The following is a 576,716-nucleotide window of genomic DNA, read 5'->3' as shown; positions in this document are numbered from 1 at the left end:
ACTAGCATAATTCCAATCCAATACAGCAAAAAAATTGATTAAATGTCACTAAATGATAGGTTTCCCTACATAGCCATTGATGGAAAATCATTATAAAACGTATTTCTGTTTCTACTTATGCCACACAGTTCTTTGGCCCTTTCATGAAGCAATTGTTCACAAAAGTCTTCAGCTTACAGAAGTAAACAATCAGGATGGGACACTACTTTGCTACATAACCTATATGCAAAGTAGATCAAACATTCATTTTCATGTACAAAGTCCTGACACATGAAGGGAGTAGGCTGGTCATACATACCAAAGAAGTCTCAACACTGAAAAGCAGCTTGAAACCGCTTAGGGCTTTATATTTGCCTGAGTTAGCTAATTTGAATGAGCCCAGCCTACCACGCTATCCTGACTGTTCTATGCGTGTCCTCCCTCTAATTTACTTTTCCAGTCATCTTTTTGTATTTGTAAATTATATCAAGTAATTCTGTATTTATTTCCTTACTGTTAAGGAAAATATTGGGTAGTATTATGACAAATGCTGCAGCTCCAACCAAAACATCTTCCTAAACAGCGATTTTCTATTCAGTTTGGGGTGGGTTTTTTGCACCTGTCAGCCACTTTACTGTATCACACCTGCTTAAATGAGAGTATCACAAGGTTGTAAGTCAAACTTAGGCTTATCACCATCTAGGTATCTTAGAGCTCTACTTCTGGAGAACATCTAGAGTGGCTGTCATCCAAAACTTGTAATCACCTCAAAAAAAAAAAAGACAAACCAAACCCTTTTTGTTTCAAAAAGCTATTCTCTAAAACTGTGGAGATAAAATGGTGCTTACTGAAAGCATATTCAATCCAGTGCTGAAAGGTATCATAAAAATCAGTAGTTGGAGGGCAAAGATACTGTCAGGGAGCAGCAAGGGCCAGCTGCTCCCTGAGGGAGGCCAAATTTTACTGTAGATAGAATGGGTAACATGGGGCTTGTGACGTGTCTTACATAATTTTTTTCTCTTTATTTCTGTGAATCCGTGAATGGAGGAGTCCAAACAGTTCTTCACAGTCCAATGGCCAGATCCAGCTAGTGCCTGCCTACTTAACCTTCAGTAAATTTGTGCCCAAGCTCTTCATCTCTTCAGCTGGTGTGGTCATGCACAGTCATTAGAAAAACAATGTTTTTTCTAATGATATTCATAATTTATTCATGGTCACGGCATATAGTTTCCAAGTGAGCTTAAAAATTGCTAATCAAACCTCACATTCTCCAACTGGCACATCAAAATCTTCATGTGTATCACATACATAAGAAAGGTAAAGGAGGCGTAAATTTGAAGGTGAAGGATTTTATATTTTAAGGAATCCGTAATGCTGGTATAGGACCGGCTGGACTCAGGAAGCAATTTAGTCCCAGGATGGCCTGCTAATGTCAGCCTCCCAGGCAGGTTATTTTAATGCTTCATGATTCTTTCTGACAGAAAATTGTCTTTGCAAGTAATCTGAATCTCTGTTACTTTCGTGTTGATGCTGCTACTTCTCATCCTAAATATCGTGGACACAAATACTCTCTGAAACTGTCTTTCTAACACAGTATAGTAACACAGGTGGATTTCTTCACAGTGTTCTTTGCTAGGTCAAGCAACCCCAGTTCTTTCAACCTTTCCATATGGATGAAGTTTATTAGACCTCTAACTATTCTTGATGTTTTCCTCAATGCTATCTCCAATTGGTCTGTATGTACCTTCAAACGCAGCGCTTAAAACAAGATACATTACTCCAACTGAATCCTTATTAATGATGGTATCATGATACAGTTACATGATGTATCTCACAGGATACATGCACCTAGATATGATGTTTGCTTTTTTCTGCAACAAAATCACGCTCTACACAGAGGTTCAGCTTGTGATTCATTATCACCTCCAGATCTTTTTCTGCAGAAATACTGGCTAACATATTATCCCCCAGCATGAGTTTACTAAGTTGCTTATTGCTGCTTAAGTGGACTTGTCCACATGAAGTTTCACCTTTTTTTTTTGACCATTTCACATTTTGTCTCCAAAGTATTTGACTTTTTTTCACAGCTTTCATACCAACTAGGTCATAGTGAAAATATTGGCTCGCATGGACACATGAACAAATTCCAGTCATACCTTGCTTCATACCTCCTTTCATTTTCACAGGGAATCGTCGCTGGCAATTATTCTTTAAGTAGACTAGCTTTGCACCCACTTTACAGTAGTTTCATTTAGGTCATGTTTTCTTAGGTTGCTTATGAGTTGTGTGAGAAAGTATTAGAAGCCTTATTAAAGTCAGAAGATTGCATCTGCTTCTCTTCTGTCCATGTGATATTCTTCGTGGAAGGAAATTAAATAGTTTGACACAGTTTGGTTTTGACAAATTTATGTTTCCTTACTCATCTCCTTTATTTCCCAATCACTTAGGATGTTTCATGAATAAAGGTAGAGATGCTCTAACTTAGTTTAGAAAGACATAGTATACAGCTCAATTTGCAAGTGACTGGATCAACTTGTTGCTTTCATTTGCCAGCTGAAAAACTCTTATTACAAGCTTTCAAATGGCCAAGTTTCTCCCAATGTGAAAACAGAATATAGTGCTGATGTGTAAATCCCTGTGCACTGAGATGAGAAGATGTCTCTTTGCAGTCTGGCTCTTGTGTACTTGTTTATACTGACCTGCTTATCTCAGGCTTTATCATATCATTTACACTTCTTAACCTAATGTCTGTTTTCCAGTACAGCATAGTCAGAAAGGAACAGGAAATAATTAAAACCTCTTATGCAAAATATTCTTACATGGAAAATAAAGTGCGCTTAGTAAGCATGACTAAAAGAACTGGAAGCTGCTGTAAACAACAGTGTTTGAAACCTCTGCAATTAACAAAGGATAGATACAGGTTGTACATTACAATTCCACTGTACAATCTTTAAATCCTATTAATGTACCCATGAAATAAAAGAAAAGAAAATCACAGGATGTTTTATGATTCTCTTTATATCATATTTAAGCACAAATGTCCTATCTCTCAAAAGATTCTGAGGAACTAGAGTTCTCATGCAAGTCAGGTATATTTTAAGGTTCACAATGTATTTAAATACTCTTCCGTCTGCCTATCTATCTACCATGGTAGTGTCTACCTATCTGTCTGTTTAGAAGATAAAGTAATAATATAGATGACATTTCCTCACACTGAATAGAAGTGCATCTCACAATGAACACTTGCATGAAAAGAATGCGGAAAGCCTTTATCCATGTGGGTATAACATACCTCCAGTCCAGAGGAGAGCAAGGCTGAGTTGATAATTCGCACACTAGTCAGTATTGAGGCTCAGCTGGGCTATACTGAGGAAGATTAATCACAGACCTTATGCTAAAGGTCTGTCCGAAGAAAAGGTAATGATTGCATTAAACAAGCATTTCCGAATATGTTGGTGTCCCAGCTACCTTTCAAAGGCATGCTGTCTTTAGGAGTGCCCACTGGCACTGTAGCCCTTTTTCTCCCTGACTGCTCAGCAATCTCAGAGGCATACATAAAGATCTTCCTCAAAGCCATATACATCCCAGGGAAGCTAAACAATTCTTCCACTAAAGAATTGCAAATGCTTCTGCTCAAAAAAGCCCCAAACAAACAAAAAACCCCAAACAAAACAATACAACACCCCAAGCCCCAGAAATCATGTAAAAACAGGTAAAGAGATCACCTACATAAATTCAAATTTATTCCTAATTTTTGCCTGTGCTTCAACAGGGTTTTTTTTCAAGCCACTGAACCTCAACTATGTTGTAGAAGGCCCCTGCTCAGCCCTGTCCCCTGCTGCTCCTGGCTGGACCTCCTGGCCAGGCCCTGGCTTGTCCCCTCACCTTGTCGGATGACTTCTCAATGGAAGCCATCACTGCCACCAGCCCGGCCCCAGGTGGGTACCTTGGGATCGCGCTCTGGTCGATGGGGTCACTGCCCCTACGCTGTCCCTGCGCTCGGCTCCTGGCTCTCCTTCCTCTGTGGAGCAGTCCCTGAGAGCCTTTACGTGACTATAGCCAGTCACTTTTGGCATGATGTCTTCTGCAGTCATGAAATTAAGTTCAAGGACTCTTCACGGTTCAAACTCTTCAAGTCCACTGGGCAATTCTGTTCCCCAGCACCCCGGTGATGGATGGGTTATCAATGTCTTTGAAAAGCAATAGAGCTATTCACCAGGCAGCTATCCGAGTCAGAAACACACGGGGTAAGACCCTACTGCGGCTGAGGAAATAAGAAATTTGGGAACGGCTTTCTGTCAGGAGGCTGTAGCCCACCTAGTTTATCTGAGGACCAACAGAAGATTTAAGGTTTTTAAAAAACTCATTTTGATTCACTGACATTAGTAGCTAAGATAGAGCAATAATAACATGTTGCACTCTGAGGATTGCAATGGCAGAGCAATTATCTAATTAGAAAGTAAAATTAATTACATCATGTTTTAATTACTTAATAACCGAGAAATTGTCATCAGGATGAAGGCTGGGAAATGTCACGAAAAATTATCAGGGAGTGCAATTTGCTGCTCAACAGAAACTTTTCCTTGCAAACATGGAAGCAGGCTTGCATCAACTCCTCGCAGGCCCACCACCGACTTTCGTTTTGTGTCACCACGTCTGCATCAGGCTCCGTTTGGGTCAGGAGGCCTCGTTAGACCTGAAGAGCTAAAGGCAAGAGCCGAGACCTGCGGTTGGCGGCAGTAAGTAGTAGAGGTGCTAGAGAGGGAGAAAGCTCCGCTCCGACAGCGAGCTGGAGGAAGCTGGAAGACGAGACTGGAGAAAGAGGAGCACTGAATTCCAGTTATTTTGGGATGAGACGTTGCCGCCAGGAAGTCAGCGAAGGCTGACGTAATTTAGAGCAATGCCGGGCGTGCTTGGCGCCGTGGCAGGAGCTGGTTTGGTCCAGAACGCAAGAGCCTGCGAAAGTGCCATTATTTGGCAGATTGTGGCTCACGCCGTAAGAGATGTGCTGCATCAGTTGCAATGAAGGAATACTGCCTCAAAATCTAAGTCTGCAAAATGTGTGATTTGGAATAAATATTGGGGATAAAATACTTACCGAGGACCTTATATGGCCCGGGATTTTTGTGTAGGATTGTTACTGGAGCAACATTCTGAGTTGCTTTAGACTACTTGAAAAGCAGTCTGAAGTTTAAACTGATGACGGTAATTAAGGGAGTAACTGTGATGAGAAAGGCAGACCAACAAGAAGACACAGTCTTCAAATAAACAGAGAGTAGACAAAAAAAAAGAAAACATTCAAATAACGTGTGTCTGTGAACCAGTGTGTTTGTTTTTACAAGGCAGGTTGCAATTAACATTTGAAAAGGTATGTAAATAAAGTTTCATGCAAATATTCCCTTGGACACAGGCTTGTGATCTATTAATTATTCAAAAACAACACAAGCATTTTGTCATTACTGTCTGCGGCGTGTTCTTTGCTTTAATCTGTCCTTTGGTCTTGGAGCTGCCAGATTTCCATAACTGGGTCACCTAGTTCTTTCTCAACTTTGCTTTCTGCTGTGAAATGAAAAACTAGCATTTTCTGTGACATACATTCAGGGCTTCTATGAGGAGCTCGAATGGCTAGTCTAGAAAGTAAAGAATCCTGACATATGTGGGAAAATATGCAGTAAGGAATGAATTCATATTTGCGGATAACATGAATTTTCAGTGGCCGCTAACCTTTGCAAACACAGTCCAGGATGAAAACTGTTAGCTGGCGAAAGAAGAAGAAAAATGTTGCTTGATGCACAGGAATGATATTAAACTCACTCTTTGTACTTTGTGTAACGAAAAACACTACTCTCGCGCCTAAGAATAAATTATAATGAATATTATAATAATTATAACAGTAATTTAAAATTCTTTTTTAACTCGGAGATGCATGAGTCATTGTGAGTGATTTATTAATTAAAATTGCGTTGAAAAGGTGATAGGTGACATTTAAAGTATTTGCTATTGTATTGGTTTTGTTTGGCAAGGTTTTGGTAGCGGGGGGGGGTTACAGGGGTGGCTTCTGTAAGAAACTGCTGGAAGCTTCCCCTGTGTTCAAGAGAGAGCGAGCCCATATTAGCCGGCTCTGAGACGGACCCGCCGCCGGCCAAGGCCGAGCCAATCAGTGATAGTGGTAACGCCTCTGTGATAACATTTTTAAGAAGGAAAAAGTTGGGACGGAGAGAAACTGCCGCCGGAGTGAGGAGTGAGAACATGTAAGAGAAACAAGCCTGCGGACACCAAGGTCAGTGAAGAAGGAGGGGGAGGAGATGCTCCAGGCGCCGGAGCGAAGATTCCCCTGCAGCCCGTGGTGAAGACCCTGGTGAGGCAGGCTGTCCCCCTGCAGTCCAGGGAGGTCCACGGTGGAGCAGATCTCCACCTGTAGCCCGTGGAGGACCCCACGCCGGAGCAGGTGGGTTCCCGAAGGAGGCTGTGACCCCGTGGGAACCCCGCGCTGGAGCAGGTTCCTGGCAGGACCTGCGGATCTGTGGAGAGAGGAGCCCACGGAGCAGGCTTTCTGGCAGGACTTGTGACCCCGTGGGGGACCCGCGCTGGAGCAGTGTGCTCCTGAAGGACTGCACACCGTGGAATGGACCCATGCTGGAGCAGTTCGTGAAGAACTGCAGCCCGTGGGAATGGCCCACGTTGGAGGAGTTCGTGGAGGACTGTCTCCCGTGGGTGGGACCCCACGCTGGAGCAGGGGAAGAGTGTGATCAGCCCTCGTCCTGAGGAGGTGAAGCGGCAGAAAATAACGTGTGATGACCATAAACCCCATCCCTGTCCCCCTGTGCCGCTGGGGGGGCTTGGTGGTGAAATCCGGGAGGGTAGTTGTGCCCGGGAAGAACGGAGGGGTGGTGGGAAGGTGTTCTGAGATTTCGTTTTACTTCTCATTACCTTGCTCTGGTTGATTTGTAATAAATTGAGTATGTTTTGCAAATTGAGTCTGTTTTGCCCGTGACGGTAATAGTGAATGATCTCTCCTGTCCTTATCTCGACCCGCGAGCCTTTTGTTATATTTTCTCTCCCCTGTCCAGCTGAGGATGGGGGAGTGATAGAATGGCTTTGGTGGGCACCTGGTGTTCAGCCAGGGTCAACCCATCACAGCTATTTTAACCACTAGAGAGCGTTCAAGAGCTGCTTTAAAAATCCATTTTTAACTCATCCCTTGACCTCCAAAGCAGGGTTGCTCTGAGATGCATGGGATAGTCACTGAGGTTTGAAGGAGGAATAGGGAGACATCTCAGAGAAGGGCTCAATTCTGAATTCTCCTGGCCTACACTTGCCACTGAAGAAGAGTATGATGAAGGAATGGGGGTGATCCTTGACTTTTTGATGTTCTGCCACGGTTATTCTCAGCAGGTGACGTGCCATCGGGCGTACACATCCCTAGTGTCAAACAGCACATCAGAGATGACCGTTAGGAAAAAACAATCTTGGAAGTGTTTGTCCCGAAAAGTGTATTTTTTGTTTTAGTTTTATTAAAAAAAGATATGGATTGCATATTCTGAGGATAAGCAATGCCATTTTATTCACTCAATACTGATAAAACTTTTTCATAATTTGTAAAATTCATCATCATATTAGAGTTTTGGCTGCCAGTGACTGAAGATTACTACCGGGACCTCTACAGAGAATAAAAAAAAACAGTGAAGCCCTTCAGAGGCATGACTGCTACCAGGTGCTGCACATCATCCTTCCTCTTTAAAGCGCAGTTTCCAAAGCCAGTTTTCTGAAAGAAGCCAGATATGTCTCATTAGCAAAGGCAGTAAAGAACTCAGAACCGCTACCTGCACGTTCAGTAAGGATCTCTTCCTCCCTGTATGAACGTATTGAGGGGCCTCCAGGTGGTTTATGCTCTCTGTTAGAAAAACACCCTTCTTCCCCTCACCTTTCCTGGCCCCAGTTTTCAAATTTTTCTAGTCCTCACTGGCCACTCAGACCAGCAACTTTATGGGAACACAAATACCTGTTAGCATTCGGCATTCCATGCCAATATTTAATCCTAAACAATGACCAATAATCTGAACTGGTAGTGTAAATGTAAGACGAAAACAAATTTCTGTTAGGTTCACAACCCTGCTTATAACACCTGAACCTCCAGATTTGACTGGAGAAAGGAGAGTTTCCAAGTCAGGACAGAAGCGAGAGCATCACCTTACCTGATATAACGGGAAGCTGTAGAAAGAATAAGCTCAGCTTTAATAACGAGTGTCAGATGGTAAGAGTGGAGGTGGACAGACGGATTGGTCTTACCGTTATTTCTTTGCAAGTGGGAGTGGGTGGAGTGGGTCTCGGTGATGCTCACTTGAAATTTGACTCAAGCACTTGATGTCTTGCTCGACCGCAATGGTGCAGCGGGGTGAAAGACCAGCATCCTGGCGTTCCTCATCGTGCCGGTGGGATGTAAGTCTCATGGGAAGCCGTAAGGATCTCCTGAACCTGCTTACTTCATGTGAAAGTCGGTGTCAGAAACCAAATTTCTATAAACAAACTCCATGAAACTCTACTTACCTCGTGTTTGAAATGATCCACGTTCCCCACTTCTAGATAATTACCGGAGTTCAGCAGAAGTTTTTCAGCCTGCCCTTTCTCTTTGTGTGTGGGGGGAACAAATGGGCAGAAGCCAATTCTGGAGCAAGCGGTCTCCTTGCGGATAAGGGGAAAGCTACAAGAGGAGAGAGGGAAGGGGGTGACACAAGCGGTCTGTCTTGGAAAGCAAGTCTGCTGCCCCATTTCTTACTGCCCCCAGAGATTTCACGATTTCACACCAAATCTATGCTCCATAACCATTGCTGCAGACTCTCTTTTTTTAAGGTCCTGCCCTTTTCAAATGCTTATTATGTACTTGACGTCTTTCAGTTTTTACAGCCCACTGGAAAGGTCTGTTAAGTGATTTACCGCAAAAGGGAAGAAGGCAGGAGGTTGTTAACCTTCGCCCGGCGCTCCAGTTTTAATGGACTTCAGATGTGATAAGAGGTGAGGCTTGGACACAGACCTACAATGCCTGACCCCAAGCCAAGGCTGGATTCCACCATGGCCCCCGAAAAACAAGCCAAAGTGGCAAAGTGATGATTTGAGCCAAAGGGCAAAACTTTGGCACCATTTAAAGTAATATCAAAACTGTCACTGGCTGCAAAAAAAGATGTTTCCTCCTGAGGCCTTTGGAGTTGATAGGTAACGACCAGAAATGTCGTTGTTCTAACAGGACATCTCGAAACCTTGTGACTACGGATAGTTTTTATGCTCAGGGAAACCTGAAGTCAGAGAATCAGAGAATCACAGAATAGGTCAGGTTGGAAGGGACCTCAGGAGGTCTCTAGTTCTGTCTCCCAAACCTCCAAGGGTTCTGCACAACCTCTTGGGCAACCTGTGCTCCTATTCGTAGAGCTCAGGATGTTGTTGGTCTTCTTTGCTGCCGGGAACACTGTAAACCCCTGTTCAGCTCGCTGTCCACCAAGTGACTCAGGTCCTTTCCAGCAGAGCTGCTCCCCAGCCAGTCGGTCCTAGCTGGTGTGATTGCCAGGGGCTCTTCCTTCCCAGAAACAAAAGAAAAATCTAATTGGACAAGTGGTTCCATTGATTTTTTTTCATTTTCCTATCTGAAAAAATGTGTACGTGTATCAGAAAAAAAATAACAAAAGCCTTCTGTTTGAAAATAATTCCAGCAAGTCTTAACTAGCTTTCCCCTTGCACCGCTCATCCAGGAATCATTGGGTTAATTTGTAATTCCCAGTGTACGGAAATGTATAGATTAGGGGACATGTTCATTAAGCTTACATCAAGTCTTTACATTTGCACTCATCAATTTTGAGGCTAATATGTCATTAGCCTAATTTTCAGATTTCTAGAACATCAGTGTTAGCTGTAGATACTGAGCTCGTCTGGAAACCAAACTGAGCAATGATTGCTTATATGAAGTTCGTACTAAAAGAGAGGAGTTGGGCTTTGTACCATTACAATCGATGGGAGTCAGGATGAGAAGTGAATGCAACAGTCATTGTTGTGAGCAAAAATAAAAAGATTTTTGCTTGAGTCTGATCTTCAGGCCTTGTTAATAATGATGTTGAGGAATCCAAAGCTAATTTTCCTTTCAGTAGTTCTCTCTTTCTGCTGCAATGCTCTCCCAGTTTTTATCCACTAGAAGGCAGAAGTGAGGTTTTATGAGCACATTTACCAAAAAAATTGCACCGCAGGAAGATTTATAGCAAAGTGACTGCCGCTGTTTTCCTATGATTTCATCACCTTCGTTCTACCAAACACCTCTCATTTTCAAGGGTCCCAAAGCCTTCACAAACTTGACCTAACCCAAGCATTGCACGCAGAAATCGTGCTATCTGCAAATGGTGGCTCAGTGGTGGGCTGCGACACTTCTCAGCCTCACAGGACGGGCACGGGAGAATATATTATCTAGCTGAAACTTCAGGGGGAATTTTAAAAGGCAGATTGTAATTAATTGAGTTGGAATTTGGCCAAGGCAGAGACTTTAATACGTCTTCTTTCCTGGCTCTTTTTTTTTTTTTTCAGACTCAGGAGTCGTATAACACCCTTGTCTAGAGCTTATGTCTTTGTCAAATCCATTTCAGTCCCATTCCCATCAGAAAGGTCTGGCCATGGGGCTGGGGCTCAGGTTAGCCCTTAGCCATGGGCGTCCGTGAATATCTTTGGCGTTCTCTCATCCGGGTTCCTTCCCCAGGATCCCTCCTTATTGTCACGTTTTTCCACCGTAGCCGGTCCCAAACCTTGATTTGGCATCCTCGCCTGCTCCTAATTTCTCTGGCATTCTTACACTGCGTAATGCCCGCTGCCTTTGGAGGAACTCCTACATCAGCAGCGGTCAGATCTCTCTTACTTAATGCAGCCACTTCTGGCCTGCAGACTGTTAGTGCTCTCTTTCAGTACATATATGCTTTCATGTTTAAGCTTTCGGCTAAGCACATCTTTTTACTTTTTCCTCCTTTTCCTTAGCACCAATTAAAGTCCCTAAGCATATATAAAAAAATGCTTATTCTTTCCAAGTCAGAAACATTTTCCCTTATTGATAGATTTTAAAACCCAAGATGACTGCAGCAATTTTGTCAATTAGCAAAGAGAATCAACTTTACCTCATTTATCTGACAATTATGCAATGTCATTTGCATAATGTGAAATTTAGATCTTCCATTGTCACATGCTTCAACTCATTTACTATCCTAATGTCCATTTGAAGTACATGATGAAAGCGCTGGTAAATTCATATAGTCCTTTGTTTCGTAGCAGACTTGGTTTGAACCAGTTGCTTAATTTTCTCCCAATTCCTATAGCACTGCGGGAGTTCCCAGCATTTGCACTACCAATGTGCTTATCTGAACGTTGTGTCGTTCTTGCTGCGTTCTGTAACGGCTCCTTCCAAATAAAATGCCTTCATAGCATCAAGGAAAATAACAAGCACTTGTAAACCCCCTTCTTCCTTTTTTTTTCCGTCAACTGTAAAAATCTGCATATCTGATTAATGCAACTTCATCCTGACCTGAAGCCACACCGTTTTTCTCTCACTACTCCCTCTAAAACCAGCTTTGATCTGTTGACTATTACTTTCATCAGAATTTTTCTCTGTACTGACAATAAGCTTTCACCTCCATAATTATTTTGATCAGCAGGATCTCCTTTTGCCAGGACTGGGACAACTATTGCCTTCAGCTAGTCACCTGGTAGTCTCTCTCGCTCCTGCAACTGTTTGTATTTTTGTACGTGCTCCACAACCTTTCTCATTTTAACCGATTCACTCACTGCTCTGGTTGTTCTTATGATCCTGGCGAAATACTGATTCAGCACTGCCTTACAAGTTAACAAGTCTGTTCTTGCAAAGTGTCATTAAATCATTCGTATACGAAGATGTTCACCGTGCCAGTGCTGTGTCTGATCCTTCGTGCTTAATACACAACCGATTTCTACCAACTCACAGTAACCAAATCGTTGCCATCAACAGGTTTTTCTTGGGGGTCTTCAGCAAGTACTGATCTTCTTTAACACGTGAGATATAACGAGACCACTGTACAAGAAAGTATGGCTTAATTCTTGAAAAGATGTCTATTACAGTCACATTTTTTAAAATGGAAGGATCATACTATGCTGGCCTTTCAGATTTCATCCCCATGGCCCCGTTCCCTGAAGTCTGTGAATAATGACAGTCTGGGTGGAAAGAGTACTTAACAATTCAGGGGGCAACTAAGGAATGAAAAAAACCAGCACCAGGACACTCTCCTGTCAGTGTCTGTCTGTTAGTAGTCAAACAGTTAAAAAAAATAGGACCTTTTTTTTTTTTTTTAACCTGGTGTGTATGGGAATGCATTCATTATTTGTACAAATATAGTCAGATCCAGTCTGAAATCTTTATATATACCGAGGTTTAAACATCATGGCAACAAGTTACATAGATTAACTGTCCATTGGGTAAAAAATAAAATCTTTGGCCATTAAAAAAATGTATTTTCTTTCAATGTCATGAAACATCTCCTTACTTTTATACTGTGGAGAAGGCAGGCTGGATCATGACTTTGACTTTACTGTGACTTTTCCTGTTGTTCATTATTATTCACGTCTCTGTTATGGGCAAAAAAATTAGCTCTAACTATTTATGATTTGAGTTTTAAAGTCCTTCTGTGTATTGTTCCTATAAACATGGTTGATTATAAAACCAGATGCACTCAATTACTTCTGTGACAGTAAACCATGTGGTTTCTTTTCATTGTGGGCCAGCTACATCTTTGACCTTAACCATATATAGCTTCTCACCCTTTAACTTTACTAGCTCCCTTCACCTTCTTTCATTTTTATTTTCCCCTCCTCTCTCCCCCTGCCCATAATATTTTCACTTTCAGAGCTCCAAGAACCCCTTCCCTCCTGTGAACCCCTAATTTATTATATCCATGTGTGCCTTGAGTGAAGCTGCTGAGCCCCTGCGGCTCCCGCTGCAACAGAGGCGAAGGTGGTCAGCAACTTGCAGAGCAAGTATTTGGGTTTCTCCGAGCTTAGTACATTTGGTACACTTCCCTTTTTCGCTGTCAGTGTGAAATATAGATGTGACACTTACTGGGACATGTGACGGAAGGGTGTACGGGGGTGTCCTTTCCTGAAAGAAAGAGAAAGGGACCCTCAGAGCTGACTTGCTTAACGTGGATGTTTCATTACGCAGGACCGTGGGCTGCTGATTCTGCCTTCAGGGTCTAGAAAAAAAAGAGCAGGGGAAAAACCCCCCCCACCAACCACCAAAGTTTTTTGTTTTAATTCTTTTTACAGGCCCTTTCTCGGTCGGTTCCGTTGCTATCGCTTTGAAGACTCTTTTACACACCCTTGTGAAAGGAGCGTTTGCGTCTCTGCGAAGGGCGATAAGGACGCGCGAGAGGCGGTGGTCTCACCCCTCCCGCTGACCACACAGCTTTTCCCTTTCCTCCTTCTTCGCTCGCCCTTTTGGAGATGCCAGGACATATGGGAGGAGGGATAGCTGCCTCCTCATTATCATTACGCTGCAGAGAAAGCGCTCGGCAACTTCTGCCTGAGCTTCGCTGGCTGTGTTTATACCTTGTGTTTCCAGCTCCGTTGTTAAGTAACTTTATCAGCTCCTTCCGCTCAGGGGACAATTTTGCGGCGTATTTGGGAAGCTCAGACCTACAGCCCTATGCCCGCAGAGTTTTGGGAAAGGATGGCCTCAGGTGGGGATGGATGGTAGGTTTGGGCCAGCAGTACCGCATATTTCTGGGGATTGCTGTCACTACGTTTCCAGGAGACCAAGTTGCCTTCGAGCAGTTTCCTTCATCAGTTAGGGATGTGCCAGAAATACCGTTTAATCCTCCCACCATCCCTCTTCAAAAGCTTTTACCCTCTAAGGGAGGACCTCAAGGGAATACCGTACATCACAGAGCTGATTTCTTCTCGGCTTCCCACAGCTAGGTTCTGGTGGGAACAAGAACCAACTCTCTCCTGGGAGCTCGCACCCTCACAGGCACCCACAGCCCTTCCAGGGGAGCCCCTTGGCACGGCCGGTGGGCAGGCAGGGGCCATCCCGTATTCCCAGCGACAGGGCTCTTGGTCCCTCTGTCCTAATCCAGAAGATTGCCGTAAACCCCTTCTCTTCCCATCGCATTTTTCTTTTTTCCTGCTAGCAGGGTGGGTCACAGGTCTGGAAACCTTCTTTCTGAATATTTCTCACTCCATCTCGTTGTCACTGCACTTCTATTGGGTAGGTGATTTTATTTCGGTTGTATCTCTCTTACCTTTTGTAGGCTTTCCACCCTGGTAATTCTCTTAAATACTAGTTTTGGTTAGAGAAAACTGAAGTTCTGCATATTGGTATCAATAATACGTGTGCTCTTGATCTGAAACCACGTAGGCACATAATTAACCAAGAGATTTTATGCAGCTGTATTGAGTTCTGCCCAAATATTTGTGCTTTATGAGAATCTTTGGAGGAGTAGGCTTTCGTCTGCAAATATTTTAGGCCAGCAACTGTTTTTTGTGGCACGGCTGGCATAACAGGCATACACCTGACAGCTGAAGCCTCTACAGGCCGCTGAGATGGTATATAAAGAAACTCAGGGAACAAGGGAGGGGTTAAAACACAGTCCAGATGATGTGAATGTTTCCTCAGGTAGAGAAAGCTCCCTGCTTTTTGCTTGGAACAGACATTATTGTAGTCTCAAAGGGAGCTTTCCTAAATTAACATTGGCTGCGTAACTTAAGCATAGACAAATTTCACCTGAGTCTCTTCCCTGCTGTCTTATAAGACCTTCAAAAGGGGATCTGTTTTACTAGATGTGTATACACGTTATCAGCCGGCACTAGAAAACCTTTTATTTTATTCTGAGTTTTATCACCGAGTAATCTTTCAAGTATTTCTACAATTGAGCAGATGTTTAATAGCCAGGGACAAGTCTAGCATTGAAGAAAAGATATTTTCAAAGTAATTTTGGGGAACCTGACAAGAATCTGTTACTGCTGGCTGCTAACTGTGTTTTCTTCCTCTTTTGATAGATCTGGTTGTGTCAAGAAAAGTCTCTACGGACTTGGTTTAACAAAGGCATGATGGATCCGGCCCTTTGTATTCTTTGCCATTAAAGCTAGAAAAATGTTAGCTTTTTACTCTGTTGCTATCTTGCCAAACATCATTTTACTCCCAGGAAAGACTGCCTTTGTATCATGTTAGGTGCAATAGTTACCCACTTGGGCTTGTATCTTTTATCCAAGCATGCCAACTTTTTTTTTTTCCCTTTGTATTGCCAAAGATTTTGATTTATCGTGCCTCTGCTCTTTCTGAGTTAAAGTTATTTTCTTGAAAGGAGATTTTCCTGATCAGTTGCCATAAAAAACAAAGGAGGTTTCATTTGCAAATCTGCCTTGGGTGATTATAGGCATCAAGCACATTTGGATCCCTATTGCTCATGATTTATTATGACTGACAATGTATCTATGGGATGCGTGGTTAGCAAGTTTAGAGGGGAAAAAGCACTCCTGTCCCAATTAGGCTGGCAAAACTAAGTAGAGGGGAATGGTGAGAGACACAGAAATGAGAATGTTATTTCTGATAATCTAATGAAGAAGGAGAATCTCTTCAAATAGCTCCCCCAAAATTTCACTGTTCATTTAAAATGTGCCTGCTCGTTAGAAACAACTTCCCAGGCTTGCTGGTTGCTAATTACTGACTCATCTCGCAGAAAGCCGTTTGAAGGAGGTTAAGGATTGTGATGCTTTGGGTAATACGTGGCAGCAATAGCAACTGGGAAGCCTTTCTGGATCCTGCTATTGAATCAAGCCCTGGAGATGCCAAATACGATGCTGCCGTCAAGACGGAGAGCAAGCTTGTTCCTATCAAATGCACAGGATGGAGGGAAATGCCTGACAGTCATCCTTCGGATGCCTCGCTGGAAAGAAGTCCCAACCTGCTGCCTTTTTATTCTAAACCAGGAGGGCTTGTTTTGTGGTGGGCTCTTGTGCTACTTACCACCACTCCAGTGCTGGTATGAAGTAGCTCAACGGAGCTTTACCGTGGTTGTGCCAACTCTGAGACAAGGACAGTATGTGGGATATCATGAGTTTCGTTAGATTGAAAATCAACCCCCTTTCACCTTCCCAAAAGCCTGAGCTAGTTCCAAGAGATGCTGGCTACAATTCAGGCCAAGGAGAGCTGACGTGGGATAGCTGGTGGATTTATGATTTTAGATACACCTACTTTTTGGAATGGCTTTCAGTTACGTGATTGGAGTGTGGTCAAAGAATGCAACATATCTAGGATTTTCTGTGGTGTTTTGTTTGCACAATTTTCTATAAACACCAAAACAAAGTCTGGAAAGCCCTGCTGATATTCTTGATGCTTTTGTTTCTTCATTGTTTCATTGAGTACACAATGAATTTTCTCTTTGACTAAAACTTGACATTGTTTTGGTTAGGGTTTTTTTTTGAGTTGCAGCCATAACTTTTTTTAGTTTTAGAAGTGCCATTCATATTCATAGCACTGGATTCAGGAGAAGAATCTAGTCTGGTATCTTCAGAAACTGAAAGATGCGCTGCATGTTTCAGGTTCACACCAAAATATGAAATCTCAGCCCTCTTTTTCTCCTCCAAGATTGTAACATAAGGCATAGATAATTGTTTATAAAGGATTATAAAAAAGCATTTGTGTGATCACAACCAGGCCAAAAGTTCAAATTTGCTAACCTTCTAGTGAGCATTTCTAACTTGGTGGAATGTTAAGAAAGAATTAATTAAAGATATTTTCTTGTCGATATGTCTCTTGTTTTTTAATTCCAGCACAGAAAGTGAGACCAACCTGACTCAAGGACTTAAAGTGACTACTAGTGCAGTACAAAATATTCTAATGCTTTGCTAGTTGAACTGCTCATTTTTAAAACAGTATTTCATAATTAAATTTCTTCCCACCAAATCACTTATTCCACTCATTCTGGTGTCCTTCTTTGTAATTTGACCTCAGCTGGGATCCCAGTGTGAGAAATGCTGTACAAACACGAGTCTGAGATGGATCCTACACAAATAGTTTCCAAGGACAAGCCAGGCAGAAGGTGGTAGAAAGGAAGAAGTATCACTTGACTATGCAAATGGAAAACTTCCAGAGGCAGACGAGGCAGTCTTCCCAAGATCACCCTGGGAACCTCTGGCACAGCCAAGAGCTGAATTAACATCTCCCGAGTCCTTCAAAGACGATCCTTCCTCTCGCCATCACTTTAATTTCTAATCCAAAGCCAGTGGAAAGAACCCTTTGATTCCAGTGGTGTTTGAACGGAGTCCCAAACGCCCCCCAAATCCATTGTTGTTTTCCCAAGCAATGTAAAGATAAGACCTTATCCAATGCAGAGAAGAATTCTAACCTCTACTTTTGTCAACATATGCCCAGAAGTTCAGTTAAAGCACAGTAGATCAGAGAAGCTCTGTACCCTTGCTGGTAGTCAGTGTACTAAGAAAGTGATTTATTTTTGTCACTTCTTGTTGTTAGCCATGTCTCACATGGGTTACATTGGTACCATCCTTCTCTCTTTTTGAACATTGCAGTTTGAATTCAGACATGTTATTTTTGCTCAGCTCACATCGTACTTGTATATAGAGTACTTAAAGGAAAGTCTTTTTCTGACAAATTCCACGATGCTATTGCAAATCCAATATGCAGACTTCAGCATCGAATATGCAACTTCGCTATTACCATACTTATCCCTTCTGGATTATTCTACAGTTGAAAGTTTTGAGGCATTTTGGAGTTGAAACAAGACATCCCAGCTGTCATGGTATCATCAACATCATTCAACTTTATCGTGTAAAAAAAAGGCCAAACATATGGTTAGACTCTGTAATGTAAATCTACTGACTTCCATGAAATTACATCAGCCATAAATTTAGACCATTAGTTTCATCTCTCGCAATGAGAAGACCCACTGTACCGATTTTGCATTTTTATCATTCCCATTGAGGCAGTAACCACAAAACAGTTGAGGCAGAAGCTAAAATTTGTAGCCCGTATTTCCAAGAAAAGCAAAGACCCATGTTATCTTCCTCTGTTCTATTCCTATTCTAATCCCTGTGCATTTGCAACATCTCTTTCCTACATTTGGCAAAAAAACCCCAAACCCCTAGAACCAAACCCAAACCCAAAGGTCGGCTCTACGTTTTTGTTCCGAAACCTCCCAGTCAAAGCTCTGTCCTGGCAGTCAGTCTTCTGCACGCCTATGCAGCCTGCACAGAAAGGCTTCAAAGCAAATGTTTACAAAGCATATTGAAATGCCCATACTAAGTCTGTTTGGTTATCAGCTAATTTATTCTCAGGAGTAAAACCCACATTGGTGAAGTCATCCTGGGTAACTGGGCATCCTGAATGATTTTTTTTTTTTTGACAGATAACTCTCTGACTGACACATTCAATGTTTTTTGGCATCTGGAGAAAAAAAAAAAAGCTTTTAAGTTTCACTAGGTAGGTTTTTCACATGTCATTTGAGATTCCTTTACACATTTGAAAACTTCAACATCAAAATTAACTTATGCAAGAACGCTTTGTGTCCAGTGTGTATTTAATACGCTTATTACTCTGATATAGCTATCCACTATTATTATTTACCATTTACCCAGCCTTGTTTGCTGTATTCACCTGTTGCATCCTTTCTAATACTGTTATAAAAGCTTTTCTGATCAGTCTGTTTACCCACCGGGTGGTTAAACCACATGGCTACCATGGAGTCTCAGTTCCTGCATCAGACCTGAGAGGCTCCTACAATTACAAACGCAGCAGCAGGAGTCTCGATCGCAGCAACAGATATTTTCATTTCACCCCCGGTATGATTTTACTGCCAGATACATATGAAAGTCAACCTGCAAACCCTCCGTGCTCAGCCACGGAGGTGACTGATGGACAGTGCTAAAAGGGCAACGGTGAGGGGAGAGCAAGTTACAAGTGGCATTTTCTTGTCGCGTTACGAGCTTCTCTCCTATCAAATCAAAGAACAAATGGTCCCTTTGTTGCTGAGATGCTGCCCATCTGTGGCTGTGTCTAATCAGAGTTAATTATGGCAAGCTGAGTCTCTGTAATACTCCTGGTCCCCGAGCTCTGAAGGACCCACTGCTTTTTTCTGTAGCTTCCACTGCCAACTGCTGGAGCTGCCTATTATCAAACACCAAAAGGTAGAGATTGTACAGGATCCCTGGCAAGCAACACAAAGTATCCCAGCTTAATACTAAAGCAATGACTAATCAGGGTATCCCAGGAGGAAGCTTTGCAATAGCTCTTGCAAGGGTAATGAGGACAATTTCCATAGCTATGACACTTTAAGCCGAGCAAAATGCAAGCAATCTTGTTTATTCTTGTTTATTCTTTTGTGGAGCAGCAGGTAACTCGGATCCAAAAGAAAATTACTCTTCCTGGGAGAAGGATCGCACTGAGACGGGTTGCAGGATGAGCAGCCACGGCTGTTGTTTTATCATAGCAGGACTAATAGCTAAATTCTATTAATTGCTGAACGCTGTTTTGTTTGGCAAATACAGGAAGCAGTTTACATGGCTACGCAAGTGCTCTGGTTCACAGTCCTTCTGAAATACTATTATTGTAACGGGATAATACTGATTAAGGACAGTTCCCTGAGGAAGGAGGGCCTTTTGATGATTGAGTCATTTCCTTTCCCTGCTTGACATCAGCAAGATAGCGCTTCTCTCACCACAGACACACACCCTTTGTAGCCAGAGACTTCTCCAGTGAGGAGGTCAAAAGCACACGCCTCAGCCTTTAGGTGGAAATGCCTGAGCGTGCGAGTCCTAAAGAAAGCACTGAATCACCAGAAATATGCCCAGAGCCCAAGCAGAGACTATTTTTTTCCCCAAACATTCTGTTTGCCAGTCCCCTTTCAAAACTACAGGCTAATACTGGTTTTGGCTATGCCACTCTGCTGGAATAACCTTTCAACCTTTTAATCTTTGATTTTTGTTCTCCGAGAGGTTTGGCAAATTAATTTGAAAACAGCGATGGGTTTACCATCTAACGGAAGGCAACGACACCTCTGCAAACCACTGAAGTACAGCCTTCTGCTTCTGGACGTGGTCACCTGCCATCAGTAAAGAGCTGACCAAGGCCGCTACCTCCGTTAACACAGATCAGGAATCGGTACTAGCAAATGCTGTTCGCTCCTAAACTAGAGCAAATTGAGATTTGGGACCTAGAGGGAAAAGATTCCACGTTCTCTTACAACTGACGGGCACCAACGAAATCCCAGCTCCCACACCGTGCAAGCAGCAGGGGATCCCGATCATATAGGAACATGGTAGATAAGAAAAACCCTCAGCCTCTCCTCTCTCTTTGATTTTTGTCACGTGTTGCCATGGGAGATGCTTGAATGAGCTCAAGTCTAACTATGGCTTAGCAAGAAAATGTTCCCGTTATCATGTCTGAGCTAAAACTGGGTTCTTCTAAATGTTTTCCCTTTTGAGGTACAGTAATTGCTCTCCGATTAGGCAGGAAACTGTACCAGCATTATTGCTCGAAAGGAGCCAGCGTTATCAAAAAACAACACATCAGGGCCTGTCCTCACAGGAAGGGAATCATAAGTAATCGGCAGCGCTATAATGCAATTGGCTGCTGGTCCCTGCGCGCCGAGGGGACAGAGAGCAGAAAAAAAAACATTTTCGGACTTCTGTTTGTGACCAAAGTATTTTAAAAGAGCCCTGGTTCCTCTTTGCCTCCCTGCTTGGCTTCTCCAAACATTGCTGTATTTCCTCAACAGAACAAAAAAAAAACCTCGGCGTGTGCGAGAACGCAGCGCAGGGTCCTTCCACCCAAAGGGTTGTTTTGCAGACTGGTGCCATCCCTTCCCCGGACGCTCCACCAGTTTGCACTGGGAAAGCCGCCCTCATCGGGCAATGTTAGTCAAGGGGAAGAACTGCCCTAGCGTAGCAAGATGATGAAGACCCTTGGGTGGTACAGTTCCTACACTTCATTCCCTTTCAGATTATCTCCCTCGGAAGTTCCTTCTAAAAGACGGGCATGCTCCAACGTCTGTGAGTACGGCACAGGAGCCATGGTGGGTGTAAAGTTGGTTCTAGTTGACATAATGGCCTCTTAACACTGTCCAAGTGGTAAGAGAGCTTAATTTCATCTACTCCCCATCGTGAGGTACATCAATATTATTTGACTGTGAGACTGACCAGGACCTACGCATCCATCCGTCCATCCATCTGTAAATACACCCACTCACCCCTAAGCACACACTACAAGAACTGTGCAAAGTACTTACAACTGGATTACGTAGCGAGAGCCAGCCTGCTCTCAGCATGTGCTACAAAAGGAAACAAAAATACTTAATTTGGTTATCAATACAAAATCTGACTGGAAAACTCACCTGGTCTTTTAAGCTAAATTCTACTGAAGTGCTGTTTTGCTCTGCTTCTGCTAGCTGCGTGTTTTGGGATTTGCAGGGATGTGCAGAGATGAGGTCTACTGTTGATCTGTCCAAGTTCCTCACTGTGTCTTCAGGTCATATATATATATTTTTAACAGCGTTTACGAGTCCAGCGGTGAGAATCAGAGATATCAGGAATCCAGGAAAACTGCTGCATCTGACGATGTTTGTTCCGATGGTCGTTGCGGGATGTGTTCCCATCGTGACACAGATGGAGAGGGACAGTCGCTCATCACTCATTAGAATCTCAGCGTGACACAGAGGTCGGTCACAAAGGGAGGTCTTTGTAACACTACACTGAAGCCTCAACCTCACAACTGTCTGGAATAGATAGAATTTTACAGAAGGGTAAAAAAAAAGTCCATCCTCGGGGCCAGTTGGGTGAGAAAATGTCAGGATTTTAACTGAAGTAGACAAAGCAATGAAGAGAACCTCCCGCAACAAGCTGCAACGCTAGCCCCCTAAAAGTATCTCTTTGAAAAAAGAAGACATCAGGTGACAATTTCAAACTCAGCGAGGGCCTCAACATCTGCTGAAAGTGGCATTTGAGATTTCCAAAGAGAAGATTCTTAGATGCTTTTACAATTTTTTTCTCTACCACGATTCGCATCAGTGAGTGAGCTTCAAACTGTTGGTTGTCCTGCTAGGGGGGGTTTCCCAGGACTGGAATACCGCTCGAGCCTCTCAGACCAGCAAAATGCTGCTTACAGGAGTCCCCAAATTCTCAGCACTGCGTGCAGGACTCTACTGCTGTCCATCACAAGTAAGCTGGTCGCCAGACACCAGTTGGGTCTGGAGAGGTGGCCAGGGAGCGTAGGATGGGGTCAAGGGAAGGCAGGTCGGAAAGGGTTTCCCATCCTGCTGGAACACAGGTGCAGAATTATAGGTCCCACTCTCTTCAGGTAGGTCTGGGGACATGGGGTGGTAGAGAAGCTGTGAGATTTGTGAAATTTGTGAAAAGAAATGCAGGAGAGTCTCCTGGAGGAGAATTTTAATACCTGTTTCTACTCAACTGAGTCCTCAGCACAGACCTTCTGACAATCCCCGATGGATGAGAAAAGGAAGTAATAAAACAGGAAACAAAAAATTCTGCCAATGGACCATTTTGCAATGTTCCAATATTTTGCTGTTCGGTGAGTTTAACTATGGGTAACAAAAAGGAAAACATGCGAGCCTTGAGCTGTCAGAGAAGAGGCTGAAAAATCAGATAGTGTCAGGGAGAAGGCTCACAACGTTTTATGCTTATCATCTGTCCACAGAAATAGAAATATTTGTCCTTCTATCTCTACTTTTCCTGTCTGTTTTTTTCTCATCTATTATACATGGAAGTGCTCACTGCTTAATTGAGTGCCCACACTAGCTTGGTGGCAGTCTGCAAAGGGACGTGATCACGTCCCCTGGTCCCACACCCCACACACAACGTCTTAACCTCCATCTCAGGAGCCTGGACTGCTAAAAATTCACAGATAGAAAGTCTGAAGAGACAAAGTAAGAACATCCTCTTTGCCAAGGAGCCACCATTTCCCCATTTGGTCCGATCTAGTGGTCATCATCCTTCAAACCTCAGCGGAAAGCTTTTACCTCAAGGGGTATTGCGAGTACCGAGTTGCTTTTACATCTCAGTTGCTCTCCCTCAGTTGACTTTTGTCAGTTTGCTTGTTTGTTTTAGTGGTCATGTTTTTAAATTGAAGCCTGTGTGCCCAGAAGGCACATAAAATAAGAGGCTTTTAAAAGCCAGAGGATAAATAAAACACAACCTTGAATAAACAACAGGCTTTTGTCCTAATTTCCTTCCATTCCTTAATGGATGCTGATAAACTATCTGAATTTCTCAGTGTATTAATGCCACACTGACAGTAATATGAAACCCACAACCTCACAATAGCAATGATTTGACCAAATCGTTAACTTTTAGACAAGCAATTGTTTCATTCAGTGTGGCTTGTAGGCTATCGTGGTCTTACCAGGCTGCTCCTTTCTCTACCCCATCATAGACTATTTCAGCGAGATACATTAATCAAAGAAAACTGCTAGACCCACTCGGGGCTAATATATTTCATAGAAAAAAAAATCTTGTTTGATCAGGTAAGAACATGCACATCATGTTTCATTACTGATTTTGTACACACCACTCTGTTACTAAATAATACAGCTTATTTTCTGCATCAAAACCTTTCTTGGTATGTAAGACTGTGGCTAACAGAAGTATTAATACTTTATGTTGCTTTTTTTTTCCTATGCAGAGCAGCAACAAAGTAAAGACATAGTATTTTCAGGACCTAGGAACATGTTTCTGAGTAAAGTAAGAGAACTGGAGGAACATGCCAAGGACACTTCTTTGGGAGGTGGATTCACGCCAGGTTAAGCATAGTCCTTGTCACTGCTTTTGTCAGCCAGTGCTTCAGGTCTGGTTGTTCCAGAGGAACCAACTGGTCCCAGTTTTGCTAATTAACTGAGGTGTGAAGAGGAATTCTCAGCACGGCCTGAGCCGAGACCCTCACCCAGCAGCAGAGATCGTATGAACCACAGGCTAGTCGTAATGATGACATTAAGCTCCGCGTTTTCCTAGAGCCTGTTGGTGCTTGTCCCAACACATGACACACTCTGGCAAGTATCCCTGTCGCCGTATGACTGCGAGCAACTCCCATTTCACCCTCATCGTCCTGCACTATGTATCTGCAAAAGTGTTACCACAGTTCCATTTGTGCCTATTGTCCTCTACAGTTACCTCCACCATGACGACCTTTTCTTTATTGTTTCTGGTCATTCAATGCTCACACTGGCCCACCCTGGAAGACTGTGGTCAATTCTTCCCTTCACCCACGTTTGTGTATTGATGTATTTTTTACCGTGAGGGTGGTGAAATGCTGGAGCAGGTTGCCCGGGGAGGTGGTGGATGCCCCATCCCTGGAGACATCCAAGGTCAGGTGGGACGGGGCTCTGAGCGACCTGATCTGGTAGAAGATGTCCCTGCTCGTTGCAGCGGGGTTGCACTAGATGACCTCTAAAGGTCCCTTCCAACCCAAACCATTGTTTGATTACTAATCTATGAGTACTAATACATAAGCTGCAAGTGCTAAATAAATGCCGAGACCTGTATTGAAGTGCAAGAACTGCTCCTACGCAGCTTCTTCCAGTATTTCACTGGCACTGTAAGTAACAAGGCGCCTTTTTAGCACCTCAGTTCAGTGAGGATTGGAGCCTGAGCCCAGGATTTCTGCTTCCAGCAGCTACGATCCATGAGTCCACTCACCCTATTTGTGCTCTAGACTCTGTCTCAAGGGCAAGTCAAAACAGACCAAACACCCACCCAAGGTTTTGTTTTGAGAACATTCCCAGGGTAAGTCCCACCCAATTCATTTTTCTTTCTAAAAGTCTCGAAACAAAACAAGCTGTGCTCAATAACACACAGACACACACTGAACATGGCCAGAAATAGGCAGCAAGAAAAACACCTTTACAGAAAAATACAACTTTGGGCAAGTCTAGACACAGACAGTGTTCATTTTGCATGTGTATGGACTTAAGGTTGATTGCTTGGTGATGGGCTACATGGTAGAAAAATTGTTTCTCCTTTGTATCGATCCATTCACTGTTGTCTGTTTAAGGACATGTATAACTTTTACCAGAGGACGGTGATAATTTTCACAGCCAGATTTAACTTTTCTTCAGAAACAAACAAAACATTAAACCAGGCCAATTCATAAAAATACATTAAAATATTCCATATAAAATGACTACACATGCAGGAATGAAAGCTGAGAATTCAGAGACAAATGGAAAGCACCATAATTTGTTACGAGAGGAGCAGATGAGCAACATCCTAAACAGCAGTAATATTTGTCCATGTATTGGTTTTCCCTAAAGGATTATTTTCTCATATAACGAGAAAAGAAGCCAGACCTTACATCATCAGAAACTGAATCTCTGAGCATCCACATGAGAATCAAGCAGGGTATGGATTCAAGTATCAAAAGGAAGACAGCGCAGGTTTCCTAAACTATGAGTTTACAGAATGAAAAGGAGAGGATCTCAGCTTCTGCAATGTGAGGCAGACTGAAAAAAAAAAGAGATTTTAAGTCTAAACTTAATATACATTTCAACCATGAAGGCAAATTAAAGTTCTCATATGCTCGGGATTGACCCAGAACCAAAAGAAATGGGAGTCGAGCCTTTCCCTTCCAGTCACAAGCCTTTTTTCTCTTTCATCCTTACAAGCATCTTGGACATTGCAGCGTGCCCTCGGTTCATCCTTGGGAGCTGACAGCACGCAGCACGCCACAGGAGCAGGTCTGTGAGCAGCAAGCCTGGCTGTGTTATGATGAATTCTCTCAGTTATAATGATTTGGAGAAAAATATTGTTCATGGGCTACATAAACAATTTTAATTGGCTCAGGCGCCCAAAATGTGCTTTTTTTGTTTGGCTGCCAAGGTTGCTTTCTCGCTTGCTAATTATGTTTCGCTTTAGCTTTCAGCAAAAACAGGAAATAAAGCATCCATTACTCGAATGACAATTTTTCAACAAGCCAACATTTCAACATCCATTGTGTAATTTCCGACCTAGAGCCAGCTAGGAGCTAAGTGCCCTTAGAACCATATATCCCCTCTTACAAGGGCCTTATCGGCCCCCCGTGCTCCTAAATAACAGGGCACAGGGGCTGAATCACGGGCCAGAGATGTTTACCCACTGCCCGAAGAACCCCCCTCCGTAACACAAGATTTTGTGAATCCTGCAGAAGAACATCTCAAGAGGCTTTTGCTCTCTCCCGCGGGCTGGCTGGCAGCCACCTCCTGCGTCACTCTTTGGCCGATGCCCATTTTCATGGCGTTTCTTTTCCTCTCTCCCATACGCAGTAACAGGTTTCTTCTTCCAACAAAGGTAGCTGGTAGCTCAAGTCGATGCGGTGGGTGTTCGATGTTCGCCTGCTCTGATACAGATGATAAAAGACAGAGGGAAGCTGGGAATCATCACCCATGTGTTGGGCAGCCGTTGGCTTTATTGAGCCATCAGTTCCACTCACGGATTCATTTTCTTCACAATAGTATTCAAACCAGCTCTTTGTGTCCTCGAGGAAAATTCAATATAAATGTATTTGCAACTTTAAATTATCATCATACAGGTCAGTGGGCATGGAACTCGATACAAACAAAACATCTTCAAAACTGTGGTTACAGACGTAGTTTTTCTTATGTAAACTCTCTGACATAAACATTGTGGATTTACCTAGGATGTCTGAAAATCAAACCGGCGAGATTCTAGAAACAGATTACAATATAGTCTCTCCTCCCTTATATGAAATTATGGTGGTCCCAAGCCGCACCACCGGCAGAAGAGGGTTGGACGGAGGAGTGAATGTGTTTTCCTTTTACATCTCTGTTTCTTTAGTGCTGGTATTGATTCTAAGCTCTGACATGTTTGGGGTTTATTTTTAACGAGTCTTGTGAGTTAGATGCGCTCCCTGAAATGCCCTGCCTTTTGTGGTTTCAAAACACACTATCAAAACCACCTAGAAGAGATGCTGTGTGCCATTTCCCAGTTCACGTGTGGAGAAAAAGCTCTTATTCCACTTGTTCAGCCAACTGAGCTGTAATTGGCAAAGCAAGCGATAGGTATATACCACATTGTGGGGGTGAATGAGGATGCCCTTTAAATTACCTATAAAACCCTTTGATTCAAAGTGCTGATGTTGCCATAGGCAATTTGCTAAGCTTATTGATCATCTTCTGTTTAAATTAAAGTTTGATGTCCTGGAACAGGCTATTCAGCACCGAGAGCTAATGGGATGGGATGAGATACAGGGCGCGAGAGAAACACATGCACACAGGGGAAATGGATTGTGGTCAAAAAGAAAAAAAAATAGAGAGTTATATGCTGAATAGGTTCCACGGGTCAGTTAGCAATAAATATCGTGGTGATAAAAGAGTCCAGTGTGAATATTGAAGGTAGGGGTTTTGCTGTGTAATTAAAGGAAAATGGACAGCTTGTTAGAAAACTAAAATTTCAGAGAAAGGGGGTGAAACAGAGGGTGTTAAGATTTATTATAAATGTGTACATACAAGCTTAGTGATTTCTGCCAGAAATTCCAGCTCCCCCAAGTTTTTGGTCAGTTGGGTTAGATGCGAGCCAGCATGGGCAAGAGTTGATAGGCTTCAGGTAAATGTTGGCCAAGGCAACTTGGAAGAGGTTGTCCCTAATAGCACCCCTCTGGCTGCGTGTCTGTCTCTCCAGCTGCCAATCAATCGTACAATCATTCAAACTCAAACAAAATAAGAGCTTTAGAAGGAAGAAAAATCAGGCTTTCGTAAAGAATGGAATGTACCTTGCTGGAGCTGTACCCAGCGGGACTGAGGCTTTTTTCCCCTATGAAAATCTAGCTTGATTTCATGGTCTTAGAGTCATTTTCAAACTTTTAAGTATTTTCATTGCACAAGACCCCACTTGTCCTACCATTAATGAAACATATGCCTTTGCAGAAGGAATATCAAGATAAATTCTATATTTGAGTTACCAAGGGTGTAACTGAGAGCACAATTGAACTGACTTTAAACTCGGAAACTGTGAAATCAGTCTTCGCATAGAAGAATTCAATCCTGCAGAGCTGTTGAGCAAGGGACCATTGGCAGAATGGCTTGAGAAGTCTTTCTAGCCCAGGATTTCCCTCTAAGTCATAGCAGAAGCATCGCAGTCGGGCTGGGGATGTACAATGTGTGTACGTAGAGGTTTTATTACTTACCCAAGAGGCAGAAGGACAGCAGCTACTACTAAGCTTATAAGTACAAGCTAGGACTGTATGAAGATAGAGTAAATTTTGCCCAGGCTGACCTAGGAAGCAATTTGATAGCCCCCAAAACTTATTAAAGCTGAAACAGTCATGGTAAATAGTGGTCCTGTGACATGTATACTAGCAAAACCTCCTCAAGACAAACTGACTGCTGCTGATGATTCGGGTAGGAAATCATCGGACGCTCTCCTTTTTCTCCAATATGGCTGTAAATACATAAGCCAATTAATCCTTTAAGAAGGAAAGGCTTGCAAGATATGGACCTACTTCTGAGCCATCTAAGAATCCAGAATTTTTGTTCGTGACCGAGCCCATCCACTTGACATCAATTACAGGGCACGTTAGCAGATTTAACTTGCTGGTTGGGGTGGGGATCTTGTTCCTCTGTGCTAAAAGCCACTGAAGAGACCTGTAGACTTGGTCTTGCCTCACATGTGCACCGTAAATGAAGATACTCTCAGGCTGCATCTCTAACATTCAGTTCTAATCTATTTCTGTTCTCATCTGAGGGTGGTCATCCCTACCGAAATCATTCTTCTTTGTGTGTGATTTGCACTGTGGGCTAAATCCTCCACACCCTTCTGTGCTGCTACATTCTCCTGGGATGTACATTCATAGAATCCTAGAATGGTTTGGATTAGAAGGGACCTTTAAAGGTCATCTAGTCCAACCTCCCTGCAATAAGCAGGGACATGTTCGACTAGATCAGGTTGCTCAGAGCCCCCGTCCAGCCTGACCTTGAATGTTGCCAGGAATGGGGCGTCTACAATCAATCTCTCCCACTTCACTGCAGCTGAGGTGAAAAGTAGCCTGGGAATCTTAAATCTGGCCGGGTCACTGATGCTGGGAAGCAAATGTTCAAGCTCTCACCCAGAGCAGGAACCTAACTGTCTCTTCTACATTTACATTTTATTTCAGCAAAAAAAATCTTTGTGGGAAGACTAATCACGCAAAAAAGCAATAAGAGCAAAAGACTTGTAGCCCTAAACATCTACTTTCAGCTATTAAGCAAGTTTCGCCACCCTACCAGTGTTTTCCCTCCTGTTCACCCTCCTTTGGCCATGGCAGGGAGTGTACCTTCCCTGATTCTGCCAAAAATCAAGCCCAGGAATTGCTTGCAGCATTTAGAAACCTGATTTCCACACGCTGGAGAGTGGTTGGTGAAGCTGGAGTCCCGGGAAGAGCGCGTGGAAGAAACGGGAGGAGCACTGACAAGAAAACCCAGATTTTCTGAGAAGCCCAGCACGGACCGTGCGTCATGGAAAGATGGTTTTACAATCTCCACTGCAATTTTTGTTGCTGTGGGGTCCAAACTTGCCCTCATTACAATTTTAGTCATCTTCATATTTGGTGATAGAGAGACATCTCTCCTGCTTCCAGTCAGTCCCAGGAATAGCTCGTGTTGTTGCAAAGAGAGGGTTTTCACTGTTAAGCGACAAGGGAATTGCCTTACGTCGGATCCTGATGCTTACGTTACAGCAGCAAACAAGCAGCAGTCCCATTTGGCTTGGAAAGCAACAGGAACACTTGGAAGCAAGAAACTCTGCGAGTAAAGATAGAAAGACTCGTGACAACAGCGATACGTCCTACTTTCCTTCACCTAAAATGGTGACGAGGCAGAGGTTTACCAGGGAAGCATAGTGGCAATAAGAAATACAAGTTATTGGCCACCACGTCCCACTAAGCTGCACAGTTCCTAGCCCACCTCTGCTCATACGGCCGCTGGAACAAAGTCCTCAGTTGCTCCATACCTCAGTTTACCGCTTTGCATCCATTCTCTATAAATACAGAAAACGGTGAGGTTTAAATCATGAACCCTTCTTTGCCGCCAGAAACGGGAGAAACGCACGGGCAAATATTTCATCTATTTCCCGATACAGGTCCGAGGAGCCCGAATGACCCAACCGCAGCCTAAGCCCGAGCCCGCAGATGTTTTACAGCCATCAAACCTTCACCGCTGATGTATGTCAGCCGGTACCCAGCGAGCTGCGGTGCCCGGGAAGAGCTATCGCAGGAAGCCATCTGTGCGAAGGCAGCCTTTGCAGGAAACCCAGCCAGGCCAGCAGCTATTTTTTATTATTATTTCTCTCCCTGACAGTTTTCTCCTTGACACCTTCCCTAAACAACACCGGGGAGGAAGTAAGTTGTCAATTGAAAATCGTCACTTGTTATTAGCCGTGGAATGCAAAGTACTTTAGTTAAGAAACCGATGCGTAGCAGATTTGCATTTATTTCCTGTAGGCGTAGTTAACAGGAAATCTATTTGAAAAAGAAATAATTAGAAAACTCCAGTGGGTGCTTTTAGAATCATAGAATCATTTAGGTGGGAAAAGACCTTTAAGATCTTCAACTCCAACTGTCCAACTTCTGAAAAGAATAATTTCTGTCCGGCCAGAAATTCATGCTGAGGGTTTTGGTGAATTCTTGAAAACACAGAAGGGTTAGAAAGAGGGCTGAAGAGAATAGGAGAAAAAATCAATTAGTGGACAAAGTCTGATAAAAACTTCAAACAAGTCACAGGAAAGCATTAGTGCAGAATGTACCTGTAGGATCTCAGTGGACACTCTCCTAAGAAAGCAAAGCCAATCCCACCCTCCAAATTAAAACTACGTCTTTTCCACGGCTAAATAATGACTGAAATGGCCATTAATTCTACAACACGCACAGGGTGGTGGGAAGAAAACACAGAAAATGATGCTAAGATTGCAAACTATCATATTGTTCATAACTGTTGTTGCAATATTAGGGGAGTTATCCCGCCTTGGAAATTTTTTTCCTCTGCCCAGGCCGCTGGCTAGGTAATGATTTTATTTTCTATTATGCAAAATAACTAAAATAACTTTAGAATATTCCCCGAGCAATTGCTGTTCATAAAAATCTTCCTAGATTGAAACTGTAAATCTATAAAATAAATCTAAAATCTAAACCTCCCCAAATCTATAAAAGAAGGCTATCAATTTGATGTAGACAACATTATTTTAACAGTCTGGTGATTTTGTTTGCGTTATCTTAAAAAAAAAGATCATAATTCAGCCTTTCCCCAAACATAAGCTTAAAGTAAGCTTAAAGTGTGTCATTTCTGCCATACTCTACTGTGGGGAAGACCACTAGATTTTGGAGTCAGCCTTGTGTTCACCTACCGCGAATGGCCTCAGGTTGGTCACAGACTCTAAGCCTACGTTACAAACCTGGGCTGGCTCAGAGGTGGGAGGAGAAATGATGCCCGATCAGCACAGCCGTGTGGGCAAAAGCTCCCAGCGCGGAAGAATTCATCCTAGCAAAATTCCGCTTTTGCCAGCAGAGCGTGTTTCACCCGAGGAAGGCTGCAAGAAACTCCTCCAGAAGATGTTTAAGGTTTAAGCTATGGCTACAAAATCAGTGTTTTGCCGGTACGGTGTAAGAGCGTAGGCAAAATATCGCCCATTTAGGTCTGTCCCAAGTTTCCTACTCAGCGGGGTAGTAAAGGAAATAGGAAATCGGATGTCAGGAAGGCAGTGAAGAAATCTCTGAGTCTAAAGGGGAATCTCCCAAAGCAGCGATCCCTCCAGTAAACAGGAATGTTGGGATCTTCCTGCCCTGCAACAGCACTGGCAGCTCTCGCAGGCTGCAGAATAACCCAGCTGCAGGGGACCGGGGGGAGAAATTGTGCAATAAGCTCAATCGGCGCTGAAATGAGGAAGGAAATAATGTGTTAAATGATTTAATTTTCTAAGTTCGCTTTGTTCCTTGCAGATAGACCTAGAATCGGAGCTGATTACAGTGCCTTGTTTTGATTAATGGAGAGAGATCTAAGACGGAGACAGTTCTATCAGTTTCAAAGAGTTTCCACATCTTGTATTTCATTTTCATGGCGGGGGTCAGGAATTCAAAGGACATTTATCTTTCATTCTTTATAGCTAAAAAATGATTCTCAACGATGCTAGTTTAATGCTAGTCAACTCCACTGACCTTACATTTCCTATACTTCAGTGGAATTACTCCAGATTTACACCAGTGGAAGTAGGTACGCTTCATGTGACGCTAAATGAATTGACGAGCTTTAAGTGGTCTGTACATGCTGGTTCCACTTCTTGGGGAGTTAGATGGAATTTAGAGGTAATCGATTATTTTAGCTGTGTTTCAGCTCTACATATTCCACCAGTCAGGCTTCCCTTGTAATGCAGCCAGAATTTGGAAGTTAATGGGCCAAGTGCAGTCTCAGATGCACCCTGGGATGCTGTTGAGATCTGGTGTGTCCCCCCGCGACCATCACTCCTTCTGCCAGTGCCTGACAAATCCGAGCACCTCTGTACTGCCGCAGGAGATTAAAGCAACATTTCTTTTGTACTACCCGGTAATCTTGATGCTTGGTGGTAAAGTTAACGTACGGGATTGTCATTCAACTCATTTCGCACCGGCTGCCGAAGAGCCTTCAACGCACAACGAGGTTCTGTTGCTACCAGCCTCGAGCAGATCTGAGCCGGCTATCTAAAGGCAAAATCATCGCACACCCATCCGTTCCTCAGTTTCAGAGGATGTGCGGTGCAGAAAGCCATCGCTGGAGAGCCAACGCAATCACCGTCGCTTCTAAATGAATCGTTAAAAAGAATCTAGGATTCCTGACGCTCACAGCCCTGTCGTAACTACTAGAAAGCACCTCCACCCCCCCACCGAAGTCTCTAATTCTCAGGAACTGCAACTCTCTTGAGGCTTGGCGAAAGGGGAAACGGGGGAGAAATGTGTATTAGACAGCTCTGTCCTTTAGTGAGTGTGTTCCTTTTAATAAGGAATGAAGACAGGCTTACAGAGCCTATTAGTTGTTCCACATACACATTCATTGGGAAGGGGAATTAGTTTCTGGCTAGCACACAGCCGCTGGGTAACACAAAGGAAAGACTCCTTTAATCTTCTGCAGCAGTATAGCGGTGTCCAGGCTTGTCAGAAGCTGCAGGAGGAGTGATGGCCTTGCTGCTGACAGCCTTCTAATTGCGTAGTAGAAAGCAGCTCTAAAGGACGTATTTGTGCCAACAAGTGCGGCTTGACATCAAGAGGGGTCTGTTGAGGAACGGAGAGGGGGAGTACAGCGGGACCGCAGTGCTGGATGCTGTATTGGTTTTGTCTGGCAAGGTTTTGGTAGCGGGGGGGGTTACAGGGGTGGCTTCTGCAAGAAGCTGCTGGAAGCTTCCCCTGTGTTCGAGAGAGAGCGGGCCCGTACCAGCCGGCTCTAAGATGGACCCGCCGCCGGCCAAGGCCGAGCCAATCAGTGATAGTGGTAACGCCTCTGTGATAACATTTTTAAGAAGGAAAAAAAAGTTGGGACGGAGAGAAACAGCCGCCGGAGTGAGGAGTGAGAACATGTAAGAGAAACAAGCCTGCGGACACCAAGGTCAGTGCAGAAGGAGGGGGAGGAGATGCTCCAGGCGCCGGAGCGAAGATTCCCCTGCAGCCCGTGGTGAAGACCCTGGTGAGGCAGGCTGTCCCCCTGCAGTCCAGGGAGGTCCACGGTGGAGCAGATCTCCACCTGCAGCCCACGGAGGACCCCACGCCGGAGCAGGTGGGTTCCCGAAGGAGGCTGTGACCCCGTGGGAACCCCGCGCTGGAGCAGGTTCCCGGCAGGACCTGCGCATCTGTGGAGAGAGGAGCCCACGGAGCAGGTTTTCTGGCAGGACTTGTGACCCCGTGGGGGACCCGCGCTGGAGCAGTGTGCTCCTGAAGGACTGCACACCGTGGAATGGACCCATGCCGGAGCAGTTCGTGAAGAACTGCAGCCCGTGGGAATGGCCCACGTTGGAGGAGTTCGTGGAGGACTGTCTCCCGTGGGTGGGACCCCACGCTGGAGCAGGGGAAGAGTGTGATCAGCCCTCGCCCTGAGGAGGTGAAGCGGCAGAAAATAACGTGTGATGACCATAAACCCCATCCCTGTCCCCCTGTGCCGCTGGGGGGGCTTGGTGGTGAAATCCGGGAGTGAAGTTGTGCCCGGGAAGAAGGGAGGGGTGGCGGGAAGGTGTTCTGAGATTTCGTTTTATTTCTCATTACCTTGCTCTGGTTGATTTGTAATAAATTGAGTTAATCTTTCCCAAATTGAGTCTGTTTTGCCCGTGACGGTAATAGCGAATGATCTCTCCTGTCCTTATCTCGACCCGCAAGCCTTTTGTTATATTTTTTCTCTCCCCTGTCCAGCTGAGGATGGGGGAGTGATAGAACGGCTTTGGTGGGCACCTGGTGTTCAGCCAGGGTCAACCCATCACAGATGCTGTCCGAGCCTGGCGGGGCTTGGGTTTCACCGCCAGCAGAGCGTGATCGTGCTGAGGTTGCCCGTAGCTGGTGGAAAGCTACGGCAGAGAAGACGTTGTTCCACTGGAACCAGAAGCAATCGGAAGCGGGTGGGCTGGCTGCTCTGCCAAAAAGAGGTCTCTGTGTCCTGGCAATGGGACTCGAGCTCAGCAAATTGCCTAGAAGATGGCAGATGCAAGAGCTGCAAGCACTGGAAAGCGTATGCTCACCACTGGCCATCCAGTCCTCTCGCTCTGCGCCCCGTAACCACCAGCACTCCCAGTGCTGCATTGCTGGGATCCAGCGACCCGAATCCCTCAGGACCTCCCGTGTCGGCCCTTGCTTCTCCAAAGCCTCTACAAAGCGACAGCAGAGCTGACGGAGACTTCACACTGGAAAACACAGGCAGCTTTCTAATACTGCCTCCGCCTAAACATTGACGTGAGATGCTGAATAGTTCCACCCTGAGACCTCGATGGAAGTCGCCTGAGCGAACAAGTCGGTCGGGGCGAGCTGACATGTACGTGAGATGAGTTACCGCACCTCCGGGTCACCGGGCTTAGTTAACTCCAGAAATAAGTCAGCGGGGAATTGAAACCACAGTTTAATCTAAAAACGCTCAGGCCCTGTGGTTGTGGAATTAAATGCCTGCTCTAAACATAAATAAAGGCTGAAGAACTCACTCCCTAAAACATCTGGAGAGGGAGCTGTCGGGCGGGTAGGATGAGAGAGGCACCCGGCCCGGGGTGGAGGCTCTGGCTGGAGCAGAAAATGCAGACAGGCATGTCCAGACTTCTTCAGGCTTTGCTGTTGTTCCTGCTGACCAGGAAGAGAAGCTGCAGCTTCGTGCTGATAATTTGAGTAGACGACATCAGTGAAAAAGTCTAAAGGTCCCCAAAGGGGCTAAGAAATTAGAAAGGAGAGCTCCAGGGAAGGGTGCGCTCCAGAGCAAAATGTCTATCGTTCCTCTTCTGGGTGTATTTCCAAAGCGAGAGTGGCCCCGGCCGTGCTTCCAGCGGCACCGAGTCCATACAGGGCTTTTGTCGGTGACGGCAGAGAAGCAAAAATCAGCAACGGACGGCGGTGACCAGATGGGGTGGGAAAGTCCCGAACGCTCCGCCAGCGAGCCTCTCGGCATTCCAGCTCTTCTCCTTCGGCATGCACCTGACTTCTCCGCGTCCCGCCGGAGCAAGGATTTGGCGCTGCTAATGGCAGTGGGTTTGCTCCGGGGGTGAGCCGGGTGTCCCGGAGCCGTAGCCGGTGCAGGGAGCGAGGAAGCCGGACAACGGGCAGCTGCCAGCAGCAGAACCCGGTGAAGGCAAAAGGATGGCACCGGGATCATTCCAACCCTCGTGGACAAGGTCACAGAGGGCCGTAAAGGCTATATATTTTAAAAATGTGTCAGTTGATGAATACTCCAACAAATCAAAGAGTTCGATAGGGCCGCTGTAAGGAGATGTAGTAACAGCGTGGAAAGATACCGGCTGTGCTGCAACCACCGCTGTTGTCTCATTTAAATGATCCTTACCCACAGACTTGTGCGCGTGGAGAGGAAGCCAGACAATTCGTACCCATAGCATGGAGAGGTAGCTAGTAATTTGGTCAATGGCGGAGTGCAGCGTGTTTCACTAACATCTGTGGTAACTGGAAACTTACCCATCCAATTCTCTCCTCTACCCCAGCCACAAAGGGAGATCACTCCAATTATTTTTCAGACAGAATTAAGGCTGATGTTTACCATTATCTCCCTGGTAACCCTCTTCTCATGACTACATTATGCAACGTAATTGTAAAGCCTCCTCAGCTCACTGGGGTTGTTATTAAATGCACTCTGCTGCTTTTTTTCCCAAGGTCAAGGTTAATAATTAGGTGGCTGGTATGCCTGTGACAGAGCCTTGTTATGTAGGAAAATAAGAAGCAATTTAAAGGATGCATCAGACATTCCCCAGTGAGGAAATTTCTGCGGAGCGTTAGAAGATCTGCTGAAGGTGGGCAGGTGGAGTAGGGTGAATTAGTGAATATGAAGTTGCCCAGCACGCCGGTCTGTGGATGAAACTTGGACAGACTCACGCTATGAAGCACGTTAGATGAATTTCTATTGGGAATGCGGGGAAGTGAGTGATGAGATTCGAAGCTGAGCTCCAGCTTCTGAAATGAAGAGATGAACGTGGCTCCTCTACGCTGCAGTTTTTATTTGAGCTGGTGTAACAGTACTGAATTGAGCTGTTTGGGTTTTTTCTGGCCATTTGTTCCCAAAGGTCCATGGTACTTGCACGCGACGTATAAGCACGTGATACAGTTCCCAGGCCACGTATTTCTGGGGGTACGCACGCGCATTGGGACGGGAGAGCTACCCAGCAGAAGGTCTCTCTCTTTCCATGGCCAGTCAACGGTACCTCCAGCAACACCAGACAAACGTGGCGATTTGCCTCGTTCAGCTTCGGAGCCTGGAAAAGGAGGACACGGCCAGGGAAAGAGAAACTGAGGCACGAAGTCTTGCCCAAGTGAGTTCTCTACTCGGCGGCAGAGCGGGAAGCGAAACTCCTCTCCCCTCTCGGCTGCCCGTTAGACCACTCTGCCTCCTCGGTGGCACCAGGATGGTCACATGAAGTAGGTGACACCAGACTTCCTCATTAGAACTGTCTCCCATTACATTTAATTTGGGCAGCTTGCTTTATCGCATGTTAAAGCCCCAGGAGGAATTAAAAGCAGAAATAACAACATTACTTAGGGGAAGAAGAGGACTGATGTATTCCTGGAATGATGTTAGACTTTCTGGTAATATTGCCAGCTAGTGCCAAGGTTACTACACCTACCTGGTGACTCTCTCAGATAATAACATGAAATGGTGTGTCGGCTAGAGCCAGCAGTAATCTTGAAAAGCTGCTTTTGTTTGGGAAACAGCTTGGAAAGCAGCAAAAGATGAAATTACATGGCTTACAAGTCTGTATGTGTCTCCGTGTGTTTACAAATGCATGCACACACACACAGATGTGTAATTATATACACATCACATATGCACGCACGCACGTACAAATGTTTTTTTATATATAAATACGTATATACATATGTGTGTATGTATATATAAACAGGGGAGCCTGAGCCACAGTTTCTGGTTGGTCTATGAGTCCCTCTGACATATTCCCTGAGGGAATTGCTTTCCCAGTCACCAGTTATTTTCTAAACTAAAAGTATTTGCGGGTCAGACTCAAAGCCCATTTCGGTTCAGATGTGTCTTTCCTCTGACGTGTACGGGTTGGGATGGGATATTTAATACCACAGTAAAAACTATCCCCAGTGCCCTACTGGGGTAATTCCCATGCGTGAGCATAGGAGAGAACACTTAGCATGGAAAAAGGTGAAATTACTTGAAAGGACTGTGCTGTAGAGCAGTAGCCTTATGAAAACCACGACAAGGTAATTGGATCTGGCTTGCGTGCAAGGCAGCAAGGGCTTGATGGGAGCAAAAGAAATCAATAAAAGAAGAAAGAGGAAATGAGGAGGGGGAACCTTTCACATTTTTGCAGTGAACTATCTCTTCATCTGACTGCCTGTAACTTACTTTTCATCATCTGTGGTGTGACCTGCAGTCAAAGATTTCTCTCGGCTGTAAACACAGAGTTGGGTTGTTTGGGGTTTTTTTTTCATCTTTGTTGCTTGTTGAAGAAAATAAGGCAAAACAAAACAAAACTTTGTAACTGCTCAAACTTCTTTATGCACCAGGCTTCTTATCTAACTTTTGGCCCTCGCAATCCCAGGGCAAACCTCACCCTGAGTGTGGGTTTTATTGTTCTGGTTTGTTCTCTTCCAGTTCAAAGCAAAGGTTAACCCCCAAAAAGAGAAGTGTGACCTTGGTGAGGAGTTTAAGTCCTCTGAATCACACTTCACCAAAAGCCTCCAGAGTACATTCAAGTTAGTGCGTGTGGTCATCACTCAAGGAAAACTCCTTATCCTTGCTATCACCACTTCTATCCTCAGGGAGGTTAGAAAATATGCTAGCTAGGAGAATGTTGTGGAGTCTTTGATACAAAAAAAACCCCCAAACAGCACTAGTGGAGACTGCACAGAGCAGAGCAGAAATTACTGGCTAAAAAAGAAATTTCCAGATCCATGAAAAGGCAATAAATACACTTTTTTTTTTCCTTTGGATTATGTGGTGTCTTTCATGCCGTTAATATTACGTAGTGGCGATACGAGTAACTATTGATACGGCATTGATCCTCCAGTGGCATAGTCAAATGTCGTCAGCAGTAGCTGGTTTATATTCCTCCTCAAGTATTCTGGGCTCTTTAACAGAGACCGGGGTCCCAACTCGTTCCGCAGCGTCAAAGCCGTCTTCAAAAAACCCAAACCGACTCCAACTTTCCACTTCTTCAGCGTGTCATCCGAAGGGCTGATGTGTCAAAGCTTCAGCCCGGCGTGCGGTGGGAAGGAGGAGGATTCTTCCATTTGCAGATAGGTAAACTGAGGAATGGAGTGGAGCAGTGATTATTCTAACACCAAATGGTGGGTCAGTGGCAGAACATAGCCCAAGTTACAGAAATCCTTATTGCTCTTTGCCACCTTTCATGTTAATCATTCACCTTTAGTCATGGTCTTGACTTTTCTATCCCACAGAAAGCGTTAACAGAAAATCTAGGCCACCGTCCCTGAGATTTAATTCTTGTATCTATGCAGAGACTTCAATCTTCATAAACTGCATTCTAGGCAACCAGCATTACTGGCTATTAAGGGCAGCAAAGTTAATCTTCCTGAACACGGACTTCTCTAAATGAGGGTGACCTGAAATAGTTCAATAGTATCCATAAGCTCTAGGGGGAATAAAGCTAGTCTATGCTAAAGAAATAAAGGTAGGAGCAACATGAGACCGAGCGGTGATGATGGTGATGACCCTGTGGCCTTCCAAAACCAAACTGAAAATGCTCACTGAGTCCAAGAGAGGATGTTTCTTCGGAAACAGGCACGTTGAGCTATTTCTTTAGATGACACCACTCATAGAAACGACACAGTTTTACATCAAATGTTCTTACTGAGAAATATCTAGGAAAGTCCAGCCAACCTATTCATGGCACGTTATTCCAAGTACTGAATGCTAAATGCAGTTACTAACAGCGGATTTGATCTTCGACATGTTCCCAGAATTAGTCTATAGCATGATCTTTATTAATAAAAGTTAATTGAAACCAAAACTCATCCCTCAGGATTTTCAATCGATGAACACAAAAAAAAAGCTGCACTAAAAAGCACTGGAAAATACAGCTTCACAGAGGAAGGGACAATGGAAAGAAAAGCCCTCACTAAAAATAGTGCTAGTCTTTTTGTCCCTGTGCAGGAAATGTCGGCACCACCAATTCTAGCGCTGAATACCGCTTTGTCTTTGGGAACGTTATTCAGCGGGAGGCAAAAGTAAATCAACAGCCAATTCTGCTGAGGGAAGTAAACATTTGCAGATGGGAAAATTGAGGCAAAGAGGTATTAAGGGACTTGCTCAAGGTGAAAAAAAGAAGTCGCGCTTGATTACTGGTCATCTGTTCTGGTAGGACACAAGAGTCCTCAGCTGGAAATGCCAAATTTCACTGTCCAGAGCGAGGGTTTATCATATGTAATCCCAATAAATGAAAACTGAATCGTCCCAGAAAAGTATATGTCTTTGTTCCTCAGGGCTGTTAGAAGCTGCAGCTCTTGGTTAGCACGCTGACGACCTTCTCGCTGGGCTTTCCGCTGCAAATCCAGTGGGAACTGGCACTAAAGGCCGGCACGGAAATGTGAAGAAAAGGTGCTTCCAGAAATGCCACTGGGGCAAAACCTCCCCTGGCAGTTTGATAAACACCCGTCGGGCCAGGTCCCCGCTTCTTGGCCGCTTCTGTTTATCTTCTGCCACGCTAACTCCTGCAGAGCCGCGTTTTGGTTTAGTTTGAAACCCAACCTGGTGCACGGTGCTGCCTGGTGTCTTTGCTGCGCGGTTTGTTCAACATATCCTGACAACTTTAGTCCTCACGCCGCGTTTTCTGATTACTCTTTGTCCAAGCAGGTCGAGTTCGAGCAGTGTCCCATTGAGCATGGTGGAGCAACACGTTTATTATGTTACGTGCCAGCAAGTCGACTGCTTTTTTCCCCCTTTTCTTAGCTCATGACTTTGCCTAGCATCTCCCCTTCATAGGGCAGAGAGCAAACAAGAAATAATCTTGCGGTTTTGATGACAATTCTTTTTAGACGGTGTCTGCAGGACCACGGCGTGATCCCAGCCTTATCACAAGTACTGCGCTTAAAGATCTGACTTTTTCTAGGAAGTTTGTTCTGGATCTGACTGAAAAGGATGACAAGAAAACGCAGACCAATTGTCCTCTTCAGCTTCTTTATTGCACGCCGTTCCACTGGTTTTATGCAGAAGAGCTTTCTGCAGGTTAAGGGACTGATCTTGCAAAGCAGAGCATGTTCTCGGTCTGTCCAGCAGCGCACGTACTCAACGATGAATATGAGAAATATCTCATTAGCTTCAGGGAGGTTATCTGCTAGACCTGAGGAGGTCTGACCAAAGTAAGGAATACAGGTGTTGCAAAAGCTTAAAATTTGTGTTTTCCAATAATCGCTGGCCACTCCGTACTGCTAAGTCCTCATTTTTGTTGTTGTTTTTCTAAGGAATGAAGTAACTCCTTATGTGCCAGTGTCGATGTTTTTGGCCCTCACCAAAACTTTTGAACCGGCTGATCTCTTTTAGATGGACAAAGGGACAGAGGTCTTAAAGGTATTAATTTCCTGTGAATTTTGGGGAAAAAAAAAGATAAAAGGGAGGCAGCATGCCATTATGTCTGTAGTGTATAGACAACTGTATCATCCCAAACCAGAAAATTTACCTGGCGTTATGGAATTGTTCACATTATTCCATCAGGAGCTATTCAGAATATGAATACCCCAATCATCAGGGAGATTTTGACCCAGGGTTTATACTTTATTAAACCTCGAGACACAGAGCCAGAAGAAACCAAGCTCATAGAAATGTCTTCTTTTTTTTTTTTTTTTTAACATGTTTGAAGTCCTCATGTGTGTTTTTGATGCACCTTTAGATTCAATTTCTGATTTTTTTAAACCAACATAATAACGCTCCTAGCACATTTTTTTGAGGGGCTGTGTGTCTTGCAGGAGTTTAATTATTCAGTCTTCCGGAAAGGTTTACATTTTACTTTTCTGATCACAGTGTAAATACATCAGAAATTAAATAGTCATCACATAATTCAGTCCCGTCTGTGAAAACCTAACAAAAGAGCCTTTTCCTTTAGCAGAAATAGGAGTGACTGTCATACGGTAATAGCTTAAAATACACCGGAGATAATGTTTTTAAAGAATAAGAAAGATGTGTTCTAATGACCAGTGATGGCTCTAAAGTATTGCAAGAGCTTGGTTCAAAGCCCCTTGAAATGAATAGCAGTCCTTCCGCGGACATTACTAATCTTTGAATCGGGCTCATTAACGTATTGCAGATATCACATGCCTAGCTGCCAAAAAGCTGAAAAAATTAGAATGTAGTCATAAAAATAGACATCAAATACATTTCTCTTCGGGGAATTAATACAGAAGTGAAGTATTTCTACTAGTGGTCACTAGTGCTTTATTACAGCTATTTTCTCACTGTTTTTAAAGGAATTAACAGGGCGAGCAGTTCATCTCGTCCAGAGCTCTGCCTCCAGCAACGGCCAGTGTCTAAAGCCACAGAGACGGGGAAATGCTCGAATTGCTGTAACAGTTTTCGCTCCGGCACTGTAAATCAGTCCTTTCCGGGATGTGCTGTGCCGATGGCGAGGAGGAAGGGTGGGAGGGGAAACAGAGATATTCAGGCAAGACTTTCCCATCTTTAGCTTCTCGGTGATGAATTGCAGATCGATACTTTGTACTCTCTGGCTTTTATAGCTCATTAACAGTGAAGGGTGTCGAGGTATAAATTTGTTATATGGCTTGTCGAGAACTAGGGGATGTCTAGAAGCAGACGCCCGTAAATGCTCGCTGGGGGATGTAAAGGAGAGACAATCCAGTTGACCAATTCGAATCCTAGGTAGAGAAACAACACTTCGGTTCTTCGCCCGCGGACCTCGAAGGACGGTCCAAAACCATGAGCGCGCGTGGGCACGTGCGTCTAGCTGTAAGAGGAGGAGAGGGAGACCAGACGGTGACCGTGGCTTTGGTCCCGCGTGGAGCCGAGAAGAAGCCAACGCGACGGAACCGGGCGCTGACGTGGGGGGTTTTTTTTTCCCCCAGCCCTCGGGATCGTTCGCAGGTTTCCTACCTACCCCAGCATCCCCTGCCCACCGAGCAAGTGTTATTAAACGCCCCTTGCCATGGGAAAACACAACGTCAGCTCCCAGCCCCTTGCTCCGGGGAGCCCCGGCTGTGTCTCTTTAAGGACCCCAACGAGTCGTGATGCTTCTTGGTCGCCTCGCTGAACACCCCCCCACCCACCCACCCCCTAGGAGTCCAGTTAAGAAACGGGCAGCTGTCTCTTTAAGTGTGATTTCCTTCTATTGTATTTGAATCGTGATCAGGAAAAAGGAAATGAAACCAGAGACCCGGGGCCGAGCCACGGAGTCATCATAATATTACTACGACCAGGAGCGATGCCCATCGCCCCGCCGGGCTCCGGAGCGGGCGCGGAGCTGCCCGGGCGAAGAGCCTGAGCGGAGCCCGCTGAGCTCCGGGCTGAGGCAGCGGTGGCAGCCGCCGGCCCCGCTTCCCCCCCCGCTCCCCGTTCCCCATCGCCGCAACCGGAGCCGGAACCGGGATCGGGATCGGGATCGGGGTCGGAGCGGCGGGATCTGCCCCGGCGAGCGGTTCGGCGGAGGATGGGAGGTTAGAGCCCGGCGGGGGGGGGTGGGGGGGAGGAGGCAGCCCCAGCCCCATCTTTTTTTCTTTTTTTTTTTTTTTTTTTTTTTTTTTTTTCTTTCTTTCTCTCTCTTTGGTCTTGCAGGAGGAAATCCTGTGAATGTCATTGGGGGGCGGAGGGGGAACTCAGCCGGTGAAAAGGCTTCCAGAGCAGACAGCCTCTGCGGGGGCAGCGGGGGCAGAGCCCACCACAGGCACGCTACAAAGGAGCAGACCCTGCCAATGTCATCGGCCATCGAGAGGAAAAGCCTCGATCCTTCCGAGTAAGTGCCCTCTTTTTTTTTTTTTTTACCCCTCTTTCCCCATCACCCTTCCCACGGCCGCTCATCCTCAGCACGGAGCCGCTTGACCGGCATTGTGTGCCCGGCAGCCCCCTGCCCACCAGCGGGGAGACGACTCGGGGGGGGGGGGGGGGGGTGTCTCGGCAGCAGCCTCCCCACATACACCCCCGGTTCTTCTTCTTTTTTTCCCCCCCTCCAGCCCAGCCCGGCCGTACCGAGCCGTACCGCGTTGCCCCAGCTTCCCCCCCCCCCCCCTCCCCGGCTGCTGGACGCCGACCCCGGGGGGGCTGGTGGTGGGGTTGGGGGGTGATGAGAGCTCCCCAAGTTATGGGAAAAGACCGGCCGGGAGCAGTGGAGAATCGGCAAATACCCCCCCATCACCTCCTCCCAAACCTGAGAGGGAATTTTCCAGCCGTTCAGCCGAGCCAGAGGTGCTGGGAAAGGCTCAGGGAGAGGGAGAGCATCCCCCTTCCCAAATCCGAGGGTGTTTTTCATTTGGAGGGACCCTCTCGGCCCCATCATTAATCTGCCCAAGTCGCTGTAGCCGATTATAGTGAAAGGTCAGAGCTGTTATCTGTGGGTGCCCAACTTCCACATTTTCATAATGCAACTTTCAAGAGCTTGTATAAACTGCTTCGGTGGGGGCAGGGTGTTCTGCCAAGGGCATGGAGAAAGACTTGATCCAGGGGCGTGTGGAAGGGGAGAATTTCCCTCCGTGGGTTTCCCACTCGGGGAAGGGACCGGCTCTCGTGTCCCCATCCAGGCTTTCGGGCTGTGCTCCGCGGCCGTCCCGTCCCTCCGCCGGCGAGAGGCTTGGTCGCTCGGCATAAACCCGGAGTCGTGTCAGCGCTGTGCATGCTAAGAACTGCAGTTATGCTTGTCTGGGATCACGATAAGAGAGAAGAAGAAGAAAAAATTATAAAATTTCCGTTTTCAGATAACGCTTAAAACATTGCTCTTAGTAAACTTGAGTCATTCGCGGTTTGTTTCCTGCGAGATACTAAAAATGCCATTGCTTGAAGCCTGGAGTGAACACACGGGAACTGTTTCTTTTGGGGATGAAATCAGTTCATCCTGTGTCACACCTGATGTTTTATATGTTACATTTTCTCGCATTTTTCTCCTTTTTTTTAAGAAACGATAATCCAAGCTCCTAGGTATATGACATCCAGGTTTCAGCTACAAAGTTTTAGTAACCTGTATTTATTTACCTACCTTGGGTTCTAGTGACCTAAGTGCTAGCTTAGAAATCTATGGACATCAAAAAGCTAATGTGTAAACCAGCAATTCTGTTCTGCGTAAACATCCGCCAGGCCGTTCCGGAGTTTAGGGCTTTCAGAGAAACCTGGCTCGCGATTCCTGAACGCTCTTCAGATGAGATATTTTGGGGTACATCTGAAGTTTCAAATAATGGGTAATAAAGGATAATGGCGTGCATTTCCTTCTATTGGAAGGCTCTCAGAACTTGTCAGAGTGGAGCCCACATGTTAGGAAAGGGAGTATGGGGCCCAAAAGAATAAACTTGGAAGAAACTGGGGCCTCATCACATACAGAGTTCCCCGTGATTTTAACAAAAACTCACAAGACGGAGAGCGGGTAGGAGAGGGATGTCATGACACAACTTGCGGAGCACAGCGGTTTAAACTTAGAAGAGTGAAAACCAGAACAGAATATAATCAGATAATATCTTAGGGCTCAGCTTGCCTAAATAAAAACTGCAGAATCAGTTTCTCAGCACAGAAGTTCTTGACCAGTGGTCGTTTCTCCCTGCTGAAGAAAGTAATTTTTGCCCAGAAAACTGCTGACCCAGTAAATAAGCAGTAGTAATATAATTTTTTCCTGTTGCCTGCTGGAAACTGGGAGCAGCCTGAGCCTCCTCCATCAGCGTGGGTCTCCTCTGCCCCCACCAGCCTAAGTGAGAACAGACCGGCGACAGAAACAAAGCTTTGGGGGACTCTGGGCTAGAGCAAAACCCCAATAAATAACGAATGAAAAAATTTGGGGCTCCGCTCTACCAGATATTGAGAACCTGGGTCATCATCCAGCGAAGCATAAATGTGCAAACATACGCCTTCCTTGATACTAGGCACAGGTTTAAAATTAAGCAAGTGCTTAAAGGATTGATCCAATAGATTTTTTTATTAACTTCCCTGGGGTTTGCATGAGGCCCTCAGTGGCAGCACCAGCTCGCTGCAAACTTTGCAGAACTGAGCTCAGGCACCTTTCTTTTAATTATTTTTTTGCTGCCTTTTTTTTTTTTTTTTTTTTTTTTTTCCAGAACTTGTGAAATTACACAAAAAGGCAAAGAAGACAATTCCTTAAGAAAGTAGCTTTGAAGAAAATTCTTGCTTTATCCCCAGGTGTTACCAGAACCATCCTAGATTTCAGAGCTTTTTAAAAAGGGAGAGAAATAAGGTGCATGAATAGTCAGTGCTAATATCACAATAAAGATTTGTGCCTCTTTTCACGCAGGGATGTGTAAATCCCAAATAATTGTTTGAGCTATGTTGGCATAGACGTATCCCGGGGGATTCATGTCCTTAGCTGAAGGAAAAAATAGCAGTCCTGCAGTTAAATGAGGTAAAATTCTGTCTCTCTTAAAAACAGCAGCAAAACTTAAACCAGTTGGGCAACAGTCTCATCTGTTGTATTTATTCATTTCATGCTGTTCAGAGAAATGACATCCCCAGACTCAGTCTTCAAATTTACATTTCTCAAAGGAAAGTTGACTGCATGTAAAATCCCTCAGGTGCCTTTTCTAGTCCTTTAGCCCTTGGGGAGACAGAAATTCCCTTTGCTTCCAGCGGCACTGCAGCCAAAGCTTGCAAGCTCAGGTTTACGATGTGGGCTCATATATTTTGGGGTTCATGCACAGATGCTTTATGGTACTGCTGGGGTTCCTCAGTAATTTATAGGTAAATCCAGAGATTATCTGTGTTGACTAGGTCACTTACAGTTGTTTGTAGGTAAATCTTTAAAATCTTGTTGGGAAAAAATAGAGGGTTTTGTTGTGTTTTTTTTTAATGGAAAGGAAAGCGTTGCTAGGTGTTGTGGACAGACAGGGATTGTCTGAAAATGTGAAGAATATAGTAAGAACTTCGTGGTTGTTGGCATTCGTCAGTCTGCACAGGCATAACCAGCCTTTCTACGAAATGGTGAATCCAGGCAGCTTTTTGATGGCACTTTTGAAAAAGTACAATCTTTAATTATGGAAGAATCATGTTATGGGCAAGGTATTTCTTTTAGAAGAACTACATGGATTGAGACACATGACTGAGCAATTCATGTTCTGTCCAGTAGAAGAAAAATGATGTATCTACGCAGACACCAATGTCCTAGTAAAGTAGAATATGCCTTTACAGTAATGAATACACACAAGTGATACAGATTGTCACGTTTATGCATTATTCTTTGAAGAAAAATTTAAAACACTAGTTAGCAAATTTTTGGGTGTTGACTCCTCACATTTTAAGCTGTTCTGTTTTCTTAAAAAGCAAAAGAAGAGTCAAGTCCTGCTCCCTCTCATGTCAGAAGGGGATAAATCGTGTCCGCTGCTGGGAGAAAAAATGAGGATGTATCCCTGTTCTAACGTGACCAACCCTGTGTTTAGTTTTGTTTTTCCTTCTCCTTCTGCTCACGCGGAGGCTTTCAGGGTACGTTTTCCTTCTCCGACGCTTCTCTCCTTCCCTCAGGGAGCCAGTGGATGAAGTCCTCCAGATTCCCCCTTCGCTGCTGACATGCGGCGGTTGCCAGCAGAGCATCGGGGACCGCTATTTCCTGAAGGCCATCGATCAGTACTGGCACGAAGACTGCCTCAGCTGCGACCTGTGCGGCTGCAGGCTGGGAGAAGTGGGGAGACGGTTGTACTACAAACTGGGCAGAAAGCTCTGCAGAAGGGACTATCTCAGGTACACAGCCCACTCCTTCCACCCTCGCTCCCCTTCTTCTGGCCTTTCAGCTTCGCTTTAGTCATTTCATGAGTACAGCTAGTGAGCAAAGATCCGTAAAGAATTCATTTTTGATTGCTCTTAAGCAGAAAGCCTGGCAGCAGTCACAGCTGTAACCCGGCACCGTTTGCAGGCTCAGGTTTACAATATGGGCTCACATATTTTGGGGGGTTGTGCACAGGTGCTTTACGGTACTGCTGGGGTTCTTCAGTAAGTTATAGATAAATCCAGAGGTTATCTGTGTTGATCAGGTCACTTGCAGTTGTTTATAGGTTAAATCTTAAAAATCTGGTTGGGGGAAAAAAGCGCATTTTGTTAGGAAAACGAAAGCATTGCTATATGCGGTGGACAAAAGAGAATTATCTGAAAATGTGAAGAATATAGTAAGAACACCTAGGACTTTGGGGTTGTTGGCCTTCGTCAGTCTGCACGGACATAACCCGATAGTTCCAGGTGAACCGTGCAGCGTCAGCGCGGGATTCTGGCAAGGAGAAATTGGGAAAAGGTGATGAATTTCAGCAAGCTCCCCCTGAGCTGACAATGAACCGGTTCCCCCGAATGGTTTTAAGAAGTTCTGTGCTTCTCCAAGCATTGCCTTGGAGCTGAAAGGTATATAAAACCAGGTGCCAAGATCAGCGACTGATGAAAGATCATTTAGTTCTCTCATTTAAGAACACGGTATCCAAGGTAACTGAATTCAATTCATTTTCCTGATGCGGTAATATCAGCCCTGTAAGAGATGCTTGATTCCACTAGCCAGCAGGGCTGCTGTACCTGCTTGGTGTCTGAAGTCACTGCCTTTTATACTCGGATTGATCTCTGCCTTTTTCTGCATCGCTGGTAAAGTTATCTGGGACACTTCAAGCAGAAAGACGCAATGTACTGTGTGTTTATTGCAAAGCTACAGCCAGTACAGGAAAGTTTGATTGCACTAATTTGGATCCAGGGGATTTTTCGCATTCTTACACCTGGTCCTGAATGGACAAGAATTTGCACGTTGTGCTGAATCAGGTCCTACAAATACACTCGTTACAGCTATTTTCATTAACACCTCTTTGCCTGTTTTGCCAAAATTTGTAGGTAGGAGGATTAAGTTGAGATGAAGATATTTCACAAAAATTGATAACAAAGGATAGCTACATTCCTGATTACAATTAAAGTGGATTGATCTTTGCTGTGCTGGTTGTGTACCACTTCTTCTAATGGATCCCTAATGTGTCAGGAGGTCTGTGGAACAGAATAATGGTATTTGGTATTTTTTCAGCTACTTTACCGAGGGCTAATTTACCTGCCAATAACAACTAAAGCAAACTCTCAGTGGAGTTCCTAATTATGGTGTCCCTGAGCTGTACTGATGGGAATTTTGCTAAGCAGATGCTAAGAACTGAGTTCCGCTAATGGGACCGCTTGTAAATGCTCTGCATACGCGACAGTCCAGCAGCGATCCAGTAATTACACTTTCCAAATACTTTTCATCGTAAAATGGAAGCAGCAGAAAGTGTGGTGATAGAGTTAATGTATTTTCTCGCAATGAAATTCAACGTTTTCATTTATTTAATAATGCAGCATATAGTATCTTCCCTTGTTAATGAAAAATTTGGCAACCTTTGTGTAACCTTAGTATTACTTTCTTTGGGCAGAAGTAAACACTGACATCTCCTGGCAGACGAAAGAAATTATGTCTTTTCCCCTTAAAGATCTCTCTTAATTTAGTAAGCATCCTTTTTCCAGTTCAGAAGATGATATGAAGCAGGCACAGCACACGTAAGAGAAGTGTTGGATGTGGAAAAACTCTCTTTCCAGAATTAGTATGGAAACTTAGAAGTCTAACTCAATAGGTGTATACATTGAACAAGTAGTACGTAGCATTTCTCCCCTCTTTTAAGAAAAAAAATAAATAATCATGTTTATTTATTAATGATTTGACTTACAATCTCTGTAGCCAGCAGACTGCGTGAAAGGCTGGCGTTCACGCATAGCTAAGTACGTCTCACTGCTCCAGTTGAACGGTGGTGCGTGCTGTGAGGGGAATACATATCCAGTGCATCCATTAGAGGCTCCTTTTAGTAGACAATACCATCATGATCTCAGTAGGGTTTCTCAGTGTGGCTTAAGGAGCGGTCCACATCATAAAATTCTTTGGGCTAGCGTAACTATCTAGAAAGTCTTAGCCTGTATCCTTCGGAAACCCAGCAGGAGTGACTTCATGGGTATAGAAATGTTTGGGTTTGAAAGATTCTCCAATGTGGAGGCAACGATAAGAGACAGGGGAGTCTTAGACCATGGCTGGTGTCAACTCCTTTCTGTAAACTGCAACAGCAACAGCTGAAGATAGGCAAAATTTATCAACGGAAAGGTCATTTCTATCGATCACAAAAGTGGAAGTATTAGCACGGCACAACTTTACGCCATGATCTGGGGAACCTTTACTCCTCATGAAGCTGCTCAGCAATTCGGGCTAAGGTCATTGATCAGAGAAGTCAATTCTATTGAAAACAGGTGAGGACCTTGGACTTTCTACTCCAATTTTTGATATTGCAAGGTTGAGAGTTCTGCTCAGCAGCTTTCCATGTGACCTCTATCGAACTTGGCAGTACTGTGACTAATGGAACAAGGCACTGATGTTGTGTTCTTGTTTTGATTTGGTTTTTCCCAGCTCCCCAGCAAAGGAACTCCGCTTACTTCTCTGCTGTTGTTGTTTTAGGCTTTTTGGCCAAGATGGCCTCTGCGCCTCCTGCGACAAGCGAATCCGGGCTTACGAGATGACCATGCGGGTGAAGGACAAAGTGTATCACCTCGAATGCTTCAAATGTGCTGCCTGCCAGAAACATTTCTGTGTTGGGGACAGGTACCTCCTCATCAACTCGGACATAGTGTGTGAACAGGACATCTACGAGTGGACTAAGATAAATGGAATGATCTAGCAAAGACATGCCTCATAGCCTAGAAAAAGACATCTCACGGCTGACACCGATGCATAGCTGCAGTGAGGAGATCATCACTTGAGCTATGGGCTTTGTCTAAAAGGGGGGGAAAATACCACGGAGTCGGCCCTTTGCAGGCAGTGCTACGTAGAATCTAAACTACATATAGGTGAAGAAGGGAGACCAAAGCAATAGTAGCTAGACTGACTTCTGTTAACAAAGGTATACGGACAATAACTGACATCAGACTTGTAGGCGAGAGCTGGGGAACAAACACAATGCGATAACCAATTCTCGTAACTGGAAAAAGAGTAGGGACTTCTGTAAAGAGATGTTATGACTTTGTCACCTGCAGACTAGGATTGTGCAATTGAATTTTCTTTTCGTCTTGTTTTAGTTACTGAGTTTAGACGACAGCTCCTAATGTAGACATGAGGAAGAACACTGAAAGAAATGGGCCATTGCTTACGTGGTCATTCTATATGGCCTTACACTTTGCGTAGGAGAGAAAGTGGGAAGAGGGTGGGGGTTATTTTTGCATGGATTTTTTTTTTTTCTTTGAGAATGAACAGTGCGTCCTCTAGTCCCAAACTCTTCTTTAAAAAAATCCTGCTGAATAGTTGTTTTTGGGCACTGCTGTTTCAAGATGAGATGTTCCACAGATCATTTCTATACAAATATAAATCTAAAGAGTTGTTCAACTATTTTATTAACTTAGATTATATCGATAAAATATTTGTTGTGTGTAGTAAGACTCTGCAGCTTTAATAAAAATAACAGAAGATTTGAGCGTTGTTATTTCTTTTCTTTGGAGTTGGGCTGGATTATCGTTTGTACTATTTATTTTATTTTTTGTAGCAGGTTTTCCACACTTTGTCTTCGGCTGATGCCTGCTCGATCCACTTAAGGTTGCGTTTCAAAGCAGTTATGTGAGAACACTGAGGTCTCGGTAAGACTTCCAGAGTTCTTCGTGCTAAGGAGAAATTAGATAGTGTTGGGTGACACTGAGGCTCTTTGGTGTTTATGAGGCTGGTGGTCCACAGAGAAATACATTTGAGCGTTACTTTGCAACAAAGACAGAAGCTACCTGATCTCAGAGGAGTCCATGTAAGATTAGGGTCTCTTAGAAAGATACCTCGTCCTGATTTTGCTCTGGTTTACTGAATCCAGTATAGTATCACTACAGCAAATCAATACTTGCTAGTATTTAGAAAGAATTAAGTTCAGAGCCTTTCCTGCGAAGACTATTGTCACTTGCTTCTTAAGCAAAAGGAAGTTTCTTAGCATTATAGTAATACTAAGAACACGAGAAGTACACCCGGTCAGGCGAAAGCGGACGTTCGATATCTTACTCCCACGGAGACAAGTAGTGGATGTTCGGGTAAGCAGGGACCGATGTCCGCATGAAGCCTTTCCAGCTTGCAGGGAAGTCCCGTGAGCTTCGTGGGAGCTTACCTTCAGAGCCCTCCGCTGAGCACTGACCCACAGACCCATTCTCTGTGAGTTTGCCTAGTCCCTTTTTTTTTGACTCTTTGGCCTCCATAAAGTCCCAAAGCAGTGATTTTCACTGTTTAATTCTATGCTGTGTTTGTTTCAAAACCTGTTGCCTGATAACTTCGTTGGTTGACCACCGTATTGTGAGAGATAATGAATAGTCATCTCCTATCGCCTTTTTTTCACTGTTCTTGAATCATATTCCCTCCAACTTATTTTTTCTGAGATGAATAGTCTAAGTTCCTTCTTGCATGAAAGATGGTTCATGCCTCTGATAATCTCTGTTTCTCATCTCTATGGTTTCTGGTTCTACATTACCATTTTCAAGAGCGTCCCTAGAACTACACATTGTGTTCAAATGTTCTGAAAAAATAAAGCTTATAACACAGTTGAACAAGTCTGACAGTGCACTCAGAAGACATTTAGTGTGCCCATTCACCCCATCGGTACTAACGTGTAAGGAATAGCACCTAAGCATATGGATCTCTATTTGTCTGATTATTTTCAATAAACTAAGGGATGGATCTCTCATCCAAGTGGCAGTACTGACCAACGACAACATTTTGCATTTTACAATGGATATTCTGAGAGCTCTTTTTTCTTTTCTTGCTTTCGTTGTCACAACTAGCGTTGGGGACAAAGCCTTTCAATCTTATTACCAGTGAAATTGGAAAGTATACATAATGAGATCATGCTTGAAAAGTATAGTTTGAGGGCTCTGTGATTTAGCTCTTCTCAAGTGATATGCTGACCTCTGGAGGCCACAGGCAGCTGGTTATAATTATAAATCTTAGCCTAAAATGTATCCCTGTCAGCAAAAGCAAGAAAGCTATGTATCCAGGGAAAATACAGCTATCATCTCCACCTTCAGTGGCTCCTTTGCAAATACTCGGTCGAGATAGAAACGAAGTCTCAATATCCCCGTTAGTTGACACAGCTTGGTGGATGTACCCAGGATGCTAACGCAGGGCGGAGGTGCGCAACCGTTCTTCAGGTCGGGGTGTGGGAGCACATCCATACATGCACCACCAGACGAGGTAGCACCAACAGCTTGGCAGCAGACGCCTTTAAAGCTTTCCAGGTCATCGTGCCCTGCCACGTCATTGCGATGTCCCTCTCAGAGCCCCTTCTCTTTCACCCCCTCTCCTTTCCCCGAAAAAATATACCTCGATAGCACTATCATACAAGCAGGGCAGAGGAGTGCTTATGGCTTCCTGAGCACCTACTACTTCATGGCAAGAAAATGTTGCAGGTGATGGCAATCAGCTATAAAACTGATTTTTCTGTAATCACGTGCTAATGGTGGAGACAAACAGGTATCAAAGGGAGAGTCGTATGCCAGGGAGAGTGGGACTCGGCTCCATCCCGCGGTGCTGCCAGGCGAAGGGTCTCCCAACGAAGACCATGTGTTTCAGATCGCAGGTAACCATCTGCTGATAGTCCTGACTGTTCCAGGGGCAATGGAAGATAAAACGAGCTTCTCTCTGACAAAGCAAGCCATGATTTTCACTTTTCAGAATTGCTATGAAGAGGTTTTGAGATGCATCCTGATCTCGTACAGCATGCTGGTGTAACGGACCGTAAAATAACTGCAATCATGGAGTTATACCAGCATAACGATAGCATCCATGTGGTCAGAATCAACAGGTATCATCACAGGTATGAGTTTTTATACTTGTTCCCTAAACCCCTTCCAGTGAAATTTTTAACCTTAGGCATTGCTGCAGAGCTGGTTTCCATGATTCCACCTCGCAAAGAGCTTTGACTGAAAATTTAGTGTAAGGGGCGTTGTTAACATCTGGGTAGAGGTTAGGTAAGAGTGTCAATAGTTCAGGGAGCCTTTGTGGTTTTGCAGCAATGAGAGCAAGATCCGTGCTTTGTTCCCACCTCAGAAATTATTTCCTGTGTCACTTTTGGCAAGGTAGTTAAATATTCTGCTTCTCAGTTTCCTGCCTGTAAGATGGAGATATTATAATTTATTCTGTAAAATATCATTTAAAACTTCCTAATGGAAATGCACTCATTATTTTGTGTAAGATATCATTTACGCAGGAAAATACACTTTAAAACCTATATGAATGTATTTGTAAAGGAAGGATGCTGCAGGGTCCGCAGTGGATATTCTTATTTTGTTACAAGACCACCAGTTTTATCTAGTCTGTGTAACCTCAGAAAGGGCTTAAGCTGAACTGGAAAATGACAGTTTGTGCCAGAAGAAGAGCCTCCACTTGAGCAGCAGTAGTATTACTCTACCTGTATAGTTACACCGGTCTCTTGGTGGACTTCTCCCTGCCAGATTCCTAACTCTTGCTCTCTGGATCCAGGAGGAGAGAACAGATGTCTCTCAGAATTAGTGTAACCAACACTTCACCTCCGTCCTCATCTCAAGTATGTAAGGGTTCTCTCCTGAAATCACAAGAAAATAAAATGTTCCAAAAACAACAGTGAAAATAAAAGCAAAGATGATTTAAAGTCATAAGCAAAAAGCACAAAAATCTGAATATGATATTCAAAGGCATTGTCCTTTATGTGTTTTCAATATCAGCAGTATTTTAAAAGGCATATCATCCTTCAAGATTTCCCTTCTTTGTCCCCATTATTCAATGTCATGGTAGGAAGATGAGAGCATTACCATCGATATCACTTTTTTAATTCCATGCCCTTGAATAAGGGCAATAAGAATCCTGCATAATAGAGTTTTCAGTGGAGAGAGTAAATGGGAATCGGTTGTTAATTCAATACAGGATACAGAAGCTGTCTCTCCCATCTCTTTTTCTCAAGGTAATACTGTGCCTCCAATTGTCATTATACCCAAGAATCAAATTATTTGAATTCTGGACACATCAGCACAAAACCGAAGACTCCCTGCCAATTTCGTAGCCTGCTTGGAAGAGAACATCAGAGAGCATCACTCATTTATACGACTGCCAGTCTGAGACTGTAAATTCAGAAAACAAGAAGGCCTCAGGTGCTGCACTTTAACATGTCTTTTGGCTCCTGAATCACCCCCCCCCCCTTAGTACCCCCATCACATACAAGGTAACATTTTATCTCTGAAAGGCAAAGCTTTCAAGCATCTGCCAGGGCGAGTGTAGACTCGGTATGGCCTGAATGTGAATTGAAAATGAGACTATTAAGTATATTAATTGATAACAGTCACTTGTGACTTTGAAGGAGATTCATGACACTTGGAAAAATAATCTATAAAGATTGTTGTTGCTCTAAAAAGACAGTGCAGCATCAGCTTATTTCACTTGCAGCAGGTTCATCTCTTTTATAGAGCATACTGCACTGCAGGCAAAGGGAATTTTAATGGACACTGGAAAAAAAAGATCTATTCCTCTGTCCCATGACAAAAAAGAAACCATAAAAAGACACAGAACAGAGAGACTGAGATACGATATCAGAAAACATTTAAGGAACTATAATTAAATTAAGATTCAGAAGTCTGTCAGTGAGATGAAGATTAAACTGGCAGAAAGTTGAACCCCGTTTGAAGCAACTTGTTCCCTCCTGCTGTGGGTCGTTTTGTACCAGGCTAATGAGAAGGCACATCTCTGAAATGTTCCTAATAAACCAGCAGATCTTTGATGGTTAATTAATACACATATTTTGCAGGACTATACCATGTTCTGTTTAACGCTTTTCAAGTGCCTTGCAAGCATTAATGTGTTAATGCATTACTCTTTCCCTTTTTAAGCTACAAGCCTGCCTCCATAGGTGGGGAAACTGAGGCACAAGATGAACGTGACCCGCTTAAAAATCACCAGGTAACTCAGCCAAACTTCTACAAGAGCAGAAGTTAGATCTCTTGGCTTGAGTGTGACCGTTCAACCGCGGACCATTTGGCAACCGCTGACGAAGCAGGTATGGGTACCGCATGGCTTGACCTGTCCAACAGTGGGGATCTCAAATACACTCTGAATGTCGGAGATAAGTCTCAAATAGCATTTTATATGGATACTGTCTATGAACTATGCCTGACAGTGATATACATCCCTCCCGGTGTGACAGACAATCCCGTATATAAAGCTCAGGCCTGTTTGTGGAATCGGGAGTTAACAGCCTGTGGGGACATTTGGGCATGGGTGGTAAAAACCCATGAACTCCTGCTAAAATAAATCCATTTGATGACATCTATGGCTTATTCTTTAAATACAGAGAGCGAGCCACCATTTCACTCTCTGTAGCAATACTCAAGCAATGCTTGAAGCGCCCTTGAGCCCCCTTATCTGTGTTCTTCGCCAACAGCAAAGAGATGATCAAAAAGCTCCTGTAAATTGTTTCTCTATTAAAAAATTAGTTTTCAAATATTTAATTTGGGGGGGGGGGGGAACAGATCATGCATGAAAAACCAATTTAAGATTTTCAGGGAAGAGATTTTTCTTTTTTTTTAATGAAAAGGTTGAATACACTTTTTGCTGAATGCTTCCTGATCATCTCTGCTCTGTCTCTGGCATATTCTGGTTATGTTTATAGATTGGCGTAACGTAGCAAGGCCTGTAACAAAGGGCGAGCAGACTGCAAGAAGTTTGGTTTCTGCGGAGGTGCTGGAATGGGGGGGCAATGAGGGATGCTGTAACAGGAGTGACTGGAGTGGTGGAAAGTAGCCGTTGCTCTGCTGTGTTGGGAGAGGAATAACCTTTTAAAGCCATGACCCAAGGGAACTAACTCCTTTTGTAGCCCAGTAGCTCCGTGCCAGCTACCTTTCATGCAATCCCTGAGATGTTTCCTCTTCAGGGCTGTATCTTCTTGGGTTGGTTGGTAAAAGCTCAGACTAAGAAGCCTATGAAAGAAGCCTGAAAAGCAAGGAAGGGTTTTGTTTTCTTGCTTTGGTTAATCATAGCAGCCCTCTGTCTAAAAGATCAAAAAGTAAAAGCATTTTTCTGTGTGAAAGCTGCCATAAATGTTTGCCAGGCTACTCCTGGCAAAAACCAGATCTGGAAGCAGTGGTGCAGCAGACCAGAAAACCAGCACCTGAGATACAAGCGAGGAGGCAAAAGCCCCTGGATATAACAGCTGAGAGTTTAGAAGACTCTATTTGTAACCGACTGATGATCCTCATATTAGTGAAATACTGTATAATGACTCCTGCTCTCTGTGTGTAGCTTCCACAACATAAGATGTCAGTGACAATGTATTTTCCCTTTCTGTGGCAGTAGATTTGGATGCTTGTTAGTACAGGGAGTAGCTTTTCAACCATGACAGCTGAGCCCTTGACTTCAGTCTCCAGCCTTCTGACTTTTTTAGACCCCCTGATTCTGGGCTGGGATTAGGGGTTTGGTTTTCTTCTCTCCTCAGATACGTGTCTTGCACCTCATATCAGATAACTTTGCCAATGTATTTCACAACAGCTGCGAACTGGTTTTGAGACGCAGATGATGTACTTATTCACATTTATTTTGAAGAGACAATCACAATAAAACTGAAATTCTTCTTCAATAAGACACACAGGCTTCAGTCTGACAATATCCCGAAGCATCTGGACAGCTACCCAAAACAATGCTTAGATATCACGTTGATATCTCATTAAAAAGGTGTAAGACCTGCAATCACCAACCCAAGGATGCTTTGCAACAACAGGAATTTCTCGGTCAGCTCGTAAGACAACTCTCCATCACAACGTAGTTATGTTTTTTTTTGCAGCTGGTAGGTGCACGCCAGTGCCGAACGAGCTGTGGTGCAGTTGCCCTGGAATTCTTGGAGCTGGACCAGCAGTGAGTTTGACCCAACGTGCACGAGAAGCGTGTTGTTCAGCTGATAAGGAAACTGAGAACGTGCATCAGCAAATACAGTTTGTTTATCCCATAATAACTGTTTTTGAGTAGTACAAGCAAAAAGAGGCCGGGTCTGCACTAGACAGATAAGAGCTCTGACCAAAAGGACGACCAAAGGTCGCACCAAGCCTCCTGGAAACTTCAAAAGAGAAGCCTTCGGTGGGAATGGATGACTAAGGGAATTGCAAAGGGCTTCAGGAGTCTTTTATCTTTGTGCTACCTCTTCAAATCCAGCTCAACACTTCAGTCATTTATTGTTGCCATCGTCTGATGAATGTACGCTGGGTTCAGCCCTGTTCCTACTGCACAGGTGTTTGTAGCCAACAAACCCCACCGCGGCGGCCGCGGCTAACTGGCCACCTCATTAACGATCTCAGCTAATAACCTAAAGAAAGAGTGTGTGGAGCTGAAAAGTGAGCTGCTATCTAGTTCGTACAGATGGGTTTTTTAGGTCAGGAAAAACTCAATAGCAGCAGAATTTTCTCTAGGGGTGCCTCATTATTCTTCATGTTCCTCGGGTAAAGAAAGACCTTCTGAGCTCCCGCACAAAACAACCAGGGTCCCAGCACTTTCCATGAGATCCTGAAATATTCCTCCAATCCTTGCTTTCAGCAGGGTCTTTCACACATCCCTTAGCCTGTGAATCGTTGTCAGTGCATCATGAATCACACCCAGTGAAAATGCTGTAACCGCATGAAATTATAAATATTCCTGAAGCTTTATTACTGCCTTTTTTGACCAAATTAGGTTTACAATTGGCAACCTTGGTCTCCTGCAAACTTTGTCAGTGCTATTCTCTGTCAGTGTTAATCCAGCACACACAACTGTGTATGTACACAATGCGAAAGCAGGTATTAGCATTGCTGGCCTGTGTTGAAGGCACCTACTAATTATCCACTGCACTGAATTTCTCTTCTACGCTATCTGCTTAATTTAATGTGTTAGCTCTTGGAGGCAAGAATCATGCCTTTCTATGCTTTTCACACCCTGTAAAATAAGTAAACTTTGTTTTTTACTCTTTCACAGGTTACTGTTTACATTTGTAGCTGTATCTTATGTTTGATTTATGTGAAAGAGGATGATATGAAAGGAAAACCAACTCTGAGCTAAGCAACCTTGGGAAAGAAAAAAACTTGGGTATGCCAGTTTGTGTCAACATGGAATCTTTCATCTGAAGAAAAAAGCCCAGTCTATCAAAATTACTCTCTAAGCAGGATTCCAAACAGTGCAAGCATACATAAATATTTTAGATCCCGTTTGGAGTTACGAAGCTGAGACAAAAAGATTTGATAATACAAAAAGACAAGCCCAAAGTTACAGAGCACCTTGGCTCAGAGCTGTGCCGTGCAAGATAAGGGAAGACCACAGGTGGCTTTTTGACAACCTTGGGCAACCAATGTAGATAAGAGCATCCACGTAGGGCCGTCAGATGATTCCAGATGGACCGGCCACAGTTATATTGCCACAGTTCTCCTTCCCTTCCTCATCTCCGCATCAGCAAGGATCAGAGGCACAAGGACATGAGGCTCAAACTCAGCTTGCCACCTTCCGTGCCAAGGGACCTGCCTGGATTACTGCACCTGCGTACATTGTAGGTCCGGAAGGACGAAAGCTGGGAATAGACTCCAGCTACGGTTTCGTCGAGTTTTTCACTGTAACCACTAGATAAAGTCCATTGGTTGAATTCTTGGTGATTCCTTTGACTTCATTTGACCTTGGAGCTGTCAAGGCTAATTCACCATCATGTGAGAGAGATTCAGGAGAGGCGTTGTTGTTGGCTGGGTCTACGTGGCAGTAACGAGGAAGGGATTTTTTTTTAAAACCGTTGTTTCATTCTGTCAGAAGGCAGCCTGAAGCTGTACTCTGACAGATATCCCATTTGTTACTAAAATGTCCGACAAGCTCCTATGTAATATTTAGTTTATTCACGTACACATTTCACTGAAGTTCTGGCTCTGATCCCTTTAGCTACCTCCCTGTCATCTTTCAAATCTCATCTGAGATTCACTCCTGTGAAGCCTGAAAAAGTGATTTGGTTATCAGTTCATATGTAAATCCCCCACCTTTCAAAGGACTGCTGAACTATCTTTATATTTATGTGATTCACTGGAGTCACTGCATGATCATACAGCTCCCGTTTTTAATTTTCTTCCCTTACTCCTTCCGTACTCGTTATTACAGCCACCCATTGTGTTCTGGTTAATTCTAGATGATCAGATTTCCAAGCAAAGATCATTGCCTAGTTGTTCCTGTGAAGCCCTGACCTTATCGCATCTTTGCTACAGTAAAGAGCAAACCCAATAATAACAGCATAATAACAATACAAATTTTCTGGACCTCAGCTTCTTTCTCACTACCAATTCCCCAAGCTGTCTACTCCCCTCCAGGTCTGAGTTTTGCCCATTTATTATTGTCCATTTAGAGCACCAAGAAGCTGATCTTGTGAAATGTAGACCACCCCCTGACCAAAGATCTTCACGCATTAGGTAAATTTCAAGAGACACTCAGCACCCGGTGGTAAAGATCCCTAGTGTGTCATTTCATTAGATTTTCAATAAGTAAAAATAAATGAAGGATGCTAAAAGCCTCATCATCTTTCAAAGATTAAACATGGGATGTGCGAAGCAATCTGAGAAATTTTCAGCCTGAGGAATACCTCTGATATATTTAGCCATTTGGGCTCTAAGACCGATGATAATGGAAGAAAAACTAGGCTCCATTATTAAAGTGGAAAAGAATCTTTATGTCTAGACTGAGGTGGAAAAATGCCATGATAACTTACCCGTTTCCACAGATGGTGCAGCTGTCAGTTATTTGATGGAGAATGCAAAGCCTGCTATGAGTAAAACATTTAAATACTACGATTTTAAGTGGTTTTTTGTTTGCTTTTGGTTTGTTTTTTTGGGGGGAGGGAGGGCAGGGTGTTTAATTTCTCTTTTGCAAATTTTTTGTTCAGCTTCAGGAACAGATATTTCTCTTTCACTGTGTGTTCTTTGCAAATGTTGGGATATCCACTAGGAAAGTAAAATGACAGCTCTTCGATGCACATTTGAGGAGCCCCTACCCAGTGTGGATAATTAATTTTTATAATTAACTCCTGCAGAACTATAGGCCACTCCATCTCCATCTTCACTGCTGCCTAAGCCCCCGAGTAACACTGGTCCTGGATACACTTACCCATGCTGCAGTCACACTTCTGACCGCCGGCAAGACTGCCGTTAACTCTCAGAAAAGAAAGAAAAGACCTAAAAACCTTGAGAGCTGTGGATGTGGACCTGTTCTCATCCGCTCACTGCGGTGTTAGCGATGGTGGAAATTTAAATGCGAACCCACTTTCCAGACTGTTTAAGCTAATACACCTATTCTGGCGGGGCGGTAGGTAAAAACGAGTATGTAAGTGCTGCAGTAGAGATGACCAGCAGTACTTTACAAAATGTAGTAACTTCATTCCTTGCAAACACGTGCCCACCTCGAACATACGCACACATCAGTTACTCTCACTGATATTGTCTGCCAAACCCACGGTCTCATGGCAAAGTACTTTTCCTGATTTTTTATCTTTTCATGCACTGTTGCAGATCTTCAGAAACCATCCAGCTATGTCCTGGTTTTGGCTGGGGTAGAGTTAATTGTCTTCCTAGTAGCTGGTACGGTGCTATGTTTTGGGTTCAGTATGAGAAGAATGTTGGTAACACACTGATGTTTTCAGTTGTTGCTAAGTAATGTTTAGTCTAAAGTCAAGGATTTTTCAGCTTCTCGTGCCCAGCCAGCGAGAAGGCTGGAGGCGCACAAGAAGCTGGGAGGGGAAACAGCCAGGACAGCTGACCCAAACTGGCCAAAGGGGTATTCCATACCGTGTGATGTCATGCCCAGTATATAAACTGGGGGGTGTGGGGGTGGGAGGAATTGCCACTGGGGAACTAACTGGGCATCGGTCGGCGAGCGGTGAGCAACTGCATTGTGCATCGCTTGCATATTCCAGTCCTTCTATTATTACTGTTGTCATTTTAATATTGGTGTTATTATTATCATTATTAGTTTCTTCATTTCTGTTCTGTTAAACTGTTCTTATCTCAACCCACGAGTTTTACTTTTTTCCCCCCGATTCTCTCTCCTATCCCACCGAGGGAGGGGGGAGTGAGTGAGCAGCTGTGTGGTTAAACCACACATGTAACTTGGCACATACTTTCTGTGATGATTCCCCTTTCTTTAATCCCCAGATTTCCTTGGTGTTGTGAAGATTTGGAGGCATTTATGCTCATTGGCCATTTTGTGCAGGTATAGTTAAAAATTTAAGAGCAGTTACGAACTTTTGAAAGGCGATGCTACAAATTGCCCCTTTTTTGAATGGAAGATGATCGTTGTGATACGTGATTATCAAATCTGATAACTTTGTAAATTGTTACATGTTTTCTGCTTCCTTAGCAAAATCATGAAGACACCTTTCTAATTCTTTTTGTATTTCCTTCTGTTACAATTTCTACTTTGTTCTCAAATCTTGATTATTTGGCTTCCTTTCCACCCACTGACTTATTTTATTTAAAAAAGTCCATAAGTGTTTTAATTGTTCAGGGTAATACATGCTTTATGTTATGCACAAAGGGCAACATATACAGGAAAAATATGAGGTATGAATACTTTTTAGTCTGTCTGCTCTTGGTTTTCCGATTTTTTTCAGTCTGTATGACATTTCATACTGCTCTGATAGGCAAATGTTACTTAATACTGTGGGCTGTCATTCAGAAAGCAAAGGAAAATTCAGACAATGGCGTTGCATTATACCAATAATAGAGGAATTTAAACACTAAAATAGGAGCAAACAGCAAATGAGAAAGAAAGGTAAAGAAGCAATTTGAGAAAGAAAGAAATACAAAGTGTAGTTTGTACAATTTTATAAATATCTAACTTGGCTGTTTGAGGGACAAAATCCTCCCCAAAATACACATGCATTACATGGAAGTCATCTCATGTCAATTTACAGGGAATTAAGATCAAATCAAACGGAGCACAATAGGAGCCGAGCAAGATGGATTCAGCCATTGAAACAACATGAAAGAGTTCAAGCAGGTTTTCAGAATGAAAACAGAAAGTGTCACAAAGGAAGAGAAGTCCCCTCAAGACAATATTAGAAAATTAAACAGTAAATGTTCACTATTTGCAAAAAAAAGGGTAACAATTGACAATTAACAACCAATGCAAGGCTTAGAATTACACAAATACTAGAAGCAATCTATCCAGGCTTTGGATCTATCTTTTGGCAAAACCTGACAGAAATAAAGAATTATGCAGCTCTCTCAGCTCTGCATTGTTAGATTTTCATGGACCGCAAAACCAAGAACACAAATACAAGTAATAGCATTTTAGTAACATCTTAAATATACTTTTACTATTGCATTTTCTTCTCTACAGGGAACTTTACAATTATACAAATTATAAAGGACAAAAAAATCTCCCCAACAGCTAGCAAAGACACAGTCATAGAACCATTAGCTTGTTCCTTTTCAGTTCTTATTTGAGTGGTGTTGCTAGGACAATGAACTGTTTCAATAACATACTACTGGTATCTGAAAAAAGAAGAGAGAAAAAAGGATTACTAGTGTAAAATCATTCAGTAGAAACAATTCCTTCTTTCGAAAAAGAATATTTAACTCACTAAAAGTGAGTGACAAAAAAAGAGTAGTTTCTATTTTTTTCTGCAGCTGTCACATATCGTCTGATTTTTTCCATATAAAATGTGATCTATTTAATATTTATCTGCCTCAGAGGATGTTTGTGAAGCTTAATTCACCATTTGTGAAATGCTTTGGGACTCTTAGTTTTACAGGACTATCGCATTATAAATTAATTATTTTTGTGACTATATTATCTAATAGTTTTGCTGAGCAAACAGATTTTGCTTGTTGAGCTTGAAATGTTTCACCTGCAACATGTCAGGTTTGACACGCTTTCACTCAACTCGAGATTTTTGCGGACTAGCTGATGGTCGGAAGCTGTCGGGTCTGTGGCTGACAGGACGTGGCCATGGGTTTGGGTTTCAGAGGTTCCAGCTGCGACAACGCTTGGCAATGCAGCCAAGTGTCTGAGACAGTGGGCTTTTTCACACAGACCTGGGAGCTGAGTCGCACAAGACCTTAGGTTTGCAAAAATTTCCGGATTCCAATTGCAAAGCCAGGACTCAAAATCCTCCTTGAAGGTCCTAGAGGAAATCAGTTCTAGGGACAGTGCTCTGGAAAAGGTGTTTTTCTGAAATGATTTAAAAAATGAAAATACGCTTTCTCTGAAAACGTATTTCTTTTCAATAAAATGTGGAAGAAGCTTAAAAAAGATCTGGTATTTGCATATACCCTTAAGACGCAACACATTTTCTTAATGATATTCATCTCAGTAAGTTTATTTTCACATCTATGTGTATCATTACCTTTTTAATTTCAGTCCTAGAGGATTCTAATCATCCATTAGAATCAGCCTATAGAGGCTGATTATATAAGCAGGTTTGTATTTGTCTAGTCAGTACTATTGTAACATTAGCTCTCACCCCTGAGGTGAACAGAAAACTACAAAGCAATTGCAAGCCATCTGATATTGGAAGTAGTCAGTGCTCTCATCTTCCAGGGATGTCCGCGCTCTGATCCTACCAGCTCATACCCACGTGAAGATTCGGTGGTCCAAGTATTCCAGCTGAACACAAATTATTTTTCTGTTTCAGGAAAGAAAATTTAGAAGCATGACTTCTTGATACTCTTTAAAAGCAAAAGCGGAGCTTCGTGCGCACTTCTAAGTCCCAGACTGCCCGAAATGTTGACAAGGCGGGCTCCAGCCAGCGGCCTAACCCTCAGAGCGAGATGCCATCTGGGATATTTTGGGGTACCAGGGTCACCTCCCCAGCCCTCACAGCTTGGCCACCCACCGCCGAGGCCCGCGTTGACCATGGGGGCCCCCCTCTGAGACAACCGTCCCTACGGGACGCGTTTCACCGCCGAGATGGCACTGTGTGTGGGGTGGGTGCTGGAGATGGCCGCTCGGGGTGATAGCCTATTTCCATACATTCTGGATGGGTTTTAATATGTTGTACCAGCCGTGGAAACTGGTTTGCTGCTAGGTGATTGTAAAAGTGAGATTTGGTAAATAGTTATTAGAAATCTTATGCTAACACTGTGGTTGAAACAATAGACAAAAGCGTAGCCGAGCATTTAACTAGTAGAGGTAGTTACTCATGAGTTTTGCAGTTTTTCGCTCTTATGACTCGATGTTCCTTGTACGCTAGATGAGAACAACGTTGAGACGGACCGCGTGTGACTGAAACGGCGTTAAGCTTCAAAATCAAAGAACAGGGAAACGGCGTTCAGCTTCAAGATCAAAGACCGAGGACAAGAATAAAGACTTTGAGGACAAGAATAAAGACTTCGAGGACAAGAATCAAGACTTTGAGGACAAGCCGACAAGAACTTCAAATGGGTCGGTGGTCGCAAAAGCAGCCCTTCGGCTCAGATGGATCCTTCGTTTCACATGATCGGGTGTAGGCAGCACTAAGATAATCAGTTACGTTTTTGTGTATATGTGTCCTAATCTGATTAATATGCAATTAGTTATTCTATATAACCTGCCTGTGCTAAAGCTGCGGCGTGCGCTCTGGGCGCAACTATCCCCCGTGCCTCCAGCGCTTTAATGAGGAACGCCTGCTTTCTAAAAACTCCAAAACGAGTCTCAGAGAGTTTCTTCGACCGGCTTTTCGCCATCGTGGGGGGGTGACACACACACATACACACGACTCGGCCTACCCCAAGGCCTGTCTCCGTGTGTGTGTGTCCCCCCCCGCCACCGCCCCCGGTTGAGCGCTGAGGTGAGGTGAGGTGGTGCCGCCACCGGCCGCCAGGGGGCGCTGCGGCCCCCGCCCCCGCCCTCCCCCCAACTTCCCGCTCCTTCCCCGCCCCGCCTCCGGCTGACAAACGGAGCGGCGCGAGGGGGCGGGCACCGCCCCCGGCAGCGGAGCCGCGGGACGTCTTGGCAAGATGGCGGCGCCCCTGGATATGGAAGCTTCGACCCTCAGCTTAGAGCTGTTGCCGACCGATCCGTTGTTGCTTATCCTTAGCTTCCTCGATTACCGGGATTTGATGAGGTACGGGTTCGGGGTTTCTGCCCGGGTCACGCGTGAGGAGCGTTGGGGGAAGGGAGGGCCGAGAGCGGCCTCGGCGGGGGGTGGGGGAGGCAGCGGCGGGCCGCGGGGAGGAGCGGGAGAGCGGCAAAGCCCCCCCCCCCCCCCCCCCGCTTCTCCCCTCACCTCAGCGGCGGCGGGGCTGAGGGGGGCCAGCCGGGAGGGCCCGGCGTGCGTTTACCGGCTGAGTCGGGACCGGCTGCTGGGGTGAGCGGGAAGAGGTGGCGGGTGAAGCCCGGTGAGGGGAAAGCGCTGTGGAGGAGGCAGCCGGCCGCGGCGGGAGGTGGTCGTACAACTTTTCGGTGTGTGGGTCGGGGTGTCAGCTAAACGGGGGGGTGTGTGGGGGGGGGAAGCGGGTTGGGGAAGGGCTGTTACCGGCAACGGTGTGGGGAAAGGGTTTGGCTTGTTCTGGAGGAGCTGGTGTGGGGAGGACGGATCCTAAAGCACCGCTCCCTTGCAGGAACGCTGGCGTTCTTCAGGGTTTTTTTTTTGCCTTTTTTTTTTTTTTTTTTTTAAGGAAAAAGAAATGTTCCCTGTTTTTCTCTCCCCCTTTAGACCTTGGTTTTGTTTGTAGCTAATTTACAATTTGGAGACGAACCAATAACTGAATTTGTGAAATCAATAATTCTCGGAAACTGTTGTCTATCTATGGGGCAAACAAAGGGTGGTCTCGTTGGCAGTAAATATATTCAGTTATTTGTATGAGCTGTTGTTTGAGGAAAACCAAACGAAATTAAATAGGATGACTTTTCAGGCAGAAAAACATGAATGAAAGTTGCAAGCTCTTCTTGGACGCTTTACTAGGTGGCTGAAGAGTTATGCGTCATACAGTGAAGACAAGGGTATGTTTTCAGCTAAAACCTTACCAATGAAGTACAAGCACCGGCAGTGATTGAAGTTACAGCATTTAATGAAAGAAGGAGGGAGGAATAGGCATGAATAAAATAGAAGATGACAAAAATGTTTTTTGCTTGTTTGGTGGTGGTGTTGTTCCCCACCCACCCACCCCGCAAATATTAGTCAAGAAAGCTAAAGACATCACAGAGAATTCTATTAGGATAACAACAAAAAAAGAAATTACATGTCAGCAAAAGTTATAACAATTGTTACAAGTCCAGTATGGATGATTTAGTGGTAGTTGCTAATGGTGTAGTAAAGGCACTCCGATTTTTGTTATGTATTTACCAAAATGAAATGGATTTTGCTGTGCAAGGACAATGAAATACTGTGTAGGCTTTCTATTTTTAAGGTCAGTAATGGCAGTTTTGCATAATTGGCTGTTGTAGTACTCAAAGCGTTAGTTGAGGAAATCTCTAGGTTGCTTACATTTGTTTTAGTGACACATACATATACTCTGACCATCGCAAACATCACAGTCTCTCTAGTATTCCACAGGTTGGTTAACCTGATGGTGGCCCTTAAAATGGAAAAGCTGACAGGTCACCAAGTATTTATGTAATTGATGAGAATGGCCTTAATTGCATCTTTATCATGTTTGAAGCCACGTATTTCTGTGATGCCGTGGTGACTTCTTTCCTACCAGAAACTACAGGCTTGATTGATAAATGCCAATATAATAGATTTCTGCAAGGGTTGCGACTTCTGGGATATTTCTGTTACCAGCCCTGCCCCCCCCCCCCCCCCAAAAAAAAAACCAAAACCCAAAACCACAAACAACACCTCCCAAACAAAAAAAACCCATGTCATGAATGAAGTTCTTACATAGCCAGATGTCAAGGTTTGAAGTGAATGTGTTTATGTCTTTGGGTTGTTGCAGAGGGGAAGGGTGGTGGCAGGGAATACAGGAGAATCGCTTTACTTTGTTGAGGTTGATTTTGAAATACTAATACAATTCTAGTTTAAACAGCTTATAATACTGGGGGTAAAAAAAAAAAAAAGATTGGATTGAAAGGTAAATATGAATAATTCTGTAGTCTCAGTGCAAGATGTTTTCACCAGTCCTGGACTCTAGCTGATTTTACTTATCAAAGACAAATTTGAGAGGCATCTTTATTTCAGTATGTAACTATGTCCATTTATACTGGTGGTCTTTCTTACTTGCCAATTTCTGAACTGCACTGAAGAGAAGCTGGAAAGCAGTAACTGGAGGTTTAACTTTGGTAACCTCATTTGGGGTATTTAGATGTTAATCACAGCCATTAGAACACACATATTAACTGTTAGAACAAGCTACCAGAGGAAGTGATGTTGCCACATCTAAATTGGTGGTATCTTGTGGGGAGTTTCTTTAAAGCATAACTGATAATTCAGCTCAAACACAAAAGAGAAAAGATTTATTGTCTGGTCTTCAGGTTAGATTGAAATCAGGCAGTTGTTTCTTTTAAATTCTACAAATCTTTGAATAACACAATCATTCCCTGTATTACTGCTCTGCACGTTGCTGATGCTTTGCCACACATTCTTATTTGTGTAAATACACTGAAATGTCTCGCTGTCGATACCAGTTGTACGTTCCAGAAAAGCTTTATAACTGTAAAAGTAAATATGGGAACAGACTGTATTTGATGGCACCTCCATCGCTGCTTTTTAAAGAGCAAGTTAGCAGGCATCAGGAGTATAGGTTAGTTTTTGCTATCTCCTTGCATCAAACCAGGATCAATTTAAATGATTTCTGAGGACAGTTTTAGATCTATATCTTACAGATTTTTTAATACTGTATTTGCAATAGCGCTGCATAGTGCAAGGTATGATTCTTTTAACTTGCTCAAGTAGCGATGTTACCTGTAATGCGATGGCAAGAGCTTATATATGGTCTTCATTACAGCGAGCTTGCAGTACTTCTTTCCAGGTTTGTTACCCTTTGTATTTTTCCTGTGTCTGTTTCTGGTCATGAAGTTTGTTATTTCAACAACTTAAAGTGGAAACTTTGTAACACTCAAACTGTATAGTTTCTGTAGCTTACTGTTTGAGCTTTCAGTAGTATGGAAACAGTGGAAAAGCTAGGGTAGAGACTGACAATACAGGTAAGAAAGCAATTTAAATCGTAATAACTAGCCTGTGCTACTGGAATGCTTACCGCTGGAGTGGAGTCACTCCGAAATCTTTCAGGCAATGTTTACGGTGGCGTAAGTCTGCAGGATGACCTGCTTTACAAAATTACTTAATTGCTTACAGTTCTTGAAGTGTGTAGAAAAGTAGTTCATGACTTACACAGCTGTAGTGAAGACTTTTAACCATTGAAAGCACAACTCTAAAAAGCACAGCTAACTAACTTTCAAATGCTGCATTTATTTCATGAGAACGCAACATGTAATATACTGGTCAGTATTTATCCCTGTTTATTTTGCTACTCCTTTGCAATCAAATTTAATGACTTTATATTTATAGTTGCTGCTATTTAAGTCGAAGATTAAATCAGCTATCAAGCCATGATCCGTTGTGGAAGAGACACTGCAAGAAATACTGGCTTATTTCAGAGTAAGTGTGGTTGTTTTAAGCCTTTTTTCTATGAGGATGAGGCTTATGTTATTGTGCTGTCTCTATGTCCACGTTACTTCTAGTAACTCTAAAATTGAAGTGGTATTCACCAGCTTCTCATCAGCTTCAAATCAATGAAAGGTTAGAGGTATCAAAAATGTTAATTTCCTAAAAAAGCTTCATGAATGTACAAATGTTTAAAAGTTTCATGGATGGGTAGAGAAGAGGTGCCCTGTTAATGCCTAGGCTGAAGGAGAAGCTGCAACTTGACCTTACCAGACACCAAATATTCTATATAGGAAAGTAGTATTCCAAGTTCTGTAATTATGAGGGATGGTTGTGTCAAGGGTAGCCAGGACTAGAATCATAGAATAGTTGAAGTTGGAAGGGACCTTTTGAGATCCTCTAGTCCAACTCCGCTGCTCATGCAGGGTCGGTCACCTAGAGCAGTTTGCTCAGGACTGTGTCCAGTGTCCTATCAGCGGGCACTGCTGAGAAGAGTCTGGCTCCATCTTTACTCCCTCCTATCAGGTAATGTACGCATTGATAAGATCCCCCCTGAGCCTTCTCCAGCTCACTCAGCCTCTCCTCATGTGAAAGATGCTCCAGTGCCATAATCATCTTTGAGGCCCTGCACTGGACTTGTTCCAGTATGCCCGTATGTTTCTTGTAATGGGGAGCCTAGAACCGGACACAGTACTCTAGATGTGGCTTCACCAGTGCTGACTAGGGAGGGAGGAACACCTCCCTTGACCTGCTGGCAACACTCTTCCTATTGCAGCCTGGGATACTGTTGGCCTTTTTTGCTGCGAGGGTGCGTTGCTTGCTCATGGTCAGCTTGGTGTCTACCAAGACCTCCAGGTTCTTCTCAGCTGGTCGGCCCCCAGTGTGTACTGGTGTCTGGGGTTATTCCTCTCCAGGTGCAGGACTTCCCATTTCTCCTAGTTGAATTGAAGATTCTTGTCTGGTTGTTGAGGTCTCTCTGAATGGCTGCATGACCATCTGCTGTATCAGCCACTCCTCACAGTTTTGTAGCATCTGCAGACTTGCTGAGGGTGTACTGTCCCATCATCCAGGTCATTAATGAAGGTATTAAATAGTATTGGCCCCAGTGTGGAGCCCAGGGGAAGACCACAAGTGACTTGCCTCCAACTGATTACCCTTTGAGCCTGGTCGTTCAGCCAATTTTCGGGCCACCTCGCTATCTACTTATCAAATCCATACTTTGTCAGCTTCTCTATGATGTTATTAGCAGAGAGACAGTCTTGAAGGCTTCGCTAAATTTGAGGTAAACAACATCCGCTGCTCTCCCCTCACCCATCGAGCAAGTCGCCTCATTGTAGAAGGCTATCAGGTTGGTCAAGCATTATTTCCTCTTTGTGAATCTATGCTGACTGCTCCTGATCACCTTCTTATCTTTCCTGTGTTTGGAAATGCTTTCCAGGAGGATTTTCTCCATCATTTTCCCAGGAAAGTCACATTGGGCTGCATAGAAAATTTTACATACATGGTTCTTGAGGTGTTGTGGTTTTTTAAAAAGCTCATTTTCTGTTCACTTGCTTGCATTGAACTCAGGACGTCTATTAAGTGGAAGCTAACTATAAAGGTAACATTCCACATCTTTGCTGAAGAAGCATTTTTTTCTCAAGAGCTGAGAAAGCTTGTGGAGTTGACTGAAGTGAGTTAGCAACCAGTTTTGTTATTTTTTATCCCCTCTTTGTGTCCTGTTTTCTAGACAATATATTTTTATATTGTAGGAGTATTGACTACTTATGACTTTAATGATCAGATCCATATATTTTTCCATTATTCAGGTTATGCAGGTGCTCCTTGTATTACACAAGTAGCCTAAGGTGGCAGAACAGCTAGTGATAAGGAGTTAATATATATGCATAAGTGGGTGGAGAAGGTAATTTAGGAAAACATTTCCAAGCTTGTAGTTTGTAATCTATATTGTATCATACAGACTGTATTAAAAATTAACAGCAAGCAAAGTTAAATCCACCAAGATAAACATACCGTGCATGTTCTAATTATATGCAGTTTATGAAGATACAACACAACTTCTAAAATTTTGCCTTGAGATTCTCTGCAAAAGAATCTAAAAATCCTAAGCGATAGTCCTAGTAGAATCCAAACTAGAAAGGAAAATCTGGTGGGAGGTGGGGAAAGGAGGTAAGGAAGTGGGAAGTTCAAACTGAGTACCTGATGCTTTAGAAGAGGAAGTTGTTGTGCATACGGGTAAAGATGAGGGGGTTATAGGGCTTTGCTAAGGAGAACTGGCTCTGGGGTTGGCCTCTCAGATGCTGGCTTCTCTATTGCCAAGAAAAACTTGAGTAACGAAGGCTGTGGGTGATTTCTACAAATAACGTTTGGAGGGTGAAAATATGCTGAAACTTCTGTCAGCTGCTGAGATGTAATTCACTTTGGGGTTTTTTGCTTTTAACCTCTTTGGTTTCACATTAGTTTATCTAATTTCCCAGATTAAACTTAATCTACTTCCCCTTCCCCCCCCCATTCTTCTTCAAGAAGTAAGGTTCTTCTCTCCTTTTTAGAGCTAAAGATGATCTTAAAGGTGATGTGATGACTTCTCAATTGTTACACTTTTATTTAGTTGTATGAGGCTGTACTAAATCTTTTAGATTCAGCATGCTGGCTGGAGTTTGAGGAGTTGGAATATATCCTAACACAAAGATGCAAGGGCTGCTACAATTTGGAGTCAGGCATCTTTTGTCAGATGTTAGTCAGCACTTTTTTGGCAGCCTCTCTTCACATAGCCTGCTGTTGTGCCTGTGAGGAGAGCTGAATATGCAGTAATTCCTTAAGAAACTGACTTTCCAGATCATTGCACAGAGTTCTCATTTAACTCTCTAGTTTGCTCCTTAATCCTTCTTATTGAGTAAATAAAGGAGTGACTAAGGCGGCAGATCAAAAAATGTGATTTTTTTTTTAAATTTTTTTTAAAGGCCTTCTCTGTGTATGTGTGAAATGTGATGTGAATTACCTATTCACCAGTTCTAAGATATAATAATAGGCAGCAATCTGTTTAAAGGAATACTGTTCCTAAATTTTCCCCTGATACCAAGTACTCCAAATGTTTCCTAATTCTTTTCCAAGTAGCTGTTGAATAGATGTCAGAATTAATTGAGTTTGTGTAGCTTCATGTGGCTCAAAGTGTTCCTGGCTTAATATTATGCATGCTGTTTCTGCCAAATAGCAAATATTAACTTCTTGGGTTTAGAAGTCAAGCTTTTTGGGCTGGTATTTGAACTTATTTTCTTCATGTCCACTTAGAGAGGAAAAAAGTCAACGAAATCAGAGCTGGAAAGCCATCTTCATCAGTACCTACTCTGACCTAGGAAGATATATCCGATACTATGCTACATTGAAAAAAGCCTGGGATGACCTAGAGAAGTACTTAGGACAGCGGTGTCCTCGGATGATTGGTTCTTTGAAAGGTAGGTATGATGTAATACCTGCTTTCTTTAGTAGGTTGGCTGATGTGACATTATCTGTTAATTAAGTTTCATCCTAGGTGTGTGCCTCAGTTACTGGAGCCCTGAAAGTCAAGTAGATGTGCTTTCCCTTCCCCTCCAGTAAATAAGTAAATTGGACCACAAATATTAGTCCTTGCCTAATTACTAGTGATCCATAGATTCTCTGAAGATTTCTTTTCAGAGAAGGAATCAAGATTTTTTTTTTTTGTTCTTCTCTAGTGACCAGTCTATCTTCTTTATCTCTGGATAATCAGGAAATGAATACACTTCTACTGCTTTTGTCTTTGGTTGCTATGACTGGTTTGTTTGGTTTTTTATTATTATTTTTTAGTTTAATAATCCCATTACTTCAAGGACCTGGGACCTGTTGATGTGATTTTATTTGTGAGATTTTCTTAAGACCTAATTAAAACACTTTCACATGAAAGCAGGCATTTTAAACTAAAGCCAATCAAAAAGGAAGTTTTTTGGTTTGGGTTGGTTTTTTTTTTTCCTTCTGTAGGTCTTACTGTGTTCCTCTAATAAGGGTAAATTATTGGCTGAACAACAATTTTTATTCCCCCCCACCCCCCAGGATTCTGTTTTCAAATTAAGTTCTTTCATAACTTACACCTTTTTAATACCATTTATACAGGATCTTGTTTCAATGAATTGTTAAATTATGCCATATAAATGAAATGGATCATGAATATGAAAAGGGGTTAAAAAAAAAAATCACCCAAGAAGCCTTGATTGGAACAGAGCACAAAGGCCACTCAGTTGATCTTTGCTAGAAGTGAGGGTGTGGAAACCCCCTGAAGCATGTGTGGAGGTCTAAGGGTAGTTATTCCCCACTCCCTTCTGTTGATGATGATACAAAATCCCCCTGTTAGAACCTATTTATTGCTTCAAATTCCAGGTGAATGGTGGCTGCAGCCAACATTGTTACTGATTGGACTGGAAACTGAAAGAAGTAACCCTTAGAATGATGAAAGAGTAAAATCAGTATTGCATAAAAGTTTTAACTGAAACTCTGTCAGCTAATGACAATATTGTGGGGAACAGGTTCACTGCACTTTATAAAATACTTTCTGCTTAAGTCAGGCCTGTTGAGATTTCATTGGATGGAGATTGGTGCCGTATTAAGTAATCATTTAATGTAATCGGCTTCCTTTCACATTTGCATAGTATTCATTCTGTGCCACCTAGCACACAATAAAGTCACCAAATATTGACTTGAGTCCGTGTACATTTGATCAAGGCACTTAGAAATTCCATGCTTTGTGTTTTAAATGCTTGATTTTTAGTGATTCTGACCACTAGCATGAATTTAATCAGTGGAAGATTCTTCAGACCATGCTAGTAGACAGCTGCGTCCCAAAGTTGAACTGAATGCATCTTGCTTTTGTATGTCTGTTAGTTCACTTTCTCTGAATTATAAGTGGCAAAATACTTTGAAATATGTATTCCTTTTGTGATAACATTAAAAAAAAAAATCCATAATGCTAAGGTTGCTGGGGTTACTTAAAATTGTCTTTGGCAGTTGAAGACATGCTGTTATGTCTAGAATGCAGCTAGTTTTTGCCTTATTTCTAGCCACGCAACTCTGATGAAATGATGTGAAATAAAGTTTTAAAGGAGAGGTCTTAACACAAACTCTCATATTAATTCACCTTTGTCAGGAACAGCATACTGGGCACTTGGGGGCAGAGTAGTGAAGCAGCATTAAATTCGAGACTTTGGTAGGAGCAGCAGTTCTTGTTTCCCCCTCCGAAACTGCCACTTAATACTCTGTTTCTTTTTGTACACAGAGAGCGTGCGGGAGGAAGATCTAGATGCGGTGGAAGCGCAAATAGGTTGTAAACTCCCTGATGACTATCGATGTTCATTTCGTATTCATAATGGACAGAAGCTAGTTGTTCCTGGGTAAGGAGCAAAAACTACATATCAAGTTACTAATTTCTTTTGTATTTCTTGGATAGTTTATATATTAAAAAGATAAAATGTCTGCTGAACAGGATAAAATAAGCATTTAAATATATTGTAGCTGAGTGACTGCTTGAAGTGACACTTCTAGAATTGGCTATCTTCTAGTCTCAGAAGTAATTGAAAACACAGTGTAGATTTCTAATTGCTCAAATTACTCTTACACTTCAGTCCTTTTTCCTAGCGAGAACCCCCCCACCCCCCCACCCCCTTTTTTTTTTTTGGTGATAACTAAAACTTCCAACTGTTAGGCTTTTAATCATACCACTGCAAGTTGCTCCACTGAAGTTTTGCTTTGTATTACATAAGTAAATTAGCCTCTTGCACTCTTCAGGTATCATTATTTAATAACTTTTTTCTTTAAAATGGTTAGGGAATAACTTTCAAACCAGGTAGTCATTTTAAATAGAATCAAAATGTCAGTTCTGCAAACTAAGTTTTCTCAGTAGCAGATTTTACAATTTTATGCAGTTTCAGCAATTCAGAACTCCTTTTACATTAAGGTTAGAAGGCAAATGACCAAACATAGTTTCCTATCTCCCAGCTATAGAAGAAGTGAGCACGTCGGCACTTGATGAAGTGCTGCAAACATTAGCAAAAGATGGAAAGCTATGGCAAATCATTGCAGTGTCTGTAGGGGGCAATGCATTCATGTTGCTCTACCAAAACCTTCACTAGTAAAGAAGGTGCAGCTTTTTCCACTTCTAGCGTTGTATGTGCAGAAGGGATATGGGAAACAGTTTTATGCAACCATAAGGATGAATTCTAGTTCTGTTTCTTTTCCAGGAGAGAGGGTTTTTAGAGTGCCCTAGTTCTGTAGACTTCAAATGGAGCTCTGACGCTTGTGTGCTTCCTGCTCTTCCTACTACTTTTTCACTCCCATGAAGCCTCTACTGTGAAGATGTGCCTGTGGAAGGGCTGCAGGAGCGGACATATGCCTTTGGGCATGCCTTTCAGCTTGAAAAACTGCCAGTGGGCTGTGGTCCATTGCTGTGCCCTCAAAGCGAAGGCCTGAGTCTTACACACAGGCCGACAAACGTTGTTGTTGGAGCACTTGACTGGGTGACGAGTTAGGTCTGACATGTGGGACCCTGCAGCAAGAAAGGCTGCCACACCGCAAGTGGAAGGTGCGGTCTTACTGTTGGGGGTACACTTGCTTTCTTGTAGGAGATGAATACTGGGAAGATCAGGTGTAGGTTAGTGGAAGTCAGTGCAGCAAGTTGTTGGCATGTTAGATCAGAAATGGAGGAGATTTGGGACGAGCTGTCATTGTTTGAGTTTCAGGTTTCTGTGTTTGGATGTTAGCATTGCTTTTTAAACTGTAGGACATGCTAATTCCAGGCAAGACTATGTAAGGAAAGAGAGGAATGGAACTTGTTGCCCAAGATGGGAGCAGCTTATATCATGCTGACATGTGGCAGCTTGCACCTGAGTCACTGCTTTCATAACACCAGTAAAAGCTTAGCATCTGCAAGAGTTTACATCTGAGAACATCACTGAAAGGCAAATTAGAAGGGAGTATGGGTGGGGAAGTGCACATTACAGGTTTGTGTACTCCTCTTATTGTGAAGCGCACTGCTGTAGTGTGTGCCCTTGTAGTTGATTAATTTGATCGTGTTACCCCTTTTTATCATTCTTCCATTGTTTGCCCCTTTATTACATTGAGTGTAGGTTGCTTGTTCTTTTTTTTTTTTTTTTTTACTTTCAGCCTAGCTCTTACCTAGCCCAACATTCATATCAACATTAACTTTAGCTTCCGATGCTCACCTCTGTTCCTAATCTGTTACGTATTTCAGATTAGTACTACTTTTTCCCAAATATATATATATTCTTATGTATAGAGAGTCTCCTTTTACTGTCTTCAACGTCACTTCCTTATTGTCAAAACCAAATTAAAAAATCCCATCCTTTGCTGTGATGCATACAAAAAGCTAGAGGAAAAAATTAGACAGTTGATGGTCTTGCCATGTCACGCTGATGCATATTGTCTCGTTCTTTCCCTGTATGTCTGTTTACTTGTGTCTGTATGCCTTAGTTTTTATACTGAGATTATAATTTCTCTGACTCAACAGTTATTTTCCTTGTTTACTTCTCAACCTTTTTTCCAAAGCATCACTCCTTGTTCACTGGAGTTTTAATCAATGACTATTACTATAGCAGCTTGGTATTCCAATTGAAAAATCATGGATGCTTTGATAGTATTGAAATGAACTTGCACAAAACTTGAGATACAGAGCACTGGTTATTGTTATATTATGCTACTGTAGGAAGCTGCGTCAGCACTGGTTATTGTTATATTATGCTAGTAGAGGAAGCTGCATCAGCTGTGGACGGCTTCTTTGAAGTAGTTGCAGACACGATGGGAATCACCAACACAGTTTAAAATGGTGCTTTTGGATGCACAAAACATACAAAGAGGTGTTTATCTTAGAGCCATCTAGGCTCCGTTTGTGAAGGTTGATGTTGCAAACTAATAACCTACTTCAGTACCTGGGCTTGGACTTCATCTAAGTCTAGTACGCATCTACAGCATTGATAGAATCTATGCTTAGAAAAGATTTAAAGCTATCTTTGCCTTGTGAGTGGTATCTTCTGTTTATCTTTCCTTTTTTTGTTGTTGTCTGTTAAGTTTGATGGGAAGCATGGCACTGTCGAACCACTACCGCTCTGAAGACTTGTTGGATATCGACACAGCGGCTGGAGGTTTTCAGCAGAGGCTAGGTCTGAAGCAATGCCTTCCTCTTACTTTTTGCATTCATACTGGCCTGAGTCAATACATGGCCCTGGAGAGTGTGGAGGGACGAAATAAATATGAGATCTTCTATCAATGTCCAGTAAGGAATATACATTTATACTTGCAAATGTACTTTTCTAATGATTGATGGTGTCCCTTTGCATGTTATCAGATACCTGAAATATTTTACATAGCAGAAAGTGAATACTAAGAGATCATATTAGTTCGTTACTTGCCCCTCAGTTGCCATCTGGTTTTCATCAAAGCCCCTAAGTGGAATGGTTAGTAAGGGAAAGAAATTTACATGAAGTTGTTAATGGCTGTAGGTTCATGATGGCAGACAACATTCATCCTTATTGGAAGGTATTAATTTGTTCAAACTATGGCAGGTATATACTCTTGTCCCTCTTTCTGTAAGGAAGAAAAGCTTCTCTATTATGGAAGATCAGCATCTGTATATATCTCCTCCCCCAGATACGCTAAATGTAAACTTACTGTAATAAATGATACCCCCTGGTTTGTAAGCAAAACTTACTCTCCAGTGAAAGAACAAATTGCTCTTGAACACCTCCTTTGTAGAACGTAATTATTTGAGTATTTTTCATAATTCCTATAGCTGTAGTATTTTAGGATAGGCATATTGTTGCTAGTGAAGCTTAAGGATATTATACCTAACAGGATTTTAGCCCTCTCTCTCCTTACCTGTGCCCTGTGCCCTGATGACTTCCTTACCTGCCCCCAAAAGGCAGGGCGAGTAAAGGGTGCTTCTTGCCGGGGGGGGGGGGGGGGGGGGGGGGGGGGGGGATGTGTGGCTCTTCATCCTGCTGTGGAGTTCCTGACTGTTTGTTTTCAAAGCATGTAGCAATGAGATTTCTAGGGGATGCCTTGATAATGGATCACTTGAAGGATGTTAAGATCCCCCTTTGTATTATGCTGAGTATTTAAACCTTCTGGATAATGCTTGGGAACTTGGAAGGTTACTCACACACTTATATTTTTGCTCATCTGTGGACAGCCCTGCTTTTTTCAGGGGAGAATATGGTAGTACGGGAGCTGGGATTGTTTAGCCTGGAGAAGGCTCAGGGGAATCTTCTCAATGTTTATAAATACCTGGTAGCAGGGCATAAAGAGTCAGGGCTAGACTCTTCTCAGTGATGCCTGCCCAATGACAGAAGCAGCAGCAGTGGGCACAAGTTGAAACACAGGAAACTTGATCTAGACGTACACAAAAATGTTTTTACTGTGAGTGAGGTTGAACACTGGAACAGGTTACCTGGAGAGGTCGTGTAGTCTCTGTTTTTGGAGACATTCAAAAACCCAACCGATGTGATCCTGGGCAATGTGTTCTAGCTAACCCTCCCTCAAGCAGAGGGATTAGACTGATCATCTCCAGAGCTCTCTTCCGACCTCAGCTGTCCTGTGCTTCTGTCCTAAGGCAATATTTTGGGGGGGCCTTGTTTCTTGAATGATGCATTAAATCTGATTTTATATGCATGATCCTTAGTGAATGTTCATGCTGTATATTCAGTGATCATGTGAGGACTCATGGGGATAGGCATGTGCTTTTTATATGTTTGAATATCTGACTGGGAGTATAATGATGTATTAAGCAGCCAGATTTTAAGTTTAGAGAATACAGGGAAAGTGTTCCTTATGTTGTATTTCAGGTGTTGAAGTTTAACCTTGAAAGTCTATGCTCTCCTAATACATCCATAAACTTCTTTCCCTTTTAGGACCAAATGGCTCGCAATCCATCTGCTATTGATATGTTCATTACAGGTAACGCTTTAGATAAAATACTCTGCAAAATGTTTTAAGTGCGCTGTTTAGAAAACGCACGTCAGTATGACTTGAACAAAGCAAGCATTCTAAATTCTCTGTGCTACTTGTAAGATTCTAACCTACTTTAAAACATCAGTGGTTACTTGAAATGAGATGCAAGTTTTCGCTATTAAAGCTTGTCCTTCTGTGTGTCTTGTATACAAATCATTCAGTGTACTAACATGTCTAACAATGAGCAAAACCTTTAAGTTAGCCATCATGGGGGTGATGTAAGCAGTTATTAAATACAACACCCAAGTGGACAGAAAGATTTTTTTTTTTTCTCAGTAGTTTTCGCAGCCATGGTAGAAGTTGAAAATATTTTGCGTCCCTTAATGAAATCTAATTAACTATAAAGATAGCTGCAGAAGAATACCTTTCTGGATTTTTGATTTGCCTGATTTCTCTGTTCAAAGGATAAAGGAGGGAAGGGGAAAACTGCGTAACTGTTGTTTGGTTATGTAGCAATCTGTCATGATCATCTGCCTGATGTACATTGACTGGAATAGTGTCTTGGTTATTTCTTTTTGTTAATCCACTGGAATCTGGTAATTCTGGCTATGTCTAAATTAATTCCTCTCACTCAGTGGGAAAGCAGATATGTAATAAATGGCACCACAATTAGTACTGAAATTTAGCCTTGTGCATTTCTTAGGATTTATGTATTAATATTACATTGAGAAACCCCAGTAGACAGTGCTATACCATTGCTGGTTTGGGTTGGAGGTAGTCGAACTCTTAGCCACGCTAATTTTAGGAAACCTTTCTATGTACTGATTGATTGTATGAACTGCTTTCAATATGAAGTAGTCAACCTGTCATCTGTTTTACAAAGGTCTTATTGCAGAATGCATTGTATGCTTTAGAACCATCGTAGGAAAGATATAACAGAAGCTCAAGAGTTTGGTTACTTGCTTCTCTCCACCTGAGGAATATGTAATACTTTAAAGCTACTCTATGGTGAATTGGTATTGCTGCTGACGGTTGCTGCTTTTATGGATTTGAGTTAATGGTGAGGTGATCTGACATCATATTTAAATTTATTCCGCTTGGCTGAGAGGGTTAATCTTGGCTTATTGCAGGGTGGAGGGGAAGTTTCATATACAGCATTTATCTTGTCGTTTTGAAGGTGACAGGGTAAATTGGTCCACTTTCTCCATTCAGAGTTACTTTTATACGAGGTTTGCATTTCGTGGATTAGTGGTAGAAAGGAGGATAATAAACTTGGAGTTCCATAGACTTCCAAAAGATCAAAGGACAGTACACATAGCTCTTGCTCAAAGGAAGAAGTGGTAAGTACACTTAATCTAACAGGAGTGGTAGTATTTGATAACACGTCAGTGAAGGTGAGGATAATGATTTCTTAGTATTTTAGCTTAAATCCAGTTTTGTATCAGTAATATTGACAAACAGTTGAAGAACTCTGTAGTTTTCTATTGAACTCTGTATTGCAATGCTTGGAAGATTTATGGCTGAGTAATTCATTTACGGAGAGCCAATATGTCTTGTATGAAACTCTCTTCTTTGAGAGTTAAATGTGACAGCTTGACTGTCTAATTAGAAATCAAGGTGTTCCTGAAGAATGGGTGTAGGTGTATGAAAAGCTGTTCTCAGACAATGGCTGTAAATGTCTGAAAATCCCAGGTTCTTCAGAACGACATACAGTCTTAGTCTTCTGGGTTGCTAGCAGGAGTGCGGAATATATCTATGGTTTATCCCTGTTTTTAAGGAGAGGGAAATTCTGCAACTTGCTAGCATGTTTCTTAGAAACCGTATTCATACAGAAACCTGGATATCAAAACGAAGTCTATAAATCCACCAGCAGGCTTGCATGCCTCGCATGGGTAGAACAGCTGGGAATAGCTATACAAGTAGTATAGGCCACTATATTTGTCGTCTTTTCTAGTCACAGCTGAACAGTCATGAGAAGGAAACCGGATGATGAGAGACACCAGCATTTGAAGACCATGACTATAATGTGAAATACTTAGCTAAGAGATCCTTTGTTTGCTGTGTTATTTCTGGAGTATGCACCCTTAACTCTTAGTTCTTGCTTGGTTTCTCCAAATGATCTTTGTTGGTAGAATGGACTGGAATATTGAGTGACTCATCTAAGCAAGCCCGAGAGTTTATTTTAAATATATTCAAAGCTTTAAACTGTTTCCTTGAAGTATTTATTGTAATGTGCTTAGTGGTAAATTTACCTGTCCTTATGAATACTTTTCTTTGGCATCTAGGTACATCTTACTTGGAATGGTTTACATCCTATGTAAACAAAGTCGTAACCGGTGGTTATCCTATCATCAGAGACCAGATTTTCAGGTACCGTGACTGGGCTTTATAACCTCATTGCAAGGTTTTGATGCTTCTGCTAGAATGCTGACCTCTTTCCAAGTAGTTATGGGTATCTGATACAAAAGCTGATGGTGGAAAGACGAGAAAGCATGTGAAAGTTATTGAAGATAAAGCTGTAAAACAGAATGCATAAAGAAACTTCTTTTTCTATACCAGAAGCTTCAGAGTTTGTAACTTTGCATTAACAGAACCAGAATTTGTGTCAAAACAGATCTAAAGTTTAGCTAACAGCATAATATTTATTCTGCTTGCCGTGAGTGTGCTGCTGCTGCAGGACTGTTCTGAGTTATTGAAAAAGCAATTGTTTCAGCAAGCTGGTCTCTAAAATAACACTGTTGAATATGTAAATAAACAAGACTTGTTCTGGTGTTTGAATCTTCATGCACTTTAAATTTCTTCTAAATATAAGCAAAAGCCTTAATTCTGTGAAACTCAGATGCTATAGAACCAAGTTCCTGATCTGTAAATTAATTTGCCGTAGAAGTTTCTAGGTTTTGTTTTTTAAATAGCATAATGACACATCCTTATTAAACAAGTGTGTTTTCATTGACTTCAGATGAAATTATACGCTTAGCTTAATACAAGCATTAACGGAGGTACGAAGAGATCCACAGCTATATGAATTTTGGTGATGGGAAAGTATACATCATGAAGACACTGCATACATGCATCCTTTATTTAACTGCCAAATGAGAAGTTAAGAAGTTACTTTTAATCTAGCACCACAGTGCTCTTATTAGTAATTAACTAATCACTTTACGTGTTTAGTTTTCTGTTTTGAGTGTACAGAGCTATTTGCAGCGTTGATGTTTTCCTTTCTGTAGGTATGTGCATGATAAAGAATGTGTTGCTACCACAGGAGATATTACTGTTTCTGTGTCCACGTCTTTTCTACCTGAACTCAGTTCTGTACATCCACCGCATTATTTCTTCACTTACAGAATCAGGTAAAAATAACAACTGAATTAACTTGTATAACACAGGAGAGAGCTATGTAACGTTCAAAGCATCAGTTGTTGCGAACTTATGCACAGCATTCAAAAATGCTCTAAAATGAATAGGATGTGTACAACATGCTGTACTTATTAAAAAAAAATACTAAATCATTACCTGGTCAGGGTCGCAAAGTACCAGTCAAGTTGGTAATTGGTAAAGTAAGTGATGGGTGGGGAAAAGAAGTTACAAGTAGCTCTTGTGATTTAGAAAGGGGTAAATAATGATAGATAGTGAAGCAAAGGCATGGGCGTGAATCCCAACAGCTGATTCAGTATTTTTTACCTTAGAGGTTAGGGGTTTTTTGCCCAGTCTACTTGGAGAGAGATCCCAAGGATACTAAAGTATTTCTTAAAATGTATGAAAGTAGTTACATAACGATTAAGTATGCTGTTTGGCTTCTAGAATTGAAATGTCCAAAGATGCTCTTCCTGAGAAGGCTTGTCAGCTGGACAGTCGATACTGGAGAATAACAAATGCCAAAGGTGATGTAGAAGAAGTTCAGGGTCCTGGAGTAGTTGGTAAGTAAAAGATTGCTTTTACAAACCCAACAGAGAGAGAGTTTCTGTATTTAACGTACATGTTACAAAAGTTACCTTACTAGCTGTTTATCGTGGTGACGGAGGGTAGTAGTTGTATCGTTTGTATGAAAATCATTTTGTTGCTTGAAAGAAAGGGATGTGTATCCAGCTGTTTTGTCTTTAAGGTTGTTTCACAAGGGATGTCTGAACATCCTGATAGTTAACCGCTCTTCAGACAATTTTTTAGCATCGGTAATTGCTGAGAATCATTTATGCATCCACTGGAATACAAAATCATCTGCCTGAATATGTTGTGGAGTGCAAGTGCTTTAGCAAACTGCTCAACTGTAGTTCTACCTCAGTCCTTACTATTGTGATCTAATGTCTTGCCAACAGGGGAGTTTCCAATTATCAGTCCAGGGAGAGTCTATGAATATACCAGCTGTACTACGTTTTCCACAACATCTGGATATATGGAGGGGTATTACACCTTCCACTGCCTCTACTACAAGGACAAATTCTTTAACGTCACAATTCCCAGATTTCATATGGTGTGTCCAACATTCAAGGTGTCTACAGCACGAATGGTAAGCAGAGATGTAGCTGTGCTTACGCTAGACTTTTTTCCCCCCATCCTCCTGTTTTCCAAGAACGCTTGGATTAATTTTAATAGGACAGTGTAACTGTGTTAAAACGTCAATGTCACATCATTTTTCAGTTTTCATTCTTTTCTTGAAAATCACTTTTTTATCAGAACCATTTCTCAAAAAAACCCACCCCACACTTGTCTGTTTTAGCTATAATAGCGTATCTACGTTCTTCAACACAAAAAGTTTCAGTTAATGGCAACTTAAAAATGATAGCGGTCCGTACGATGTTCATTAGTTTTCACTGAAAGTGCATTTCATAAGTCACTTAATGACTTTGCAAATCAGTAAGATATTTAGCTTGCTGTTAATTATAATGTAGTTTTAGTTTGGAGATTGCAGGTTAACTATATAATTTATCCCTTTGGCACATTTCGAGAAGAATGCTTTATTTATTTTATGACTAGCATAGCCCTTATTTAGTGACTAATTCAGATAGAACTTGGAAGTTTTTGTGCAAGCACTGAGTCTTTCCCTGGGGGTAGACATCTACTTGTAAACTTTCTCATGTTTTCCCAGGGATTTGAGATGCTCTCGTTAGCAGTAGCTCTAATAGTAAGTGCCAGCAGATGTCATGCTTTTAACAGAAAATGGCATCTCTTAACTCCTGCTCACATTTATGGGAGTTGTAACCTCCTTCCATTCACTTGACTGTAAAAATAATTTGCTTGTCTCTTTTGCTCTACCTCTGATTTTAAAGGTAGTAATGACCCTTTGTTTTTCAACTGCTTTTAATAAAAGACATCATAACCAAGAAAATTGGTACAGCTAAGATACTGAATTGTGGCTCTACGTAGTGGTACATATGAAATAATGAAGGTTAATGAATATTTACCGAGTTAAAGGTCAAGTAGTTTGGCAAGATGATCTCTATTGCACATTAAACTTCGTCATTGTAAGGAGCTGATTTTAGGACATAGAATACAATGCCTGTTTCAGCTAATTGATGTGGTAATACAGACTTGAGATTTTTCTAGGTAATTGTTAGTGCTTGCTTATAACTGCAACAGAAGATTTTAATTAAATATGGATGTGTTTTGTATTAGGAAACAAATCATAATGAATATGCAGTGGATGAAGACGAAGATTCCACAGACACTGATGAGTACGAAGATCGACGTAGAGTGTTGGACATTCCTGCACCTTCTGGACGCTGCCCGCGTCATACCTGATGGGATTTTCTTCAAAACAAAATAAACTGTTTTCAGAAGCTGAACTCTTTGGGGCTAGTGCATAAGAATATTTCTGACTCTTGTAAATGAACTTTCTGTTGCACATCAGGGCAACTAGCATGAATGTTGGTGCCAGTTCTAATATTCATCAGAGTATAACTTTTTTTTTTCCAGGTTTGGAAGTGGGGAGGGGGCTGGGGGTGCCGGGGGGGAGGGAGGGAGAGGAAGAGAAAGGTGTTTGGGCTTTGTTCACTTTTTTCCAAAGTGCGGAACAGCTTGTTAGTTTGAGGTAGTCGTATCTTACATTTTTAAACTATTGCCTATTTATGATCATATTGCAAATATGGTGTGGGGATTTGTTTTTATACGAGCATTTAAAATTAGCAATAGATAAGATGGCATAAAAGGTGTATACTGTTGTCCTTTCTCATGAGTTTCTACTCTTGATAACTCCTGCTAAGAATGAAACTTGCAGTTTGGTCTGTGGATGCCATTTGGGTGAGATCAGGTGCTCTTATGCTCTTTTTTTTTTGTTTTGTTTATTAACATAGAAGTACCAGAAAATTCTGGTCATCACATGCATAAATTAGGAATGAAACTGGCCTTATTTTTAGACAATCTGTCTTTCGGCTTAATTTTATGCTAAGTGACTCTGATTGGATAATGCCTTTTGGAATGTAGTGTACATGCGTAATCTGCCACTCGGTAACCAAGAAATTTCTCAATGACTACGAAGTATGAATTTGTAAATACATTTTGAGTTTTTTCTTTATATGATGTTTGCTGTTCAGACTTTGTCATAGGTGACAAATTTATGTTGAAGTATCATGTTTCCCTAAATCCTCTATGGATTTTTGTAACTATGCCTCAATAAAAAAAAAAAGAAAGAAAAGAAAAAAAAGGCGGGGGGGTTGGGGGGGGACGACCCTGACAGAACACCAGATGACTAGAAACTTTATATTTAAAGAGGTATCTGTTTGCTTTATCACTTTTATTTTGTTTCCATTGTCATTAATAAACAACTGCCTCCTTTGCTCCAAAGTGCTACATGGGACTCTTCTTGCCAAGACTTGAGCAATAATTGTGTGAATAGCATCGCTGTAGTCGGTTCCTTTTTTTGACATCCAGAATTAGTAGCTCCTGTGAGGAACAGCAGTATATTGTGGTTCCAACTGAATGTTTCCATTATTGACTAGTGACTGCTCATACAGAAAGCCTGTTTTTTTTACAAGGCATAGTATTAGATTCTCCATGTGCTCACCTTTTTCTAGTGCCACGTAGCATTTGGATCTTCCACAGTGGTACAAGGTAGAAAACCAAATATTGAGTACGATCCCTCCAACAGTCGTTCAGGTGAAACATCTAGAGAAGCAAAAAAAATTGTGTTGTCCCTCACAGAAGTCTGAACAGCAGTGTGATTTGCTGGAGTGGTTTAAAAATGTTTCCGTTCTGAGGATTCCTCAGTATTAACTGTGAGGGGAAAACGTGATGTTTGTGGCATAAAGCTTTTTCTTCACCAAAATTTCATCATCTGTTAAAAGGATCGGTGAAAAAAGGATTTAGTGGAACTAGAACTTACTCCAGTGCTTTAAGTCTTGTGTGTTTTTTAAGGACTTATAACTCGTGCTAGGAGGCTTGCTCGGTGCTTTACCAGGATCTGTATGTTCTAGTTAAGTGATACCGGCTGAAGGTCATAAAGCTCCACAGGAACACTCCTGACTCTCGGTGCTTTTCCTCTTCTGGGGGAGTGGTTCTCCTGGGTTTTTAAAGAGGAACTATGATCATTGCTTACTGTAGAAGAAGCCAAGGTGTAGGACAACGCTGTTGTGTCAGCTGCTGAGCACCGCGATGTGAGGGTTTGAGGCCTCTGATCCAGGCACAACCGGCGGGCAGAGGACTCCTGTGAACGGTGCGTGTACAAAGCGAGAAGGTAAGCGGGTAGGGGGAATGATGTTGCTGTTTTCGTACAGACGCATACGCGTTTTGTAACAGGGAAAAGGTTTTTCCATTGCTTCAGGCGGCTATTTCGGTATGTGGCACTTTGCCTAAAAGCTACCAGATGCTTCCTACATCTGGTTCCTGCAAGTGTTGTTAACTTCATTATGTGCGTTTGAAGTAGGGCTTATGCCAGTGGTTCTCCTCACCCCACCCCAAATTCTGAAGCTTATGCCAGATTGGTATGAAAAGCGAAGCAGCTGAGCCCAGTGAAGAAAACAAGGAATCGGTTCTCTTTGCCAGCATTGCTGAGCTGTAGGAATCTTCACTGAGAAAGCGGGAGAGAATTGGCTCGAGGTCCCGCTTCAGAAGACAGCACTTCACCAGTGCTCTGGCTGATCCAGCGAGCAGGTGTTGGGGTTTAGCAGACCCAACTGCTAAATCCTTCCTATGGCGGTTAAAATCCGTGCAATACGCACGCACAGGTTATAACATGTATATGTCCTTCGCTTTGGCTGCCATTCGTCAGGTTCAGCCTGAAGTTCTATCAGCTTCTCCTGACGCGGATCCTGGCTGATGCTTGCTTAGGACTTCTGTCGAGGTAAAATAAGTCTTGTTGAACATCTGTGGTGAAAAGCCTAGCACATCCAACGCAAATCTGTAACTGATCTGGTCCTTTTTTGGTACGTGGAAGAGGCCTACGCCGACAGTCTCTTTGTAATTGCGCTGGAGGATTCCTTCAGCATTTTTTGTGGGCTTTTGCTGACTGGTTGTAAGAGACTGTTGGCTGGAAATGTTTGTCTCGACGTTGCTGCTGCAAAGACCCTCAGGATCCTATTGCCGTGGGGGAGTACGTGCAAAATGTCCCTGAATAAACCTCCGTATCTGCCTGAAGCTGGCAGTGCCTACCGCGCCGTGCTTGCCCACGAGCAAGGTGAAGAAACCACTGTAAACACCTGGGCACGCGCCCATGGAGGAACACGGGGCGGCACGTATGGTAATGAGCTCCGTGGAAATGGGTGGACTTTTTGGAGAAATCATGGGGACTGGGATAATAAAAGAACTGCCTACTCCTCTCTCAAAAAAAAATGAAAAAGGACCTGAAAAGCAACTGCAACTGGAAAGTAACAGAGGAAAACGTGCAGCACTTGGGACTGGGACTTTGGCTGGAACCTGGAACGTGGACCCTCCATCACCTGCATTGGGACCGAGTCAACGGGACGTTGCTGGTGTCGTGGTGGTGCTGGTGGTAACTAGTCTTGCTGCATCTCTTCCGTTTTCTTGCTTAGGTCTTCCTCTTTTTCCTTTCTTCTTCCCTCTGTCCTGTCGCTATTATCAGTTGTTACAGGAAATAAAACTTGTAAGGTTGTATGGCATCTGACCTCGTTTGTGTCTTAATCTCGCTCTTGGGATCGTTTAAGAACCCTCCCCGATATCGGATCGGGACGCTGGTTTAGCGGGGAGAACCTTTGGCCACCGTTTCCTTGCTGTGACTCTGTTTTGGGTTTGCGTGGTGGGGTTTTGGTAGCGGGGAGAGGTTGCAGGGGTGGCTCCTGTGAGAAGCGTAATGCGAGAGAAAAACCAGTGGTGTGCCAGCTGTGGGGGGAAAAAAAAACCATCAAAAGTTGCTGTGCAAGTTATTCTAGTGCTGCATTTTTTCCCCTGTCATTGTTAAAAGTAATTTCTTATTGCTGGTGTGAAGAATGTAAGGTGAAAATTCAGGTCAAGTTGGAAATACCATTTATCTGTGAAGATACAGACAAATTTATCCTCTGTAGGAGAAACTGCACACAGATTTCAGGAAGGGAAAATGGGTAAATGTTCAGCTATGGCTGAAGTTCAGTTTGTTGTTGCCAGTTCCTCATTGCAAAATGTTCTAAGTGAATGAACAAATTAAGGATTTTTTTTTTTATATTGAGTCTTAATTGAATGGATCCTCATTTAATAAGTTGCATACAGTTAACAGACAAGCATCTTGCTCTTCCATCCCTTTGCTTTTATTTATGGCTTAAACAGAGGTAAAGTCTTAAGGACGCAAGACCATAGCCTGAGCTGACTGATAGTCATCTTTAACCACTAACACACCGACAGAATCTGATTTCGGTTCTGAGTGTTTTCGGGTTTACTTTAGATTTAAGATATGAATTGGCAGTTGTGCTGCGGTAGCAAAAATAAATCCAGAATACTTTTTTCAATACAACTGCTAGTTACAGGTATTTCATACTGTACTCAAGTCAGCGCTCAATGTTGGGTTTGTTTTTGTTTTTTTTTTTTTTACTATATGGTGTTGATGTAAATCTGTTAATATAACAAAACTATGTTTCTGTTGCTCTCCCTCTGTGTTTTTCTAGGTTGTGAATGTTTAGATCTGTGTTCAGCTACCTCTGGAGGAAACCGGCGCTTTCCGTTCCTGGTTGTTTCCCTTTGTGTGTTCTAAAACTCTTCCATCCTTTTCCTCTCCGTTAATTCATACCATTGATTTAACCATACGCGCTGATACCTGACAGGCCCCCGCACGCTTTAGGACGAAGGCGTTTGAGGGTGATGTCTGATTGCAATCCAGCTCATCCCATTTTCTTATTCCCTTGCTCTGGCCACGTAAGAAGCCGGGGACACCCCCCCCCCCCCCCCCCCCCAATTTACCCGTTGACCCCCCGGTTGTGTGCGCAGAAGTGAAATGCGGGTTTAATTTTGAGGACAGAAATTAAGCGTAGGCCAGCCAGCTCCACCTAATGAGGTGGGGGGAGGAATTTCTCCTTCCATCCATCAACCAAGCTCCCCCCCCCCCCCCCCCCCCCCAAAAAAAAAAAAAATAATAATTAAAAAAAAAATCCTGAGAGCTAGCACAGTTATAGCCATACGCCTGTGGCTGCCTCGCTGTCTATCGCAGAGATACACAATCACGACCGCTCACGATCCCTCCTCTCCCCTCCCCCGGGCCGGGCCACAGCCGTTGCTCCACCCCCGGGGGGGGGGGGGGTGAGGGTGTGACACAGCCTATCGCGATAGGGTTGTCGCCGTCCCGCCTCCAGCAGCCGGTGCGGGGCTGGTCGGTACCGAGTGCTCGGGGGTAGGTAAAGGGGGGGGCGGCTTTTCGTTGGGGCGCAGGGGGATTTATATTTTTTTTTGGCGGGGGGGAGCATTCCCTCGTCTCGCTGGGAGCCTGGCTGAGGTGAAATGGTGGTCGGGGCTGGGGGGGGGACACACACAAGCGGGGAGAAGAACCGTTTTCTTCAGAATGGGGAGGGACGGGACGGGAGGTTTTAGGTGGAAATCTGTATTTATAACGTATTAACCCGAGGGGGGGGGGGAGAGGTGCGGATGGTTTTTATATCTTTTTGGGCTGCCGCTCCCCGGGTCTGAGTCATGCCGGAGGGGCGGCCGCACCGCAGTGCGCTAAGCGGGGCGGGCTGCGGGTCCGATCCGCACCGATCCGCATCGATCCGCATCGATCCGACCGCAGGGCAAGGGGGGGAACCGGGACTCCCACCGGGGAGACCCCCCCCAGTCACCCCAGCCCGCAGCGGCCAAGGCTTGGGGGGGTGTGTGTGTGAAGGCACTACCCGGGGTGCGCTGCAGTTTTCAAAAAAAAAAAACAAAAACAAAAACAAAATGCAGTTAACTTAAACCCCAAACCAACAAATTAGGGGCGCTCCCCAGGAATGGGGGTCTTCGTCTTAGCTACCCTTTTCTTGCCTTTTTTGCTGCTCTGAGGTTACGGCGAAAGTAGCTTTTTTTAACTGTGTGCTCTCCCAGGTGGGACTGCGGAGGAATGCTTCTGGTTCTGGTTCGCCACCAAGGCGGTAAAGCCTTTCTTGCTGTTGGGATTGCTGTTTCTTGAGGTTTCTTGTTATTGAGACTGGTTGGATGCTTGAGTTAAAGCAGCAGTTTAGAAAATTCAGTTGAGCAAGCGTTTTCTGGGTTTTTTTAAGCCGTGTTGTGACTCGCTGTCTACATAGGTATGTTCTAAGCTAAAATTTCACTGTTTTCTCATATCTTTGTTCAGGACTACAAAAAAAAAAGAGACTAATTTTCACAAAAATAGATTGGTTGAGCGACTACTGTCAAAGCTGTTATGCTGGCTCTGATGATTTTTACTAACCTGCCTTATATTTATTCTGCTCACGACTTGGTTTTGCTAAAAGGCAAAAAACCGTTTTACTCTCTGCCAACAGCACTGGGCAGTTCAGGGCTCTGGGAAGATGGAGAAGTTCCCAGGGAGGTTCTCGTTGCTGTCCAGAACGGCTCTTGCTTTAATCACCAGACCAGTGGCACTCCCGCAGATTCACGTCACTGTGGGATGAGCCTCTGGTCTTGGAAGGCTTCTCACAAAGTTGTTTACCCCAGAAAATCGTCTCATCTTGCACATTATGGCTTTGGTTTTTCTTAGTTCTGCTCAATAGGAAACCATACAGACAGGAAAAAAAGTTAGTGGTTTGGTTTTGGTTTTGGGGTGGGGTTTTTTTTGGTGATTTGGGTTGCTTTTGTCAGTAGAAAAGTGAACTAGACTTAAGGTTGAAAAGGATTTCGGTATTGTTTTATTGAGAAATCTTTTCAAGTCCACAGTCAGTCTTCTGGGAGGAAAAAACTCCATCTCAACGTGATTACGCTCTGCCACGCTAGACTCTTAGCTGCATATAGAAATAGCTTCAAGCAGTATTAACAGGGTCAAGAGTAGCAATGTAACTGTTTCCCTGCGGTCTTATCATAAGTGAAACTTGTTATCTGAATGCCTTTAATTTTTTGGGACTTGCAATCCTACTTGAGCTTTGAAGACAAACATGAAATCATGCCCTCCTAGCGCAAGTACGGCCCCTCTCTCCCTCTCTCCCCCTGGTATCTGCTTGATACTGAGTCTGAGTAGCCTAATCTCTGCAATAGCAGAGATTTTTTTAGTAGTAGGTATTATTGTTTGTAGTTCAGAACCTGCGCGCAGAAGTCTAACGACTCCTGCCTTGGAGTTGTCTACGTTAAAAAAAATCCTCACCTTTCTAGCTCACTGCTACCTGCGGAATACAGTGATCGTGGAGGACTCGAGCCATCGCTGCAGTCACACGGTGGGTTATTGCAGGTCAGTCCCTCAGTGAGAGGGAGAAATTTTGGGAGAGGAGGGGCAAAAGCCCCCGTAGTGCAGACAAATCTCTAGCAACCCCATGAGAAAGAAGAAAGGAGCACAGTCTGGCTCCAGGTTTATTGGGGAATTGCTGTAAAAGAAAAAGCATTCGAGATCTAAACGGTCTCTCTTTTTTGTTGGGTGCATTTGTAGCTGTAAGAAATAGGGAGGGCTGTGGAATGGTGTAATCGGAGGGGAGCAAGGAGACCCGTCTACAGCCTGTCGGGGCTCAAATCTCAGTTCTCAGAATAAAAATCCTCTTTCGGGAAGTGCAAAGTTACTTTTCTCTCTTCTCTTTCGCTGGTTTTCCTGGCCAATGCCTTCAGCTGCATACTGAATCGAGTCTTGAAACCTCGATTCCTCACCACGTGTTTTGCTAGTTTCACGTAGCTTTTAAGTATGATAAACATCTAACGTGTGTTTATGCCTCCAGCTTAGGCAAGAAGCATGATCAAGATGAACTGCGTCATATTAACTGCCTGCATTGTTCTGGTTGCTTTTTGTAGTTGCGGTGAGTATAAGGGAGGTATTTCCTGCTGTAATGTTATGACCGGGGCTGAGGAAATCATGAAAAAAATGTCGGAGAAGGAAACAGAAACCATCGACGTAGGGCTTAGCTTCTGTTGCTGATTGGTTTTGGTCAGAAGAGAGAATTAGGTGCAGAATATGATGCTGCTTAATACGGCAACAGACTGGTGTGTTTTCCTGCTAGAAGATTGGATTCCTGGTATGTAAATTGGAAAGTAGGCGTATGGCACGAGAGAGAAGTGAGATGAAATAAAGAAGGGCTAGAATAAAATTCTGCTGAAAGTGTCTCTTGTTGTCTGTCCTTTTGGAAAAGGCAGTCTTTAAGAGTAGATAAAAGAAGCAAACGTGTTTAGTATCTTGTTCTGCAGGCACATAAAGGTAAGGGGTTTGAAAAATGGCCGAAGTACCTGCTTCAAAAATCTTCCTTTCAAAACTGCCTGTCTCAATTTGTACCCTGACAAAAGCTTGTAAATTTTAGCTTAAGCCTTGAGTTTAATAACCAGGCGTATGTTTTCTGAACAGTTAGATGCAGATAGTGATTCACCTCTTTTTCCTTTTTAACGCTGCTACTGTTTCAGTACTTTACTATTCAGTAAAGATAAACCTTTGTCTTCTTAGGCTATACTCTAAGGTGCTACCACTGCGAGAACAGCCCTTCCTTGTGCAAGACCAATAGTACTTGCTTACCGACTGAAGATACTTGCTTGCAGATGAAATTTGGTATGTATACTGCTCCACAGAACTAAAATAAACATGGTTATATCAGTTTTCATTGCCTGTATGCTTGTAATCTGGCCTTAGCTTGCATTTCTTCGCCTCACTCAAAAGAAGGCTGCAAATACTTTTGAAGGTCATGCTTATATCCAAGCAACTAATGAAGATAATGATGATTTAGATAGCTGATTTATACTTGTACGAGCATATACACAGATAACTGTATATCCAGATTTGAAAAAAACCAAAACAAATCAAAACAAAAAAACCACCACCCGAGGGAGATGGAGAAAAACAGGAGACAGCATTGACTTTAAAATACAAAAGCTTTGCCCTGAATTTGTTACTCTCTAAAAACAGATAAAGCACGTGTAACACACAAAATAAACCTGCAGGTGAAGACTCAGTTGCTTATGAATCGACACTATTAAAATAAATTATCTTTCCCTGAGGGGGAAGTGACCTGCATCTCAGAAAGATGGTCAGGGATGTTGAGCGCACAGAATTATTGCTCTAGTTGTTAAATAACATTTAAGTAACTCTATTGCTACCGGTGACAGGGGGTTCATGGGAAACACTGAAGTACCAAGTCAACTGAAATAATCTCCTGCTTTCCCAACTGGTTCCCTCTGCTCTAGAAAGACTTTTGGGCTGGCTTTGGACAGCGGGAACCCAGATGGGGCGGGACCGCTCTGTTCCCTGGCAAGGTCCCTGCTAAAGCTCATGCCTTGGCGTGGAGGAATGAAGCTTCTTCTAACGCTGCTGGACCAGGATGCTGCTCTGTGCAGCTTGCATCGGAAGGACTTTTCTCTTTTGCTGTTTCCCTTGAGCCTAAATCGTCATGAGCACAAAGCGTAGGCTTTCTAGCACGCAGCCTAGGGCGGTTGTCCATCGGCAGAGTCGGGAGTCGAGTACTTGAGGTGTCAGGCTAGGGTCAGTGGAAGACAAGGTGTTTGATCTCTGGTGTCCAGGGGAATGAGCAAGAAAAGGGGAGGACTCTTCTGCTCTTCAAGCTCTGTCTTCTGCATGTTGCTTCTGGAAATTAAGCTGGTTAGATCCAACGGGATGAGCTGGATGGTGATGCACTAGCCTTCTCTGGCAGGAGCCCCAGAGTAGGTATCACTCAAGCTTCACTCTGTATTTCCCAGTGGGTCATTTAGACTGAATTGGAAGCACCGGTAAGCTTGAGCTGGAAATCTTTCTTCACCTATGGCTGAGAGCTACAAGAGAGTGCTGTGGAGGCAGGACCATGGCTTGCTGTCGCTATTCACACTACTAAACTCCTAGTGAAGGCAAATTTGGAAACTTATAAGCACTTGAAAGAAGCTAAAAAAGCAAGTATGTGACAGTCTAGGCAGTGATTCTCTCTCCGTACCAAAAATGGTATTACTTTCAATATTCTCTTAATCTGTTTAATTTTTTTTTTTTTATTTTTTTTTTTTTTTAGGAAAATTGAGAACTTTCTCCTGCTGGAAGGCATCCCAGTGCAGTGTGAACGATATTGCTGAATCCTTCCAGTTGGATAATTTTGAATTCTTTTGCTGCCAACATGACTTGTGCAATGAGAGCACAATTACTAGGGTTAACAAAGCAGCCTTCAGTATTGCCTCTGTAATGACCATGTTATGGATGCTTCTGTAATAATCCTGATTTGTATGCCGTAATTTCAAGCTGAAGTTATACAAAAGCATTAACGCTCCTCTGAATTGTACTTCTCGCATTTTCAGTTCCTAATCGTGGGCAGAAACGTTACCTTTTAATTTTAAATTCTGTTTCCTGAGGTTCCATCTGTTAAATCACTGTCTCCATTCACGGGAAGGAGATGTATATTGTTACCAGTTATAGGGAATTTGTGTATTTTGGCCTGCCTTCTTCATGGGGAAAATAACTTGTTGGGAAGTAGTGTCATCTTGTGGAGAACCTGGGCAAACTTCAGTGGGTGATGTGAAAGGGAAGGAATACTCTAGGTTTTATGCCGGAAAGGTATAATTTCTTAAAATTGTAATGATTTTTGTTGGGATTTTGGGGGGTGTTTTTTTTGGGGGGGGAGGGGGCTCCCTTGTCATACACCAAGCAGTGGATTTGCCCTCAAGACAAGAAGTGTTGGATCATAAGTATCAACTTGCTGCAGTCTGCGTGATGACTATCGCAATGTTTAGTTTCAAGTGATTTAGACTCTTTGTTCCCATCACTGTAAGGTTTTTCTTTTCTTTTTACAAGCCAATGATATATCCTTGTAAGTACTGTTATTCTGGGAGGAAGCATCTACATTTCCTAAACCAACACAAAAATAATGCTGTAAGTGAGAAACACTTTCCTCTCTTTTTATATTTCCGTGAGCATGCGGACGACACGTTAGCTGCTTTTTTCCACCCTTATACTTTATCCATGCCTAGGATTTTAACTAAGCATGTGCTTTGCACTGAATATTTATTGGTATACTGAAAAATATAAAATGCTAAGGAATTGAAGTGGCACATCTAGTTTATTTTCCCACATAGTCAGCTTTTGGTTTTTGTTGAAAAAAGTAACATGTAAACTTAACCCTTCAAGCTCCCACCTAAGAGTATTGAAAAAAACCTTGCAGAACTTTATATTTTGACTTTTATGCAACTCTATAAATGCGAGTACAAAATATACATGTATTTATATAGCATGAAGAAAAAACGCTCGGTTTGGATGTGTAAGAGGTCTGGAGCTGAAATAGTATGTACATTGCTCTGCCTCCGTGGTGGAGACAGACCTTTGATACTTCTCTGGTAGCTGGGGACCCTCTCAGTCAGGTACCATGTCAAATTCTGCTTTTTCTCTACTGGAGCTCTTGGCATGTCCCTGCAAGAGTTGTGGTCCATTGCCAACGGCGTATTCTCTTCCTGAGGACGCTCGCTTGTGCTACGCAAGGTGCCAGTGACACCAGTTCACCCAGTCATAACAAGGGTGTTACTCCAACTCCATGATATATTCTGCAATGTATCTTTTAGTTAAGCTTATCTTAGCTATGAAAGCATCCTGGGATCTCTCTGATCACTCGAAATACGGGAATCATCCTGCCTTTGATTAATAAAATGTCAAAAAAGAAAATGTGGAGAGTGTGGCTACTTATTGGCGCGCTATTTACAGCTGGACATAACTCCAGGCATTTCCGCGTGAGATGCATCCACGCTTCCCATCCAGAGACTCTCAACAAGTTGCAGGTAGACTTCTCTCACTTCTTCTCTGGAGGTGAGTGCTACGTGTAGTCGGTTAGCTTTGGCAGAGTGGTTATTTGCTTTAGGGAGCTGTTTGATAGGACAAGGGCTAATGGTTTTACAATAGAAAAGGGTATAGATTCAGACTAGATAGAAGGAAGAAATGTTTTACGATGAGGGTGGTGAAACGCTGGAGCAGGTTGCCCGGAGAGGTGGTGGATGCCCCATCCCTGGTGATTTGATGTTGTGCTGGAAAGAAGACGACAGTCCTTGATTTCCCAGTCTCTTGTCCTTCCACCTTTTTATTTCCCGTCTTGTTAACAAAAGCAGACACTTACAAGACAGTAATTTCTGGGCAGTGACTCAGTGACTTTTTCCACTGATGCACTACCATTTGTCAAGCTCTTGCTCATCTCAGATGAAAAAGTGGTATTAAAGCATGGACTCAATATACAGTTGTGGGAAGGTTTGTAGCAAAGAAATTAACTTGTGTTAGACAAGCTGATAGATTCCTTATGCTTAAACCGTTGGTTTTTTTCTCTACTATATTGCCAATGTCCCTCTTTTGATGGTTGGCACTTTTAAACCTGTTTTATTGCTGTATGGTCTGCATAGTAAAAGATTCTTTTTTTTTTTTTTAATAAGCACAAAAAGAAGCTCTGTATTTTGTCTAATAATAGTTTGAAAAATATTTTTTAATATTTGTGTTTTGATAGCCTTGAATACTTTCTTGTCTAATCTGTCATCTTTCTCCTTTCTTTCTCTTCTGCAAGCAGCTTGAGCAACGAGGCCTTGTGGTTTGTACTCTAGAAGGCCACTTCTTTTGTAAAGATCAACAAGAACATTGTTTAATTCTTGTGGTGAGAATGCAATGTAGCAAAGTAAGAGAATTTGCTATGATAGCAAAAAACTTAAAAAAAAAAAAAAAAAAAGAGACTAGATTTCAAGTGGAAAGTATCCCTTTTGTCTCTCTCCTGGGAGGGGCAGATTAGTTATGTAGGCTGATTCTCATCTCATGCTATTTACAAGCTAAATTGTGATGCAGGGTTTCGTGTTTTGGTATATATTTGCGTCTTCTAAGCTGGCGTGGTCTGACGGGTGAGCTCTCTCCTGCAGAAGGAGTTGTTGAACAGGGACTGCTGCTTGAACTTTGGTACTTCTCCCACTGCTGCTCTATTACGTCCAGATTTGATGGCCAACCTTCAAAGATGGGTGACCAGAGCCATCAAAAGCTTAGATCAAATACAATTCCATTTAGCGATGGTAAGACAATACAGTACAGGGTGCCAGCGATCAATTCTGCGCACAAGTATCGCGTTGGTGCAAATAATTGGCTTTGCTTTAGGTTTGCGTACGCTTTAAAGACGGGTCCATCTTTGCTCTGAGCTACAGAGCAAATAACCCCCATCAGGTTGTTATAAAATTTTCTGTAGCATTAATTGGTCATTTGTGTGTACGTTTGTGACTGCTCACTTTTACATCCATCCCTGTTCTTCAGTCAGTGATTTTTCACTCTGTGTAACAGCAGGGTTAATGTGTGTGATAGTTTCTTGACTCGTATTTATATCTAATCATGGCCCTGTTACTGGATGGGCTGGAATTTAGCTCTTTTCTGGTTGTAACAGGTAATTGCAAGGAACCGGGGGACTGGTGGGAAATCACAGGATCACAGACTGGCTGAGACTGGAAGGGACCTCTGGAGGTATCTGGTCCAACCTCCTGCTCGGTCATCCTCACAGTGAAAAAGTGTTTCCTGATGTTCAGAGGGAACGTCCCGGGTTTCAGATTGTGCCCGTTGCCTCTGGTCCTGGCGCTGGGCACCGCTGAAAAGAGCCTGAACTCATGCTTGTCTGGGAAATGCCCAGGCTGTAACTGGGACACACCAGAAACCAGACAGTGCCGCACACTGCTAGAAAGCTGCGGTTTGCACACAGGAAAAATGACTCTCTAACCTAGTACAGAACGCAAAACACAACAGCCGCTGCTGCCAGATGCAATGAACAGCTTGCTTTTGTACTTATACCCGTAGAAAGCTGGAGGTGGTTTTCTTTTTTCTGCTTAGAAAAAGGACTTTCGATCCCTCTCTGTCCCTGAAAGCAAGATCAACGTAACTATTGTTATGAAAGTTGCCTTCTCTAACTATACAGCAACCGGTCTTTATAGTATCAAAGTGTTTTAACTTTGTTAAGGTATATATTACTTCACATTATACGCTGCGATATAGTGAAGCAGTGGAATTTTACTGGAGACTGGCATTGGGCGTGTGTAAGTATAACAAAAGTAAGGACAGCCTGGCCCTGGAAAGAAGGACTTTGCTTCTTGGAAGCTTAGAGCTGTCCGTGAAGGATAAAAAAATACCCCCGAACAACCAAGGGGATGCCAGCATCGTGCCGTACCCGGCCATCCGAAGGGTGTAAGGACCCCGTCTAACGCCACGTTTGGGTTGGGCTGGGACACCTCACGCGCTCCAACCCTTTTCTCCTGGGTTTCTCCACGAGGCGCCCCAGCCCCTCTCCTCGGTCGGGTTTTGGTGACGCTCGGAGCACCCTCGCTGACCTCGGAAACCGCCGCTGAATGGAATTCCTTCCCTCTGCGGGAAATTTATCACAGGGCTTCGCTTTTTCCTAACCTTTAACTTCATGTTCCTTGCTGAAATTTAAGGCCATTGCTGCCATGGCCCCACACAGGCGGAAGATATTCTGGTGCGTTTTTGCAGGGTTACCCTTCTCCCCCCCCCCAAAAAAAATTCTTCCTCAGGTTGGGAAAGTGCCTCTCCAACCTTTCCTTGACCATTCTTCTCTCTTCCACTGAACGTTTACCTTTCCTTATTGGTTTTTTTTTTAAATTGTCTTGGGGGCTTATTTTTAATTTTATCCTCGGGAAAACGGTTTGTTCTGGTTTTATTGGCGGGGTGGGGGCGGACGCGAGTGCTGCCCCGCCGCGGTCCTCCGCGCCGCCAGGGGGCGCTGTCAGCAGCCGGTGACGTTTCCCGCCGGGGCGTGGCGGATGCGGCGGGGGCCGCGCTGAGGGAAGAGGAGGAGGAGGAGGAGGAGGAGGAGGAAGGAGCTGGGCCCGGCCGCCCCACCGGCACCCCGCAGGTGAGTGGGGCGGCAGGGGTTCGCCTGGCTGTGTTTTATTCCCTTCCCGTCGCCTTTAGGCTTTGCTTCGCCTCTCCGGGCCCGTCCCCAGAGCCCCCTTGGGGCCGCTGGCAGAGCAGGCCGTGCCCAGGGAGGTGAGGCGGGGAGGAAGGCTCCCGGCCAGCCCGGTCTCCCTGTCTTGTGCCCGGGTGTGAAATGGATTAAAAGGTGCTCCCCGCCCTGGGGCTTGCTGTGGTGAAGGCATTCAGCACGGGGAGGCCGGCCGAAAACGGGGGCGGGGAGGTGGGTTGGTGCCTTAACACCTCCTGTCACAGGCTGCTGATAGCACTGCACTGCAGAAACACCGAGCTGGGGGAACTGCATCCGGCTGCTCGGATGGAAATAGCTAATTCTCTGCACCCCACATGCACCTGCGCTTCACTGGGGGCTCTGCGCTGGTATCTTGTTTCTCCAGCTGTATACTGTTACACATGAGTACTTCCCTTGTATATTATTTTTAAGAGGAAAATGCGGTCAGTGCTATTGAGAAACAGTGCTTATAATAGGCACCAGTAGTAGCCATATAAATGTACTCTTATATTAGCTTTACAGAGTGCTTGTGGTTTGATTAACGTGGCTTCAGTGTTTCTGCTTCTTTGCTGTATGTCCTGTGTTCGTGCAGTTTTTGTCCAAGAGCTTTTAAGTCGTAGATGGCACGGACCATTTGAAAACAAGTTTAGCTTATTCAGCAGAACCACCAACATCTTGGCAAGCCAGCAAACAAGGACAAAAGCAAGAATTGCAGATACAAGAAGAAAATAATTATATTAAAATGCTTTTCTTTCAGTATGCATGTTTAAAGCACAAAATTGTTCTAGGAAACGGATTTAAAATAATAAAACACTTTACTGAGTTTTTACACACTTCTGCTATTGTCTGCTGTTCTGCTGTAGTCTTGTGGAAGGCAGGAGAAAGGGGACTGCCATTACCTTCCCTGGTAGTAAGAGGAGTGGAGTTCTGCCTCAGGGTTTTCTTCCATCATCTGTATTTCTGCAAGAGAAGGAGGAAAGTTCCTACCTTAATAGCTTCATAGCGAGAACTCAAATGAGTGCTCTTTGAAGCCATTTTTTATATCCAAGCGGTGTTGTAATAGATGTGGGGAAAGTTAGACAAACACGAGTACTTCTGTGGGAGTCAGCGGACCGTTTCTCTGCCTCGTAGTCATCCGAGTACGGCATTGTAACAATGCCGTTCAGTACTTTACCATGTAGATTGCTCACCCTCAAGCTGTAGGATTTCTGTGACCGCTTCAGTATGAGCTACTGCTGAAATCTGTCCTGTCCACTGTTGTGTGCTCCTGAGTGCCCCTTGAGCTGGGTCCTGTGATATCTGACTTAAGTGCAGTAAGTAGGCCAGAAACTACCCAGATGAATAATACATGGTTAGGTTTTTTTTAGCTGGATTTGGCTGCAGCTAGTGCTGGGACAACAGAATGGATGAGTATGAAGGCAAAGCTGCCAATGGGACTTTTTTTTTGGTGACATCCCGTTGTGATAAAAGCCAATTGTACTTTGACCATCAGAAGAAACTTGTTTCATAAAATTAAGTGCGCCTCTGTTGTATCTCGTGGAATTTGTGAAAGGTTTGAGTATCCTGCTTGTTGTTCTTCAGTGAAGAAGAAATTAATGGAAATGAGTGCGTAGTGAGTGGCAAAGAATGGTCATCGACACAGTAGAATATGCAAGATGAAGAGCAGGGTGAGGTACTGGCAGTGATGAAGCAATGTGAAACCTTGAAAGTGAGGGTGAGCAGTTTGAACTTAGAGGGGAAAGACAAATTATCTGTCACTGTAAAAACTTCAGAGAGGGTAGCCACAGATGATTTGGACTCCCTGCTTCTCTTACACTGATTGTGCTATGTCCAGGACATAGGCCTCCAAAGGAAGGAAAATGGTGATAGAAAACTTAATTGAATTCTGTTTAGATATACTGCAAGGAGAAGGAATGGAGTTGAGCAGTCCAGCGTTCAGATTGCAGCTTCACCAACTTTAGTGCTTTAACTTGCTGTCTGTACCCTAGAAGAAGAGCAAAACCCATTATTGGTTGATTTCATGCTGGGTAAGGAAAGTCTGTTCAGTTTCGTTTCCCAGCTGGATTTGGAAAACTCGTCAATATTTAGTGTCCCTGATGTAAATAAAAATACATCAGAAAGTAGCGGTTAAGGTATTCAGGTAGGAATGCCGGCACGTGAAGTAAGCAAAAGTATTGCATCAGTTGGAGCTGGAAATGAGCTAAAATATTCATAAATCAAATACAAATGTGCCACCACATTACATCTAGTGAGTCATTTTGACCTCTTTGTACCTGGGTAACCCTTTTATGTACCTGGAAATGAGCTTTTCAGTGAGAACAGATTTGATGTTACGGCTCTGGAGGAGTTATGAGAGGGGTTTTTACTTACAAGTTCTGTAATTCCGATCCTCAAGCCCATGGCTTGTTTATTGATTTTAACGTTGGAAAAGATTCTTGGCGTAATCCAGTTTGGCCTTGTAGATAATGTAGGCCATAGATTGCAGTCTGTGATTCCTGGGTTTAGCTTCAAAGTGATAAACAGCTTTAAAAGCTGCCTCTGCTAGCATTCTGCATACTCTTTAAGATTATTAGCTATGTGCTAATGTTTATTGTAAACTGTTTTCCATATTCAGACTGATCTGTGTATGCATATTTCAGAAGTCTGTAATACAGATTGGAAAGGACAGATTGTTTTCCTCTGGGTGTTGCTAGTTGAGAGTGAAAATTACTGAACAGGTACAGCTTCTCTTCTCAGTTCATGCTGCTCTGTGGATGGAATATCCAGAGGCAGAGCAGGATGTGTTAGTCTACTCTTGAGATTATCTCTCCGAGACACAATTTGGAATTTACTACATGGGCTATTTTATAGACTTGGCCCATTTTTTTTCTCAACCAAGTTTGTCACTGTTATTCAGTAAAGGTCTTAACCTTTGAGCTGCCTTGTACCTACATGATCTTTAGGATTTTGCTTTTTAAAGCCTTGTTATGGCCTATACTTGTGTTTATTAGAAAGCTACAGCTTTCTTTGATCAGAAACTGTAATTACATCTGGTACTTTGGTGCCATTTAGAAATTTGCGGTGCTTGATTGTGAGCAAAAGAAGCAAGGAATACTTGCTATTCCTGGGGTTTCAGATGCAGGCATTTTATATGCTGATCAGTGACCTCAAGGGTTGCAACACTCCTTGTGTCTTTCAGATATGCAGCAGTCACACAGCAATTAATGCAGTTTGATACTCTTTAATGTTTTTAGTCTTTATGTATGATTTTACAGAAATACTCGTTGATATATACCCTGTTATATTGCAGTGGCTGGCAGTGTTTAAGGTCAGGTTAAATATTAGCAAACTATATGTGGTTTGTATCTTCTGTTTAAATGTGGGAGAAGCAACTATGCTGAACAATGCTTTATGGCATTTACTCTTCAAAGACTTCTTTGGATTATTTTTGATAGTATTGACATTATACTGAATAGCACCTTTTAGAAAAGGCATATTATGCATATTTTATACATAATTTCATTATTTCTCAACAACTAGTAATGTAGTGGAGATCAGAGGTGCTGTCAGAATTGAACAAACCAATTAGTTTCAAGCATTTTACAGTGAAATATGTAGAGAGAAGTACGAGTTAATTACAGTTATCCGAGAATCACTGATACTTACCGTGGTATTATTTCATTTATTTTTTCATAGCTATCGTGAAACTATGTGGAAATGGGGTGGTGGAGATGATTCTCCTTCCAAAACAGTAGTAAGTACTGATTTACTATTAAAATAATATTTTCTTAAGAATTTCTGACTTAGAGGATCTTTAGTTGATGATATACTAATCGTGTGTATTTGCTCTTTCATAAATAAGTGCTTAACTATTTTTACCATGACTCAGTTTTAGGACTCTCATAGTCAGGTTGGGTTCTTGCTTCCTGTCTGCTTGGTGTTTAATCTCTTGTGCATAACACAGCTGTTCTATTCGTCTTCGCTATGCTTCTCTCGCTTTAAGAAAACAAGCTTTATCCCAAGTGTATTTTTTGTGTTTAGTATGTTCAGTATCAATATTGTGTTGCCACTAGGTTCAGTAACACTACTACTGGTTGTTGTGATGCAACTCCAGTAAATGAGCAAATTCAGTTTCAGATACCTGTGATGGTTTTGCTGTATTTCAAACTAATATTCCTAAACCAGTTTCTAAGATTTATAATTTCATGTGTCTATCAAACTTGCTAAAAACAGACTGTTATCGGTACCGATGCTACATGTAAGTTTTAGTTTATTGCACTCTAATAGATTTGCTGAATGTGTTTAAAAAAACCCCAAACAAACACCAAGTGAAGACTTTTTGCAGAAGCAGTGTTGTCTGCACCATTTTGTTTGTTCAAGGTATACTTAATGTCTGCAGGCTGCAGGCTCACAAGATGCAAGAAGCATGTCGGTGACGGATTTGACTGAACAGCTGACAAGTACTGAACAGCTGGTAACACAGCTAAAGGAGCTTGTCAGAGAGAAGGATGCTGAGCTTCGAAATAAAGATCTTCAGTTAAAGGTACCGTGCGTGTATTCTTGTCAAAAAGAGTGTTTAAAAAACCCCTTTGGTCCTGTTTAACATGAGCTGTTTTCATAGATACAGGCTTATAGTCAGTTATAGCAACTGTAGGAACACAAGAAGCATTGGTCACAATTAGCTGTTATGGTTCCTGGATGTTACCGCTTTTTGCCAGTGTGTCTTCTCTTCCAAAATTGTAACTGGGTTTGGGTATTACACAGGCAACATGTGTTCCTTGCATGAGCAGGTGCACTTAATAATTGCAAGGGACAGGCTGACTTGCCAAGAGCTAGAGGTGCATGGTCATTTTAGGCTAAATATGGGGAAAACCACCATCCAAATCGTTACTGGGCATTTAGTGAGATGCCAACTTACCTCAAATTGAATTTCTGTACATAATTTTTTATTTCTCCTTCCACTATAAATGTCTTTTTCTTGTATAATGATCTTACTGTTAATGCTTACTGTTATTATCCTCTGCTTTTGACTGACGTTAGGAAGGATGGAAGTAGGAAGGAATTTGTGTTTAACATCCGGAAGACTTTTGAGGGTTTGTTATTCTTACTAGTCATAAGGTTGGTCTGTTCCTGCAAGAGACTTATTTTTACACTTTTAAAAAGATGTCTTCTGTGGATGCGAACAGCCAAGTGTAAAAATACTGTTAAAAACTCAATTGTAAATGAAGTCGTCTCTTTAAATGAAATGTGTTTTTATAGTATTATGAAGGTGTCTTTCTCTTTGCATCAACCCCCCTCCCCCAAACCTCCTCTTTTTGTTAAAAAATCAAGCCCTGAATTGTATTGCTATCAACAAATAGGAAAATTTCTAACATCATAATGCTCTGGATTCTGTACAAGAATAATAACCATGTGCAGAGAGTTAAATAGTGAAAGGAGGTTTGTTTCATATATGTGGATCTGTTGCATGTGACATTATAGTGTGTCTTTAAGGGAAAGATTTTTTTGGTAATCATTTTAGATCTCTCTCTCTCTCTCTCTCTCTCTCTCTCTCTCTCTCTCTCTCTCTCTCTCTCTCTCTCTCTCTCATGGAGGAATTGAAGGATGCACTTGTTCATGTAGCTAATTTAGTCCTTCATGACTTTGATGTTTGTAGGAGGAGAAGGAATCTGCTGATGCCAAACTTTCCAAGTTGAAGCTGCAAAACAAAGCCAAGGTTGCATCATTAACCTCACAGTTGGAAGAACTTAAGAAACAGTTATCAATATCAGGAGGCTTAGAGGCAAAAGCAGAACAAAAAAGGGTAAGTGTCCTTGCATTTTAAAGCAGACATAATTTATGTAAGACTAGACAGTTTTGTGTGCTGGACTCAAATGTGGAACTGAAGTTCACATTTTTAGCCGAGTCATTTTAGGATCAGGGTAGACTGGGTGCTGTCAGTCCAGCTATATATTTCTATTTCATTCTTCTTTTATCTTTCTATAGAAATATAGAAAATTGTACATTCATTTCAAATTGTTTTGGTAAAAAAAATCCATACTCATCTTCATCTTATTAGCAGCTCGGTTTTAACACATATGAATCGGCAAGATAAGTTTTTGAGGAGGAATGAAAACAAAATCTAACTTGTTAATTTAATGTCCAAGACAAAAATGGAAATATAAAAATGTCCTTGGTAGCAAAATGTAAATTAAGGGTAGGAATGACTCATTTAAGTGACCAGTGTTTTACTGTTAACAAGGATTCTCGGATGTTTGTACTAGCGCAGTTGCGTGAGTAGTCTTGCATTTCTTCAAAATAGCATATTTTGACTTCATACACTTCTCAAATAACTTTAGTAAGGCTTTAATATTTCTAGGGCATTTGTTTTTTAAAGGTATGCTGAAAGGGGACAGAAACAGACCAGTTTGTTGAAGTCCCTACAAAGACATGCAGTATTTGTGCTTCCAATCTATTTTGCTAATAAAACATATTCTTAGCAGTTGCACTCAATTTCTTTTGTAATGGCAAATAATTTCTATAACCCAGTAGTTACACGTACTGAAATTCTGATGGGAACACTATGCTTAGGAACAGTTGAGTTTACACCTTTCCCTGTCCCCCCCCACAATGGTCCTTTTTTCCCTCTCAGTTATATGGACTACATTTGCCAGATTATACGGGTTAAAATTCCTAGAGGAAATGAATGCCCTTATTGCATTTTTAGTCCACTTTGCAGCAAAATTTATCATGAATAATTTAAATACAAAGATTTTTTCAAGCTTGATGTAAATTATGTGCCTGCTTTGTCTAGCTCCTACATGGAATAGGTAATATATAAGAGAACTGAAACACAAACCATGAGTAAAGTCCACTTTTTCTCACCAGTATTATCTGAATAGTTGGAGGTATGGAAGTCAGGTGTTACCTATTTATGGAATGCAAAACTCCCGTTTTTGCAGGCATCGAAAGATGGTGACCAGGAAAATGCTGCTGCAAATCGTGGAAAAATATTAGTACTGAGAAGAAGAATAGAAGAACTAGAATCCCAGCTCACACAAAAAAATGAAGAGTTACAAAAAAAGGTAGCATTTTTTTTGGTGCTAAGTGTTTGTTTTTTCACATTTGTGCTGTAGGATTATGTTTAAATATATTTATTTATATATATTTTTATATTTAATTATATGTTATATTACTAAACCGATATTCTGAGAGTTTTCTGTTGAGTAGAGAGAAAAGTTTATATGCTACAACCTGCCCGAGCAAACACAGTGAGAATTCTGTCACTGTGTCTTCAGTGCAGTGAGCAGTGAATCCTCAAGCATGCTTTTGTACTCGTTTGAAAATTAATTTTGAACAAATATGCTGTTTTGCTTCAGTTTTTCTTGTTGCAAAAATAAGATAACAGGAGGAAATGTGGGCAAGGGATTACTTCATGTTATGGTTTTTAGCTGTTCTGTGCAGTGATGTGTTTTGTGGACATGACTGTGGAAAGTGGCAGGAATGTGAATGTTGCAGAATTTCAGAGAGAAAGGCTCAGTAATTAAAGATTACACCTAAAATTGAACCAGGTTATGAATTTGACTGTAATTTTTTCAGTAGCCTAAAACAGGCAATAAGGAAATTAACGCAAATGGTTCTTCTCTGCTGTAGGTGGTGGAAGTACAGATTACAAGCAATGCTGCCTTTCTTTTTCAGAGTGTTGAACTGGAGGCCCAGCACTGTCGGGGGGCTGAAATGGATGCCATGCTGGCAGAGAAAGAAAAGAAGTTAGCTGAAAGAGATGCTTATATCATCGATTTACAGATAGCCTGTGGATCAAGTGGTGTTTCCAATGAAATACTCTTGCCGAATGAAGAATTGAAGGTATATTAGCAGCTCAAATATAAAATCTCCATAGAGGTTTCAAGGAATCAACGAATTCTGATGCGTTATATGGTGGATCCTTCTCTGAAGCACAAATCCTCTGCAGTTATTCATGTGAATAAAAACTCTTTACTGATTATTTTCATTTATGTTACTAGATCTATATTTCTTTACTTCTTTTGTCAGTACCATTTATACGTATGAGTATCGACTTCAGAATCTGCTGACAAATTTCATTCAAATTAAAAACAAACCTGAATTTTGAATTTAATGTTGCTTTAACTGAGGGAGGGGCTAGGAGATGGCTTCATGATGATTGCTGTATATTTTTTCTGGGTCCATTCTTCTAATTGTCTTTTGGTTTGCATTCTAAAGAATCAGCTGGCTCTTAAAGAGTCATCACTACAAAGCATGCAGATTCTGGTTCAGAATCTTACCAAGAAGGTTGGAGACAGTGAAGAAAAATGTAGCTTGTTCCAGGAACAGATTGAGAGTCTTAAAAATAGTCAGAGCAAAGAAAGAGAGCATTTCCAAGGAAAAGAAGCTACCTATATGGAGAATGTAAGTAAACACACTGCAAAAATATTTACATTCTTTTGGGGAAGAAGTGGTATCTTGGCTGCAGTGTTTCTATCTCAATAGTTAAGAAATGCCATTTTTAGTTTTGGATGGTTCTTGAGTAAAGATCTACGTGGTGTTCAGATGAAACGAGAATAATGAAGCAGTAGACGGTTTGTGCTGGTGATCATTGAATTTGAAAGTTTTGTGCAAGAAAGGAGTTCAAGGATGTGGCTGGTGTTTGGACATGGAAGAACTAGTGTGTAACAGAGTGAAATGAGTTGTGCAGAATTCCAGTTCAAGAACCTCCAAACATCTCTCTCTTGTAGCACTATATCTTAAGGTGCAAAAATGCACACATGCAATGGCTGGTAGTGTTTTTGGATTATTGCAACCATTCTTGGCAGAAATGGCTGTTTGACAGATCACTTTCACTTGTGCTGTGAGCTATCTGGCACACTTTGGTGTGAGAGCATGGGAAAAAATGGTGTTTGTCTCCTGACTGAAAAATAGATTAAGAAGTTTGGTATACTTAATGGGAAACTTTTCTAGAAGTTAGCAGCTGATTAACAGGTCAAGACAAACAACAACTTGTTATAGAATACTTAAAAATAAAAAACCCCAAAACAAAAGGCAGAACTAGGGAGCATGTTACCCAGTCCTTGACATTACCAGGCTCTTCCAACTCCCTTGGAAGCTAAATCTTAGATTTTAATGCGATGCATCTGTTCTCGCAGCATTTGAGTTCTACCACATATGAAACTATTTGTCTCGGTATTTCCCACATCATTTGATGTCTGAGTCTATTACATCTGTAACAAAAATGCTACTTTTGATCCTGATTGTGACCACACCTGTTCAGCAACACACAGAGAATTAATTTTAATACAGGAAAGAAAGAGAAAGACAAACAGTTGAGACTGTAAAAGCCATTTTGGTGAGCATAATGTTGTCAGATATAAATCTGGGTAGGACTTTATGTGAATTTATTCAAAATATCATTAGCGAGTTTCTAAAAGTTATATCCAGTTCTTATAAAAATTGTAAGATAGCTAACAAAGACAAGTTGGGAGTAGAATACAGGTTTTTGAGGAGAAGTCAGCTAGGTTTCAAAGCTGCTGTTTGGGCTTAATTTATAGAAACTTGCTACAAAGGAACATGATCAGTGTAATCTTTTAGAAATTAGAAGTCTCAGAACAATGACATCCAAAAAAGAAAGGTGAAGATCTGTGACGTTAAACAAAAATGAATGGTATCATGCTTCTCATTAAAGGTTGTTCTTGTGGAATTGAGACAAATCTTCTGTAAGTTGGAGGTGTATCTGCATGCACCACTGACGTTAGTAATCACTGACCGATTAGTAGCTTTACTATTTACTGGAAGCAAAACTCAGACTTAAGATAGAATACATTATCTTGCTCTACCTTTCGTTAGGCAATTCAGTGTACTTTTACTATACCTTTGTGGACTGGTTTCATATTTACTTTCTATGTGTTTTTAGATACGTGTGTTTCAAAACATTATCCAGGAAAAGGAAAAGGAATTGGAAGCACAGAGAGAAAAGCATGAGCAGGAGCTCTTTAAATTAGCTGCTAAATCTGATGCAAGTGCTGACCTAGAACAGGTATGTTGCTTTGGAAACTCAATAGCTTGCTTTGACTTAGACATCAGAATTTGGAATCATGTAATTACTAACCTCTGCGGCACAGTTCAGATATCTGGTTGGGAGAATAAAGGTAAGTCTTTTTCTCTTCTGAAAGTTTTAACTTCTTATTGATTGCTTGACTTTTGGGTTTGGTTTTTTTTTTTGCTAGTTACTGAAGGCCTTGAAACAGAAGCTCCATGAAAAGGAAGAAGTCATGCTGGGAAGGACACAGGTGATAGATGTCTTGCAAAAAGAATTGGATGCCAAGGACCAGCAATTGAAAGTACGGAATAGCATACATGCACAACTAAACCCATCAGGTCAATTACAAGTTCAAAAAGCTGTTTAGTTGTGCACAAAAGACAGTTTTGCATAAAATATTTAGGCAGTTCTCTGGGAGGCTTCGACATGTGCTAATAATGCAACCATAGTTGTGGAAACAAATATTAATTCCAGTCAGGAAATTAACTTAAAGGTGCGGTAAAGTCCATAAAATATAAAACTGTCAACTCTCACCCATAGTTTGTCTTGATCATTTTGGGAACTTGCCATATAGGGAAGACTTTTTGCTGTCAAAAGATTCAGCTTCTCTAGTTAGAGACTGCAGTGAGCCCCGAAACTGGGGCTCTTTCTTTTCCCCCCAAAGAGAGTGTTTTGCTAATTGTCTGCCTTTGCTTTTGCTGTCTTTCTACTGATTGCAAAAGCAATCAAGGTTCTTTGTGTTTAAGCACCTAGCATGAACTCTGATTATAGCCTTCGAGTGCTGCTGCTTCAGTTCAACAGTGTAGAAAAAGGACATTGCAGTCTCACATAGGCTTTTGGGACTCTGCTAAAACAGACACATAGCCTGCCTGGGGTGCCAGGTCCAGCGTTTTAGCTATACTATTTCCAACAAATTTTCAACTTACCAAGAGGGCTGCTAGAACAAAAATCTTACTAGAAATAGTTTCAGCTACATACCCAGGTAGATGTCCTGCTCAGGTAGTTAAGATCCATGGTAGTTTAAGCCTGTTTCATTTGTCCTTTGCATTTGTTATGGCTCCTGTCTCATGCAAGGTTTTCTTGTGTTTTTATTTTTGGGTTACGCGCATCTTCCTACAGTGATGCTCTGCAAGAACTGATGATACCTAGTGCTAGTGCATTGAGGGGACAGAAATGCACACCTTGAGCGTAGGGGGAAGGTTTGACTGCGACAGCAGGAACTTGAAGCACTTAAGGCTGAGATTCCATTACAGTTTTAAGTCTTAAAATAACAGGAAGCCTTGCTTTATTTACATAAGCAATTTTAACCATATTTTGGAAATGTTCCTTCTGCTGTTTTGCACAGCTTCTTTAGTTGGACGGTTTATATTCCTAGGTTTATGTATCACGAAAGTAGTTTTTTGAACAGCAGGTCTAATGTGAGTGAACTGCTCTGCTACAGTGATCTGTAATCTTTCCTACCTCTATGTATTAAAATAACTAATGTAGAGGCACTATAAGTAGAATAAGCATTAACAGAAAACTAGTTAGCAACAAAATATTGTAAAGAACTAGATCCGTTTGCCAACATTAATTTTAATGGTTGTAGGTCACAACACCTGGGTGGCATTCTAGTGGGCATTCTTAATCTTTGGGCTCACTGTTAAAAAGATCTGCTTCTGTTTTTTTTTTTTTTTTTTTTTTTTTTTTTTTAATATATATTCCATGGAACCAAACATTCTTTTTTTTATTCCATTTTCACCTATGGGAGAGATTGCATGTAGTTTGCCGTCAAATAGTGATGCCATTTTGCTGAAGTCCCCGCTTCTGTCTTGGAAGGTCAGAGCTGAGTAGCTTTTGTAGTACAGCCAGGTTACCAACAGTAGCCCTGATTTCTCATTACAATTTATGTACGAATACAGATACAGTATTTGACAGTGGTATTAAAAATACTTTGCATTAAAATATAACGGTGTTTTTTGTGGTTGTGGGTTTGTTTTGTTTTTTTTTTTTTTACAGGATATTAATGAAAACCTGAAACGTCTTCTGTCTGAAAAAGAAAACCTCCAGTCTAAACTGGATGCTGAGAAACATGTAATGAGAGCTCAGTTAAGAGACATGATGGAGAAACATGAGCTTGAAATGACAAAAGTTAAGGAGAAATATAATGCTGAACTGCATGAAATTCAAGAGAAACATGAAACTGAGCTGCAAGAGAAGGATCAGGCCCTGTTTCAGCTTAAGAAACAAGTGGCAGAATTAAGTGGTAGTGGTCAGACTAACTCAAAAGAAGTTAGAGATCTGGAGTCTATAACCAAAGAGAAGATGGAAGATTTAGAAGGTATCCTATTTAAACAGTTGTTACATATGAAGGGATCCTTTGCCTCAGACTGTTACGTATCATATGCCAATTTCATACCTGTTGCAAGTAGAACTACATTAAATTAGGTGGAAGAGTTATTGCCACACTAATTAAGAAGTATCTATGATCAAACACTATAATAATGGGGATTATATGAATACCAAGATAATCAAATTAACTATAAATTTCTCACTACATTTCTTGTTGATATGTTTTTCTGTAAATACAGTTGTCTTGTGTAAGTGTATAACTTCCAGTTGCTGAAGAAATTAAACATAGGTCTTGTATTAATAATCCTTCCGTGGTATTAAATAATTTTTTGCATCTTGTTTCTTAGTACAAGTGAAATTGAAAACAGAAGAGGCCAGCAAATCTGAAGCAAAGTTTCTGAAAATGAAGGCTTGGTCTAAATCAAAAATCAAACAACTGGAGGATGAACTAAAAAATGTATGTGTAACATTATGTTTAATATTCCTTGCCTGTTTTAAACTACTGTGCTTGGAGATTTGACTGAAAAAAAAGTAAAATGTGGGGTAAATAGAATATTAAAATAATTTACTCAAAGTATATATGAGTTAATGTACAGAGATTGAATGGACTTAAAATTCAACAAAAAATAGTACAAACTGCTGTTACCAGCATTCAGGAGTAAATTTGTTATAGATTAGCTAGTTTATTGCGCTTTCAAATATTAGAAAAACAGCTATTCTAAGTATTACTGAAAACTCAGGGGAAAAAAGTTGCCTTGATTTTGCTGTGTTTCTGGTGCATTTGAAAAACTCATGTAACTATTTTTTCTTTTAGTTTTCATCAAAGAATAATGATGTATCTGCCTTAAACAATCGTGTCTCAGAATTAGAAATTGAAAATGAAGAACTACAGTCAAAACTGCAGTCGTTATATGAAATCAGAACTCAAAATGGTAAAAAAAAAATAACCTTTTTCAGATGATTCAAAGAGACAAAGATAAATGAACTTTCTCATTTTCATTTTCAAAGTGTATCTTTTTTTTAAAACAGATTCTAAAGTAACTTCATGCAACTTTGAACAATAGCATACAGTATTTAAGTCAGAGTTACAACTCTGCTTTACCCTCCCTAAATCTACCCGTGCATAATTCTTGTTGCATCTAGGCTTAGGCAGAATAGGTGTAAACTTTTCCAGGAAGTGGAAGAGGCGTCTTCTTAGGAGGAAAAATGAGACCACACACACTTGGAAAAATTTATCAGAGTATATATAATAAACTTTTGAGAGCAGTGAGTTGCAAGTAAATTAAGAACTATCATTTCTTTTGTAAGGATTTGAGAGAGAATTTGTGCTTAAAACCTCAGATAGTTTAAAGTAGAGCCCTGTGAGAGATTTTTCTGGTTTGCCCTGTGTTGTCTTCTCTGACATCCTTTCTGTAAATGGAAAATGGTAGAATTTTCAGTTCAACCGTCTAAATTGTTAGCAGGTTAGATTTAAGGCACTCATCAATATTTAATAATCAAGAAGTCAGTTTTATTGGTAGATGGCTAACACAGCCCAACAGAGGTCTTCTAACTGAAAGGAATTATCATCTGAATTTTCATTTAGAATCATTCTTCTAAGTCTTTATCGATCTTCCTATTAGTTTTCTGTCCTAATGAACCAAATTTATTATGTTTTTGTAGAAGAATTGCTGACTAAGCTGGAAGTCTATGAAGAGCAGCAAAGGAAGCTGCAAGCTGATCTTGACCAAGTTACAAAGAGGGCAGCTTCACAGGTTAACTTTAAAATTGATTTGTATGAGTTACTGATTAACTCAAACAGTGCTAATTAGACTTTGAAAAGTGTGTTAGCTGGATTTTGGAGCTGAAAATTAAATTAATGATATATGGAATTGTTCAGTTGGATAACAAGCTGGCAGGTTTTGAATTCCTTAAAGAGATTGATTTGTACTCACTTTGCTACGTACCTTAAATTATATTTTTCCAAGCAGTTTACTATTTATTTAGTTACGTTTAAAATGAGTCATCAAAGTGTGGCTGTTATTTTCTATACAATATGAATAGCTTTCAGAAGGAAATAATAGCTGTAACCTTGACAAATGTACAGGTCTGGATAAAAAAATGAGAAGACTCAGAAAATATTGCTAAAGGGCTTTAGATGGATTAACAGTTCACGTTAATCATGGTAACTTTGTACAGCCCTATCAGCAGAGCCAGTTTGAAACAGTTAATTGCATTTTGCTAAAAAAGAATGTTTTTTTCCAAATTTTGTGGAAAAGTTTTTTTGTAGAGAAGTTTTACTTTGTGGAGAAGTAGTTTTTATTTTGATGGAAAGAGAGAAACGTTTTTATTCTGTTCACGGAAAAGAAGTTAATAGAGATTTGTTATCCCACATAAAGACAGTTGAATATTTTTTTACTTTGAAACATTGCTAAGATGAAAATGTGCAACAAAAATATTCTTCTTAAAAAAGCCATTTTTGTTTAAAAATATTTCAGATTAAAAGTGCACCTGGCAGTGGCATTTTTGATATTTTACGGAGTGGTGAGGCTTGCTTTTTATGTATCTACAACAGCAATTATCACTTTCATAAATTTTTATTTATGCAAAGTGGTGAAGTATAATGGATTGTTTTCTCTGTGAATGGTTTGCCAACTTAAAATGTTATTGTCATTTGCAATGGGATTTGGTAAATATATTTTCACGCACAGTTTCTCTTGTTAGGCCAGTGAATCAGGTAGTGTGGATGAATTGCAGAGTCAGCTCTTGGAATGGCAAGAAAATGTACCAGAGTCAGAGGAGACCCGTGATCAAGTCAGAGAAGAGAAATCTGCCATGGCTTTGAGAATGGCTCAGATTGAGGAGGAGAGAGAAGGTGAATTGTTTTATTTACGATATAATTATCATATTTATATATGTGTGTGTGTGTCTGCTGTACTTCAGACTGAACTGATAGCACACCACCATGTCTCATTTCTGTAGTTAGTGAAATTGCTTAAATTTGCAATTTTGACTTTTTCCAATTTCCTTGAATCTGTTTTTCATACATTCATCTTTTTTTGTATCATTTTTACGAGTAGATGTGCTTGTTCTGTTTGCCAGCTGACTTGCTGCTCTGTAAGACTGCTTGAAGTTACTTTGAAAGATCATTGTCTGCATATGAATGATCAATGATAAAAAGTTCACCATTGAATTATTAAAGCTGCCTGCCTAGAACAACTGGTGAAGCTGTGGGGAACTATAGTATTGATTTGAATTTGATGAATGAAGGTGCTGCAGTAGTAAAATGTACCTGAGACAAGAGTTTCTCTTTAAATACAATTAATGAGAGACGTTTCTTAGAATATTTAGTAATCTGTTAGTAAGTATCACTTGTATAGGTCAGCTGAATAATGTTAACTGGCAATGGTTTAGAGCTAGTTAAAAATATTAAATTATGTACAGAAAATAACATTTCAAGTAATCTCAGGTTTTACAGTTTTCTAAATTATTAATGAAACAGATAATGAGAACATGAAACAGCTTCTATTAAAACTTCCAAAAGTCTGGTTAAGTTTCAGATAGTTTTTACTGCTTTTTTCCATGCCACCTAGTACTATATTATAATTTTTTGTCCCGTTAGTTAACTGTGTGGGGATCAATGGCAAATTTTAATGTGCACAACCTACCATCATAATTAGTCCAGTTAGTTAATTTGAACCTTCTCTTTTTAATCTGTGATTGAGTTATTTTTCATTACATGATCAATTGGAAGTTCAGTGTGTAAGCATAGAAATGTTTTAAGGATCACATCTCTTCTTTTTGAGCGATTTATGCATGTAAAGTTTTGGAATTGAAAGAGAATAATATTCCCGTCATGAAAACTACCTGTTATCTCATCTGTGGTAACTACAGATCCACATGCAATATTAATAACAGTTGTAAAATTTCATCTGCGTCAGTCCGTGTTTAATTTTGCATTTTTTTCCCCTTGGGATGAGCATGACCTTTCTGTTTCTTTTTTCCTGCCGTTACACCTGATGAGCACTCAGCGTCCCTTCCCCCTCCACTCCTACCCTACACTGCGATTTGGTCAGCCAGTGAGAACATAGTTTCCCATCAGTTTTGTGCATGCAGGTTCCTGCAGCAATGGCAACTTGTAATATACTGTTGCTGATTTCTTCTGTTGTTGCTTCTTTTGAGGAAATTGCCAACAGTACCTTCTAAGATTTGCCATTGATGGTATGTGGGTTTTAGCAATACATGTAACAAATGCTGGTTTTAACTTGATTTTTTTTCTGCCTTGCAATACCTGTTTCTTCATTTATATTAACCGAATCATCTTTCTTCATTTTTCTTTGTAGTAACAGCTGACTCCATATTTATGTTGTAACCTTATTTAGAGAAAAATTTCTTGGCTTGCTGCAAGTTGTTGTGACTAAGTAAGAATCAAATTCATTTAAATATTCTTAGTAGTACTTGAAATTCAGTAGTATTTTTTTTTTAAATTATATTCCATCCCATAAATTGCAGAACTCTGCATGCATTTATATTAGCTACCAATATTTGAAGGAATATATAAACCCACTACTCATTCCATCAGTCTATGACAATTTGCCATATATGGTGATTGTCTCTCTTGGGTTGAATGCGTGGAGAGCTGCAGAAGCATAGAGGATGACAGTATTGATTACATTTATAGATTGGGGCCTGTTTCCTCTATAAACCACTAAAGATTGTGATATTTAGTGTGAATAGTGACACAAGGAAATATAGACATATCATTAGTTAATTTAAATGCAGTGTGTATCTGAAGAAAGGGTTCTGGGAAGTTTTTCAGTTTTTATGTTAGATAGAATTGCAAATTAAAAGCTCCCTAAGCTGCTGTAAAACATTAGAAAATGTATTTGCTTGCTAATTATTAAAGCAATGCTGAATTTAACTGAAAGTGTTTTAACACTTCCTAAGTGTTCTAAATGATTCTAAAGATCCTATTTCTGTACTTTAATTTTTCATGTGACAATGGTAATTTCATTCTTCTTTTCATTATCAAATACTTAGGAACCTAATTATTTTGGGTTCCTAAAGCACAGTGTGTTATTCATTCTGATTACACTTAAAAACAGATTACCTCAATTTCAGCTTCCAAGAAATGGATATTTTTTTTTCCCTCCAAACAAGGGGTTAAGTTCTTATCTGGAATAATGCTTGCTCCTTGAATCGCTTCACTGACTTTAATGGCAGTTCTTGTAAACAGAGGTTTAAGGCATGTGATCAAAATCTGGCATTTATTTCTACAGCTTTGAAGAAGTATGTATAATGATTAAAAAAAATAATTGTAGAATCTATACTTGAAAATAAACAAAGGTGTTACAGTGCCAGAAGCCAAAGTATAATTAAAACCAGAAGTAAAATCCAATTTAGTAGTCCTACTTTAAAAGGGTCATTCATTTTTTTTCTTTAACTTTTTTTTCCTCCAATCTTTTCTGACAGCATGTTAAGTATGTAATTTTGAAATATTCCAGGAAGAACTTAAATCTAGTAGGTGTTACAGAATTGTGTGTTAATGAAATTTGCGGTGTATGTACTCCTTGGACGACTCAGATGAAAGCTGAGTATTCCCAGTAGGGCTGAATCTCCTAATAGTTTCTGATGTTTACCTCACAGATGCATCAACATAAGTTCTATGAATTGTGCATGCTGTGAGGACAACTGTGGATTGATGTGGTTAAATTGAAAGCTAAATTTGTAATTATCTAATTAATCTAACTTTCAGTTAAAGTATGGAGCCACCTTTATTTTCATTTCTTTTCACTGGCCGTTCTGTTTTGTCTGCTTTGCATGAAACATCTATTTCCTAATCTGTTACCCCAAACATGTTTTGTCATATCACAAAACAGATGGGAATGTACTTTAAATGAAAAATCATTTCTAACAATGAACAGGATGCATACCTAAGCTTTCATATTCTGAATTTATTCAGTGTGTTTATTGACAAGTGATTCTGTATTTGTCTTAAAAAGAATTATACTATTAATTTGTGATAAGATGGTTTGATGCCAGTTTGCAGTGTAATACATGCTTGTGACTTCCTCAAATTATCTGGCTTTATAGCTCATACTAAAATTAAAGTTGAAAGGGACACATGTCATTTCCATAAAAATGAATGTGATTGTTCAGATTATAAAAACCACAGCTGTTTCAGCTGATGCCTTTATCATACAAATTAGGTATATTTTAACCTGGTAATTTGAAATGAGATGTAATTTGGCATTTCAATTGGTTGGCATTTTTTTTTTAGTATCAGCATAACCTCACCCTTTCCAGTCTCTGTATAAAGTCTTCATTTAGAGCTGATGAAGAAGTAAAGTTAGACTTCAGTTTGCTTCTTCTTAGTGAGATATGCAGACTTTATTCTTATGTACTACATAGTAATGTTGGAGGGAAATCACAAGGTGAATGCAATGGATTGCTGCTTTAATCTCGTTCCTGTCAGTCATTGATAGGGACTTCAGCCTGTCCCTGGTCTCTTTTCATGTAGTAGTGTCTGATATAAATGTAATTGCTTTCCTGTGGCACAAAACTGATTGAGGATGACTGGTTCTTTCCTGGCTGCTCTGATCCAGCCATGGTCTCAGGGCAACAGGAGCTGGAGGAGGAACTGACCACAGTTCAAGGAATGGGCAGGCTGCAGCAGGCAAGAAGAAAAAGCAATCAGACCAGCAGGAAGCTTCAGGTGGGTTAAAAGTGTCAAGAGTTTATTTTTACAAATGTGTGTTAATAAAAATATAGAAAATACTATTATATATATGGTGCTTTACAGTTAAAAACATTAAGGGCTTAAGAACTTAGATTAGTTATGTAACTGAAAACTTTGATGAATTTAATGGTTGTGTTATGTAGCCAGAAGATGAGACATTCCAATGGCATCACAGCCCTCTATTCCTGGAGTAATGAGTCTATTTAAATTTACACTGAAAAATAATGAGTCTCTCTCTGGAGTAATTCACATGCTTGAAGATCTGTGCATATTTAATATGTTAAGGCCATTTTTGGTTTAGATACAGTCTGTACAAATACCTTTGTTGGTGGAGCTTTCCTGAATAATTAGGAAATAGAGTCAGTTCATTCAGGTGTACTTCTAGGTAGTTGGTGCTATAACTCACACGAAAAAATCATAATCTTTTTGTAAGAAGAATTAGGATGTTATTGCCACATTAACATACCGTTGGAAGAATAATTTTATGTTTAGTTAACTCCGATACTTTAACCTGAGATTCAGAGGACCCTATTAACTGTAGAAATCAGGGGACCAGTTAAGGTATCCAAACATTGTTATCTGTTGGCCTTTCAGATGCCTGAGGGTGTCTTCGAAGGTCTGGCAGATACCATACAAAACCGGTGGGAGACTTGGCTTTTCTGGAAATAATAGCTGGAAGCTGGGCAGGTGACTCTAGTGTCCAGATTGATCCCATGCACTTACATTTAGGCATCTGAATCACTTACTGAGTTTTTGGACTTATAATTTAAACTATGCTTTTAATAACAGAATAGGTATTTTACCCTCGCTTTCTTTCTTCTTTAAATTAAACTTCATTCTCATGTTTTGTGCATAGGAAGAATACAGCTTTGATAGAAAACAATGCTTTCAAGAATTGAACGTCACCTTGGATAGCACTGATTCAGCTGAAGGAGAAAATATGGGAGGTTGGTGGCCAGAGTACACTTCACCTAATGCAGGTGTGATAGCGACTAGACAGTTTATTAAAGCATGCACAGCATCTGTATTTTGTGTCTATTTTTGTTTTCAAATTCAACTAACAACCCATTTGTGGTGTATTCTAATCTTTGTTGAATTTTTTTGGCTTGCGTTTTCTTCCTTTTCATTTTAAAGCATGTGCGTGCTGGATGAACTGCCTAGTTTTGGTTCAGAAGTAGAATATAAATATGACTAAACACTGGAATTGGTTGAGCCTTGTTGCCCATGAAATATCCTATGTGGCAAGATCATGTGTTTTTTAAGTTACGAGTCTTGTTCCTGTGAATGTGTTTCCAATCTATGTAACAGTTATGTTGCAGAAAATTGCATTCCATTGCTGTATGCTTTCAACTTAAAAACAAAATTCTTATTTTTTTAATACAAATGTTTTATATCTGTCATAAAGACTGCAAATATATCTTATTGTTAAAATGGAATAGACTCACTTGCAAATTTTGATACAGACCAGTTTACTTGGTTTATGAATAATTGCTTAAGATCTGATGGTGCAAGTACATGATCAACTTGCGATTAAAGTAACATGAGCCACACTATTGACTGAGCCACAATATTGTTTAGACTATTTCTGCCAGGTTCTCTTGAGTTCTTGAGCTATGCAACTTTATTTTGGTTTTTCAATAGTTAAGGGTACTTTTGCCATCTAAATTTTGGAAATACAGGGCCTCAGGCATTTCCCCTGGAAATGGTTGAGAGATCTGACTGTGCCCAACCCTGGTGAGAATTGTGAATAAAAAGCTGAAACCATTTCTAGACTTCAGGAATTTTAGTGGACCTTTCTTGAAATAATTTTTCTCTTTGATTTAAGTAGGTTTACGGAGTGTGGTTGAAGAATTGGAATTGGAAAGAAATCAGCTTCAGGAACAAATTCTTTTTCTAGAAGAGCGTTGTCAGGATTTGGAAGATAGATTGCAGCTTCAAGGTAGAATGGAGGCTCTTCAGGTGAGCTTTTGTAGTTGTGTGAAACCTGATGATATAAGAGAATCATTTTGTTCTCTTTATATTCTTACAATCATAGCTAGCAAAATGTTTAAAGCCTGCTTTATACTTCATAATTATGTTGGCAGAGAGTGTACACAATACACTATGCTCTGAAGTTGAAGCCCGTCACTTATGTTCAGCAAAAGTAAAAGACATCACACAGAGAAACTTTTTTGAAAGTAAGCTTTGTTATTTGTTTTAGAAATAAAGGCAACGTGATTTTCATTATTCTTTGTAGGGGGCCTTTGTCAGAAGGTCCAGAATTACTACTTACTACTGGCATAAGTCTCAGTCTTCTTACATCCCTCAAGTTTATTTTATATAAATGTATCTGTGTGTGTATATATATTATTATTTTTATATATATATACACACATATTTATAGAAAAGAAACTGTGTAAATATATAAAGTAATTAATAATTTAATTTTATTTTTTTATATATATGTAAACAATGTAAATCCCAGATACTAATTTGATATATATTTATTTTTTGAAATTATTCAGTGAAGGCACCAAAAGGAATGGTAAAGTAAATATTTATCAGAAAAATTATTTTTAATATTTCCTGATTGACAAGTTACTGTGTTTGATAATTTGGAAACCTTATTTTCACTAAATGACACAACTGATTTCTTACTCAAACTCCTTCAGGCTTTGTGCATTATTCATAGTTCTTTATCTGTTAAGTTGCACATATATAAAAAAGAATTAATGATTTTAAGATGAAAGACAACCTTATATTAATTATTACTTGAGAATCTTGTAACAAAGCCTTTCAATACAGGTAACGTTTGGTGTAGATGAAGAAGGGCAGCTATTGAGGGCGGTACAGGTGTGTTCTGCCTCCTCCAAAATCCTAGCTTATTTTCATTAGAGGTGACAAGTTTGCCATGTTTGTCCTATTTGCTGTTGATTCTGGACATGTGTTCTGCTTTTGGTTTTTGGTTGCTGTTGTCAGATGGGTTTTTTTGTGGTTTTATTTTTGAGTTGGTGCAGTGCATCTGGCTAGAGTAGGAGATTTGTACTGTGTTTAAAAAAAAAAAAAAGCTGTGTGAATGAAGCTTGCTTCCTTTTACTTTTCTCTACGATCCCCCATATGCAGGTTTTTGCATTCCTTCAACCTGAAAAACCAGGCAAAAAAATTTCCAAGTTTGATAATGTCTTCAAATCAATGAAAAAGTATTTTTTCAAAGCAGTAGCTTCCCCTGTTAAGTAAGCTGCCTTAACACAGTATGAGTGTGTGTGTTGTTTTGGCTATACAGCAATCATCCTTGAGTTCACGCTATCATAGCATTGCTGAAGGAGGTATTTCTGAAAGGTGGGTTACATTTATTTGAACTAATATCTATTTTGCACTGATATCTGCTAAAGTACTAGAATAACAGTCTCATATTACCGTGTAGGTTGTAAATCTCCTGAAGAGTCAGATTTTTATGACTCCAGTTATCTTATGGTATTCTGGGTGTTTGTATGTGATAATGCTCTTCATTATTGTTATGTTGCAGAATGAAAATGAACGTTTGCAAACTCAACTCACCCAATTACGCAACCAACAAACGCGAGATGTGGAAAAGCATCAAATTCTGATCTCTGGCTTGAATGAGCAGCTTAAAGGGTAAAATAAAGGTTCTTTACAACTCCGTACAGGAATAGTTATCGTTGCTTTAACATTCAACTTCTAATGAGAAGTATAATCTCTTAAAACACTTGAAACAGAGTTACTTGATTCCTGCTTCTGTTTGCAGTAATGTTATTTTTGTACTTGGCAGCTTAAATGGAAAGTGTAAAAATAATTATTCTTTTAGGAAAATAGTTTGGGGCTAGTAATTCTAGGAAGCTTAAAGCAGGCTTTGTTTTCAGAATGTCTAAATATGTATTTTTTTTCTTAGACTAAGTGACAGAAATAGCTTCCTTGAAAATTCACTTGGAGAAAAAGAACTAAAACTGTTGAGTACGACAGAAAAACTGGAACAGATTGAAACTTTGAGGAAACTGCTTCAAGAAAAGGATCTTCTGAACAAAGAGCTTGGTGATAAGTTTGTGCATACTGAGCAAAAAGTAAGTTAAAGTTATTGTTAAATAGTATGTAATTTAATAGAACTGGCGAGCATTAGCCATAACTTTCTATTTGTGTCCCAGCAGCAATATTGCTGTTTTCCGTATCTGAAGGTTTTTGTTCTGTTTCTTTACAGTTTCATTCACTTCATGTAATTGCTTTGTTTTAAGTTGTGTGTAAGGATTTCTTAGACCCAACACAGAACTTTGCATGAAAGTATTTATGTTTTATTGGGGTGATAAGTTATCCTCATGTATTATTTTCAAAGTATAAACTCCACTGTTGTGTAAACTCAATATTACAACTCTAACATCACAGTTTCAATATAATTCTATATATTTCTATCACACTGACTTTTATTTTTAATACTAAGCTGAATGAAGTCTTAAAGAAATGCAGTGCGTATGAAGTGGAGAACACCGAGCAGAAAACAGTCATCAGTGATCTAACAGAAAAAGTTGCTACACTGAAGGAAAAGGTAACTCATTAAAATAAAGTAAGAGAAGAAATTTATGTTCTTTTGACATGGCCCATTTAAATGTCAGCAAAATAACAGCATTAGCTGCTTAGAATTTCATACACTGATCTTTCTGTATGCTAAAACAATCTAAAGAGTAACATGGTTATCTTGTGACTATAAAGTTGGGTACAGATTGATTAGTGTAGATACTCGTTCTACCTATGGAGTGTAACTTCCATTCTCCCTCTAATGTATGTTTGAAGTGTTTTTTGTAACATTATTTTCTTGATGTTTAGACTTTGAAGCAAGATGGTGTGGTAGAGTCGATGCAGCTGGATCTGGACCAGACAAATGAAGAGCTTGACAAATTGAATACCAGCCATTTAGAGGAAAGATCTCAACTTATTCAAGATCTCCAGAAACGTGAAAGAGAAATTGATAATCTTAAAGAAGCACTGGCAGAAAAAGACAGGGAGATGTCTGTCTTGTCTTTGAATATGACAGAATATTCTGAACAGGTTATCATCCTGAAGCGTCAAGTGCAATGCAAAGAGGAAGAAATACGAGGGATGGAAGAGGCTTTATCAAAGGCTGAAAGGGAAACTCATTTACTGAAAGAAGTACAAACAGCTGATGTAAGAGATGCAAGCGTGAAGATATCTGTCCTTTCTGAGCAGAGTAATACAATGAGACTAGAGCTAGAAAGAGTTAGAGTTGAGAATGAAGCTAAAACCAAAGAAAACGAGGAATTAATAAGACAAAGCAGTGAGAACAGCATTACAATTAAGCGTCTCCATTCTGAAATCAAGGCCAACAATGTCGCATACCATAACAAACTTGCGGAGTGCGAGTCACAAATTACTTTGCTGAAAGAACAAATAAGTAAATCATCTGAAAAGCTACAAGAAACCGAGGATAAACAAAGAAAAGAAACTGAATATTTGAAATCTCAGCTTGAGGAAAACAATACTCTAAAGGAAAAATGGAACAATTTGCTTAAAGAGAAAGAGAGTAAAGCACAGAAACTTGAAAATGAGTTAAAATCAATTAAAGATTCATACAACAAACTGGTTTTGGAAAATGCTAAAAAAGATGAAGAGTTGGCTGAGTTATCTGGGAAGCTTATAGAACATACTGAACATCAGGAAACAATTAAAAAAGAATTACAAGAGAAGCAAGAGTTCATTATTTCATTAGAGCAGAAGCTTGGGGTTTTGGAGCAGCAAAATGAAGAGACTAAACTTAAATTAACTGGAGATCTGAAAGCCAAAGAGACATGTTGCAAAGAACTTAATAACCAATTAAATGAAATACATAAACAAATTAAGAAAATGGAAATAGAGACACAGGAGAAAGCTTCAGCTAATAAGCAATTGCATGCAGATCTTGAAGACAAAGAAGTAAAATTGGCAGAGCAAATAAAAGCAAATGAATATCTGAAAAAAAGTATAGATATGGTGGAAAAAGAGAAGGAACAGCTAATCAGTGAAAATGAGAATTTGTCCAAACTCCTGGATGTAAGAGAGTGTGAATTGTTAAAGAAAATCCAGGCTGTGGCAGAAATAGAGGATAAGTTATCTGCTAGCACTGCTGAGTATGAAAAAACTCTTTCATTACTAAATTGTGATAAAAACACTCTGGCAAAAGAGATTGAACAACTTTCAATACTTGCCAAGCAAAAAGAAAATTCAGTTGCAGAACAGCTGCAGGAGAAAACAAAGGAATGTAATGTGCTAGCTGATCAGTTGTTTGAAAGCAAGGAACAGACACAACAGTTGCATGAACAAATGCAATCACTTCTCATTCAGCTGAAGGATACGAGAGACAAAGAACTAAAGAAAGAAGAAATGTTAAATAATAAGTTATCTGAATGTAGTAGCCTAATCCAAGAGCTCAGCCATAGTAAGGAAAATAATTTATTACTGCAGGAACAAATTCAAAGCATAACTGTGGATTTTGAAACTGTGAACAGGTCTCTAGAAGAGAAAAACCTCCAAAATTATTCGTTACGTAAGGAAATGGAAGAGAGTAAGCTTTGTGTTGTAGAGTTGCAGGATGAAATTAAAAAACTTAAAGATGAAAAAACAGAGTTATCTCAGTTGGTAGAGGAAAGAGACCTGACTGTAAAAAGTCAGGGTTCAGAACTTGAGAAGTTTCATAGGCAAATTTCTGAAAAAATGGAAGAAAGCACAGTGTTAAGTAATCGGCTACAGGTATTAAACAAAGAATTGGATATGCTTAGGCATGAAAAAGAGGACTTTTCAAGCTTATTGAGCGAGAAGTCACGTGAATGTGAATTTCTTCAGTCACAGTTGGTACAGCAGCAGTCTGAAATTACTTCAGCAAGGCAGCAAGCACATACAGCAGCTCTAGAAAATGAAAAATTGAAAGTAGACATTGAAACAGTTAATGTTACGGTAATGAAAAAGTCAGATGAAATAGCTGCTTTAACTTCACACTTGTCCCAGCAAAGTCATAATATTTTAGCTCTGAAGGACCAAATTGATGGCCTGTTGATTGAAAAAGAAAACTTAAAAGCTGTCTTTGAAGAAAAAGAAACTCTCCTTTCTGAAAAGGAGGCTTTGATTCAGCAAATGAAAGATAGTAAAATGGCAGGAGAAGGACAATATATGCAAATAATTTCAGCTCTGCAAAACCAAATACAAGCCCTAGGTTTTGAAACCAGCCAGCTTAGACACACAATGCAGGAAAAAGAAAATGAATTTAAGAGGCAAGCCCAAGAATTAAAGTTACTAAAAGATAAATCTGAAGAGTCTGATGTACTTAGGGTTCAACTGTCTGAGAATATGGAGGTTATTTCTGACCTTCAATATCAGCTTAGAAACATGACGGAGAAGTCATCCCAGTTGAATGATTCAATTATACAGAAGGACGAATCTTTAAAACAAAAGTTAGATGAATACATCAGTTTAAAAGCACAGCTTTCTGAGGTACAGGAATCTTCTGTTTTGCAGGAGAAACAGTTAGAGCTTTTAGTCTCTGAAGCAGAACAATTAAAAGTACTTGTTTCAGAAAAAGACTTAACCATCAACAATATTTCATTATTCAGTGAGAATTTAAAGACACAACTTCAAGAGAAAGAGAATGAATGTGAGGTCTTAAAGAAACAGGTGGTAGAGCTGGAGGAAGTGAAAGTGAATTTACAAAAAGAATTACAACATCAGACGAATGTAATAATTGAGATGGACCAGTCTTTATCAGAAAAGGAATCATCTCTTATAGAAAATGAAAGTCTCCTCAAAACTCTGAAGGAGACAGCAAGGAAAGATGAAGAGAAGACAAATTTAATTTCTCAGCTCCAAAGTCATGTATATGAACTAACACAAGAACTACAAAAATCTAAAGAACTAGTCCACGAGAAAGAAAATGCCTTTTTATCTCTTCAGGAGAAAATTGAAGCACAGTATGAAGTAAGAACTGAGTTGAATGCAGCTCTTGGAAAAAAAGAGGAAGTTATTGCTGGACTGCTTAATTCTTTAAAGGAGAAAGATACCAGTATACAGCTGGCAGATAGCAAGGTTAATGTTCTTTCTAGTGAGATTGAGGTTCTCAGAGAAAAATTAGAGAAAAGTGGTACAGCTGTGAAAAACCTTACTAATGAATTTCAAGAAAAGAATGAGAAGCTTGATATTAATCAGAAGAAAATTGATTCTTTGACTGTTGAACTTGACTCCCTCAGAAACGAACACCAAAAAGCGCTGGACCAAATAAGTACATGGGAAGAAGAAATACATCAAAAAGAATTGGCTGTGGAGTCTCTGCGTGTGAAGTGCACTGAACAGGCAGATAACATAGCATGTTTGAAGTTAGAGTTGAACAATGTAAATTCCAAATCTTCTCAAGACTGCCATGACAATGCACTTTTAATAGATAGTCTGCAGTGTCAGGTAGAGTCTTTAGAGAAAGAAAAAAATCTGTTACAAGAAGAGGCTGATAAACTGATGGCTGAAAACACACAACTTACTGCATCTCAAAATCAGTTGCAAAAGAAATTGGAAGAGCTCCGAGAAATCAATGAAAAACTAGAAACCAGTGAGAATTATTCAAGAATGCAGATAGATGCTGTCAAGCTGCAGATGAAGACTGAAAAAGACAAGTTACAGATGCAGGTTAGTGTGAAGGGTGAAGAACTTTCTAAATTAGAACTTAAATTTGAAACTCTAGAACAAAGTCTACTTGAGTCAGAAAACAAATGGGTGACAGAACTTGATAGGGCAACTTTACAAAATAATAATCTTACTGAGCAATTGAGCAGTTTAGAAAGTGAAATGAAATCAAAGGATAGCAAAATCCAGTCTTTGCAGCAGGAGCTGGATCTTATGAAAGAGGAATTAACACAGAGCTTATCTCTGTTACTTAGTAGTAGGCTTTTATGTAAAGAAAAGGCGGCACAGACTTCAGATTCTGAACTGCAGCTAACTGATAGTAAAATTCAGTTGGAAAAATTCTCCACTCTGGTAGCCACTATTTTGAGCAAAGAAGCAGAAGGAGAACAATTGCAACTGGTGCTTTTAGAAAAACAGAAAGAAATAGAGATCATGAAAGATGAATTAAAAAGTATGCAGTCACTTGAGAAGCAGAAGGAGCTGCTGCATAATGATATTGAAAAGATGAAGGGCAAATACAAATCTGAAATTGAATGTCTGACAGAAGAAATGGTCACAGTCAAGGAAACATTATGTAAACAACAGTCTCTCTTGCAAGAAAGAGAAGAGTCTTTTGCAGAAATAAATAAGCAGGTTGAATTTCTTCAAGACAAGTTAAATAAATCAGAAGAAATGGTAAGAAACGGTCAAGAAAAACTGCACGTTGAAGGTGAAAAAGTAGCAAGTCTCCTTGAAGAAATGGGAAAAAAAGATCAACTCATTGGAAACTTAACTTCCCAATTAAATCAGCAGAAGGATTTAATTTCTGGCCTAAGCCAGCAACTGAAAGAAAAGGACTGTTCTGTTACCCAGGTCATGGAATCATTGTCTAATGAAATGCTGAATTTTTCTGAAGAGAGAAATACATTAAATACCAAACTGCAAGACCTTGAAACTGTTCATAAGAGTTCTGTAGGAGAACTAAACCAAGTATTGCAGGAACTTGAGGATTGTAAGAAAGAACTGGAACACAGTCAGGTTACGTTAAGGAGTAGAGAAGCTGTGTTTAAAGATTTAATGAATGAAAAAGAGGAGATGCAGTTTAATCTTGAGAAAATGGGCAAGGAAAAAGACAATCTGAAAAAGAAACTTCAAGCAGCATTGATAATAAGAAGAGATCTAATGCAAAAAGTTGGAAAACTAGAAAAGAGTGGACAGGAAGAAATAGAAAAAGAGCAAAAAAAAGCAGAGGAGTTGTTGAATAAAGTTAATGAGTTAACAGACAAGCTGAAACTAATTGAAGTACAAAATAAAGACTTTGAGTCTCATATTGGAACTTTGAAGCAACAACTTCTAGAAAAAGATGCCAAAATAAACGATTTGACTGAAATTTTGTCTGCAAAAGCCTCTTACTTAGAAGAACTTCAGGACAATATTGCAGAACGAAATGATGTCATTGCTGAAAAACAAAACATATGTGAGCAGAACCTTAAATCTTTAGAGGAAAAGGACTGCATGCTTGCTCATATGCAATCTATGCTCGATGAAAATGCAAGTGCATATGAAGAGGAACGTTCTCAGCTGCTCTCAGCTCTTGAAAAGTTGAAGTCTGAAGTTAAGAAGAAGGAAGAATTGTTGAAAAATTGTAGCTCGGAAGAGCCTTATTTAAGTGCTGGGGACAGGAAGAAGTGTCTGGACCCCAGTGATGACATTAATGTCATCAATCAATTTAAAAAAGAAAAAGAAGCCTTGGAGATGGAGCTTTTGGTGATGAAAGAAGATATAAAAAAATTTCAGAAAGAAAGGGAAGAGCACACTAAACTTGCAGCAGATTTTGATGAACAAAAAACCCACCTTGAGAATCTCAAACAAGAACATAAAGCACTCTGGGAAGTTCTTCAAACAAAATGTAAAGAACTTGACTTTAATCAGTTAGAAGAGTGCCCTATAGGGAAAGAGCTGGCTTCACCTAAGGCAATGCCAGGAGAAGAAGCCCCTGACCTAAGGAATTTGGAATCAGACAAACCAAGAAGCAAGGTTCAGGTTGCATCCTTAAAAGAGTCAGAAAACATTATCACTGCACTGGCAAGTAAAGACACTGAGTTAAAAGAACTAAGAAGTAATTATGCAAAACTTCAGGAGGAAAGAGAAATGTTAAAGCAAGAGTTGAGAAAAATATCAGTTAAATTTGGTGATGAAAGAGAAGAAACAGTCAACTTAAACTCTTTGAGACAGCAGGAGCAGTACCAAGAGCAATATAAGGGCAGCTTGTTGGAGGACATAAAGCAGCTACAGAAAAAGCTGAAAGCATATGAGGCTGAAGCTATAGAGGTTAAGACAGCACTCGAACATGTGAATAATGAGAAAGAAGCACTTATTAAAAAAAGTGAAGAGGATTACAAGATGAACCAGGAGAAACTGCAGAGAATGAGAATTGAAGCTAAGAAGGAGGTTGCAGAAAAGAATGAGGAAATAGAAGCATTGCGTTGTTCACTTAGTGATTTCAAAGATAAACTTGATCTGGAAAAGGAATTACTAAACGAAGCCATAAAGGAGGGCAAAGATGAAGCCCACCATTACAAAACAGCATTTGAAGAAATGAAGAGTGAAAAAGAGAAACTTGTCAGCTGTTTAGAAAAGTCCAATTTGGAACTGATTAATATGAAAAAGGAGGTAAAACATTTCAGTGAAGAAAACAAAAAACTGCTGACAGAGCTATGTATGCTACGTGAGAAGGCTGAGATGAGTAGACCTGTGGGGTCACGCAAAGAGCTTATGGAAGAAAATGATACTGAAAAAGAATTGGGAGAGTTTTGTTTGGAAAGTAATTTCCTTCAAGAAAAGTTGCAAGATAAAGGCACCTGTTTGCAACTATCAGAGGCTGATTACTCTGGGAAAACTAAACTGAGAGAAGCAACAGAATGTCAAATCCCGAAACAAATGCAAACGATTGAAGAGCCGCTGGTGAAAACAGCAAATGTAAATGATTCTAAACTACAAGAGCAAAGAACTATATCAGAAGGGAAGTCCAGAGAGCGCCTTCAGAGAAAATTACAGGCGGCTTTAATATCACGTAAAGAAGCCCTGAGAGAAAATAAATGTCTGAAAGACCAGATTGATAAGCTGATGTTGGAAAGAGAAGAGCTGGTGAACAAGACAGGGATGCTTGAACGCTTGTTAGAGCTTGGTAGAGAAAAACAAAGTTCAAGTACTGTTTCTCCATTGTCTCAAGAGGAGAGCCTTGTTTCTGAAAATGCTAGACTGTTGACTGAAAATGAAAACCTCACGGCGGCATGTGAAAGTCTTAAATCCACCATGGAGACTATAGTTCAGGAAAAAGAGGCCTTTTCTTTCCAACTAAATACCTTAAAAGATTCTCAGACAGTTGAATTAACAGGATGGAAGGCTAAACATAGTGAATTAAAGCAGGAGTATGAATCACTTCTTCAGGCGTATGAGAATATCAGTAGTAAAATAGCAGATATGAGGCAAGTTATTGATCTCAGTAGAAAAGAGAAGCAAGAGGCTATTCAAAGACTCAGGGAAGGAGAATCTGAGAAGGAGGCTCTTGAGAAGCGTTTACAAAAACTCATTGATGAAAATGAGGTTATTAAGAATCAACTGAAACAACTCAGTGAATCCAAGAAAATGGAAGTTGACGAATTACAAAGTAAAGCAGAAAGGCAGATACGTGAGCAAGAGGCAATGATGCAAGAACACCAGGATCGTCTGCATGAACTGACTGAACAGAATCATCAGCTAATGGAGGAGAATGAGCAGCTGAAACAAACTTCTGAAAATTTAAAGCAGGCTTTAGAGAAAATTCAGAATGAAAATTATACCCTTCATAACAACATCACTGTAACTAAAGCAGCTTTGGGAGAGCTCCAAGTTCAAATGGAAGTGTACCAAAATGATATGCAATCTAAAATCAATGATGCATTACATGAGAATGAATCATTGTTAAAGGACATTAATGTGTTAAAGGATAAGCTCTCTGAAAAAGAACAAGATGTGCTTGTCCTAGAACAAGAAAGAAATTTAATTTCAGAAAAAGTGAAAGAAACTGAAAAATCTTTGGACCATAAAAATCATTGTCTAACAAAGCTGGGTATGGAATGTAAAAGTCTTACACAAGAAATTGTTAGTCTAAATGAAAAAGTTAAGATTTTAGAGGATGATAAATGTCTGTTACAGGAAGAATTAGAAAATGCACAAGAAAGTTCTTACAAAGTAAAGAATGAGAGAGAATTTCTTGAGACAGAATTGCTTAATCATGTTAAAAAAGTTGACCATCTTACTGATAGAATGAAAGCAGCACAGGTACAGAATAACTTGCTGTTGCAGCAACTGGAAGAATTAAAGGCAGAAAAATGTAACGTGATTAGAGAAAAAGAAGAACAGCAGTTACATCTTGTGAAAATGTTTGAGGAGAAGGTGAAAAGTGCTCAGAGGGATAATAATGGAAGTAAAAACAAAACGAAAGAATTGCAAGAACTCTTAAAGGAGAAACAGCAGGAGATCAACCATTTGCAAAAGGATTCTATAAAGTTCCAGGAGCTGATCCTGGATTTGGAAAGATCTGTGAAACTGTCCCAGACAAAAAGTGAAAAATTCGAAAAGGACTTAAGTAATACATTAGAAAAGCTTGCAAAGTCAGATGAAGAAATACATCATCTCAAGGGAAAGCTTTCTTCACAGATGAACCTGTTGGATCAGTCAAAGAATGAAGTGGACAGGCTTACAGATGAGAATCTAAATTGGAGAAAAGAACTTCAGAAGAAAGAAGATGAACTACAAATTCAAAAGAGAGAATATGAGAGAGAATTGGAATTTAATCTTCAACAATTAAAACTGGTTCACAAAAGAGAATTTTTTAAGCTCCAGGAAAGACACGGTGCCCTTGAGAGAGAAAAAGATAGGGCAGTTAGTGAGATTCATGGTTTGCAAGAGGAAGTTAGCATTAAGGACTCTCAAAACAAGAAACTTCAAGCAGATTTGAATGCAGCTTTGGCACGATTAGCTGCTTTTACAAAGTGTATGTCCTCTCTTCAGGATGACAGGGACAGGGTAATCACTGAAATGAAAACCTGGGAAATGCAGTTCAAAGAGGCTATCCAAAATAAAGAGAAACAGATAGAAGACAGTAATAGAAGAATAGTGTCTTTACAAGATGAACTGAAAGACAAAATTACTCAGATTCAAGAAATGAATATCAAATATTCTGTGGTAGACGAAACAAAGGATGAACTGTATTTGAGGCAAAAGTCTGTTGATATACAACGCTATGAAGAGCTCTGCAGAATAAAGGAAGAAAATATGGCTTTTTTTAACAGGCAGCAAGAATTGGAGAGTGTTCTTCAGTCCAAAGAAGAAGCTTTGCAGGCACTCCTTAAAGAAAATAATTCTCTCAATCACCTCATAGAGAATAGTAAAAGTGCAGGAAGAGAGATAAAAGCTCTGGAGAGTAATTTTACAAGACAGGAACAAGAATTGCAACAGCTTCTAGCCGAGAAGGAAAAAATTAATGCTGAATTGCAAAAGCAGATTACCATTTCTGAGCAAATGAAGATCATGCTAAATAATAAAGACAAAGAAATTTCCTTACTCATTTCATCAAAAGGTGATGAAATTTCTGACTATCTGATTCAGGTACAGACTCAACATAGAAAACAAATCAAGGAGTATGAACTTCAGTTAAGGTCTTTGCAGGTGGAGAGGCAACAATCTGAGGAGGCCTGCCAAAGGTTGGAAAATGAATTGAGAAATCTCCAAATGAAAGCAGACAAAGCAGGTCAAGATAAGGCTACAATTGCCAGTGAAATAGATGCCTTTAAAAAATCAATGTCATCTCTTCAGAATGATCGGGATGACCTTTTTTCTAAATACAAAGAGCTGGAACATCTTCACCAAGATGTCTTAAATCAGCGGGACAGTCTTATAGTTGGCAATGCAAGTGAGAATAATGCTTTGAAACAAGAATTAAGGATACTTCTCAATCAGATAGATGATCTTCATTCTGAAAATGCAATGCTAAGTGCGCAGCTGATAAAGTATAGGGAAGATCTTAACCAAGTTTTGTCTCTGAAAGACCATCAGCTGAAAGACTTACTTAAGCAGAAATTGGATTGTATTAAAAGCCTTGAACAAGAAAAATACGATCTTCAAAAACAAATAAAAGAAATGCAACTTTCCAGTGAACTGCAAAAGGATACTGCTGTATCTTTGGAACATGAAAATAAAAAATTAATGTCTAAAGTAAATGATTTAGAATCTTTGATTGCATCATTAAACAAAGAGAAACTTGTTTCTGAATCTGGAGAGAAACTGCTAACTAGTGATAGTGTTCAGAAAAAAGAATGTGTATCAAATGGACAGTATGGGGAAAATCGTCAGAAGAAGATTCAAGAACTCCAGAAATCAAGAGGCAGAAATAATAAGGGTGCCGATGAGGAATACAGTAAGACTCTTTTGACACTTGAACACGGAGATGAACCTCATGCTTTTGCAGAGAAGGTGATATTAGAAGTTCAGTCTCAAAATAGTGAGCTGCGCTCCCAAAACGAGGCCTTTGGGAAAGCAATGACTGCTCTACAAAATGATAGAGATAGGATAATAGAGGACTTAAAGGTACTTCAGAGCAAATACACATCTGAACTCAAGACTGAAAAAAAGAAAGGAGATGAACTTGAAGCTGAATTGGATGGCTTTAAATTACATCTTACCAGTATGCTCAAAGAACATTCTCTTCTGAATCAGGCTATTCTTGATGCTGCAGATAAGGTTACACTTGATCAGATTGCTGATGAAATTGAAAATCTCTGTAGGACGTTAGTCAGTCGAGAGATGGAGGTTAGCAGGCTCTCATCTGAGTGTGGGAATTACGTTCACCAGATTGAAGCGTTTTCCAAGGCTATGGCCAGTCTTCAGGATGACCGAGACAAATTGCTGCAGGAGCTCAGCAGTCAGAAGGTAACTTCTGAAACAAAACAGGGCACAGCTTCATTTCCAATTGGTTGCAACAGCATCAATGAGATAAATTCTTTTAAAAGTAATTTGGATATGCCCCAGAATGCTAGGGAAAGATTGGTAAATTTTAATTAGCTACATCACTTGGTAATTCTTTCCTTTATGCAGAGAATGCTTAGAGACTTTATGGATTCTGAAGTTTAACTTTGTAAATTATGTGAGTGCTAAGAAAACATTGTGTGACTAGAGGAGGTGTGCTTGCAATTTTGGGAGTTTAGGTAATTATGCCGTTAAACAGGAGCAAATGGGGAAAAAACATTATTCTGTAGTTGGAAGTCTAGCGCTAATAAAACCTCAACCATATAGTTTTCATTCCAGTTCACTAATCACGTTTATTAAACGTAGGCTAAAGAAGGAGCCAGCCTTGCAGCTGTTGAAATATCAAAACTGAAGACCAAGGTTGATGATTTGGAGAAGGCATTGCATCAGACAAAAGCCTTCCAAGCAGAAACTGAGAGAGAGATTGCATCATACCAGAATGAGCTTGCTGGATTAAGGTATAAATGTTAAAATGAAATAGTACATGTGGCTCTTGTTTAGAATTCTTCAGTGCTTCACAACCTGACATAAAGCTGCCACAAAACCAAAATTATGGATAGTTTAGCAGGAAGTAGGATAAGAATATTTCTGTAATGTGCAAAATCAACTTCCGCAGCGTTGCCTTTGTTTGCGGTTATCCTTGTACCTTTGTGTAATGGTCTCTTGGTTTATGTGAAGTTTCAAACAGTCTTAATTGAATGTTTTGTGTTCTGTTGGTGACTTGGATATATGGAACTACAGTTTAAGGATCTTATTTCAGTACTTGGTGTCATGCTCTCTTCTTAGAGTAACAATTGATATGGCTGATTTCCCCCTCCGGTCTCTTTTTTTAAAAGATGTCTGAGGTGTTTCATATTTGGCCCAACTACATACTGAAAATTATATTAATTTCACATTTGTGTATGATTTTTGTAGATTCAAGAGTCCACTTCAGCACTGTTCACATCTTGCATTATCTGTGATGAATGAATAATGTGACATCTTGGGCCTAGTTCTGTGAATGCCTCCTAAGGTCTGCTTCAAAGAAGGCTGTAGGCATTTTTAAGTGGCACTCAGTGGAGGCAGATCAAGATTTGGTCATCTTAGACTGCTGTTCTTATTCAAGCTTTTCAGCTTGTGCAGATGATTGAAGTGTGAAAGCATGCTATGGTCAGTTCAGTGAAGATAATTTTCTTTGAATTTGAGGCCAGTAGGCAGTATCCTAGCGCCTTACTGCATTTTATTGTCTGTAGTGCAATTTCTAGATCTCTACTTACAGTCTGTGTAAGATAATATCTGTTTTATGCTAGAAGCTTTTGGGGGACGGGGTGTAGATCAAAAGGCCAGCCCCACATTTATCTTTGCAAATGTGAGAAAGTTAGCATGAAATAGTCAAACCTCATTCTAACGTGTAGACTTAACCAGTGAACAGCGTGAATAGTCTTTTTCCATTTTTTTTCCCCAAACTTTAAAACCAGAAATTGAATTCAAAAGGGTTTAAATTACTTTTATGCCCTTTGTGCTATTGCCTGTGTGAGACAGCAGTTTCTGGAGATGTGGCATATCTGTTTATTTCAGTCTTCTATGTCTAGGGTATTCCTTTTCAAACTTGTGTACTTGCAGTAGGGTAGACTGACTGTCATGAGCAGTGCTCTACACAACTGTGACCTGGAGTTGCTTTGCTGCGCAACCTTATTCTTTAGGTAGCTGAAGTATTTATTGCATTAACAGATGTTAGTATCTTTACAGCCAGTGAACTTCTCTCATCTCCAAGCCAACGAAGCAAATGTGATGTTATCACTTTACAAGCTTTATTTTCTGATTATTTTTTCTAGCAGATGTCTTTAAACTGAAGTATGTATTGAGAATGTTCATATAGTGCTCCATATTTGCATATAACTGTTCAAAACTTACCATTATTTATTTCAGAAATAGCAGTAAGTACAGTTTTATCCTTTTCATTGACTTGTATGTAGTATGTCATCATTTAACGTCTAGTCTAATAATGTTTTATGTTCAGAATGGAAAAAAACCTCCTCCTCTCAGAGTCCCAGGCACTGCGAAATCAATGTCAAATCACAGTTGCTGAGAAAGACCGACAAATTGCAGAACTACAGAAGCTGCAACAAGACATGATTGTTAAGAAATCAGTCTCCGCTGGCAGCAATTACCCAGTCAAGGTAAAGAAATGAAATGTAGCAGGAGGCACAAATCTACTTCCATTGGTTTATTGTATTAAATTTGCAGCCTGCTTCCGAAAAGAGAACTATACAGCATATGGTAGTGAATCATAGAAGGCTGAGTACATTACCTGTATGTCAGGTTGCCTGGGGTCAAATCAGCAAGTTACAACTATTCCAAGCAAATGAGTTGCAATGGTTAAAAACACTTTTTAATGGAGTCTGCTATGTTGATCAACTTCTTTTAAACAAAGAAAAATCATGAGTCTATGATACGTTGATAAAATAACAGAGGAAACTCGCTGATGTGGTGTATTTTAATGGTTAAAAACATAGAAAGCACCTTCATAAAAAATGAAACGGCTGTGAAGCAAAAGGTGAAGGTTATGAACCAATAAAGGCTACCGATTCTTAGTCAAAAAGGAATTACAATTTGCTGTCGTTACATTGTAAATTATTTGCTTGTTGCTGAGTTGCTAATGTTAGTAGATTACTTAAGTAATCTTATAAATTACTGGTTTAGGTTAGTTAAATCCAGAATATAATACAAAGAAGTTAAAAAAAAAAAAAAAAGGTTCAAAGGTTCAACCGCAGAACGGGTGCTGATAAATAGAGACACATATTGGAAAGGGAAAAAAGAACTAGTGCAATTTACAGGTTTCTCAGTTAATTCTTTCAAATCAAGAAGAGGATAGGGAACTTTCAGGCAACTCGGGGAGGAATTCTCTTGTAGTAGCGGAGATAAAAACATTATGTCTGTATGTGGGAATATGATTCTGGCTTCCTGTGACAATTTTGTATCTATCATGAGTCTTTTACTGTTCACACTGTTATAACACCAGTGTCGTTACTTGTTCCTATAGCACACTTGTTCAAAAGAGAATAGGATGCTGTACTATTACTTGTGGGATGCCAACAACGTATTTATTGTCACAGGGTCCTTGCATGCCGATTGACTTAATCACTTGCCAGACAGCCCGTACTACAGCTGTGTTCTACCTATTTCTTTTTCTTTCAATAGGTAATACCAAGTTGGATCTGTCTTCCCCAGTTCAGTGATTATTACACTAAGTATAGAAGCATCATAATTTTTTGAGACATGAACCTTCTTTTAAAATCCAGGTTTAGAGTTGGCTAGCTGATGCAAATATTATTGGAGGAACAGATAGACAAAGTGACTTGCATATATCTTTAGAAAACCAGTCTAAGTAAGTTATTTGGATGTTGAAGAAATGGTAGGAAAAGTGGCACAGAAAACATAATTCTTCCATGTAAATAATTTGTAATACACTTCACCTCAGCTTCACTGAACTATTGCATCGATACAAAAAGAAGTTTCAAAGGAGGGAGGTGGGAAGCATGATATAGAAAAACTTCTAAGAAGAAAATTCAGTAAAGATTGGGATTGTTTATATTGAGAAGGAAATAAATGAGAGTAAAAAAACCCAACCGAATAGTACTGTGGGATGTAAGTGAAATGAGAATCTACACTCTCACTTCTTATAGACCCAGAATAGGGACATTCGGTTACAAATACAAAAACAGTAAAAGGATGTGCTCTTTCAGGTAATGTGAACATTTTCTCAGACATTATAGCTGCAATCCATTATCAGGGACACAGTTTTTAAGAGGATCAAAAAAGAACTTGGTAGTTTACATTGACAACAGTTTTCAGAATTTGTATACTTGTTGCTGATAAATTTTAAAGGTCTAATGAAGTTCATTCTTCAGAGCATAAATCAGTCTCTAATTACTGTAGATTAGAATAGGACCTAATTGGCGGGAGAAGGGAGAGATGTGTTCTTGCCCTTTCCCTGAAGCAGCTGGAGTTGGCTTCTGCCAGGAACAAAACACTGGATTTAGAAAGGCAACAGCTGAGACCTAGTCTGGCAATTGCTGTCTTTTGTAGACTATCATTAAAGGTTCAAGGAAAGTGTTATTTTAGAACAGTATTCTTATTTGCCTTTTCTGTGCCAAAGGAAGTAAACCATATTCCTTTTAATTCATTAAAAACAACTTTTTAGTTGGTCAAGTTTGTGTCTCGTATGCTGTTCATTCTCTGTGATATAAATCACAAATAAAAGCTATTGAACAGTAATGTCTGTTGGGTTATGGAATATTTTATGTGGTAGAAGTCTTTATTTCATGATTGTATAGGAAAATAGATTCCATAAAGCATTAGAGATGGCACATTTCCCTCCATTATTGAAGATTAACATCAAAATGTTGATCTGCCAGAGATGAAGGCCAAAGCTGTGAATCAGTGATTAAAAATTAAGTTGAATTGCCTTTTCATGGTAGTATTTTATTGTTTTTTAAATTTAAGTATTTAGGTTGAAAACAGTAAATAGAAGATTTTATATATATAGTCTCTTGCAAATGTGATATTAACTTGTGAGAAGGAAATGATCTTGTGAAAAGGAAGTTACTATATAGTCCATATGTATATTTAGTGTTGGAGTTGTGTATTATTTAGACAAATCCTATACCACTTACCCTGAATATGCTAATATTTTTTAAGGTTTTAGAAACTGCCTCCCTCGCTGGAAGTGCAGACACGCCAGAGGAAATCAAACATGTCTTAGCTGAGAAGAATCAGCTTCAACATGAACTGCAGCGCTGTCTTCAGGAGATGCACCAGAAGGATCTGCATTTTCAGCAGATTAATTCAAAGGTAACTTAGAACGACAGCTGTAATCCTAAATAGCTCATGTGAATCTGAGCTGGTATCAACATAGAAATATTGCTCAATTGGCGGTGTCTTGTATAGTTGAAAGTTAGAGTGCTTTAAAACTTAGATTCTTCAAAACAGCCCTGTTGACTCAGACTAGAAATTACAAATTAAATGTCAGTATTATCTTTCTGTCAGGCTTTCCTGACTTGTTATTTGACTGAGAGGGGTTTATTTGAATCTACATTCTGAAGAGATTGATGGGGCACTGCTGAACTTCTACTCAAAGTAAAATATTTTTCATTATGGACAGAAACAGATATCTGTCTTAGCTGAAACAAGGTTTTAGCTATCTCATACCAAATTTTAAATACCTCGAAAATGTTGCCTTTACAATTTCTTGATGAACCCTTTTGTGGCTGTTAAGATGGTAAGTGTGTGTGTGTCTGCATGCACCTGTGTGTTTGTGTTCAGTTTTGTTCACAGAAGTTTGTAAATGTTCCTGGAAATTCCCTTAACCTCTCTTAGTGTGGCCTGGTGTTCAAAGCAAATTAGGTTTATGTTACCTTTCATCTGTCATTGTGTCTGTTTTCACTCCTTCACCCTGATATTTTATAAACCTTAAACAGTTTTAACCAAACTTTGAAACAGGTGTAGAAATCTCAAGTTCCTACAAGTGAAGATGAGTGTTTGGGTAGTGGGTGGAGACCCCAATGGACTGCCTGGTGAACATGTTTGTGCTGTCAGGCTTATTTGGCTATATGCATTGTCCTGAAGTAGCAACTACATTTACTGTCTTTTGCCAGGTGGTGATATCATAGGAAACGCAGGGAGGAAGGCACTGGGGTTTAAAACCCTGAGTTTCTGGTTTGGGCATATTGATGACAGGGGAAATCAATCCTCAGGTTTCATTATTTCCACTGCTCATAAAACAGCTAGTTAAATCTTACCAAACTGTGACCTTGCCAAAAAGTTGCAATTTTGAAACTAGTGCTTAGTTGTTTTCAACAGCAGGTCTCAAATCTGTAGTAATTTCTTGGAGGAGATAATTCCTAATTTTTATTTATTTAAATGTTAATTTCTTTCAGGTTGTGCAGTCAGCAGAAGAGAATGCTGTCTTGTCTGCCCAGTTGAAGACTCTTTCGCAGACTCTAAGGGATAACCAGCTTCGTTATACTGACTTGCAAAATCGTTATTTAAGACTGGAGAGGGAATGTCAGACAATGCAAGTGACATCTTTCCAAGGCACTGTTCAGGTAAACAAATACATGGAAATTATTTTAGTTTGTTGTTGGTTTTTTTTCTTCTGTGCTTAGAGTTTTCTGGTTTTCATGCTGAAATGATTCAGCATTTTCGCTAGCCTACGATGTGCTGAAGATAACTGTCTTTATTGTTGTAAAGCTGTTTTTATTTGACTTTTTATTTAAGGAAGCTGTTTATATATGCTTTTTTTGTTTTGAATTATCATCCTTTTTGAATTGATCTACAGCTGGCAGAGATAATTGGATGATTGCTAATCACTGGATCAACAAAGTTTAGTGATAATTTCACATCAGTCGTGAATCATTTTGCAAGATGTTGGAGTAATATTTTTCAGAAGTGAGATCTATATCACCAGTTCAGCATTTCAGTACCCTTTGCCAACCACTCATGCTCATACATAAGCTTATTCCTTTGTGATCTCTTAATTTTTAAAACGTTTTCCTGTGCTGCCTTGGTTATTCAGTAACAATCAGTTAATATAATACCCTAAAATATTGTAGGGATACATATATAAAAAACCTGTCATTCTTCCATAAACAGAAATAAATAAGGGGAACCGTAAACTAAAGAGTAAATGAATAGCTGCGTTACCTATGAAACTACAGTCAGTGCTATATTACTATGTGCATGTGTAGATGCATTTCTTTCACTTCAGACATCGTTCAGAGGTTGCTGTGTTGTGCAGTGTACATGGATCCTTCAAGTTCTGCAGCACGCACAGGCAGTGTTCTTCATCAACTTTCTGTTAGAAAACAGGTTTGGAAAATTGCCGCTCCGGAAATTAAAAGATTAAATGGCACAAAGCGTGGTTTGTTCCACTGCTTTGTGATTCTTATGGCTTCTTTAATTGAAATAAAGATTTTTAGCAACTAGAAAAATGGTGACTGGCTATTCTTCCCCTTTAATGTTTTCTAGGACGAAACTAGAGCAGAAGTTCCCCCTGGAGCGCCACAGGAAAGATCTGCGATTATTGTTGAAATAGACAATATGGAGCTAAATGAACTCAGAAAAAGGTCAGGACTGGGAGCATGTATTAGCAATATTGTTTTCCTGACAGCTGTGTTGTAAGTGTGAAAGTAATGCTTTTCTATCCTTAGAGGCATTTTAGGGAAAAAGGGAAAGAAGCGGAATTACAGTGGATTAAATGAATCGTAGTCATATTCTTGAATTGTTATTTTCTGGTGATATTTGTGGTTTGTTTTTGTAAAGATATATACTTACTGGTGACTTTATTTCAATATCTAATCGAAAGCATCTCGTTATAATTAAGTCTTTATCACAAAAAAAGAACATTCCATAATAAAAAAGAAAAAGGAAGTAATTCTTTAAGTACATAAAATACTGATTTCAGATTTCATTTTGTCATAGGCTTGCAGAGACTGAGCAACAATACGATTCAGTGCAGCAGGCGCTCTCACAGCTGACAGAAACACTGTCAGAAGAGAAGAGGAGGAGAGAAGCTGCAGAAGAGGCTCTTGGACTCTCTGAGGAGCGAATTAACAGGTAAAATACTCCTGTATGTAAAACAGGGGGGATTTTTTCTTTTGAAAGAAAAGTGTCTGTAAAACGTATTTCTTTTTCTTTTTTTATACTTTTGGAGTATGTGACAGTTAGATTGCTGCATTAAACCATTATGTGGGTATGAAATAAGTTGCGTGTTCACAGAGTCAAAGCCATCTTTTGCTTCTGCTTGCCCTTGGACAAATGCATGGTGACGTTTTCATTTACGCTATGCCTGGAGTAAATGCAAAGTGGACTATGGAACAGGAAAAAGGAGAGTCAGGTTTTTTTGCTTGCCTTTTATTTTTAGTGAGATTAGTGATAGGTTTTCCTATGGGTGTTAGATTTCTGAGCAAATAATAGAACAAACAAGTAATAGAACCTGTTTGTGAGTCCATAGTACCTGAAGCATGGAAATGCACGTGTAACTGCATGAAAAAGCTAGGTTTAACTCTATGAATCAAGAAAACGTTATGAGCTTTGTCGTCCCGTCCCCGTCCCCCCCCCCCCCCCCCTTATTTAATTTCTTGCTTTGGGTGGTGGACTCAGTAGTCAGTGGTATTTCTTTTTTTTCCAAGTTAGAAGAAAATCCCACATATAACAGGTTTAGCACAGCCACTGTTTAAATTTAAAATGCCATTATCCATCTGCCTACGTGAAGTGTCCATCACTACCATCATCTGAAAATGACTATTCAATCAGCTAGCAATGATGGGGGTTATTCTGAATAAATGAAACACCTTGAGAGTAGATTGTAAATGGGGACTGAAAAAGACCTGGCAGCATAAACTAAATCTTATTGCTTTTTGTGGGCACCTTTCCCCAGTAATGTTAGTATACAAAATAATGCTTATATGAATTCAGTACTTCAAAAGAGCAGATAATGCAGTACTCCATTATCTCCCTTTAATTTTTCTTCAGATTTGAAGTAAGCAGTTACAGGTCTGTACCTAGCGAATACACTGTTCAGATGGAAACTGAAGAGGAAAGGGAAGCCTTAATCATCAATCCTAGTGAACATGTTATTGTGCGAAAGGTCAGTAAACGAAAGCTTTTAAAACCCCTGAATCATAAGCTACTTAAAAGTGGTGTGCATATTGTATGCTGCTAGCTGGAGACTAGATTGAAGATGGCACAGCTCATTATCTCCTCCACGCTACCCCTTTCTTTTTTCTGTCTTCTCTCTGCTATACTTTTCTTTCAAGTGCTATTCATTCTTGGAGTGCAGATCTCCCTTCTGAGTGACTGGAAGTCACTGATTTTGGGTTGTCCTCTTTATGGGTAAACACTGGCATGAGCTACTTGTCTAATCCACCTTGTCTCTGAGAAGCTATGAAGTACTCTATTATTGTGTTAGGTATCGTGGGGATGGGTGGGCCATAGAGTCATCCGTTCAAAGTAGCAAACTACTGCTGAAACTACATTGTACTGAAAAAATGTCCTTAATTTCGTTCTGTTTGCGTTGTGGATGGTGAGTAAAATACAGGCAGCTGCATAAACCATGCCACAGAACACATTACATATGTCCAAATCAAAATGTGAGTAATCATATTTATATTACACGTGTCCATTAAATAAAACGTATATGCATATAATTATGCACTTTCATTTCTAGTATGTATACATAATGACATAATACACAAATACCTTGTATCCATTCCTCTCCCCTTTTATTAATGATGTTTTCTTTGGCCTTTAAATCATTTATGTTTACAGCCTGTGCTGTGGCATCCATTGCTGCGTCAGAGGCAAAAGGTTTATAATGCCTCAGAAATCTAAGTTGCAGTACAGCTTCTTCTGACTTGTATTCATGACTACTTATTTGATGTTTTTTGTTTCCTAACCAGATGAAAGGAGGAGCCCTTTCCTTCCGAAGATGGCTTCGAGGGCGAAGTCTTTACTGTTCTAAGCTGCTGACCTCCAGAGCAAAATCCCGCTATTTATTCCTCACATACCTAGTTACACTACATCTTGTTGTTTTACTGTGCCTCACTGGTGTTCTCTGAATACACTGCATTTTCTGGGTAAATTATTTCTCTGTAGGTAATGGTGTGCCAATTCAAGATAATAGATTTTTCACATGCTGCTGTTAAGCTATGCACTGGACACAGTTGTATATATTCTTGTTACACTACACAAATCTTGAGCTTCTTAAAGGAAATTTGTGTATATCACAGTTGCTCCAAAGTTGACTTGAATTGCTCTTGAACAGTGGAATATTATATTTGCTAAGGAGAAAATATTCCCCTCTGCCCTATAAAGAAACTGCTGCATACAAGTTATTTAATATTGTTTGTGAGTACATAATGATTGATTACTACTGAATGGGTTGTAAATGCTATCTTTTCTATATAAATTTTATTTTAAGAGTTAAACTATAAATTTTAAAGGAATATTCAGCTATTACTGTTTATTGGCTTCTTGATTATAACAAGAAGTTTTACAGAGTGCAATAAAGGAAAAACTACTGGATTTTTGATTTATTTTTTTTTGTTTGTTTGCTTCGGTTTTTTTCGATGAAAGTGAAAGAATTAAGAAGGTTGTTCTTTGGCCATACAGTTTGTAATGGCTATCACAAGGTGCAGAGTTACGTAGGTGGTAATTAGGTAAGCTGATGATTAAAGATTCAGTGAAGATTCAGAACTAAGATGACATGAAGAAATGTCTTCAACTTGTTATATTCCTTTACTGTTGCTTAAAGGTGCAATTGTTGTAACTTTTCTCGTGGTGGTTTTTTGTTTGTTTGTTTGTTTTAAATTCACTTGCACTTCTTGTGGTGGATTTAGTTACTGCCTGTCTTTGGGGCAAAATGTTACTGCTCAACACATGAAATTCAAGCTTATAAAGACACAACCTTACGTATTTTACATGTTCAGGCTTCAAGGTACAAATGAATAAAGGGTACATTTTTCAACTAAGAGGCTGTAAGAAGCAGGATTTGCATTCAGTTTCTGTAGACATGTAATAGTGTTATGCGTTGCATATTAATACATTCATGCTTTGTTACAATGTTCTCTGAAACTGCACAACTATTTCTCTGATTCAAAAAAATAGCTTATTTGTGAAGACTGGCCACTGGAAGCTGGAAGGTTGTTTTTACACCCTGTATTGTTGTTTGTTGGTGTTTGTTCTCTCTGCGTTTCCACTCACACCTGTATAAAATGGAGATACAATCAAAAGAAGCCGAGTCTAAAGGAGTAGACATAAAGTCACAAAAAAGAAGTAGCTGTTTGATTTCCTGTTTGCTAGATTAAAATCCTAAAAATCCTGTGGCAAAAGGAAAACCTAATGTGTGTGGAGATGGGAGGATTCCATCAGTTTTGCTGATGGGCAGATACAAGGTTGATTTTAAAGAGATGTCAGTGAATTATCTGCTTAAAGTCCAAGGATTCTTGCATGTGAGGTCTACTGTGCAGTTGCGTGATAGGTAAGAAAGAAGGGATTGGTAGGCATTTACGTTTGCAGAGTTAACATTTACCAAATTGTATCCGATGTTCTGCATCACTTGTTTTTGTCGTGTGGGATAGGAAATACTGCCAGCCGTAGTTACCGCTGTAGGGAAATCCTGTAAACTTTCTTCTTTTGATGGTTCTTTCATCTTTCTTGGTCTAGTAAAGGTCTGAATTTCTATATAAATCCAATATATTCCAATATAACTGGTGTCTTTTTTTGTAAAATGGTAATGGCTCATCTCTTTTGAATGGCTGATTGCTGACTCAGTCCCTGTTTTTGGCCATAGTGTCACCCAAGTACCAAGATAAGTCAGCTATTTTCAGTCTTTGCGCACACAACCAAACGCCAGGTACAGTTGAAACATGAGTACTGTATGGGGTAAGGCTTTTCCCTTTCTAGCTTGAAGATGGCTGTGAACAGAATGATAATGAGCTATTCTTAGCTAATTGTGTTATAATGAAGCAGAATGCTTTCCAACTACAACAGTGGACCTGCAGATCCTTCCAGACTTGCTCATCTAGTGTGAGGGATTTTTGTCTTGAGGTGAGAAAACAACCCTCTGTCATGAGGCACAGCAAGTTAGCGAGTGGGAAAGGATCCAGAGATGTTAGAAATTCTGCCCTAATTTATCCAGGACTTTGCGCTGTCACTGTGATAGGCACAAACTGAAAAAAAAAGTTTCCAAAAATGGCTTGACACGTGTGGATATTCTGTGAACTCTGTTCCAGAAGCCGATATAAATGTAATGGAAGGTGAGATCGTGTCATTTACGAAGAGGCTTTTACAAATCATCACCATTTCCTAGGTAAGTATTGCCCTGAGAGTTTTTTCTGGTTGCAGTTCATGATTTTAATGCTTTGCTTCATTTGGTCTTGGGGGATTTACACACTTCTTCCTGGATTTGGATGGTGTTTGCCTCAGGCTTTGAAGGAATTCCAGAGGGTCTCCTGGTGTAAGGTAATTCGGGTTTGACTGCGTGGTTGCCGGGAAATGTGCAGACGTTCCTCATCGCTGGAAGGATCGGTAGTGTGCAGTGAATCCTTGGTCTGTCTGAAACCTGGAAGAACACTTCAGTAGTGTTTGCGGTCTGGACATCAGGCTTTATGCAGAAACCAAAAGGAAGTTCGCTGTTAATTATATTTAATTTTGCACTGGGAATTGGAAAAATAAAAATTAAAAGCAAATTTAGGAAATGTACTTAGGAACTTCATCTGGTGAAAAGATTTCCAAATAGCTGCTTTGTGAAAATTATTATTAAACCTATAAATTCAGCAGCTGTAAAGCAATAACGTGACTCGATCAATGAAAATTTGAAGTAGGGCTCTTTGTTAGTTCATTCACTCGTAATTAAGTAATGACAAGCAAAGCAAAGTAATTATTTACTTTGAACAACTTCAGCCATTGATTTTATTAGTAAGTGTCAGTGGCTTCTGTGGAATCTAACCAATACCGAGTAAAAGTGTAAACAATTGCTGCCAGCACTTCAGAGTGTAACTTGCACAGATCAGCTGGGATTTTCCTGTGAATTTTGTTTCTCTGAATATGGCTGTGCTGACCTTAGTTTTACATGTAAAGCTATATGTGGAATGCTGTGTGTGTGAATGAATGGGAATATTATTTCTTACCATGGAGGATTAAACATGGTCCAGTCCAGCCTTCTTCAGAGCCAAGGAGCAATGCTGAGCTCACAGAGCTTTATAGCATTTCTCTACTTCAAATTTCTCTACTCCTAAATTCCAGTATCTCATCTGATGTCATTTCTGATGTATTTAAGAATTGCGTTTCCTTCTGGTTTACACTGATGGAGTCAGAGTCGGGGTGCGGTTCTGTAATGTTGGATGCTGCTGGTACATGGTTGGTTTATGGCATTCTAAAAGCCTTTTCCTGGGGGTTTCAGAAGAAAATAACAATTCGTGGCAACATGAATCAGTGTTCCAAAATACCAGGTACTGGAACTAATGGTTAAACTTTCCTATATTAAAGCTGTTAACAAATTCATGTGATAAAATTATTCTGCTTCCTTATGTGGAAAAGAATCTCCCAGTCACAGGCACATCAACAAGAATTAAAACAATTTTTCTTCCTTAAAGTCATATATTCAAATCCCACTTCTATTTCACCTGCGAGCGTTGGGATCAGTCATGTCATAGTCTTGCTTTTTAAAGCGTATGGGAAAGGATTGAACACTGGGAACTTCGCGCAACTCAGACTTTAAAACCCAAAACTGTTCCTGTTTGTAAATCTCCAGGGACTTTGGTATTCTTGCAGGGATGCCCTGAGATGCTTCAAACCCCACAAATAGGACAGCGTGAATTGGGACAGACCCTATTGCTGGTGGCTGTTTGGCCACCGCTCCTGGCCAGCCCGTGCGCGTAGCACTTAGGTGGAACTGTAATGCCATCAGAAGTCAAATACATTTTTGCATTAATCGCAAAAATGATCCTTAAAGCACTTTTGCATTGTTAGGGACAAGAACTTCGCTGGACAAGTGCTGGTTTTCATTCCTTTCCCTTTTCTGAAGTACCCTTCCTTACTGAGTGAAGTTGCCAGAGAAGGGAAAATAAAATCCTTCCCTCTTCTCGACTGCCTAAAGAGGCAATCCTACAGTCCTAAAAATAAACAAGGAATCCGAAACAGAAGTCTTGGTGAAATTCAGGCCCTCCCTCGGTGGGAGTTTTGCCATGAATTTCAATGAGTTCAGGGCTTTGATGTGTTGGCCAACTGCCGAAGTTGAGTTGTTCCTGGGCGGTGGTGCCAGCTGCCTCTTGTTCTATTTCCCAGAATAACCACTTCGATAAGGTATTTACCCCTTACAAATATGGAATAGGTGCTGTAACAAGCACTTCACATTAGAGAGGTGCTGTCATTTAAAAACACACAGCAAACACTTCCCTGAAAGTTTTTGTGGGGGTTATTTTTAGTTGTTTAAGATTGATGATGACCCTCTAAGAAAAAGGCAAATTTGAAGATGCCATTAGGAAAGAAGTGTGGTCTTTGAAGCACTGAATGTTCAGTGATTCTTATTGACCATCTAACTACTAACACTACAACTGGTAGGTGCATGTGATCAATTCATTTTTAACAAATGAAATTTCTAGAAGATCATTCAGCCTTGGAAGAAACGGGGTTATGCTTGCTTAAGTCCAAGTAGAGCTGGATGTGTATCCTCTAGCTGAACTTGCCCCACGGTCCTGAGGTCAATTAACAGAACATCACAGCACTCCTTGAGGCTACAGCAGAGCAGATTTCCCTTTTGGAAACCAAGGCTGAATGTCTTGATTAATTTGCTTCGGTAAAACCTATTCAAGCCGAAATTTGTGGATACTTAACATGCTTTGCAAGAAGATCAGGGCTTTAGCATAGACTTTGCTGTTTAGGTTTATTCTTTTCCAAAATTATTCTTTTTACAGTAGTTTGCTCTCTGAATGACGGAGAGCTGCTTCTGCCCTATTCTTTTCCATCTGCTCCCCTCCAAATTACTGTTTTGCAGCCAAAATTGTGAGGCACTATGTGCGATGACGATGAAACCACCGCCCTTGTATGTGACAACGGTTCTGGGCTTTGCAAAGCTGGGTTTGCAGGAGATGATGCTCCAAGAGCTGTATTTCCATCCATCGTCGGACGTCCTCGACATCAGGTCAGCTGGTACCAAAATGGAAGCGTTGTCTGGATTGGGTGGTTGGTTTGGTTTGGGTTTGGTGGTTTTTTTTTTTTTTTGAGACTTTAGACGTGGCAGTGATAAAGTATCGGATTTATTCAGGCAAAACTCCCATCGGCCTTTATAGTTTAGCTTGTTAAGAGCTGAAGGATGGAGCTGCACGTCTTTAATACTATAAGGTAAACTTACTGATCCTTCGGCAAAGCTGTTTTTCAGCCATAAAATGTTGACGATAAAACAACATGAGTGTTTTAATGGTATGAAGGCATCTTAATGGAAAAAACCACAACCAACTTGCTGGATTAATTAATACTTGCTGTATTAATATAAAGAAAGAAGAAAGGCAGAACATTTGGTGCATGAGAAACCAAATGAATAATAGTGGTAAGTTCCTCTTACTGTTCCGTTAAGCAATAGTATGGCCCAATAAGCTTCCAAAAAAGGTCTCTAGCACATCACTTTATCAACTCAAACAGGACTGGAAAGGATGAAAGTGGCTTTTCTTGACCTTGGAAAGGGTCTTTCTGCTTAATTAGTTTTCTAACAGTTCGTTTATAAGTAGAAGATGCAGGTTTTTGTTCATTTTATTCATAGCTGAGTCAGATTTTAATTTTCTGGGCTGTAAAAACCCTTCCCTGAAGTTGTGTGTGGTCTTTTGCTGAGCTAAATGAGCCTGGTTTGACAGGCTTAAAATACTAAGCATTTGAAGGAACGCATTTTGAACACCTCTATGAGTTGTTGAATGTCAGTTGTTGAAAACATCCATTCTTTAACCTCTCAAATGGTTCATTGTCTTTTGGCTTGTAATTTTGCACAGCTAGGAAGCTCAGCAGCTGTATTATCGAATCCATGGAATTAAAAGGTATCCATGAGAAAAATGAAATATTTTTATGCCAGTTGATGAATAATATCATACCTTGGATGTTGTTACTTTGAAGCAATCATGATAGGTTTCCTAACGCAAACATGATAAACTTAGGAAAACCGTTATTTAATAAGTGAGTTTTCTTTTAGAAAATCTGTCTCTGTTTTATATAAATTAATGAGGTTTTTTCAAATGTATATATTTCAAACCCATTTCACTTCCAGCAAGGGGGAATAATGTCAGTTTAAAGATGGCAGTGGAACTGCCTAGACAAAAAAGGGCAGCCGTATGTATAAAATCTAGGGAGCCCAAAAGAGATTATATCTTTCTCGCCTATAATTCCTTCCCTTTATTCCTTTGTGCAATGACAAAGGACCCATCCCTTGTGGAGAACCATGAGTTTGCGGATGCCTGCCTCGGCTGGGCTCCTGCGTGGGCATTAGTTGCACCGAGTGTGAGATACCTTCTTTTTTGAAGCTGCCTTGCTCTTCTCGGTGGGTTTGTAGAGGGAGTTAGTACAGAGTAGGTAGTTACAGATAAATTCACGTTTTAGTTCCTTGCATGTTTTGGGGGTACGTTCTGGAATGGCAGTAGTGGTATTTCACATGAAGCTTTAACTTAAAAATGATATCCTACCTCTAATGGGTGTGATACACTGCACTAATATTAGAGTAATATACTTTGCAGGGTGTTATGGTTGGAATGGGTCAAAAAGACAGCTATGTAGGGGATGAAGCACAAAGTAAAAGAGGGATCCTGACGCTGAAGTACCCCATTGAGCATGGAATCATCACTAACTGGGATGACATGGAAAAGGTGGGTGTTTATTTTTAATGTAATTTTGTCAAGGCATCGTCTTATTCAAGACGTGATTTGCCATTAACCTTCTTGCAAATGAAGGGGAAAATTCTTGAAGAATTTGTAATTGCAGTATAGGTAAAGGGATAGTACAATATGCTGGTACAGGAGTTGATCAGGTCTTGGCTGACTGTTCTTTGAAAAAGTAAATGCTTATTACTCATCAGATTTGGCAGTATGTTACAAAAGTGTTTTATGCTCTATACATACTCTTCTCAGTCTTGAAGTTCATACTGGGGCAGAACTTTGACAACGATAGAAAGTAGTTAAAGTGAAAAAAAAATAGAGGTCGTGATTCATCAGAGGTGAGTCGGAGAAGTATTAAAGATACATTATTGAAGTTGGGAACTAAAACTGAGGTGGAGGGGTGATTCTCCCTCCTGAGTACTTGCCTACATGAACAAGATGATGGGTGATGCCCACATCTCATATTGCATATGACATCTCACTGTTAATTAAAGAGGAAAAGACAGATTGGGGCTTCCTATCCCTATACTAATTCTTTGAGAGTGGATTTTTTTTTTTTTTTCCTGAAGCATATTTTTCTGTTGCCAACTCCAGTTAGCTTTTTACATCTGAATGGCGAGAAGGTGTCTTTATTCCCTGTCAAGCCTGACTTTCTTGGCATGCGGTCAATGCGATGACCTCTTTGTGAAATGCCCCTTAAGGATGTCCCAGACCAGGCACAAGCGATGGGGTGTGCTCATGGGAGAACCTGGACAGGCGAGAGGATTCCTAAGGGCTGTCTCACTCTGCTAAATATCTCTGATATCCCGTGTGTCCTGGTGTCTTCAGGAAGCATCCGAGTCTGTTACGTGGGAATATTGTACGTCTTCCTTAAAGACAAGATTGCAATTCAGTCCCTTGTCATCTCCAGGTGGAATGGTATGGGAAGGAAACTCCACAAGCAAATGTTTCTAGTAATGTTTTCCTGTGGAAAAATGCCACTGAAAGGGAGACACGGGGTCGGTGGCGGTCGGTACTCACGCTTGCTGAGATGAGGTGTATACAACTGTAATACATATATCTAAAGTCAATTATTGTGTTATATTCATGACCACAAGTTGATAAACACTGACTGTTCCAGATGAACAGACCAAAATTGATACAGGAGCAATGGGAGTTCCTCAGTTCCTATTTGGAAATAAATTGCCCACCTACTCCTCTAGATGGAAGCATAGTATTTGCATTTCATTATTGCACTGCTTGTTGGGAGGACACCTTGCTCGTTTCTGCAGAGTAGAAAGTCTACCTCATGCATCCCGTTATGTTGTTCTTCCTGATAATTTTCCTGCTCTCTGCATTCAGCAAGAAATTATATTTCCTGTAGGAAAAAAAAATAAAATAAAATTGGAGGTGACTATTTTATGTTCTTCCCTCAGCGATTGGTCCCTGCGTCTGGAAACTGTCCTGTGTATAACACGTACTGGTATGTGTTCTTCCTCTGGGAAATGCTGGATGCTAGAGCAGACTATCAAAAATGTAGGTAGGAGAAGGAATTAGAGAAGGTAAAAAAATGGTGGCACGTGTAGTGTAGTGTAGTGTAAACTCATGGCTGGATTAATTGGGTTTAGGCTGTAATGTGGGAGAGGCTTCAGGCAGTGCTGTAATTCAAATAACGGTCAGATACTCTATGAGTTCTTGTAGTTTGAACTTTTCTTCTCTTTGTCACTTAACTGGATGAAGGAATTACCTGTGAAAGTGGGTCCCTAGCCCAAACTTACTTGCTAATTTTTGTGATTATTGCAAATAAGAAAAAATGTAGTTTTGGTGGTTTGTTTGTTTTTTTTTTTATATAGGGGCTTCCCTGTTGCAATCATATGATTACATGCATATCCCAACTTCCTCTGAAGCTTCACACACACACACACACACACTCTCTTCTGGCTGTGAGAATTCCTGAAATGCAATTCCTAAAGTTTTGATGCTAAGGGAATATCTTTCATATATATATATATATACACATATTTTTCCTCCATGAGATTTTTTTTAAACCAGTTGCATGATTTTGATCCGAATGACAAATTCCTTTCCAATGCTTGGAATTAATACTACTAAAAGCATCCCAGTGTAGAAGAAACAAGAGAATTACAGGGTAACATGGCAAAAATGGGACAAAGGCATAATAGTGCAGCGCCCAACCATCCACACATTACAAAAAGAGGGGGGTCACCAAAAAATGAGGATGCTGCAGGACGCGCAGACACTCGTGTGAATCAGGAGGAGAACGTGTAGGCGATGAAATGAAGCATTCTTCTTCTCCTGTGCTTCAATTCACAATATTCAAATGGGGACTGCTCTGTTTTCCACTGGATAATAATACAGGGCATTGTACATCACTGTTAATTTGTTCACAGCAACTGAGCTGATAACGTATGGGAGGGAAAGCGTTGGGATGGAGCATTTTCTGGCTCTGGTGACTACCTAAATGTTTAATATAAGTGTTGGCATGATTCTTCCTCAGTAATTTCTCTTTGCTATTGTGCTTGCTGCTTACATGTAATTCTCATGACCTATAAAATCCAGCACTGAACTATTTTTGTTTCTTGTAGAATACCATTATTCATTAACATTATGGCTATCATTAGGTCAAATCTAATGGGCTGTACAGTGCCCAATCCTGCCTGGTTTTGAGGAAAAACCTGCCATCTGCCCGAGGTTTAGGCAGGGTCCTGCTTTATGTGTCCAGGTTTGTTCCTCATTGCTGAAATTGCCAGTACTTTGTAAATTATCTAAGCACTGAGGTTTCCTTCTCTTCCCTTATCTTTCCCATGTGAAATGGCAGTCTTTTTCTTTTTGTATCTGGTTTATATATTTTTTTTAAACTTTTAGATGATTACTTTCTGTTTTATTCGACTTCTCTCTGTATTTGTGTTCTAAACCTTCAAATGAAAGATGGCCCAGCATCCCAAGCCCCAGTTCTGGAAACACCTGATTTATTTATTTATTTATTTAGGGGACTGAGACGGTATTTAAGGTTGGGGTTTTTTTAGGGCTGATAATTTTCTTAATAAATAATTCCAGCTCTAGACAGCTGTTGACTTTGTAGGTGCTTCAAATTTAGAGATCTTTTTTCCACTTAAGTGCATTTTGGAGCATAATAATACTGGTTTCTAGGATATTAATCAAATAAGCTTACCCATAAAACTACGCTGCTGTTTTGTGCTCAGAAATAAGCTTGTTAGGTCAGGCAAAGCTGAGCTAAAAAGAGGGAAAAGAAGGGTAGGAAAGATTTAAACAAGAAGATAAGAAATATTTTGTCGGGTTACTGAAGAGTCCGTCTTTGAGTTGAAAAGAAATCTCTTCAGTTCCTCATAGCCATAGTCCTCAGATAATCAGAGCCAGCATCATTTGATACAGGTAACACCTTCCAACATGAAAAACATACTACAGTGCTTTACAGACTGTGACTAAGACGTATCGTTACTCAATAGTAAGTGAGAGTTCGATTCAGGATTTCCTGGATGAAATATCTGTGGCATAAAGGGCCTTTCGCTTCTGTGGAAATCATTAGATTTCGAAAGAGCATCTTGGCGATGACTTGCAACTGGATCGGTCTCCAAGCAGCTTGGAGTGGAGAAGTCTTTCCAGGTCTAACAGTTGAGTTCTTGGCTCAGCTGCTGTATCGGAGCGCTGCGGGTGGGAACTAAGCAGTGCCCCTCTTTAGAGAGGGTGGTCTACCCTCTGCTTACGGAATTCTGACTGGAAGGACTCTGTTGTGTAGGTTATATTCTGGTGTCACGTACAGTAGAAACCCAATGGGTTTGGTTCTAATTTGGAGTTGAATTTGGCAGATTCGCTCTTGCATGCCTTCTGTCTATTTTAACATGCCTGTGTAAAAAAAAAAAATAAATTGCTTGGACTGTATTTGAAAAGCTTTCTGTGTGGTTCTGTGGACAAAAGAAATGATTTTCAGATCACTTTTCTAAAGCGATTTTCATTTTTAGATTTGGCATCATTCTTTCTACAACGAACTCCGGGTTGCGCCGGAGGAACACCCCGTCCTGCTGACCGAGGCCCCCTTGAATCCAAAGGCCAACCGTGAAAAAATGACTCAGGTAATCGTCTGAATGTTGTGCCGCAGATCATTTCTGCATGGAAGCAGCTAAAAATATAAATAGTCCTGGTATTCAACTTTCATAATCTGGGAGATAATTCCTTAGGGTTAGTGTGGGTTAGCGTGCTGGCTAAGCCATGGTGAGAGAGCAAAAGTTTGTGCTGCTCACGCAGTACCAGTTCTCTGGATGGTCCTAAAATGTTTCATACTTGTGCGTGGCAGCGAGATAGATGGGATGAGCCTCTTAAAAGCTTGAAGTAATTTTCTTTGTTGGCAAGACTCTGTGTGTGCTCAGTTCTGGAAGTGGGGAAGCTGGAGGCTAAGGTGGCTTCTGATGCTGAGTTTTGGTGTGTAGACAATGTCCACCCAGGATTCATGTAATTTTTTTGGATGTATCAATACATTGATCTATTTAAATCTGAAGTTTGCAAGCACTGTAACAGGGGTCGTGTACCAGCTGGATCACACTTCTGTGTGAGTTTTGGATCAATGATGCCTTTCATGTGCCTACCGCTGGCCACCAAGAGTGCTCGACTTTCAGTGGCCCAACTGCTCAGCTCCTGCTGTACCAGCTCCTGCTTTCTACCCTGAAGACTTTATCAACACTTTTGCATTGAACAAAATGCTAGTTATTGTATCAGAATTGTATTTTGGGGGGAAGATTTGAATAAAGATGTTTGAAGGCCATCATGCGAATGACTTTGTGGAGCTCCCAACTGGACCACCTCTTCAGGGATCAGGGGAAAAGTGTTCAGAAGCTGGAGTCTTTGTGCTGGCTTGGGAAAGTGGGTTGTCCGAAGCATTCAAACTTAAATGATGCTTTGCTAAATATTTTTGCCCATGACATAGCCAGTCTGATTTAGCAAACGCAGATCAGAACCAAAAGTTGACCTCTGCAGTTTGTGTGTTGTAGAGCAGCCTTCCAGCCAAAAGTCCACGTTATAAATTTAACTGGTGATGTAACCAGAAGTAAGTGTGATTTAAATACAGATATAGGTATAAAATCGTCTGGGAAAATTAGATGCGGCTCTGCACTTCTTTTTGTGCCCACTTTTGGCATATATTTAATAAGAAGATTATGCATCAATTTAGCAACAGTGTAAATAAACTAATTAAGTAGTGAGCTTGACAGTACGCATTACTGGGAGATAATACAACTGGGAGATAATAAACCATAAGAAAAGCCTAGTTTGTGTAACAACCAGGAGTGTGGTTCATACAGTAGACATGTCTAGGACTGTTTCTCTGTCATTATACTGTAATGATAAATCCTGTTTTCAAGATTGTTTAAAGGCTTATTGTTTATTACTGATTGCATTACATTCATTACACTAATTAACTATGAAATATCAGTAATTTGTGTATTCTTTAATGGAAAGCATACTTTTCATTAAAAGTAGACTTCATTGGCAAAGGTATTAGCTTATGAAATCCCAAGTTTAAGTTTAACCCCCTGATGTCTGGCTCTGACGGGTGAAATGGCGATGGTTGAGTCACCATCCCTGGAGGTATTTAAAAGACATGGAGGTGTGGCACTTAGGGACATGGTGTAGTGGTGGACTTGGCAGTGTGAGATTTACGGTTGGACTTGATGATCTTAAGGGTCTTTTCCAACCTAAATGATTCTACGATTCTATGGAACGTGGTCACCACTAGTGATGGGGTAGCACTGCCCAGGGTCGGTTTGGTTTAAGAAAGGTTGAAGCGCGTAGGGTTGTCCAGAGTGCGTTAGTTCACTGTGTGCCCTTAATGGGTTTTCTTAACAGAGCTCCAGTGGAAGCCCAGTTGGAAACAAATCTTATTCCATCTGCTTGGATAAAATTGCAGTGTATCTGACACAGGAGATGGAGAGAGCTGGAGCTTGTTAGAGTAGAGGAGGTGGGGGATGAGACAAGAGAATATGGCTAAGGTCACCATAAAAAGAAGAGATAAATTGTTGTGTTTGCTGGGGGGGGATGGAGCAGAATGAGGTGTAATGGGTTTAAACTAGACCCAAGTAAGGTTTTTAGCTAGACACTGAGAAAACCTTGATAATAATAGTAAATATAGTGTATCACTGGATTTGTTCGCCAGAAGAATCTGTGGATGCTGCAGCAGAGGGATTTCTGAGACAGAGCCAAAGCTGTGTCAGGAGTGGCTGAATCTCCCGTGAGATGGGAATAGACAGATTATTCTTTGTGGCTTCTTCCAGCTGTGTCTTCTATAAATTTTTTATACGTGTGTGTATATGTGTATAAACCTTAGATTGCTGCATTGTTGCAGTCCTGCCATCAAGGTAAAAAAGTTATCCCAAGATGTCATCTTCATTTAATATTATCAGCAAAAATCTGACCTAGTCTGAGGTTAATGGTAAGATATCCACTAACTTCAGTGACTTTTTGTTTTGTTTTGTTTTGTTTTTGTATTAAATGAAATTCTAAAGAAAACATAGCGTGCTGTTCACAGAAGAACCACAGTTTAGGAGGGGACTGAGGAGTAGTAACTGTCAGTATTCATTAAAAAAAAATAATAATTACTGTCTCTTCAGATACTCTTAAGTGTAGATCCTAAAGGTTTTCAAATTCTTCATTCCAGATTATGTTTGAGACGTTCAATGTACCAGCCATGTACGTAGCAATTCAGGCAGTGCTGTCTCTATATGCATCTGGAAGAACGACTGGTGAGTCTTTCTGGGAGTTGTATTTTCCACCTGTCCTTCTCTCGCGGATGTATATGCACGTACGCACAGATAGACGGTCATTATGATGCACCAGCTGTGTATTAAGAAGAACTGATAGCCATAGGGAGACTGAATGCTTCCCACCATGCTGTGCAACTACCTCTGTTTTCAACTTCATGGCAGGTATGGCTCTAGATTTATGACTTTCTGCTTCAAAACCTCAAGTGACTACAGCTCAACTATATGAACAGATGAAAGATGATACAGTTTTATACTGCCCAGCATTAATTGCCCAGCATAGAGAAGAGGCTGTATCTTAACGAGATTGCTCCAAACCCACAGTTCCTTCTTACTTCAGACCTACGTGTATTGTTAAGCTCCATTCCCAGTGGGGGGGAAAAAAAATAAAAAAATTCAGTAGCTAAATGAAAATATTTCATTTAGATGTTGAATTTCAATCACCTAGTGATGTCTGCTGTTAAGCGATCATTAGAATTAGCATGGCGGTCTCTTCTTATTGCCATTTAGAGTCTGATCAAGCATTGAGACAATAAATTACTTCTTAGCGACCCTTGAGTCTTCATATACTTTGAAAAAAATTAAAATACCATCTGTCTTTGTAGTCTGATGCCACAATAAAATTTTGTATAAAAAGATCACCAGCCTACAAGAATTATGATTGTCATAAATACTTGGTTTATGTTTAAAATCCAACTATTTGTATGCATGTTTGGTATCAGAAATGCTTTATTCATTTTGAGTGGAAAACCTGTACTTCATTTCCTATCCAAGAATATAAGTAACATGGCGGTGCACAGATAAACCACTGTTATATTTTCCCTAATGGAGTGGTTTATTGTAATGGCAGATTCAAATTTTTAATTTTATAGACAGATTTTTATTTACAGGTTGTACATTATATCATGCCTGTAAAGTGCTAGGGGTCATCTGAAATGAAAGCCTTTGCATCCATGTAAGATCATTATTGCCAGCATCCATTCAGCAAGAACAATACAATCAAATTGCTGAATGTTACACGTCTTTTTTCGCCAAACGCAATTGCTGCTTAGTTTGTGCTAACGACTTCGTCTCACGTGAGCCGCTCTTTAGTTACAGAAATGGCAGAAGCAATTGCCACGTGAGCATCTTTTATTTGTTGCTGCACGTTCCAGTTGAGAATGTGGAGTATGTGGAGACCCTGTATGAGTGGGAAATAACCAGCTTCTCCTTTTCTCTCACTTTCCAGGAATAGTTTTGGATTCTGGGGACGGTGTCACACACAACGTGCCTATCTACGAGGGCTACGCCTTGCCTCATGCCATCATGAGACTCGATCTGGCAGGCAGAGACCTGACTGACTATCTCATGAAAATTCTTACAGAGAGAGGCTACTCTTTTGTCACCACCGGTAATGAGCTGTGATTTGGATGCGCTTTGCATACGTTTGCTCGATTAGTTGTTGTCTTAGCGTGTACCTGCCGATGATGCATCAAAATCCCTATGGCTAGGTTGGCCTGGGAAAAACAGTTCATGTTAGCTAGTGGGGTTCTCCTGACTTTGGCTTTCAGCATGTATGTTGAGCATCAAGGATGAGGATGCCACCTCACTAGGAAGTCCTAAGTCACTGACAAATATAACTGGTTATTGGGTTTGATGGTACCTCTTCCAGACAAAGGAACAAAGTTACTAGCTGGTAATGGATGAACCTCAAGGTTTTGTGACCTACACATGTAAACATGAATCTTTACAGTATTCTGTAGTACAATATATATTTTATTTGCTGATGAGGGAAATCTGGTAATGCAAAGGGAAAGTAATGTTGTTGAGACAAGAGAAAGGTCAGAATCCAACGACCCACATGACCGTCGTGAACTCGGGGAAATGTGCAGGAGAAAACCTGTGTCCTGGCTGTCATACTGTACGTTGATTAAAAACTTGTTGTCTGTCTGCAGCGGAACGGGAGATTGTGAGAGACGTCAAGGAGAAGCTTTGTTACGTGGCTTTGGATTTTGAAAACGAAATGGCAACTGCTGCTTCCTCCTCCTCTCTTGAAAAGAGCTACGAGCTTCCTGATGGACAAGTCATCACCATTGGAAATGAACGGTTCCGATGCCCAGAAACTCTCTTCCAGCCATCCTTCATAGGTGGGACAGGACTTTTCTTCCTAGGGACTTGACAGAGAATGAAAAGGAGAATTTCTTAGAAAGTATAGACAACCTTCAGCTGTAGGAACTGAGGTATTTATTCTCAAATGTCCTCAGAAACAGGCAGTTTCTGCTGACTTAATCAGCATTTTAGAAGCTATGAACCCTGCTGCTGCAGCTGCTGGACAAAAAGACGCCTGTCAGTTTAGAAATACCTGAATCCTAAGATGATTTCAACCTCTTGTAAATGCAGTAGAGTTTCTAAGGTGATGTTTTAAAGTACTGTCAGAAGATCATGCTTTTTATCTTGACTGGCTGATATATAACTGCACAGTGCTGCTTATGTGGGGCTTTTTATCTAGGTACTGCTTCCCTTTATCATTTTATTATATTAATCTGTAATTTAATCATACAAAATCAAACCCTATGTTACTTTCTAGTAGTTTTATCTGTAGTGTTAAAATTCTCATTCCATCCGGTGGATGACTGGCACTTTATGTGGTAACTCATACTGCCCTCACAGATTTCCTACTTTCCACTTAAATTCCACTCTTGAGGACTGAGCAAAATAGCTGCAGGCAGTTTGGCACGATTCCCATTAAACTAAATGGTGAAGCTAGCTACGTTTGCATGTGGAAAGGAAACTATTCCAGCATTAATATAGCTCCAAGTTCTGTATTTGAACATCAGCAGGAGAAATTCTCTTTAGTCGATAGAGGGGTTTGGCGGCCAAAAGTGTGTCAGGGATCAGAGTCGGTGCTCAGCAATGGTCAGTATCAGAAATATAGCGATGGAAATCAGGATTTCCTGGATCACAGACCTGTGTCAAAATGTGCATGTTAGGCTAGTTAAAAAGTCTAGTACTTAACGTTCAAACTGTATTCCTAGTGCTGTATCTGGTCTGTTCCTTTTCTTTAGCAAAAAATAGTACCATAAGTTAAGTTTACTGTATTGGTATTCAAATTAAACCAACTGCTCAAAAGCAAGATTGCTCACTGAAATAACACGGGGCTTCTACTTCTAGCTAACAGCATCGTAAAAGATTATAAAAATGGCAAAGTATTGCAGTAATGCCTCATTTTAAATTTTTCCTTAAATAATGTGTGGGGGGTGGGGGTGTTTTACTTGAGGAAATAAAAAACACATTATGAAATCATAATGGGGATCTTTCTTCCTCACAAGTGTATTTTGCTTGTATAATTATTGTGCTGAGATGACAAAGAAGATGAGGAGTATGTCCTGCCTTTCTCCTTCCTCTCCTAAGCATCACATAGCTTTTTTGGGTTTTTTTCCCTGGAGTTTTAAGGGAGACAGCTTGGACTAGTGAGCCTTCCTTTCATTTTAACAGTAATAAAAAGAAGGGAACAAAGGGAAATGACATGTTGAAATTTCTTTCCACTCAGGGATGGAATCTGCAGGTATCCATGAAACCACTTACAACAGTATTATGAAATGCGATATCGACATCCGTAAGGATCTCTATGCTAACAACGTCCTCTCTGGAGGAACCACGATGTATCCTGGGATTGGCGATCGTATGCAGAAAGAGATTACAGCTTTGGCTCCAAGTACTATGAAGATTAAGGTAATTTTGAACACCTGCACTTACAAAAGAAGGTCTTGTTGGAAAGTTAGATCTTATAAACAAATAAAAATGTTCATGAGAGAATGTCCAGGTCTTGCATCCCAAGTCCTGACGTTAGGAAAGCCTTGGATAGCCTGCTTAATTAATACTTCTTTTCCTCCTACCAGCCAAAGCAGAATTAAAAGAGGGATTTGAGAGGTAGTGGAATAAAAACAGTTGCTGAAGCCATGGGAGTTGATGAGGTCATTTTTGAGAAAATGTGAAACAACAGTTAAGTAGGAGAGTCCTGTGCGATTCGCGGTGAAATAGGGCTATGAGGGAGAAAAGGGCTACTTGAAAGGTACCACAGAACAGCCGGAGAGGTGGGGATGAACCTAGAGAAGGTGGAGCTGTAAATACTAAAGGGGGCATGAACAGCGTGAGAAGATACTGGGAATAATACAGGCATCAAGGCTTCGCTATCAGTGAAAGTCGTTAGTGAAAAGGGTGGAAGAATAAATCCAAAATCCAAGCAGCGTGCAAAGCCTGCAGCTTGTTAGCTGTTTGAAAGGAGCCTTTCGGCTTGGCCTCAAGACAACATCTAGTGAAATAGAAAAGCCCTTTTTATCAGGCAGCGGACGGCGTGCTGAACGGGCGCGACACGGAGTGGCAGGAATGGAAACAGGAGCATCAGAAGCAGGGGTACATCAATTCAGTGGCTAAGGTGGGAATTCTAGCAGGTCTTCTAGCTCTGTGTCTAGTGCTTGGGGTTTTTTCCATAAAAGATTTCCTTTATCCTTTAAAGAAAAAATGCTCAGACCATTCTGTGCAGTGTTGTCCCAGTGGTCTTTATTTACAATCACATTAGGTTAATATTTTAAAATTTGAATTTTCTTGCACATATGTCTATAATTTTTCGGTAGCTGTGTGATGGGCCATCTGCAGATGTCTCATGGGCTGCCATATGTGCTCACAGTAACATTATAGCATCTCTATTGACTTGAGGTGGAAGACAAAATACGGCAGCCTTTCTACCTCTTAGGTGTTTTACTTCACTGATGGAAAGACTTTCACCTAGTTGTTTCATCCAAAGAGATGGTTGCTGTGTTATCTGCTCGTCACTTTATTTACAACAGATTGCACTTCTCTTCTAGATGATCGCACCACCAGAACGCAAATACTCTGTCTGGATTGGGGGTTCAATACTGGCGTCTCTGTCCACTTTTCAGCAAATGTGGATCAGTAAAGACGAATATGAGGAAGCCGGCCCCTCTATTGTACATCGCAAGTGCTTTTGAATACTTCCATCACGTGCTGTCAGTGATAAATAGCGCTGTTTCTCTACACATCACCTGCCCTCGTTCACTTCTGAGGGTGGCTTGGCTTTCTTCCACATGTTAAAAAACCACACTGTATGGATGTCATACGATTAGCAAATTATTTCTGATTTTTGATGCTAAAATGAGACTAACATTTCAGTGATGGGTGTTTTCCAAGATTAATAACAGTAGCTACACCGTACATTTTTATAGATCTCCCTCCCCCCGCATTTGTAAGTGTTGCAGTGCTCTCCAGGAGGTGACACGCTCCGTGTTGGTCTCTGCTAATCGATGGTAAGTCTGAAGTATGCACAGAAGTGCTTCTTTCAAACTCAAACATAATGCAAGATTTAGGTACCAGAGAAGACTTATTTTATGCGGTTAAGTGGTACACAGGATTCTTCTAAGGGGGTTTATTTTGCTGAGGATGCAGCAGATTTGTGGGGGCACTGATGCGCATATGGGTACCAGTTCTTTCAGTGGAGCCGGTATGGATGTCTTCCCTTGTTACCCTGCAGTTGTTTGGCAGGATACCTTTGTCTCCCCGTGACCACCGCTCCCCATCACTAAGGAGCCTCAACAAGCTACAGTACTTCTGAACTTACACGTACCAGGTTAATTTCTTGGATGTATTATTGATTTCTTCATCTCTCTTCCTAAGCAGTTAACTGATGTTTCATTTACTTTTGCTATATATGTGCTATGCTAAGCTAAGCTAATGGTTACAGAGTAAATAATAACCTTTTGAATATGTTACTGAAATGCTCTGGGTTTAATGGATCAATAAAAGTGTAATTATCCATGTAAGGCTGCTGTGGCTTACATTAATTTCATAGTGACTAGTTTATCTGTTACAGATAAAATAATAATTACTAATTTATATTTTAATTTTATTATGAAAAAGGTTTCATTCCCTCTAAGCAACTTTTAAATGAAAATACAATTGTTTCACAGTTTCTATTTTAAAAAAAACCACCTTCCTGGATGTCAGATTTTTCATAATGTTCTGTATGAAGATTAGAGTCAGCTATGAAGATTTTACTGTTTCAGATACCAGGCAAGTGTGTTCTGTATGTTTCTGGATGCCATAGACTTTGAGTTGATGTGATGTCAGGCTTGATGTGCACTTCATGATTTAAATCAAACCTGTCAAGTTCTTGCCAGTAAACACAATACCCCCTTTCCAAAGATGGGGAAAAAATATGAGTTGGATTTACGGACTTCTGAAAATGCATCTAGGCAATGTTTTAAAGAATCTTCTTACTCTTGCAAGTTCCAACTCAGGGTGAGCTCATTTCCTTATCCAAATGATCTCTTAATGGTAAAAGCTGAAAGACCTATAAGGGAAGGATTTTCCAAAGGTCTGCTGTAGCTAGCACTGCCAAATAAGTAAAAGAGATTGATCTTACCTTCATTCCCACTTTTGAACAGCAGTCGGTTCAAATTGCCAATATCCATGTCTTTTCAAGCAAATGTAAATCATTGCAAATTTCTCGGCCTCTGAATGAATTTTACTTTATCATCTTGGTCTCAGCTTTATATGATTGCTCGCTGCTTAAGTTGATGATAAATCACCTTACATATAGGAATAGTACTGTTAACTGGCCATGTTGCCTGCCTGAGAAACATAACTTATGTTTTAATCTTGACCTCTTGTAGGTGTGATGTTCAAGAGTGTAAACCTAGGTACTTGCATCTGTGGAACTGAGTTACGTTTGCAGTCCCCTGTAGTATCAAAGCAAAACTCCATTTAGTTTGCTAATAACCTACTTGTCCTTGTTTCGATACTAAAAATGAAGTATCTTCTTTAGATTTTTTTTTTTCATATATATATCCTTTCAGTATATACTTACAGCTTGTTAATCAGGAAAAAAAAAAAAGTTTAAAAACATGTGGGTTTTTTGTAAGTGGCAAGGGAGGTACACGTTTATGGCATTTGCATACAACTGGAAGAGTTCTTTGGGCTTTTTTTCTTCCCTCCCTTCCCCAGGTCTCCTTCTGTCGTTGTCCACAACAAAATTCTCTTCAGTCCTTGGTTGGCATCTCTAGCTCCTGGCACAGCTGGGGCTGAGACGTGAGCTCTCAATGGTTAGAATATGAATCCTCATCCCGCAGCTGACTTCTTTTTCAGTGTGGAAGAGCATGATTATGCTCTGAATACCCCCCTAACAATCTGCATGTGGAATCTTATTCAAAATGAACATGCATTTTGAAAATAGCATTAATTATGTGCTAAGAGCAAATACAGATAAAAATAAGGAAAACTATTAAGCTGTTTGTGTGATTTGGCAAACCTCTGCTTCTCTGAGAGGAAGTTGCCTTAGCCACCATGCGAGTCCTGCTTTTCTATCTGTGGTTGTGCAGAACAGTACAGAGAGTAGGGAATACCCATAGCCAAGAAAATAGTTCACAGTTCTCTCCAAACACTCACCTGGTGTCCCCAACTACTCCTTGGTTACCGTTTCACTTAATGATTATCTTTAAACCCATAGAGGTGTTAATGTTTATGCTCAATCCTACCTGTGCATGCCTTACTTTATAATCTTACGTGGAAAACCAGTATGGCTAACGATAAGTATCCTAAATTTGAAAGAGCTTCTACGGATCGTATCTGCGTAATACCACCAGGGCCAACCATTCAGAAGTCACCTGGCTCTGGAGAATGGCTTTGCATTTCAGTTTTTCTAATTTAGTAGGTTTTGCTTGCTTAATCTTCACTTGGGTTTTCTTCCCTACAGCCATACAGGCTATAAATATCTTCTTTAAAAACCAAAGAGACCAAATTTCTCTCAGCTTTAGAAGTTAGGACTCAGAAGACACCTCCCCACCAAACTAATGTATGTTGAGGTTCATGATAAATCACAGCTTCACCATATCATATCAAGTAGACCCCATGGGCAGAAGTAGTCCAGAAATAGTCCACCTGATAAAGAAGAAAGATCGTCTTCTACAATGAGACTTTTAGGTAAGAGCTATGTGTATTTTTAATAGATTTTATCTTTTCTGTAAATAACATCAGGTTGCGGATGAGACACTCCAAAGGCAGAATGCTTATCTTCTCAGAAATGTAAGACAGCAAATCAAAGGCTACAAAAAAGTCTTTGCATGGCTGTGTGCGATCTGCTTCATTCGGTCCATGACGGTGATTCAATCACATTTTTCTGAAGAGCAGGTAGACTAATACCAAGTGAATTTGCATCACTATTTTACTTGACACTGAGCGTATCAAGATCATCTAACTAGAAGTTACCTTAAATTATTAAAATATTTGTGTATTCAGAGCAGAAAGTCAAAGTTACTGTTATAAACTGTCAAGGTGAAAGGAAATTCAACAGCTTGCTCTGTGTTGGCCAAGAGCATGTTGTATCCTCACTACACACAAACCGATACGATGCAAAGGAAGCGTGTTGCATTGGGCAGAGTTGGTGGCTGTCTTGGAAATAGCATCTTGCAACGGAAATGCTGATGGTAATGACTGTTCTACACCAGGTTTTTCTAGTTATGAAGAAGTAACCTGTTGTGCATCAAAAGGGTGCCTTTTCCTGCTGGCCAAAGCCGGCCGGTGGAGAGCATAAGGTAAAGGGCAGGGACCTGCTCCTGTTCCCGACTGTGCGTTCACGTGCAACGAGAGAAGTGGAAAATACTTGCGGTGCATTTGAAGGGTTGTAGCGGACAGTGTTCAGTGTTTCTGATTCCATTCCCAGTGCACTTTTCTTGTTAATAGAAATATAAAAGACCACTGAGGTCATCCAGGCTGTCTTCCAGCTCAGGCAAGCTTGTTCGCTCACCGGACACTTGATGGCTAAGGGACACGAGTCTGACTGCAATGAACGTCAAGGTGAGGGCAAGGTCCCAATTCATCGATAGGCAATTGCTGTAACTCTTCCTCTGTTTTGCTTGCATCAGTTTTAGGTACAGATCTTGATTTCTGTTGCAAATTTACAGCAAGAGAATTTGGGGAGAGGTGCTGAGTCTTTGACTGTAGTAAGTGCGACGGCATGGCCGAGTCTTCGTCGCATCGTGGGTGGGGACCGGCTTGCAAAGCGTTGTGTGGTGAAAACCACCCAAATTACGTATCGCTCTTTAACTGGGGATTTCAGACAAGAGCAGTCCTGAGAGAAAGAAGACAAGAATCGTAATGCAGCAACAGCAAGCAATGAAAATTGCAAGCTTTGACATGAATTAAATTTGCAAAGGCGGAAGCCATGCCCAACAACACGACAAGCTAATATGGAGGAGAATGAGATTAATGGGTTGAAATAATTCTTTCCTGCTTGAGGTTAACCTCAGGCAAGAATGAGTGTGTTGGTGTAATGTCTTGTTGAATTTTAATATGGAAATGTCTCCTGGCATGTATTCCAAACAGCCTACAAATAGTGATATTGATCTGACCTTCAATTAATGTGAGAGGCCCTCTGCAAAAATCAGATCTCAGTTTGAATGGCAAACACCTTTAATATTCTGGGGAGAGTGGATCATTTACACGTCTTAGTTTGAGACTATAAATCACCAGGATTATGGCTTTTTTTTAATTATCATTTTAACGCAGGCTTGCTTTCCCTGGAGCAAAGGACCAGAAGTGTGGTGTATCATCACGGCGAAGATGTCAGTAGGTACAGACAACAAACAGCGTATTTGTACAAAAGGGAGTTCTTTGAAATCCATTCCTGGTCTCTGTTGCCACATTTTTCAGGTATCTGCTGTCTTTTTGGCAATGGGCTAGAATGATCACTCACCATCTTTAGCCTTTACGCAATCCGTGGGTATCTTTCCCCTTTCAGTTCGCACAGAGCGTCCTTTCTAACGGCCAGCCTTTGCCTCCCTTTCTCCTCGATGCGGTATTCCATATCCCATCCTAAAAAAGGGATCATGAGGCATTTGCACTCCCAGCTCATTGCTACCAAGACTACCTAGCAAGCTGAGCGGTCTTGATGCGGCCATATGGTTTTTAAATTAAAAAAAAAAAAAAAAAAAGCAATTTGTCTTTTTGTTTGATTGTGATGATGATAAAAATTTAACAAGGAGACCTACACACCTTCCTGTCTTACCTGTTCTTGAAGTCTTTATATCATCTTTATATCACCTTTATATCACCAGAGTCTCATTTCTCACACTTTTCTAAGTACAGTAACAGCTGGGAGTACTTCTGTGGCTGTCCACCTGTATTTTAGGGAATACCTTAACTCAAGTGGGCATCAGTCCACTTTTCTTACAGATAATTTTTTTTTTTAACAGCAGTCTTTTTCCATCTAGGATGTTAGCAAATAAGCTTTCTTAGCCATGAAGTAATTAATACACCGTTTCACTGAAGCTGATGCTGATATTGAGCAGTTTTTACAGAACTGTTCATGATCTGGGTGTGAATTTTGCAGGTTTACTCTCTTAATTGATTTCCTATCTGGCCTAGAGAAAATTATGTTCTTACAGGACTTCAGAGCCTCTAATTAAACCAGAGAAGAATTTCAGCCAGTCATAGCCTCTGCTGGTCTGTAAAATACCACAGTTGAAAAATCGACTTGACCAGTTGGACCCCATGATTTGACAATACTACTCATAGAGCTGGTGGTGACCTTATGCCTTAAGAACCGTCCTTCCCTGGTAGTTTGACCTTGGAAGCATCACTTCTATTTAATTTAAAAAAAAAAAAAAAAAGAAAAAAAAAAAAGTGAAGGTGGGCTCCAGTCTGCCTAAACTTGCCTGGTTGGTGCTACTCCAGACGATAATCCTGTCTGCCCACATTCTGCTGTTGCTTAGTCTTACCTGTGTTATTGGATGAATCTACCTCTGCTCAAAGGTGGAGAAGTTGGATGAACGGGGTAGAGCTTTACCATACTTTCAAGGTGAAAAAGCATTAAATAAGTGCTGACGTCTCAGCTTGGATTTTTTTCTTTTTTGGTAAGATTTTTCTTTTACAACAAAATATCAAAAATCCTCTTCTGATTTCTTATTTAGATTTATGGTATATAGCAGTTCAAGGGGATGTACAGAGTTTGTCTTGAGAAAATATCACTACTCTGGGCCTTTTCCTACTCCCGCTCCAGTCGCTGAATATTTTGCTGTTGTCCTTGGTAAGCATGAGAAGATGTGATTCTCTGAAAACTGTGTGATTCTCTGAATATGTGCAATTCCCTGTGTAGCTAAGCGCTGTTAGGGCTTGTGAGGAGGATTTCCTTACGGTAGCTCTTTCACTCTGGTAGTCTTGTAAAGAGCATTTTACACTGGAGGTTGCACACTAAATCAGTTGTTTGGCTCTCACACAGAGTTGCTGAATTAACATGATGTGACCCAGAGATGCAAAGGGATTTCTTTCATTAACGATGCCGGGATGCTTAGGAGAACACAAGATGTGTTTCCTAGACAACAGCCGATGTTACTGTGTAACTGGAAGAAAGTACAAAGGCTGAGAAGGGAGTTTATGAAGAGTAGGGATCAATTTAGGAAAAAAATCTGAATAGCAAAATTAAAGTTCTTTTACAAAATGTAAAGCGCTTCAAACATAGAGACCTGCTTATAGAGTCTGTGAAACAGCTGTGATGGTCTCAGAAATAAAAAGCCCCACAAAAAACCAGCAAAGAAATGCAGTTTAATGCAGTTTAAAACACAAGTACCTCACCTCCTTAAGTCTGTACATGCTGCAACCTTAAAGTCACAATCCTTATCCACCTTTTTTCCCCAAAGAAAACAATCAAGAGTGATAATCCTGATGGAATAAAAACAGATGGCAGCTTGCACTTGATCTCATTCAGCTGAAGTTTTACTTCAGATTCTGTGCAGGATAAATAAACGTCAGCTGAAGTACCATCTCTCCTCTGTTCTGGATGCTCGCGGGAGGAAGACCGATGCCGACTTTTGGTTAATATTTAAGCGCTATTCCTGCAGCGGAATGCTGTGCATCAGCTTGAGAAACCAGCTTGTTATCTAGCCCTGTGGTTCATTTTTGAAAAATAGGTTAGAAGCTTGGATGCATCATTTGTCTGCTTCAGTAGCTAGAAAAGTATGACTTAAATTTCCCTCTAGAGAACTATTTTAGGATCCTAAAAGTATATGGTTTTTAGGTTGCAGTTTCACAGACATCCAAACTGATTTGTTGGCTTGCTGCCATCAGAAAGGCATGGTCTTTTTCTCCCCCCTCATCTCCTACCCTTCTTTTCCTTTTGCCTACTCTGCGGTGATTTTTTCATGACCTGATTGGCTAACCTGACCAAAAAAAAAAAAAAAAAAAAAAAAAAAAAGGTCCTCTTTTGTTTTGTTTTGACTAGTTAGCTTGTAGATGGGTTAGTGAGTTGAATTGTCTTTTGGATAGTCCTGGCAACCGTCAGGGCTGACACAAAGCTAAGTGATGCAGTGGGAGAGCAAGGGGGAGTTGGCTGCACCTTTCATTGCCAGGATGCTGTTGCATTGCCCTCTTCTTTCATGAAACTGCAGCGTCAGGGGAGAGGATTCAGTGTTTGCTGAGAAACGGGAGTTCTCGTCTATGTCCAAAATTCAGGAACACCTCTTTCTATAGTCTTGGACCAGGACCTTGCATCCTGTCATTCATCTGAGGATTTTATAACCTTTTATAGCCAATTCTTGTGAATTAACTAATAGGACAGGAAAAGGAACTACGGACCAGTCAGCCTCACCTCGGTCCTTAGGGAGATTATGGAGCAGTTCCTCATGAAAACTGTTTACTGGCACATGATGAACAAAAGTTTGAAGAGCTAGCATGGATCTGCCAAGAGCAAACCATGCTTGACCATCCTGATTGACTTTTATGATGAAAGGACGGGTTTTGTGGACAAATGGAAAGGAATGAGTGATGTTCACTTTGACTTGAAAAAGGCTTTTGGTACAGTCTTGCTTATTATCTTAGTAGCCAAATTAAGGAGATGTGAATTGGATGGGTGGACTACAAAGTGAGGGAAAAACTGGTTGAAGGGCAGTGGTCCGTGATTCCAAGTCTGACTGGCATCTGCTTACTGGTTTCTCAAGGATCAGTACTGAGGCTGGTCTTGTTTAACATTTTCTATAATGACCTGTATCACAGAATGGGTTTGGGCTGGAAGGGACCTTTAGAGGTCATCTAGTGCAACCCCGTGCAACGAGCAGGGACATCTTCTCCTAGATCAGGTCGCCCAGAGCCCCGTCCGACCTGACCTTGGATGTCTCCAGGGATGGGGCATCCACCACCTCTCCGGGCAACCTGCTCCAGCGTTTCACCACCCTCACCTGGATGACGGACCATAAACGCACCGCTCAGCAAATTTCCAGATGATGCCAAATTGGAGGGGTGAGTTGATGTGCTGGAAGGCAGTGCAACGTTCAGAAAGGGACTACAGATGGGGAGAGGCTGAGGGACCTGCGTTTGTTTAACGTGAAGAGGAGGGAGGGTATCGCGTTGTACTTTGCCAAAAAGGCGAGGATGGGTGGGTAATAGAGAAGAAGGAAACCCTTCTCAGGAGTGCCCAGCCAAAGGACAAGAAGCAGTGGTCACAGGCTGAAAAAGGGAATTGCCAGTTGGACTGAAGGAGAAAACTGTTCATCCTGAGTGTGGTTAAGCGCTGGCAGAGGCTGCCTGGAGTGGTAGGGGGATCTTCATCCTTAGAGGTCTGTAAAACTCAGCTGGGCAATGCCATAAGCAACCTGATTTAATTTACAAGTTAGCTCTGCTTCAAGCAGAGGGTTGGACCAAGTGATTACTTTGTCTCTTTTACAAATGCAGGGTAATTTTTTCGCTTGCCCAAGCTCTCGGAAACAAAATCAGCAAATCTGAAAACAGACATGAGAACAACTGGTAAGAGTTCTGTGTTTTAAACCATGAAACTGGTTCTGTGTGTGTCTCTTTTTCCACACCAGCATCTGGCAGACAATTGTTAAGCCGCTACTGTTCCTGCAAAACTTCATCTAACTAGTTATGCTTTCAGTTCTGTTTATCAAAGAGAATTATTGGAGAAATAGTAGTAAACACCTCTGACATTATTGCTTGCTTTTAATTAATATCTTTTTCTCTCTCAAAAGTATTTACTAGGCAAATATCACTGTGAGGTTCACATTGGACAAATATATTGGTAAAGTTTGTTGGAATAAGAGGGTACATAAACGTAGAGCTCTGGGACACTGCAGTTTATTGAGCTGCTTGTTTGATAGGTTTTACTCTCCACTACCTGCCAATGGATGTCACGCTTGCTTACGCAAAAATGGCGTAACTAATGAGCCAAATTTCTATTTCTTCCATTAAAAAAATGTTCTTGCACTAAAACTTTACAATCTCCTCAAAGAAAGCTTTGACTTCAGCAGGCCTGCAGCCTGAGGAAAGACAACAAAACTCAATATAGGCTATATATTTAATGAGGATTTATTTTCTGGTTTATGAAACTAGACCGATGGCTTCCTAACAGATGCAAGCAATTTTACTGTGAAGAATGATCACGTTTCTCTGTAAGAGAAGCTTTCTCCCCTGTTTTATCAGCGAACTGTATCTATGCAAGGGAATTCTGTTATAAATATTGCTACATACATATAGTTCAACCACAGTAGCATTTTAATCATTCTTTCATTAGCAGAGCAATGCGGCCCTGGCATTTTCTTCTAAGTCTTTCCATTACGACTTTACGTATTTTATCTTAGCAAAACACCATGGCCCAGGTCTTGCACGGCAGTAAGGTACTGCTGCTGTTAGACTTCTGCGCCCTGGAAAAAGCGGCGTCCTGATTATCACGTGAGTTTGTATTTAAATTGCAAAGCAATTAAAAACGAGCACTAGTTCGAATGGTACTCCACTCAGAAATTGAAGTATACAAAAGTATCTTTTAAAGCCAGTTCTGGGTACTGAAGAGATTATTGCCATTCCCCGAGGCACAGAAACCAAGAAATATCTTTGCGTCCCATGCTGCCTGCTGTCACCGTTAAGTGTTTGGTTTTTTCCTGGCCAGAATGATGTCTCCGGGGAAGGATTTCTTCCGTGCACGGCAATGGAAGTGGAAGGGAGCACGGATTGTGTTCCCAGAGCCTCCTGCTTTGGCAATGCAGGTAGAGCTTCAAAATCACGAGTACTGTAATACTAAGATTTCTGACGTTTAGCAGGAGAAAGGATGCTAATTTGTACAGCGGTGCGCGGCCAAACTCTGCCGCTTTCTGAGGAAAGCATCTGATCTCCTACAGACAGAATCCTTTGTCAGAAGATGCTAGAAAAAACTGTATTATCGGCTGGTACAAAAACGGTAGCTGAGGTGAAAAAGCCTTTTCTGTCCTGATAATTAGGTGGGGACTTATCTAGCAGTACAGCCCTACAAAGGGGGGAATTTGGGAAGCTGAGTTTGACTGTAGGAGGAATAGAGGAGGACCGTCAGCAACCTGGGCTCAATACGAATTTAAATGAAACGCTTCAAGCCGCAGTAACTGCATTGTAACATAAATGGCTTTTTCTCTTCTATTTCCTTCCCATGCAAGATTTTTCAGGGACTTGAATATGCTTACATTGGTGATCCTGGAGGCAGAAGTTTTGTATTTAGATCAAAATCTGCTCAGACCAGGTACAGGTGGTTAATCAACCACGGGTTAGTTGGGGACGGAGGGATGGGTAGATACGGAGCTATTTGGGCCCTATATTTTTGTTTAGGCGTATGTGTAATATAATAATTCCACTCTAAATGTAAGCGGGTAGCAGTTTGAATTTGTATCAAAAGGGGATACATGCGGCAAGTTGTAGATATTGTCACGTTATAAAGCACCTAATGTAATATAAATATAATATTTTAAATAATATATTTACAATATAAAGCAATATATAAGTTTACAATGTAAAACATCTAGTGAGTTCCAGCCGTTAATCATGAAAATTGGTTAGCAAATATATTTTTCTATAAGCAATGTGCTGAATTTCAGTGACTGAAAGGAAACCACCTGTTTCCAGTTGTTTATTTCACAAAGGAGAAAAAAAAGTAAGTTCCAAATATTTCTTTTAAACTGAGGCTCATTTAAAAACAGTCTTCACCTCTCCAAGTCAAACAAGCAGGCTTTAAGGAGATTATAGCTTCTGTTTGATATAAATCAGCCTCTTGCTTGAAAAATACATCTGCTTCAACAAGATTTATGATAGTTATCAAGCCCCACTAAAACACCTCAGAGTCCGCAATGGGTGAAATCGCTCCAGATTAAAATATCCTAAATTATTTGTTGCACGTATTTTGGTATTTAAATGTATCATATTTTGGTAAACTACGTTAATATTCTCCTTATCAATATCTATCAGGAATCATAGCTTCTCTACTATTTAAGTTATAAAATCTTGGTCTATATCACGGTGTCATAGGTTTGTGCACGTTGGAAGGGGCTGTGGGAGATCTCCTGCCCAACCCGCTGCTCAGAGCAGGGTCAAGCCTGAATTCACATGAGGCTGGTTCAGGGCTTTGGCTAACCAGGTCTTAAAAACCTCCAAGGACAGAGACCTCGCAACCTCTGCGGGCAGTCTCGTCCAATACATCGTTGTCGTTTGAGGGTTTTTTCTGTTCTAGAGTTGGAATATTGACTATTTCCTTAGGGCCAGTGAGAAGGTAGCTCCCTTCTGTAATGAGAGTCTCGAACCCGAGTTAACTGGAAGATAGTTACACTTATTTTGAAGGCAGAGATGGTAAAAATGAATTCTCCGAATGAAGAGCTCTTGTGTAGTATCAAAAATTTACCCTGGCCGAAGCAGCTCTGTCCCCTTTCCCTCTTCCACTGCCATGCCTGAGTTATGCCAACCCAGATGTTTGCACAGCCTAGTGATACCTCCCTAATAATTTTGTTAAACTTCTGCATTAAAAAGTATAAAATTGCTGCTTTTATTTTTCCTCGTAATACAGCTCAGCAATAATACGCAGCTTTTCGTTGTCATTAACTAATACAGATGTTAATTAATTAATCATGTTTGCATATTCCTCTATTAAATTGCTAGTCTACTAAAATTTATCCTTTCTATTCCCTAAAGGTATTTTATATATCAGCGAGGTCTTATGTTAATCTTCTCTTTTCCATAGCATGTTTAACCTTCTTTGGCTTATCATTTAGGGTCATTAAGGCTTATTATCTCAGTTATCCTCTCTTGAACCTTCTGTGTTGTCAAATTTTTTTTTTTCTTCCTCTAACCAGAACTGTGTAGTTGCTCCAGATCCTCTTCTGATTAAGTGTAAAAAGTCAGGAAAAACCGAATCAAGATTAACTCTACCAGAAGCCAGATTGTAGAGTCATTCTCAGGAATTCAGACTTGACTTTCTGGTCCAGACCAAGATGCCGTGCTATCTGCAATTGCTGTGATTTATTTTTTTTAACGGGATTTGTCACTGCGTGCTGATTGTGCATTTACTAGTCAATTGTGTCTGGTTTATGTGGACGTGTGGTGTACACACTTCAGAGAAAAAAATTAGAAATCTGCCAAGAAGGGAAAAAAGATTCCAAGAATGATTTGGAGTTCCAAAATCATGATCAACAGCGAGAAACTAAAGAAGTTCAGCCTACTAAGGTAACTTAGAGTAAACCTTTAGAACCTCCAGGCAGAGGATTGCAGAGCGTGCCGCAATCAAACCAAGTCACAGCAAAAACCGGAGTTTGAAAACTGGAGACAGACTAATTCAGGGTGCATTTAAGATTCACTGAGAGTAATTAACCAGCAGAACAATTAACCTATGGACATAGCGAATTTGTTGAAGTATTTAAATTGAGACTAAGTATTTTTCCTAGATACATGGTTGTCCAGCTAGAAGTTACTGGGTGAGATGCTCTGGTACCGCATTCTATATGAAGTCACAATAATTCATCAGTCTTTCAGCCTTAAAATTGAAGACTCTAAACCTCATACACTCAAAACTTCAGTGGTTTTTTTTGTTTTTTTTTTTTCTTCTAAGTATTTGGGGAAGAGGGTATGGCATATTCCTGGTTAAACACAAAACATCACCTCTCTTGGGATTCTTGCCCACACACAGTCCCAAATGTTTTCCTGGGAATAGTGCAGAATATGCCTTGTCATTCAAGACCATTTACTCCCTTGGTGTTCTGTAACCTAAGATCTCTTAATTTATTCCTGTTCTTTACTGTTTCTCTTCCACCGTAACATTGCATTGACTGAAGTGTGATTGTTGTGGTTGCTCCCCTATTCATGTTTAACTTCCAGCTGGTTATTCTATCAAAAGTGTTTCCTGCAGGCCATGTAATTATACCCACAGATTCTCTCCCTGTAAAATCTTTTCTGTTATTGCTGCTTCTTCAATGAGGCAGCACGAGATTTGTTAGGCAAGCTCTCTATGGGTAAATGCATGCTGACTGTCTGCAATTTAGGTATAATTTGCTAAATGTTCCATGCCAACTATTTTCTGCTATTCTTATTATTCAGATCATGCTTGTAAAGCCTTTTAGTTCTGGGGTTTTTTTTCTTTTTCTTTTTTTTCCCTTGGTATCTGTAATAAACCTAACACGGACTTCATCTTACTACTTCTGCCTATTCTGTCAATCCCAAGGAATCTGTTATTGCTATTAAAGCTATACAGTAGCATTTGGCTGATTTCTGCCGAGTCAGAGATTTGAATTGTCATTTATTTGCCTCTCTTCCCCCTTTGATTTTGTGTACAGTCCCTCCTCACTCTCTTCATGAAAACTAAGTGAAGGATAATGAGTCTGTAGACCTCTTATGACAACTTTCTTCCATTCCTACCTCTTTTTTTTTATTACCTCTTTTTCCAGCTATTTTTTGTTCCCCCATAAACATACTTCTCTTTTCTACCTGTTGCTCCTAGCCTGTAAGCACATCCCGTGTAGCAGCCATTTGGCCCTCGCCTTTATTGCCAAAATCCCCTTATTTCTCATGGCTCCTACTGTCAGTGGGCATCTTTGGTGAGCAGTGAGTTAATCTGTTCCTCAGCGTTACGTGTTCCGGCTCTTTTGTTTCACCCAGGATTTACAGAGTTGAAAGCTATCAAGATCCTTGCTATAAAAAAAGTATTCTAGTGCTGCCTGTAAAACCAAACAAACAATACCCACCCACCGATGATCCGCTTTTGCATTGAGTAGATGATTGCTTTTCTCTGCATCTCATGGCTGTGCTGCCAATATAACGCCTCTTCAAGGATAGGATATCATAGCCTTCTTGCTCATGCGTTGATGACCCATTTTTATTTTGTATCGTGCTGTTCAAAGACAAAAGAAGGTGAGACCATCTGAGGGAGTTTTCATGATTAATTGGTCTGTGCTACCTGTCCCAGAATGCAGATTGAAACTGGAACGCTCCGGCTCCCAAAGCTAAATTCACAGAAAGCAGCTGGGGGTTTTTCTAATAAGCAGCAGAAACGCACACCTGCCACTTAATATGTGAATGATCAGGTTGTTTCAACCAGATTAAAGCAACAATGGCTTCAGATGCAGTCATTTAAACCCGTTTACATCCTCTTCTCTGTTGTCTCTCCCAGCCATAGAGAGGCACTTTTAAGAATGATGCATTCCTGTGCATTATGTTCGTGTTTCAGTTTAAAGCCACCGGCGGTAGCTAATTTCCATATATTTGACTGTATGAGATCATCTCTGATGAACTGTTCATTTGGCACGTTAATAATAACAGAGAATCAAGCTGGCTACAGCACTTGGACCATCATTGGGGTACTTGAGCGACTCGCTGTCACGTGTGAATTTGTTTTCCAATACTTAGGCAGTGAGAAAAGTGATATCCCCTTGACATAAATAGGGAATATAGAAGATACAGATATGCAGACGCTTCTGTGTCTGCATAATAAGTAACGTTGAAACCACCAAGCCTCCTCAGGAGTAAATTCAAGCATTCAAACAAGTATTTGAAGAAATCAGAGTAGAACAACTACGCTTTCAGCCCAGGAGCATAAAAATGCTTTGAACAGATGGGAAAGGGATCTCCAGAGTCACATGCCAGCACTTATAAAACTCTGCAGCCGAATGGAAGGATATCTCGCTTGGAATAATACTTAAGGGTAGAAGGGATAATAGGAGATACACCCATAGCTAGGGAATAATTAACTGGACCCTTTGAAATCTTTAAAAACACAGTTAGTAATTTGGTTGAAAAATACTTTGGAATGACTTAGTCTGCTCTAAAAAAGAGCCTGTTTATTGATCCTTGTTTATGTGTTTGTTTTGGGGAAGGGTGAGTAATGTAGGGATCCTGTTGGCACTTTTCAGATGTTTAAGACACTTTAACTTTAGTTTTTCTCCCCTTTAGAAGCCTAAAAGCACGTAACTTGCGGTCATGCTCTGCAGGTGTCACAAACTTAGCAGAGGTAGGCATCTGCAGCAGATTGATTCAAGGTGTTGTAGGAAATAACTGCATTATGGTTTGTCTCAAAGCCTGTGGCTTTATCCTGCTTCTGGTGCTCTTCTTCTGCCTGGGGGAAACTCAGCTTTAAGTCTCAGTCATCTTTGGTTATCAGAAGTGTTGGGTTCTTCCAAAGTCATGATTTGTATGAGGGAGTTGTGCCTAGCTGAGCAGGCTTTCGTTTTGGGTCAGATTGCCTACTTTCGCTCAGTTCTTGCCTGGCGATGGGTGGCCGCCTGAACCCTGCCTCGGAGCGACGCGGTTTCCACTATTCGAGTTTCACAGTGCAATGAAGCAGCCGATATCCGTATACAACCGCTCTCGCCAAGGATGTGAAAGTGGAGAACCTTAATTATTTAACGTTGTAAAGCATTCCAGGGATCTAACCTGGCAGTACAAAGCTTTTTCTTGTTTGTTTTCAAAGGGATGCAATATATAGGAGAGCGTAAGGGCTTTCCTAATTATTGACACCTTTGGATAATTCTATTCGTGGGCAAATATACCATTTCCATACGTTGCCCAGGCACCCGTTATCAATGGCAGTATCGTTATGAATAGGATGTCTGCTTCTGTAAGGACCAGCCAGGTGACGGCTTGTTTCTATTTAGCAGCTGTCAGGGGTAGAGTCGAGTACCTGTATTAGCTGTCACCCATTGGACGGGCAGCAAATTTGTTTTCTAGGAAGCACAGAGGTTTTGTTATTCTCTGGGAACACTATGAGATCTGGTAATCATTCTGAACGTGAAATGTGGCATCTTACATTTCATATTAATGCCTAAGCAGCTTTCTGAAGGGAAGGCTCCCACAGCTGCCCGCTCAGCTGTATATATAAATATGTATGTGTATATATATATATAAAAAATATATATATATTATATATAGCATTTAAGTAACTGCAGGTTGTTGGAAACTGTGCTGTCGTATAAAGAAGATAGACGCTTGAAATAGTGAAAAGGCTATAGCCTAATTAAAAATTATAACATTAAGGCAGAAGTGGTAACTACAGTGAACACTGTCATGAACACAGATAATATATAATGATGTACTTGTACACGGGCTTTGGCTGTTGTCAGACCCTGAGGAAATCCAATCTGTTACAGCCGTTCTAGAGACTTCTGTACCAGTGCACATAAATTCACTTTAGTGCTGATGGTTGATATTTAGCGCTCTTGGGGCACTGCGAATATCAAAGGTGCAGCAAATATTTTACATATTTTCTTACAGAGCTAATCCAAGCCGAAGCCTATGTTCTGTCACAGTACTACGACCCAGCTGATACCAGTAGCATGGGTATTACAATTAAGGATAGCGCGTAGCTCCTTTTTTCTGGGTTACCATAAAATGATCTATTATGCCCTGCAATCTACCGACAGACAATCTGGGACAACAAGGCACATAACATCATTTTGATATTTTGAGAAATGGGGACAAAAGAATTAGAACATTCTTGTTGGCTGCCTTAAAAATTTCTTCATGACAGCAAGTAAAAATTTTACAGCAGGGAAAAATTCCTAACCTTTTCAACTGTGATTTTTTAAAGTAATAAGGCACTTTATCGATATCTTTAACAGTAAATGCAGCTATTTACCTTATAGACATACAAGTTGGAAGTAAATGTTTGCTTTGTGCTGTCTAGTTGATTAAGACAAGCCCCACATGGAAACAAAGCCTCCTTTGTTCCTAGGCTGTAGTATGAATTTGGTGTTCAATTTATTATACAAACACTCAGTAAATGAATGGCATGGATACTGCCTACCGTGAAATGTGGAGTATTCTGTCCTGACGAAGAAGGAAAACTCGGAGGCAGAGATTATAACTAATCTCTGAGGCTTTATAACTGGAAGTTAAGTAACCCCGGTGATGAAGGAGGATAGATGTGTGTCCCATTCCTACCAGGCTAGGAACACTGACTCTAAAAACCGCAGCTGGTATGAACCAGACCCTTCCAGACCCTTAAAGGACCTGTCACCTATACAAAATGCATACCAGAGCAAATAAAAACTCAATTATGCTTCATTTACCTTTCTTACCGTGAACAATTGCACCCTTTTTGCTCTGGGATTTTGTGTAAAGACCTCCAAAGAAAAACTCAACTCATCTGCCTTTTCCTGTGGGATTAAGATAAAAATGACCTGCTTTACTGCTGCCTTATAATTTGAGACCCAGCATTGACCATCTCCATAAATTATCTCAATTAAAAGCTATATCTGCCACTTGGGATAAAATAGGTTTTCAAGATGTTACCAACATGATTTATAAAGGAATATGTGTAACTAGGAAAAATTTTCAAGAAAGCTGGATTAAATTGGCTAAAATGAGCCACGGAATATTTTTACTTGTCTGAACATTGTCATATTTTACTTGGGCAAGTACGGCAGATAAACATCTGATGAGATACAGAAATACTCGCTGTTGGATTTTCAAAATGTTTTTCAGTTTGTCACCTATAGCATGATTTTTAATATCAACTGCAAAGTGTCTTTAAAATCTGATTTTAGACAGATCCTTAAAAGAGTGCAAGCAAGAAACTTCACTGGCTTTAACACAGCAATATAGGGTTGATTTAGCTCCCTGTTGATGCAGAGATATTTGCTTGGTCACAAACTCAAGCAGGGAAATAGTATGGGAGTTGAACAGCGAGAAGCCAATGAATGCAGCATGACATTAAATACCCTGAGCGTGGCACAGTGGGCTCAGCATAGTTTCTTTGTAGTGTACAAATGTCTTGGATTTTGCAAATCGAGACAGACTCTCTAACAGTATGTGCATGCTTAGCGTTATCTTGTTCTCTACTCTGCAGGTGTGCATCACGCTTTGCAGAAAATTCACAAAGACAACGATCTTAAAATAGCACAGAAAAGCAAAGATGCAAGTGGTAACATGAACTCTTCTTTGTTCTTGCGCTCCTTGGAAATTTATGGGCCCACAGGGGTGAATGCCGTGCACGTCTGGATGAACTGGGTGCCTCTTCTTGGCTAAGACTCGTGAGTAAAGTTGGGTCCAGATTGCCTTTCTTCATCACCTCCCTTACAGATTTCAACTGGAGATTTCAAGGGGAAGTCAGTCAGTTAAAATCCTTAGGCTCAATCTCAAAAGCAACAGTGATTTTTTTTTTATTTTTTTTTTAAATGGCTAAATTAGTTTTGTCTTCTATATCCCTGGAATAAGTTAAAGAACATTTCCAAGCTGTTCACAACTATCTGCAATGGGTAACAACACAAAAAGCAATTAAGGAAAGAGTGAAAATATGCAATCAAACAAACAAACAAACAAGAACGTTTCTAGTCTGAAACTCAAAATTAAAGTAGATATCTATTTTTTAGGTTGGTTAAGTAATCGAGCAAAATCACGTACTTTCAAAGAACGGTCTTTTCTGAGCCTATCAAAATCAGAACCTCTAACGCAGAGACACCTGACATCTACGTTTGTCTCTCTAAATGATGCTTGTGAGGAGATTTCATTCTCTCCCCTGTGACCCACTCACTATTCAAATAAATGTACTCCCCAAGGATGCCGTCTTATAAATTATCTTTTATATAGCTCCTAGATCCCTTCTGGTTGTGCTGTGTTGCTTTTGTTAAAAGAGAATGTTTCTTTGTAAATGCCCTCCATTCCCAATCTTCTTATTTCATATCCAGTATATGCTTCCTTGGGCTCCATAAGGTGATAGACTCTTTGTTCTGGTTTCAGAATATATATTATTGGTATAATTGTCCTTCCTGGAGTAGGTAACTACCTAGTTTTGTCTTTAAATAGAAAGACAGTATTTTCTCATCACTCCATCTTAATTTTATTCAATTCTATATGGAATATTGACAAATTTTTGCTAGTCTACTATAGAAATGCAATAGTTGATTCTGAAGGAACATAATGGAAAGACTATCATAAAGGAAAGCCATGAAAATACAGAAGACGGTATTTTAAAATTATTTTTTATAGTTCTGTAATGAAGAACAGGATCCCTGTGAATCTGTGCTCAATTTTAGGCAATCCCTAAAGAGTGGAAGGCTTTTGAAAGCTGTGTATAGGGTACTTACAGTATAAATGTATACTTTTATATACTTACATATAAGTATCCTTATACTATAAAGATACTGTAAGTTAGTTTTAATTAAGGTAGTGATCCCTAGGGGAGAGGACAGGGAAAGAAGGAAATTTTACTTGCTTGAAAACCTGAAGTAAGGAAAAGGGCAGTTAGTTGTTAAATTTTATTGCAAATACCAAATCAGACTAATGCTACAGTACAGAAAACTGTAACTCTGGAAGTTCTGAGTTATAGCAGGGCATATAATTTCTCCTCAGTGAATTTTCTTGCTCTTTTAATTTACAGAACTGCTCTGAAGTAGATTCTCTCTTTTTTTTTTTTTTTTTCACCATGAGGATTATTCATGTTATGACTAGCCATGAATATTCAAAGTTTGAGCTATTATTTGAACACATTTGGCCAGATACATTGTATGTAATGCCTGCTTCTTGATTGGAGAAAAACAGCGGAATTCTTTGTTCAAATACTTGCATCAACACATTTTCCATTTTTTTTTAAACAATATTCATACATTTGACTTCTAAATTACTTTTTTTTCATGAACATTGGTTTATGAAAAGTTGATTGCTCAGATCTTTCCTGAAAACACACTCAATAATGACATGACTGTGGCTAGCCTGTCTTAATTTGAAAATAAGTAAGATTATTCAGGATAGATTTTTCTATACTTTATGCCTAACTCTTATGAAACATACTGTTTTATGCACAAATGGCTGTGAACTATTTTACTTTAAAAGCTGCTCAGAGAATTGGTTGTGCTGGTATCTCGGTCCTATTGCTTCTGAAGGCAGCTCGTTGCAGTGCTTACTGGTAATGGCATGGCCCTTATTATTAAATATTCAGGGAATTCTTACTGAAGCACTGCTTTTCAGCTGTGATCATGACATAGTTTGATACCCAGTTAGAAATAAAATTCCCCTGAAGGATAATGGAGTGTTGAACTTGGAAAGCAGATTTGTAAATCACAGGAATACGGTTGATAAGTTTGCAGTATCTCGCTTGCCTTTAAGCTCATAATTCATAGAATCATTTTGGTTGGGAAAGACCCTTAAGATCATTGAACCCAACTGTAAACCTAACACTGCCAAGACCACCACTAAACCATGTCCCTAAGTGCCACATCTACATGTCTTTTAAATACTTCCAGGGATGGTGACTCCACCACTTCCCTGGGCAGCCTGTTCCAATGCTTGACAACTCCTTTGGTGAAGAAATTCCTAACATCATGCAAGAAGGTAGCAGATGCATGCCTAGGAGAAATGGAAAAACAGAATTAAGAAGATCAATGCCCTACGGAGAATCTGGCAAAGAATTTCCGCCCACTTTAGGACTCCCAAGGCAAGGTAAGAAAAATCATAAAAAAAGCAGCTTGGGCTCCATATGTCTATGTATACGTGTCTAGTGCTGGCTTTGCAGAGGTGGGGGCTATTCTTTTTTTTTTTTTTTTCTTTAATATTGAGGATTCATGGCAACTTTTTCTTTCAGTTGCTGTTTTGGGGCTTCATTTTGTTTTTCCCAGCTATCAGACTGCTCCTTGTAATAGACGTCTTACTACCACTACGCTGGGTTTCATGCCCAGGGAGGGAAAACCTGATGAGGGTGACGGCTTATTTGTTGGTCCCCAGTTAGGGACAAGGCTACAGTTTCAGCTTGGATGAGCTGATAAAGAGAAACGTATGGACTCAGAAGGTGAAATGGCACTGGAAGTCACAATTTGCTGGTGACTGCTTATCTGTCTGCCTCCTGCATTTGTACCAGTGAGTGCTGGGAAAATCCAGTCCCATTTTCCCCATCCCATCAGCAAATAATAAGGCAGCCAAGTATTACGCAGACAGAATGACCTCAAAGCACCAGCAATTTAGATGAAGAGCTCACAGCAGAGGGCAATTTATAAAATGCATACATTTTTAGGTGCCGTAGGTTGCTCTGCATTGTACTGATCCACCCGTGTCTCCTTGGTCCCTGGGGAGCAGAGCAGGGGTGGTGTAAAGCCACTCCGGCTGGTGTTTGTCCGGTCCTGTCCTCACCACACACCAGGGAGATCCAGCTATGGGGCTCGTGGTCTTCTCTGCACCCCAGGGAAGCTGTCTTGCTACAATAGGTCTAGCAGGGGGCTGAGGCACCCCAAAATTTAGCTGAGCTCTTGGAGTTGCAGAGTAAAAAAGACAGACGATTACTGTAAGTAGTACAAGATTGCGGGTGAAATTCCAAGGGCCGAGAGGGTAGCAAAGTTGTTAAAATCTGAAGAACACCCAACACTGATACGGCTTATGCAATTTGTGACCACTCAAGTAAAGACATTGATCTCAAGCGGCACGATGTACAATGATCTCATGGCCAAGTCAGGACCATTTTCTTCCTTAGCTGGGGTTTCTTAGGTGACCAAGTGTGTTACTAAAGGGAAAGAAACCAGTCTGCTCCATCCGTTGTCAGTTCTAGTATAGCAAATATGTATAACAGAACTATTTTTTTTCTTTGAGAGTGATAAAAACTGTATGAGATTGCAAGAGGTTTATGTATGTTTTATAGCAGGAGCAACCATTAGAGTAAAACTACATTGTTTTCCTCTTTCATGCTTCCTTTCTGCTTTCAGACCACATTCCCTGTGAAGTCAAGCAGGAGGTTCTTCAGTTTTGGCAAATGTCTTGAAAAAAAAAAATTACCAGTACAATTATGTATTTATGCGATGGCACTAAGCAGATCGTAGCTGTTGTAAATCAAACAATATTGCCAAACAGGAGGTTATGTATGTTAATACAGTACGTTTCCCATTCATACCCTCTAATCAAGCAGGAACTCAAGGTACAATATTTTTGATGTAATTCACTGAAGTCAAAGGCTAGAGTTTCCCAGGTCTAACTCCACTGGGTGCGTTCCACCACTTATTCACTCCATCTAATTTCCAGGACAATGGGATTTTCAGCAATGTAAAATTATGTTCTGAAAATGCTCAGTGACAAGCCCATAGACAGTCTAAAATGATTTAAAGGAAGTTAACGCTAGTTACATGTCATTGCCATTGTGTATGACTGGTAGAAAAGCAAAAAGTTTAATCCCTGTGAACATGTTGGTTGTGTGTGTGTGTTTGGTTTTCTTCTTTTATTAGAAACATTGCGAAGGAGAACTGACTTTTTTTTTAAAGGAATTGTAAAATGCTTTGCAAAATGTTGGAGCCTGCCTATCCTTTGTGCATGTTTTTTCTGTAAGTAGATGTTGGACCAAAATGGACCTCTCAGATTAGAAAATTCAGTATGTTGCTATTAAGTGTAGACATATTTTGATAGTAGGTAATTTTCCAGTTCCCCATATTTCTCGAAGACTAGTAGGCTTTTGGTGCTTAGAAATCTTCTTCCAACTGACATTGCTCTGTTTCCTGAAGCACAGATTGACGCCTGTCCTCCCTGAAGATAGGGTCAGTTTATTGCCTTTGAAAGTAATAGGAAAAAATAACCATTCTAAATTAGGGAAGAGTCAGAAGTGGAGGAGTGTGCAATCATGTAAAACATATAATAATTAAGAGCAAGCTGCCTTCTGACTCAAAAAAAAAAAAGGATTTTTGGTAAAACAGACTAACAAAAAACTGCAAAGAATCGGCTGCACCATTGACTCAAAGGATTTATGTTATGTAAATCAATTCCCATAGGAAGCTATAAATATTATGTTGCTCTAAATTAGCTGAGGATGACGACGTCCTCTAAATTAGGTGAGGATCAGTTTGTCCTCAGACAGCCTTCTGACTGAAGGAATGTATTTCCTATCATTACAGTAATCTGCTACGGAAAATTAAAAACTAAACTAAACTTGAGGCCTTTCCCTAATCCTGAAACAAACACTGTAATCATTTACTTTGTCTCTAACATCCTAGTAGTTACAATTCAATTAAATACTAATGAGCATTTAAGTACTAATTAATATTAGCATTTTCCATCAGCTGTTTAAAATGAAAAATCTAGAACTAAAAATATCGTGATGGAAAAAACATTTTACGAAGGAGGGGTGCTTTGCATCAACTGAAGAATACAATTTCCTTAACTAAGGAAAAGCTATCTTTTTCCACTCAGAAATACTGTTTTCACCAGAGCCTAGTTAGAAAAATGCACACTGAAAAAAATTCTTAATGTGCTTATTGTAATTTTACTTTCAACGTCTGGAAATACTTTAAAAGCAAGATCCCAGTCCAGTTGGTTATTTTAGACACAGCTTAGACTTCTTCTCTGTTGAGTAAAGCATTTAAAGACATGTTTATCTTCACGAATTTGCTTAAACGCAGTTGTTATTAGGTATATGCATAAATGCTCTGCTGAATAGGGATAGACTGCCGCAACAGGCTCTAAATGAACTAAGAATCAAGCCGATAAGGGGATGTGTTGGGTAAAGTGCTAAATTTTAGAGAAGTTGAGATCCCCACTACAGCGAGCACCACGCATCCATCTCAATCATGGGAGCTAAAATGATAATCTCCATGTTCCTCATCTGGAATTTGTAATGCAGGAGGAGGCAGCAATTTGCTTGCGGCTTATACGGTAAGTGGGATGGGATTTTCAGAGCGCAGCCAAACGCAGATAAGCTGGGCTTTTCAGTAACAATGTCTGTTCCATTCTCACGAGGGGAATATTTCCTTTTTGGTTGGAGATTGCCATCTGATATTAACGAGCGCTACGTACGGGCCTTGAGGAAAGAGCACGAGCCAAGATAGTCTGGTTCTGCAAAGTGGTTACTCCATAATGAAACTTCCTATATTTCTGAGTTAATGGGCCAAACGCCCTCCCACTGACTTCAGTGATGAACCTGGCCCATTATTCCTAAGTGTTACTGACTGCCCGTGTTCTTGCTTGACTGTTACATGACTGAAATAGGCTGGTGAGCACGATGATAGGGAGTGTGCGCACAGAGGACCATGGCAGACACCGGTGTGGCTCATTATGACTGACTGAGGCTGAAAATGAAAAAGCCTTGCTGTGTAACGGGCCGTTCTAATTGAGAGCTTGTTTAAAATATATGTCAAAAAGGACTTATTCTTCAAATTAGCTTTCCAAAGCCATGTTTTGTTTTGGTTTTTTTTTTTTTTTTATTTAACTTCAGCTGAGATGTAGAATGAATCATTTTCTATAATCAACGAGTAATCCTGAGAAGGCAGGGAAATACTCTGTGAACGTGTTCCAAAAACATTTATAGCTTTCACATTTCCATAATATTAAACTGAAGAGCTGCAAAGGGAAACTGCTAAAACATAATGTTTTTCTGCATGTCAGTGCTGAATTCTAGGAAAAACTCAGACTTTGCAGTGGTTGATCGTGATCATCATCTTCTGTGACAAAACTGAGTAAAAAAGTAATCCATAAAATAATAGCATGCCCATTTTTCTTGTACTAATTCCAAGCTGTTGCATGATGCTTTGAATACATGTAGCGCTGAACTGGTGTTCTAATGTTTTGGTAATTTCAGGTTCATCTTACACTGGCCAATTCATTGGTGGAAAATACTTCCTGGGGGTTTTTTCTTGATAACTTCTCACTCTTCAAAACATTCTCCCCTTTTATGGGCATTTTCTGGTAGCTCTAACAGAGTCCCAGACTCCAGGCACTACCCCTAATTCACACTTGTCAAACAATAACGAAGTGTGGTACAGAAAATGTGGTCACTGACAGCCTGCCTTGTTATCTTCTGTCAGACGGGATCCAAGGAAAAGACCCTGTTCAAGGAACATCATCTACTAAAATGGGTTGTGAGCCATGATTTTGAAGTTTTTTGCATTTTTGGTTATTTATTTTTATAAGCTTTATGACCATCAGCAAAGTTGTTAAAATATCCTGGATTATGCTGGAAGAGTCTATACCCAAGAAATATCTAAACGTATCTAAATATCCAAATGTCTATCTGTCATCATTGAAAAAGTTTTGAGAAAGTTAGGACCAAGCTGTTTATTGTTTTTTTTTTTAATAAAGTTCTGATAGTAGTAAATCACTCTTTCGAACTGTAAAATAAACATTAAGAGGTCTGTTGATTTATATTTTGCCCTTCTGTAAATATTCTTATACAGCTCCATTAATTCACTTTTTTATGGAATAAGAGCTATAGCAGTCCCCATCATAACCTTAATTTTAGCATCACCTGTCCTTCCAGCCTCCTCTATGACTTTTTTCCCCTGAAAACAAGTACCTAGTGTTGGCATTTTGCATACCACAGTTTATCTTAGTAAAGTTTCATTTTTGTTTATAACTGTAAAAAGGTGAAGTACTTTGGTTTTAATTTTAATTTTTGAAGAGATGAACAATAATGTCATTTTACTGAAATCTGGCAAAACTTTCATGGACTTCACAGAAACCAATATACTATCTAATGCATGTATGTATAGAAATATATGTCTGCCTGTATAGATCACCTGCTGGGCTGTGTTTCAGATAACAGCTCTGACTCGGAAATATGGATAGGGGAAGAGAAAAGAGCTGTAAGAGCTGAGAAATCTAGCAGAAAAGAATCCATTCCCTGTTTTGGAAATGTTACTTTTAACAAGTCCTACAGAAACTGTGACTTCTTTCAGGCTTCTGCCTTCTCTTTACCCAAATCCAGCTCTTTCTATAAACAGTGAATAGATTTAGGACGTAGTGTTGCATTCAAAACTGTTGCTGTGAATCATTATACTCAAAAACACTAGAACTTTGTGCTGGCTCCAAGGATTGAGTCACATATAACACCCCGCAGAATAAACTGCAGCCAAAGGTATCGTAGGAAGAGCCTTGGGAGAATGCCTCAGTAAATATTGTGATCAGTTTTTAAAATATATTTGGTTAGCATCCTTGTTATTGCTTTACAGGACCTGGACTTTTGCTCTGAAGTGAAAAAGAAATATTCTGAATAGAGAACCAAACAAAACCATTGGGTCCATGCAGGAGCCACCGAACTTCATACAAATCCACACTACAGCCGGTCATGGCATCAAACTTTTGCTTGCTCTGACCAATGCCCTCAACTGCTGTTAAACTTGGAGAATTATTTGTCACATTCACAGACAGATGCTGGAGCCTGTGATGCCTGGGTTCCCATTTCATGGCTCTGAAACCCAGCAGAAGCAGCACGCTGTGTGGGGCCTGAAAATTTGTCCTGGAACTTTGCTTGTTCCAAGTGAAACTCTCTTGTAAATAATAAATAAAATAATTCATTCCACTTCAGTATTTCTCCTGTTGAATCTATAGAAATCATTGACAAAGTTGGCCTGGCATGAATTTCAGATTTCTCATTTTAATCCATTTGAGATGGTCCGAGGAGCCTGTCATGGAAAAGAAAGTTACTAGCGGTTTCTTGTTTTGACTTCTTGAATTCCTAAATCTTTTAGTTTCTCACTGTCTACAATTTGGGTTTTGTTTTTCTGCTGTGTTGTCTCGGGTGTTTTCCTGGAGACGTGAACCAAGCTGAAATTGTGTAGCTGCTGCACGCACTCCTAGAGTTTTGCAATGTGGACCTCTGGTTCTCTTCTGACACCTCCATATTATCTGCCAGTATTTATATGACTGTTCATGTAATGTACCAATAACTGTATTTGCAGGAAATGCATAAAACACCAGGGAAATAGTAATCTTTGGGGGTTTGGTTGCTTCAAACACAGAGATTTATTTCGACACCAAGTGATTTTTCTCTTTCTTTACATTACGTTACCTTGGAAAAAAAGTTCTTACACGTTCAGTTGTCTTAAACTGCTGCTCAAGTCAAGAGCTGGAAGAGGTTGTCAAGGTGTCTCCAGGAGATGGTTAGTGACATTTTGAAGTTGGCACATGGGGGAGCTGAATTTCAAAGAGTAGTGAGCTTTGTGAACAGCTGCAACTTTGCTCTTTTTAACTGCCTTTTACTTGCTTGAATAACTGTACTTTCTATGAAACTAAGTAAAGCGATGGTGAAGGAAATTAATGTAATGACTATAAAAATAAGCGAAGGAGAAAAAGGACATACATGACTTTAGTGTAACTTATCTTTGACATGCTGATCTGTTATTTTTCACTGATATAAAGGTTAAATCCATTAACTGGTGGTCTTCCAGTGAGGACAGAGAGCTGACAAGGCATGAAGTGCTCGGGCCAGCAAAACCACAAAGTGCTTGATCTTTGAAAGTAGAACTTTTCTTGTCAGCAGCAAAAATGACTTGACTTTCATATGTTCCTTCTACATGTGGGGAAATGAACATAAATTAATAGCTACAGTAATTTCCTCTGGGTAAATCTATCTAAACGATCTTAAATATTAGAATGTTGAAAGGCTAATGGCTTGAATATCTGACATGATGAACATCTACAGCTGTTTGTGAAGTCAAAGGGAGGACTGGGTGCTCACTGTCTTTGAAAATCAGGTCACAACACCAACAGCATCTTTATACAGAGAATCCCCTTGATTTCAGTAGAATTTACGTAAACTTGCAGCAGGATAACAGCCTGAGGTACCAATGCTATATCCCGAGTTTCTAAAAATTTCAAGGCTTGGAAATGATTGCCTTGTTCACCTTCCGAGAGATGTTACGCTACCGGTGGGGTGCTTTTATCCCTAACCGTTGAATGCAGCAGTGTTTTGCATTTATTCTTAGGAGTGAAACAGTATGTAGATCTGAAGAGTAAATTGTAGCAAATGAACAGCTGATTTGGGTTTTGCAATTCACGTGTGTGAACTCCCCTTGCTAGAATTACCGTTCAGTGATAAAACAAACAAAATTGTTCATGTCAAAGTGATCATAATTTTTCTGTGTCACAAGGTATTTATAAATATCTGTTACACAGGATGGCTATGTTTTTATTTTGTGTTTATTTTACTATATTGTCTGCGAGGAAAAGGATTTCTTGTCAATACTGTCATGTTATTGGATAATCTTACCAGAACATGCATTTAAGGGAAATAATATTTTTTAAAGACTTTAAGATTTGCCTACACTGTATTTGTCCTAATGGACTCTGTGCTCATGTGTTTTAATGGTCCAGACCTGGCTCAAAATACAGCCCTTGCTTATTTTCTCAGTTTCTTATAGGTTAGCCGTATCAATGATTCACTCAAGATACAGTCAGATAATCAAAGTGACCAAGTCAGCAAATTTTAGGAAACTGCTGCCCAGTAATGGTTATGTACTCGCATCCAGTCTTTCCTAAGACCAAATAAAATAGATTAGCCATAAAGATCCAATTAGCTTATTTTCGTACATGGCTATTTAAATTTGAGTTTGCTTGCCCCCTCAGCTGAGATGCGTAACCGTGTGCAAATTCCTCCACCATTGCAATGAGAAGTAAAACGGGTTCATCTGAACTACTAATCTTGTACTCAGCAGACAGCACTCTTGCTCAGTGACTTGCTACCAGCTGCTGTGGTGTGTGTTGTCGATTCAAAGGAAGAAGTGATTATGGCTAGCCAGCAAAGCAACAACAACAAAAAACAATCAAAAGAGAAAAAAATTTCTCTCCTTCTTGTTTGCCCTGGGTCTCTGTAATGTGTCAGCCATCAGAGAGTACTCACATATATTTCCATTTTTAAAATTGATTTACAGTTTGCAAGAGGCTGAGAAGCAATAAAATCTAAGCTTACTTAACACCCGGTAGCATTAACTATAGTCCAGAAACTTCAGACTAATATAAGAGGGAACATAATTTTGATTTAGCAAGAAGCAGGATTCATGAATTCTCTATCCACTGTGACTAACTTATGCCTTTGGGAAAGTTTCTTAATCTCTATTTTTACCTTAACAGATCCACATGGAAAGTTTCCAAGGAAAAGTTTCACAGGAATTCATTGAAGATATTTATGAACTTTGAAAATTCTACGTAAATAAAAACAAGTAGTCGGTGATTAGTAAAGACATTTAAATGTTAACCCTAAAGAAAATAATTTATCTGCTTTTCTTTATGCAAGGTTCCTTAGTTGTCCCTGAGGTACTGCTTAGTGAATGCTGAATAAAAGAGAGTAGTGCTTTGCTTTGTTTACAAATTGGAGATTATATACCTGCATAATAAAAGACTGCTTTACCAGCGAGCATCTCTTCCCCTTCTTGAGCAACCACCTCATTTGGGCGAGACAAGCTGGATAAAGATAAAGTGCACGTTTGGCTTGACAGCAGAAAGCCTTCCTGGTTTTGATGAACTCCGTCTTTTAACAACAAACTTCAATAAACTCTTATTTTTAAAGATGCAGGGTCTATGTAATCCTTAGTTTGAATAATTAAACTCTGTAAAAATCTTGTTGTGTAACTTTCAAGTAAGCACCGACCTTAGTAAATGGATATTTATGGCTCTAAGTGATTAAATGTGAAATATTCCTGATCCTGAGGAATAAATTTTGAGACAGAAGATGGTAACATGAAAAAATGTTAGTAAATATTCCTGTTGGCATGAAAAGGAGAACATCTGCTAAAGTCACGAGTGGTTTGTTGCCTGAGTTAGCAGCAGGACAGCCTACAGCTGATTAGCTATGGCTTGATAAGAGAACAGGAGTGCAGTGGATAGAAATGTTTGTCATTTGAAGTCGCCTGAAATCACTCTAAAAGCATTTAAAACATGATACTTCACTTTTTAATTCTCTCCTTGGTATCTTCAGAAACTGCTGTAATGACTGCTTAACTATTAGTACCTATCCAAACTGAAATATATGTGCATGAAATGTCCTGATTTGATCTTGTCTTCACTAAAGTGAATTTCCTACCCAGAAATGCACATAAGCACATACAAAACACCAAGCACGCCTTCCAAAATCAAGGTTAAACGTATATTTAGGGTTTTCCACATATGCTGAGGCAACACTGAGATTAGCCAGGATATAGATTTTGCATTCTTTTAAGCCTGTGTTGTGGGTCTGGTCTTGGGAAGCTGTGATGCCAGTATGAACTTTGGAGCACAGGCTCCAAACAGTTCTTGCCTGCTTTTTTTTCTAAACTCACTTTGTGCATGGATATCTCTGATTTAGAACAGATCTGGCAATTCAAACATCTTGGAATCTCAAATATCCTACAGTTAGGTTTGGTGTAAGGGTGAGGTAATTATGGATGCCAACAGAATTAACCTTGGATGTCTGTTATGTTAATTCTTAAAGATAGACATGCTAACGAGTGGAAATAGGGATAACCTCCAGTATGTATTTCACTGTTTTTCTCGATTCCCTGCACTCTAATCCAGAGGAGGAGTTTTGCCTGTGAGAGCTACCATGATAAATTGACCATTGACTTAAGGAAGAAACGTTTTACGACGAGGGTGGTGAAACGGCTGGAGCAGGTTGCCCAGAGAGGTGGTGGATGCCCCAACCCTGGAGACATCCAAGGTCAGGTCGGACGGGGCTGTGAGCAACGTGAGCTAGGAGAAGATGTCCCTGCTCATTGCAGGGCGTTGCACTAGATGACCTTTAAAGGTCCCTTCCAACCTAAACCATTCTCTGATTCTGTGACTTCAGTTGTTGCTCCTGTGAGATCTGTATGAAAGATTTCTCTCCTCTCTGAAAAGAATTCTTAATGTCTCTATACAGGTACATTAATAAACGCTCATACAGCAGTTTAAGCATTTGGCCACTGATACAGCATATTGTTTTAAGGTGGCATATGTTATTGCCCAAACGGCACGTGCCCTAACACTGAACATTTCTGGGATGGGGAAAAGAGAGGACCTTCTGTTACTACGGGGTGATGTGACAAGCGTCACGTCGTGCGGGCTGGGATGATGACTCAAGCCACAACTGGAGGACCCTTCTTGGCTTTGCTGAAGTTGCGTGGGGAGAGGATCTACCTGCATCTATCTAGCAGGAGGATGGGAGCTTTCTCAGCCCAAAGCCACTTTCCCTCTCTGTCTCCAGGATCCTGGCCTTAACAGGCCACGAAGATGCAACTGCCTGCTATTTGACAAATGAGCCTATCAAAGGTAATGCTATACTGGCTAGACAGTAAAAAGAAAGTTTGTTATCCCTGCCTTCTTCAGTTTTGTGGGTGAATAAGGGCAGGCTTTTTTACTCTGAGATCCTAATTTGTATTTTGTCTAAGATGCTTCATTTTGGCATAGATCTCGTGAGAGTTAAATGCTAAATTCCTTCAAGAGGAATATAATTTTTTAAAAATTATACATATTTTTATATACGGAGAAAATCTGTGCAGACAGCACATGCATTTGAACAAGGTAAGTAACACTTGTTTTTCCATAGAATTTGTGACTGACACACACCTCTGAAACTTCTTATGTCATCTGCACTTACCCAGCTTTGCCCTCAGCAAAAAGTGTGATAAATGATCTACTTCTCTGATTATTTCTGAAGGTGTATGGGTGACTTCTGATTTTCAGTTTTATTACTACCTAGATACAGTAAAGAATAACGGCAAGTCTTACCTTATCTGTAGTACATTTGACAGTGGATAATGGTTCTGTTGTCCAAAAAGCCAAACAGGACTGGAGGAAGAGATGCAGAAGAGGACACCGATCCATCCAGTCCATAAGAAAAGGACTGTTACTGTACTATCTACTAAGCACACTAGTGTGTCTTCATTTCTTTGTTCTACACTAAGATCTGGTGGCTGCAACTTAAAAAAAAAAAAAAAAAAAAGAAAAAAAAGTAGCAAGAATGCAGATATAGATGGCAATTACAGAAAGCATGGAGAGACTTCATACAAAGAAAAAAGTTAAGAGACTGCAATTACTTAGTTTGAAAAATAGATGTGTGTACAAATTAATGACTTCTATAAAACAGCATAGTTTATCACAAGAGTTGGGGAACGTTCAGTGAAAGCCAGAGGTACTGTATTTAAATTCCAGTTTTTCTTTGTTGTGTTCTATTTTATTATTCTCGTTTATTTCAGTTAGTTCAGACAGTAAATCCAATTGATTAAAGGCTTTCAGAGAACGCGGGCTCAATGTGAAGCAGAGGCGCACAAGTACAATGTCTGCTCACACCCAACAAAGACAATGAAGAGATTCTTTGTTTAAAAATGACATTTGTAGCTGGAAGAAGCTGTGGCGATGTGGAGGGACAGCTGTGCGGTGGTGCAGCCGCTCTGACGCACTCTCGGGAGCGAGCACAGACTCTGGGGGGGAGGAGGAGGAGGAGGAGGAGGAGGAGGAGGAAGGGCGTACCTTAGCTCTGGACTAAAATGCAGCCTTCCTTCGGGGTTTCAGAGCAGATTAAGCAAGGTGTCTTTGACACTAACCTGTAAAAATTCTTGTAGCGGTTTACGCACATCACGAAGCCAATTCTAGTTCTGTTGCTTGTTGTCTCTGGTAAATGAGTGCCAGTGGAGCAATATAACCAACCAACGTGATAACTGTAGAGGTACCAATGGAAGATGTGATCTGGAAGGTCGTGATTATGTGTAATTGTCATGACAGTCCAAGTACAGCCAAGTTCTTAAAATAAACTATTGTGTAACTGTGTCATTATGCATGTAACCTGAGGAGGAAATGAATTAACCATTGAAATCAGAACGTGCATATTACAAATCACAAATTTATCAGAAGAAATAAGAAAGGCACTCCAACTTTCGATACAGGAAAATTAGATAATTTATTGTTTAATGTTTGCTATATAATAATAATTTTTGCCTGTACACTGATTTATAGAAGAATTATTTTCTTCAACATGAACAAGGTAAGGAGGAAAAGTTAGGGAAGACATTTTTTCTCTCTTTTTTTTTAATAGCAAGAAACTTGCAACAAATGACTCCATGGTAATTTACCTGTAATGGAAAAGGAACAGATTTATTTCCTTATCAGTCATTAATTTAAAAAAGTATTTTATCTTGGAGTGCAAGGTACCCAATAAAAATTGACACAAAGTATTTATATTTAAATGGCTTATTATTTTAAAGGGCACAATGATCTTACATCATGAGATATTCATGTATTTTACACCTCTTCCAGATCTGTGTCTAACTGGTGCTTTGAATGACTCCTGTTATTCTTGAAGGATGTAAAGAACTGCTGGAGAAATCTATTCACAGTCACAGGAAAGAAATTTCTGCATTAATTTAACTTTATATTGGCTTAAGCTTAATAAGCTGGCTTATTAAGGCCAGCTGATTAACGATTTCTGAATAAAAAGGGGAGAATAGTTACTGAAGAGGTATGGAAGCAAAGTACAAAAATGGGATAAAGATGTCAAAACATCGCACCCCAAAAGAGCTTAGGAAGTCTGACTTTGAGAGTATTGAACAGAGCATAGAAAACGATCGGGAATTCAGTGGTGAAGGTCTTATGGGCAGGACAATTTAAGAGAGCGAGGAGCTTGAGTTCTTATCTGTAAGCAAAAATGTTCTTAAAAATTATTTAAAAGATTTAATTTGGCCATGAAAGTGCTTTTTATGGGTTGTAGTGAATGTGCAAAAAAATTCTAAATAAAATTCCTGGCTGATTTATACAACTTGATCTTTCTGGAAACTTATAAAAATGCCAAGGAATATGTAGGGGGTTTTTTCCTAACAAAATATTTCACTTTTTACCTCACATACAAGAAATCTGAGTTTGGAGTCTGCCACATTATTGCTTTAGCCTTACCCTGATTTCTGTAACTCAGCTACATGCAGGTTCTGTTTGATAGCAGTTTCAAAAATGCTGTAATAAGTCTAATAATAAAGTCTAATGCTGAACTTGCATTCAAAATTACCAGAATGCACTGAAACCAGGTCATTAATCTAAAATAATGAGAGGTTAAAAAGTCCTTGAAACTTCTTTTGCTGTGAATAAGAAACATGGGTTTCATCCCGCCTAACCCTCTCAGCCTACAAAGTGTTAGCTCTCCAGTCTAATATAATTGTCAAACATAGCCATGAAAGAAAGTTCCCCAAAGCTGCAAAGTTGTGTAATTTCTATGAAATCTAGAGATTTGCTCTTGATGTACTTACTTTCATATGCTTTTGGAAAGATAAAGTGTAACAGACAAAATTTCGTAATATCACATCCCAACTTAACTACATTTTTCAGGCAACTGGTTATAGTCGGAGTAGCTGCTTCATCCCAGTTTTCTTAGCTCTTGCTCAGCTGAAGCTACGGAAGGTCATAATAATTTTTTTTAAAGGAAGAATCCTAAACATGTGGAATCTGAAAATGTATTTAATTATAGATAAAGCTTTGGCAGGACTTAACTCATCAAGGTAAAGTTTTAGACATCACAGTTAAAAAATTGGGGGACATAAATTTGTGCTTTCCTGATGTCTCCATCAGTATTTATAACATACTTGAAGGATGCCAAATCTCTCTTGCATCTTAGGTATGACAAAGAAATATATAGATTCAATTTGGTCATACTTCGGGACTTTTCATTTGAAATGTGATGAAGATAGTATATGTTAATTAGACCCCAGTAAAAATATGGATGCAGAATTATGCACTTCATGCAGAGCAGCTGTCAGCTATTGCCACTGATGTAAGTAATTTTCATTTGCACTTTTTGTACACTGGTCATTGGATACAATACTGACTTTTGAATTACAGCATAAAAAGGAATGAAACACTTTTCAATTTTTTTTTTTTTTTTAATGTTGTTGCTGTTCACTGTTTGCCAAGTTTTTAATTGTAAAACATGCTGTAGATGGAGTTTTTCTTCTTAGCACTGCTGTCCTATTTTCCCCATGATATCCCCCGGGGATCTAACATGAGTTTAAGTAAGTCCATTTTTTCTCAACTGACAGAACAAATGTTCAGATGCTTTAAAATTTAAAGAGCAAAATGCAGGGATGGGTAAATCAGTTTAAAAGAGGTAGGAGATTCCCATTCAAATCAAATAGCCTTCTTTCTGTTTGCTCGCTTGCCTTCTGGGTTGTTTTTGTTTGCTTTTAATTTCCTATAATGATGTTACATTTTGAGAGCTAGGCATTCCCCGCATCCTTCCTTATATCTAAAAGGAAAGAACTCCACTTATTACCAAGGACTTGCAACCAGTAGGGAGAATTACGTGTGAACTTTGCCAGTGAATACACCTATGTGCATAAGACCTCCTGCATGAAAATTATTTTCATGGCACGCAGTTTAATGTTCATTAATATTTATGAGGTAACGTAGTTGCTCTGCGTATATTAAAGAACATTCTCCTCTTCAAGGACGTTTCTTGTTTAAAAAGAGCCGATTGAGAGCTACCGTAGTAAAAAGTTTTGTAACTATACAAAGCAGTTCAGAAAGTCCAAAAGTGAGTTGCTGAAGATATTTATGTTTATATTTTGTTCTATTTACTTTGAAACGGCTTATACAGAAAAAATACAGTGAGAGTCATTGTTGTTAAAGTTCAGTGTGTCATTGTGCCTAAGGGTCAACTCCTTCAAGTAGTCCAAAATCCATATTCTTGCACGGAGTAAGTTGAAATCTGCACTAAGTGGCATTATTGATTCAAAATTGGTGTCATTTGGGCTCGGGGATAGAAAAAGTCAAAGACATTTTTAGGATGACATTTCACTGACTACTGCTCCTAACTTTGTTGCATCCATCAAGGACTCAAACTCCGGTTCTCACGTCTCCCGATCCTTTCGGCGGCTTGGCGGTGATCCTAGTTGGAAATGAGTGTTTACCAAAGCGAGCTGCCGGAGATTCAGCCCGCTCCATCACAAACTGCGGTGCGTTTTTTTTGGGATTTACCTGTCGAGCCGTAGCTGCCCCCCTGGATTTGCAGGTACGTGGTGTCTGAGAAGATGTGGAGAAACGGCATCGCGCGTGAGATCAGCGAGTCCCGTGCGTTGCCCGTGTGCTCCCCACTGCCTCCGTGCCCACATCTCCATCCAGGATTCCCCTTTCACCTTGAGACTGGTGGTCCCTGCGCCCACCCCACGCGTGGATCTCCTCACGGCTTCAGCCTGACGCCTTCCGTTCCTCTGGGAAATCAATGTGTCAGTAGAAGTTTCTGCCTTCTCGCCGCGGCTGTGGTGTTCGCCCCGACTCGCTGCGGAGTTAGCGGTTGAGGAAGAGGAGGAGGAGTAGGAGGAGGAGGGGGGGGGAAAGCAAGATTAAAAATTAAAAACCCAAGATGATTTGAGTAGGCAGGGACCGGCGCTGGCTGAGCTGCCGGCCAGCCCTCCGGGCTACGGGGCCTGACCCAGCCCCGCCGAAAATGCGGGTATCCCGGCGGGGTGCCCGTCGCCCTCTCGCTTCTGCGGGGCCGTAGCGGCAGCCGGGGGAGGAGGGCAGAGGGCAGCGCCGGTGCCGCCTCTCCCTCGGCGCGACCCGCCCGGTGGCGGCGGCGGCGGCAGCAGCAGCGGCGGCCCCTCGGCGGGAGCAGCCGGTAAGAGCAGCGGCGGGCACCGGGGCGGGGGGAGACGAGGGGGCCGGCCCCGGGGCAGTGAGGCGGGCGCTGCCTGTCTGAGGGCGAGGGGGGCAGCGGCGGCGGCGGCTCTCCGGCCCGGCCTCCCTCCCCTCCAAACCTTTCCCCTCTTCAAGCTCGGGAAACGCGACCCCGCCGAACCCGGGCGACGGTGGAGGTGGCGGCAGCGAAGCGTGAGGGGAGCGCTGTCCCCCCCGCTGCCCCCTCACAGCCTCCCGCCTTATCCCGCGCCCCGTCACAGGTAGGCACGGCCCGGGGAGGGTGAGGGGGGGACCGCGGCCGCCGGTTTTTCCCCGCGGAGTGTGTGTGTGTGTGGGGGGGGGGGGGTATGGTCCTCTCGGGCGGCGGTTTGAGGGATCGGCTCTGCCCCGTCCGTGGGGGGGGTCGGTGGCTGCCGCCCCGCCTCGCCTTGCATGGAGGCAGGTGAGTCGGGGTGTGTGTGTGGGAGCTTCGGTAAGGGATCCCCCCCCTGCCCTGGAAGCCCGTGAAGCTGAGGTGCCTGCAGGCGGGCTCCCCATCAAGCCCTTGACTTTGGCGGCGGAGTTTCGTTAGCTCGGCGTAGTTCGGGAAATGAGGCGGGGGGGGGGGGGGGCAAGAGCTGTCGGTCGGCTGGAAGGTGCCAGCCCGCGGCTGGGAGCGGTGAAGCGGCACGTTTGGGGCTGGTGAGGGGGGTGAGGGGGCGTGAGGAGGTGGCCAAGGGGGAGGCCGAGGGGTGGGCTGGGCAGGTTCCCCGGGTGGGCCCGGCTGTCAGGTATAGTGTGTGTGTGTGGGGGGGGTGTGCGGGTGGAAGGTGGGGGTATGAGCGCATCCTGACTTTTTTTTTTTTCTCAGAAGAAAGAGGGCAGGAAGGCAGAAGTAAGCAAAGAAGTAGGGAACGCTAAATCCTGGCTCGAAGCAGGGCCACCTTCCCTCAGCGCGAGTTTGGGTGATTCTGCGGGCAGGTAGAGGAGTGGGATGAGGTAGGAGAAGGGAAAGGGATCGGAAGAGGAATATCGGGAAAGTGCTTCCCTAGGGCCCTACGGGGTAGTAAAAGCAGTGGGAAATTGAGTCGACTGCTGGTGAGCTGTTGGCATGTTTAGTCCAAAACACCTGTGTAAGCAGGCCTTGCTCTTTAATGCAGGAGAAGTCGCAAAACCTCCCTGCAAGTAACTGAACGCACCTGTGAATTTATTCTTCTCCTGGAAGTTTTTACATCCTTTCCTTTTTTAGATCTTCCTTTTCTCCTTTCCTGTGGTCTTGGCTCTGTTTAACTCCTCTTGGAATAACCTGCTTTGTTGAAGGGAGTCTCTGTGGGGGGGTGGAAATAAAGTCCTCAAAAACAAATGCTGTCTTTGTTTAAAGCTATTTGTGGATCAAGGTTGTGACTTAACTGTGAAATAGCAGGGTTCTTCTTTGCTCGTATTAAAAACACAATAACACATTAAAATAGTAAAGTCTTGGGAGGTAACTAGGCTGAAATGCAATTCAGCAGTGTGAGACTTTAATGTAGGTTTTACAGTACCTCATCTCTCTTGTGAATAAATATATAATTAGTGGTAGGCCTTTTTGCAGCTCTTCTTTTTGTGTTTTACTTGAAGAAGTACTTCAGGGTAGAGGTTATAATTGATAATACTTTTAGTCTTTCCCACTTTCTTCCTGAGGTCTTTAGCTATGTCTTTAGGTGTTTATGTTTGTTACGGTATGCTATGTTATTTTTATTGGTACAGAACATTACTTTAAAACCTGTTGCGCGTTGGCGGGTGGATTAGATTTCCTGTGGACCTGTCTGAATTAGACTTGTGATTGCCTAATTGCCTGTGATTGTGAAGAATGAGAATCAATAAACAACGTCGTCCTTCTCGTCTCGTGTTCCTCTTATAATACGTTTGTATCATCTAGCACAGCGTGGCCTTAATCTGCTTGTCATCGTGGAATAAGTAATAGAGAATAGCACATAGCACTGTTATACCTGAGGGAGTGCATAGACAAAGCAGCAGTGGCTGTTGCGTGGTCTGTGTGGAGCATGGTCTTTGGGCTCAGTAAAGCGCTGATGAACAGCCCACCTCCTGTCTGCAGTGCGAAACTGAGAGCACTTCCACATCCACCAGCTTAGATGTAATAGGAGACAGCAAGAAAATGGGTTAAAGTATGGATCCATCCTTTTTAGGTGTCTGTTCTGTTTAAAAGTTGTAACTACAATTAGTGAATGGGAGTACCTGCTATTAAATTTTTGGATCTGTTGTTGGATAGCATCGTAAGAATTTTCGGACTTGGGTGTGGAACTGAGTGGAAGCTGACAGGTCCTCAGCATCTCTGAAATGTAGTGAGTTTAAATAGACACCTATGTACCTTTCACAGTTCCAAGACACTGAAGTCCTAGCTGTCCTCCTGGATGTCATAGGATATTAACTTTGCCCATATCTCCTATATTAAAAATCCAAGGACTCCAGTTAGGCCAGGTATGTTAATCCCCCAGAAATCAAATGAGAGCAGAAACCACAAAGAGAGCATAGGGAAACAGAGATGTCAGTGCTCAGTTCCTTGCAGTGTTAGGAGAAGCCCTCCTGGTCTTGTAGAAGGAAGCAAAATGTCCTCAAAAGGCCCTTGTGAATAGGGGCAACACTTTTCCCAGTCGCAGATTTGATGGCCCATATGATCTTACATATATTAGGTATAAGCACCACCCAGGCGTTTGCAATGATTTTCTGCAGCACCTCGAAACTACAGTGCAGCTTTGGTACTTCTTCTTTAGCCACAATTGGTCTGATGGTTTAGAAGAATTAAGCTGAAAAAAGTAGCAGCTGAACTTAGGTAGCCAGGCTTGAAGACTGGCCAAGTTTGGCATTATTCCTGTGCATCCTTTCCAGATGTTTTGCTGTAAACTAGAATTCAAAGCCCATGAAGATACGGCCGAGAGTCAGGGCCATCTTACAAATTCTTTGCATTGATTCTGACTATGTCTTTTGATAGCCCTTGTTTTATCCCACAGCATTCATGCTTTCCCCTGCTGTTAGGTCTGGAAAAAAATAAATTTTAATTTCTTCAGGTTGATTATCCCCTGCCTCCATCCCAACTTTTCTCTTTTTCCCACACTTGTGCTTCTCTGTCTCTCAGCTGAGGTTAGTCAAGTTTTCTGTTTTCCTTTAGCTTACAGATTTCTCAGATGCTGTAACCCCTGGGTTACTTGTTAGATCCCCCTCTTAGAAATAACTTTGACTCTTTCTTACTGCGGGCTGCTCGCAGCTGGTGGCCAAAGCACTTTCTGAGTAGTTTGCATCTTGGAAGTAGTACTTCTCTTCCTTGCACTGTGTTCCTGGAGTGGGTGGTCCTGCGGCTTTAGCCTTTTAGGATGTGCCTCAGGTAAGGTGTCTGTAGGGTATCTGGGATGCGAGGAAGGAGGAGGGCTGGGAGGCGTGGTGCTCCTCCAGATCAGCCAAGAGTGGTTCAAGAAGATAAAGTGAATTATGCAAGAGACTCCAATGGCTTGATCAAATTTCTTTCTTAAGTTTCATTGGCAGACTTCAATTTCACTGCTTCTGAGGTCAGACTATTATGCTGGGGAGTCTGACGAGTGTTCACTGTGTAACAGAACTGTGAGTTTCCAGAGAAGCCCCTCAGAGCCCCAGTGTGACATAGGTCTTCCCATCGAAGTAGTTTTCCATTAATTAAAAAACTGTGCACCCTAGATACTGTGAACTCTTTGGTAAGGATAGTAAAGTTATTTGTCTTCAGCCTTTTAATACTTTTTTTTGACCTTTGCTTATTTCTTCTGTGTTATTCATGTCTCTTGCATATCTGAAACATCTTTGCTGAAGTCTACAGGATCATTGCTCTATTTTCTAATGTCTCGATCTCGTCCTAATCAAAAATGTAAATACATGCATAATGATTTGCATGTCATTAACTTCAGAAAAACACTGTCATGCTAAAATCAATGTTTTTTGGAATCTAATTTTCCTGCCTGCCTGAGAAGTAGCACCTGGAATTCACAAACCAAGAATTCTGAAAATATAAACTACTTTCAGCAGTGCTGTTTACTTTCTGCATTTTTCAGTTCAGCCAGGGAAGAACAGTAATTTAAAAATACGGTGATGGTGATTTTTCTAACCAGTTTCTCTCTTCAGTCTTTATACTTCAATAAAAGGCTTCATTGCTTTTTTTATTTAAAAAAGAACAAACTTAGCATGGTATATACTTACACTCAACTTGCCAGCACTGATCTTGTTGTGATCATTTCTGAACACAGCATCTAACACATTACAGAAATTTCAGGGAAAGTACCTATACCTGTGGACAGGAACTTGCAGATCTTGAGGGATACAGGGAAACCGGGAGAAAATGATGTCATTGGAGCTAGGGTAGCAGTGTAGTTGACCCTGGATTTCAGTTTCCCTAGCACAGAGCTTTGTGTATGAACTGAAAGATCAGGCTGTGAGTCTCTGTATGGAGCAATCAGTAGACAAGGATACAACACAGGCGCTTTGCCAGCAGTTTACACAAGTATTTTTGCTTGATGTCAGAGATGCTGAGAATAAAAATTCTGGGGTTCTTGCTTGGTTGTGGACATGATTGTCACTGGCATCTCAGAGATGCTGAGTATATGTATTTGACACAGTCATTCTATCTTTAAGAATAAGCAGATGAGGTTTAATTCATGTTAAAAACCTAGGGTCTGAAATGAGCCCTTGATATGCATCGTTTGCCCAGAACTTAGGTCTTGTTTTAATAGGCTGCCTTCAAGTCAGTGAGTCTGTAAGCCAGCACAGGGTTACTTTGGATCAGATGCCATAGCTTGGAAGGGCTATCCCTATCTGAAAGCGCTCACAGTCTTTGAAAACAGGATTATCAGCAGTACTGCAAATACTGTGTGCCGCTGGAGTGCATTACACTGTTGGTTAGAAATGCATATTCTGGACTCCTTAGGAGCAAACAGAAGGTGCCACTGTTACTGATGATTCAATATAGCAGCTTTAAGGTGTCTTTTCTTTCAGGAAGGAGGGGAAAACAGCGTACAACATTTCTGTTGCTACAAATAAAGACCTACTTCTAAATGGTAAGATAAAACATAAGGCAAACTGTGGATGAGATTTAGGTTCAAATTACATTTGAAAAAGCATTTTGATTTTCTTTGCTATGACACATTTAGCGTATGGTTCTGTCTTATGTCTGAGATATGGTAGCTGTATTTCATGCTCAACATGGTTTCTAATACATTTCTGTATTGGAAATAAACAATATATGATCTCTCACTTAAAAAAACCCCAAACAAACCCTTTTTCTGCAAACCAGCTAAGTTTTTAGAAACCAGGCAGGCTACTGTGTCTTTTTGATGAAAAGAAGCATGGGAGAGAAATGCACCCATGTTCACTCTTGAGCATTTATTCTTCTTGTGTGTAGGGTCTGTTGTAGCATATGGGGAAATGTGCATTGTGCTCAGCAGTGTCTGTGCTGCAAAGAACTCCATAGCTATGCATGGTTGAGCAATAGGGTGCTTAATGAGAGGATGCTGAACGATGCAAGAAGTGTTGTGCCAACGCCTTAGAGGCACCAGAGACCATGCCTTTACAATAAAATAAAATAGGCCAGTGGCTGTTCTCTGTCCCTGAGGCCAAATGGCACAGCACAGCTCCCTCCCGCTCACCTGAGCTTGCCTCCTTTCCAAAATGAAGCCGCAGTGACCAGACTATCTGTTGGAGATGGACCCTTGGGTCTCTGAGTGCCTGAGTTGTGCCGGTTCACTCGCTTTCTGGGATCCTGGGGTGAGCAGGCATAAAACGTGCTAGCAAGAGCTCAGGCAATTAAGTCGCAAACAATGTCTGGCCTATTATGTTTACTAGTAAAGCTGTAGCTGTAATGTTCAGGACCTATGGTGTCGTTCTTCTGAAACTGTTATTGCACTTTCATGTAGCAGGGGCTGTTGTATATAATTGATTTAAACCATTTCATTCCAGCGTTTGGATTCTAAATGTCTCCGGTTTAGGTTTTGGTAACACTGTTATACTTAGCCATGTACACCGGTTCATCGTTGCAATTTCAGATTCATAGTGCATGCGTGCTTTTTGTTTAATTAAACTTTACTGACAAAATATCAGCAGAGTGAGTACTTGACAAAATTTGAGAATTGTAATGAGGATGCAGTCGTTATGGAAATACGGTTCTGGGACTAACATCCTTGCAATTACAAACAGAGGATATTTACTCTGTCTGAGTAAATTTTGAAAGTGAACCTCAGAAAAAGCACTTAGTTAAATGGTATTTTTATGTTCAAGACTGAGACTGTGAAGCTATGAAACCAGCAGTTTAAGTTCTAAATTTAAAGTTTAATCACCAGAGTATAACAGAGAATATGTTCAACAGCCCTTATTCTGATTATCAAGATACTCCTCCTTTAATTTGTGTTAACACTGCAATGGAAATATTTTAAATCATCCAACCATTTCACCGTCATGACTTTTACCTGGGGATGCAAGAAGAGGCTGTGTATTTTGAATAGTTTGTGACTTCTGCAGATCATCCTTTCACATTGTTAAGTCTCAGGTAGGGAGATCTGTTATTGGGTCATTTACACAAGCCAACAGTCACTGATGGACACAGTCACAGCTGGAATGAAGCCCAACTAGAGTACTGAGGGGAAAAAAGGGTAGGTGAGAAAAAGAAACAAAGATGACATATTAAAGAAGGAGAGAAGTAGAGATGGAGAGAAACGACAAAGAGTGAAGCCTACCACAGTTAAAATGATGCATTATGTTAATCATAACCGGAGAGAAGGTGTTTGCTGACCTTAATGTGGGACATGTAGGTAAAAACAATCAGTGGAAAAGGCAACAAGAGAAGTGTCAGAGAAAGTCCTTAAAATGCCATGTATTTAATCCTGCTGGTAAAATAATCTCTGTTGCTGGTGAAAACTAATGTCTCTGTTTCCCACCCCATAAGAAATGTAAAATTCTTTCCCAAATTTAGCTTTACTACTTCTACACCCTTTGGCTTTCTGCATTTCTGGTTGAACTGGTGTTCAGTTTCTTTGTTAAGCTGTAAAAGTCACAGTCAAATCTGCAGCTGAAAATCTATGATGTTGACTTAAGTATAACAGACTCAAAGTTACTTAGCCCTTCTTGGGAAACATTTTAAGTGTCTCTTCTCAGAATTTTTTTAATAAGAAATCTGGATCAGTTGTCTTAGTAGCTTAAGGTGTCACTGACAGTGCATTATACACTGGCTCCAATCTAATTTTTAACCAAAATGTAGGCTATAATTAAACCAGGCATAAAATTAAAGAATTTGAGATACAACTTTTCTGGGTACAAAAAGATGCTTTTGTAATGAGAAAAGCCTGTGCTCAGATCCCATCAACCTAATTTAAAAGGAGGTCTGATTGCAGAAACTGTGATGTGCAGTAGGCTGTTAGTGAATTTTGTTGATGTTCCTCATAGGTATATTTTGAAAGCAGATTTTCCAGTGAAAGAGAGTGATGTGAATAGGGTGTGTCACTGGGAACCATGTTGCATTTAGGCTAACAGTCAGATTTTGGTTAAAATTGTTGTGTATTAGCTTTTTCCCATTTCCCCACTATATTCTAATGTTTTACTGACCACTGTAACATATGGAGGTTTTTTTCAATTAATCAAAAAGAGTGCACTGAGTTCCTCCGCCATGTAACGCCCCTTATGCAGTTATGAAACCGGAGGGATTCCCACCTGAGTCGTGCCCCACTGCCATGCTGCAGACGAGGAGGAGGAATCGGAAGTCTGCCGCTGCCGCTCGCCTCCTCTCTGGAGAGGGACTTTCAAAAGACCTGAGCTGATGAAAAATGTAGTGTAATAAAACTTGTACCACTTGCCAGCCTTCAGGTTACTCCCAGGACATGTCCTTACAGCTTTGATGTTAGCAGTAAGAGTAAATTTTAAACTGGCAGGTAACTGACCTGTGGAAATCTTCCACTAGCTTTTTCAGACCAGCTGCTTTCCAATTAAGTTCCCCTTACAGCATGTCATCACTGTAGCAAGCTCAGTAATTTGGCCCATTAATTTAGTCTAGCGTGTATACATATCTGTAGCCATTATTTCTGAAAATAGATTTTTAAGTACGCTATAAGTGATTTTAGCTGTATGAAACATCGTGTCTCTCTTAAATGATATCTATCCAATTAGACAGTATTCTCATAGGACATGACTTTGGTGTAGTATATTGTTATTAGTTTTGTTATTATACATTACTTTAATAAGACTGCAGAATGATCCTACCATCAGTGCAGTGGACTGTACGATTTCTGTCTTCTCCAGGAAATATTAAGATAGGATTTTCTGAAGCATATTATAGCTTGAAAAATGTAAGCAAGAAGATGATACACTTTCCTACTACTGATAGTCACATAGCCTTTGTTACCTTTTGTCTCTTCCTAGGAATAATAAAAGGAAATGTGACTGCTGGCCAATTTTTTATTTTTTTTTTTACTTTATCCTTGGTTGTTTTATATATTTTTCAGTAAGAATGTCTTGTATTAACTCCCACAAGCTGGAATTGCTGTGGGAGCAACAAAAGTTGGTGTGTACCCAAAGACCTAGTTCAGCTTAGTCATTGCCCCTCTCCTATCACGTATTGTTAAACTGTTCAGATTAGACCTGAAAAAGTTGAAGAGTTTAAAATGAAATGGCAATGTTTTTTGGTAGACAAGGCTTGTCTACCTGTCTGGTGTAGGCAATTGCAGTTTTTAAGCATGTAATTCGTATTAGGATCAGCAAGATGTGTCAGCTGTGGGCTCCTGAGAGGAGGGATCTAGATGAGGACTCAAGCAGAGACACTTTTTGGTTTTTTCACTGCCTGCTATCATAATGAAGCAGGGCCAGGAACCAAGGCAAAATTGGGGCCTGTACTGAACGGCTTATAGGGCTTTACTTCTTTAAAATACATTTAATTAAGGGCTGGTTTCAATTCACCTAACTTTAGTGGTTTAAGTGCCTTCAGTGGTGAATAGAGAATGTTCCTTCTGAAGAGCCCTTCTTTCCATGTGGCTCAGTCATCTCTGCAAGGGTGGCTTTCACTCTCCCGCCTGAGCTCGCAGTGGTGGCTGCTTGGCCGGGATGGCAGACCTGGCTCCTGTATCCCATAGAAGTCTGCATTTGTGCTCCGGTGACTCTGGCTTGAGAGAGGAGGATCTGAGGAGCTTCCAGGTGGAAGGCTGGCTGCTCTGTTCGCTGTTGTCTTCTCTCTAAAATGGGCCTGAAACCTGCTTGGGAAGTCAACAGCCCACAGAAATTTAACGCTTTTCCCGTTTCTCACTTTCAGCCCTGTTACAGCCTCTTTGATCCATCCTCCCCATCAGAAAGCACAAACCCAGCAGGAGGAGAAGCGATCTGCAGACTCGCCTTCGTGGGCACCAGCCACCATACGAACGACTGCTCTTGGATGCAAGGTAAGGTCATACGGGGAAGAGGCTTCTCACATGAGGGAAGAGTGATCTCAAGATCAGCACTAAATATCCCCCCTGGCCTTTCACCCCACAGAGATTGTCTCACACCTGCAGATGCTCTTTTTTCTGTTTTCTTTCCCTTGGCTATAAGTCTGAGATCCCCTCAGTGCCGTCCTCTGTGTAGTTACAACTTGGTGAAGGATGAGAGCTGGTGACAGAGATGGAACTGTTCCTCTCCTCCTGCAGTCTGACCTTAGTTTCAAAGTTTCCTATGACTGCCACTGCTGCTGATAGTCGCTGCATACCATCTTTACAGTTTGTCCTCTGATGTCTGCCAGCTTACCAGCCTGTAGTTGAAGGTGTCATCTATGCTTTGCAGACACCACGAGCACCCCCTGCAAAACTGAACTGGACATAGCATTTTTCCATCTGATGAAAAAGCATTACAGAAGAAAAAACGTGCTTTTTTTTTTTTTTTTTGAATGCTCTTGCTGTGTGAACCAGAAAAGTGTGCTTCACCTTGCCATCAGCATAGTGTTTATCTGATAGCGAAGGTTACCTCTAAACAAATATTTGAAAATGTTATCAAGATAGAACTTAGCTTTTGACAAATTTTGCTTTTTGCTCTGGCCTTTACACTTTTATAGTCAGGTTTGGAAGGTCATGTTTTTTTATCACTGTGAATGCTGCTTAGCTTGTCAGTCATCTGTAAAATGAATGTGCAGAACAAAGCAATGTGAAATTTTTAGACTTCAAAACCCGTGAAAAACGTTTGGGGAACAAAAGTGTTTATTTTACATACTTCGAGGTCCTCAACTGGTGTCAACAGCTCTGCTGAGGTCAGTTAGTTACGCCATCTCAGGGCCGACTTCAAAATCACAAGCGTTAATGCAAAGAGCAGGCACTGTGAAGCAGCCTTTAAATGCCACATGGAAGAAAATATGTCTAGATCCCTAAAAGATCCATACTACAAAAACCAGTCCCAAGGTAGTATTTTGCTTTTTTACATTTCTCCTTTCTCCTGTTCCACTTCCTATGGTATCCCAATAATACTGTATTCTTTCGTTTTTCTCCCGAAGATAGTGATACCTCCCCCACAGCTGTGTGATAGCAGTGCAGTAGTTTATATCCCATGGAGTTGGATCATAGTGTGTCACTGTTCCTTTGGTTTCCAGTGGATTATATTTCTAATCCCAAATATCTATATAGAACAGCGTTCTTGTGTCTGATGGCTTTTCCTCCTTCCCTTCTGTTGAGGACATGATCTTCATTTTTAATGAGTTCTTGAAATAAAAACCTTCCTTATGTTTCAAAGGCAGAAAAGAGAAAGAGGAGCCTTTTTTAAAGTTCAGCTGAAAACTTAAACACTTCCTTGAAATTTTCTCTCCTGTGGTAATCCACCTACTTGGTATGACTTTCTCTTCTGTCAATAAAGCTGGACTAAAACTCTGAGGATTACTGTGAAACTTTCCTCACAGGAGACTTTAGGTTCACAAAGAAGGTGTAAAACTCCATGAAAGAATATTGCATAGTGAAAAATTACATGTGTAGTTGTATATTCATTATATTCATATTTATTGATACCTAAGAGTCTATACTTTTTAACCTGAACTGAAAATGATATTGTGCTGAGGTCCTCAGATACCAATGTTTCCTTACTGGTTATCTAGGAGTGTAAAATGGTCACATGAAGTGTAGTCTAATTAATGGCCTTTTTGTAGTTTATGTTGCATATCAGTGTAATCGTTAACCCAAGCCTTGCTCCACAATGTCATTGCAAAATATTTTATTATTTTTTTCCCTCTTAGCTCTCCTACCATTTGGCTACAGCTGAATTTTTTTGTGAAATTACTGTTCAGTCTTTCAGCTTCTCTTCAGTTCTGTCAACTCTTACTTTGAAACCTACTTTTTAATACCTTTTTTTTTTTTTTTTTTTTTTTTTTTTTAACTGCTTGAACTAGATGGTAGCTTTAGCTTTTCAGTTTGGAAATTTGGGCTTTTTTTTTTTTTTTGTGTGTGTGTGTGAACAGTTTAATCTATTGTAATCTCTCCGTAAGTAACCATAAATCATAATATTTTAAAAAGTTTGTCGAGTGAAAAGCATCATGTATACAAACTTTTAAATACATCATCTCTGAAAGGCATCTATTCAACTGGTGACCAGAAGAGTGAGCAAGATTCCTTGTTTTCCAGACCTTTATTTATATGCCAGCTGGTTAAGAGATAAGGTCTTCAGATTTCCGTGTAAATACTACATCTTTCCCTGAGTAATAAAGAAATTCTGTGATTGTAGAATTAGATTCATAGATGCAAAACAACAAGAAAATAAAGCTCAATATGAAAATGAACAACAACAAATTTCATTTCTGCTTTAGACTCACTTTCTATTGAGTCTGTGGAATCACATCAGTGGGAGAGCTTGGGTCCCTTTTTGCCCTTTGGCTGATGCACAAGTTCTTGATTTCCTAAACATCTTATATTTCCGTGTGTTCAGTCTCTATGCTTCACCCACAGATTAATTTTATCAGTTTCTCACAAACTGTATACAAATGTTGCATTGCTAGTTGCAAATATATAAAAAAATGTTTGTGCTCCAGTAGCACCTCGAGGTGTTAAACAGGTGGCATTTTGTCCTGCTACGTACGGTAGAGAACATGGATTTTGCCTTGAAAGCTGTCTGCCTTAAAAATAATATAAAAATGGAGTGTAAAAAACCCCAGCAATAGAGCTGGAGAAAGTAATCAGTATATATAATCCTGGTGTAATAAAGTAGGGGCATAATTTTGTCAGTTCAAACCATGCTAATGTTCTTTCAAAATGAATTAATAAATTTGTATGAAATACTTGAATACTATCATGCATTTAGAAAAAGTCATGTAATCATTGAAGTTAGTTTATTAGGTAACCATAAATATTGGCTATAATTGGCTGCAGGGCAAAAAACCCCAAACATTTTGTACATTTTTGCTTCATGACTATCTTACATACCTTGATATTTCTGTCATATGAAAGTCTGAGAGGTTGGTGCAGTGGATGCCACACCTTATAGGCTACCTGTGTGTGTAAGGGTTATTTGGTTAATGCTTATTTTTGTTTCAGACTTCTTAGGGAGCTTGTAGAGTCTCTGTCACTGAACACTTGTAAGAACAAGTAAGAAATACCTTTTGGCATATACCTAGGTCTACTTTTGTCTTGCTTAGGAGCAGAGAATGCGCCTAAACACCTTCTTGATGTCTGTTTGGCCCTAATTTGCCTGGTATTCGATCTATCTGAAGTGGTCAGCTAAAATTTTGCTGGTAAATAGTTTATGAAGCTGAGAAAGTGTAATTGAATGTGTTTTTCCTGAAAAAATTTATTCCCTGAATGTTGCACACTAGTTTTTTTTTCTACTGATGATAATCAGTTAATAGTTTCTCCAAAATGTCTTCATTAATTCACCTGTGTGTGAGGAAGACCAAAATCCCTTGTTCATTAGTGTGGAGCATTTTGCTAAAAGAACATGTAGCACTATCCAAGGGGTGTGTGTAAATTCCTGCTCTAGTTTCTGGATGTGGATCATTTAATTAATGGACTGGCTGATAATAGGGACATGCCTTTAACTCAGGCTTTCTTAAAAAAGGACAAGAGTGTGGCAAATTCCTGGCAGCTCACTGAATTATGCTGCTTTCAGAAGAGCCACTAAAGTAGTTAAAAAATATTCTGGGTGCACTGATCAGTTGTTTAGTCGGATGCATGCGAACAGGATGTCTGTGTTCCCTGGCTGGAGCTTCTCAGAGGTAGATGGAGAGACTGTTGGTATTGTCACTTCTGGCAATATAAAAAACTTGCTGGAATGATGGAAATTACCTTTCCATGCACTTCTCTTCCATTGCAAAGGTCATCATGACTTCTTAGGTCATGATGGAACGTGTTGCCCCAAGGACTGTTCAGTGAGGTCTCCTAAACAACATCATTAAAGTGGTTCGTCCTTTGTAAAATGCTTAGGTTTCTGTGAAGAGAAAAGAGTGTGGTGGCCTAAGAACAGTTGTTTTCAATTTCTTGAAAAGGTTGAAAAGAAATGTGTTTCAAAACCAGTGAAACTAAATTATGTGTAAGCAGTTGACAGTTATGTGCATTTGGAACTGCTTTTGGTCCCCCCCTTCCTTCTTTTAACTGTTGCATCCTAAGCCACAGTAATGACAATGATCCCAAATTCAGGCATTATTAAGGTACAAGGTTTTTGTATAGTACATTTAAACTCAAGATCAGAGAAGCATGCAGAAGAAAACTTCTGCTGACTTTTAGTTCTACTAAAGTAAACATTATTTTAGTTCTGTTGGCATACTCCTGAAAAGAAGCTGCAAACAAAGTTTGGTTGGTTCATTAGGGTTTTAGAAATTTTATTATGGCAAAAGAAATATGTAAGTTAGATTTTAATTTGTCTTACCCAGAGCATTCACATCTACTTTGTACCTTGCCAGGAAAAAAGTCTTTAACTGCTCTGTGTTTTATTTCTTATTTACTGGATTGCATTCCAGAGTGGCTGTGGAGATTACTGTAGTAAATGTCATTGGTGGCCATGCGATAAGGGAAGTCTAACCTACCAGAGCGTTTGGTAAAAGTTTTCTCCCTTTCTCAACAGAAATTTGACAGGCAGTTAAAACCAGAGGCTGTAAAAACCTTCAGGCCAGGCAAATATGGGAAACGCAGGGCAGCTATCACTTAGGGCTGGGCATACGTGGAAGGAGTAGGACTGGTCCCCATGCAGAACAGTCCTAAAGCTAGAGGAGCCAAAGAGCGATGAAGCCAAAAGTCAAACATTATCATCCTTTGAACTTTCTGGGCTTATTCTGACTTAAGTGGTGCAAGGAGAAAGGGTAGTGTGTAGCTACAGGACACTTGTGTTAGACCTGGTTATAGGGATTGTCACAAACACTGGCTGTCCTTTAATAAGCAACAATTCAAATATGTTGTAACTGTGTCCTTTATTTTAATGTTGAACAGAGGTGAATATGTTGTAATAGAGACCTCTTGGTAAAGGGAATTACGTTATATAGGTTTGAGATGAGAATGAAAATAATATACTTGAGGTTTGAAAGAATTATAGACAAAGCCTTGAAAGTCTCATCTAAATCATTGAATTACATCATTCCTGTACAACCTGTGTGGTCCTTCAACAGCAAAAGGCCTCACAGAGATGTTGATAACATTGTTTAAAGCAGTTTATATAGTGCAGTCAATATGAGTTAGGGTTTTTTTAAAAAGTCTATGATGTTGTATGAGTATCTGATGCTTAGGGAAAGGCTTTAAGAACAGGGCAAATATACTGCAATATGTCCCATTCTTTCCTCTGAGCGTTTGTGTTTCAAGGGCTTTATTTAAAGCTCAATCATGCAGCCTGTGTGTAGAACAGTTACTTGGTGAACTCAAGTTGGTACGTGATTAGTTTTCTCAGGGTCTCGGATGTCTGTGTGTCAGCCATCATCCATGGAGGGATGGACTGCATACCAATACCTGCTGTATTATGATATACAAGTTCTAATTTTAAAGAATGGTGTTTTTAATTTTCAGAGATCTACACAGAGATCGTGTTAGGCACGAACAAGAAGGTCCTTAGAAGAGGACTGAGGACATCATTTTTCTGCTATGCAAACACTCAGTATGACATAATCCTTTAATACTATATATCTCTGCATCTCATGAAGGATGTAGTGGAGTTGGATGAGATACAAAGGGAGAATAAAGAAGCTGTGACTTCAGTTTGGAGAGGAGAAGGCTGAGTGTGAAAGAAATGAAGTTTTCAAAATCATGAAGGTGGCAGATTAAGTGTATGTGGAACTGTTGTTCATTGAGTTTGCAACATGAGAGCAAATTGAAATTTCTGGTTGAAATTGGTAGATTGGTTTAAAACAGATAAAGTACATTTTTGCACAGTGGGTATTGTACTATGTAGACTTTGTAGCATGTGACTACCAAGATGAAGCTTGTAATAAGGGTAAGAGGCTTCTTGGAACAATGCAAAAAGATTTCCACAAATGCTATCTGAGTAGGACTGGGTTAAAACCAGACCAGGACATCTGAATACTGTTGGACTGAGGAATGTATTGACCTCAGCCTTGCAGTTCTCTGATCGGTTTGGTAAGGAAACCTGGTCAATGCTGGCAACAATGCATTGCCAGCATGACAGTTGTTGGAAGACACTTAGGAATTGCACTTTTTTGGGGGGAGAAGAGAATCTGAGGGTTTGGCTTTTTCTTCTCTCTTTATGAAACAATGTCTCGATGGATAGCAGGTTTTCAGAGCATCTAGGAGCTCTAAAAGTAAACCTTAGTGCATTATGGGGAAACTCAGTAACCTCTTAATTGAAAACATAACATTTCTGGTGGGACTTTTACTGATAATGTTGTGGTTTAAGCTATTAAAAATATTGTTTGCAAATTGAACAATAGATAATGAGCATAAATATCCAATTTGGTAATTATGATACTAGTAGGTCATTAGCAACTGATTCTGTTAGTACTTAGTGATGATACTTAATTTGAGTTGCTTACTACTGTGTTTGCATTTATTGGTACTAATGAGCCATGCAAGATACTCACGTGATTTGTCCTCTGAAGATTTATCTGAAAAAATACTGCTATAAACATAGTCCTTATTGTTTTCCCCTCAATACCATTTATTCCCTTTTCTGTTTCATATTAATAATCAAGTAGTTGTAATTTCCATGCTTGTAATTTTCATGCAAGTGCCTGCAAAATTTATGTTCAGAGAATGTTCTTTGTACTCCTTTTCAGTGCCATATTAATTTCTTCTGATTTGTCTGTGATTGGTAATGTTATAATGTCCACAGTACCAATAAGAAAGTATAATGATATGACTCATTGGAGTCGAGGTGCTGTGTATATAGCATCCACTACTGTCACACTGCAGTCAAGGAAGGTGAAGTGGAGGTAGGAGGTAGATGGAGAAGACTTGCAATGCAAGGCACGGCCAAACTAGCCATGGCAGGTGGGCTTGTTAATAAGGAACCACAATAGGTTTTGGCTAGATAACATTGGATAGGTTAGATTAATGGTTTTGCCATAATGCTCATGGTATCTCTCCCAGCTGAAGCTGTGGCCGATAATCTCACTGAGGCAGTGATGCAGTATCTTCAGAGCCCTTGGTGGGTTTTTCTCCAGGAACGTGTTCAGTCGTACTTTGAATGTATGCTGAGCTTCGGTGACCAATGGCAGCCTGTGGCAGTGAGTTCCTCAGCTTCACGGTGTGTTTTGAACTCGTGAGATTCACTTGCTGTTTCTTACTCCTTTTATTAGAGGAGGTAGGAAGTACTCTGCTCGTTCTCTCCAGGCACTCAGAATGGTACATACCTCTCAGTAAATTCTCCCCAGTCTTAAAAAGCTGTAATATATTTTCTTCTTCTGTGCATGCTAGTTGTTTTACATATTTATTTTCTTGGCCAGCTTCTGTATCTTTTCTAGTTCCACCCTAGCCCCTTCAAGACTGGCAGAAGACAGAGAAAGAATAGGGCCAGGACTTGCTTTTCACATATTTATAACGTGACTTAGTATCTTTTATTTTGTTCTTTATTTCTTTCCTAATATTCTAGTTATTCTTGTGAATGCAGCACATAAAACTGACATTTACAAAATACTGTCTGTCTTGAATGGCAGTAATTAGCTCAATTTCCATTGCTGTATGTGTAGAGCTGGTTTTGCCCATGTCACTTTGTATTTATCAACTTCATATTCGAACTGCCATTTTCTTACCCAATCATCACTTTCTCCTGCTGCTCCCTGCTGCCAGCCTCTTTCCTCCCATCAGATTTCTCCTACACCTTGTTGAACGTTAATTTGGAACCAATCAGGGAGTGATACTAAGTTTTGCTATTTGATGCAGCTCTGTGGACAACTAGTGATTCCTCCTCTGTAGGAAATAGGACCCACAGCTGTTCTTTGGAGGAAGACGTCTCTTGGGACTCCCCCAGGATAGCTCAGAGAGGTCAGGCTGCTCAGATCTTACTCTGTGGATTATTGCCAATAGTGGCTTTTACAGCTATTTTGTGCTCCCTGTTTTTATTTATTTCTTTCATGTAGCCAGAAAAGCATACTTGGTCACCTAGAGATTAAAGAATTGCTTAATGGAAGCCATATACATCTTTCAGCAAATGAGTATTTTGGTATTTCACATGCACAAATGTGCTCTTCACAGTTCCAGATACTTTTTTTTCTTTCTTTCTTTTTAAGTCTGTGGTGCACCTTGGAATTTTAGCTTAGGTCAGGGTGACACTGTGCAAGATTAGCTTTGCTTGATTCCTGACAGACATACACCTTGTATTTTCAGGGGACGAAGGGAAGGGTTGTTTCTGTCTGAGATTGCATTTGAATCAAAATACTCTGTTTCTCAGGGTAAAGATCACTCAAACAGAGGTTACAACTACCCTGTGTATATGAATATTTGAATTCACTTAACAGGCTACATGGCCCTATACTGCTTTGGGGCATATTAACATTTATTTTTTCAGCATGGAAAGTCAGTTCTCCATATAGCAATCTACATATTTGTAGAGCTGGTTTAGTGATCTGTAGTAGCGGAGTGTCTTTTTATAGGTATATATGACTTTTTCAATACCTTATTTTTTGGACATAAATTTTCTTAGTATTATATTATTTCATGGTATTTATCGGGTTAAACAAAAAAGATTTATGGATAACGAAACTAGGTCACGTGGACAAGACTAATTAACCTGTATATAGGCAGTTAACACCAGGAAAGGGAACAAGCTGTGAATAGAAGAAACACATGACAAAATGCAGCGTGACCCGTATTTGAAAGTTAGGGAAAAATGTATATGTGCTTTCTTTAATTGTATTTAAACTTTCTGTATTCTAGACAGATCCAAGTTTGTAAAAATTGAAGACCCTAAATTACATTCATACTATGAGTAGGGATACAGTGCCAAATAAATCTCCTGTGGAAACAATAGCTGATGTTCTGTGCAGTAGATCCTTACTGGAAAAGCCAAACTAATAAACAAATTGATGCCTGGTGTAACTCTGTTTACTGCAAGATGTTACATGAGCAAGGATTTTATATCCGTGGCTCAGATGCTTTGTTAGTATTAATAAATGAAGTTCCAATAATGTGCCAAATATCTCTGTGGTGATTCAGAGAAAGGACAGTATTTTTTACTTCTCCACAGAACCCAGGTCAGCAGACCTTAAATTCAGTACTTTAATACGTTAATAAATGGGCCAAGTCATCATTTGTGGTATACTGCAGAGAGTAAAACCAGTGCATTGCTGATACACCAGTCCGAAGCTCATGTCTCGGTGTCAGTAATGGCATGCAAACACAGGTAACACTATCACAGAGATGATGTGTTTTATGACGGGGAGTCAGCATTGTGCAGCTGTGTCTCAGGTGCTCAACTGGAGGCAGCTGAGTCAAGTGTCCTTTACATAAAATGTCTGAATCTGCCTTTTTAGGGGTTTCTTTTCCTGCTGTAATTCTTTTGTCATGAAAATGTCAGTGTATTTTCAGCAAAAGTAAATAAGCGTTGCATAATTTGGTTGATTGGCGTGGGTTCTATTCCTCTAACTTGAGATCTCTACTGAGATTTGTGTACATCTGTCAATTTTATTGTCCTTTCTCCCATCCCTTTATCAGAGAAGATGTATTTGCCTGGGAACAGTGACTTCCCTGGGGATGATGGGTTGTTATTGAGACTCAAAATTGATACCTGGTTGTTTTGAACTGAGATTATGATCTTAATGCATTGCTTGCATGTGGCTATCCAAAATGTGCAAAGACTTAAGAATGTGTAAGTTGTGGAAAGCTGTTGTATACTTCCATTTGTTGTACTTCCAGTTTTGTTGTTTTTTTTTGGTTTTTTTCCTATCTGTATTCATAAAGGAAGGAAGAGAATCCTATCCTAAAGTAAAACTATTCATTTAAAACACAATGTATTGTTGGAACAGAGGCCCAAGATCTGCTTCCGCTCTACATGTATCTGCTGTGTTAAAGCACATAAACATGTGTTGTAATATCAATGAGTCTAATCTTATTGAATCTCTCCAACATATATGAAGATAATCCCATTTAGGCAGCTCAAAAAATTCATGGGAATGTTTTGTTACTTGCTATACCTACATGCTGGTAAGTCTTGTTCATTGTAAACTGTGCTCATAGCACCTTATCAGGCTCGTGCTTTCTTGTGGTTTTATTTCTTCATCTGGTTCCCTTCCAGCTCATCACGTTTCACAATTAAATCCAAGGCTGGATTAGGAAGCTACATCCCAGATCCTGTTGAATTGAGTGATTGCATTTGGGGAGGCAAACTCTTTCTGGGAGTCTGCCTGAAAACTGCTACAAGGAAAGGCTCACATGCTGCTCATCTAAAGGGCATTTTTCCCTGTACCGTGTTAATGGAATGAGAAAAACGTATCCCTGGTGAACGGGGATAAGGTGAACAACTTTATTTTGTGTGTTTTTCACTTTTTCTTGTTTTGCTTGTGATTTTTCTCAACAAAGATGCTGTACGCCATCAGATTAATTAGGCCTGATGAATTTTCTTGAGATTATGCAGCAGCAGCTCTTAACCTTTGTAGCTTGTTATATGCATGGTGATTTACTTGCTAAACCTTAACAAAATTTTAAATTAGCATAAATATTTTATTTATTATTGACATGGCTGTCATAGTATTTTTAGTAAGAACACTTTAATCTTCCATGACAGGTTGATCAAATTATTTGAAATACATTGCTGCATTTTATCTTGCATTTCTAGTTCCTTTAAATACTGCATGATATAATGCAGTTCATTTCTTCTGACAATGACAAATGTTTTTCTTAACCAAATTTTTGCAGCCCCCCTCCCACCCACCCCCAGTGCTAACAATCCTGTCCTCCTACACCAACCTACATGTGTTGCCAATAAACTGAACTGAATAGGAATGGGTTGACCTGTGTGTTCACACCACTGGAGTTGCAGGCAAGACCTGGCAGTTGAATGATTTACTTCTGAGCAGGTTGGCTCTCCTTGCACAGGTCAGCCACCACTCTGGTTTCTCTCCCTTTCATTACTCCATCTTTCATCTCTCTTCACTTCTTTCAGCCAGGAAAGTTAATAAATTCCAGTCTTTCACTGAAATTCCCTGTCTTTAAGAGAATGATAAAGAAACAGAGGCTGCAGCTGCCCTCAGTGATTTGTGATTTATAACTGGGGGGAATAATCTCCCTCCTGTTGTCAAAATGGTAACAAGTGTTTCCACAACAGAGCAATAATTGTTTAGATGGTACGTGTAAATAAATGGAGCCATCTGGACTGCTGAAAGCATGGCAAATACAGTACTCTGCTAGTTTGAGTAGGTTAAGTCTGTTTCTTCCTTTAGGTAATTGTAATCTGTGGGTTTTTCATTCATGTCTTGAAAATATTTTTTTCTTTTTGGTCAACAGCTGGTAACATTCACAACCCTTCGAATATGCTGAAGTCTAAAAAACAAGCAGCCTGATTCTGTCTGGTAAATACAATTTATAGGTTTTCCTTTGAGGTTACAGTTACAGGTGTAGGTAGAAAATGGGTACAAGTCTTTCTGTGAATATGAGGTTCAAAGCTGTCCGTCTTCGCATAGAACAAAAGAGTAGAAATTTTGCAGTGCAAAATTTAGAATTGACTTCATTGAGTTGGACAGATCTGATGAGTTACATGAAAAATTACATACAAGGTGAGCACCTTCTGGCTTTTTGAAAAGTTTTTATTATTTATTAGTTATCATGGATTTTGCAGTATTCGGGAAATGAAATAATTACGAGCCATGAACTAAGGATGACACATTTTTTTTCATCACTGATTGCTTATAATTTGCAGTAATACTTATTAATTATATTGCCATTTTATGTTTAGATAAGCATAGGAAGGAGGTATTTTTCTTTCCATAACTGAACATTTTTTTAACCTACTAAGAACAGGCAACAAAAATGCAGGATCTGATGCTAGTTTTTGTTTCATGATCATAAACATTAAAGAATTTAAGCTATTTGGAATTATATTATTCTTTATATGTTGTGGCTTTCCTAGGAATATGAGTCTCCATACACTTACGTTTTGAGTGGAAATTTTTCATTTTGGAAATACTGAACGTAGGCATTGAATAGGTTGCACATAAACTATTAGCAAGACATCCAGACATTGAGGGGGGATGGAAATGAATTGTTTGGAGTGTACATTTTATTCTTGACTTTAATGTTTATCCAGAGTATTGTGTATACTGCAGTTGTTTTAGTAGCTAAGACCATCACTTAATGGAGTGCCAGGTGAACAAATTGCTTCATGTGGTCTCCTCCTACTTGAATTCTTCTTAGTTGATGACACAGTCAGAGGTCTCAAGAATCCTCATCGTATAAGTTAAACCATGCTCTGCTTCAGGTGATTGTCAGTCCAACTGTTTGTAATACAACTGCTATTTAAATATCTTGCAAGCTCTTTTGATCCTGACTCTTCAGTGTTTTCCCTAAAGGGACCTGTTTAATGAAGGTTATACTACACTAAGTAATCTATTAGAGAAGCCAGCAGCCATGGGTGGTAGGCTCTGAATTTGTGGCTGTCCCACTTTATGAGAGGAGGAGGGAGATCTAGAAAGCTGTTGCCCTAAGGGTTCCTACTATAGCTCCTGTACGCAGGAAATCTCTGGTGTAGAGCAGCACAGTGACACATTGGATTAAAAGTTCTGCAAGACTGTTTGGGCAGCAGTGCTGCCCACTAGCATTTTGTGTTTGGGAAGGATTTTTGCCTGTTACTGTGCTTGTCCTATTTAAAGCCCCTGTCTATTTGTTTTCTACTTGAAAGTGGGGAATATTTGTATGACAGGCCTGAATTCTTCCTAAATCGGATTAGCTAGTTATATTCAGCTTATTTTGAGATAGCAAAGTTTGGATCTTCTCAGATCCTGATAGATTCGCATTTATATCAACTCATTAACTTACGAGTTTACTTACAGATTACTATACTCCACGTTTATTCAGGCTGATCAAGCTTCACACATCAAATATGTAGATTCCTGGCTCTTGCTGATACAAGAAGGTTTTGCTTCATATGCTCATGCTATAGCACCACACCCCCCTTTTGGCTTCCAAATGCAAGCGGTCATCATCTTCTGGCCACCAGTGCTCAATTTGTGTGGCCATGGAGCAGAGAAAAAGTGTGTCACTGAGCTTCAGCGAGGGAGTTGTATATACTCTTTAACTTCACTCGTGTACTATTCCTTCTGCATTATGCATGGCCAGGTGTTAAGAAATCTGCAGTTTGCATGCAGGTCAAAACTACTAAAGTGAGGTCTGAAGACTATTTAATTTGCTAGGTATTTTGGAAACAGGTTTAATAAGGGCCAGTAAAATCAAGTCAGCGGTAACACAGGTCCAAGGGGGGTCATGAACATTGCACAAAACTAGGAAAAGTGAAAATAGCCCTTGTTTAGTCCTCTGCTGTTGCATGGTCCAGGCGGAGTCTGTCATGGAAACCATCTGGGTCTGCTGAACTGGCCAGTGAGGGGACCCCTGAGCACAGCTCAGATAGGTGGGGTAATGTCCTGCTCACAACCTTGCACCTTGTCTTCCCTTCTCCTCCAAGTCCAGGGAATTGCCAAAAGCTGTCTGGTGCCTGGGTGGGAAGGGGTGGCTGAGGGATCTCTTCTGTATGTCTGCTTTGCAGTTACATGGAAAATCCCTGGGTTTGTGCTAACGTCTCATTTTAGCATGTTCTGTTGCCCAAATTCTTGACGCTGCCTTTTTCCTGTGTCTGTTAAGTATCTTTGAAGAGGCAATGTGTGGGATTGTGAAGGTTCTCTGTGTCATTAGTGTATATGAAATTAACAGTACATATTTATATTGTCTGTATTTGGACAGGAATTAAATTCTGTTTTTTGCTGCTAGCATGAACTTGCTGCCATAAGTGGTGAATAATCTGAAGCTGCAAAGCATCTGGCATTTTTGAAGACCATTCTCTGCTACCACACAATATACAAGCATTTAAGCCATTATGTTTAGACTGCTGAGAAAAAAAGATTAGAGTAGTTGAGCATAGCAAAAAACCAAGAGAGTCACAAATATGTGAATTCATTTCAGTAAGTGTTCAAGCAGCTGTAGACTTTGTATTTAGTTCTAAAAAGGTCCATGTGGAGTTCTTTCTGTTCTGAATTTTAATATATACCCAAATGTGGTCTCTCCTGATGAATAAAATAACTATTTTTCTACTTCCTCGAACTCTTTTCCTGATTCTATTCATATTTCAACCTTGTGAACAGACTTTCTTTGTTTGCTCTGGCTTTATGTAATGGCAGAATTAGATGACAGTAGTCTCTCAAAATCTCAGATAGCTCTTCCCTTGCTAAATTCATTTTTCAGCTTGTCGCTTAGTTCTTTGCTGAGCTAGAATCAAATCAGATTTTCTCATTAAGTCTCTCTCAAGCAGCATTTGAATCCATCATGGAGGTTTGTGGCAGAGATGCAAGCCTTGGTCCTAGTACTTACCTCAGTATTTGAGTTCTCAATTTAACATGGGAAAAAAGTACAGAATTTGGTGTGCGTGTTTGGGTTCTATTAGTATTAAAGACATCTGGGAGGCTCTGAGTATTACTAAACTAATGGACTGCCTGGAGCCTTACAGTGCACAGTGCCTTCAGCTCTCTAGAAATTATATGAGTGTACTGTTATAGCAGCAGTTAGTACTTTCATGTAGCATAACTGGACTGCTTTAGCAGTGTTTTTCTAAACTGGGTCGTGTAAAGTATTCTGTAGTCACGTGAACCCTTCTGGTATTCACATTCTGTAGACATCACATATAAATTATTTTTGATTTCAGAAGCTGCTAGTAATGTAAGCTTATGTGCAAATAAGAGGGTCTTCAAGGTTGATGATGGTTTTGTGTACATGAAAATAGAGAAGGAACACTTAGGATGTTAGCATTAAGATTGTAAAGGGCTGTTTGTGTTCAGAAAAGTTAGGGATAAATTAATTAAATGTGTTGGTTTAAATTGTATTTATTAAAACACGCTAATCCTGTAGTTGAATGCTCCCAAGTACTTCATTTTTGAGTGTTTCAGGATATCCATTTTCTGTGCCATCCTCATAAATTTACAGAGATGAATGTTTCTCCATGGCTGTGCAGACATCTGTGCAGATAAGCTGGCTGGTCAGCTGGGAGCCAGTTCAGAAACAGAAACTGGGACTGTTCTGGCATTGAAATAATGTTAAGAAGCTATGCAGAAATACTCACTCAAGTTTGCCAATATGGTTGTATGATTTTTGTTGACTTGTGTTTCTGGGAGTCAGAATACTGGCAGAATAAATGCATATTTGTCTGCCAAGGAGCTTATAGACATGCCTTATCCACTCAGTAGTTGAATTTACTTGAGCTTTGCTCCTATTAGTAACTTTTACTTTCCCAGGTGTGCACCTAGACATAGAGGAATGCTCCCAAACAAGGTTATCATAGGAGATTCATTAAATGTACATATTACCATGCAAAAAAGGAATGTGAACATTTCAACATTTTCATTCCACTTGTGAAGACTCATATAAACATTGGGACATTTCTAATTTTCAAACCTGCCAAATCTGGAGGAAGATTTGACCTGCGTCCTTTTGGAAACATTTAAGCAAAGGCTTTCCTCTGGCAGTGGAAGCAGCTGCAGCACACTGTATTTGGGAGGCAGCATCACAACTAATTTGCCGGGGGAAAGGAGCAGCAATAAGAAGCTGAGGAGAGAGGACTATAAATACTGCATGGCTGCAGCTATACTGCTCCCTGAACCAAGTTACTGTTGCTACATTGCACACTGCAAAAATGTCAGATCTTTTCACTGTACAGCGCTGAATCACGTGGAAATAACTAACCGTACTGTTCGTCTCTCTTTCGGCTGGGAGTTACGGTTTGGTGTTTTTTAGATTGATTTGATAAGGAAAATGGCTTATGTGACCATGCTGTCAGTCTTGTCTTCTCTCCTTGTTCTTCTCTTTCTACTTGCCAATGGCTTTTGAATTTATTGCTCAACTTCAGCTAAATTTTTTTAAAGGAACAGAAATCTCTGAAGGTTTTATGTTCCAACAAACGTGTTAAAAATGAGCGATTAGGTGTAGGAGAGACCCAAACTAGAGCTCCCACAGAGGGAAAGGCATGAGGTCAGCAGTTGCCTGTCATGTTTGATGTGTTGCCCGAGGGATGGATGAGCCTGTGTGCAGCTCTTGCCCAGCCACACATAAAAGCAGCGTCTGGAAGAGAAACCTGTTGCAGTAGTAAGTGCTAGGGATGTGCTAGTAACTTGGGATTTCACAGTGCAGAGATTTATTTAGGGATGCATTGGAGGCTCTGAGGTGTAGAGGAGCTTCTGCTCTACTGATCCTTTGCTTGAGGAGAGGGAAAAACAGCATCTGGGGGAGACTCAGTAATTTTTTTCTCCATGTGGGTGTTAAGAGAATCCTTTTGCAGAAACAGAAGGTAGGACAGTTGCTCACTTTCCCAACAATGCTGTCTTTCTCCGCTGTGTAACCTCACCCAGCCTCATTAGGAAGCCAGTATTGGCATCATTTAATTTGTTTTCTATGAATTTGCAATATACAAATACTCGCATTTAAAGAGCTTTCCCTAGTTCTTGGCAAGCCACTGTTTTTCACGTTGATTTTCTTATCCTTAGGGTTAGCTCTGGGGAGTACTGTTAAAAATAAGTTAACATCTAAAATACAAAATGGAGTCATGCCGCTGGGTAATTTTTGTAAATAGAAGAATTTGGCCTCCACACAGACCAAACTCATGGCATTCTCATCTCTTCCACAATGAAGTGCAGACGTTCTCTGCAATGAATTTCTGTAGCCTTTGTTTGTGTGGGGTATTTAGTAGCTGAATGCTTGACATTTATGTTGCTTTTGTTTTTTATGGTATTTACCAATAAGGTCACAAAATATTTGCCTAAGGTTCAGGCTACTGCTGCGGATATACCTTCAGTAAATCTTAGCAATATCTATCCAAAACTAACCAAGTTAAAAATCTTCCCTAAAACCAGCAAAGCTTGTTTTTGGAATATGTTGAGCAGTTGTGTCAGCTTTTGAGAGCAATTTTGGAAAGTTTAACCTGTGATAGATATTTCCAGTCCCAGGTGTCTCTGGATCCATTTAGAAGCTGAAAGCTGGTGCGTGTAAAAGAGATAGTTCAAAAGTGGAAGCAGTTTATCCTGTGTCTCAGAGATTAAGAACCCTGTTAGGTTAGTTATTTGATTTTGCTTTGCTTTTCATCTGCTTACTTCTTTCCTTGTATGGATTCTGGTTTTTGCCTTGTGAGAAACAGCTGATGATCTTTCCTTACCTACCTTTCCTGTGACCTTCACAATCCTGGAGATCACATTTGTATTCCCCACTGTAAAAATGCAAAAGCTACTAGGTTTAATCTCAAATACAGCTTATTTCAGTGTGGGAAACGTCCTTCAATAGCTTTTTTTTTGTTCCTGCTCTAAGATAGTTGTACAGAATTATGCAGGTGCTGGAGACAGATTTGTAAGTATTTTGTTACTACTCAAAACTTGTTGGATAGATTTGTTTATCTTTAGTAAAATATGTCAAAGTCTATCTTTATTTAAAATAAAGAATGGGCTTAAATACACTGCAAGTACACTTAAATGTTTGAGTATACATGTACATAGTAGCAGGAACTATTACTTGAATGTGCACAGTAGGAAGGGTCTAATAAAGCATAGAATAAGGAGGGGTGAATTTGAGGTGAAGTCAGTTTTTATTTATATTGGAGTAAATGGTGCAGTGCCAATGTTGCTCACAGAATTATCCTTGAGTAATTCCAGTTTCACTTATGGTCATGTTCTGTATTTTTTCTGGAGCTGCATGACTGCTTTACACTTCTCTTGTGTCTAATAGAGAGTGCCTGTTTAGACCTCTTAATGTGGTTAGAAGTAACAGATGTAACATAATCTAGTATTATTTTTTGATGGAGTACCGTACACCAATAAGTAAAAAAGTTTTGCCAAACTTGCTTTCGCAATGGAAATCTCTGGATTTTCCCTTCTATTTATATTTGTAAAAGGAGGGAATACATGATAGGCGAGACTTTTTTCAGCATGAGCTTCTACCCGTCAATGAAGGCAATAAAATTTGAATCTGGTCATGCACACTGCAGAGCTTATCAGTTAGCTGGCTATAGGCTATCCCTTACTGTGCCGAGAGTTGGACTGTGATGCTCAGCACATCTGCTGCTTTGGGGAGTCTCTCTGGGGTCCAGAAACAGCAGACCCTAATTTCTGGATCTCAGCTGGACTTGGGAAAAAACCAAGCATCTTAGCATCTTGCTGCACCAAATGCACGTGTCCGGGACACTCAGTGCTTTGGCAAGACCTGAATCAAGGAAGATGTCCGTGGGTAACAGCAGAGCAGCATCTTTCACCTTCTGTCAGATCTGGCCTGAAATAATGTCTTTCTTGACAACCAAAAGAGCCTATTTTTACCTTAGTACTGACTTATGCTGCCAGAAGCAATCTGAAGTGAGTGAAGTTACATCAGGCTCTGCCCTTGCAAAGCTATGCGTAGTAGTTATGTTACAGCATGATGAATATGTTGGAAATTTGCAACGTGATAAAATTCCTCTATCTCTTGCAGACTAACATATCAAAATCCCCTTCGTGCTGTGAGTGTTTCTGCTTTATAGATTTTTAAATAGCGTGGCGATTAGGTCACTGAATTTCTTTCTCCATGTGTCAATCTTCTTTACGGCTTTCTGTATTTTTTACAGGAATCTGAGATGAGAGAGCGCTAGATTCTAATGATCATCTTGATACCGTTGCTCTCATCTATATATTGACAGGTAAGTTTGCCAAACTAATTTTGTAGAGAAATCATTTAAATTACTCATGTCAGGTGGGCAAACCTACAGTTACAGCTCAGGACTTCAACCATGTGTCTTGCTGGATTCTGCTAAGGTGTATTTCAATAACCAGGTGGTCAAAAATTCTTGAAAAACCTGCTCGATCCTCAACAAGGAAAATGTTCCTCATCCTGCTTTACAGTGTTGGGTGGATTACAAGAATGATCTCAGAGCAGAGGAATTTGCAGCTTATCTGTAGCCTGTAGTGGAGACGGCTGGCAGATCTTGTAAACTTTTCTCCTCGCACATAACAGCTCTCTTCCTCCTCCTACTGAATATACTTTAAATATGAACTAGAAGGTAGACTAAAGTTATAATACTTCTTGTATTAGACACGTTAAAACCCTATTTTTTGTCTAGGAGCAATTTATTAATGAGTTCAGTGTAAATTTGCAACTTAACGTTAGATTTGGATAAAGAATTTCTGGGGTTTTGTGCTGTAATGCCCTTGTCATACAATTAGGTGAGAACTGATGGACTAATGAGTCAGTGTAGAGCCTCTTGTGATACAGCACAAACATTTTCCTTGTATCTTTTTTTTTTATTACCTTATCTGAATGCCGCATTTTCAGTGTTTTCTATTCAAAAAGGCTTCTAGTCTCTACAAATTTGTTTTTTGGGTTTTGGGTGGTTTTTTTTGTGGGTTTTTTTTTTTTTTTTTTTGTTTTGGTTTGGTTTTTTTTTTGTTGTTTTTTTTTGTTTGTTTGTTTTGTTTTCAATCTTATCTTTTCTATGATTCTGTTAAAACACAGATTAAAAAGTTTTGTTAGTACTCTGGAGACGACTCACAACTTTTTATGCTAAACAGTTTCTTAAACTAGAATTATTTTATTGGCTTCCAGTTCAATCATTAGAAAATAAATAGAAACTTTAAACTCAGAAAACTAGAACAAAAAGAGCAGTGATTTAAAATTAGGTTTCCTTTGGTAAAGCTTGATACTTCTGTATGATCTGAAAACTAAAAACCTCATTTTCTCTGTGATAACAGATACTGAAGGTGCCTTTTCTTGCATTGGCTGCTGCAGGTGTCTGTGTTAATGCACATTATGAACACAGATCAAAGATAAGATAGTGAGTCCTAACAGTATATTTGGATGAGCATTGAAAGGAAAGTGTAAATACAAAAATTATGTAAAATGTGTGAGATGGATTGCTGTAAAGTGTGTGGTGACACGAAGTAGTATAATTTGGAGCAGTAGTCTGTAGAAATGGAAAAAGGAGAGAAAGATTTAAAAAAAATGTGTACCTCAAAGGCCAGTACAACAGAAATTTCTAGCTTATCAGGCATTTAATAATTGAATGCTTCTCTGGTAGTGCCACTATCAAAGGCAGATACTTATGCCAATCAAAAGAGAAAGGTAATGGTACAGAAACAGGTGCACGAATTTGGATTTTAAGTATTGTATTTGACAGTGTGTTGAGTTGATGTGAATAGCTATGTTTTATTGGCTGAAACATTTAAGTGAGTTTGCAGTTGTGGTTAGGAGCTTTTCAGGCATCAAGCAGGTCTTTAGTCTGTGGCACGACCAAAATAATCCATCAGAGCCCACGCTGTCACTCCCTGGTAAGGGATGTATATATTTGAATTGGATACAGAAGTGAGGAAGTGTGGTTTGTGAAAGGAAATACATGAAATAATTCTAAGAACAGGAAAATAAACTTAAGTTGCTCAATTTTTAAATTATTTGCTCAGTACTACTAAAATGTTTGTGGGAAGCAGAAAGGTCTTATCAGCGTATGGCTGAACTACCTTTCAAATAAGTCTGAAGCATAAGGAACAGTAGTTACTCATAACTAGCTTTGATAATGTATAAACACTGAAATATAGTTTAAAATATAAATGTGATTCTGTAAGGCCTTTCCTTACCTTTTTAGTCTTTTTCTTTTTAAAGTCATTCTTTCCCGTTTACATTCATAGCAGTCACAGTCATTGCAGATGTGAGAAGCAAACATTCATGATTGAGCACGCTGTGCTGTTTCATACTGAGAGACAGCAGTGACAGTGATGTTTGATATAGGCTGTAAACACTCCTCTGCGCTTTATGTGCTTTGAGTAGTTAGTGAAATGGAACTTTCATCCCATTTCTGTGGTTTTCCGAAAAATATTATGGGTCTTTGTTGCATGTATCAGACTCTGGTTTTGAGTCTTTAGGTTAGGGTTTGGTGGGGTTTTTTTACATGCTGAGATATATTTAACAGCCTTCATTACAATATACAAAATATTGTAATTATATATATATTTGGTTCTTTTTAATATAACAAAACATTATTTTGTAGGTAGTCTTTCTGACTTGCTATGATCTAATGAATCTTCCTCAGGCTAGAAGACGGGATCCAGTCCTGCATCCTGGGTAGCCAAGTCAGCAGCCTGGGTGCTGCTGCAAGAAGAAATGATCTGAGAGCCATCCCGCTTTGCCTGGTCCTGCTGCCAAGGCAGTGGTGGTGCAGCTCCAGTGCCTAGTGTGCCTTGTGGAGATGTGGGGGGAGCCCTGCATGGCAAGCAAAGGCAAGCTGTAATGGTAGGAGATGCAGCTGTCAGGCATACTGATAGCTAGCTGCAGGTTCACAGTGGGAGAGAGCAGCCCCTCGTGACCTGTTCTATTGGATGGAAAGTTAGGAGACAACCCAAAATCTCGTACAAAAACCTGGGGAGGAGCTGCTGGCTCCCTGTGACCTAAGGGAGAGCCAGGAGGAGTGTCAAAACTATCAAGTAAAAATGAAAGCATATAAGAAAATTAAACTCTGATATGCCTCCAGTACCACGAAAGGGGCAGAAATGGTCACTCTCCATGTCTGGCTGAAAAACCATGTGGAGAAGAGGAGTTTAGATTTATTAAGGCCTGGGGAAAACTTTTGAGGTGAGGCAGCTAAGTGATGGCAAGTGTAAAAAAAACCTGTGAGGCAAACTAAATAAAATCCATGGGAGAATGTGAAGCAGACATAAAACCTAATAGCAAATCTCTCTTTAATGGTTCTTTCCTTTAAAAGTGTGAATTGAACAAAATATATTTCTAGTTTTATATTAATGCTGAAAAGGAGGGCTTTTCTTGCTCTCTCTCTGCCTCCTTCGTTCCTGCAAGCAGCAAAGCAGAGTGGGATAACTAAATCTCATTAATGAATATGTCCTGAAGGATTTGGTTCACATGATGGGCTTAATTATTTCCTTCCCTGCACAGCTGCATTACACAGTAAGCAGAGCTGCCTAGACGTTGTTCTTCTCTTATAATGAGGTGAAGGGATAGGTAGCTGTGACAGCATCAACAGCAGTGTTAGGAAATGAACTTTGCATAGAAATTGGTCAGATTAGCAATACATGTGGAAGTATTTGAGCAGCAAAATAGAAAGAAGTTAAGCAAAATGAAGGGTGCGTCTCATAGGGTCGCTCCCTCCCCCGGTTTTATAGAAAACTAGGAGCATCCTTTCAAGCATGGTATTCCTGGGCATCACTGCTCTTCATTCCTAGGGAAGCATTGTCCCATGTGGGTGGCCATCACAAACATTTCTGACTGCAAAATCCTGTATCAGCAGCTGCTTGATACCTATGGAGCATAGTAAGAACTTTTACTAAATCCTTCCTTAATGGCAGAAGCTGATAGTAGTATGCCTGGAGTTCAAGAGATGCTGTTTTTTATTAGTAATATTTTATATCATGATTCAGTCAAGATTTTTTCTTAAAGTGCTTTTATATTCAGTTCACATACCTTGATCAGACTGTGATAATTTCCATGGCTGGAATCTCCAAAGTATGCTGTCATAAAATTATAAATGGTAATGAATTCACTTAATCAGGTCTTACAGGAGTACAATCAACATGAAATCTAGTCAATTAGAAATAAATCTGTTTAAAGTATTTCGGGTTCTCCAACAGCCTCATTTTAGGACTTACATTACCTGTGACTGAATTAAAGACCTACATAAACAGGTGGAAATTAGACTTTGTAAAGAAGTCACAGTAAGTGTTATAAAAAAACCCAGAACTTTTGGTGATGCTGGAATTTACCTGAAATCTCTGTTGTAAACTATAAATTGGACTGTTCAGTCAATGACTATTTTAAATGTGATGTTGAAAAGCACAAGAAAGGAATATATCATCAATGGTAGGTTTAACAGCCAGAATGCATTTGTATGGTTGAAAAAACTTTATACATACAAGTATGTTTTGAAGTGTGTAAATATGTGAGACCATATTGATTGCAGAATGTATGTTTGCTTATATGCTAACTTTCAGGAAGCTTTAGGGTTATAGACCTAAGCTGTAGTTCTAGGTTAATGTCTTGGTTTTACCTTAACCCTTACAGCTCTATTTAAAGACAAAATACAGATACAAGTGCTGCATTTTGCTGTTCGCCTCAGTAAGACAAAGCTGTCCATACATCCAGCATGGTTGCCAGTGTTTCTAAACTTAGTCCTCACCTTGCCCTTCTTCCTAGGGTCAAGTTTTTGTAAATGGTTTGGTCATGGCTTTGTTACATGCATCAGTGTGAGGGCAAAGTGACCTTATCTCTACCTCTGACATGGAGGAGGCGACGGAGCGTGCTTTTGTCAAGTTTGCAGATGGCACCAAACTGGAGGAACAGGGCTGCCATCCCTAGGGACCAAGGCAGGCTGGAGAAATCGACTGGCTGGAGCGATGTGAAATTCAATGAGAAGTACTAAGTCCCGCACCGGTGAAGGCAGAGCCCCTGCAGCGGTGCAGGTGGGGACTGGCTGGCAGGGGAACAGCTCTGAGGAAAGGGACTGGGGTGTCCAGGTGGGCAGCGAGGTGGGCATAGGCCAGCAGCGTGCCTGGCAGCCACAGCCGCCAACATCGACCTGGGCTGTCCTGGCAAGCTACACAGCCACCAGAAAAGTGATCATACCATTTGGCTTGGCACTTGGTAGACCACATCTTGAGTACTGTGTCCAGTTTTGGACATCCCCCCTGCCCCTGCCAATACAGGAAAAATGTTGACGAACTGGAGCAGGTTCTGTGGAGGACCTCCGAGAGGCTGGAGTACGTGTCCTGCAAGGAGAGGCTGAGGGACAGGGGGTTGCACAGCCTGGAGAAGAGACAGGTTCGGGGAGCATCAGCCAGCCCAGACCTGCAGGAGGACACTGAGATGACAGAGCCAGCGTCTGTGCAGAAGTGCATGGCAGAAGGATGAGAGATAACAGTCCTAAGTTGAAACAAGAGAAGTTCAGACTAGGTATGAAGAAAATAGTTTTCCCCAGGAAGACAGTCGGGCAGAGGTTGCTCAGAGAGGTTATGTAGTCTTTGCCCTTGGAGGTTTTCAAGAGAGACCTGGATAAAAGCATGAACAGCCCAAGCAGATCTCATTGCTGGACCTGCTCAGAGCAGGCGGTTAAACTAAAGACCTCCAGAGACCCTTCTGACCCAAATGACTTGATGATTGTCTGACTCTTAAGGCACAACAAAGAATCCATGTCATTGTGTTCATGAAAGCTGGTATTTTTCTTGATTCTGCATTGAGAGAGGGGTACTTCAGAAAAACAGTACTGTTGGTACTCTAAAATCTGTCTCTAAATTAGAAGTACTGTAAGCAGTTATCCCAGGGTGATTTAGCATGCTATTTACTTTTAATACTGATTCCAAGCTACACCTGGCATTTAAGTAACAAAAGCTCGAAGACTTTGTTACAAATCTTTCTGTATTTAGTATTCTTTATATTTTTTGTTTCCCTACTTCTGTGTAATAGTCATAAACACGTATCTCATTCTGTTTGCTTCGTGCCTCAGAAGTGATCTTTTATTTCTTGAGCTGTTTACTGAAGGTAATAATTAAATGTCAGTAGTCAGTCAGAACCAGGAGACTGGTTCTTTTAATCAGTTTTATTGTGTCTTGATTGCCTAAATTTTGGCTAGATATAATCTGGTAAAAATGAGTTTGTTATCTCTACAATGAGTTGAATCAAAATCTGAAAGGTCAAGAGAATAATTTATTTCTCAGTTCTTCTACAGAATCACTGTGCTGCCTGGGTCATCTTGGCAGATCTCTTAACCTTTCTGAGCCTACAGATATTTTTCCCCAGTCTGCCATCACCATCATCGATCACGTGCACAATCCTAAAGAATGTCCCTAATTGTGCCATGAGCACAGGCTCGCTTGCACAGGCTGGAGTATAAGTTAAAGCCCAAGATATGCTTACCTTGGTCTGGAAAATAAGCAGGCAAGCTGCAGATAAGAGCAGCAGAGTTCCATTTTCAAAATTTCCTCTGAAAAAAATCAGGGAAGTTTTTCTGCAATTAGGATAAGAGACCATCTGTCACTGGGAAGCAGGGATATTTGCTGCAGACGTACACAGATGGGCGCAGAGATAGTGAGGACACGGCACGTGGCTTTGCTTACACTGGAGTTTGGCTAAACCAAGGGCTGGTCACCTGCCCTAGTCCTTCTACAGTGTGCGCATCCTTTCTGGGTCACCATTTGTTTGTTGCTTCCAGCTTGATTAAGAACAGAAATTAAGTATATGAAGGCCAGGTAGTTCCTTCTGCCTTTTTTCCCTCCTCTCTACATAAGTTAGTTTAGCCGTCCTAGCTGAGGCCAGGGCTTGTTCCTGCTCAGCTGTTCAGAAATGAAGGCAGCAACTGAACTAGACGTTTATTTGCCTACTATATTGCCAATATACTTATTGACATGAAAAATAACGGTCACAACTTGACCTGTGTTTGTACAACTGCACCTGATCTGGGATTTCTGGACCCTCATATTAGTTTCATTCAAATGAAACCTAACTACAAATGAAGCTGATCAATGAAATTGGTCTCTGCATTTGACAGCTTGCAAACTGCTCTAGTTAAGCAGATCTATATAGAGAAAAAAAATAATCTATTTTGTGGAGGATTTCTATATTTCAAAACTTGATTTCTTTGGGCTTTGGAACAAAACTCCCATATTTCAGTCCTCCCTAGAGCACTGCACTAGAGCGGCGTAACTTGGAAATCTCCAACTACAGGGCTTTTTGGTGGGGGACTGCCCCAGATTTGCAGACCTGGAGAGTCTGAGATCTGTGCCCCAAACCCCACCTAGCAGGCTGCTGAAGACATTGGGTACCAGTGTCCTCTACGGACTTCAAGGGGTGTTTCCTGCTAAGTTGAAGTAAAAATGAATTTGTTGCAACAAAATAAAACCCCAACACACACAACAAGAAAGGGTAATTGAATTTTTTTCAACCAGCTCTCGGACAAAGATAACTTGTCGTTTTACAAGAAAAATAAAGCATCTATTTATTTGAAGCTTTGCTTTTTTAACTGGCATATGATTTCTTCAATTAAAATAATGCAAACAATGAGACTGTTTTTGGCAACACAGCAAATAAATTAAAATAAGATAGTAGCCCCCATCAGGATCGCATCTGGAGAAAATTCATGTTAAACTTTATAGGAAACTCTAAATGCTAACTCATATGTAAGGAGAAGAGGGAATCTGCTTTATCTACTCTCAGGACCTGATCTAATCTACATAACAAGACAGCAACAGTGCTTCTTTGTTAACATTTCATTACGTTTGTATTTGAATTACCACAAAAATGTTTTCTTTATGGATAAAGAGGAAAAAGGTTGATAAGCATAAAATGCAAATTAACAACAACTAAGCTGCTTTGTCTGCCAGGGAGATGAACCTGAGGTAAATATGTTCAACAAGGTTTGAATTTTTTTCAAATTCCTGTTGTAAATCTTTTTAAATTCTCTTATGTCCTTTCACTTCCAACATATTATAATCTTTTTGGTATTTACGTAGTCAAGTGCAAGCAGAGGCTGGAAACAGAAAGGCCAGAAGATAAAATTGCTTGCCCTACATGCTTCTGTTTTGCAAGGAAAATTTCTGAGGAAACCAAAAAAATGTCCATTATACCCATCTTTTATAAATAGATGATGACTTTTTAAAACTGAAGTGGTATAATGCTTCCACATTACTTCGAGATCAAATCATAGCTAGTTACTCTCATTGTATCATTCTCATTTTAGATAACTGAAGGGGATTTTTTTTTTTTTTTTTTTCCCATTGCTGAAGTTTGCAACTTTGAAATCTCCAGTTACTATATGCAAGTATGCTTCATGACACTAAATATTTATAAGTTGTACTTTGGACTGGGGACAGAGTCAGTGCAGCAGCTGAATCCATAGTTTATTTTCCTGGTTTGATAACTGAAAAGCTGTCATATTATGAAGAAATGCTTTATTGGATCCAGAACTGGATAAACTTTTCGATGCTTCATGTTGGCTTTTTATAGCTCACCCTGGCTGTTGTTTTGCTCATGAATACAACATGCAGGGGTCAAGTCCTGTTGGAGCTATTCCTAAAGTAATTCTGTTGACTGCAGTAGGATTACATACATGATTGATTCTCTGTGCAAGGTATGAAATTGCTTGAAAAGGATCTCAGAAGGTTACTCGATACAGTTTTGCTCCTAGCAAGATCAACAATATAAAGATTATGACAGACCCAACCCTACTTGCTTAGGAAGGGGTATTTACTTGAATTTATGAGTCCAAGAAAACAAATCTCAGATTTGGGATGCTGGTGAACTTTGGTATGCTTGGTGCATTATCTTGAAAGTTTTGTTGTTTTTCATCATATTTGAATTTGTTATTTAGTTGCTACTTATTTAGTTTCTTTTGTTTAACATCTGTTTAAAGTGTTTTAGAATTCTGGATTAAGACATTCTGAACAGATCAATTTTCAGATTGAAATTTGTTTTTACAAGTAAGAGTATGCAGCTGCTTTGGGATGCAGTCTCTTATTTAATACTTCAAAGTGCATTATGATTTTGTCCTAGGTAAACTATAGTATCCATTGCAAGCAGTATTTAAAGAATGACTTCTGAGTACTGTTGTTTGTTAGTCTACCTATTGGAAAATGGAAGTTCTAATAAATGTACAAAACTAGAGGCCATATTAAAAACAACTATAGAAATGAACAGAGCCTAGAAGCTACCTGCCTTGGGGCTTGCAGGGCTGGCCATAATTCCTTGTCTGGAAGAATGACCTTTAAATAAAGGTCAGATAGAATTGCACTGGAAACCTTGCAGGTGCTTAAAAGAAGGCACTTAAGATATTATATTGCCAGTGGGAGTTGGCCTTTATTGTAAACTTCACTGTGGTTAACATTTATAAATACTTGCAATGTTTCCCCTAGTATATATGTTTGAATCTTTTTGGGTTTTTATTAAAGATTTTTAACCAACCTCACTGTGCCACTCTGTGCTAAATCTTTATAGCTGGTTCCTCTTTCTTCTAGCAGGTTCTGTTTTCTCATGTTGAACTCCTACTTCAAACGCTTTTCTGTTTTCAAGTCTTGAACTTCTACTTCAAATGTTTTTAAGCTTTTTCTACATCTGCTTCTCTGCCTTCTTCCAGCCTTGCTTGTTCAGTACAATAAATGCTTGTCTTCTGTATTATTTGTATCTATCCTTCCCAAAAATGTCTCTCTGCATCTGCCTGATTGAACTTCAGCCTTTCTGTGATGATATCATGACCGACTGAATAGTTTACAAGGAAAATAAATACTTAGTAGAACAGACAGAGGACAAAGGAGAATTTTAGCATCCACAGCTACTTGGAAACTAAAGAAACTTTTAGAAAACTACCCTGTATTTGCAGAAATAGGTTGCATGTGTAGATTTTGTATCTGCACAGGAGTGCTAATGGTGTAATACATCTGTTTGAAAAAATAAATAAATTTACTTTCTTACACTCTGATCATAAGACTCACTTTAATCATACGACGTTGGTATTTAAGACTTTAAATACCAGAAGTTAATGGGGCTTAGCCTCTTCTTGGCAAGTCTGTGCTGCGCAAATATACATGAACAAGGGCTAACAAGCTGCCTCAGAAATAAGGAGCCAGTTCAACAATTACTTCACTCAATTTTCTTCCTTTTTTTTTCTTCCTTAAAAAAAACAGGGGCAGGGGGGAGAATGAGTGTCACTGTTGAGCCCTTTTGCAAAACAATTTGTCACCTGTGCAGATCACCTAGCAAAGAAATCAAGGACTGCATAAATCTGCCCTTAAACAGGGCAGTAAGAAGAATCTTCTGGTGGTGCTGGTGAGAACAAATGGATACGACCATTGAATTTCAATACTGATTTCAAATCAATATTTAAGTTCTGAAGTAAGAGATGCCACACTGAGAAACAACAGCTTCAGAGAAAAGTAAAGAGGGAATTTTGCTTGGCGTTCGGGTATGTTACTACTTATGACTCGGCACATCTCTTCTAAAATATTTATTTGGGTGTTTCAGTTATTTAACAGAGAGATCAAAAATGCATTACGAGACGGTGTAACCAAAGTGAATTTAAGTGAAGGACTGCTGTATAGGGAATAAAACCATAATTATGGGGGTTGTGAACAGCAAAATAGTGTATGATTAAATTTGTTTTGGTGTTTACGATGGAGAGGGATTTTTTTGAATAATGTGCAAGTGATTTGGTTTTCTAGCATTTTCTTCCACAGAGTGGAAGTGCTTCAGAGAAGACACAAGAATCAGTTGCCCCATTTTACAGAGGCAGATCAAGGGAACTGCAGGGTAACAGACTCTTTCTTAGAGCCTTCATACATGTCATCGTTCTTTATTTTTCAGTCTCTGAAACTACTTCTCTACTTCTAAATAAAATCGGACCAGGAGGCGTTCCCTGGCCCCGAGGCCATGCAGAGTGAAGTGGACCTTGCTGACCCTTGGATATCTTCTGAGCTCCTGAGCCCCAAGAGAGTATTTTTTTGTGATTTTAGCCTTTCTAATTCAGTGTCTGCAATAGCACATGGGCTGCGTTGCGGTGTGGCAGGGAGACATTGCAGTAGCATGAAATGTCTGCAGAGATCAGAAAGCGCTGAGCCCGGTAACACCTCATCTGTGTGTCCTGTATGCGAGGGGCATTGCTTGGCACTGACCAAGGGAGCACGCTTGCGGGCATGCTGAGGGAGCACTGCTTTGTTTTGCTGCCTCTCCACTGTTTTTCCTAGAAGGATAAAGATAGCATTGGAGACTGTGCTGGTCCGTTTGCAGAAGGCCCTCAGGACTGGAGCCTGACCAGCACAGCTTTACGTGGTGTTGCATCAGCGCCAAAGTTGCCTTGTCATCTGGTGGGCCTGGGACGACCAGGGCAGCTCCCGGTGCCTTGTCTCCCCCTGGGATTTTGCTATGGCCTCTTTAGCACTCCTTGTGCGTGTTATGTTTTTCTTCTTGTACATGTGTTCTTTTAGGTTTGGTGTTTGCGTAAATGAATTTTGTGTCAGTGCGTTTCAGCAAACTGTTCGGTTCGGAGTTATGTTATTTCGGTACTAACAAGCAACAGATCTTCATTGGAGTTAATCGGACGGCTGTGTTTATATTGATTTCTGTCCTGTCACTTAGGCAGTGGTGCCTCAGATTCACTTTACACTGGCAGGCATTAATACTGCCTTTGGAAGAAGTGGTTCTGCCCTTTTCATGCCCTGGCTGTTTTGCTTCTGGCCCTCTGCCATCTTCCTCCTGCTGCTAATGCAAACATTTGCATAGTGATCCCGTTCAGAGACATGATGGATGCTGAAACTATCCTCCCAAACCAAAAAAAGCTGGTGTTTAACCTGGGTCGATGCTTTGTTGTGCTTCACTGTTCGTGTTAGTGCAGAGATTAAAGCAGTCTGGGGGCAAGAGTAGAATGGTCCAGGGAGTGAGGGAGGGTGGGATTGCTTCTTTGGGAGGCAATGCTGGTTATTGCTAGCTTTAAAGTAAGAGTGCAAAGTGGAGATTGAACCCATCAAATTGCAAATTGCCCATTGGAGTCGGTCTTCAATTCAGATTTTCCTCTATGTGACCTTTTCTGCAGAACTGTGGAGAGGTGTGAAATGCATGGTGCATTGGGATTGCACACCCCCCCTTCAGTTCTGTCTGAAATGTGTTTTTGTTTTAATATTAATATAATTAGAAAAGGCAATGCTTGATCTTCTCCAGCATTTTAATTTAGTAACTTTAAGTGAGCTGGTTCTTGAGCTAATATGTATAATCCCAAATAAAGCCACAGAATGCAACCTCTGGCAGGTTTTACACAGACAGAAATCCCTTTTCTGAGTAGTTCTTCTTTGGAGTTAATTATTAAATACTTCTTTCTAGCAGTTGCTGTTATTGTAACAGCAAACTTTTCTCACAGTCTGATTAATGGCATTACTCAACCCATAACAATGCCGACTCTGTATCTGAGATATTCCCACAGGTATGTTTTTAACTCGTCTGACAATAGCAGTCTAGAGGACTTCTCCCTGCAGGCAACAGGACTGTTATTGTGCAAATGAGTGTTTATATAAAAATAGATTGTTCTTATCATGACTAGGAGCCAGTGACCCTTGAATTTGAAACCTGGCTCTGAGATCTAGCCTTGTTGGCCTTGGACAAGACATTTGATGCGTGTGCTTCAGCTGTATTTTAGAGGAGAACTAGTAACTATTGTGATTAGTCTGAAATAGTCGCGCATGTGAGACCCTAGCCTACATTCACACGGTAACAAACCCAAAATCTCACAGGTCGGGGAAGGAAGAATTGCATCCGTTAGTGTCCTTTATTGTGATTTCCCTACCAAAAGTTACTCTAGATGTTAGGGATGCATTTCCTTCTGTCTTGCCATATGTTAGTCTTGCCCACTGGAGAAACTCAGGGGAAGCATTTGCTGCATCGTACATCATTCTGCTCCTGCCGGAGAAACTCTTCCAGTGGTGGCGGCTGGAGAAGCGCTGCAGAGGAGTGGGATCTCTCTGCACATAGCTCTTTGCTTTTGGTGGTTGTCAGGTATATATTGACTGTTGGGTTTGCTCCAGGCAAACTGGACAAACACACCTGCGCTCGCCCTATTTGCTGGTGCTGGCGTAGGATACAATAGGGAGGGGACTTTATATGGGACAGATCTTTTAAAATAGGTTTTTGTGTGTCTACATATCATTATGTTCCATATTTACCAAAGTGAAACTAGATAGGAGGATTTGTTACTTTGCAGGATCAACAAAATTGCACATAGCTGTAATTAAGTTGAAGATTTTAAAACAGGATTTTTGTAGCAGGCAAGTGTGTTGTGTATCTTATAATACATCTATGTTTAATGAAGATGCCCTGTCCAGTGTGCGTCAGTGTCAATGATATTTTAGACTCTTTAGTGAATATCAAGTTTATAATATTTAAGATAGTTAAAAATAAACTTAAACATATATATTTAGTAAATTCTTTTCATATGATGCCTAACAACCATAAGGCTCCAAAAAATGGATCAGTCTGACGCTGCTCTTGCTTTTTTCCCCTGCCGTGTCAGTTTGCACTCACTGGAGCACACACACCATTTGGATAGAGAGTGAGTGAGCTCTGGGAGTTGAATTTCTTGCCTTTTGATAATCTGTGCACTGTTTTAATTCCAGTCTTTTATAATGCGCTCTTAGTCTTTTTCTTTCTTTCTTTTTTTTTTTTTTTAACAGAAAAAGGCAGTTAGATGGTCACGCTACATGCCCATGTTTTTTTTTTTTTAATTTATTCATAGGCTGCTTAAACTCTCCTTAATGGTGGGGTGGTAACAAATAGCAGGATAAGAAATTCCTGCAGATTTTGTGAAACTTGCTGGCTGGATAGAGAGAGAAAAAAAATCTAAAAATAGCATCTGTGAGGGGAAGGCAGCAATCTGAGCTCAGTTTATTTCATCTGGCCTGTTGGCCTGAGAAACATAACCCGGCAATAGCCATAGAGGCAGAGTAAACATCCCGGTGCTCCCACAGAGCTGAAGGGCAAGGTGCTGAGGGAAAAGTGCAATAATAAGGGTAAGCATATAACCATCCTTTTATTCTTTCATCTTCCAACTGTTTTACAGCCTTCCTGTGTCAGAAGTGGTGTTTAACCAGCCGGAGGTCGTGCTTGCTTTGTTCAGCCAGTGGTTAGGAGATGTACGGGGACCAGGGAAGGAGAGCGCCTGGGGCTGGGACACATGGGGAGCTCAACGTACAGGAGTCGAAAATGTGGACAGAGGATGTCAGGTGGCGCAAAGACTGTTGTGGTGGTAGTTTCCATTGTGAGTTTACTTCCAAAATTGTTGGAGATCTGTTTTTAGTTGTTTACAGAGAAGTTTTTCTTCACTTGGCACTTCTCTATACCGAAAGCAGCCACTGATGGACCACATTGCTATAAAATACAATCAGCTTAACTATAATAAGCGTCCTATTTGTTGCATTTTTAAGAAAATGAAAGAAAGCATCCCAGGCAATCATGTCAGCAAAACCTAATCTATATTTTAGCTGTATAACATCCTTTTGAACCAATGAATTGCCAGCTGGGAATTAGGAACCTGGGATGCTGTATTTTCTACTGCTGTACAAGCCTAGGTAAACCAGGCAACCTGCTTTACTTTTCCTGAGGTAATAGTTTTGGTTGTGGAAAAGTCTTTGGAATATCACTTGGACAAAACTGAAACAGTTCCTAAAAGGTAACAGCTTCCCCGTGGGAGCTATGATAGTGAGCACCTCTGGTTTACAAATTGTGGTATCTTCCATTTCCATGCAACTTAAGAGCCAAACAACCAAATTGCCCTCAGGATTTAGGGAAACATACTTGACCTCTGCTCCTTGGCAGGATCTGCCCTACACTGGGACCCGCAGTGGTTTAGTTTCTCCAGCAGTTAGAGTGTCTTGTTTAAAAAAGGCATTTAAATGATCTGCTTCTCTATAGTGCTGTTGGGTCATAGGTTCTGTTCTTTTTGCCACTGTAGATACAGTCTTTCATTATCCTTTCCATGGTTACTTGTGCTTTTGTTTTTTAAAAATCTGTATTCCAGAAAATTAGGTGACTTGTGCCTGGTTGATGGGTCTCCAAGGAGTTCTTTGTCCCACTATTTATTAAACTTAAGGGCTTGATACCTGGGAGTTGGTTCTCCAGCTAGTGATTTGCCTTTGTTATTCCATAATGAGATATTTCTGCCTACTTTCTGCATGAAAATCCACTTGTGAAAACCTTGGGAAGTTTTTTTCCTAATTCAACTCTTTATTTGTATGCTGTATAATTGCAGTTTACGGTTCTCTATCAGAGGAGTTGAATCCATTGCCCTGGAATATATTGTGCTCTCAAATGGCTTTAGGGAGAGACAAACTGTGTAATGGTCTTAATGTCTTTTTCCTCGCACTCACTGGCTTATACCTCTTATGCTCTTAAACACTGTGTATCGACCTACTATATTTTGGCTTCATGTGATTTAACATTGGTAGATAAATAAAGAAGCCATTGAAATGTTTATGCTTTTTATTGACTTAAGGTGCTTTGGAGAGCAGCATTAATCTACAGTTCAGTGAAGCAGTAAGAAAATGAAATACTCCCTCAAGAATTTTCTTTTGTAAATAGAGCCTTGCATTAAGCTGCTGTGAACTGGCCTCCTTTCAGATTTTTGAATGCACTGTTTTTGTCTTCATTAGTAATTATAGCTGAGGGTAATAACACTGGAATTGTCCTTCATCAGAAATAACAATAAGACTGGATGATGTGGGTATGTGATGTGCCTTGGAAATACTTGCCCTGGACCTCGAGCTTTAGGCCTGCCTCGCCACTGCCAGTCCTCTGGTGTAAACGCTGGCTCCAACATATGGTCCCCTTAAATGCTAAATGAGAGCGGTAGCCTTTTATGCCTGCTTTGTAATCATTGCAGTATAAATGACCAGGCGGTGAAGAGGAATCAGTAATCTGGTTGTGATATTTAGTTGGCTCAAACTAAATCATGAAACACAGAGGTAAAAAATATTCTCTTAGTCACTGCTATTGTTTGACTGTATTTACTTTGGGGGATCCAACTGTGAGACCATTATAGAAAACATATATTTGGGTATCTCAGTATGGTTGCTTGGTATCTGAGTGACGTTGGTAAAGTCAGTTCACTCTTCTGTGCTTCACTTTTGCTTTAATGTCTTTTTTTTAATGTGGACTGACAGTGGAATTGGTTGTTTGGGTTTTTTTCTTTTAACTGAGGATTTTTTTTATTAAAGCAAAGAAGTTGTCTTGGGAGGTTTCTCATGGAAAATATGAAAAATAATGTTTACATTTTTCTGGCCTCTGAAAACTGAAAATGTATATGGTTACAAAGCACTGCAAAGTTTATGGTGTTTTTTTCAATTTTTTTCCAGTATAAATTTTTTCCCCATTCTTCCGTAGAATAATAATTTTCATTTCCTGGAGAAGCTTTTAGTTGGTGGGATAAAAGAAGTCTTTTGCTGCTGTAGTTGGAAAAACAGGGAAGGAAAACGTTCTGCTGTTCTTACTGTGAGACCTCTGAATACAAATGTCCTTACTTTGGAATAAATATTACCTTCATTTTATCCTAATCTATACCACAGATTAAAAATGTTTCTAAAATCTGTGTTTGAGGATGTACAACAGAAAGATTTTGGTAGTGTTGGTACTAAAGGGTGTTGTATGAGCCACAAACCACAGAGCAGCATTTGCATCTGTCTGGCTCCCTGTAGTATTTCATTTTTTGGTTGATTCTGCTATTTGAAAATACTGTCTTTTATTGAAGCCTTACCTGTACAGTTTCTTGATGTACAGGATGATGTTAGTTTAGCACCTAAATTAATTTTCTGAAATGTCTTTTTGCACTGGGAGAGGTAGGTCTTCAAAGCCAGATCTAGTTCTAAGTACAGTTTACAACAATGCTATTTAGCAGAGAACCTGGTAATTATGCTGAGTTTTTCTGGATCCTTTGGGAGGTTGGGTATGCCTGGGAAGAGCGGTCATCTTCCCTTTTAGTACTCTTTCTTCTTTCTCCTGTCCTTCTTCCTCTGCTGTAGTAAATTGGTAGCCAGATTTATTTCCATTGCACTCTGCCTACCCATCTAAATTACAGAAGGAAGTAAAAGGAGGATAAAACGTAAAACTGTTGTTAAATGCGTGTTACTTCCAAGAAAACAAAACTGGTAGCTGATTAATTTTTAAGACATTAACTATAACTTATCTTTTTCTCTTTCTCCTTTGTATTGGCAGGATAAAAAACTTGAAAATGCCTCGTAGCCCAACATCAAGTGAAGATGAAATGGCACAAAGCTTTTCCGACTATTCTGTTGAATCTGAATCAGACAGCTCCAAAGAAGAAACTATTTATGACACAATTAGAGCAACTGCAGAAAAGCCAAGCAGCAGAATGGAAGACAGTCAGAGCAACACATTAGTGATTCGAATTATAATACCTGATCTGCAGCAAACGGTAAGGTGTATTGCATTACAATAAAAAAAATGTTTAAATTATTAGCTTTGCTGGCTTCAGACTGCAGTAGATCTGTTCTATTTTCTTACAAATTTTTTACATGTTACAGGCAAAATTTATGTTGTGTTTTCTTTTAATGTCTACATTTTGTACCCCAGTAGCATATCTGACTGATTGCCTGAACTAAAGGCACCATCCCATTCGAGAGAGTGTGTTTAGTATGTTAACTTGATGAAAGCTGTGAGCATAAAGTAAAATACCTGTCTGATCTGCATTCGGAGGCATTTGGGTAGAAGGAAGAGAATTAGGAATCTAAAATCTCATTAGAAGATGAAGGTTGAACCCCCAAATCACATGTTATCTCTAGGACAGCCTCATATATATATATATATATATACATGTGTATATATATATGTATATGTATAACCCCACTGTTTTCTCTAGTTTCTCTTTTCATGAGATAGTTTGTGATAGACACTAGACTGGGGTCTACCAGGAGGTCATCAAGTTCTCTCTCTTTACCATATTCATTGCCTTTCTCTGTCATCCTCCCACAAAAAGATACTCTTGTTAGATAGCTGGTGCCTTTTGGAGCATAAAGATTGCTGCTATGCCTTTACTACACGGTGTTGTTTCTCAGGCTTCCACCCAGAGAAATCAACACAGTCAGTTTAGAGGAAGAATGAAGTGTGGCATCAAACTGTTCCACAGTTTTTTACAAGGATGTGAAATCACTATTTTATTCTCTCCCACTTCCTTACTGCTTATACTGGAAACATATCAGTGAGGATAAAATGAACCTTTTCTTATTTGCCTCAAGGAGTCGGCTCTATCTCACATCCCTAAGTCTATTGGATGAAAACAAGGACTCTTCCACAAAAGATTTAATCTCTCACATCTTACAGAAAGAATTGAACAGCCTTTTCATTTGTTAAAAACCGTCTGATTAATTGAGTAAATGAGAATAAAAGTTATTTTTTTAATTAAAAAAAATCTTGGATATTCCTTACGTATTAGAAAACTACAGTCCAAATTCCTCACTCTTTCTCACAAGGAACTAATAAGTTGTGTTTCTTTTATGGTCGAATGTGTAAAATTCAGTGTCTGGAATGTTAGGAGCATAAAGTTGGAAAAGTTTGCTCTTGTAATTTTGTAAGTAAAAAAATCATTGTCCTCCATGAGTGCTATGATAGGAATAACAGTCTCGTCCTGGAGAAGGTCTTGGGAGTTACTTACTGATTCTATCTAGAACCACAACTTGCCCAAGTTTGTGATTAATTATCTAAATTACCCTAGGCCTCGTTGAATGCTGTTGTCAGGATTTTCAATTGATGGTAGGCATCAGACTTTTTTCATTTCAAAGATGATTATGAAACCACATTCTTTTTGTGGATGTGTGCTACATACATCACTCTGTGCTGACATTTAAGATCTACATCATACTGTGCTGCCATTGAAGATCTATCTCAGATGAAATTATTCCTTTCTTTTTAATTAAAGTTCATTTTTAGAATGGCAGAGATTGCCTGTCTGCAGGCTGACTGTTTTGACAGTGTGGCCTCAGGTGTGGTTCTAGAGCTCTTTTTTTAAAGCTCAATCTATACAGTGTTGCGGACACTCGGCGAAATCTGTGTTGGAGTTGGGAGCATTCTCTCTTACATTTTTGTACTTAAAAAATGTCTTTTAGCTGCTAGAATTACAGTACCACTCCATTAGTTTCTGTGGTGTGAGATTAACCTCCATGAAGAGGCGCTGGTGTGGGATGGGAAGGCTTCAGAGGGCAAAGCAGGACTGAGGCTTCTGTGAGCCACACACGGGATTTTTATTAAATCTTGGCTGAAGCAGTCATCACCCTGGGTCTTTCATTTCAATATTGATTGAAATACTGAAACCCACTGTTGTACATCTTAAATTAAAAAGGATTTTGCATTTAGTGAAATCCTCTGTCAAGACAAGCTCTGACTGGACATGGTTAGGATTTTATTGACGAGCCTACCAGCTTGCTGTATGTTTGGCTGTGCTCAGTGCTCAATGAATAGTTCCAGTAAAATGGAAAGATTAGCTTTACTTGCTAGGCTTACTCTGCTGTTAAAAACAGAGATGTTAGCCTCCTGAAGCCCTCTTATATCATTATTTTTTAGACCAAAAATAAGTTATTTGTTGACACTATTGAAACAATTATTTTTAAAAAATTCATTTTGTGCAGGAAATGGAATAAACCAAAAAGTATTTTCAGTTTTTTTCATTTGTTCATTTTTATTGCTTTACGTTTTGCATTTTTTTCTTCTTCAATAAACTCTTAATGAAAAGTAACTCATTTTTTAAACAGTTCTAAAGCAGATGATCTATTTCTGATTTAATTTATCAACCCACAAGCTCTTGTACAGAAAAGTGAAATCTGGATTCAGGTTTGCAAATAGGAAGACTGATAGCTTAAAAGTAATGTAGCAAAGTTTGGAGAAGATCATGGTTCACGAGCCGTGTTATAGCTACAAGCCAAATCCAACATACACCCCGTTTGCTGTGTAATTTTAATTAATCTAAAATCAGAGGTGTTTAAAATTAGTCTGTTTAATCAAAGGAACATGAAATGATATCACTTAGTTTTATGTTTTTATTATTTATTGGTTTTTAGAAAGTATGATTAAGAATATGTTTGTTTAAAAGAAGGCAAGTTTAGGGTTTTAGATAAAACTCAACCCACTGGGAAGCTTTAAACCCCTAGCTAAACTCACTAGGAATTAAAGTCTGCTCATCTGCAGTGACTGTCGTGTAAATCGCCTTTATTTCATCGCACGTACGAGATCAAGCGCCAAGCATCATAGGTAGATGATCTTTTCTTCATCTTTTCTTTCTAGAAAGAGTAATTTCTTATTGCTTTTGTGCATCATCTGTATTCAAGTGTCATCCCTAGCACAGGAGGGTGGAGAATATTTAAATGAGTGACTGGAAGATTTCCTGAGCTCGGTAAAATTACTGAAGGAATGGAGAGCTTAAAAAGCCCTCCATATTCACAAACATACGTGCATAGGAGAGTGTGTGAAAAAGCTATATTATCCTGCATTTAATTTCCTGATTTAATAAGCCGGGAGGCTCAGCTTTAATAGATCCTTTCTGGTGGCAGGACACAGGTGTAATCTCTTTTGACCAGAAGCTTATTTGCAGTGCATCCAGCCCAGAGGGCTCTAGCTTGACGTGACCTGTACTACTTGCTATTGAAATGGAAATGACAGTAGCTGACTGGTTCCTCCTCTCTTTGCAGTAGAGGTGCAGGGTTTCTTGGCAGCTTAGGCAATATTCAATTGTGTTTGCCCTTAACGTGAGGGTGCTTCATCCCCAGGGCAACGAAGTTTAGTGTCAGGCTGTCAGCGGCACTGATTGGTGACAGATCGGCACCTTTCCTCCTGGGTAAGCAAAGTTGGCAGTCAGCAGCCCCCAGCAGTTTGCTGCCCGAGGCGACTGCCTACCTTGTGCCTAAAGGCAACCGTGTCTGTGCATGGCGTTGAATGTCTTTTGGACATGGAAAACTGGGTAAACTAACATGTCTGCATTTTCCTCTATGATGCCTGGCATATCTGACCTCTCCTTGGACCTTTTTGGTCTGAATCCAGGGTAAGTCCTCTTGTATTCCTTTCCTTTATCAGCCCATGTAGGAACATATCACAAGTGATTCTGCCTATAACTGGAAGCAGTCTGGTTCTTCTCTAGTGGCTGTTGTCAAGAAAATCTCCTTTGCGTGATAGTCTGATAATGACGTCCAATGTTTTGTGCTTAGAATTGCTCTTTTTCTCAGACTTCAAGAACAGATCTGTTAGCCAGTTGTTTTAAGGAATGTTTTCATCATTTTATTATCAACACATGGTGGTTGTTCTGCTCTTTTTGTTTTATCCTATACTTAAGCGCTCCCTCTGGGTTATGTTTAAAATCAAAATGCTTAGTTTCATGTTTTATTAAATTCTGATGCTGAGAAGGGATTGGGTCTTCTGAAGACTAATTTGAAATGCTTTCTGCCCATCTGTTTTGCTGCTCCACTTCAGTAATGAGCATTTACTGACTTCCCCCTCCCCTGTTTGTTTTATATTGGACTTCCCATGCAAAATGTTGTTTGGTAAGTGGCAGTTTGGTAAAGCAACAGCTTAAGTTGTAGCTACTTTTTGGTTTTCTGTTTCTGCTTTTTATACTCTTGTATCCTTTCTTTACTTTTCCCAGTATTCATTGGCCTTTAGGATTAAGAATCTTTTCCTTTATTGCTTTTCCTTCTTAGGTAAAACACTTGTTTAGTTTGTGCAATTTTTATATTACGAAGGTAGGAACCCAGTTGTCACAACTGTGGCTTAAGTCACATTTTTGCTTAAGATACCTCTATTTTCACTTGTTTCCTGTCTGTACTGCTGTCTGCTCCCTCAGATCTATTCCAGGTTTTCCTTTGCAACTTCTCACAAGTATTCTTCTGTATCCTGTTTTGTGACTGCTTGTTGATTGCTGCTTTCTGTTTATAGTTGATCTTCGTTTTTTTAATCTTCAGTTTGATGATGGGAACTTTGTGGGTGCTCCTGACATCTGTTCTTATGCCCTTGATCTGGACAGGTGATGTGACTTGCCAGCTGATGATGGTGTGGCCAGACTGGTTTTTTTTTGACCTTTCATCTCATGAATTCTGTGTTTTCTGAATGCTTTTTGATGAAGGAAAGCAGTGCCTCCAAGAATTAAGTTGAACACCAAGCACAAATCAAAATGAGCAACTTGCTCCATCTTTTTCATGATACCCAACTCTCATTTGCATTTTCCACTTTTTGGTTGTCACATCTTTAATATCTACGTCTTCTATTGAAAGGAATAGAAGTATTTTGATATTCTGACAATCACATTTTGGAGGCAGCTGTACAAACCATTTGTCATGGTTCCTCTGTCGCAGCACAGTTCTGTGTGATTGACATCTTCGTGAGTCTGATGAAAAAGATGTGTTGGTTGATAGATTTTGAGCAGATAAATGTTATTCCTCAGATATTCTGTATCATGAACATTATTCTCACTGAGTTAATATCTTCCCTTTAGGTGGAGTGGATGAGCTATATTTTTCCCTTACTTCCAGTCCTTCTGTTGTGCTTAGTGACTTACTCTCACCAGCGTACAGGAATGCAAGATTATAATTGACCATATCTCTCATGATCCAAAGAGCTTTAATATCAAAAAAACAGGTTTTGCATTTTAGCAACCCATGTTGACGTGCTGTCTTGCTGCTAGACTTGGATTTTGAGTGGTCTAGTGTGGTTTTGACAGTGTTTTTGAGCCACTCAGGGCTTCTTTGTTGGTTCTTATTTGGAAGAACTGTTACAATTTTTACAGTGTATGTAGCTAGCCTTCAAGACAAACTATTACATTTTTATCTGGTCTTGGGATGCAACAAAAAAGGTGGAAAGAATAGATCCCACATCTGTCAGTGCAAAATATCTTTGTGTTTCATGTGTGTTTCTGTAGTTCTTTGCCACTGAACTATCCCTATTCTTTGATTTTATTGTTTTTATAATAAGTTGTTGAAGATTAGAAAAAGTTGGCCAGCTTTATTGACTCAGCTACTGTCTCGTTTCCTTGTGGTCACCACACCATGCGCATCTAATGAATTCTTATTTATTTCATAACTGAAGCAATCCGTGTATAGATTCTGCTGTGATTCAATTACCATTTTCTCAGGGTAGAAAGTGTGGTAGTAGGTAACAACTTGTCTACATGACGGAGATGATGACTGTGGTGGTCTCTGTCCTGGGAGGGCTGCCGGACGGACAGAGAAGCGGCACCTGGGAGGTGTTCCAGGGGCAGGCTGATCTAAAATACACCTTAGGCAGCATTTGAGTGGTCCTTCTCATCCTCTTGTTCAGCAGCTGTCTCTGAGAGAGTGCTAACAGCCTCCACCTCTATCCCGCCTGGCTTCATGGGAAGCATAAATAATTGCTTTTCTCACTAGTTTCACTTATCCAAGTCTGAGAAATTTTGGTAGGAAACAGTTGTTCAGTTATTGATCTGCTTTTTACATCATTGATCTTAATTCATTATCAGTTACTAACGGGATCCACATTTCTTAAAATGAGTGCATTTTTTTTTTTCTTGTGAATCACTAGGAAAGCTAGGGGGGTGAATAAATTAGTTTGTGAAATTACTAGTTTCAAAGCGTTTCCGTATTTATTCTGCCATTGAGGAGTCCATAAAATATTGTAGCTAGTGTGGTAGAAATACAGTGCTAGTATAGTTATCAGATAATGCATTTTAAAGCAAGGCTTCAAGCTACTGCACAAGAAGAATTCCTCACTGCTATTTCAGTCCAGTGAATGTGGTTAAACTGTTATGTCCTGTCCTCACGCATTATATAAACATGCCAATGTCAGACCTGTGGAAAGCAAAGTATTTCAGAACATAAATATTGTGCATTACTGATGCAATGTGCATAAAAGATTGATTTTCCATTAAAATCTATTCTGAAGAAATTTGAAATTATTTTTAATTTCACCAATTTAGCAAATCTCTGAAAATTAGAAAAACACACCGTTATATGCAGTATTAGCATGAAATCAAGAACAGATAGAACAGAAGAATAGACTGAACAAAGTTGAACATGTTGAATTCCCAAGGTGCATTAAAAAAAAGCAGGCTTAATTAAACTACAATCAGAAGTTAGTGTTTTGTATTGTTAAAATCAAAGCAGTGTCATTCAAGTCCAAAAATGATTTGTTTCATGTAAGAATTTAATGTAAGAAAGACTTTCCTGGAAAAAAAATACATGTAATTTCAAAATTATCTTTGCTTCTTCCCGTTTTAATAGCATTTTTTATAATCTTTCAGGATGTGTGGATAATAACATGTCACTGCATAGTGATACAACATGTAGAAGTTAAGCTCATAACATATATTGTAACAGACAATTTCTAGAGTTGCTGAAAACTGCTGATGTTTGAATCTGAGCTTCGTATTGAAGTTTGAATCCGTGTAAGAGTCATGGGGCAAGTGAGGTTCAGAGCTGAAGGAATACAGGGATTTAAAATGGATTGCCCTTGCTGCTAAGTCAGTATCTTAATGACCGGGCTGTTTGGGAATGAAAATACTGTTTACAATGTTCTTTCTGTCTCCTTCTCTCCTTCCTGCTACCATTTAACCCCCCCACACTTTTCACAAAACACCTTGAAATGTAAAATATGTAAGGGGAATGAAAACTGCTTCCTAACCAACTTTATCTGTGGCAAAATCTAATATCTCATTTGATGACGTTTTTATATTTAAGATTGTAAAGGATTAAAGCTATCTGTTATTTCGTAGGCCAAAGCATCACCTGAGCACATTGCAATGAAAGTTTCATCCCTCTTCCCTTACATACCCCAAAATGTCTTAACATCAGTACTTGAGCCATATCTGAAAAAGTGCAGTTTGTGCAGGAACTGATGAAACACCAGTGGTAATTTTTAATAAGTCATGCCCATGTGCAGTGGAGCTGAACAGTGTCCAACACAAACCCGCTTTGCTTCCTTGGGCAAACCCCTGTCAGATGCTATCACGGCACCTTCAGTGGCACGGCTAGCCAGGAACGATGAATAGAGGACATCTCAGTATCAGTGTCTATTGATAGGCCTCATATCTGAGGATTAATTCACAGAAACAGAGCCAAACTCCTCAACTTCAGTTTGTCGTGATACTCAAAACCAGCTAGTCATCTCCGCTCTGGTAAAGCGGCTGTAGTGATTGCTCAGTTAAAAATGGTTATAAATTGAAAGTTCTTCGTGTGGTGTACTTTTCACTGTTGAAAAAATTTGCCACGTAATATTTAAGCAGTCAAGCAAAAGACACTGTGAACATATGAAATATTGTGACTTCTGCCTTTGAATTTGCTCTTCAAAATTCAGAATTGAAATATTCAAATGAATTTGTTATTTGATTTGTGTATATGGGATCAGAGAGTACTTTCAGACGTGTGCAGAGCTTGCCAGGATAAATATGTTTAGTTCTAAAAGACAAACTCCAACTGTTTTCTTATGGATGGCCTCAGGACTTTAAAAAGATGCCAACAGATACTGCAGAGGTGAGCACTGCAGAAGCAGCTGTGGGTAAAGGAAACAATTCTCTCTCTTCATAAAACATCAGTCCTATTTTTACTTGCTCTTCTGTTTTCTTATCTTTATGTACAATTATAACACGAAGAGTAGCAGAGTTCTTCAGAAAAGGCCTGAAGAGTGGTTACTGACATTATTACCGTAGTCAGAATTACAGCTACGTTCATGGAAATGTACTGATAAAAAAGGATCTATACATCAACGTTTTTCTTTGGCCCACATGCAATCCCTGCATCCTGTGTCGAATCGTGAGGGGCTGGGGACGTCCCCTGAGTGGACCCAGCAGGGTCTCCTGTGCTGTAGCTCTGCCACGGCAGCTTGGTACGAGCCCTTCTCATGGCCAAGGATGGGGTGTGTTGGCAGCACCCTACATTCATAAGGTGCATCAGAGGCAACAAATTGGTTTCCAGGCATTGCCATCTGCTGGCAGCTCATAACCAATAACTGCAATGCAAGCTACAATTGCGAAATTCCTAAATTTCTTAAATTCCTAAATTCCAGCTTGGTAAGAAGCACAGAACTGGGAAGTATTTTCAAGGTTTTCAAGTCTTCTGCTGCTTCACATCATATAGTTTCTCCCATAAACTTACCCTAAGATAAATGTAGCTTAAAATGAAGTAGAATTCTTGCCTGAATTCTGGTTTTTTGTGAAATTGTTGCAGATCACACTGATTGTCAGAACAGCCTAGAATCAAGTGGATAGTTAAACATCTGGTAACATCCCTTTCACTTGGCTTTTCAGACAGGTTTGCCGTGAAGGTGTTCTTTCTCTGAAGAAGGATGTGGTCTCTGATGTTTGTGGAAGGACTTGAAACATCCTGTGTTTTCACAGTACTTGTGCATTAGTTATAGAGGAATACATATCTGAAGTATAATTCTGTTGATGTATGCTTTGTCATGGAATTTGTAGGTTTAGTGTGTATGTTTGTATATATTTATGACAGTCTAAAATTTTAGAATGTAATATACTGCTTAAATGTTTTTTTCATGAATTAGATTTTTTTTTTATTAATTTGTCTTTGCAGAAATGCATTAGATTTAACCCAGAAGCTTCAGTGTGGGTTGCAAAGCAACGAATATTGTGCACTTTGAATCAAAGTTTGAAGGATGTCCTGAATTATGGACTGTTCCAGCCTGCAAGCAATGGTAGAGATGGGAAGTTTTTGGATGAGGAACGACTTCTTAGGGAATACCCACAGCCAGTGAATAAAGGAGTTCCTTCGCTTGAGGTATTTTTAGATCTAATATCTGAAACATTTGTATTCTGATACAAACTATACAATAAGCTATATTTGAGGTTTCTCCATGCACCTGAATTGCATTTGGGAAATAGTGATCAGCAAGTCTGAACTTGAACCCTTGCTCACAGAAGTGCTGGCGTTCACTTGTTTGGTGGAGCTGTTCCATGTGTTATCCCCAAAAGGCTGCAAAGAATCAGCCCTTCTGGGAGATTTGATTTTGGAGTTTTCCTCTGCTGAGGACACAGGAGATGTATCTTATTCTGTGATTTAATAAAGAAATGTAAGGTTCTAGATGAAGCTTTTGGGTCTCTGATTAGGTTTGCAACAGTAGGGTAGTAGTTGCTGAATAACCAGCCTTTGCTTTCTCCAAAGAGAGGGTCTTTCTTTCCCAGTGAAGCTTTTTTTTTTTTTTTTCTTTTTTTTTTTCTCCTCCCATCTAGTTCCCTCTGTGCACTCCTTCAGAGTGCACAGATTTCTTCTGGCTGCCTCCTGGAAAGCAGTAAGGGAAGAAGGGGTGTGTAAGTGTAAAGCAGTCACACATAGACACTGGAATTTCCCCCCTCTCTGTTGCTTATGCAGAGGCTGTGCAGCTGAGGGGTAAACTGGGCAGAGCTATTACGGCACTGGGTGAACATGGAGCAGGGCCAGATCACACTGAAACACAGCATAGCAGGAAACTGGGGCATGAGACTAGTATTTAATTAATTTTGGTATTGCTTGTATGGTGGTACATCAACCACTAATAATTTGCAGTTAATAGACTTACTCCACTATAACACAAATCCAAAAAAAAGAGGACCAGGGTCCAGAGAAGGTTTCAAGTCCTAGCTTTTCCAGCAGTTTATTTCAGAGATTCAATCACTGATGTCCATATTATAGCCATAAGCAGATTAAATAACCACTTAATTTTTTTCTGTCATGTTCTATTTCATGAGTGTTCACTGTTTGCAAAATTCTTCTCATTGCAGCTAAAGGATTGCAATTCAGGGGTTAAAAGTGGTCTTGTGAAAAGCCGGTATTAAAGCCTCATTCAATACAGTCTCCTTGTCCAACAGATGTGCTGCATTCTTTGAATTCTGCGTAGTGTGATTGGAAAATAGTAAATTATAACAACGTAAATCCCATTATTTTTGCCATAGATCTTGCTACTATGGCCATAGGGTGGCAAACTGTTTGGGGTAAAATGTGAGTGAGTTTCAGGCAAAAAAAGAGGCAATTCTCTGAACCTCATTCACAGGACAAGTCCTGTTAAACATCAGAACTATTCCCGTTCTGCCTATGTTGATTAAGGGATTTTTCAGGAATCTTTTTTTGTTGTTGTTTCAGAAATGCTAAGCTGATATATTGAAATATGTTTTTTTTTTTTTATTTAACATGCCTTCCCAGTTCTTTCTGCCTGAAAGTGCACAGATACCCTTAGGGAAAAGCTATTTTCACTGTAATTCTTGCTTATGTAGATTCTAGAGACCGATCTCATTTCCCATACACACCTCCACTGATTTCACTATATTTATACAAGATAAGAATTTTGCTTACATGAATTGTAAAACTATGATGCCACTATGTTAAGCAGAGTGCTAGTTATTGGTGAATATTCAGAACGAAATACTAAGAATTTTTTTTAATTTTGCCTAAATCTACATCATCGTGGGTAATACTTTTTGGTAAGGTCAGAAAATTATATTATGCGGTTTTAAGCAAAATAGGACATTTTAAATTTATTCTTTTTTCCCTTCCTCAGTTTCGATACAAGAAAAGAGTGTACAAACAGTTCAATCTTGATGAAAAACAGCTGGCCAAGCTTCATACGAAGGTATGCCCAATTTACTGGAGAAGTTAGCAATTGCTGACTTAGCAGAGTAACGTGTCTGAGAAACTGGAAATAAGTAGGAGTACATTACCACCTGGGCCAGTTGCTGAACAATGAGCAGTATGTGCTTCCAGCACCAACAGGAATCTGTGAATTGTGTTCTGGCAATTTCTTTCATAGAAAAATTCACACGATATCTTCCATATATAAACAAGTAATTTTAAATTAACATTACTTCGTAAATACAGTGTGCTTTCAGCATGCTGCAAAAATGCCGATCTATGTCTTTAGACTCATTTGCAGGTCAGAATAATAATGATTACCGTACACCATCCTAATTTCTTACTGAATGAATGTTTTGGTCATTTTTTCCTTAAAACTGTGAAAACCAGAATCTTCTTACTGTTTTTGACTTTTGAACATTGTAAACTGTAGGTTTTATGCTCTCAGTATACAGTCAGGTTCTCCAGGAATGTGAATTAGCTACTGTTCAATGGATATTGATGTCAGTTGACAGAATATTTCACTTCTAGTCAAAATTTTCTTTTTAAAATTAGAGGATGATTCATTTGTCACTCTTTGTTTCAGGCTAATTTGAGAAAATTTATGGATCATGTCCACCATCTCTCAGTGGAAAAAATCACAAAGATGTTGGACCGAGGACTGGACCCAAACTATCATGACCTAGAAAGTGGAGGTCAGAACAATAAAACTAGCTGCATAAAGTAGTACCTTGGGTTTGTTCAACCTAAATTGATTAACAGGCTGAACCTAACACATTCTTTCTGTTGCCTTCATAACTTCAGGCTAATGGAGTCTATATGGTTTTGCTGTCCAAAGGAGAAAATTGATAATTTATGATTTTTTTTGAGCAGCATTTTTAACTTATAATTTTTAAAGCAAATGTTCTTTATTTTACAAATTTGCTCATCTTTTTTCAAGAACATGCTATTCTCTTCTTTAGAAACACCCCTAACTTTGGCAGTTCAGCTTGACAATACAGTAGAAGTGATAAAAGCTCTGAAAAATGGAGGAGCCCATTTGGACTTCAGAGCCAAAGATGGAATGACAGCTCTGCACAAAGCAGCCAGAGCCAAGAACCAAGTAACCCTCAAGGTAAATGCTTTCAGTAGCAAATTATACATTATTTTATAGAAAAAAAAAAAGGAGAATGTTTTAATTGAAAACATTACTGTAATTACTATCTTGTCCTCAATAGATCCTTTAATATGTGCTTGTTCTAGTGCTTTCCTGTGGCTTTCAAATCTTTGGATTTTCTTTCAATAAAGGGCCTTTTCATTTCTGATTTTTTTGGTAGGAAGAAATAGTGGTGAAATTTAACCTTATTCATTGACAGATGGGGAGAGATCTGTCTGAATAAATAGGAATAACGTTATTGTTGCTTATCTCTTTGAAAGCAAATGCTAGTGGCATGGATTACACGTTATATCTTAACACAGTCTCTTCTGTTTTCTTTTGTGTTTTAATAGGTATCCTTAAATCACCTTGATATTCTAGATTAAGTCTTATGTTTATGGTTTTTGCTTATTTCCTTTTGACAGATATTCAAATTGCATGACATTTTTGATAAAGCGTCTTGTAACTGAAGAGGTGAATAAGTTGCAGAGGCGATGTGGCATTTTCAGAACTGAGATTTCTAAACTTAATGAGAGGATGGAAATTGGACATTGCCATTCATCCTTTCCTTGCTATCCCCATAGATTCATTTAGATCGTAATTCTTCCAAGGTCATTCCTTGCTTAACTTTGTGCTGCAGCCCATTCTATCAGCTTATAAAGAAGTGAGCAAAAAATATACGTTATGGCAAATATCGATCTTGTAAATACTTTTTCAGGTAGAAAAGTCCCTTTATAGTTAGAAGTCCCTCCAAAATATATTTTTCACAGTTTGTGATTGCTTTCAGACCCTTTTAGAGCTTGGAGCATCTCCTAACTACAAAGACAGCTGTGGCCTGACACCACTGTACCACACTGCTATTGTGGGAGGGGATCCTTACTGCTGTGAACTGTTACTTCATGAACATGCTACAGTCAGTTGCAAAGATGAAAATGGATGGCAGGAAATTCATCAGGTAGGGAAGATTACTTTTTGTTTGGAGTGGAAATTGCATGAGGAAATGTGCGATATATGTTCTGTGGTTAAATGATGCTGTTTTGAAGGCCATTTGGGTATGTTTAGTCCATGCACATACAAGTAGAGAATTTCTTCCTTTGTCTATTTGCTTATTACTTTGCATCCTGATGTGGTGAATTAGAAGTGGAAACTGTTCCAGTGGAGTTTTGTAACTTTGAAGTCCTATGGTTGCTGTGGTTTTGGCTGCAGAAGTTGCACTAGTCACATTTATGTAATGGACTCTTGGAAGTTTAGTGTCCTGTTAGTGGCACTTCAGTAAAAAAAATGTAACTGTAACTGGATAATGTAATTGGATCTTTTTGTTAGATGCCAATATTAGTATCCTTGGTACCCTAGAATTCTTGTGTGTTTGTCAGAGGTACTTTCTCCTTTCTTTCTGGTGAACTTTACAGGAAGATTTGTTTTCAGGATTGTGTTGCTAGGATCCTTCAGAATTTTGCACTGAAGGATGTAAAACTCTTACAAACTCACAGTTTGAGTCAGCTTTCATTCCCTGTGGGTGGAAACTGGGATTCTAATGATTTTTCTTTTGCTGTTTGTACATGGGTTTTCCTTTCCTCCCTTATATATTCAGTGTGTGGATAAAGGTGATAGTGTGCTCTATAAAGAAAAATTATTTTTAAAATTTATCTTTTGAGGTTCATGGTGCTCATGATACCATAGCCAGCTATGGTGCCAGAATTTATCAGGTGCTACGACAGAGTGAATGGCTTTGTATCCCTGTATCTCTCAGCTTAAATTCCATATTATTATGCAGGAATGATACTGATCTGAGATGATACAAAGTTAAAAACATTACAGATTGGGACATGTTCAGCTGGTGTGCCATAGAGAAGAAGGTAGTCAAGTAAATGAGACTGATGAATGGAAATACTATGGTTTTTCTTGAACTTATTTGCTAATCGGACAAGTTTCAAATTTCACAAATTTTCAAATATTCAGGGTCTAATGTTTTATTTGTGTGACTGGTAAAGTGACTCTTGAAGATTTTCCCTTTTTTGGATCAGCGCCCTCTGTGTACTGTGTGCCTACTTGACATCACAGAATCAAGAAGATTATTATTTGAATTTTGGCCAGATTTCCCTAAACTGTTTTCACGCCTTAAAAGCAAGCTTTGGAAATCTGATCATCTTCAGTGCCATCTAGTGGGCAACTTGCCGAAGATTAGCAGGACAAAAAAACCTTGCCTTCTGTCAGTCTGCATGTCACATTTGACAGTTATGAATATTAGTGGATAAAAAGGGCCAAACTTTGTATTTTCTTGATACCTTAAATTGCCGTTCCTCAAATAAGCAGGTGCTTAAACTTATGCACAGACAGACTTGCTGTACCTGAAGTGCACACATTGGTCTTTGCAGGCAGGTGTGCACATCTGGGTGTTTGTCCTCCCATTCAGTCCAGAGGTGGTTCTAAAAATTAGACCCTAAGTAAAATAGCATCTTCTCTCCTAAAAACATTTACCTGGAATCCTTGCCTAGAATGTATAATAACTAAAATATGACTGCATTTCTTTACAGGCGTGCCGATACGGACACGTCCAACATCTGGAGCACCTCCTCTTCTACGGTGCCGATATGTGTGCGCAGAATGCCTCGGGAAACACAGCGTTGCACATCTGTGCCCTGTACAACCAGGTGAGCGGGCTTATGTCTTGTCATACCATCCTCCTTCAGTGACATAAGGGTCCGTGGCAGGAGCTGAGGGGTGCCTGGGGTCCCCTCTGCGTGGCTAAGTGGAGAAGGATGTCTTGCTTCGAGGAAAGGTGGTTCTGGGGTGTCCAGCCCCGTGGAGACTGGAAACCAGTGCTGTGAGAGAATAACACATAGCCACGGAAAAAAAGGCATAACTGAGGTACAAGTACTAAACCTTTCATGTCCATCCACAGAAACAGAGGCTCGTTGAGTTTTCTGTTGAAGGAGTTTACTGGTTTGGTGTTAGGTTTTCCTGAGATACAGTTTCCTTGCTTTTAATAAATGGATTTGAGGTAAATTTCCTATTCTTATTGATCTATAGAGGCAAGTTACACTGAAGAAGAACATAGCTCATGATTTTTCATTTGATATATTTAATATGCAATGAAGTGTTACAGGTTTTAAACAGTGGTCTTAGAAACTATAAAGAACATAATTAAAAACTATTTTATTAGTGTTTTATTCACTGATTACAAATAAGGCTGCTCTTTGTAGGTAGCAAGAGTATACATGTTAATTAGAAAATAAAACATCATGTTCTACTAGCTTATATTTTTTTTATATCATATCTAAATATTTGTTTCCTATTCAGAATTTATTGCTGTTTTACTAGAACTTAAATTAGACTTAATTAAGAAATACTTAGAAAATACTGTGGAAATGTCTCTGGAGATTACAGGATTCTCTGCTGTTTACAACTTGCGTAGTCATTTACAAATAATAGAACCATTTGATTTGACAGGATTTTATATTCTCTTTGCATGGATAGGATGGGAGGGAATGAGTTTTACAACTATGTTAAAATCTAGCGCATATAATGTTAAATTGAATTAGGAAGACACAAGTCATGAGAAGTGACTGTAACTAGCGAAACATCTGTTAAAGCATCTGCTTCTTAATTAATTACCATCTTAGTTTTTTCAAAAGTCTTGTCAAGACAGATTCCTCAATTAGGTCTAAAATACCCTTAACTTTTTTAAAAATAGAATTTTGGGGATAATTTGACATTTTTCAAGACTGCTGACTTGATGTGTGTGTCATAATTGATATCAATTCATAAAGAGTCTAGCTGTACAAATCTTTCCTGTTAATTCTGATTATTTGAAGTATGCAGCATATCAGTGGGATCAGTACCTCTGCGGACTGCTTCTGGCCCACTGTTTACCAACCACCTTCAACAGGCTGTTACGTGCCTACATCAATCAGTTTAAGGTTTGCAATGGTTTCTTTGCTCAGCTTGGATGACTTCTGCGACTGTAGGCATACAAAGCTTTTGCAAGTTGGCACTTGTTTAAAATTCCTAGAAAATTTTGCAGAGAAATGAAATTCACCTTAATCTCAACAAAAACTTTGCATTTAGGCGTCACGTCAAGAGCTTAACATGTTTAAGTATAAACACTTCTGTTGAAAAATATATTTTAAAATATTGACTTTAACCTCATTTACTTCACTTTTCCTGGGTAAGAATTTTGAAGCCTGGACTGTAATGCACATATAAACTTAAAAACGTGGACTTGTCTCTGTTTTTTTGTAACCATTTAATTGGAGTGCTTTCATGGCTATAGTTATTTACAAGCTCATACACTTTTAGCAAATGTTATGCAGTATGATGCTAAAATCAGAATAATCCTGTAAAATGACAGTATTTTTCATGTAGAGATGTGTTTTGCTCCTGACCTCAGTGGAAAAAATTATTCTGTAAAAGACTTGGAGACTCTCATTTAAATTGCGTCTACAAATTTGCAAATATTTTCATAGTCATTAACCTTGTCTTTGTGAATGGAAGTTTAACATCTTGTGACTACACTGTCAGGCTTCTGTTTTTCTTAATCAAGTGTATGTGAAAATAAAAAGTTTTTTTCAGGGTGCTGTGAACTGTAACCTATGCTGATTTTTTTCAGTGTCCCTTTTATTGAAAGTTGTTATTAGCTAAAGTGGAAGGAACATTGTTGGCCTTTTCTGGATGGAGAGGATAGGAAGGGCAGCAGTATCCTTTTTACCTCTTGATTCCTGTAGATGGAGTCGTTATCCATTTGATTTTCCCTTCCAGTCTTCCCTGGGGAATTTTCTTGGGATACTTTCTGAAGTTGGTATTTCTGTTTTCCTGAGTGTCAGCTAAGTGCTGATCTGAACAAACAATTGTTTTTTAAAGTTATTTCATGGCCATCCAGTAACTCAGTGAAATCCAGACAGATCTTATGCCTCTGTATTTTGCAAATAACAATGGTGGGATGAAGCGCGCCTCCCTTCAGGCAGTGGATTGGATTCTATACGAAAACTGTTGTAGTATTAAATCAGGTAATTAGCTCTCAGACAACAAACTGAATGTAGTCTGCTGACAAGCCCACACTTCTGTGTGAAATTCTTTTTAATCTTATGAATGCTAAAAAGCTACTGCATATTCAGTTTATGTATGATATAATGAATGAAGAATACTGAACTCTCAATATCAGAAGTTATTAGGTTGTCAGAGCTAAAATATGTGCAAACAGGAGTTATGGCATTCGTAGGCAGCGCCTTAACAATGGAGAGCTCTAAGATGTGGAATTTCCATTGAATTAACAGAGGAAAAGTAGTCAAAATAATTTCTGGTAATGAGTTTTTTTGCTTATTCTGCCTGGTTAGTTCCCCTTAACAGTGGAAGGATGGGGAGGAGATAAAAGGGAGAGAGGATGAAGCTAAGAATGCTTCTGTTTTTTAAAAAAGAATAAAGAAACAAAAAAATGCAGTACTTAATGCAAAACAAGTTTTCTTGAAAATTCTTACGTTGAGCAACTCTGACCACTTTTGTCAAAACTTTTCTTGTCAAAACCATTTAACAAATAAATCACTTTGCATGTTTTTTGTTACACTGCAGACAGCTTAGTTAAATTTGTAAATCGTGTAGAGTTTTAAAATGTGTAATTATTTTAATTTTATATTGTTGAATTACTTATTCTGATAACTAAATGAATAATCAGCAAATTAATACAGTGTGTTTCTTAATATCATTATTTATATCCTCAGGTTCTTGATCAAAATTGGGTATTTTAACACTAAAGCATTCTACTAACATTTCCAGTATGTTTACTAAGCAGTACCTGGTGGAATAGCGGAACAGTTGTTATTATGGGAATATAATATAGTGTGCAAACCTCGAATCATTCAGGAGTCAGTCAAAAAGGAATTCTTGGAAAAGCAACCCTGAAAAGAACTTTTTTTTTTTTTTTTTTTTTTAACCTGGAGGTCTTAATCTAGATTGCAGCACTTTTACTTCTTTTGCTTGATTGCTAATAGAGAACACAGAAAAATGAGAAAAACATTTTGATGTTTTACACATTGCTCTTGGTCTTCCTATGTTTAGAGATACAGAGAACACACCTAATGTGCAGATTTCAGTGCAAGCGAATGAGACTATTTCAATTAATGATATATCATTAAAAAATTACAATCTGTGAGATGATTGTTAATATACCATCTTGAGATATGATCCATTCAGTTGTTTCAGGCTGCTATGCAGAATAGGAAGTGTGGAAACAAAATGTTATCCTTCTGGAGTATCGAATCTTGGGGAAAGGGTAGGTTAGCGTCCTCCCCAGATATGTTTAGGACGACCCTGTGATGGAGGAGACTTAATGGGATCAAGAATCCAGTTTGATAAATTAGAAAACACAATGACGAAAATTATTTTCAATCATAATTTCTGGCATTCACTTATGACTCAGAATTTAGTAAATAAGCTTCATTTCTGTCACTAAAATAGCTAAATTATATGATTGTTTTCTCTGGCTGCAAATTTACTGTTAAAAGTGAAAGGTGGCACATTGAAATACCTCATTAGGTAGAACTCCATAAAACAACATGACAAGAAGTCTGGAAAGGACAACAAAATTAATAGAAATATTTATGATGAGGAAATATAAAAACATTTTGAAATGTGAACTGGCTTGCATAAGGTCCTAAGATGAACATTAAAGATGACCAGGAAGAAATATAGTCTATATATGGATCATCAAAAAGTCTCGTATTCTGAGAACCATGCCAGAACTGCAGAGGATTTCTTGCAGATTATGGTCAGTTATATTTTACAGCAGTGTGGAGTAGAGACTTAAGCTACGCTGTATCGGTCCAAAAGAATTGTTTTTAAGGGATTTTGTTTGCAGATTTCCTTAGTCCAGAGGTCCTGAAGCCATACTTTTCTCTTGTTAGAAGGACTGTATTGGGTTTGCGCTGTAACTGTTAGTATTTTTTAGGTGAAAAGAGAAGGTAAGACTGGTCAGTGCAGTATGTATAGCCAGACCAAATAATTTCAGGTATATTGAAAAAGAAAATCATACATTAGAAGTTTAAAACTGAAGATAGGTTAAAAAAAAAAAAGTACATATAAGTGGTAAAACGGCTTTGTTTATTTTTTAGCTGTAGGAGAGGATCTCATTCGTCCCAGATACTGTTTACTGTACCATGAACAGTACTGTTGTCCCTACAAAATAGGCAAAAACCATATGAGAGTCAAATTTCATTTTGAACTAGCATATTTTCTGAAAAATCTGATTTGATAAGTAGGGAATTTCCACAGTACAGTTTCTTAAATATTCAATAAGATGTTTACCTCTCCCATTCCTCTACATTGTTTTACACTTGCATATTGTTTCTACTCTAACACTGCAAAGCTCCTACAGTCTTGTCATATTTAAAGTACTGTATTAATAACTTAATTTCTCAGATTATTTATTTATTTTGTTTACTTGTTATCAAAGAAAATATACAGCAAACAGCAACGCATTGCATAGCCATAATGTCTATTTAGTAACTAAAGACCCTTATTAACAAACTTACTCTTCTGCCATTTTCAGGAGAGCTGTGCAAGAGTGCTGCTGTTCCGGGGAGCCAACAAGGAGATTAAGAATTACAACAGCCAGTCTCCATTTCAGGTAAAAAAGAAATAACTATTCCCCCTGCCCCCAGAAATATTGCAAGAAAATCTCATGTGAACTTGGTTTTGTGGCGAAGTTAACACTGTACAAGGCTGAAAACAGCTGTAGAGTAAGATAACTATCATTTTAGAAACTGTGGCTTTTATGTAATGCAATAAGTGAAGATGTCCTGGAATAATCAAGAATGAGAGAAAAACACACTCCCTCTTAGCAGTTCAGGTGACACTGGCAGTGAGTGTGAGAATTATATGAGCTGTTGATGACAAAACATGAAATCCTTGGTGTCCTGTGGTCCAATGTGCCTTGCTTTGTGATTATCTCCAGTCCCATGGAAGAGAGATCCAAGGAGTAATTGGGCCGCTAAGCTTTGCTTGGCCATATTGAATTAGCCAGAAAGCAGCTCTTCCTTCCTTGGATGTGGGGCCAAAGAGCTGGGCTAAGTTTCAGGGGTGGGGTTGATTTAGGATTTAGGTAAATGTTGAAGCTGCCATCTGTATCTCCGAAAGAAAATGAAGTCTTTCTTTGGATTAGTCAAAACTGACTAGATGTTTTTTCACCATTTTCTTATATTAAAGTACTTTCAGAAAGCTTAATTAAAAATCCAAATGGAAGGAAATTGTTTGTCCAAAGGGTTGTCAGGTATGGCTGACAACCTTAAGCCCTTCTTTCTGAAGCAGTTGTAATTAGCCTGGATTTCAGAGAAACATTCATAATGCAAACTGACATGTGAGAAATAGGGATGAAAGCCGTAATGTTTTAAGAAAAAGGAACAGAAAGAATTTTTGTCAAGTTACAGAAAATAGTACTTCTGGAAGAATGATGTCACAGTACCATTAAAAGGAACTGTCCTGTTGTGGGGGGGCTATTTCCCAAACCCAAGTAGGTTTTCAACCAAAAGAAATCCTGATTTACCTTTGCTTGTTATATCTTTCCCATTACATTCTCAGCCCACTTTGGATAATGCTGGCATAGAATTCAAGGAAGACTGCATTTTTTCTCATGCTTTGACAGTGAAATAGTTGGAATATTAGCTATGTCCATGTGGGCCTCTGAGTTGGCTCCTCAAAGGTTATGTGTAGATAACGCCTCTGAGTTTCAGGCTTTTAAAAAAAACTCAGCCAAATATTTCTATATCAGTTTAATTATCTCCATATTTTGAAGTTCTCTGTACATAAGTTGTGTATCTCAAGAGCTTAAAAGTCCTGCTAGCAAATCCCAGCCAGCTAATTGTTTACTTTTGGGACCATTTTCCCAAAATTGGGGAAATAGTGCATTAATAATTTAATTTTAGGCACCATTTTCAGACCGCTAATAGTTTGCCACCTAAATATATGCTAAACACAAATTCACTACGTACTAGATAATACTTATCACTGCACCTTAGAATTACAGAGTGATTAAAAAATGGAATAAGAGAAAACGCTAATTATTGGAGGGATGGGTTTCAGTGTCATCTCTTTACTTGGAGAGATTAGATTATTTTATGACTTTGAGATTAACTTTTCTCTTTGTTTTAGGATTTTTTGTGGGGAGGGTAAATGGCAAGTAGAATTATTACTGTCTTCCTCTTTGTGCTGACTGCTGCAACATTCTTGTTCTTTCTCTTAGAACAGAAAGATATGGGGGAAAAGGCAGAAAAGAAAATATTTGTAAAAGCTAGTGCTGATGGTTGTAGGACTTGACTAGCCAGAACTAAATAAAATCAAGTGAGCACAGGAGACAGAAGAAATATTTTTAAGAGAAGGGTATAGCTATGGAAGTGCGCTTACTGACCAGTGAACTATCTCCTGTCCCTGTGGAATAAATTCCTATTTGTTATCATTTATTATATGCCACACTTCTGATGCTTGGGCTTTTGACTGGTCACTCTTCCCCTAGCACGGACAGAAGGACTAACAATTAGGTTGACTTTGTTTTATCCTTTCTAGAGCCACATACTTAAAAAATGAAATTACTTTCCATCTTTTTACTCTATGGTGACTTTTTGGTGGAGGGAATGTAGGAAAAGTTCTAGTTTTCCTAAATGGAGTGAGTAGAGAAAACCCTGACGCCAGCACTGCAATAAAGCAGCATTAGAATTAATTCTTTGCCATCTGTCTGTTGCTGACCTAGTCGATCAAACACCACAAGTGGAGCTGTTACAAAATTATGCAGAATCCCCTTGAGTTAATAGGATTTTGCATACTAAAAATGTTTACTCATGTAATCAGTAGCAAGGAACATCGAAGCATCTCATATGTACATAATGAGAACAGTTGTAGCTGCAGCATCTATTCCTTTGAGTAACCTTCATTACATTCTTTTCTCAGATATCTAAAAGGATGATTCTTTTGAATTGCTGCTTAGAAAATTGATGATATGAAAACTGCGCTATTCTGTAAAAGTATCTAGACATGGAGAAATTGGTGTGTTGCTTTCAAGGCCTGCCAAAGCTTTATTTATTTTGAGGAAAATGAGCAGCAGAATTTGTATCTAGCATTAGTGCCCAATGAATGTAGTGTAATTTTACCACCAAAAAAACTCTCAAGATGTGCAAGTGTTCACTTCTTACTAAATCACAGTGCTTATTAAAACAAGCATGGGTTTACCAGATTGTAGGGAAGGAAAACTAATCTGGGCTGAACTCTGTGCCACTTAATTCAGGTATCCTACACTGTGTACACAACTTTGTCTGGGATCTGGCAGTCCTTTTTACCTTCTCAGTGTCTAGCAGAGTTAGTGTTGGAATGGCATTGCCAGGTGTTGAGGCCATGAAAAAGCTTGTCTGTATTTCCCAATTATGCACCTAAGCTTTTATTAGCTACGTTTGACGGAACGTGTTTCATCCTAACTGATTACTGGGGTCCATTAAGTTGGTAATCAGTGTTGAGTACAGTTGATGTCACCCATAGCTGAAAGTCTGTCTGTGACTGTCAACTGCAATAGATTGTGCTGATAGGCTGTACTCTGCAGTAACAGAATATGGGTCAGCAGAAATGTTTTTTGTGGGGTTTCCCCCCTGCTAATAAGTATTAACACTTGTATGGATGTGGGGCGAATCTCTTCCCTCTGTCCTCCCCACGTATGTTCCAAGTAGATTAGGGCAATTCCTGCATCACCATCCTCGGTCTAAGTGTGAGAATTTTTTGTGTACTGTGCATTTCTGTTAAAGGCTGACTAGCAATTAGAGGTAAGAAATTAGAAATCCGTGCCGCATCATTTTACTATATTGCCAGTTCTGTTTATTAATCACTTATCCATCCTGTCTTGGCTGGGTAATCTAAATACCTTACATGCTAATTATTCTGTGCTAACAGATGGGAAAAAACCATCGGCATTACAGAGCTGCAAGTGCTAGCTAATAAGACACTCTTATATACATTGTGCTTGACCATTTTTCTTTTGAAGTAACTAAAATTGGAGCAGGTCTGTGCTTTCATTCATAGCGCTGACCTTGAACATGCCCTCAACCATGCCTGCTGTAAGTACTGCTGATGCCTCCGCAACCATTCATACCTTATGCTGAAACATGATGTTTGCCATCAACATGTACATCAACTTACAGCTCTCATAAACTGGCTTATGAAATGCTGAACTGTAACTTCAGTTCCAGCTATTGGTTAGCTTTAAAATTTCCAGTTGTTTTAGGGTTTATTTGCTGTTACAGTGTCAATGTTAGCACTAAAACCTCCCAAAATATCCTTTGAGAAAAGCCATGATATCCTCTCAATGTCCATAGCTACTTAGTTTTTGACACATTTTATGTGCTCCTACATTAACGTAATGTAATTTTTTTACCTATCTGGCAAATACTAGTAGAGTAATTTGGAAATCTCAGAGTTTTGCAGTCTTTACAAGCTGTAGAAACTCTGTTGTGTAAGTTAAAATGAACATGCACCATGTTTATCATGTGTTTCCTTTTTCTTCTAGTGAGCAGGAGCTCTATATGAATAAATCATGTGTTTTCATATGGGCTATAAAGCACTTTCAAGCTCAGAGCTAATAGAGCTAATAATTAGTCAGTGTTTTTGAAGCATATGTGTTCAAATATACAGAAGAACTCTTCTGCGGTGGCATTTAGTGACACCTTTTAATGACAGAGTTGTGCCTGAGAATGATTTCTCTCTCAGATGTACCTTGTTATTGACTATTGCTGTCCCAAATCAGCATGGGTTATTAATGTGCTTATGTTACGTAGATGTCAGGAGGAGCAGCAATCTTCCAGGTCCACTGCAGGTAGAATTGTTCCTTTCAATGTGTTGGCTGTACGTCTATTTTCAATTGCTCATATTTTTGCCAGATTTGAATAATTTGAAATAAAATTTTCCATGCCTGGTATCTCAGGCAGCATTGTTCAGAAAAACAAAATGATTCAGCTATTTCGGAGTATGGGTGAGAGTAAACATGTGTTGTTTTGCTCATACTGAAAAACTCTGTTGACCCACCTCTCCTTGTCCCATCTCCCCTGTTGTGTTACACTGTTTTGTTTTGTTTTGTTTTCTTTAATTGCCCTGCATGCTGTTGGTGACCTCCATGCTAATAATGTGGCAGCGTAAACCAGTTTGCAGTCTGACTCAAATACAGGGGCTCCAAAACCAGACTGCGTATTCGGAAGCTAAGCTGGCTGGGGGGAATATAGACAGGCGCAATCAGGCACGGGTAAGTTATCGTTGAGCTTGGAGGAGGGTGAGAAAGTACAAGACTGGCTGAGACTTGGGTTGGGAGCCTGAGCCCAAAGGAGTAGAGTGAATGGAGCAACAACAAGATTGATAAGGGTCTTGGGGAGATTTTTAATCATCAAGGGCAGAAAAGAAGGAAAATCAGATTAGAAGGGAAATTGGGACTGACTGTATAAAAAGGGAGTCTTGCTGGGAGGAAGCCTTGGACTGGGGAGACGGAGCTGGGAGGTCAGGGAGGATGGGGCTGTTACGGGGTGGATGTGCATGTGATGCTCCCAGCCCTGCTAGTGGTCTGTAAAAAATCAAACTTGTTTATTATCCAGCATGTCACTAGAATGGCTTCCCCAAACTCAATTTGATTTAGGTTATTATAATTTTTAATTTCCATCTTTTTGATGAAATTTACAGGCAAAGGACAAGAAGTTATTCTCAGGTATTTTTTGTCTCTGACCTATTTTTGAAAGGGTGAAACTCTGAGAAAGCTAATTTTAAAACTGAAAATCCCTGTCCGGTACCTCAAAAAGGCATAATATACAAATATAAAATAATGTTTTCTCTCTTGATGTTAAAATATGTAACTGTTGTGTTAATGGAGCATATGAATTACACAAGGACTTTGTTTTTGCCAAGTATTTATTTTCGTCCTAATTCCTTTCCTGAAGCACCTCTGTGAAGAATGTATCATTGAATATTATGTATTATTGGCAAAAATATAGCGCTCTTCTCATGCTGCATTCTGTCTTTAGTCAGACTTCCAGCTTTTCCCAGCTTTTGTTCTGATTTGAGTCAAATAATGGGATTTATTCATACTTGCTTTGGTTTTATTTTTTTTTATGTTAGGTCACTGGTTGTGTTGATCAGTTACACTGTGTTTTGCAGTACAGAAATAATAGGTAAAGGACGATCTGTCATGGAAGAATGTACACTCTAAGTTTGCACTACGTTGTTGTTTGTCATATTTAGATATTGATAGGAAAAGACTTAAGGTTTTAATAGTGTAAAAACCTCAAAAGTACTAGAATAATAAATTCCACAGAATGGCTTAAGACTCAGACATAAAGGTACTAGTAAGAGTTGCATTTAACATTTTTAAATCTACACGAGTGACCGTACCAGAACAAACTATGGATTTTTCCTTTAAAAATAAGAGAGTGTGTGAGTATGTATGTATGTAGGCACACTGAACACTATTTCTTAAAAAGACATAATTAAAATAAGAAAAAGAAAAAAAAAGGGAGAGGTCTCATGGTGATACATTCAGATGCAAACAATGATTAGTTATGATATGTTTTCTCATCACTTACCTTGAAGTGCTATTTATACAGAAGAACACATATTCTTATTTGAGAAAAAGGCTTTTGGGGAATTTTACACAATGCCTTGGGCATATTTATGCCTTTGTGGTGCTGATACGGTATCTGTTAGGGGAGATGTTGGCAAATGAAAATATTCCTGAGAATAGTAGGGATACAAGATACTGTTCCAAGTAACACTTCCAACAGGGAAGTGCTTGATGGCAAGTTAGAGGTGACCTCAAGTGTCAGCAGAATTCCCACTATTGTCAATTTTGAAGTATTGACGAACTGTTAGGCAGATGCGTCTCCTTACTGGCACATCAAGTACGATTACCAAAGGTCAGTATTTGGTTCGTTATACAGCTGGTAACAAGAAGATAACAGAGCGGAATGTAATACTCTTGCTGAAAACATGAGACAGGAAAGACTCTTCTGTGATAACTACGTCTGAAGGTGTTGCAGCTACTTTTGAAAAGTCGGACCTCAGCCTGAGGGGCTTTCACTAATATTCTTGCTTGGCTTGATGAGGGCTGGATATAGTCAGAGACTTAGGAATAGAAAAACACATGGATACAGAATGGGGTTAAAATCCGTTCACCTTGACCCAGTGATGGTTTGCGTAGTGCTGGCTGATCACTCCTAACCTTTGTCTTAACCCCTGTCATTTTTCAGAAAAGCAGACAAGTGGAAGTAATACAGTAAAACATAAAGAAATTAAATGATATTATTATCTTTTATTGAGAAAGGCAAAATATTGCCACACTTGGAGATGCTAAAAATACTTACTGCAGAATATGTCTCTCTTAAAAAAAAGCTGTTGTTGCTGCACAGTTGTTACATGACTGTAAACTTACGGAGGAGTGTCCATGAGACCATCTTTTGTATTGTGCTCCGTGTAGATGATCTGAGACCCTTTTTTCTTCCCCTTTGTGCTTTCTCTCCCAGCTTAGACAGGGGTGTCCAGCTGAAATGCCTCAGGTGTTCTCACATGCAGCAGGATTTCCCTGGGAAAAACAGAGTGTCTCTGAGGTACCTAGGAGCCAATCTGTTTGGTTTTCCACCAAATGGATAAACTTCCAAAAGCTCAGAAGCAACTGAAACTAGGTTATAAAAGGGAACAAATTAAGCAAACTAAATTGTAAAGGTCACTACCAATTCTTGCCTCAAAGTAAGAAAGGCTCGTGTGCAATTCAGACGCGATTAGTTGTCGTGGGTGAAATTGGAAGAGGCAATGGAGATTTGTATAATCTTAATTTAATTACAGGATTTTGATAGCAAGATTGAATAGTGCTCCTGTGATTTTATTTATACTGTATCCTAGAAGAGAAGGCAGCAAGGGTAAGTTCTTAAATAGCCTGATCATAACTGAGCAGTCACACATAGCATGTCTTATCCTCATAAAAAGGTCAGCTGTGACAACTGTGCATATTTTTTTCTGTAACTATAAAGAACATGGTAAATCTTGTCATTGGAAATACTTTATTTCATTGTTCTGTCTATCAGAAGAAATTTTTGTATTTTTATTGGTTTAGAGCAAATTTGGGGTGAGTAAATGTTGTGTCTCTTAAGACATCAAAAAACCACCATTAGTCCTAAGACGGGAGCTATGTGGGCAAAATTAATAGAAAACGCCCATTTATTTGTATTGTGTTGTTGCCAGGGCTTTACATGTATTGAAATGGAAATGATAGGCACTGTATAAACATAGAGAGAGTGACAGATATCCAGTATATTTTTTTCTCAGTGTTCTTGCAGAAAAGTATATTGTATCAGACTCTGCTCCAGATTTAACTGTGGGAGAGATGAGAGATGTTGTTCTTTTATGAATTCTTGATTCCTGTACCTGTATGTGTGGTATAACAAGGTTAAACCTTGTGAGAAATTTGTTTCACAAACCGTAGATAGGCATGCTTGTGGTAATCTGCTACCTTTAAATTTTCCTTCTTATTAAACCATGTTATTTTGAGATATTAATACCGTTCAGTTTCTCTATAAAATGTAATACCTTATTATATTTTGTATGCCACTATTGTGTGTATGTAACAGCTTTAGTGACAGTGATTGAATTAGTCAATACTAATGAACCAGAAATATCAGGGAAACTGAAATCCACCTTTTGTGCCAAGGCTGCTTCTGCCATGATGACCAGGATGTCCAACAGTGTCTTGCTGTTCTCCTGTGTTCCTCTGTCTGCTTGTAGCCAAACGGATTGTCACAACTTCAGACTAGATATAAGGAAGAAATTTTTTTACAGTGAGTGTGGTGAAACACTGGCACAGGTTGCCCGGAGAGGTGGTGGATGCCCCATCCCTGGAGACATTCCAGGTCAGGTCGGACGGGGCTCTGAGCGACCTGATCTGTTTGAAGATGTCCCTGCTCGTTGCAGGGAGGTTGCACTAGATGACCTTTAAAGGTCCCTTCCAACCCAAACCATTCTGTGATTCTATGAACTTACACTTGCATTTCTGGGCAACAATGATATTTGTATTTTGTGTCCATGAAGTGCTGATTAATGATCATAGTTATGATGGTCGGGTGATGCGGTGGCATGATGTCTTGCTTTTGCATAACTATACAGGCTATTTAGTGTTAATTTCTGGCAATATCCGAGTGAATTCTTGTTGCTTATAAAAATGGAGGATCTATGCCTCTAGGACAGACTTAGCATCTTCTTGCATTGCCATTTGGAGAGAACATTCGTGACAAGCAGTTGGCATATGCTGCCGTCCCGTGTCCGTCTTCATCAGAGTATGTTACTGGCATTGACTTTTACTAGACTGCTGCTTCCAAAGGTTTTATTACAGTTAACCCACAGAGTTTGGAATGAATCCACCAAATGTATTAGGTAAAATAACCATAGTTTTTTATTAACCCAATGCATTTTGTCCTAAAGGCTTTCAAAAAGCATTTTCAGCCAATTGGTTTAGCAGTTTAAGCAACACTGTATTATTAAGTGTTTGCAGACTTGAATCCCATAAACTGTTTTTACTGTGAAATAGTGGGCAGCATCTACTGCCTGCTGTGAGTAGGAAGACATTTTTCTGAAAGTGTTTGGGGAAGAGGCTGCTAATATAGCAGGTTTTGGCTTTTCCATGAGGTAGGACTGCTTTCAGAGGTGAAAGTTTTTACCCTACAGCAGCACAGACCTATCCACACCTGAGCTGAATTTTCCATGTAACCCGACATTGACTGTAATTTCAAGGAAAGCAAAATCTGGCAAATAGCGCACTTTCTCAATCTTTTTCTAAAAGACTTCAGCTGAAGAAGATTGCATTTCATGGCTTTTTGATTTAGCATATTATTGGGGGGGAGGAAGAAAATTAAGTCAATTTTATTAGTGGCTGTGTCTTATCTGATTCATCTGATGCTGCAACCTGGCTTTATCTGCTTTTAGTAAATACTCCTTTGAAATTGCTGCTCACCCATGTAGCAGTAATAAGGATTATGTAATAACTGGCTTCTGATGGCTCTTTCCAGCTTGAGCTGGATTTTCCCGTGGAATGAGTCTGTAACTGTAAATGTGTGTGTATCGCACTGTTTGCTTTTTCTTTTCCATATTAATTATTAAAGCACAAGCGTAGAAGAATGCATCTTACTTGAGAATGACTTGCTAGGCGGCCTTTTAGCAGAGAAGCAGAGAGAAGATGTAATTTTTTTCCTCTACTTTTAAAATAGATATAAACATTATATTTCCCAATACATGCAGTGACCGTGGAGGAGGCTTAATACAATCTGTACAAAGTAGGGTACCCTAGGAATCTTAATTATTTCTCATCTAGAGAAAAAGGAAGAAATAAGAGTGGTGTGAAGCAGTGAAGTTGTGCCTGGGATGACTCTGCCTGCATGTTCCTTTTTTGCTTTCTGACATGTTTTGTGGTAACTTTAATCGACTTGCTGGTGTATTCAGTTCAACACTTTCAGGCAAGCTGGTTCTTGCATAACAACGGATCCTTTTGTCATAGGAGTTAAGTTTGCATTTCAAAGCCGCGAGAGTGAGATGATTTAGAAGTGATTTGCTTGCATGTTGTGAGGAAAGGACTTACATTTTTTATCTTGGTGTCCATGCAGGCTTAGTTTAATCTGAAGGCATTCAGTCATGGCTTATTCATGAATAAGAGTAGTTAAGTTTTAAGAACGCAGTTGTGTGTGTTCATGAAAGGGAAGTGTAAAATAAAATACAGGTTCTAGTTTTTAAATCATTGTAAGGTTACTGGAAAATGAACGAATCTGCCTAAAGGCATTTTAGGTGTCAGTCCAGTATAGAGACCTGCTAAGACAGCACTGCAGGACATAAAGAGACGAAAAGAAGGTCATTCAGTGTGATAGCCTTCTCTTAATTTTGACTTCAGTTCACTAAGCTAGTCAGCTCTGGCACTGTTTCATGGCTACTGAGTGTACTTCAGAAGACCCATAGGGGCTGTAAAATCTCTTGCAAGCAAAACCAGCATTTTAGCAATGAAAGTGTGCCAGCACTGTTATGCTAGCAGTGTACTTTTTTGATATCCAGCTAAATACGTATTGTGTATTTGGGTGCACAGTGTTGCATGTTTGCTTATTTTTTAAATATTAATTGCTCAAAAATATTTAGGATAAAATCCTAGTTGCTTTGAAGTGGATAAAATTCTGTTTGATTTCACTGGGGTGGAAGTGTGTTCCTCACACTTAAGATGATTTCAAAGCCGTGCCACCAAATCTTTTTGTATAATCTACTCTTCTAAATATAATTATTTTTAGTTAAAGTTTCCAGCTAAGACATTGACCTTGTCCCACCCGTTGTAAGGTACTTCCCACGAGGCTTAGGCTCCAAGGGTGTGAAATATACTTCGATCTTAGTGCTGCGTGCAGCAATACTTGAAGTTTAAAAACCTAGTCTTCGATTACGCTTGAAAAATAGCCAGGGTACTAGCGTGAGGTGGTCCTCACCAGGGAAGCTGTTGCGATTGCTTGGAAGGCTTACGTACGGGGCTGCACCCAGCCCAGCGGAGCTGCCTACTTGCTGCGCTCTGGGAAGCACCAAGACTCTGACCTTAATACTACGGTGAAGTGATCGTGGCAAGCCTTTGTTTAAAGAGTGCTAAAATGATCAAGGGAATGATGAAGAGCCTCAAAGAAATATTGGCCCTTTCCCATAATTTATATTTTCAGATGCTAAAACTAGTTGTTGAGCAAATGTAAGGTATCTATTTTAAGATACTGCATGTCAATATCTGACTACAGATGGCTCCATGAATCATAGTTGGAAGAAGGAAAATGTTAGACACTAAGATATTGTTGCTAAGAGATTTTTGTACACAGTATGCTAACATGTGCTGGCAAATTTGGGAACAGTAGCAGCAGCATGCTCTTGGAGAAAAAAAAAAATCAGTGGTGAAGGAACTGTCTTCAAAGGACTATTTAAAGGATAGTAACATTATTGTGCTTTGTTGTATCAAGAACTGATGAAGATGAAATTGTCTTTCAAGCAGATAACATACAGAAAACATCCAAAAGGTAAAGCTAATCCTGCTGTCCGATGAAATAGAAAGTGGAGACTAGAAAGAAAAAGAAAAAAAAAAATACTTTGGGGTTTAAATTAAGCAAGTTTCAAGAAGATTAAAGGTGATGGTTGCTGATATTTTGCCATCTACTGGACATCAGATACATTAATATACACAGTTAGTTACTTTCCAAATGCATAATATTAAGCTTGTATTACATTATATAATTAAAATTGTTAAGAATTCTTTTCTGTCCAGGAAAGAAGCATGATGAAAATGCTGAGTATGATTTTTTACTCATATTCTTTCATAACATTACTATAGAGTAATTTAGAAAAATTGCCAGCATTTCATTTTTCTGGTAGAGAATGTGGGTTATTTCTGCACTTAATAGAAATCTTTACTGACTATTATTTAAAGAAAAAAAAATAAATTTTACTGCTTTTCTTTATGTATATCTTATTAGTCTTATTTCAGTGAGTTTTACTGAAACTTAAAAATGTTATATCTGAAATAGAGCTTCAATTGATAAAATTAATTTTATCAATTAATCTTATTTTATCAAATAAAACTTTTCAGTTCTGATAGATTTTCAACAAAAATATTATTATCTTATTTTAGGTACAAAATATTACACAACTATAAACTTTCCAAAATAGTAATTTGCTTCTGACATATTTCTGATTAGATGTATTACATCCCAACTTCAAAACTGATTACTTTTTAATAAAGTTTTGAAGCGTAAATGTAAATGTGTGTCTCCATAATATAAACGTATGTGTCTTCTTGAGGTTGTGTGTCATGTCATCCATATTATATGTATTCAGGAGCACTGTTAGAAAAAGAGAATGAATTAGTGATATTAAGAGTATATTAATCAAGCATTTGGTTTTATTTTATAATGACATGAACTAAGAAGCTTCTGCTAGTTTTATTTTAAAATGTTGTAGCCTCAAAGTAAAAAATCAACTGTAATCAATGCAACTACAAAATGTGGGATGATACTTTGCCCTTTGATTTTGGAAAGTAAAATACGGAATTGATGATTCTTCAGCATTTCTATTTTAGATTATATAGTCATTGTAACTGTATAGAATTTTCCAACTGGCTCAGAAAAAAACCCCATTTTGTTGTATTTATTGAATTCTTAATGCCTTCTCTAATTGAAAATACCTAAAGTCTATGTTGTGATTTGAGCTCAGAGCAATGCTTGCCAAATTGTCACATTTTGCTAACCTATTGCAAAAGAATGTATTTCCAAAGGAAACCAAGTTCTATGTAAGTTCTTGTATCTATTGAATCAATAAACATACGTCCATGTACAAGTTCTCCGAAATTGCTTAAGAAACCAATAGTGTTTGATCACTACATTTTTCTCCCACACCTATGGAAAAGAAATTTGGAATGCAGATTGCTTCTTGCTTTTCAAAACCGAACTCCATCTGTACTACTGAAGAGAGTTTTAAAATCTACATGCTACTCATGTATGAGAGCAACTAATGCATCTTGACTTAAGATTTTTTTCGAGTCTGTAAAGTGTGCTGCATGATTTTGTGTCACTATTTATTAGGGATGGAACCTCATGGTGCTTTGTGCTGCACGGGCATGCACAGGCATACATGAGAGCAGGGTCTTTGCACTTAACCTAAATTTAACTTTGTAATGTCCTTGTGGATGACTACTGTGTACTTGGTGGTATACTGTGACAAACTTCAAAGTGGCTTTAGACTCCAAAAAGCCTTTACCTCTTTGTTTTATTAGGGAGAGCTTTTCTTTCGAGAGGACACAATAGAAATCTGTTGAAGTACGTTGCCTTTTCATTGCCCCACAGTAAGCACCATTAGATTTTCATATCCAGTGAAAGAGGTGCCTGTCTCCAAAGGTTGTGATTCTATTGGAACAGTTTAGAGATTGCCTTGCTGTTGGATTATCACCTCTTGATATTGCAGCTATTGGGTGAATTGTTGGTATGATTTTTGTCTGGAAATTTATGCTCATTAAAAATGATAAAATTTCTTATATTTTTAATATTAAGGAAACACATCCTAATTATGACACATGGAAGACCTTTTCTGGTGGTCTTTTCATTAAGGAAGTGATCCCAACCCTTCTTTCTAAATTCACCGGTGTTAATTTCTCATGAGTCTCTGCTGATTGTGAATCCTATTGCATAATGGCTGTGACTGCTTGAATGGTGTTTCTTCATTGTTAACATAATGTAATCCTCAGTGGTACAATAAATAATTTATGATTTTTTTAAGTCTGTGATTTAAGTGGAAGGCAATTTCTGGAGAGTCCTAGGGTTACGGTCTCATTTGCAGGGTTGTATCACCTCTTCCTTCCAGTTCCACCTGAAGATGGGAACACGTAGGGTAGATGTACCTCAGAGTATCCTGTATTTCCACCTGTATTTCTTGTGTCTGGCTGAGACTCAGCAAAGTCAAGACTGAAGTCACATTTTGTCCTGGGATAGAGCTATCTCCCTTAATGTGTAGTGCTATACCTGAACTCATTGGAATTTCAAGCTTTCTTGCAAGACCGTTATTTAGTGAGCACTGCTGGGGAGCGGAGACAACGGAAGGGTGAAATGTCAGCCCTGAAGGAAAAAATAATGAAACGTACTTTCATCAGAAAAGTGAAATTCTCTGGAAGAGAGAGAAGGGGGAGAAAAAGCAGGTGGGGAGCACTGACTGTTTTGTCATGAACTGCTTATTGTGAATTGCAGCTACAACTGTGCAGCCCAAACAGCTTCCTCTGCTCTCTATTTAGGCAGAGCATTTTAAAGCTTTCTGTCTCACCTGGTCTAAAATTTCAGCATGTGCAGAAGGAGGTGCAGCAGCCTTGATTGAGAGTGAAACATAAATGAACTGAGAGACGCTCTCCTCACTCCCGTGCAGAAAGTTTGTCAAAGTTCCGTGGCTGGATTTAAGAGGAGGCAACTTCAATTTCTGTCTTTTTTTGTACCATTTCCTATTGGGTGGAGCAGTTTGTTACGAAGAGCAATAATGTAATTTAGTTTTGGTGCTTGCCTTTCAGGGACTAACCTATAAAGATCTAAAATTGTATTTGCTAACAGGCTACAGAGATCTTGCTTTAATATAACCTCTACCTGTGATAAATTTCAAGAGCAGAAAAAATCAGTTGTGAAAGGTTAGTGACAGGTAAAGCGTGTATATAATTTCCAATTTCCCCAAAGGAACAAAACACTGCATTAATCACAATTAAAAAAATCTAAATACTTGAATGTAAGTAATTGATATATTGAGAACTGCAGTTATGGGGCTGAAGAGAGAGACGGTGGTGAGTGAGCACCGCTACTTATATCTGGTCCAGAGCCTGAAAACATTATGAAACTCTGTCGCACTGAAACCTGTAACCGGCCGTCTGTCAGGTTTCACTGTCTAAACAAAGTGGTCATTATTTAAACTCGATTTCTTTAGGGAACAAGATTCAGGAAAGCTGAACTAACCAGATATGTCAAATGTTTTATTTCTGAATTGACTTCTGAAAGCCAACTGAAAACCTGCCTATATTCAGAGGGAACATTTTTGACTGTAAATATCAGAAAACCAGAGGGTGAGAATATTGCTGTGCCAGGAGAAAGAAATACCCTTCTAAAGGCGCCTCACCAGTTACGCGTGCATCATTCCTTGTCCGGTGCCCTACGCTGGACTAGCAATCGTGGGGTGCCCCGGTCTCCTGCCTGCTCCCCCCCAGTCTCTGCATCACAGCTACTTCATTCATTCAAGTTTCTACTTCACTGGGCTGTCACTTAGTTACCATCCATAGCAACTAGCCAAGTGTCAGTTAAACTCCTTCTCTTCTTCACTAAATTGGTGGCAGAGCATCTGGCATTGCCTGGCACGGCAAATAGTAAGGCACCGTAACCAGTTGCATCGTTTGAAAGAAACATCTGTCTGTGAGACAGTAAGTGCGACGATGGGGCGACTGTAACAAGCTTTGCTTCTACCAAGGCCGAGAAAATATCCGTATAAACACGCAGCTTCTGGTCACGCTCTGCGTTATGTACCCCGAGAGTGACAACCAGCGCTCCTCTCTGCTCCGCTGCCGTGCCCCGCGAGTCGTTAAGCCAGGCCCTCTGAGTGTGTCTCAGCTGTGACCTGTTTCAGTGACTCCATTAACTTTTTGTTACGATGACATTATGAAGACAGAATATCATGGAAATAGGAGGTGATACCGCCAGTCTAGCTGTATGGGTTTACCCTACTTTCTTTTTACTTTGTATGAGTTCACTCCTACTGAGATACATCTTCCGGCGTAGCTTTACTTTCTGCTCACTTCCCTGTTGTAAGCATATGTACTTATTCAGGCCAGTCATTTATGTTATCAAATGCAATTTGAAAATAATCAGTTGCCCATCTTAACATCTTTAGTGGGGTCAGGTAAAGTTGTAGGGGAGGGAGCTGATAAATGATGCATTTTCATTACTATCATTCATATAAAATTGCCTCTAACGATGATTTAAAAACCTCCAAGAGAGTTTCTGTTCTCTGTATTGTACAGTCGAATATATGGCAGAGATCCCAACCAAATGTCGGTGCAGCAGATAAAGATCCTGGTTTGGGTCTGAAAGCGCTGTACTCAAACTACTTAGTCATGCTTTTCAGCTGGACTTGGATTGACACGATGCTGTGATGCCGCAGGTGCAGCCTTGCTGATTCTGGAGCTGATACAAAGTTAAATATGCCCTTTAAAAATAGGGCAAAAAACCCCCGCAGGTTTTAGTGGAAATTGTACATGAGTGATTATTTTTTTTTTTTTTTTTAGAAGATGCGTAAACAGGTTTTATCAGGTTTGCAGAATAATGTGACTAAGGACATGCAGATTTTTGATGCAAGATAAGTGTCTTGTCTGTGGCAAAAGGACAAAATGAAAGGATGTTTGCTGCAGGAATGAAAGAACCTGAATGATAGTAAAACTGCTGTATATGCAGTTTTTAAAAAGCTGCAGTTTTTGAAGCTGCAGCGTAACAGAGTCTGTAGATAGCCACTAGTTATAAAGTGCTGCCTCCAGCCTTCCATGGTAATATTTCATGTCTGTAGACACGCATGTGATGCATTTTGATGACTGGAATCCAGTTCCTACTGGAACTGGAGAAAAACTTTCAGTGTAGTTTTGCTGGCTGTGCTACTTTTTCACTGCCAAGAAGAGATGTCTTGTGATCAAAAAAAAAAAAACCCCAAACAAAACCTTCTTTCCTGCCATAAGCTCTCAATTAGAAATCTAGCACTTGACTACACAACATCCTGAAAAGCAAAATACAGCTATTTAAAAACATGTAAATGATGAAGCGTGTAGAGAATCGAACTCGTATTTTCTGTGAAGATACTACATTCGTATTTTTTGTAAAGTACAAAGAAATTTAGTACAAATACAGAACTTCTGTTAAGTTCTGATTTAGTTTTCCTCTTAATTGAGGGGAGACTTTACACCACCTTAATTTGGCTCAAGCCCTGGATCTTGTGGAGACCATTCACTCGTCCTAATGCATTCATGCTTATAGGTTTATTTGAACACACTATAACTCTGGTTCAAGATACATTTTGATGGAAAAGTGGCTGTGGTTGCTGTGCTTTGCAGTTTGCAACTATAAAAATTGAACGAGTATAATTTTGTATCTTTCCGATTTTTCTCTGATTTCACTTTCTCCCACACTCTTTACCCATCAAACTCAAGTGAAGTACATTGATGATATGCCAAGAAATATTTGTACTTTTTAACTTTGTCTTGCTTTCTTTAGATCTTAACATATTATTCCCTCATTTTTGCTGTTAGAATTTTACATACTGTCTTTAGTGAATTGAAGTAAATTAAACTGAGAGAAATGGTACCTTGAGCTTGCCGAATCTAGTGTTTGATTCAGAAGCAAGTACAGGAACAATTCTCTGTCAAGCTGTCTCTTAGCTATCTGGCAATATCTTTTTTCAAGTAATAAAATGTGTTTATCACTTGAACAGCATGTTTATACTTGAGTTTTAAAATCTACTCTGTATCAAAAATTCTTTGATTTGAGTAACATGGCTGCTGTCTAGCAAGCTGCCTGTCACTGGTGAATTCCCTGTTTGAATTTTACATGCTAATTAGGGGTAATGTTGAAAAGAGGTATTATCGCTTGCTTATAATGTAGAGAAAGCGCCTGATCTACACACAAATGTTGCTTTTATGAACCTGAACCAAGCCAGGCTGCAGAATGTGAAGTTAACGGGGTAGCATTTGTACAGCTCTGCTGTTACTTTCATAGTGCTGTTTGCCAGGGAGAATCATGAGTTACACTTGAGAGGCTGTACAGGGGAGGCTGCGTGCCAGATTCTGATTCGTTATCCATGCTGAGAAGCAGTTTCTTTCAGCAGTAGTTCCTGGAATAAAGGTTGTGTTACTAGTGGTTAAAATAGTAATTTTCAGGTGGATAATTTCCTGTGGTGGTGATGAGGTGGCAGCACACCAATCCACTTCTGTCTCTGACATCCCTGATCTTTGCCGATTTAATGGCATGCAGAAGTCTTAGGTCATATCTGAGAACAAACACTCTTTATGTGTTCAACTGCGGACTAAAAGCACAAGTGGGATTAAGTTGAACCAGTGTTATTGATTCATAGTAATGCATTTGGTTCCCAAGAATCCATCAACATTTGATGTAACACAACTGAGAAGTGCCCAAAGAAAAACATTTCCTTACTGTTAGTATTGTAATGAGAAAACAATTACATGATTTTCATTAGTAAGTATGGTGATATTATATTGAATTTAATTATTTAAAGGACAAAAATGATTATACCGCACATGCTATGCTTATGGCTGCCTGCTGAGGATTATTTTAAAACAGAAGTATATGCATATTGAGTATAACTGCTAGGTGCTATACAAATGTGGAATGAAATTTCTGCCACGAAATAGATACACTTGAAATGAAAAAAACCCTGCAATTACTGTATTTAGCCTTTACACTGGACAGAAGTTTTTAATGAAACAAGAACAATTTGCCAAGGAAAAATATGGAACCTGAAAAGCAGTAAAAAAAAATTTGGGGAAAACCTGGATTCAGGGCATAAACATAATAAATGGTATACTCAGTTGTTTCTTTTAAACTTTGCTTGGTAATCTAAAAAAAGTTATTCTGATACTGTATTATACTTAAAATGTAGTAATTTCTTTAATGTCTTGCTTGTACTTTCCCAGCCAGTAGACTTTACAACCTAAACTAAATCAGTCCGTCCGTCTTTAGACCATCTATTTCTTGCTTAGGACCAAAAGATAAATTGGAGATTACTTCACTGTGTTTGAAACCATTTGTTTAAATCTGGGTCCTTCCACAAGGATTTCCAGGGCTGTGTTCAGAAAGGATTCATGCATAATGGCTTGAAGCGTAAGGACTAACAGAACGGGATTCTTGGGTCTAAAGAAAGGCCTTAAATGAAGTCACCCGGAGGACTGTAGAGGGGAGAAAAGAGCGTGGTAATCTGACCTTCAACAGTCCCATCCAGTTTTATTGAGGAGCATTGCAGTGAGTTCTTTTTTTCAAGACGGTGCACCCGTGACTGTAGCAAATAGTCTTCCTAGTACTGCATTTCAATGAGATTTCTTCCAGTGTTGCCGTAGGATATGTAAGTCCACTCTAAGCCCACCCTTCATGAAATGCGCTAATGGCAGAAGCAGGCATCGTGTCAATAATCGATGCTGGATGAAAAGTGCAGAAAGTATGTGTCATTATTTTATTTTTAGGTGAAATGGATGTAATGGTCATGATTCATGATTTAAGCCTGCCCCAAGTCTACCATTTAAAGCAGATTTGGAAACTCTTAAATACATAATAGTCAAGATTTTTTGTCTGTAGCTTGTTGCTTGCGTGTAGAGTCTTCATTTTTGAGGATTTCCATATTAGTTTCTTTTGGTTAATAGTAAATAAAATTGTCCATTCAGTTTCCTGTGGTGCGTGCAGAAGTAGGGTCTTATGCTTGTTACATTAAAAGATATTACTCACATTAACTGTACTTCGTATACCTCCTAAGACCATCTCAGAACTTTAGTCTTCCTTTGCATCATTCTTCCTCCCAAAGATTTGTGGAGTGGTACAAAACCACAGATAATCTTTCTTGGTCATCAGTTCAGAGGTTTCCCCGAGTTATCAATCATTTCTTGTGACCGACAGTAGCCCTATATCCAGGGGAGTCCTTAAATAAGGTTTTTAAAATTTATTTTTTTTTGCCTGCACCCTGTATATGCAGAAGCTTCTATGAGAAAGGTGAGCCCAGGTTATCTCTTTTACCTACATCAGGAAAGCCACAGTGCCCTTAGGGAACAGTATCTGTCATGATATAAAGCTGCAAGATGGAGCCAGAAAAGGCAATTGCTTGATATTTAAGGTAAAAATAAGAGAAGATGAAAAAAGGGAGGAGACAGCAAGGACATAACCAAATCACTTTCCTCATATCCAATGGAGATGTGATAGTTACACATCTGTGTTTGACAACCAGGAAATAAATGAAAAAGATAATAATTATTTTAGAACTATATTTATAAAACCACTTTAAATTCTATACATATGCATAAACTTTACCAGTTTCTCTTTTTTAGTCTTTTTTAGTGTCTTAGTGGTACCTCAGTAGTTTTAGTTCTTGGTGCTTCTTCCCTGGTTATCCCACGTACATTGCATTATAGCTCCTGTTTTCATTTTTCAGGTAAGTAGCAAAGCAGGAGCAATTAAAGGGAAATAATATCTTCAATGTGTCTCTCCGAGCCTGCTCCTGTAGCATTCTCCACACATCTGTGTAGCTCCCAGAGCTTTGGGGATGCTGTGTTTAATGTTCACTGCTGGTTTTGACTGGCACAATGTGAAAAGCCACAGCTCTTCTAGCAGTCTCCCGAGATATCCACAATCACAGCGCCCTTAGTAAATGGGGATCTGGGGGACTGGCAGTGCTGCTTACAAATAGATTGAGATATCATTTCTCAACATTGTTTCAGAAATGTATTGCCTATATTAGCTGCAGAATAGAAGTAATAAATGGAAAGAAAATATATTTGTATGATATTTGTCGGTAATGTAACATGCATATTTTCCTGCTTAATAAGTGATGACAATACATTAATTGTAACTATTTTACAATCCTTTAGGTGGCTATAATAGCGGGAAATTTTGAGCTTGCTGAATATATCAAGAATCACAGGGAAGCTGATATTGGTAAGCAAAATATTTACAGACACTGAAAATAAGTTATACATGTTTAAACCAGGATTTTGCAAAGATGTTAAATCTGATTCTGTGTGAGAGATGACCACAGGGTTGAGGACAGTATCATTTCAGGGAGATTTTAAAAGTAACTTTTCCATAAAGAAATTAAGATGGGGAAAAAGCTGGAATGTTTTCAAAATATGCTCTGAAAATGACAATTTGATAACTAAGTCAAAAGAGTGGTAGATGCTTTGTAAGTCTAAATTAGGCAGTTTGTAACAGATTAAATACACATCCACATACCTGGAAGAGGCAAATCGGCTCTTGCAGGCTGTTTTGGCATCAGCCTAAAGCAGCTCTCAAGTAGGAATAATTGGTCAGAAGAAGAAGATAAAGAAAGATGCTTCTCTGCAATTAAATGAATGTGTGGCAGAAACTGTCTATCCATATCCATAAAACCATTCCTCTCACTGAGTTTGGTGTGTGGCACTGGATGAAGGCTAGTGACAGGCATTAAGGGCCCTTGACAAAAAACCTTAAGGCATTTTAAAGATCTTTTTATGTAGAGAGTTTTGCCATTAAAATAAAAACTAATTTGATAAAAGTGGTTTCTAATACAGTTTAATTAAAATGAATTAAAATGCTTTAATTCAAGTTAATTAAAGTTCCACAGAAACATCCCGAAGTTGAATGAAGAAAGGCAGTCCTTTTGAAGGAGGAGGGTCTGTATAGTCGTCTGCACTGATTTAACTCAGTGATGCAAATCTATGACTTGGTAGTATTTCATTTACGTGGAAAACTAGGCCAGGTTACATGAAACTTAAGACTGTGAAAGAATTGCTCTGGATTAAGGCCTCCTTTCCATTTCCCATCCTGGTTGCCTATGATCTGCAGGGATTTGGTTAAAATTTCTGCGCAGTAATGTGAATTCTCGTAGCACTGTGATACTTTCAACTCTTTGCAGTATGCATTGAGAAAACAGAGGACACGTTGCATAAAAGTTTTGCATAAAAGCCATAACTTCTGCATAAAAGTTTGTAGTGAGTTTGGAAGGTTTTTACCTGAGATAGTGGGATGGTTCCTTTCCATGTAAAAAGTCTTCATCCTTCTGTATTTATAAAAAATCTGATGTAAAACTCAACTAAAAATGAACCAGTTATTCCTCATAGGGTGAGTATCTTATTGTTGTTTATATCTACATATGGCTAAGGGTTTTATAAATCTGTGAAGATGTTGAAATGAAAGGAGATGGTTGTTTAGATTCAAATGTTCTTTTTATTTCTGCCATGTTAGTTCTTGATAATTTGGCTTGCGTGTAGAGTCAGTGCAGAACAAGTGCTGCACATAGAATACACACTATTATGTTTTATGTTTCTCTAAATGGATTTTGTTCTCTTAAAAATAGTTGTGTACAATTAAAGAAAACCTAGTAAAAGAATGACTTGCTAGTATTAATTATGCATACGCTTACAGTATGAGTAACTGCAAAGTAAAAGTAACACACTACACTTAGAAACAGTAGCCTCTGAACTGGTTTGCATGAAACCACAGCGATGTTAATGCCATCATTTTTGGACTGACCAATTCTGCACTACTTTTCCTTTCCCCTGACCAGTGCAGTTCCAAGTTCTGTCAATGTGTGGGAGAAATTGGAATATAGTTATGAAGTAGATGGATGAGACTCAGTCCAGGAAACAAGTGATAGCCATGTGGCTGGGGCTTTAGTCAGAACTTATTGTTGCTGAGTGTAAAAAACTTTCTGTAGGTTTTGATGATTGCTAGAAAAGTGCTTAGAAAATATCTTGTATGGGAAGATTCTCCAAATTTTACTGATGCCTTCGCTTTTCCACTGAAAAATAGAAATACTGGTGCTTCTCCGATTCACTTGCATTTTTTGCAAGATGGTGGTGGATTGCACATAACTACCTAAATTACTAGGTTTGTCTTAAAGAATAAGCATTATGTTATGTTGTTTTCTCCTACCTAATTTAATTTAGCCAGACATTTATCCCTTAAGATTTATTACTTAAAAAAAAAGTAAAAAAAAAAAGTGAGGTCATCAAAATGTCTGCTTCTGGAATGTCTCCCAGTTTAAAAAAAAAAAATAAATCAAAGGACAATATCTTAAGCAGAAAGCCTGAGAGCTAGTATGAAGATGAATGTGCAGAATAATGTCAGCATTTAAACTTCAACAAGTTGGCTTTTAGTTATCTTAGGTGTCTGGTTACCTGCTATATTCATGTAGTTTTGGATGTATTCCAACATATATCATTTGAGTAATGTACCTTCTTAGAGCCCAGAGGCAACAGAATGGGAGGGAATAGCAAAGAGCTTGAGAAGTATCCTCATGAAGATAAGAAGGACAGATCATACTATGAAGTCTCTTGAGAAACATTTCATCTTTCCTCTCTCAGGAAGTTTATTTTTGGTTAGATACTGAATATTGATATTGAAGCAGTTCATTAAACCTTGTTATTATTATTTTAGGCTCATTTAATAATTAATAAGTTACAACTGTGGGAAATTCTTTGGAATACGTGCAGCTTCAGGTGGTTCTCTTTTCTATGGATGTTTAAGCTGGTAGATGATGAGCTGTTCAATCATTTAATAGTAAGCTTGTCAATGATGTTCACGATTATTCACAGTAGCATTCATTGGAAGGAGAGGTCGGTGATGCATGGGGAAAAGCTCCATGTTGCGCTTGATTCATTGGAAAAAACCTCCACATAGCTCTTGGAAGATTTCTGGACTGATCTTTTAACATTTAGTGATCTTCATACCCAGTGTCTTCAGCTATAGATACTTTTAAAATGCAAGCCTAAGATACAGCTAAGTAATGTAAGTGACAGTAATATTTTTTTTCAAAAAGAATCTACCTACTTTCCCGGGTACATCGTCTTAAGGATGGGAAATTTTGAATTGGTGGTAGTGATTGGAGGCTGGACCTAACTTAGTAGTTCGAAGAGCAGGTTTTATCTGGTGACAGAAACAAATTTTTACGTTTCTCAAACTGAAGTATCTGAAATATGAAAAATAATATTTGCTTGAAATCTCTAATCTTACATAGTGAGGAACTACACTATCCGTGTCCATCTGTTTTGATATGTGCCAATTAACATTATTCTTAGATAATTTTGTTGTCCCAAACTATTGCGGTAGGAAGTCACTTGTACTTTCAATGCAGAAGGTATTATGTGGGTGTCTTCCAGTTTGTCAGCAGTCACAAAGCTGTTTCAAGTAATGTTGCCAAAACTGCAATTACAAGGATCTAACAGCAGTAATGTAATGCTTGTGATTCATGATCCTGTGCCATGCGTTGCGGTGAATGAGCTGCTTTGTTCAGTGGCAGAGATCATAGCTCAGCCTTTCTGCAGAAGGAGGGTATCACTACCTGTGGAGGAAAGGGATGAGACTGCAGGGTGCCGACAGCAAAAGCACTATATCTCAATGCACTGGTCCGCAAGAGCTCCACATAAATAAATATATATGCTTAAGTGTTGGCTGTATCACTTATCATTTATGCCACCTTTGCCTGCCAATTATATTTCATTGGCATTTAGAGTAGAATACCATTTTAAGCCGTACGCGAAGTCTGGGATTGTCTAGTTAAGAAGAGGCTGATTTGCATGTCTTAAAAGGAGTCTGTCTTTTTTTTTCTTGTGGTTTTTGTTTTCCCCTTGGCCTGGATCTGTGCCAGACTGTAGTGCTAAGACTACCCCTATTGTTGAAGATGGTGGAGAAGGAGCTCAGGTGGAAAATGACCAGGTTATCCTCTAGCAGTAGAATATTCTAATTTACAGTAGAACCACTAAATGTTTGTTCTACAGATCAAATCCCACAGAGACTGTTCTTCCTTTTTATTTAATTATAAAGCACTTACATTAGACAAATGTGTTGAAATGCCGAAAACCTAGACGTATATAAAATGAGCTTCTTTGCAATAATCATAAGACTTCACACTATTTTGTAAAAAGAAGAAAAATGTACAAATCTCTATTTTAGAGGTAAAGAAGGCAAAAATAATGACCCATGGAGTAATGTGACATCTGACTGTAAGAGAGGGGTGTTCTTCTAAGGTGCGTAGTGTCTGCTTATCTCACTCAGATCTTGCCAGTGATAAAAGTGTCTACTTAGGGTCAATGTGAGCATACATTTTTGGTCAGAGGGATGAAGTCTGTCTGCTTCCCTTTTATAGAAGCAAAATGGATTAAAGTCTGTATCCAAAAGAGAAGATGCAGGTGCCATTGGCAACCTTATTAATCCAAGGAGTCCCTTCCTAGTCGTCTGGAAAAAAGAAAGAGGAGATTTTGCCTGTAAGTTTCTCAGCTACGTGAAATTGTGCTGTAGAGGCCACCCAGTTGGCTCAGCTGAGTGTATTTCAAGACAGGTAATGTCATTTAGGGTTTCAACACCAATAGGAGGGGGCAGAGCTGGTGGATGTCCCCTGAGGCAGCTCTGAACAGCAGAACTTTGGTTGAAGACCACGTACCACAAGGGGTCCTCCCTCCCTCCCTCCATGTTCTTTCTTCAGTCTGGAGAAAGCCTGGTTTCCCTCACATCCTCATTCTGGATGGGTGCAGCTCTCTGTCTCTTGGATAATTTCACAGAGGAAGCTCATGATGAAATGAGGGGCGGTCAGTGGAAGGAGGAGACCTGGTATCCAAACCCCCGACTGTTCTCACGACTCTGATTTACAACGCGTAAACGTTCAGGCAAGGTTGTACCAAGCCGTTGTATTCCTTTTTGGCTGTAAGCCCTTGTGTCTCCCAGCAAACTGGAGTTTTGTAGAACCTGCTTCCGCTTAGCCACAGAATACAAGCATAAAAATCTGTTAGTTATTCCATCCTATTAAAAAATTTGACCTTTTCCTCTGAAAGTTCAAAACTGTGTGGGTTCTCTCACACATGCTCTCCTTTCTTCTTATCAGCAAGTTGCTTCTTCCTTACTGTGCTCCTTTTCCCACCATCAATTGCCAATTAATCTTCCCATCCCAGGTAGTACATTAGGTGTCTGGGTGACCAGTTTGTTGAAACTGTAGCATGAAAAGTATTTAGCACAGATAACTAATTTTTTGACTTGGTGCTGCCATTTTCAGAAACAAACTGAGAAAAAAAGCCTTGCAAAGGATTCCTGTGGCTTACTACAATAAAAGACACCTTGCTGTTATTGACCGAGAAGGTTCACATTAGTCTTATTTCAGACAGGGATGATGCAGTTTTGTAAGACCAAATCAAATGTAAGAGATAAAGGTTTCAGAGGAGAGGAAAAAAGGATATCGATAAAGGATTAAAAACAAGATCCAGATTTCATTGTATTTATTTCTTTTATAGGTTCTAAACATCAGGGAATCCCTTTTGTTTTCTTGACAGTTGTTTGAAAGGTGAATAAAAATTGCCATATCATTGAACAAGTAATCCTATTTGAAACAAATTAAAATGATATTTTTCATAAAGCAAGAAAACCTATTACCATGAGGTACTTAGAAACTTGTTTTACAAGCAGTATGAAATACTTAGCACAGCTTCTCAGATTATTTCAATTCATCATGCCCCCAAATTAGTTTTCTGAGGAATAACAACAACATCAAAGTAGCTTATTTTAATTATCACTTATTTTGAAAGTCTTTGGAACCCAGAAGTATATTGCAGCTCAGTGACTATTGTTCCATCTTCTCTTCTGCTTTGAGGAAGACATTACATATACTCCTGATGTACATGACAGCAGTTACACATCATTAAAAAAAAAAAAGTCCCTTTTTAGACTTCATTTTTTTAACTAGCTATAGCACATTTATAATTTATTTAACTTTATGCATTTATTTATTGCAAACTAAGAGAAAGTAATGGATTAAAAGATGTGATGAATAGAAAAGTTAATCCCTGATTGTTTTCATCCAGCCTGCAGCTGTCTGTGAGTAAATGAGCACAGCAGATTTAGGAAGCATTTGCTATACAGAATTTACTATGGCTTCTATAGGATGGAGTTACAAAAACCAATCATATATGTAAGAATATTGAAGCTTTCATTAGATACAGATACGCAGATATTAAGTATGTGGCAAGCTGATAATCCTTTGACTTGGATAACCTATTTTTAAATCTCTCTTTTGCCTTGGTTCTTTGTGATGAGATGAATTTTCAGATGGATTAAATGACATGGGTTGTTCTTCTTCAAGTGAACAAGGTTTGTTTTATATTGTACATCTTGTCCTTCAGCAGATCTGAAGTAGAAGCAATAGGATTCTTTTGTTTTTGTTTGCTTTTTGCTTTAGAAAAATGAAACACATTGAGCTGGTGTGTGAGTTTTTGTTAGTTGATTAGCAGACTAACTAATACTTGGATACTGTTGCTAGGCTTCAAGTCAGAGTTCCTGTATTCCTCTATAATTATGCAGAGATATGTGTATGTGATGGTTTGTCTGTGCTTTCACATGGATTTTTTTTTTTTTTTTTAATTATTGAAAAATCCGCTAATATGGTAGGCTTATCCTTTAAAATATACATACTCCACACTGGGCAATTGCTTTTAAATAAAACATTTTTCAAGTATGAATAAAAGTATTTATTTTTATTGGAATTGTGATTGTAAACATCTTAGGAAACATGCATTTTATTGTAGAATAAGCAGAACAGGTCTTTCTAAACACAAGGATATTAGTTGATTTGTGGTAAAATTGCTTTTCTAACCCATTTTCTTTAATTAGATCAGAGTGATTGAGGTCAGCACTCTTGGTTTTTCAGCTGCAAGTGTTTCTGTTAAATGCTAGCCGTCCCAATGAATATTCTGTTTGTTTACATATTTATTCTGGTTTGGGAAACTGTTTAGTAATCTTGATTTTCATAAATCAAATGCCTGCAGAATACTTCTCAAGTTAGGGGAAATTGTATTTAGAAAGATAAAAGCAGGAACAAGAAAAGGCATTAAATCAAAGGACTTAAAAATCTACAAAACTGTCAGCAGCATGCAATGACTTGTTCTATTTTTATCGCATGTTACTTAATAGAAGCAAAAGGGACACAAACACGTATTATAGCCCTGTGTATTTGTCATTTGAATGTGAATAACATTAACCTGTTTCATACGCTAGCAGACATTTTAATGTGGAAAAAGGACGACATTAGCGTAATCAGGATGGCAAAGACACCGAGATCTTCATTGCCCACATTTTAAATGCATATTGTTTGGTAGATTGTCATAATCCTATGTTCCCTTTTGCAGTTTCTTTCAAATACCTCTGCTAAATTAATAATTGTTGCTCAGGTCCACAGGAGAAACACCTTTACGTTAATGACTTTTAATCTGGGTTACAATGAAATGAATATTGATTGGTATGAAATAAATTTGCTGCTATTATTTATCTGTTTTTCTCTGAAGGGTTCTAAGGAATAGAATGTCTTATACTCAGTCTTGCTATGTGGTAGCAAACAAATTGGAAGACTGGGAATTGTGATCTGTTAATGTAATTACATACCGAAATGTAGGACAGAGCCTGAAAAACTTACAGTAGTTTTCTTTTTCCCTTTGATCACAAGTATTTTTTTTCTGTGTGTGTACACAGTACAGAATAGCGTGGCAACTAGTTTTGCTTCAAAGTTTAAAGTTTGTTTTCAGAAGCTGACTGTTCTTGTTGGCCTTTGAACCTTGGTATATTCTGTGCACATAATGTGTTATGTAGTGCGTGGTCATTGCCTGTGATTTCTTAGACTTACTCTAAATTTTGAGCAGGAAAGTAAGGAGAGAACTGATGACATATGGAACTGCTGTTATAAGTACAGTAGATTTCAGAATGATTTGGCCTGGTTTTGTAAACCAGTCTGTAGTGTCTCCTTGCCACCTGCCAGGTAGGCAACGATTGCCACAGCTACTGCTCTTAGAGTTTATTTTACAGACTGAACAAGGAGAACCCTGTAATTGAGCCAAAAATAAACTACTGGAGGAATCCTAGGCCGTCTTCAGTGCCTTTGAGCTAGTTTTGGTCTTGGGCAAGAACTCTGTGGTCTGAGCAGTGGGAGCAGGTCACGCAGGGCTTGCTGGCTTATCCCCGGCTTCCTCCTGGAGATGTTGGAGATGTTTGGGAGGGGGGAAATGAAGGGGAGAATTGGTACGGTTTTGGGTCTTGCCCCAATCTTCATGCTCTGACCCAAATAGTTGGAAGTGTTTCTAGGGCCCCCAGTTCCCACTTCCCTCAGATCTGGCTTCTAGCTAGCTCCTAGTCTGCTAGCTCCTTGTCAGGAGAAACGCTTCTCACCTCCTCTGCTCCTTCAAGGCTGGGACCCTTATATCCAGTGGTTGGGAACTGTGGGTTTGTTTTGGTAATATTCCTATCATCAGTGTGCTGTTTCATCACAGAGTAGGGGCAGTTACCTTTCCCAAGTCCTTGAAGGATATGCATGCTGTAAGGCATGGCCCTTTCACTGGTATTGGCTTTTCTTGGTTTTGGGGTTTTTTTTTTCAATAGCTTTCACTGGCTTGACACCACTGAGGCAGTAAAATCGGGGGCCATGTACAGAACTAGTGCAAGTCGTTGAATTAAAAAAAGAATAAAGCCGTAAAGCATAATTAGTAGAAAAAAATGATTTGAGTATACCAGGGATAATTGCTCTGACTGGGGACAAAAATGGAATGTATTTTTGTATATCAAACAGGTCACCAAATGAATAAGATTAATTTCTTGCTTTACAAAAAATAATTGAGTGGATTGTACTGTCCTCAAAAATTCTGGTGAAATACATAAAAGGATAATGCCATTGAGCTAAATAGGCAGATCAAGGGTCATGTTATGAGCAGACAGCAGTGCAAGTACCCCAGAACTCTCAAAAGCTGAAACTTTGAACTAGTATTTCAGCCAAACTGGAACTTGTGTTAATGATTTTCGGTTACTCCCTGTGAGTGAAATTCCCAGTGTTGTTCAACCTGGTGGCTGGGTCCTTCTAACTAGCTCCCTTGGAGTCACTGGAAATGGTCAGCAGATGACCCATCCCTCGGGAGTCCGCTCTCTGATTCAGCCTTCCAGACAAGGTGCCTGATCCTGCACCAGGGTGTCTTTGGGAGACAAGGGCAGGTACTAGAATAAGTTTAGGAGCTGAATTAGGCTGAGGGGTTGTAAAACAGAAAGTAGTACTTTTGACTTTATGTGGGACCTGAAATTTGTTTAGTCGTCTCCAATTCAATTTGATAGGTCATAGATCATAAAACTGGAAGAGGTTTATGTGATCGTGCTGTCTGAACTTCTCTGTAGTGCAGATTACAGAATTTTTATTGACTAATTCCTCTTTGAACTGGATTATAACTAGAAAAAACATTTTGTCTTGTTAAAGACCTGCAATAATGTAAATAGGATTTGGAAAATTGTATCCTAGTCTTGTCATCTGATATTTTTCGATCCATTTGTTAATTGTTCTAGAGTTAATTACCCCTTCATTAAACAGACATACCTTGTATCTAATATCAGCTTGCCTGGCTGTAGCAGCTGGACCCTGAGTATAGCTGAGTCTTCTTGACTCTACTGCATCTGTGTCCACATTTCTCTTCTAAAACTACTCCTTCGTAGTGACAAGGAGCTGATCTCAGCTATTGGAGAGGAAAAACTCTGAGGAGGAGATGTAAAACTTGAATGAAGGTCTAAATTGAATACAAGAAACCACCATGGACTTCGTGGGTTTTATTTCTACTGCTGTTTGCTCAGTATTATCTTAAGCTCCTTTCTGCTAACTTTTCTCAGGGCCCACTAAAATCTGTATCCCTAGACTTTTTATAATTGTGCTTTTTAAAGAGGATATGCCCTTTGGAAGTATGTGATCGGTGCATTTCAATTGTGATATATATAGATCTCTGTGTAACAAAACAGGAGGGTTTGGATGGCAATACCAATATTAGGATATTAGAGGGCTCACACCCAGGAAGAAAAGGCAGGGAGCCTGCAATGCAGCTGCAAGGTACAAGGCAGCTGAACAAGGGATACTACAGAAGAAAAATTGTTTGAAGTGTCTCACAGAGAATTCTAGTATTCCTCAAAAGTTAATGTATTTTCTTTAAATCATTTTTCAACATGAGCCTCAAGAGCTCTCTAAGATTGTATCAAACACTATATGGGATTTCAAACAGTGAAACAGTGAAGCCAGGTCAAAAATAGACGTAGGACAAATGGAGAAATAGATGTGTGCAGAATCCCATGGCTTTCTATTTCTCCCATTTACAATGGTGAGAACACAGGAAAAAGAGATGAAAGAACATTAAATAAATGCTAGAGTTAAAAAAAAAAAAAAAAAAAAAAGGAAAAATAGAGATTGATAAGAATAGTCAGGAATGCTTCCTGAAGAAATTTCCAGTCTTTCCCAAAGTAAGTACAGAGATGGACTAAAAAACCAAAAAAACACAAAGAACAACAACAACAACAATAAAAAAGGTGAGGGGAATAAAAAAAAAAACACCTCTCAGTGTAATATAGGTCTTCATGCTGAGCACTTCTTCACATGCCTTTTTATGCGCCCAGTAATTTCCTTTATATAATGAGGCTGCCAGTAGACTACAAAGTTAAGACTAATGGCACAAGGGTGGATTTGTAACTTCTGAATATGTGGACTTCTATGTGCCACTGTATATCTTAATTGTTGCATTATTGAAAATAATTAGGTTCAATATAACTCTCATTTGGGTAAAGGACAATCTTCCATGGAGTAATTGGATTTGGATGAGGATAGCCTTCCAAATACAGAAGCAACTTGGTTACATCGTCAATCATATAAAACAAGTATTTGTATGAATAAAAAGCTTTGTCTGAATATAAAACTAAATATTAGTATGTGCTTAGTGATTGCAAGGATAATATTTTTCTTTTAGATCGGTTCAAATAACCTTTTAAAGTTGTTGATAATAATTGTAATTGATAATATCCTCCATTTTGAACAGGCTTACTACACTTCAGTGACTCCCTTACTTGGAACTCCTCTTTCTATTATGCTAAATTTCTATGTATGCAATCCTTAACAGCTACACATTCTGCTTTTCTTCCAAACTAGATTATTTATCCTAATCAAGTTGATGTTACGTTTTTCATTCAATATACAATGGTTTGGCAATTTAATTTAAGAACTGAGACTTCACTGAAGAAATTTGAGTATTTTATGAATAATCTGATTTTCATAAAAACGTATTAATGTCAGAATTTTAGTGAAAATTGATCTTGTAATATACAGTCTCTTTAAAAGGAAATAGCATCCTCATAGAAGACCATTTGTTGTCAAATTATAGATGAGGCTTGATAAAGGGGTAGGCTTTGAAGCATACTGCTTTGTAATGAGTGTAATATTTCACACTGTATTTCACACTGTTCACAATATTTCACGCTGTTGCTGTTACTCCATTTATATCTCAGTCTCCTGGGCTATGTCTGAGTTGACAGTCTTTCCCCTGGAGTTCACGATAAGCTGTATCTTTTTGCAGTCAAGGTTTTTTCACACTGTGGAAGATATCTTCAGAGTAAACACTTTCCGAGTATTTAGATCAGATCTCCTTAGGATCTTGGACAAGGTTCCCAGGGAGTCCAGGGAAACTATGTGAACCTTTTCTGCCATTCCCTCTGTATTTGAATGAGCTGCCGTTTGGATATATGTGTTTTTTCTCTTTTGTTTCATTGCCAGATGTCCACTCCATTGACAAAAAAATGTTTTAGATTATTTTTTCTGTATTTTCCGGTTCTAAGGACAGCTGAATCAGAAAGATGCCTTGTTTACTGTTTTCCATGGTTCTCTCCAGTCTTAAGTGGTGGTCCTAAAGGGTGTTCATGTTGTTTGTTAAAGTAGCTGGGTTTTAAGGATATCAGAGAAATAATTACTTTGGCATTATCTGGCTTTGTGTATTTTCAGGAATAGTTGAAAATGTAAATTATTTCTAAACATAGTAATATAAGACAGAATTTATGGATGGCACATGTTGTTAAGGGATGACATTTTAAATTTCTTCAATTTCCAAGTTAACCAATCAGACAAAGTTTTATTTGCTAGCCTATCGAAACCTATTTTTGTATTTGGGTGTAACTACCGCTATAAATACAAATACGCTGGTTATGGAATGAGCTTATTGTTTTGCACCACTTTCTCTGGAGCATCGCTCTCTACTCATTCCCTGATACATGGATGGACATCTTCCATCTGGACAGTGGCAAGTACCAGACTGGGCCGTGCACTCCAGCCTCTTACATCTGCCCAGGGCAGCGTAGTTTCCATGCCCTGCATGGCCTGGGAATCCTACTGGTGTGCAACAAGATTTTTTTCTCAGTGAATCTCTGTTCTGTTTTGATTTTTTCTTTTTCCTTCTCCTTTCCATGTGTGTCTTGATAATTTCATATGCAGGTTTTGAAGTCAAAAGACTTATTTTCTGCTCCATTTTCTAGGTAATGTTGCTGAAATAATTGTTCAGAATTTTTCATAAAAGACAGAATTATGATACCATCTTGATGCAGAAGAGGTTGCAGAGTAAATGTTATCCAGCAGAGTGGCTATAATTGGGTGAAATCCATGCTGAATGAAAACAACAAAAATTTTATTGAATTGAAGAGGCAGGAAGATTTACAGCATTATGATTGTATTGTTTGTATGTGTGTAGGAGTATCTCTGGTTTTCTGTTAATTATATATTTTTACTAATTCCAGGAGACTAGGACTTCAGTACTCTAGTAAAGATACCGTCTTAAAACTATCATCCTAGCTGTTTGGCTTTCAGAAATAAGGAAACTATGAAAGTAAAATGCCCAGATTTCATTTCTCTTCCTAAAGTATTCTCTGATGAAAAAAAAAGCATTACTTGATAAATTTCCATTCTCTATATGTAATCTTTTGTATTATAGCATTTCCTACTTGGGAAACTGCCTCTGACATCTCTTTGGAACATCTGAGATAGCAAAATTTCTGTGATGTGTTTTCAGTTTTAAGTGTGCCTTATCAAATCTATAATGTAACACCAAATTGTTTATTTATCCTGAAGAAATTATTTGTTGCTCCTGAAGAAAGTCTTGCAAGTGCAGACTGTCAGCTTGCTGGTTTGTCCTTTGAGTCTCCCTTTCCTTTTTTTTTTGGATCTAACACCCAGCCACTAGTACTTCTAGCATTTCTGGGATTGCAGGTGTATTTTAACCTTAGAGATTTTAGCAGACTAAAATGAAAGTTTTCATGTGTGTTACTTCTCCTCTTCCTGCATGTCCCCCCTATGTGAGTGGTCGTGCAGAGATGAGAGTCCCCATAGCCCCCATCCCACAGAGACATGCTGTATCTCGTCCTGTGCAGCCTGATCCCGGCTCACTGTCTTTGCCTTCAAAAGGAAACCCAACCCCTCCTGCTTGTCCACGCAGTACTGGTCCAAATTTCTGGGGTCACGGCTTGCAAGAAATCAAAAGAAGCCGTGAGTCCACGGAAGTTTTTGTGTTAGTTTATCTTTACCCTTCTTTCGAGGGCTAAGCTTTTTATTTTGGGTCAAAGCATGGCTTATCTTGCTGGCTTCATTAACACTTTTGAGAATGCCAGGTGCTAAAGAGTTCTATTTTTGCTGCACAGATCAAGTGTGTCTAGTTTCTTGTGGCCTATTTTTACATATTTCTTCATTCTATGACTAGGAAAAGCTGTGAAGGGAACAAAGAGATTGCGAATAGCCAGAGAAAACTGCTATGATATTATTACAGGAAAATAAAGGGGAGGATATATCTGTGAGATTCCATTTCTGAGAGGGCACGGAATTAGAATTAAAGGCAGGAAATTATGCGTATAAAAACAAATAAAATAAAAGGTGGAACAGTACATTTTATTAGCTATATTTCATCAGTCAATTGTCTATTTCCAGATAATTCTATGAAAAATGCTTTTAGGTCCTTGAATGAAGGATTCTCAAGTACCAGTGGCTCAGAATTTTTCTCCCTTCTCCACAGGTATTCCAGGGCATTCTTATTTAGAATTCAGAGCTAAGCAGTTATCTGCAGAAAGTGAGGAGATGTTGAGGAACCCGATGGCTCCCCAGAGGAGGAGACGTACAATCTGCTGAGGGGCCGTGCTTAAACCCAGTGGTCCCTTGTCTCAAAAATGGACAACTGACTAGGCTGTAGGGAGCTGGGAGGGAGAAAAGGAGACGCTCTGTTCCTTTGTGCAGAAGCCACCAGCCAGCACAGGGACTCTGACACTGACCTGGCCGTAAAGGGCAAGGACTGGGATCTTGCTCTGCGGTAGTTGATGTACAGTTGATATTCATGGGATAGAAACCCAGAAAAATAGCAGAGAACCACTTATGATGATTTGGAGTGTAGCAGCAGGGCAAGAAAAACTTCTAAGACTAAGCTAACCAAACTGTTTCAGTCCTCCCTGTAGATCCTTTGGACTTCTGGACACTCTTCTTGTCCCCTCAACTCTCTCTGGTTGATCCATATGCGATACTGTGGTTAAGTACCAGGAACTGAGTGCGTAAGACAGTGCTCTCTATGCATCTTGGTGTTGTGTTTACATTTTTCTACAGCACCGTGACTCCAGGTATATCTATGTCTTTTGAAGGCAATCCTGGAAGTTTTCTGCATGACCTCAGAGCCAGCAACTGGGAGACCACAAGCTGAAAGGCATAGAGCTAAGCTTTGTTGTGAACTGTGTTTAACATCAGAAAGCCTCCAAGCAAGGGGATGGTTAGTATAGCTTGGTGCTGTACTGACATATTTATACAGCATCAGCCTGGCTTGAGGAATGGTTAGAATGAGCTCATTTGTCTGCCCCAGCAATACACAATCAATGTGTGATCTGCTGTAATGTCCAGAGCCTTTTCTTCAGCACCACTACCAAGTACGCATATCCTTATTGGATTTGTCTAGCTACTAATTCCACCCCAAATAAGGATTTTATAATTTTTTCAGCCAATTGCATCTTGCCTGTTTCAGATCACTTTTCCATATAATCGTGATTGCTTTCCTGTTTCTCTCCGTCGTTGTCACCTTTCCTCGTTTTTCTTTTGCTTTTGTCAGTGCCAGCTTTTCTGTTCTGTATTGTACCTCAGTGGTCTCCCAGTTCTTTCCCTTGGTTACTCAACTTCTATTCCCTTGCAAGATACAACCCTTTTCTGTGTCTGAGGACGTTGCTAAGATTTCTGCATGTTGACTTTTCCTTTCCGTAGGCAATTTCCTATGAAACTGTAAGATTATTGGGCAGATCTGGCCTCGGTTTATGATAGCATTGGGCAGCTAGCAATGGATTAATTGTTTAACCTGCATGCAAGAAAAGATTACGTTAGGACAAATAAGTAATTACAAGCACTTGTAAAATACGTTGTTGGTCTTAGTTTGGATCTGTGAACTTCCATGTTTTACAAGTTCTGCAACATTTGGATTGGGAGTTTAGGAATTAAAAATAGCTAAAAGCAATCCCAAGAGTCTGCTGACTTTCTTCCTTTCTAATCTGTTGTCGTGGTTTAACCCCAGCCAGTAACTCAGCCCCACACAACCGCTCGATCATTCCCCACCAGTGGGATGGGGGAGAGAATCAGAAGGGTAAAAGTGAGAAAACTTGTGGGTTGAGATAAAGACGGTTTAATAGGGAAAGCAAAAGCCGCACACGCAAGCAAAACAAGGAATTCATTCCCCACCTCCCCTGGGCAGGCAGGTGTTCAGCCATCTCCAGGAAAGCAGGGCTCCAGCATGCGTAACGGTCACTTGGGAAGACAAACGTCGTCACTCCGAACGTCCCCCAGTTTATATACTGGGCATGACATCACACGGTATGGAATACCCCTTTGGCCAGTTTGGGCCAGCTGTCCTGGCTGTGTCCCCTCCCAAATTCTTGTCCCCCTCCAGCCTTCTTGCTGGATGGGCAGGAGAAGCTGAAAAATCCTTGACTTGGTATAAATGCTACTTAGCGACAACTGGAAACATCAGTGTGTCATCAACATTCTTCTCATACTTCTCATACTATACCCGCTACTAGAATCTATCCCAGCCAAAACCAGGACATCTGTACTTAGGACAGAGTATTTTTTTTCTTTTGACCCATTAGGATAACAATGTTTATTCAGACATTTTCATAAGCAACAGATGCACATTCTTACGTGTGAAGTTAACCAAGGGAGACAAAAAATGTAAGAACTAATCTGACATTGTTTATTTCAACTAAATGAAAGCAAACTTACCTTAGCTAGATTCCTAATATAGAAATTGCTTTGGATTTTTAACACAGGACTGTGTTTTCCTTCTTGTGGTAAATAATGCAGTCATCTTGGTTTGCTTTTTTTTTTTTTTTTTCCATTGCTAGCTTGGTTGTGCATAGTGGGAGAACATAGGTTTTCTGATGATGCTTGGATGAAGAAGGGTTTCCCTTTCATCACCTTTGCTGACAAAAGCTGAAGCTTGGAGCCAGTCTACCTCCAAAGGTGGTGGAGCTTTCTCTCCACATGCCTGCACTGAAGGATATTTTGGGTGGGTTTTTTTAAGTAAGAGAAGATCTAGTTGAGTCAAAATCCCTGTGGGTTAACAGTGCTTCTCATCCTTCTGTGGAGTACAGGTCTACATCTTAGAAAGTCCATTTCAAAAGTTATTTACTGGCAGAAATTTTATGCAATTAAGCATATTTTTTGGCATATCCAGAGATTTGGAGGGAGTGGTACTGACTAAGAACTTTTTGGTCATACGGTGGACTTAATTATATGACATTCCCAACCAGAATTTGGGATTTGTTCATTGATGTACTTTCATTTTCTTATTTCTAAAAAAAAAACCAAACAATTATGGGATTATCCAAAAGATAGTTTAGGGTTCCCCCTTTTTGAAGGACATGCCTCTCTGCTGCAAATAATTGGAAGTTAAAAGAATGGAGCGCCTGTTATTAAGTCTGGGGTGTTGCCAGCGGCTCAGAGACCAGGGTCCCTGCGCGGGGCGATGCTCTGGTCCCCATGGTGACGGCGCTTTGTGTGGAACACTGTGGCTCAGCATCCCGCGGGCTGGAAATGACCACCGCGCCTGCGGTAGGTACCCAGGAATTACCGTGCCCTGCGTACTTCCCTCTTCGCAAAACAGTTAGTGCTTCTGTTTTCCACCCGTGGCTACGTCTAAATAATCAGTTGCAGTTTATTCTGTACCAGCTGATGAGGGAAATAGTTCAATTGATGAGGGAAGTTTTTCTGGTGTCTAAATCTGTTATGCAAGTGACAAATCATGTTCTGCATTAAAGAAGTGTAAATCTGGATAAAATCCACATAAATTATTACGGATTTAGGCTAGTGCCTTATCTCGGGGTGTGTTTGGGTTTCCTCTTGGAGAAGAAAAAAAGACAAAATCTATTAAGTCTTTTTCTGGCAGCTGGTGGACTGTGTCCTATGCAGTCTGAAAAATATCTATGCAGATTAAAAACATCTGCTTCTCTTCTGATTTGCATCTTCTGTCTAAGTGAAAAAATGGAGTAAGTTGTGTGTAAAGAGTTGGTTAAAACCAAAGATTCCCCATTTAGTTATATTTAGTATTTGTAACGGCATGTTCTTGACATACAATGACAAAACTGTAATGTACTTCTGATATCCAAATGTTTGTACTGATCCAGTACTATATGCAAATTAAAATCTAAAATTATTTGATTAATACTGGGTTCACGTACGGTAGCAGTTCTGCTGGTTTCTGAAACAGTAAGTTACAATGACATAAGCTTTGTATCTAGCTTTTATAGATTACACCAGCATATGGCTTAGACACTTTGTTACCATCCCTAACACAACAGGCTCTAATTTTAGAATGTCCTTTACTGGTTACAGCTAAATTGTTTTTGTCATAGACTTCTTTTTTTCTGAGAAAAGTAAAGGGGTTTTTTTTGTTTGCAGTGTTTTAATAATCGTGCTCAAGTCCATTAAGCTTTGTGGAAACTAGAAAGAAATAGGAAAACAATGAGTCATTAAAATACATGTTGGGGAGGATTAAATTCTCTATTCTAGCTGAATTGCTTCCAGGCAATAAGGAAAAGTCAGCCAAGTATCATATCAAGTTAAAGAAGTCTCAGAATTTTGGCAAGGTTTTCAGTTTTTGTTTGTGTTTTTTTTTTTTCTTGGTAAATACTCCTAAAATTTGACTTTGGGAATACCAGTCATCTCTGCTACATGAGGGGTGTCTGTAAGGGATTGGGTAAGCAGGGCATGATGATATTGGATGGCACTGGTGTAGTACCGACTCATTTGTGAACATCAGTGAACATCAGTGATAAAATAAGGTATGTTTCTTAACTCTTATGTGAGTCCTTGTCATACAAGATCAGCATTTTACTAAGTTGTTACAGTGAGCAGAGCTATTTAAAGAGGTGAAATGTTCAAGTCCAGAATTTGTTTCATGGGATGTCAGGCTAGTACGCAGGTAGAGATCTCATTAGAGACCGTTATCGAATAAATAGCAGTCTACGCCTTACCTTCCTTATACAGATCTGTACATGTAGAATTACGGGAAATGGGTTTTAGTCATGACAGTTCACATATATACTCTGACCATTTTTGTTTCATGATAGAGCCATTACATTTATATTAATCTCATAAAAGCCACAGGGTGTCCTTTTTCAAATAGCTTTCATATTTCTGTGTTAAATAGCATTTTATAGGTTGCTTACTTCTGGTACAGCAAGATGTGAATAGATGTGTTTAAAATGATAAAATCGAGATTAGTAGTTAAACTTCTTTTATCATCAGATAAAGAATATTTTCTGCAAGGCTGAACATCTTTTAATTGCATATAACTGAACACACACAGTCAAGATTTACACATGTATAAAATAAAGCCATTAGGGCCTACCTGGTTTTTTTGTTGGTTTTTTTTTTCCTGCAGACACGTAGAAAAATCAGTGCAATTAGCATTGACACCAGAGAAGCTTGAAATCACAATTAGATCTCTATGTTTAATGATACTCAAGATTTTCTCTTTTAACACATATGGATTTTGGATAAGGTCAGTATAGTTTATATGTGAAGAGAGATGCCAGTTCTGAAGTACTTGGCAAAATATTTGGGTACGTCTTTCATCTCCTTTTTCTAGAATGCAACTGCTTTGTATCTTAGATCAGCAATAGAAGCATAGGTGATCTCAATTATTCAACCTAAATGAATAATTGGTTTAATTAAGGATATTGAGTATGTGTGTACGATGTGTAAGTGATATAAGATAATTTTCTGTAAAGGATTTTTTTAAATTTCAGTTGATCTTAAACTCAGGGGTTATTTTTGGCAAAGAAATGCCTCCAAACAGTCTATGGAAAATTTAATATAGCTTTATAGTGAAAGGATCGTGTTTGAAGTACTTAGGATTCTGAGAATTGCAGGTTAACATTCCTTCAGGATGGGTTTGTGCTTCATCTTCCTAGGGGAAAGTATAGATCAGTCTGTAGAAATCTTCAAGAAGGCACCGTTAAAGTAGAGTTTTGGTCTGGATTATAGGAACATTAAAAATGTCTTGGTAATTTCCATAAAGTGAGAGCCTAACCCTATTCTTTCTGACCTGGGGTCCCGTTTCCCTTGACGTAAGTGGTGTGTTGTCACTACACAACCACTACAATACAGTGTAGTTGTCACACTCCAGTTGTTACTCCAGCAGATCTAAAAGAGTAAATTTAACTGAAAATTGGTGAAGGGAAATACAATTCAACTAAAGGAAAATGAACTGCCAGTATAGTGTTTTATGTCAGTAGTGCTTCAAATCATTTAAAACGTGTGTGAATATCCAAAGATACTAGCCAAATTCTTACTGAAACAATATTTCATCTTGAATTCTAGGTGGAGGTGGTTATTGGTCTGATTTTTATCCTTCGTCAACAGCATGTTTTTTGTATTGTACCTGGAATATCTGACATTTAGGATTATTATTTTTTTGTCTTAGGCTTTCTGACAGTCATATATATATCTGGAAAGACTGCAAAAATATAGGACCTTAATGGATTTTTTTTGCCACCTAGAGTGAGGGATATTTGATTCTTTTCTCCCATATTTTGCACTTTCTAATTTTACAGTTATGACAGAAATGTTTGTAATTTGTCATTCTATAATTTCATGAGATCAGGTCTAGGGTTGCCAGCAGAATTTTTGGGTTCAACCAATTGTTGAAATAAATAACTGGTTGATTAAATCTAGCTTTTTTTTCCTTGCAAATGTCTTGTCTGAAAAATAAACATCAGTTTCCATTGAATTGAAAACTGTTTTGCTGTGTACAGTATGTGGGGAAAAAGTGCACTGCCTAAACATAAACAGTATAATGATTGTCCCTAAACCCAGAAGAGTTAAAGCTATTAAATTCTGATAAAGAACATTAATGCATGGAGTTTACAGCTGCCTGAGTATGCATCAATGATAATAAATCCAGATGCATGGAAATACTTCATAATGTAAGGTTTATGTAGCTTTCATGGAAAATTTGTCCAGGGTAATTTGTATAAACTTGCAAAAATTATGCGTGCCGCTACTGTTTACATTAGCTTTTAAGTAATGGTGTATAACTTCTTAACGGCTAACTGGGCTTTTAGTTTCTCACTGTGATTTAAAAATTAATTTATTGTTTCTGATCTCAATGTTTCCTGCGTATATTCCTAAAGATAATAAAATAATTGTTATAAATCGTGGTCTAAGGTAATTCCCATTGAATTGTACTATTGAAGATGAAGGTGACAGCAATAACTTCTACCCTCACTGGAAATATTTTTTACATAACGTAAATTTGTTTTTATGCTTGACTGTTGTATGTCCGAAGTTTCATAGTCAGATGAAGAATGAATATAATTGTAGTCAGTGCTACAGTAAACACAGGCTTTTAATAATTTTTTTAAAAGTCACATTTTCTCAGGTATGTGCCAAAGAGCCCACCTTTATTGACAGAGAGTGAGAATCTACTTGAATACAAATAAAGCAAGTTCCTTTTCAAAGCACGGGCACAGGTCAGAGTTTTTGCCGTCACTAGAGAAACGGGGCAATTTGCAGGTGAAGTTGCACCAAACGCCTGCAGCCGCCGGGACTGAGGTTGTAATGGTTCGTGTGGCTCCTGCAGGAGACTCCAGGCTTGAGGTGTGGAGGAGTGTCAGGACTTATGAATGATCCTCATTCTTAACTGCTTTCCCTTGATTTGCATTTGATTCTGAGCTGCTTAACCACTGGTAGATTATTTCAATTTTCCTGGTGAATAATGCATGAGGGTATATAAGTGGATGTTCCTTGGCTGAGTGGGCTGCAGATGAAAAGTGTCAGCTCCTTTGCAGCATTAATGTGCATTTTTTTCTCAGGTTAAAGCTGTAGAGAACCTAGATATGCTTTTTTTGGATAACTCCTACAAATGCCAAAATATTGGCAATGTTTGCTTTTTCTCTTCTTTTCCGTTTGCATACCTGTTATTACAATGAAAAAGTCAGTTGCCAATTTTCCATTACAAGCTTATTTTCCTTGGGACTCCCTTCAAGATTTCAATGTTACATTGTTGTACCTGCTGCTTAAGCTTCCTGAAAACTATCAGGAACAGAGGTTTTTTTGTTGTTTTTCTGCCACTAATGTTAATTTGTCTTACCAGCTCAGAACACTGATTCCTCTTTGCACCTCCTCTTCACTCTTGAGTATGTCCCAAAGGGATAATTGGAGTATCCTTTCCCACACAAGAAACCTTGAGGCATAGATACATGCAAATTTTGTGTATAATATGTGCAATGTTTCATATAGGTAGATTTAAACACATTGAATGCTGTCATAATTGAAGCAATGCTTAAACCCACCCATGATCCACTTCGTGGGAAAACCTCTTCAAATTTTTCCCTTATGAATTTACTAAGGGGCATTTGAGCATCTTAAGGTACACTTGCTTCAGTCCCTGGGGTAGGCAGATCTCTTCTCCTTTTTCAGCTTATTAGAAAATATCCTTTTATATTCCAGAATGCTAGATGATTAAAGCACAACCATTGTTCTTGTTTGCTTGTGGTTAGGCTTATAATTATCTATTCAGGATCATAATTTGATTCCTAAAATATCACAACTCTGAAACTTATGTCATGAGCCATTCTAAACAAAATATTTAATTGCAGTGCTCAAATGTGAAATGTGAAAACTTCCAGGATATATCTGACATATATCAAATACTTTGGAAAATGATGTTTGATATGAGAGTCCTGTGGGAGTGTGGATAGAAAGAACTTCCTAAAATACGGAATCATGCTACTGAACAAAACAGTCATAAAATACAACTCTTCCAAACTTCCCAAATGTAACAATATCCTGTGAATGTATAGACATCCAGACGGGAACTGTAGATAAGTATATTGTAAAATAATGCTTTTAAACTAAACTTAGTGTGACATAAGAGAAAAGATAGAAAGCATTTGCGGTTGTAGAGGTTGTATAGTAAATGAGGCACAGAGTTGTGCAAATGTTTAAAAAGCAGCTATAGTTTAATAGCTATGATAACAGAATTCCATTAATACTCAAAACCAGTCCTGTGACTATTTCGTGGACTTTTACAGTATTTGATGTAGAGATGCTGAAAATCTGGCAGAAATGCACATTCTTAGAAGGGTTGGTTTTTACTAGTATCAGGTTGTGCAATATGAATTCTCAAAATATAACCAAAGAATAACAGAGAGAAAAAAGAGAAGAAGTGTTTTGAGATGATGCAATTTAAATTTGAAATAATTGCCAAACATGCTCTGAAAGCCATTTTCCAGAAAGATAAGTGATCTTTTTGTGATGGTGATGCTACGATTCCAGTGCTACCAAGGCAGGGAGGGGGGTGTTGTTGGTGTCTTGTCTACCACTACAGAAACTGGTCCCTGACTTTCACATGTGCCATTCAGAACACTGCAGTTAAAGCAGTCTTTCTCATTGTTCCAGTTGTATTGCAAAGATATTCCAGTCTTCCAAACCCTGTGTCACCTTCCTCTGCCATCCTTAATCATGTTTAACATTCTTCAGTACCTTCCATTACCTTTATCATTATCTCATTTTCATTTCCTCGTTTCCTGTGCAAAGGAGCAGGGACAGCAGAATAGGAGAAACTAGGAGAAACTAGAGTTTGCTTCTTCATCTCCTCTACATGTTTATTTTGTCCACTTTTCCATTTTCAAATCATGCCATCAGAGGAGCTTCGCTTACATAAACTTTTGCTTTCAAATTTTCCCCTTAAAATCAAATTCTGACACCTAACTTCTTTTTGATGTTGCCTTCGTTCCTTGCCCTTCTTAAAGGTTCCTGCTTCCCATATCCAAGTAGAAGTCCCTGGAATCCTTTGCTGTCAGGTAAGGGTTAATCCATGGTAATTTTTCTGTTTGGGGGCAATGGTAGAAAGGTCTGATTTTGGTGCTTTTATTCCCAGTGAAGGAAAATTAATGAATCACAAAGGTAATTTAAGAGCATAGCTTTCCCCTGAGGAAAGGCTTCACAGACCCATATTCTGCTGGTTTGGGCTTCTTTAAGTTGATGGTAGATAAAGAGGGTCTCTATTAAAGATTTAGGGCTCCAAATGACTCTGAATTCCCCATTTGGCCCTCAGAACATTGAAGAGATGGATGGAAATAGAGAAAGTGTTTCTAGTGTAAGATGCTATTCATTGTGACTAATAGAATAATGTCTTCTTAATATGTTTTATACTGTGTCCCTATGTATGAAATCATGTATGTAAGTAGTGTTTAAATGCTGTATTATCCCAGCCAGTATGTCAAACAGAACACTAGGGGCCTGTATTTTCCTAAGATGTTTGACTTGCCATGGAAAGGGACTGCATTTAAACTGTATTCATGGAATCCTAGAAGGGTTTTGGTTGGAAGGAACCTTAAAGATCATCTAGTTCCAAAGCCCTGCCGTGGGCAGGGACACCTTCCACCAGACCAGGTTGCTCCAAGCCCCATCCAACCTGGCCTTGAGCACTGCCAGGGATGGGGTGTTCACAACTCCTCTGGGCAACCCGTTCCAGCGCCTCACCACCCTCACAGTGAAGAACTTCTTCCTTACGTCTCATTGAAATCTACCCTCTCTCAGTTTCAAGCCATTACCCCTTGTCCTATCGCTAAATACCCTTGCAAAAAGTCCCTTTCCAGCTTTCCCGTAGGTCCCCTTTAGGTGAACTGCCTTGGCACTTCTCAACTCTGTGTCCCAGGGAGGCAGAGGGATGCACCCGTCCCTTCCTGCCCTTTGCTCCTCCGCTGGGTTTCCCGTGGCTGGGAAGCTTGGCTGCACGGGCCAGGAAGGAACTGCAGTGTGCTCAGGTGCATCCCAGTCGGAGCATCCCAGCTGGAGCTGTTGGGGCAGGACAGCTGCGGGATGCACCGTAGAGGACACCTAGAGCTAGGCTAAATCTTTCCAGAGTCCGATGTACTCCAGTGGCAACAAAGGGATTTAATGGGCCAGTGGAAAGATTACCAAGCAGCCCTGCAGAACTGAATTTCTTCGGCCTTTGTTCGCAGGAGAGAGAGTACCATAATGAACAGAGGCAGTGGTTAGCAGCACGGCAGACAAAGCACAGCCTTTGCGTGGAGGTGCTATCGACAGTAATTTTTACATCACTTATATGTTGTACCACAGAAATGTTGTGCCTGATTAACAAAGCCTAACTTATTCTGGAACTGGTGTAAAAGGCTTTACTTAATTTTGGGCAACCTTCTATGTGAAGACCAGTGAAAACTTCTTTATCAAATTTAAACAATTGTAAATGTGGGAAAATATTTAGAATAACAAATTTATTTTAAGAGTGGTCTTATTGTAAGGAGTACTGGATATTTATATTGTCAAGGAAAAAATAATGCAGTTCTGCCCCTCACCTCACAGTTTTCTTGCGGATGACTTTTCAGCAAGGCTTCGGTATACAGGCAGCTTACTCTACGTGGTTCATCCTACCTTGTTCCTGGGAAAGCCAGTAAATGTGCAGCAGAAAAAGGACAACGTTGGTTAGAAAGCTTCTGCATAAAAAATAAACGTTTTATGGTATAGAACAAATTAGCAATTTAAAAATGTAAGCTGTCAGAACAATAGATCAAGAGAGACTAATATGCATTAAGATTTTTTTTTAAACTATATAACTACAGATTAAGATGTACGTGGCAATAAATGGGGTAGTCCCCCATGAATAGTTCTCAGTGCACCTGTCTTCCATCCACTATAAAGTGTCATTCATTTAATTTTGATGCACTGTGTTTTTTGTGAAAACCTTAAAACACATTGATTTTAATATTTTTCATGTGTAATAAATAGCATACTAATTATGTATAAATATTTCTATGAATACAGATAGTTGGGGTTTTTTATAGGTTCTTTTAAGAGAATGGTTATTGCTTAATATCTACTGATGTGTTACTCTGGTGTTACTCTATTGATACTTTAATGTAGTTTACAATTCAGTTATTAATAGAAAGACTCCAAATTTCATCGAACAGTGTAAGCTGGAATTTTTTAAAGTATTAAAAAAATAGCTGCTTAATTTTTATGTGAAGCCAACAGAATTTGGGCATGGAGATCCTTTTGAACATCCTGACTTTGGAATTTGATTGAGACAATGGCCTCGATGCTGCCCTGAGATTTGCAAGGTGTCTGCATGAGCCGGGCAGAATTCCAGGGACTCTGCAAAGTAGGAGAATGGTCATAGAATACACGAACTCAAATTTACCATATTAATTCATGTAAAATGTTTATCAAGAACATTTTAGACAAGGAAAGCTTACATAAAGAGTTCTTGTAGTTTGCCTACAGCAAGCACACTTGTCTGTGGACATGTGTACGTATGTCTGGGTATATGCATATCTTTTTTTTTTTTTCTGCAGTGAGTGGCAGAAGCCATTTTAAAGCAATTAAGTTCTCAAAACTTGAAATAAAATGCTTCAAATACTTTAACAAAAGAACAACAGATCTTAGATTTTTTTCATGTCCTTAGTACTATCGGAAGCATAAAGGAAATGTTAAACATTATTGTTATTTTAGGTGTATTTGCTTGTACTCTTTTGTCACTTTAACTGTACTTTATCTCTCTGTCGATCTGAGTTTCAGAAACGAGCGTGACTAATAGTTTGATGCTGGATCAAAGGAAGAATTTTCAGAGCTTAAGTACATGCTGGAGCAACAAAAGCCACATTCACAGTTCACTAAAACCCAAATAAACTTCTTTTAATATCAGTAGGGATGAATTAGCCAATACTTTTTCCATCATGAGTGTAAGACATAATTCAGATCATTTGTTTTCTTAAATGCTTGCACGGTACGTTTTGGAGGAATAAATCATTTGGGATAGCCTTTGTATTATAGTAGAATTTGCCTCTGTTGTGGAGAAAGTTTGAAGATAAGTCAGTTAAGTCCTGGTGAGAGGCATTCAGTTAGAATAAATTTCATTGCTATCAGTTATCACTGTTATGTCTCAAAGGAAAAGAAAGATTACTCCGTGTGTAGCTGCACATTACTATAAGAAATTGTCGGGACGTAGATTCTGTTAGATTGGCTTTTATGAAGGCTGACAGTGCCTGGTAACTGCAATAGTGGTAGGGTTGACAGCTTTTAAGTTTGCCTATGCAGTGTTGACCCACTTAGAGCTGTTTAGAAATTTCCAATAACTGTTGGTTGTTTTTTTTTTTTATTTTGGAGAAGAGTTCAATATCAGTGAAGTCAACATTTTAATGAAAATGTTTCAGTTTGAACCTCTGAAATATTGTGCAGTGGCTCCTCTGCTCTTTGTCCAACATCGGAGGTTATCTGTGCCTGGAGACTTGACAGTAAATCTCCAATCTCCTACCATCAGTTGCTCAGAGTTGCCCTTAGTACTCTCTTCTCCCGTCAGGTATCTTTTCAAGTGCATTTTATGTTAGTTCAGCCAAAGTGGTGGTGTGCTGTGCTGTAATATGAATGTTTTAAGCCTTTCCCCCTGACCCCTAGCTAAAATACAGGAAGTTTTCAAAGCAGTTGCATTAGGGTTTGTTTTTCTTGATTTAAAGTTGTAAAGTAGTGGCTTTGGAGATTTTTAAATTTTTTTATTCAAACTGTGGTATAACTAGGATTACAGGTTGTCAGAATCAAATCGTGCTGCATTTTCTACCATGGTTACAGCCTTTGTACTGAAATGTATAGATGTACCGTGATCTGTTTTTATTAGAAGTTGGAAATCTTGAGGACTGCTTAGTTCTGCTTAGTTTTGTGACATTTTCTGTTCTTGTCAGAATCTGCCATGACAATTGCTTGACAGGGAATTAAAACCTCACGGGTTCCTAATTCTGCTCCATCTTTACCTGATAAAATGTTCATAAACACACAGTATGGGCCATCACCTTCTATCTATAAAAAAAAAGGCACTGAGAGCTGATCTAATTCTTAAAACTATGAAGGTGCAACTGAAGAGGAATTTATACAAAGTATTTCTGGAATTTATACAAAGTATTGAAAACCAAAATACCCAAATGGGTTACAAAACCAATAAGCAAAACTACTAGTCCTGCTTCGGCTAGTTAGATCTCTTTACCAGCTTTGAGCTGATCCAGGCTCGGCTTAACTGATGCTTTAGGAGTTCCCTAAACTCTAAACTAAGAACTAAAGTTCTTGTATCAGTCCTCCCTGTTTCAGGAGGCAAAGAAAGAGGAAAAGCGTGACTGAACTGTCCCCATCACCCAGGCATCCCTGACTGATGGAACGAGAAGCCCTGCTGGGGAGCTCTGGTTTAATTAGTGCAGCTTTGAGTCAGCCCCCAAACGAAGGAGCAGAAAACATGCCTTAAGTCGTTTTTGTACAGTTCTTTTCAGTGCTCATATGACAAAAAGCTTAATAAATTAAAGAAAGATGAGCCTTTCAGAAGGTAATGAAGGCACAGTTTCGTAACTAAGCATCTGAGAAACTTGGACCACTAAAGCTAGATAGTCACAAATCCTATTTGGTTATTGAAAGCAAGTGACAACTTTCCAGTAACGGCTTCAAAGCTGTTAGCTCCCTTCTGTATTTTCAAAGGCTTCTCACTATGTATAAGGGAGGTTACACCGGGACACATCTTTTGATATCATATGACATTATGCAGTGCACCCATCACCTTGCATCATCATTGAAATAAACACTGTTCAGATCATGTCTTTTCCTTACTTCTTACATTAAAGCTTAATGACAAAAAATTGAAAATGCACAATGAGAACAAATGGATTCCTACTAGTCTTCTTTCTGCATTTGGTTTCAACAGCTACGGTAAAGAGCGATGGAGATATTTCATCTTTCCTGAAATCAGCAACCCTAATGAACAGTTAGGAAAATTCAAAGCTTCACCCTTTGTAACCTCCTCGATGTTTTATTTTTGAAAATTTAGCTGGAGAAATAGGATTTGCTAAAGATCTGGTGTAGTACAAGAGCTAGTTGAATCTTAATTTCCAGTTTACTATCTTCCTGCAGCATTTTGTGTGGGTGTTACCATCCTGTTTAGCCTTCCGTATCTCAAGCATTTCCAGTTTCCCCTGGGAGAGTTTTGCACATTCCAGTGCCCCTCGTTGTTCAAAATTTAAATCAGCAACAGTTTGATGTCATGAAAAGACGTGATAGGATTGCCAAATTAAAAAAAAAAAAGTAAATTGGAATTCTTCTTTCATGATAGTCCTTTTATGCTTGAATGGAGACAACATTCAGGTCAGCACCGAAGCGCTCACATGATTACAGTAAGTCACAGTGTAGTACGAGGTCTGCTTCTGTGGCTTTTTTTGCCATTATTTTGGTGGCATACTACTATGCCTTGTACTTCTCTCTTCACATTTGCTTCTGTCTAATGCCTGTAGGGAATTTCAGCAGTGACTTGCACAGTAAAACAACATCAGTAAATTATTTAAAATAGGTACAGTCACTTTAGTGTGATTTAATAATTAAAAAACCCTTTTAAGAAAAAGCCAATTGCACAGAGACCTTTGGTAAGGAATTGAGAACCCTTGTTTGAAAACTGGTGGCTCTGGCCAGCAGCCCTGAAGTTTCTGGATTACCATGAATTTGTTGGTGGTGACAGTTACAGGAAGATCCTGTCAAGCAGCTTACAGTCTCTGGTGTCTTATTTACTTTCTTATCACTTAGCAAATTCAGACCTAAATTATCATTGCACATTCAGAACATTAAAACATTACCTCTTCTTTCCATTGCTCTCTTTTTGACAATTGTTTAATAATGTAGTTGCATCTAATAAATGGAATCTGTTACTTTAAATATGCAGTATTGTATTAACAAATCCAGGATTTTCACATAAAATGTGAAATGCTCACTCTCACGGTGTACATGCACATGCACACATATATACAGCTAGAAAAGCCTATGGCTAGCATTTTATTTTCCACATACGTAGCTATAAATCTCTGCAAAGCCCAGTGTAAATTGTGATGTTAGTTTTAGATTACGAACAGCTTCATTTAGCAAACCACACAGAGAAAGGTATTGCCTAAGGATGTAAAAATGTTTTATTTCCCTGAGAAAACAAAGTGGTTGCTATGGGACGGAAAACTATCTAATGGTGGCTTTTCACAGATACATGCTACTGGATAGAATTAGAATATTCAAACCACAGTGGGCAAAAATGTTGATTTTTCTAGGATATATTTTTGAAAGATTTTTCTTAGTAGATCTAGATACTTTCAAGAAAAATAAAGAAGCAGGTGTTTTTCCGTAAGGGTACAATTTAATTGTTTTTTCTTTCCAGTCCTCCTAGAATACTGTGCAAATGAAAGATATTTGTTTAGTCAAGCCAGCTTTTAAATACCTATGAAGAAAAGTGCAGTCCTTTTGAATGCTGCATGATGATTTCTTCAGGTATTGGCTAGTACAAATAATGATTTTTTTTGTGTAGCAATATAATTAAAAATCTAAGCAATAAGTGAAAGTTGTTCCATAAATTTAATAATAACCCTCTGCAATGATATTTTTAAATGAGGAAAACATTTAAATACTGATGTTTGAAATCCGACTGTGCCAGTTCTAAAAGCACCCTCATCATCATCCTTTAGCTAACCAAACAGAATTATTGACTCAAAAGCCGTTTGGCTGTCTGGGGGTTGTTTGGCTCCGTGAAACACATTATAGTCCATCGCAAACCTTCTAATGAACTCTCTGACCCCATCCGGCACGTGTAAGAGCTATGGTTCTGTCTTTTCTCTTTTCCCGTGAGATTTCCTATGAGACAGCCGTTTGTAACAGCCCCTGATCTTCCCCATTCGGAGGGGCTACAGTCCCACTCCAAGTGTACCTATGTGGAGACTGGTAAAACCGATTACGTCAACTACAATTAAATCCCATGCGACTAGGGGTATAAAACTGCTACATCTCTACAGGTAGTTGGTGCCTAATGGTGTAGAAATGTACATTTTAGGATATTTTTTTGAACTGGTTGTATGCCTGTGCCCCACGGAAGTATGTCTTTCAAGAATTCAATTAAATGGACCTAGAAAACGTGCTTAGCAGTAAATCCAGCGTCCCTTAGCAGCATTTGCGTAACCATTCACTATCCGGAGCAGACCCAGAAATTGTGTAGAGACTTCTCAGGTGGATCTGCATGGAGTACGTTCGGTAAAGGATGTCTCGTTAGCTCTAGCATATTGCTTGCCTTGCCAGACCCTCCTGCCTCTTCAGAAATCACATGTGAACCATGTTCCCTTTTCATCTTTGGTCTGGGAATATGCTGCAGAAATGCCAAGTCTAACAGTGCTTACTGGATTTTGCTCTATGCTTGCTGCACTCAAGTGCTTATGTTGCTTACATGAATTACTTAGCACTCGTACTCTTTTTAAAAAATGATTTTAATGTCCTTCCTAGGTTATTACGAACACTAATTTTTAATGCCTGTAGATTAGTAATGAGTAAGCTCGTTGCTAATGCTTGAGAAAAATTGGTCTGGTTTTGCATAAAACAAGAAATTAAATTTGTTTTATAATACTTGTTTTCGTTCCTTTCATAACTTTATTCCCCTAACAAGCTTGAGGACCTGAGATGTCTTGGTTCTCCAAAGAAATTTCTGCTGTGATCATGCTTGAAATTTCCATTAGCTGTGTGTGTGGCTTGCATGAATGCATGCAAAAATTGCTGCTTTAGATCATCCTGCTTTTGGCATGAATAGCTAAGAATATGATCTTGCAATATGATTAGCATTATTGTATCCTCCTAAATTCCCTGTTTCTAGCACGTAGTACCAAGCTAGGTAAGTCTTACCTGTGCTATTTAAAAACTTTTTCTGAATGTGCTGTATTTTGAGAAGTTACTAAAATCAACTGACCATTGAGAGAGACCATTTGCCATTGCAAGCAGTCATGATTTCTGTCCTTAGTACGTGCTCGTACCTCCGTTTACTCAGAAATATTCGTCTGTGATTATTGCCATTAGTGTTAAATTTCTGCACTGCTTTGATTTCCTATCTCCTTTTCCCTATTTTTTCATACTGTTTAAAACTAGTCCCTAAATTTTGTCTCACAGTAATCCTTAGATTCCCGTTTAACAACTTCAGCCATCTTTCACAGTCTCCTTCCTCCAGTTCATTCATTGCAGGTTATTTCTGGAGCTGCGACGTTGTTTTCTGCCAGCCAGTTTCCCGAACTGCCCGTTCTTACGCTACCTTTATGGGCTGTTATGTACTTATGGGGTCTGTTCATCACTGCTAATCCAGTCGCTAGACCTGGTGGGGGGGTTCTCTCCTCTTTTTTCTTTATGTGTTTGCATGTCTTGTCTTTACAGTGCTCCCTGTTGTGAAGACATGTTTCTTACCTGGCATGAACAGTTGTGTGTTGGGGGGTTTGTTCTGTCACTGATTCTAGGCACCACCTGCGCTAGGTAGGTACTGAAAATGCAGAATGTTGATAGATGTAAAGTAGTAATGGTGTAAAAGCCAAGAAAATGATCATCAGCCACCGACCTTTAGTTAGGAGATAGCTGCTTCCCCCCGCTCCCTGGCTTTTTCCTGTAAAGGAGAGTGACAGAATAGATAAGAAAGATCAATTGAATTTATGGACAAAGGTTTTCCCAGCCATAATAGTTCACAGCAACAATAGCCCTGACAGTTCAGCCCTTTAAGGAACACAGATGAAGGATAAAATCAGTCGGTAATCCTTAATTAGTGAGATTCTAAAATAAAATTCACGTTGAGACAGTCAGCTGGTGAGAAGGAGAGAGAATTGTATTTTGTTTATGATGTTATTTACCACTAGCAATACATATTTCAGAAAAGGGTATCCATTCCTGTCAGTTAATGATCACAAAATCTCATATAGTCTCTTCTAAAAAAACCCTAACAAACTTTAAATGCTAGGCTTCTTGATTGTGTAAGCTGAAAAAAAGTACTAAGTCAAAGAAAACCCTGCCCATTCTTTTAGGTAACGGACCAGTGGAGCACTAGTTAAAAATGAGTTTCCTAGTTAATATTTTGAACCTCGTCTATTGAAATATTGATGATGTTTGAATAATGAAATGGAAGGCTTAGTGGCTTGCTCTTCTGTTGGAGTTGTACTCTGGAGAGTACGATTCAAGGCGATTTCTGTCTACACTTGTGAGATTTTTCACTTTTGCTCCACAGATTATTTCACTCCCTTGATGGATCAAAGCAGCAAATCAGTTTTCTTCATTTATTTGCTAAGTCTAGGTTGCCCTAGAATACAGGGAACAGTAGAGGTAGGGATAAACCGCACTGCTCCATACAGCTTTCAGACTGAAATGTGATTTGTGACGATGATGGACTGTGGAGAGCTACCCACCTTCCGGCTTCCCTGAGCATTGTGAACCAGGGCTGCACCCTGTTTGCTCTTCCCAGTTGTCTGCTTAGAAAAATCCATGAACTATTATTGTCCAAAGGAATGACGGGGGAGAGGAGAAATATTTTGAATACCTTCTATGCTTTTATACTGTTTTATGTTCTATTCTTCTAGTTATCTACATAGGTCCATTTCTGCTGTGCTGTAAGAGTCCTCTACCTTGCTTCATACAAATGTGCCTTTATTTCTTTACTGAAATTCTGGTCCCATTAGAGGTCATAGCAAAAGATATGCCATCTTTATGGGACTAGGATTTAAAGAGCTGTGGTTTTCTGTTTATGCATTACTTAACAACCTGTAGAGTAAGAGGTGCATCTCTTCCAATGTCAAATCCCTGTGACTCTGTGAATGGTATAGGAGCTTGCTCAGAGCATTTACTTTTTGTAGTCTTCCCTACATAAATTTAAATCACTAATTAGTCACTCCTGCATCTTAATTATTTACTGTATTGCTTTTGATTGCTATATGGTTTGATAAATCTTTATGCTAAACTGGTGTCTGGTATTCAGAGACTGAATAAGATTTGAGAAGAGGCTGTAGGAATTGCACCTTACTCCTTCGTACAATGTGCAGCATCCAAACGTATGCTGCTTTCTTGTTTATATACCACATGACATACACTTTCCTGAGTCATTGAGTACTGTGATTCCTATGCATCTTAAAGCAGTAATCCATTTTCATTTTCTCCATTGAAAATCTCTTTCAGATTATATCTCCCAGATTCACTGGCAATCCCTGGAATTTCACTGTATTTTCTGCATATCTTCTAGCCCTTCCACTTCCATTTATACTTGATTTCTTGACCTCAGATGTGTCCTGTGAGTCCCATTTATTCCTCCTCCTTCTTTTCTGCTGATAACTCCTTTGATGTTGCTTCCCAATGTAAAGGAAAGCATGGTCCTAGCCAGGAGGACTTAGGGTGAGTCATTTCTAAATTTCTTGCCGAATTCTCGACCAGGAAAAATATATTAAGACTTTATGGAAAATTAACTCTTGCAGTGCTTCTATAAAAGTTTTCCCCAACTTCATGAATTTCTGTTTCACCGCCTTTCCGCCAGTCATCGGCCAGCTGAACGTGTGGTCTTAGGCTTTCCTGACCTCCACCGGGAACACAGCATGGGGGGTGCAAATAATCTTTGCCCGTTTTTCTGTCCCCCGTTGCAACAGAGGCGTCCTGGGGACTGTGGTGACCTGCACTATGTCTAGAAGCAGTGGTTCCTCAGAAGCCGGAGCTGCTGGGGGCTGCTTGCAGGGTTGCTGCACCGCGAGTTCCCAGGGAAACTGTGGCTGGTGTCCGCTGGTGGAGCTGAGGGCTGGATCTTTCCTTCATTTTAGGTCTCTATTACAAATGTTAATAAACAAAAAAATATTGCAAGTAATTTGAATTCGCTTCTCAACCGAAGCTTCCTAGTGTAATATCTGAAATACATATTTTATGTTACCCTGTTTTATCTGTTCTGTCTTATGTACTCTTTTCTTTTGATACATAGCCTATTTTTCATGCGCATTTTTTCCTTATAAAGATGTACTGTTTATTAGTTAAAATTCTCATCTCTGAAATTGTGCCCTTGAGCATATGAGTACAATCACCATAACTTAATTTAGATATGCTGCTGTGAATGATGGCAGGCTAGATCCTAGGTGGTTAATGCCAAATGATCCTTCCTCTAATGAAAGTGCTGGTGGACACATATAATAGATACGCATGTGTACAAGTAATACCAACATGAGAATGATTTCTCTCCTAAACACATAGTCTGCAGTTATTCCAAAACATCAAGAATCTGCACCTGAAATGCCATGACTTAGTAGAGAACAACATATGCAATTTGCTTATTTATACAATTACTCTCCTTTCTGTGATGCCATTCTTTTTTAGGGATGTGCATTGCCATTTTCTACTAGCTTTATTTGCATCTCTTCTTGTCCGGAAGAAAACAGAGTTATTTTGAAACTTGAACGCGGAAGTCAAATTTTATTGTAGTACTCATGATGTCCGGGGGTGTGACTGCCAAATAATATCCAGAACACTTCTATTTTCATAGTAATGTCTTGGATGTCAGCCATGCATTTTCCGCTGAATTAATGAATATCATGTAGCTATATCTACCACTGCTGCCAGGAACATAAGAATAAATGGTAATATTTCTGAAATAGTATGTACATAAGATTACTTCTTGTTAGTGGGTTTTAAGCTTGCACCTTTATTCTTTCAATTGATCCTATTTACCTGCTCTGACTTACTAACCTATATAAATAAGAGAGTCCTTTTTCATGTTCTTGTTACATAAAATCTAAATTCAGCTGTCAGTGCACCATCTTAAAACTTAATCTGCAGGCAACATCGAGAAATAGGCTACACTGGGGGGAAAAAAGAAGTCTTCCCTCAACGTTTTCAAACACTGTAAAATGCAAGTGATAATGTCTTGAAACAGAAGTAGGCAGAGTATTGCTAATATTATTTTAATTATTAATCCACCTCAAAAACTCTTCAGCCAGGGAACCTTCCTTTCTCAATGGGATTAACCACTGAGAACATTACAAATGCTGCAAACACCTACATATTTGTACAAAGATAACCCCCTGTTACAGCGGATACGTTCTTTTTTTATCCTTTCTTATTTATACCAGCATGATTCATTAACAGTTATTTCTGAGATGAAGAAATGTAGGCTACTAATATAATTTAAAATGCTGTTATTTTAATGAATGTCAGCAATGTTTTAGTTTCTTTTTAAGACCAAATGTCTAAATGGAACTAAGGATAGTGAGACAATTATCAGCTTAAATTATTGGGCTTTATCTTTTAAAGATCCTACTTGGTAACATGACTTTAGATAGAGCTTGCCCTCCTCTATTTAGAAGAGAAGATATTTTGAGGGTTGAATGGTTGCATTGCGTATCTACTACGTGCAGCATAAAATACAATTGGAAATTTGCAGTGAGAGACTCTCTACTCGGGTAACCCAAATGTGCATCGTCTCAAAAGTGTAGGTATAACTTACTTGGTGCTCACAGTGCTTAGGTCCACTTTGGAATTGAGACGATGAGGATAAGAGCAAATGAGGAATTCTTGCTCACAACTTGCAGGTTCATGGGCTTCAGGAAGGCTGCAGAGCCAACGGTTTAGTTCTCTTGGCACTTAGTTTATGGTTTGTTGATAATACCTCTGCCAGAATAAAAATGGGCTCCTTTTGCTGCTCTACTGTAAAATAAGAATGAAAGTGGTAATGCAAGTTTTTGTCATTAAATACATCATAAAGTAGCGTGCAGCTGTGGGAAGCCAACCAGCAGAGTGAAAAGCTTTCCCAGTTCTCTAGTTCCTTTGCTAACAGTTCAAGCCCAGTTATGTCTCTTCAGTAAAATACCGTATTCTTTTCTCAATGAACATATTACCCTCAAAGCGCAATAAGGTATTAAAAAGATACAGTAATGTTCTATTAACTGCTTGATTGTTCCCTCCTCTCTTCACCATTGAACTTTGGCGTATGATGATTGGATGACTTTTTCCACTATTGTTAGGCATTTATGCGTTGTGACCTCCTATAAATCTTCCTCTTCTGGATAAGGTACATCATACACTGTTTTCTTGCCCTGCTCCCCCCGTTCTATCTCTATCCATTTGTCTTCCTTGCTAATTTCATGTAACTTTGCCAGGACACGGTATCTTCTAGAAATTATCTTTCCTGATGCACTCTTATGTGCCATTTATTTCCTGTTGCCTCTGGGTGGCAGGAAGATTATCCTTAGAGAACTGGTGATAGAAGCAGTGAAAGGCAGCTGTAGCCATGAGAGGAAGGGAAAACGAGATTGAAAAATGGCAGCGAAGGACACCAAGATTTAAGAGTTGAAGAAGAGGGAGGAACTGGAGCCAAAAGAAGATACTGTGAATTTGTTTCTTTGCTGTTCTCTTGTAATTCCAGCCTTGGGCTAACTCATGCACAAACTTTAATGTCATGGCTTGGTGTCTTCTGTCACTTGCCCTGCAGGAAATCAGGAATAACTGTATGTTTGAGAGACACTTGAGCTGGAGATGGGCTATAAAGCTGGCATTCATAGTAGGTATACTTCTCTATCCTTACACACCTTGTGCTATCATTTCGACTTCTGCACAGGTACTGTAAAATGTTGTCAGAGCCGAGTGGATGCATTACATATCTGATGTGCTGGGGGAATAGTGCTGAAAGATAAAAAGCCTGGAGAATTGGATCCAACTGACTGACACCTAAAATAGTACAAACAAATTTACCCAAGGCCCCCCACATATAGACAACAATTACTGTTGTCTATATAAATTCTACTAGCATAATGCACGTGCCTCTCGCACACCGTTTGACCACTTTGGCTAGTTATGTATTTTTTAACTTCTACGAGAGTCCAATCTTTTTTTTTTTCCCCCCATTGAGAGCAAGATACACTTTTCAGTTATGAAAATGGTGTTATTCTAAATAAAACTGACATGATCCACCAACACTTTTGGAAGCACAGATGCTTTGTCCCACTATTTACTAAAGAGGTTCACACTTAGATTAAAGCAGTGAAATCAAATCACTGAATAAAGCCTGGAACAACATAATGATTTAAGGAATTCGTTGAGAGCTTTTGGTAGGAGGAGAGTTACACAAAGGCAAAATTAGATTGTTTTCTGTACAACACCAGAACGCAGAAACAGCATGCAATCCCAATATTGGTACATTTGTTTTTCTAAGCATCTTGTGTAGTTTCATTTGTCTTTGTTCTCCTCTGCAACATCAGACTGCAACCCACAAATTTGTATACTGCATCCAAGGCCCATCATTGTCAGACATTAAAAGAAGAATCAGGCATCTTTGTTTGCAGGAGCTACCAGCCATGAAAATCTCCTCTCTCTGAATGACACCGCATATTTATTATTTTTTTTTCAGCATAAACTATGTGGGTTGGGAAATGCACAGCCCCCTGATGTTAAATGATATTTTCCCCAACTTCATGTATACATAATGCAAAGAACAAAATTAATTTGTTGTGTAATTCAGTGGTTCTGGGTGGTTCTGCATCAGGACTAGATTTCCCAGTGTATTATTAGTGGAGAAAATTGCACCGTCCTTTCACCAGCTTGTTTAAAGAGCATAAGAATTTGCAGTGAGATATAATTATATTTGATTTGTATTTTCTGTCGTATTGTTGGAGGTGAAAGTATGCAGCTTCAGGGGTTCACACTTGAATGCTTTCAGTTCAAGCTGATAGTCTGAGCTAAATAGATCTTTCTGTCCAGCTACCGTACAAGTTGTTAATCTCTTGCTTCAACGACACTTCTAAGTAGCTGGTTGCTAATAGTCCACTGCTGCATAAAGATGAACAATTCTGGATGAGTTCTACTTGCTGATGAAAACAGACCTTGAAATAAGCCCAGTCCATATTTAAAGAGGTCAATTAAAACAAGGAGTTCCATGTTTTATCTACTGCAGATCGCCCATTGCCTTTTTTTGAAATGGTTCACAATAGCTATTTACTTTTTAAAAGATTTTGTTTTTCCTTGTCTTCACAACCAACAGAGAAAACTGTTTGTTATCTGGGTGCACAGATGTCTACAAGGTAGATACAAACATTTACTGTAGTTATTTGTATTATTCGGAGTAAGATTAGATGTTACTTTCGACCCAAACACGTATAATGGAAGTGAGGGGCTATGGGTGCTCCGGGAGCGTAAAACGTTGGAGAAAGCCTTCCCAGAGCCGGCCTTCCCGTTCCCCACCTCTGGCTGAGGGAGAATACTCTGCAGAAACAGAACTACGTAAAATACAGGTTCTTATTTGGATGAGTTGCTCTTTTGTTATAGGAGTGTACCTGTTAGAATGAAAGCGAGCCGTACATATTTTATTCAAATAGGCTGCTTTCCTCGGCATTGCCGATAGATTTCAATCACGCTTCAGAACTCTCCTTCAGCTCTTGTAGCTTTCTCTCATTGCATTTGCTTTTCTCTCTCTTCAAGCTGCGACTTGTAAGACATCTCGCTCATTATTGGCCATTGTTTCCTCCCCACTTCCAGCCTTTCGCTGAAAAAGGAGGGTTTCATTTTCCCACCTTTTAACCTTCCATTGTTCCGCTTCTGCCTGCACCCCTCACCCAGATTCCTCACGCAATTGCAGGCTACAAAGCAGCGTCTCATCCTTGGGGACTGAGGTTTTATTTCGGTTCTCAGGTAGATTCTAATCTGTGTATCCGTATCGCTGCAGTCAGAGCTTCAGCTGTTTGTGGGTATTGCCACATTTAGCCCTGTAAATTTTTTTTTAAAAAAGGGAAACCCCGTGATAGTCAAGCTCTTTCGGATCATAATTTCTAAACCTATTATCTTCTAACCTATCAAAGAGATTTCAGACATTTGTTCTGACGTGTTACAAGTTTTAAGCAATAGTTAGCAATTTTTAAATGTAGTCCAAGTAGAAGATTCTCTGTATCTTCTTGATATTGTGTAAGCATCTGAAAGTAAAGCCATCAGGTGAACATGTCTCCCTTCTGCACAAGCATGCAGATCTTTGAATGTTATTCTTGCATTACTGCTGTAATCTTGGTGAAGGCTTATTTATAATCATTTGAGTATGGCAAGAAGGAGGGATTGATTTTCATTTCCCATGATTTTAAGCTCATTTATATGGCAACTGTATATTCATCAACTGTTAAAATTCCTCTGAAATTTACCCACAAATCTAGACACCTCACATGCTTAGTTATTAAAATACTTCTAATAACAGGAATTCGGTAAAGTGTTTTCTGCAGAATTGGAGAGCCTAGCAGTGGCCAGTTCACCACGCAAAATATCGCCTCTAATTAAGCCATCCACACAGCTCTGGCTTTTGCTGGATATCCGAGAGCCTTTCCAATTCCTCGTTGGTGTTTTTCTAAGCAAGTTCTGTGAATGTAGTCGGTTCCTGGTGAGAGCAGAGTGAGGCTAGCCCTTGTCACATAGAGCAAAGTTTGGGGACGGCAATCTAGCAGAAATGCCAGGTGACGGAAGGGACGTCTGGCACATGGCTGTGTAACTTGCACTGCTATTTTTTGTTTTTTCTTTCTAATTGAGAACTCTTGCCATCTGTTCCTGAGCCATCCCGCTGCTGTCCTTTCCTCCACACAGTCTCCTGCCCCCATTCTACCCTTCAAACTTGGACGGATTGCCTGAAGGCTACTAACAAGAGCTGACTGATACCGCGAGTAGCTGGGTGGGTGGTAAGAAGATGCTCACGGTGGCGAGAGAGATACTAATGTCAGGTCGGCTGAGGCTGAGCTCTTTGAGCATTGTTTGAGTGGGATCAGATCCTTCATTCTCAGTGCTGGTTTAACTGCATGTTCCTGAGCAAACTCCCCAGATTTTTTCAGAAAATTAATTAAAAAAACCCCTTTGCTTTAGAAAATAGGTTTAGTTGTTCCTCTGAGGTGGATTCCTTCCAAATCTGTCACCGCTGCCTGTGTTCCCGACCACCTTGTGGCTTTCTGGAATAAGTAAGTAATCCAGAAGCACTGTACCAACCCAGAGTTTTTTTGGGTTGGTTTTTTTTTTTTTTTTTTTTTTTTCCTTAGGAGTCTTTTTGTACTTTACAGTCTATATTTGAATCTGTCTTTTCTTGTCTAACTCTCCATTTGGTGGCTTGGCATACAGGAAGCCTATTTTACAGTGGAGAGAAATGCATTTATACATGCTAAGAACTGTATTTTTAACAAAAACCTAGATGTGTATACAAGTTAAAGGGATTTTTTCTGGCAAGAACTCCAAAATGGACAAAATCAAAAAAGAATAAAGGCAATCATAACTGTGTTCTACCATCATCTGGGAAGCCCTTGGTCTTAGAGGTGTGTTGGGGGCGCAATTAAGTAAGAGCATGTTCGGTCAGATAATTTTTTCCTTTTTCTAAAGGCATTTAAGTGCCTAAAAGTAGATCCTCTAGGGTATGTAAGTCACTGATTTGCCATAGATTTCTAATGGGAGCTATGGACTGAAATACCTGGAAAATTTGGGAGCCTGATGTTACAAATGTGCAAAAAAATGCTAATCAAAATTAACTTAAGAGCCCATGTTTTGATTCCTGTTTAAGGGGGCCTTTTCTTCTCAGAGACATCCCCATGCAGAGCTCACACGCATTTTCCTGAACACCTACAGAAGAAGTATGGAAATTAAGGCTTACCTCTCCTCTGTTTGTATGGTTCTTCATGATTTTTAGATTATGGATGCTAATGGCTTTTGGGTTATATAGTTGTCGTGTGCTAGCGTAGTCAAATTATTAGGCTTTTGTCCCAAGCTAATAATTCCAAGACTACCATTGTGAGGCAGAAAATCTTTCTGGAAAAGGTGGAAGCTGCTGTAATATTTTCTTTTTTAACTTCCCAACACCACAGATTTTGGGACTTCAGTTAAAATAAACAAATTCTAATAAGCTATTAGTGAAAACTGGAAAAATCCAGAAACCGCAGCTGCAAATAGTTCACTGACTTCTTGGATTGTCATATTTTCCAATTGTACAATAGTGTTTATTGCAGTAGGCTCTTCCATGTAGGAAGAAATTATATTTCCTGTGTTGGGGAAAAGGCAGACAGTTAAGTGGAATAAAATGGTCACTCATCAGGTGATATATCTGATAGTGTAGATCAGAAAGACTTCCCACAATTTCCACAAAACTCAATAATTTCAGGTGACTTTAATATTTGTTATGTTTTTATAACACTGATTAGAAACCTCTAGATGATGAAATGCTACAGCTCCAGCAAGAATCTAATAAAAACACCCCCTGGGATTGATTTTGATTGACGACAGTTGCCTGTCTGTTTTTATTTTACTGTATATGAACGGACATGAAATGAGCACAATTGAGTTAACCCTTTCATCGCCTAACTGCTGTGATTAGGTACTTAGGCTATCATTACTTTGAAACACTGACACCCACACAAAGAAAAAGGCAGCTTGAGGATTCAGCTCCCGAGTTTCTACACCAGTGTCACCTTGTCAGTAAAATGCTCAGGATGTTCGGTTTAGAGGAACATGAGCAACGCTGAGATCCCGTCCCTTTGGAGACAGTTAATGCTCATAGCCTGTATGTAATTTTCTGTGACTGGTGGTATGCTTATTAAAGCACAGAACTGAGCATAGGGAGGCAGTGGTTTTCTTCTTGTCCTTTGGGCACGGCAGGTAATTCTCCTCTTGAAGTATACGGGGATCAACCTATGCTCTGTATTGTCAATGGACAACCGTGCAGCGGCACAGCCCGTAGGTTATCATGCGATTGCTAAAAGTAAGGACCACCAGCAAGCACTTGCCCAACTTTTACAAAGGACCATCTCAGCCCCATCAGGAAGCAAAAATTAAGATTACAGTCTCTTTCCTGAGCATTTCAGGAGCAACCACCGTAAAACTCGCTTCTGTTGGTCTCCATTTGGCTATCGAAGCAGGAGTACTACCAGATACTGAGGTTTTCATGCAGGATTCGTGAGCCCTCGCATACTGTTGGCTAAGTTTAGTTAGAAAACAGGATGGAAATGTAAAATACTATTAATAATTATAGTTCCTTTGTCATTTGTAGCTCCAAATATAATCAGGGGGATTGAATGAAGATATTAGAAAAAGTAACGCGCAGAAGCTCGTAATTCAAATTAGTGGCACGGTTGTTCTGGTGTAGCAGTTCTTGTTCTGGAAACGGTATTGATTCTTTGGGGGAGTTAATTAATGCACATATTTATAAGTTAGCAAATAACAGGTCAAAGTTATTCTTTAGAAAGCTTTGCATCTTTTCAAAGTTAAGAAGAAAATTCTTCCTGTCGAATAAAGGCATTTAATGATGTACATATGCTGTGTCCGACATTTCCTCTGGTAAGATTTCCACCTGCTAAAAATAGTCGCTTTTAAAAATAAATTGAACCAAAGTGTAAAATTATATAATTAAGAGAAATGTTCCTTTCTTTTTAAATTAATAACTATGTAAACACCACAATGTTTAGTTTAAACTATTCCATTTATTTATGCTTACTAATTCTTTTCAGTGTTACGGTACATATGAGATAATTATGCATACAGAGGTTAAATTCATTTAAGTCATTTATTTTCTGTCTTGAAGCAGTTTTCTCAGTAAGAAAAAGACCCAATTTTCAAAATAGATGCATTAGCGATCAGCAGAGATGTCTGAAATGGAATAAATATTTATTAACTGTTATATAGTTGATACTATTTGAAGGCAGTTTTTTTAATGTAGGTTAATCTTTTTTTTAAAGAGTGAATTTCCTGTTCTTTGGAATCTTTATATCTTACATTTAACTAGTTATGCCTAAAATTCTTGTGATTGTTAGCACCTCCCCCTTGCTTCCTATCTGCCCATTTCAGTTATTTGCTCTTCCCCTGGGAGAATGTTTGCACTGGCTGGCGTAGCTATCTATAGAATATCTATAGAATTTTTTTCAGAATTAGTACTTTAAAAAGTGCAATGGCTACATCATTTATTTTCTGGCATCTGCACTGAATTTAGCAAAGCGGCTTGGTCAAATTTTCTTATTTTTATCCTGTGCGGAAAGAAATTCTGGTTTATTCCAGCGCAGTGGAAGGGGAGTGGAAAATAAGTGTGCTTGTATCTCATCTGTTTCAGACTGGAATATAGGCCATGTTAAGATATTCTGTTTAGTGCCAGTTTTATCTCCATTCTTAACGTAGTCATTGTGTGAAGCTTGGTGTGATTTGTACTTTTCTTCAAATTGGCTCTTTGGAGCATTGCAGTAAGCAAGCAAATAAATAGCGAAAAGCAAATAAATAGCGAAAAGCAAATAAGTAGCGAAAAGCAAATAAATAGCAAAGAGCAAAAAAATAACAAAAAGCCTCTGCGCACAGAGTCAGCTGTGCAAGTTTAAAAGCTAAATGCACTTCTGCAGCAGCTCTCATCTCTGTCGAGGTTTTCCTTTCCCCAGTTGCAGCCTGCGGAGCGCCGCTGCAAAGTACCTTTTCGCACCTCGCTCCCCCCTGCCCTTCGCATATAGGAATTTTTGGCCCCCTCGGAGCTCTGGCCGCCCGCACCTCCCTCAGCCCCGGCGTTTGCTCCTGCACAAATGCAGCGCTCGCGAAAGCAAGGGTATCTATCGTCTGCAAGGCTGTGGCGGTGGTGTTCACATGACTAATGCTGTGAAAGATAGCAAGATTTTTTTTTTTTTTGAGCAGCTCCAGTCTATGCACAGTTGGCTCCCAGCTGACAGACAGAATGTGGGGTGGGCTTTGTCACCAGAACGCTGGGTACTGCTTGCCCAGCTATGCTCGCAATTACACAGTGCCCAGAAACCTGCTGCTTATGTCAGGGTGCAGGCAGCCTGAACACATAGAAATTGGGTAGCTTTATTATTTTTTTTTTATTTTTTTATTTTTTTTTGCCTCTTTCTTCCCAGCAAAGGTTATATAATGAGGGGATTGCTGCTAAAGTAAAAAGGGAAAATGAAGTCTTTGTTAAATGCCTTCACAAAGAAAGAAGGTAAGCAATGAAAGCAGAACACTTTGATGTTTCAGACCGGTGTTTTCTTGTGTACATTTAATATGACTGGCTTAGTGACTCTATAATTAATCAATTCCTGCAATTTCTTTTTCAAAATTATTTTGTGTTAGACAGTCCATTTAGGTAGCTGATTATTAAGGCTGGGTGTGACTTTATTCATTTTAGGTTTTTCTCTGAAGAGTCAAGTAGTTATAAAAATGTGTTTGTTCCCTAAGGAATGCATTTGAAGACATGTAAGGAATTTCCTAGGTGAATTTTTGTCAGTGAATGGTGTTGAATTGCCCCTTCAGATGTATGAAATGCCAGGAATAGAATTCTGAGAGCTGGAGGAAGGATTAAATGGTACTTTCAGGTATGATTTTAGGGATGATAATTTTAAACTTTAGGGGCATGAAATTAGTCCAGACATTTTTCGTGTCATTTTTGATGAAGTGTTTTTCCCAAACAAGTTTTGCAACAGTTATGCTTACAGTTCTGAACATGGTGAAATATTAGGGAAAACCAATGTCCAACAGGGGTTAAAGCGTGGACATTTGCATTTCATCATTTTGTGTTGTAGTTATTTTTTTATTGTGAAAATAATATAAATAATGCCTATAAGAAGCAGCTAAAAAAATATCCACCCACTTACAGTTTGCAGATTGCTGGGGAAAAGAAACAGTTGGGTGGAATATTAATCACTTTAGGCACGGAAATGCTTATTTTTAACTCTTTCTATAAAAGATTTGTGTTAGACATACGTCAATTGGTGTAATTAGTTGTCCCCTTTCCCGTTTATTTTCTGTAGTAAAGGCTAATTTTGCTTGTAGTTCTCTGCTTAAGAATAGAACATTAATAGGAAAGCAAAAGCAAACTCCTAAATGGTCATGTCAAATCCTTCTAAGGTGTGTAAGGGCAAAAGAATTAATTGAATCTGGTACCTGGAGAGTGTGTATACGTACAAAACATACGCCGTTTCTTAGTAGGAATGAATGTGCCAGTTTTGGGTTTTCTAAAATCTGTCGGTATAAACGTGCTCAGCAGTTCTCCGTCCGTCCTGTCGCCGTGCCTGAGCACCGTGCCCCTCGTGCTCCCTCCCACTCCTGCCAGGAGATATCCCACCAACCTCTCAAAAGTTACAGTAAACATCCCCCCAAGGTTGGCAATATTCAGCTTTATCAGTCTGTGGCTGGAAGGCTCGGCAGTCTGCTTCGAGCGTTACCTCTTTAAGGTCATGAAAAATTAAAATCTAAGGGTCAGATCCAATTTTTACCGAAGTCCAAGGCAAACTTCGGTGACCCTAAGGGAACAGCATTCGACCTTCAGGTAGCAAACCTGGATGTGCAAAACATTCCCTTTTTTGTGTACTTTCTCCGAATGATTACAGTAGCTATTCTGCTTTATTGTACCTGGGAAAGGTCCCTGTCTTCAATGAAATAATGTCTAGAGCCGTATTCCAATGGCAAAAATACAGGAAGGCACAAAGGGCACGTCTATGTCACATACATCAATCTAGAGGATCTGTATAGGTCAATTTTGGAAATCAGTGCTGTGAGATTTCTTTAAGTTAGTACTAACTGGGGCTTTCACCGTGACATTTAAAGCACCAAGGTGCTTTCAGTGACATACTCTGCTGCTGTGAAACCTTAAAAAAATATTAAATATGAAAAAACTTGGAATATTCTGAAAAATAGATAGTTTCTAGCATAAATATTGGACTTCTATGCTCTATCCCCTTTAACAGCTTTTAAAGACTATTTCCCTTATTTCAGCCTTGTTTCAAATGAAATATGATGGAAATGAATTTAAAGACCTTTCTCTCTCTGCACACTGTTCTCTTGTGTGGTTGTTCTGATGTTGTTGAGCTATTTACCGTAGAAAGTTTCAGCTCATTAGAAATAGGATGTTATTTTAAAATATTCAGAATCGCAGTTAATCATAAACCGATTCTGGTGAAAATTATATAAACCCTTTTTTTACTAGAAGTTCCATCTTTAAGTTATAAATATGCTTTCAGTTTTGCTCTGAAACCTTAAATTTTGCTGTGTTCTCTCAATTAAAGGCTGTATTTCAAGGCAGGACAGATTGATTCCTATGTATATTCATATTTATGTGAATTTATTTACTTGCACAGTATGACAGACGTTCTTATTCGGGGTTTTGTGTGTTTTTGAAGGGTATTGAATGCGTAGACATTTCTGGCACTTTATAAATGGCATTTACTGGCACTTTAGACATGTAGGATGATATTTTGTGGGGCTTCTTTCCCAACTGAAATATGATTTTTTTTGAAAATTACAACAGCTCAATAAAGTCCTCAGAATAATGCCTGGCTGCCTTTTCTTAGTTATACTCCTGTGACTTTTCAGATGTAAATATGTGCACTTTGGATCAAATCCTGCCACCCCACTGAGTTCCACTGAAATTAATGAGAGTAGTTGCCTGAATGGGGACCAAGGCAAGTGTGAGTTTTCGGGGTCAGATCCTTTATTACCTTACAATATGGGTAGGAAATCCCATCACATCTAGTGATAGCTGGGTGCCTTTTATTAGGAAATTTGCCTTTTGAGTTGCACTTAGAACTAGCTGACCCACTACGGTGAGAAAAGGAGATCTGGAAAATGTAGTGTCTGCTTGTACAAATTCTCGTACGACCGCAGCACTGTACCAATAACACTGATGAAAGCATGGGCCCTCTGGTTTGTATTACATTTTTATTGCCCTTGCTTTTGTTTTCTGTTATGACTGTTTCATTAAGTGGTATATCGCAGCCTTTGGGTACAGCGATGTTCTCTTTGGGACACAGCACGTGACGAAGTGAGTGCATTACCCTCGGGTGATATGTTCTATATACAATAGTAATAGATGCAGTAGAAATGCCTAGATTAGAAAGAGAGGAATACCTAGGGATTATAGCAGTGTAATAGAGTTCTGCCAGGAGAAGAACCTATGTCCTCAATTTTTAACCTGGAAGATGGGGATAAGGTGACTGTTAACACTACAGACTTCAGGTTAGGCCTGAACTTGCAATGGAACAAAATTCTCCCGGTTTGGTTGCCAATGGGAGAAGGAAGTTAGAAGATCACGCATCAAAAATTCTGCCGATCAGCCCTCTTCCATGGCTTTCTGATTGAATATGACAAGATAGCATGAATATGAACTTTTCGAGACTCAATATTGACAATAATGAGGTGTTTCCCGTTTCCCAGGCCATGGTTCAGACTGTTAGCAGACTCATGCCGCCGGTGTCACCTAACTGTTTATTAAAGGCAATAAACAGGTTAACGTTGCCCAGTTGTTTTCGGTTTTAATGGTGTTCTAAAGATAATGAATTCGATTAGCGATGCAGGCAAGGTACAGTTTCTGTCTCGGCAGGAGAAACAGTGCCATATGTTGCTAAATCTTTTTATGGGGTGGTAAACACATATGAATGGTGAAATCATCTGAGATTACCCTGGATGTCTTTCTTTACACAGTGCCCTTTAGAGAGGCTCCGACCTATTCAAACAGAAGGCGGAGACCCCCAAGCACCTTAGCAGCACCTCGGATCTTGCTTCGTTCCAACAGCGACAACAATCTGAACATCAACAACCTCCCCGAGTGGTCAGCCTCCTCCTCTGCTTCTTCACACCGCAGCCTTTCACCTCATCTACTTCAACAGATGCAGAATAATCCTAATGGAACTGTAAAAACTGTGGGGAGTTACACTCCATCCTCCCGGAGCCGGTCGCCATCCCTGAACAGGCTGGGGGAGGATGCCAAACGGCAGCAGCACAGGCACATCAGGTGACTTTTTTGACTATTTGCACAGCATGAGATATCCCTAACGTCATCATGCTGGACTGCTATGTTCTTCTTTGTTATTTATATACCCCTTTTGCACTCTATATAATCTATAGGTAATAAAATCTCAGCACAGTGGAACATGTCCAAGTGTGAATGTTTTAATTGGAAGCTCCAGTCAAAGCCAGCTGTTTCCTCGTGGAGCTCCAGCAGCCAGGCAGGCTTTAAAGTTCAGCAAAGCTCAGCAGTGACTGTTGAGTTTGCAACTCCAAGTCAGGGTGCTAGTTCTCAAGATCTTTTAACACTTGAAATAATGATTGCATTTAACAGAAAAGTAAAATGTTTCTGAGATACTTGATCCCTTCATGAAACTGCTGGTCATGCCTGAAACCCATGTTGGAGCTGCTCATGGGTGATGGAGCAGAGACTGTTTAAGTTCTCCCTTCTGTAGATGTGTGCCGAACCAAAGAGTAAAGCAGGGGGAATAGCTGGGGGGAATAAGTGGGGCTGTGTAGGAGGCTGGCCTAGAGCAAAAGAGGCTTCTTGAGCTGGTGGTGGTAGATGTCGTGGGCTTCTTCCATGATTATCTTCGCTGCCGGGTTTTGCATTCCCTATGACCTTACTGCTTTTCCTTTCCTCTTGAATTACAAATGTCATTTAGCAGGCACTCTCTGCAAATATCCTGCAGCTGTGTCCCACTGGAGAGCAAATCCTGACTAATTAGAGTGGTGTAGGTATTGTAAGTAATATAATAAAACAGAGGTTTGTGTCTAAGTTTTGATCACAGACGGGGACTTTGGCTTTGTGAAGCCCCTGCCCTGTGAACAGGCGATTACAGCTTCACTTCGAGGAGGACTCGGGAACTGCATCTGTCAAGTGTCCAAGCGATGGAACTGCACCAGGGCGAGGGGTTAAAGTGCAGGGCTGCAAAAATGAAGGGAGGCAGAGCTGAGTAGTGATGGAGAGAATTAGAGCTTAAATGTTTTGACCAAACCCATTTAATTCAATGGTCATTTAAAATACCAGGCTTTGTCTTTCCTGTTTCCTAATAGCAAAACCCATCCGCTGTTCAGAGTAGAAAAGGACGTGAGCATTGTTAAGAAATGCAACTATCGGTTTCTCTTTGTCCTTTGTAGGTGTAATGGATCTTTACTTGAGTTTTCAAGGCAGTAAAACAAAATGTCATGTTGTCGAAGCTGTCACCTGTTACCGTGCACATTCTTCTCTCCTTGGCTGTAGGCACCCAAACTGACAAGCACTATTCATGATAGTAACAATACTGCTGGAGAGTGGAAATATGGCACAGTGTAAAAAAAAAGTTGTCTGAAATGTAAGAATCACTGGAAGGAACAGGACACAAATTTCTTATGCCAGTGGTTTCATGCAGTAGAACAAACTCATCCTACCTTGTTGTATGTTACAACAATAGCAGAACCTCATTTGGTTATAATTTGGGTGACACTTCCTCACAGAGACCCGTATCGGCTTAAAACCAGGTTGTCTGTAATGAGGCTTCGCTTAGGTGAGGAGGTGGCTGGGAGGTGCTTTTCAGAGAACGAGTGTTCTCGCATTCCACTGGATACTGCTGATGCCACCAGTGGGAGGTTTTACCTTAGAGTCAGTGATTATTTTAGCTGGAAGGGATAAGAAATGCCTTTTCATCAATATTCCTGGGATAACGCACTTCCAAATTCTTGAAGTATAAACAAACCTTTGAGGCAGGAGGAACGATTAAAAGGTTTTTTTGAATAAGCAAACATTTATTTGCTTTGACTTTATTCAGCCACTTTCCTCTTCCCTTTCTGAAAGCACGTGATTTTTAAAAGTAGCACAAATGATAGCGGAAACCAATTTAATGCCTGAAATTTTGTGGAAATAAAATTTTGGTCTTTCTCTTAGTGAAAGAGATCATCTTTCACAGTATCACAGCTACGTAAACTGCTACCCAGCTGCAGGGTTTCGGAGGTACCATCAGGACTTGTTTCAGAGATGTCCAGAGTACATGCAAGTACTGAGAAGAGAGCTGGAGGCTCTCTAAATTTAAAGACAACTAAAAGGATTTTGTTTGTAATTTTTCCTGCAAGCAATGCCTTTTCTTGCCACAGGCCCATTTTGCAGTCACGAATGGCACCTTACATGACACTTTCCTCACAGATTTTGTTTAACTGTATGACCGCCTCCTTACCGTCAGCTAAATGTGGGAATTGTTGCTCTCTCTGCTTATTATTTGCAAATAATACATTCACCACGAAGCTGTTGCTCCCCTTAGATGAAAAAGCCCTTTCTGACATAGCAGTAGATTGGGTTTTGGAGCAGAAGTGCCCAGAAGAGGTGGGTTAATGGGGAAAGGTTAATGAGGTTTGTGAGGTTTGCGTTGTGGAAAGGGGCTGGAAAGTGATGCTGGAAGGGCTTCATGTGATCTGTACAGCCTGTGTGGCTCAGGTGATTATCTTCTCGTGAAGCTGCTGCTTTTCATCCCAGACTGGTTTTGGAGGGAGGCCGGGGGAGGCAGGGGAACTGGCAGCCTTCCTGTGGAATTTGGCCCACGGTGATTAGCGAAAGGAGGTGCCAGCACAGCCTCAGTCAGGGCTGAGCCATCAAGGGCGGCCACTTTCTTCTGGATGAGAGGGAAACATGTCCACATGTCTTCGGAAATCTCCACATCCTCCTCCTGCTCCTTCATGGCATGGGACTTGCTGGGCTGGCAGCCCAACCTGGGGACAAGGAGGGAGAGAAAAGATCTTTTTTGAAGAAGTCATCTATCCCGTTTGCAGCCCTGATTTCCATTAGTAAGCCTGTCTCAGGAGCAATGATGCATTCAGTGCGAAGGTTAAATGTGCCATCTCCCCCTCCTCTTTCAGTGAGAGAGAAAATGAATGTATCTTCTGCGATAGGAGTTCCAGGAGATGCTGGGCTATAACTTTGTGAACAGCTGCTACCTGGCTGCTACTACACTAGGCAGAAAATACAGCTTGATCCAGGTGGAAATTGGATGTGTGGCAAGTTTATAGATCTGGATATTTTTATGGTGTTGACTGTTTCTCTGCGTATAAGGAAAAAGGATTGGAGCAAAAGAACTGAAACCCGAACATCATCTTTTCTGGTCTTCCTTTAAACAACTGTGAGAGCTGGCTGAGGTTTCTGATGCAAACTCCATCACAGACATGCAACCAGAGCTCACTTTTAAACTCTTAAGTGCGGCTTATCTTTAGTAGCACCTGTTCACAGCAATAGAAGAACAGAACAACGAGGGGAAAGGGGGATGCTATTCCAAACAGTAACAAAGTTACTGCAGGAAAATGGAAGTGTTCCTGATATGAGAGATCCACTATGGTTGTTTCTTTACCAGACAACTTCTTTACCTATATTGAGAGCCTTATTGACTCCTATTTTGGTAGGAGATTGCTTAAAAAAAAAGGGTGAAGAAACACTAAACTCCAGCCTTTCACTAAACTCCAGTATTTCATTTTGCTTATAGCAGTTTGAGATCTTTTCTTTCTCCTTACAAGAAAGTAAGCGGAGTGTTACAATGCTAGATGACCACTAGATAATTCTTCTTCCTTTGGTACCCTATCCTTTTCCTATAAATCTTTATGAATATTCTTCTTTCTCATGAGTATTTTCTGTTTCTAGACTTTCTGTGTAAGACCTCAAGTTTTTATGTTGGTTTTCTTTTTAAGGTTGAATAGTAGCGTATTGCAAGTTTATTATGATATCTCCTAAAGGTTTCCCACCCTCTTTAATATTTGCCTGTTTCTCATGTTACATTTTTGACAGTTCACTCATTTTTCCAGAGGTTTAATAATGTTCTTATGTATCGTTCACTAGCTTTCATTAATTTCTTCTTTATACACCATAAGTAGGTAGTGTGTTGTTTGATGACCTATGATTTACCTGGGCATACCACTCTGAAGTCACTGGGAGAGCTATGCATTGCCAGCAGTCAGAAATGATCTTCTGGAGAATATGTTAGCCAAAAGAACCATGCTTTGAGGAGATCTAACATTTAGCTCCCGGCCTTGGAGTGACAAAGTAACTTGATTATTCAGTCCTTTCAGTTAATAATTCGGTTGTCAGTTAACGTTACAATATTACAAAGAAACCCCTTCCTACCAATAATTGTAAATACAGATGTTTTAAAGCCTTTCTGACAAGTTGTGATGCTTGTAATGTATGATTTGCCTATAAATTTTAAGCTTCATCAGGGTCTGTGAATGTGCAAGTTAATTTGCAGAAAAAAATAAACACTTTAGTGTTACATGTTTTCTTTTCTAGGCCATCATGGTCAGGTGGATATTGATCATGTTTCATGTTGAAAGATTTCAACCATTACAAGCATGTGTTTAGGATGGAAAACATGGGTTTCTTCTGCAGGGTTAGGTGTATTACTGGAAGACAATTATGTTATTCACTCTTAATTTAATCCTGCTAATGTGATGGCTATTTTAAATAACCAGTTAATGTTTTTTAATTTCAATTTCCAGTGCCGTTTACAATCCTAGTGCCAACAAGGATACTCTGTCTGCCTTGGATTATCAGGGTCCAAAACGCAAGCTTTACAGTGCTGTACCTGGAAGACTTTTTATTGTCGTAAAGCCATATCAACCTCAAGGAGAAGGGGAAATTCATCTGCACAAAGGAGATCGAGTCAAAGGTGAGTATGTAATTAATTTTGAATAAACGTTTTCTTCTGCTAGACGGAAATTTTATTTTAAAATTCTATTTCAGGGGGAAAAAAATATCTGCTCAGTAGAAGTGCTTTTATGCATTTGTTTCTTTACAGGGTATTTTACTCCTAGATGTATTTTGTAACCCATGCATACTTAGCTACCATTTTAACTGTTAAGTGACTTCAAAGTACTGCTAGAATTCAGAAATACATGCAGTAATAGCAGCATTATCTTTTACACAGAGCACGTAATTTGCTTCTGTAGTCATTAGAGAGAGACAACTCCAGGGCTTTAAAAGGTTGTAAACATGTCAGCTATCTAAGCAGCTCAGGAAGGAACCAGGGACAAGGTCAAGCCTGTTTCAAGCCCTTTCCTCAAGGAACAATTTATTGCTTAAGTAGGAAAAGTCCCCTCATGAGGCTTAGGATAAGTAGGTAGGTAGAACCTACTGTAAATATTTTGGGGAGGAAGTGTGGCGGTGCATGTATAATTTCTGTCCACTGGTGCACTTCCCAACTAAGAATATGTTAAAATCAAGGCCAACTTTGTGTTATTACTTTGAAGACAGTAAGTACGCCCAGGTACAGCTGAGAAAGTGGGCAATGTGGTTTACAGGATTGACCTTCCTAAGGGTGCATTGTTATGCAGTTTCAGCTGTGGTTTTGCACATCCAGGTAAAACCAGTCACAGAATAAAAAGACTTTCTGCTCAATCCATGCAAACCAAATACCAGTTACGAAAATCAAATAAAAGGGAATAAATTCAGTGTCCTAAATAAAAGTGTTAAGCAGGTGAAAATTTCCTTGCAACTGAAACTACTTATCTTACAAAGAAAAACTTCAAATATCTCCTCCCTTGCGCCTGCAAGCAGTAGTTGGAAAAAGATCAGGGGCCATTAGAAGGTATTTTTGTCTTTTTATTTTTGGATGTGGCTGATTCTGAAGTGTTTGTGGGTTTAATAATTTTTGTTAACTCAAACCTTCAGAAGGTGTAGAACAGAAGTCTGGCTGCATTTAAAGATAAAACATATGCAAGATTCATTTTAAATGCAAGGATGAAGGCAGAAGGTTAAACTTAGGAGAGCTGGTGATGTCTGTAGGGCTGAAAAGATAATTTTGCAGTTCTGGGAGATTATGCCCTGATCAGGTAGGAAGCAATGATTATGCTCTAAAGAAAATAGTGCACAAAAACTTTTGGAAGAGCCTATATGAACACTTCATAAAACATTATAAAAGTGCCCAATTAATGGAAGTTATCTAGGCTAGAGTAAAATTAATAGAAGGCAAGCAAAGCTCTGAGGTTATAGAATTTCTTGGGAATGCCAATTATGAAATAAAATGCAAGTCATAATAACCAGAAGTCATCTTCAAATTCAAACAAAATTGACAGAGCTTTGCATGGTTTGGGAACCAGCTTTGCAAGCATCCAGTGTATAAGAATAAATGCAAGAGAAGTAATGCATAAAAGCACTTCACAAAAGCCTTCAAGTGTCAGAAGAATGGGTACAATCTAGAGAGAGGTAAAGCTACATTATGAGTAACTTTCATGCAAAAATGTAAAGCAAATTAAAAGGAAGTGTGATCTTTTCATACCTTTACAAAAGAATACTGGCTCTTGGGTTAAAATTTGAAAGCCTGGGGTCTTCTGTATGGAGTTCTCACTGGAAGGGTGAAGGAAAAAACCACTTGAGAAAGATGCTTGTTGGTCAATTACAAGAAAAAAAAATGTTGCATGTAGTGGAAAAAACCAAAAGATTAAAAAAAGCGAGACTTAAGCACACCCTAGAACTCTTTGCTTATTCATAATCTCAGAAAATTTAACACTATGAATAATTGCCAGTACCTACAAAGGATGACATTTTGGGCGTCATGAGTGGTACTAAATAACTTTCTACACTGAGTGTGTTTACAGAGATCTAGGAGGTGCCAACAGATAAAGAATGAGTACGGTTGAGCACCGTCATCTGTTCTTTGGGAAACGTTGTACACAGTTGTGTTCAATTGACTTGTTGGATTTAAAGATGTAGCAATATTTTTGTTTACATAGAGGATGTAAGATCAACACAGATTCTTGTTGCCAGAATAAATCCAGGCAGTTCTGGAGCAAGACAAGACAGAAAATGTTTTCCCTGGCAAAAGAGGAAACAGTGTAATAGGTTGCTTGGGATGCTGAATTTTGGAGAGGCAGTCGTTATCTGGCTCTTGTTTACATTAGAATTTGAGACTATTATATTCAAAAATATGCCAAGAATAAGGGATTTAAATTTCAATGAAGAGTTTATTATTTTTAAAAAATTAGTTCAGGTGCCTGTGGTTCTAAGTGATTATGACAGTAACTGGAAAACAATGCAAGAAGAAATTAGTCCACTTTTCAAATCATACTTACAATAGTATGATCTAAACTTGAGACCAATGATTTTTGTGGGGGACACTAACCAATGAATGCCAAAATGCTGAAATAGAAAATAAGATTGTGTCTGGTCTGTGAATTGTGAATCTTTATTTATGGGGAAACTGTTTATTTACTGAAACTGACTATAAATTAATTATTACTGTTAGAAAAAGGGGGACATGCCCATCCAACATCAAATCATCCCTGCAGGGATTGTTTTTTTCAGCTTCAAGTATATGATTTGCACATTGAATTAAAATCTGGAAGAGGCCTAGCATTTGCAGGCACACTTGTTTTAGAGCATTTTATAGAACTTTGATGCAGTAAAGTCCAATGAGTTTTCTATACATGTCAGTCTGCTTTTAGAAAAAGTTTAGAGAAAGTGAAAGTGTACATAGGGATTGTCAGTGTTACTACTTAGCATTAAATCTTGTGAAGCGTAATTTAAGGCCATTTGCACGGCAAGGCTGGAACACCGTATCACAGAGTCCCGTTGCTAATCAAAGGAAAAACTTCCAGAAAAGATCAAATCGTATTTTGTGTTACCATGTCAGTGGTTCCTCAGTAGTCACAAAAAGTATGTCAGAGTGAACACAACAAGGTCATGTAAAGAACAAAGAGTCCAGGTAAAAAGACAGTGATGCTTTAAAAATGTCTCAGTTGTATAACAATGTTGAGGAAGCCATTCAAACTCAGCATATGTGACAAAAATCCAGGTCCGGTTAAATCTGGATTTGCATCCCTGTTCCAGTCAAGATGTAATTATTTATACAGAATAAAAAAAAATTACTCCAATGTGAGAGATCGATAGGCTCCCTCTCCATCATCCAAAAGCACAGGCAGTAGAGCTCTTACAATCCTCAATACTTTTTACATGCTGTGCAAGTGCCAGAACCCCTGGCTATAAGGAGGTCCTGCTTTTTTTCCCTCTTCCTGAGTAGAAATTCCACTTGGTACTGGATATATTTTCTGTCTTCTAGAGGCTTGCTTAGCCAGACCATGATCAAGTCAGCACCGAGGTTTTGATTTCCTGGGGGTACACATGCCTGTTTGGGGTTTAGCAGCTCACTGTGTGCAGTGCTTGGAGGAAATGAAACCACGTTAAACCCCACGGAATTCAATTTTTCCTCACTTTGGAAACACCTTAGCGTCACATTTCAGAAATAAAAAAGCTTTGTCCTAGCCCCTCTCCTCTGCCAGCTTGGTAGCTGCACTGTTCTGTATAAAACATTGATGCTAAAGTACTGGCTTCTTGGATTGTTTGGGGGGATTCAGACGTGTATTGGCATTTGCGACGGGATTCTGACCCATGTTCAGTCTGACCCTGGGGAGACGCTCATCACATGTGCATCCCATGAGACTAATCACAGTAAAGATGTAGCAAGGCATTTATTACAGGGATAAAAGCCCAGAACAACATATTAGAGAAAGGGATTAGCTGGGAAATGTTTTTATGGATTTTCTTTTTTAACTTGGTAGAATTAGAAGGGTCACAGAGGGGGATGAATTCCTAAACTCTTGATGAAAAGTGCTTTCATCAGATGAAGATGAGGCAGATTTTTTTCTTCTTTCTAAAACCGCTAGAAGTGCATGAGTGACAATAGGTCACTGTGTATGATACAAGGAAACGGCTCAGAGAAAGCTGTGAATGGGCGAGGTTCAAAGAAAATGTAAACCAAACAAAATGGTCTTGTATTAATAGGATATTACGAAGCCTGTACAAAAATATCTGTTTTATTTTTAGTTGTTAGTCATACATACTGACATCATTTGTGTGTCTGCCACTCATGAGAGAAGGGCCATGGCTGTTGTAAAAATAAATCTGATATCTTTATTTGCACAAGAACAACCCTAATCTTATGTTTTCACATAAATGAAGAGCTGGCTTCATTCCTCGCTGAAACACTTTTAACATATTTTGTTTCTTTCTTCGTTTTACATCTAAAAGTCCATAGCAATAAATCTGCCACAATCCAAACACACACGTATCTGTAAAGTATCTGTAAAATGTATTTTATTCAGCTTTTGCGTTGCTAAATTTAATTCTTACACTGGAAATCAAGTGGCCTCTTTTATAACAAAACTCAGATGTATGAAAAGAGTGCAATGCTCCAAAGTTCTTTGTGAGTGGAGAATTAGCAGTTTTCTGTGTCACGAAGCTAAAGCAATACAGAAGTAGCTGTGCATCCTCGAGAAGGTTACCTGTGATTCACATCTGTACTAGCACACCTTGTCAGAAAGACACGAGTTCCAGGTGCCAATCACCATGGTGCAGACAATCTCCAGTCACTTAGAAACAAAACAATCAAAATTGTTTTCAGAATCTCTGAAATATTAAAACATACCTGAAGTGCATATGAATTATCCCTCACTGACCTAGAAAGAAAAAAACCCCATGGTTGCCTGTTTCGAATACTTTGAGAACTTTTGAAGTCTCATCCTGCTCACAGTTTCGTTTTTCTTGTCTTTCTATGTGTTTTTATTACGGTGTTTTCATTTGCCATGTGATTTCTAGTTATTTCTTCAGGTTTCAGGTCCCAGATCCTAGTATAGTTTGGCCATGGGTGGCTTCCAACCGTAAATTTTTACTTTCCTCTCTTAATTTTGTTGCCTGCCCTGGTATCACTATCTCCTCTCTTTCACCTGGAAGGCAAACAGAATACAGGGCTAGCTCTGGAAGATGCTCAGTTTCTTTAACTCTTACTATGATTAAACAAATTTTCTAGTGCTTACTATCTAGAAAAATGGGGAGTTATTTCACTATCTCAAATATGCTCCAACAGACTTTTTCATGAACCTTCTGAGATGCCTTCTGCGCAGGCACAGTCTGCACATCTGAAAAGAGTTTACCCCAACCGAGGTCTGTTCTCAGCTACATTCTCCAGGGCAAGAGAAACGGTAGTAATTCAGTAGTAGTGAGTCAAGCATCTGTTCTAGGCAGAAAGTCAGTGGTTCTCAGCATTAGAAATATTGACCCTTGCAACACTACTTTTCTTTCAATGCGATCTCAGCCAGTAGGGCAATCCAAATATATCTCTAACATTTTCATTTCTTGCAAAATCTACTTGTAAGTCATTTTGAAAAAGAAAAATTATTAAACCCCTGCTGAGCTTGAAGATATTGCCAACAGACAGTGCTTGTGGGCGGAAGGAAAGTTGGTCTCCCGGGCTTTTGCGCTTGTTAGATTAGTAAATAAAATATTGGAAACGGAAGAGCCTGAGAAATGTTGGTTTGTTTCTTCAAGAGCATTTTGTACCTTGTGTGAGTAAGTGTGGCAGCAAAATTTAACCTGAGAGGTTTGCATAAGCATTGTTTTGCTACTCTTTTATATGAAGGATGAAATTAATGTGAAATGGAATATTAATCTTACCCAGATTCATTGGTCCATTTTGCTTCCTTACTGTCTCCTGACTTGATCGGTTTGATCTAAATTCCTAACAAATAATTATGACTCATCACAGATAACAACCTAACTCATTTCTTCAAGTTACTTGTATCTGAAGGGCAGGAGAGAGCTGTGCTTCAAACTGATATACGGAAGCGTTGTAACAAAGACAACGACTTGCTCCCGCTCCAGCAGGAGAGCTCGCTTTGCTGTCAAGGCTGCGAGAAAGTGATTAGGACGTACGAGCATCCACAAATCCCCATCGTCTTCGCTCTTGACTACTTAACGGCAGCCTTCCTTTGGTAGTCAGTAACTGGCCCAAAATATTCGGGAGACACGGAGGTACCAGAAGAGCGGGAGGAGCTGTGAATGGCGTACGAGCACACTAGCGTAGCCCGACACAATAGTACAGGCTGCAGATCTAAGTTGGTTTGGGACCTCTTCTCGGATTAATGCTCCCTGCTCTGCATTCCCCTGACCCGTAGTTTAGGCATCACTGTGGAGAAGAGCAAACTTGACTCTGTCCGCACCTTCCTCAACAGAGGTGGTGGTGGTGATCAGTATTACAAACGGATGGATTATTCCAATGCTTGATTTCTGTCCAAAATTCCAATCAGTGCAGAAGAATTTGGTTTTATGCTGTTTTTCTCTCTCCTGCACTTTCCCCAAACTATTTAAGAGGTACCCAAATAACAGGAAAAAGATGATCTTCATAGAAAGTTGTTGTCAAAGATAAAAAAGGAAGAAAAAAAAAAATACACAGGGCCAAATCTTGGAACAGCACAGCTCATTCAGTTCTATTTCAGTTGAGCCATATTTTCTCAGATTTAGAGGATTATGTGCAGATCATTGTATTTGTAGATTTTGACGTAGTATTTGCTCTGTTCATAGTCACTGCCATCTTCTCAGCCCAAGGTCCTTTTTTCTGAACATTGCTTGTTTGCACTGTTTCTTTCTTCAGAAAGTAGCGGTGATAAAAGATGAAAAGGTGTTTTAAGTCAGGAACTAGCCTGACACTGATTGTGGCCGCAGTGGTTTTGACTGGTGACATCCACCCAAAACCTGAAGCTGAGGTTCCCTAGTCTTACCACCTGCTTGCAGTATGGGTGGCCGGAGAGACTGATGGGACGCAGCCAGGAGATGTGCAGTGAGCTCAGGGTATGGCAGTTGGACTGTTAGGAGAAGTCGGACAATTAAATATTGAATTACAGGGAGGTAAGGTAGCTTTTCAGCTAAACCAGCAGAGTCACTTGGGTTACAGAAAGGTAAACTCCTTGAGGCTGCGGTTGGATCACACTTTTGTTTTGGTGGCAAAACTGGAAGTTAAACGTAAGTTTAAAAAGCAAGGAGTATTTTCTGCCCATGTTATTGCCCGAATTTGGTTTCTCGGTGAGGACCCACAGCCCAAGATGGGAAAGAACTGCTGAATTTGCTTCCCCACTAAACGAAATGTCTGTGAAGCCGCAGTCGAATCTGACTGCTCAGGTCAATTATACAAAATCATTAACTGCAGATACGCAAGATGCAATCCTTCCAGATTGTGCGTGGACTGCAGAAGGCATTTTCTACGTGGCAGCTGGGACGCAGTCACTTGTTTGCATGCTGGAGGCCTTACCGTGGTTGTCGGCAGGGCGATAGACAAGGGCTTCCTTTCCAGTCCAGTTGCGCTGATCTCAAGTTATGTCAGTCTCTCTTGATTAGGTCTTTGAAAGCCAGAACTAGTCTGCCCATAAGGCAGAACAGACAGATCTTGTTCGTCATTAATCACAGGGAGGGAAGGATATCTATCAGGAGTGCGTAGGGGTAGGTAGAGAAATAGAGTAAAATGTAAACTAAAAGCAGATCTTAATAAAAATATCTCTCTTTAAGAGAGAGCAAGATTAAGCTGTAACTTGTGCTGACCTTCATTTATGTGGTGTGTAAAGTCTGAGTCAAGTTGGGCTTCAGATGCAGAGCTGTCACTGCACAGTACTTGTCCCTTAATATTGTTTTCGATTTACCTGGTTGTATGCAAAAACAGATCAAACATTGAATTTTTGTTTACGTTGATATGTACACTTAGGAAATAAGTTGCCATAACAACTGAAGGTTAGGAACATACCTTTTCAAGTTGTAACTATTTGAGGGGCTGTTTTAAGCAAAATTGGTTTTCTCATTGAAATAGGTGTTCTTGCATAGATTATCTGTCATTTGGAAGCTCTCCTTCCAAAAGGCAAATAGTTCTGAAAATTTACATCAGACAACAGATATTTCTACAAGAGAAAAGCCTAAACTATAATATTAAGTATTTCTGAGAGAACAAAGTTAGGTTGCTACCCATTGGAAATTAAAAATCTACTTTATTTTTAAAAAAGCAAATCCAGAAGATTGTTATATCAAGACACAGAACCAGAGTTCAGATTTGAATTTTTCGGATTTAATTTTTCTTTTTTCTCCTGGTTGTAGAAATGTTCTTCTTTCTCCAGAAGACGATCTGTTATTCCTAATCCATATAATTATTTCTTTTCCCAGGAAAGAAGAATGCAATTTATATAAGCACCAAAACCTGATTGTAGATATTGCAAAGACATTTCAGATATATCCTGTAGCAGCTATAAAGACAATGGCCTGAATTTGGCTGTCAATTTAATTGATATTTTTGCAAATAAGGATAACTAGAATAATTCACTTGTTGAAATTTCAGTATCACAAGGAATTTAGAAATAGTATGCACCATCATTTGATGGAAAAAATATATTTCTTGATTTCGTGGCAGAACAAAGGAAGTTGTAATGTGGAAGAATAATTTTTTTTTGTTGTTTTGATTAAAGTGATTTTTTGATAGTATATTTGAGTAATTAAGCTGAGTATGTTATATTAATTACAATATATACATTGTCAGTAAAGTCACAGAAGTTGCAAGAGACAAAACATCCTATCCTTTATTTGCACTATATATAATTTTCTTGTGTTTTTCTCTGGACTTTGGCAAAGCAGAATCTGGCTGATATTAAGTATAATACTTCAAAGACATTAAAATATAGGATCCTGATTGGCACCTGCCTATACATATTTTCCTGTTATTCAGTTGTTTGATATTTGTCCCATCTTGAGTCGCAGTTTTGTTCATGTAATGGAACGTAATTCTTGTTTTAATCTATACTTTCATTGTGAAAAGATATACGAGGATTCATGATGTTACTAGAACCTTAATTTTACTCTTATAACATCAGATTCTTTTTGTAATTCATGTTGTGTGTAAAGAGACTCTGGCCTTCTCTTGCCGTAGCAACCACATCTTTTGTTTTTACTCAAAGCAAAAGGAAAAAATACTTGAAAAGATAACGCTTAATTATTAATTTTGGGAAAGTTATCCTTTGATTTACCATTGTTATGTCCTTCAGAAGGGAAAATGTTGATTAGAAAATCTCTTGCTGGTACCAAATTATCTATTACAACGTGTCTCTTAAGCACTACTGTGAGAGGGAAAAAGACAGAAATTAAGGCCTCATTCTAAAAAAAGCATTCATGGGTACAAAAGATAAATTATATTTTTTGATTTATCCTGTAAGTTCCTGGTTACCCTCATTGGAATACATGAAGTGTTGCCAGTTTTTATAGAGATGTAGATTATTATGGCTTTGGCTCCTGCTGCAGAACTTCTTATTGAGGGCACCACCTGAGATATATTAGAAAGATTATTTCAAGTTTTTTGGTAGTGCAGAGCCATCTAGATCTCATCTTCTACATTTTGAGGATTAGGCCATATGTGCTTATCCTCCACGTCACCGACAATTTGCCTCTGTCTCTGCACGGCAGCTGTATCCCTGGCTACCCTACGTTTGCCTCTTGTGTCATCTTTGCGTCTCTTACAGTTCCATCAGGCTTCCCCTTCCTTTCCTGGCACCCACAATGATGTTTTTTCCTTGATCTAAGTCCAAAGGTACCGTCATTTTGGTTGTAGGTGTAATCTCTAGGCAGGCTTGAACCAGAACTGTGAAGGCTGTCTGCATTCTGGCAGCGCCTCCTTTCCCCTTCTACCTCTTCTCCGTAGACGTTAGGTCTTCAAGCAGGACTATGTGGATTTTTGCTTTGCTCTTGCTATTAGCAATTGCTAGTATTTTATAATTCATGTAATAATGGTCTAAAGCAGGACTGGGTTTGCTCTGGAGTAATGACTTTTCGCCCCGCACTCACAGATAGACTTACAGAGCAAATTTCTTTTCCCATCTTGATTTGGATATCTTATCAGCTGCTACTACCACAGACACAGGAAATTACTTGATGGGTGTGAAATACCCAACTTCCTTCTTACAGTGCAAGTGCTTTTTGGAGATGGAAATATCCATGTAATTTGGAGTGTCAGAATAGCAGATCTGATGGCAGATGAATAAAATACCGAATTAGAGAAGTCTTTCACAATCTCTAAGTAGTTTTTGTTCTCCCTATGTTGCCAGTTTGTGGAGTGAAATCAGGACTGAGATTCAGTGCTGAAAACTCTCCTCAAAAAAAAAAAAAAAAAAAATTATTTGCAATAGGCATCTTCCATTGTCTCACATTTTGAAATTTCTTTTGGCTGGAGTCCTACACTCACTTTTATGATTTGAAGTTAAATCGATGTACAGTAGGATCCTACAATAATTATAATACCTGTATATGTTGTTAAGTAAGTTTTCCTACTTCCTTATCTCATATATGAGAAATGCACTCTATTCTTATGTGAACAGAGGTTACATTGCTAAAAATACGTTGGAAGCTGATGAATACCCAATATATATTGGATGAATGAATAGGCTTCTGTTTTATGTAACATTGAATTATCAGATTGACTTTGCCTGTTGATGTGCACAGTTTTAAACATTTTCAAGAACAACTGGAATTTATCAATGTATTTTTCATTAAGTATGCCCCGAATTTATAGTTATTAATATTTTTACTTATGTATTTTTTATTTTTTTAATACAAATAAAGCACAGGTCCGATTTCTTCATTTTTGCTTGCATTTAAATATAGAGGTGAAATATTTTCTGCTTATGTTAACAATACCAAGAGGTGTTAGGTAACTAAAAGAAAAGGTGTGCTAAAAATTTTTTATTCAGCTTAAGTGTCACTGTGGAGTTGTTGGTGTCTTCCAAGGTCAGTGCCCTCCCCCATTATCCCATAACTAGCTGGGTAGGTATAGGTTTTCTCAAATTTGTCAGAAAGCTGCTTGATAAATTGTGCATTTGGGACCCATCCAGGTGGAGGATTTTGCCTTAATGGATCTATTTCCTGGGGCTTAATATGTACTTACTGACAGTGACGTGTAAATACGCAGTTCATGAAATCTGTATCTCTGAATTTACTACATTAAAAGGCCTAAAATTGACACATTTAAAAACATTTTTCTGTCAAATATCTATGTTAATAGATATTCGTGCTCTGTAAGTAATACCACAGATAGCTCAGGATTGCATTGATAAAAAACTAGGTAAACATTTAATTTCAAATGCAGTTTTACAGATGCTGGTGTGTCGAACGAGACTTCTTACCATCTCTTTAGTATCACCAAGGGTTTGGGGTTTTTTTGGGGGCCTATCACTGGTTTGATTTTCATCTTACTGTACAGTAGTACAAATCAAGTTCCAATTCAATGCCATTGAATCACAGCACTTCCACTGATACAGAGTTCAATTGCAGTCAGGGTCAGGGACCGTGATTTTAAAGCCTGATAAGGTACGGTTTAACAGCACAAAGGCTGCTTGTGTTGGAGATCATCAAAGTAGCTCTGAGCAAGTTAATATCCCTCCTATACTGAAATACCCTGCAGAGATATTATCCCTGGTCTTGAAAACCATATGCATACGTTAGCAAAGAGATGCGCTTGGGCTAATTAGCCTTGATTTTCAGCAGGGCCAGTTAGCTTGGCTGGCTTAGCTAGCACACAGCTCATGGCGCTGTGCTGCTCCCACTTCCACGGGCTTGGTTTTGGTAGCTCAGGGACCTCCCCACCGAACGCTGTGTTTTGTACAGATGTACTCTGAGGACCCGTGCTGTAGGGTTGAGCTGCATTTTCAAACAACCTGTTTAGAAGAGCTAACCGTGTTTTTGTTAATCATCTCATCTTTGTTCCAATATTAATGTATAGTATCTTTTTAATAGTACATTTATGTTCTTTTAATATATATTAAACATACAGTGATTTGTAGGAACTTCTATAAAATTGATTTAAACATAATACTTAGCAAGCATTTAGGATCCTTGAAGTTGCTTTCTAGTAAAAACATACATTGTTGTGCTGCAGTCTTTTGTCACAATCCTTGTTGAGTCCTAAGATTAATATCAAGATAGTTAGAACTACAGGATAAAGCTTTTTCTCCTGTTGGTAAATCATCCTCCTCCCTATTGTCATTATCTTCTGCTGAGAAAAAATCATTGAAATATTTCAAAAGGCATTACATTGTGTGTATGGCACCTATAGGATATTCAAGAGTTTGCTGTGTACTCAAACCATTAAATCATATTACTTGACCTACATTACAAATCTCTGGAGCTACCCACTAAATAAAATAGCATGTTTCCTTGGGAAGTAGAAAACATATGAGATACCCAAATATATATTATTAAAACACTATTTCAGTGTGGGTTCAGTTTTACAACGGGTTCAGCACTTCAGCTTAATTTGAACAGGCAAGATGATTTTTTGGGGTCTTAGTATGACCATGCAGTTATCCTTGTTAAAAGCAGCAATGAGAAAACTGAAGATGGAAATAATTATGTGAGGGCCAAGGAAACTTGTGAGAAAAATAGATTTGGGAAGAGGTTCCAAAGACAAAAGTTACTCTGTGCCCATTGCTGGGGTACCAGCATTTGAGTTATTGCACAACGTTTGCTTTTACCAACATGATACTCAGTTATTACTGACTGTGTTACGTAACTAATCTTGGTATTTACATGAGAAGAGAAAAAAAGTCTAATGCTTCCTATGTCTCTCTCTATTTAGTTTTAAGCATTGGTGAAGGTGGATTCTGGGAAGGCAGCACCCGGGGACATATCGGATGGTTTCCCGCAGAATGCGTTGAAGAAGTTCAGTGTAAACCAAATGAAAGCAAACCAGGTAATCACATCAAGTTCCTGTTGAATCCTAACGATGACAAATGCGATGTGTCTGTCCAAGCAGAGAGGCAGCCTGGACGGTAATGTGTTATACAGCAGCGCGTTTGTGCAGTACTAAAAACTGGAGAATTAAATAAAGCTGAGCTGCTGAATTAAAAAATAAAGATGGGTGTATTGATCAGATTCTACTGGACGCTATCCAAGCAAACGGTCTTTCTCATGGGGGACTACGCTGTGAAGTACTGCGAAAGCTCTTAACACAGAACTGTATGCAGACATTTTGTAAAGCGTTATGCTGTGGTTTATTTTCTTACGGTATGGGAGAATGGCTAATTAGACAATTAATTAATGGAAGAAAAACTTGTCAGTCATCTCCCAATCTGAGGTAGTCTTACAATGTATTTAGCCCTTGTTCACAGCAATAAAGTTCCTTCTGCTGACCTTTTACTAAATTTTAGAGGAGGCATCCATTAGTGGGATGTCCCATATGCACCCTTACCGATGACAAAGGAAATAGAATCCTCCTTTATCATACACTTGTGTTACCGTAAGCAAGTAAAACACAAGTGACTTTAAGCAAGGAGTCTTTACAGTTCTGGATTAAGAAAAGAAACAGAAATGTACATTGAAGCATGTTATTTTAAGAATTACCACCGTCTCATAATTTCTCTGCTTTTAACAATTCAGATACGAGGACATCCTCTCTAATTAAAAGCTCATTATAAATGAGCTCTGAGAATATAATTAATGTTCTTCAGGAGTGTATGCAGTTTTAAATTAACTATTGATGTGTTTTGGGTCTCTGAGGTATTGATTAAGAACTTTTGGCATTGTGCAGACAAGACACTAAAATTTATGCATTGTATCATTCATTCACAAACATTATTCTTTTATGTATGTTATTATAAACTGCACAGGTATAGTTTTCTCTTTTTATATATTCCCACTGTATAAACATGATTGAATGGAATAGAATGCACTGGACAAGATAATAGTTCCAGAATAGTAAGGATTTGGAAATATTTATAATACCTGTTAAGTATTTTAATTTCATCAGTTATAATGGAAACTGTGGTAAGATGAAGTAGAGTTTAAGGGATGAGCAGAAGAGGAGGCGAGAAGTTAACTCTTGTAATATGAAAACTTCAAAAGAATGAGGGAATGAGGCATCAGGGACACTGCTCTAGATAACTAAACACTGCATGAAAAGGTTATACCTCCTTTTCTATTTCCCTTCTTAGAGAGAAGAAGAGAAGGAAGCAAAACCAGATCTAATATTTGGAAAGAATGGGTTTAGGCTCTGAGAATAGAGAGAGAATAGTTATTTAGCTCTTCAAAGGGTTTAAGAACAAATCCAAATGTAAAGATGGAGGAGTGTTAAATAAGAGGAAGCTTGAGGTTGGAATTGGCAAATCTAGGAGCAGTGCAGTTCTCAAATACTAGATGTAAAAAGAGGATAACAAGTTGCGATTCTAGTGTGATTTCATTTGTTGGAAACATTATGGAAAAGAGATAAATTCAGACAGTGTGCAGCGTGAGCTGGTGAAGAGCCGTGTGTGAGCCGTTCTGAGGATCCTTCAATAAAACCTTGTGGTCGCTTGATTGAAAGACTTCAGAAAGATGTAGTCTATGTAAGTCAGTCATCACAAACACCTTTCTGAAGTCTGTCATGGCAACTCTGCATTACTTTTGACCTGTGCATTTGTATTGAAATCGGAAGAAAATTCTGGGGAGGGGCATTAAGTGAATTTCTAAAATATGAAAGGAGTTTTGCATCCTCTTTAGTGCTTTTGAAGAGAAGGTAACCAAACCTATTTGTCACAAATCCTTAGAGATCTTTTCAAGAAATACTGCAGGAAGTAAATTCAGTATATGACATGATTGCTTTAATATGTGACAAGATTGTTTTCGAGCAAAAATTTCTTTGATCATTCAAAAGAAAATGAAAATTAAGAAAAAATTGTCACAAGAATAGCAAAAGGATTACCAAAGCTGGAAGTGTTAAAAGAATATAAACAGAAACATTTTACAAATTTTCTGACATAAAATTATGAAAACTTATGCCATGTGTCTGGCAAAACACCAGAGCATTACATTGTAATTTATACCTATTGCATACGATTGTCTTTCCAATTGTTTTCCTATTTGCTTGTAGTATAGCGTGAATAATAATGCTAATATAGCTAAAGACTTTAAATATACCATTCTTCTAAAAAAGACAAAAATATAATGAAATAAGCACAAAATGGGCACATTTTCTATACCTTTGAACTTGTGCACTCACATGTTTTGCTGGGCTGTCTTGAAAAATGTCCTGCACCCAGAAGGCACAAATGAGGTACAGTGCTTCTCTGTGTAACGCGATAGAGGTTGGAGCTGTGAGTATGAAATATATGAAATCCACAGTATGTGCCATATTATTATTGAAATATGGTATGGACTGAAAGCAGCTGATCACTGAATTGCGCTTCATTCCCTTTGCATAGGAAACAATGGAAATGAAAGAGGAGAGCTTTATAAGCAAAAATCAGGCAGTACTCCCTCTGAGTACAAATGCAAAAGTAATTTAGAAAAATGTGTTAAGCATGGTGAAATGATTAGAAATTAAATTAGGTCTACTGGGATCGCTGAAAGAACATCAGCTGAGAAACATCACAAACTTGTGCCAGTTGCAAGAATTTGCATCGTGGACTTTGCAAAGCAGCAGAACTTCTTATGATAATGATTTAGAAAGTAGATCATCTTAATGTGTAGGAAATGAATCTCAAACTCAGCCTTTTTCAGACCAGCACCACAGTAACAGTTCTTTCCTATAAATGAGATTTAGGAACATTTCTTCAAACAGCTTCCCTTTGCTATTAAGTTTGAATAATTGTATTTAATAGTAGCTTGTCATTTGCACGCCATGAATGAAAGAAAGAGGAATAGTTCTTGGAAAAAACAAACCACAATTAAACACTACGTGCCCAGTAAAACTGGTGGGCAGGTGTTTCGTGTCATGCTGATGTATAATCTCACTTCTAAGACAAGTTCAATTTTCAGGGAACCTCACTGCCATCCCGACTGTTCTCTGGAAGCAGGCAGTACAGAACAGCACCTGGTTCCTGTGATCTTTTCAAAGATATCATGCTAGTTTGGCAAGTTCTGTTTTGCAAAAAAAAATCGTGTTGACTGGCATTAATTCTTTATCCCTTCTTTAATCCTTCTTTAATTGAGACTTGTAGGAATTATTCCATTATTTTCCTAGTCTTGATGCCAGGCTTGTAGACTTTTAATTATCCAGGTTGTCTCATTTGCCCTTTAATAGCACTGGCACAGGACCCGCTGCCTTGCAGTCTGAAGAAGTTTCCTTGACATTTTGAGATCTAATGAAAAAAGAACGACAACAAAGAAAATCATTATCAGTGGTCTGCTAAGTTCTTTTGCCTGCTTTTAAAAAATTCTTAGGCACAAAACCTTCGTACCGTCTCATTTTAAATAGTGTCACCTTAGTAGCCAGCTTTTAACACTGTCCTGAACTATTCTTATAGTGAAAGTATTCATTCGGATGAGATTGAGACCACATCTTGCTTTTTCCCTGTACAAACACAAAATACAAATGTTACTTATTTCTTCTTTCTGCGTTGACAGTTTTCCTATGTTCTTCAGTAATGAACCAAATGCATTCCTGAATTTCTTTATATTCCTAAATATGAGAAAATATACTATATTTTTTTTTTTTTTGCTAAAATGTTCTGGGTATATTGAAGACAGTTCTGTGCAGGAGAAGCTTGATTCACATAAAATCCAAGTTAACTGAAATCTCTGCAAATGTGAGGCACTACCTTGGGTTAGTAGACATCTTAACAGGATTTAGTAGCTAAGTGCTGTTGGTGCTGCAGAGAATCACAGGTCGACTTGGATCTCTGGCAGCCGTAGTTTGCATCCCCTGAGGACACGCTATGTGACATAGCTTTGTTTGATTTTTCTGCCTGTACAAAAAAAAAGCAAGGCTTTTCATCTTAAAGGTTTATTCTCCCCTTAAAATTCATTATCCTTTTTTAAAATAGTACGAATTCCTACCTAATACATTCCAATGGGAAATGAAGTACAGAAGAACCTGGCGTCCATAAAATCAGCTGCTTCACCAGTGGAAGATACAGTTTTCTTTCTCCTGCTTAAGTTTAGATATTCCCATTTGCTTGTCTTCCATCATAGGGTATTTCTCTGACTTGAGAGATTTGCTGTGAAACTGCTTTCTATTAGACTTGTGATTTTATTCTCCATGTCCTTCAGAATTCAGAGATAAAGATTATCTGATTGCTCATAACTGAGGTGAAGTATTCATTTTCAAGCTAGAAGTTATCTTTAACTACAGTCTGTCTTTACCATTTATTATTCCTTCTTCCCTAACGTGCCTGAAGAACTCTGAGATTTTACAAATGTTACTGAAATGAAGGTAGAGCCAGCATGTCTTTTAGTAATTCTTGCCGTCTTTCAACTCTTGGCCTCTTCAGTGTACCTTTCCTTGAGTTCCATGCTCATCTTTACTATTGTCTTTGGGGCTGAGTTTTCATTCAGTAGCATCCTCCACGCGTTTCTCTATCCTGTGGCCTTGGGGTACACCTTACTAGTAGTTGTAGTTGCCATACGAGTCCTGGGAGTATATTTCAGACCAGATCTAATCTGGGCATGTGGCTCGAACGACCATTAGCGGTGGTTCAAGAGCTCGTTTTTCCATGAAAGAATCCAATTTGCCAACTCTGAGGTCTGCTCAGTCCCGTGGGCTGGCGCAGAGTAGGCAGCACTTACAAAAAGCCCGTCCCTGGCCCAGACTACAATGCTCATGTAGATGCGCCCATGCTGACCTCTAGTGTCACTGGTGCTCTGAGCAGACACCACCTAGCATCTAAACTGGGATTTCTCTTTCCAAATGTGTGTACTTAAATGTTCGGGATAGCTTATTCCTGGGTTTCCAGCAACTTGAAAATAGAATGACAGATTATCTAGTAATAGTATAGTTCCCTTGCCCGTTTCTTTTTACGTATGTAATCATAAAGAGATGCTATAAGCAGAAATTACAGCATTCCTTATCCGACATTCCTGTGAGATTTCAGAAGTTACCAAACAAGTCAAAGTTGTGTTAATAAAATGCGTACGGACTGCTGTTTCTGAAGTATAGAATTTTCTTTATTCCACATTCTTAGCTTTTAATACCTCGTGCATTCAATAAAACCAGATTTGTTCCTCATTTCCACCATCCCTTTTTATAATTAGCACAACACCTTCCCAGCCAATCTAGTCAGCCAGGCTGCTAGAAAGTGGTTTTGCCTTCTTTCAAAAAAGAAAGTTGCCTTACTGTGAGTTTAGGAGCTAACATCTATACTAGTAACTGGTAGTTGTTCTGTCCTCTGCAGGCAAGTGGCTTGGCACATATCGTGTCTGAAAGTTTTCTTCCCCTTACCTGCCACGTCAAGGTTGCCTTCTCCATGCTGCCTTTTGGAACAGTCACCAACATTTTTTGTCCACTGAAATACATCTGGGTACTGTTTGGAAGAATAATAGCTAGCAGAAGTGGGAGTTGTGCCAGGGACCCCCTAACAGTGAACCAGGACGAATGGTTACACGCCAGAGCACAGCTTGCAGCTTGACTGTGTCCTGTATGGACATATGTAGGCTGCCTGAAGTTCTAAAAAACTGAATTTCCCCAGGTAGCTTATAGTTAATTTCAAACATGTGCTGTTTAACCTTTCATGAGAAGGATGGCTGCTAAAAAGTTACATTTTGGCATTCTTTTTTTCTACCTTTTTAAGCATCTCAGGGTAGTGATGTGGTAGGTATATTACAAAGCAGTGTCATTACTGGGTGTACTCTGTGGGGCAAATGAACGCTAAAGCATACCACAGAAATTTGGCCTCTGCGTGTGTGAGCGTGCACCCCATTGCATCCCAGTGTGGAACAGAAATGTATGTGCTGAGCTTGGAAGTCCCCATCCCCAAATCATCAAGCCCAGAGGACATGCTGGAGCATGTGTTCGCATATACGGATTTCTTTCCCGAATAGAAAAGGAAAAAATGAGCACCCATCTCAACCTGATATGCAGTTTGCGTATGCATCCGAAGACTCCGAGGGGGGACTTGCTGTGGACCAGAATTATCCCTCAGCTGGCTGCACTGGGCTTGGAGCGCTTGGATACAGCCATCACCCTTCTTCCTGCAAGTTCAGGGTCACTGATTTTGGCAGTCAGGGGCTACATTTACATGGCTGGAGAGTTTAAGGTGTGGTTAAAGTCCCTGATGAGGCTTTGCTCAGTTTGCATCCAAATATTAGTTCTTGAGCTCATGTAAAACTGGGATTTGTGAGTTGTAGCTCTGGTCTTTCTAGAAGGATGGGAGTCTTGGTTTACCAAATTTGCTATTTGGGCATAATAGATAGCCAGAACTTAATCAACTGTAAAAGCACTCCCTAATCACATACAATTATGCATGTACAGGTCAGCACTGGGAGAAAAAAACGGAAAGCAAAAAAATCCTTTCATCCAGCCTCTTCCCTTCATTACCTGCCTTTTATAAATGATCCAAATTAACAAAATCTTTTTTAAACAACTTTTTCCTGTTTTGTTAGGATTCGTTCTGGGTAGTTATTTAACTAGTAAGACAACTGTAAGAATAGATGGAAACATTGTAGAGATTATTAGAACTCTGAAAAATTCTCTAAACTAAATAACTTTGAAAACCGCCAGAAGGAAGAGGGTTTCGTTGAGACAGAAGAGCCTGCAAATAAGAGATGCTATCTGACGAGATGAGCACCTCAAGGGTTTTGATAATAAATTTTGATAAATGCTCCTCCCACAGGATTCCACCTTGAATAGAAGGTACCTGTGCATCTGTGGCAAAATGATCGTGCAACTTAAACTGTTTGCCATGAACAGGAGCAGTTAAGGACAAAACAGTACTGCAGGTGGAAGGACTAAATGGAGACAGATAAAAGTAATTTCTATGTATAAGCAGGGAAAGACACAGTTTTGTTAGGAAACTTAATCACAAACATCCTCATGTCTGTTGTGTAAAGAGCTAAGAAGTCTGATACCTTGGAAACATGTTCTCACTCAACAGTGCAGGCAATGGCTGGACTTAATGTGGCACAGAGAATATAAACCAAATTTAAAAAAAAATTGAAAGTGCAAGATTGCTTCACATGTAAGTGGGCTTATTGTAAAAAGTGGTATTATGTGGATACAAATTCAGCCATTTGAAAATGGATAGAAAGCTCAAGAGATATAATATTATATCTTTGTAATCCCAGACAGGGTCCTAAATGTGGGACATGCAGTCAAGCAGAGGTGTTTATCGAAGTTTATCCATGCCTGTTTGAGGAATGCTGTCCAGCTGTCAGACCCTGGCACCCAGAGCTCAAACTGCCAGGTCAAACACTCTTCAGTAAGTCCCCCTGCCTTGCAGGATACTGTCCAAAGCTCTGGCCTCTGAAATACTCTTTTCTGCCTTGCTTCTATATTTTGCACAACAAACCACATGGCTCATATGATTCTGAAAAGTTTCACCTTTTGAGAAGTGATTTTCTGCCACAAAATATATTTCCCATGTACAAATTTGTAATTGAGAAAAAATGTGATGACAAAGATCAGCACAGTGATCATCCACAAAGATACTGTGTTCTGTTTTATGGCTTAGAAAGATCAGGAATATGCTACATACCATATTTTTTCTTAAACTCCATTCTCTTCCATCCAACAGTGGGAAAAATACTTTATACTGGAACAAAAAAGTCAACGCAAAGAGCTAGATCTGAGGTGCTGGCAAGCCAGTCCACAAAACCTAGCTGACATAAGAGCTTGGCGCAGTAATATTCAACTAATTCTGACAACTCTCTGTAGCTGAGGATGTAAATCAACTCTACTTTTTGTCTCAAGTAATGGAAATGTAAAGAATGAACCTCAGCAAGTTTCTGCACTTTAGCTTTGCTGAGCAAAGCATTTGTGTTCTCAGTGATGATAAACAGCAGTTTGGGAAAAGACTTCTAAATGAATCATCACTCAACAATAATGCTAATTTGGAAGCAGAGGTAACTTCAGAGCTGGTTTTGTCTGCAAGCTGGCTATAGGATGGAGTCATATGCTTCCCCCACAAGGCAGTAATGTGTGTTCTCTCTGGCCCAGGGTGCCTTGAAAGACCTTGCATTCTTTCAGTCTTGGACTTCTGACCAAGATGCAATAGAGGTTTCTTACTGTAACAGTAGTATTTGTAAGACATGCTTTGGAAGACTGAGTCTACCAACTCATTTTGCTGGTCAGCTTCTCTCTGTCAAATTACAGTGGTTTTCCTTTGCTAATGATATGAGTTTGGTTTCGAGAAAGAGTAAAATAAAGTATTCCATGATAATAATTTCATAATTTATCCAGTTTTTGAGAACAGCGTGAAGCAAAAACATTAAAAAATTATTCAAAAGAAAGAAAATACAAGCCTAGCTCTAGAGCTTGTAAAGATTGTAAGCCTGTCTGCATCTTTATGTCTGAATAAGTAATTTTTAATTCATAATATTTTACTGTCTCGGCTCCTCAGCTGACATGCACTTCATTCCGTTCACTCTGATTTTCATGCTTGCTAAGAGCCACTTAGGAATAACTCTAATCAGCTGAAAAGGAGCCACGCAGTTCTCTAAAGCATTGAAATAGGCTAAAAATAAATTGCACAGCAATATAAAGTTAAACTTACATGTTAGGAAGCTCAACATTTAAAAAGCATCTGGGATTGCTGATGTGTGATTTTGGACATTCAAGTGTAGAGGTTTTCATTTTCTGATTCTTTCTGCATCTTTTCCTCAAAAAAAAAAAAAGTCTATCAAACCATACAGGATAAAAAAGTGCAAACTCTGAGGAGTCTCAAAAAGGAATGAAGTTACCATTAGTGTCTTGCTTTTACTTCCAGTGATGCATTCACATTTTCTGTGGAAAATCACACTCCATCTAACATTAAGAAGCAACTTTTAAAGCCTGAGAGCATATATAAATAGCAAAAAAGGTCTAATGTTACAAATTACTTTAGAAGTACGAAATAGATAAAGGTATAAAGTAAATGATTTATAAAGTGAAACAGCCTCCTGAGGAATTTAAGCCCAATTATTGGTTTAAGACAGAATACTTCAACCTGTGGCAGAATTTGAGCAGCCCTGTTATGCAATGTGCTAACAACGTAGAAGTAATACTTAATTTTTTGATTCCTAGTTGTTCTTGTGGAAACTACACATATAACAGATTTTTTTCAACACATCAAAGTGTGGCGTCAAGTTATTTGAGTTTTAACCAATTTGGCATATCTCAATGATTTCTAGTAGGCAAAAATCCTTAGCTTTCACTTTCCGAAATTTTGGAGCCTTTCAAATTTCATAAAGAATATATATTTTGGTAGTAACATCTCTTCCCTATACTAATAGGTTTTTTGGGTTTTTTTTTGTGTGTATGTGGTGGTTTTTTTATTAGAGGTACTTTTTAATAGCTTATGATCCTATGATCAAATATACTTGATCTTTGCTCATTCCATAAATATCTTAAATTATAGTAGCAGTAGGTTTTAGCTTTTATTTTTATTTTACATCTATTTGTTTCTGAAATTCTGTTAGTCAGGATTCTCTGATGCACCTGTGTAAATATTATTTATGTCAGAACACAACTTCTGTTAAAACCGTTCTAGGTACCTGTCAGGATTAAATAAAGTGCCATATTTCGTTTAACTCATTTCCTTTAGCATAACCTGATACTTTTTAAAACCACTTACTTAAAATGGCTGACCTTAAGCAAGGCAAGTCTTAGTTCTATGCAAATTCTGAAAGCGTTGATAAGTCATCTTCTGTATTCTCCTGTTCCAAATGACACATTTGGGTTTTTTCCCCTCTTACTCTTAATGCTTCAGATAAAAGGCCTGACAGCAGAGGCTGAAGACTCTTTGAAACGCTCCCCACTTACCTGAGATCAAATTCATATTAATTTAAGGAAGATGATGGAGCATCTACTTATAGTAATGGCAGTGCTGGAGGTGATCAGGAAAATGATACCTAAAGAGCAGCAGCTGTTAGATAATCCATATTCTCTTCTTAAATTATGCCACTGCTTTTTGCTCCCATACCTGCCTGCAACAAAAGAAGATGGAAAGGAGCTTTTTCCAGCTTGCTAAAAGACCCACCGATGCCTGATAGTGAGGAAAAGACTTGATAATATGCTACTAGATGACAGCACCTGATCATAGTAGAAGCAGCATGAAAACAAGCATGTTATTTTGATTCATTGAAAAACCCAATCAGTTATTACATTACATACCATTTGCCAATTTTATTCTGTAGTGCGAACCACGTAAGCGGAATACCTCCCCCACTAGAAAGCTCTACTAATTTTATTATCGGACTGGTATCAAAGGGAAACTCTGGGGTCTCACCTTGCCTTGTGAACTGTTAACCCAGACTAGTGAGGTAAGGGGTTTAAAGTGTAATTTCTTCAAATGAAGATCATTTTCTTTCCGACATTTCCTCTTGGGCTCAATCAACTCTAGGTAGGAAGCCCCAGACCTGACCAGTGTCTCAGGTGGCCTTCGATACGGTCACAGAGCTTGCAGAGAGTTTAGAAAAACTAAAGTTTGGGGCTTCACACCTTGTCCTCCCCCCATTTCTGTTGCTTTCCATCTCCAGCTGCCTTGTTCTGCCACTGGCTCTTTTGTGTCTGCAGGGCAGAGTCAGAGGGCAGCGCTCAGCATCGCTGTGGCCGTGGTTTTAAAGGTGACGCCTCCAGTGTCGGGCTTTGAAAGTCGCTGTGCCAGGGCTGTGCTTACTCACACTATCAATATCCCAGGGTGCATTTATTTAGCTAAGTGAAAGAACATCACATCAATGTTGATAGTCTTATTTTTCAAGTCAGGAATAGGTTATTTGTCTTCAGGTAAAATAGACAAACCTGAGTAAATGTTTCTAATTCTGAACTCACAAAATGGATTGAATTTTAAATGGTAATGGAGCTTGGCTACATTATTTATAAAAGCATGTTTGTATTTGGAACTGAGTTTGGAAATTTGGTTCTGCTTTCTGATCTGAACTGAAAGATGCCCAGTGACTTTCTTAACCCTCAATTCAGGCTACAATTCACAAATATCAAAAATGGCTGCAAAAGTCAAGATAATTTTGTGGATGATTTACAGGCAAAAAGGACTTCAGTGTATTGTTTTGGGGCTTTTTTGTAGCCAGAAGTTCAATTACAATTATATGAAAATCACAGGAAGCTATAGGGTCTTTCCTTCATGCCTATAGATATTTTATACACGTATCAAGCACTAGTTTAATGTTATTCAGAGAGATGTTTAAAATAGTTGCATATTTTGGCTGCTCTCCTGGAAATATTAAAAGGAATTATATTGAATTCCCTGTAAAACATATCAACAGTGTAAGGAAATTAAATAGAATGTATCCTTGTCTCACTTATCTAAAAATTCCTTACGTTTAAAAAATTACAGTTTGTGGAGTAAAGGTTAACAACAAACCTCTAGAAGCTATAACATTACCTTTTGGCTGAATAGTTAAAATGTTGGATCATAGGAGTTAAGAAAAGTACTTCTACTCTGTTGGACACGTTTATGTGCAATAATACGCTGCAGGAGGTGGAGAACTGAAGTTAGGTAACAAGAGTAGAAGTCTTTGCAACCACGTAACAATGAAAGATTGAGAGTATCGGTGTTTCAGTATCTGCTGGAAATGTTCACGCATGCTATGAAAGCTATGCATGGTCAAAACAAAAAGGGATTGGCAAACCCAATGCAGTCAGATACCAGCAACATTGATAACAGACAGGGCTTGAAAAAATCTTGGCAGTGGAAGGGAGGAATATATGTTGAAAAATGATCCATGCCATGAGTCTGTCTTTGCCAAGGTATATCTGCAGGAGGGAAGGGAAAGGAAGGGGTTTCATCCTTTTAGCACATCTGCACTTTGGAAGTTGTCAGTTGGAAAGTACCTAAGCACAAGAATAACCCAGTATTTCTGTCAAGTTTTAAATTAAGTTAAAGTTAGTACAGACACGCTTGCAGATGCTTTTCCATGGCTATGTAAAAGACAGAGACTTACCACTTTATCAGTTGCTAAGTTAACCAAAAAGTTTATAGTAATATCTCTGTCTTGTACAATGTTGTCTGCATAATCGCATCCTTTTTGGGTGCAAATTTTCTGCAATGATATTTTCTTTGTCAGTTACAATTTTTTTTCCCACTCCCTATTTCTGTTCCGCAGTTGTATTGGCACAAAGGTTTGAGTGGCTGCATTTTGAACTGAAAGGCAAAACCATAGTGCTTTAAAAAAAAAAAAAAAAAAAAAGTTATTTGTTAGCTTTTAAGGCTCTCCTGTAAGCAGTTTTACTTGGAAAAATGATCAATGATTAATGGAAAGGACAGGAGTCCCATCAATTGATACTGCATAGAACTACAGCCTGAGTCAGCTGTCCGATAACACAGCAATTATCGAAGAGCGGGAGCTAGCAAGCACCCTCTACTTTGCAGTAATAAGCTGGTGGCAATTATAAAGCACTTAAAAACAATTAATCCTTTGCATGATGCTTTTGTAGTATGAGTGCAGTTTACCTGATTGAACGTAGACAGCAAAGCTGCAGTGGGGAAAGATTCATATCACCTAACTATAGAAATTTCTGTGGTATTAACATTTCCACCTGAGCTTGTCACCTTCAGATACCGTTCTACCTTTTTAGAATGTCTGTGTGTTTCAAACATTTAGCTCACCCCGTAAATTTAGGGGTGCAAGCCAATCCTTTGCTGTTCAAATTTAACAAATCGAAGTGAGGAACCAGGGGGAAGGACGAGAATCTTCATGATGTTATTTATTTGCCATTAGAATTAAACTCCATGATAAAAGATTTTTAAAGAAAAAATTAAGGGGAAAACCTTTTTGAATTGCAGCTACTATTTCCATTCTAAATGTTTTGTCTCTCAGATAAGTTACAAACCTAATTTTTTTTATGTTATACTAGCATTTGTTTGTCAACACTTAAAAAAGAAAAGAAACAGTTATATTTATGACTGTAAATCCCTATAGATTATGCTTTTCCTTCCACTTGCCAGGATAAAGCCTGTGCTTTGGTTTGGTCTCATATAAGACTTTGAAGACTCTAAAGCCTTAGTACGCCACTGGTTGAGAGGAAAAGCATAATATATACAGGAAATGTCCAAGGCACTTTCACAAAAATCACAAATCTATCTTGCTAAGATTTTATTATCCAAAGACAGGATACAGGTACATGCAGTGAACAAAAGACTACGAGAAGAAACAATGTCAGGATTTATTTATTAAGAACGAGAGGATGTTGAAAAAGTAATAGAAAGAATGGTGATTTTTGCTAAGTGCTTGCCCCAGAAAACAGAAGGGCAAATTATAGGTAAGTGCACTGATTAGTGCTGCAGGAAGAGAAGCTTAGATAAAATCAGAGGAGAGGTACAAGGCAAAATTGGAAGAGAGATGCAATCCTTCAGATTTTTCTGTTTACTGGTAAGTACTTTTACGATCCAAGATGTAGGCTGTTCGCTGGTGATAAAATAATGCTCATAGACAGAAGGAAAACCTGGCTAAAAATTGAACCAGTGAGTCTCGAGATAGGGAGCTCCTTTGGCTGGAAAAGGGACTTGCAGTGTTCCTCTAGTTCTTTGGTGATAACATCGCAATATCTAGTCTAATGTTAAACACTTAAAACTCTGTATCTTCAGACATTTCAACAGGATAGATTGATTTTTAATTTTTATTTTATTTTTTTTAAATGAACAAGGCTTCTGTAGCTCTGGGGCAGTTCTGGGCCATCCTCCCTCCATTCCTGTGGTCACCACACAGCTCAGCTTTCTTCAGTTTCTGCTGCTGAACTTTTCTCTTTTCCTGTGAAAACAGCAGAGAACCGAGACCCCTTTTTTGCTCCCATCCTCTTAACTAGCTCACGAGTGGCACTTAAACTCTGGCACGACACACCTACGCTTTATAATTATTCACCCGTTTTGAAGTAGTTACCAAACATCCAGACATCATTATTACAGGTAAGAGGACACAAAATGGCATATTATTTCTATTTTTTTTCCTGTTTTTATTTGCTTACTCAAATAAGAAAATAAGGTGAAAAATCTTCTAGAAATGTCGCAGTACTCAAAGCTAAGTCATTGGGAGGGGTTTTGACAAGGCATGCTGTGTTTGAAGGGTGCACTGCAAGGCAATTGAAGGAAATTGAAATTCCTAATTGCTAATTAATTAGGAAATCAGGTAAATGAGGTGAACTTTTGTTTGTTCTTCTCTCATTCTTGCTTCATTTTTAGAAAACAAGTTTTAGGGTTGTAGTTTGTTTTTGAATGGACATTTGAAATCTTTGTATTATTCTCAGTCATTTGGTTTAATTCTTTCATCATAAATGAATGCAATTTTCTTGGTGTATGCTGCTGACATGGTGAGGTATTACCTGTTTTCTGGGCAGCAGATGGACAGATGAAAGAGGAAGCTTTTTATTTTCTTGCAAATATCTTGTTTAATGGGGTCAGTGATACGAGTCCATAGAAAAACAGGAAGGTGGAAGTGATTGTCAGAAGGATCGTGCATTGTTGCTCTGCAATTAAAAAGTAGGTAATCCCTACTTTTTGTCTTTCCTAATTTATGCCTATGAGGTAGTCTAACAGAGTGGGAAAATGCTATTCCTGCTGAGCAGCCTAGTGCTTCTGTTTCTCTCTGCATCATATCTCCTGAGGATGCCTTCTATGCTGCAGGATGGAAGACGTTATTCTTAGGAATGGATGTCCTCAGGTCCCCACTCCCCCAAAACATATTGCGATATTGTTAAAAAGCACAGACGCTCGGTAGTACATGTAGACACAGTCCCAGACCTTGACACAAGGGCTAAATGACTCGAAGTAGCTTGGGGTGGGAAGTGTTTGTAAGACTGATAAGTAGGGAAAAACATACACCTGAGAAGCAAAATAGCTGACATGGTTGCAAGTGCTGTTAGTTCTATATATTTCGGTGCACCACTACCTCCAGCTTTCCTTCTGTTTTGTGTGTCTATTTAACCGTGTGTTTAGTAGTGGCACTAACCAGTGAAATATGTATATTGGTTTTGTGTTAGCTCGTACGTAAAACTCGATGTTAATTTTTCCTAAAATGATGACTGATGTGTGTAAAGTTTCAGTAATCTTGAAGCCGAGTTTGTGCTTAATCATGCTTTGTATGGGAAGAGAACTACCTAATGTTACTGAATTTCTTTTCCTCATTAAACAGGCGTTGAGTTTATTAGCATACATCGTATTAGCTATCTAAGAAGGGCAGGTAATACTGCTTATTTAATTAGAAGCTTCACTTCTAACAAGGTGGTTTTAAGTATTAATTTTGATAGATGCTTTAGGGTGCGGTTCCGAAAATATAAAATACTTAAACCTAAAGGTGAACTATAATGACTTCTATGAGCTATACCTAATTGCTGGATTCAGTGAGGTTTCTCCATGTAGATAGAGTTGGAAGATTGAAATGTATTATAAATATTCTCCTTCAAAAGTAAGTCTTTATCATTTCTTGAAGTCCTAACCTTACTTTGTAGGATGTTGCAACTCGCACGTCACATTTGAAAGTTAACTGGAAGTCCTTAAGTTAATGGGTTTTAAAGCATCGGCCAAACATTTAAGAAAGTTCTTGCAAAGCTGTTTTGATCAATTAGGTAAGAAATTTATCATGTATGGGATTATATATGGGATGCATATATGGGATCCTCTTAGAATCAAAAGATACTAAGAATTTTCCTTTAAAAGCAGTATCCAATTGCTTAGGTTGTACTATATGAAAACTTTATTGAAGAACTAGTTAGAGTATCATAAAACACAAATACTTTGGGGATTCTCCCAGTGTTTTTCAGTACAACTGTAAACATGGATACATTTCAAGTTGTCATGTTATTTGAGAGACAAACTTGAAAAAGCATCTGGTAGGTATTCTGACAAATGCTATGTAATTGTAAAAGTACATGTAGGCATATTTCCTTGTATTTTTCCTCTTTGATTCATGGAACCTTTTTATTCTTAAAAGTGATGTTTGTGTTGTGGCTTTTCTAGTTGTTCTGTTGAAGTTTTGTGGGCACACAAAAGCTGAATACGGAAAAGTGTAGTTTCTCTTCATCTGCTGCCCCTTTTTACCTTTTTTTTTTTTAATAGGAAATACTCACATCTCTGGAAGTTGTGATGTGTGGATTTTATTTATTTATTTATTAATTATGATTCTTTAATTGCCTTTGGGCTCAAAGCCGTTGTTTCAAAAGTAAAAAAGCTCCAATCACTTTTGAGATCATAGGCTTTTGCACTTCTTTTAGTGGTAATCTACCTCTACGTTATACCAATGTGAGAAAGCACACGTGGGTTTTTCCTGAGGAAGCATCGTACCGTATTTTCTCATTTGGGAATGGGCTGTAGTCCTTGATAAATAAACTGGAAAGCTGAAGGGTGCTAAAAGGGTTGGCGGATCCCTTGGCACGGCGTGATGGTGCGAGGGCCTGTGCTGATGGTGTCCTGGGGAGCGAGGGAAGACACCGGCTTGGCGGCGGCCATCTGGCAGGAATCCGGGCTGCTGCTCCGCCCTCCCTCTTCCCAGGCCGGCTGTCGGGATGAACGGTTGGATGAAAATGGCTTGAGGAGCGTACGGGCTGAGGATTGCTTCTGCCCCGGGAATTGGGGAGCGAGGGCGATGGGGGAAGTGGAGGTGCAGCCGGTGACCCGGAGGCGCGGCGTGGGTGGGCTGAGTGAGGGGCTGGTGGTCGTGGGTCTCAACTGGCAGCAGGCACCTCTCCGAAACCTGCATCTGAAAGAAAGGGGAATTTCAGAGACTGCATGCGGAGGGAGTGGGGAAGTAGGGGAAGAAATGTGCCCTCGTCCTGGTTTTGGCAGTGTCCGAGGCTGTTTGTACGGACCTGCAAGCGCGAGTGAAGCTTGGACGGTGGAGACGTGAGGCGGAAGGGACTCTGGTCGCTGGCGCTCGCGGTAACCAGGCACTTTGTTGTTAATTCTGGGGAGAAGGATGTTTATCAACGGGCCAAATGCTGCATCTGCAGCTCCACACCAAGATGTTGCATCCAAAATGCCGTATCCAAAGATAATGACTGTAGAAGTGGTCTACTGAAGCAACAACGTGGATGAGCAAATGCAGAATATTCTTCTGGACCAAAGAAGGAAGAAGAATATTTTAAAGAAGGAGTTAAATAATAAAACACGCAAAGAGGCAGGTGATGTCAGCTTGGGAGGGTGCGTGCTGTCAGCTCATGTGAATGACGAGCTGACATGACTACTGAGGGATGGGTGTTCCTCAAGCCAACAGAAATGCAGCTGAGAACAGGTTGCCATCTTGTGATGGCACCCTCCTCGTTTGAAAACAGGATGTGAGGAAATACAGAGTTTTTGCTCTAGAAGTATCTCTCTGGAAGGAGTTTTCCTGGTTCAGTGGTCAGGTCAGTCTGCATTACTCTTGAATCCACCGCCGTTGTTATCTAACGCACGCAGTAAATGGCTGGGACTAATACTTTTCTCAGCTAAGCTGGGCTGAGTACCCTTCTCTCCTGCCGGTGGCTCTGTGTCCAGGTCTCCTCCTTTCTGTGCCACCGTCACCTGCCTTCGGAGCGGGCAACGGAGGAAACTCACATTGACTGAAATTCCAGTCAGTTCTGCATATTCGAGGTAAGAATATACAAGGGGAACAGGGGAGCCACACAGAAAAAGCTGATTTCTGATAGCGTAATCGGAGTCTTTCCTGACGCGTTACACAGTTCTGGGGGACTGCTCTGAGGGACTCTGCCAGCAGTACTCATTTGGTTCACACATTTACTCCAGTCTTGCTCAATGCACAAGATATATTAAAATTGGTGCAAGATTAACCAGCAGCTCAGCAAACTGTGTTTTTCATACAGTCACAGCAACTGTGCCATTAAGTAACTTTTAAGGAAAGCAACATACAGATTATCTTTTTTTAACCTTTTTTATGGTACCACTATTTGCTTTGAGTAAATTCAGTGAAATATATTTCCCCAACATAAGGCAGACTACTTGAACTCCTGTTTAAAACTTATTGATGAGTTGGTGTCTCAGACTCCTACGTGCAGTAGGCTACTCCCATCCATTCCTTGGCTAAGATGATGGCAGTATAGAAAGAAAATAGTTGCTAGCAGTATCGCAGGTAGTCTCTTGTCACAGGGAAGAGTATCTGGGCTTTCTAAGAAGATTCAACCCTGACAAGGATTTTCCCTTAATCCTCATGTTTCAGATAGCTCAAACAGATTACTTGGATACTGAAATGGGTAGGCTTAAAATACCAGTTATCCCTGATTGCTGGAATCTCTTTCTGGGAAGCATTTGGGAGGACAGCGGTTGTTTTGGTTTTTAAACCAGAACTTTCAGATTAACCCTGGAAAAACCTTTTATGGTACAGGCTCTGGATGATGCAAGCTGTTACTAAGTGGCAGATTTATGTTTTGATTCTTAGCTACCATTTCAAAGCGCAGAGAAAGAATACTAACCACAGTAGCCTGTTAAACAACTAATAGTTTTTAATGAAAATAAATAAGCTTGAAATGGTTATTGTCTGTCATGTCCACATCCACAGCATGTGACAGCAGCCCTATCATCAGCCCAGATTTGGGCTCATCTTGGGAGGCACAGACTAGGATAACAAAGAGTATCTGAGTCACAAAAAGGTTGTGGGTATCGTGAAAAGTAGTCTGAACTGCAGGTGTCAATTTAAATTGCCATAAATCCCTGTCATTCTGATTTTAAATTGTTTTAATCCATTCTAACTTTATGCCTTTAGATGAAATTAATTTTGCCCAAGTAGTCTCTTATAGTCAAGCTTTAAGGTAAAGGTTGTAAATATGTCACTTAAAGGAGCATGAAAATAAGAAACCCAGTTCACCCCAGCCCCCGAAACATGAAAGAGTAGCTTTATTGTTTTCACAAACATGTATTCATAGTTATGAATTCACATTAATGCTATTCATAAATGTAAGAGACCAACGATTTCCATGGAACCATATTTTCCAGAGCTAAACAGCATTTTGCTTGAAATATGACTGATACTAAGCATTAGGACAGTTAAAAATTATATCATTGCTAATAAAAGCTATTTTTAAAGCTTTCATTTTAAAAGTACACGATTGCTAAAGTTTTTTTTTTTTTTTTTTTAAGAAAAAGCTTTATCTTACAAAGATACACTTTAAGTATTTTTTTCTAAAACCTGCACAATATAACACTGTGATTTCCCCTCCTATGAAACCCGTGCATACCATATATATTTTAATGACTTGTTTTTGATGCCCTAAGTCAGGTTTTCCTGGTGACTTTGCAGTACTCATTTTGCTTACATGGGCAAACATACTTTTATGTGCATATGAATGCACCGCTGATTAGTATTGATTTTTCTCTTCCTTGTTATTAATCATGACTGAATGTGGAGAAATTTTTGGAGGCTTCCCCCCTAATTTTCTTGGTGAGCTATTCTAGAGCACAAATTCCCCCCCCCCCTCAACCTCTACAGACAATCCTATAAATGTACGTAATATATGACCTAGTGCTCTTTAACGTACCTCCCTCTGAGAGGGGGTTTTCAACATCTCAGAAACAAGAACGTATTTTGGATTGTTATTATATGGATTTGATGAGCATTTAATTCAAGACTTCTTGAAGTTCAAATCTTGTATTACACGAATCGGCTAACTTCATTAGTATATTAAAATCTCAAGCATCTGTTTAGGAAATTATTTCTCGATAAACCTGGCTGTATCTTTATCTGGAATATCAATATTCAAAAGCCTTGCTACATTCTTAGCTTGCTGATTGCATCTTTTCCTTACAGAAAATCAATTACCTACAGTAGCAGAATTTTAAAAAGATATAATGAAAGCTTGAATTTCATTCTCCAATTTAACTTCTGGATGCTGTGTGTGTACCTCTCTTCTGTGCCCCTTGTTTAAATTCCCTTTGGGCTTCAGATAAGGTCACCAGTGTGCTGCCTTATTCCAAAAAGGTGGGCACGAGAAACTTCTTCTTTCTCTGAGACCTCTCCTGTCAACCCTTACAACTGTTATGCAGAGAGTACTGCAGCTCTTGTTTGTGTTCGCTTTGCTCTATTGATTAGCTTACATAGCAGTAAAACCACAGGATTGTGAATTTCTATGAATGGAGAGATATTAGTAAAATGAATGAATGCAGAAGTGTTTGGTACATTTTTTTCTGATGATTTATAATGTATCTAGGTGAAGGAAGGTAAATCCCTGTGTAGATAGTCGTATTTTATTTGAAGGGTTTATCTTAATCCACTACCTGCTAATGAAGAAGGATGGTAACAACCCTATGCCTTAAATCTGTCTGGTGTTATAGTTTTGTCTGCACATGTTCTGGTGGATCTATCTACCTTCAGTGCAGAGCTTTTAATGGTAATGATTAATCATAAATTGGCATAGCTTGCAGTTTTCCACCTGATATTGTGCAAAAGCCTTTTCTTATATTTCTGAATAGGCAATTTCATCCAGAGTGTGAGGGTTTTTAAAGAGTTTGTCTTTGCTCTCAGACTATATATAGAACATGACCTTACTCAAGTTTTCTGATGAGACATCCCCAGTGAGGTTAGGTTTTCCTGTGATCAACTGAATGTGACTCGATTCTACATTTATTGCTTGCACCGTCTGTGATTAGCATCGTACTAGCCCAGCCTGTGTTCTGAGTGCTGCTGAAGGTGATGGCAGCAGTTGCTCATCCCTGCTCCTGTCAACTGCCATCCAAAGGTTACTTTTTTTCAAGTAAAGGCAAATTTAAGAATTTGAGAAAGAGTATTGTAAGAATTAGCCTGTTAATCAAAAGCCAAACCTGTTATCCAATATCAGTAGAAAAGCAATGGCAAAAAATAGGAATATTTTTGAAATAGGAAACGTCTAGTAATATTATTGAGATGAAGCTGTTCTGTTTTTCTGAACTTCTTATTTTATTTATCAGCATGCTGCATAATTTGTATATTACACTTTATGATATTATTCTGAGCATTAGCCACACAGCAGGACATACTCGGAATCTTCTAAAGACGGGAAGTGAAGATTAGCAAGGGAAGTGTCAAACTGCTGAAATATTACAGTCTTTAGTAATGTGTCACAAAATATGCCCTTATCAGACAATAAGTGACTCGGGTGCTAATATGTTTCTTTCAGATTAGTATGTGAGACTAAGTCTTGTTTTGGGAGAGCAAAACATTTTATAATATTTATTACATGGGGTGAGGTCTTACTGAAAAGTCTTGCCTTTAGGATTTTTGTAAAATACAGTTTGTGTTCAACTGTGTTGCAAGTTTCAGTGCAGGCAAGATGTCATATCATCCATCTTTTGTAATAAAATGTGCTATGTAAGAGATATTGTCGCAATGCAAAATAGCTTAGATAAAGTGCTGAATTGTTTGTTGTTTGGGGTTTTTTTAACTGATATGGAAGTTATCTCAATATTTCTTCTTAAGGAAAAAAGAGAAATTGGGTAGCAAGAGAAAATGGGATCTTTCCTTTCTAGAAAATGCTGTGACACCACAAATGCCTCAGTGTTTAGCTGTTTGTAGATGCATACAGAGAGAGTTATCCTAAAAATGTTCTGCAAGACAGAAGCCACCTTCTGGATGGAGTGGTTGAAGCAGAGAGGAAGTGACAAATTTGCTGAGGGATGTCAGATGTCCTCGAATAAAAATACTCTGGTTAAGAGTTTATCCCTTCTGTTTCTCATACACACACACACACACACACACACACACAAAGAGTAACAAAATGAACATGCGCATCATAGTTAATGTGTAATATGTTACCTTAATAGTTGAAGTGAGATGCATGATCGATACCAATTCTTGTGTTCAGTAGATGGTCACTAGATGGCATTCTTTGGGTATGGAATTTAAAGGGAAAATAATCTGTAATGTTTAATTTGTATTCAGCTGCATTTCAGTCCACTGTAATTTCTGCCTGAATATAAAAACTTAAGAAAGGACGTGTTAGGGCAGTAGGAGAGAGGAGAGAAGGAAGCATTTTACTGTATTTTGTTGTTTCAGAGTTGGCACTTTCTAAGCAATGTAGTTTATCTTGCACTTTTAATAATATTGTGTAAACATTTTGGAATACTTTTCTATTTAGTTTATATGGAAATATGTTTTTAGATTATAGATTAATGCACATCTATGAATCTGTTATGTGCTTTGCTCACACTCCTTAGAGGTGATCATCAATCACTGTGAAATGTTCTAGATAAGATCACATCTTCAAAGCACTTAAAACTGAAAGCAACTAATCAATAACACCAGCTCTCTTTGCGGAGTAGAACTGCAGGAGAACTCCCGTAATCAGAGGATGAGTGCGGATACTTACTCATATTGTCTCTTTTAGGGCTGGGACAAGTTGTGCATGTAATACTATGATAACCTGCCTCTCAGAAGCCGATCCGAAATTCCATTTAGACCTGAGGACCATTTCTTGACAAAACCTGTGGCTAAACTATCCCAGTACTGCAGAACGTATGGAGAAATTAAAAGTATATTGTTCTAGTAAAAGCTCTAAGTACTACACGTAGAAGGCTACATGGCAGTTGCCTTACCTCAGTCAGTGCCATATTTTAGGATGAATAAAAGCAGTCATCATTGATTTCCTAGCTGTGTTTCAGATCTGACTCATCTATTTTGTTCTAATTCAAAATGAGAGATGGAGTATCTCAAGTGGCTCTAAACACTGCTCTGTGAGTGCCATGGAGTAACGGCAGTTTATTGCGGACAGCGTTCTCTGCGCTCGTTTGCCAGTTGGTTTTATTGCCTCGGTGGCACAGAGGAAAGGGCTTGCTAAGGTGGAACACTCTGGTTTTCATGCTGTCTGTGCTACCTGAATTTTGCAGTATAATTGGTAAGATTTAGGGTATCCAGCTTGTTTCAGGTATAAGATTATTAATTTGCTGGCTTTCTCTGGACTAATCTCTAACACGCCTTCATCACAGCTGAGGAACCTTATAGTTTTGAACCAGTTACTAGCAAGAATTTCCAGTTTAGTACCAAAATAACTTCTCCAGCAAAGAAAAATGATGTTCAGCACTCTGATCCTTACAAATGTATATGTACCTTTTTGTGTCTTTATGTATAAACAAGGAAAAGTAAAAGCTGTTATCAAAATTCTCATTATTTGAAGGTAATGTTAATCTCTTTCCTAATAACATAAAGATGAGGGTAGCTCAGTAGGTGGCAGTCCTCTTAAGCCAAAGAAGAAACAGTGTGAGCGTGAGGGACTGGGATTTGAATGGAGTAAATTGTTTATTAAATATTTCCTTGTCATCTAAAGTCAGTATAGATTGCATCTCTTATTTACAATCCTCCTAGCTATTGATGGCTTCTTTTTTGTATCTTGAGCTGTTCTGTACAATTGTGATAATAACCCTCTAAATGTATTTGAGGAGCTATGCTGTACAAAATGAGGAAAAAAAATGTAGGTGAGTTTCTGTATTTTTCTTCCTAATTTGTCAATATTTGAGCTTAATTCCTAAGTACTATTTTATACCCTTCTCTGAAGACAAATTCTTCCTAGACATGATGGTAACAGTTCTAATACATCAGGGCTTGGCATTCTTCTGACCAAGCAGTATATTTCCTGTAGCTCTTCCCATATCTGTGGTTTATCACTTCATCTGGCCAAAAGGCACTTACGTCTTACTGGTTTCCAGTAGCAGCTGCCTTTCCCGGGTCCTACCATCTGTTTCTTGCTCCTGCTTACTCTCCTCTCCTACCTAGTCTGTTCAGATCTTCAGGCTCTTCTCACAGAATTATTCTCCAAAAAGCTTGTCTGTGTAGCTGTAGCTTGTGGGTTTTTTTTCTTTTCTTGCTTCACACACAAAAAGGAAGCTCTGTCATTCACATGTTACCCAGTGTTTTCATCTAATTTTTTAATCGGATAATCCTTAGAACAGGAATCAGTGTTCTCCTCTCCCAAGTAAATGGCCCGTGCTTCTAAACAACGTCTCCTCCCGCGCACTTCCCAGTGGCTAAATCCTTGGTCTCAGCTCAGTAGCAGAAATGAATGCTTCTCCCTGTTTCACTTTCAGCCTGTGGCAAAGGTGCCCTCTCATGGGTCTGTATCGACGATGCTGTAGTATCTATCAAACAAATTGTTTCCTTCGGGCTAGTCCTCATCATCTGCAGTGTGAGGGACCTCCCTTTGCTTCAGTCCTCTTGGTTGCTAAGGGAGAGGCCAGAGACTTTTTTTTTTATCTTACCTACGTGATAGATTTGTGTCCCCAGCAGTATGCAAACTGTTTGAAAACTAATAACACAAAAATACACTCATTTAAAAAAAATAAGCCAAAGCTTTACTGGTACAAAACAGCGTGTGTTCTAAACATGTTAAATATAATTCATACTGCCTTCATCCCACTGTGTGCTTGCTTCACTCCCAGTCCCTTTCAAGTAGGCTACAATCACTCCTCCTCTGCATGAAAGGAGTGCACTCATAAAACAGATATCTTAAAATAAAGCCAAAGGAGTTGCTTATTTTCCTGTAACACAGAAGATGGGGGTGTTAGAGGCAAAAACCTCTGATAACTTGCTTAAGCTGCTTAAACAGTGTCGGTGGAGACATGGGAAGATCAGGTATGAGCAGGTCGAAGGGAGGTTTTGATAATATTTGGGGAAGTTTGGCAGTGAACCCGTCTTCTCCCACGTGTTTGGCCAGCTGTAGGGTGTGGGGAAAAAAATGTGGCAAAAATACAAATATTGCCTGGAGGTCGCTGAAAATGAGACCAAAGGGTCGCTGGATGATGGCTGAGGGAGATGAATAAATGTTGAAGGGAGACCATGTGGATGGTATGAAAGTGAAAATTCACATAAACTTTGGGTTCTTGATCCACTGTCTGCCTGCGTGTTGCTGCAGTTGTTTTCAATAGTTTATGCATGGGGGTGTGTGAGGGGGATTGTTTGTTTTTACCCAGCTATAGATGGTACATGGGTGATATATCATGGAAGAGATAATCAGAGAAAACTGTTGTGTCCTGTGAAGCACTCAGTAGGAGTAAATGAACAATGAGTTATTAAGTAGGATCCTTCCTAATCCTCCATAGATTGCTATACTGCTTATTTGTGTGTTTGTTTTTTTTTTTTAATATGGACAATATGGCATAGTTGTGAGCCTTTCTGTTGGGAGCAGGGAAAAAACTGAACTGTAAACCAGAAATGTTGCCTTGCCAAGATTTAGATCGATCTTGGAGTGACTGTTGCCTGATCATCAGGCTACGGCTCTCGTATTGTTGGTTCTGCATCAGTGGGGTCTGAATTCCTGCAGGCATCATCTTCTGGAATGAATTTTTCTTCTTTTTTTCATTAATTTAAGTTCTGATTTTTCTAACTCTGGGAGTAGAAGCTATTGTTTCCTGTTTTCTTGAGCTGCAAAGCGGGGACCTAGGAGAGGAATATGTGGTTTCTCATTTGAAAACTACTCCAACCGTTGTGATGTTACAACTTAAAAATGATTAAGCTATACAGGGAATAGTTAAGGAAGGGAAAATGTATATATTAGGGGAATGTTGTGTTCCTTAAACTTGTGATAGATATCTGTGTATATTCATTTTACCTGAGAAAATTCCCTTTAAAAAAAAAATTAAAATCATGCCATACAAATAGCCCTCTTCAGGGTGGGTCTCTTGTGCCTTTTAATCCATCGTACAGGTTTAGAGGTTGGTTTTGTGTGGCAAAGATGCTGTCTGTATTGTAGTTGTCTAACATAAATAGTTACATGTTATTTTTGATAGTCTTGTCCACTAGTAATAAATATGCTTTTTATAAAGAATAGCATTCCCTTACTTTGCATAATTTACTGGAAATATAATTAGCGAATTAGAAATAATTAAATGAAAAGAGAGTGGTTGATGGTTCTTTAATCTTTTTATATGCAACATAAATGCCACAGTAAAATATGCAATACTAATAGCTACTTAATGATCATACAAGATATTATACAATGGGAAAATAACTCTGCAAATGAATAACTAGTACAGAAAACTTTAAAAAAACATGAGAAAGCAACATAAGTTTTTACTGTGTGAAACTATAAAATAGATTGAAGTGTGATATAATCTTATCACTACTGTGCTCAACGGAGCAGAAATAACACAAAGTCAGCTACTATTATCTTGATGAATGTCTTTGAAATCTTTGGTGATCAAAGGCATAATTTCGGGCTTCCCAGTGTCCACAGCTTTGCTCTCGATAAGAGAAGAAATCAGATTCTGGGGTTCTTTGTCCCTGGCTGCAGCTACAAATTGCACAGCTGAATAAATCTTTAGACAAATTCTGTTTCCAAATAGTTGCACGCATACGATAGTGAATGAAGATTTGAGCATGTATTCAGACCGCGCAAGAAAACTATGCCTATTATCTTAATAATAGTCACACCTCAAAGGTGTGAAGAGTATGAACAGGAAACTTCTTTTATACAAGGATCAATCCTCAGAGGGAAAGAAAGGCAATTTTTCCCATCTATGACATTGAAGTTTAGGTGTTAGCAAGGTGAGAAGGAATTTGAATTGCCTCCTGGATTCCTGGTCAGAAAATATTCTCGTTTTGAGTTGGTTTACTGCTACATACCTACAGCAAAACAACAAAATAAACCCCAAACCCTGAAAACTTAGTATACACAGTAAAATGAAGAAATCTTATCTAGTTGTCCTTCTTCCTCCTGTACAATACTTGCAGCACTGAGAAGTATATGAAGCCTAGTAAGTAGGTTTCAAAAGGTGGTTTATGTCTTACTGGTATACCCAGGGCTAGCACTTGCAAGAAACCTCTGAATCCCGAGCAGGAGTAATGGCCTCAGAGCACTCGGCAGGTTGGTGTGTCAAAAGACTCTCTCTTACCTGGCAGCTCTTTGCTTTTCACCCTTTTTGTGAGGGAGAGAAAATACTGCGTGGTAGTTCTTACTAGCCTCAACAAGCCTTGAAAGCAACAGGAGACTATTGGTCTGGGAAAATCCCGAATCCTGGTCTTCCTAACTGTCAGTTGAAAAAACAGGCCAGATGTAAAGAAAATTCTTCTCTCACACTGTATAAACTATGGCTTTGGGAACCTCTATTAAATCAGTGATTCAGATTTAATAATATGCATTCATGAATTTTTGCAAGTAATTAGAATCTGTCCTGATATCAATGTATTTTAACTGCTAATGTGCAAATTGGCTAAGAAAATCTCCCCCTTCGTTTTTCTTAGAATTATTTATCTTTTTAACATAAATTCCTATTCAACTGGTAAATGAACTACAATCTAGTCTTGCTGTGATACCAGAACTGCCCACAGTACTCGAGACGTGAGCACATTTTATGTGAAGATGAAATTACATCCTTTGTCTTGGTTTCTGTAGAGTGTAGTTGAGCTAACCAGCTTGTGGAGATGGTGTTATAAAGCTTAAAGTCAAATAGTCTATGGCTAATGCCTCTGAAACGGCATGTGCATGGTTCTACATGCTTGGTTTATTGATCTTTTCAGTTTTAGGAGTTCTTCAGGGTTTGAGAAGGTTTATTTGTTTTGTTTGGGGAGGGTTTTTTGCTATCGTTTTTTCACTAAGACAGTGTTAATATTTTGGTCCTAATGTCACTCTTGGGTTTGTTCCTATGAAGACGTCAAAAAAAAAAATCACTTTAGCAACATTGTGTGAATCTTTGAAGTATTTCTTCATAAAGCAAGAGAGTCTTGAATGGAATTGCTTTTGTTAAAATCGAGCCCCTAAGTTTCATTTATTTGTTGACTGTTACAATGGTATTACTGCTGCTATGTGCTGTGACTTGCCATAAATCCCTGCCCGTGCCTGAGCACTATGCATGCCCCAATGTGGCAATCCATTTCACGCTGGCAGACTTTGCTCAGAGCTAAAAAGCAAGGGCATGTCTTGGGCTTCGTGCAGCGTTAGGCTCATCCCGAGAAGTAAGACCACTGTTGCAGCCCAGAAAGCCAACCGTATCCTGGGCCGCATCAAAAGAAGCGTGACCAGCAGGTCGAGGGAGGGGATTCTCCCCCTCTGCTCCGCTCTGGTGAGACCCCACCTGCAGTACTGCGTCCAGCTCTGGGGCCCCCAACGTAAGAAGGAGATGGATCTGTTGGAACGAGTCCAGAGGAGGCCATGAAGATGATCAGAGGGCTGGAGCACCTCCTCTATGAAGACAAGCTAGGAGAGTTGGGGTTGTTCAGCCTGGAGAAGAGAAGGCTCCAGGGAGACCTTATAGAAGCCTGCCAGTACCTAAAGGGGGCTACGAGAAAGCCAGAGAGGGACTTCTTTTGCCAAGGGCCTGTAGCGATAGGACAAGGGGTAATGGCTTGAAACAGAGAGAAGGTAGATTTCGATGAGATGTAAGGAAGAAGTTCTTCACTGTGAGGGGGGTGAGGCCCTGTCACAGGTTGCCCACAGAGGTTGTGGCTGCCCCATCCCTGGCAGTGCTCAAGGCCAGGTTGGACGGGGCTTGGAGCAACCTGGTCTGGTGGAAGGTGTCCCTGGCCATGGCAGGGGGGTTGGAACTAGATGATCTTTATGGTCCCTTCCAACCCAAACCATTCAATGATTCATTAGATCTCTAATTATGTATTCAGGAAACTACTCATTCCTTTTTTGGCTAAGTAATGACCGTTCAGCTTCACTTTATCTCACAGCAAAATGTATGATGGCTTCTATTACTTCAGGGATAAAACAGATGGCCTTCAACACAACATCTGGCAGGGGGGGAAATCAGATCGCTGAAGCTTATTTAGTAAAGCAAACACTGCTAACATGAAATGATAGATTACTGGCTTTACTAAGAATATCCCTGGACTGAAGGCAGGTTGTTTTAGTTGCTGCCTATTTTGAGTGTTTTGTATCTACACACAGGATTAGAAGTAGTTATGTATAACTAGCATTTCAGTTTATGACATTTTGTTGATAAAAAGATTTGAAAAATAAGTGTTATTACTACTTGAGTTCTGGGAGGAGCACCCTGCTGATCAGTCCTGAAAACACCTCAGTGGAGTTGGGCTAGTGCTGTCAACATTTAACAACTCTCAATTGATTTTTGTGATTGCAAGTCAAGATGAATAAGGAATTCAGGTTTTAAAAAAAATCACTATGAATCTATGGTAGCTTCCTACAGAGTTCTGAGTGTGGAAATGTATGGGGTCTTAATAATCTGAATTATGGATCAGATCACTTTCTGATAACAAAACGCACTTAAAGCTGACAGAACTACATTTTCCTATAAATACTATACTGTGACTAGCAAGTCTACCCTTGGCCACCTTATTCCTGTTACCCATTTCTAGAGGAGACTTTTTCTTTCAAACGATATTATCTTAACATTTTGACATAATAGTGTTACTGAGGTGACAAGTTGTCAACTTCAGGTTATATGATGGGGAGGAAGATTATTTAAAAGCAGTTATATGTCCTTTTTCTCCTAAAATGATCGTGATGTTAAATGTATGCCAGTAACTTGTAGTGCCCTAGCAGTCCTGTGAAGAGTAATTGGACAGTGATGTATTAAAGCATAATTGTTTAACCAGTTAGATCATTTTCAGTGTCAAAAGAACTCTTCAAGCTGTGCAAATCATTATCACTGTTTGGTGATTATTTCTTGTACTGTCTGTGTTCAGGATTATGGTAAATAGAATGAAACAGGATTTTTTTTTTTTTTTTTTATGATATATTTGGAGGATTAGATTTGCACGGTCCCTTTGAGGATTAAGTTTGAGTATGCTGAGATGTAGTTTATATGTGAGAAAGAGATAAGGAGAGAGGGAGCACGGTGAGAAGGAGGCAGTGTGATTATCAAGTACAGAGAGATGGCTAATCCAGGTTGTCTTAATACACTCAATTACACTTTTAGAAAGGAATAAACCTCCTAAGTACATATCTCAATTAAGTGCACCCCATGTTTGAGACACCACTACAAAACAAAAATTCACTAACTCAAAATCTCTTCAACTTCTCTCCCCCCCCCCCCCCCCCCCCCAGTAAAATTTTAGATGTCACAAAGTCCACAATATAAAAATTTCCATCAGGTCAAGGCTACATTTTCAGTAAGTGTTGCAGGTTTTACAGTGGTTTGGGCAAGTTCACTGAGTCAATTGGGAGGTTCACTACGTTAAGCCTTTTACATTATTTTTCTTTAAGATGGGGGAAAAACCCAAGCATTCTGATTCCAGGGAACCCCGTTAATTGTGACAGGTTAATAGGCTGCAGAAGTACCTCTCCATTATTTTCCTCCTCATTTTGTTGGGGAGAAACTCTTCTGGTCTTAAATGCTTCGCAGAACAGAGTAGTAAATCTTCTGGCACCTCCAGCTGCCAGCCCAGTACACTGATTTGTTCCTTTGGTTTTGGACCCCAGTAAAGGAGAGCTGAGGGACTGGCAATTCTTTCCCTACGATCCAGGGCGAATTCTAGCTAGATCTTTTCCCTTTTTGGGGTGAAGCTAACTAGCACTTCCCTTTCACTGGGACTCGGGGCCACCACCAAACTATAACACTTTTGAGCAGATAGTATTCTGAAACCTACGGTTGGTCAGATGTTTTTGTTTCTTTTTCTTTATATCTGAAATAATAAGGACATATGTGTGAAAGCTGAAACTTCACTGAGATTGTTAGTCCTCTTCTGGTTACTGGTAATTGGGGGTAAGTTTAGCAGGGATTATTGCTACCAATTTTCTAAAAGAAGGATTGTGCCTAGAGATGTGCTGTCACTGGACAAAGTTAATGGTGATCTCTACTTAAGTATGAGTGATACATAAAAGAGTCTTTAGTAACTGTTGACTAGGTGCAATGCACCCAAATTCCTGTTTTCTTCTGGCTCTACCCCTTCTTGTCATCAGCCTCCTGGATTTTTTTTTTCACATGAGTAATATACCCAGAGTATTGGATTTCTTCAGTTATAACATTTTACAAATCTCATAACTAAAAATCTCCTAAGCACAAAGATGCAACATAATTAGTTTTTTCTTATTAGTTTATAGGCATTAAGCGTGATACATAATGGAGTTTCAGGAATATATCAGTCTTAAGAGAATTCATTTCCATATTGCTACTTGCTTCCAAGAATTAGTCATTTAGACTTACAGAAAACATCTGGAAATGATAACAATTTCTTTTGCCATTCCTGCTTCTTTAGCCTTTGGATATCTATAGAAAATATGTTTTGACATTTCTGTAACAATTATCAGATGTACATTTTTATTGTTAGACTTAAAAACTTAAAGCTCAAATGTTTTTTCAGCTGAACTACTTTGAAACGGGTTTATTGCCTTCCCTTTGTCTTCGGCTGTAGTTTTTGGCATGCTGTTTACAGTCCCTGTGCCTCTGTTACCTCATTCTCTAAATTGCAGTGCTATTCTGAGGAGAAATACCCCAAAGATTTAGATAGTTGTAGTGACTTTATGAATCTACAGTAATAAGCTTATCTTTTACTGCTCACAGTGATCATTTCAGTGATGATTTTCGCTTAAATTTAGACAGTTCTGTCTGAATGGCATTATTTGAGCTATAAGATTTTTAATTTTTGTGATACTTATATATGCCTACAATTAAACATTCAAATATTATTCCAAATTCCAAATTTGTGTATCATCATACACCCTTTGCTTTAATCTTCACTGAAATGAGACTGGATTTTGATAATAACTGGACAAGTCACAATTTAATTGGTATATAATTTAAAGCCACGTAATTTTCTAGTGATCTGTTCATGGCATTGTATTTCCTAAAGGTTTCAAAGTGTGTTATAAATAAAACTTTTAAAGTTTCTCTCATATTAGAGGTCTAAAATCTGAACTTTCAAAAGCGTTTTACTGTCACTTTTAAAATAAATTCTTAGTCTAGATTTGACTAAATGTTAGAAAATGAAACTTGAAAGGGTCTGGCTTGAGGTGTAGATAAAAGATTGTCAGATTTGAGAAGGAAGACCTACTTTCTGCTGCTTTTTTGAAGACTTAGTAGATGAAGACAAGACATTTAAATGCAAGTGTTAGAACTAACAAAATGAAAGCTAACGTAAAGGATAATATATATTCAAGCTGATGTGTAGTATGATCTTTTAGTGTTCTTAATGTATACATGTCCCTCCCTCTTTTTTTTTTTTTGTTTTTTTTTTTAAATTTGGAGTTGGGCAATGAAAACTTTCTTTCTTTCTCTGATAGTCTGTTAGGCTAATATACCAAGTACATAGGTTAATCATGTTCTGTTCTCCTTGGACTGAAAATGCCACATACAGATATTTTCATCGTGTAGTTTTAAGTGGGTTTGCATAGAAAGGAATCTGAAGGTTGTCATTTCAGTTCAGAAAACAAAGGTCAACTTTTCTGCAGAAAACTTTGTATTATAAATCTAATACAACATATGGGATTAATAGGGAATTTTTCATAAGATTTACTTTTCAGAGTCAAAATTAAATTCCTTGTTGGGCCTGGTTCTTTTGGAGATTTTGTAAGATGCAGCTTTCTATACTTTGCTGGGATTTCCCTAGCAGCTTCTCCTGGTTGGGTAGATACCACCTTGTTAGGTTTTGGATGTTAATTTTTATTGCAAAATGAAATTTCCTAATCCTGCCAGTCATGTTAAAAAAAAAAAAAAATTAATGTTGGGTGTTTGTTTTAATGATGTAAAAGCAAACAATTATTTCTTCTTGCATGATATTTTCCATCGTATTCATTTCACGATACTTTTGTGGGTCCTATAGCATCCTGAGTGGTTCTGGCCTTAGGCACTTTTTCCCCCTAATTTTTTGATGTGAGAGAGCGAAGAATTACTGTTCTTAAAGAATTACTGTAGGAGAAAAAACAGACTTTTGGAATTCTCCTCTATGCAGTGAAAGACTATACTAGCTTGGTCTTTTATTTCGTAATAAAAATATCTTTCTTGCTAATTCAGTCAGCAATGAAATAGTAAATACTGCGTGATTAGTACTTTTTATTGATGGATTAAAAAGGGACAAGAATTTTAGGCAATGGAGTCAACAAGGGAAAATCATCAATGATAAATATATTAGGAGAAAAATTATTATATGTATTTACCAGGAAAAATATTTCAGGATAATTCAGTTATATTCTGTATATGGTTGTACATTTATTTCCCCCTTCAGGAGTATGTGTGCAGACATGGCCCATCAGCATTAGAACTCTCTTTTGCTGTACATCCACACAAAGCATTCAACTTTTTTTTTTTCTTTTAATCTGATGCCTGAACAACTGCCATGTAATTTTTCCATGTATCGTTTTTACCCTCTTCTTCATAAAAATCACAGTCACTGAAATGGTGAAGCCAGAAGCAGCAAAGACAAATTATCTGCTACTTTTCTAATCCCTTGCTTTAATGTCTAATCTGCACCCTTTCTAAAGGTCTATCCCGACTGAAGAATCACTAATTCTGGAAATATTGATACAGAAGCAACAAGAAGACCAAGGTGTACTTTCCCCACATTTTACCTCTCCTATTGGCCATTTTGGCATCTGAGGAACTTTTAGGTAGTTCAGGATTGACCTTTTAACTTACGAACTGTATTTACACTGGCTTTTGCAAATACAACAAATGTAGCTTCACTAGCAACCAGAGTCCAAGTCAAGCACTCCCTTTACGTACACTTAACTAATTTCTTAGCCAGTAGGAAAGTGCTGCAGTGCATCTTGTAGTTTGTCTTCTTTTTTTTTCTTTTTAAACCGGTGAATTAATTTTATCTGTATATTACTTGCAAACTCAAGCTCCTACCACTGGCAGTTCAGTTTATTATTTAATTGCTGTATTTGGACATTTTCTGGTTTGTACATCTGTAGCCTACAGTAATGCAAGTGTCTTTGTGATGGACTGCAAACTTATTCTTTATTAGTCTAATATTCATTGATATCCATGTTTAGTAATCATGCTTTCAAGTGGCACATCTTTTGAATACATAGCTAGAACTGTTACTGCCTATACTTTCAGGTTTGCATATATAGCTCTTCCGTAGCACCGGTGCTTGTATTACATGGGTAACAAAATGACAGGGACATGCAGGATACATATATAAAATTACATGAACTTGTTGCTTAGATTCATTAGACTTGACTATTCTGCAGTCATAAATCTTGCCGTTGATGCAATATCTATGGGTCTTATGTTTTTGGATTTCCAGGCTTCCCACAACTGCTGAAATGCCATAGTGAGGCTGTGGTGGGAAAAAATAGGAACGGTAGCTAAAATCTAAATGCTTAAGGTATAGCCTGTAGGAGAGCCAGAGACAGTGGCTGAACCGCTGACTGAATTTCAGCCCCAAGATGTTTTGCTTCTGTGGTTTGAGGAGCAGCAGATTAGGAGCGGTATGGCGTCCTCCTCTGTGAATGAGCTGCACAAGAGAACACTTGTAAGGTTTGGAACAAGCAGTCTGAGGTTACAGTCCTGGCCCTGGGCAGGGTCCACTCCACTAGACAGACTCTGTCATGTCTTCTTTGCTCCTTTCTGAAGTCCCATTCTTCTCCTGTGCAGTTTCTGCTGCTGCTCCTGTCTTGTTTCACACTGCTTTCTCTGCTAGCCTTAGTCTAAGCTGTCTTTCATTTCCCTCATTCTGGCTTTTACATCCTATGACTTCGAATATAACTAATTAGCCTTTATTCCCAGTGGTGCCTCGATGTCAGCAAGGAGAACCCTAAGCATGTAAGAAAAACCAATTCTCTGCCTCCTGAGTGCTCGCTTCACTACATGTAGCCAGTACTCCAGGTAGGCGCAGAGTGCTTAGCTGTGGTCTGGAAATAGCACTCACGCAGACTAGAGACTTGACTGCAATTAAAAATTTAAGAGATCTTTTACTCCAGAAGTGTGTTTCCTCCTTCTCAGATCCTACTGCTCGTGGTCTAATTGCAATGTTTATTGGCTGAAATTGCGGTAATTTCAAGTAAACTTGTCAAGGGGACTACAAGCTAGCACATTCCTGGCATATGTACATGTAGCGCAGATACTAGATCTCAAATCTGTGCTCCAGAGTTTGGAACAGCGCTATTTATTCAGTAGCCTCATTCTTCTATATAGTTACAATCATTTGGGAGGCATTTTCTGTAAAACCTGATATAGGCAACCAGAACTTGACAAAATTGTCATTAGAATCCTAAAACTGTATCTTTTCAAGGCCGCCCAGTGTTTTCTCTTATCAGTTGTACTACAATAGTTCATTCTTCAAGAGTGAGGGAAGGAGAAGAATAACTGGGTGGTAATACTAAGTGCAAATAGTTTGAAATAACTCTCTGCCTTTATGGCAAAACATTTGTTCGGATGCAACAGCACAGTCCCTGTTCCACATCATTCGGAATTTGCCTGTGTGACAAGAGGTAGGAACGGGTTGGGTGCAAAGCGGCAGGAGGCCAAGAAGGCTAGGTGACATGGATCCCAAACTGCTCGTGTGCCTGCTACATGAACCAGATGAGAAGTATACACCGTGTGACAGAGGTGAAACTTCAGCCGGGGCTCTCTGGAGATCCGTATGTGCCATGTAATAGAGCTGTAAGCACTTGCGCACAAATAGAGAAGACTGGGTGCCCATACCGCTATATGCTATATATATGCGTATGTGCTATATACACAGAGTCAGTATGGGTGCTGAACTGCAATTATCTTTTAAGTAGAGACCCACCTATGCCCAACATGTATGCTGCGGTTACAAATAGATGTTTAGTCATGCATTAATCAGACATTATATTTACATTGATTTTTTTTTTTAACGATCATTAGCCCTTGAATGCAGATCAAAGTAGTCACTTTTCTGTTGCTCATCGAAATGACTAAAGTGAAGTATCTTTGACCAGTAATGGAAAGACAAGTTTTCATGAACAGTGGATTTTCATGGCAAAACAAACATGTGTTATTAACTACATTTGTGTTTTGCAACTGATACAGTCTGACTTCATTGTGTGCTTGTTACGTGAGAGGTATTTTTAATGCTTTTTCTTTTTTTTTTCCCCTTCTTATAGGCAGTAAAAGAGTGGGTTTAAAAAAAATAAAGCAGTTTTGGTTTTAGAACAGTACCACAATATATAGAAGTGATAGCTGTGCCACATTTCTAATAGCTGGGTTGAATCATATTCTTTTCCTCTAATGGCATGCGTAATTGCTCTAGGTTTTCAGGCGTCCTTCACCCGCGCTTATTTAGATTAGTGACTGATCCATTTCCATGGAAACCTGCAGCAGGGAAAAAAGTCTCTTGGTACAGTGTGGAACTGAAAGGATGTGGGCTTTGAGTCTCAGCCTATAACTTGTGTAAAATAAGACTTCTTGTTTGTGGTCATCTTCATTTGGGATTTTTGTTGTTGCTGTTCTCTAAAAAGTAAGAATTGTTTCCAGCAGCATTTTGTATAAGAAATTTAGAACACTTGTCAGATCCTACATTTCTTGAGAAGCTTCAACTTTTTTTATGTAGTTAAAATAGTATATTTTGAAATTAAGTGTCGGGGATGTTTTTCTTCATGAGGATGCAGAAGCACACAAAGCTCAAGTAAGCTGGTTAGAAACTATGGCTGAAAAGTCAAGATCCAAGAAGAGAGTTCATTTTGGAGGTATTGTGTATAGCTTTAATGAAGAATGACTGTTTTCTGAAGCGGTGGTGGGGGAAACAGAAATGTTTTATATAAAGAGAGTAGTGACCTCAGTCAGTAAAATGCTTGGAAAATATGGGTACTTTTAAAAACTTTGCACAGTACTATATTGCTTTTCTCAATATCTGGTACATTCTTAATATGTACTGCCTAACATATAATATCGCTTTAATAATCTTATTTTTAGTGCTTTCTTAGGAAAACTTTATTCTCGGCATTCTTGGAAATTTATTCTAATTTCCAGGAGTGTTTAAGATTGCAGCAGATCGTAGATTTTCAGATGTGTTCTTTTCAAGTAATTGCTCTTAATGTGTCTTCACAGTGCTGAAAGGACAAGTACCGTCTATACTTTTTAAAAAGTAGAAATATTTTCAGATTTTGCTCTTTCCAAACTGCAGTCATCCTAACTATTTTGAATACCTGTGTAGGTTCTCTAGCTGTAGGCTTTCAAACCAATGGTCAAATTACAATGTTAGATGTGGTAGTTGTTCACTTTTCGAAAATTAATTAGCCAGTGGCCTGACTGGGAAACTTGTGTTACTTAACAGCCATCAGTATGAAGGATCTCTAAGCATATCTATATATTATTTTTTATTTTATATATTATATAATGTATATTATATTCTTTGTATTATTATAATATCTAGATATAGCTGTATCTAGATATTCTGATAAAGCATCACAAGTTCACTCGATAAAGTTTTGCACTCCAGTTTCTTTAAAAGTGATGCGGAGTTCCGAAGTACTTTTGCTGTTATGATAGCTTTGTATTTTATTCCCACTCGGTAGCGTGACAAGGAAGGAGTTCCTCCTGTTGAGCAGGGAACCGTACACATCTGCATCTCCCTGTCCCACCCATATCTTCCCCTCTACCGTCCTGTGTAAACTCCGGTACAGCATTGCTTAGCAACATTCGGCTCTGCTAATCTGAGCTATTTGTTCCCTTTGACTGAAGTAATAATATTAAATTATAAGTTATTCTGAGGCCCTTACAGTAGAAGTTGCAGAGTATTCCTCTGTATGTCTGTTGGGTTTTGGTAATGGTATATTTTATCCACAGTGAAATTCAGACTGTAAAGCCCATATGCACAATCAAAGCAGAGGAAGAAAAAGATACTGAGTGACAACTCTAAACTTCTGGCTTTTGCTTGATTTGTATTTCGTGTTATCTTCTTCTTAGAAATGATCTTCATTTTATAATCTTTTAAATACCTGTCACACTATGCTTACGTGATGTTAGGGTGACTAAATTTGGACAGATTTGGGAAGAGGGTTAAGAATAAGTGCAGTCTCTATATGCAGGACAGAGCGAGAAAGTTATTTTTTGAGACATTTTTACTAATGTCTGAAATATTCCAAGAGAATCGAGCGCTTCAGCTCATTGACTTCAGCGCCCCTTGGTAAAGAAAAGGGAAATCAGTATGTTCCGCGCAGGGCAAATGAGTTCTCCATATGGCTGATCTAGCAGAAAGTATTAAAAATGCTCTCCTGGCATCCCCGTTGGCCTCTCAGGGTAGTTGGAGGCCTGTTTGATGGCAGGAAAAAGAAAACACGTGTAGTTCGACTTGATAGCTAACTGCGAACCTAACAAAGAGACATTTGAAACCACTGCGTATGTCAGGGAGTGTTACAGTGAAAAAGATTGGGAGGTTCCTTGAACTTCTTGCGTATCTCCCGTGCACGGCAGATGATGGCTTCTTACGTATTCAAAATTTTATCTATTATTGAAGTGGGAGAATTTGACAGATCGCTAACCCTGAATATAGCTGGTGAAGATTTAGACTTGAATGAGGCTTCTGTAAGGGAGGAAATTGAGGGGAAACATTTGTATCACCATTTATGATAGAAGTCCATAATAACTCTTGTTGAAACTTGCTGTACATGAAAATTAATGATTTTTGAAATTGAATAGAAGAATGGCTTTTCAGGGCCTGTTTTTCCTAACCCAGCCCAAAATAGTTCTCCATCTGTTCTTTCCACCTTAGGGTGCAGAATGACCTTTTTCAAAGCAGTTGGTTATCTTTGTGTGATTGTAAATACGTCTCAGGTAGGAATAATCTGTGTTACACAGACTAGACAACAGCTCCTGCCACACGGGCAAATGTGGAGTTCCTCCACAAACTTCTAATGGAGTTTCCCTAAATTTAAGGCAAAATCACTGAAAATTCTTATCTGCTACTCTGTAGTAATACTGAAATGAATATTTCTGTTAGATTGCAATTCAGGTTCTTGTGGCAGATTTAGAAGCACGTGAAAATGATCGATTAAAATGGTTTCTGTTGTGTCCTTTCTCATCAGAAAATAAATACCAACGCTGGCACTCTCATAACTAGAACTGACCAAAATTAGAAAGCCATTCTCATGGTTTGGTTTTGTTCTTGTTGTTCTGTAACATCTGAGGATACCTGCAATAGGGAAGGTGGCACTTACTGTCACTTCTGGAATGTTTGCAGAAAACTTTCCATGGAGATGCATCTGGCATCTTCCCAATGGTTGACTGTATTGATCCAGTTTCGTGTGGCTTTGTGTTGGCTTAAAGCTGCAGAACTTCATCTCTTTAGCAGAAGTAAACAAATTTTACTAGCAGTTAGAGAGTAGTGGTAACTATAAGAAAAATAGTATTTAATTAATGAATGAGATAGATGTCAAGTTTCAAAATATTACTTGGATTTCCTTTTTTTTTGTTGGTTTTGGGGTTGGTTTTTGTGGTGTTTTTTTTTTTTTTAGTTTTTTCTTTGAAGTATTTTTTTCCTTGGATTTTTAGATTAGGTGTGGAGCTAAAGCAGGCTTCTTCCTTGTGGGAAGATGATTTTTGTTTGCCCCTTTTTTTTTTTTTCTGTAGGGCCATAAGTAGAAATATAGATAAACTGAACACTGTGTTAGCATACCAACAATGAATCCTGCACCGTCTCAACTTTGCTCCCACCTGTAAGCATGTTGGCATGTTGTCTCTGTTTGCAGCGTAGTGGTTTGGGACTTTAAATGGTCCTTGCTGCTCACAGATGTGTATTCTTGACTTAAAATGAATGGCACCTAACAAAATACTAGAAGTTAGTGTTTGCCTAAAGTTAAGCATGTGCGGAAGCATTGCATGTTAGAGACTGCAAAATTAGCATCTACTGAGTGTGAACAATAACTCTCGCCATTAAGCAAACTATTAAGCCAAGTTTCATCTCGCTCCTGCCCTTTGTTTCAGGCCATCATTTTGGATTATGCTGCTGTTTTCAGTGAGAACACTGCAGTCATTCACTATAATATTTGCAGGAAAGAGGGAAAATATGAAATAAGGTGTTCTGATTACAAACATTTGCACCACAAATCAATTCCAAAGAACTGGAACATTAGAGCACCTGAGCTTTGCAGTTGAACAAACCATCCTGTAATATTTGCAACAGATGATATTGTCAGCAGGCAACAAATCAAGATTTCTTTGTTCTACCTAAATTGGAAAACCAAGATGCCTTTATTTACCTTTCAGGAGCAATTTGGGATCAACAATGAGAACATTTTCTATAAAGTATACGCTACGTATTACCAGTCCACAATAAAGGGTTAAGTAAAGTGCATTGAAGTTTCTTTATTTTGGACCTGGTTTTGTAAAAGCTGCATGTTTCAGCAATGATCAAAACATATGCAAATGCGATCAAAACATATGCAAATGCACCGACTCCATGCTTGGTTGCTGGAATCTCTGAGGTCTGTCACCAGCCCAGGTCAACACCCATCTCTTTACAAGCAACAAAGTCTGAAAAGCCTAACAAATCTTGGGGCAAAGAGGGAAAAAACCCGCTTCCTCTCCCAACTGGTTTCCTTTCATGATATCACCCAGACCTATGTCTGTATCTGTTCCAGACACTGAGTAATTTAATCCTCCGTTTCAACTGAGTCCATGGACACGAAGCTGCCTTGCAGCATCTGCACTAGGCTGATTAACTATTCTGCTGCAGACGGGTTGTAAATGAGGGGCAGAGGGAATGAAGGCCTGCAGATGCCCAACAGGAGAGCTCCGTAGGGAAAGATCAAGCGATCCCTACCGTGTTTTGAAAATATTTTGCAAAATGAGGGAAGAGCCATGCAAGAATAAACTCTGTTTGCTGTGCCTGCTCTGCAAACAGATCAGCAACAGTTTGCCTAACGCAGGGAAGACCTAGTTCTGAAATAAAATCTACCTTGGAGATTTGCCTCGATTTTAATGCACATACAACTTTGCTTCTTCATAAGGCGCACATGCAAGTAGATGAAGTTATATTTCCAGTCAGATGTAAACTTTAGCAACGGGATTGTATACCTAGCTGGTAAAGCCGTTAATACCGGTTTCCCCCTATTCAGCTCTGTAAGCCTTATTCAGTGTTAGAGAACAAGAAGCAAATGTTTTGGCAACTGCTTGCTGTTTTTTTCAGGTGTAAGTGAGCTTTCTGAGAAATTAAAGGGAAAACTAATGACATGGGAGACCAATGTTCTTCTATAACTGCCTCTCCAGTACATCTAACTTGCATATTTCGGTTATTAAGCTTTCTCTTGCAAACAAACTTGCTGACTCACTACATTGATCAGCCATTTCGGCATCCTTTGTGAGTAAGCTAATTCACTGTATTCCAGCTAATCTTTCTCTAAGGATGCAGGAGGGAATCAACATCAGCCTGCCTTTCTTTTTTGAAAATAGGAGTTAGCAGGGGAAAAAAAGAAAGGCAGGGGGACATCCAAGGAATTGCTATTCCAGTCAAGGAGGTGTCCTTGAGACATTTTTATGCGTATTCTCAAATCTGAAAAACTTCAAAAACCACCTAAGATTTGCTGTTTCTCAGCTTTAACTGAAAGAAAAATTGGCTGAGAGCACCACATTGACCGAACACTTGGATTTAAAAAAAAAAAATTATCTACAAGCTTAAAAAGAAGAAAAGTGAATTATGAATTACAGGTTTTCATTAATTTACAATTTATGCTGCCTTCATTATATATTTCTTTTTTCTTGATCCTCATAGGTTATCCCTTCTAATGAAGTGGCAATGTTACTTCTTCAGATGTGCAAAGATATGAAAAAGATAATTGTAGTTTCTTCTGAATTCTTGGGTGGTACATTCTGCAGATTTCAGTTTTATGAGTTTCAATACCCCTTTAACAGAAGCGGGCTGTACTTGCATGTATTGCCTACAAATCTTATGAACTCTTCACTTATAAGAATATTCTTTATTCAAAAATGATACATACCACTGTTCAGGAGGGAGGAAATCCTGGTCCAGATTTTAAAGACAGCACACAGGAGGAGCTACTGCTCTGATCCTGTCAATGCAACAACTTCTGTTCTTAAAAAGCAAGGATCCTATGATCAAATAGATAGAGACAATTTCCATCTGTGTGTCTTGATCACATTTTTACATATTTTTTTACAGATGTTTAGAATCCAAGATCCTACTCTGCTTGATTTGGAGGAGGATCCCTGAACTTAATCTTTTCTTTGGCTCAAATGACTGCTCAAAGAAAGAAATATGAAATATTATGTAAAGCAATTGTATCATAGGCCTGAAAAATCTTCCTACGTATCAAAATTTTAACATACCATGTTCCATGGAAAATCCCAGTTTTGATGAATCTCCTTTTTCTAAGGAGGAAAAGGAATAAGTAAAGTAGCTTATTGAGACTTCACAGTATGTGGTATGAAGAAGATATTATTTTTTTCTTTTAATTTGATTCTTTTCTGGAGCAAAGTTCATAGTGTACCTGTTATCAAGAAAATCACTTGTTACTCAAAAGCAAAATGCGTACTGAACTAGTAATGAGTTAAATCAGTAAAAATCTGAAAGTTATGCTTACAACACACAGAAAGGAAGGAATAGGGTGAGTCTTCCGTGACAAAATGCTTCTGGCTTCCTAAATGTGACGTTTATTTCCTTAATACGTTGTTTCACACATACTTTATATTACGTTATCGTCTAATTCAAAGCTTTACAAAACTTTAGTTATGCTGTGATTTGGTAGTAACACTGTGGGGTCAATTTGTAGTCTGTGGCCTTTGTGTGAAGACAGTTATGTCTGTCTTTTGTTATCTGGTCACGTAAAATAGCAGGTTTTTGAAAAGCACATAATATAGTATTGGTTATCCCACCACAGCATGGACCTGTGATGCAACGATGTGCTTAGTTCATTTAATAGATGGTAAAAACAGGTGCTAAATAAGTTTTAGGATAAGAACATCCACTGTAAGTTATTTTTTTAAAAACATGGTTTTGCTAACAAACCTGCTACCTCTTTTTGCTTGTCGCTTCCTCTACAACAGAGATAATTTGGCATCATTTAGTATGGCAAATATTTTGAATGCACATGTACTGGGGATAGAAAAATGAATGCTCTTAGTGATGTTTTCAATCCCATATACTTTTTCTCCTTTTTTTTTTTTTTTTGTAGGGTCAAAATATTTTGTGATACTATTGGATAAATTTTAGGAAAGGCTCATAAGATAGGTGCACTGTCTTGTTGCAAAATAAGTAGATAGATAACAGCTAGCACAAGTGCACTTGAATTGTGAACTTCCATTAACTCTCTGTATTATCTGTGTACCTGGTAGTAACAAAAATTTTAGACTGCTTTCCTTAGCTTTGAATACCTTCTGGTCTAACCCTCAACATAAATAGTTGTGAAAGCATTTTTTCCACAGGAAGGAGAAGATACACGGTGAAAGCCTTAGCCTCCGACAACTGTTGGGTATTGCTTTCCATCAGACACATGCAGAGTGCTGTACCTGAAGCTCTTTTGGCAACGAACGCCTGTAACTATCTATTGCATTAGTGAAACATCTCTCAGAGATGTCACTGGGGAAGAGGGAAGAAAGAAAAGCTTCATGTTTTGGGATGGTGCTAAACTGTTGAATTTACTGTGCCCAAAGCTGAAGACCAAAGGGAAGGACTCTGCCTCTGCCTTTTGGATGGTTTTTTAATTTATTTTCTTATGTTTGGGTTGAAAAAGCATTTCCTAGTGTGCAGACTTAATTCTTCCTGCTGGAAATTGGCTTAGAACAGACTGAAACCATTTCTTAAATTCTGCTAGCATAACAAGTGCGATAACTAGGTTGGAGTAGCAGAATACCCTGACTTTACCTTTAACAGTCAGTGATATTTGGAGGGTATCTGCTGCTCTGTGTCATCTCTCCAATATCACACATAAATCAGGCTGCTACACTTTTATTTCCTTTGTTCATCCTGTGGACATGTCGATCACTCTAAACCCTTCCCAGAGTGCTGGCAAGCAGTCTCACAACATCCCCACTGGCAGAGCAACCCCTCGCAGTTTCCTAGGAAACACGGCCGCCAAAATGCCCTGTGAAGAGCAGCAGGAAGAATAAAAGGAATGAAGACAGTTGCTTTGGGATTTCTTCCCCCCCAGTTCTTTACTCTTCCAAACAATATCAAATGTGTAAGCAATCTACTACAAATAATAGTGTCAGTGTGGTAATCGGGTTGTCTGTTCTAACATGGCTACAATAGTTATGTGCTAATCACTGGAGAAATAGAGCAAGAATGGCACTATCTGTCTTTGTGAATTAGAGTCCAGATTTTATTTCTTGCTTTTCATGTCAGTGATTTTTCAGCTTTTGATACTGTCTGCAGGCACTGTTGGAGTCCTGTGGTCAGTTATGAGACTAACACGCTGAAGCTACAGGGAGGTCATATACATATTTCTCGGTTGAGGAGAACCATCACTCCTCCTAAGGTGGAAGAAGAAAAGGAGAAAATGCTTTTCACCTGCACCTTCTCAACGTTCACCTTTCTTCAAACCCTATTAATTATATCCTGGAATGGCAGGGTTTGCTTACTGAAATGTCTGCAATAATAAATTATTCTAATAAAGAAACAGCTAGGGTTTTATTATTTGTATCACTGCTATTGCACAGTGCAAATAGCTTATTTCCACTGCGACTCCATTGGCTTCAGTGGAGAGCGGACCAGGAAAAAACTTGCCGCATTATTTTGTACCTTGCAGACTCTTCTATGGCTCTCATCATACTAGGACTCACGTTGCTCCTTGATGGCATATTAATTGATGTGAATAAAACCTCTCGGGTGGTTTTGGGTGTTGGGGTATTTTTTTTTGTTTGTTTTCTTTTTTAGCAGAAAGTGGGGAGCTTTATGGTGATGTGTTCTTATGGAAAATAGTTTCCGTAACTGTAGATGGAGCCTTCCTTTTCACATAAATGGTTTTTAGTCTGTGAACAGCAATGCGGTACTGTGAGAACTGAGTTGTTAGCTGTGCCCTTTATCCTGGTGCTTCATGCCCAGGTATGTTTTGTTGCTGTAACCTAGAGATGGTTGAAGGACTGTAGAGAGAAAGTCTTCTAACCAACTACAGTTATTGGGGAAAAATACAGTGGAGTAACTCTGGTAAAATATGGGCATTTCAAGAAATCTAGAAACTTCAAATGATATACCAGTGTTCCTTTTTTCTGTCAGTAAAGGAAACTATACCATTTTTGCAAACACTCGTGTTTTGTTCTACCTCCTAGAATAACTTTTGAACTGATCCGATTTGATGCAATGACTTTTAATCTGTGGTGGCAGATGTTCTTCTCAGTAATAAAGCAGTAATATATGCACTGCTAAATAATGTTTTTCTAGACCTTCTTGTCTGTATCTTCTTGCTAGTCTTTCTGATCTGTCTGCAATGACGTTTAAAAAGAAATCCTCAAAGGATTCTGCAGGCGTGGACTCCGTAAATGATGATAGGGTTACTAGTCTTAGGTACTCCTAACTTGCTCCAAAGCACTCTGATTAAAAGTGCTGGTCTTCAGAAAACCTGGGGACATCAGAATGGGGTAAAAATCCAGTGAAACCTGGAACTAACCCCTTGGTGCTATTATACCTATATTAGTGCTATTTTGCTATATACGGCTTGAATTCAGAAGAGCATTTGTTAAACAATTGCCTACAGGTTCTTTGTAGTCTTTAGTCAAATTAGAGAATTGAACCTCTTTTTTTTCCCCCAGTATTCAGTTCATTATGATGGCAGATTTCTGATCCTTCCCCTCACTTTTGGATGTCTGTACTTAGGCTGCGTAATAGGACAGACTGGAACCTGAGTCAGAGGTTAGGGAAAGAGGGTAATTAAAGAACTCACACAGCAACCTGGGAAACATACCACTTAGCCTTGAGTTCAGGGATTTGTAAGGCTAATGGTTTCCCAAATGATCCCTGTGAATACGATTGCACACAAAGAAGTGGGGGAAAGTAGAGGGGTGGGAGGGACAGGGAGCAGATACAAGCTGCAGCTGAAGAATGCTGGCTTTGCAATACCAAGTAGCTGAACAAAGCTATCTGTCTTACTGTGCCTTTCCGTTCCTCCCACCCACTTTGTATTCGTTAATAGCACTGAAATATCATGCTATAGAAAACAGTTTCTGCAGAAGAAACAGCTGGCTCCTTAAGGCTCAAGCAGTGGCTTTAAGATTTCCAAAATATTCTTCATCATACTTTGTTCTTTTAATTATTTATAAGTGACTTCTGGAAACAGACCAGTGGTAAACTCTAAGTGGAATCCAGGTTTATGTTTTTCTGTGTTTCTTCTGATTATGTGTCTTGATATTAATCTGATTTTTAGGATAGTGTGAAAAAGAATGGTGCTTGATGGGGAATAAATAGACTGCAACTCATGCAGGTCACTTTATTCCGCATCACAGCAGGGCATTGGATTTTGAAGCTAAACTTGTAAACTTAGCGACAAAGGCATGACCCACAAAATTCACTGAACCCCTTACAGCCCACTAAGAGGTGCACTCATACGGTGAGCTACTTCAGAGCCAAATCTCTTGGAGCAGATGTCATGTAGCCTTGGGTACCACTGCTGCTCGCTACACTTACAGGTCTTTCTCCGTGAAAGGCAACACGGTGTCCTCCAGCCCTGCAGCCAACGTGCCGGCTGGCTGAGCTTTGGTTGCGTCTGGGTAGGTGCTAGGTGAGTCCTGGAGCAAGTTCTCTCTTTTTGGGGTGTTCCAGAAAGGCAAGGGGGTAAGGGCAATAGGAGCTGGAACCTGGGGTAAAGGTAAGGCCTCTTTGACAGAAAATATAGGTTGTAGGTGAGTGACAAAGGGTTAAAATAAGCCTATAGAAAACTATCAAGTAAGATTCATAATACAATAGAGATTTTCTTCCTCTTTGGCCATCCTGTAGGAAGGAGGCTGGCTAGTCTCCCTTTTATAATTTTCTATAAAAGTATATATTTCTATTTTTTCTTCGTACTGCTTTTCTTGTATCTTGCACACTGGTGCACCGCTATGAAGAAATAACTTGCTTACTCTTAGGCAGCCTCAACCTGCACATATATTTTCAGCCATAATTCCTCTGTATTATGTATGTATTTGTATTTATGTCTCCAGCTGGTGGCGTGATCCGGTTATGTGTCAGCTGTACTGGTTAAAGCAAGGAGAGATGCATTTTGTCAACCCTTCTTCCCAAAGTCTGTCTCCCAGTACTTTCTTCTGCAATGTGCTCCTTGGCCATGTTTAAAGCCTGTCATCCTGCACTGATAAATTTTTTCTCTCCGCAGACTAGCACTTGGTCATCTGACAGCACTACCTCTCACGGTAATTTTTAACATCCTTAAAAGTTGTGACATAGAGCTGGTGTACCTTGAGGGCTACGTCTAGCTTGGAGATCTAATAAAATCTGTTTGGATGGAGTCAGGCTGTCCTTCAATGAAAAATTCCTCAGCCATGCAGATGAGAATTTCATGGTCACAAGCTAAACCAGAAACTTTTCAATTTGATTTTTGATGTCTGTTAGCCTAACTTAATGTGATTGCATTCGAGGACCAAGTTGTATTTAGGCAAGACTTTTTCCTGTCTCAAAAACTACAGTTTCTGCGTAAGTATCTTCCCTTGAACAAAGAAGCCATTTAAAAAGGGCTGCGCTGAAGATACTCATCTGAGGAAAAATGAATACACTAAAATATTATTGTGGTAAAAGCTGAGTAAGATGCAGAAAATTGATACATTTGAACAACAATTATTGTATTACTTAAAGCTACCCAAGAAGGTTCCTTACTCTCTTTTTTTGTTGAAGTTTTACTTTATTTGAATGCCTCTTTGGAACTAAGCTTCTGTGTGTTTTCCTGTCATTCTGAAGAAGAATGTGACAATGAATTACCTACCTTCTCTACAATCCTTTTGTCCTTCCCTACAAGTGTGTTTTTTATATATGCATATATATATATATCTCACACATATAGTGATAGCCTTTCAATAACAGCCTTTTAGATTATGCTCTTTGCTGTGCAAACTGAAGCAACCAAATGTTGGAATAGATTCTGCATCTTTCCCACATCCTTGATTTCGTGGTGCTCCTGTAGGTGCCCATTGAAAGAATAAATGAGTGAGCATCTTTCCAATCCTAGAGGAAGAGAGATGTTTAGCTCTGTTGCCTGTTGTCCTACAGATATGGTTCTGAACTAAGTACTGTAACTGTTGTACCCATATTAAACCAGTTGGTGTATTGTAGAAATACTTGTGAACATAATGTTCATAGCCCTAGCGGTTGATTTAATGCTGCAACCACTAGATGTGGAACTGCTTCAGTGGGTTAGATTTTTTTTTTCTGAAGAAAAGGCATAAATATAAAATGTTAATGTATTTGTGGTTTTAAATGCCTTTTTAGTAGACATATTGTTGTATCTTATTCCTTTGTTCTTCATGTTTCCCAAATATGGGATTTCTTTTTTTTTTATCACCCCATAACCCCCAGTTGTTTGGATTGTTTGCTTTTGCTATATAATGGTAGTACAAGTTTCATGGTGCTGTTTCCTGTGGGAACTGATTGATGGCAATGAATGTGGGCAGCTACTTTTCCCCATACCCCATTCTCCATATGCCTAATAAAATTACAGAAATAGCTCTAGTTTTGTGTGCGTGCGTGCGTGTGTTTAAACAAAAAATACCGTGTTGCATGCCAAAAGAACAACAACCTTTCTGAAAATTGTTGCTGGTTTTTCTTCTTTCTTTCTTCTTGTATTTTGCCTGTTTGTCCAAGCTATAAAAGAACCAAAAATTGGCCTTGAAAGGTTTTGCCACTGAGAATGGGGGTGGAACTTTAAACTTGTGAATGATATGATACGTGATCTACAAGAAGTTCTTCTTATTCACTTGATGTGTACGATAAGACAAAAGAATGTCTCAACTCCAAAGTCAATTTTTTTTTTTTTTTTTTTTTCAAAATTACTTGAAACCATGTTTATTCACTGTAAGGGTACGTAAGGAAATACTTTTTTACTGTGAGGGTGACCGAGCACTGGAATAGCTTGCCCCGAGGGGTTGTGGACTCTCCTCCTTAGGGATATTCAAAAGCTGTCTGGACACTGTCCTGGACAACCGGCTATGGGTGGCCCTGCTTAAACTGGGGGTTGGACAAGTTGACCTCCAGAGGTCCCTTCCGACCTCAACCATTCTGTGATTCTATGAAGTACTGTAAGTTTTCTTTTATCGATGTATAGCAGAAAATCCGCTTTAAAATTGCAAATTAAACCAGCACTTGATTAAGAAATACAGGAGTCTTATTAAAAATTCTCTTTTCTTTGTGCAGAAACACGAACAGATAGAACAAAGAAACTGTTTAGACACTACACAGTTGGATCCTATGACAGCTTTGATGCTTCAAGGTAAGAATTTTTCTTTTTGGTCGCAATCTGTTTACAAAACCTTTCTGGGTTTCATTTAATTGTTACTTTTGGTTTAGACTTTTGAGGGGAAGAGGGAAGCAGATTACTAAACAGAGCTTCTCAAGATACCATTCTACATCTAAATTGTTTTTTATCACAACTTACTTTTTTCATATGGGATGGGTCTTCAAAAATAGTGAGTGATGAAGTAATGAGTATCGCTATTTTGTTTTCATGAGTGGTGAAAGAGATCAGCATTTCACAGAAGCAGTGTGTTCCAGCTGCTTCTACAGTCAAGGACCACTTAAGTTGTTGGATACTTCACAAGATCAGGCCTTCTATATCTGTTCACAGAATCATACTTGCTGACAAGAAAACCGAAATAACATTTTGTGATTTGTTGTTCTGAACTGTGTCTTAGATCCTAAGTAGAAATTAGGCTGTTAGAAATGAGGAATTTAGAAATTAGAAATGATATTATTTATTTGTGGTTCTGCTGAGTATTCAGGATTTTTAAGCAGGTTTTTCTCCCACATGCGTATACATTGGACATACAGCCAATTTCTGGTCGAAAGAATGATTTTTAAAGCGCAGAACCTCAGTTAGCTGTTGGTCTCTTCTTGAGAAAATTGTGGTGGCATACCGGAATCATTACACTTTTCTCCTCACTGTTTAATTACAGCTTGGGGTTTTTTTTAGTTTTCAAGAAAAACACCTTTTTTGTAGGAGAAGAATTCTGAAATGTGTAAAGTAATGATGGCAGAGTTTCATGTAGCACACTATTTTTTTTTTTTTTAAAAAGGAAAGAAGATGTGGTAACTGTTGTTTTTATTATGCGATCTTAATCCTTGTTCTAAGGGTCACGCACAGTTTCTATGCCAGTTAAACAAGTTGGGGAGGGAGGATGGAATTCAAGTCAGCTGAAGTAGTTTGGATACCCAAGATATCCTTCGGTGCTCCTGATGGTCGGTGTGCGGAGCTCTGAAAGGCAGGGGGCTGCCGGTTGTCTGCTGCATACAGCCTATAAATATTGGGAAAATATGTATATCTGCAGTATCTTGAGCTGTGATTTGAAAGAGTGATGCAATGTTGGATGAAGAGGGAAGGTTTGGTGACATGGTAGGAGGAAGCAAAGGCTTGTGGGTTGGCTACAACGGTCCTGTCTTGGAGGCTCTGATCTTCTGTTAGTGTGTGCGGTGTGCTACAGGGCATCAACTCTTCCTGCTGGGACTTAGGAACTGAGAAACCGCATTTCAACATCTTGCGTATTCCCCTTCCGTGATCAGCCAAGCTACTGGAGCTTCGCACTGTTGGACAACGATGTGATTGACTGCGGAGTCTGTAATAATGATAAAGTTGTCAAGAGAAGCTGTTAGCCTGTATTATGAAACACATAACTGTTCTGCAGAGCAAGCTCACTGGTTACCGGTTACATTTTCCAGTGAGAGGAGTTGGCTTTTTGCAAGATTCTTTGAGTGATCGTTATTCTATACAATTCATAGCCTTGTCTATATTTCAGTGTTAATGGATAGGGTTGTTTCTGTAAAGCTAGAAGCTGTGGCTCCAGCATGTGGCCTCAGAGATACCAAATAATCCTACTTGGAAACCAGAAAAAAACCAGAAAAAACACGGCTACTTTCTAACTTAGAAAATGTCAGTTCCATCAAAACTTTTCTTTTTTTTTTTTTTTTTTTTTTTTCTTTTGGAGTGGGTGGAGCTATTGATTCTAAAGCATTTGGATTTTTTGTTGTCCTTTTCCCGAGAAAGTTCAGGTCCATTCTTGGGAGAGAACAATGCCATTTGCCTTTCTGAAGTAGGCAGTACTTTAAAGAGGTTATTTTGAAAGCAGGAGGCCAAAAGCCATATTCAGACCAAGGGCTTGAACCTCATCTCCGTGGTGCTCAAGTATGACTTTTAACCAGTGAGCTGTTGGGGATGAATGGATTATACTCTCTGCTTTTGGGAAGTCACAGAAAGTGTGTGACGTGTTTGGGGGGTTGAGAGGAGGTTGTTAGTTTATTTTTGGATTGGTTTTGGTTTGGTTTTTTTCCTCTTAAGGTATTGGGCTTGCGCAGTGCAACAGCAAAGCTCTCAAAAATTTACATTACCTGATTCAGGACTACAGCTGAGCAGGAGAGTTTATCAAATAAAATGATAGTTTTTGTACAGCCTTATTATTGAGATTCTAGATATGAACTATGTCTGCAATTGTTGCTGATTCTGGCATCAGTATCTATTGTCTGAGCAGTAAGAGGGAAAGCAACAGAGTTCTCTTGGCAGCTTCTGAGGAAAGCAAAGTTTTGAAGAAAACTCAAGGATAGTTTCCACAGAGAATCTGAAACCCAATGGACCCATTTTGAAGAGTAATAGTGAAAATCGAGAGGGAAAGATCGGAGAGGAAATACAGTGGAAAGGTAGATTTGCTTAACATGCTTTTAAGTAGAGAAAAGTATGGTAATTTTAGAATTTGTGTAAAATAACACTAGGAAAACTAAAAAAAAAATATTTTTGGTGTCCACTAGTTAGCTGCTGAAAAAGAAAAAACATGTTTCTCTGAGGCACATATAATAACTTACTGTAATGATGTATTTACAGAGAACGTACACCATGATGAAAGGTAAACTTCCTTTTTCATCTGTTACAAAAATGACATGTAGTGAAACATCGTTGTGATACTTTTTTCCTAAACAAAATAGAGTTCGAGGACGTGCTGCCCTAAAACTGCAGTGGCACAAAAAGTTGTGTTTCAGATACTTGACCGAGGCTGCAAATCAGCTTTTTGCACATCTAAATGGTAATTTTACTGGTGCTTACGTATTGCTGCTAAAGAAAAAGAATTTGCATTTAAGAACCTGACTGGAGTTTACTATGTCGTGTTAGTACGTACAGATTTAATTCCTGGCATGGGCTTCCTCAGGGTGGTGGAATTGTTAAAAGAGGCAAACAAGATGTCAAACTACCAGCAGTTCTCGATATTTCCAAATTTCTACTGCTTTGTTTACTTTCTCTGTTATCATTTCCTACCAAAGTAGGGGAAGAATTTAGTAAACCAGATTTAACTACTTGCAGCTAAGTTTTAGTAAACATTTGTCAGAAGGCAATTGTGCCTGTGTACTAAGAAGAGCTTTGAAACCAAAGTACTAACAAAGCCTATCCAGTTCCTTTCTGGAGATGATGTGGAGGAGTGAGGGGAAGTGTTTGCTCCCTTCTCTTTTTCCCTCCCGCTCCCAAAGGGCAAAAATTGCTGAGCAGAAACACTCTGTTCAGAAATCTATATTAATGGGCTTATTCACATGCAGGAAAACACATTGTACATGGCATTTTTCATCTTTAGGAAAATGTGCAGCTTGAGTAATGGAGGTTCATTAAATCCTATTTCAGCTTTGCATAAGAGATCAGTTATCCATACATTAATACTTCAGGAAAATGGGTACTGTACTTACTAATACGTAGAAAGGCAGTGAGACTGGCTTGCCAGTACAAATAGTCATTAAATATCATACAAATATAATATTTGAAACTACCAGGTCTAATGTATTATCTGCTTTAAATGCTGATGGGATACATTAATTCTGTTACGCAAAAATGATGTTGTCTCTTGCAGCTGTCACGCGCTGCTACTGCTGACATTCCTTTACATGGATTCCTTTCCTGTTTTATTAAAACCTTTTAAGAACTAATTACTTTCAATCATTTTCCTTTAATCTGATGCAGATGGACAAACGGCGACAGAAGGGTAGGCTTTGTTGCGATGGCATACATGTGAGAGAGGGCCAAGTTTCTTATGCTAGCAGGAGCTCTTATTGGACAAACCGGAGTAAATACGTGTCCCTGGACGTTTGTCCTGGGCTGCAGCTCTGGAGGCTGGGGTGGCAAGTGGGACCAGCAAAGTTTCCTTCTGCCTCCCCAGGTGGAGCAGGCAGGCAGCACCCGTGGTGTCAGAGCCCAGGAAGCGCCATGGCCCGAGGCTGTACTTGCTCGACGTGCCTTGGAGCCACCAAGGGGAGCAGAAAGCAGGCACAGAAGAATCACAGAATCATAGAATAGAATCATCGGATAGTTTGGGTTGGAAGGGACCTTTAGAGGTCATCTAGTGCAACCCCCTGCAACGAGCAGGGACATCTTCTACCAGATCAGGTCGCTCAGAGCCCCGTCCCACCTGACCTGGAATGTCTCCAGGGATGGGGCATCCACCACCTCTCCAGGCAACCTGCTCCAGCGTTTCACCACCCTCATTGTAAAACATTTCTTCCTTCCATCTAGCCTGAATCTACCCTCTTTTAGTTTAAAACCATTACCCCTTGTCCTAAAGAGAAGATATACCAACGAAAGTTTCGAGGAGATGATGTAAAACTGCTTCGACATGTCTCTGGAGTTTTGCATCTTCCCTGTATTTGTGGTCGGCAGTGGTCAAGACAACCATGGGACATTCCTTCTGAGAGCTGGGGCAGGGGCGGATCCCATGGAGTATGTTAGGAAAAATGTTTGTTTGGGTCGGTGTCGTCTAGGCTGGATGGGTAATATTGTGACCAGCAAAGCAAAAGCTTCCAAAGTATTATAAATATTCTTCAGAAGTCTAGTTAAAGTTCACTACTTTTAATTCAAAGAAAATTATTTATAGGCCTTAAATCAGTTATTTCATCAAGGTCGAATTCCAGTTTATTAACAGAAATTCTTGCTAAGGCATAGAATGGATGTTGGAATTTTAAAGAATTCTTTATTTTTCAAAAAAATTAAAAATAAAGTAAACCTTTAGAAATGATTAATTTTTATCTGCTTTTTAACTGATGTGAGAGAATTGATTAGTTCTCTAAAGATAGGACAGTGAATTGTTCAGTCAGGAAAATCAGAGAAGACAAAATTAAGTTACCACATTAAAATATGTGAAATTAATTAGTTGTTTAATTTCAAATGTGAAATGTTAGCACCTTTTTAAATGTGATGTGACTGATGATAAAGTGGTAACTTAGTTTTCATACTCTGGAGACATAAATTATATGAGCAATTTTGGTCCTGTGTAAAGATTATAAACTTGATTTGGTGGAAAACATGATCCAGTTGCCTTAATGGATTTGGAAACTTTAGAACACAGCAGTGAAAACTTTTACTACTGCGTTAATTGCACCATCTCCCTCCCACCCCCAACAGAAAAGTGAAATAGCAAAAGTCAACAGCATAACTGAATGCCGGTTTCAATGCTGTTATGAAGGATGCGATATAAATGTAAGATTTCCTGCCTGTTCTGTCTTCCCTTTCTTCACAGTTGACTTTCACGTCTTTTTTCCTTTTTTTTTTCCTCACCACTTTAACTGGTACTAATCACTGCATGGGAGAAGCTTTCTTGGTGCCTCTTCTTGACATCCTATGGCTACAGCAGTATTAAGAAGCTCACGGGAGAGGATGTAATAATAAATAACCTTTTTCAAAGGCTTTTTGCCACAAAGTTAATGATGGGACCAAATTGATTTGCCTTCTGGTTTTAGTTCTGTTTTTCTGGATGAAGAAAAAGAGGTAAATTGGATTGAGTAGTCTGGGAGGTATGTGTAAGAAAGCTTAATTAAAAGCTTAATTCATTAACCCTAGTGTCCCTACTTGGAGTCAGGTGGCAGCATCCGTGTCTCACGAGCGTAGAAGCTGACAGAAGCAACTCTTCAAAAGCCAATTTACATACAAACACCTAACAAAAATGAGAGATGAGAGATTCTTCTCAGCTGTATTTCCCAGCATTTTTCTGTTGATGTTGTCATCTGCACTGTCGGATAGAGCGGTATAAGCTTTAATCCTAGAGAGCTCAGAGAGACTCTGGCACAGCTGAAGCTGTCTACCCCTGTAATTCAGCACGCTGTGTAGTGCTTTTTCTTTTTTTTTTTTTTGTTTTCAATCCACAGAGTCTACCTGTTGAATACCTCAGTCTTTGTCCCAAAGTTGTCATGTAAATGTGCTGTCTTAATAGGTGTTAGACAGTAATTACACTTTTTTTAGTGGAAGCTCTCTATTTGATGCCGAAATACTTTCATCTAGTTCGATATCTGGTTTCATGTGGATATTTGGCATAAATAGATTGTCTTCCTTCTGGAAAAATACAATAGTCATCTCTTTAACTACATATTTAAAATGGATGGAGACCTTTTGAAGAATTCTGGCCATTGCAAGTCGTGAGGTATGTGACGCTAGACAGGGGCGTCGGGGACCCTTTCCTGGTTATGGCTTTGCAGTAATCCCGTTACCGTCTTACATCTAGAGTACGTACTTGCCGAGCGCTGCTTGCTTGTGCGCAGCCGTCAGCAGCGATCTGTTAAATCCCGGCAAATGGTTCTTTATAAAAATTGGAGGAATGTATAAGAGCCTTTGTTATTTTTTTATATCCTGCTCGCCCCATTTTCATCTTGGTTCTCCCTAGGCCTGCAGAACAGTGAGGGAGACGCTGAGAGAAGTACCATTACATGAAGAATAGGTCTTTCTGCATTGACGTAACTGAGACTTTTTGGTTTCCCGTTGGATGGCACCAGTTCCACTGTACTAATATTTTCTGTGAAGTTTGTACTGTTCAGCTGATGTCTTGCAGGAACTGGAGTAAGGGTATTAAAATGGATGCTGTTCATTCTTAATAAATTCATCATTTCTCTTCCTTTACTCTGGGATCGATGCATTGATACTAAGTTGAAAGTGATTTTACAGTTCTTAGCTGCAGGCATGTATTTTAAACATAATTCTTGGTTTCCTCTGTTGGAAGGAAGTAAAACCAGCAGTATTTTAACTTTTTTTACATATATACGTAGCTCAGTTTTTGTCTGGGAGATGGTAGCAAGAATTATCCGAGTATGCTCATAGTTGTAATGAAATAGATATATAGGTATAACCATGTGATATAGTGATGTGGTTACATCTGAATGCTTGTTGAGATTTTAATGATTTCAGATCTCTGCATAGGTGATACTCTTGGTTCTTTAGGCACAGAGAACAGTCAGCACCAACCAAAGTATAGAAAACAAAGCATGTAAAATGTTTTGTGTGCGTGCATTGTAACTTTGTTTCTAAAGATATTTTGTTGGCCTTGCCTGATGCCTATTCTGAATGAATGAATTTACTGTGAGTATAATAGTCTGATAGCACTGAACTGCTCTCAATGTGTGAGGCAGAAAGATGAGGGTAGTTCATTTTTAATACCTTGTGCCTCATTAACTTGAAGAATATAATTTAATATAATTTGGAAAATTACATATATGTTTAAGCAATAATTAAGGCATTGTAGATTTTGTGGAACAGGTGGAGATGTAAAATGTGAAGTTTTCCATTTACAGTTATTTAATTTCTAATGAAAATGATCTTACTTGCTAATAAACAGCTTTGCTCTTTGCCTCCCCTGCTGTTGTGTGCTGCCACGACTGAGCTTTTTATGTTGGTGACTACAGAAAATATTTAAAGTAATTGCTAAAATAGGAGGTAAAAAGGGTGCGTGTGTGCGAGCATGTATCTGAATTGCAGTATCTCTTCTTTGAAATCTGTAGTATAGTTGCATGAAGATGCAATATTAAAGTCTAATACAACTACAGTAAGATACAGTAAGATAACTGTACGGTGAGTGGTAGGAGTTTTCATGGGCTTGCAAGTGCGTTTTGAAGTTGTCTGCTGCCTTAATAGTGAAGGTTGTTTAAAGCACTTCAGTAAGATCCTGCTTTTAGCAGCTAATGGTTTTGTAACTAATGATTTTGTAACTAATGATTAGAATTTGGCAGACATTTTTGGGGCTAGATATTTACCTAAATTTTTAGCGGTAAAGTGTTAGCAACGGAAGACCAACAGCTTCCAAGACCAAAGTTGAAAAAAAATATATATAGCCTTTCCAAAATTTAAAATTAAAATGCTCGTTCTGAAAGACTTTAAGGATCTACCTCTAGCACTAGTGAAAACCTAACTGTGTAACTCTGGGTACAGAAGATCCTGACTGCAAGGGCCGTGGTTTGGTGGCCGTGCCATTTCCTGCACCGTGACTGATACTCTCAAGCTCAACAGTATTTTCCCTGTAACTCCTCTGACCTGGTGCTGGAGGACAGGATGGATTTAAATGCCAGAACTGAAAGCAGCAACCTGTGTCCTGTGCATGGGGAGGAATGGTTTTCTAAATTAGAATAGAGAAAATTAAAAAAAATATATAGGAAAAAGGAGTGGAAATGACAGAAGGTGAGGACACCAAGAAAAGATTGTGAGGGTGTGATACCAGGTTAGTTAGAAACAGGAGCCACATAATTAGATGCAAGGATAGAGCAGGGGAAAACAGGAGAATAAAATGTTTGTTTTTCAGGGAAAAGAAGAACGATTAAGTTTCTGACAATTAGTGTTTTACCAGCCTGTCTTCTAGCCTCCACTGCGATGACTTAGCTTCCTCTATGTGACCTTTAATTCCCTGCCCCACTACACCTTTGGCTGCCTTCCTCTCACCTAATCACTAGATGAGCAAAAGCCGACATATGGTGCCTCTGATTGTAAGTGATGCATTTTTAAGTTTTGGCAGGCCAAAAGGAACAAATAACTGTTGAGCTTGATCTGTGGGCTTTCCTCCAGTGGGAGCAATGATTTAAACCACTTTTTTTGGGTTTTTTTTTCTCTTTCCAGCCAGATTTTCCCAAATATTTGTTGCGTTTGCAGGATTTGATCTACAAGACGAATTCTAAGGGTGACTGGCAGGCAACATGTCTTTTTTTCCTCTTCAAAGAAGAAACTATTGACAAGCCAGAAAGGGGTTGCCTTTCATGCTCTAAGTAAAGCTGGTCACTTCCATTGTGCAAAACATAAGGTTGATGGGAGGAGGATGTCTTATTTTGTCTTGGGACAAAATAGATGTGCTGGAGTTGTATTTCTTTATAAATTGAGTGGGGGAAAACCCCACAAGGAGGGACCTGCTAAAGAGCAAGCAGTAGCTGGTGTCAAGGTGTTCACCTGGAATAAAGAAGATCTGGGCTTGAGTCCCATGTGCGTTAGACCGCTTTGACTTAAACCCATACCTTGTATTGCTGATGAATGCCAAGAACCTGGCGGCCGGAGTGATTCTTTATCCAAGTCTTTTGAAACTATTATTCTTTCACCGAGCCAAGAGACAGATGCTAGCTCTGTCCTCAGAGGTTGTGGCATGCAGGTGGGGATGCTATATTTGAATGATTGGCAGATATACCAATTGAATAGTTGGTGATATTGCTGGGGGTGCCTGCTCTCTCTGATACAAAATTTCATCCTGTATCCTGCAGAAATAATGTGTAACAAAGGCTTCATTTCGACTAAAATGTATCAACAAAAAATTTGCTTCAATGGATAAGCATTTCACTAAAACTCTTTTCATGGCAAAATTCTGAACAGAATAGTGAATGTTAAGTTAAATACGTGCACTAGGAAATAGTGGTAACTGCATATTTAGAAAAAAGACCGTCACCCATGTGTCTTTTAATTTCTCTGGGTTTTAAATAAAAAAAAAGCATGTTGGGCACAGATAACAGGTCTCAGAATTAAGCGTTTAGTACTACAATTGAAAACTTGGGCTGATATTGAGTAGATTGTGTGATCCTTTAAACTAGCATTTCCAAAGCCTTACAGTGTTGCACTGTCAGATTTGTCGAACGGTTGCAACTATAGCAGAGGTGGTTTATACCTCTACTGTAAACACTTCAGATATCATAAATTCTGAAGTACACTTAAAATTAAACTCTATGCATCTTAAGTTAGTTGCTCAATTGAGTTGAAATGATAAGCCAAAATTTTTACCAGTACTTAGAAAATAAGGCTTCGTATTTCCAGAAATTGCACATCAATGCAACCAGCAAGCTATAGCTGAACATCAAAGGAAAGGGGGCAATAAGGAGAGATTCCACTTCAACATTCATTTAATTAAGAAAAGTAATGACCGGTTTAAATAAAGCAGAGTTCTCTCTCTTCACCAGCTGGTATCTGTAAAGTCAGTGATTTCTCACTGCTACCAAATTTGTGGGCTAAACTGGCCACACTTTGACAAAATTGCTGAAAATTCTGATACTGTTGGACAGGAAAGCTGTTAAGATGGACAATTCTCAAGCTGTTTTGCAGATAAGTAAACAAAATTTGGAGTAGGCTTAAAATAACTCAAGGGCTTAAGTGTAATTAGAGAAATGGAGAGAGGGGAGAATATAGTTCAGAAAAAAAGGTAGAGTTGCCACCTCCTTTTTGATGCCACTGAGATTGTAAAATAATACGGTGGTTAGTCAGGATTTTTAAACGGATATGTGACAATTAAACTCTAATTGAAATCACTTCTTAATGTCTTTTCAGTAAAATCCTGGAAAATCAAAGTTTCTCACTCTATGCTGTATTTTTAAAGTTCTTGGAGAAGAAAAAAGTGGGAAGATGTTTTCAGAAAAACTTTCCTCTATGCTTTTGTTAATACCTCATTTGTTTTGAGACAGAGCTTGAAACTTAATTGTAACACAACTTATACTAAACTGTCATAAAATTTTACAGGAATTTTAACACTGATGATTAAAGCACTATACACTTCTGTACAATCTAGAATTTTAAGTGAAATATTTATGTCTGTAAAGAACAGTCAGGGTTATTCAGACTTCTTGTGGTTAGAGCTGTATTTAGTTTCCAAGGAATGCAGGACAGGAGGGCGACAGTTCCTCCTGCTCATCAGAGCAAACAGAGTGTGATGAAAACCCTGAGGGATCCCTTAAAACTATTTTGAAACTCATGGTTATCACCAGTCCTGAAATCACCAGTGTCTTTCCCCTATTTCATAATTTATTTATGTTTAGTCATCAGTATGTTTAGATTAGTATGTTTAGACTCTCTGAATGGCTGAGTGAGCAAATCAAGTTATGATACTGAAATGTATAGTGAATTTAATAATTGTTACAGAGACCTGCACTGTCAAACTGCTACCTTAAAGGGCTTGTAACACATTTTAAAAGTGCTAGTAAAGCACCTTTTTTTTTTTTTTTTTTACTGGAAGTGTGACTAAAGGGTATTAGAGAAACACGGATCAAGAGATCCCGAGGAAAACAGATATAATCTCCTGTATTACCGTGGAATGTGCACGTCCCAAAGCATGATGACAAAACTGTACAAGAAGAAGGGAATAGAGTGTACGATGCTTTTCGGTAAGACAAGGAACGAGTAGCACAGCTTGGTTGGGAGCTGATGGAGTACTTCAGGGAAGCACCAAAAGTGCTTGTCCATCTTTTACACGCTTTTGGCCTCTGGCAGAGGTAGGATGTTGGGCTCCAAGGACCGACACGTGTCCAACCCAGCGTGGTTGTGCGTATGTTCCAGTGGCTCGCTCTAAAAAGGGAAGGAAAAAATTCAAAGTCCTGTCTGATGCATGCCAGCTCTGAGATAAGCATAGAGATTGATTAGCAAGCTTTATGAACTAGTTCAGATGCTGCATCGGCTGAAGAAAATCTTTATTGTTATATGTAGTTACGGTTTTGTACACTCATACTGTTATCTTAGATCTGGATTTACTTCCCTGGTTCTACCTTTGTTACTTGTCCTATTTGCTGGCCTTGAACATGTTCTTTTCCTTGTTGCTGTGGTTGTCTGTGATAATACTGACCACCTTTAGCAAAATATTCAGAAAATTATTGATTAAAAAAACCTATATAGAAAAGCAGTGTCGTTATTAAAAGCTATTATTATTATTTCTTTTGTTCAAAGCTCATAGTATGAGCAGCAAATATTAATATTTTCATTATGCAGGCTTAGATCGCTCAAATGCTTGATAATTACGACTGAAAATTCCTAGTAAGTATTAGGTATAAGCGGAGCGTGCTGTAGCCCAAAATACTAGTGTGTTAGTGGAACAACTATATGAAACAGTTTGAAGGACTCTGCGTTATAAAACTCTCATGTTCTATACTAGAACAATACCTGCCTTAATGTTTCATGTTTAGTTTTTACTTTGTCATGTGTAGTACTTGATTTGACTATTTATTTTTTAAACGCAAATGAAATTAATTAAGATAGGGGAATGAAGCTTTTCTCTTTTTTTGAGCTCACTTTGCCACTCTCCTCAGCCCACCATGCTTTTTTGTTTTCTCCCTGCCAGTGCAGATGCAGGAGAATAATAACATTTCTCTCAAAAAAGGCTATGTATACCCTTGCATTGTGTGTATATATAGTGTGTATGTATATTCATATATGGAGATCCATACATATAGGTACATATATATATATGTATATTTATGTATCCTATATATATTGACCATTGAGGGTTTTTTCCCTTCATATCCTGTCCTGAGATTTCTGTAAAATATAAAATCAGGCTTTTACTGGATGATTTATGGTTCCAGGAAGTTGTTTGACTGTCTGTTCTGCTATATCAATATGTTACTTTAGTGGCTACAGTTTCAGCAACTTAAGGTAAAAACAGGGAAAAAACCCAAAAGTAGTACTAGCCAAATCGATTGACTTGGGTATTACTTTAGGTCACCTACTCCCTTCTCCTACATGCCAAAAAATATGATATTAAGTGTAATTAAAGGCTGGATGAGAAAATGTGGACTAAGATACATACACAGAGAGAGGAAGTTCCTCCTTGGTTCTATATAAAGAAATTGCATAACTTCTTTGTACTTGTGTCATAAAATTTAATGTTCCTCTTTTAAAACCTGTATTTCTGTGTAACATTTTATAGCATAAATTTGTTGAAATATATAGCAGTGTTACTTTCTTTAACATAGGTTGCTTCTTTGTAATTACGGTTAATCTTTTGGGCAACTCGACAATCAAAGGGCTGGAAAAAGTAGCACAATCTTTCTGACTTCCTAATTCTTACCGAAACACTGCAGGGCTGGTATTGGTGGATTAGGTAACTTAGTGAAGAACTGTTCATTTTGACCAAGGGTATCAAGTATTCAAAATCCAATAAAGATGGCTTGATTACATGTTTAAAAGTGTGGAAGGAGTTATATGCCCTGTCAGGTTTTAGTCTGTAATTTCCTCGCAATGCAGTATAGACCTGTGCAATATAGAATTAGGGAATATCTAAATGTCTTTTATGGCATGCTACAGTTTAGCATATAGCTCTTTCATCAACAAATGAATTGCAATGGAAAATATGCAGACATGCTTTTCTCATGATCAAAGATCTCTACGTGATGTTTGCCGAACCCTGTAGAAACAGCACTGGTACGGGAGGTCGGAAAGACAAATATATGAATATAGGAAGTATACAGGAGTATGGGCAAAGCATCCTCTCTTTTTCCCGTTCCTTTACTTGGCCTGAACGTAGCCAGCTGAGGAAGACATGGCTATGCTGAGTTAGCCATTTAGCCATGGAGGAAATGTAAAGTTGGCTGAGGAGAAATGAGGATATGTCCTTTCTATTGCAATTTGAAGTTATTTGCTACAAATTATAAAGCCAGAGAGAAGAATAGTGTAAGGGTAGTGGTGTCGGTCTTTTTTTCCTTCTCTGTTTTTTTGCGTGAGTGCCAGCTGTGCCAGTAAGGCATTGACACACAACCAACTGTTGGAAGTGCTACTAAAGATACTGTCGTTGGATGCTGCAGTGTCTCTGAGAGCACCTGTGGAGCTGGAATCCATACGTAGCACTAAGCATTTTATTCCACACTGCATGTCCATATGCAGCCCTGATTTTGTAATTGGGGTTTTGGTGAAATAGCAAAATGACTTGGAGTCCTTGTCCTTGTGAATGCCTGATGAACTAATGCTTACTCTCCAGTATAAATATTTTGAAGATGCTAAGGGGTATTTTGAGAACTGTATTAGCTTTTATGGATGGGCAGATTTGTTGAACTCCAATATGACCTCCAATTCATCTATTTCAGTTTTAACAGTAAATGTTGTACTGATGTGAGAATTCTGGATCATGATAATGAAATAATTGTTTGGGGAAACAGTTCGACTTCAGCCTAACTCCACTTTATGTACAGTAGCTCCATGGAAGAAAATGTAGGCCTGTGCCCCAATACCCTATCTGAAGAAATGAGAAACAGTTACATCTGTGAGTTCCTACAAACGATTCTGATGGCTTTGAGGCTAAGGAGAAGAAAGGGGAAAGTCAAACACTGCAAAGGAAGGGAACAATGTTTTTACTTAGATACCCTATTATGAGAATCTCTTGGCCTCAGGTATGGAAGAGCAGAAAGGACAACTGTGTTTTTTGGTCCATGTGATTCTGTTCATGCCTTCTCCATGATATTTTAATTAGTGTACCATCATTATACTCCTTGGGCTTCTACCTTCAGCTACCTAATAAGGAGTTTATCAACTTAAAGTTTACTGTTCTCCACTATTTCTGTTCTAATGACAGGTTGTGTCTTCCTTGAGTGTAATGTTGAGGTACTTATCAACCATCCATTTGAAAATATTTTCTTACTGCCTTCCTCCCAAACACACCTTGCTATAAACTTCCAGATATACATACACGCTAAAGGGAAATCATTTAGACTTGTCTTATATGACTGAAAATTATATTGGCAGGATTGATCAGCTGTACAGAGTAACCGCTACACATGCGTTTTTGACACAACGCAGGACAAAATATGTAATTGTATTTTTACTGAATATCTCCTGGAAGAGTATATTGCTAGAAGGTGGGAAGAAGTAGTTGAAAAAAGCAAAATATAGAAAGAAAACACACATTCAGAAAAATGGTAAAATATGATTGACCAAAATAGCTGGAAATTATTATTGGTTATTAAAGATGTTATCATGAGAAACAACAAAAAGATTCAGTCAAAGGTAGTAGCACCGGGCTGTGAATTATTCTTCAGCGTAATAACATGTTGTTGTTCAAAGCTGTATCATATATTTACCAAACAACACATTCTTAAGACAAATTGCCTTGCAATGCAATGAAAGACATCATCACATGAGGGAATCTCAGCATGCGACGACCACATAGTACAGAGAGGTTACTATGAGTTTGAATATTCAGTTGACTACATCTTGCTGTTTCTGTTTGGGTTGTAAGTGGGTTAGGTAGGGACCATCTATGTATTTTCCTGTTTGCTGTGCAAAGAGCCATGCTCGCTGGTGTAGCTAATACCTCTCGAACAAGTGATTGTTGTTCTGCACGTTATGCAAGAGCTGTGAAAGCTCTTCTGTAAGACCTACAGCTGGATCATCAATGCCTGGGAAACTTGAGCAATCACATAGAGAGTCTTCATTAATCTTGAAGGCCTTAATTACTAGGATTAGCCAATTTTCCTGGAGTCATTACAGCAGATGACTATAAATAGTAAGGTTGACCCCTTCCAGCGATGACAGCAAAAGTTTATCCACTGGAAGTCTGTTATAGCTTACAATAAGATTTGCTGTAGATATCATTTCCATTTTATCTGATATCAGGACAGGTATCTTCCCCCCAAAAAGGAAAATATTTGGAGAGAACATTCTTTATGTGCTTTTAACAGGGATGGACTGTTGGAACAGGCAGTAAAGAGCTCCTCTTGAACAGATTTCCCAAATGCCCGTCCATGGGCTTGAACATAACCACCATAAATTGACTATCTCAGCCTAAAGGAATTAGTGCGACTGCTTTCCAACATAGTATATAAATTTATGGGATGGTTTAGATACTGTTTTATTGCCTCTGGCAAGGTACAAAAAAGGCATTTCCATTATTGTTGGGCTGTGATTTGATCCTTCTAACATGTAGCTAGCTGTGAATTCAGTAGATCTATCAAAAAGATTGAAATTGCAACAGTACTGAGGAGAGGACATAAAAAAGATCTAATAAAGAGATTTGGATTTACTTGGCCAACAAAGAAATGAACTTGCAGAGAATAACTTCTCACTCAAGGATAGAGCGAGCCATCTGACTGAAGGGTTTGTGGGCTGAGAAGGCTACTCCTTTGGTTGTAACTGGTTCTTTGGATCTCATGTGTAATCTGTTAGATAACTTTTCTGCCTTGGAAGGCTGTAGTCCACTTTGTTAAGGCTGAGAAGGTTAGACTTAGATTACATTTCTAGGGGATGCATGACTGGAGAGAATCAGGAAAAAACCTCCTATTTAAATTCATTGTTTTCTGCCTTAGGGAGAGGTTGACAATATACCAAATAGCCATTTTTGTTTCCAGATAATGATGATCATTTCCAGTGGAGTGGATACTACATGCTGTTTTTCAGATTGAATTCAGCAGCGATACACGTGATGCAAACTTGCCTAAACATATTCCGTGGTCTTGATAGTTTCCACCTCTGCAATTTCGTATTTCAACTTTTGCAATAAGTGATGCTTTAAGATAGGGTGTAGTTACTCTAGTTGTGAAATGGAAACTAGGTTTCATGGGTTTGCCTCCATCAGGAACCTGTGCTTCAACCTTTATTTTCTTCATACAGATCTTTATGAAGGACTTGACATTTCTATTTCCTTCCTCAAGTATTGTCTTAATGGGCTGTTAGCAAAGTAGAAATTCTTGCTGTCTTGACAAGTCTACACAAATGATGGTTGTTATGTTGAACATAACAGTGCTGAATTCAAATCTCAGGTGTCTGGCTGACCATGGGTAAATCTCTTCATTTCCCTTTCTCCATTGGTAAGTCTGTAAAATTATGGAAATTCTAAGACCTCTGCACACTTCTTGAGCCTTAAAGTGTTAGGGAAGCTACATGAACCGATGAACAAGTGTATTTCCTAATATTTAGTGTTTGGATAAAGCAAAAGTGATTTTAGATTGACTTTTTTTTAGCCTGAAGTTTTTATATTTAAGATTGTACTTCATGCAGAAATATTCGGCACTTGATGGGATGTATTTTGCATTTAACTTTGTAGGCAATGAATCTTGGACTTATACAGCCCAAAGTCAAAGTAATGTGTGCCCTATTTAGGTAATGAGCTATTGATTTTAAAATTACTCATTTTATTACCATAATACGGAACTAGCAATATTCTGAAAACTCGTCTCTGAAATGGACACTGTTTAATTGCAGTTTGAGATGGGACAGAAATGGACTTGAAGGATTTTACGTATTGAAATTTGGCGTATCACAGATAGCAGGGACTGTTCGGCCTCATCTAGAGCCGTACACTGTACTGAAAGCACCCGTGAAGAAATGCCTCTTCCTCTTGCTTGAGCTCAGACCTCTGAACGGGCTTGTAACGTAATGTCACCTTTATTTGTCGCTGGTAGCTATACCCTATATGCATTCTGTTGCTAAGTAGTTACACCACCTTCAGGATCAAAGAAATGCTGCCAAGAAGGCTCATTGTGAGAAATTTTGACCTACTTTTACATTTGGCACCGCTTTGCCTGCCAAGACCAGGTAGACTGTGAACAGACCTTCAGCATGTCTTCAGTGAAGAGGTCCAGTCTGACATTGAGATAAGGGAACCCTGTTGTGGCAAAGCAAACAAAAAACGATACGGCAAACAGTCCGAGGTTAAACTTCTTTTCCCCTCTTCTGCCCCTTCTCTCGGTTCATTTGCGTGTGCACGTTTGTTTTCCATCCTTTTCCTGCTGCTAGCTCTTAGCTCTGCAGCACTGGGCTCTGTGTAGAGAATCAATTTGCTTTCTGTGATTGCTTTAAACAAATTTAAACTGCTCATGCCATAAGATTATTGCAGGTCCCCTTCTCCTAGCACGTAAACGAAAAGAAATGGCTACACGTCTGATTTTTCCAAACCTACAGTTTTGCCTTACGGGCTGTGATGCAGTTTTCGTTATGTAGTACATGACTGAAACAGTGTATTAGTAAGCGGTATTTGTCAAGTAATAGAGATCAGTTTGTATATTTTGTTACCAAAAATTCATGTTGCGCTTCTCCTTCCCTTCCCTTTCGCCTCCTCCTTGCATGTAAGACACAAAACTTTGTAAAATTTTGGCAATTTAGTATTCCCACTTTCAATGTCTAAATTGAAGAGTAAAACTAAGTAGTTTATGCAATAAATGTGCTGTACGTGAAAAGAAAATCATAGGTGGTTTTCCTACTATTATTCTGAACAGTCATAAACCTCTACATTAGGCTGAAGTGAGCGTAACTTGAAAATGCCTGTTCATTTCATTAGCTGACTCTGAAAGTACCCTAGATGCCTTTTTTTTAGGTGTAGATGCCTAATGTTGATCAGGTGAATTGATCCTGACTTTTCCGAGGACTGCTTTTGGAACTTCAGCCTTCAGCTTTTTAAGGAATGCTATTATGTATTTATTTGGTTTTGTCAACAAAAATGAAAGAATCGGAGCAAGGTTTGACGAGGTACCTAGCTAACAGGCTTCTGAATTCTTGATATCAATGAATTGAGATGAGAGTGGGATTTGGGTATGGGAGAGGAGGGCTGTTCTTTGAACCAAACACTTTCTATGATTCGGTTCTCAAAAGTAGCCTTCTAACTTTTATTCATCGTTTACAAGGAAACTTAAAGGAAATGGGTTTTATCAGTTTGAGCATGTATTAAGAAAAAGGCTGGAGACAGCTCTACCGTTGACTCTTCAGTGGATAGGTTTGGGGTCCCGCCTTGAAAACGTGAGTGGTGAAGTGACGAAAATAAGCTGGTACGCTTGTAGGTTCAGGCAGTTTCTCTGACATGAGGACACCGAGGGAGGGCTTCAGTGCTCCAATATGGGCTCTGAGGGCTGCATATTCCATCCCAACCCCATAGCCCTGAACAGGAGTGCGGTTGGCTTTCTCGAGAAATAGACGTTTTCTTATTATAGCCTTTCCGTGGCAGAGGCATTAATTGTCAGAAAAGGTAATGTCTGAATTATACAGTAAATAATAGTAAGTTAAGACACAGTATTCAAAAGCTGTCGATACTTACCATCTGTAGCTCAGAAAGTCACCACTCTGGTAGTTTTAATTCACGGGTGGTGTTTAAATACTTTGTAGTTTGGAAGACATAATCTCCTCACTTTAGCAGTAACGTGAAGTTGCGTCCCTCAGTTAGAGTTGGAAAATCCCCAGAGGGATAGCCTGTGACACATGAAAGATCTGGAGTTTGGAGGCTGTCCATTGCTGTCCGGATACCATCATCCTTGTCTTTGTGCAGAGCTTTAAATAAAAAGGTCACACCAATTTTTCTTTGATTAGTTTCCTCCTCCCCTTCCGGATTATTAATGGCACTGAAGCAGACGCCGTCTCTTATTGTATCGAATGCTTTAGTGACCGGATTCTGTACAAGACCGGTGGTAACAATTGTTGGCTAGTAAAAAATGAAGAAAAGAAAAGAAAACTTGCTCCTATTTCATTCTATCCTAAATAGTTTTGTAGGTATTTTAAAGCCAACCTAGCAGCGTGTTTTGCAGTGCTTACAATTCATGAATACTTAACCCCTGACCCTGTCTTTTTTCAGAAGGATGTCTTGCGACTTGTGCTGTGTAATGGTTTTATTCTTAAAAGAGCATTCAAAATCTTTTTTTTTTCTTTTTTTTTTTCTTTGAGCTTATTTTTAGTAACCTAATATTTAATGAGAGACACTAAACAACTTAAGGCTTTTACAGATCATTCCCTGTATATGAAAGGTCTCATTTTCATGTGGATTTAATGTATTTTTCTTCATCTACCGTCTACTTTTTTCTTAGCCAATGACAGTAAGATTCCTAAGGCTACTTTCTCTTTAAGGACACACTGCTTACATAAATAGTCCTTTACACCATCGCCTTGTTTTATAATATTAATTGCTTATCAGAAGCTGGGAAATATTCCTTAGAAATGTGTTTTCCTGATTGTGCATGCCTTGTTACTATTTCAATTATGCAGATTCTCGATGCTGTGGAAATTTGTGCTTGATGACGCCAAGGCAGCTGCACGTTGTTAGCATTGTAGGCTGTCAGATGATCATGTGGGATTCTTGCAGCATGCAACATTCAATAGGATTGAAAAAGGGCTTTTGATGCAAGGCATAGCTTTCAGAATATATTTGTGCCTTTTAGTTAGCTAATATAAAATCATAATTTATTATCTTTAAATTTAAAATGCTGCCTCATTTTTCTTCTGGTTGGTTTCATTTTGGCTTCACTAGAAGATGCATCTGGTACATCCACGATTGAGGAGTTTATTAATGATACTGTCATTCAGTTCACTTACTTTTTTTCCTTTTAGAGTCCTAGCTAGCCCACAGATTACATGATCACATGTTCGTTCAGTCATTCATATAGAACACAAACCACCATGCATGATTTCTTCTTCTTTCTTTTTCCTCTCTGCCTTTTTTATTCTCTTTAAGTTGCTTTGTCATGTTCTCTTTTATCATTAAGCTTAGTCTTTGTCTTCCCCTCGCTACTATTTGTTCTATATTTTCCCATGCTTGGTTACTGCAATATTATTTGATTAACGGGCTGTGATGATGATGAACCTGCACACTGGAGGAGCAGCTACTACAGTGGTGATGAAGGGATGTAATAATGGTCGCTATCCTCGGAATTCTCTCTACAGTGACTGCATAATAGAAGAAAAGGCAGTGGTCCTGCAGAAAAAAGACAATGAAGGATTTGGATTTGTGCTCAGAGGGGCAAAAGGTATGTGCTTCTGTGTGTGTGTGTGTGTGTGTGTGTGATGTGCACTGGCATGAAGAAATTTATACATCTCTGAATATAAGCAGGAATTATTCTTGGTGCACTTGGTTGCTAGACAACAGGATTCTCTGTATGCTATACTACTCAGACGGATTTTAGCGGCTTCTGTCTGAAGCAGTTTGCATTTTTACATAGGAGAAGCACTGTATAATCGTTTTGGGGGGAGAAAGTTTTGTCTGTATTTTTATTGTGTTGGTATATGTAATATCTTGTCATTAATCTGTTTTGTTATGCAGTTTACCTAACTATGGGAAACCTGCTTTCCTTATAAAACCTGCTTCTTTATTTCAAATGTCAGTCTATTTAAATAGGTCTACGCATAGAAATAGACAAGAGAGTGATATTTTGTTTAAATAGGTGTGGATCTTCTGCAAGGTGACATTGGTGCAGTTTTAGTATGAAAATATGATCTTTTTTTATATCTTCAGAAGCTGCACGTATGTTGCATGGCCTGTAGTGTGCTCATTTTAAAAGCTGTTCATATGTTAAACTGCATGTTACTTTTCTGTAGACTAAAATCTATGACAATGGCATTCTTAAGAGTTAAAAAAAGCATTCTATTTAATGCTTTGCTTTTTAACTTCCAGTCCAGTTTGCTCCTTTTGTATTTAAAAAAAAAATATATATATGATGGTATGTCCCATCTCTTGCTCCCCCTCATTTTACATGGGTTCTCCCTTGCCTTGCTTGAGCATGAAAATTATTCCATATCTCTTCATTCTTGGGACATCATTTTTGCTCTCCCCGTTCCCCCTCCCCTAAACCAGTGCCACCATCGATTTTCAGTGTTGTAAAAGCTTTTCTGATTTTAGCTAAATAAAAATTCTTTGGAGTTGTTCTAGGAAAGCCAGTAGCGCTACCTTTTAGCTAACCCATTGCCATGAGTTGGCTGTGCCTCGAGCAGAGGTCACTCCCTCTGTGTAAGCCCAACAATTTTCCCCAGATTTTCTCTGTAACGGTGAGGGCACCTCAGGTGAAAGACCCAAGGACTTTTCTGCTTGTATGCGTACGTGACAGAGAGAGAGAGGGCTGTTAAAAGGCCTGCCGTGCCTCCTTTCCTAAAAAGTGATTTCTTCCGTTAATCTTCTTTGTAATATACATCTAGATGCAGAGGAAAAATTCAGTTCGATCTCTTTCGGCCTTCCCCACCCACCCCATACCCCCAGTTCGGCCAGATGCTCTCTCCTGGCTACAGTACATAATTCATAATTTTAGTCGGACGTTGCCAGAGTTACAAGCATTTTGCTAGGCGTACAAAAGGGTTACCTGAACTAATACTGAATATCCTGGAATACTCAGAATCCAGCTATTGCCTCATACAGCTTGATTTGGTTTGTGTCGGTAACGAAGCATGTATTTTTCTCTCTGAATTCAAGACCTGTGGATTGCTATTGCAGAGAGATTGCACTCTGTTCCCAGCATCTTGATATCCTCGGAGGCAGAGTCCTCTTACTTTTAGCACCCACCATTTTTTAACCATCAATTTAAATGGCCAATAATGGGCCTTTAGTCAAGTGGTATTCACAAGCACTCCATAACTTTCTTTTTTTTAATCTGGTGTTTATTTTTAAAGCTGACACACCAATTGAAGAATTCACCCCAACTCCAGCCTTTCCTGCTTTGCAGTACTTGGAATCTGTGGATGAAGGGGGAGTAGCATGGCAAGCTGGCCTGAGAACTGGAGACTTTTTGATCGAGGTAGGAGATCCTGAAATTTGATTCTCAGCGCTCTGTTGGGGAAATAGTGATGTTCCCTCTGTAGAATTCACTTCGGAAAAAGTGTGTGATGCTTCTGAACAGCAAGCTCAGTGGACTAACACCAATAATGTACTTCACTTGATCCGGTTTAAAATTTCACACAGCATTTGGGAAAGCAGTTTAAAAGAACAGTGTTCAGGTTGGCTGGGAATTTTCTGTTTGTTCTTTTTGTTATTTGGGAATACACTGTCAGAGAAATTTGGGAGGTTTTATTCTTCTTTGCATTATTGAATTGAAGGTTAGATTAATTTCAATATTTATTGTAGGCTATCAATTCCGTGGCCCTCTAAATGTTTTTACAGAGGCACCCAAATTAATGACTTCCTATGCAGCTGCAATCAGAAATATCAGTGGTCTAGTGCTGTTTAGAAACCATGGAGAATAAAGCAAATTACTGGGGCTTGAAATTAAATATTCCCAACAGTGCACTGTAAATACAATCATACAAAAAATAAGGAACAAATGTTATTGCAGTATAAATTACTTTATAAAAAGGGTATATTGAAACATTCTCCGTTCATACTAAAAATATCTTCACGTTTTATATTTCTGAGGATTTTTGGTTGGTATTTTAGGTTTTGTTGAAATAGTTGGTACTCCTTTTCAGTGTTACTGGCCAGTTTGCAACAAAATCATGATTCGGGATTTTCTTCCTCTCCCCCCCGCCACCTTTTCATGACCAACAAAGTGATGCTGTGATTCTGTGAAACTAGGTATTTGAAAATAGGTCTTTCAGGATGGATCGACCAAGTCTTGTCTGTAAGATCTATTGATTTTATTTTATTTTTTCTTCTTCAGGCACATATGTGTTTTGTTGAAGTATTTACTGGTGCTACAACATTTATTTCTGCAGAGCTGGCCTTTACATTTGGGAGAGGATAGAATGTGCAGCTTTTATTTGTTGTGTGCATTGAACTCCCATGGTGACTGAATTTTTAAATAGTTGCACCACTTCTTCACATTGTAACAATGAAAGCACAGGCTTTGCAGACTTCTAAAGTACATAGATATCCATTTTTATCTGTGTCTTCAAAGTACATTTTTCTTACTGTTTGTTTACTTAAAAATAAACATTTAGCAAACCGTTAAACAATAGCTTACAAATTGTACTGATAGGTACTCTGTGCAAGGACGCTTTCAAAACTATGATTATTGATGTTAGGTGGGGTTTTTTAAACAATGATTTATTTTTAGAAGTTGATTTCTTGTTAGGCTTTTAATCTATAGGAAGTATGAATAGTCTGTACTGGCTGATTTCACAGATAGAATTGATGGTGAATAATGTGTAATTTAATGGAGAGGATTACAGAATGGTAACTGTGCGTATGGATTTTTTTCACATCTCTGAAGGGGTGCAGGAAGTCCGGGCAGCTGATTCTGCATAAAGCTTTACTGGTTTTCTGGCAAATGAAAGCAGAATTATAAGTAATTGTCTAGACAATTTACTCCTAGCCTTAGCTTAGAAGAGCAGTTAAACGTGCACATGCATTGCGGGATCAGGACATTAATCCATACTCTACACAGTCCAGCATATTTGTAATTCATTCTGACCGAAGCAGTTGTTACATGCAAATCAAATCTATCTCTGTGTAATTTATGTTCATCAGGGTTATTCTGTTCTGAATTTTGCAACTTAATTAAGAGGACATGGTAGTCCTGAGAAATCACAACTTTGCTGTAGTTGAAGACTTTCATGTTGGAGAAAGGCAGGGGTTGTTCTACTTCATGAACTACATGTGCAGTGCACAATACTGTCTAGCTGTAGAAAGCCATCTTTGAAACTATTTACACTAATGCAAAAGATACTACTGTTGAAATATGAATGACTGGTCCACCTGCCCTTCTAGGAATGCCATGCTTGTGTTGGAGCGTGTAGGAATGCTCATTTCTTGTGTTGAAGCGAGAAGAGTTAAATGTACTAGACGTTGCAGTGAGTGGTTATCATAGCTGGTGTAGTTAGTCTGTCTTATTGTTAAATGATTTCTCCCATGACTCTAAAGTTTATGCTGCTGTGTGTAAGTGCCACCTCAACCATTTGTAAGTAATATAATGCATTTATCATAAATGTCACATGAATAATAAAAGAGTTAATGGGCAACTAGGATCCTAATTAGTCCCATTTATAACACTCGCGGCAAGCTTCAGGCTTTAGGGAAGTGGGAGTCCAGTTTGGCAGAGGACGAAATGCAAGGGAGCGCAGATGTTTCGCTCTTGCTCGAGGAGGTTCGGTGGCTCGGGGTCATGGAGATAAGGGGAACCTTTTCCCTTACTCCTCACTATGGAACGACGGGTTTGACAGGAAGATAGATCCTTTCTTTGGAAGCAGGAGAGATCATGAGGGTAGGTGAAGGGAAGGCATCATTTCTTCATGTGTAATGATGGTCCTTGGATCTCCTGAAGGGGGTGGAACTTTGATAGGAGCTACTGAGAGTACTAAAGTAGTTCAACGTTGAAGATGATGCGTGTTGAGCAGAACAAATAAAAGATCTATACAGAAAAAGAAGCAAAGGTGTTGTCTTGCTTCAGCACGTAAACAGAATAGATAGCAGCTAGAATAGAGTTGGCACAGTATCATTTCACTGAGCTTTTATCAAGTTTTCTGAAAAGCCACGTGATACTGATTTGTCCAACCTGTACAATTAATATTAACATAAGACTTCAGCAATCAGTGTTAAACTTGCCTTTGGAAATAGTGTTCACAGGCTCTTCACTGAAATTTCTGTCGATGTATGTTTTTTTCTCCTTGCTTCAAACCCAGTCATATTTTTGGTGATAAAAATTGTAATGTGTGTAGTGGCTTTTCTGGACGGAGCACAAATACAATGTATGAAAAAAATGGAAAAGCGCATGAGTAGTTTTGTAGCTGAAACAGTTAGCTAGAGACAGCTGTCATTATATGTGGATTTTCAGAAGCAATTCAACAGTTGCCGATTCGTGTGATTTTTCTTAGCTTTGATAAACAATCAGAAATGGAGTATGGTTATGATTTGGTTGTTATAACTGAGAGAGATTGTACAGCTCGCCCTATTTGCTATTTTTCACTATTTTAGTTGATGTTTTCTTGAATCTTGGTGTCTGCCCAGTTAAAAACATAAAAGTAAAGCAACACGTTAGGGCAAGTGCTATCCAACCTAAAAATTACAGTTTCCATTAGAAGAGGACTGAAAAAACTACAACCATCATTAATGTGTACTCCAATTGTGAAGCCGTTGTAGGTCATCGTTAATTCATCAGAGTGGCTGGATTTCTATAGTACACCTGTTGGACTTTGTAAATGCTTGATCAGAAAAAATCGAACCATAAGTTGATTTGATTTGTTATGTGAAATATTGGCAAGAAAGAAATGTATTAGCTCTGACTCTAAATCTACTATTTATGAATAATCTTTATGTGCCTAACCCTTTGTTACCTTTGCTTAGTGTAGTAGTCAAACTGAACATACATAGAGAAACCGCTGAATACTACTGTTCTGAGAGTGCTGCCTTAAAACGTGACTTAAAGAATTCTTTAAGTTGGGGTTCTGTTTTCTTTTGAGATTTGCTTTGATGGTGTGTGCAAGTATAACCATCTTGGAATAGAGAGATCCATTAAAGTGGAAGAGGTTTTTTAACTCGGAAGAGTTTGGGGGGAGGCGTGATAGTATAGTAGGAGATAGACTATCTTACTAAATTAAGACCCAGTGGATTATTAACTATTTGTTATTGTTGTACCCATGAGTGTGCAGCTGTTTTGCAGGTGTTGCATGATGCGATGTGTGGGGATTTTTCATCTGCCACAGAGCATCCCATACCAAATAACGATGTTATAGTATCAATACTTAGAAATTGAAACTAATTCTGCAGTATTTTACCAGAATAATGCATTTGTTCTCTAAATGAGGCATTGCAGTTTGCATTATTGTGCCATAAAATCACTTATTTTTCCAGATAAATTGAAATGTTATTGTCTTCAGAATAGAATGGCTGCTTATTTACATTCCAGTTAAAATGTAAACTAGGTAAAACCAGCGTATTATCCATTACAAAGAAAAGAAAAAGAAAAAAGTAAGGCAAAATTCAAGGTTTGATTTGAGGATCAAAAGCAGAGGTGGTAATAGAAGAAATCTCATCATTTTGCTGCAACACAGTTCAGTTGGTACTTGTACTAAAACATGCAAAATGGTCTGTAGTGTAACTGCCTGTATTTCTTTATCCTCAAGAGCTTATAGAATTTACTAGTACAAACTTTTCTTTAGGTAGTGGTAGATGGAAAATAGACATCATTTTATTACAGACAGCATTATTTTATCATTATATACATAAAGATACCTGTCCTCTGACTGGATGCATTTAAAATATCTGGAATATTTTATTTTTTTTAAATACACCCATACACACACAAGTAACTTTAGGTTCATATTTAGCAATAGGTTAGATTTTTGTTTTATTCCAGTGACACTTTACACAAACTTCAAAACTGATCTGGAAAGCAAGCTTTTAACTTTATTGTTGTAACTTAGACTATAGTCATTATGAATATTTTTGGCAAGCATAGCAATGTTATGTCTTACATTTGCATTCAATGGCTGGATGAATTAGTGGGTTTATGAAGGCATCTGTTACTGATTTAAATCCTTTTAGCCACATAGAAACCTTCCTATCCTTAGGTAATCATTAATTACCCTGTAGCCTTTCTCTTATTTCTAGTGAGAACTTCACTAGCTTCTGCCACCAGTTACAAATCTAAATTATTCTTTTTTCAGGCAGCTACATGGGGCCGTGATATTTTTTCTCTCTTGGAAATAAGCTGAGGCTTTGTTAGTGTCTTTGCAATAACACGGATTATCACATTGCAATTTTTTGCGGTTGTTCTGCGAAAGTTTGTTCATATCCTCCCCAAAGTGTGGACACCAGCTTCATGCAGTACTTAGTAAGACCCTCCCTGATATTGTGTGTCGGAGGAAGAGAGAAAAACCACTATTCTTACATTTTTGTATGCTGTCTTTACCTCTCATACTTAGGCCTTTTGGTGGACCAAAAGAGTAAGGTCTGCCTTAGTTCACTGTCTTGCATTCGGGTTTTTTGTTGCCAATTTGGCTGCTCCTCCTGCCCGTGCCCCTTTCGCACGTCAAGCAGGAGAACGGCCAGGCTCGTTGCGGCGCACGCTGAGCTGTTCTGTTCCTAGACAGCGTCTCGGTCGGGTTTTGGTTCATCTCTACAAACAATATTCTTGCATCTTTTTGATGAGGAGGGATTTAACCAAAACTGCAACAGTACTGCAGCGTTTCGGCGTGTGCGTGTACATATATGTAATATATACTGAAAGTTTGGCGGGGGGGGGGGGGGTGTACGTGGTTATTGTAAGGGTAGCAGGGCTCGCGCTAACCTGCAAGTGTGAGGTCCAGCAGATCTTGCACACCTAGACTGGGCACCAGTATTTTTAAATCTGTATATTTAATTGATACACAGTTTGATTCAACCAACCGTTAAAGGAAAAAGGTAATTTCTGTTTACCAGTTAGTCATCATCCTCTTGGTGACGTCTGTAAATGATGTCTATTAAGCGCAAGCATCCCCCTGACAGTTCTTAAAATGAAAGTTGTCAGAGTCCAAAGGAAACTTTCTTCCTGATTTGGTTATGAAATTCTTCTGCTTAAGCGTAACTACAGATGTATTGGAGAAGTGGGACAATGGGGTCCTGGAAAAAGAGCGGCTTTGGAACAAGCGTTGAACAGTCTGGTGTATCTGTGCAGTCTCTGACCCAGTGGATTAATTTGTCACTTGATGGAAAAGTATTTTGCTTTCTTTCCACTTGAACTCTGTGAGTGAGGGTTTGGGTTTGCCAGGGGTTTTTTATTAATTTATGTTTTTAGTGGATGATGGCAGCTGAATGAAATTATTGTGCCTCCAAAGTGCTTTGGATCTGCACAAAAGCACTGTAGAAAAATGGCAACTATTTTGAATTGTTCTTTTTATCCGTTTAAATGCAGCCTCTAACCTGTAGGAAGCGATGATATTCCAAATGTGCTCAGCGTGATCATAAAAACGATGGACCAATCTTGTTTAATTCTAAAAATACATTAATAATACTGTTACCTTTTCAGCATAGATGGAAATGGGCAGACAAAAAAAGAATTTGGTTCTTAGAAGAGCTCAGTTACTCACGCCTAAGCAAATAATATGCTTTAATATAAGATTGAAAAGCAGACAAAAATGGAATCGCTTTGCTGGTGTCAGACGTACAGAACCAGTCTGTGAGCAAAACTGGGAAGTGTTATCCTTTAGCCTTGATTCTACATGAGGTGTATACTGGGCTTGTAATCCCAAGGTGCAAGAGAAAATGGTGGTATTTATCCAATTTCCCAGAAATGTAAGAAGTACGTATTTGATACTGAGAACTGATTTTTGTGTTTCTTTGAGAAGAGGGTTTGGAAGGAATTTTGATGATAATGGCAGCAACAGTCAGAATTAGCTCTGTGTCCTTTCAGTTCTCCATTATCAGTTTTAAGGCATTTTGACCTAGATGCCGCAGTATTTTTAAGAGAAGTTTGCTAACATTTCAATTCTTGAGGGATTCTGCCAAAGTTCATGGGACTGTGTGGAGTGCAGAGCTATCCACAGGGAGCTTTTTGACTTCTTGTGAATACGAAAACCAATGTTTCCCTAACTTCCTGCTACAAAAGCCTCTAAAAATAGCAGATTTGTTTAAAGATAAGCTGCTTATTATAAATAGCCAGTTCTTGGCCACCTAGAAGCCATCCAGTGGCATCCAGCCATCTTGGCCATCCAGTGTTTCGCATAAAGCACAGCTATGGACAGTCTTCACTCTTGCAGACGTCTGTCTATCCTCCATTCAAGTAATACAAGAATAATAGTACTCTTCCATTTCTAGCTCTTGGGTGTTAAGGTTAGGTATTAGGACTAATAACACTATATAAATAAATGCCTTTTTTAAGGTATAGTTTGGAGATTTCCAGAAGACATTATATTAAAATTAATTTCTCTGAAGCCTGTTGGCTTTTTTTAGTCTCTTGATACTATGGAAACCTGGTTGCCAGAATGGAGCTATATGAAAAACAGTACTTGTGCCTGGTATTTTAGGGCAGAAAATACAATTTCTTTTCATTGTGGGATGTTGCTACAAACCTGCAAAATTACAGGTGAAGGAAAACAGATGGGCTGGTTTTAAATAATGGAGAAATAACTGACAAATTCCTATTGTTGAGTGCTGCAGCAGAAGTAATCTAATACCTGGAATTTTTATTTTTCTTTTTTTTCACTTTTCTTTTTTTTTTTCCTTTTTTGGGGGAGGTGTAAGCATCTTACAAGCAGGAGAAATACTATAACGTGGAGTTGCATGGGTGTGTACATGTTTGGTTTTTTTTATTTATTGCCAGTTTTCCTTTTCTCTTTCTGAGACTGGCAGTCGATTTGTGTGATGCTGAAAAGCTAAATTCACCTGCTAGTTGTGTTTAATGGGTATGCTAAACTTGATCACAGTAAACGGGTGGTCATCCCTCTCAGAGAGCTGCTGTGCTCCTCTGAAGTTATTGTACAACTATGCAGGCGACTTGGGAGAGAGAAGGTAATGCCGGAAGATGGCTTTCCAAGGAAACCCTGCCTTGTCGTGTTCCGCTGCATTCAAAGCATTTCCTACGGCTTGCGACTGTGGGATTCAGCAAATTTATCTAATAAGGAAGCTGAAATATACTTTAAAACAATCAGATTAGAAATAACATTTTATATCCTATTATAACACTGATACGAATCTTTTCAGAGACTCTTGTATATAACAATAGAGAATAACGATGCTTTATCTCTATTACTTCATTTTTGCTTCCTATATTCTGGCAGTAATTTGGGGAGCTGGATTTCTAGTTCTCCTCATCTTGTGGTACAAATTTTTCGCTTGTACAAAAACATTATTTCTCCAATGGTGAGAGTTTTGCCTGTCGGTTTTCAAAATAGGAACTCCTGGATAGTCTTACGGGGTTATATGTGTTATGGGGTGCTGGGTGGGGTTGGACTTTGAAGGTCTCTGAAGGCTTTGCTGATCAGAGCACTGAAAATTGTCCTAGCAAATACTTCAAAAGTTTAATGGAGTTTTTCAAGAATGGGTAAAGAGGGTGATAGGATAAAAGTAGGTAGCTAAATGTATCTTTATTTGCTGATGAAGAGAAAATTTAAAAGCATTTATGTACATAAAAGAGAAGTCATGGAAGAGTTTCTTTACAACCTGGAAGAAAAAGGCTTGATTCTGAACAAATATCATGGTTGTTTAGGTACTCACTGGAATAAAGGAGAGAGTTAAGAGACAATCATGGCAATCCTGGGCCGAGTAAGTCATTGCCGAGATAAACTTCACCATGAAATACCCATGATTTACTAGTTTAATAGTGCTAAGGAATTGGCATCAAAGATGGCAGAAAAGCCTTTTTATAAAGACTCGGCTTGGACTTGCACTGATGTCATATAACAAAATGTTGTAACCTTGCATGTATTTGTTGCCAGCCTACATGCTAAAAGAGGTGAGGAAATGTGTGAAGCTCATGCTTCACTCCCAAAAGCAGGTCTACGAGGCAGATACCAAAGTCTGCGTTAACTATGTTGTATTTTCTTTTACAGCAACATAAGGTGCAAAACCAAAGAATCCTTTTTCTTTTTTAATTCGCAGTATAAATCTTTTTTATTGTAATTCTTTTTAGAATTGTTCTAACAGGCTTCAAACAAGTGCTGTTGCTTTTAATGGAATCAACCTGTGGCTTGGCTTTTCAGCACTGGATAGATTTGTGTGAGGCAGTAGTCGTTGGCAGACTTGTAAGTTGTTAACAGCGTATTTGGTATATCTATTTACACTGAGGGTTATTATGACTCACTTTAACTGCTAAATTAAAGAGAGAACTGTTTTTAAATGACCAGCGAAACATTTATTGTAAGCATTTTCTTAAAGTTTCGTGTTAGTTTTTTATACCTGAATATGCTTTATTGACTGTGCCTATTATGGAGCTTGGCTTTTACAAAGAACATAGAGATTGGGAACTGAATTTAAGATGTGTTTTGTCTGTGAGTAGGTATTTGGTTCCCATAATTCCCTGTGCACTTGTAGAATCTCTTTGAGATATTTTAAAAGAAATCAAGTGGACACCTAACAAATTGGTTGTTCTTCAGTGCTGGAAATGATGTGGGCACCTGTTGTCCAAGAATCAAAGACTAGGATTATTCATCCCCAAGTCTCATTTTTCTGCAACTGTTTTTCCATTTCTTCTCCCTACCCTACGCAAACCTCTTCAGAAGTGCTGTTCAGTTCTTTAGTCCTTTTGCTTCTTTCTTACAGTGTGGGCCCAGCTCTGGGTGCTTGAACTTGCCCGTTGGGTCTCCAGAAGGTGTACTGCTGTGTTCGGTTGTGATCGAGGTAGTTTTCTCTAGATAAATCTCATTCCACCCGTAAAGGTGTTAGAACCTCAGTATTGAGACAAGATGCTTCTCTTCGGCAGCTCTGAAGTTACGGAAACTGCCCGTGTCTTGCCTGGTAGCCAATAATGCAAAATGGGCTAGTGCTGCCATTTTAAGACCTGCAACATGATATTCTTGCAAAGTAGTTGGGATAACTTGCAGCATTTTAGAGTTCTGTGAGGCAGAGTTCCAGCTTTCTGTGTTAATTGTAATTGCCTTATCCAGCTGTTCATGTTTTGGCTGGTTTACCGCAAGTGGAAACATGGGATTCAAAACATTCCCACGATGGGTAGATACTTTGATGGCTACTTGTGGTGGCTGGATCCTCTGTGAACTGTTTAAATGCACCTAATCTAGCTGTGTTAGATCTTGTCATTTAGGCACTGGTTGTTTGGGTTTTTTCCTTCTTCAAGGGAGATTGAAATGAAAGCTAGATTCATTTCGTATGGATTAGGATGTATTAACGTTAATGTTGACTGTCACTGGAGAAGAAAGGCTGTTTAGATAGATTTTTCCATCTCTGAAGGCGTTATGTAGTTGGTAAGTTCTTGTGTTAAGCAGTAGAAAAGAGGAAGGGTTTGGAACTTAAAGAATGTGAACTGGTATAGTATGTTACACTGCTGTAAAACTCATCAAGAATACCTTTTGCAAACAGGTATATTGTTGGCTTCCTAACACTACAGAGGAATTTTCAATAAGTGAAATTCCTCCTTCACTTGCGTACTAACCCATATCTAATTCCTAAATTACTATTTAACCATCAGCTGCCTCTCTGTTTATTAAAAAATATTTGATTTTTAACTAGTTTTATATACTCTACTTTGCTCCTTTTATTGTACAAATGAATGTCATTAATCCAATTTAATTTTTTAAATATTTTTTCCTAAAGACCTTTTGATGTAGTGAGGTGTAAAATTCATTGGTTTTTTTTTTTTTTTTAGTGGTAATCTTATGTGCAAAAATGATGCTGCTAGGCAATTATCTACGCAGAGAGTTTTTAACACAGTTACTCATAATAAACACCAGATCAGTAACATGATGACAGTTTTTGGTAGATGCATGATCCCATTCTAAGTATTGACTTTCAAATTGGCATGATTTTGCAAACCCACGTTTTAGAAAATTCTGTTTATTTACAGGAGAGAAGTATATAAAACTAGATGAAGGAAGATACTAGAATTAAGGTGAACCCACTTGCAGGGTTACCACTTCTGTGGCTCAGTCAGCAGAACAGAATCGGAGGATGGTTTTTGCTCACTTGCTCACAGTAAAAGGTTATATACTTGAGTTTAAACTGTTGTAGAACCCAGCCTGAGATTAAACAGCTGATGCATAAGCAGGTGAGGGAAATTTGTGCTATCATTCAACCAGCATCATGTGTATTCACGCATGGCTCTGCTTTGGAAAATTGTGATTGGAAAAGAGAGGTAGTAAACTTTTGTCCTTAGCAGTCACTTCCTAAGTTAATATTGTCTTACTTAGGAAAGGTGTGTAACTGCAGTTGAACTACCCAGGGAAACTGAGATTTAGGTTGTTTAAACGTATGCTAATACAGGGTAGGGTTTGGGGATTGATTTTTTTAATTATTAATTTTCACTAAAATACAGCGCAGATGCATCTCACAGTCAGTTTGCTCCATTACTGTATCGCTTAGATTACTGCTTAAGGTACATAGATTAAGTTAACATGCAGGAGCAGCTTTGTTTAAAATGTCTGGCCTATACCTCAAGGGAAAAGAATATTGCCAGAATATTCTTTCCAAAATGATGAATACCGTTTGGATCTTACACACTTCTCCAACACCTTAGGTGGGACTATTTTTCACACTTTTGGAAAGTACTGTGTTTTTAAACAGGCATGTTTGGTTGCCATGAATGACTTTCTGCTCATTTCCAGTGCTACCAGCTTTTAAACTTCTGATTTTTGCATTTTTGTACTTCCCGTGTTCATGGTTTTTGATTATTTTGAAATCCCCAGATTTTTTTCTTTCATTATCTTATATAAGATAATATTCCTTTAAAAATAAAAATTCTAATTTTCATCTTTAAATATTTTTGTTACAGATCTGTAAAGTAAGGGAAAAATACATACATATCTGGTTCTCAACATTTTATTGAAATCTCATCATTGTTGTTTGTTAAATCTTGTTTTTGTTGGGCTCTGGCAATAGGAAGCAATATGTATAGTACTCAACCTAATGCAGAACTGTGTTCATATTTTGAGTTGACAATGAGCAATGGCTCAATAGTATGCTTTATTTTTTTCAGACGTACTTACTGAGTCTGTTAGTATTATTGGCTAATTTCTCGTATTGGCTGGTTTGACAGTTGTCTGTCATTTCTGTCCCCAAAAGGTCTTCATGGAAAATTACCAATGGTTTGTTGTTTTTTTTGCTCCGCGGGTTGTGGGGTTTTTTCCTCCTAATATTTAAATTTCATCATTTTCTGTAGATCGGAAATGGGGTTTTTGCCCCCTTCTGATTTTGATTTCCAGTCCATAGGGTTCTGAACAGAGAAACAATGCCTTCAATAAAATATGCCATGTTTGTGCAGCAACTTCTTTTATTGTTCTGTAATAATATCTTTGGAAGAAGTGTCTCTTTTGAATTATTATTTTAATTAGTTTTGATTCACGTTTGTTATTGTTCTCTCCTGTGCATACAGAGAACTGTCTCGCAACAAAGTTTACTCCGAGAACTGCCCCATTACAATTATAGACATTCAAAAATCAGATCTCAGGTCCTCCTGACGCTACGCGTTGCAAACAGAGTAAGATGCTTTGAAGGTTTATCTCGTCTCAGACACGCTGTTAGGAAGCGTCGCCCCACCGGGCTCTCCTGGCGTGCGTGCCGCAGGCTGGAGCTTGGAGGAACCGAGTTCAAACCCCAACTTTCTCTGTAGTTATGGGAAGGTTCCTGCCTGTCTGGTCTTTCATATCCTAAATATAAAATGGGACGTTTACTCTGCACAACCTGCAGAGTTGAGTGTTTGCTTTATGAGGAATTTGCGTACATCGGCAGGGGCGACTAAAACTTAGAGTAGCTCAGCAAACCTATTACCAAAGGATCCTCCTGGTCTCTGCAAGCCCCATCTGTTTCTAGCACAAGAAGGGTTTGATTTTATTTGATGCTTTTAATACCTATGTATGAGGTTTTGTAAGATCCAGCAATGTCTTCCTGGCCTCTACTCATCTTTGATAAATTAAACTTTGAGCGTTCTACTCTGATTTTGAGTAAGATCCACCGAGTAGTAGATGAACTGTTATCAGAAAGGCAGAGAGACCAAACCCAGATAAAATATAATCCTAGCATACTACTTTTATTTTGTCAGTCTTTTTGCTAAAGAGAAAAAAATAATTAGGAAAAAAAGGCTTATAAATGTAATCCCCAAAGTTGAAAGAACTGGAGAGAAAACAAGAAAATTGGGGAAAAGTGACTACAATTTTTTTTCCATTAGCGTACTGAGAAATTTTGATCTGATGGTTTAACAGACTGGTATATTTTTTGATGCAGAATAAAACTTCAAGACGTCAATCTGAGGATCAATTTTCTATTTAGAAATTATCAGCTTAACTGAATGGCTCTGTTGGGTTTTTAGGATATTAGAGGTGAGTGAAGAAAGAAGGGTATACTTAGATCTAGAATCACAGAAACTAATTTAAAATGTAGCATTTACTAAAGCTACTGTATAATGTAGAAAATGCATACCAACTTATTTCAAGAAAGAATAAACACTGAAGGCTGCTTGGGACTTCACTTTAAGAAGTTTTCAGTAGGTGAAGTTTTTTGAATTGGCCTGCATTGCTAAGAGCTATCCAAGTCAAAATAAAATAGTAAATTTTTCTTCAAAGGATAAAAAATATGGCTTCATAGACAAGATTTCTTTCTTAAGGACTCCAAACCACAGCTGGGCTTTGACCAAGGGCCTAGTTGTCCCAGGTTAGGGACAAAAATGCTCAGAAGGCACTTCAGGCAAGCACATAAATTGGGCTGGATAAATCCGATCCGTATATTTCTGCATAAATACTAGTAGGAAGCCAATGGCAATACATGTTTTGAAAAATGAAACATTTGAAAATTATCAGACTTATGGCTGTATATCAAGGCACTGAATCACTCAAGGATTATCAACAGTAAAATACGTAAGTAAGGCTTGTAACATATTGTTTATAAGTGGAAAACAGCATAAATCCAGCACTTCCTAACATCTCAGAATTCTGACCAATCTTTAAAAAATAATTTTTATTATCTAAATTCCTCACTTTTGCAGGATTTCTTAAAAAGGTAAAACTGTTGATTGTATTTGTAGAATCCATACTCTCCTTTCATCCTCCCATGTCTTGTCATCTTAATGCCAACTGTGCCATCTGATTCTCCTATCAGTTACTATAGATAACCCTGTAGTTCAGGCAGGGATACCCAAATTGGTGCACCTTAGCTCATCGTCAAAATTAGCCTTCAGAACCGAATAGTACTCAGAGAGCTGGTATTGAAAAATGAGAGTCCAGCTACGCAGTCCGACTACCTGTGAGAAATGCTGTCGCATTTCTCGGGTGTTCGGGGGTCCCGGAGACGTGCGGTCCAGAGAGATCCCTTTTCTCTCAGCGCTGCTAGTACCAGCGGTAGCATGAGCTGGATGTAGCTGCTTTAGCTACCATATGTATCCATCTCTTCAGACGGTTCATCTTTTATGGCAGTTTTGGCAGCCTGCCGGGATTTTTCTGAGTAATGCAAGTGGTGGGGAATAATAATATTAACCCTTTTGTATCTTAGCCAACCATGAGTAGGATTCTGTGGAGCAGAGCACACTTTGTAGCCTCCCCTGCTCACCCTTTCTCTTCCTCTCTGTCCCTGAGTGTACAGAAAAGCATGCGTTAGGAAGCCTAAATAGAGAGGTGGATATGGATAAACTTTCTAAGGAGGTGATAGCGTAAAAAAGGAAGTTGATATGATTGTCCCTCTACATTTTTTCCAGCAATTTGAGAAGATAATGTGTGATTCTTTGCTTTCCCCTGTTCTACTTCAGTGCCAGGGTCAAATATGAATGGCAACCACAGTGGTTAACGCTGACAACCTTTCTCCATCCTTGTCCCTCTTCTAGAAGGGAAAGATTTGCGGTAACAATATAATATAGCACTGCAGGCTTTTTCTTGGGTGAACCAAAAGTTAATGCTGCCTAACTTCTCAGTGGAGCGATCTCCAGATCATCAGAGGACACTAATCCTATATTGAGAGCTGGTGGCTAGAGACGGTTGAGTTATGGTAACATTATTAAAATATTGACAGCATGTCACTGCCTTAAGGATAAGACAACTGTATTTTGATAAAGGCAGGACAGAGAAAGCACGAATAAACCGTTGTTTTCCAATACAGGGAAATGAACACCAAAGAAAAATGCTTATGGGCCTGAATTTCCAGGGGGAAAACCCCAGAAGACCGCAAACACATTTATTTTACTACCACTGCTGATACGCTAATCAGCTCTATTACATTACGAAAGTCTTCATCAGAGCTTATTTGCAATCTCTACATAGGCCTAGGCAACTTTGCCCAGATATCCTTGGCTGCTTTTCTCTGCTTAGTTTACTGCCACTTGATTACATCCGACAGCCTTCCTCCTCTTATTCCTTCCTTCCTCACCCTTTTACTGGAAGATGTAAATTTTATGCTTAACTGCTGTTGACTGTATTCAGTGTGGGAAAGGAAGGTACGTGTTGTTGACATGCCGCGACCTCCCGTCGCGTGTTGTGTATCAGCCCAGTAGACCTGCACGTCCTCAGACTTGTTTATGAGCTTCCCCGAGCTTCCTGCCTCGGAGCAAACAATACCACTTAACTAGCTCTCGAGTCGCCACTAATTGAAGCAGCATATTTATGAAATCCTTGGACTCCTTCCACATCTGAAATAAAACAGCTGTGTTATAATGTTATGATCAAATTCTTTCACTGTTATATGACCTAATAAATTAACGATCGGGAATCATGCATTTGTGACTCAGTCTGTCACTAAAATATACTAATTCCATCAATGGTCTTTTGGATAAATTTCTCTGAATGGGTACTGGATTACTTGGTCTGAAAAGAAGGGGGCTGTTTCATGCCATCAGTTCTAAGAGGACTGAATTAGTGGTCTCTGGTCTACAGAAGAGTAATGAAGAAACTAGAAAATAATGAAATACTTCTGTAAAGAATTAGCTTCACAGGGGACCAACTGCCTCATCAATTCAGTTAGAGACGTAGGCCAGCTCCCGAGAGCTCTCAAAATTGTCCCGGGTTGCTGCCCAAGGAGCTGTCTCGATATACTTTATGTAGATTGATCACCCTGGAGAAATAGAGCATATTGCAGACTAACCCTTGCTACAACAAGCTTAAGGGTGAAAAATTACACGATTCCATTCTTGCTAAGCAAAAGAGTAATATCTTGTTTGCAAAATTACAATTAAACTACAAGCAGTAAAACATTCTTTTGAATTCAACTAAACATGACTTCTCTTCAGCTGTAAAAGTACTTTCATTTGCTTCCGAACTGGAAACTTAGCATCCTTCTATACAGGTTGGCCTGCCTTAGACACCTTTCAAGACAAAGGATATCTGCCCGCTTTTTCCTTTCTTTCTTGTTTTTGAGCTATTCGGAATGCAGCCACCAAAAAGAGCAGCGTAGTTAAACGGCTTCTAAACAATGTCGTTTAGATTTAGGAAGACATTTCAAAATTGGAAATGTGAACAAAGAAGAGAGAAAAGAGTTTAAATCCTGCAGAGTTAAAACTGTAGTACAGCTCGCCAAAATAGATCTCGAGGAAGAACTAGCTAAAGGCATAAAATCTCATGATAGTTTTTTTTTCTTTCAAACGAACCACAAATAGGAAGGTCTGCCAGAGGGCAGCAGACCTGAAAGATGATGGTCCTGTCAAGGGGAGCACTTCTGAAAGAGAACGCTATAGGTAAAAACCTCAGTGAATTCGTAGCAGTACTGTTAACTAAGGAGGAACTTGGGATACGGCTGCTTCCTCACGACACTGAAAATAAAGACCAATGGTGCAATTTTGCATTTTGCTTAGGTCAGTTGTGGTCCGGCGTGTTGGTCCCTTACCGTACCTATGTCCTGAGGCGCAGGCTCCCACCTTCCCCCTCGGGTTAGTGCTGCCGTCCACAAGAGATAATTTGCAGGTCTAGCTGAAAAGCGAAAGAAATAAAAACTGTAGGGTCAGCAATCAGCTTCACCATCAAGAACCACCTTGAAAGCCTCTTGACTTCAGGCACTACCACAGGAATAGTAGTTTACTGTTAGATCAATTTAAGCATAAGCCTACCCTGAGGACAATGTCTGGTTTCATAGACACTGTAGAAAGGTTTCATAACCGACTGACAAAATGAACAGTAACAAATCATCAGGACAAGGTGATATTCCAAGGGTAGCTCAGATATGAAATTTCTGAACCGAAGTAGTATCTGTTGCTCTGCCTTGACAGAGGAGGAATGGGATGTAACAAATGCATCGCTGGTCTTAGAGTTATAGAAATAACCCTGAGAACTCAACAAGGAAGCTTGTTTCCACTGCTGGAGAGCTGGTACTAATGTCACAAAGATTAGAATCCCTGGCAATCTGGTTTAAAAAAAAGATGAACCTCCAAGAGTCAAAATGGCATTTGTAAAGGGGAATCGTGTGTTTTGAAGGAGTCAGTGGTTATAGGGATAACTACCTTGACTCTTTCAGCTTTGATAGGATATTCAGAAAGACGTGCTTAAAACCCAGGCTATTGTGTAGTAAGGGAAAATTACCTCTAACGTAAAGGATAAGAAATAAAGCGTAGAAATAAACGGACAGTTTTCAAAATACAGTGAAAAGGAGTGAAGTTTTAGAGGGCTCTGTGCTGTGAACTGTCCTGTTAAATCTGTCCACAAATTACCAGATTTCATCTTAGGCACAACCTAAAGACAGTAAAGCGTTCAGAGCTTACCTAAGGATCTAACAGGAATTTCAAGCATTGTTAAAATACTTTCGAGATTATTAAATCATAGAAAAATAAGCTTGTTGGGCATCTTACCAAACATGCAGTGCCTAGTCTAGCTTTTTGTAGAGGCCGCTCACAAATGAGTTTAAGGATGCACAACGGATTGTGACTGCTGTGCCTGACCCACTGCTGCCCAGCACCTCCTTCTGCTCCTTGGGAGCCGGAGGTTAGCACTCTGCCAGCGGCACGCCATCCCACGCCAACCTCACGCGTGCCAGAAACACAAAGGACAGGGTGGATTAGTCTCTATCCAAAATAACAGTTTCCAAAAAGCCTGTCTTACTCTCCTTCCCCTCTTCTGTTTTTAGACCACGTAATAAATCTAGATGAACGGGTGATTTCATCTCCACCTGCTGTTTTTACTGATCATCAACAAAAACAGCATGCTGGGTGGCTGCGGCTTCAGCCTTAGAGGGTAGAGAAATTCCTGGGACCAGCTGCAAATCTCCCTAACTTAGCTGGGATGATCATCTTTAACTGCAACTCCTACTGGAAGAGATTTATAAACTCTGTATGGTTTGGTCTTCTTGTGTCTCTGTATTATTTCTCCAGCCTTTTTCTAAGACGAGGGAAACAAAGCAGCTCACCAAATGCATCTTGTCTTTGCAGAAAAAAATGAGAAAGGATGCCTTCTCAAAAAAACTCTCTGTGTTGCAACAAAATCTCCTAGGAAGTTGCGTGGATACCTTACAGCGTTTATTAATAGGTCAGGTGCAAACCAGTAAGCACTCAGAAGGTGCCTAAGTCTGTGTCTGGCTGCATGAGAATTTATCAATTTTAGTCAGGAAAGAATACCTCCTCACTTGCGTCAGCATTCAGCTGCGTAGTTATACCTACAGTCTGCTTTCCTGCTTTATGTCTTCCGAACAGGCAACGTAGAGTCCGGTCTGTACACGTAGGTAGAAGCTCCAGTCTCACTTCATACTGGGGGTGAAGACAGTAATTTTAGTAGGGCTGGTTTACGGATGAGCTTCAACAGGTACTATTCGGTTGACTAAATGCAGGTGTCTAGCACCGTTTCAGAGGCCGTAGGGTATCCCGGTCAGCTTCTGTCTTTTACTCCGGAAAGCTTTAGGTATCTCGCAGGTTCTGTGTCCTATCTGCCAGTCATGGTCTGATCTGTGTGATAACCATGGGTAACCGAAATAGCGTTAGATACCTATGTTGAGTACGTCAAAGGGAAGTGTACCTGGGGAGGAATAACCCCAGACACCAGCACATGCTGGGGGCCGACCAGCTGAAAAGCAGCTCTGCAGAAAAAGATTTGCGGGTCCCAGTGGCCACCGAGTTGAACATGAGCCAGCAATGTGCCCTTGCAGCGGAGAAGGGAAATGGTATTCTGGGCTGCATTAGGCAAAGTATTGCCTGCAGGTCGAAGGACTCTCCATCCTTGGGGATACTCAAAAGCTGGCATTAAATGGCCTTGCTTGAGCAGGGGGTTGGACCGGGTACCTGCAGAGGTGCCTTCCAGCCTGAGCCTTTCTGTGATTCTAAGGCAACTGAACTGTGAACCGTGGGTGCGAAATTTGAATGGCCAGCTACCCAAGATCCAGCTATTTTCAAACTTTTTGTACAAAAATGAAGGCTGGTCACTTTTAATTTTAGTTCTGTTTCCTGTTCTTTAAATGTATTTGCGGCTATATTTCGTGGTTGACTTAAAATACATGCATGCAGGCTGCAAAAAATGTCAGAAATGTGACCAAGGATACCAGCTATTAGTGGACAGAAAGAGTGGCAGTAAATTAAATTCTTCATGTTTTACAACAGGTAGCTCTGCCACATGCTATAGATTTGTATTCATAAGAGAGAGAAAAATAGTTTTCATATCCTAATGTTGAGCAAGAACAACATACAACTACTAATTTGTAAAACATGTCTCTTATTTATTGAGCAAGGGTATTAAATATTTCTCTTGTCCTGCACAATGACAACGTCCACATTTTTTTGTATAACCACTAGAAAAATACTGTGGGCAAAATTCAACACTGAGAAATAATCACTTTCAAAAAGTGTGTGAAAACATTTTACTTTCCTATGAAATATGGATCAAAAAATGTATCAGTAAGGACAGAAAACTTTCTAAATCATTCCCTCCTAAATACCCGAAATCTCTTAATCTGCAACGGTGAGGAAAGCAAGCCCTGAGCAGTCAGCAAGTACAAGATCTCATCTTGACAGAGTATAACAAATCTGTGCCTGTAGTGCTATTTTACGGTGCTAGTTGACTTGTAACGCAGCAACTGTCTCCAAGCAACTGTGCGACCGACCGGGAGGTACAACCGGGGTGTCCAGACCCCGTGCCGAGGCAGCGGGAAAGCGAGGCAGCTCTGCCGGCGTGCACCCCTGGCCACCAAGCCTTCGGGTCATGCCTCGTGCTGGGAAAAAGACGGGCTCCAACCGCCTTCGAGATGGCCCTTTTCAGCAAGATGCAGCTATTCCTGCGGGTGGAAAATTGGATTGGGTCATCAGTTGCCCGTGTCAGTCTTTGTGCTGCAATAATTCTAATGTATTAATCAATTCAGCTCTCTCGTCTGTACCAGTAGCGCTTGTCAAAACGTTATTTTTGCAGCTAACTGAATCTAAACAAGCTCTCAAACCCAACAATGCCTTTGCAGGCCCAGCTCAAAACGGCTGTTCGTGTAGATTTAATCTAGTTAACTACAACCAATATACATCACAGAAAGAAAATCTATATGTTTAATATCATTTCTCCCCAGCTGCTCTAACTAAATGCAAAACTAGCTATATATTTATGAAACTTCTTTTAAAAGGTAATAATATACATTTGTTGTCCTTGTTCTTCGGATAAAACTCATCATTTTGTTATTTGTTGTGTTATGGTTCATTTAGGACCCACTCCAACCGTTGTAGAAGCTGCAGGAATGCAGCAGTCCACTTCTACCGGAGCTTAGTTCCAGCGTAACGTTGCGAATCCTTGATGGAAGGGAATTGTAATCTGTGAAATAATTTGCTACAAAAGCTAGTAACTAAAGAGGATTTTTCCTTTTTATGGTATAATTTGTATAATCATTCATGTGATTATTGATTTGGGGGCTTATAATTTTGCAAAAGCGTCTTGAGACAAAACAGTGGTGGCAGTTCAGAACATTAAAAGCTTTATCCTTTACTTAGGGGATGAAGAGATGGAAAGAAAGAAAAGGAAATGAAAGAACTATTCCCAGAATGGGAGGAAACACGAGGTTGTTTGGACAGTACAATTTTGTTATCAGTGCTGATGTTAAGCGTTTTGCCAGAACTGTTCCAGCAGGAGCACTTGCAGTTCAGGCTGCAGCAGCGTATTCCTGGTTGTATGGGCTAGTCCTGAACAACAAAATGGGATCAGAAACCTGTCTACATTGTGCTCCCTGCCAGTACACCTCGGACTGAACTACAGGAGGCAACAGTTCAGTTTCTTCTCAGTTCTCTTGTGCAATAGGTTAACAAAATGTCAGGTTAGATCCGCTTTTTGTTTGTTAGATTGCTGGCTGTTTCTTCTCCCCTAGCCTGAATCGGCTGCTGGGAAATGCACTGTAAGGTTTGCCTCGCTTATCCCAATTTATTCGCTATTCTCTCTTCTTCTGAAATTCTGAAAAGTCCACAGTGAATGAGTTTTGTTAATGACCGTACATTAATAGCAGATAACTATACGCTCATTTTAGAGATACTTTCTGTGTTGTTTTGACATTCATTAATGCTATTCAATCCAGAGGTACTGTTTTACTGATCTTAATAGCTCAATCCAAAAAAACCTGCTGAAACATTTTTATATCACAAATTAAATGCCTTCTCCTGCTGTAATTATTTAAAAGAAAGTAGAAGCTTCTAGGTGAGAGAATATGGCATATTATGCTGCAGAAACACATCAATGTGCTGACAGTCCTTCGTGAGTACTAGCTTCTGTGATTAGTCTCTTTCAGAGACCATTATTATCACTTTTCAGTAAAAATTAAGTGGTATCTGAGTTTGAAGTTTTGACAATGGATTTACACTTCTTAAACAGGAATGGACTTAAGCGTAGCGGCCAGGCACTGCAGTCCTCGGAAGCGTACGGAGTTCGGGATTAGGTGTGGGTGCTACAGGACAGGCTGGTTGGCAAGTAAATGAGCTGTGAAGGTGCACATCGTGTTCATGCTGTTCTGCTTCAGCTGGAGCAGAAAATTTGGTGCAGGGATAGCAAATGACTGCACACAGGATGGGGTGCTGCGGGATCATCTGCCAGGGCTAGGCTTTCTCCCAAACTTTCTGGTTTGCAATATCTATAGGTTTCATTGCTAAATGCTGTTAACATTTTTTTATTATTATTTGCATATGGTTCATTTTTACTGGTAACACAAATGGCGCACGGGCAGCATTTGGTGCACACTCAGTACGTTACAACTATCCATGTTCTGAAGATGGTATTGTCAAATTCCTTTTTTCCTCCTTTACAACAGACACGAAATAGCTGAATAGAGCCAGTTACAAGATATCCTTTGCAGGCTGCACTTTGGTTGCAGTCCTTGGAAAGGTTTTAGGTTTTATCTGAGTTGGAAATGTTTACAGAAACTTGATAATATGGGTAACATGTTTCTGCCAGCAGGGCTTCAGGATGTTGTTACCCTGTATTAACCTTTGAAGCATGGATTGATAGCTTGATATATGTGTATATATACATACATATATATATTGCTTTCTGCAACAAAGAGATTAGAGCTGCATCCCACCCATTCCAGGATTAGATCTCCATCCTGAGACTTTGAGAGATATATATATATACTCTTTCTGTGAATATAGATTAAGCTGCTGTTTTTCTCCTTCTCTTCATCTAGAATATCCTTCTGTGTTTTCAGGGGAAAAGAGGCAGTTCATTCTCATTAGCTCAAGGTAGCAGCAGAAGAGAGAAAGCTGCCGTCTCCTGAGAAAATCGGAGGCCTGAGGTGCCCCAAACATTTCTGTGAAGCTGCAGAGGGATCGGGAGAGCTTTTTGGGGCACGCCAGGCTGGGGGCTGGCGCTGCAGGCAGCAGCAAGGCAGCTCGAGCGTGCGCCTCTCCTGCCCTTCTGCTTCCCGCGGAGAGAATGTAAAATACGCTGGCAATCTGTATCTCCCTGGCCCACTCGTTTCCTTCTCCACCTCCCGTTCCACCCCCACGCTGGGACTTTTAATAAATCTGTCAACAAATAAATGAATGTCCTAGAAGTGAAAGGCTGGGAGAGTCGGGGTTGTTCAGCCTATAAAAGAGAGGGCTCCAGGGAGACCTTACTGTGGTCTTTCAATACTTACAGGGACCTTATAAGAAAGACAGGGACAGACTTTTTACAAGGGCTTGTAGTGATAGGACAAGGGGTAGTGGCTTTAAACTGAGAGAGGGTAGATTCAGGCTAGATAGAAGGAAGAAATGTTTTACGATGAGGGTGGTGAAACGCTGGAGCAGGTTGCCCGGAGAGGTGGTGGATGCCCCATCCCTGGAGACATCCAAGGTCAGGTGGGACGGGGCTCTGAGCGACCTGATCTGGTAGAAGATGTCCCTGCTCGTTGCAGGGGGTTGCACTAGGTGACCTCTAAAGGTCCCTTCCAACCCAAACCATTCTAGGATTCTATGATTCTGTTTTGGACCGGACCTCTGAAACTGAAGGGGAGCGAGTGGAAACACCACCTGTGTGTCGCTCGTGGAACTAAGGAGGACGAAAGAAGCACTGAAGCTGACTGCAAGGAGTCGTGTTCTCCTTCCTGGGAGATCAATAAGGAATAGCAAAAAAAACCCCAGCTGCAATCTACTCTTAAACCTTTCCGATGATCCTGGGCTTGTCCCTGTTTCTTCCTGTATGTGTTTTGCATAGTTTTGTTAATCTCCTGCATTGAAAGTATTTATTATATTCCCTCAATTGATATGCAAGTGTAGGTTCTCAGCATTCACTGCCAATTTCATCAAAACCATTAGTTTTTCCATACAGATGCCTTATTTTAGCAGTATTTGATGTAGTCAAATTCTGATTATTTTACTGTTCCGTTAACTGATTTTCTATTTATTAACATAAATTTCTCTGCTCTTCAGAGATAGGATTTTTGCTTTCAAGGTATTTCATGATTGTGTCCTCCTTTTATCATTTATGAAATTAAATTTTACCCTTCAAAAAAACCCAACCCCAAAACTAGTGTCTTAAAAAGTAGGCTTATCTGATAGCATCAGACACCTATAATTATTTCCATGTATTTTTTCACAAAACAGATGTAGTTTAATGCCGAGTCCAGCTTCCTTCTATAATATAAATCTTTCTGGTGTGTTTTATAAAGACCATAATAGATATCTTTTCTTGGAAGAGTACCAGTTTCGCGATTAGTTAAAAATGCGAAATGCAGAGAGAACTGTTATTACAGAGGTCACGTTAACTGTGAAGATATTATTCCTCATTGGAGGCATTTAAAGTAGTGGGGTTTGGAAATACTACTTTGTCTGGATAAAAAAGTTGTGTATAAAAATGACTAAACTTACTATATAAGCAATAGCCTAACTCATTAATGATAACTGCAAGACACCTCTTGACTTCAGTGGATGACAAGGATAGGTTATCAGAAATATAAATAACTGCTAAAATCACACTTTAGCCAGATTTTTAAAGCTCAATAATGTATTTATTTTCTTCCATTGATAGAAGCCCACCCAGTGGTAACTCTTTCAATGTCTTATTTCATGCTACTCCTTAGGAGTATATTTCATAGAAAAGCTTTGAGGAAAAGTAGCCTTACTTTGTACCCTAGTCCTGCACTGAACGGGCTCTGACCCCAATGAGGAAATTAATTTTCAGGAGGCATCCCTACTTGTTTGTCTGTGGGAAAAAGATGGGTTAAATTGGCATAAATCATAAACCACTGTGGCATTCCATGCTTAGTTTCAAGTCCACACTGAATGGATAAAAATGTAATTATTACAGAAATAGATCAGAAAAAATTATCCCAGTTTTCTGTTCTGTGCACGTGATCAGTATGGACCCCAATAAAACCGAAATAGCTGGTTTGGTTACTATGTTACGTATTTCAGTAAGTCAGGACAACCTACTCAACCTCAAAACCTGAATGTTTACAAATGTTTCCAAGCCTAGAAACCTTGCATTTACCTGTTGTTCCATTTTTTACTTAAGACTTTATTTGTTCTATTTGTCAAGTTTGGGATTTTTTTTTGTCAGAGCATTTGTTTTCTAGTTTTAGTACAATATATTGATGGTACTGTGTGCGTAATGTTTGTCTTGGCTTTGTTTTTCATAGATAGTCGTGACTACAAATAATCTGGGAATGTTTGCATTGTGGCATTTGGTTTGACTACTCTGATTACCATCTTTTTCCCAGTTTTCTACACTAAGCTTTTAGGATACAGGTTCTGTTTCAACATTAGAATTCAAAGCCCAAAGTTTTCCCATTAATTCAATTAAGCTTCTCACTGTACAAAATTTAATGATATAACTAACTCATTTTGAAGTTTATTTGCATGTGCATGCTTAGTCTGCTTATGTCTTCAAAAAGATTAAAATTAGATACAACTTGAACTTATCACAAGGGTTTTCTTGTATGGTTTTCCATGCAAAAGAAATAGGGGAAGGAAAAAAGATTATGCCATTCACTGCATATTTAGCTTGGTAAAGTTGCCCATATTACTGTTACAGAGCTCTGAGGTTTGTTTGTTGGATGATTTGACCTGTCACAATGACAGGGTTTGGTATAAAAGGATGCATATTTCTACTTGTATATGTGGTCATCAGCAGGACTTGGTAGTTGAATTAGCATTTTTTAGATGAACCATACAAATGGGTAGTACTAATGGCATGCATTGTAGTAATGACTTTCTGTATTTAGCCTGTGTTTTACCTTGTGTACAACTTCTCATGAGATAAAATAGAAGTTACTTAACAGAAGCTACATTTTTGTATATGCACGTTTGAGGAGGCAAAGTTCAATAAAGTTTAGTATTGTTTATGTATTTTGAAAGTTTTCCTTTATCAAAATACATGTAGATATTTTTAATCTCTCAGTGAGTAGCGATTGAAGTGGAAACTGCTAAAAATAAGGTCACAGGAGGCCCACAGCCATCAAAGAATTGAGAAGAGGATTATGGTGTACTGAGTGTGGTATCTTTCACCAAAATGTAACGGTAGCCTGAAGTGCAAGACAAACTACTCTACGGCATATGAAAAATGTTGATAACCAAACACAGCTAAAGAAATCAAGCTGAAGTCCTTTATAAGCTCTTATATATCTATAAGACTTATGTATAAGTCCCTTACAAGCTCTAAAATAAGTTTGTGCTTAATGAACAACTGGGATTTATTCATAGTTTTGTATGTGTGGTGTGTTACTTAGTATCTAGTATCTTGGTTTTAAGAAAATTTACCTCCCACACTTGTAACATCCCTGTGAATGTTGCACCTTTCACTTTGTGTTTCAGCTTGGCATTACATAAATGTGACAGGGACAATGTTGTTTGTCTTCTCCCTTCCACCACCAGCCTTCCAAAATATTGACTTGGTGAAGGTGCCCAAGACCTTGCCGTATATCTTTTCTAGGAGTCCCTCATAAACACAGTGCTTGGTCATATTGACTGTTAAGAGATTGAAGATGCCATATTTTGTAAGACACATATTCCATAATTCATATGACTCATAGTGCAAAGTAGTTGTTAGGTATTATTGTGTATCAAAAGCCATGTAAAGTTTGTGTTTCTATTAGCGGTGCCTCATATATGAGATTTGCTTTTTCCATGCTGATAAACATTTTTTTATTACTGTTTTTTTAATTCCCTCAAACTGAATGCAGTCCAGGAGCTGATTGATAGAGGCTTTATTCCTAAGCCTTGTCCATACTCCTTTGCCTCTACTTCTCATGCTTATTCAGTCAACGTCCACCATAGTAGTATGAAGTAAACTCAGATAAATATTATTTGGATGAGCTTTAACTTTCTTGTAGTTCTGCTAATCAGATCAAATGACTGTACTTTTAAATATCCAGAGGTTTAATTTCATTCTCCTGATCGGTAATGCTAATAATCATTTTAGTTGTATCATATTACTATTTTAGTCAATGTGATTAGCACATTATGTATAGTAGTTATTACTGAGATGAAGAAAAATAGCTGAGTTAAACAAAAGTCTGATTTGGTTGAATTTTTTCATCAGAGGTATCAAATAATTTTTGTTAGATTTGACAATGCATTAGAAAAAAACACTTTAAAGAGAGAGGTTTGGGGAAGATCAGGTCAAGCAGCTAGAAGTCTCAGACAATGAACTTCTGTCTCTTATGTAAAAAGTAATTGTTGGGAACAGTGTAAGATATTATTTTTAATCTGTGGTCGATCATACAGCTGCCATCAACTGCAGTTATTTCAAATTCTACTTGACTTGGGGTTTTTTCCAAAATAAATAGATTGCTGAGATTTATACACCTGTAATTTTCAGTTTCTGATTGTGCTGGGTTAAATTTCCCCATTTAAAGACAAAATGCAAGTTCCAGCCTCCTTGTTATACTGACCAATTTTTTGAAATAGCAAAAAAAAAATATTTTGTACAGCTTACCTCTGTTTGATTTAGCCTCTAACTCCTGTATTAAGTTCTTTTTATAGAGCAGATGTGCCCTTTTAAAAGGCACATCAAAATTCTTCCACCAATGGATCTCAGACTTTGAATTAACTGTTTCCTTTCTTTCTTAATGCCAGTAAGGTGGGCAAATAATGTGCTTGCAGAATTCCCAGCTCCAAATCAAAACCGCTACATCCAGGTGACACAAAACATTGATCAAGCACGAAATTGATTCTGTGGCTCAAATTTTTTAGAACAGTTTTTTGTTGACCTAACTGGTACTGGCAGCGTGCGTGCTGGATCAGCTGGCACGAAGTCCAGAGAGAGGCATTAAGCTGACAAAACCTCAAATCGTGTGTGCTGGGTGAGTGGGCACGAGCGCAGCCGTGTGTCCTCAGTGACCACGATCGCCGTCCTGCCGTGTGACGGCCGGCGCGCTCTCCAGCGGTAGGGACCTTTGAACCACAGCCTTTGGTGTCAAGGGCTATGGCTTATAAATAACTTGGGTGCATAAATCATACCCGGTGGCTCGCATTAACTGGTTATGTTTGCTATTACGTGCTTCAAACCCCATTCAACTGCCACGTAATTTGTGGGTATTTGGAGTTTCCCAGGTGTCACATTCCGCCTCCAACCAGTCATATACTTGTGGGAATGTGTATGATTGGCAGGCCTTGCAGTCTGAGAAGTCAGGGACATAACCCATTCCTGACCCTCATCTGGGTCAACAGCCCAGTATTCTGCTTGAGTTGCCTCAGGAATTTGTTTTTCTGTGAGAGCCTAGAGTGCCGAAGCATACCATTATATTTTCCTTCCAAAACTGACCATCGTCTTTCTTACCCAGTAGGTTTTTTACGTGGTTGTAAGGAGCCTGTGGTCTCATGCCTGCTCTGTTTTAATTCATTTTGTGCTTAGATTCACTGAGGCGGAGGCAGGGAGCAAAAGGGGGTCTCTTCAGAATGGACTCAAGTCATCTTCTAAATTGGATTAAAGTGAAAATCTTGCTTTTCTTGAAGAATACTCCCTGGCTTGTTTCTATGCCAAGAGCTAATGCTCACACGTCCACAGTGCTCAAGCCTAAGCCCCCCTGAGTGGAGGTACCTCTGCTGGGCGCAGTGCGGGGTGTTGGACAACTCTCCTCTTGAGCCTCTCCTGTTATCCAGGGTAACTCCTCGTTCAGTGTGCCGGAGCATGGATATCATTTGGAGGTGCCTTATTTTTCCTGGGTGTGTATGCTTAAAATACGTATGTGGTGGGTTTTCCTGGGAGTGCTAAGAAGGAAAAACCTAAAAATGTTCAGTGAAGCTTACCATCGCGGTGCCTAATCTCTTTATGGGTATTGGCTAGAAATTGCGAAGCGTGACGGGCCATAGTTTCTTGTTCATCTACGGAGCTACTACTACTCTTCTCTGTTAAAGCAAGGAGGGAAAGAAGGGTAAACAGTGCAGGGATGTGTCTGTCAGGTCCTTCTCACACCAGAGGTCCCAGTGTCAGAAGAGGTCTGGAGTCCCTGTTCTTGCCCTTGGAGGTGTATAGGGGGGTTGGAGCACTTCCCTCATGCTGTTCCCCAGTCCCATCCCTCCCCAGCCCTCATGCCCGAGCTCTTTTTGCTTTGCTCCATGATATTTGCCAGTAGGTTGTCCAGTGTTTGCTGTCCAGATGTAATTAGGTTTTGGTGATTCTTGTGCCTTTTTTTTTTTTTTTTTGTAATTTTTGCCTAACTGTAGTGACAACCCAGATGCTCTGGCTGTTTTCCAGATTAGCTTACTGATAATACTTGAAATGCAATAATCCAAAAATTCTCTCTACTTCTCTCTGTCATCGTTCAACAAGACAGTTCTTTTTAGTCATTAACTCTGCAGAATTGATGGTTATCTAAATCTGTTGCCAAAGTAATTAACCCTGGAATGTATGCCTCTGCCAAATCAAATCAGTTTTTTCCTGGAATTATTTCTGAAAGACAGTAATTCCTGCCAGTATAGGCCAGGGTCTTTAAGAGAACTCTAAAAATAAGTTTAGAGCTGTGCCAATTTCCTTCTTTCAGGCTCAGTGGAAGAAGCATTTCAGTCTCTTTACTCAGTAAAGATGTCTCCAGGCAATCATGGTAATAGAGTGTATAGCAACAAAGGTGTAGTATGGGAACATAGCTCTTGCTTGATAGAAATTTGAGGTGGTCCCATCCCACAGCTCAGCAAGGTACCAATCCAGCATTTCTTAAAAGAAAAAATAAATATGGAGTAATAAATAGAGGAGGTTGGGGTTTTTTTCCCCCCAGAACGCTCACAGCTCAGCTCTGAAGTCAAAACAGCGTAGGGCTGGCGCTGCAATAGGAAACGGAGGGGCAAGACGGAGAGGCGGGAGGTCAGTGGGGCCAGAATGTCTTGAGACAGCTATTGTTGGGTCCTGTTTGGGTTTTTCTCTGGTTATGTAGATTAAAATATCATTTTGCACAATTGTGGCACAGTCGGGGATTTCTGAGTAAGGAAACTACCTGCTGTTTGTTTCTACTGTGTTCCCAGGAAATACAGCTTAACTCATTATTTTTGTAAATAAGCAAGATCAGAGCAAATAATTATTCCAAATAGCATAGCTGACGAGTCACTGATATCTTAACATAAATATCCTTCGAAGACCCTAAATACTGGCTAACTGCTTCAGCTGAAGGACAGTGTTTAGGCAGTCCATGGCACTAGTGGGAAGATGTCATAAGACTTCAAGGCAGTGTTGATGGCCTAAGTAGGCACAAGTTTTTCTGTAGTCCTAAAGTGTAGGCAGCTCACACCGGGTCCAGGAATGTTATACAAATTTTAACACTAGGGCTATGGTTTTTCATACTTTAAAAAACCCCAAACTACAAACCCTTCTGTTTCCCTAAAATACAAATGCAGATTGCTACTGACTAATTGCAATAATTCTCTCTAAACTCATTATTTTGTCTTTGTTTTAATTAATATTTCTAAAATCATAGCAGTCAAATAATGTGCTACAGTCCACAATAGTCTTCAGACCTTTCCATTTTTATGGCACTTAGAAAAAAAATGTTGGTCTTCTCTAGTTTCCTTTTATTTTTCTTCTCAGAAGATAATACTTTTGCACAGGAGCAAGATGGCCTTCCAAAGCAAATTTTGTGCTTATATAGCAGCATGCAGCAAAACTGCTAAAGGTGTAATATTTTTAATCATGTGTGCTTTGGAAGGACACCAACACTGTATCATTGTCCTCCAAAAGAGGAAAAAAGGGAGAAATAGCATACAATTGCTCAGTTATCTTTATGCTGCTCTTTTTGCTCTTGCTCGACAAAAGAACTTTTAGTCTGTCTAACTGCATGCAGCTTGAGACTACTTAAAAAATAAGTAGCTGAAATGTCAGCTCATGCTGACATTTGCACTTACAAGAAGTCTCATGCACCCATTCGATGTTGATCTTACTCGTAGCACCTAAGGAAAGTAAAATCTTCAGGTTCGGTTCAGGTTCTCAAACTAGTCCTGAATTCTCTTTCTGGTTTTAATATTGCAAAGGACTTGATCCTTGTTGAGCTTTAATCAGGTATGTTCTCAAATGGCTTAAGTAAAAGATTTGGAATCAAGAGACTTTGCTTCTTTTTTCGGGACATTCTTTGTCGAAGGATGCAAAACATAAAAGTCACTGGGGCCACCACTGTGCAGCTAGCACAGGTTGGGACCGTGTTAGAAGTAGCAGAGGTTGAAGTGAAGAGGTGGCAGGACTGCTCTGGGAAGAGGTACTGGCTCGGGAATCTGGAAACTACGTGGTTGTCAAGGCTAATACTCTGCAGGCTGCAGTTTTGTTGTTGTTTTTTAAAATCCACTTATCCACATCATACAAGGCCTCAGATCACTATAGAAGCCAGAATGACAAACAAACTTGGAAGAAGTGAGAGGGTCCACTGGGGAGCCTAAAGACCTGGTTTAAATGCAACTTCTGGATCACTAAGCCACTCCAGACTCAGAGCGCTGGAAGAGCCCAGAAAAGATGCTGAGGTATTCTCCATATTAAACTTCAAGGAAGGACACCTGCGTACGTGTGCTGATTCTTGGATTCTTTTACCTAAGATGCTGTGTGAGTGAGTTACTGGATGCTATTTGAAGGAGAAGGCTAGGTGAGATGGATTGGTGGTTTGGCTCCTTATGGTGATTCCTATAAATCTTGCTAACTCATTTTTAGCTCAAATAGGTAGACCACAGTCTACAGAGAGATGCTGACTTACCTTCAGGGTTTCAAACACTTTTCTTTTTCTAACCCCAAATTGGAATACTTTGTTATTTTTGCAGATGTTTTTAATTATTCTATTAATTTATGTGATATGACAGCTGGTTAGATCCGTTATTGTCAAATTAGACTTTTTAGGTCAATTTCAGAGGGATGGCAATGGCTTTCCAGAATACCAAATCCATCAATATGATACTGACTCAAATCTAAAGAGAGGATTTCAGCACTTTATGTGGCCGCAATTCCTATTCCCTACAAAAATGTACAAAACTAACACTTTATTCTTTCCTACGTTTCTTGTTCTCCTAATTTATCAACCCTGACTGTAACATCTTTATGATTATGAATCTACAGTACATATGCATATAAAAATAAAGTTGTTAAAAGAATACAAAGGCTACCCTTTACTGCACACAAATATTAAGAACATATTTAAGTAGGTGGTTAAGGAAATCTCATTGTAACTTGTTTCTATAAATATTATTGTGAGCTGCCATCTATGCCTTGAATGAGATTTATTCTTAAAGATCTTGACTTCTATCAGATGACTTACACTGGCCTAAAAACACATTATTTAACTGTGGGATTTAATGTGACTTTCTCTATCCACATGCAATTCCTAACATAAAGAATAACTTCCCACATTTAGTGTGAATCAAGTTCTTTTACTGGGTATTGACATTGGCCTTATGCTAACGCGCTGAGAAATTGAAAGAAATTGAAATGAAAGGTGTCACCCTTAGAAAATTACAAATGTAAAAGCTGTTTTAACGTGTGATTGTCGTAGTTGTTAGCCCCTGATTTTGACATTATTTCAGATTGTCTTTATTTAAGGAATAACAGCCCTTCAAAATATGTCACATATAAACCTGGGTGACAAAAGAGTTTCTATTTCCAGAAAAAAAATTGTATGTTTTTTTAGGTTTCTCTGCACCAAAAAATAATCATGTAATGTTAAATCTTGTATGTCACATGCTGTGATTTGGGGGTAGCTCATTTGTTTTCACTGGCTTGTTTGGCAGGAGAAGGGAAAGTCTTCTGAATTCTATTTTTAACAGTAGAATGGTATTGTAATTCTTGCATTTAATTCACTACCTAGTGGGAAGAACAGTGAATTTTTTCCCCGTCATTGTAGTATACCAAGCTTTTAAATGCATTTCTTCTGTGCTTTCCTGCCCAGAGATGTTTTGTAAAATGTGGATGGGTTTATAGATAGATAGATAGGTAGACCGACCAATTGATTGACCGATTGATTGATTTGGGTGTATACATACATTTATAGAGATCTAGAGATGCACTCATATGTACATATATGCATACGTATATATCAAAGCAACAAATTTCATAGACGATGGAAGTTGCAGGGTTTACATTCTTCTAGCATTGTAGGAAGGTGTTTCTGCTTTTTGATTATGGTATGACAGCATCCCTATCTTCAGGATGTCAAGTTATCAAGAGAGAATGTACATGTTTTTTGAGACAGCTGGTAGAATCTAATAATGTTTGAGGACTAAAAATCTAAGTCTATTGAATGGTCTTCTCAGTTTATTTCCATTACCATTTACAGGATGTGAATGGCTTTTAAGCATTCTGGTATTGATGATAACTTCTGCTCTTGTTACTATTTTGTAGTTAAAAAGATGATTATTATTTTTTCCTGCTCTCTAGTTTTACCTGGGACTGGGACTTTTCTAAACAGAAATGTCATTGAATGCTTTATTTTTTCAGTGATTTATAGAGATCACGGTGTTTAAAAGTATGGCCTCAGTTGCATTTCTAAACTAACCATATGTCCATTGAAGAGTAGCATATGGTTAGCTAGTTTAGTTGACTTGATTCTTAAGCAAGTCTTAACGGCAATTTATAGTAGAGTTTTAAATGGATTAAATGTGAGGAGATACATATCAACTAAAATTGTTGATAGTAACTAGGTAGGGATGAAAAGAACTGACACTATGAACCTGCCTATTAAATTTTGCTGGAGATTTGAATGTGCAGCTACGCAAAGTGGGAAGGCAGAATATTACCAGTTTGGAAGAGTAGGAAGATACCTAGTGGAGGTGGTTATAGACTGCACATATTTTAGCTATAGCAACAGAGATTTTTCTTCCTTTACTCCTGCCTCTAGTATTTTCTAAATACTCTCTAAATAAATGTCCATGCAGCAGCAGTGAACCTTTATTAAATAACTGAACATAAATAAATTAATAGTAATTTACTATACAAATACCTAACCTAAAGCTGAAGTTAACAGTAAATAAAAAAAACCCCAAGTGGTTTCTGTAAAGTCAGGAAAAATCATTCTATAGTCATAAATATGATAGTATATTTGTGCATTACAGTCATGTCCTATCTATGTTACAAACGGGGTATGTTGAAAAAACGGCTTCTCTAGCTGAGAAATGAAACCTTTGCAATCGTGTTTCAAAAGTGTAGTTTTCATTTTAAGTCTGGTATGCAGTAGAAATAACGGACATGGGCATGTATAGGGGACAACTTCTATTTGCCACACATCTTTATCAAACTTGCTAAAAGGGAAGGTTGTCTTTAAAGGTAGTAGGATTTATTACTGCCAGTTATTAATGGTATGTATGTCTCAGTGTCTGGGTATTATAAACATAATGTAATGCATGCAAAATGTAATTTAGTGTAATTTTTGGTATAAAGGTGCTACCCAATTGGCATCTTTAGATTTCGTGCCTCACCTTGCATAGCAGCAACAGGGAGCGTCAGGATATTGGTCTCTAGTTGGTGTTTGGGGCATCGTTCATTTAATTGCTATATTAAAGTTGTGGAGGTTTGTTTCATTACAGCTTTTGAGTCTCACGTTTTGCTGTAGTGAAAGAGAAGAATCTGTATTAGAATTGGAATTTGCCAGCCTTTACCTTAAGACGCCAGAGGCAGGTTGATTTTTACTGTTGGATTTTTTTTGTTTGGTTTAAACGTTCCCTAAGGCAGGGTGTGGTCTGTGTCCAGTGGTCTTGTCTTTTCTAACATTTTGCTAATTATGTGGAGAAAACAACATGTGTCTGCGTCCTGGAGTGAGATATGTGATTCTACAAGAAGGGAAGGATGGAAGAAATTGGGGCACCTGTGACAAGTTTCTTTTACCACTATGTGAAAGAAATCAGGCTTTCTCTTTCTTTGGAGGATAGCTATTGGGCTGAAGTTTTGGGCTGGGTTTTATAGTGACTTTACTGGTAGAAAACAGATAGGCATGGAGCCAACAGAGGTACAAACCATTTCTAAAGCACGTTCCTAATCTAGGAGAAAGAATCAAACGTTCCCTCACGTGTCAAGTACTTCAAACTTCCCAAAGCTAAAGTTGACAATAAAAAGCTTACTCCTAATATGCGTTTCTTAGAACCTGACCTTTAGTGTGTCAGTAGTTCTGCTCAGCTGCCTAATTTCATGTGAGTTCTCTGTACTATTATATCCTTGATTTTGAAGTTGAGTTCTGTTTCTCCTTTTACCAAGCAGGTTGACTTAAATAATTTCATAGCAACAGAAAAGTTTTTCTCTGGAACTGAATCCATGACTCCAAACACATTAGTAATCTGATATAGAAGTGAAAAAAACATTTAAACAGATATTTCCAGAATTATTTTTTGTAGGAAAATACTTTACAGATATTTGTTTAAATCCTGTGGATGACATTTAATATCTGTCTACATTTTAACCTTTTTTCTTGAGCTTTTCGTGAGGAATTTAATTATAGTTTACATTTCTTGCAATTATATTGTTCTAGATTTGCCATGTTACGGGAAATGGAGAGGTAAGAAAAATGGATGGAATGCCCTTCTATTAACTGATTATGCTATTGCTGGATGGCAGCGGAAAAGGCTGTATTGGATAGCATTTTTTGCTTTAGTACAGTGACTACTATAGTAGTTTAAAAAAAAAAGTGAAGAACTTGGTTTTGGAAAAAATAGCGTTCACAAGTGGTTGAGGTTTGGATTGGTTATGTCGTTATGTTAGAACCCCAGATTCTGCTTCCACGCATCCAAGACATTTGTAAAATCTTTGCTGTTTCATTAGATTGAGGTCAAAGCCTTGTTTGTTAGCGAGCGTAGAAATGCTAGCCCTAATACTTGAATGAGCATGAAACTCGAACAGAAAACTCGTGATGCTAGTGGGGCAGTTGTCCCCATTAGGGTGTGAAAGGTGTTTGTCACAAAAGAAATTCAGTAATTTTCTCATCTGTACTACGGCATTCTCGTGATGAGGTCACATCAGCTTGATGTGAAAAATGTTGCCCCTTGGTTGACATTGATACGGTGGTAAAGTTGGCGGTGTTGCTGCAGCTTTGCTGACGTGAGAGAGCTTTTGTTTGCTGAGCTAGTTTATGCTGTTTGCTCAAAGAGATGGTGCTCTCATGCCAGCAGAAAAGCTCCTCTTGTCAGCATTTACTGTCTATCTGCTAAGAGGACTCTGCTGACACAGCACCGGTGCTATCAACCTTTTAATACAATACACGCAAAAATAAACTGAAAATTAGAGAATAATGAAAGAAGTTTTAGGGAAAGTACAGCTCAACAGTAAACAAGTTGTAGATTCAAGTCTGCTTCGTGCTGCTGTTCCGGTAGGGTTTAAGAGAGGCTCATTCCTCTACCTCTGGGAAAGAATAGAGCATGAACTAGAGCATACAGGCAGGAGAGGCTTCTCTGAACTTGTAATGCTTTTGTGTGGAAAGGAGGAGGGAAGGAAAAGCTTAAAAGTGTAAGAATCAAATGGGAAATCTGAAGATGTCATATGAAGCAGTCTATTTTCATACCATTGAGGTTATAAATAAATGAATAAAAGAATTATCTCAAAGTCTGCTCATGTCTGGACAATGTTCATAGACCTGTTTAAAATAAGGAAAGGGCTTATATCTGAATTACTGATCTCTAAGAACATGTAAAGTTCTCTGGTGACTTAATGGTCATCTGGTACTTCTCGGTATATTTTCAGAAGGAAAAGTGGCAGTAGAGATTACTTACTTCAAGATTTAAGATTAAAGGAAAACAGGTTTCACTATAAAAGCTAAATTTCCAGTTCCAGTGGATGGCAAAAAACATGATTTATACTGAATTGAACTCAGCATGTATGCTGGTTCTTTTTTGCTTATGTGACATAATCAAGGGTATTTTGAATACCTTGATGTGATCTGACTTACTAGAGTATGTTTCAGATCATGCTACTTTTTACAAAGTGTATTTGCTTTGTATGAAATATTTATGCATCGTTCTATACAAAGATTTGTTAGTAATATGTAATGCAAAGTGTTGAGTCTTTGGCTATATTAACATCTTCCATTTTAGCTAGCAGTAGGCTTGCTAATTTAGGTATTTTAATGAATGAGTCATAACCTTTGTATAATAGCACCAGAATTATAATTGTCATTTTATTATATCCACTGATGTATTTTTAGTAAAAAAACTGAGTTTAAGGCGGGGAGAAGTGCACACTTACGTACAAAACAGCAAAAACAATAATCTAAACTCTTAGTGGGTTTTGTTAAATACTTGGTATGGTGTTAAATGTGAACAATTTTGCAGGATTTGGAGATCAACTATATAGATCACCTTTTCATCAGAGATTTTACAGCTCTCCTTTCAGTTATCAATTTTAGGTATTCAACGTGGTTTCATGTAATAGCCAGTTTGTAGACTAGTGGAATTCACTTTAATAAGTGTGTACGCCAGATGTATTATACCCTACTACTGTATTTTCTTCAAATATATTTAATGTTCTACTTATCATTTGAACTTTGGATGGATTTGCAAATTGCTGGTTGGTGAGGTTTAAAAATACTTCAGATGTAGATCCCAGATTGAGAGTGGCTTTTTATTCAGAGATCATTTCTCCTTTTATCACACACTGGAGTCAAGGAAAATGTTTTGTTATTTCCAAACGCAACAATCATCCTTTTCAGTCTTCTGAGTCTTAAAGGTGCCACCACAAAAATCGCTGTGCTTGTAGATAGGTACAGCAAAGCCTTTACTATGACGAGCATGTATTCAACTGAAAGGTATTTTTGCAATTCTCTTTTATTTAGGACTAATGGTGTAAGAAAAAATATTTGTCACAGTCATTACCTTACAACTGAACACCAACAAAACAAGTAAGTAGCACCTAGAGGTTAGCAGACATTATAGAAAGTGACTTCTATTTTGAACAGTCAGTTCTCGCTAGCTTGAGCTGCATTATATGACATGGCATCTCAAAGATTTTTCCAAAGAATTGTTTGTCTAATTTGTGTTGTACAAATAGGGAAAAAGCTTGATTGTCTGGAAACATCAGAGTTCTTTTCTGAAGGATGCTTGCCGCTTAATTGGTTTCCTTATATTCTGATGCGTAATTATTTCCTCATACCCCGATAGGTTTTGATGTCTCACTTTAACTGTGAAGTACCACAGGCATTGTATAAATAAAAATAAATATCCAAAGGCAATCTATAAATACATCTCTACCCTTAGACATCTGCACAGGATCTAGGTATCTTGGAATTCTCAGGCAAAATGTTGTTAGAAATCCTGGTCTCAACAAAACAGTCAGTCTGTTTTATAATATAATTATCCTGTGAAGCAAGAAAATATTATGTTGTTGCAGCAAAAGCCTATGCAATATTGAGAAATACAACTAAGCGGGTTTTCTGTCTTTTTTTTTAATGGGCAGGCAAGTATAGCAGTTGTTCTGTTTACAGCAGTAAGCATGGTAATCCCTCATTTGGAGACACATGTCTAGTAGGTACCTCGGACTTCAAGAAAAATGTGGATCATGTAAAGAAAGCCCAGAGGAAACCCAGAACAAAATTAACCTCATGTTAATTTTTTTTTTTTTTTTTTTTTTTTTAAGGTGGAAGTTACGGTCTGCTGATGGCATTACCTAGAGTTTCCCCCTATCAAAGCCACATGCCACTCTGGCTACAAGCCTGAAACACCTACGTTTCCAGTCAGGCTAGAGCAGCCAGTCTTTCAGGGACTGACTTCTTGGAGAATGGCTGGGGAGGAAGTCAAACAGACTTGAGAAATATTTTTTATCTACATTCCGGCCCCAAGATTAGTCTCTTTTAACACAGAAGCTTTTTTTAATATACTAATACCTGCTGAGAAAGGGAAATACTGTGCCAACCTTTTGAAAAGTTTTCACATTTTTTATTTCATCAAGAAAATTATTTGTTGATTGAAAGATACTTAAGGAATCAGAGCATTCTGCTAGTATATATAGTGGAATCTTCATTACTAGGGACTGGTGAGGTAAACCTCTGCCACATATGATTTAGGTAGAATTGATCCTATTGCAACAGGAGGCAGATTGCAAGATCTCTCTAGGTTTCTTCCAGGCATTTTTCTGCTTCTCTTATAAAAAATTCTCTGCAACTCATCACATTATACACTTTCCTTTGCTCAGAAGATTGCTAGAAAAGTTATTTATTTATTTTTCAAATTAGTTTTTACCATGCGGTAGCAGGCTTGATGATAATAGGGCATATGTGTCCTGGAAGGCAAGTTTAATTAGTGTCTGAAATAATGTCCCCTTCGTAGCTACTTTCTTTTTTTCTGACGCTAGGTGAAGAAAGATTCTGTCTGTGTTGCCCACCAAAGAATACCAGCAGTCCATAAGGCATTGCTTTAACAGCACGATATGTAAATTGAAGCAGGAAAAGTTTTTTATTAGCAAGTGTTTTTTTCTGGAGAACTCACTCAGACTCTTGACATCTGCTAGAGAGAAGAAGTGAAGAGGGGCTCATGTACTGTGACTCGTTCCATCGTTTCTGACAGAAAAGTTTGCAAACCCTCGTGAATTTTGTATTTTAGTAGGTTACTCTGTTAGAATTTTATGGGAGGGAAAACGACTGTTCAATGAGTAGGAAAGGACCCTGCAGAGGAAGATGACGGGATGGTAGCCTTCACATACTCAACTGGTTCCTCTTCTGTTTCCCTGCCTAACGTGTTTTGGTTTGGGGGGGTTGGTTGGTTGGTTGGTTGGTTGGTTTAATGTGGGGCTCATTTCTGCAAGAACCTGAAAAGATTCAGTGTTAAAAAACTGCCCAAAGTGGTCTACGAGCGTGTGCATTGGATCTGCTTGCAATTAAATATGCCCAGTAGTGAGATTGAGTCATTGTACCTGTCTCTGAATCCTTTAATATCCTTGTCTGTTACTTAACATGAAATCTTAGTTAAGCTCCCATTTGTCCCTATCACTCCTTTATAGAATTGCTTAGTCACATCTGAGGGCTTAACCATTTCTCATGACCAGACTCGCTAAATTTTTATGTTCATGAAGTGATTTTTTATTACAGGACATATTATTATAGGAAATACACTGCGCTTGAGTCTCATCACAGAAATTCATAAATTGAATCTTAAGGTTGAGGATTTTGTGAGAGAGATGGTTAATAAACAAGAGAATTATTATTAGCCTAGCAGGTTAATTTAGCTATACGAAGTATCTGACCAGAGGATTCACAGAGTTTCCTCCCATGCAGGTCTGAGTGTAGTACATCTCATTTGAAAGATGGCTTTTCTACCATCTATATTTACATCCATTCATCAGGAAGTGATATGAGGTAAGAATTTCACTGGACAGGAACAGTTTGTGACATGGTACCAAACACATGTGCGAGGTATGTGAGAGTGTGGCATTCCTCCTTGTGTTCAAGTACACGCTTCTTGCAGCCCAGAATTTGTAATTTAGCAGAGGAAACTGCTGTCCGGTGTGATTTTTGCTTCATATACTTACATGAGTAAAATCAAAGGATGAGAAAGAAGGGGCTAAAAATTTAAACTACATCCCATTTGCTTGGAGATGGAGTTAGAATGAGAGGGAGGAAAAAGGGGGAAGTAAACCCTTAAGTTCATATTTTAAGTTATGTCCTCTTGCCACTCCTACATGGGTTTCTATGGAAACAGAAGCAGAAACTGGGCCATCGGCAGCCAAGAATCCATTTACACTTTAAATTTACTGCTTGAGCAGCCATGCAGTTTTCTTGTCCAAATTAAATCATGATGGAGTAACACATGCTAAGTAAATTGGGGGTAAGATGAAAACACCAAATATTAAATATCCTTCCATGGATACACCAAGAAAGAAATTTCTGAAAGACCTTAAAATGACAAGTTAGATTACATTTTAAAAAGAAGGTACTTACATATAGCGTTATAAATACGCATTGAAAGAATCTTAAATAATGCTGTTATGTTCTTCAGGTAATTACATTATCTACTTTAATTAGGAATGTAGCTAACTCTCTTAGGCAGCTTAGCTGTTTCTGTGCTTTGGATGCAGAAAAGAAACAAGTCACACTTTCCTTACTGCTTATCTTCTAATAAATTTCATGGTGAAATTCTCATGCACTAACACAGCTCATGGATGTTGTATAATCACTACTGACATTTATTTATGTCTTATTAGAAGATAAGATTGCTTATCCTGCCTGTGATAAAATATTGTCAGATGCTTGCCACTATCAGAAACTTTACTAAAGTTATCAAGTATTTGCTGAAACTCTAATTGTTTGAGTTGATATTTTCTGGTTTAGTTGGTTGTCCCCTTTTTGTTGATTTTTTTTTTTGTTTAATTCTGTTGAGTTTTGATTAGAAAAGTGATAGTGCTCTTATGCTTTTGAGTAAGAAGTTTTCTTTTGAAAATATACCCAAATTATGTGCTGTATTTGGTTCTGTTTGTCAGTTCTTTAATTGTACTTGTTTCCTCAGCTGACCTTTCAAAATCTGGTGGGAATCTCAGACTTTTTAAATCCAGTGGAATTTAAAAAAATAAAGCGGAACTGTGGGTACACCTGGTTAGAAGATTGTAAGCGAGGGAGCAGTCTCAACTGAACGATGAGTTTGTAAACAGCTACATAGGGGAGATGGGAACTAGCAAGATGCAGTGATAACCTAAGGACCATATGTATATGAAGGGAAGAAGTTACAGGAAGGAGAGAGGACGAACTAGGGAGGGAAAAAAAGAATGGATAAAGAGAAAATGGGATGGATCGTGAGGGGTAGAGGAGGTGAAATGCTTAAAGAGTGAAGAAGAAAGAAGTGGGGATGAATGTATAAGGCAAGTGGGACTGAGGATAGGCTGGGAAGACTGGGACTGGCAGAAGATGGAGGCTAAGCCTGTGCTAAGAAGATTGAGGAATGGAGAACTGGCAAGGAATATGATGCTAGGATAAGAAGCTCTCCTGGGATAAAGATAGGTACAAGGCCTCTTCAGAGCCTGAAATGGCAGCTAAGAGAAATGCTGGAGCAGTATGTAGTCTGTGTTTGGGAACTTTCTTAGCCTATTGCCATATTTTCCCTGGGTGCTGGACCAAGGGAGAGCTGGAGTCCCAGCATGGCTGTTCGCTCAGCCCTGTGGCAGGTATCTGCACAGGGGCTATAAAAGGGAGACCAACACCATGGATTACCTGCATGGGCCTCAATGTTATGGCAAAATACAAGAATTTGTTTTTTCTTTGTGAACCTTGTTTTAATTCATCCTTAAAACTATTTTTTTCAAGCAGTTGATGGCTTTGGGTATTGCTGACACCAGCTGAATATGTCAGTCATGAAGGTAGCGAGTGCTGGCACTCAGATCAACTGTTTTGACAGACCATGAGATGTGCAAAGAAAGTGTTCCTCCATTTTGTCCTTCCCCCTGATCAGGGATAAGCCCTTGTGCGAAGACTGTATGGCACAGAGAAATCCCTCTGTGTAGGAATTCAAGAGCTGCTGCTGCATGTGTTTGGTAGTGGTACATGGAGCGTATTTTTCCCAAGAGATGGCACTGGTTGATAGCAGTTGGTAGTTTGTGTCGTCTTGTGGGATGTTTCATGTGTAAGGCCTCACAGACTTCTTACAACTATGAAGATTAGGGCCTGGTCCCTGCGCCTAATTAAGAAATAGAGACGACTGATGCAGTAGGTTTTAAAAAGCAAAGCAGCAAGTAAGTAATAGTCAGCTACCCTATAGCAAACAGGAGATTTTACACGAAATTTGTGAAGGAACTGGTAGGGGTTTTGTTTTGTTAGCCATTTCCCTTAGAAAAGTAATGCAGGAAGTGCCAAAATATGCAAGCAATAGAGAAACATAGTGCAAGCTGTGGAGTGTTCGTCATTCTTGAGTCATTTCCAGTGCAAGTTATTTACATGTGACGTGGCCACTAATGTAGCTATTGGATGAGAAGATCCATGGACCAGAAATGTAACTGAAGGTAACGGGGGTATTGGGTTTATGTGGCAAGGTTTTGGCAGCAGGGGGGTGGCCTCTGCGAGAAGAGATCGGGGGCTGCCCCCATATTAGAACCAGTTCCAGTCAGCTCCAGAACGGACCCACTGCTGACCAAAGCCGAGCCCATCAGCAGCGCTGGTGGCACCTCTGTCAAAAGGGTTGAAGAAATACTGCACAGCAGTGGTGTGAGTGAGGAGTGAGAAAAAATGTTAGAGCAACAGTCCTGCAGACACCCAGGTCAGAAAAGATGGAGGGGGAAGAGGCAGTTCAGGTGCTGCAGCGGGCATTCCCCTGCAGCCTGCGGAGAAGGCCATGGAGGAGCAGGTTGTCCCTCTGCAGCCCATGAAGGACCACAGCGGAGCAGATATGCACACGGCAGCCCATGGAGGACCCTACGCTGGAGCAGGTGGATATGCCCTGATGGAAGCTGCAGCACATGGAGATCCCACACCGGAGCAGGCTCCCGGTAGGAGCTGCTGCCTGCGGGGGGTGCCTGTGGGGAGAAGCCCATGCAGAAGCAGGTTTTCTGGCAGTAACTGCAGCCTGTGGCAGATCCGGGCTGGAGCAGTTTTTCCTGAAGGACTGTAAGCCACGGAGAGGACCCACACTGGAACAGTTCTTGAAGGACTGTATCCTGTAGGAGGGGCCCATGCTGGAGCAGGGGGAAAATGTGAGGAGGAAGGAGCAGCAGAGGTGAATGGTTCTAGGGAGACCTTATAGGAGCCTTCCAGTACCTAAAGGGGGTCTACAAGAAAGCCAGAGAGGGACTTTTTATGAGGGCATGTAGTGATAGGACAAGGGGTAATGGCTTTAAACTGAGAGAGGGTAGATTTCGATTAGATATTAGGAAAGAATTCTTTACTGTGAGGGTGGCGAGACACTGGAACAGGTTGCCCGGAGAAGCTGTGGATGCCCCATCCTTGGCAGTGTTCAAGGGCAGGTTGGATGGGGCTTGGAGCAACCTGGTCTAGTGGAAGGTGTCCCTGGCCATGGCAGGGGATTGGAACTAGATGATCTTTAAAGTCCCTTCCAACCCAAACCATTCTATTTTATGAAATGACTGCAGCCCCCATTTCCTATCCCCCATGTGCCACTCAGGAGGGGAGATAGAGGAATCGGGAGTGAAGGAGTGAAGCTGAGCCTGGGAAGAAATGAAGGGTGAGGAGAAGGTGTGTTTGGTTTTGGTTTTGTTTCTCACCATCCTATTCTTTTTGATTGGCAATAAATTAAATTAATTTCCTCAAGTCAAGTCTGTTTTTCCTGTGACAGTAATTGATATGTGATCTCCCTGTCCTTCTCTTTTCCATCTTATTTTCTCCCCCTGTCCTGTATGACCAGTGAAAAGAAGGCAAAGGAAGAGAAGTAGAGCTGTGGAATAGTTCTGCTCTTACAGAAAGTGAGAGGGAAAAGCCAGAAGCACCTGCTGTGTGGAAGGAAAGACAGACAATCCACAGATATCAGAAAATAGAAATCATTAGATGTGTCCAGTATCAGAGTCACAATAAGCTAGAAATGTTTTGAGAGATAAAATGTGAGGATGACTTTACAGACTGTTCTAGCCATCTGAAATACACCACCTGTAAGAGATCTTTATCAGTGGGGGCTCATGAAAACTGTAGATAGATCTGTTAGGAGAAAATCTTGATAACAATGTTGACAGCAAAAGGAAGCAATACAAACTTGTGTTTGAGGAATAGGAAAGAGGCAATTTATTGTTATTACTGCTGGAACAAACAGTACAGCCAGATTCTTGCTGAAACAGATATGCCAGGGTGTGAAAAATGCTCTAAGTCATTGCAGCTTAGGTGAACTTTAGTGGGATTCCTCTAGAGAAGTAATTCAGAATCATGAAGTGGTTTTGAAAATAGCCTTAAAGGAAGGAGATTACCAGGAGAGGCTTGGGATGTTTGATTTTTTCGGGTTATAGATGGCAGCTCTTTTGGGTGGGACTGAATATCACCTAGATAGCTGCAGGACTATTAGGCATCAAGACTAAACATGCAAAGCACAATTAGAAAGTTAGCAAAGAAGGCTGGAAGACGCCTACAAGAATAGAGAGACACTGAAACCAGGTGCATGAGAATGCAGCGAAACAAGACTTGTGAGTGTCATGAAAAGGGTGTAGCAGTAAATATCTATTTGGATAAATAACCAATACATTTAGACAGAGGAAAGTGCAGTGGGTTTTATACATTCTGTATTGTAATGGAGGAATTGGGACACCTGATATGGGACACCAAACTGAGCATTGTAGAAATAAAGCTGAACGGTCACGATGGGCAGAAAAACAGTTGTGGTGGGTTGACGTTGTCAGGCTGCCAGGTGCCCACCCAGCTGCTCCCTCATCAACAGGACAAAGGGGGAAAATAAGATGAAAAAGTCTGTGGGTAAAGGTAAAGACAAGGAGATGACTTAGCAATTACCATCACAGGCAAAACGGACTCAACTTGGGGAAAAATAATTTAATTTATTGCCCATTAAAATAGACTTGGATGGTAAGAAACAAAAAGATTAAAACACCTTTCTCCTCGCCCCCACTTTTTTTCCAAGGCTCAACTTCATTCCTTCTTTTCCGACTCCTCAAAGCTTCTCCCGCTCCCAAGTGGCACAGGGGGATTGGGAATGTGGGGTTGGGGTCAGTCCATGACGGTTCATCTCTGCCGCTCCCTCCTCCTCACACCCACTCCAGCGTGGGTCCTCCATGGCCTAGGGTTCCTTCAGGATCAACCTGCTCCAGTGTGGGCTGTCCACGGGCTGCAGTCCCTTCGGGAGATATCCACCTGCTCCAGCGTGGGCTCCTCTGTGGGCTGGAGCGTGGAAATCTGCTCCAGCGTGGTCTGCTCCCCCTGGAGCACCTCTTCCCCTCCTCCTCCTCTGACCTTGCTGTTCGCGGGGCTGCTTCTCTCACATTTTCTCCTCACTCCTCATATGCCTGTAGAGCATTTTGCCCTTTCTTCAATACCTTTTCACAGAAGCACCACCGGCTTCTCAGATGGGCTTGGCTGTGTCCCGTGGTGGGTCCATTTGGGAACCGGCTGGTGTCAGCCATGTCGGGGAACGGGGCAGCCTCCACCTCCCCTCAGAGAGGAGGCCTGGGCAGGGACAGCCCGTCCAGCAGGCCTGAGCGGAGAACCAGAACTGAAAGGCCGAATCTCTTTAAGAAGGAGGGAAATAAGCCCTGAGCCAGGCTACGGCTTAAATGAGCCAACTTGTTCCTCTAAAAAAGAGAAATAAGGATGATACTGATGGTTGGAATGATTTAAACTGCTTTCGTGAAGAGCGAAAGAGCTGAACGTAGTGCTGATGTGACTGTTACTGACCTCTGCATACATCAAAATACATGTGGGTGTCAAATATATGTGGATTTCTGTAAGATTAGGGAGGAAATATGATTACAGGAGACTTCTAAATCCCAAAGTTACGGAGTCTGTGTGCTCAGTGAGAGTCTCAGGGAAAGGCCGGTCCAACAGAGCAGTTCTGAGCTTGAGCAAGCTTGTGAGCTGCACCAGTTTACGTCAGATTGCAAAGCAGATACAAGCTAGATTTTTAAAAAAAAAACCAAACGATTCTAATATGGTTAAGCACTGGGGTTTTAGAAAAACAAGCTTTGAAAAATTAAGAAAATGAAATAGCACAGTTAACTGGTCTGGAGAGCTTTGAACACAGAGGAGATAGGCTTCTGTCAAAAGCTTGTAGAGAAGAGCGCAGCTTTACTTGCATGAATAAGCTCTTTAAGGAGGATACAAGAGGAAGTAGAGAATCTACAAAGATTTGAAAGGGGATTGAAAAGTAAGGAAAATTAAAAATAGAAAGAATGCAAAACAGTCAGAAACTGCTATGATTTGCATTTTGTAGAGCATATTTAAACAAATAACAAAAAAAATATTCATTCTTCTTAAGATTTGGGATACATACAGCATGTTCACACCTCTCGCAACATTAGTATTACCTCTTCTTTAGGTCTGGAAACAAAAAAGAGTGCTTTGCGTCAGCTTTCGGTAAGGTTCATGTTGTGCATGTGGGTGATTAGGTACCTACTGAAAATGAGCCTGACAAGCAGCTACAGAGCTGGTAAACAGTATTTATGTTGCTTGGATTTCTCAGGAGTCCAAGTATGAAAGACGAATAGTGAACATAACATCTGTATTCAAAAAGATAAAATATGAGACAAGTGTAGCCCAGCAGATTTTCTGATGGTCAATTCTGTATGAAGTTTTAAACCAGAATTTTAAAAAGAATAGGTAGGTGACTGAAAGTAAATAGGAAGTAAATGGGAAGTGGTATAAATGGTAGTGTGTTTTTTTCAAGCTAGTTTGTGAAGACTAATGAGAAAGAGATTAGCTGGTTTCTTAAACAAGATTAATGCAGCAGAGTCAATCTGTTTGGATTTAAACAAATCATTACTTTAGCATTCCACAGGGAATTGTTATTGAAGGTGGAAGAAGATGGCTAAGGGGTCAACTACAAGAAGCTGTGAACAAAATACAATTTTCAGGAGGGGTAGAGATTAATAATGATTTTGTACCATGATTAGAGGATATTCTTAGATGTTTGCTCATTAAATTCTGGCTAATGTGAAATTGAGAGGGCTTGCTCAGACAGAGGAAAACTCATCATGCAGCGCAGATACAAAGAAGTTGTCAACTGAATCAGTGGATATGAAAAAGTAATAGGGCAACGGTCAAAGTTGTGCACCAGTGCTGGGGACAATGAGGAGACATGAGAGCCAGAGATACTGGTCTGGGAAGGATGACTGCAGCTGCAAAAATTGTGTAACACGGCAAGGTAAATGCAGTACTGAGCAGCACTGGGTGAGAGACGTTCAGTCAAGACTGGGAAGCAGCAATTTCATATAATAACAGCTCGGCATCTTCCCTACCTAATGCCCTCTTTTTCTCAGTCTGAATGCTGTGAAAAGGCATATGAGTTGCCTTGGTCTGTCCTATAAAAGAACTATTTTAAATTTTTTTCTGTAACATATACTTTCAATTCAAGCAACATGAATACCACATCTATTTACATATCAGCAAAAAATGTGGGGACTTTTGAGTATGTTTCCTTTTCATTTAGGAGGAAGTTCCGTTGTCGTGTCATGTAAAATGTGAACAGAAGTACTTGTGCAATAAAGGTCTCTCGACAACAGGTCTCTTGTTGTCAGTGTGAATGTCCTCTGTCCCCATAGATTAAATTTTCTCTCGTATTAGACTTCCCATTTACTTTCTCCTGCTAGGTTCATTTTGAAATTTCAGTGAGCTCAAACTCTGGCTAAGAATGGTTGTCTACTATGGTGGTTTGCCTTTTTGCTACTCAGCCTCTTTTTCATTTCCATTGTGAAAGTGGGGGACATTACTCTTTCTTTCAAGGCACTAAAAGGCATGACTCATTCCTTCTTTGTCTGTTTCTTAACCAGGTTCTACTTCACAGCTTACCTCCTGCTTTAATAGTCTTTTGCACGGAGCTTGTCAAAAGGGCTTTGGAAATCTGAGTAAACTGTCAGGGAGTTTCAGCTATCTACATTTCATTCTCCTCGCATGCTCCAGAATTAGAGTAGACACATGCCGGGGTTATTCTTTGCAACTTTCCTTTCCTAGCATGTGGTGGGTTTATAGGTTTATCCTTAATTATTTTAATCAGTTTTCCTGTCACAGGTGAACTGAAGTGGACTGTATGCTTGGGGTCGCCACAGATACTTCAAGTTAGAAGTTAGAAACAACACTGGCTTCCTCCTTCTGGAGTGGTGCTGGATTTTAATAAGTGCTTATCTTTATTAGTCATTCTTGCACATTTCAAAAGATATGTAAATACTATCACAGTACAGTTAACTTGTTGCTCTCCTAGCTAGAAATGTTCTACACTGTATATATTATAATCGAGGAAATTATACATCATACAGATTTATTCCTTGAGTTCAAGACAACTTTTGATACTCATCTTTGCATCTTGACAGAAGAAAAACACAATTGTATCTGTTTTTAGATTTATAGCTGGTTTGCGTTTTTTGTAAGCAAAAATAAAATAAACACAATTATATGAACATGAGACACGGGAACACATTAATTTGATTCCATCTGCTAAATAATTTTTGTGAATTTAATTGCACCTCGGTTCTTCTAAACACATTAAGACATATGTTCATAAACTAATTGAATGTAGCTTCTAGTCTTGGCAGTAGTCCAATACACAGTTAAATCAACAACAGCGTTCTTAAGAATTATTTCCGTCGTAGTATGTTAAATGTTCTCTTCAACATTTTCAGTTTTGAAAATCCTGTGACAAAATGAAATATACGCTTATAAAAAGCAAGCTAAATATCCCAAATTAAATGCTAGTTGCCAATAAGCTTTCTCATTGGAATGTTATTGTTTTGCCATTTGTGTGTTTTGGCTGTAAATTTAACACTGTAGCTCCTTTCAGGTGTTTTTGTTGGGTTGCTGTATGTGGCTGCTGTAGCCTCAAAGAAATTCTTCTTTGGATTTCCGATTTAAAAAATTTTAAACGTTGTGAGTTTTCTTATCCATGAGATTATACAGCTGGTTCTCAAGACGTGTTGAAAACCTGCTTTTAAACCCAGATCATCTTGTTGTTACGAATGTTGATAAATTTTACTAGATCAGTGAATCAGGATAGATCTGTAAAAGACAGAAGACTTTTCTTTTTTTTTCCTTACTGTTCACCTTCTTACTACTTCAAGTGATCTGCTGAATTTTGTGGCAGATGAGTCTTCTAGGACCTGTGCAGTCTGTTAAGATTGACAGCAGTCTGAATAGCCTGTAGTAAAACAGAAAGATAGCATATATTTGCATGTAGAATGGGAATTTTAAAGATTTCTTGTATTTCCCAGCAGATTAATTACAGAACCTTTTCTTCCTCTGCAATTAGTAGGCATGTAGAATCAAGAGGAGACACTGAGGCCAAACTAGCCTGTATACTTACTAACACTGTGTCAAAAAATTCAAATAATCTATCATATAACTGTATTACACAGATAAAAGCGTATTATTGAAAGAGAAGAAATAGAAGTAATTGCTTCCTGGTTTTGAGAGGGGATGCACATTTGAATGTCAAGGCACATGTTCCGGCTTGTGCAGTGAAATTGCAGTAATCTTTATACAGTCGCTATCATTGCCTTCTCTAAGTTGTAAGTTGTAGAAGTGCAACTGGGTGCTTTGCATATCATGAAATTAAAACTTATGTAAATTGCCTTTGAATTTTTTACTGTGTACTCAGTAGGTCTCAGCCTAGTATTAAGTTAGCCTGAATAAACATATAAATAAGTGTTATTAAATGTTGTTGGTATTTAAAGGCCAGGAGTTGCTTATAGTGCTCGGTCACATAAACAAGTTGGTAAAGATACAAGAATGTCATATGTTATATTTATCTGCCTAAATACTTACGGATTGGCTTATTTTCAGAATAGTTTTAAATAATTCATCCATCAGGTATACCTTTTGGCCAAAGTATTGCTTATGAGTTACATGTTGGGTTAATAATCCTTTCTTGCATAGAATCACAAGACATGTTAAGAAATTTCCTTCTGAATGCGGGAAAACTGCCTTAACGGATGCAACACCCCTGACAGGGCACACTGTATGTAACTCATCTCTATCTTTATTACTTGTAGTTAACAGATAAAGAATTAAGCCTACTTCTCCTAGTAACTGATTTAACCACCTTAGCTGAAGAGTAGAGCAAATATTACTAATTCCATGATGACAGTTTCTAAACCAAAAGGTAAGAAAGAATTACAGAATAATTTCAAACTTTTTTTGCGGGGGTGTGTATGTCAGGGAGGTATCCAGTCATACTCTCTTGCCCCACGGAAGGATGAAATGAAACCTAATGATATGAAACACTAGGCATGAAATTGAACTGAAAGCCTTGAAGAAGGATTTGAAGATCAGGCTCTTAAGTATGTCGATGTGTTAACATACTAGAAATAATATAGCAGAACTTCAAAGTAGCGTTTCTGAGGGAAGAAGGAGGAAGGAAGAGGGTAATATACTAATAATTCTCCTTATTTGAAAGTTAAAAGGATGCTGAAACAGCAATTGCACTGTGCATTGCATGCTGTGAAACGACAAATAATCTCTTCTACATCCCAATTTTTCCTTAATAACTAACCTTTCCTTTCTCTTCCTATTAGAAATGTGTATGTAATTCACATATTGTGTGAGTTGAAGCAAAAGTATATGCTGTTTGCTACAGGCAAAATATTGAATCCAGAGTCCTCTTTTTAACATAGTTTCAGCTTTATGGAAGTTTGCACTTATTTTTATTTTTCCTAAAGCCTGTGCAAGAGGAAGATACAGAAGGAGGAGATGTAAGCACACTGTTACCCTCAGCACTTTAGAATATGCTTAGAGGTATCCCCTCTTTTACATTAGTGTGCCTCTGGGATATATTGACAGAGCCCCCAGCAGCTGAGATGACCAGACCGGATTGCAGTAAGCGACTGCTAACAGACCGTTTCTGTGTAGTCATCAAATCTCATAAAAAAAATAAGAAAACTTCCAGGTGTATAACTGGCATATCTGTGATAAGGTTGCAGAGGGAAGGCTGAGAATGGAGCCTTTCATTGGTTGTTGCTATGGGTTTAAGCCTAGCAATTGTAGTAGAACTTATTGCTGCAGGTTTTGATACTCTGCCTCAAACCAGATAGTTTTAAAACCAGATCATTTCAGGGATATATTTTAAAGATCCATTTTGCAGACAGTTGTATCAACAGCACAGCCAAGCGGTTGTGTTAACGGGATGAAGTTAGCATGAGCATTGTATGTATACAGATGCCGTTCCTGAGTGCTTTGAGCCAAGAGAATTTCCAAATTAAAAGAAAATTTTAGAATTTTAGCTGAAACACACCTGCATGCTGTTTCTTGAATCAGCAGCAGCTGCAATCTTTTTATGCTATGTTTCACTGCATCTGTCCTGTCCTAGTACTGCTTTACATGTTGATTCATTTAGCTGCTTATAATAACAAAAAATAATGTGCATTTGGAGGGGTATGTGCGTATTCTTAATTCCTATCTGAAGAAATGTGACCTTTCTCTACCACATTGATACCACTTATTTCTCATCACATTCTATGTTAACCCTCTACTGTTATGATTTAGAAGGGCTTTAAACTAGTTTTTCAGAGGTTGAAAAACCATGCAAGTTGTGTAACAGGAGTGTTAAACCCAGAGGTGGTTGTATGTATTTTTATTAAATATGGGATAAAACCTGTCTGACTCCAAAAAGCAGATGACAGTGAGTTTGTAGAGATATTTTTCTTTATTTGTGAATTTTTAAACTTTAACATGTTTTCTCAATGCATTCTAATTATTCTGAACAAAAGAGCGTTGAGAATATGACAGCTCGCCTTTGAAAGCCATGATACTGCCAAGCTAGAATGAAAGTTCACGGCTCAGATTCTGCGTGTTTGCTTTCAAGGCAGTATCTGTTACTGGATAATCCATGGGGCAAAGTTTGCTGACAATATTTATTGCGACTTATCTAGTGTCTTGAGCTTGTGGATTTTAAATCATGGTACTTTTAATAGATTTGTAGATTAATTACGTATCTTTAATACACAAAAGAAACATAGTCATGTGATTTCTTTTTTTCTAGGTTGACTAGGTATATGAGAATTAGAAAAATACAAAACCAGCCCATTATTACTATGCCATGGCTACTATACTACATATAACCTATTTATTTTTGCTTTGCATTTAAAGAAAAGTAGTATTTAAAATCTTATTCAGATGTAGAATGTTTATTAAGCATCTAAAGATTTCTGCATTGAATATGCATTAATAAATCATAAGAATTAATAATTTATAATAGAATATAGATAAAACATGATTTGGCTTCTACTCAGCTGTGTATTTCAGCACTTTTGTGTTGTGTAACATCCATCTTTACCCAGAAAATGTAACTTAATTCAGCAGCACAGTCAAAATAGAAGTGAAAGAAGCTGCGAGACAAGTCTAAGAACTATACACAGATTGGCTCCATCAGTCTTTGCTCTTTATACTTTACGGTTCCTAATGCATAGCAAGGAGTTAAATGGGAAGGGCCACCAGGAAAAAATACGAAACTTGCATGACTTTTGGGAAACAAAGACATGACTTTTCCAGAAAACATTTTTTAGTAAATAATGCTGTTAGTTACAAGTGTACGGAGTGCATAATTGCTTCGGTAAATTTTCTGTGCCAGGAAGTTAATGGAATTAAATACATAACTAGATTTTGAACTGAACTAGATTTAATTTATGACCATTGATATCAGAAAATTTAACTGTGCTAAAATGGCAACCTGAAAATCTAATCCTTTGAAGTATAAATTCAGTTTTGAAGAAACCAGTTAATGGAAGGTCTACATAGATAGGGCCAAGTGCTTAATACCATCTACAAATGTGCTTTTTTTGGCAACTGTTCGTAGGTACCATTTGAACTTCTGGCCTCAAAACACTACTTAAATCCCTTTTCCTTGGTAAGACTAGACCATCTTACAATTTTCTTTCTCAGTTACAGGTAATCAGGAAATCTCACAATGTATGTTTTGCTTTAGAGTCAGTGAGCCAAGCTTTCCATCTGCAAGAGTTATATCCTGAAGTCTTCAGAGGGCCAGGAGCCAGAGTGCCTCCAAACACGTTGTCTCTCTCTCCCTTGCTCCCAGGTATTTTCCATTTTCTAGCATGGACCTGCCTTCTCCAACGTGGGTGCCTCTTCGTTAGGGGCACGCTTCACGTGTAGCTGTAGCTGGCCAAAATAGTCTGTAATTTGCAGGTAGTTGTGTTGAGCCCTGTAGGTGTGGGGCTCCTCTAGGTCCTGGGTGCTCCTGAAGGTCACCGTCTCTCCCTGGTACTTCCATCTGACCCGCTGCCGCAGCCTCTCTGGGTTTGCACTCTGGGAAAGATAGTGTACACCTGGAAGCATTTTAGCTATGTAGCTGTATTTGAGTGAAGCCCCTTCTAGAAACTCACTGACTGTTGATTTCTTCAGTTATTTGTGGTAAAGACCCTTCACTCTTTGAATGTGTTTTATAATTGCGCATCCACATTTTGACCACGCGTCTAACCAGGTATTATGTCTCCCTCACAGGATCACTTGTCTTCTCCCCACCTAAAATTACTCCAGGCCTTGACTTAAACTGAAGATTCAGTTTTGATGAGCATTTTGGTTGAGGAAGTTAAAAATATTTAGTTATTCACCATGCGACAGACTGTGGTCTACTTAAGTTTGAACAGAAAAATTCAGTAGCAATTCCCCCCTTCCTTCAACCAACTAATCTGAATGAATGTGGATTTTATTGCGTAGTTAGGGGGAGAAGTTTCTTTAATTTGGTGACTCCCCTTTTAAATTGTGGGTCAAATAGCTGCCTAAGCATTCTTTGGTGTTTAGGATTCCCAGCTGAGAAATATTTACTTTTTGAGAAGAAAAGGGTGGGGTTTAAAAGTAATAATAATAAAAAAGTAATTAACACTTCAGGTACATAATCCAAAACCAATTTTCAAACCTATGTCAAATATGTACTGATAGGTCCCTGTTGTTTATGAGGCACATCACATCTTAGCCTACGGGAAAGATTCAGATAAAAAGTTGTGATTCTGGGTGATTGCAAAATCTGGCAGATTACAGAATATTGTATATGTATATCATGGCATTTTGTTAAAAAAATTCCATTTAGACAAATTGTTTCTCAGAGATTTGGAAAAGTCTAACCAAATCTTCATCCAGTTACTACTTCCAGCAAGTAACATTTTCACTGCCTTATCTCCTATGGGGAAATGCTCATTAAAACTCCATTTAATTTGGTGTTAACGATGTCATTAGCTCCTCCACATGTTTCATGTGAGTCCTCCCCCACATCTGCATTGTTTTTCCCAGTTTTTCTCCATTCACTTGCTTCCCCAGCTTGTCTGTCCCTGAAGTCTCTCCTGTTGTGTTAATAAATGCCAGGCAAGACTACGTAGCATATTTTGCAGATTCAGAAGAAGCAGTAAAATGCATGTATTGAAAAGTGTTTTCTTCGTGAATGTTTTGTTGTGTTTGTCACGTGTCTGTCTTTAGAGGTCTAGGAAAACAACCTTACGTTACAGGAGTTCATTTAGTTAACAAATCAGCTGTCAGCGAGGAGAAATAGTTAGATTCCAACTTTCGGGTCTCTTTGCAGAAAGCCCCTTGCTGTGCCTCCCATCTAAATTTTGGCTGGTATCTAATGCCTTAGATTCTTCATGCAAAAAGAGAACCTGCTTTTGATTGTATCTGACTAAAATTGCCTGTTGAGTATTTTTTTAATCTATATACTTTCACTACTGTGTTTTGCTTTTATTTAAGCATCTAGGCTGGAATTGACTTAGTTTAGATCAAATTTTGGTTGAATTTTATATTGTACAGACTCAGAGAATCTGAATAAATAAAATGAAATCTGAGGGGTGAAATATGTAATTATTCTACTTATGCTTGTTTAAGAAAATGTATAGCCAGAGTTTGCTGGTAAGTGGAAAATATTTTATCATAATCTTACCATGAAGTTGATGTTCTATTTTTTTGTTTTCACGTAAATTTAAAAGCACAGCTAATCTGTTTTAGCTGTTTGTAAACGTTGAAGTGATTTTGCTAACTGCATTGCATGTTTTTGTGGCGATGGGCTGTTGACCGGCTTGTTTAATAACCGCTTTTCTTGTTGTAGAAGATCTTATTTTCCACACGTAGTACTAGAATATGGTGGCTGCCGTCACTAGGGAGAGTTTTAGAAAAGGGAGGTTGCTGCCATCCTGTAGCATCTCTATGCTGGGGTGCCCAGGCCTAATTTGCTTTGATAGCTGCTAATTGTAGAGGCTTTGGCCACCAGCCTCCCGAAGCTGGGAGGGTTAGTCCTGCACCAGCCTGTGTATTTCTGCAGTCTTTTCTTCCTTACAAGTCCCGCGTCCCTCATGCATTTTTCCACTGCAGAATCCCTCTCCTTCAAACCTCAGATAATCTTCGCCTGCTCTCCAGAGTACAATTTAACTGTAACATTTTCTTCAACAAGATACACATTTTCTATTTCGATCTGTGTCCTACTTCACTGGAGAAAAGATTTAGAATACGCAGTATAATATGCTTCCTACAAGGAGGAAGGGTGGAAAGGTTCATAAATACTAGGTTGGCTTAATTCCTGCTGATATGAAACTGCTTTAAATTGAGCCTTGTTTGCTAGCACACTCTGATTGTGGGGTTGATGCCTCTTCTGAAGAGAAACGGTTGTCAAAGAAATTTAAAATAAATTGATTGTTCGCTTAGGGTTTTTTTATTATTTATTTTTAGACTGGCTTCCTAAGGGACAAATTTTGCAGTTTCCACGTCTGCCTGTTCAGCCATTTATCACCACCCAACCTCCTCCCCATTTTTCAACACATTGGTTAATTTCATGCAAATTTGACAGAGCCAGAAGTCATTAGATCTAATCATTAGTCATAAGATCTAGTCATTATATTTAAGTCATTAGTCATAAGATCATCGTTCCTACAAATTTAATAAAAACTGGTGGTTGATTTGATGAAAGAGATCCAAAGTAGTCCTTTCTCTCTGGGGGAAAAATAGGCAGAGCCTATCTCAGCTTGGCAGCCTTGTGTGCATCCCTGTTGGGGCTGAGGCATAGTAAGCGCAAAGGAAAGCGCGGTTACTCCTCCAACCTCAGAGTATTTTGCTTCTTGCAGAGCCGTCTTGTTAAAACAAAGGTGCATTATAAAGTATTACGGTGGTAGAAGAGCTTTCGTGGACAGATACATGAAAACATTAAGATTCAGTTTGTTAAAAAAAAAAGAATTAATATTTTATTGAACTTGTTTCCTGGGACAGCCATGATCCTTGTTTTTCTTAGTCTTCTTACTGGTAAAGAAGGCGACTCTTATCAGGTTTTCCAACTCCCTTTGGATTGTTATCTTCAGTGTTTCATAATTATTGTTCCTAATAGGCTCCTCAGAGAATAAATTAAGCCAAACTAACCAAGAAGTCCTTTTAAGATTTCAGCAGCAGCAAGTGGTCTTTGACTAAAATTTTCTTTCCAAGTGAGTCTGGGTTTGGTTATTTGGTTGAGTTTTATTTCTTCCCCCCGGCAAAAAGTGATAATCAAGTAATTATAGTTATAAAAGAAAGCAAAAGGACAGTATTCTTAAATAAAAACTTGACAAATGGGCACCTGTGAGCCATGGCTACAACCCCAGGTGTGGTGACACCCCTAATTGTTGTGGGTGTAACCCTAATTGGGGTGGGAGGGGTCATAGCTACCCCTCATTGGGGGTGTGGAGGGGAGGGGTCTGGAATTATGGTGGTGGGTGCTGAGATTAGGGGTGGGGCTCTGCTAATTGCTTTATTAGATCTGCTGGGTGGGGACTGCTAATGAGTGGGTGTGGGGTGTGTAGGGTGTTTTCCCAAAACAGTATAATGAGGTGTTTCTAGTCGGATCTAACAGTGAGGCTCATCGCTGGCCTAATGATCTTCTCATCTGTCCCCTTCCATCTCCAACAGCTTTTGCTGGATCTGACGATAGATACTGTAAAGTAATATGCGCAGTCTACTTCTGCGCTTTTGTGCCATGATAGTCTGTGACAAACCACAAGAGTATAAATTTAGCTAGCTGAAGTACCAACCTCGTAAAAAAGAGAAAAGGTGTTTCTGATGGTTTGGACTTTTTTATTGTGTGTTGGCATACACACAAAAAGTATTTTGGGTCATTAAATGTTAACTTGCTTATTTGGCTTCACTAGAAGAAAGTTCAGGAAAAAAATATTCTTTTTTTCAGGCCAAATCCTTAAGTCTATATATCTCCTTTTAGTATATATGGTGCTTTACTTCAAAAAATGCCTAGTGGCGACTCCTGAATTAATCAGATGTGGCTGCTTTGAAGACTGCTTTCTGTCCAAATGATTTTTTTTTCCTGACTTATTTTGTCTCTCTTCTGATTGTTACAGCACAATGGATAAGTCTGAGAGCTGATTGTCACTGTTTCACAAGCACCGTGTGCTCATGTATGTAAATACTAGCCCTTTTTTTGTTGTGCACCTTTCTTTAAAGCCACTGGTTTTGTCCCAGAAGGACAGATAATACAATCAGTGATGCCTTTAAAGCAGTTGTCATCCAAATTCCTTTTTGCTTCTTCCTTCATTCTTCTAGTGAATGTATCCTAATTGTGTAGAGTTGATTACAAGCGCAGAGGAAATTTTTGCTAAAAATCAGTTACTTATTTAAAATTTTGCATTCCTGTCAGTGAGGATATGTTACTAAGTGACGAGACAAACTGTCTTTCTCCTTACCAGCTGAGCTTAGTTCATCACTTTTAATGGTTCTTCACCTAATTAAATCCATGTATCCTTGGTTAATACCTGTCACTGAAAATGTAAAGGTAGGATCCTGGCTTCGCCGACGTCAGTACGTGATAGACGAAGTGAATTCACATGTCCATTAATTTTTCCATTTAATACATTAGATTTTTTGCTTGTTCTCAGGTATTTATATGGTCATATCTAAATAATAAAAGCAGATTAACGGCTTCATTAGAATACACTGACCTCTTTATGCTCTTAGTTTGTTACAAATCCATACAGTTATTAGCAGAAAATCAAAACATTAGATTACATTGAAGGAACTGAGATTGCTCAATGCACAGATTGGCTGTGTCTATCAGAGACGTCAGGGAGCCTGATTTGTTATTCGTTTTATGTAATTAATGCTGATGTGCTCCTCCAAATTCCTAAAACAAGTCGTGATGGAAAGTTCACATGTGAAAAGTATAAATATGCTCCAGTTATTTCTATTGAAAGGAGGAAAATGAACTTTTGATTTCTCTCTTCTGCCAGTTCAGCTTTTAGAAGCACAGTTTTGGGGGCAAGCTGGGGTGTCAAGCTAGCTGGTCGCAGTATGCACAAGAGGAATATTCCACTGGCTCTTCATTAGTGTCATTTCCATGAAGTTTATGGAGTAATTGTGTGCTGTTACTCTCAGATTAAGAAGTATGCTTACAATAACAAAGGATTTTTTTCTGTTAATAATTTTTATTTTTTCTGTCTGATTATCCTATACATGAAAGAGAGGTTCTTCTTAGCGCCCTCAAAATGGTACTATCGGACTGACTCTCTTATAATGGGTTTAGTCTGTTACAAATACAGCGTTGAGGGGGAAGAAATACCACCATCAAGAAGGGAACTACATATGGAGAAATTTCCAGGCAAATTCTGTGAAGCAGCAGCACTTTGTCCACAAAGCCGCGGGGATGCTCTCCGGTGCACCTTGCTGTGGGCACGGCATGGATTCTGCCACATCCTTAAATTGCTGGAAGTGCCAGGTTATTCTGTTACAAGACTCTTTCTGGAATATGAGCTGGAAAAGATTTGTTTCGACTACCAGCTGTGTTAAACAATGAAATGAATGTGACTGATTTAATTAGCTGTTGATGTGTATCATATAGCAACAATGTCAGACATATGTCCTGGTTTTAGTGCAAAAATAAGCGCAAAATAAGGTTTGTTAAAAATGTAAATTGCCTTCTGGAAGACAATAATTTGTTATATAATACGAGCAAAGTTTATAAATTGTATAAAATACATGCTTTGGGACCAGAGTTACACCCTTTTCTATGTTCATCTTACATAGCTGTTAAAGAAAGCTATATCCACTTAACCTGGGGTTAAGCTTTGGCAGTAAGATGTGAAGAAGAATAATATTTGCAGTTTCTGCGAGCTTGGAAGGCATAATGGAATAGAAAACTTATTTTGAATCTTTTAGAGATCTTTAAGGATGCATCATGGTTTGTATCAGTTAAAGCTGATAAATGATCTAATAGAATGTTTTGGCTTTGTCTGTAAATAACAAAAAGACAGCTCATACATTGATTCTTTCTTTCTGAGACAGAAGTAACCCTTCTGAAATTGTTGTGAATTTCAGTGGATTTTAGAGAATTTTCGTATTCAATATTAATTTCATAAGAGGAGTTTGAATTAGTCAGACTGTGCTATTTATAGCACAATATGTTTTCCATGTAGGCATGGTCAAATAATGAGACAATCAAAGGTGGCTTGTTTATACTGAATTTCAGTTTTAAGCTCACATTATTTCTTAAATAATCAAATGCTGATTTTCATTTGTGCTCCTGTTTGGAGATCTTGACTAAGCTAGCCACAGGGTCTTTTATCTTTCTCTGAAGGTGAGGCATTTGATACATCATGTGGTCCTGAGCTTAAAAGAAATCCTAGTGTCAGCACGAAAGCCAGACAACAGATTTAGTGACAGATGACATGTTGGCATTTGAGAGGAATCTGAGTAACAACTTAAATCTTTTTACTGAAAGGGAAAATAGAGAAAAAAGCTGAATTTGAGCAAAAGCTAGATTGATTTTTCTGGTGGTTGAAGTTTTCCATCTACTGCATGGGATTTTTCTAGTGGGGAGAGAGAGATGTCACTTCTCTCAGAGCAACACAGACTGAACAACAAAAACCGCAGGGTTTTTAAATAGGGCTAACTGTACAGCTAATCATCAGGTGTATAGTCAGCTTGCTTGTAGATTCAACGGATGCAAGTGAAGTAGCTGACACATACCTGAAGTTTCATAAATGCAGTGTACTGTGTGGAAGACAGTGACATGATTCACTGCTAACTTACATTCTTACGGGGAGATCAAGATATTAAGACCATTTCTTTGATCGTGTTCATAGTTTAATAGGCGCAGAAATGAAGATCCCAACCTGTTTGTCCAAGTAATTGAAGGGACAGTGGAAACTAGCGTTGAGACTCAAGGGATAAAATTAATTATTCATGTTCATTTATCACAATCTCAGAGCAAGAATTTGCTGTTTTCATAAGTGGATATGATTGAGACAACAGGGATAAATTGTTAACTGCCTGTGTGGGCTGCAGAACGATGTAGTTTGTATAATGATTGTCATAGAGATGTAAGGCTGAGGTGGAGAAATAGAAAGCAGCAAAAGAGATGAAACAGAACATAAAATATTTTCTTGCTCTTGATCAACATTCAGTTGTTCGTCCTTGCTATATAGCTGTAAATAAACAGGTTTATTATCGTAATCTGTTTTTGCATCAGATTTTGGACAACAAAATTGTGAGAAGATCTTAAGTGAAATGACAGTGCTGCACGAAGTTGTTTGAATCATGAAAAGTTGTTTGAACCATGAAATTGTCACATACATAATTGTTTTTCCAAGTGGTGAGTACTTAAGTTTGAGGACTCACAGTTCATATTCAACGAAGGGTAGTTGAGATGTACAATAGGGAGAAGAAAAAGAAGCCAGTATTCAAACCAGTATTCTGTAGTGAGCATTTCGCTCCTGCTTTGGATAACTGCATTGTTAAATAGCTTTTACAAGGGACTAATCATTTGCCCGCATTGGTTTAGGCCATTTCAGAAACCTCTCTATTAGCATACCCCATGCTCTTTATACAGTTGGATGTAAAAGATTAACCTTAACTTGCAATTCCAACCTTGGTTTCCAAGGCAGACGTTATAGACTTATTAAAAAATTCAAACGTATTTCAATGAAATCATCTTCATGGTGTTTAAGATAGTATGCCTTAACTGCACTTTTTAGGCATTAAAACCTTAACAGTAGCACACGAAAATAGAAACCTATCTGGTACTAGTTTTTCTTTGAGTCTTGATATATTTATAAAAATGTAATGCCAGTGTCTTAGTATGTGTGCTAGCAGGTTAGATTTACTGTACTTGAAATATATTTTGAGCCTGTAAACAGGAGGTGCAGTCTAATGAGTTTAATCACAATCATTAACAGGCTCTCCAAACTTATTTCTAATTGAGCCGCTGGTAATGGTAGGTGCTTGATTAGCTCCTCTGACTTCGTTCATACAAAGTCCTGCCACAGATGAGTAATCCCTGGCTATGCCCGTTCTGCAGTCAGGGTGGTAATTGAAGTATGATGTGGAAATAGCTGTACTGGAAAAAATTAGCGTGGCTGTGTGCTGGATGCCGTCTCGCCATGGCATCCTGGGCGGATTTCTCTTCCTGGAGGTCCATGCTGTTGCAGGTGTTGCTGTCGCTTCTGGATCTAGACGTTCTAGTTAAGATATTAGCAATCGAGCTTGTTTGGAAATCATAAAATGGTATCAAACATGTGTAACAGCATCAAGATTTAGAAATTACAGCCACGGAGAGCGTGGTACAGTAGAAGCAGATCGCGCGGTGATTAGTGTCCTCCAAGATGCGTTGTTGAGGGAGTCGTTTCAGGAGCTCTAGTGCACTTCTCCGCTCTGTCGGGCACAAACCGCGTGGGGAAAACTACTGCTCCCGGACTAGCTCGCTGCTCTCATCGGATTCTTAAGCAAAGGCCCCCAGGAGCTATGCATAAACAAGTGACCTCAGGGTTTATTTTAAGTGGATTATATATTTTCATAAAAATAATGTTTGTAAAAATCTTTGTGTATAAATAAATAGACAACAACATTAATTTTAATCAATAAACAATGGAGGTGGAGGAGTATTTTTATCGAATACTTCTAGAAAAGAAAGTTTGTTTTCTGGTAGTGATAGGAATCATAAGGCTAAGTGTTCCCCGTTGTTAAGAAAAGCTCTCTGGCTGGGGCAAATAGTGGGGCTTTTTCTATTTCTATAGCAGACTAATACATGGCTTCATTTTTATAGGGTTTTTTTATGGTTTGTATCTCTATGATTGTTTTTAAGCAATATAAACATTATTTTGCTACAAATAATTAAGTAAACCTATTAAAATTCTGAAATTTACGTTGTGTTTGAGAATTTGCCTTTTCTGAGATGAAAATTAATTCTAAAAAAGACCACATGCAGTTGCCATCTTTTGCCATGAGAAAGTGATTGCTATCACTTACTTTTTAAAATTATATTTAAAGTGATCTTCAGACAGTTTAGTGATTTCAGGAGTAATAAAGATAATGAAATTTATTTGAACCAGTTCGTGATTACAGCAGATGATTTTAAATGCTTACTGAGGTTCCAACGTGCTGCCTGTGGCATTTTTATTGCTAATTTTAAAGAAGTCACCATGATTTGCTCCTAAGGACCAAATAATTCTGAATGAGAGCAAGCTATGGAGATAAGCAGCTTTGAGAACAAGAGGGAAATGTTTAACCTGTCAATGCTGTTGCTAGAGAGCAGCACAGCGTGGTGTGAGGATCTGTTGCCATCTCTAAAGTTCGTTCCTTTGCAGGAAATGAGACCAGGATATTTGTCAGTTGTTCCAAACATCAGATGGTTTTTTAAGCATTTGACATAGTCTGGTAGATTCCGGAATCTTCGGTTATCGGACATAGAAATGTCAACATGAAATAAAATACATCACTTCCTATTTTACGTAGATCATGATACCAGCAACAGGAATATTAATTACTTTTTCTATAGAGTTAATTTGGAAAGGAAAATAGAACTCCAAGTACATTTTCTTTGGCATGGTGCTTTCCAGCTCAATGGGGCAAGAGGACTCCATAAAAATGTACTTAGATTCTTCTGTGTTTTCTTCAAACGCAAATGAAGTGGAATTTAAATGTATTGAAGTCTTCATATGTATAGATAGTGATAGGAATGATTTAAACTTCTCATATCCAGGTGGAAACATTACTGATGAAAATGGGGTTTGTGCATCAAGTCTTTTGCTAATAAAGTGATCTCTGTGTAAATGAACCTCAGCTAACAGGCTCTAGCGATCAGATACAGTAATGTGATATGCGGTAGCTGTGGGCAATAAAAGATACAGTGATCTGTAGTACTTTGCGTGGAATATTTAGAAAATTGAAAGGGGTGATCTGAAAGGAGAAACTTACCTTCAGAGCTTGTGTATTTACACATAAGCACATTGTAAATATAAATTCTCCTAAAACAAAGTTACAGTTCTTAAAATGGAAGGCTCATCTCAAAAAATAAAATGGCATGGATCATTCTGTCTGGATTTGCCATTTTGGAGAGGAGGAAGGGAAAAGGTTCTTGTTCAAACCAACCTGAGGTGGTTGTGCTGAGGGAAAAGATGCAGGAATTAGCAGCTGATGTCATACCCCTGATTCCCAAATTACCTATAGTGTTACCATAGAAATTTATGGCACACTACTTTATCTCCAAGATGCTTTTCTTTAAGAGATAGATGCATGGTTAATTATAAGGTCCAGCATCTACAACAGAGAGCAGGTTAATTCTGAAGACAAAATTCCATGTTGCTTACTTTTTATAGTAGCACCATCTTTCTGTTCTGTTCAACATCATAATCTTAAATGTCGTTGTCTACAAATGTGCTCCTAACCATAATAGTATATAGAAAAAGGGCGCAGGTTAGCAGTAGGCCAGAATGCCTCATCCTTAAATGTATCTGAATTGGCTATAACCTGAATTCTGCTGTTGCTATGAGTGACTTAGTGCCTTCTGGAGAGGGTAGTGCTGAGTTCCCGCAAAAATATTACTAAATCATTACTTTGCAGCTCGGTGGTATTTTAACTCAATGTATGTCTTGGCAAAAATCTAATTTATTCCATTTAATAAATGAATGCAGTTTGAAATGTGTTCCATACACCAGAGTTTGAGAAACTAATCCTGTACACCTCTTTATTTCACATGGACTTTTTTTGCTTGGATTCTAAAGATCAATTTCTTCTGATAAACAGTATTAATTTAATAATATTCAGGAAAAATCAATCTAAACAAAGAAAGATTTATTCTTACTGCTTGAATCCCCTCCGTTTCAGTGTATCTTTATTATGCCACTTTTCTCAGCTGGTGTTTATTCTTTCCTTTATTACAGTCTTTAAAATAATTCAGATTCTGCAGTTACAGAATAGTATTTAGTTTTGTCTCTGTCATTTGGATCGAATCCTCACTTGGGAAGATGAAATAAGCTTCCTACTGCAAATTGATATGTCTTTTGCCCAGTTTCTTTAAGTAATTCTGTGTTTCTTCAATATTTTTGTCCTGATAACTGTTCTTTCACATGTGTTTCACATCCCACCAAGCCCCTTCTTTTTCACCTCCAAATGTTCTGAAGTCTTTTTTCCCTTTGTCTTGACTTTCACAAGCTTAAAAACTTATTTCACTTTCTTATTTTCTAGCCCTTGACTGGTATCCAGAATTAATAGTTCTTGCTTTACATTATTTTCAGAAGTTAGCTGCTGCTTTGTCTTCCATCTCCATAATAAATTTCTGTGGCCAGAACAATTGTTGACACTTCTGTAGCAGTACAGCAGAGTTCTGCTGTTCGGGGTCTGCGTACAGCTGAAATGCTGTGTCACTTTAAAGGTTTTCTAGATCTGTCCGTACACTTTCTGCTTTGTTCTCGAAGCAACTTTCCGGTTTTATCGGTCCTTTTTGTATTGTTCTTTAGTGACCATCTGTATTTTTGCATGCTGTCTCTTATGCTGACCTTTCCCTTGCTCTGAATGACCTCTGTTTTCTCGCTGAAATCTGCTGGTTTCAGCATTTGTGTGTTGACAGCATAGCTGCAACAGTGTCAGATGGGACTCCTCACTGGGCTTGTTTTATTGTCTCAGAAGTCTTTTTATAGTACTTCTTGGGTAGCGACCATTTTTAAAAGTATATGTTATCAAACAAACACACTAGCATGCGTGAGGAGTAATTTCAACACCTATGCATAGGTGTACAGAGGTTTATGCCATTAACTATTTACGCGTTTGAAAGGAAGCTTAGGTGTCTTTATCTTTGTGGGCATGGGCCAGAGCTTTGCTAGAGATGGTAGGAATCGTCGTGGGTTTGGGAATCGGCTGCTGGATGTGGCTGCTTTGGGCTGTCTGGCATTAAAGGTCTGCCTGGAAAATGATCAATGCTGAGGCGTTTCGGTGTCATTCCCTTCTGACCCAGATTCTGACCGTTACCAAAGGAAACCGTAGCGTGTTGTAACAAAGATAAGCCCTTCTATTTTCCTGTCCGTTTTGCTACTTGATAGGATTGCTCTAACTTAAAATCAAAAAGGATTCTGCAGAGGATTATTTTGCTGATAGCAGTAGCTACTAAGTAGTTGCTTAAGGCTTCATTCATCCAGTTCGCGTTAGTTTTCAGGATTAGTTTTAACTTTTTCCTGACTACTAACAGGATTGACAGAAGAATAATTAATAAATATTGCTGCCATCCTCTTGGAATGCTAATTTGTATTATATATACATATGAATTCCATATATTTACATCATATAAAAATTGGTAAAGTTTGGGGGTTTTTTAACAGAGATATAGGTACATAGATATCAAAGCAATTTTGAGGAAGCAAAGCATATGTTTTCTGCCTAAGGAAGAGAGGGTGTAGAATTAAAATGCAGAATCAAAGTACACTAGCTGGATTATTTCCTCTGCTGAAGTACAATCGGTCTACAAGATCCCATGCTGAAAGTGAACACAGTGCTATTTGTAGTGGACAAGTTATGGCCATACTGTTTCGGCTACTGACCCACAAAATTTCTTGCTTTATTCATTGTTTTTCCATATACCTACGTCAACGTAAAGATAACTAAGTCATTGACTAAGGTTTTACTGTTAGATTATTTTTAGCTATTATTGACTATTTCTTACCTTCATTCATTAATTTTTAGATTAGTGAAAGAAAGAGCATTAACAAATGGTAGCTTACAAGAGATTGATCAGCTTCTAATTACAACCCAACTTATTGGTGACTTAGTAGCCAAATGCCGTGCCATTTTTGCCATGGCAATTGAGGGCCAGGATATGAAATGTCTTACTCTGATTTTAAAGTCTGTAGTCAGCTAACCATTAAAACACACTAGAAACAATAAAGAAATAAACACCACTATTGTAAGATTACTTTTCCTCTGCCACATTTTTGCATTTTCAATTTCTACCGTACTGGGCAGTTTTCATTTCAAAAGGGCCAATATAAGGGTCATGAAGGAAAGTACTATTCCAGCCCTCTAAATAGAGCTTGGCAAATGATTTCAATTCTTTGAAATAAAATCGATATCTGTGTGAGTTTTCTTATTTAAAAAGGAATCATAATTCAGTTGTGTATGCTGAAATTATTTTGTAGTCAGTAAGCTTAAAATTCAAATTTTGGTACTTGTACAGCAGGGCTCCTTTAATACAGATCCTGCTGTTACTTGCATTTCTGTCAAATTATTCAACAGAATATCTCTAACTTTATTTATTATCATGGGAAACTTCCAGGTTTTTATTCCTTCCCCAGAGGTTTTTAAGAAATGCAATGTTACTGTGTACTTTAGGCCAAGTAAATCTAGCTAGACTAGATTATTTTGGCGCTTTTATTTTTAAGTGTTCATTATCTGCAAAAACCCCTTTTGATTATAATTTCATTATAATTTTTATTTTTATGTTAGTAATAATTTCAAACAAATTATAAATTATTCACTTGGTATACTGCAAGAAACTATGTAATAAATTCATTCCTCTTCTCCTGATTTTTTTTCTGACCGTGCTCCTTCCATTATATATGTACCATCTGTACACTCTGCATTTTTGAATTGTTTGCACTCTAATTTAGCTTCTGAAGCACTCTTGTCCAGTTATGCAAAATTCTACTGCCTTAAGTGTCAAGTTAAGTTAAGTCTCTGAAGTCCACAGCGTAATATTAAAGCAAAGATTTTTCAGAAATAAAATAAACTAGTACTGATGATCTGGGTTTAGATTTTACATTGTACAACGTATTTTTGCAGATCTTGATCTTCTTGCTTCCCAACCGTAGATGCCAAAACACTTCAAAAGAGAAGTACTTTCTCACTTCACAGATGAGTAACTGAGAAAAAGATGAGGTTTTGCCACGCTGTGCTGCCTTAAGGAGGAAGGCAGTGTCTGGATTTGTGCTGTTCGGTTTCTTGTCTGTCAGCCTGATGATGATGCTGCTCACCATGCTACTCTGTGCAAAAGATATATTTCCTATTAGTTGTCTTGACATGTAAATTGGTGGGTTTTAAACCTGTAATGCAAAAAAAATTGTCTCATGTTCACATTTACTGAAAAGATTACTTCCCAGAAGCTCTCATCTGGGAAGCGAGGAAATATTTATTATCTCTCTTAAAATACATTATATACAATAATCCTCTTGGATCTGCTAAAAGGGTTTTCCTTGCTTTCCTTGCTTTCCTTTCTCTCTCACCTATTTCAGAAAAAGAAATCTTCAGAGTTTGGTCATTTTGAGATAGTTCTTTAGGGAAGAGGCTTATACACAAGCACATATAGGTATGTATGTCATTTCCAGTACTTAACAGTATCAACGTCTATCTTTGAAACAGATGCTTTCTTTATTTAAATAATAAAAATAATCGACTTAGTGTTTTGAATATTGAACTTAACTACTAAACTGAATTAGCTAGAAGATTTTTGAGTTCACATTTGCAAATGCACATGCCTGTAATTAGCCTTTTAGATAGGTTAACTTTCCTCACATCAAAAAAGGTCTCACCTGCACATTTTATGAATTTCCATGAAAGTCTGGACTTGCTCGTGCCTTTTGAAAAATCAAATCTATTGTGGGCCAAGGCACATTTTTTATAATGTTGGTCTTCAGCATCCATCTCAAAATTCTTGTGCTTGGTAAATGGGGAATTATCTGTGAGGCAGATAATCTGAAAGAAGATGAAACAAAGCTAGAAATTATTTCAGCCACTTCCTAAGTAATACCACAAGGACTTCAGTCAGTCTTTTAATCTACTGTAAATGACACCTTCACTTTCTTGTGGTGAGCATTTAGATAGCCAAATAGGTGTTACATGCTTTGCTGTAGCTGTTGTTATTCATTTCTTATTAAAGAGCGGTAGTTTAATAGAAACAAACATGCTATCCAGGGGGAAACAAATACTGATCTGTAATACTACTTAAGAAATAGGGTAAAAAATAAATAAATGTTACTTTATAATTTGTGGACTTGCTTCAAGAGCGTTAGTTCTATATGTGATAGTGCAGCAGTTGATCCCAAAGAGATTCCAGCATCTCCACCCACACATGCTTCCTTACAGCAATAGCATTAGCTCACAGACACACTTAAACAGTGACATATTTTCTTATTCATATTTCCTCTTAACACGATAGCAGTCAAAATCAGATGAGTCTTTTACACTTTTAGAGAATCTGTATTTCTATACAATTGCTTATATTAATGCACAGAAACTGCTACACTTGCATTCATTAGTCTAATTAGATTAACAGATTTTAGTTTTGATTATGGCATAATGATGCAAATATGCTGGGGAGGCTTTGACCCTAAAAGCTTTCCATTACTCCCGTAGGTTGAGATTGCTGTACTCCTGCTCTCCTCATTCCTTTTCTGTATTGAGAAAGAACTTGTTTTTTTCCAAACAAAAGTGGGGACCACATTTAGAAGAAGTGTCAGATCACAAGAGTCTAAAAACATAGGTCAAATGTCATAGGCAGAGGGAATGTAGGGATGACATTATCGCCTAGTTATTCATTAAGTTATCGCGATGCTTCAGATGAAAGGAGTGTCATCATTTATGGTATTAGGGCAGAGAGGATCACAGATTAAAATTAGGTCAGAAATAGCTAAAGGTTGTGATAAGATGATTACATGTGACGCAGAATAAGAAGTACAAGCAAAGTCTGTAGATATGAAATGCTAATACATCCTTCTGGATCCACAGCATTCTCGACAGAATCGTCCATCGGTCGTGGCCCAGTGTCCTTCGCTAGCTGCAGCTGCATGAGAAGCTGTTGCCATCCTCTTTAATTTGGACCATGCGATGCGTCCTTTTGTCACTGGACCAGTATAATCAATTCTGCAGTTATCTTTGACTTCTCTTCAGGCTCGTAGAAAGCAAATCTGTACAAACATAGTGGTCATCTGCTCACCACAGTGGTTTCTTCATCCTTTCTGGTAGTATTTAAAGTATGCCTGGTTTCCCAATGATCAGGATGATCAGGACTCGTTGGTATTGCAAAGAGTTTCATGCTCTGGCACATATCAAGTAAGTCAAGGGGGTGTTTTCATAGCCCCTTGTCGTGTCTCTTGAATCAGCAGCTGAACTCTATCTGCTGCAGCTGATCAGGCTGCTGGCAGCTGGTGCGTACATATATGCCTTTGTATATGTAGGTATGTATATACATACAAACACACAGGTCGGGTTCCATTAAGATTATGTTACAGATAGTTGAGGCGCCAGAGCAATGAGGGTACAGCAGCTCAGGCTTACACATAAGATAATTGCCCAAGTACGTACAAGGACTGCACCTGATCCGAGCTGCATCCTTCATTATCGTGGCTTCTCTGAAGCCAGTTCCAGTATTAGCACCCAGATAATAATATACGTGCGACAGAATATTGAAAGCTGAGAGATGCCACTTCTGGAATGAGTGTTCTCTCGCATATTTTTCATCTTTCAGAGCCACAGACTAACAAAATTCCAAATAGGTATTTCAACAGGTAGCTTTTTGTATTATTTTTTTCATGGATGGCATATATTCTGTTAGTTCTTCAGCTACAAAGGCTTCTAATATGGATAGTAATTATCCAGATGCTGCAGAGATGGATGTTAAAAATTGATTGTAGGTGATCTATGCCTTCCTCAAAGGCCACTGTAAAATGTCAGAGCCTTATATTATTGGGTCGGTGACAAGGAAAAAAAAAACTTAAAGGAATCTAGGATTGTTTTAGTGATGGAAGCTGCCTTCTTCGGTGTATCAGTTATAGAGACTGTGGAGAAAAAGGGCTGTATTTGAGGAAACTTCCAGTAAAAAGTCATTGCTAAGAAGAGAAAATATATCTATTTCTACAGCTTGTTTGTTGTTCTCAGAAAGGCATAGGACTTTAGTATTCCTTTCCACGTTATTCACTTGACTTCCATCTGTTCTTGCACAGAAGAACTGGAAAAGAGGTCAAATAGCAACAGTGAAATCTTAAATGACAATAGGAGGAGGCATAAATCTGCATTACAAATTTTACTCTCTTTTTCTGCTATCGACCAATCAAATTTTGATGTATGTTCCAAAGAATTGTATTTTAGCTTTTTTTTTCTGAAGTGCAACACTCAATTTGCATGAGAAAGACTATAGGTTCTTCTGTGGTTCATGTGATGATGTATATCAGTGGAGGCTCTTAGCTTCATGGGCACTGCTTTTATGGTAAGTAGAGATATATTTTTACCTGTACTTACTGGGTGATGCTGCATTAAAGAATGACAGAGATTCCCAGAGGAGAGGTTAACACAATTGCAAAACATTTTTATATCTCTGGCAACTTTTTTCTTTTGGCCTGTGCAATGGTTTTCTTTAGTTAATGTTAATGTTTTGTTCTGAAGTGGGACTGTGAGGTGATATCATGTTTTGGGGTACTCTGTGGCCTCAGGAGTCATCCTGCCTACTACAGATTTTCCTTTTCTCCTTATGTTTCTGTCTCTCCTTCACACCTTTCTGTTCTCTAACTCTTCTGTTTGCCTCCTTCCATTCTTGTCTCAGTGTTTCCCCTGTCTCTTCTTTTCACCATTCCTGCATCTTCTCCATACTAGTGTCTCCTGGTTTCAGCTGGGATAGAGTTAATTTTCTTTCTAGTGGCTGGTATAGTGTTATGGTTTGGGCTCCGTATGAGAAGAATGTTGATAACACACTGATGCTTTCACTCGTTGCTAAGTAGTGTATATACCAAGTCAAGGATTTTTCAGCTTCTCATGCCCAGCCAGCAAGAAGGCCGGAGGGGCACAAGAATTTGGAAGGGGACCCAGCCAGGGCAGCTGACCCAAACTGGCCAAAGGGGTATTCCATACCGTGTGACGTCATGCCCAGTATATAAACTGGGGGAGTTGGCTTGGGGGTGGATCGCTGCTCAGGAACTAACTGGGCATCAGTCAGCAAGTGGTGAGCAATTGCATTGTGCATCACGTGTTTTGTATATTCCAATTCTTTTGTTATTATTATTGTCATCTTGTTATTATTACCATTATTATTTTCTTCCTTCCTTTCTATTCTATTAAACTGTTCTTATCTCAACCCATGAGTTTTACATTTTTTTCCCAATTCTCTCCCCCATCCCACTGGGTGAGGAGGGAAGTGAGTGAGCAGCTGCGTGGTCCTTAGTTGCTGGCTGAGGTTAAACCATGACATAGTGTCTCTGTGTCTTCCCTTGACTTTCTACTCCAGAAATGCTTCTTATTCCTTCTAGATTTCTCAGATCTTGCTAGGCTACTCTGTTGGATGACTTGCATCGTGACCTTCTCAAGCTCCATCTTCAAATGCAGTAGGATTTGAGCACAATTCCTGAAGCAGGTGTTTCCAGGATCCCATTCATCTCTCATTTCAAAATGTTCTAATTTTTAACCTCCCAAAAATTATCTGATTTTTTTGTCACTATATTGTGACATTTGCATACTTCCCCTTTTTCCCGTTTTGCTGTGAATTGAGTTAACTGTATACTACATCAGCTGAAGTTCATAAGCCTTAATCTGGCCCAATACATAGGGAGTGAATGAATATTATTCATTATAGTAATCTGAAATACAGAACCTGTATATTTCCATTTGCTAGTCTAGCATGAACACAATAAATTATGCTTCTGTTTCTGTCCATCTAGATACTAGGGCAATATCATGGATGTTTGTGCATGTTATTGAGGAAAAGTAGAAATTCAGAGATAACATCAGAGCTAGCGCTGTCCTTCAGCAGCCAAACCATTTCTGCATGTGTGTTTCTAATACCTAGAAAGTAGACCGCATGTTTCCCACATATTTCATCTGTTTATAGTGTGTTTGCGGGAGATGGACTAGGACAGTCTGCTGGCAGCTTCTGTAGTAAACTGCTGGTAGAGGTAGAGTTTGGGCTGGTGTTGAGTCACACGCTATAACTCAGCTGACTTTCTGGAGGGAGAAAGTCTGTTGCCTTACAAGCAGTTTTCTGTGATAGAAACGAAACAGCTAGGAACCTTCCCAAGTGACCCATTATGTTTTGTTAGTTGAACTGTGCTCTGTCTAGCGAAAATGGGGAAGGGATTGTATACACACTAAATAGCTAAGAAATTTGTTCATATTAGCTACTTTTCTTTTGTTACTGCAGTTAGGAAGGGCCATATTTTGTTATTGTGCTTTCTTCTGGAGCTTTGTGATATTTTTTTGTTGTTAATTTAAAACAAACCTATTTGAATTAACATTCTAAAATGTATCGTTACCATCCTGTCATTCTGTCGTTGATGCTCCTGTGATTACTTGTGTCTTGGCAGTAGAAGAGTGCTCAGGATGGCAAAGCAGACAGTGGTAGAGCAAAAAGAAGAAAGTAAAAATGAGAGGCACTGATCGATTGCTCTGGCTGTTAGAGTGTTACGAAGGTTTTCCTCCAAAAACGTTAGTGGGCCACGTATTTACTTCTTTAAAGGTTAAGGATCGTTGTAACTAATGTTATGACTAATACAGTCTGCAGCTCTTAGCAAAACTAAAACTCCAAAGTCGTGCCTGATGTCACGAAGAGAAGCTGTATTTAAAGTGTAATTTGTGTACTGATAATTATTTCAATTGAATTAGACAATTCTTGAGCGTTTGATCCAAAGGAAGTAATTCAGAGCTGTTGCTGACTCCTAATGCTTATTAGCCTCCCTGCACACACATCTTAAATTAACTCTCTTTCCCCCAACTTCTTCTGCCTCTTACTTCTCCCTTCCTATTTTACAAAGGTCTGAGTTGTACAGATCCTCAGAAATCCGGGTTTGGGGAATTAATGAACCCTTTAAGCATCCATCTGGGATATTCTATGTGAAACATATGGTGTGCAGGGAGAGACATTTGGGAAGGCAGAGACAGGAAGACAATCTCTACTCCTTTCTGCCGTGCAGGTGCCTTCCTGCTGGAAGACCTGTAGACCTCCCTCACAGTAGACCTGTTAGTGGTCTACTGGAATATAGCCATTCTGATCTTCATCTTTCATTCTGCTTCCAGTTTAAATTGTGAGGAAGTTTCTAACAGCCTATAAACTTAGTTCATTGACTTAGTTCATTAACTTAGGAGAATATTTCAAATTAGTATCCAATATGAATACTCGGGGCAGCTGTCCTCCTTCTTGGATGCTGATGGGGAAGAGATTCTGGAAGGCACTGTTGCTGGGTCCTTTTATTTAGCAAGGAAATTCTCCTTTCAGTCTTATTGTAATCTACTGAAATATTTTGCTTTTGCTTTGTGAGGAAAAATATGCCACGTCATCCTTTCTAATTCACTGGGTGGATGACTGTTTTGGAGGAAACTTCTATAAAACAGTGTGTTAAAACCAACAAAAAAGGATTTGACAACTATGCTTAATGTTAAAGTTTCTGTGAAACAAAAGAAAAGATAGGTGTAAAGATACCTGCAGAGCTTGATTTGTATGTGGGATGCACAATTCTTCCACTACTGAAAGGTGTGTACTGTCTCCCTCCTTTCACTACATGATCAGAAATCAGAGATTTACTAAATCTGTATGGACAAGGCACGCTGCATGAAAATAATATGCCTGATGCTTCCAAGGTTGTGGTTGTTGCTTGTGTAACACAGTGAGTATGGATGGAAAGTATTCCAAGTTTTCAGAGAGAGAGAGAGATTTATAACTTCATATATATATATGCAGGGTTTGGGGTTTTTTTAAAGGCTAGGAAGAAACTGCTCTTGCTGCCAGGACAATTCATTTTCTAGTCTCAATACCTCTCTTTGCCAGAAATTATTTAGAAGTGCTCAAGAAACAAGATTAAATTATTCTCGTGTCTCTGATAAGACACAAATGACATATGCTCATAATAAGACTGTGAGAGGGGTGAAAGAATCTGTTGTTGCTTCGCTTTTCCATGTTTGGCTACATAATTAAAAGATCTTCACAGAGGAAATGAAAAGCTAAATGGGGCTTTTAAATCTCATAGAAATCCATTGACAATGTTTTTCTAATAACAGCCAGTCCTGGTTGTCAGTTTTGAAGGACAAAATTCAGTGACCTGACAGCAATCCTGTTTGAGGCTTGTAATGAAAGATCAGTTGTGTTGAACCTGCAGGGCATTTTCTTGTTTTTCTACAAAATGGTTTTCCCCCTTGAAGAATTATGTGTTTTAAAAATATTATCATTCTGACTGTGTTTAAATAAAACAACTCTGATGCAGAGGTAGGTTCTACCTAGGATAAGTCTTCACTGTACAGAAGGCTGATCAAACCCAGAAAAAGTGATTGATTCTTGATGGGATAATGGAAAGGCTGTCTTGAGGATAAGCACCGATATATCAAGTCCATTGTTCAGCTGTTGCGTTAACTGCTGAGATGAAGGAACAAGAGGTGATTGTTGTTACAGAGAGGATGGAGAGCTTGACAGCATCTGAAAACTATCTGTTTAAATCCAGAGAAACATAAATCCAATACAGTTGTCTGATGCACATTCAAGCAGGAAGAGCTTGTCTGTTGGGATAAGCATGAATAGTTTTTCATGGTCCAGTTGTAACTCAGGGAAGTTTTCCTTTCAGTTTGTTTATTGGGCTTTGCTGTGCTATGCAAGGTTTATCTTTAGATAACGTTACCTGTTTAGTATTCTGCACTCTACATATATCTAATATTTGAATTTGCTGTATAAAAAACATTGGAGATGGTTGTACTCATTCTTACCCAATGACACATGAAAGATATTTAATGGTTTAATAGCTTTCTCAAAGTGTCAAAATAGAATTCATGTGTTTATTATGGGATGCCTGTGTTGAAAATGTCCTCTCTTTGTATCGGACAGTTCACAGCTGTGATTTATGTTTTAGCAATAGGTACTACTCCCGTTTTCTAGGCTAGTATTGCAGTCCGAAATCTAGCTTCCTTTTGGTATCACTGTCATGCAGGATTAACAGATGTATAAATGTTTCTGTGATAGCACATTTCCAAAATTGCTGTGCCCCACTGGTGTGGTGGGTTGACCCTGGCTGGACACCAGGTGCCCACCAAAGCCACTTTATTAGCCCCCCAGCCCAGCTGGACAGGGGAGAGAAAATATAACAAAAGGCTTGTGGCTCGAGATAAGGACAGGGAGACATCACTCGCCAGTTACCATCACGGGCTAAACAGACTCAACTTGGGGAAATTCGTTTAATTTATTACTAATCAAATCAGAGTAGGGTAATGAGAAAATAAAAACAAATCTTAAAAACACTTTTCCCCCACCCCTCCCTTCTTCCTGGGCACAACTTCATTCCCGATTTTCTCTACCTCCTCCCCACAAGCGGCACAGGGGACGGGGAATGGGGGTTGGGGTCAGTTCATCACCCCTTGCCTCTGCCGCTCCTTCCTCCTCAGGGGGAGGACTCCGCACTCTTCCCCTGCTCCAGCGTGGGGTCCCTCCCACGGGAGACAGTCCTCCATGAACTTCTCCAACGTGGGTCCCTCCCATGGGCTGCAGTCCTTCAGGCACAGACTGCTCCAGCGTGGGTCTCCTATGGGGCCACAGGTCCTGCCAGGAGCCTGCTCCAGCGTGGGCTTCCCACGGGGTCACAGCCTCCTTCGGGCATCCCCCTGCTCCGGCGTGGGGTCCTCCCCGGGCTGCAGGTGGAGATCTGCTCCCCCGTGGACCCTGCCTCACCGTGGTCTTCATCACCAAGGGCTGCACAGGAATGTCTGCTCCGGCACCTGGAGCACCTCCTCCCCTCCTTCTTCACTGACCTGGGGGTCTGCAGAGTTCTTTCTCTTACATATCCTCATTCCTCTCTCCTGGCTGCAATTGCACAGGGGGGTTTTTCCCCCTTCTTAAATCTGTTTCCAGAGAGAAACAGATGCGCTACCACCGTCGCTGATGGGCTCAGCCTTGGCCAGCGGCAGGTCCGTCTCGGAGCCGGCTGGTGTTGACTCTGTTGGACATGGGGGAAACTTCCAGCAGCTTCTCACAGAAGCCACCCCTGTAGCCTCCCCCGCTACCAAAACCTTGCCATGCAAACTCAATACAACTGTCTAGTGTGAATTATCGGGTTTGATATCATCATGAAAACAAATCACTAAAGTACAATCAACTGAGGTAAAATTCAGCTATGAGTGTACTGTGGTCCATACTACTGTTTAGTAATAGAATAGTTCCAAGTGGGGAAGACTGTAAAGGTGTAGCAGCTATTATTAGCAAGACTGCCTCTAAAAAGGTGTTTATTTTAGTCTTGCATGACTCATCCTTATTCTTACATAAAAGACAAGACAAAGTGCAGTTCACTGACTTTGGCCACTAATCAAAATACTGGCAAAACCTCAAAGTGCATGCTTTTTCTTTGTCTGTCTTTTTAATCTGTGTCTTGCTGCACGATAATGGGAAGGAAAACAATTAACCACAGTTTATTGTTTCTGTGACTAAGTATTATCTAGGAAGCTTTTAATTAATACAACATATACAGTGAAAACAGTTCTGAAACTATATAATGCTCACTGAGGTTTTTGTCGTTTGCTGCTTCTTACTAGCTGTCATGGTACTTTTATTAAATCATAGCTTTCGGCCACATTAGATCTCCTACAACCTTCCAGATGGGCTACAGTTATGTCAAACAGAATTCTTCATCTCTTCTTGATAAATTATGTGATAACCCTGGGGTGAGACAAAAAAGTAATAAATCCAGTTATACGTAGTTAAGTGACGGTGTTCTTTATTAACCTGAGGGCCAACGGTGGGAATGCTGGACAGGGAGGCAGCTCAGAGATGCTTCAATAACAAGCAGCCTAGTACTCTGAAATGAGAGGTTGCCCATGTAGCTTCGTAAACGGGTGGTACTCATTTTAAAAAGCATGAAGAGGAAAAAAGTAGAAGTAGCACCATTGCTTCAAGTCAAAATGATTGTAACTCTTCCAGTGAAAAACAAAAAGTAAAAACAGGAGCAAAGAAGGTAATTGATAAGCCCTCAAGTCCCAGTTGGTAATTATGATTTCCCAGTGGAAAGATTTAATAGGGCTTTGCTAATGTTTCAGTTGGAGCTGTGATGAACGCAGTGTTCAAGACTTTAAACAAAAGTAAAAATAATACAACTACATTTCCTGCTTAGAAGGCAAAGCAAGAAGTAAAAACATAAAATACATTACTTTCCCCATACTGGTTTGAAAAGTGAAAGGTTGCTTCATCTTTTCCAGCTGGAGGAAACTAACCTTCATTGTTTATCACAACCTGCAGTCCATCCTTCCTTTCTATTTTTGGCTTTTAAAAATTTTCCATTTCACCCTCTTGATTGGAATACATCTTTCTGGCTGAAGACAACAGACTCTGTCCTACTTATCAGTTATGCTTTGTTAGCTAGTGGCTTAACTCCTCAATGTTACGAGAAACTTTGTCCGTGATTAGAGGACAAAGTTTGATCCTAATTCTTACTTCACCCGTTTCTCTGATTATTTAGTTGATGTTACTGAAGTGAGTGGGATAACGACAGTGGAAAATGTTTTTATTTGCAGTATTCCTGCCTGGTGAGAAGGACCTAGGATTTGTAAAGTCCCTCACTGCAGTGCAGAGAACTGAGCCATCCTCGATGGTAATAGACTTCAACGGTCTCAGAATAAGGCTTTAATGAAATACTCTTAGAGGTCAGAATTCAGGCAGACTCATTCGGGTTTGTTGTCACACGAGAATGTATGTCACATGCGTAGCAGGAGGCATATTATCAAAATAGGGTAAAGTTTTGGTTGGTTTGTAACTACTAACATTATAATTATAATGTCATGATGGAAAACTTTAAGTTATAAATAATCAGAAAAAGTTACCCTACTCTTAGGCCTCCTTCAGGTTGGGAAAGAGAGAAGTTGAAATTGCTAAGCAGCTAACCCCAAGATCCTCCCTATTTCGGAGCTATTATCTGTTTAATCTTGGTGCAGATAAGTAATAATACAGTTCTAATTTTGGCTTGGTCTCTAAAGTTTCAACGTATTTGCTTTATTTGTGTGCAACAAGGACATATATTTGTCTCTGTCCTAAGGTAAGTGGTCCGAGTTTATGGGAAGGAACGTGACCCAGTGAAAGGTGTCCACGCCCATGGCAGCGGGGTTGGACTAGGTGATCCCTAAAGGTCCCTTCCAACCCAAACCATTCTGTGATGCTGTGATTCTATTATAAGAATTCTTTATTTTGGAGCAATGTTGGAAACATATTAGAAGGTAAATCGAGACTCTAATGCTTTGAGGAGGCTGCATCATGTTTTCTAGGTCTTTCATCTCAAACCAACGTGACTGAATGTCTGGTTTTAGAGTTCTTGCATCCACACAACTTCCTACATACGGAAGTTCTGTCTATTCCACAGACACAGTACAACTTTCTAGAGAGTTTTTGCTATTTTCTCACATATCCTCATTTTCTGAGTAATACTCTGCGATACGCTCTCTTCTTTTCTCCTTGAAAATAAAGCTAGCCAGGAAAATACTTATTCAAGATCCTTCTCTTATGAACACAAGTACCTCAGCTCGTTAACACATCTCAACAGTCTCTTTCTCCTTACAGTGACCTCTTAACCTGAAAGTCATCTTTAAGAGTGACTGGGAGTCCCTGGCCTTTGGAGTGGGATGTTTTGTTGCTATTGCAGTAAATAATTACTCCATAATCCAAGTGTGACTTCTTAAAAGTTATTTGCTAATGCTGGTATGGGAAACTGACTGTATGTGCTGTAGACCTAATACAGTCATACCACTTAAAAAAAAAAAAAGAAGTAAGCACTAAATAATGAGACAATGAGCAACGTAAGAAGCAAATAAATTCAAATTCTTAGTCTTACACACAGAAATTTATCACTTAGCAAGGACATATGTCTAAAACATTGTAACAGTCTAAAGAACACCAAGAAAACAGAAAAGTGCCAAGGTAAGATGAAGTAGATACCATGCAGGTAAAATGACATTATAATGCTCCATCTGTATTACAGTTTATTGTAGAAAAAATAAAAAAAAAATTCACTGCTTATATACCAGAAAACAGCTAACTATGCATTTGCTAGCTAAATTAAATCCCTGGTCTGGGATGTCTCTTTCCAGATTTACAATCTTACTTAAAGTCTCTTTTAACTCTAAAATGCAGATTGCATGGAGGAAAAAAGTAATTTTACCCCATTAATGACTGCATGTCTAATGATACCTTTGACTTCATTTCTGAAAACGTAAGTGTGCTGGGAAAGAGTGAGAGCTGATTTTGGTAGCTTTCTCTCTTTCTGAGCAGTTTGAGATGCAAGGAATAGTGAGGAGTCAGTGTCTAGACTCTTTAGAGTATCAGTAGTATAAATATTTTTCTCAAAAGTCGAAGAAAAATCTGGTCACAAAATGACAGGGTTAACCGTTCTTCCTCGTGCTGCAAAATCAGAACTCTGAGCAAGTAAGAGGTGAAATCTTTGCAGTCACGTAATCACATTTATCTGTATCTTTCAGCTGCTGGGGGATAACTACTGAATGCCTTAGCTAATTAATCCCTTATGTTCTGAGAATACTGTAGTCATTAACGTGTAAAATCATATTGATTTTGATTAACTTTTGAAAACTACACTCAGCACCTTCAACAGCAATCTCCATATGTCATCCCTGACCATTGTCCCTGTCCGTTTAATGTTTCCAGTGTGGGTGCACGCATGAACACTGTGCACGGCCTGTGGTAGAAAGAGCCTTCGGCTGGCATTGAATGTACTAGCTCCGAAAACAGAAGCGACAAAAACGTGTTGATGCGGTGCTAATTAGCCTGAGGGCAGCACCATGCTGGTATGACTGCATTTCTTCCAGGATTCAAGCTTAAATCTCTGCATGGTGTCACGCTGCATCACTGAGGTATGCACGATTGCTCCGTGCTAGCTCAGGTGCTTCTGCTGCAGTATTCCCTTGTACGCCTTGGGAATTGTTCTCTCCCTGTGTCCTAGACGTGTCCTCGGAACAAATTGTAGTGAGGTAAAGGACGAAGTGCCCTTCAGTGTCTTAAGATCAAAAAGAGAGGAATAGGGACATTCAGTGTGGATAGAATGGTACATGGGAGGGATGCACAGGAGCATCACCACGTTAAAGAGAGATTGCAGGGGTTCCCAAAGAGACAGCTGTCAAACCCATAGGGATAGCACAGGAATTCAGGAAACCCTAAATATTTCCCCTGACCTTGATATACAAACCTAGTGAATTTTACAACTTAGTTTTGCCAGATTTGCATAAAGTCAATTTCTGGATTAAATAATGAGATTCAGTCTCTCCAGGAGCATAAAATTTCCAACTCTTTCCTTCTGAGCAAGAACATTGAGAAAGAACTGCCATGTAAACGTGAGCAAAATTGCTTTAAAGCTTTCTGTTGAGATGATGCTAAAATTGGAGTCAATATGTTGTTGAGAAGAATGAATTATTTTCCCAGTCCATTGTCCTTTTGTCTTATTTTTAGGTAGCCCTTGCCTGTTGTACCAAGATTGGCCATTTGATGGAGTAAATAAAGGCTGTATCAGATTATAGCTGCTCTTCCCCACTTAGAAAACATTAAGGACTAATTAATGGCATATTTTGTCTGATTTATTTATTTATTTATTTTTAAATCGCTGCCTCTGAACACCACTGTTTTTACTGTTCCCATGCCTCTTAGCAGAGTTATTTTTAGTAGATCTATACATTGTCAAATGCACACCTACATTTTTCTCCATTCCTCTGGACAAAATTGTGCTGCTTTGGTAAGAAATGTATTATTACTGGATAAGCATATATTATATATGTGTATGAAAGAAACTATATATTATTAACAATTGATCACTTATTCAGACAGCATATGTATTTAGAATGTCTAAAAATATTTTTAATTTCAGAAGCTCTCAGGAGCTTTGGTTTTGGATCAGGAATTCCTTGCATTCTGCAGGAAGATGCTATGAAGACTGACAAACGTGCAATGATGAAATCCCATGGCAGATGACATTCTGCCTCAGACTGGGGCAATTCCATCAGTGCTGCCGGTGCAGGATTTGGGATACACGTTAGTGAGTAGCACACGTTAAGATTACTTTTTACAGAAGTTTCCTAGAACTGAGGCTTTCATATTACCATAGTCAGACTTTGGGATCTAAATCACGTCTTTTATGGCTGTAGTCTAAAAAAGACCACCTGGAAATCCATTAAAAGAGTATTAGGATACACTGAAATGATCCCTCTACCATTGCCAGACTGACTTGTCAATGTCAGTAACTGGGACAAAACTGATTTAGGTCAAGGTATTTGGAGAGAAATCAGTTGTGATGCTACTGCAATTTGGGCAATTAAGCGAAGAGCTAAGAGGCTGGGCTAAAAAAAGATGGCATTCAAAGAGAATCAATTACTACCTTCAAGTCATCTAAAATTTATGCATTGGACTTGTGAGTGTACCTCTTTCTCACAGGTCTGTCTCCATGTGAGTATAGTAAGCAACATGTCACTAAAGAAATTGTTATTGCTAGCTATGAAATGAAACCAGTAACTCTTAGTGCGATTACTTGATGCATGTTTGGCAAAATGCAAAGTCCTTTTTCCCAGATCCATCTCTAGCAGGTAAACTTCACATATGCTAGTCAATTAAAGTATTAAAAGTTTTCTGGCATAGGTGGCTGCTGGCGTGGAACCATGCACTATCATACAATTAGAATCAGCCTCCAAAGCAAGGCAGCTGCATCCGTCGTGTCTCCTGGAAATGGTCCTCGGCCCATGCCGATTCCCAAATCCTTCAGTGGCTCTGGCGGGAATGCCCTCGCAGGTGCTGGCCAAGCAGGATTTAGTAGCCCAGCAGGGAGTTCAGCGCTCAGGAAGGCGGCCGGGTTGCGGTGCCTGTCTTGCCATCTGTATTCCTGTCAGGAGTGAGCATTTGACTGGCCCTTCGCTGCTGCTGCTGCTGCTGATTTAGGATTAAGCTTCGGCACATCAAGTGTTCACAGGAGTTGTCCCAACATCTTGGGAGGCTCTGTCTCCTTTGCAGCGGGGTGCAGGTTGCTAAAGACTTCGGGATTTTGAGCTCCGAAGTCTCGCTGAAGCCATTCATCTCCCTTTCAAGGGTAGTATACAAGTAACCTAGGCACAGCTTTTGACAATTACAACTTTGTGGGAAATATTGGCTCTTTCCACAGTGCCTCGAAGTTCTAAACCTTTGCATAAGAACTTGGTTGACATTTAAATTCCATTCTACAACACTTAGTTACAGGGCAATTTGATTTAAATGATAAGGGATTGCATAATATTTGGTGTTTGAATCCAAGCTTCTCTTCCTTACTTTTGGAAGCATCTAGTATTTCTGCCCTTCGGTGTATGGCAGCAGCATCTCTTTCTGTTCTTCTGTTGTTGTACATACTAAGTAAGTTCCTTTTCTGATCTTTCCTTGCTCACTCTAGGCTTAATTCACATTCCAAAAGATTTAACATAGAATCAGGCTTACCGGGGGTTTGCTATCTGTGAATGTTTTGGGTTTGGGGTTTTTTTAATTTAGTGCACAGAAAATAAAAGCAGCAGGGTAACAAGTCTGCGAAATGACTGTTTGTCGTGAATGAGGCTGCCGTTTTCTAATTGAAAGACCCGTTACGTTATCTTCACTTGTGCTTCATTTGTCTCCCTCTCCTCAGTGTCTGTGTTCAGTTTTGTGGCGTGTGGATTTCAACAACATGCTTCTGATGAGTTGCTACATTTTTTACATGGTCGTATAGCTATTCAGCTGTTCCGAAAATGTCAGTGCGTAACAGCACTGATTCATCCAGTACACTGCACAGATGATTTCTGTTTGCGAAGCAGGCAATTTTGTTGCTAACTTTAGGCGTTGAAAGCAAGAGCAGGGCAGGTGTGGGTTCCTTTTGACCACTAGAAGGAAAGAAGTTTTGCCGAGAAAGGTTGGACCAGGTGATCCTTGAGGTCCCTTCCAACCTGGTATTCTATGATTCTATGCAGTGTTTCCAAAGAAGTGTTTCCAGCTTGTTTTGATGCAGAATTTGACTGTGGAGCAAATGTTTCCAAAGGACAGGCTGCATCATCTCACTGCCGCTGCAGGCACCCACAGACTTGGAGCAATGCATAAGGCAAAACATTGCTCAACTGGTTTTGCCTTTTGCTGCAAGGATATTGCCTCAGGACTAGCAGTCTGTGTAGGCTAGGTGGAGCCGCTTTAAAGGCCAGAAAATTTCCTCGTGCTCCGTGAGTCATCAGATCGTACAAAAATAGATTTTTACTTCTATTTACAAATAAAATCAAACTTAATAAAAGGTTTGTTGGTGATTCTTATTCGCTATGACAAAATGCTCTAAGGAGTCTGCTGTTATACTTCTATGATGCTTGTTCACTAACCAAAATAAATCCTTCCTTCTCAACGGAGAAGCTTTTTGCACTTACGCTCTTGCTTGAGATGATGAAAAGTCACTCTGTGTGGATAGTAAGTAACCTAGAATGTTGCTTCTTTGAAGTGGTAACAAAAAGACTTACTATGAATTAATGAAGGTGCTCTTATAAACAAGTTTGTTTCCTTTAAAGAGAACTGCAAAAGTTGTCTTGTTGCTTTTGAGTTTCTGTTGAGTTGATGTTGTGTAACACGATGTATTTGTGGCTGGTGTCTATTTTACATTAGAATTATGGATATGCATTCTGATATTCTTTTACAAAGTAGAATGAGGAGGATTTTTGTTGTTGTCCTTCTGAATGCATCTGGTGAATTCTGACGCTCTTCAGCAAAAGTACATACTAAAGGATTGTCCATTGTTGTTTTTTATAATGTGTTGTGCTTCCTAATCAAATCTGTTAGAGCTTTTCACCTCCATTGATTGGGCCTTAGTGGTTGATGGTTGGTTAGGCATGTTACAGCGGATTAGTTATCTTCCCCTTTTCAAGGCTCTTGAACTGAAGCACAGGCTTAAAGGTCACAAGGTGAGGCTCAGGCTGAATTGGGATTGTAGTGCGATTCTGAAGCAGTATTAAAGGAAGAATAATTTTGAAACAAGATAATGGATTTCTACCTAGTCTTCTTAAACAAAGAACCAAAATTATCAAGACTAGATTGAATATAAATAGTTGCGTAGCAGTTAGAACAAAGTGCATCTGCCATGCAAACAATACATTCTAAGCAAGCAAATTTGGATAGTTGAGTTTTACACTGCATGGTTAGAGTACCAGGAACCATTAATCTGAGATGGAGGACCATTTCTTTCTGCAAACAAGCTGCTACAACTGGAGTGAATTATTTTTTTTTCTCCTTAGCAATTCCAATTAATTCTTTACTTTACAGGTAGTTTAAAATTTGTTTGTAATTTAGTTTGGTTGGTTATTTTAAACTTAACATTCCCATGCTTGTAACTATGGTGTACTATGACTCTATGGTTGGTAGTTCTTTCGGTTTTTATTTTCAATTTCAGAAGTCTTGCATAAAACATGCACTTTTTTTTTTTTTGGCAATTAATAGAAAACTGCAGTATGGTTAGTGCAATTAGTAATTTTCTAAATTAGGGTGGGACACTCCTAGCATCAGCAAGTTCATGACTCAACTGACTGATGTGTATTTCCTACCTCTAATCTAATATGGAAAACATTTTTTTTATGAGAGTTTGATTATCCTATATGTGCTTAAGCATTTCTTAGGCCCAGACTTCAGTCTTCATTCACCTTCGTTCTCAAGCATAGCCGTGGAATATTGGTCCGCAGTTCTTTACCAGTTTTCCAGTTCTTTAGTCCGTAGTGCCATTGAAGTCAATGAGCATAAAGTTAAACAAATCAGGACTTTGTTGAATCAAAGGATGCCTTTCTCTACTAGGCAAACAACAGTCAAATGATCCAATGATCTTGATCTTAGAACGGCAAACAGTGCAAAACTTGGGCCTGCCCACAGGCTTGATGGCTCTGGTGGGTGACAAATTAAAATACCTGTCCATATAGATAGTAATGTATTATTTAGGTATTAAAACACAAAACCACACTCCTTCCCAACATTAATCACTGAAGACAGATGTCAAGTAAAACGCGCTTTACAACGAGGCACAGGCACAGTCTATGTGGTTGAAAAATGAAGCTGGAGCTGTTCCTGTTCAGGTTTCTGTTTCTGGAAGCAGTCCTGTTTGTGCTCGTCCATAAAGACAGTGAGTGTATTGCATGCCTGAATAAGGAATATTGGCTTACATTTGTTTTGCCTATTTAAAGCGCTCTTATGTAGCTCTTATTTCCTTGCAGCGTGTACCTCTGAAGAACAAAATAATTGCCTACAAGTCTCACTCTAAAGACATAAATGTTTTACTACGTTTTCTTCTAGGTTTGTATAGCAAATGCCATTACATAAATCCTAACCTAACTATTCCGTGAGTTTTAACAACATGATATATAGCCTCCAAAAAAACCTTATAAGAGATTCTAAGTTTAAGGCAGTGTAGCTAAAACTCACATGACTTTAAGAAAGAATTATCTCTATATGCTGTAAGATTAGGGTTTCCTACATAAAGAGAAATACATGAGCAATAAATTTTTTTATTGTTCCTAGTGCAGATACATTTTCTGGAAAGTGACTACACGTGGGAGGAGGAAATGCAGATTATCTGTACTTGATGACAACACATTCTGTCAATATAGCTGTGTAATCTCTGTAAAGGTTTTAACCGAAAATCATTGAAACATACAGAACTGGTCAGTTTAAATTACATGTATAAAGTTTAATTTTAAATTGTGTCGCCTGACTAATGTGTGCTTACCTAATGAAAAAGAATATTGGGCTGCATTATTATCAGTTATAGAGAGATCTATATTTGATACCTATTTTAGAATTCTCTGCCTAATGGCCTTTAACGTAGGTATGCACATTTTTAAACACAGAAGGGCTCAGCCTGCTCTCTTCTGCCTATTGTAAATACTTATCAAGTGGTTCATTCAGAATTCAAATAAAGATCTATTGTCTTCTCCGTGCTTGCATAATACTGCTGTACTCCTGCTTTTAAAAAAGGAGGTATTTTTAGGGTTGAACATAGCCTCATGTTTCTATAAAGTGTTAAGCTGGGAATTGTTTAATTAGGGTCTGAAGCATTTAATGGCTTCAAAGGTTGGAGTGTGGCAAATGAGCGCGGCATTCCTGTCCCCGCGCACCCGCTCCGCTGCAGAGGTGAAGCTGTTTGTGAAACCGTCCAGTGACCTAAGTCCAGGAATAAGCCTGGCTTAGAAGTGCCGTCCGTGCAAAATGGATCCTGGTCTTCATGCAAAGAGCTGTCCCAGAAGAGCTGAGGGATGCAGCAGGGCTCTATGGTAGGACGGTACTGCCAAAAGGATGCTCGTCCACAACTCGTCACCCAAACAGACCACCGATCCTCCCCCCGTGCTGCCCATCGCTGGCCCAGCAGCCAGATCACAATGACAATTTGTGAAACCGTGTAGCGTTAACCATTTCACTTAAACAGTTCAGATTAAAATTATCCTCCTTTTTTTGTTTTTGTTTTGTTTTGTTTTTTCCTCTGGAGAAACTAGTATGGGGGTCAGTGGTCAGTCAGCAGAGGGGAGTAGAGGGATGAGAGTCTATTCAACTTGCTTTCCCACTGCAGAACCACTGCTCGAATCTGCAGCTTGGGTTGTATTTATGGGTTTTTATGTGAAAAAACCTGTTTGCTCAGACCTCAGGACAAACCCCAGCAGAGGTGGACGACTATGGATATGTCAGAGAAATGAGGTGAAAGCAGCTCTGGTTGTAATGGTTAAGCAGTTTTAGACTTTCATGAATGCCTTCATCTGTGAAGGGCAGATATGCTACAGATATTTCATTAGGATATGGGTGAGCTCTAGTTTGCTATTTTTGGTACCGGCTGTGTACCATATTTTGTAGGCTATAATAGCATCTGAGAAGAAATTAAATGTAAGAGGCATGTTCATGAATGTTAAGATACTCTCTGTTGCACTTCAAACTTCATTTTAATTTTACTGAATTTAAATTAGAACTTTTTTTTTAAAGCGTTGGAATTTGGGGAAAAAAAAAAAAATCAGTTATCAGCTTATCTTCACTGAGTTTATTTTAAGGAAAAGAGAAGCAAACATACCAGAAAGCGGTTGAACTATCGGGTACTAATGGAACTCAGATATACAAAATAAGTACATGCTGAAAAGACAAAAGGAGTAGCAAATAAAGATAATGCCAACAAAACTAGGGCAAGGGGCGAGGTGAATGCCAAATCCAACCTCTGTGATTAAATTAGGCCACCCTCCTCCTAAGGATCATTGCGAAGCAGGCAGATGACATACTTGGCTCTGGCATGTTCCTGAGGTAGCAGGACAGGAGGAGGGAAGAGGAGAAGGGTTGGGTAGAGGAAGGAGATGAAGTCGTAAACTGTGCCCAGGCTCGCTTCCTAGCTATGGACCAAAGTGTGCCCAGACTTTATCCGTGGACCTCTAAAGCTTGCTCCCAGGTGCAAACCTCCTGTCTGATAACTACTCGGAGTGTGCAGAAATTGAGAACCGGCCAGAGACCGCCCAGGCAACTGCTGCACGTCTTTTGTTCATCTTTGACATTCCCAGACCATTAAATATTCAGTGACTATAAGTCACATTCTTTAAAATAAGTTAAATATCAAGTGTAGATCACAACCTCATAGTGCCTTGTATCAATATATACCAGTTAAGCGTTCTATTCTGAAGATTCCTCAGAAATGGAAACCTTTTCAGGTGTGTGTGTATGAGAGAGCAAAACAGATGTGCACAATTCACTTGATTTTTTTCCTGAGAGAAGTTACGACATGAAAAACTGCCACCTCTTGCACCTGAAAGCCATTGGACAAATTCATCCTAAGTGTAATTTAATTGATTGCGGTACACTGCAGTTCAATCAACTGCAATAAAGTTAATTGAACCTCTCCTAAGAAATGTGACTTAAACCAGATGATTCAAAATAGTAACAGGTACTGATTAATGGAGACAATTATTTTTAATAGGAACGGGTCCAAGTAATTGAGTGATGTTTAAATGTTCTAAGGTTAATGTTATAAGGTAGTCTCATGAGGACAGTAGTTACTTTCAACAGCTTTCAGATTAGATACAGGTAGGCAAAATGCAAGATTTTAGATTAAAATGCTAGTTTAATGTGGTTCCGCTCTTTAGACCATGGCATGGGTAAGAGATAAGCAGCAACATTCAGCTCTTCAGCTCTGCTGCTTTTCTTTCAACTTTGACCCCAAACCAATGTTTTTACCAGGACAAAATAAGACATTATTGAGAAACTATTTGGATATATTATTCCTTTGCTTATTTTTTCTAGTAAGGCTGAATAATTATTGAGCACCCTTAATTAAAGTAAGCTGGCAATAAGGGAAGTTCCATTAAAGTATCCAGTTATGTTTTCTTGTTATGCTGTGTTTGTGTGCCTATGTACGTACATGGTCACTTGAGCAAAATTCACAACTTGACTCTTGTGGGAAAAGGTATGGGCTTTTACAATTTTTAACCAACATTAGGATCAAGTGTTTAGTTGCTGAACTTCAAGTCCCAGACTTTTTCCATGGGCCGTGTGTGAGTAACTCAGATACTCAAAAATGTCTATGCTCCAGATCAACGACTGTGTGGAAGGGGGCAGTGCCGGCATTCCCCACTTGCATCTAGTAGGTAATTAGAAGAAAGTAAGTTGTGTATTTCTCTTGAGAGAGGTCAGCCACTGATGTGAGCGCAGTGTAGGTTAGGTGAAATACAGGTGAACATATGACCATCTTTATAAGCCAGTTTGACTGAAGATAGACATACTAAAAAAAAAAAAAAAAAAAAAAAAAAAGGTTTTGAAGTGCTGGACAGCTGTTGTGCTCCATTCGGGTTTTAGACTCTTTGTCATGATAGGTTATTGAAATGCTTAGTTAGCTGAGACAGGACGTTTCTCCCACCTGATATGTTTGAGGAGTGCATGGAGAGTAGGGGGGAAATAGCTATTTAGACTATTGGCAGTTTGGCACAGGAAGAAAAGGATTATTATTATTATTATAAATTAGTCACACCTAGAATGGAAACTAGAGAAAAAAAAAGGTTCTTTTCAGAGGTTCTGGGCCTAGCAGGAATAACAGGGACAAGAAATCTAAGAAGTTCCAAGATGGAGCTTGGCTAAATGTTAAGAAACAAATTATGTGATGCAGTTGCCATGACAACAAAGGAGTCTGGAGTTTATGATCTGAGATGCCTCTTCATTCCAATGCTTCTATCAGAAATAGATGTTCCTAAGTGCAGCTGAAGATTTGCAGTGCTGGTGCTACTCAAGGTGATGAAGAGATGCGGGCTAAAGCCTTCCTCCACAGCGTGGCTCAGCTATCTCTAGGCGGAGACCAGATTCGTGCTGCAGTTCAGAAGACGATAGTTTTGTCACTGCTAAATCTATTGAAGGAGGAGTCTGCCGCCTGGCTGGAGCAGCCCTGCGGATCCTGGGTTTTACCGGGGAGACTGTGCTTCCCCCTCTCCTACTACCCTTGCTGGGAGCAAACACCAGGCGGTACACCTTCCCTTGCCATGGGACCTGCAAGAGAAAAGGCACAATATTCCCCTATAAGCAAATAGGGGGAAGCGTGGTGACAGGATGAAATACAAAACCTCCAGACATAGCATCTCCATAGGGTGTTTTCATTTAGATATCTTCTATCTTGTTTGTTTACCCTAATATCTGAGCTTACGCAAAGAAATTTGTACTCTGGCAATGCTACTAATGATTTTGATACTTTTCCTGTAATTCATACGCACCTCTTTTTTCTGAAAGGCTGGAGGTACTTCCTTAAGATATTTCTTCTTTTGAAGAAACCCCACAGAATCACAGAATTGTTGAGGTGGGAAGTCACCTCTGATGATCACCTCGTCCAATTCCCTGCTCACTGGCTTCATCTTCTTTACAGCCTCCCATGCATTAAGGCCACCAACCCAGGCAAATCTTTGAGCAAGTGGATTACTATTAAAAACTTACTAATGCAAAATTTCAGCTGGAGTTCCTGCATGCTTGTATCCCTGGTTCTGCGAAGCTTTTTTTTTTTTTGCCTTTTTTTTTTTTTTAATAGTGCCTTTTAGGTCAACAGAGTGCATGAAGTCTCTGAAGCATCTTTTACACTGATTTAGATTCAATGGGTTATGGTCAAATACTAATAACAGTCAGAGATGTTTGTGTGTTGGAGATCAGATTGTAAACTAACTTCCTATTTGTATTAGGAAGTTTTCAGGAATTTTCCAGAGGCTGTTCAAGGCCTGTTTCACGATCTGTTCAAATAAATGAATAGTGGAGGCTCAGTGGACTGAAGCCATCTGCTTTTTGTCTGTATTAAACTTTTATGGTATGTTGTGAATAATTGGGTTTACAGATACAAATTCATAATTAATTTCCATTATGGTACTCATTTATATATCATATTATTACTTTCTATTTTAATCTGAGACACAGATTAAACTCAGGTGCCAGCTTTTTGAGTCAATGACTCTTGAAATTGTTTGTGGTTAAATGCATTTTATAAGTACATGAAATATCATATTAATCCAAAACAGCTTTTGGATATGGACCTTTTTGACTTGCCTCCTCATTTGGATATCCAAACTCTTACCAGCGAATGTATTCATTCAGTCCTTTCCTGTAATACTCAGGGAAAAGTATACTGCCAACAGAATTTGTTAAAATTTGCTCTGCACAGAAACCTTTCTAGGTGGACTGTCTACCTTCGTACTGTTCATGAGCCTGTCGATGATGCTGGATTATAACAGAAGCAAGCACTGGTAAAAACATTCAGCATTTGGAATGAATTCAGGGGGTTTAACATAAAGCAAATAATAGGATGTTTGACGCTAAATATACTTGTAGAGTGCAAATTTTGGTCTAAGTTTCTGCTAAATACTGCTCCAGCCCATCACAAAGAGTTTAAGGCCAGCACAACCGTAGACACCCCGACCAGCTGCTGGTTTTCAGGGTCTGAAACAGTCTTGCAGCTGACCCCTGGGTTAGCACTACGGATATAAGGAGTGGATGACTAACTTCCCAAAGATTGTCTACGTCCCTGTGTCTTTCTTTGTCTCACATTTTAGTCTACAGAATAAGAATACTTCACAGATGGGAAATTCAAACTGGTTTGTGGCATGCTTAGACAGCGTTGTGTGCACAACTGTGTAGTTACTTGAAATGCAAAAGTATAATTTGAGCCTACACAATTACTTGGCTGCTATTTATTTTGCTGGTACAAATTGTAATTGGGTTAGTGTGTGTTAAGTATTTACAAAAAATGGTGGATTTTTAAAAAGTGTGTAGGCAGGGCTTTGTAAGTATGTGTAACAGGTTTGGGGTTTTGTTGGGTTTTTTCAAGTAGTTCAATGGGTGGGAAGAGCTTCTGAGAAGCTTATTTTGACAGAACGTGTGTTCACAACTGCAAGGTAAATTTATTCACCATTGCACCAGTGGTCATTCTGAGCAGAATGATTGAGTTTTGTCTACTTAATTACTGTTGAAAATGATAGACTACATTTTCCACTGAGAGAATGTTTAGATAATGGAAGGATTAGGATGATGCATTGAAGAAATTAAGATCTATTTTTTTTTATTAATAGAACAAACTCTGCAGAGGTCTCTTTCTCTGTAGTGTTTTTTCTTTTGCACCTTCCTACGGGAAGGCTGCTCTGGTGAATATGTTCCAGCTCATGCATCTGCTATCCTACAATGTGCAGGTTTATTTTATTTTATTTTATTTTATTTTATTTTATTTTATTTTTCAACCTATTGCGTGGTTATACATTTCAGAAAAAAATGCTTTTATGCAGCCTGTCCCAATATCCATAAAATCTACCCCAGCATCTCTAGGACACTCATTAATGCACTGTTTTCCAAAAAAATCCACATTTTTAAATAATAGCATGTGTTCTTTCCTGTCCTAAATCTGCCCATATAAGTAACCTAAATGCATGTATTTACACCGTGAAGAGTGTTTGCAATCAGATATTGCTTCCTGGTGGGGTGTGGCAAAAGAATAGGGACCCACCCAAGTGTAGCTTCCGTGGGATATAAGTACAATAAAGAATAACACGCTCTTTCATTTTCTTTAAGATACGGAAGTATACGTTTATTTGGGGGGCAGAGGGGTAAGTTTAATTTTCAGGAAACAAATTTCCAGTTAATTCAATCTCTAACCTTGCTTCTAAAGTAAATATCAGCTGCTCTGTAGGCAGTATAGTGATCATTTAGTGGTGCGCGAATGTAACCATACATGAAACAACCATTTTACAATTTTCTGTGCCTCTCAGCAGTATCCGTGTGGCTACACCGACGTGTATCTTGCTGTAGTCCTCTCTCTTACTGCATCATATTTAAGCTCTCTGCTGCCTTTGAGATTACCTAAAAAGTCTTTGTAACAATAGGCCAGGAGAGAAGATGTCTGCTTCCTCTCCTTTGTGCTCTTAGTGATCATCTCGTGTGAAATACTGCTTCTGCCTTCCTCCTTTGCTCCTGGCTTCATGCCTTCTGGGACGACAACCTTTTCAGCCCGAGTACATCTCTTGAAATCACCCATCAGATGACTTTTCTGCCTTCCGTTCATAATCACTGTAAACCAATTTCTACCGTATCCTATCCTTTTCTAAACTTCTTCCATTTCATAAACTGTTGTCATTCTCAGTCCTGTGCGCTTGTCTCTGATGTTATCAGGATTATAAAGTTGCCTGAACGGGAGCATCTTTTTCTTGTAAAGTTCAGGAGAAATTTATTGATGTCATGGGTGTTCATATATCATCTTTTGTAGGGAGAGCTCTTTCATGTAGGGAAAATTTCACATGGAAAAAAAAATTGATTATCTGATTGATATTTTGCTCTGGGAGACCACATCATTATTTATTCTCGAATAAAGTTTCGTGATTTTTCTTGGGTTTTGTGGGGTTTAGATGTTGCTATGGATAAATGCGCGGTAAGGTGAAGTCAGAGGAGTGGACCTCGATATTAAAGATAGTGAAATCTATGACTGTCAGTTGTATTTGTCACTGGTTTACTCCATATTTTTGAGTCAGCTCTTGAGAGAACGGCCACGTTGGAGAGAGAACTTTTCATTGTTGTCGTTCAAAGCTCTTTGTACAAGAGAAACATCGTTGTTGATCACAGTCTCTGGTCTGGAGCGGGTGTGAGTCCTGGCACACTGAATGCGACCCCCAAAGCACTTTCAGTCTTCGGAGAGGGAGCTGGAGGGAGCAGCGACGTGTCTGCTGTGGTCGCGGTGGTGGGGGGTGGACAGGAGACACACCACATCGCTTTTTGTCTTGGAGACCTGAGTGTTTCACGTTCAAGTGTATTGCATTGCTGTAGGGAGCTGGGAAATGACAATTACGTGAATAACTGATTCCACCAGCAAGGAGAAAGGAATGAAACGTCTTAGCTACGCAGAGGTGATGGCAAGTCTTCTTTGCTGTCCTGTATGAATATTTAGTGTCTCAAATGTATCCAGAAGGGTCTGGATTAACAGCTGTGTGTACCTCCAATTATAGCTGCAAAACGGTCCATCCGTATCTCCTCTAAATACTGACCAAGGCGTGAGCTGTGCTTCGCTTGGGTTTCTTTTGTGTTAGCTGCGTTTAGCTGTAAGGTGACTAGTAAAGGTGCAATCGCTTGGGGTGAAGGCTACATAGCACCGTCTCTCACATGCTGTCCTTGACTCCGTTCAGTGTCATTCAATCCTTTTCACCGAGTGGTTCACACAGGGTTATGTTACATGAGGTACATGAAAAATGGTGGTATAAGCTGATAATACTTCAAAACATTGAAATACAATGCATTGCACGCTGCTAGCAAATTCTTCTATCTGGAAAAATTGTCCACTATGAATTTTTCTCATTTCTGTCTCCAGCTTGCTCTTAAGTCGTAATTTTCCTGCCTTGTAACATTGTACTGCTCTAAAAAAAACCTGTGTACATTGATTAGACTAGGTGGAAAAAGTACCGAGACATATAGTTGAAAAATCTTGAAATTCACAAAAGTCATCTTCCTTTTAAACTCCTCAAGAACATTTCTTACATACCCAAAAAGTAAGTTCAGCTTGAGATAGCTCAGGCTTGCAGTTTAGGCTATTTTTTAGACATTGAGTCTATGAGATTGTATTATTTCATAAAATATTTCTCAAATTCTCTCAAACTGCTCAAAGTAACTTCCATTCCCATGCCGAGTTTTAACCAAATGATAATAAGAATATGAAGTTCTGAGGCTTTTCCTAAGAGTCCGGAATGGATAGAGGAGAGTTACTGAAATTGTTGGCTGTCCCAAGGGACAGTTTTCCTGGCATTTGGCTTATTGGATGACCAGTTGCCACTGATGTAGCATGGAACCAGCCACAGCGCATATCTATTTCTATTATCTATTTTCACCTGTTTATAGAGGACATGGGAAAGAAAGTTCTGTGCAGGAAAGTTTTGGGGAAGAGTCAAAGGAGAAGAAGAACTTACAGTTTTGCAGTCAAAGATTACGGAAAATACGCTGAAAGATTGGGTTGAAGAAGAGGGAGAGCCACAAATTTGTGCCTGCAAACCAACTTTGCTAGTTTGACTGTTTATAGAACGTCCTTCTAATCACTTTGCCACTAAAAGCAAAAATATTTTTTTAATGTTTCAAAGAATGTGATCACATTTAATACCAAGTACCCATGCGATTATTAAATGAAGTGGCACAGGTGAAATAGATACCTATTTTACTGATTATAAAAATTTACCTTCTTCAGCTTGTTTACAAAGCCTAGATGAGATGCAGTAGTCATCTTCCCACTGCCAAAGCTTGAAGTGGAAGCGGAGAGACAGTCTCATCAGATTATTCACACCTGAAAATTTTTGCTGAATAATATCAAACTAAAACTATCAAACAAACCTGCTAGAACTCTGGTGTCTTACTGTTTAAAGACCATTTCTACAGTCATTTGGCTTATATATAAAATATTGAAGAAGGTTAAAAGAAATAGAGAATCTGTCGCTGAAATCCTGGTTCTATACAAGCTATTGACAATTCCGATGTTATTGCTTTGTAGTCTGGCTACAGTTTTACCCACTGAGGTGCTAAAGATAGTGAAGATGAGGTACTGCTCTGCTGATTTCATGATTCTTTTGTTATCAAGTATTTCTGTAAACTCTTTGAGTTAATCTTCAGATCGCCTATCAGTATTTTTTTTTTTTTTTGCAATATAAATCTTTTTGGTACCAGCTTTTGTAACTATGCCTTTTAAACAAAGCTGCTATAAACAGTCATTTACAGGTTCCGTTTCTGAGGCAGCTTTAAAAAATGTGTTGTATATATTTGCTCTTGCTCGAAATGTTAAATATCATTGCACATAATGATGCGAACAGATGGTATGCTGCATAAACTGTTTTATCATTTTACACATTTATCACTTTACACTAGTGAAGTGTGCATGGGTTTGATTAATATTAACTTTTGATTTATTTGGAGGTCTCTATTTTTTGACAGCATTAGAGGTTATCTTGTAGTCCGTACTGGCTTCCAACCTCACAATTTAATTCTGGTAAAGATAGAGTAGATGCATTCTGTAGTTCTTAATTACTTTTTCGCTGTGGAAAAGAGTTACCTGGTTGAGGTTTTAATACTGGAAGGAATTCAGAAATAAATGGATAACTCTGTTAAAATGTTTTAGACAGATTAAATTTAGATGCCATTGGTCCAGCTAAATAAATACCGTATCTTGGAATTAAATACCAGATGCTAAGAAGGTGTAAAATAAAACAAAACAGCAACAGGTCTATTCCAATCGATATTCTTTTATATCCTCCACTAACAGAATGAGAGAACTTCATATTTGCCTGCTCAACAGGTCGGGATGTTCAGCATGTGTTGCACCTACATCACTGTATATGAAGCTAAAAAAGCGTCTCAAAAAGCATCTCAAGCTTATAGACATAGCACACACACCATACTTTGAGACTTCTGACTGCAGCATTATATTAAAAATATGGTTTCCTAAGATGTTATTTCATCATCATGCATTTTGTCTCAGGTAAAGCCTGAAAAAAGGCAAGATTTTCCTTTGATGCAATGGATGGAAAAACGATTTCAAGTTGGAGTGGTCTGCTTGTGCTTGTTGTTCTGCTAAATGGCAATAATATTTAATGAGAGATTTTGCTCTAAACTGTAAATTCTTTAGCGTGTGAGATGCCCAGCCTCTCAGAATAAATAGAGGAGGCTAAAACACTTGCTCTGAAGATGACTGTTCATTTTGGAAGGCACTGAGTGATCCCAGTGAAATATAACTGAGTCAGCTGAATTTTGGATAGAGATCAACTTCCCAGCATGTATTCTGGCAGCATCTCTTCTTCACTGATTCCATTCCTCAATATCTTTTATGTTCAAATAGCACATGCAGCACTTCAGTCTTACACGCTACTATCATTCAGATTTCAGATAACTTTCAGTGACTTCTTACAGATGGAATGAATAAATAAATTACTTTCATCCATGCTTATTGACAGTTTTTATGCCTATGCTTTCTTCTATGTCTATTAATTAGTAGTATGGAAAGATATATACAGCAAAAATGATGGCGTAGCACTAGGAATTACCCAGAGAGTATGCGTTTTACAGTTTAATGTTGCAGTGCAATTTGAAGTTTAATTGGCATGCCCACAATAGCTGGTCAGAGCTTCATATAGTTAACTCATCTTTTTCCGTGAAGACTCTTTTGGACTGCTATGGCCCTGTTGCCTTAGCTCACAGGACATGAGATCCTTCCAGAAACCTGCAGAAGGAAAACGCTGGGAAATGAGGAGAGTGCGTTTAATAAAAGAACGTCTCTTGAACGAGAGACTTTACTTCGGGAGTGAAACCCTTTGTTCCCGGATGATCTGAAAAGAAAAGCTTCTTAATATCTCATTGGTTATGTTAGAGAGCATAAAAAGCATATAAACGTTTGTGGATAATAGTAATGAAAAATGACTATCATTTAAGAAAATATTTTTAGTGTATGAAATGCAGAGTTGTAGCACGCTAGTTGTTGTAAATAAAATATGTAAAGGGAAAGATTTGGTTGAACTCATTAACTTTTTTTTTTAACTGGCGATTATAAGGAAATTAGTTGCATATTTCATGAAGAGCTAGCTTTGTTTTCCTGTTATCGTATCAGCTATACACTGTTTCTTAAATATGTATTTTTATTAAAAGACAGTAATTAGAAATTCTCTATCTTCCTGTTCTTCCCACCTTCTGTTTTTAAAACTGAAAGAACAGAAGTTTTCTGCATTTAGATCTAAAAGACTATTTTCTTTCTTTGCAGGTTAATAATGAGAATGTAGTGAAAGTTGGCCACAGGCAGGTGGTGAACATGATTCGACAAGGGGGCAATCACCTAGTTCTTAAGGTTGTCACAGTAACCAGGAATCTTGATCCAGATGACACAGCTAGAAAGAAAGGTACATTTTTCTCTTTTCCTAATTGAGTCCTTTTGGTCTTGCTCCACAGAAAGCAGAGTATGGACATGAAATTACTGTTTTATAAATTCTGCTTTATAGAATTCACTTCTAAAAGTTGAAATACCCTTCTCTTATTTAATTGAGAGTAGTTTAATTATGTTGACTTAGGCATTAATATGTGACAAAAAGGGTAATATTCTCTTGTCATGCTTGCCACGAATTTCTTCTTTATGGTTCTTTATACAGTTATATGTTTGAAGATCTTGTAGTAAAATTTCTTGCAATAGTGAGAGAGAAAAAGCCCAAAGAACAGATTTTCTTTTAGCAATTAACTCCAAACGTACTTGCGATTAGGTTAGTTTGACTCTTCATGAAACCATTGAGAACTTACAATTTTCCAAAACACGTATTTTAGAAAAGACCTCTGTAAGAATAAGAAAAATATGCAATATGTTTAGACTGAAGTTCCGGTAGAAAAAAAAGTGTGTTTTAATGGGAAAATTCCTGTAGATGAATTCAAAGTAGAGGGGTTGTTCCAGCCAGGGAAAATCCATCCTCCTCCCATAAGTAAAAAATAAGCACAGCTGCTTTTTGTGCCGCTTCACTGCTAGTGAGAGCCAGCTATTCCAAGAGAGGTTAGTGTAGGGTCATGTGCCACAAAGACTTTGGGAAAGAATTGTCTGGGTACAAACAGGACAAGGGTTTATTTCCAGTTTAAGGGGAGGTTTAATATATTAATTTTAATGGAGATTATGGGTTAACCTGTATCATAAGATTGGGCTACTGTCTTAAGAATTTCTACGTGTTTCCCACCTACCTACCCAAAGAAACACCACCAAAACTTCCCCCCCAAAAAAAGACACAAAAAAAAAAAAAAGGATTTTGCAGTATTACCTTTACCTTAGATACCCCTGAGTTTGCTCAGGTAACAGCTGCTCTGGGAAGTCATTAGGCCCTTATAATTATCATTAAGCAGAAAAGATTGCTGCTGCTAACTAGTGTTCCATACAGCAGCATCACATTTTTGAAAATTCCTGTTCCTCCCACCAGTTTCTTGAGTTGTCACTCACAACCGCCTGGCTCTTCAGCACAAGAGCAGGCTAGAAGCTGGCACCCGAGGGCTCCCTCTTTGGCCATGAGTAAAACTTTCTGTCTACACTGTGAGTGTTCTTGACATCTACTGCTTGGCTAGAAAAAAAAAAATAAAGCACCTTGGGGGGAAAAAAGGCTATATTCAGGTAAATCATGTCCAAACACGGTCCTGCGTTATTTTTAGCTTGATAGAATTACTGTTCACACATTTTAAACAAATCTTTCACCTCTGCCTTTTGGGATGTATCATACTGGCCTTAAATAAAAGTGCTGTTGCATACAACCCAAAGGGAAGCTGCTTCTATAAAAACAAACCCGGTTCTTTGTCATCTTTCCAGAGCCTTCTCCCGATAATGCGTCATTTGCCAAAAACTTGCATTTTTGAATCTTGTCCCTTTTTGACGCAAGTTGGTAGCCTTTCTTGTTACCTGGCCATTGCCGTTGTATTTTGGGAACTGCGTGGAAGGATTTTTTTGCCGCCAGTCTCCTTTATGGTGAGGCCAGTGTCAGGTACCCAGCCTCATCTAACAACGCAGTATTTTGTGCAGTTTCCCTCGCGGATTTGTTGTCACTTCTCTTGTTGGGCAAGGGCAGCCTGGAGTTAATACGTGCCGTACTTACGCAGCCTCGTATCTGGCGCTGACCCTAAGCTATATTTTTGCTTTCTCGTGACATACTGTCATTTCAAGCCTCTGTAAGAAGATGATGGAGCTTAACAGGGAAAGGATGACGCTGTCGTAGTGGATATAGGTGATACGGGAAGGTCGTTGTCTACTTCTTTCCTCCATCACTTTTTCTCGCCCTCAAACTGCTTTGCCATTTCTTGTCAAAATGGTGTAGCCTGATGTACAGTATTGACCAAAACATTTAAGAATCCTTAATTTTTCCTGGTGTCCCAGAGCCATTTCTGTTTACTGGAAATCTCCAACTTTCCTACCAACGTTGGCATAATCCTTTCCGATGTTACGCTCCTTTCGGACCACCAGAAACATTTGTTATCAGGATACTAAAACACATGCTGGATTTTAGTTTCTGTGCTAAACGATTGCCTTGAAATTTTAAGATCTTATTTATTGTGAGGATCACCTGTTTTCCCTAGTCTCACCATAACTATTAAGATAATTCTTTCTTGTATTTCTCAGATTTAACAGTTTCTTCAAAGATGAAATTAATCTGGCAGAGATTGGCTGGTCTCCAGGAGATTTTTAGCTATGTACCTTTCTTAGAAGGAGGGGCATAATTGCTGTGAGGCACTTTCTCTAGAAAGTCTTTTTCCTACCGAAAAATAGAAGTGCACAGTTATTTAGCTTAAAATGTTTCTATATATCCTGTTACATAAAAGCTTGCTGATGTGTCAAACAACCTGTGCTAAAAGTAGAAACGGTATAGAAATTCAGTACATGAAAGCATCTCAGGGCTTTTTCCTCTGCATGTGTGTATTTATTATTAACTTATCTAATGCAGCATATTATTTTGAATAAATGTGAAACTGAGTATGTGAATATAGTGTTTTAGAGACGTGTGTTTACTTACACTGTATATCCTTCTGTTTAATGCAAAGCCCCACCACCTCCTAAGCGAGCTCCAACCACTGCACTGACCTTGCGGTCTAAGTCAATGACCTCAGAGCTTGAAGAGCTTGGTAAGAAAGTGTTTTTTGACAAGCATGCTGGCATAATAGAAATGTAAAAAAAAAAAAAAAAAGATATATATATGTATATATGTTAAATTGTCTAAAAGGAACTGCACTGTGTACAGTATGTAGAACAGAAAAGGTTTTAAGAATGCTGCATCTTTGGAGAGTTCAATATGCATGATTCGCATGAATAATTTTTGTTTAAACTTGTGCCTTTACTGCTGTGCAAGAGAATGTTGATACATTTTGTGCATCATCAAAGTTTGGCACACCTACTAAAAAGTAATGCCGTTATCATATTTTGTTAGCTTTGCTTTCTAAATTTTCAGTTCATCTAATATTGTTTTATTTTAAATTTCTGTGGCCTCTCATTAGTGGATAAAGGTAAGCTGCCAGAAGCTGTTGTTAAAAAGCTGACAGTGTTAAAGCAGCTTCAACTGCAACTTGTTTTCATTAGACTCTGATCTAAAAAAGTGCATATTATGATATCACTTTGACTTCTGTGCATGATATAAACTTAACTCTTCTCACTATTGGTAATAAAAAAGTATTGAGCATTCAGTCTTTTATTTGCTAATTTTAAGAAATGTGATTGTAGATTCCTTTGCTTGATCATCCACATTCTAGATATGCATAATTCTTTGGGAATTTTGTTTTATTTTCTAGAAGCGAGGAAGGTAGTAGGTTTTTTCTTCCTGGTTTTAATCTGTTAGGTCATTAAAAAGTAGAATTTCTGCAGCTAGACTAATAAATATGTTATGAATGGACCATATTAACAAAGAGAAAAGCCCAGTGCATATTCATATATGGCTATTACACTAAAACAGTGTGTTTAGCAAGTGATAATTGGGTATTAAAACCAAACCACATCCCTCGTTGCGGAGTAATAGAGTCTATCATACAATAAAACCATTTTTCCATGTATCCCTACATTGATTTAAATACTTACGTTTTCTAATTTTTGTATTTCTGGCATGGACTCATATGAAGGCCAACTGGAAGGAATCCAAGCCTCGTGGCCACTTTTTTTTCCCTGGAAGTCAATGTTTTCTGGGGCGGATGGACCCCATCCATCCTTTAGTGAGTCAAGTCACACAGCTTCAGTGGGAGTTCTTACCAGCAAAGGGTTGCTGAAGTGGTTACTGTCTTCCGTATGGTATAACAACCAAATGAAGACCCAAATGAAACAGTCTGATTATTTAGCTCTAGCAGATCTCAGAAAAAAATTGATTTTTCTGTGCCAGGAAGCTTAGGAGCTTGACTAAAGGTTTCAACAGTTTGTGAATGCTCCATAATTTTTCTTCCAGGATTAAAATGTTAAATATACTTTCTGGAGCCACTTTTTGGGTCTGGGTGTTTTGATTTGTTTTCCTTTCTTGGAGTGCTAAGAGGTTGTACAACTTCGCTGGCTTATCGATAAACTTTCCTGAGGGGACAGAAATACTTAGGGACCATTTTTGCCCCTTCATTATCCCTTTCTGCAAATCACTTCCAAACTGAGGATATTCTTCTGTTTCTCTTACTTTTCAATCTTACATGGTAGATACTGTTCTTAATGCAGAGAGAAGCAGCAGTCTTTTCTAGAGGAAAATAGCTTATTAACAGTAACATCACCTCTGCGGTGAAGACCATCATATTTTAGCTTTCTCACCCCGCCCCGTTCAGGTTGTAGTACTCGATCTACTATTTGTTCTCATGCAGAAACCACTGCAACTCTTGTGACTAGCAGCCATGGGACGTACTTGAATCTTTAAGCATGTTTCCCATCCATATCTTTATCCAGATGGGGCAAACATTACAGTGGCAAGACTTTACTATTCTGGATGATAGTCCTGAACCATGTTCCAGAAGCGTACGTCCCTTAATAAAGCTGTAGTAATACTAGAGCATGGCAGAAATTTGTCTTCTTCCTAAACAAGACCGTAAATACCAGTTCTGTGCTACTCTGAACATTTGCCACCCTAGCAAACAATATGACTACTGTTATAAATAACATCTGTGGTCTACCAAATTTTGACATTTGTCCTCTAAGAGGGCTGTTATCAGAAGGAACAAGAATTCTTAAATTGCACAGCTACCAAACAAGCTTCCAAAGAGAAAATGTTCTCACTATCATTAGTAAAAAGTCGTCTTCTAACATAAAACACAGATTGTATGTGTGTATTTATATATAATTTATATATCTTTATATGTATATGTGTATATATTGGACATCTGTATGAACTATGAGAACACCCACATTTTTATATCCATTAAGCAAATGAATAAACATTTGTTTCATGACATATATGTGCAAACTAAACAGGAAGCATGTAAAGATGAACACTGTGGATGTTCTCATCAATATATATGTGTAATCTTTTTTTCTGAACTGAAGAAGCTCATGGTCTCAATAATGTCTCGTGGCAAAGAATTCCACAGGCTAATTACGTGCTGTGTACGAATGTATTTCCTTTTTATTGGTTTTAAATGTGATGCCTTTAATTTTATTGAATGTCCCTTGTTACGTAATAGAAGAAAAAGATAAATAGAAATTCCCCCTTTGTTTTCCCTTAGAGTATATATTTTTGTAATTTCTCCTAGCTAAGCTAAACAACATCATTTTTTAAAAAAATTATACATCTCGCAGTCTTTACAGTCACTTCCTTTGCCTGGCTCTGAACTCTACTTATGGATTTATTGACATGTTTTTAGCGACTCTGTTCTCCATAATACTGAGCAGACCATCTCAGTTGTTCTCTTTCAAATGAGTTAATCCAAAATACGGCAGATAACGTGTGCTAACGATTCCTTTCCACTTCAATCTGCAGAGATTTGACAGTGCCCTCTTACCATAGTTTGAAAGCCCTGGTATCAATAAGTTGCCCCGATTACTGTTTTTTAAAAAGAATTTAGAAAACAAAATTGTACGTGTGTCCCTAATATCTGCAGGGAAGCAATTTCTTAGAGCTAAGGTGTAAACCCTGATAAACTGTGCTTTTGCCAAGCTGTTTATCTACTGTGGTTTGATAGATACATGCGTAGTAGAGGCTAGCAGGGAGAGACTGACTTCTTAGATGGAAGAAAAATGTTTATGCTCAAAATGACAGACGAGGATTTAGCATATAAAAATTACCTTCAGAATTGATTCACAGTTCATTCCCTTTCTATTTCCAAGCTTCAGTACGGAAGAAGAAGGGTAAGGGGAAGCATTTTGTCTCTTGTTTAACCTGTTTCTCACCTTTCCATAGTGAAGGATAATAACATAATGTAAATGTTGGCATACGGTCCAGTTTATTTTATGGTGTCAAATGTACATTAATTATTGTATATGTTTTTTAGTTATTTAGTTAATAAATTGCAAACACACTAAGAACTCAAACAGAAGACTACATTTGAAAATATTCCCCACATTTCTTCCTTTTGTCTCCTTTCCTTCATCTTGCCTTTTTTTCCTTCTTTGTATCCAACTCTTTTCCAAACCCTTCCATGTCATCTCCTCACAGTTACTGCGCTAACTGGCAGCCACAGAGAACATGTGGCCAGTGACACATCCTCAGTGTAGTCCTACGTTAGTGATATCGCTTGTCTTTTTAACGGCCAAACGTTCCTCCCATAACCACACTGTCTCTGTCTCAGGAATTAGGGATCTTGCACACCACACTCGAACTTTTGACCTGGAGAAATGCTGCTCTGCACAATTTTAAGTTTTCAGTAGAACATCTTCCACGCTGTCCCGTATGCATGGAGTGCCCTCCCTGAACTGGTTCATGAGGCCACTACCCCCTCCTTGAAATCTCTCCTAAAGACCCACCTCCCCTGTGAGCCCTATTAAGGAACATCTCAGTAACGATGGCTAGGTAGAGGGGCAGGTAGAAATAGCGGTGCTGTTTTGGTAGGTTTTATAAATGTAAACGTATATATATGTATACAAAGTTTGTTTGTGTTTAGCTGTATTTTTCCATGCTCCTGTATGTCATTTTGCTTTCTTAGATTGTAAGCTCTCCTGAGCAGGGACTGTGTCATTTACACGTTTTCATGGCGTCTAGCCCAAGGAAGAGTCTCAAACCTCCCTGAGCCCCTGGGTGATAGCTGGTAAAATAGTCTGTGTCCTGCTCCTCGACAAAGTTCAGCGTCACGGAAAGGAAAGCTAGGCCGTAGGCAGTGTCTTCTCTCGACAGGGGAGCTTTTGCTTTTTAACATTAAACAGAACAAAATTGGGTTATTTTCCACCCTTTATTTTTCTGCTCTTTCCTGACCTCCTTCCCAGTCGCTAGCAGAGGTTCCAGCTAGTGATATTTTCCTTTCTCCATTCAGAGAATATGACAGAATAAACCCCATTGCTACTGGTATTTTTCTGAAAAACGTGTTTTGGCAGCATATAAAAAAATCTTCACGTTGTTATTGTAGAGTCTTCTCTCAACCAAAAATTTCAGTTGTCTGGGTCATAGGCGAGGGAGGCATTAAGACGAATATAATGGCTTTTGTGGTTCTGTTTGACTGGTTTTGCTGGTTGTCTTTTGAGAGGGGTTCTGGTTCATTGGGAGGATAGGAGAAGGGATGGACATAGGCTGTATTTTTTATATTCAGGGGAGAAGGCATGATGTTTATGTCTAAAGACACAGGTAATAAAATCTTTAGGTTCACAGTAGTACGGTATGGGCAGTATTATCGTTTTACTGCAGTTACTTAGCACGAATTACTAAAACGTAAACTGTACTTCATCTGTGCCACTGACTTTCTGCTTACAGTAGTTGCCTGACTCAGAGAGATAGCGTCCAACTTCTAAACGTACGTTTGGAGAGGATGCGTTTTCAATAGTGAAACCACTTTCTGGATTTTGTGGGATCGGGGAAGGGGAAGAGGTGTTCTTTTTTCTTTTGCGACTTGTAGGTTTCCAAGAATCGTTGAATAAGTAAGCAAGCTATGGCAACATGTAAACTCACAGTTAGTTGTAGCCGCAATTTTTTTTGGAGGCAGTACTTAGAATATAATTCCAGGTAATGTGTAGCTAGCCCATTAATACTGAAGAATAACCAAAAAACTCATGCAGCAGATTAAAACGCAGCTTTGAAAATACTCTAAAAATAAAACATTCAAAGACAAATTTTTGGTCATAATTTTTATCATCACTACAGAAAATAGGTATCGTTAGAGTTTCAAAATTAATATTTGAAAATAATCAGTTTAACTCTGTTCATAAAAAGTTTATGTGGCTCATGAAAAGCTTGTTTTTAAAGGGTTTTTCCTTAGGCTTTTGTTTTGACTTGTTTATCAGTAACTTCTTGTGGATGGAGAATTTTAAAATTACATGATATTTAAGGAACACATCCATAAACTAAGATCTGTAAATGTCTAGATACATGAATTAAAAATTGCGTGCTCCTAAGCTTTTTTTTACTGCCAGGAAATGGGTTTGATTTAGTGAGTCATTTGGGATTTTCAGTGAAAGCTAAAGTGGATAGTGTTTAAGTTTAAAAACCTAATATAAAAATCCTCTAAGAGCAAGTATAAAATTAAGAAGAGAGCAGGCTAAATTTTCATAGTGAGATGGGAATGACAAGATAAACAATTCTTCTGCATTAGTAAATATTACTTTGACAGTGTCACACAAGCGTCAGTTGGGAGCTAGGGGTGGTGGTTGGTTTGTTCTTAGGTTTGATGTGGTAATCAATCTAAACTGATCCCTCTGTATGTGTTGATGCTGGTCTTTGGGTTTTGATGTGGGCTACAGTACCAAATACAAACGTAGGATTTTCCTCCTTTGAACAGTTTAGATGCTAGTACCACCTCTCAGATCAGAATAACTGTGATATCATCAACCCAGAATATTGTTATCTGGCATCAAGCCTTAGCGGCATTTGAACAGAAAAATATCAGTTGATGGCATTCAAAAGAAATATTATTAGCTCTGTCTGCAATAAGCATTCACACTTCATCCCATTCCTGTTGTCCATTGTTTCAAAGGTGGCACATTCTAATGGCATCTGAAACAATGAAATTGCAGAGCAAATACATATAAATGAATGCCAGACAGCGGCTTAGCTTACAGTGTTATGTTGTGTTTGAAGAAACCACTCACAAAGACGTCCGGGTTCAAAACTCATTTTTTTATTTCACTGTGGTGGAGTTGATGATGGAGATTTGTCTGCAGGAAACAATGGAAATACCTTCAAGGCAACTTTCACAGCACTCACAGCGTCGACTCCTTTGATAGTTGCCGGCATCAGCAGTGCTTCTGTGTAGGAAGAAGGTTTTCTGATCTTCACCAGACACTGTATTTGAGAAGATGAGAGCAAAAGGCATCAGGCGTAATGAAGAATTCTTGAAGGGTATCCTTGTAAGTAATTGATTTGCATTACGTATTTGGAATTCTAATGAGATAGCCATATAATAATAAGAGAAAGGTTGTCATCAGGTTGTAATTTTTCACAAGCCTAAAGCAGCGACTCTGGGTGGAATTTGTGAAGTATGCGTGTGAAAAAACACGGGCCGCATTTTTTGTTGATGTAGCAAGGTTACAGGTTTTATGACTTGTAGTCTAAGTGGTGGGGAGTCTGCAGCAGCGTAAGAAGGTATAGGATTAGGACCATGCCTATGACATGCGTGCTTTTAAAACACTTTGTAAGAGAAAAGCTTTGAAAATCAGCATGTGTCAAGGAGAACGGTGCTAACCCTATGTTTTCCACTGAAAAAAATTCGGCACCTAGCTGGCAGCGTGCTGATCAGCAACTTTTGGCAGAGAATCTTGAAGTAACAGGAAACTCTGAGTACTGAACACTTCTTCAAACCAGGGTTTGTGTTGCATGAGGTGGGCAGCTTTAACTAACAATTTGAAAACACTGGAAGTCCTGAGCAGAGGTCAGTTGAGTCTCTGTGGGGGTGTTCTCCTCATTTACGCTAGTATTATTTTGAATTTATCAGCTTATTCTTGAGCATGTAGGGCCCTTTCATGATACTTGTTTTTCTTTACTACAGGGCAGTAACTGAAAAGGTTTTCAAAACCTTTCTGCATCAGCCCAACAAGACAATGGTATAAAAGAAGTTGGAAAAGGAATTGTAAGTGTTAAAAAAACCGTGGGGTTTGTAGCGTTTGGAAACAGACGAATTAAATACGTTGGCTTATGTGAGTGTCGCTTGCTGTACTCAGATATTATTAATTGAATATCTAACCACATATTCAAAATCACGACTGCTTGAGGAACAGTAAAAATTGCATGTGTTTCCCAACATGGTACAGTTAGGACAGTGGAAAACTTTTTCAACACTTTTAATGTGTTCTCTCTCTCTTTCAGGAGCCAGGGAGATGAAGGACTTATCTCCCTCATCTCAAAACTCCCTTTGCTGCTATTTCTCTTTTTTTTTTCCTTCAAATGTTCATACACCCATGTTAATTAATTTCTAATATAATTAAAAATAAATGGTTTTAGATAATTCATCATAGTTTGTTTGGTTTTTCCCCTCGGTGTGGAAGCGTGAGAGTAAGTGCAAGAACAGAGAAGGCTGCAAGTGTCTTAGGTCCTCCACCTTTCTTTTTGGTTTCTTTCGGTTGATTGTCTTTCTTTTGTGACTAGGCCAAATTTTCAAATGCTGTCTCTTAAACAGAACATCAAATTGCCACTTAAATTCCACCTGGCTTGCAGGGTAGGAGTGGGTATTGACTATATTCTCTGCTTTGTTTTTGTTCTTAAACAGAAACCACTGTTAGACAATGACCATTCCTCTTTCAAGGTAGGCTGAATTGTAAGGCTTCAGGATCGCAGGTGTATTTTCAATGCCTGTATGATTTTTTCATTAATTGAGCATACTGTTAAAGAGCTGGTACTTGAAAATTGTATCTATAGAAAGAATTTGAACATATCAGTTTTTCTGCCTTCCTTAAAATTACTCTTGATGGTGTGATTATAATATGTAAATGTGACTTATATGTACTAATGTGAAGATATTTTCAGCCCTAGAAACACAAATAAGACTTTCTTTCAAGAAAGTTTTGATAGTTCTTTATTGTGAATACATACAAATCATTTTCATAAATCATGTAATGGTATTTATAGATACTCAATGCTAAATGATTAATTTTAGTCACTAAACAGTTTTTATGTTTTACTGATTTATTTTACGTAATTTTCACTTTTTTTGGATTTTAGTGTACCTCGTAGAGTTTACAGTATCCCAGAGAACATACAAGTATTTTTACTCAATTTCATAGAAGGAAAGTGTTGCAAATGGTTTATGTTTTTGACTGTGTTGCAAAGCACTTTTGTTATTTCCTCATTATGCTAACTGCTAAAGTAATATTCTCTGCCTATTGTTTGCAGTACGGTAAATATGTGATTTTTGGCATTGTGGTTTAAGCACAATCCTGCAAATTGTTCATTTGGGGTGGGGCTGGAAGAAGTTAATTCCAGATTAAAATGTGCTCGTGGTGGCAGATTTATGAGGATTAGCCTAATTGTCTAAATGAAAACTCAAATCATTGCATTTCTGTATATTTTTTAACTACACATTTACCTGACATAACCGTAGGCTGAACTTGTTTCTTTCCTCTAAATATGATCATAGACAACAAATTTGGATTTAAATCTTAACCTTCGATATTCTTACCCTGAAACGATGCTTTAGCTAAGGTTAGTCTGTAAATTCTTAGCGGCATGTTGAAGGCCTAGTTATACTTTACCTACTTTTGGTCTTTGACAAGTTTCTATATATCTATTCCTATTTGAATAGCTAAAAAAAAAGACATTAGTTTTCAGTGGACATAGCTAATGTAACGGAGATCCATTTTTAACCGTCTGCAAATAGGAGTCACCTGGTTTTCCCCGGAGGCACTAGAGGTCTATTCATCAAGTACAATTGCTTCTGTGACAAGCAACATTATCATATGAACTTCTATAGTCTGATCAAGCTTTCTTTTGAAATCAGTAGGTTCTCATCTTTCTGCTACCACCCTATTAGCATTGGAAAGGTGTTGTAGAATTTTGTTCATCTGCTTCTTTGAAAGCATTGTCTAGATTCCCGTACGTACTGTTGCCCAAATTGTCCTTCACGTAGTTCCCCCCACCCACAGACATTCACCCTGAAGTATTTACCAAGTTACTTCCCAGCTCTTCTTTTACAAACTAAGCAGGGCAAGGTCTTTTGCATATATATGGGAAGTGACAAAAATCTAAAAGGAATACAGTGTAATTAAGTGTACCTAGTTGATTTAGATGCCTTTTTTTTTTTTTCCAGACATGCAAACTTATAATCATAGGCATAATCACTCCTGGCCCTTATGCTAAAACCAAGCTCCGTATAGTTAAAAGTAAAAGGAATTCAAAAAATTAATCTGTAAGATAAAAGCAACACCACAGCCATATTTTTATCTAGTTTAAACCAGTCTCTGTGCATTTTTAATAAGCACACATAAAGACTACCCCTTTAGTTTTAGTACTGCTTAGGTAACTGGTTTTTGCAGTTTACGGAGAAGGAAACAAATTTTATCGGCTAACGAAAGAAATGGAACTAAACTTGCAAACTCATATTTAGGGAAGGCGATGGAACAAAATATGTGCATATGCAGTACGTGACATTAAGGGCTATGTGCCTAGACCTGTTGACACCAAGGAAGAATGAATGTCCTGTGTTCCCATCACTTTTCAAAAGGAAAAATACATGTGCCAAATATTTGACTGTGGTTGGCTGCAGATGCTAGAAAAGGTGGGTGATACTACAGCATCTAGGTGCAATTGGCATTGTATGAAGTTTTGCATAACTGATTGCGCCTGGTACAGTTTCTGTCTGTATCTATCTTAGGTATTTACAAGGCATCTGTCACCTTGGTACCTAAGCACTTTGAAAAATGCACCCACCCCAGGAGGCATGATGCAGATACAGGCAGAGGCCCAGGTCCAGAGCAGCAGAGGCAGGTCCCAGGAAGCTCCCCAACTGTGTTACCGCTGTTGTTGAGCTCCTGGCCCACTTGGTGTGGCCAAGGAACATCTCCACCTACCTGTCAGCAGGAAGACGGTACCCCACCCCTCACGTCCAGCTCCACTGGTGGGGAATCTGAAAAGGAAAGATAATGGAAAAGGCAACGATCCAGTAGCAGAGGTGAAACAGAAATGGTGGGATTTCAAAAGGAGGGATTCTTAAAGAGCAGCACATCTCAGGGGAGGGATCAACTGCCAGTCCAAGTGGCAGGTAAGGCACGACACAGGCATAAATCTCAAATGTTCTTCAGTGAACAAAAGTTAAAGAAATACCGCTGATGTCTCTAAAGTTTGTCTATATCCAAAGCCCTGCTCTGTTCTTGGCCTCTGTCTCAGTCCTCTATCCCTACAGCTGAATCGACTGTTCAGTTCTCTGTGTATCTCAACCCAGTAATTGCTACAATCCTAACTATGTCTAATAAGAAACTTAAAGGACTCTCACTGGTAATGAATGTTGTGGTGCAAAGGGACAGCACGCTATAGCAGTGCTCCAAAACGGTGGACATATTCATGAACCTAAAGGCTGGAATAGTCTTGGCTTCTAATCGCCATGTTCAGAACGGGATCGGGCAAACCACAGATCACCCTTGTAGGCACAAAAGATGGGGCAGTTCTCCTGTGGCCACCAGGAGCAATCGCTGCTCTCTACCACATCAGACCAAGCTCTGTATCAGCCCAGTGCAAAAAACCGTACAGGCAGCCAGCTGCGGGCTTCGCTGCAGAAACAGAGGACCTGTCTAACAGGAAAGAAAGGAAGATAGCCAGGACTTTGGTGAAGGTTCCTTAGTTACTCTTACATGGACCACTTCAATAAGAGATCTCGGTTTTTTCTTTAAGCACAACAGAATCAGCGAGGTAAAACAAAAAACCGTCTTCAGAAAACCGAGAGTCCCATGTGACTTCTGGAAATAGCCGCATAGTCCTCACAGTGATCAAACGCTGAATTTGAAGTGCAGTGGGTCACTGACTTCCAGATGTTTCTATTTCCTTTAGCCCTTAGGCATGATCCTTTCCGATTCCTTTACTTGGTCATTTAAGGATCAAAATGGGAGCCATGCCCTGTCAGAGCAAGGGACGTGAGTTTAGGAACATGAAGCAAGTCACGACTTTGGAGACTGCCAGTTCGATGCCTGCTATCACTAGGTATAAATATAAAGATCTCTATAAAAGACCTAAGTGCCCTATTTTGCCTGTGAGTCGTATATATCACTGTGAGCAAAACGCTGCGTGTAAGAATGCTGTGTAAGGTGGAAACAGCTAGAAAGATCAGAGAATCTGACCTCTTCCCTTTGCTTCACACCTGAGGAAGCTAGCTGTGCTTCTTTGTACCCACTGTATTTAAAGCTTGGTTTTAAAAGAGAGAGATTTTTTTTAAAGCCAATTAACAACCGAGATCAACGAATGCCGACGCACAGTTTGGTCCATAGCCAATTCCGACCTGACAGTCGTAGTGCCCTCTCTCTGGTTTGGGGGTTTTTTTGGAAGTCACCCCTTTGCCAAGGAAATGAGTTAAAGGCAGTTAGTTGAGGTGACTCTTCCAGCCAGCTTTAATCCAGCTGTCAGCAGCCGTTCAAAGCAGTCAGCCTCTCCTCTGGCCGATAAGGACAGTTTCTGGCCGAACCAAGTTTTCCAGTGCCCCTACTGTCACTGGCACACCTTTTCCACAGCACCAACCTAGCCACTGGTGCAATCATCTTACCAAGATCCGGTCTGAATTTAGGGCGACCTTTGGTCATCAGGGAATGGATTTATTGGGCAGAGACTGACACATTCGTCAAGGTGGTGTCAGCCGTTGACCTTCAGGCAGTTTTCCCACGATTGCTCTGTAGCGAACGAAAGCTTGTGTAAGGCCATGCCTGTAACGCAGCCTCGGTTTCCCCATGCCCCATGTCAATGCTTCACAAAGCTTCCAGAAACCGGAGTTACTAGAGTTGTTGAACACTTTGTTACCAATACTAACAGCTATGAATATTCCTCCTCTTCTTCGCTAGTCAAGTTAACAAACCTATCCTAAAACCTGTGAATGTATTCATTATTCATAAGTATTCGCCAATAGTTTCCACAATTAACTTTCTGCCCATGGGTTTTCGCAGACTGTTTGCTGGTACTCTTTGTCATTTGTGTTATTGGTCACCTATGCCAGATGCTGTCCTTTCAGCTCCCAAAGGCTGAAAATACTGATTAGGAGGATAGCAAGTGGTAAAATTCCATAGAGGATTAGGAACGTTGCAAAAATTGATTAGGCTTTTTCAGGCAAACTTTTCTTAGCAAGCCTCTGGCAAATGTGTAAACATGCACAAATAACAAAAGTGTTATGATCCCCCTGAATCTGAACAAACTAAACTCAGTGATACTATTTACAGAAATATTCATAAATTAATGGGGGGGTGGGAGGTTTTTTTTATTTTATTTTGCTTCAGTTTTTGACTTTTAATTTATTTCGATTCTTTTACTTACCAATTGCTAGGTGGGCTCTGTTTAGAACACTTGTCAGGAGAATGGAGTTTTCAAATATGGGGAATTTTCTGATGACATGTCAAAAGAAATACAGAGACATTTTGTATGACCAGTGGCTCTACCAGAATGAATATATACGATCCCTGACCTTTCTCCGATTCCATAGAATTTAACTGAAATGTGTGTTTGCTATGTGTGGTAAAAATAGGTCCCCTGTTTTTTTGTTCTTTTTTTCATGTGTACTCAAATAGGAAAATGCTGAGAAATAATTTCATGGTCCTACACTACAGTTGTTAAGAGAGATTTGTTAATGAAGGATTGCAGCTACAGCTGTATTAGGCAAAGGGGGAGAAGAATTGCAAAGGAAGATGCAGTTATTACAGTTAGGTTGATATACGGTCCCTTTCAAATCTCCATGGAGTGGAAGAGCCAATGATTGCATGACAGTTTGTCCCTAAAATTCATTTTCATAAGGAGCTCATGCCTTTTTACAAATACAGCCTCATCCTCACTTTCCATAAAACATGCAACTGGACAGTCCAGCCAGACACAGAGAGAATGTGAATACTTTGAATGTGAATACTTTGAAGTAGTGAATATGCTAAATGCACAAATAATATCCATTATTTTAGCATTTAAAAAATCGTAATTATATTAAGCCACACAGAATCCCTTTGAGAGCAGTATAATATTGGAGGCACTTGGGTGTAGAAACGATGAGTGCCACATTAGGGCAGACAGGGACTGATATATAGGAGGAGGGATCCTTGGGTCTGTCAGAAGGAGCTTTCATTTAAAACCGTATCAAATATATATATTAAAAAAAAACCAAACCAAAACAAAAAAAACCTGATTCGTAAACAGAACCAGAAGTATCATTTAAGATGACCTCAGCAACACCTTCCAGATGTAAGCTTACAGCTTCAAACTGAGGTCTGAAGAGCAGCATAGAAAGTATTTCACAGAGCAGAAATTAATCCCTAAAGAGTAACATTTTCAAGACTGGGATGCCAGAGAGTAGGCGTGACACTGATCTGGCATTCGGACCACTGTAGCGTGAGCAGCACAGCCAGCCAGCTAGCAAGAGCCGGCCGCTGCTGTTGAGGCCGCATCCTTACCGACGACAGCGCTTCTCGCACGTTATCCCTTGCCTGAGCGTGAGGAACGCAGGCTCTTTGCGCTACCGTCCTGCAACGTTTTAGCCAGACCGCCCCAGGTTTAATTTCTGATGACCAAATTGTCCCCCCTCCCCCCAAAAAAAAAAAAACCAAAGTGGACTCATGTGGGTTTTTTTATCTGAAGCACGGAAAGGGTGAGAGTTACGGCCACCGACTCACGTAATCAAGAATGGTGCTGGGCAGGTCGTGCTCTACCGTGAGCCAGCGATCGCTGTGGGTGCAAAAAGCTTAGCCATTTCTAGCCTTTGGGAGCGCATTTTGTGTAGGGGAGGATTTAGAGTAAGCGCATACCTAACATCCTCCTCATTAACATCTGTAAGAATGCCTCTTTGCACACTAAGCTGCCACTTGCACCCAGATTTCCACCATGTGCCCTCAGGCAAGGGAAGAGGTAGTCAGGGGAGGGCGACGCTAGGTTTATTTTCGGCAGACGATGGGATCCTGGCGAGCAATGCCCTCGGCTGGCGTTACCTACCGTTTGGAGAAAAGAACAAGAAAAAACCTGGCAAATGTTTTGGGGAGGGCATTGCTCGCAGGATAAATGCTGGGGACGGCCACCGTCGCGCTGCAGCAGTGATTTTTTGGGAGAGAGCGCACTGGGGGTGGGGGTGACGTGAGACGTCGGACAAAAGCGAAGATAGCCAGCAGTGCTTCAGAACAACAAAGGGCTGCCCTCAGCCAGTGGTGGAGCACATCTGGCACCCCAGGAAGCTCAATTGGACACTTGGCCCTGAGCTCGTCCCAGGGATTTCTGACTGACACCACTGCAGTGCATAGGTGAGCTTCTCGCTAGGTTCACTGACATTGCCTGTCACAGTCACGATGAGGTGAATTGGTAGTTCCTGCCTTGGGATGCAGCACGGCTGTGTGTGTTATGGGTACAGGACAGTGTGCGTTTAAACCAAAAGCGGTTAATAACGTCAACTGCCACGTGCCCACCGCAGTCACTAAACTTTTAGTCCGCCCTTCCGTTTGCCCAAACACATACACTCTGGCTTCCCAACTGGCTTCTTTCTATGTGTTGTCCAATGCATGTAGATACCTCCATCTGCCTGGCCTCAGATACAGTGGTTGTTGCTCCTCTATTTGATTGCCAGATGTCACTGGGGAGCAAGATGGGGAGGTTCCTGGATCCTCGGGGCAAGCCGGCCGTCACCGAGGGAGCTCGCCGTCCACGCCGGCCGAAGAACAGGAATCCTCGGTGCCTGCCTCTGACGAAGACTCGCCGGCCAGGACCACAGAGAGCTGGCAGTGGCCGTTGTCCTCGTCTGAAACGCACAGCAACGTTGGGGAGGATTTTGAGGGATTTCAAACGCCAGCGCGGACTCCGGAGTGTACTATGGACATACAGTCTCCCGGGGATCAGTCACTCAGTAGGACTCCTCAGTTTGAAAGTGACTCTCCTGAGGAGGAGGAGGGAAATGATGAAATGAATGAAGAGCGCTGCGGTGTTGAGCCTGTCCCTAGGGATCGGGGTTGGAGAGGGCAGCCCCAGCTAACAGAGGGAGAGAAGCTGTTGATGGAAACCAACAGTAGGATTGTGCAGCTGCTGGAAAATATCAAGAGGGAGCATGCACAGTCCATGGGTCTCATGTCGCAGTCCATGGGCCGTATGGAGCTGCAGCTGGGCATTGTGGCTACCTCCACAAGAGCCATCCATAACTACCTGTCAGAGATTTTAGCTTTCCTCAAGCAGCCGAGGACGCAGGTCCTTGAAACGCGCATCTCCCAAAGAGCCACCCCCCATGTCGAGTTAACTTGCGCCTCGACATGGACCGGTGAGGACGCAGTGGCATCCTCCACTGTGTGCTTACCCGGGGCCGAAGGGACGAGCGACTCTCGAGAACCACCGCAGGCCACGCTGCCTTGTCGCAGTGGCCGGCTGCAGAGAGCCATAACCGAGAGGGCCTCGTTGCCCATGCCTACACGCCAGGCAAAAGGGGGAGGGAAGAAAAAATAACCGCACCATAGGATTTTTAGGGTTTTTTTTAATGTGCCTGTCCTTTTAATTCTTAGCCATAAGGCCATCAGTGGCAGAATTCAACCATTTCCTACATTGGCTAACATTGTATTCTGGCTGACTAGATTAGTCTAACATTTTGTAGTTTATATTTGCACTGTTAACGATGTGTGCTGCTGGTATTTGAAGAACATTTGCCTCTGTTCTTTCACTTTAACTTCATACGAGCATTTTTTTACTCTGTGCCAGGCATTCATTGCTTTTCTTACAAATACAAGTCATTTCTTGAGGCAGCTGTTTTTTGAGTTTTCTTTCTCCATTATCCCATCCCCTCTGAGCAAGCATTCGGGACTTGGTGGTAAGTATACAGGTCTTGGCAATACTCACCTCCAAAACTGTGTTCGATCAGTCTTTGCCTGGTGTTTCTGGCATGCCAGCCTGAGGTGTTGGGGTTAGCCTGTACCGGATCATGATCATTCTTATCCTCTGTGGGTCTGACAAGCTCACTTTCTAAGACCCTCGGTGGAGCTAATCCACATGTCTTGGCTATGTCGTACAATAAGTAATGTTGCCAGGATCATACCTCATATTTATCTTTTGGGGCCTGTATAGTGATGTGCCACCAGATCTATCTAGGCACCTGGCTCTCATTTTCAAAGTTCCTTTTATGATGGATCTGGTGGCTTGATGGGCAGCATTATAATTTTTCCTCTGAGAGAGTCCGGGGATTTGAAACAGGAGTCACTAAGCAATGTGTTCTACGGGGATAAGAGCCATCTCCTGCAACAAATCTATTAGGAGGAGACTATCCCCTGTAATTATCACAGATATTAATTATTTAAGAAAAAAGAGAAAAAAAAAAAGAAAAAAAAAAAAGCAACTTGCCTAGCAGCCAGACCTCTTGAGAATGTAAAAGTCATGACATGCTGTTGGGTACTGTGCTACTATGCCTGCGATTAAGAGCTTTTCATCAGAGACGACCTACATGTTGATAAAATGCAACTACTTTCCGTGCCTTTAGGCCATCTAATTTCCTGAGGGCTGGCACCCTGAGCAGAGCACGGGTGCAATTGGTAACCCACAGGGCAGATGGAAATGCACTTTGCAATAAATTATTTTATATCTCTTGGTGCTGCCTCTCTCGGGGGAATTTAATATAGTGGCACTCAAATTGCTATATGCATGCAGAGGCATCAGACTGGCTTTTACATGTGGTATCCCTGACAGTTCTCCGAAAGGATGCTGTTACCAGGAGCCCCTTGAGCGGTGGTAATTAATTATCACAGGTGTAGCATGGCTCCTGTGTCTGACTCTCAACATGCCGTTGTAACTTCTCGTAAAGGTTCAGAAGAGTTTATATGGCAAAGCAGTGATGAATTCCTCCTCTGGCAAATACTAGAGAATAACCGTAGGCCTAAAAATCCTCTTCTATGATTACAGCTGAGCTGCGCTCTCTGTCCAGGGAGCCATAGGCTCTTCTTCCCTATCTTTCTGCGAGACTGAAGTTACTCAAAATAAAGCAGATGATAATATTTTGTTATTCTACCAGTCAGCCACAAATTGCTCCCTTATAAGTGTGTGTGCGTGCGTGCTTGTGGCTGTACTTCGCTAAATGACCGGTTTAACAGTGAAATGCAGCTGGCATGGCCAACCTCCAGCGTAGGCTTTTTCCACTGCAGAATATTTCTTCCCTTCCACCTACATCCAGCTGCGTTCCTCTTAGGAATACCGCTGGAGGCGTGCTTCTTCGGCCACACTGTCGACACACCTCGCACCGGGTGCAAATTTTTGCACCCGTCCCGTGGCTTTTTTATATCTCTTTTGTTCAAACTGTTTGTAAAGGTATCTTCAGAGAATTTCCAACACAGGCTTGTAAGGTTCCCCTCTCATTGGTACGAGGAATGCATGCTGCAGCATATTTAAGGTCACGAGGAGGCTGGGAGAGAAGCCGATTAGTAAGCCTGACAAATTAATTCCAGTATGTGCGGCCTTTTGAACATGGGTTTCTGGTGCATACCTGGTTTGCACGCCGGTACTGTGGATATGAGCAGCCTAGTTAAAGGCAAAGGCAAGTAAAAGTTTGTCCCAATATGCTTACGTCTTATTTCTTTGGGATGAGTTTGAATGAAGCTAAATACAATTCAGCCAGTTCATTTTCTTGGCCTAATTAGCACGTCTGATAATACAGTGAGAATGTTTTTATTTCACATAGTGCTTTCACTCCAAAAGTGCGGTGCAGTTGCGGCCAGATGCTGAGATTTTGACGTATTCTGCAGGACCCGCCATGTAGCTGCTGCCATTTAGAATAAATCTCGTTCCACGTGCTGGCTGCTTCTGTAGCTTCAAATTTTTTTGTTGTAATTTTGAAACGACAACCTCCACTCTACCTTTGCCTTCTGATCGAAGGCAGTAGAGCGAAAGAAGAAGCTGCGCAGATGTAGCAGTGCTGCCTTTGGAAATACTACGCGAGGAACCCCTAAAGAGTTCCTTGCGAAGCAGCTTAAGCTTTAACCTGCTCTCTTCTCCCATTTCTAAGTGCTTTAGCTAGACTTGGCAAGGCACTAAGCACCACTTGAATGGGAGCAGCTATAGGGTGAGAAGGACTGAGAACCTGTCTACAGACAAGAAACCTGCAATAAACTTACACAAAAACAAAGTTTTCTCCAACTGGAAATAGTAGATGGTATTAAGAATTGGTACCAACTGATATTTTGGTCAGATCCGGAATTAGGATCTGACTTCTAGTATTGTCTAGCAAAATCAGTGCAGTTGGAGGGTGTGTATGTTTCATCCCCAAACAAATATTTTCATGCTTTTCAAGTGTCTGTCATAGCCTCATCACTCTTTCCCTGTAGCTTTTTGTTGTCTGAATGGGTATATGGTTACATGTGTCTGTTAAAAATAAAGGGGATCAGTTCTTACATGGTATATTTATATTTCTTCTTTACAGATTTTGAGTACCTAGCGCTTCAGTTTCCAAAACTTGCTTCTTTCTGTATCCCAAAGACCTGTTGTTTGGCTTCTGGGATGATAAAAAGGGTGGGAGAGACTTAACAGGAAATCTCTGCCCAGTTGAAGCTCTTGGTGACAGATCCCCTGAGTACGATTCTATAGTCTAGCCATATTTTTGCTGTATAGGTCGAATGCTCGTGGTTACGCCATTGCTTTCTGATGCCTTTTGCTGCGCAGAAGTGCAGATATTTTTCTTGCAGAAGTTCACAGTTTGTATTACAAAGTCTTATGAAATGTGACTTGAAGTTTGTTTTATTTTTGAATACTTGTGATGATTTTAAGAATTTTTTTCCTTTTCTCCTTCCACTGGATGATTTAAAACCCACAAAAAATAAAGCAGACCAATGAAAAGAATTGAATGCTAACTTCAATTGAAAAGAAACAGCAACACTACTCTTGTGAGACAGTTTTCAACAGTGTTCAGCTTACTGATTCTGCTCAACCTTTCCTTTCCTGCCTGCTCCCTGACCCTCTGTGACACTGAAATATCCACTTCTAGGACAACCTTCTTCCTAACCAGAAGGCTAAAAGTTCTTCCCTCTCTTCTTCTCCCATTTTAAAATACCATCCTTGCATCAGCCAGATCTACTGTTTAGAGGGATCAAAAGCTCTTTTCCTCCTGCCTTATTCCCATCCATATCCATATCCAGGGCCCTGAGCGCGCTGCTCTCCAGTGAGAGGTAAAACTTAAATCCCTAAATCTGATACGTGCCATAGTAACACCATCTCTCCACCACCAAACCCCTGGGTTTTGTAAGTCTCTGGTATCCTCATGAAGGTAGCTCTCCTTGTTTGCTGAAGCAAGTGATCATTTGGGCGATGGAGCTAATTGCTGAAAAGCAACATTGCTCTGACTCGCGTTGTGGCAGCCTAGGAGCCAGGCTAAGGTATTCCGCTCACGTAAACACCACAGGCTATATAACTAATCCTTCCTTTGGTGAAACTTCAAAGGAAAAGATGCCAAATTAACGTGATACAGGAAAGCGAGTGCAACGGAAGGCGTAGTAAGGAAACCTGTTGGTATGGTTCAAGTTTGGACGCTCGTACAGATTCAGAAGTGGAACTATTCAGCTGGCTGAGGCTAGTCATTCGATTTCTCCATGCCTTAGTTTCACAGTCGTAGAAGTGGCAATAAAGGAGCTGTCAGGCTCTAATTAGTTGATCCTACGGTATTTTGAGGTCTTCAGTCTGAAGGAGTAACGTTACGTATTAAATGCTGATGAACCTTGTTTGTGACCAAAGTTGGAGACGGGGCTAAAGCTAACACTCTAAGCTTCAGAAGATCTTGATTAAAGTTTTCCCCATATTTTAGCATCACGTCGTATGGTAGATCAGAATCCCAAATCCAAACGTTGAAGTTCTCGTTCAGATTCGGACTTGGCCTATTTGGTCTGTTTCTGACCACTACTAAGTACATTCCCAGACTGTCCGGTTATTAAAATATAAAATACATCTAAAAGTGTCAGTTAAACAAATGATGCAGTTACTAATGCTAATCTCATAATCCAAGAGCGTGAATAAATTAGGATGTGATTACTTAAGGAGAATAGGCCTAGAAGAGCACTTCTGGAGTACTTGTTATTGTCCAAAATATCACTGAAATTCTGATGACTAAGTACAGTCTGCTTATCTCTATTTGAAACAGTGCTGTACAGATTCATTATTTCTAAAGGTCTTCTTTCCATTTCTATATAGATATTCTCCCTTCACATTTTGAAGGTTTGAAGAAGAGGATTGTTTTTCGAGTCACACTAAGTAAACATTAAATGCATGCAGGCTTAAAACTAAAGCATGCATGTTATGTAGCAGCAATAAAAAGTGCTCGGCTTGCACGACTTATGATGCTCAAGCGTTGCCTTGTTAAAATGCCAAAAAAACTTTTTCTTTGCATTTTTTTGAAAAGTAAATCTCTTCCTTTGACCTTGCAATACTTAAATTTTCAGTTTTTGGACAAATGATATTTATTTTACTGAATACTTTTATATTACAGATAAGGTGGATGAAATAGTACCAGTTTCCAAGCCATCAAGAATTGCAGACAATGCAACTGTGGACTCAAGAGTGGCAACTATTAAACAGCGGCCTTCTAGTAGATGTTTTCCCTCAGCTACAGATGTGAATGTGAGTGGTAGCTATGAAGTACTGCTTTCACTGCGGAAACTGATTGGAGGGGGTCTTTTGACAGCGTGCAGGGCGTACAACAGAAACGAATTTACAAGCGTTGCTTTATATACTCACTTTACTTTTATTATCTTGTAACCTTAAGGCATGGTCTACTCTGTATTTCTAATAATAGTTTTTTAACAGAAGAGTCTACATACGCCTATAAAACTTTTCCCATTATATCCTTATATTTATTCTGAGACCGTCACATCGACAACATTGCTACCTCAGTGTTATTCAAACAGATGTGAACTTGTTCTGCCTGTAATCTGTGCTGGTGAGCCGCCAGTAAGTTCTGAACTTGAAAGTGTCAGTACAACACTAAACCCAAGCTCAAAAACTTTGCTGAAAGTCGAGGTATGCTATTGCAGTTTCAGCAGCAGAGTTAGCGCAGCCATACAATATCCGCTAATGCGACGGTTTCTCCTACTGCAGGGTTTTTATTATTCCTAACGGCATATATAGTATCTTGATTAAATAATACATGATGATATGTAAGAGAAGAATTGACATTAATACTATAGCACATATTAAAAATTTAACCTCCAGAACTCTGAAATCGGATTTCTCGGTGGCAGAATTTGCTCTTACGGAACTTCGCATATGAAAAAAATAATTGTTTTTATTGCATTTTAGATGTATTTTTCCATTACCCACCCCTCCAAAAGAGCATCAGTCCTGATACAACAAGCACTTTACTGTTCTCAGCAGCTTGGGATGGAAGGAAATTAAGGCTATTCGAAGAGGCAGAAAGCAAATAGTTTTGTGATGACCCGCAAGGAGGGACAGTTGAGCGCATTGGGATTCAGGTGGCGTTCCTCAGTTCCTAGCTGAGATGCTGACTGCCAGTGTAACCTTGCGCAAGACACCTTGAATCTGTGCAAGAGCAGGTCTGTTCTTCAGAAGTGAAGAGGGCATACAGCTTGGTGCAGAGCGAACATTAATACCTGCGCAGCGTGTGGCTACGTTTTTGGAAGCGAATGAAACAAAATGCGATTGCTCATGCTTCGTTTTTCTTACAGCACATCAAACGTGCTGGAAACTTAACATATTGCCTTGTAAATAATTTCAACTAACTCCGCTTACAGCTGTTGTCATTTTAATAACATGTAAATAAAGCTCAGCCTTCCCTTTCTCTTCACCTCCCCCACCCCCCCCACCCCCCCCCAAATAATACCAAAGCTGTTGTCTTCCATTAGAATTCTAAGTAAAAGGGGTAGTGGATTAGCAGATATGACAGAAGAGTTATTTACATGTGAGAGAAAGACTTGCATGCTTTAATGCTTGTGGGGTTTTTTGTTTGCTTTTTTGTAGTCCATGTATGAGAGACAGGGTATTGCTGTGATGACGCCCACTGTACCAGGGAGTCCTCAAGGTCCTTTTCTGGGTATACCTCGGGGTACAATGAGAAGACAAAAATCTATAGGTAAAATGCTTCTCATGTATAGTTTGCTTGTGCATTAATCACATACTTTCAGTAACTTTGCTTCTTTTCCTAAAGCGTATTTCTCCAACACCTTTACCTCAGTGAATGACTGTTGAATTTTATAGAAAGTTCATGAGAAAAGAAGTTTGTGTGTAAGATGATATAATTTCCACATTCTGCTTTGATGGCAGTAGGCAAGTATTATGGAATTATAATTTAATCCATTTCTTTAGAATGTGCCCTCTAACAAGGAAAGGTAGTGAGAAGGAAAACAAAAAAAGATCAGTACGAGCTCTTTGCGATGCATTACCTAGGGCAAAATGCTATTCCTTTTTTCTTTGATATTGAGGCAAAAGCATTGTAACGCTGTGTCATTTACAAAGGAATCCCTGTTGATCAAATGGAATAAAATTCACCTCTCTTTCATTCCAAATGATGACAACAGATGATTTTACAAACAGAGAAAAAAAGAGCAGACCAAATTCGGGCTCGCTTTGTTCTCGGTAGTAATCTTAGTAGTGTTAATTATCAATTTAGAAACACATTATGCCGATGTAAAATTAGCATCTAAATTATCCCAGTATTATCCAGTTTATTTATGTTAAAAGCCATATTTGTAATAATATAATGTCATCTTTTGAAATGAAATGTTATGATTTTTTTTTCCCCAATAGAATCTTCGCAGTCCCTTTGCTAAGTTTCAAATGCATCTTAAAAATTCATTAGGTTTCTAAGTTGCATTATTATATGCATTTATAGAGTGCTAGAGCAAGGCATAAGCTAGTCTTCTGCACAGAATGTCTTCCCTGTTCAATAATTTTCAAAGAAAATGTGCTTCTCTACAGCTACCTTGATGATACATAAAACCAAAACATTTGCCTACACATCAGTGATCAGTTTAATTAAAATTCCGTAGCATCTTTTTTTTAATTCTGGCATCTGGGTCTCTGGAAGTTCAACAAGAAAGAATGCTTATGGTAGGAACCAACCAAAAGACCTCTTTCGTAATTTTGCATATGCCTCATGTCATGTGAAACGCACGCCGGCATTTTAGGTTGGCCACAGAAATAATACAATATGAGGGATCCCAGTGGAAGACAGTGTTTAAAATATACTTTCTGATTTTTAGGCATAACAGAGGAAGAACGGCAGTTTTTGGCTCCTCCTATGCTGAAGTTTACCAGAAGTCTTTCAATGCCTGACACCTCTGAAGATATCCCGCCACCACCACAGTCCTTACCGCCTTCACCACCACCACCTTCTCCCTCTCTGTACAACTCTCCCAAATCCCCAACGTCAAGGAGCTATGGAACTATTAAACCTCCGTTTAATCAGAATTCAGGTGCAAAAATTTCTTTGGTTAGGCCCGAGAACGTGGGAACAATGATAAGGGACAAAGGGATCTATTACAGACGAGAACTGGACCGATACTCTCTGGACTCTGAAGACCTGTATAGTCGGAGTGCCGCATCTCAGGCGAATTTCAGGAACAAGAGGGGTCAGATGCCAGAAAACCCGTATTCGGAGGTTGGGAAGATTGCAAGCAAAGCGGTTTACGTGCCGGCCAAACCGGCGAGGCGGAAGGGGATGCTGGTGAAACAGTCCAACGTTGAAGACAGTCCAGAAAAGACCTGCTCTATTCCGATCCCGACAATTATTGTGAAAGAGCCATCCACCAGCAGCAGTGGGAAAAGCAGCCAAGGGAGCAGCATGGAGATCGATCCTCAGTCTTCAGAGCAGCCTGGGCAACTCCGACCCGACGACAGCTTAGGCGTCAGCAGTCCGTTTGCAGCAGCCATTGCTGGAGCCGTGAGGGACAGGGAAAAGAGGCTGGAAGCAAGGCGTAATTCTCCAGCCTTCCTTTCCACAGACCTAGGAGATGAAGATGTTGGACTAACACCGCCAACACCACGTATGAGGCAATCTAAATTTACCGAGGAAGCAATGTTTAGTAGCGAGGATGGTTTCAGACAGCTTATGTCACCATCTCCGATTCCCGCACCTAGAGAGCCTGAGAATCTTTTTAATAGCAGCGAACCCACAAATCAAAGTGACTCAAGGACATTAAACGCTTCGTCCAAAACGAAAGGTACTGAAAACAGTACGGTGGCAGCTAAGTCCACGAATGCATCCAGCTCGGATAATTACGTTCACCCGGTCACAGGAAAGCTATTAGATCCAAACTCACCGCTAGCCCTCGCTCTCTCTGCCAGGGACAGAGCCATGAAAGAGCAAACACAGCAGATTCCAGGCAAAGGAGATGCTGTTAAAGCTGACCTTAATAAACCACTTTACATAGATACAAAGCTGAGACCGAACATCGAAACGACTTTTCCTGTTACTGCTACTGTCAGCAGGCAAAATACTCGTGGCCCATTGAGACGGCAGGAGACTGAGAACAAGTACGAAACAGATGCGGGGAAAGAAAAGAAAGCTGAGGAGAAGAAAAACATGTTGATAAACATTGTGGATACTTCGCAGCAGAAGTCAGCTGGCTTGTTAATGGTTCATACCGTGGACACAGCAAAGTCGGATGATACACCCGAAGACGAAGAGGAGAAGGGAGCTGAAATGGAACCGACCCCCGAAAACTCACCGCCAGAGAGGCCGGAGGAGAGCGAGGAAGCAGAGAGTGAGCTGAACGTGCCTGCTGTGCCTGAGCCACCGGCATCTCCCTGCAAAACAATCGTAGCAGCGAGCTCTGTCGACGACCCTGTCATCCTGCCGTTCCGCATCCCTCCGCCACCCTTAGCATCAGTTGATATCGATGAAGAGTTTATTTTTACTGAGCCACTACCACCCCCCTTAGAGTTCGCCAACAGCTTTGATATCCCCGATGACCGCGCAGCTCCCGGTTCGGCTCTAACGGACTTGATTAAGCAAAGAAAAAACGGCACGCCTTCACCCGCGCCATTTGCCCCCAGCCAGCCAACAAATTCCTTAGACAGTAAAAAGCAAGTGGGTCTTTCAAACTGTTTGCCTGCCTCCTTTCTGCCACCCCCTGACAGCTTTGATAACGTCACTGACTCTGGGATTGAGGAGGTAGACAGTCGAAGTAGTAGTGACCATCACTTAGAGACAACCAGCACTATCTCAACGGTGTCCAGCATCTCTACCTTATCCTCGGAAGGGGGTGAGAACGTGGATACTTGTACAGTCTATGCAGATGGGCAAACATTTCTGGTGGACAAACCCCCAGTACCTCCTAAGCCAAAAATGAAGCCCATAATCAACAAAAGCAATGCACTTTACAAGGACGCGCTGATTGAAGAAACTGTAGACAGCTTTGTTATTCCCCCTCCCGCTCCGCCCCCACCTCCCATCAGTGCACAGCCCAATATGGCTAAAGTTGTTCCCCAAAGGACATCTAAACTATGGGGCGACGTGACGGAGGTGAAAAGCCCAATTCTCTCAGGCCCAAAGGCTAACGTTATTAGTGAATTGAACTCAATACTCCAGCAAATGAACAGAGAGAAATCCTCAAAGCCAGGGGAAGGATTGGAGTCACCTACTGGAACAAAAACTGCAAGTCTCAGTACAAGGTAAACGTAATTAACCAAATCATTTTCTAATAAAGGCTTGATTTTTTACCATCCCTTCACTAACTTCCCCCGCAAACCACGTAGATTAAAGAAGAGCGTACTCTCTATTGTATATGGTTGCTTAATGAATAGTCTATGACTAACAGTTTTACAGAGGAGAAGAATTTCCTACATTGTCGACATTTGTGTAGTCTACACCATAGGACAGGAGCTTTCTCAGTCTTCTCCAACTGGAAAGACAGTTTCCACAAACCTTTCCATTGTTTTGATGTGACTTACTAAGTTTTATTTTTAAGAAGTAGTATTTTTCTCTTAAAAAACCCTTTCTTTTAAAATGTGGTGATAGTTTAATTTTTCTTCAGTCCCATGACTTATTTTGGCTTCAAACAAGTGAAAAAAAGTGGTTTTGCCTGGGCTTACTTCACGTTCACTGTCTGATGTCATTTGATTCATGCTGATACCTCTCGTAATCCACTTTATCATGAAGCATAAAGCTGTCTTAGAAAATCACTCATTGAAATCGCTTTGCACTATTCATGTTATTACTAAAAAGTTAATTTAGCATCTCTACCACTTAGTATTATGGGTTTTAAGTTCTTACATTTTATTGCACACGCTTGTTAGTGAATAGCCTCTGACGTTTCCAGGTTCAGGGAGGTGGCTTATTTCTCCCGACAGCAGCATCCCTGGTAGCGCAGTGCAATACATTTGCATATAAGTGGTTTCTGAAAGGTACTTACGTGATAAGTAACTTCCAGTAGTCAGACACCATTGGGAATTGTCACGTTTGTGTAGAATATGGATGTAATATCATTAAATCCATGATTATGAAAAAGAAAAGGTAATTTTTTTAGTTTTACTGAGAGCCTGAGGTATTTCTTTTTGTGGTGAGGAATGGTTTGGCCTTACATACAGCAGTTAAATGTACCTTTTACTGAAGGATTGCATATTGTTTGGCCTGCACTGCTCCATAGAAATGCATTTTTTGCAGAAATGCAGTGCTGACGTTGCTCTTAAAAAAAGATACCATCTAAGTAAATTTTATTAGATTTATTCTGCTGGATAATAAACAACTCAGCCTTTGAAAAGCTACTTTTCTTTGCATGCCTGAAGGTAATTTGGTTTTAGGGGAAGCGTGGCTCTGTTAATTGCAAATGATTGCTCGTTCAGAAAACGGCGTGATCAAAAGCCTCAGTGTCAGGTAGTTGTTATATTATTTCCCGCAAGATAGAAGTCATCAAACCGGTGACAGGGTGGTATGGAGGTTATACAATTTTTAGAATGAAGAGATGGAAGAAAAACAGTGAAATTCTGGAATTCCTGTCAGTGGCACCTGACTGAATGTAGTAGAAATTGAGTTGTCTGTACAGGAAAAGCCTTAATACGTGGAAAAAAATTACAATGAAACTGTACAAGAAAAACAATATACACTGGCTGCCTGATGAAGACAGTCTTTAAACAAAGTTAGCACAGCAGCAGAACACGATACATTTGAGAATACCTCAGGCAAGCATAAAATCAATACTTGTGCAGTAAGCTTGAATTTACGTAAGTCTTGTCTTGCAGATGACTCTGACAGTTTCATTTCATATGATTTTTCTTATGTCTTCAAGAATACTATTTTTATAGACCTTGATCATCTTTCTTGTTAAGCCATATGAACATGTTGCCTCTAGCTTCATATGTATAATATTATTTATCATCTTTTATATATAAACTGATAGTTATTTCCAGGTTACAGCAGAGATCTTTAGCATCCCTATTTTATTAGAAAATAACCGAGGCTGGCAACTACAATGTATTGTAAATATGTCAAAGTATTATCATTACTGAGAGGAAAATGAAAAGTAGAAGCAAATAGAGATACATCTTTTTTGTGAAAGGATGTTTAAACAGGTATAAAGGCTGGGGAAAAAAATTGAACATCTACTATATCACTTCAGTAGAGAAAAGCAAACTATCACGTAGGCAAGAGTAGTCCCATATCTGTTACATTTTAGACAAAGATCTGACTTGGACAGTGTCAGAAAGTTATGTTGCTTTTCTGTGCCTTAGCTTTTTTAATTCTTATAACTCAGCTTTGGCAAATTACATAGTCTTCGTTATGGAATACAGAGACTCAATTTGGAAACAAACCCACACAAAGCATTATTTCAATGTGGCTGAAATCCTACTTCTTTCCCGAAAAGTAAACCCAAACAGGCACCTTTGCAAACTAGAGAGAGGACCTTGGGATACAACAACACCAGAAGACCTATGAGGTAATAAATAAGAAAAGTTGTCAGTGACATAGAGCAGCAAAACTCTTGGCTGCTGTTTGACTGTGGAAGAAGGTGACACTTCCACAGAATTCCCAGTGGGAACGGAAGGTAAGAGGGCTGTATTTTGTTTCCTTCTGTTTTCAGAACTGAAGGGATTCCATTATTTTTTAATTGAGGTGAATTGAAGATAGCAAAATGACCGAAACAGGTTACTCAGGAGTTCTTTTTGAAGCTAAGTCGTAAATCAGAGACAGCAGAAGAGAGCCAACTCTCTACAGATATTAAAAGTATGTTTTAAAAGGTGCTGCAGGCGATTCCTTTTCCTCTTAACGAAAGTGAGGCAGAGAGATGTGAATGGAGAATTTCACGTGTAGATTCCGAAGTCCTACTCGTCAACCAGCGGCGGTTTGTTCCGTGGTGTCTGCCTGGCTGCGCCCGTGCCCGGTTCCCGACTGTCCCTGGAGCAAGGCTGGCACCTTCCCGTCTCCCCGAGCTAAACCAGCTTCACGTTCCGGGGGCGGATGAGAGAGGATTGATTTCTGAGCTTGATAAAGAGTGTGAAAGAGGGAGCAAAAGGCTAATAGCAAGATTTAGCACAGTGGAGAAAATGCTCCAATTTCTTTTTGTTGTGCCGTATATGTTTATGCCCTGAACAGTCTGCATCACATTTTAGTTCTGTTCTCAAAGGTGCCTGCATAAAAGCGACGGATGCACGGTAAATGCTTCCCAAAGGCATTCTTTTTACTGCTTTTACTCCTGCCTTATCTTCTAAGAAGTTAAATAAATTACAGCCTTTCTAGCCCAATTGCACGACTGACACAATTTGTGACAAAGCTGTCAAATATTATGACCAAGGAATACCATCTTGCCAAAATTCCAAGTCTTAAAGCTAATATTTAAATTTTAAAGCTAAAATTCTTAAGAGTTTCTTGATTTTTTTTCTAATAGTGTAAAGCCTAGGACAACCAGTTGTAGGGCTCGTAGCCCTTTTCTGTGAGGTAGCATTAGAATGGGAGCAAGGAATTTTAGCTCATAGAAAGCAGGAATTCTGCTAAATTAAAGAACAACTCGTTAGCTCCGCTAAAGGAACAGTGGTAAAAAATGAGTACGCCTGTTCATATCCTTCAGCCAAAGAGAAGTATTGGGAAGTGTTATAAATAGGAACATTGTTCACAGGCTCGCTTGGGTTATGTTCACAGCACTAGCAGCCTGATGAAATTAAAAATATATATTTGCTCATTGGAACATACGTGAAGTTATAGCCCAGACAGCAATCCTAAATATCACTGGGAGTTACTTTTTGCACAGCCCATAGACATACAATTGTAGTTCACTCACCGCAATTGCCCCGTTACGGTAGCATAGAGGTGAATTAAATTGTAGCTAGTCGGGTAATGGCTTGCTACAGAAATCCATAAAAATATCTTCTTTCTATGTTTTTGATAAATGAGGATTAGGAAGAGATTGTTCTACAGCACTGAGCAGCATTTCTCTCTCAATTATTACATTAAAAAACGACCCTAGACTAGCTTTTTTTCTCTGCACATCGGTTTAGCAATAATTTTACACGGGGTATTTATAGTTTGCCGTGGTTCTTATGGAGACACCGATTTTCAAGATTTTTTAAATAGAGCATGGAAACGTTTGGCTGGAAATCATCTGCTTCTCAGCGGCAGTGACCAGCCGTGGGATAGGAAGAAGGAGACTGGTAGGGGAAGGAAAAGAGGAAGAAGCGAAAGGATGTGCTTGCTTACTTTGTACTAATAAAAGCGTAATTAAAGGGTTTGATTAGAAGGTTCTGGAACAGAGCTCCAGATCCCACTCCCAGTTTTGGCCATCAGCTACTTCAAGAAATTTTGGAGATCAGTCCTAGCGATGGAGATTTTTATCTGGTGGATCCACGTAGTCAGGCTGCAACGTCCGACCAACCGTCCCTTCCTCCATTTTTGCCCGTCCTTCCTTAAAGAAAAAGTTGAGGCTGTTTAGATACGGGGCTCCATTTCACCCAAATACCCAGAACTAAAACCCCAATGATGGTCACGATTCCCATTTCCGAATTCGGATATGCACAGGCACGGAGATGGGAAAACCCAGCCCGGGGGAGCCCCGCGGTTCGGCAGGTGATGCTGTGCTGCCGGCGAGGGGGACGCGGCGCGTAACGGCAGTATCGACCGTGACGCTCTAAATATAGCGGTGCTATAAATTCACTTGAGAGGCTACTGACCTCTGTATGGAGCTGATAAAAGCAATGGGGAGAAGGCCGACGCAGGGGGTTTTATCCGGTGAAGGGAGAAGCGCTCGCTCTGTCTGTGAACCCGGCAGTCGCTTAGCAACATAACGATGGAGCGCAAACCTGCGAGATCGACTGAATAATATCAGTGTGATTAACGTAGAGTAGACCCAGTGGCTGCGAAGGAGAAAAAACACAACCCCCAGTGAAAACAGCATCCTTCCACCAGGACTCCGGGGTACCAGTAAGGAATAATGAAGAGCACCTGCTGCTGCTCTCTACCATCACCATACCAAAACGATCAATAGCTTTGCCGTAGGCAGAAAACAATTTCTATTTCAAACGGTGCTTACGTTTCTCCGGCTGTGTTTGTACAATGTCCCCGTGGCCTCTGGGGCAGGTTGGGCGTCACTCCTGGTAATGGGAAATGCTCATTATAAATGTGGGAGTTAGGAAGGATGCTTAACCATGCAGGATCGAGTCCCCTAGGAAAAATAACCTGTACTGTGTTGGCATAACAAGTTTTAAAAGTGAAACTGCCTATGGCCAGGGGTTTTGTCCAGCTCCGAATTTTTTTTTTTAATGACTATCTGGAAAAGTTCCTATTTTTTCGCAAACAGGTAAGGCAGAACTGAACTTAGGAGCAAGTCCTGCATAGGGTCTGAGCCTACATTTGGTTTATTGTAAAGGACGTCTGCATTTTGCAGATGATGAAATACTTATCTTGTGGGATAATTTCGGTTTACTGTTCAGTTTACTGCTGTCCCATTAGATTCATTTCATTTCGTTAACCGTTTGTCAGCCAATTTCACAGGATTGCTTGCTTTGTCAGTAATTTTTGCAGTGTTTCAGTCATTCCATTTTGTCATTTTTATTTGCTGTCATGACTGCTGTTGTCAGAAGAGGGTCATGCTGAAGTGCCATGAAGTAAGTGACGACCATAAAGCATAGAGTATTCTATGTTGTACATTCTGCTTCTTTTTAATGCTCACTCATTGTTATTGCATTTCAGTGGTTTTGTGTTGACTTTGGTACAAAGCGCGATGTGGATTAGATCATCCTAATCCAGAAATGGTAGCCATTCTAAAACCAGAAGGAGGGTGTCATCTCAAGCTGAAATAAAAGCTACTTTCATCAGAGAAGTATTCAGCAAATGTTTTGATAACATGAGCACGTTAAGACTAGATTCCTGAACTCATGTCTGAGCACCTAAATAAGGGGCATGATTTTGCAAATGTGCCCAAATTCTGCTGGATTTTTGGAGGTGGAGGGGTGGGGAGGGATGACTACTGCCGTTTTACGTGCCTGTGTGAGGTTAAAAGACAAACTATCCCTCGAAATAATCAAGATCGACTTCGGTCATCACTGTCGAGTCTCTCGTCCTTGGAAGCTGTGGGATTTCCCCCTTTCTCCTTCCAGCATCCCTTGGCCTTTTTTCCCCGCAGCTCTGCAAGGAGAGAGGGCTGAGGCCGTCTCCTGGTCCTCTGCCCCTCAGCAGCACCATTCCCTTACCGCCGGTTTCCAGACATTTGTACCATTTGCATGGAAACTCTGGCTCTTGAACAGACTCCCGCAGACCTTAATGATTATCCTTCGCTCCAGCTGAACAGTGTTACTTGCAACCACCATTTCTCAATCCTTCTCACTAAAATAACACTATTATAAGAAGATCTATATCCTGCCAGTCATCACGTCAGCCCTTGTTCTTAATCTTCCCCCGAAACAGACAATTATTGTCTTACTTTTCTACCATACAATTTTCCTTGGACGGTCCAAAAAAGAAAGTAAAAATATCATAAGAGACGAAGGCAAAGTTTTGGGTTTGTACGTTCTCAAAAATCTGTAAAAAAGATAGTTTCCCTGTATAGAGACTCATTTCGCTCACCGGTTCTCTTGGTTGTTAAGATTTTTTTCACGGATACAACGAAAGAGCTTTGTCAGAAACAACAAGTCTTTTGGCAAGTTATGGGATAAAACAGCTCCCATGAGAGCATAATGGTTTTTTGGTTTTTTTACATGGGAGGCTCCTAGGAGTTGTTGCAGCATGCCATCTTTCACCGATTTGCTTCTGATATTAAGTTAACAGTAAATATCAATCCTGCAAATCTAATTTAAAATTTGAAAGAATTTCTTGCCTATAAGCTGTGTTGATGGCTTTTATACTTGGAGGCTGCATCATTGTGACATAGGGATTGTATATTGTGATTTTAACATGAGGCAACATAATGGGCATTGCAATCAGTGCAGTCTTACAGCAGCAAATGGTTATGAATTACTACCATATGCTGATTCTAATAGAGCAAATTTTATTTAAGATAATTACCAGACTTTTCACCTTTTCAAAAATGAAATTTGGGTTTAGGCAGGTTTAATATGGGTTTAATATGTTTAGTATAACAGATGATCAAATAAGGCATAAGAAATTGTTCTTATTAAAAATCTGGACAACCCACAATGCAACAAAACCATGCCTGCTCTCCAGCTGGAATGCGCTGGCTCCTTATTGACCAGGATACCAATCAACTGTAAAATGCGAGACAGCTGATGGTTTCGAGGCTGTGTCTGCATCACAGATTGGATTGGAGATGTCGTAAATTATAATTTAGGATGCATAGGGGTTACACAAATATGCGTGTTTTTTTTTCCTTGGATTACAATTACAGTGCAGCAGTCTCTGTAACATGCTGGAGTTGATATGGCAGGTGAAAGAAGGCGAAAAGAAAGGGGAAAAGTGAATTTTGGAATTAAAGACTTCAAACTGAAAGCCTGGAAATGCACCTGTGGCTTTCAGCAGAGTGGCACGACCTTCACGAGGGCTGTGTCCGTGCCGTGAAGGCTGCGGAGCTGGTAGCAGAGCCGGCTGAAGGACAGCAGCTGGGAACCAAGCACGAACTCCGTCTTGCAGGTTGCTGAATAATTTTGGAGGCAGCAGAGACCTCAAGTTGCGGGGGTTAAAACTCACCCTGAAAAGGACTGCTGCTGCAGCAGCGGGGACACGTACTGACTCCCAGTCTGTGTTCCCAAGCGTGTAGCAGAACTAACAACTTTCTCGAAGAAGGTGTGTCGCTGTAGGATTAAGTCTGTTAAATGTTAACAAAGTGCTCTGAGCTTCCTGATAAGAGGGGTAATATTTATAATAACTTGAATACTGATGTGGGTATAAACTGAGCTGGTATTGAAACCTGATTAATCAGCTAAAATAAAGAAGTTTCTTATCGTGGTTCCAGAGATGCATGTGAATAGTCAGCAGTCCTGAACCTATGGCTTCAAAAAAGCAAGATGCCCACAGATCTTTTAATATTGCTCGTAGCCATGCGAAGCCGTTACTTTGATCCAGGCTGACAGAAGGCAAAGTACAACGTTGCCGGTATTGCTTTGCTGACCCAGTAGTACTGCCCGTGGGTCTGAGAAAGTTAGGTAACACTAGTCTAAGGAATACTTAAAATAAAAGCACACAGTTTACTCTGGGCTTTTTTCTTTTAGTGGCTTAATATACTTTCTTTAAAGGAACAGTGACAATGATTTCCTGAACAAGGATGGGCAGGGAGTCTGTGAAAGGAGCAACACAGAGAAGAAGCAGCAAAAGCGAGTTACAAAGCAGAAGGTGTACACTGAGCCTGGAGTTGTCAGTCAAGTAACAGCAATGATCTTTCAGCATCTAGCATAATAGAAGAGAGATTTTCATCATCCATTCGATATTGCCACAATGGGTGTGAATACAAAACCATAATTTCTAGTGTTTGCAAGAAGGGAAAGTTAACTAAAAGGGTAACTGCAGGTAAAGAGATAAGGGGACATTTCCCCATTTATACAAAACTCATCCTGCTCTTCTCACAATCCCTAGGCCGGCATTATCCCAACCTTTTTCAAAGCAGGATTTTTTTTTTTAATTTAAAATTATATCATGCCTTATTAAAGTGTGTGAGACTCCTAACGCTAAGTTAAAGTAGGTAGAAATAACTTGCTCCCCTTGGTTAGTATAATTTAATAGTTTCTTGCCATAGAGTTTTTCTTTGGAAGAATGCTTAGCTCCAGTCCTGGAAGACAATGAGGGCCATTAAGCTCCAAAAAAAAATCACAGGAAACACTCAAAACCTTGCCAAGTGTTTCCTTTCTTTGTTAAATTACAAAGACATAAGTGCTAAAAGTATTGTTCCTACTGTGTTTTAAGTGAAGTGCCAATCTTTCAACTCTCAAAAAGATCCCCCTGTTCCCATTGAAATACATGGAACGATTTGTGGGAAATCAGTGGGATTGCTCATGTGAATAACATGTACGTTCTCCAAAAAGTTATTCTTGGTGCTTTTCTAATAACACGGTGTTGGAGCTTTATTTGAATGAGACTCGCTGTGATAACGTGCGTGCTCTGAATCTCGGTGTAGCGGTGCTGGAGGTTACCCGATGTCTTCGGTTTGTTAATTATGCGCCAAAGCCCCAGACGTGATGCGGGGAGCACGTGGCTAACGGAGCTGACGACAACTCCCCTCCTGCGGGCACTGACGATTAGATCGCGCCGGGCGGCAGACCCAGCGAGACACCGTAACCCGACAAGCAACCTCCTCCGTCCCAGCGGCCGCAGGTCTCCGCGGGAAGGAGCGAAGGTGTCGTCCTCACCCGGGGCAGAGGAGCACGAGAGGACTTCTCATTTGTAAAGCAGACCTAGTGGTGAGGGCCATACCTCCGAGAGAACAGATGTGGGGTTTGACCCCTGCAGTGGGGATCGCTTTTGATACTTCATTTGGTGGCAGTTAACACAAAAATCTTGAAGCGGTGGCTCGGGAAGAGACCGCAGTTTCTTCCACAACAGCACTTTAAACAATGGAGGCTCCAGAACCACGCTCTTTCTTTGGCTCCGTAAGAGCTTTTCTGCACGGTGGTGAACGTGCGTTATTAATGAAAGCGTTTGTTTCTGACATCGTGCACCCAAGGCACCTTCCGTTCTGCCCAGGCGTGACAGATCAGGCCTGGGGGCAATCTGGGACTCGGATACAGAGGGCTTCGGGCAGGGTCTGGGTTAGAAATCTTAACTACGGCATCCTCCAGATCGTCCTCTGGAGTCCGTGGCATCGCTTCAAGGATAAATAAATCCTTCCTTTGGTCTGGAAGAGCCTGAAATTAGTTGTATGAGGGGTTTTTTTTCCTAGTTGGCACGGTGTTTTAAAAGTGAAAAACTCTGGATCTTAAGGCACCCAAGGGTCCAGTGGAAGATCCTGAAGTGCGCACGCTGACGGGCAGAGTTTTCTCATGAGACGTAAGGACTGTAGGGTTAAGCATTTTATGATACGAGCAGACCTCAACCTGGATCTTCTGCTTCTAAATTTGTTCGGTAGCCGCTAGACAAAAGCAGACTCGTCTGCTCCTTCACGCACCCTGTCAGCCTCTTGGCAAGTTTCATGCCTGCTTAGTTTGGAATCTGAAATTTCCTTTAGGCGAGAGATAGGTGCCAGTGACTTCATCACCCCTGGGCATGCGCAGTAACTAGAATTTTGTCTCCTTAGGTTTTGTACCGAAACTGCCAAAGTACAATTTCTGGTTAGAAGGAAATGGACACAGAAGTCCTTTTATGAACCTTCGAAGGAGTCTCCCATTTTTAAAGCACGAAAAGGCCAGCTGAACAGAAACAGAAATAAGACGGACCTGTGGAGCACGTTCTGTAAACAAATGGAAATATAAACATACCCTATAATACAAACATACCGTACAATTCACCGAGTGGGTGCCCAAAAATCCAAAATCCAATGCTTCCGATACTTTCCATAACTACTGTCATTAGCTGTGCTATCTAACAGTGTGTAAAACCGAAACGAAGGCTCCCACCCCACCCCCCCCCCGTACGACGAAGGGAAGCTCAACTCCTGATGGCACTTCACGGGGAGCACAAAGTGCTCGTGCCACTTGGTGTTTCTCATTTAACCGTGAGTTCATTTGGTGTAGCCTTAAAAAGGAAGAATGTGCTCTGGAAGGTGGTTTTCTGAACTGCTGATAAGCAAGGGGTTTGTTTTTACCTATGGCTTACCATTGATGATTGTTTTACGGGAAAGATTTAACGATGCCGTCTTAGTACTTTTAACCTGGTGTTGCTTACTAAAAAAAGAAAATATTCAAGCATTCCGAAACTATATTTACCCCGTGTTGATACGGCCAACCTTGCAGCTGGTGGCCGATGTATCTAACTTCCCATGTCTGTTTCCCGTTTCAGGAGCACGGAAGTCATGAGTACTGTCTCAGGTACACGAAGTACAACAATCACTTTCACTGTCCGACCTGGAACCAGCCAGCCGATCACACTGCAGAGCAGGTCCCCAGACTATGACAGTAGGACCTCAGGAGCAAGACATGCTCCAAGCCCTGTGGTTTCACCAACAGAGATTAATAAAGACATCATGCCTGCTCCTCTGACTGCTTCTGCTTCAGCTTCATCTCCTTCTCCAACTTTGTCCGATGTATTTAGCCTACCCAGCCAGCCCCCTTCTGGGGACTTATTTGGCTTGACCACAGGGCGCAGCAGGTCTCCTTCTCCCTCAATATTACAACAGCCAATCTCAAATAAGCCTTTTACAACTAAGCCTGTCCACCTGTGGACTAAACCAGATGTGGCAGATTGGTTGGAGAGTCTAAACTTAGGTGAACATAAAGAAACATTTATGGACAATGAAATAGATGGCACTCATTTACCAAATCTACAAAAGGAAGATCTGATAGACCTTGGAGTGACTAGAGTCGGGCACAGAATGAACATAGAAAGAGCTTTGAAACAGCTGCTGGACAGATAAGAATAGCTATTTTTGCCTCACAAACTTCTGTTGATAACTAGAGATGGGCTGGTACTGCAATACCCCAAATGCCTTGTCTGTCTGCGAGTGCCAGCAAAATTGGGGGGGGAGGGGGAAAACAGTTGAATTCCTGGTACTCGGGTAATGCAGACTGTATGCTACATGCCCAAACATAAATCTAAATACGTTACGTGAGTGGGGCCATTTTATTTCAAAGTTGTGGGGAGAGACGAGAGAGAGAGAGAGAAAATTGTTAACTTCAAAACCACTATCTCTTGATAACGCCCTTCTGCTGGAACCGTTACATACCACTTTTCTTTCAATTTAAAATGGCAGGCATTTCATTTTTTTACTGAAGAGCACTGTATTCTCTCCTTGACATTCAGTCTCCGAGCAGGCTTCCTTCCCCAACCCTTAGTTCCTTTTAAGAGGACAGATTGCTTCATTACCATTCAAACCCATTTTTATTAGTAGGAAAGGCACAGTATTAAAAGACAGGTGCAGAAGTTCATATTACTGGTTTTTATTAGTTTAGCTCTCCGATTTGTTGGCAGTGAAGCTGGTTGTTCTGCTGGAATTAGTTCAAAGGTAACCTTGCTCTGTTTTACCTGGTATTTCTTTATTTCTGCAGTTACACTTAGCACTCTTCCAAGGTGGCAGAACAAGTTCAATACATGCTCCATTGACTTGACCTGTAAGACGATGCAGACGTTGCATAAAAACTGAGGAGGAATGCACACTTAGAGGTACAACAAAATGAAGCTAGCTTGAACCTGAGACCCCCAGTTTTCAACCAGCTAAACTACTGCTAAGTCGCAATACGAACTCTACAAGCCAGTAAAAATTTGGGGTTATGTACAGACGCGTCTTTTGGACTTCACAGTCAGATACTCAAATACGCTGAACCCTCAGAGGTGCTCTTTAATTCAGTGAGTGGTAAGTGCTTGGCTATTTTGAACATCAGGCCAAGAAAGAAGAAAAAGATAGATGAATGTTCCCATTGAAGTCAGCGGGAAGGTTGCCAGTATTTTAAGTGAGAGAGGGCTTTCAGCCTGTTAGCAGAAATGGCAATGTTTCAGCTTGTTAAAAAGGCGAACAAGGTAAAAAGGTAATGCCAAGGCGGAACGAGGTACGCAGCGCCTCGGAACGCCTGCGTTCCAAGGGCCAGGAGAATTGGGTAGGTATCCCGTTTCTCATTTTTGTCGCTGTTAACAGGTCTTGGCTTCTGGACAAGGAGAGCAGACCCAGCGCTTCAGGGGGAGCTGGACGCTGCCCATCGGCCTCCAGCGATTTCTTTGCCCGGCTGGTAGTGGGGTCGCGGGAGAGGTGCGTGCCCCCTACGAGCAGCCGGGCGGCTGTGGCCGAGCGGGGACTGGGCGGTGGGCTACCGGCACTCGAGGGCTTCCCGGGAGACTTCAGTCAGCGGGGGGGGGCGGGGGGAGAAACACAGAGATTTGGTCAATCTGACTTTTTTTTTCTTTCTTTTTTCTCTTTTTTTTAAAGTTAACAAGTCTCTCTCTGCATGTTTGAACTCCCCTTGTAATTAACACCTCTTAATATCTGTGAGTTTTGTAGGTCTTTATTAACATACTCTTCAAGATGTTCAAGGTGGGTGAATTGTGTGTGGATGGCTAGACTGCCTACCTACCATACTTTCAGGTTCTCTTACATTTTGCAAGGTACCTGAACTTTCTTTCCTTGATATGGTCCTTGACATGGTCCAGCCTATCTCTAATTTTTTTATTGTGATTATTTTTGCTCACAAACAAGTGTCTAATTAGGTCTGCAACAGCCCTAGTATGAGTACATAAAGTTTAGCATTTTAAATATCTTTCTTTACTGCAAGTTTAAATAGTTGTACAGATAGTTTATAAGCACAATATTTTAAGAAAATAAGTGGCTGGTCTACTGGGCAGCCTTTGTGCCACTTCAGTGCTAGAAAGTTAAAATACAAAAAAAAAAAAAAAAAAAAACTTTTGTGGTTTACTACTATTTCTGTGGAATAATTATGAAGTCTTGACCTTTTTAAAATCAACCTCATTTGGATGCATCTGAACCAGCAGAGCTGTGTTATATTTTCTATCTTTGCTAGAACTTCTACAAAGGAGGATGAATATTTCTTCAAAAGTGGTTATAGTTACCAACGCATTGGATACTCGTAAAAAACAACTTATTTAGCCTCCTGCCCCCTTTACGGAACAACAAATCTTTTGACTTAACATCTGTTACTACGCTATATTTGTATTTGAAAGTTCCAAGTAACCTTGTAATAAAACTCAAATACTAAGGCATTTTACTTTCAAGAGTACTGAATTTTTCCGTAGGCGTTGTAGAAAACGGCAGTTTCATTCAGATAGTCGATACAGGCAACTTGAGGCCATCAAATACTTTAAGAAGTGTAAAAATGGTAATTTAGCCATCATTGTCTTCCATTTGGTGATACGACAGAAGTCAGTAAATAAACCACTAATGCCATGCTCTTTTTTTTGTTTCTTTGGGTACAGCTGATATTACCTCTATAACATGTGCCAGAACATACATTAGAAAACACGGTAGTAAAAGAAAACGTAGAAGTTGACTTTTAAGCTGCTTTTTAATCACAACCTTCCTGTTGAATTTCCGTTGAACAAGTGCTGACATACGCGGTAAATTCCAGTTGACGGTAATCCCTTTCTTACACAGGTGTGTTTCTTGCTCGTGTATCTTTTCAGGTACTGAAAGACTAGGTTCAATACAATTAGTAGAAAAGAGGTTTAACACGGTGAAGAGCTCATGAAATAGTTTATTTTTTACATTGTGTCTTACAAAGTAAAGGTAAGGAGACCTGAGAGGACCTACTTTCACCAATAAAATACACCTCTGCCAAGATGAATTGGTCTCTAGCTCTGTGATGATTTTGCTACAGAAAGCAATAGTAACAGATACGACGTTGCCTCCGAGTATTTTCGTCAGTCTGGAAATGTTGGGGGGAGGAGAGAAGACCCATTTATTTCATGCTACTATGATAGTGAAAACCAAGTTGTTAGAGGTCTATGAAATACGTTATGATATTCTGGGTTTTAGGATCAACTTTTGTTTATATACTGTAATTTAAATAAATTGCATTTACATGCCTAGTTTCTGTAATATTTGTGTATACAATACCAAAATCTTACAAGATGTAAATTGTGTATAACTGCACAGACTCCTTTCCCTAGGTGTCTGAGAACATTTTAAGTTTAATTCATATATTATAAAATGACTAGATGTGACTGTTGATTTACAGAATTTACATATCACAAAAGTTAATTATTTGTGGTACTTAAGTTAATAAAAATAGTGATTTTTTTCCTCAGTTCTTAAAAAGCATTACCCAGTTGATCTGGCGATGATTATGTGTATGAGCCACAAATATTGATAATTTTTCCATTACATTTTTTCTTTTCTTTTCTAGATATTAATATGTTTCTCGCTATAGTTTGTGTAACAACTTGTGTTCACGTTATCTATGTTGCTGTAATTTTTGTGCTTTAATTCCTCTTATTTCGACTGATTAAAAAAATCAAGCTCCTGTAACTTGCACTTTTCCCCAATCCTTAATACTCTTGTATGGCAACCAAAATTACTGTAAGAAATAAATATAATATTGCACTAAGGTTGTGGTTCTGATTGCAAACAGAGAACACTGTCTGAATTTTTATTAAAAAAGTTGCCAAAAAACTTGCAATCTGATATCATTGAAAGCGCATAAAATGCTTTAACAAAATGTAGATAGAATTAAGGCAAAAGAATTGATTTATTGTTGGGAAAAACATTTCCTTTTTATTTCTTCTTTTTGGTTAAAGCATTCTTTATGCCGAACGGTAGTTCATTTACTGAATTTCAGATTCATGTTTGGAATTTGAAAAGTAAAAATTTTCAGCAAGAGGTAGAAAAATACATATCTATTTGCCTTAAGGGGGATTTTGAATAATCATTGAATGTTTTTTTCTTGGCTGAGCGTGTGTGTGGGGATGCATGCTCTGAACTTAGTACTACTGGTCGTATAAGGCACTCGATTCTGGCTCTGTTCTGCAATTTAAAAAGGCACCGAAAAGTTGGGGGGAGGAAGGGGGGGGGGGGGGGGGGGGGATGATGAAGTTTTTTGTAGGGCAGAACAGCTTTCCAGAGGAGGAAAAAAAGGGAACAGTGCTCCTTATCAGACTTTGTGCATCTTGTGACTAAAATATGTACCAGCAGGGTATATTTGTACTGTGAATAAACAAGGCTTAAAATGGAAAAAATAAGGAAACTATTCACATCTTCTTTTGGCTTAATCTAAAAATTTGTTTTTCTATCTTTAAATGGTGATGCAATGAAGAATCTTTTTTATTTTTATTTTCTAAGATATTGGAATAAATGCCTAGAACTGTTGCCATTTGGTTTCATATGTTCCTTAACTATTATTCTCTTCTCAGATGCTGTTCTAGTTCATCATTTTTGTAGTTACCTATTATTTCCCCTGATAATTTTCCAACAACGATTACTTGGCAGCTTTGTGTTGTTAAAAAAAAAGATAGAAGAAAAAACAGCCTTTTTTTTTTTTATTTCAGGTATTGTGGCAATCCAGTGATAAACATCTGTGTATCTAAATAAAGTCAGGTATTTCCAGTGCAAAACAAAGAATGCTTTGCAATTGTCAATGCTTTGTTGGTCAAAGAAATGAGAAGATTTGATCGTTGCTGTTGTAGTGTACATTGTATCAATGTGTTGTGGGTTTTTTTCGTTCTTGGTTTTCTGTGTTTTTCTGTATTTTTCTGCATTTCGTGGTCTTTCATTCCTTTTGTCCAAAACCATGAAAAAAAACCCCAGTAGCTGTGATGGGCCACCCAGAATAGCACGATTGTAACAATACTTCAGAACATGTGGGTTTAAAAAAGAAGTACGTGCCTTATAATTTCCAACCTGGATCAACTACACTGTATTTAACATAAAGAGCTTTATCTTCAAGGTATTCTAGTACCTGACAAAAAGAGGTTGCAGTGCTGGGTTTTGACGTGAGAAGTCCATGTCGCTGCATTAGGAAAAATGGTTAGCAAAACTGAAATCATTTACATCAAATTTCGAAACATTTTCGGCATTAGAGACTGATTTGAAGTCCTCTAGTCAAATCAAGTAAAGGAGCGGGGGGGGGGGGGGGGAGGGGGGGGAATGAAATGAGACTGTTATTTTGGGTTCAGTTTACTACCATAAATACTTGCTTGGTTATTTGTGTAGTTGACATGTACTGTATTTCACAGACAAGGTAACAATAATAAATAAACCAAGTGGACTTAATGCTTTTAAGTCTGAAACCAACTGGTTCTATAACGCTGACATCTAGTGGAATTTGACGGACATAGACTCAGAGCAATATAAGATCTTTCTTTTGAAATATGTATTTCTTTTACACAATTGTCATTCTTTCTACAAGAAGTCATTTTAGCAAATTGTTTATTATTGTAAGTTGGCCTGAATATTTAAGCCAGAAAAAAAAAGGCTGACTGTATAATTACGCAAATTATACACTGAATGAGAAATCTTTAAAGAACTGTAATGTGTTTTCTAGTTTGTATGTGGTTACGTTTTTATCAGTTTTATGTTTTGAATGTTAGCATCTCCATCTGCATCAAGCATGGTTTTTAACGAGAATATAGTTTTCGTCTCCAGTGCTGCAAATCTTGGACTGTTTTGAACAGTTTCAAACATTGCAGTCTAATGAAGAGCAGATATTTCAGATCCAAGCTGCAAAAGAGCAGAAGGTATTTAGGTCAGGAATTAGTTCAGACTAGCTGGTGGGTTATTTCCCGGACGTACTTGCAGAACTGAAGTTTGGCTTCTCAAGTAAAATTTAAGTTTTTTTTCCTCAGGACTAATGCTAGAAGGAATACGTGCACGTGTGTGTGAGTTCTTGTACGCTTTTAATGTAAAGGTTCTTGGACAGCATTAGAAATTAATGTACAAATAGGCCACCAGTGTTGCATGTGCTTAAAAATGTATTGGAATAAATGTTGTAGTGTACCTTTTTGCTTTGAAAATCTGAAGAGAATACAATATACAGAAATCTCAAAATGTAATTCATGTTTTAGTGGGTTATTTTCCACTGGTATTTTTGCCTTATCTAACTGTCGCTAGTCTCCTAGCTTCCTTATACACTTAAAAGCAATTTAAAGCAATTTCTTGTAACTTCTGAAGAAAAGCCTGGGTTTGGGGGAGAGGAGATAACCTCTCCGCTGCACAGCCTTCTGAAGCCTTTGATTCATTTTCCTTGAGGATGTTCTTCTCCAAAACAAACCCCGCGGGAAGCATTGCCTCATGATGATGACGTAAGGAGTCCACAGCTCCCTAAACAGGCGCTCGGTTGTCCACAGTGAATTTCGAGCACTGCCAAGCACGGCACTGCCGACCGAACCTGCCCCTAGAAAAAAATTTAGTGAGGAACCACTGTGGCCGTGTCATTCGTTTGTCATTTTGTTCGGATCTTGTTGGCGCATCTTGAGGTCTCGTTTGAAGCTGCTGTCAGGCCTTTTAGGTAGGATGTGCAGTGCTGAAGTCAAGGCGAGAGCTCTAAGTCTCTCTTTAGAGGAGAACAGACAGGTAGAAAGGTGGCCGAGACAGAACTTGAAGTGTTGTTTACTTATTAGCCCACACGCGGTGTTGAAAAATGGACCAAAAAAAAAAAAAATATTAATTTTTGTACCTGGACATAGTCAAATTTGAGCTCTGTGTCTCATTGTGCAAAAACCCAATTGTGATTGGAATTTTATTTTTTACTTCAAGCCATGCTGTATCCCCTATTCTCCATGTGCTCTATCCGCCTCGGCAATTTTCTTTCTTCGCAAAGCAGTGGACGTTAGTTGTAATGTCTGCAACATTCTGTAGGTCTATTTAATTCACCTGTAAGACTTTAGAGTGACCCCGTAACAGATTACATGCTGTACGTTTCACCTGAGGTGATTTGAAATCTCTAATAATGGTAATTTTCTGCATTACAGAGAAGACCTGAAACAAGGGTAGGTGACTTCCAGAAGACACTTTGCAATTTTTAGAAAAGAAGCTTTTCAGAGAAAAAATTTTCACTTGTCATATATATTCAAAGCGGATCATTTACACACCTTGCCTTTTAATCTCTCTTTTCTGCACGGGTGCTCACTCAAACGGGTGTTCCCATACCGCCTTCGTTCTGTTAGGCAATCTTCAACCCTTTAAAGAAAAGTCACTACTACTAGCCCTAATACTGGGTGTCTTAACTCTTAGTGCTGATGACGAGGCTGGTTTATTCTCAGGGAAGATCAATATAGCGTATTATACACTTGAAAGATCAGTGCAATGGAAACGGGGAAAATTCGCTTGTACAAAATGCGCCAAGTGGAAAAAAAAAAAAATCTCGCCATGAATCCGTGCGACTAATCTGTTGGAGGTGACAGCAAAGAAGAGAAAACTTTGTCTAGATAAAAAGGCATGCACAATACACAGCCATGAAAAAAGGCAAGGCTTTTTCACCAAGAAATAAGGCCCTTATTAATGTGAGTGGGCTGAAGGGCGTTCGCAGGAGCTCATCTGCAGCGGGTACAATCGGGATAGGTGTGGGAAACAGCTGCTAACGAGGTTCCGTGAGTGGGGGCTTGCAGCAGGTTTTAAAATGACTCGGTCTATTTAACCAAGCAAATAGAAGGCTGAAATGAGATGTCTGCTTTTCCCACTCACATGAGTGGGTGAACAGCCAGGAGAGGGATTTTAACTAAAAGGAACATCGGCCCTAGAAGAACATGTTAGCAATCGGCGATGAATAAATTCAGATTGGAAACTGGGAGAAAGTCCTAGCTGTGAGAAGAGTGGGGCTGCGGTGCAGTCTCCTACAAGGAGTAGCGTGGGAGTTCACGACCCCAGGCACTGAAAGTTCATAAATAAAGTTTTGTGTTTATTTCTCACGGCACGAGGGCTCATCCCGGGGCACCTTGGGTGCAAACTTCTGCCGAAGCCACGGGCTGGGCTGGGAAAAAGCGGGTGGTGGGAGCCCAGCCCACCCTGGGGACAAGCCCCCTTCACTGGGAAGAGGGATGGAGGCTCTACACCAGTGTTTCCCCGCTGGGCTGAGGCTGTGTGATGGCGGGAGGGACGCGTTCCATGTGAAGCCCTGATTTTGTAGGATTTCAACTGGTTTGGCCCGGCAAGGCACAGGGGAGGCTGCAAAGGCTGACGGGTCGAGTCTGCTTCATCGGAGAGCAGGGTGGGATGCGAGGGATGGGCAGCTGGGAATCCCAGCCGTCATAGATCGCTACACCTGCTACGGGAGGTGATTATATACTTTACATTAAAAAATCATAATTAGATTAATACCGAAACACTAGAGCAAAGAAACAAAGCCCGGGACACACATCTAAGAGATGCAAAACCTAACGCTAGGCTGCAGCGTTAATAAATTTCGGGGGAGAGGGGCTGTGTACTGCCAACGGCTTGTTCGGGAAAGAGAAAATCCTGCCGCTTCTCGGCGGCAGCGCATCCTCTTGTCAAAATAAAAGTAGGTGTTTGAGCTGCAACTCATTATTGATTAAATTCAAAGTTATGCAACTCGGGGACTCGGCACCTAGCCTTGGCGTTGCTCTTGGTAAGTGCCGTACCAGTTATTCCTCACCTTCAGGATTTCTTCCTTTTTAAAAAATAAATAAATAAATAAAACAGCTAAAGACCGCTGGATTGATGTTGGCATCACTCACACCCTGCCCACTGTAGCTGGGAGTGTTTATGTGTATTACGTCACAGCTGACATCATATCCTAGACATCCGTAAAAAGAACAAAAGCCAGGAAAGCAAACACTAGGCTTTGTATCACCTGAATTAAAGAGAAACAAATTTACATTACTCTTGACAGATTGTTTGCTAGACGGCTCTGCGGACATGAGTCCGTCCTCGCACGTCCCTCTGTGACAGGGTGCCCTCCCTTTATTAGGAAAGATTAAGGGTGCACGAAGGGGACCCCCGCATCGGCACAGTTGCACCCAGGTAGACGTGGTACCGCGTTGCACCGTGCTTCTTTCTCGAGTCTGTTCAAGCACCGGAGCAAGCCAGTCTCTCTGCAAGATGTATTCCACGTTAGGTGGAAGTTACTGAAATTTAAAGTGATGTTCTGGCACCTGGTGAGGCTCCATCCACCACCAATTCCTTTACCAGCATCCTGCTAACAAGGACGTAAATTACAAAACCCAAAAGCACCTGATCACCATTCAGAGGCATTTCAACCTCACCCTTATTTGTTGATTTTTTTTATTGCCTGGTCATGTGGTTTAGCCGTGGGGCTCATAAAAGGGAAGGACCAGGGGGTGGGATGGTTTTTACCTCTCCGTCAGGAAGAGCTGGGGTCAGAGCTCTGGGGCTGGAGGGCTCATTCCTTTCCTTGCACTGTTTAAAGGTAAGGCTTTTTAATTTCAGCCTATTTTGCTTGAGTATTTGGTGTGTTTTCTTCTCCTTTAAGCTGTCTGGTGCTAGGTCATGTCGTCCTCCTTCCCCTTAGAATAGAAGTTACCAGGGCAAATACTAGGGTTGGGTTTTTAGTTCAGCTTGTATGCAAGGATAGCAGAAAACTTGTAGCAATTTCTATAAAGCCTGAAAGCTTAATTTTAGCAAAACACATTCATTTTCTTTTTTTTTTTTCAACCACTAAATAACAGATGAAGGAAACTTTCTAGCCAGAGGGTGCTCTATCAGATGGGAAAAATCCTGTTTAGTTAGCCACAATAACAAATCCTATGAAAAAATTGGTTTTCCAAGATTTGAAAGGCAAAAGGAATATTCCGAAACAAACAGAAACCAAGCTGTATTGTGGATGATTCACTGTCCCTGAAAGGGTGACAGAGGAACTTATTAATAAGGACACCAGTGTTGCCATCCAGTTGGACTGTGACAGTATTTCATTATATTTGCCCACTTGGAGTACTGAAAGCACAAGTTTTATTTAATTATTTGAGACTCTTGGGTTTATTGTAAGAGTAAGTTTTATCCCTGAACTGTCAACGGAGGCTCAAAGAAAACCTCCCACAAAAATAAAACCAACGCATTCTGGTTTGTTTGGATTTCAAGTCTAAGAACTGGTGAATATTTGGGGTTGTAACATTGCCTTATGTAGAGCAAAGAGGGAAAACAGCCCCATTAGTAGTCTCGGTGATTCTCGGAGAAGCTGTGCTGGGGAATTTGGGTTGGGAAGACTGGCAGGACATCGCACGACCAAGATGAGGCAACGGCTGCCTTGTCTGGTGACGTTTTTCTACAGTATGTTAAGAGTGATGGTGCATCAAGACTATCTGGAGATCTGAGTAACATTTTCAGAAGCACCTGAACACATTTGTCATTTAGGACAGCATTTACAGGGGAATTCAGGCAAGCAAATATGTAGGCAGGTGGCTGACAGTTGCTTACATTAATGAAAAGTGGAAACACTCAAAAAGGAAAACCATCCTGTCAGCTATCACTATTTTTTTATTATTTTTTTTTTAATTTGGGTCAGTTTCCCTTTCCTGACTAATCTCTTGTTTTTCCTGGATATACATTATCCCTTATTTTTCTTCTAGTGCTTTCTACTTCACATTAAATACTTTTCCATGATTGCTTCCCAACAAAACTTTAAAAAAAAAAAAATATTGATCTGCCTAAGTGAATTCTTCTGGGCACAGATCAAAACCATTTTATATTCAGGAAATGTATACGCATTCTAGGTGGCAAGACATAGCAGAATGGTATTACTAGCAGGTGATCTGATTTATTAAATAAATAAAAACCAAACCAAACAAAATCCATATCGTTTCATGTATTAGCTAATTTTAATGATGCATATAAATGACTAGAGAACTCTCCAGAGCCGAGCTGGGTGAGTCGTACCATGGGTACAAAGATAAAGCCTGAGCACATAGTCCCTCCTCCTCCTTCTCTACTCAACGCTTATGGGGAAACAGAACGGCTCTAAGGAGCAGGAGAAAAAGATGGCAAGTGTGTAGGGATGCTACACACATAGTAAATGTTGTGTAGAGTGATGGCTAAAGGCATTGTCTGGACTGAGAGTGTTGGAGCTGTAGCCAAGTCCTGCTGCTGCTTTTTTTTTCAGGAGTGCATGTACATTACTGAAATCCTGATTTCAATTATGCTTTGTCTTTTTTAATTACTACCTAGGCTAGTAGGTACTGCTCCAGCCTATGTTTTGGGGATCTTAGTTTGGTAAGGGTTGGATATTTGTACTGTCATATAGACAAATGTTAGAACAACAATGTCTCTGCAATAGGGCTAATAAAGGGCACGATTTAATCAACCACTTCTAATATGTGTAGTGTCCTTCAATATAAATAGCATTTTCGTTGCAATATGGATGCTTGCAACTTCAGTGTAAGAACATTGGAATTTGGATCTGTTTGTAGTTTTCAGCTAGAAAAGCCAAAGGCCAAAACTAACAGCTAAGGTTTACAGAAGAAAAAGGTTATTCAAGTGCAAATAATGCAGCAATGCATTTTAAAAGCAGTAGACTCGAGTTTGCTAGGGAATTTGTTTCCCGATTGCACTTGAAATAACACTCAATATTTAGTAGAGAAATGTTATTACAAACTTGGAATACTACCAGACTGTATTTGAGGTCTTACATTGCTACATTAAGAAAGATTTTGATTGCCTTTATCAGTGCTTTGTTGACCACATTAAGGTTTCTTGCACCATTGTGCAAACACAAGGGAGCCAGAGCCCTAAGAGGCTCAGTTAATTAGGATTTTTTTCTGGCTGGCATAAATAGATGAATTCAGGGTAAGATGATATATGCAGTAGTTTATATTTTATCAGAAATGGTAATAGCATTCGGTGTGCCTGGGAATAATAATTGATCTTGAACTCAAGCGTAAAGGTCTTAACGCTTACTGGGCTGTGTGTAGGCCAATGGCCAGGGCTGTTTGACACAGATGAACACATACGTTTGACTCATAGCAACATTAATAATAATGTTAGAAGTAGTACAAATGTAAACGAGGACATAATTATCTAGTACCTGTGGGTTAAATGAACATACATTCCTGAAGAAAATTAGTAAGTGGGTGAGCTAGGGCGTGGAACGGCACACTTAAGGAGAAGATGGCCAACAGAAGAAGGAGAAACATCACCTGGGGACAGAACTACTCTCTCCTCCTATTTCTCAGTGTGGCAGCAAGGGAACATTAGCTGCTCTCACATATAAAAGTGCTTACCTGTGTTTTAGTAAGAGGATAACTTGGCTCTTCTTGGTTTCTACCACGAAATGTGAGCGCTCTGGTTGTCGAGAGGACGAACTTACCCGTGAAGAAAAGAGCTGCTCCTTGGCTCTGGCCCTGGCAGTTAGCAGCTCCCTTTCTTCCAAAGTTTCAGCAAATGTCGATTCCTGTCCAAGGTTCGACAAAACACTTAACACGATTTTAAGAATCTCTTTGTACTTCTGCTGACCTACCTGAAGTTTAGTTTGTCGTATGTTTTGTCTTCAAAGAAAGGGCAATAATTACTGGTGCTAGGCATGTGCACTGTAGGCTTTGTTCCAGAAAACCCAGACCTTTAATTTAAGATCTTTTACATCAAATGCTAGACTGTGGACCCTCCTTAAAAAAAATCAACATGACATCACTTTCACTTACAGCAACTACTTGTCATAAATCCCTGTAGATCTAAACGTGATCCAAAATATTTTCTAACAGAGAGATGAGCTACAAGGTTGGCCAAAAGCGCTTATGAAAAATCAAACCTCTTTGAACAGTTGCAGGTAGGATTGGCTTGCCCGATTTTTCCCTCACAGTGTTATTATCCAGCAATGGTCAACCCACCCTGAAACGGGGACATCTCTAGCTGTTACAGTGCTACCCGGGGGTTTTGTATTAGCCCCCTGCTAGCTGCCAGCACTGTTGGTCTAAATCATCCTGGCATCACGGTCTTGTCTTGCCAAGGGACGACACTACAGCACAGCCACGACCCGGAGCTGACGGAAAGGATGGCAATGATTCAGCGCAGCACGTGCTGGGCAAACAACGCGCAAGCGTGAAACCCCTCTCACCGCTGCTCTCCTTTATTTTACCAAAAGCAGCAGATGTGAAATCAGAAACTGTAGATACGGCAAGAGGAACCTGGCACGCAGAGGGATGCACGGAGGACTGTGTTTATCAACTGGAGCTTTCTGCAGATCGTAGTGTGAAAACGGGGAGGACGACTGGCAGAAGAAACGCAGCTTAAAGCAGTCACCGAACAGCTGTAATGGCATCTGCATTTACCTGGAGCATTTTCAACACAAAAATGCCCCATGTGAGCAGATGCAACTGAGCATCTGGAGAAGCCCAACTAGTTGAAGAAGGAAACAGGTCAAACCAGTTGGGAAATGCTGTGCTTTAAGTGCCAGGAGCCGAGATGGTAACTCCCCGAGAGCAAAGGAGGGCCAGAGCTAACCTTCGGGCACTGCTCGCAGGTACCAGGCAGCACCTATAATGACAAGCCTCAGCGTGACAAGTTTGCTCTAAGACAAAGAAAAGTGCTTTCGATGCCATTTCGGCTCTATCTTATGCTGTTGCACCCAAGCGAAGTTTTATGCACAGTCCAAGAGCTATATTGTTTTCCAAGTTGGACCAGCTGAAGGCCGTTAACACAAGAAACCGCCCTGTGACCGTAGCAAACGCTGCTGCCTGTTCTCTCGTAAGGTAAGGAAGCATTGCCGCAGATTACGGAACGGAGTCTACGTGGAGAACGGCACAGTCCTGCTCTACACAGCACGGTAGATCCGATGCCACTGGATAAGCCCGCAGCTGTGGAGTCATTTGTTCGTGCAGTAATTCATGCTGAACTTGAACACTGATCAATTGCTCCATAGGGCTATAAAATTACCATGGACTCCTTTTAGGCTAACGTCATCCTGTGAGCTTAAGATTTTGAGCATTAATTCACCGAAGAAGGTAACTTTTAAAATTTTTCTACGTGGAGGAATGATGCGGGCGCAGGGTGGATGCTGGCATCGTACTCGTTCCTCCCCAAGTGCCTCCGGCGTGAGCTCCTACGTTTGACCGTTTCCTGGCCTGGTCTCTAATCACTGATGCTATTGAAGAAAAAGATTTCTTTATCCAGTTAAAAAGTTCTAATAATTCTCCGGTGACAGCTTTACTAGGCTCAAAACCGTGAGGAAAATTGCTATTAATAAAAACTATAAAGCTTTATACCTGACATTTTCATAACTAGTCTGAGCAAAGGTAATATTATTTAGCCTCTTTGGCCTCATTGCCAGAATGGGCAAGAAAGCAAATGCGTAATTTCTCTAAAGCTTTCATAGGCATGGCCCTTACAAACCTTTTAAAAGAAAATCAATTAAATAAGATTCTCAGTGATGGCCAGCTCCTGACTTGGCATTAGTCTGAAGTTTATTTTTTACTTAGGACTCCTTCTCTTGCAGTGGAGCTTGCTGTCTAGATAATTTATTAACCTTGTTTAGCTTTTGATCTTCATTATCTCTGACATCTTGTACTTTTGCAGTGCACTGCACTGCCTCAAACATCTAGAACCCCAAAACTGGAATTCAGCACTGAAAATGCTGACCTGGGAAGTCATGTGAACCCAACTCTCTGAGGATCATCTTTTCTTTTTTTTTTATGATGGGAATTCTGCTAGAAGCTTAGGGTCACCCAAAACAGGTGTAGCCATCCCTTGAGCTTTGAGCTGAGCAGTAAGGACAGCTTGGAGGAGGACAAGGACACCAAAAGCCATCCTTCGGCTCTTTGACTGCGATTTGGGCATCCTCCTTTGCCTGCAGAAAGAGGTGAAGGCATCTAACTGCACAGCTGTGTGATTTTTTTTTTCTGCTTTTTGGAGCCTTTATGAAGCAGATTGGCACCATGCCTCATCTGAAGGCTAAAAAAAAATGGTATTTTTAATTCTGAAGTGCCACTGTCTCTTTCTTTTTACGTAAGTGTATAGATAGATGGCTGCCGTGTGAACAGCCAGCTTGAATGCAAGAGGTACCTCAGCTCCCATTCCCTGCAGGCAAAGCCTCCATTTCTGTTTTCAGTGGCTTTAAATAATGGAAACAGCTGAAAAGGCTGCATTTTTATTGGCTACTTAAATAGCAGTAATTGTTAAATTAATTTTGCCTGACTCCAAATGGCCATTAAAGTCTGGGTTTGTGGCAAGCTGTACTAGACCACCACGCACCTCTTTTTAAGGTTCCCTTGCTGCACGCAAGGCACTTTCCAGGCAGTTGAAGATGAATTGCCCCTTTTCTGTTCAAGCTTTCCAGATTCTGGGACAAGTATGTCAAGTAAAGCTATTTTGATCAATTCAAATTCCCTTTTTGGAAGCCATCCAAGGCAGTACTCTGTACACTTAGTGTTGCACAGTTGAGATCGATTTTTGTTCTTTTCCTCTTTCCATGGACTAATATATCAATTTCCCTTTTGCCAGCTAACCTTATAGCAGTGTCTGTAAATCACAGTAGAAGTGGCATGCTCAACGTGAGGAGAATTTGAGGAAGCTCCTTCAAATTTAGTTAAAAAAAAAAAAAATTCAGCATCATGTCCTTAGCATCCTGTGGATACTTGGATATGGACAGGCATGAAATAACATGCCTATGTTATTGCAGGCTGAATCTTGAAGGCTCCACGTCCCTGTATAATGTAGAAAGCCTGCAGCAAGGTAAATACTAACTACATGAAATGGCAGCAGTTCCTGAACTTCATACCACAAGGAACTGACTTGCTGGTTGGATATTAAACATTTGCGGGTTGCACTTTGAAATCTCCTATTAGAGGCTGAAGTCTCAGAAAATCATAGGTAGCTCTAGGTCTGCATCTGCAAAAGCGTTCATTAAAAAAAAAAGTAGGCGCTTCAGACAGATATCCCCGGTAACTAGCATTTACTCTACTTGATAGAAAAGGGACTTAAAAACTAGAATATGCTGAGGTGATTGTGACTCTTGACCTTTCACGTTCAGAAGAAAACTGCAGAGGACACGCAGACCCCATGCAATATGAAATGTTTACTGGTATGTGTTTTATCTAAGCCAAACCACCTTTTCAGAGGAACTTCCCCGTGCTTCATCTTGTAGCTTCCCCTGCCTCCTGCTCCCCTTCCTTGGTTGAAAGTCAAAAACTGGTTAGGTTGATTCTTGCTATTGAAAATCTAGTCAAAATTAACAAGTTGGTAATGGCCCATTGCGCATAAAAACCTAGCAAAATACTCCACAGCTTCAAGGCTTTATATAAAATAAATTGGATGCAGGCGCATTCTTCACCATCCTCTTAAGCCTGCCATCTGTGCAGACTAAAAATAAAGCAGCAGCTTAAGGAGAGGTTTGATAAAATGCATCCGAGAAATGCATTGGTAAAGCTCTGCCAGGCTCTTAAAACGACTTTGAGAAGCTAACTGTGTGCTGCGGAGGGGCTCTTCATCACTCTCGTTATTCAGGCAGCCTCTGCGTGACCTGCTCCGTGGGTAGGATAACTCCATCTTACAGAGATGCTGGATGGCGACGGCGAATTACCCTTCAAGAGCTCTTTCTCCATGAGAGCAAAGTTGCTGCAAACTGGCAGGAAAGGCAGATCCAATTCAGACAATTTATTCAGTGAGTAAAAAGGCGGCAATTACCTACCTACAATTAACGCGAGAAGATCCTCAGGCACAAACTGGGACTAGCGTACACGTGTAGGGAAATCCCTGTCAGTCTGTGTGACACAAAACTTCCCTTCCACACTCTCAACAGCCACTAGTGCCCTGCAGTCAGGGATTTAACGCAGCTGCAGTTTCTGCCGTACTAATGTGGCAATGTGGGACAGGCAAGGGTATCTCATGTCTGAGAACTTCTCCACCTCCCATGTAACCGCTTCTCAAACTATGTCCTTCTCGTTATTGTCGCTAGCAATTATTACAGAAATAGGAAAATGAAATATTATAAAATACTAGAAAACATTTATATAGAAAATATTTTGAGTGTTCTATGTGCTTAATTGTAATTAATTTAGAAGAATGACACTCAAAAGTGTAAAATCATCAATTGATTAGATGGTGAATAAAATCAGTGCTGCTGCTGTCAGCTGAAGCCCCAGCACGCTTCGGAGCAACAGTGGGATCGCATTAAGAAGCAACATGATGAATTCAAGGTGCCAGGAAAGTAAATGGCTCACCCAAAGTCAGACAGTGAATCAGTAAGACATCCATTAACAGAAATTAATGGGCTTGCTCGCTGCTCGCATTAGTTACCCACGAGGAGGGCTGAGCCAGCCCTTCTGATGGTAAATGCAGATAGTTTGGGGTGGTTTTTTCCAGCAGCACGTGCTTTGGATAACTTGAGCAATTACTGCTGATG

The 576,716-nt window shown here is 39.6% G+C and overlaps 7 protein-coding genes and 4 long non-coding RNA genes across 26 annotated transcripts; 10 read left to right on the top strand and 1 right to left on the bottom strand.

Annotated features, from left to right (window-relative positions):
- Positions 1-7,276: 7,276 nt before the first annotated feature.
- On the bottom strand, positions 7,277-13,428 carry LOC126047165 (uncharacterized). The gene is made up of 4 exons (XR_007508516.1): positions 13,343-13,428; positions 13,085-13,123; positions 8,269-8,680; positions 7,277-7,744 (listed from the first exon to the last, which is right to left on the bottom strand). It is a non-coding gene; the product is annotated as an uncharacterized LOC126047165 (long non-coding RNA).
- A 7,943-nt stretch (positions 13,429-21,371) lies between these two features.
- Positions 21,372-34,264, top strand: LOC126047166 (uncharacterized). The gene is made up of 2 exons (XR_007508517.1): positions 21,372-30,006; positions 30,091-34,264. It is a non-coding gene; the product is annotated as an uncharacterized LOC126047166 (long non-coding RNA).
- An 8,768-nt stretch (positions 34,265-43,032) lies between these two features.
- Positions 43,033-51,274, top strand: LMO2 (LIM domain only 2). The gene is made up of 4 exons (XM_049819753.1): positions 43,033-43,300; positions 43,419-43,596; positions 47,307-47,522; positions 50,266-51,274. The coding sequence occupies exons 1-4, from the start codon at positions 43,294-43,296 to the stop codon at positions 50,483-50,485; spliced, it is 621 nt and encodes a 206-aa protein (XP_049675710.1). The 5' UTR covers positions 43,033-43,293; the 3' UTR covers positions 50,486-51,274.
- A 4,411-nt stretch (positions 51,275-55,685) lies between these two features.
- LOC126046857 (uncharacterized) lies at positions 55,686-60,578 on the top strand. Its single transcript, XR_007508454.1, has 3 exons — positions 55,686-55,846; positions 57,626-58,274; positions 58,783-60,578. It is a non-coding gene; the product is annotated as an uncharacterized LOC126046857 (long non-coding RNA).
- Positions 60,579-61,668: 1,090 nt separating this feature from the next.
- On the top strand, positions 61,669-65,545 carry LOC126046856 (uncharacterized). Its single transcript, XR_007508453.1, has 3 exons — positions 61,669-61,701; positions 61,977-62,034; positions 65,021-65,545. It is a non-coding gene; the product is annotated as an uncharacterized LOC126046856 (long non-coding RNA).
- A 161-nt stretch (positions 65,546-65,706) lies between these two features.
- FBXO3 (F-box protein 3) lies at positions 65,707-85,595 on the top strand. Its single transcript, XM_049819751.1, has 11 exons — positions 65,707-65,872; positions 69,257-69,346; positions 72,641-72,804; positions 74,634-74,748; positions 77,438-77,642; positions 79,276-79,321; positions 81,601-81,685; positions 82,543-82,665; positions 83,117-83,232; positions 83,629-83,819; positions 84,926-85,595. The coding sequence occupies exons 1-11, from the start codon at positions 65,766-65,768 to the stop codon at positions 85,049-85,051; spliced, it is 1,368 nt and encodes a 455-aa protein (XP_049675708.1). The 5' UTR covers positions 65,707-65,765; the 3' UTR covers positions 85,052-85,595.
- A 4,363-nt stretch (positions 85,596-89,958) lies between these two features.
- Positions 89,959-96,422, top strand: CD59 (CD59 molecule (CD59 blood group)). Of its 3 annotated transcripts, none has more exons than XM_049821053.1 (5): positions 89,960-90,056; positions 91,982-92,043; positions 92,538-92,610; positions 93,246-93,347; positions 94,789-96,422. In XM_049821053.1, exons 3-5 carry the CDS (start codon positions 92,547-92,549, stop codon positions 94,980-94,982), a joined length of 360 nt encoding a protein of 119 aa, XP_049677010.1. In that variant the 5' UTR covers positions 89,960-90,056; positions 91,982-92,043; positions 92,538-92,546; the 3' UTR covers positions 94,983-96,422. The 3 variants fall into 3 exon arrangements, with proteins under 3 accessions (XP_049677008.1, XP_049677010.1, XP_049677007.1); XM_049821050.1 differs by having other exon boundaries at positions 89,966-90,056; positions 91,982-92,057; XM_049821051.1 differs by lacking the exon at positions 91,982-92,043 and having other exon boundaries at positions 89,959-90,056.
- A 3,125-nt stretch (positions 96,423-99,547) lies between these two features.
- LOC126046807 (golgin subfamily B member 1-like) lies at positions 99,548-146,805 on the top strand. 6 transcript variants are annotated; one of them, XM_049819638.1, is made up of 29 exons: positions 99,548-99,627; positions 103,372-103,429; positions 104,075-104,218; positions 105,332-105,478; positions 106,617-106,739; positions 107,353-107,520; positions 107,896-108,081; positions 109,580-109,702; positions 109,893-110,006; positions 111,704-112,025; positions 112,384-112,493; positions 112,851-112,968; positions 113,699-113,790; positions 114,740-114,890; positions 118,621-118,730; positions 119,611-119,701; positions 120,583-120,713; positions 122,260-122,369; positions 122,644-122,812; positions 123,184-123,288; positions 123,567-134,348; positions 134,751-134,902; positions 136,444-136,603; positions 139,125-139,277; positions 140,363-140,530; positions 141,453-141,550; positions 141,906-142,040; positions 142,959-143,073; positions 143,885-146,805. In XM_049819638.1, exons 2-29 carry the CDS (start codon positions 103,385-103,387, stop codon positions 144,041-144,043), a joined length of 14,481 nt encoding a protein of 4,826 aa, XP_049675595.1. In that variant the 5' UTR covers positions 99,548-99,627; positions 103,372-103,384; the 3' UTR covers positions 144,044-146,805. The 6 variants fall into 6 exon arrangements, with proteins under 6 accessions (XP_049675595.1, XP_049675594.1, XP_049675593.1 ...); XM_049819637.1 differs by having other exon boundaries at positions 120,580-120,713; XM_049819636.1 differs by having other exon boundaries at positions 119,611-119,734.
- Positions 146,806-148,998: 2,193 nt separating this feature from the next.
- On the top strand, positions 148,999-163,277 carry LOC126046808 (actin, alpha skeletal muscle B). Of its 3 annotated transcripts, XM_049819641.1 has the most exons (8): positions 148,999-149,127; positions 150,701-150,829; positions 154,819-154,929; positions 157,503-157,587; positions 158,834-158,995; positions 159,540-159,731; positions 161,135-161,316; positions 162,450-163,277. In XM_049819641.1, the coding sequence occupies exons 1-8, from the start codon at positions 148,999-149,001 to the stop codon at positions 162,591-162,593; spliced, it is 1,134 nt and encodes a 377-aa protein (XP_049675598.1). In that variant the 3' UTR covers positions 162,594-163,277. The 3 variants fall into 3 exon arrangements, with proteins under 3 accessions (XP_049675598.1, XP_049675600.1, XP_049675601.1); XM_049819643.1 differs by lacking the exon at positions 154,819-154,929; XM_049819644.1 differs by lacking the exon at positions 159,540-159,731.
- Positions 163,278-199,296: 36,019 nt separating this feature from the next.
- On the top strand, positions 199,297-563,129 carry SHANK2 (SH3 and multiple ankyrin repeat domains 2). Of its 7 annotated transcripts, none has more exons than XM_049821258.1 (26): positions 199,297-199,418; positions 208,439-208,565; positions 227,326-227,397; positions 244,422-244,641; positions 253,760-253,963; positions 255,717-255,788; positions 256,374-256,482; positions 256,750-256,901; positions 257,710-257,877; positions 259,457-259,573; positions 264,463-264,540; positions 285,106-285,172; positions 308,342-308,392; positions 332,805-333,114; positions 337,596-337,765; positions 350,519-350,632; positions 399,817-399,892; positions 420,251-420,333; positions 421,964-422,088; positions 519,581-519,716; positions 522,370-522,450; positions 542,992-543,122; positions 544,479-544,590; positions 545,720-548,132; positions 558,823-558,851; positions 560,028-563,129. In XM_049821258.1, the coding sequence occupies exons 4-26, from the start codon at positions 244,438-244,440 to the stop codon at positions 560,120-560,122; spliced, it is 5,097 nt and encodes a 1,698-aa protein (XP_049677215.1). In that variant the 5' UTR covers positions 199,297-199,418; positions 208,439-208,565; positions 227,326-227,397; positions 244,422-244,437; the 3' UTR covers positions 560,123-563,129. The 7 variants fall into 7 exon arrangements, with proteins under 7 accessions (XP_049677215.1, XP_049677216.1, XP_049677213.1 ...); XM_049821259.1 differs by lacking the exon at positions 560,028-563,129 and adding an exon at positions 553,524-553,550 and having other exon boundaries at positions 558,823-558,930; XM_049821256.1 differs by having other exon boundaries at positions 558,823-563,128.
- On the top strand, positions 529,905-538,540 carry LOC126047515 (uncharacterized). Its single transcript, XM_049821277.1, has 3 exons — positions 529,905-530,154; positions 531,952-532,605; positions 537,127-538,540. The coding sequence occupies exons 2-3, from the start codon at positions 532,527-532,529 to the stop codon at positions 537,987-537,989; spliced, it is 942 nt and encodes a 313-aa protein (XP_049677234.1). The 5' UTR covers positions 529,905-530,154; positions 531,952-532,526; the 3' UTR covers positions 537,990-538,540.
- Positions 563,130-576,716: the final 13,587 nt, after the last annotated feature.

This window comes from Accipiter gentilis, chromosome 17, assembly GCF_929443795.1.
Source record: "Accipiter gentilis chromosome 17, bAccGen1.1, whole genome shotgun sequence".
NCBI classification, from domain to species: Eukaryota; Metazoa; Chordata; class Aves; order Accipitriformes; family Accipitridae; genus Astur; species Astur gentilis.
Note: the sequence above shows the minus strand (reverse complement) of the source record. Positions and strands in the feature narration are given on the sequence as shown.

Bases quoted from the DNA above. Each gene is read 5' to 3' on its own strand.
- LOC126046808 (XM_049819641.1), top strand. From the start codon at position 148,999: ATGTGCGATGACGATGAAACCACCGCCCTTGTATGTGACAACGGTTCT. The intron at 149,128-150,700 runs GTCAGCTGGTAC...TATACTTTGCAG, and splicing joins TCGGACGTCCTCGACATCAG to GGTGTTATGGTTGGAATGGG. The intron at 161,317-162,449 runs GTAATTTTGAAC...CTTCTCTTCTAG, and splicing joins CAAGTACTATGAAGATTAAG to ATGATCGCACCACCAGAACG.
- CD59 (XM_049821051.1), top strand. From the start codon at position 92,547: ATGATCAAGATGAACTGCGTCATATTAACTGCCTGCATTGTTCTGGTT. The intron at 92,611-93,245 runs GTGAGTATAAGG...TTGTCTTCTTAG, and splicing joins GGTTGCTTTTTGTAGTTGCG to GCTATACTCTAAGGTGCTAC. The intron at 93,348-94,788 runs GTATGTATACTG...TTTTTTTTTTAG, and splicing joins TTGCTTGCAGATGAAATTTG to GAAAATTGAGAACTTTCTCC.
- LMO2 (XM_049819753.1), top strand. The intron at 43,597-47,306 runs GTAAGTGCCCTC...TCCTTCCCTCAG, and splicing joins AAAAGCCTCGATCCTTCCGA to GGAGCCAGTGGATGAAGTCC. The intron at 47,523-50,265 runs GTACACAGCCCA...TTGTTGTTTTAG, and splicing joins TGCAGAAGGGACTATCTCAG to GCTTTTTGGCCAAGATGGCC.
- LOC126046807 (XM_049819635.1), top strand. From the start codon at position 103,385: ATGTGGAAATGGGGTGGTGGAGATGATTCTCCTTCCAAAACAGTA. The intron at 119,735-120,579 runs GTGTGATAGCGA...CTTTGATTTAAG, and splicing joins GTACACTTCACCTAATGCAG to TAGGTTTACGGAGTGTGGTT. The intron at 123,289-123,566 runs GTAACTCATTAA...CTTGATGTTTAG, and splicing joins TTGCTACACTGAAGGAAAAG to ACTTTGAAGCAAGATGGTGT.
- FBXO3 (XM_049819751.1), top strand. From the start codon at position 65,766: ATGGCGGCGCCCCTGGATATGGAAGCTTCGACCCTCAGCTTAGAGCTG. The intron at 74,749-77,437 runs GTAAGGAGCAAA...TTGTCTGTTAAG, and splicing joins CAGAAGCTAGTTGTTCCTGG to TTTGATGGGAAGCATGGCAC. The intron at 77,643-79,275 runs GTAAGGAATATA...TTTCCCTTTTAG, and splicing joins AGATCTTCTATCAATGTCCA to GACCAAATGGCTCGCAATCC.
- SHANK2 (XM_049821256.1), top strand. From the start codon at position 244,438: ATGCCTCGTAGCCCAACATCAAGTGAAGATGAAATGGCACAAAGCTTT. The intron at 308,393-332,804 runs GTAAGGGTTAAT...TTCTTTACACAG, and splicing joins CTGGAATCCTTTGCTGTCAG to TGCCCTTTAGAGAGGCTCCG. The intron at 420,334-421,963 runs GTATGTGCTTCT...TTATTTTTAAAG, and splicing joins TGTGCTCAGAGGGGCAAAAG to CTGACACACCAATTGAAGAA.
- LOC126047515 (XM_049821277.1), top strand. From the start codon at position 532,527: ATGGTGGGATTTCAAAAGGAGGGATTCTTAAAGAGCAGCACATCTCAG. The intron at 532,606-537,126 runs GTAAGGCACGAC...TTTGATTGCCAG, and splicing joins ACTGCCAGTCCAAGTGGCAG to ATGTCACTGGGGAGCAAGAT.